Genomic DNA, 499,699 nt, shown 5'->3' with positions numbered 1-499,699 from the left:
TCGGAAGGTACGCATCACATCTAAATTTAGTAAAGAGCTTTTTCATTCTTCTTGATGAACTTAATCTCGTAGTATTGTTTCTCAGAATCAATTTAATAACTCCCTGTATATTTAACAGAATGACTAAGACAAAATCGTAATGGGCTGTACTTTATTTGAAAATATTTGTGTCTTTTACTGCTTTCAGTGAAACCTTTTTTTAGGGAAAGCTTTCCACCAAAAAATACCGGGAATTATTATACAAAGACCTCACAACTTTCGTTCAGTCAAACTTATTTATTTCGTCACTTTTAAAATAGGCCCAGCCCATTCCAGGCAAGAAAAAATCTACTGAATACGATGGCTTAATGCTGGTCCTTGCAATGGAGTTTTATCGTCGTACGATAGCCTACAATAATTTTAAAAGTTTGAACTAAATTCTTTCATCAATTATTTCGTTGAATAACGATTGTGATCTCTAAGGACTACTAATTTAACCTACTAATGGGTCTTGTTCATTTTGTGCTTAGTTAACCATCGGAAAAGATTATTATATACGATTCATTTTATTTTGTGCGTAAATGGAATGACTATTTTGAAAAAATTATTAAAAGAAGGAATATAAATTTGTGGCTAAATGTAAGGGTTTTTGTTTGGTTTTATTTATAAAAAAAAAAAGAAATCAAGTTTGTTTTAAAATTTGCTCAATTCATTTTTCAATGGTAAATCAGTGTTTTATAAAAGTGTGCTTGAATAAATATTAGAATCACTCTAAAAAAATGATTTCACTTTCGTTTAATGTTTATTTCATTATTCGATCGAACGAGAAATTCGACCATTGATGGTTAAGATAACAAAAACCAGCATTTTTTGCAAGTAAATCTGCAACTAGTCTAATTTTAAGAGGAATTCAAATAAGTTACTGGTGCTATATTGTACCCAAAACTTGGTAGAATCCATAGAATTATTTATAAATTATTGTTATTATATTTTTAATAAAAAAAATCTCTTTTAAATGTACCATAATTTCTTTGGGAAGTATTAGCACATTTATGTAGGCGTGAATTTTTGGGAAGAGGTTGTTGTTCTTAATGAAAATCGTTCAAATTTTACGTTAAATGTTTTATAATATAGAATGGTACACTCATCCTTGATCGTGAGTGTACTTAGACAATTTTGTAATAAATGTTTTCTTTTTCTAGCCACCATTTTGTATAAAAATTAATGCCATGTATTGCGAATTAAATAATACTTTTGTGTTGTCATCAAAAATTGACAACACTTAAGCTTTGTGTGACATATGATGGATGTAATTAAAAATACCACCTCCAAAGAAAAAATTTGAGTTTTAATTACTCATCAATACCATTTTCTAGTCGATCTAATTTAGTAGTAAAATTATTGAAATTGAAGTGGAGAAGTTGATTAAGAAGATGATATTTTTTGAAATTTCTATTGCTAATTTTATAAAGTCATTGATCCTGTAAAGCAAAAACAAAATATGATATTTTAAAACATATCAAAGTGGCTGGACTTAAATATTACAAATTTTTCATTGAAATTATCGAAAATGCCACATTACCTATTACGCGTTGTAGATTCGAATAAATTCGAATACAAAAATAAATTCAAATGTATAAAATTAGTCACAGGTGTCTGTAGTTTAAACTAGAAGGCCAACGATTTCGAGGCAAGCGAGTTGGGCAGAGGGTAAATTGAGCACAACATGGTGAGGTGAAATGAATATCTATGGATGGAGATCAACGGTTTCTGTAGCGACGTAGCTTTGAGTAAAGTGCAGATTGAAATGTAGTTTGGTGAAATGATGTGTTGTGCGTTTCTCTAATTAATGCAGTGTACGTAAGATTACGGCTACTGCATTATAAAACGCAGCATTTTTTGTTTTCATTAATATAGCCCAACTTTTTTTCTTCTCTCCACTGCAATCAAAATCTGGGCACGCAATCTGCGATGGATGCGATATGTTTAGCCAAAAATATATTTTAAATGTATTCGTTGTGTGCGTAGTCATGGTAGGGATAATAAAATCGATGCCAGCGCTTTAAGTGAAAAATTTTGGAGATAAAGTGGGCTGTTATGACTAATTTGCAATTATTTACATGTTAATGATATAGAAACTGTCAAATTAAAATGATTGAAAAACACTAATTAATTAAACTTAATGCATTAAAAATTGTGAAAATAAGAAATCAAATTGTACAAATATTATTTTTCAAATGTTAATTATCGTAATTATTTATTTAAATTTGTGAAACAAGAATATTAAATTTTAAATGTAAGTTTTCAATGCAATCCACACAATTATATATGCATCCATTAATTCTATAATTAAAGTAGTGTATCGTTGTCATGGAAACGAAATTCACGCTCGGAGCGAATACCAAAGTCAGAGCAGTTAAAGTTTGTATATCAGCCTAATACTTTGACTAAACATGGCGACTATGCCTCCTGACCACGCCGATACTACGTTTTTTTTTGCCTAATTCTAAAGGCATTACCCAGTAATAACCTGATAAACTGTTTTTTCGTCAACGTCGTTATATTAAAGTTGTGCAAGAGACATTTAAATTAATATCTCTCGTGAAGAGACATTTAAATTTATATCTCGTAACAACGATTTATCTGTTATCAACAGTCCTCGATCTTTTTTCTTCAAGTCTTCTAGTTAGCATCTTTATTCCCTGTTTAATGGTAAATGCAACTGACCGAAAAGGGACACTATTGCTTATCAAATCAACGACGGGGTGAAGAAACTTACAGCCTGTTTGATTATGCAATTCAGCCATCTAATTATAATATAGACATCTGTGAAATTAGTGCATTTATGTTTTTTTTATTCTCTCAAAATAAAAAACGCTTTAAGAAAAAACTAAATAAATTGTACCCTGATCCCATCCTATGATTTTGCCCAATTTTTCAAAAGTATATTGTGTAGTTCCAATATTTATTAAAAAAATATTTAGGTGAAAATTAAAAAAAAAAAAAAAAAACTATATCCAATATTATAAATAAAATAATAATAATTAAATTAAAGTATAAATAGTCTCATTAAAAATAAGTTTAAAATGAATATTTATTTGATATAATTAAATCGAACAATTTTAACAGAAATAATGGAATGAATACAATCTGTCCCTTTGAATCATCAAAATAGAGATATTTCTCAATGCGAACTACAAACTTATTATATTAGATATTATTTATAAAATAACAAACAATTTTTGTTTGAAACACTTTTTCTTAAATTTAATAAATTTAACGGAACTCGAATCTCTTACCAGTTATGAATATAAGCTAATAGTATTTAATAGACTAGTTTGTTTTCTGTCATTCTATTATTTCTGTTAAAATCGCTCGGTCTATAAAAATTATAAAAAATAAGTAAATGGCTGTTTTTTAATTTTTATGAAAACAATTTTTGTGGTTAATTATAAACTGTATTTTTTATTTCGAATTTGTTTTTGAACTTTTTTTTGTATACCCTATTTTTTAAGGATATAATAAGCCCAATTTTTTCTTCACTCAAAATGTGTATATAAATTAATTCTTAATTATTTATTTTTAAATAAAGTATTAAAATAATTAATTGGAGATGAAATGTTTTTTTTTTTATTCTTTTCGTATCCCACTTGTTAGTTTACCACTTACAATCTTACGTTCCCCGAAATTAATGTTATTTCCGTGTGGTCACAAACCACGAAAATCGCCAATCATCAGGAAATATAATTGATCGGGAATTTAATCGGTTAAATAGTTGGTCGTAACTTCGCTCATTTTATTTTAAAGCATAAATGGTTTGTTGCCGATAATGGTAGGAATCATTGACCTATTTGTTTATACGAGATAATATTTTATCTGTAGAAATTAAAAATAAACAATCGCTGTGCTGTGATTATTTAAAGAGTAGATCCACTATTGTTGGTGCTGTAGTGGAGGGTATACGGCGTTATTCGCATTGGTGTAGCTAAAAAGGTGTAAGGCTGAGTAATGCAGTTCATACTCCATCCGCTCCGTAGAATAAAGAGCGCTTAAAAAAATTTTATTTTTACTTCCACGTTGAATCGATCGCAAGTATTGATTTAGCGAAACTATGGAATTTGCCATATTTAGAGTCAAATTTCTCGCAAAAGTAATATGATAGATCAATTTTGGGTTCAGACTCTGATTCCGCACGTTAAAAACCTTCGGAAAAAGTAAAGTCACGATTCTCGGCTAAATTATTGTAAGTTTTATTTTTTAGTAATTATCAATGCTAAATTTTATTATATATTATCAAAATTTTTGGAGTTATCAGTGCTCAAAAATGACCAATTATTATATATTGGCTACAATAATGACTTTGCATTATCTATGCGAGAAAAAATATTGTGGAAAGCATTGCCAACATAGCAATTTTGCACAATGAACAAACTACATTTTAAACGTTTATCTGAAAATATAATTTTTGATCAAAAAATTATCTCAGATAAAAACTAGCTCTTAAGTTCAAAGATATCGAAAAAATTCAAATCTGTCTACGTAGAGTATATTTAAAAAAATATATTTAAATTGGTCAAGTTTTTGTAAATTATAAACATGTTTTGGACTTTAATTACGGGTTCAATAATCTATTTAAAAATCAAAACAAATCAAAAAAATAATTTTAATGTACAAAACAAATTCGTAATTTTATTATTATTCATATTTTAATGATTCATGTAAAATCATAGCAGACCCCTCTACATTTTTTTAAATGAACATTCCCAGTCTGACAGTGACAGGTAAGCAGGATTGTCTTTAGATGTTGGAAAGTTTTTAACAAAAAATAAATAATAATAATTTGATGAAATGGTATTAGCTTTACGTGAATGGAGTACCTCGTAGTTCAGTTATTACCATTTCAAAGCTGTACCATAATGACAACAAAAAGCGCTTGTACAAGTATTGCGGCTCCTTGTAAACGAATAACGATAAAAACTGAAAAATTTTTGTGCAACATTTTTTTCATTCCACATGAAACATGGCTAACTACTGGTAGAAGGCTTTAATTCAATTGTTTGAAAAAAACTAAACGGAGAATGACTTTTGAAGAAATATATCAATCGGAGTTCATTTAAACTGTGCACTTTGTCTAGTAGTGGTTTCGAATTAAATTTTTAGTTTTCATTTAAACCATTAAAACTTGTCTTAAATATTTTCATTTAACTTTCATTTCCACCAATGGCTGGTGTCATCTTCATACATTCCTCGTTACAGTACCAGTAAAGACATTGGCAAAAAATGTCTAACGTAAGTAAGAATTTTCGAGCAATGATTTTTATTTAAAATGACATTTCTTGATATATAATACAGCCCTGTTCGAGTACAGTAGCACACTATTATTTCTATGGCTGAATAAATTGATATTATTATGTTGTGATATTACCGACCATTTTGCTTTTTTTTCGTTTAAAATACAATAATTTCATTATTGATGATAATTAAAAATAAAATTATCAAATTTTTCTAGAGAAATGAATACTCTCTATTCAAAGTGAGCTAAAACTTTAAACTTGTTGTTTATCATAATTGAAGCTTAAATATATTATCTCTTATCACAAACAAAGTATAAATGCGGTATAAAACTCACAAACACCGTGCTGAAGTGCTCAGTAGTGCTGATAGCTTTGTCATATTGGAAACAAAGCTATTACATAGAACAAAAGGCATTGTTGATTACGTGTAGTTAAAATGGCAAGGTAGGGCTTTTTATTTATTATTTAATTTAATTTTACTTATTTAATTTAAAGAAAAATCAGCCATTTTTCTGTGAAACTCAATCACGTGGAAATAAACTCTCATGCACGTAAATGAAACTCTTATAAATTTCTTTTCATTTGTTCTTATAGTAATTTAAGATTTGCCATTGAACGAGTACAAAACTTTGCCCAAACTGCATACAATGGAGTTGTATTGATAACATCGCCATCGACAAAAATTCCATCTGTTTTTCAATCTGCGATAAGTGCAGCTGCATCCTTAGATAAAAATTTTGAAAAGGAAGTGACAATTTTACCGGTGGATAATATTGCTGGCGGACGGTTAATTCATGCATCTACAGGGAAGATTGATCCTGATTATGATGATGTTCGTATTTTTAAAGATACGGCTTATAAAGCAATTAAACGTGCACTGTCAGCAGGCGTTACTAAACCAATAATTGTTGTTGATAAATATGAACCATTTAAGAATTGTGAACTTGTCACTTTGTTAGGAGCTTTAGAAGCACTTTATGTGGTAAGTATCATCCAATTATTGTATTTGAAATTAAATTTTCACGTTTCCTTAAGTAAAACAATCAATTTTTTAACAATATGACAAAAAAATGGATATGCACTTTTATTTATTTATTTTTAATTCAATGTAATTCTAATATTAGCATTCAGAACTATTTAAAAAAATAAATACAAATGATTGAAGTAATTGCTTTGAACTTGAAATATGTAATAGTGAACGCCCCCCATGAGTCACATGGGATATATTTGTTTATGATAATTTATTAATTTATATACATTTTTTATAAGATAAATTGCTCTTTTTACAATAAACAATAAAAATTTTCCCTGAAAATATTTTAAAAGATAAATTTCTTCCTAGGAACTTGTTGTAACACCCATTAGAATTTCTTTTATAAAAATATCTATAAAATAAAAAAACTTTTAACGGAAAGAAAACCGACTTCAAAAGAAAAACTTTTCCAAAACAAAATTAAAATGCACTAAAAAGTAAAAAAATAATGATAATATAATGTAGTTAAAATTATTGTTATTTTTGGAGTCGGTGTCAGCCAAGCTAATGTAGCAAACTCTTCTGTCAGAGTTGTTTCCTTGGCTGACACCGACTCCAAAAATAACAATAATTTTAACTACATTATTTTTTTACTTTTTAGTGCATTTTAATTTGTTTTGGAAAAGTTTTTCTTTTGAAGTCGGTTTTCTTTTTGTTAAAAGTTTTTTTTATTTTGCGATTTTTAGTGAAGTTGAAGTGCACTAACTAATTTATCACTAAAAAAGAATCATCGAAATCGGTTGGCGTGATATTGAGTTATTCGTCCTCTTGTCGTGCATACTTAATGCAAATTTAAAACTTTTATGATTTTCTCATAGATACTGTTATCAGAACTCGACCAAAATAAAATGGGATCACACGGGAAGCACTAGCTTTCAAAGAGATAAAGAATTATCAAAATCGGTTCACCTAGTCGAAAGTTCTGAGGTAACAAACATAAAAAAAAAATACAGTCGAATTCATAACCTCCCCTCGTTTTTTTTGAAGTCGGTTAATGAGTTCCTTATTTACATTACTTACGATAAAATCAACAAATTATTCGAATTTAAAATTATTTTTTAATTGCCGAATAATTTTCGTAAATTAATGAATATAATGTGTACTCAATTAATAAAATAGGAAAAAAACCATTCAATATAATTAATTACAACAGTTAATTTTAATTATAATTTATTTCTTTTCTAAGTAATATACTTAAATTGTAGCTTGTAGGAAAATAAAAGAAATTGGATTTTTCTGCTAATTATGTCATTGAATATTTTACAGCCGTTGGAAGTGCGAGAAGATGTACCTTCCAAAGCAAAAAAAGTTGACGCCTTAGGGGTATACTCATCAAATCCCAGCATTGATGAAATAATAACGTTGGCTAAAAATTTAGAATCTGGATTGATTGTTGCTAGGGATATTGGTGGATCTGATCCAGAACGCATGGCTCCACCAAAAGTTCAAGAATATGTTGAAAATGAATTTAATTCATCAAATATTTCCATTGATGTAGTTTCCGATAGTAAAGTAAGTATTTTCGACATGATTTACAATAAGGAAAGCTGTTGTTTGCAATAGATAGGTCTGGCAGTGCTTAGTATTATTTTGTAATAATATTTTATGAAAAATACACGGCGGACCATTTATCAAAAAATGATCTCAACGAAAAATTCATGTTCTAACATCAGATTTGACCTAGTTCTTCGGTTTGCTTTAATAGACAATTTAGATCATAAATGGTAAGAGATAGAATAACACTTTAAATTAAAAAGTTGATCCTCATAAAAAAAATTTAAAAACTTTTTTTCGAAAATCGTTAGCTTATGTAATACGCTTAATGTTTACCGATAATTGTAGTTCAAATTCATGGACACAGACGAATGCCCCCTATTGACCCTTGATAACTTTTGAATAAAGCATTTTTCCGTAGTTATAGCGTATTTTCTTTTGATTAAATGCAATAATGACATTTTTTTAAGTCGCATTTTCTCGCGAAAGCTAACGTTTTTCGAAAAAATGTTTTGCACAAAAATTGTTAGTTTTACGAGGATAAACTTTCTAATTTAAAGTGTTATTCTATGTCTTACCGTTTAGGATCTAAATTGGCTATCAAAGAAACCCGAAGAACTAGGTCAAATCTGATATCAGAACATGATGTCCTCCATCGAATTCTACAATTTTTGTTGAGGTCATTTTTAATAGGTGGCACCTCTGGCAAGATATTCAAATGCATAGTCCACCATATAAATCAAACATTAGAATTTAAGTAAAAAAATTCGCCCTATTTTTAGTTACTTATACCTGGGAGCTCCGGGCTCTTGAACTAATAAATTTCTTATTTAAATCAATCGAAGAAAATCTAGAATTGGATTGAAAATTAAAATTATTCGTTCTAATTCATTCCTATTCGGATTACAAAAATTTTGAATTCTTATTGGATTGAATATAATATTCTTCTGATACACAATTTTCGAATGGGTTCCAATCAGTAATCGATTGGAGCTTTCTACAAAGAACACGACTGACTAGCTTTCTTAAATTGTGAATTAAAATGAATGTCCTCCCTAGTAGTTTATAGAATGGTCTCTGATATTGAATACTAATTTGATTGTTTATTTTCTAGGAGCTTAAAGCTAAGTTTCCATTATTCCAAGCCGTAAACCGATGTGCCGAACACGTAGAGCGCCACAAAGGTCGTATTATCTTTTTAACATATAATCCTAGCAATGATGGCGACATTCCGAAAAAAAATTATTACTTAGTCGGCAAAGGTGTTACATATGACACCGGTGGTGTTGATATTAAAGCCGGAGGTGTTATGCAAGGAATGTCACGTGATAAATGTGGTGCAGCTGCTGTAGCTGGATTTATGAAAGTAGTATCACTGTTAGCACCTAGAAATGTGAAAATTGTAGGAATTATGTGTATGGTACGAAATAGTGTTGGATCTGATGCATACGTCTCAGATGAGATAATAACAGCTCGATCTGGTGCACGTGTTCGAATTGGTAATACAGATGCGGAAGGTCGTATGGCTATGGCCGATTCTTTATGTTACGTAAGTACTTTCTTTTCATTAATTTGAAAAACCTTGAAACGATAGTTTGCTAGGGATTTATAAATTTTATGGGTTGATGAGGTTTTGTCATGTTATTTACAAGTATCGATAGTTTTTAAAATGAACAGTTTTTGAAATGTTTGACGTAAGTGTCTCATCTGCTATTTTCATATGAGATAGATTCGAGTATTTTCAAGTTTCATGGAAGTAATTGAGTTGCACGTTCGGATATTTTCGAGTAATTTCTGTTTATAAAGTGATCTATAAAAAAATTACTGGAATATATTATTTATACGTTAAATTCGATACATCGAGCAAAAAAAGGCGATGCCAGATGCCCTGCATTCGCCGGCAGCAATATCAACCGTAGTTGCGGGTAAAAGCTATCTTATTTTAGGTTTTAATCGCTTATAGCTTCTACCTCATTATTTCCTTATCGAGGTGCTTTGGCCAATAAACTTTAAATATTTGAAAAAGTTTTGATCACCATTTTAAAGATTTTCTTTAATCAAATTATCCACAACTTGACAGAAGGCTATTTTGTTATACTATTCTGTACGATCCTGTATTTAACGTTTCTTTCCAAGTCTAGCTAGTTCTAATTAAGCAATTTTTTTTTACAGGTAAAAGAATTAGCTGAAAAATCCCCACAAAATACTCATTTATATACCATTGCAACATTGACAGGTCATGCTATACGTGCTATGGGTAAGGGATACAGTATTGTTCTTGATAATGGTCCAGCACGAAAACAAGGACACGATTCTCGATTATCACAAATAGGTGTAGAAATTGCAGATCCATTTGAAATTTCTACTTTACGTAAAGAAGATATTCAATTCCATGAAGCAAAATCGGAAGGGGATGATATAATACAAGCTAATAATTTACCATCTACTATGACAGCGCGTGGGCATCAAGGTCCTGGTGGTTTCTTACTTTTAGCATCTGGTTTGGTTAACAATGGTAGTGGTTCTGAGAAACCAATTGCTTACAGCCATTTAGATATTGCTGCATCAGGTGGCTTTTTACCAGAAAATGCAACAGGCGCACCTATTTTAGCGCTAGTTTCAGCTTTATTATTGAATAATTAATACTTTTTTTTTTCTTTAAAAAGGGGGGGAGGAATGGCGTGATTTATTATTATTGTACTTATATTGTATGAGGGTTTACAAAGGTTATTATTATTGCAAAAGCCTTTTTTTTATAATTTTTAGGTTTTTTTGAATAAATTGTTATTATATATTTAGACAGTCTTTATTATATTCCTTTTTGTCCATTTGTTAATGTGTTTTTTCTATTTCTTGCGTTAAAATTACGACTTCAACAAATTCCTAGACAATCTCCTCAATACGTAGGGAAATTTGGACACAAATAAATACAAAAAAGATATTCATTTGCCGATGGGGAAAACGATTTCTTGGATCGATTTCAGATAAAATCTTGAAAAATATGTCTCAAAATCAAATGGTCACTGGTGTGGTAATCAAAAATTATCACCGTTATTTTATTCAGCAAATTATAGCTACTAAATTGAGAATCATGAGAAACTCGACAGTTTTTTGTAGGCAAGGGGTGTCTTTTAGTTGTCCTAAATACCTTCACTTTAATTTGTTTTGAAACTTACTTTTACTTATTTCTAAATTTTTGTTGATTACCTACCTACTTTTTTTCTAATATCAACTGAAATATTTCTGTAAAAATTAAATTTTTATTTTTCAAGGAAATGCTATCAAAAATTATTTTATGCATTTTTTGAACTTCAGGAAAAAAGGATCGATTTAATGATAAAAAAATATGAATAAATTTGAATATATAATTTATTTTTACGTTAAAATTTTTTTCGAGTTTCCCTAATTGTTAATTTATTTCCCAAATTTACTTATTTTATATGCATCCTATTATAATTATTTAATTAAACATCACTACTATAATTTATTATAATTAATAATTGTAATAAGTATTCTAAATAATTTCAATTTGTTTTTTTTTTTTTTTTTTTTTTTACAATACATAGAATTTTTTATACAATTATTATTATTTTTTATTAAATTACTAATTGAACTTAATTATAAGTTTTTAAATAATTTTAAAATTAATATAACATATATATTATATTGTTTTATCTACTGCCTGATATTACACCATAAAATACGAATTTTCCGAAAATTGACCAGTACATAAAATTCTCTGTTGACCATCGATTTCTACAATCAGTTTTTCAGCGCATTCGTTCTTTTAAAAAATGTTAGAATATGTATTTATTGGTTTCGAACTACTAATTTTTAAAAAGCTTCAAAAAATTTAGTATTACGTTACATTTATAAGCCTTACTCATGTTTTACGTTGATGCAGGGAGTGGGGATGAAACTATATTTTATTTATGGTGGGGATAAATCGTTTTATAAAGTTATGAATACTTTTTGTGAACTTGAACTGATATATGGGCGTACCTAGCTTTTAGGGGGTATGGAAAAACTGTTTTTTTCGACCTTAAAGGGCGAATCAGAAGTTTTGGTCGATACATTTCACAGTATTTTTCTACAAACATATACTTAACCAACTAAGTATTTGCTAAGTTCAGGAGGGTAGTTTTCCGTTTTTGTCGCTCATCCGCACGTCTATGACCCGGGATCATAGTGCTTGCTACCTTAGTCTAAAGTTGACAGGGTAAATCGTGTTTGAAAATGTTATACATAAATAATATTAAAATGTGTTCTTATGATTTTAGTTAATCAGAGAATTCCAAAATCACTGTAAGAGGAATTCCAAGCAGGGGCGTAGTATCAATGATACGGGGCCCTCGAGCTAATTTTACCCAATGTGTATTTGATATTACATTGAAAATAGACTTTATATTAATGAAAGTTTAAAATAAATCTAATGGTGACAAAAAATTGTTCTCATTAGAACAAATGAACTTTTTCTTTGGAAAATTCGCATTTGATGGTGTTAAATTCATACAGCTTATTTTATTGCTTAATTTTTTTCAGATTAAATTTTTTGTTTTTTCTTTTTACAAAGGAAAATGATATGTTGATTAAGTTTTTTTCTTCGTTATTAAATCTAATGTTTTTTTTTCATTTACTTAATTTCTTTAAATTTATTTTTTTATAATAAATTGGTCCTATTCTCTTCATTTTTTAATAAATATAATTTTAATAAAAAAATCATTAGCTAAATTTATTATGATAAATATTGTAATTTCACTATTTTATTTGGCTTAATTTAAAGAACTGTTTTTGGTAGCAGTTATCAGTGAAATTATGCGGAATATTTCGAAAACGATTCAATCGTTACGATTGCACAAGATTTTTTTTAAAGGTATATTGTGAACTATTGCCACACCCTCTGTGATTGAATCAAACAAGCTATCAGACATCTTAGTCGGTAATGTAGGTAAAAAGAAATATTTGTGTATGGAAATAAACATTTATATGAATGTGTGGGCAATGATAAATATGTATGTGTGTAAAAACTTTTTAAAAATATGTTTCTTATTTTCAGTATTTGAAAAGAAGGTCAGTTTTGACCGTCAAAATTATTCCATGAGGCTATTGTAAGAGAAACAAAGACATAGAAGACAGCTATAATTTCCACTTTCAATTTCAGGAAACGTAAACGCGAAAAAAATTTTCCTTTGAGATATGTGGTGAAAAACTGATCCATTTCTAGGGCAACATTCCTTAAGTCTGTTTAGCATGTAACGATCTGATGATATAATTTTTTTAAATTACATTTGGTTAGTTTTTTCATTTTTTTATTGCAAAGGAGAGTAACGTAACGACCTGGTAATTTTTGTTTCTTGTTGTTCTTATACGAGATCAATTAGATCTATGGTTACCATCTCGCATATATTAGGTACTTTAGTTACGCTAATAACTATATGAAATTACCAATTCCTGGTTTTCAAGATTGAATCAAGTGGATTTTAAACTTCAATCAAGTTGTTTTCATTCCTGTTAATTATTTATCATCATCATATGCAGGAACAACTCACTTCCGCTGGATGCAGCCATTGGAGCTAAAATTTTTGAAAAATATAACTTTGATCCAAAAACAATTCTCTTCGATATATAACGATAAATCGTATAAATGTTACGGCAAAGAAAATTCATGAACTATATTTATTTACGAAATACAATTTGTGTTTTCTTTTTTTAAATTATACAAAGTTTTAAGAGTTAATTTTTTATGTTGAAATTTAATTTTGTTAAGCGATATTTCTTTTCCATTATTTTACAAATGTTAAAAGTAATTTGTAAAATATTTAATAATATAATCAAATAAATTTGAGTATAAAAACATCTTTTTTTCCGTTTATTTAAATATAATTAAAGTCATTTATTTAGCTAAGAATTCCATAAATGTTTATACTAAATTAGTTGCTGGTAGCATTTAAGAAAGTGTACCATGTATAGGTGTTTTTTTATTTTATTCCTCAAAGTTTCGACTTAGACTAGAAGTGCACGTTCTTCGATTTCTTGAACGTTGGTTTTAACACAGGTTGTGTTAAGGATGTTTAGGGAAGTATATCAAAATGCTACAAAAGGAATAAAATGTTGGTAGAATGCTCGTCGGTTAATAAACTACTGTAATCGGTTAATAAACTACACTCAATAGATTACATTTATTACAATTACCGTAAATTATATAATTTGAACTCTATAGAAATGAGTTTGAACGGTTTATTTACATTCACTAAACGGTTGTTGAGGAAAAATAGAAAATAAATCGAAAATCTGCTTTTTGCAGCTATAGTATATTTGGTTAACAGAGTCGATCTCTATCGCATATGTATATTTTAGTACTTTTATCTCCGATTGTAGGCTCCAAACACCCTTAAATACAGTTAATAATTTAATAGCATAAAGTTCGGTGAAACAGCGCACTTCAATTTCGACGCACACTCTATATTTAACACCACCCCAGCATTAATAGTGGGTTATTATTGTAACATATTGTGGGACATACGATACAATGTGCACAAGCTCACTTTAGGAATGTACTCTAAAGTGTATCAACCGAATCTCATAAGCTGCAAAATTAAGCATATGTTATTACCAGCTATCGAGATTTTGTATAAACATCTATGAACAAATGTTATTATTTCAAAAATATTGCTAATAAAATATTTACTATTCATTTAATTTTTATTTTTTTAAAAAGTTAATCAGTTATTTAATTATGAATAATAAAATTAAATTTTTTATTTAGATATAGGTGTCACATTTCTTTATAAATTTTTTATCAAAAAATTTTATGAAAAATTTGCAATAAGCAAAATTAATGATTACAATATCTATTATTTTTTTAATATACAAATTTTAATTTAAAAACCAAATTCTTTTACCTATTATTTGCAATTAAACATTTAATAAACATTTTAATTAATTTCATACAACACATGATGTTGAGAATGTCATTTCATATTACAAAGAAAATTCCGTATAATTTTGAAAGAATAAAATTTTTATATCAAAAAGATTAAAAACATTCAGTGAAACTGTACTTTTTAAAGAAGTGGTCTTTTAGCATATCTCATGACCAAAATTTTTTAGAATTTTTTTCAATTATTTCCTTAAATTCAGGGGTCTCGAACTTTTTGAACGTATATCTGGCTTTTATGTGTTTTTACAGAATTGATTATGTCGTTTAATTAAAGCAAATCGGGAACGACTTTGTAAATGTTTGTGGGAAAATGCAGTTAATATATACCCACTCAAATTTCTATATAGATAGAAACTTCATAGCGATTACTTTTGAAATTAATTTTCGCAGTTGATTCTCGATTTTTTGTTTTTTGAAGGCGTTTAAATAAAAGACGAAGCTTATAATAATACTTAATCTCCATTTAAGTAATTTATAACAGTTTTACCTCTATATATTATAAATGCGAAAGTAAGCATGTTTGTTGGTTTGTTTGTTTGTTACGCTTTCACGCTTAAACTAGCGAATGGTTTTTAATGAAACTGTCTAGCAATATAGCTGATATATCAGAATAACACATGAGATATAATTTATAAAGATATATTAATTAAAAAAAAAATTTTAATTAATTTAATTTGACATTACCATAAATTCCAGATTAGTCAATATGAAATATTCCACGGCCACCTTTTCTGATATACTCAATGAATAATTACGACTATTATACATTTAAAAAAATAGAAAAGCATACATATATTTTACTTGTGTAAAACAATCCTTACCATTATTTCGAGTATTAGAAAGGGGATAAGCGAGAGCAATCTTTATCAATATTTACTTTAAAACCCAGCAAAGCGGGTGGATATCACTCTAGTACTTCTATAAACCGTTCGGTGTTCTCTAAATGAAATTCAGGAGTTACAATTTTTAATCGTAATGAAATTCTCAACAAAGTTGTTGTTTCTTTGAAATATACATAAAATTTGTTAAAAATATCAACAATAATATAAATAATTCGAAATATAATATTTTAACTAATTATTTCTTTTAATATTATATTTCATTTATTAATAAATATATGTACCCTAAATATGTATATAGAATAAACTTTTTAAATATACTTTAAACTTATCTATATGTTCTCTTATTTTCTTATAAAATTAACAACCAAAAAAAAAGTTTTATAATTTTTTAATAATTATTATTTACATTATTTGTTTATTAATAATTAAATTAATTATGTATATCACTTTAATATAATATTTTATTAATATTACATTACATAGAATATATTAAATTAATAATCCATTTTTTAAAAATTTACAAAAGTGAAAATCACATAAAATTCTTTTTCTTGTTTAAATTTATTTTATTTATTTATATATTGATTTACTTATTTAATTCTACAGTACTTTTTTTAAAATTTATATAATTTTTTTTCGATTTGAAAGACACTGCAAGTAAAGATTCTTATCATTAAATATAATTTTTATTTATTAGTCTAGTATAAGACGGCAAGGGAATATTGAAAAGTTTTCGGGTGAAATCGTTTTAAACTACATAATAAATTTTCTGATTATGAAATGTCATTTGCTTATTTGAAGTGTTGTAAGTTATGATGAAAAGTTCAATATTTTATTAACTTCATACGAAATTACGTTTGATGTGATATAACTAGAGGAGAGTGGGAAATGAAAGAGTCATGTTTTGAAAAAGATACTTTACTTTTTATCGACGTTTTTGAACGTGTTTCATAGCTTTTTCAGTCTTTAAATAGCAACGATAGATGAAATCTGTCCACAAAAATTTGACAGTCCTGTAAGAAAACTGAAACAGCTATAAGATACGGCTAAAAATATAAAAATATTTCTTACAAAACATAGTTCTTTCATGCTCATTTTTCTACAAATACTTTCCTAAGTTTGTGGAAGCTTAATTAAGCGATCGATTTTTGAAAAGTTGATATTTTTAACAGGGAGCACATAGCGTGAAGTTCTAATCACCATTGCCTTTCCCTAAAGGAGTTTTAGTAACTGTGGATGAGAGAAAAGGAAACTCAAAACTATATTGATCATTGCTCTAAGCAATTATAAATAGATACGGCTTATCTCATTAAGGCCGCTTTGAATAGAGATAGTTCTAAGGATTGAGAACTTTCATTACTGATGTTTATCAATTAATGTTGCAAAATTCTAAAGGAATTTGCTTTGGAAGCTGCAAAAATGTAAATACAGTAGAGTCTCGTAAATTGATGCTCAATAAAAACCAGAGGTGTTCGGATTACTGGGATTGTATGGAAAAATTCACTATAAATAACATAAATTCTTGAGTGATTGTAGAAAGCATTGGGGAAAATGTGAGCAGACGAAAAGTGTTCCGATTATCGAGATTCTACGGTTATGTGTTTGAAAACGTTCTATTGTTTTACGAACAATTAATTATATGAAATAATGATTAACATCCAAGCAATTTTTGACATATTTTGAGGAAAATTGATTTAAAAAATTAGTGAATGAGTATCATTCGCATTATGTTACTCTACAGAATCGTTGTTTCTGGATCGTTGTGTAAAAATTAATAATTTGACTAGTTTTTCAGTCGAAAATTTAATCGTTTCATAAGAATCACAGTTGTATCAAGACGTTCATTCGACCATTTTTCAAATCACCATTGCCGTTTTATGCCAGACATTTTTTTTATACCAACTAAGGGAAGAAACACATCATAAAAAGGGTAAAAAATTTCAAGATGAATAAAACATTTTTTATACGAATTCTTACGATATTGTCAAAATTTTATACAAAAATTTTGCCTCGACAAAAACTTTTTTTTTATTTCAATAGACTTCTCTCATTTTATACACAATTTGTGAGCAAACAATTACATAACAATCTCTTAATTAACTTTACTTTTGTTAAACCTTAGATAAACACAACAATAATGTATTTAAAATAATTCATGTGAACTACAATTAGTGTTTTTAACGCGAGGACTTAAATCCTCGTAAGGTGGTACTTTTGCTTGTCGAAATTCATCACGAACACGTTCTACCTCAGTCATAACACGTAAAAAATTTAAACCAGCTAATTTTTTTAAATCATCTGTACTCCAACCACCAGAACCAATTAATTCAGCAAATAATGCTGGATATGATGAGACATCTTCTAAGCCTTTTGGCGTACTAGAACAAAAAACAAATTAGGTTATATATATGCCACAGATGGATTGCATAATCAGCATCAGATGCTTTACCGTTATCGTTAGTTTAAAGCCGTTAGTTGTTTTTAAAAAAGTTCCGTTATACAAAACAGCTAAAGGATGTTTAGCGGTTTTTCATAATTACTGAACTTTTACACGCAAATTTTCATAAACGTTTTGCATCTGTCAATACAGCGGTTTTTCATTCTAAACGATGACTCATTATCTTTGCCAATCAGTTTACGTACTATTTGACAAATGAAACGAAATTAAAGGCATTTAAAAAGCGTCATTTTCATTTTAATTTTTGAGGTAAATGAAGCGTAGTTAATGTTATATCTATATATGTAGGTATATAATGTATATAATATAAAATATACTTACTAATTAATACCATCATAACCTGCCCCGAGGCCCACATTGTCGACACCAGCTACATCTCTGATGTGGTTAATATGAGCTATAAACATGAGAAAACAATAGAATTTCAGTATATATGTATTTCAGTTATGTGTTAGGAAATGAAGATATAGAATTAAGGAAGTTGGGTTAGATTATTTCGAGAAAACAGTCTTAGGGGAAACCAAATTCTCTTTAGTTTTCTAAGTAGTTACGGGAGTAGTATGTAAGTCAAGGATAGAAGTCAAGATATATGAAGCATAATACTGGGTGGTCTTACGCTGTTCTGGCTCATATAAAGAATATGAAGCCATCCAATCTCTTTGGTTATACGTTCAGGGTTTTTAAACTAAGAGCTTTCTAAATTTTTTTTATCACTTCAGATGAAGAATTCTCACTTCACGAATAGAAAAGTGAACCAAGAGGAAGATACCGACTAATGACGCCATACATGGGTATCGCCATAGAGATAACATTTAAAATTTTGTTTTGTTAAAAGGAGATGGAATACCTTTGAATGCAATCTTTGATTGCTTATAACTTCTTCATTTTTTAATCAATTTTAATTCCACTTTCAAATTTTGTCATGGTATCAATCAAGTCTAGTTTTACATTTTTTAATGAGTAATATGGCCAATTCGACATCAGAATTATCCCCTATTCGGAAGTTGAATTCTTAGCTGTTGAATATTCAGTTTGAATTTTTGTTTTCAGAACTTTGAAGATAAATTTGTCTGTAAATATTGAAGTATTATAAAAAATGGTCCAATGATAAATTATAGTAAACTTTATTTCCTTCAACTTTACGTTCTCTTTATATTAGCCGAATAAAAAACGATATTTGACGAAGCCTTAATGGATAAAGATAAATCTGATGGAAAAACACCAAAAGATTTTGTAAGGAATTCATATTTTATTAGCCACTCTGTATATTTTGTTTAAAATTTTCTTATAAGGAAACACTCATGCCCTAACTCCCTTAACAGCAAGAGTTAGCTTTCGATTTACCGAATGTTTTGAGATAGGGAGGTGTTAAAATGGTTATGTATCTAAATTTATTAGATACACTTGGGTACCATTAAAACATTAAGAACTTTTAATTAATATTATTATTGTATTTAGTTGTAGGTATATAATAATATGATTAATGAGAATTTATGACTTTGAGTTTACACATTCGAAACAACATAGATTTTATGTGGATATGGATGTGAGGGCGGTGGTTATTTTGGGGGATATTTTTCACCTCTGGAATGTGTTTTCTATATTTTTGATACATGAAAGTTGGAAAAAATTTTTTTTTTTGTATTTTATTGGGAATTTGTTTGTTATCAAGTTTGTTGGAAATATTCTGGGGAGGGCATTTCCTCGAAAAAGTAAATATTTTTATTTATAGGAGACAGGATGTTTCAAAATTGCACGGCACTATTTTAGATGGTATAGTCATAGGTGGGCAACGATTACTCATTTCACACAGTAAGCACTGCAGGCAGTTTTCGTATACATCAATGAGAGTTATGCTCTGAGGTGATATTCACTCAGTGTAAATACAGACCATCCTACCAGGTATTTAAAAAAAATAAAATATTCATCTGGGAAAAGCAATAGTGTTTTCCGTTATTAAAATCACTTACAAATAAAAAAAATTTTCTTTTACTTTTTCAATTCAAAGTTGGTAACCCTCGAAGAAATTCAGAGATGAATGAATAACCAAAAAAGATTATCCCCACCCCCATACGTTAGCATTGGCATCTAAGTAAATTAAAATTTTCTGTTTAGATTTTAAACAGGTTGACACTCTGTATTTAAACTATTTTTAACATTTTCTTGTTAAAAGCCATAAAGAGTAAACCAAAGACAAAGTTTGCCCAGGTATGCTCTAGTTCATTAAAACCACTAATTAGACAGAGATCGCGCATAGTATTTGACGTCATATACTATATTTGCCATGAGAACAACATGATAAATTTGGATTTGCTAGAAAGAGATAAAAACGAACCTTTTATAGCTTTTATCATGGTTTTCTATAGTTTTTTTATGTTGCCTCCTATATTTCAGAAACTAAAATAGTGCCGAGCAATCATGAAACACCCTATTTAGGGGATACTTGCCTTTTGGTCTTTTTCATGGAAGCTACAGGATTGATTCAGAAAATGATAATTGCAATACTTACCAACAGCATCAGCAACAGTTGCCACATCCTTACATGTTAAAAATTGTGAATAAAAATTCACCATTACAATGCCACGATTTAATGCTAATTTTCGTAGCGTAGCATCCGGTACATTACGTGTTGAATTACATAATGCATGCGCTGATGAATGTGAGAATATTACTGGTGCTTTTGAAACAGCTAATGCATCACGCATTGTTCGTACACTGACATGTGATAAATCGACAATCATACCAAGTCGATTCATTTCCTTAACAATGGTCTGAAACATATAAGAAGAAAAAAAATTGTAATTTAGTTAAATTTCTTTTTTTTTTTTTTTTTTTTTAAATACAAAATGGTCTAAAGTCACGAGACATTCTATAAAATTAATGCCTCGTAACATTAAGGAATTATCTCATTGGAGAGATTATCATAACTTCTCGTGAATTTTTTTCTTAAAGTTTCTGTTAGAAATTTTTGTTTAGATCCTGAAAATCGAAATACAAAATTTTAAGAAAACTTTTCGTATCTTCGCTGTTTTTAACCCCCGGCTAAAAGGACGGGTGCTATAAGGTTAACGTATTTATGTATCTGCGGGTCTGTCTGTGGCAGCGAAGTTTCCAAATGGATAAACCGATTTTGAATTTTTTTTAAAGATAATTTGTTCGAGAGTGTACTAAGGTATATTTCAAATTCAGGGTTCCGTACCCAAAACAACTATAAAAGAGATTATCGTCAAATATCTCAGTAGATTTTCTTGGAATAAAGCTAACTCTCAATCAAATTATCTTTCAAACAAAAACGAACAAACGAATCGATGAGTCCTGATTTTATATCGGGAATTTTTTAACTTTAAATAAACTCATCAGTGTGAATCGGGTTCCCAAAGAGGCTTCCTTAAGACTTAAATTTGCATTAGCATTTTCTGTAAAATATGAACGGAACACTGTTCGATTAGAGTAGAAGATAATTGTTTTTTGTTTAAAGATTATTCTATCGATAAATTAGTACTAGTTTATTGTTTAAACATGGTTTGTAAGAATTTTTCTAATGTTTATATTATTTAATTGTAATTATTAGCCACGGAAAAATTTTTTTTTTTCTTAATAAATATTCTAAATATTTATTACTGTTCACAAGACACAAGGAAGTTTTTTATTTAAATGTGATCTTTAACAACAAGTTTTGAAATTTTTTATTGATCAATGCTTACAATAATTTCCTTAATCAGAAAATCGATAATCTGATTTCAACAAGTCATAATCACCATGACTTATTTTAAATGACGCTTACTGCATATAGAAAAGAAGAAAAAAAAGTTCAATGTCTTTAATGCCTTTTTCTGTCTGTATAACAATATGTCTGTTTATTTAAGTATTATGTCAGCAATACAAGTGCCAAGAAATAAGAATGGTTGTTAGTAGCTGTTTCGAACATCTTCGAAAAAAAAAATTCTACATTATTTTTATAAGTCTTTCGAGATTCTTTATTACACCAACTAACTGCTATTCAATGTCTACCGATTTGTTTTTTGAATTGTCTAACGAGTATATTAACACCAAGAATAGCAGCTTTGCCACGTGGAAACATTGCTATCTGTAACATTTAATAATTTACGAAATAATACTAGAGCCCGCGTAAAATTTAGCATCGAAAAGGCAACAATATATCAGAAAACATAACATAATTTTTGGGTTTGAAATTCAATTTTTTCGAAAGTTCGATTACAGAAAGTAGAAGATATCTGTTAGCCTGGATTAAAAAGATGCAAATCCGGGTAGTTTAACGAAGGACCAGTTTAGCAGAGTAGGGTATGTCTGGGCTTCGATCACAGTTCTTGCCTACAGAGTCTCAAGCAGTTTTAGTATATCATTCATATAAATGTGTTATTAATGATTTTTTTCACTTTTTGGATTCTTTTGGACATTATTGGGTTTCTTTACTATTTCTTATTTATTCTCCCATTTCCTAATACAAGTCCAAATATTATTCTAAGTAGCTGACTCTCAAAGATAATTAAACTGATTGCTACCCATTCATTTACCTCTTTACTATTCCAAATATTGAATATAAGTATAGGAACACTCCGGAAAGAAAAAAAAAGACAATTTTATCAAGTCATTTTCAAAATGATAATATAAATTGATTCATTGCATTTATCAAGTATAGAACATTTTAAAAACTCAATTGAGACCTTTTTGTCAATGTTTATAAATGAACATAATTTAAAGAGTACTAGTACCAGACATATTATTAATAATAATTTATAATACTAATGTAGTAAACACGAGAAACATTAATTTACCCATCACTAATTTATAATGTGTAAATGTATGGAGTATATTGGGTGTTCCCAAAGACCTAAACAGTTTGAAACAGGTAGATATTATAATAGGTATAGAGATATTGCAAACTTGTAAAAATTATTCCACAAATTAGCGATTTAGCGTCATTTCTTATCCCCGCTCATTTCGTTTTTCGCCCATGTTTAATACCAATTTTGCCCACTTTGCCCATTTTCATAACAATTTCGCCCACTTAATGGATGCATACGTCATACAAAGAATACTCCCTCCAAGTTTCATGTCTCTACGATCACCAGTTTAGGCTGTGCGTTGATCCGCCAGTCAGTCATTTAGGACAAAACTTTTTTTATGTATGTAGAAGATTTATGCACGCCTCTCTCCAGGATTAGCAATACAAAGAACACTCCCTCCAAGTTTCATGTCTCTACGATCACCAGTTTAGGCTGTGCGTTGATTCGCCAGTCAGTCATTTAGGACAAAGCTTTTTTTTTGCATGTAGAAGATTTATGTACGCCTCTCTCGAGGATTTGCAATACAAAGAACACTTCCTCCATATACAAAGAACACTCCCTCCAAGTTTTATACCTCTACGATCACCAGTTAAGGCTGTGCGTTGATCCGCCAGTCAGTCATTTAGGACAAAGCTTTTTTTTTTATGTATGTAGAAGATTTATGCATGCCTCTCTACAGGATTAGCAATCCTAGTGAGCTAAATTTTTTTTCTATAGTAAAATAGTGTCAATGACTCTTTCTTAGATATTAGAAAGACCACTCTATAGACTAAATGGATTTCTACTTAGAACATGTGAGATATATTATAGAAGGCACAAGCAAGAGCAATGATAAACTTAATGTTATACAGAGAGAAGGTTTTCAATAATTATAAATTATTACTAGTCGAGGATAATGTGCTTGTTGTCTAACACTTGGGCTCTGTTATATGTTCCATACAACAAGAAGCCTTCTTGCTTGCTTGTGCCTTATATACTATGTATGTAGTATAAACTATTATATAACCTTGTAATTGACCTAGTGTTATAGTGTTAAGTCCTTTTAGCTTATATATCCTTTTATTATAGAATGTGATATTATTATTGTATTCGACAGTATGTGTCAGGACTGTCAAGAGGTCTTTAACACCGATGTTGGTCACATGAGCTTTGTGTTGAGTGTTGACAAGCTGATTGTAATGTCAATCTTCTGTTTCGGGAACTGATTGAATTTAGGCTGTTATAATGCTTCTTAAAAACAAGCATCTGGCATATGACAGTGTAAAATTACTCATACAAGTTAGTCTGGCAGTAATTATTCGTAACATTTAATCGAATAGGAGATACAAAGCATTTTTGGTGCTCCATTACGATTGCACAGTTTGCTATGCTTGTTCCAGTCGTAGTGGTAATGCATACAATAATTCATGTGTCTTCAATGATACAGCAAAATTAAATTTTTGGATTCTGATGACGTCATAAAGTTAAAAAATTCGATTTTTTTGATAACACAGGCAAATTTGATTAGATCTTATTGGAATTCTTTTTGAATCTCACTAATTTTGAGTCATTCTTTTCAGCTGTGATGTCAATTTTTTGCTAGCTATTACTTATGTGCTTAATTACGGAACTAGAACTCCACAATCTTGAAACCTATTAGAGCTAGGTTCATTTTGATTACAAAGAAAAGTGTGACCCAAATTTAGTAAGATTATATACTTGGTTTATCAAAATTGTATAAAATTTGGATGTGAGAAGAGCAAAATTACATTTTTTGGATTTTGATGACGTCATAAAGTTAAAAAATTAACCGAAACCCACTAATTTCGGGTGATTCTTTTCAGCTGTGATGTCAATTTTTCACTAGCTATCACTTATGTGCTTAATTCTGGAACCAGGACTCCACATTCTTGAAACCTATTAGAGCTAGGTAAATTTTGATCACAAATTTGAATATCATGACCCAAATTTAATAGGATTGCATCTTTGGTTTATCAAAAATTGGATAAAATTAAATTTTTGAATACTGATGACGTCATAAAGTTAAAAAATTCGATATTTTTGATAACACAGACAAATTTGATCTGATCTTAATGGAATTTTTTTTTGAAATCCACTAACTTTGGGTCATTCTTTTCAGCTGTGATATCAATTTTTCACTAGCTATTATTTTTGTGCTTAATTCCGGAACCAAGACTCTACATTCTTGTAACCTATTAGAGCTAGGTTAATTTTGATAACATATTTGAAAAGTTTGACCCAAATTTAGTAAGATTACATACTTGGTGTAGATTCGCGCCTGTTTGATTGAAACTGAAAATAGATTATGATATGATCCAAGTTTCAGTTAAATATTGGAACACATAGTATTGAGGCGAGAAACATTACAAACACTCCACATACAATCAGTTTAAATACTGATTATACTCTTGAAAGTGATGGAATCGAATTTATATCTGATACCTCTCTATATCGTATCCTATCTATTGCTATACTTAATCGCATTATTTGATTTAAGTATTAGCAATTAATTATATTTCGGGAAACTATTAATTATTGTATGTGGGTAGCCAATAGAAACATATATTACACATATAGAAGCAGCCAGCGCACATATGAGAATATATATTTAATTGTGAATATTATCGGTGACGGCTTGCCCCGATGACATTTAGTTGAATTATTATTCACTCCCTAATTTAATTAAGATAAAATATATTAATTAGGTCCTACTATATGTAACAAAAAAATTTATACAAAATGCCATTACCTTCGAATTTTAACTGTCGGAATGGCGAGCAAAATATACAAAATGTAAATATCGCTTCCTATACGAGAATGTATGTTGTGATTATCCCAAAACATGCACTCTAGTGTTTATGAATATCAAAGAGAATAATAAAAGTTCCTTGGCGATTTTGCCGTCTTATTGCGTTGTATCCACTTGTGCAAAAAATTGTTTGATTGATTGTAGGTACTCATTTTTTTTTTTTGAACATTTTAAAGAAATGTGTACTTAGTCCGAAACTTTTTTATGAAGGGCGAATATGAAGGAAATTAAGAATACAAATATACTTATTAATTGATTTCGATATCGTGTTTGGGTACTAAGTGGCTATCTTCAGCACGAATTTCTCTTGGAATGCATATACTTATGTCATTAAGATATTTTAAAGTATCATTAAAGTGATAATAAGTATTTCTACACGAACATTCAATTTTACATTCATTCGTTGTAAAAATACTTTTTTACGATGTAAAATTCTCTCTACGAAGAATTTTGTAGCAAACACAGAAATACATAAATCACAAAATATTTTTATGTAATAAAATGCTTTTTAAGAGAAAAACCTGTTTAAAGTGTTTACTCATAAACTTTTTAAATAATTTTTATTTTATCTTATCGTTTTGAGTAAACAGTGGGGAAAAATTGTATAAATATCTTACAAAGAGAAGAAATTTGGTGTAAACGCCACATAACCTCTGTATACATGTAGTTTCTTTAAATAAGAAACTCATGGGGGCCAAGATTTTTATTGAATTTTCATTCCCAGGAAAGAGCAAAACTATAAGTTTAATATATTACAAGGAGGCCATCCATAAATTACGTCACATCAATTTTTCGTATCTTTCCCGTTATTTTTAAATATCCCTCCCTCTTCCATTTTGGAAGCCTCAACCTTCTTGGTGTGACGTCACATATTTTATAATTTTTTAGAAATAATTAAAATAAAACAGCAGTTAAAGTGTTTTTTTTTGCGGTTTTCAAAGTCGGTCTTTGCTTGTGCTCTTCTCTCCAACTGAACCGATTTTCTTGAAACATCGCTAAGAAAACTGTCCTTTAAATTACGTTTAAAAAAAAATTAAAATCGGTTCATTCGTTTAAAAGCTACGATACCAAAACATAGACCGATAGCCAGACAGACATAGTGGATAAACTTATAATATTCCTCTTTTTGCATCGGGGGTTGGGAATATGGATATGGTATACAGTACAGTGTTTTTCGAAGATATGCAAGGAAAAAATTGTGCAATTTCAAGTTGAAAATTGGTTCCCGTTTTTGACCCCATTGAAGAAACTTGAGAGTTTATATATCGTGAAAGTTTGACCGAAAGCTTTTTTCCTAAAGGATGGTACGGGGTCGTCGTATGGATAATTTTGCTTACATATTCATCTATCCCATAAATTGTCACAAAATAATTCCCAAACTTTCAGAAAGTTTGACCGAAATTTTTTTTCCTAAAGGATGAGGCAGAGTTTTACTTTGGATAATCTAATTTTGCTCAAACATTCACCCATCTTACATCAATGGGCTAACAATGTGTATTATGAATTAGGGGTCAATAAAACGTAATACAAAAAGCTCATCGTCGAATTTTCGAGGCGGTAAACATTACTTCTATAATTTTAACAACGAATATAGAGGTAAAAACACAAAATGGTCGTCAAATTTTAAAGAGAAGAGTACCTAGAGTAGTAGTATTTTGATGATTTGCAATTTATTCTACTATGTTCGTCGAATGATGTAAACTCGGTTACACAACATACACCAACATACACACAAACTCCTTGGAGTTTTGTCATTCTTTTAAGAGACATCACTCAAGACAATATCATCTCATGATAAAATCAATTTTGTAAGGTTTAACTACATGACGTTAGAATGTCTTGAACATCACCTAAGTGGCGAATGTGAGAAGCAAATCTCTGTCGTGAATTTTAAGCTTACATTACTCTTGTGTATTCGATTTATGATTAATTTTCGACCAATGAAATTGTAGTATGCACAATAGGAAAAAATAAATTGTTTAGTGTAGATATATCTTTATATTAATATCACTTTGTATGAAGAAAAGTGTTTATATATTTAGTTCCTGTGGGAGTTAAAAGTATGTCCCGTCACTCATTATAGATAAACAGTGGTACATACTCCCACAATTGCTTATACGCTATTTATTTAACTATGTTTAGGATTTCGTATCACAGGACAACAAAAGCTGCAAAAAAATTTGTCATAATTCTTCACGGATTTCAGATAGTTTTTGCAAGCTTTGAAAAAATATTCTCCAATCAAATACTGTTGTTTAACATTCCCCTAAATTAAGACTTATTTCAATCTCTTCTCGGTAACTCCTCTCGTTATTTTTATCGACTAGTCTCATCTATTGGTAGAAATAACTATTCCCATAAAATTAATATGAAACTAGTTTCAACAATTTCGTATTTCATACAGGATATTATAATTCATTTGAGAATAGCCTGTAGTTCGGAGAAGAAAGTTTATAACCGAAATTTCGCTTTAAAATGTAAAGCATTGCTCATTACTGGTAAGAAATAGAGACATAATGGTTGTTCTTCATTTCAAAGCCTACAACTTTTGTTCAGCCCGTGACTGAATTTAAGGAGCCTATCTGGGCGGGATCTAGTCATCGGCCGTTGCGTATTTTGTTCTGTGCCTCAGGCTGTCTAACTGTTGCTCATTACTGGTAAGAAATAGAGACATAATGGTTGTTCTTCATTTCAAAGCCTACAACTTTTGTTCAACCCGTGACTGAATTTAAGGAGCCAATCTGAGTGGGATCTAGTCGTCGGTCGTTGCGTTTGTTTTACTGTGCCTCAGGTTGTCTTACTGTGTGAAAACATTTCAATCAATTTCAATTGATTGAAAAAGACAAAAAATTGAAAACAAAAGATAGTCTGATGCGCAGTACAGAATACACAACGACCGAGGGGACTAGATCTCGCCCAAATATGCGCCTTTTTTCGTACTACTCTTTCCAGTCTAGTTTTTCGTCCTTATTACATATGTTCTTGCAACATACTTAAGAGCTGTCTTATTATCTGAAACTTGATACTACTTTTTGTAACGGAGCCATAAATACACAACTTATATTCACACTTAATCGATCGAGCTTTTTGTTTTGTAACATAACAAGTACAATGGTGTCACACAAATGGTGGTGTCACTTGTGGATTTCAGTGACTTTTTTTGTCTCTACATTTTTACATTTTGTTTTACACAATTACATTAAGGTGTGAGAGCTTATGTGTGAGTGATAAAATTTTTATCCAAACCAACGTGCAACGTGTGTAATAATGTTTCACGTACAAAAACGTACAAACACTCATAGAGCGAATGTTGTAGGTATTTTTGGTATTTTTACTTTCTCATTCCTATTATTATAATAAAAATAATAACAATAATGAAATAATATGTGTGGTAGCCGGTAAAAGAGCGTATGTATAAAGCACATTAAGGTTTAACGGCCATTAGAGCCATTTACATAAAAATATATAAGCATTTTTAGAATGTTGTAAATCAAAAGAACATATACAAAATTTAATTTTTCCAGAGAGAAATTTGACGTGTGTATGGACACACCTATTCAGATATCGAGAACTACAAGGACTGCGTAGAAGACATTCGAGTACACGTAAATCTTTGCAGAGATATTTAATTCTTTGTAGTCTGTTTTGAAACAACACGCCAACAAAGTTGTTAAAACAATCCCTATTATTAAATTCAAAAATAAATACAATAGTTTTTGCATTCAGGTTTCATTAATTAGTGCCTACAAATTCAGGAACGATTTTTTGGAATTGAAATTTTTAGATTCCACATTTGCGCGCTAACTCTGAAGTTCTTTATTAACTACGGTTTAAGAGAAAGCGTGTAAACATAGACTTTGAATTTATTTAAAGCAACTCTAACCAGGTGTTTGTTTCCCTGCAGTATTGTAAAAAAGTTTTGGTTTATTGCACGGCTAATACATATAAACATATAAACCAAATACATGCTTTGTAGTCAAATAATGTGTTTATTTTTAACTTAACAATACCACGCAACTACAAAAATACATAATATATTGTGTGCAAGTGCTGCTTATAAATTTGATAATAAAGATATCGCTCTTCAATCATCAATACTCTAACTATAGTCGTCTCTGTTCATCAAATGATGGATCTTCGATGAACTCACAATTAAATTAAAATTTTGTTGTTATATCATTGACAACCTTAATTTTTTAAGATATTATTATAAACTACAAAATTGTCTAAATAGTTTAGATAGTTTTTTATCACACTCTGTAGATTTTTTGATATCAACTTTGAACGATAAAATAATAATAAAAAGCCCGATGATCTAGGAATTTTTTGTGATTTTTGGAAACTTTGTTAATCAAAAAATGTATTTATAAAGGTTTATTGACATCCCTAGTATTATTAAATCCTTGCATATCTCCTTAATTATGATCTCCTTTAATGAACATGAATAGAAAGAAGTACTTTCAGTGAATGCACCCAATTTAATGAATACTTATGTCCGTAGTGTCAGTGAAACCTTAAACTTAAAATATAATAAATTTAAAAAAATTAAATAACGGTCATTAATTTATCGTTAGGGAAAAAGGAAAAAATAAAACATATTCATGTTTATCACGCGTAAATTTTTATTTTGTTGCCACGTAGTTGCAAACAAGTGAAATATTATTCATCAGAAATTCATCGTATAGAACGGAAAATGTAAACATAACAAACACATCATCTATTCTATATACCGGTAACATGAAAGTTTGTTCGACGTAAAATGTTATTATATTAAGTAAACAAAATTGTTTTTTCTAGATATTAACTTTTCTTTTACTTTTTCTAACTAATTGACAAGTTACTAGTTTGTAATAGCTTCTGTAGGTGTATATTAAATTTAGGAAAATATAATCATTTTTTTAGGCAGTTTGTGAAAACTTTTCATAACTGCTCAACCACCTCTGGAAACATCTTGAGATTTAGAACTCCGTTCAAAATATTGCAAACAATGATATTTTGAAGACACAAGATATTTGTGAAACAATCATATTTTCTTTATTAATGAGAAAGTTGGCATAACTCTTAAAAGGCTACCATTTACGGATCTTAAATTAAATGTACTGGCTGCTGGAAAACACTAATGGAAAAAGTCCAGATCACGATCAAAATTTGGCGGATTGGTTCTTGGTAGAATAATAAATAAATTTTTGATAATGTATTTTACATTTAAAAAACTTTTGCACATAGTCATGTATGAAGACTTATAGACACAATTATTTTCTACTATTTAGTAGGTACAATAAAAACTTGACCTTTAAAAAGTATTTTTTATTTAAATTTTGTCGAATTAAATACTATATGGCTAGTCATATCATTATTTTCCACAATAAAGATATATCGACGTTTTTACCACTATCAAGGGCTGCGAAAATTATTGAAATTTTAATAAAAAATCCTTTTTAGGGGGCAAGCTTTTATTGTAGTAAAAAGTAGAAAATAATTTTATCTATGAGTCACTCATACCCGAATATTTGTAAAATCTTGAGGCGCTAAATTTAAAATATCAAAAAGGAATCGAAACGCCTCATCTACTCCACATGCTTAATTCTTTATCGATTCATTCTTGATATTAAGCGCCTCAAGCTTTTACAAATAGCCGGGTATGAATAACTCATATATAAAATTATTTTATACTTTTTAGTACAATAAAAGCTTGCACTTTAAAAATATTTTTTATTAAAATTGTTAATTTAAGACTATTAAATAATGTATATATAATATGGTGGAAGCGATGAGGAAATCAGGACCTTACCATGCATTGTGATACACACTAAATGTGCATGCAAAATGTGCAGCTCAATCGGAAACTAAATAAAAGCTTGTAACAACTAACGATTTTGTAAAAGAACTGATTCGGCAATCCATCTGCAACATATACACTGGATTTATTACAAACATTTCTTTAGTAAATTGATTAAAATATATAGTCGGTATCATTTTTTAATCATTATAAAACCCTGTAAAATACTAGAGTGTGGTGATTTAAATTTTAATGTATATTTTAAGTAAACATTACACAACAGAAATATAATAATTTATGCTGCATCAACAAAGTTCAAACCAAGAGTTAGTTAGTTGTATGTATGTACTGTTCTAGAACTTATTAAACCAACCAACAACACCTTCTTGCAATGTGCAATTCTTTATCGTAAATTTATTTTTGTTTCATTCTCTTGAAGAAAATCATACTTACATAACACACAGAGTCATAAGAGTTTTATTTTATTTACTTCATTCAAACTCGTATAAAGTATGAAATAAATGCTATAAGTATACTTAAGTAAGCGGATACAAGGGGGATAAATTTATACAGGATGTACCAATGATATATATGTTAATGGGAAAACAGGCGAACTTTTGACAGTAAAGTTGCGTGAATTAAAACTGGGTGCGCTCTATTATAACAACCAAATTACAATTAAAATTACATTCACGCTAAAATAATTTGAAAATGGTTAAAAAATAATTAAATTATTGGAAGAATATTTGGCTCAGTGAAGGTAACGGTAAAACTGTCTGGCAAATTATATAGCTAAAAGTACATAAAAATTGTAATCCTAAATAATTTAAAAATAAGCAATTTTCGCAGTTTTTTGTTCGGGAACTCCAGCCCAGTCGAAGGTCATCTCTACCCTTTTTAAATAAGAAACGAAATATCAAAAATCCAACCAATCCAACAATCTTGAAGTCAACTTTTCCGTGACGTTAGCACCTTTTATACCATAAGGAGAGCACACCAGTCTGGTAGAATTTTAGATGAAAGGTGCAACTCTATGAAACTTCTGATCGGTTATGAAATATCTCGACTGAATCCCTGTATAAATACGTATACGAATGTAGGCTATAATAACATCGGTTATAGCGACCAATATTCATTTGAATTTCCTTGCAGTACAAAAAACCGCCTTTTTAGCGGTCGGATAAAGCAAGGTGAATATAGGCGAGACGTCACAAGTATCACCTCCCCATATTCTCGTTCCTCGCCCGAATTTGTACTACTTCAGGAGAGAGTGAAGGAGGCTTTAGATTTTATTTTATTTTTAATATAACTTGATTTTTACGGCTTGTAAAAATTTAAAATATCGAGTCTAAATTAAATCAGACCGAGAACGTTTGGTTGCAGTTACATTCTGTAAGTATAAGTTTAGAATGATATTTCATTTCACAGCGATATAAAATTATTATAATATGCATAACAAATTTGTAAATATTATAAATTTTAAAGTATATAAAATATTTATACGTATAGTTTTGAACTTTGGAGCGTATAAACATATAGGTTAGGTACATACTACCTATTATTTACAGGTTATGTAATTTTAAATATTGCCTATTTATTTTGTCAACATGATTATTTTATTCGAATAAAAAGTATAGTTTCATTCTAATAAATTTTAGTAGAAACTAAATATGTACGTACTAAAAATAAAGTCGTGAAACTATTTTGATAGTTTAGATTTTTCGATATTTTGTAAAATAAATTTATGCTCTTTGAAACTTGGCAGAAGAATTAATTTATTTACAATTAAGAAATACATTTTTGAATGTGCAATTTCCTGCGACTTCACACGCGAGATTTTGTAAACTGAATAATAATAAAAGAAGTTTCTATTAAAACTTTTCGTGAAAGTAGACTTTTCACTGAAGCCATCAAAATTCAGAGTGGAAAAATATACTTAGGACATGTTGAATATCTTTTGCATGTGAATTTTACCGCAATATGGTGTAGTTATAATTGATCAGTTGTTAACATACAAAAAAGAGATTTAAATTTAAAAATATTTGGAGATGCGGGGGATCGAACCCCGGGCCTTTCACATGCAAAGCGAACGCTCTACCACTGAGCTACATCCCCATATATACAATAAGCTAAAAGATTCAGTTGCGTAAATGCTGTACTGGTTACTTGATCTCAGGGCTTTAATAATAGAGACATTATGACGAAGCAAGTTAAATGAAAGCTCATGAAAAATAAAATACATTAAAAATCAATAAACTGGCAAATAGCAACATTATAAGACTATCAAATACACAATCTGTATCGAAATCTGTTCTAGCAAATAATTAGCTTTTTAATAACCAGACAATATATGTGTTTGAGAAACTATTACTGCACTTGAAATGTAAAATTTAAAATAGGTTTTTAATTATTAGATTCTTAATTTGTAATTAAATTACAATTACATAAATGAAGGCGCTGTAGTTATGAATTAAAATGAAAAATCTGCATTTTTTATTAACTATAAAGGCCTATTAATAGACTAATAACTCCAACAATATTCGAAAATTATTTTCCTCAAATCAGAATACCCACTGGTATTGTTCTGGATGAACAGAAAATGATTAAAAACCCTCGATTGCGTGTTATTGTAAGGGCTTATTATTCAAGTTTCAAGAAGAGTCAGATTTTTGTCACTTTCTAAATTTATCATGTTTTAATCCTCGTACAAATCATGACGCTCTTATACAAAACGTTTTTTCTAAAAATGTTTTGTATAAAAACATATTCAATGCTCAATAATTGCAATGAAAATAAAGGTTTGCAAAAAGTTTAATACAAATAGTATCATAAAACTGTTCGTTCTTTCGATTTCAACAGATGCTGATAATTTTCCTGTGTGCTTTTTAAAAGCTTCAGTTATTTAATTATAACCACGATATATTTTAAAATATGAACAATAGTTATTAGCACAGCGTTCTAAAACGCAACTCCCAAACAGATGAACTGATTTTGATATTTGTTTTTGTTTGATAGGTTATTTGATTTGATAGGTATTTTTCTGATATGCTCAATACATCATGACTATTTTACATTTAAAAATAATTAAAATTGTACCTACATGTACTTTTACCTGTGTAAAACAATCCCTACTCCTTTTTCGAGTGTTATGATAGGGGGATTAGTGAGGGCTATAACGTGGGGGATTAGTGAAGGCTAACCGCAAGGAATGTGAAGGCTATAACGTGGCAGTCTTTAGTTTTAAAATCACCAAAGCGAGCGGGTATCACGCTAGTTTATAATAATAAAACTTAAGTTTGCATAATAAAAAAATGTATGTACAGATAACATTTTGTTCTATTTATGATTTTGTGTATTACGATAATTAATTAAAATTATTACTATCTTAAGAGAAGTTTTATGAGAATAAAATTCATTAGTTTGTAAAGATTTGTGTACAGCAGACACTCATTCATTCAATATCCACTTAACTATTTATAGATCTAGGGACCGGTGTAGTATTTGACGGTCATTTCAGAATGGTTGGAAATATGAAAGGCGAGTCTAACAATTTTGTTCTCTTTAAAAATTTTCGTAAAAGGCCTGGAAAATCATTAATTGCTTGGTGGCAAGCTTAAATTATGAACATAAAATGAAGACGATAGAGTTATTCGGGGCAACTGTACGCACTTTTCCCTTTCAAATCAATCCATGTTTTAATAATGAAAGCTGAAGAAATCAAAACAAATTCTTTAGTAAGAGCATATATTCAAAAAATTTTTACTTGACACGCTAATAAAAAATTCCATCTCTCTTGAAAGAGAAATCTCGAGCTATAAAAATTTTCGTAGAGGAAAAAGTTGTTGGATGCGATCTTGACAACCGCCTCTCAAACTGCCAGCCGTTTGCTTGACCCTAGACCAATTATTAAAACAAACTTGAAGAAGAAAGACGAATAATAAAAACCTCTTACATGTAATAGTTTTACAATTTTGTTATTCCATCGGTTTTAATAACATTTGGCTAACTTTACATTCCGACAACAACGAAAAGAAAATGAACGAACGAAAGAACATTTTCATTATTGTATATTTTTCCTTATATTATTAAATGGAATAAAATCCCATAGTGGTTTTATTTGAAAAAAAATTACAATCAAGAAACAAGAATTATAATGTATTTAGAGATCTTTTCATCAACGACGAGTCTTTTTATACGAAATTTTCTACTAAAAACTTAAAATAAATGAGAATGCTAACTTTTATTAATAACAGCGTTCATTCTACTTGTTATAATTTTACACACAAAATAGTCATCATTTTAACGTATATAAAGGGGATCATTTTGCCCGTAACGACATATTTGAATATCGTCATAAACATTTACCTTAAAATTTGTTATACACTTATCAAAATGTGTTATAATCATATATGTAATACTAAAGGTATATGGGCAGTTCCTATAAGTGGAAGGCGTTCGGACTAAGTGAAACAGATAGTGTATCGTTCTCTCACTCTTCCGATCGCATTTGTCAGCTCTGCGCATTTTTCGTGCGCACTATTTAAAATTTTTAAATGGTAACCATGGTTACCATATTTTAGAGAATTCTCAAGCATGCGCAGTATAGATAAAATGTCTCGAACGAGAGAGAAAACAAATATTGTCGGCACCGTAAAGTTTGGACATTCTTTCCCGTACCAACTGCCCATATACCTTTAGTATTACATATATGGTTATAATATTATAAAAATCCACAAAAGCCAAGAATAAAACAAACAGTCTGCGAAAATAACACAAAAAAAGAAATTTTATGTTGAAATTTTAAAATTGAAAATGGTTTTTCTAAACTATAAATTGAAACAGTGACGTCAACATCTCGCTATCGTAACGCCATCGCACGAAGAAATGATAATATAACATGAATAAGATAAATGGTTTGTTTATCAGCTGGCCTTCACTATTTTATAACGCAAATTTCCATAGAAACCGATTGGCTCACAGCCTCACCTCAGCCTACGGAGGTTAGTACGTCACTACCGTTTTATTTATTCAAAAATATAACTATTTTTTATTAATAAATTAATGCATCGTCTCTATTATTCAATGACTCGATTTCCACCTTTATTGTACCATTTAAGTTCTAGATTGAATACGTAACATGATGGGTTAATTCTCTTAATACTTGTTTTGCAACGTGCTTAAATTTTTCGACGGTTTATTTTTATTAGAATCATCTATGCAATACTTTTGATTCGATTTTGAAGTATCAAATAAATACAATTTACTCAAATTTATATTCATTACATATTACATTCTTTCAACAATAGTGTATTGCGTCCTAGTGGTATATTTACATTTCAATACAGTTTTCAACAAGCGCCCATTTTATAAATTCAATAAAATAATTTTTTAATAAATATTTATTTGAACGAAAAATAAATGTATAAAAATTGTAGTTTTTCCTGTATAGGAATTTGAAAACAAACAAATAAATAACGAAAAAATAAAAGAAACATCTTTTTTTTTTTCTTTCACATTTGTTGTTTGTTTAAAATAGCAAAGTAAGGATAAATTTGTTTATGTTGCCGTGCCGTCAGACAATAGACAATAAATATATTCATTTTTGTCGCCAGTAAATTGGTTTTTTTCATGAATTGTCTAACAGATCAAACATGCTTAGTTTAAATATGTATTATATGTTACACGAGGATATATTTGTTTGTCATCGATAGTACCAATAAATATTTAAATTGGTGTCATAATCGGTTCCCTAGTTCGCAATTCGGTTCTCCAGGTACCTGTTTTGGCGAATATATGATATATTTTCGTATTTTCCTCTCTAAAACATCGTAAAAATAGGATGGTTGGATATTAACTCATAATCTACCTATTTACTCCAGGCTATCAACGTGTTTTTATCGAATTAATTACCTCTGCCTGCGGAGCAAAATGAAAATACTTCAAAAGCTATGCGAATTGGTCTAGTTAAGTACTAGAGTTCTAGATACCAGTGGAACAACATAGAATGACATTTACATAGGCAAAATTTATTACAGCTCGACATTTATGCAACTCCGACAAATTGGGCGATAAAATTCCACAAAGGAGATAAGCGTTCTCATACAGAAAAATTCTCCACAGTTGCCTTGATTCTTGATTAAATTGATAGGTATAAAAGTCAAAAATTAGTGTGAACGTAATATAACCACACGAGCAAGGGCAGTATTAACCGAGCTTCTCTCTTTGTACTTCTCTCCCAGCTTACAATTGATGAATATTTGCTTTTATTCTTATTTTAATAGGAAGATAATCGAATTTCCGGTACTGTAGATATATACCCGATATTTCGATAGTAGAAATGTTCAAAATGTAGGAGGACAGAAATGTCTCTATTGGCTGGAAAAGTCAATTCACTCTTTTGTACCCCTGAAGTACTGAACCCATTTTTTAGAAAGAAATTAAAAATGAAGATGAAAACCTTCCAACGCTAGACTGAGTAAAAATTCTCCGTGTTAAAATATAGTTATGTTTTGTATACTATCAAAAAGTTTGATAACAATATCGAAAATGTATTTAGTAACTTGATTTAATTGTGATAAAAGTTTTTTTTTTCAAGGTTATGTTACATCGTTATGTCAAAAATATAGGTATTATTATTATTCTAACCTAAAATATCAATCAATAATATTACATGTGTACATTTTGTTCATGGTATTTTGTGTTTCCATGTAAAAGATAAATTAAATTGATAGTAAATTTTCCTATTTGTGAATGTGATTTGAATCGTATTTTAATTATAAAATATCATCATTTTACTATTCATAGTTTGTTTTATGTCTCAATAATGTTTGTGAACAAAAAACACATTGAGTCGTCATACAATTGTGATAAATAATCAATCAGTTTAATGATAACATTCAATGATAATTAATTTTTTTTTCTCATTATACCAAAAACTTTGTCTATTATTACTTTAAATATTTAAGTAAAAATTTTGTTTAACGTGAAATAATCAATTTTGTATTAGAGGTAGGAATTCCCCAAGGTTTTTCCCCAAAAGAACTGACAATGTCTTCGAGGTGGACCCACACTGGTTTCACCAAGCTTGGATTGCTATTCTTTCCCCATGCCTTGGTCAAGGGTACTCAATCAAGTATTATATGCATATGCATATTATATGCATATTCAAGTATATTGTTATGCCAACTTTAAGCCGACCTTTGACTAAGGCTAATAATCGAGCTTTTGTTTATCAACACTTTCAGTTGCAAAGCTAATAAATCTAGGTTTGGTTTGCCAGCTCTTGTCCAAGATTAAGACAGTATTGCTTCTCCAAATCTTGATGTCAGGCCTCGCCGTGTCAGCACAGGCTTTGGTTTAAACTCTAATAGTGATAAACCCGTATTAAATATACATACCGAATATAGACAAATGTGATACCAAAACAAACACAAAAAAATATGTTTTCACCTGCACCCAGGATTCAAGATTGAAATCGGTGAAGATCGAAAACCAGGCTTAGGCAAATATTTTACAACCAACGTTGAAATGATGTTCGATCTATCTAATACAAGATTGAGCCAGTTTTTATTTCCAAGCTTGACCTAATCTTTAAAAATCTGGGTTTGAATCATTATTGGCGTGTTTGTTATTTCGTCTATGGGTTTGATAACGTTTATCTAACACACACATCTAACACCATTCACACAGACCATAGGCTGAATATGATCTTTTGAAACAGGACTACCTTAAAGAAAATATTAATGAATTGTAATCAAGTTTTAGGGTCGAAAACATTACCTTTTTACTACGTAAAAAGATATTAAAATGAAGTTCATTTAAGGAAATCATCAAATTGGCAAAAATTAACAATTTTTTGTTATGCAGTCTGTAATTCGAGACTCGAATAATTATATTATTCCTATAATAGATAGTTTACTCAAGACTATAATATAGAAACGTTTAAAATAGACAGCTGGTGGAATATATAAATTGATTGCTATTTAATTATACCATTTTCTAAAACAAACCACCCTATTATTCCCCGAAAGAGAACATTAATATATGTGCATATTTTATATTATATCGCATATCGAGATACTGCAGAAATTTGTTATATTATTTTCAACAAAATGGTGAAGAAAGATGCGGGGAATATATAATATTTTGATGTACACATTTAATATTGATATCAATATAATATATATTTATAGAAAATTGTTTTTTTATTAGTTTGAAAGTGTTCGAAACGATAGAGCGATATTACTACACTGGTCATCAAGAAAATTGGGTCATTAGGAAAATTAATTCAAGTAAGTATAATAATCGTAACAAAATCATCAACATCTCTTAAGAAATCTTGTATTATCTAGTTCTTAGATCACAAATCTTAAGTGAAAAGTTCGTGTCATGAGAAAAGCTACCCCTTAATATTTTACGAACTTTGGAAGTGGACACAAATTGCAAAAAGTTTTTCCCAAGAAATAATATAAAAGCACCAGAATGCTTGTTGATTTCTATTTAAAATGCGTTTTTTCTTATTCATGTACGAACTTTTTTTCTTGAGTTACACAACGTTAAAGCCAAATCGTTATTCTTTGAGTTTAAATTGCCGAATCTCTTGAAATAATGATCGCTTAGAAATTTTTCTGACAATATTCATTCGAAACATGAAACTGCTTTCTTTCAAATCGTTTAATTAGTTTTTTTAAACTTTGTCTTCATCCAATTTACAGATTCTGTAGGTTTGTTGTCCATCGGTTTCCGCTGTTAGCCTATAGATCAATGTATTCAAGTAGCAGCATCGATAAATTCGATTAGACTTCCATATTTTCGTTTAAAAACGGGAAAGAAGTCTTTGTGAGATGGTCTTGCCGTGTCGATTCCAATTTTCAAGTAATAAAACTAATTTTTACATACCTTTCAGTATTCTAAGATGTAAGCGAGAAAGTCTTGAAGTGAAATCTATCATCATCTCCTGGTCTATTTTAATACAATTTAAATTTTATAAAATACAGATAAAGTAGAAGTTAAGGACAGCTTTTGTACTTTTTACTTGTTTTTACTTGTTGAATACAATAGAAGTGCTTTTTACGTATAGTGATTAAAGACCTTTGTAAAGAGTTGAAATCCAGAAACGTCACTTGCTGCCTGCACACATGAGTATAATTACGAGGCAAAGGATAGTTTGTATCTTAGTCGAACTTATTATTATAGTCACCATTTTTAATCGTCAAGGGGGTATTCAAACCGTATTAGAAGCCCGAAGTGAGTTAGCGGGTCAAATTTTAACTAGAAAGTTCTTTGGCTTTTTATTTCAATACATTTTAAATTTTTCAGGTGACCCAACTTCTTTGATGACCAGTGTATGTAGTGATAGTTGTTAGGTGACTAAAATAGAAGGTACCTGCTACTAGAAATAGAAAGATAGATACATAGATAGATAGCTGATAGGATAGGTGGTGTATCATTACAATTACAATGTAAGGTAATGCAGATATCACCTGGTTTTTATCATTACGGTATATGCATCCATCATGTAATACCTATACCATTCCTATCATGAGACGAAGACTTAAAGTGTATATCATATGTACATACATCCTAATAGGATCTTATACCTCTAGGACTATTTTAAAAACTATCTAGTATGTCACACTTTAGTTTTGCACCGTTCAAGTGTATACAAAAATTTGATACACTTTTATATATTTAAATAAATATGAGCAATAGAAAGGCGATAATGTTACGGCACATCCTGGAGTATTTATAAATTTGCAGACAAAAGTCTGGAAACTCAAATCTTTTGTTTTGCATTGAAAGTTCTTTTTTAGTATCGTTAGATAACTATTCCATCACAAACAGATCACTTGATGATTAGATGATTAGATTTTGCATCCAGGACTATATAAGTTTCTTTGATTTTCTTAGAGCAATATATATCAGAGTGGATACCTAATCCATCATCCAGAGTCACGCGGAGTATTCTCGCTGAGTATACTAGCTAGAGTTAGCAGTTTTCAACGATTCACTTTTACAGTCTCATCGTAAGCATCTCATTGCTAGAGCTGACATCGAAGTAATAACAGCTGTTGCGGTCGCTGTCTGTGCTTTGCGTATAGCTAGTACAATCGATTAAGGTTCGGCTATACTTTTTTGGCAGTCGTGATATTTTGCGATAAGCTGAAAAAAAAAACGTTTTTCCATTTCCAGCACTATGCGGTAAAAAATAACTTTTGTACTTTTTATGGAATTGTAAAAAATATTTGATGATACATCGGAAAGAGTTTATAAAATCCATAAATTATTAGCAAGTTAATTTAGTATAATTTTTCATTTGCAGAGAGAAATTTTTCAGTAAAATAAACACTGAAAACTTAAAGTAAATTATATATTGCGTTTATTGTAGGAATATCGATAAAATAAATAAAGCTAAAAAAGGATTGCTATTATAATTAAATATTCATCTCGTGTCTTTCCTATTCATTGAACAGAACAATAAACAATAAATTTATAAATAAAATACTGTTGTAGGTAGTTTAAAATAATATAAGTAAACAATAAATTATTGCGTAAAAAAATGCTACGAAGAAATATTTACTTTATTACTTCATTTTAAAAATAATAATTCATTCAAGCAATATCAACTAATTGTAAGTTCATTAACATTGCTTGTGTAGCTCACAAATCAGTACAATCTTTTAAAATATGATTACCCTACGGTTAAAAATTTCGACTAAAGATAGTATTCTGCGATGCACCGTGGAGTATTTATACCAAATTTCTGGACAAAAGGTAGAAAACTCAACTCTTTTAAGTTTTGCATTGAAATTGTTTTTTGGTGTAATTAGATAACCACTTCATCACAAACAGGTCACTTGAATTACCTCAAGCTCACCCCCCGTGAGTAACTTAGGAATCGAGTCCTTGGAGAAACTACTCTTACGTTTCAAAAATTGAATAAAATATGGCCACAAGTAGAATTGACAGATTTGCATTATGCTGAATGCGTAGTGTTACAGTTTTACAAGTTACTTCGTAGTACCAATCTGCCCTTACGAAAATAAGAGATCTTGGAACAATGCGAAAAAAGATTTCATTGATGATAGAATAGATACTTTATTTGTGAATTCAAATTATCTAAGTGCAAAATATTTAAATTATGAAACGTCAAAAGTAACTCTTCTAAATCATCTAAAAAAATAAAAATAGCGATATGTCTCGATCTGCGCCGAAATATGCGAACTATATTGGAATCATGGCTTGAGAATGATCATGCAGATTGAAACATGTCGCTCTTATACATAATTTGATACAATTCTGTATTTTAAAACGAATCGTTTGTAGAACTCCTTAAAACACACAAATAATAAATTTTTATACACAATTCGATTGAAAATGATTGCCTGATTGCAACGGTACATCTTTATCTATATATTTCATAATTTATATCGTATGTTGATATCTATTATATGAAAATAATGGAAAATTGTAAGCGTTTTCTCTCTATGTTGTAACAAAACAAAACAGTAGGAAGGAATAAAAAACACACATATACATTGAAAAATACTATGAAAAATAGATTTTCCATTTCCAAGTTTGCATTTTATAATTGATTTCGAGTAAAATTAAAATACAATTTGTTGTAAATGGTAAAACTGGAAATGATATCTTTTTACTAGTACCTACCTATACCTGCTACTTCTTTAAGGATGTTCCAGCATGGTATTTGCAGTTTCTATGTTAAAGCAATGGTACAATTTTTTTTTCGACAGAATTTAACGAAAAATTAAATTTAAGAATTTAATAATGCTTACTATTAATTCCCAAAGTTTCAGAAATTTTGACCGTTTAAAATGGGAAATAATTATGCCAACGTCCCAATTTCGATCAATTTACGTCAAAATTAATATCTCGAAAGTGAAAATTAATTTCTAAATTTTTTTTTTAGAATTGTATTGTATAAACATTTTTTTCTACTTTTTCTTCAATATATAATAATATCATAAAAAATAGTTGGAGAGACCGGACATTTTACATGCTTTAAATGGGACATGACCCTCAAAATCGCGAACTTTGTCTTTAAATATCTCGCGATCTAAACGGTCAAAAATTATGAAATTTTAGGAATTCATAAATAAAGCTATTATAAACCCGAGAAAAAAAATTCGGCCAAATCTGTCGAAAAGTGATTTCATGCTGGTACTACCTTAAATGGGGGTAGGTATTTAGTATGGAGTTTTATCGAGCGTTGTTACATTTACTTAGACTGTAACCATAAACTCTCCTTCTCCTTTTCTAAGTAACTTTGTGCGATATGTATCGTATTTATGTGGGTATATACCTATATGTATACAGATAGTTAAATCCCTATACGAGGAAAAAGAGCTTTGGGAAATATCTCATTAGAATATATTTTATATCAGTTTTGAATTTCTATATTATTGATAAAAATTTTTTTTGAATTGATTGAATTTCAAACCTTATAAAGCTTTATAAAAGATTTATTAGGGACTCTTCAGATTTTACTAAGGACAAATAGACACTTCCAATAAATTTTTCGATGTACCAAAAACACGTCTAATCAATTGTAGGGACCAAAAAAATAATTTTTATAATAAAATATTTACATTTAAAAGTGTTTTGCAAAAAATGTACTCGCTTAAAAAATTATGTCCATGAAACACTTCAGAATCGTGCGCCATGAATCATGACGTCATCTGTTATGACAATTCATAGTATACCAAAGAGTTTATACAACTAGAGAACGCTAGGGCCCTGAACTTGCGATATTATGAATGAGAGAGAAAAGTACCAGTGAGTGCCCCCGTGCCCATGTCTAAAATAAATAAATTTTTGAAGTATTTCACAATATTTTTCGGCAAACTAATTGATTTTGTAAGATTTTGGCAAACTAGAAAACTTTGTACATCTTTTAAGTAGTAAAATTAAATTTTCAACTGTAGTGTTGTCTAGAAAGGTAAATTACGCTCAGCTGAATAGCCATTGCAATAATAAACAAAATATAATGTTTTGTTTATTACATTTTAAAGTTCAAAATTTTTCAAAAAATAAACTACTCGAAATTCACTACGTTGTGTAGTTAAAATTCTGCAAAGACATTAAAATATATGGGGTAGAGTTTTGTATCTTGATGACATTATACCTACCTTAAAGTTTCCTGACAGAATTTTTTTGTCCTCAGAAAGTAAACGTAAAAGTGGTTGTCCTTGTTATTTTTTGATTAACAAACTTTAAAAAAATCACAAAAAATTCTTAGGTCATCGGGCTTTTTATTATTATTTTATCGTTCAAAGTTGGCTGAAAGAATGATGAATCATATAGGTTATTCTTTTCAATTAGATATTTCTATATCAAAAAATCTAGAGATTGTGATAAAAACTATCTAAAATTCTTAGATAATCTAGTAGTTTATAATAATACCATAAAAATATAAGGTTGTCGATGATATAAAAACAAAATTTTAATTTAAGTATGAGTTCATCGAAGATCCATTGTTTGATGAACAGAGACGACTATAGTTAGAGTATTGATGATTGAAGAGCGATATCTATATTATGAAATTTATAAGGAGCACATGCACACACTAGATTATACATTTTTGTAGTTGCGTGATATTGTAGAGCTAAATCATATTACTTGACTACAAAGCATGTATTTGGTTTATATGTTAATACTGTAGGGAAACAAACACCTTAAAAATACGGATTTACAAAAAATTTAAATGTAAATTACGTTTCTAGGCACAACAGTCTTCCATGAAAATGTATGGAAACTATATAATAATAGACATACAATGTCTATTATGATGAACTTATAGATAGAATATGAAGTGATATTCTAGAAAGAGCCTAGCGTACGTAGCCCAGTCATCCAGCCAGAGTAAAACTTTTTAAAAAAACTCATAATATCCCAAGTACTTGAAAATGTGTTACACGTACTGAATTGTGTATATACTTATACTTGTAAACCATATAGATAGAGATATTATGTAGAAATATCATCTATGTGTGTTTAGAAAACAGTGGCGAAGTCGTATTGCTGCTATATGTTTACTTTCGAGCATTACCTGGAATCAGAGCAGACATTCGACAAATTTCTGGCAGTAAGCAATTGACTAACTAACTTGACTAAACTTTGTGGCGAATAACAACTCTCAGCAGAACAATTTCGATTAGCCAATTCATAATGATGATTACTTCATAGTAATTGAAATGCGTATTTATAATACAAACAAGTGAAAACAAACAATTGATTGAGTTCATTGTTGAAATACCATGTATAGACAGTGTTGATTAATCTATCACATTACACAAACATTCATGTCGCACATACATAAATGATATTCCCATATAATACATACTATACAATTTGCGCCTTCGCGGGTAAACAGTGATGTTTACGAAAAAATGTTTCAAACAAAACTTATTTATTTTTTTATATGGAACATTTTTTACTCTTAACTTTTGTTCTACCTCTAACGGTTTACAAGATGGGTTCTGCGGACCTAAGACACAATTGACCTATGTTGCTCATTTACGAACTCGACCTCACTTTTTACGTCATGAGTAAAACTTTCAGCTTGATATCTTTTTTCGTTTTTGAGTTATCGTGTTCTCAGACGGTTGGACAACCGAAAATGGACTAATTAGGTGATTTTATGAATACCTATGTAAACATTTTGTTCGTTGCATCAATATTTTTAAACGTTACAAACTCGGGGCTAAACTTAGAATACCTTGATATATATTACGTATATGTATACATGGTATCAAAAATTTATCTAGACATTGAGGTATATGAAATTTAGTTTCAAATGCCTAATGTAATTGCATTAAAAATAATCTCGCATGCTTCATCAATAACCAATACTTCATCGAATTCAATGCAGCGTATCGTCAGGCGTATGCTTGAGTTACCAAGGGTGGTAGTGTCAGGGGATCGAACATAATGCTAAGAATTTGAATTTGGCGAAAATCAAAGTCTTGTAATATTAATGTTTTTCAACGCCAGTACTTTTGCACAAACAAGATTTTGTTAATCCTTATGCCTTGCATCTTATTACATTACTAAATTCAAATATTGGAAGCTTTAGAAAAAAAGATTTCTGATACGTTGAAAGTGGCGATCAATCCGAAATATGTTGTCTTGTAAAATTTAGTACACTGGAATTTGTATTTGACCACATTCCAATCGGATAAAATGAAACTTTATTGATAAATACATGTCGAAGGGTAAGCCTCGACATCGATTTACCTTTTCAGACAATCAATATTGGCGTGCAGTTATTATATTTATTAGCCATTTCATTCATACATTTGTTTATTCAAAACCAGCTAAAACGTTGTTTAAACGTATTATCGTAGTTCTACTTTAAGACTTTCCCAATATCGAACTGTCTAATTCCATACATCTAGATACTAGGTACTAGATTTCCGTCACTGATACAAAATATGATAATGTCATCTATGTCTTCACTTCTATAATAGACTTTCGAAAAAATAAGTATTACAAAAATTTTAGATGCACAAAAAAAAAAGAACGGAAAATAATCGTGTCTGTACTATCAAGAATAGATTATAGGACACATAGAACACATACACACTTAGTCGATAACTTAACAATACTAAAAAAAACTTGATGCATTTTTGCTCGTTAATGCATCTAACATCATATATGCAACAATAACATGTAGGTATAGAATGATCTATTCATTTTCGAACAGAATAGTTTTGTATTCATGATTGATTATAGGTTGAAATAATTATACCTTTATTTCATCAAAAGAAATAACAGAGAAAAAAAATTTGCACAAAGATTTGTTTCCGCAATCTTCATAGAAGCCTGTTATTAATGGTATATACTTTATAACAACTAAAAGAATACGTCGAAATTTGCTCGAAAGGTGTAATTTTATTTATGGATGAAGAATATTTTGGTCAAAGGCCAATTTTATCGTTTACCTATCAATTGTTTAAATATTATTAATTAATTATACCGTGTTTCGTCACTTTCTGTTACATATGTCTGAAGAAATGTAATCAAGAGTTTAGTGCAACGTTTGAAAAGACTAGAAATATTCCACAAATCATCAGACTTCCAACCCAATTACTACGTGCCACCGGTCAGTTTAATCAGAGGAGTGGGCGCTGGTTTTCTACTTAACCATCCATCCACAAAACTTGAAAAGTAGGTGATATAATTAAACACTTTTTGTACGGGATAGGCGGCAGGCTCCACCTTCTAAAATTTGAGATCTAATTAATATGTGTGCAAAATATTGATTAATACTAAAGTCAAAGGTCAAAGTAATTAGCCTTCTCACTTTGTCTGCCTCGTAATTTAGATTGTGGTTGTTGGGAAAAATATTTATAGAACGAGAACTATTTGCTAAAAAAATTGATTAAAATCTGAAGTATATTTGATTTCTGCTGAGTAAATTTCTATCACTGGATTTCATGACCACCATTTAAAATAATCTACTTAATGATATCTTCCAAACACGAGAAGTTTGCTTAAAACAATTTTGTACTTCTTAAAAAGAAAGGATTGCATAGGTCCGAAGAGTTCTATTTGCAATCTGATTTATTGCGATGTTAGTATATAGCACATATCTTTCGGAAATATTCTGCAATAATTTCAGTGCAAAAGAAAAATTTTGCAAGTTTGATTATCGGTGTAAGTTGAATGTTTTCGAACAAATGTCAAAAGTCTTAAGTGGTTTTTTACAATTCGTTGCGTCTAGAATCACATACATTGCAGCCAGCTAATATTATTATTTTTAAGTTTTCTCAGAATGTTTTTACCATTAACAAAATAATATTGCCTATATTTTTAAATAATGATATTACTTATTTATAAATATAGGCAATATTATTACATATATGAAATCATTGTGTGGAAAAAACTCAAAATAATAATATAATGTCTGAAAACAGTTATGCATACAACGAATGGTGATCTAAGTTTCTTTTAGATATTAGTTAGTATATTAACATTAAAGCCTACAAACATAAGCATTATACTACAAACAAACAAACAACGCGTCGTTTTCTTAATTATGTTAATTTGAAAAATACATGAGAGAATAAATTAATTACGTGATTAATTAAAAAAAAACACAGTAGAATTATTCAAATTTGCTTTAATGAGTGGTGCTAGGCTAGCTCGTAGTACTACGGCTACAACTGACTATGCAGAAGAATCATTATTATGCTATTGGATTACACATTCTCTGACTGACTGAGTCCTTACAGTCCAAGTTCGCGCTACAGTTAAAAGCACGTTTTAAAACTTCAAGTTGGATATTATAGTAACATATATCACGGATCGCAATAACACTGTTAGACAAATAACTTTTTTATTGACATTTCTTTAGAAAAACTTTTGAAAATAGCAAAAAAGGGACTCGCTTTATAAAAAGACAGCTTTCGCCCCATTAAAATGAATATTGTAGTAGAGGAGCCCAGAATGCTAAATGCGTAGTAATTCGAGCGTCGTCGACATCAATTGAAGCGTCGGCGAGACATATATTTTGTTGCTTTTATGATTTTAAGAAAAAGGCTCGATAAATCTTTTCAATTTGACTATGGAGAAAGGACTTATAAGCGTTAGAAAATGTAAAAAAAAATCAGATTCATGGCGTAACTCGAGGTTAGTGAACGGAAGATGTGAGGCAGCAGCAAATAATTGTAAACAAACAAATGTATTCGCGATATTTTGCACATAAATCTACCATAGTAAGCAATTTTTTGCTGATATACTTAAACAAACAGAAGTTTCAAACATTATTTTATAAGAAAAAAAGTCGTTTTAACAATTCGGCGGCATTTTTCACCAGTAGTCCTGGTTTAAGACAGTAAAATATATCTCAAGTAGCCATTTGAGGCAAAACAAAAGCGAAGAAAGATGTTGTGGTGATTATTTATAATTAAAATATTAGGGAATGGACAATAAAGGTTTAATTATTTTTTTAAATTTTAAGTCTACTAAATTTTTATTTTCAGAAGTTTTTGTTTCATTTTGACTAAATAAGCGTTTTATCCCTTATGTGTTACTGTTATGGGATCTTGGACTTTGAGTACTGTAGTTCGCTGGTATCTTCATCTGTCTATCTGTCTGACTGCCTTTACTTGACTGGTTTTGTTGGTACTTGGTTTGATGATTACGCTAGTTGATGGTTTGGTCTTGATGTGTAGATACTTTGACTGCAGAAATGTTCATTCATAATAATACTGGAATTATTAATAATAATATAATATTGTATAATTAAGGCGTAGATATTATACGATGAGTTGCACTTAATTAAATATCTGCATGAAACATTTCTGGAAGAAAATCCTTATTGGAATCACATTGAAGAAAATATAAAAACAGAGATCGTCAAAATTTTTACTTAGAAATAAGTAATCCTTCCGTAATAAGCGCCTCTTTTGCCCCTCCTTCCATTTTCTCAATTTCGAGTATATTAAAAATATAAGTAACCAACTACCAGTTACTAATTATTAGTTAGTTAAGTTACCAATTATTTTCCTTCAATTTCATCAGTTTTTACGCATCTTTCATTAATTTTGGATACTTTAGTTGTGAAATCATTGAATTGAATCAGTCACAATCTCCAAAAAGAGATAAAAGACAATCATCAATTTGAATTATGGATGATTTACTGAACCCTTTCTCTCAATAATCCTGTTGATTGAAAAAGGAATCCTCATAATAAAAAGTTGGAAATTAAAAGATACTAGAAGACCTGAAGGGAAAGGAGAAGAAGGAGATGTTAGAATTGAATTTACTGTTAATAATGTTGCACCTAATTGCTTCTAAAGGATATAAAATAAAGATATACTGGCTCGACCTACGCCAAATTCTGCAGTGCGGTAGCCGTGGTTGAAAACAAGCTAGAGAAATAATATATACGTGATAATTATTTACTTTGTTTTTATTTATGGGCAATTTTATTACAAATACGATAAATATTCCAATTACATAATGAGGAAAATTAAATCTTAATATTTAGCCAGCACGAGAAGCTTTAAAATGAGGAGTAAATCATGGAATCTGATGAAGGAGTATGGAAGATATCGCGTGAACAGAGAAAAGCAGGCTTTAGAAATAATATATAAGGTACTTGCAGGTTTGCAGTTTTAGGTCGAAATTTTTTAATTTAGTAAATTTGTTTTAGGTTAATGTCACATACAAATGATTAAATTTTAAGTGATTTAAACTGTTTTAAAATACGTCAAGAAAAGAAGATAATAATTTATAAATTGATAATACAAAAATTATTTTGATGGCAAAGCCGAGAAAAATTTTAAAAATATCATCTTGTTCAATTTATTATTTATACTTATTGGACATTTTATGACATCGTGAAATTTCGTTTCCATTATTTTAATCATTTTCCTCTTTTCTAAAATACGCCACTGTAAAAAATAAAATATTCACAAAAATATTTTGAGGTTTATTAAAATTAAAGACAGGTGTCAACAAAGTGTACTGTATACAATATAATAATATTAAGTATAAAAATATATATACTGAGTGCGGCATAAGTAGATATGCTGTTTTAATAGTCATTTCATTCAATTTTTGAACTATTATGAACTAATTTCTTGGATGAGAAATTAAAAATATTATTATTGGTTATCATGGTTACACGGAGAGCAAAAGTTTTGGAACAGCCGCGTTAGTTTTTGACAAATATATTCAAGGAAATACATTCTTCCTTTTACACCAGATCGACTTAAATCTCTTTCAGAAGAGCAATTAAAATCTCTTTCAGAATTTCTATGTATTAACTTATTTCCATGCGCCCTATTAGCGGTATGCTTAGGGTAGCGGGTTCGATTCCCGCCGTCGCAACAAAATTAATTTAGTTAATAGTTGTGGTGGACTGGTGTAGTGCATGAATAGGCTTTGAAATTGAGGAGCTGATAAATGAAATTATCAGCGGAAAGGTGGTAAAACACATATATGGCATCACAATGGGCTCTATAGCCTAGGTGTGTCCCTCGTGGACAGCCAATATAACCTAACCTTACTTATTTCCATAGATAAATGGTAAAATTTCAAATTCGATATTTGCCGATCGCTGTCCAAAAAAATCTTCGAACAAATGTTATTACATTTTTTACAATAAAACACTTTCTCCATTTCTGCCAGTATAAGTATTCCTCTATCTCGTACCAGTTTAAAGTGTGATTTATTTTTTCAGTTATCTTGAAAGTCAAGGTCATTCTTAAAATCAAAACTTCCGGAACTTTTCATCAATGATGTCTACGTTGGTTGTAAGATATGGTGATTGTAAAGAAAAAAAAATTTCTAATACGACTGTATATCCACTTATGCTCCACTTTGTACTACTATAGTATTTTAAATATTCGTGTCATGTTAAAATGTCACAAAGTTTTTAGTTTAAAATCTTTTCTTACCTTGCCAAAGTTTGTAAGACCATTGTGTTCGGATTTTCGTCCTGGAATATCAACCAATGAACAATCCGCCCTGAAAAAAAAAAAATAAACACATAATTTTTTTACATTAAAAATATTGATTTGAAACAATACTATAACAGTTGATTATTATCAGTTTTAGATAGACAAGGTGAACAATTGCCAAAAACTTTTTTTACTGTTTACATTTTTGGCAATCAAAATTTATATAAGATTTACTATTGTTTGTTTATCGTTTGTCTCTATAAGCTAATGCCCATAAAAATTTTATTTCACAAAAACATAGATAGATTTGAAATAAGAATAGATATTGAACAGAAAAATGAAGTGGAAGCTGGAGTTTGGTAAATATTATAAAGATTGAATAATACTAAGGATTTCAATAAAACATTATAAATACATTTTTTGATTAACAATGTTTCCAAAAATCACAAAAAATTCTTAGGTCATTGGGCTTTTTATTATTATTTTATCGTTCAAAGGTGGCTGAAAAATAATGAATCGTATAGGTTATCCTTTTCAATTGGATATTTCTATATCATAAAATCTAGAGAGTGTGATAAAAAACTATCTAACTTATTTAGACAATCTTGTAGTTTATAATAGTCGAGCTAGAAAAAAGGGGTGTCATAAGTTTGACCGCTATATGTGTGTGTCTGTCTGTCTGTCTGTGGTATCATAGCGCCTAAACGGATGAACCGATTTTAAGTTTTCTTGTTTCGTTTGAAAGATTATTAAGAGGAGCTATGTTTCAAGTGCTAGTTTAGGGTTCCGTACCCGAAAACAACTAAAAAATTGGCGACGATCTTTAAAATGCTTTAACAAAAAACGTAATCTAATGGATAGAGTGTTCTTACATATGTTTCAAGTGCGAGCTTGGGTTTTCATACTCGAAAAATTTATCGGGAGTATTTTAATTTTTGTAAATTTTACTCGTACACTTTCACCGATCACAGGAAAAATTAACATCCTAAAAGTAACAGTCTTTATTCAAAATAAACATCAATGTGACCTAATCAATAGATTATAAAAGTATTTTCTTTCGAGGAAACTTATCCATAAACATAAAACCTTTCGATTAATATGCTTGGTAAAGAAAAAACAATAAGAATAATTATAATAAAGACAATATTTATTTCAAAGGAAAAATTTTTCGTTTATTTGTGTTTTCATAAGGAAAAATATTTATATATACTATATAGTTTATTTATCAGTTTTCTTTAAGCAATTCAAGAGGTTTTTCCAAGCTTTTATATTGTTTACACGCTTCCATGGAACGCAAAAAAACAGAGAATATTACCATTATTATTATTATTATTATCATTATCATTATTATTTTGAAACTATTAATAATAAATTTTTCTTTTTTGCTTGACTATATATACACTAAAAATTGAATGGCCTTAGGTGAAATGAAAATGAACCTTCTTTTTACACTGATAAACATATCTTTCTTACAATATTATTCGAGAAATTTTTCTTTCTATCCAATGAACTAAATACTCTGTATACAAAACAAAAAAATAAGGAAGAAACATTTTTCTTCACTTAAATGAAAAATCAGAATATTAAGGAAACTCTAAATGGTTCACGTTGTTAAGGGTTTCTCAAAACATCAAGAATCATTCGGGCTTTTCTCAAATATAAGAGTTTTGGTAATTGGTTTATCTATGTTTTTTAACGGCAGATTCAAGCATGCTCTACAGCTTAGTACAAAGCTATATTAGAAATTAACTTTCCCGCCTGGTTCGCCCTTGATCTTCTGCTTCTGCAAGATATTCAATAAACTTAATGCTATGTGATCTTATGTGGTTCTTAATATTTTGGGTATATAAATACCTAAGCACCCTTTAAAACGAAAAAAAAAAGTTTCAAACATGCTAAAGTCTAAAAAAAGTAAAAACCTAATAATTTTGTTTCACATTTCTAATTTCAATAATTATGCATTTTCCACATAATTTTTCGATTGCGTATTCCTTCTGAAGAGTAGAATCTTGTCGATTGACAAAAATCTCCCACTCCTAGATTAGATTGAACTACTTAAAATGAAGAACACTAAGTTTACTGCCAAGTTTGTACCGCTTAAAAATATTGATGCTACGAACAAAATTTTGGTATAGGTGCTCATAAAATCACCTAATTAGTCCATTCCCGGTTGTCTGTCTGTCGTCTGTCCGTCTGCCATCACGATTACTTATAAACGAAAAGAGATATCAAGTTGAAATTTTTATAGCGTGCTGAGGACGTAAAAGTGAGGTCGAGTTCGTAAATGAGCAACATAGGTTAATTGAGTCTTGGGTCTGTAGGACCTATTTTGTAAACCGTTAGAGATAGAACAAAAGTTTAAATGAAAAAATGTTCCTTTAAAAAAAATAAACAATTTGTTCGAAACATTTTTTCGTAAACATCACTGTTTACCCGTGAGAGCGCATATTATGCGCAAATTGTATAGCATGTATTATATGGGTATATCAGTTATATGTGTGTGACATGTATGTATGTGTAATGTGACAGAGCAATCAACACTGTCTATACATGGCATTTCAACATTTAACTCAGTCAATTTTTTGTTTTCACTTGTTTTGAAATTATTTCACAATATCTCACAAATCAATTCATATCTTTGTGATTTCAAAATGACAAAATGAATTTTATAACATTTTTCTATGGGCATGACTGTAATCTAGTGCTTATACCCTCCAAAATGAATAACACTGTAATACTTAAGTTTCCTTAAATAACTGTGTATCAATGAGGAAAAAAATAAGGAAAAATTCACCTTTTATGTTTTTTGAATAATATATATCATCCTATTTTGTGTTTTTTACGCCTTTTTTTCATTTTGTAAACGGTGTTAGAAGGACGAAGTAAGTAAAAGAATATAACTACGATATATTCTTTCGTTTATATTTTTTTTTTGTTTCATGAATCATGAAACACGATATGTAAATAAAATTCTAGGCCTTATTTTTAATTATTTTTTACCTCTTCAGGGTGTTTTATTTGTTTTTTCCCTATTTTCTTATGTATTATACGTGTAATGATTTTTTCCGACATACATTTTACATATTTCCTTTGTAAGATCGATATAACAAGTTTTCTGTTACATAACACTCCAGACGTTGTGAACTGGTAAAATTTCCATTCATATTGACGCAATGCGAAAATCCTAAGTAACCGGAATATTCCGAGATTTATACATGGCGACTTTAATAGCGTATTCATACAATTTTTTGCGTGTGTAAATTTGATGATATTTAGAAGATTAATTTTTGATATGGTTTTTTTAAGTGGTCTTCCATAAGTACAGTGTATCGGGTGACAAATTGGGCGCAACGAAGCAAATGTCAAAAATGAAGCATAAATCTTAATTTGAATTACCTTCTAATTCTACTTATTTTCATATTATCCAGAATTGAAAGCAAAATAGTTACTGGACTGTTGGAGACCAAATCTGGAGATCATTGTGGTTGCAAAAGAAATTACAGCGTATTCGATGGATACAGGTTGATGGATAAAGCAAGGGCAATTAAAATCACAGAAACTTCAATGATTTGAGAGGCTGAGGTCGCTACTGTAGATCCGAAGAAGCTGGATATACAGAAGCCCGTTCTAACAAGACAATTTTCAGCATATTTTTAATAGTGATGAGCACAAACACCAAAACAAAGCTAATTTGTTTTTATCTTACACATTTAAGCATCAACTTTGCTCTGTAACTTACACATTGGTCTTGATCATTTTGTAATAAACTGTTTCTGTCTAGTATACTTGGTGTTGAGCTTTGAGATTCTTGCTCTTACACATATGCAAGACCAAACAAAACTTGACCAAGACCGAACAGAAAGATAAAGATGCTAAATCCATTACACTAAATTCGTTCAAGAAAGATAGTCAAATGCAGTTTTGGTTTTGGTTTTGGTCTTGGTCTCACTATTACTAATTTAAAATGGTTGGAGCCCTTGTTAAGGTTGAACTTTAATTAGTTACTTTAATTATGCATCCTTCAAAGCTTTCATTAATAGCATCACTTTCATTCTTGACTCTCCGTAAATAATAGCCCAATGGATCACAAGTTTTCAATGCTACGTTTATAATATTTTTATAAATGAAGTTTTGATGGTGTAAGTAATTAAAATTTCAATACTTTGAATAATAAACTTTCAATATTTTCCAACATGAATCGAACGTATATCAACTCATTTCGTTCACCAGAAATATAATAGTAAATTACTTTTATTTAAATGACGAATTTAGAGATTTATTTACTAGTTCAAGAACGTACCAAAATTTGCATCACTCTATGATGTCAAAACACGCCACTTAAATATTACCTTTTCTAAAACATTCGCTCTGACCTTATTTTTTAAATGTTTAGAAATAAAACTTTTCAAGTAAGTTTACCTTGTCAATGTCATCTCGTAAAACTATTTAATCTCTTAATTCCTTCTCTCTAATGGAATATTGACAATTTATGTGTGACATTGAAGAAAACTTTACTCAACTAGAACATGAACGAACAGCAAGGGAAAAAAAAACTGGGTATGCAAATATATTTTACAAACGAAGAGGAAAATGTATATACAAAACTACTTACATAAATTTTCCAAAACTATACAATTTATGAAAATTGTATTTTACATATATACATACATACATACATACACAGAAATATAAGACGGCCGATGTAATTCTCCTAACTGTAAAGTCCTTTTTGACACAGTATAAAATGGTACAAAGTTCTGTTATAAAGTTTTGTTGTTGTTGTATATATATATATATATGGTATATGTTCCAATATATTTTATAGTGTATTATTTCCGGTTTTCACAGGATATGTATGTCAAAACAAAGATAAATACTCTTGCATCATAGCGATGCGATGTGCCATCAACAATAACAAAATAACTGGGTACTTATTTAGTTTAAAGTTTATACAAGTGTAAGGAGAAGTCGTGTAAGTAATAAGTTAATATTTACTACAGTCATTTTGAATAGATTTTTCAACGAACTTCACAAAATCTGATGAGAGGTGCTATAATTGTCCTCACTAACGCAACTAAATGTACTATTTTGACAACCGGTTTAATAAATGGTACTCATTGGTCTCCTAAATGATACTCCAGTATTTTACATTAGGTGTTCATAGATTTCCAAAATTAAACTTCATGTTGATAATAAAATAGTTAATCATTAATTTGTTTTGTTAAATTGAGAAAAATTGCACAAAAAATGAATCAATTCTCTAAACATAGTTTGTGTATTAGACTACAAGTCTATGCTAAACTTTTTCGGGTGAAATGAACCTCCAGGAATAATGGTGGAAAAAATACATTTGTAAAAGTAATTTTAAGCACTTGCAGCTGCAAATATGTACGGCGTTGCTGGATACTAATTCTGCATAAGTATTCGAAGAGACATAAATACCGTACAGAAATGAATCACGTAGAGGTTCGGAAATTAACGGGAAATCAAAAAAATTTTTTAAACTTCTGGTACCGAATTACCGGATTTATTTCTGTACGAAATTTATGTAATTTGCTTCGAATACTTATTTAGAGTTAGTATCCAGCAACGTCGTTCATATTTGCTACTGCAGGGGTGAGACACCAAGTGTGACATTTATATTCTCACCTGTACTCACGTGTACCGCGTAAAACTGGCGCCATGGTGCTTGAACTTACCTTTACATATAAGAGCATCTTTTTCAACATGTCTCCCGGTGGGTCAATTCACCCGAAAAATTGTAGCATGGGCTTGCAGTCTATTTATTTAGTATAAAAATTGAAATACGCTTGTTTTAAGCAACTTATATTGGTACGAATTAGGAAACTTGGTGCAATTCTCTATAAATTCAGATAACTAAACTTATCAAAGATCGTTGCTTTATAAATATGTAGAAAAGTTTAGAATAATTTCAGTATGGAATTCTTATTGGAAACTCGTATTTCGATGACTTTGTTTGTAGCTTTTGTACAATGAAAAGCCAAAATGATTGTGTTAATAGGACTAAACCACAATGCCAAAATGTATGCCGTTTTCTTTCATATTTCGCAATTGTGAAATATCTCCTGTATAAAACTGTCAAAAAAGTTTTTCTTAAAAAAAAAGTGTTATGTTAAATGAAACTGAATACCGACAATTTTCAAAACAAAATTCAATAAAATGTTATTGTTTTGAAATAATTTTATTTTAAAACAAGTGAAAATAACAAAGTTGCATAAGCTGAAATTGAATTTATATTTTCATGCAACTTGATCCGCGTGGATATTTTTAGTAAACTCGAAACTAGAGCTTTTGTAATTTCTAGTAAACTTAAGTTTTCTCTCTTAAAATAGTTCAACAATACGGGGGTAGCTATATTATAAGAATATTTTAAGCATGTGAAACTGAATCCCGAAAAAATATAAAATTTGTTAGTTTTTTATAAAAACCAATCTTCAATACCAATATTAAATTCTCGGTACTTTTTCGAATTGGTTTAAAATTTAATTTATATAACGAATCCATATGCGATTTATGAACCACTTCGGGATTTGTATTGGTATAAATGGCGTTCAGATTTACAAAAATGTAAATCGTTATGTAAATAAAAATTATGAAAGTAGGCTTAATCGTTATTAAATGAAAAGTATGTTTTTTTTTGGGAGATTTAACACGAGTGGCGTTTTGATCAAAGTCCTGAACCATCTTCAGTCTAAGCGTTTGTTTATTACAATAATAATCGGGTTTGGCCTCCATTCCTCAAACATACGCGTCTATAACAGAGACCACCCACATCATAATTTTTATTTATTTAAGCTATCCGATTACAATTAAATATTTATGATGTGGTTTTAGTCGGTAACTTCGTTCTTATCCAAGCGACGACGGTGTGATCAATTTACCGCCCCCGTTAATTATAATTGATCAGACTGCCGCTGCCTGGATTCGAACTCGCAATCAAAGTCTTAGTAGTAAAACGCTTAAAATCATTGCGCTTTAACTCGCTCGACCACTTAGACTCAAGAAATGAGATATGATTCTTACTTTTAATAAATAAATTCCTAAATTATTACTACAGTCCATTTAATAGGGAATATCTATTGTTTTTTTTTCCTTTAATGAAAGGTTATTCATGTAACAAACGGCTTAGATAGTCATCAAAGATTTATTTGTTTCTCTTTCTAGCAATTTAGCATGATGTTCTTATGACAAACATCGTATATGACGTCAAATACTATGCCCATCTCTCTGTCTATAATATCTGTCTTATAAGTGGTTTAAAATACTTGGATCATCCGTATTTCTTGGCCCATTATAATTTGAATTTCACTTTTTGCCATATTTTTTACGGTATTTTTCATATTTTGTTAAGAAATGCGAAAAAAAACCATAATCGATATTCCTTATTGTAACCCTGGACATCAAAACATGTGGACTAAGAATACTTTTCAATTCAATATTAATGAATATACTTACCAAGGCGTGTTACACGTTGACGTTAACGTTAAATATCGTACACCCACTTGGTATAATGTACGTAATACAGCTAAACTATTTGCTAACGAGTGACCACCTTCAACACCGATTAATGAACACAATTGATGGCGTTGATGTGCGACACGAATTTCTGTAAAAAAAATCAAAATTTAATGTTTAATGTCATCAATTAACTATGAAATAGTCTTTTAGTTTCTAATTTTAAATTATGTAAAAAATGATAAAAAGAGCTGTTGTAATCGAGTCAAAGAAAAAACTTGGATAATAATTTTGATTGTAATGTAAAATTCAAACGCGTAAGGTGCTCGATACCTGTAATAAAACACTTTGAATTTTACATTACAATTAAAATAATTATTCACTTTTAAGTGCAATAAAGCGTGTTTTTTTAGTTTTTTTTTAATTATAATTTAAGGATTAAAATTTTTGCCTAAGTAATTTCGAAGAAAAAAGCGTAGGCTTTCATGAACTATGGTATTTGGTCACAGAAAATTTAACTTACTATTCATTTTACCCATTACCATCGCAATTAAATTTTTTATCCCATCTTTGGATCGCTTAAAAATATTGATGCTACGAACAAAATTTTTTTATAGGCGTTCATATAATTTTCGTCTGCCTGTCTGTCTTTCCGTCCGTCTGTGGACACGATAACTCAAAAACGAAAAGAAATGAAATTTTTATAGTCTGCTCAGGACGTAAAAAGTGAGGCTAAGTTCGTAAATGAATAATAAAGATCACTTGGATCATGGGTTCGTGGGACCCATCTTGTTAACCGTTAGAAATAGAACAAAATTTTAAATGTAAATTTTAAATGTAATTTGTTTATTACTATTTCCAATTAGGAAGTGAGAAGAAAGATACACTTATTACTTTGTGTGTAAGAGTGACTATCGTTCCTTACTTACATGTCGTAAAAAGCAAACGATTGCGTAATCAACACTGCCTATACATGGTATTTCAACAGTTAACTCAGTCGATTGTTTGCCTTCACTTGTTTTGTTTTTGCAATTGAAACTTATTCCATTAATTTGGGGTTTTTGCGTAAAAACCATGCCTATTCAAACCTTTTTTTCGTTCAGTGTATCTACTATCTATGTATAAATGTATAAATTATGATTATAATTAACAAGGTTTGTAATTAATATATATTAAACATACTACACCAAAAACCGAATAATATTCGGTTTTAGTTTAATATTATTAATAATGGTTTATAGTTTATTTTATAGTTAATGGATGATGGCGGTTGATTATGAATTTAAGATTAGCAATTATATATATTAGGCTGCTTTCTATATTATATTATATATGTTATATTTGATTTAAAACTTAACCCATTCAACAAAGGTATCTATCTCTTGAACTCATTTCAACTGTAAACTGAATAGGTATGTTTCTTATCTGTTGTAGGTAATGTTTCTTATATGTTTGCAAAACCATCTTAATACAGGATGTAACCTCAAGGTTTTTCTAACGACCTGTGACTAAAAGTAGGGCATGATTAAGGATGATTAAGGAAAGTTGTCGTTATTTAACATGCACAAGATATGAATCTTTCCTATTTAGAAGACATTTTTGAACATATTTAGTTCGAGCTGTTGCTTTAGAAAGTAGCTTTGCAAACTAAATTGGATATTACGTAAATAAACAAATTAAGGAAAACTTAAAAGAATTTAACTGACCGTTTAGTTTACGAAAAACAATAAAAAAAGATTACTTTTGACAAATATTTAGTTTAAAGCCTCCTCTACACTTTCGCGAGTAGCAGAAAGTCAATTGAGGAACGGGAATGTGTAGGTAGTACTTGTTATGTCTGACCTGACCTCACCTCAACTTGTTCGTCTTTGCTAAAAAACAGTTTTGTGTACCCGAATCAAAGGCATTATTGGGCATCTACGTGGGTACAGGCGAGTATTGTCTCCACATTCTCGCGATTTCTCGTGCAGTTTATAAGTTTTGCTTTACTTAGTAGTAGCTGTGGCCACTTCGATGTCAGCCATAGAATTAAGATACTTGCAATGCAAGACGAGAGTGTAGCGGTTAGTGCTTTACTTCGGCTAAATTTGGCAAGTATACCCGGCGAGATACTTCACGAGAGTGTGGATGGTGGGTAATCCAGAAATGAATTGCGGGAACGTTGTTCAATTTACCTGCATATTGTGATCGTTTATTACTTTCTCTCGTTCTCTAATCTCTAATATCACGTATTTCTCTCATGTCGTTAGAAATATTTTAAGGACAGAGAGAAAATTTCAAACGATTTTTGTATATTTTTAATTGAAACGACTATAGTTGAAATATTGTAGTGGAAGAGAAATAACTATATTAACAGAATTTTAAACAACTGATCGTACAACACAACAACAGTTGACTAGTAGTATTCATACAAATTAGTCATTATTTCCCTATTAGCTTATATACTACTATTGCGCATGTAATCGAATTGGTTGGAAGGTAGCAACGTATTCAATGATTTTTCCATGAAGCTTATAAGAAGGAGAACGATCGCTATAGAAAATATTGTCCCCGAAATATGGATAAAATAAGTGAGGCGCTGCGACCGCTAAGTAGTATCAATAAAAGCGCTAATTTGAAATGATATATCAATTTGTACATTATGCTAACAACAACAGCTAACTTCACAGATACTACTTCTTGATGACAGCGCGGCTGGTGGCTTAAAAATGAACTATAAATTCTACAAATTTTCAGGGACAGGTGCGCTAATGCTTTAGTACATAGCGATCTTTCTCCTTCTTTATAACCTTCATGGATTTTTCTTAAGATGAGGAGCCATGTTGATGACGCAACGAGAATGAAGTAGACAACTTGGATTAACATCTTTGATGATTTCTCAAGTACTTATCCTTCATAAATCTTATGTTTCTTTAAGTATTTTTTTCATAAATATGTGACATCCAATACGTTATATGAATAATTCTATACGTTTGCTCATTATTACTGACCTAAGATTTCCAGAACGAGAAGTCCTTAAGTTTCTGTTATATGTTTGCACTCCCATAATATACCTACCAACCTCTCTTTGAAAATATCTTAAAACATACAATAGTGAATTTACACTTTCTTGATTTATAATGTTATTATAGTAAGTTCTAGAACTATATATAATATGTAATAGTAATAAAGTCTTGGTTACACAATTCAAACTCATTTGGGGTGTATAAAATTAAATATTTAATAATATATTCGATTCAATGAATGAATTAAATAAATTATTCTAGTTTAGAATTGAGCCTTGTGGCACTATTCGTATGAAAATATTATCTATAATTTTTATTGATCGATTTTGCTCTTATTACACATTACAATTTGAAAATCGAAAATGGCAAGACACATTTTTTATTTTTACAAATAATTAATGTAATATTAAACCCTATATTTAAGGCCTTTTTATAAACTTTTATAGCTAAAATTTTTATAGTGTACTTAAGACGTAAAAAATGACTTTGAGTTCGAAAACAAACAATATATGTCAATTGGATCATGGATCTGTAGGACTCATCTTTTAGATCGTAACAAATAGGACAAAAATGTAAATACCGTTAAAATTTAAATGTTTTTATCTTCCCGTAAAGACCAAATTAGGGAAAAAAAAAGTTTTCATTGTCTCGAAAGCAATAAAAACACTATCCAAGTCAGACAACACTCTGACTGAGAAGGTATTCACAGAAAAAATTCCGCTGTTATAGATCATGAAGACGGTATGTTGGGAGCATAAGACGAGTGATTAATTATAATTTACACAAATGGTAAAATATTTTTCCCTGAAAAACCCTATTTTTTCAAATTTTATTGAGAACTAACTTTAAAATTGTTTTTTTCGGTTACGAGTCAATATGTTGAAAAATGTTATATTTTGGTTGTGTAATATAGATTTCAAATAATTTAAAAAATATTTGTCTATAAATAGAACATGACAAATTTTTAATAAAATTAAAAATTAATTGATATTTTTCAATCATAAAAATATATGTGATTAAGTGATGTGACCAAATATATGACTCTTTCAAAATCAAATCATAAATGTTTCACATAAATATTATAAAAATAATATGCAGGGTATAATCGAGCTCTGAAAAAATGAATTACTTTGTAGTAAAATCTATCTCACGTACTCTTATCTAAAACAAAAACATAGATTAAACGAAAAAACATCTTGTGGAGTGAGCATATAAAACGATAAAAGCGATTAAATAATGAGACTAGATTTTCAACCTTATAAGCAAAATAATGACTAAGTATAAATAAATAGATGAATAATAAGAAACCATATTAAATACAAGTAAATCCTTCTTTTAATAGTATTTTATTTAAGCGTGCTTATGATTGGCATCTTGACTGCTTGACGTCATTAGTTTAAATGTTCTATCTAAATACCTCCTGGGCTCCGTAAAAGAAAAAGGTCCACTTACGAGAACTTTCGTGGAGGAAATCTCTCTCTCTCTTTATCCATAGAGAGATGTATTTAATTGTTTTGGATGAGATTATACGTTATAGATTGTACATCAAAAGGTTAAAATAAATACACATTTACACATACTAAAAATAATAATAGGTAAATTAAATTTGGTATGAAAATTGTGAAACAGTAAAGTTAAGCTATATTATTATACATATTCCTCACTGTTTTGTAATTTTGTCATCGTGTATAAAAATATTCGTTATATAATGAACGATAGTAACGATGATACAACGATTCTAAAGCCCGATTTACAATATTTTACATGTCATATGGTGTTATTTGCATTGTTTTATGCAACATAACGTTATATTGCTGTGTTAATGAGGTATTTATATGTTAATAAAGTTACTGAAGACGAAAGCTTTCCAATCAAGTTGAGATACTCAGTATATTGTACTAAAATTTCTCTTAAAATTCATGGGGGAAGTCTTTCTCAGCGAAAATCAAAATCATAGATTTAATGATATGTTTCTATTTGTAGGTCCACAAAACTATTGCTAAAAAAGGCCCTCTATAAATAGTCATATCCGCCGAGGTTTGTAATTAAAATATTATGGTAAGTAAGTCGTGAAACCGTCAGTAAATTAACGTCAAGTAATATGTCTCGACGGAGATTGGTTGTGATTAGCGAATTCCCACCGATGATGTCTACATTGAAGTGGAAGTGACTACCGATAATACAAAATTTAATCTAGAAGTTGTAACAGAATATTTATAGCTTCTTAAAAGAAAACTATAATCTCCTGAAAACTTTGGATGCAAAATTGTTGGGTTTCAAATAGGACTTTTTGCATTGAAAAAAAAAAGAGTCAGAAGTGTGATGTGTGTTCGTACACCAGGTTTCGACCAGTGATCTTCCGTATGAGGAGCGGACACCTAAATCACAAGACCATGACCCCATTAAGAATACTTTTAATATTTCAAAATAATAAACTATACAAATGTGTCAGTTGTTCGATAAGGAACATAGTTCTAAATTGTGTAAGAGGAAGGCAAAACTTTCTTGCGACCAAATGAAAGATATACAAGGGACTTTTAATAAATATGCTTGACCGCCTATTTTCTCGGTGGCTTGTTTCGGTGGTTAATAAATCCAAACATCTCTGTTTTACATTAGTACCGTATGAAGATACTCGTTTTATTGTAGAACGTTCTAAAATCCGTCGGTTGGTACCATGTAAAAGTAGGAATCTAAAACTTCATATCTGTACTGTAATTTATTTCTACTATATATGAAAATTTACATATAGTACTACTTACTCATGGTTTTACATTATAGTTATCTTTCTCTGTGTTATATATTTTATATATATATTTATCTTTTATTATATGGGTACACCATATATTGTTAGGGTCGTAAACCATAAAGTTAACAGCCGGGTATATTCTCTATTCAGATTTAACAAAATGCACACATAGTTTTACCTTTAATTCAAATACAAATTCTATCCCACCTAGTGTTTCAGGAAATATTGGCATATAAAAGTATATTGCACACTAAAGAAATTACTTAGACCAAATTTCGCCCAACTCTCGCAACTAAAAAAGGATCTTTATTAGAGATGTCATGTCTTCAATTCGATTGATTAAATCTTTTTCGAACTATAAAGAAGCATAAATGTGGTCGAAACAGCTCCTAATAGCTTTTGACTTTCACCCAGAAGGATTGAGTTTGATTCCCGGTATCGGAACTTATTGAAATAATTACTAATATATTGTCTCTGAAATATCCAAGCTCAAGAAAATAATTACTAGCTATATTATAGCTTAAATACGATGTTATCATGCCCATTTGAAAACGCAGAGCTTTCAAAAAAAAAGCCGTAGAGAGAATCTCGGTAGACTCGCCAAAAGGAAATCACTCACGAAGTTTCGAGTATGTTTTTATCATTTAATAAACCACTCTTTCTGATCCACGGTCTAATTCGAATGAACTATGTAGTAATATACATATAAGTGTACTAGCTGGGAACTACCCGCTTTGCTGGGCAACATCCCCACTTGCATCCCTCCCTCCACATTTCCTTGCGTTGGATAACAGTTTTGTAATGTACACGTCATGCTCTTTTATTTGATACCCCACTTAGGTATATTTGTAAATATTCGATATTTCCTTCCCACTTTCTCGCTACACCTTTCTACCCTTCGAAGGTTAAAAAAATTTCTAAATGTAATTTAAACATTCTGACCAAGTTTTGAACTATTAAAAGCCATAATTGAAAAATATGAATTTTTTATTCATGAACACCCCCGCAACCCCACTTGTGGGTAGAATTTCGTAAAATCCGTTCTTAGCTGACCTCTACTTGGCAAAAGGAATATTCCTGCCAAATTTCAAGTCTCTAGGTCTTATAGTTCCAGAGATATCGTGATGAGTGACTATCTATATCTATAGAAAGTCTCCTATATATTTATAGATAAGCTCCACGTGAGCCACTTTTCCTGAACCATGTAATCTTTTCCAATTTTCCGTAAATAACATATATATCCTGAACTGTATAAGTAAAGTTACATTCATACGAATAGAATTTACTAAATAACTTTCTGATTTCGAGAAAATTTTGTTGCAAAATTGTTCGTTCATTCATATGTACGCAGTTTCTAGTAAATAAAGTACGTGTTTTAAAAAGAACTTGAAATGAAAATGAAAGGAATCTTTCTTAACAAAAACGTCAATATAAAGGGAAGAGCATGACTAATTGTACTTCTAGACAAATGTGGCCACATTTTTCCTGTCGATTTCTTCAGAGCTACTTTAAAATAAAATAGTGTTTTAATATCGAGTTTGGAGTTTAATTTATGTTTTAGTAAACGGAAAGTTCTGTCTTAAGAAATTTTGTAGAAAGGGTCAATATAGAAGGAGGAACGTACTTTTACTACCAAGAAAATGTGCCCAGAGTATTTTTTCAGAGGTAAGCATTCAGAAGTATAATTGTTGCAGCTCTTGTGTCACCAGAAAACTCTCCATCTTGAATCGTCCATTCATAAGCACTATAACATAACTTGCCTCCTTTGATTTTTTGAGCCATATCTTACTTTATGGTTAAAGTAGTTCGAATCATGATTCATTCTGTATACAAATATTTTCTATTTTTACAAAAAAATGGTAGTTTTCTATCTTACTAATTAGAATTATAAACTTTTTCTCTACCATATAACAAAATAAATAATGGCGCATCTGGAGATGTACCAAAGTACGGGCAAGGCAATCAATAACATCTTTTTTCGATTATGGGCAATTTCTGAGAGGCTTCAGGGTGAAAAAAACCACAAGCACCTTTTTGTTGCAGAATTTGATAAAATAAGTAAAGCAATTCAAATTTAGTGGACTCGCGCAGTTGGTTTAAGAGAAGCTATAAAGTTACTTTCATTCCCACAGACTTGTCTGAATCTTAATTCTATTGACTCAACTTCGAATTTGTCAACTCCGCGGTCACGATTTCATAAATTTTTCTCAGTGTAATAATATTTTTTGTGGAAATTAAAAGCAATAAAGTTTTCTCGCCTATATCAATTTGCTTCGAAATATTATAAAATGCTGTGAGTATAGATGCACCTACAAGGCAATTGTACACATTGATTTTTACATTTGATAAAAGTTTTCTAGATCCATTACTGACCTTACACGAGATACAAATGAAACATGCTTTTAAAAAGAACTTCAGAGTAAACAGTAGTGTTAAGTGTAATTGAAGAAAAACAAAACGACAAAAGTCAAATAAAAATAGTAACAATTATTCATAAAATATAATTTCTACTTTGTTTATGTTGACTTTGTGTTCTGCTTTTGTTGAGTGAGAAGATTAATTAGCGTTTTAAAAGTAGTAGAATGCAGTCCGGAATGCAACAGATTAATTTATTTTACTGCAATTCATAATATGGAAGGTAAGTGGAAATGATATTTCTTTTATTTCTTGTTATGCCAGAAAGCATACATATTCTTTAAAAGTACTTTTTACCATCTGTTTGTTTTCTTTGAAGAAATTATTTTCTTTTTTTTTTTTTTGTAATTAAATCTGGTTTTTACAACTTTTGTAGTAAGTAAAATACAGGGTATATCTAATATTACAAAACGACTTTGAAAATTTCAAGTAGTTTAAAATATTAGTTTTTATTAGATAGTTGGAAGATTTGTACTCATTTTTTAAACATTTAAAAAATTATATCTCACCAAAAACGACTTTAAAATATGGGTTTAATTTATGTTATTTGATAGTAGGAAATTTGGACTCATATTTTAAACATTTAAAAAAATGATATCTCACTCGCTTGTTTCACATATTTAGGCCATTCCTGAGTTTCTGAGTGAAATATTTTCATTCCAATGTAAATTTATTAGTTACTCGAACTTCAAAGCACCAAAAATCGACCATTTTTTAAGATATTTTGAATAGTTTATTAGCATATGTTTAAAAAAATGGAAATTTTATTACCATTCATTTTATAATGCTTAAAAAAATTATAATTCCATAAAGGCTTTCAGAAAATGTTTGAAAGGACGGGTTTTTTAATTTTTATTTATTAAACTGATATTTTGTGTGCCAATCTGTATATTTTTCATATTTGTTTCTTGGTTTCTTTTAATGTTGCACTATTATTATTCTCTTAAACGATCCATCATTATCATATGTACTTATAGTTAGGAATAATATAATAAATATAGAAGAAAGAAAATTCGATCAGAAAAGATTGTTTCATATACATATTAATGTACTTCTAAAAATAAGAAATATTTCTAAGGGAAGCATTAATGTTAGTTCAAGGGTTTTTTACAGAGAACAAAGCAAATGGATCTCAAGTTTTCCAGTGCGCATTTCCAACCTAATATTTTTTCCTAACCTTACCTGAGAAACTTAACTTGAATGTAGTTGGAAGAAAAAATTGGTTACCCCAAGTACATATTCTACATATTACATATTTAAGTCCCGATCATCAGCTTTTTTTCGTTATATAATTCGTCTATAGCACTAATTCGTTATAAAGCTATAAAAATTTAAAACAAATATTCAATATCCTATAAGCTAATGTCCAGCTAGCAGGTTTTGAATGTTATTTTGAGTCCATGTATGAGTGCTAGCAACTTTTTTGAGTGAATTTAGATGGAGTTGAAGTAAGTGTTTCATTTGAAAGCTTTAGTAAAACAACCGAATTTTTTTACATCAAATTAAAATTATACCCTTAAATTATAAAACTAAATCATATTGTAATTACACCCCCCCCCCTAAAATGATTTAAATAATTTTTTAAAATTATTATAATAATATCTGGCGCGGTGTTAACAACGGTAAAACTGTTTGGAAATTAAAATTTATTTTGCTTAAAAAGATATATATTATTTAAATGATTTATAAAATTGTCTTTATATTATTTAAAAGCTTTATTGATAGCTTTTTCAGGAATACCAACTTGTTTATTGGATTGCAAAATAAAAAATGATTCATGTGAATTGGTCTTTATACTAGGAAATTCTATAGCTTATAATTAGATTGAATAAATAAATAAAAACACAATGTTGTTTTTGTATGTTCACAATTCTATAAAAATAATAATCAAATAAAATTATTCTAACTGGATTTGTTTTTATCAAAACAAAAAATTTTAAAAAAATAAACCAAATGTTAATTTACAAGCCAAAATAAAAAAAATAAATAAAAAAATGTATAAACTTTTCAGTTAACTTTCAATATGTACCAACAAAATGAGAGTTTAGACAGCATTGAATATATCTACGAACGAAGTTTAAAAAAAAGTTTGTTAGCTTTTATGTATGATCAATGAACATAATAGGACGGTCAATTTAAGAAACTTTTGTACAAAATAAATGCGACATCTTTGTTAAAATCAAAATTAATGGCGAGAAAATTATCGCGAGAAAATAAGTATTAACATTTTTTTGAATTTTTTTGAATGGCATTTCAAGGAATGATGAAGATAGATTAACAAAAATTGAGTATTAAGCCATGGCTCGTGTGTCGCGATAAGGGTAATTAGTTTTTCGCTTTTCATACTTTGTTTTATGATGTTATAAATAGATTTCATAACATGTCCATTTAATTTTCGAAATTTTTGTTTGTGACTTAATAGAAATCTAAGGTACTACCGTTGCTTAAGAAACAACAGATGCTCAACATTCATAACAGATTATCTACTTTGGGACCTATATGATAACATACTCGTGCCATGAAATGTTTGAATTATATTGAAGTTGAAAGGCGGGATAATTGTTAAAAAAAAACTATATTGCAATCCTTTCGACACATCTTGCAAGCCTCAAATTTCTTGCCATTTTTTTACACATTATGTTGCTACTGAGTTTCTCTTAGTATATACAGCAGACCAAAAGAATCACTGAAAACACGAAAATCGAAACACTCGATTATCATTTAGAGACCATCCACACTTAAAATCTGAACTTTTTGTTTGATTAACCTGACCTTTATTAATAATTTACAAGCTAGACAAGAAAATTCGGATAGTATTTTTAATTCATTGACCCACTATTTCAATTAAAACTATTTTTTTTAAATAAATTTTTTTCAGTAAATAATTTTTCCAGAAAAATTAATCTAGAAAACAGCATGTCTGGATTAAAAATGTTTGCATGTGAATGTAAATTTGTTTGAATAAAAGTTTTTATTACGGTTAATTTATTTAGTCAAAAACAATTTATTTAAACGTTTCTATTCGAAATACCTTTCTATACATGTATAGGTTACCTACCTTCGGCTGATGTACATAGTGTTAGTTGTGGATGATATTGTTCGGTAAAACGACGTATCACATCAATTTGTTCTAATGTTAATTGTACAGCGTCTCGATGCTGTGATTCACAAGGTACATAAGCTGCCCAAAACTGTAACAAATAAAGAAAACTTTTAGTTTGTAAATCGGATTATATTTTTCTGTTTAATAATTTATTTTTTATCATTTTTTCTGAAACATGATTAGTGTAAAAAAATAAAAATATATAAGACGATCAACATATTTTGATTCGTTTTTGAACTAGCAGTTATTTCACCACTTGGAGTTCTAACATGGCCTTTCAAGGGACAAAATTTCAGTAATATAGTCCCATCCACTGAAATTAATGGTTCGAAGGACTAAATGAAGTTTAAATCTTACAAAGGCTCAAATATTTATAAATGCATTGAAAATGAGATGAATGATTCGACTTGTGTAGGATTTTGTGACGCGAATAACTCGGGTAGGTTTTCTACCTCACTTCTAGTCACTTGAGGTAAAAATTTACACTCCCTGCAACTCGAGCAAGATTAGCTGAAAAATGTTGCAGAATTTTTATTACAACTTAAACGTAGGAATATTTTAAGAAGAATTAGGAAGAAAATACTAGTGAGAAAGAAATTAGAAAGAAATTGCTACCAACTCGTATCTTATCGTAGGAATGATGAGAAGAAACTTCATAATATTCCTACTGGTAGGATTTCATAGAAAAAATTGCGAATAAACTTATTTTTAAATATATCCTTCATTTAGCAATATTATTAATATGAAAAAAAATTGAAAAATACTACAAAAAATACATAAAATTAGTTAAACATTATTTATTTGTGCCAACGAACTAAATAACTAACAACTAAAAGAGGCCTCATTCTATATTTTAGCATCTTTGAAAATGATCTTTGATCACGTCACGCAAAAAATAATATGTCTTGATTTTGACTATTCAAAAATTTAGATGTTATCTTCGTTTATTTTACTGAATGAGGACTGAAATGTTATAAATTCATGGAAATATATTTATGGTTTAACAGAATTAGAACTTTCAGAAAAGTGGTAACGGTTTTCAAGCTGGCTCTAGTATATTTTTATGGATTGAGATTCATTTGTCTCTTTGAAATTCGTAGATTGCATAGATTCAGACATGTTGGATAAGTATCACATTTATCTGGAAGTTTTGTAGAAATATTTACAGACTTTCCTGGTTACTTCATCGTTACAGTAACTTAACGTTAACTATAATTGATAAACTATTGCAACCGGGATTCGAAATCGATACTCCCGTATCAAGTAGAAGGCTTTAGATCATATGTATACTCAGTGTCACAAAAAAAGCACGGATTAAATATAAAACTATATGTTTCTGTGATACTTAGTATACACCTAACTAGTTGAAAATGAATACACCATAGAGCACTTTTCTCATATTATTTCTTTTACAGGATTAAATCAAATTCAGACAGTTTTAGTTCTAGAATGGTTTCTAACTGAATACTGATTTATTTGTCTGAGATTGGTGTCAAAAGTCACCACCCTCATAAATCCCAAAAATCACATACTAAGATAAATGACAATGATAATTTATTTAAGAGAAATTTTTATTCAAAAATAAATGATTATTCACAAATCTTATTATACATAAACATAATATCAGCTTTCTAGTATGACAACATCAGTATAAGATAATTCTTTTTTCGTTTTTTCGTCTATGTATACACAACCTCGTTGTCTTGGTTGTCTCGTATTTTTTAAGTACTCTCTGCTTTTTCTTGTCTTTACTTTTTTTCTAAATACCCTCTTCATTGTCAAGACTAGATAAAGGTCTCAAAATTCACTGCAGGAATAGGCCCATGGGAAAAATGTTGAGCTATCATAAGTTGGCTTTTTTGAAGCACATTGGCAGAGTTTTAGCAAATGAATTTCTAGATATTTGAATTTTGATGCAATATGAGGTCTAGTTCCGTAACCGTACAAATATTTTTATGCATTCTGTTAACATTATGCTGGTTAATACGTAGGTCAGTCTAGATCGTATCGGGAAAGCAAGGATCCTTGTGTTTGTCCAGAAGTTCTTTCGACTTAGTACTGAGCGACCTAATTTTCTGATTACCTATAGATAATCACAATCGAATTTTGCCGTTTTGTTTAAAATATTTATAGATTCCAATACTGGGGTAGAGAAGTGGGCACTTTTGAAAAGACCATAAACAGAAATATAATGATTTTTTTCCCAAATTAACTCTCTACCACTTTAAACGACATAAAAAAGCATTTAAGCAAATTTTATAGCTTTTAAGGTAATATTTTTAATTATCCAAGTTGTATCAGTGGGCTATGTTTTCCTTCTGCTAATCACGTTTGTCATCATTCAGCCACAATGAAATGGTGGATACCATAGCATGGCGCTTACGCTGTGATAGCGTTTTATAGAAACAATAACGAAGCACTAATACAGTGGATGCGACAAGAAGTGGTTTAAAAACTCACTGACAATGCTATGGCAGGAGAAGGATTACTTCAAGAATTTTCTACAAAATTGCTTACAGGGGCAAGAGTGTTTTAAGGTAATACCACGCAGAGTTCAGAGTCCTTTAGCCACATATAAATATTAGGAAAATAGATATCTTCATTTTTTTTTCAGTAGCCGTTCATTTAAAATATACACAAAATTTGCCAATGCTTTTTTTCATACAACAAAATTTATATAAAAAAAAATGACACGTTATTGCAGCATTGAAAACATGTGAAGAGCGTAATCTATAGAATTTACAATTTTAAACATTTCATCCTACGTTGAGTCCTCGAGTTCAATGAAATAAACATGGAAAAATGTGTTTTCAGTGACTTTTGGGATATACTTTATTTACATGATAATGACTGGATTATGCATGTAAGCGTAGTTAGCTGTACCAACGTATAAACACGAAAATAATGGTAAAGTAGAGCGCTGGCTTTTTTTTCAAACTCTCCTGTCCCTTCTTTAACGAAATTCATTTTATTAAAAGTGAAATGGAATTAAATTACAGTTTCTTAATTACCTGAATTTACTTAAAAACACGATGCAATTTTCTTAAAAACAATATTAATTTTCCAAAGTACTTTTTTTTGTATTTTTTAAGGTGGTAAAAAGATAACATGAAAGAATTTATGGAATTTCTTTTGATTGCGTTTTTAAAATGACACACTTCTCTTGAATTGAACTTTTAAGCTTAGTTAGACCTTCCAAAATGAACATAGAGGTGGTACGTTTCTTTCACACAGCAAGTTCTTTTTTCTTGTTTTCTTTGTTTCGTTTTTGGTTTCTACCCGTCTGTTTGTTGGTATGTCAGTTTATAACTCTTGTAAAAGCATTAAACCAGAGATATTTAGGGCATAATAATATATAAAGGTATTTATTTATTCTATATATAATATTCCAATATATAAACAATAGCATACTAGAAACTAGGAAAGTTTTCCAAACATTTCCTGTTTTGGTACATATATATATGTATATATGTTTGCCTATAAATAAGGATTTGTTATTTTCATTGGGACTAACTATATTAAACTACATTCATGTTTTGTGTAGTCGAGTATATATAAACAATTTTGCTTAGTACCTACCACTCATCTTATAAACATGTTTGGGGAGAAAATTTTGTTATGAAATTTATGATTGTTTTAAAAAACTTTTCTATGCTGTTGCATAAAATAATGTCTTTTATTTATTATTTATGTTATAAATAATTTTCTTCTTCCTGTATGTCCATCATATTCTTTAGAAAATTTTTCATTATTTAATATCCTATATGGATATTTTTCATATGAATATTTTTCATATGGTTTATAAATTTTGTATAATATTCAAGTTATATAACAAGTACAGTGGAAATTTGTTTTAAGGTCACCCATATTTGTCTACAATATTTTTTAAACTTTTACAAAAAGTAATATAATTTATGCTAGACAAATTGACACTGTGAAGTGTAAAATTGAATGTCAATCCAAGGCGACACTTAAACGTGATAGGACTTGTGTCAGCTGGAACTCAAACTCAGGGCTTATGACAGCTAGTATTTTTAATTTTCATCTCCTTAGAGAATCAAAACTGAATATTAGAATGTAAAAGATATATTCAATGAAATAAATTGAAAAATTTTCCATAAATTTTATCAGTTTTTCAGTATGAAATGCATTTTTTAAGAGATAGATAATTGTTGTTCTCGACTTGATTAGTTCTGTTAAAAAACAATGTGTAAGTGCCCTTTTTAAGCACTTTCAAAAAATCTAAAAGTTATCATTCCACTCTTCACTTTGAGCAATTGACACTTAAAATTTAAAATTTTAAAGATCCAGATCTTTTCGTTTGGGAGCAATTTGAGTTGAAATAACAAAACAATTTGAGTGGAAATAAAGAACATGATCTCGATTGGAGAAATCGTTTTGCCATGGGGCAACCTGTTGCTTAAACTACGAAAGCAGGCTTAAAATACATTTTAGCCGGCGGTGAATAAATTGATAGATAAGCAGAAACCATGTGGTAATTTACAACAATACCGTTCAAATCTATATAAATAAAATATCTAATAAAAATTAGCCCACTCATTTAATGGTGAACTCAGTCTTTGACTGCCAGTTTAGGACTGCTATATTGACTGCACAGCGTCATTAGTTTCCAATTATTAGTTTCCAAAAAATTTATTTGCAACTGAGGCAATGATTCCTGTTTTCATTGAGTTAGAAAGTCAACATTTTTGAGTAATTAGCAAATAATTTATAGGACAAGCGTTTGGCAGAAAAAGGAGTAATTAGATGAAAAAGGAGGAAAATTATTAACTACACAAAATCGTTCTTGAATATTTCGTATTAATTATTAATCCAACCAAATATTTTCTGTATCGACGGTTTTGTATACTCTCTCGACTTTCAAGAAAAATATATTACTCGAAAATTCAATAATATATTGTTATTATTATTATTATTCATATGTAGAAAATATGTAAAAAGAGTAAAGTAAGAATTAAGAAATAAGCAAAAAAAAAAAAAAAAATACGTGGAATGATGTTTGAAATGGTGCGGTGTTCTGAATAGAAATGCATCAAATATCACAAACATCCGCTTTTTACACAATAAAAAGCAAGCGCTTACAAACTACATACAATATGTATGGATCTCGTATAATATTTTCAAAAGACGAAAATGTTTTTCAAATATATTTGGAAAATGCATATCTATCATATTAACATGTATACAAAATATAGGGTGAAGTGTTGTAACAGAGAACAAAAATTTAAGTATTTTTTAAAACTAATTTTTTAAATATCACAATGAAAATAGTTACACTTTTATTTATCAACACAAGGTTTTTTTTTGGATAATTTGAATATTAAGAAGATATGCATGGCTTGAATAATACTAGGGATTTCAATAAATACATTTTTTGATTAACAATGTTTCCAAAAATCACAAAAAAATTCCCAGGTTATCATATACTTAAAGGTTATCCTTTTCCATTGGATATTTCTATATCAAAAAATCTACAGAGTGTGATAAAAAACTATCTAAAATATCTAGGCAATCTTGTAGTTTATAATAGGTTGGCTGATAAGTCCCCGGTCTGACACATAGATGGCGTCGCTAGTATTAAATGCATATTATTTTTATATAGTACCAACCTTCAAATGATTCGTGTCAAAATTTGACGTCTGTAAGTCAATTAGTTTGTGAGATAGAGCGTCTTTTGTGAAGCAACTTTTGTTATTGTGAAAAAAATGGAAAAAATGGAATTTCGTGTTTTGATAAAATACTGTTTTCTGAAGGGAAAAAATACAGTGGAAGCAAAAACTTGGCTTGATAATGAGTTTCCGGACTCTGTATTTTTTCCCTTCAGAAAACAGTATTTTATCAAAACACGAAATTCCATTTTTTCCATTTTTTTCACAATAACAAAAGTTGCTTCACAAAAGACGCTCTATCTCACAAACTAATTGACTTACAGACGTCAAATTTTGACACGAATCATTTGAAGGTTGGTACTATATAAAAATAATATGCATTTAATACTAGCGACGCCATCTATGTGTCAGACCGGGGACTTATCAGCCAACCACCATAAAAATGTAAGATTGTCGATGATATAAAAACAAAATTTTAATTAAATTATGAGGTCATCGAAGATCCATCATTTGATGAACAGAGACGACTATAGTTGGAGTTTTGATGATTGAAGCACACAATATATTATATATTTTTGTAGTTGCGTGGTATGGAAAAGTTAAAAATAACTCATTACTTGACTAAAAGCATGTATTTGGTTTATATGGATGTACCGCGCAATAAACCAAAATTTTTTTACAATACTGTAGGTTTACAATCACCTTAAACAACCAACAATGAAAACATGTGCACCATGGTACAAGATGTATGATACAAGGTATACAATTAAAATGTACTAAGGATAACACCCTAATGTACCTTCGATCAATCTTCCTGATTTTATATCTGAAAATGGCCTCTCCAACATGTAATCATTACAGATCCCTCAGAACATCACCATACAATGTTTTTGATTGAACATTGATAACTTTACAAGTTTCTATGACAGTGTTACCGGCATCCACTTCCCTGAGCACCTTAATTTATAGATTTAACTGCTATTTTTATTGATTTTTGGAGAACGAGACTTCTTTTTCCCCATTCTTACCGAAGAAAATAGTTTTATATTTAGTGCGTATTTGTTGTCATGAATCCGTGGTATCAAACGTTGCTTGATCCGAGGTGTATGATGGTGCGCCTCTTCAAACTTTATCTTTTCAAAATTTTACAAAACTGATAAACATATGTTTATATATGGCGTAACAAAATAGCCACCGATATGTAGTGATTTAGATGAATTGTGATTTACATTACAAAACACAATAGTCAAGAAAAATTCTGTACTTTGAAACATTATATTACTTTATAGTTACTAAGCTTTGTTTCCATATAATTGCTATCTTAAACACAACCATGCCTGCTGAGAAATTAGGGAATAAACCAAGGTTGATTATACGATTGGTACAACATTTTACCCTACATGTTCAGTATTATAAATATTGTACGTAGTTTTCCAATTCAAAAAATTTTTCTTTTATAATTTTATTTTTGTACAATTTTCCAACAAAAAACGTATAAATATTGTGTACCTGACCAGACACTTCAGTGTCCGATGTTTAAATTAATGTATAACCAAAAACTCAAAATGGTTGCTTAAACAAACTTTATTCTCATTATTTATTTCCTTCTTATCCATTCAACGATGGTTGAGAGTATTAATTATTTTGTAACTTTTCACCTTCTTCGCAAAAGTAAAAACTTTTGAATGAGATTTGTTTTTTTGGTTGAAAGGTCGCAACGTCGCGTTTTTGTTTTTTTGTTAGTTTCTTAAAAAACATAGTAGTTCGATCAACTGTTTTATTTGTATGGGATAATGAGTTTTTAATAATGTTTTTGACAGATAGAATTGATAAACATTTTTTGATTATTTTCGTATTTGTCAAATATTGACACCATGCATTTTGTCGTATAATTAAAAAAAAAATGGTTTTTTGTTTTTTGATAACTCGATCGGACATAAACGCTTACCGAGTTTGATATCGATGTTTCTAAATTAAAATAAAACTATACCATGCGTTTAATTTACACCTTGGCATATACATCTCCCACGAATCTCACAGAGTACATGCGTTAAGCAATGTGTTTAAGAAAGAGGTGTTATAGATGTTATATGTTTCTGGCAAGTATTGTAGCTTCGGTTATTATATACGATGGTTTAAGCTACTGCTGTGTTGGTTCCACTACTTCTGTGTCTGTTGTGTACAACTTAACGCGTATCGAAGCTACATTCAACTTACAGCAAGAAAACACGCCTATAATACCTCTTTCCTGTACGCATTGCTGAATGTGTACATAGATACTATCTCATACTCGTGGGAGATGTACTATGCCAAGATGTAAATTAAACAAGCAGTATATTTGATATAAAAGCAATCTTATCGGTATAAACACTTCATCTAATTCACTACCATACGCAGAGATCATTGACTTTGCGTATACGATTCTTATTTCCTCTCAACTCAGTACAAGGTCAATATAAATCATATATCAGCAAAATATTATATCGAGAGTCAAGGAACCTTTTGTACTTGAAATCAACAGAGTATGTACTAAACTGTAATTACTATTCATCAAAGTGTGCACCTATCTATCTACAGCTGCAAATAACTGATTTTTCCTTTTCTATTTATCGATGTAATAAAATATTGTCACGATAGCTTTGTATAACTAGAGTTTTAAAACTAGAATTTGATATTTTCACAATAAAATTACATTCAGACGTAAATTCGTGGGAAATCGAGGAAATTATGCATTTGATCCAGGAATCGACATCATGCCAGTAGATTTTTTTATGGGAGATGATGGAAAATATTTGTCTGAGTGTAATCACATTCATGCGAACCAAATTATTTTTCTTATTTACGTGCATAAAGTGAGACAGAAGTATCCTATTTCTGGACAACACATTTAAATATTGTATTTTGACAAAAATATTGTATTTTATATTTTGGGCGATTCTAAGCATTTTTTGATTCCGGACGTTTTTTTTTTACCTTATATCGCCGTTTTTGAAGTATAAGCATTTGAATAAACGATTATCGTATGATTGCGCTCAAATTGATTTAATAACGATTGAAATTTATATTTTGGACTACTCACTTTTTTGTGTCTTACCATTTCTCAAGTTTTCGAGACTTAAGGACTTTAGGTACCCTTTTTTCAACACTTATATGTCGAAAACGGTTATAGGTAAGATGAAGAATGTCTAGACACAAAAAGAACTTAGTCCAAAATATAAATTTAAGTTGTCCTTATACCAAATATTCGATCACAATCATACGATAATTGTCCATTTTAAATGAGAATTTTAAAATTGTTCTTAAGAAAAAATAACAACTTTTGCTTAAAACATTTTTAAATATTCATTAAAAAAATAGTTGAATCTTTTAGAATCAAATTATCATGGAGGCTGCTCTGAAATAATAGGTCTAAGTTTCTTTCTATAAAAAACTAGGTATTTTTTTATGAGCATATCGTTTAAATATACGTGGAAATATTTTGTTTACAATTTTGCTAATAATTTACAGAAATTAATTCGCTAGAAAACCTATTCTTCTATTTTAATAGATAAATACATATTTCTAGATAATACAGGTAGGTAATATTCGAACAAAGGTAATATAAATTCTATTTTCAGTTCAATTTGAGAGTATTTAAATGTATTAAAAAAAAACTTTATAATCTGATTACAATCTCCTACACGTTTTTATTCTAGGTAAAATACAAATAATTGATTCCAGGTGTTCCTGGAAAACAAACAGGTAATTTATAAAGATTTATCATTATTATTAGAAAATTTCTCAGAATTTTTCACAATTGGTTTGCTATCAAATAAATTTCTCAAACAAACGATATGAGATACGGGTTTAGATTTTTCGTGGAGAACCATAAGTATCTAAACGATATTTATTTCTTGGAATTTATTTGAAAATGAGTTTAAATAAAATTTACCATTACATTGGATAAGTACAGGCAAACAAATAAACCACTATACAGTATGTAACAAAAACGTTGTCGGACATTTTATATGAAATAAGATAAAACAAAAAATTTTCTGAATAATTGCTAAATTGAAACGTTAATGTTAATAAGATTTGTAAATAGTTGAAGGTCCGTCGATTAGACTGCCCAAAAATAAATCAACTATTTAATGTCCAAAAATTTTGTCGAAATAATTAATCTAAATCATGAAAAAATAATTCACGCGAATAATTATTGTGTCTGCTCCGTTGGAAATTTGTAACTACTAAACAGATAAGCGTTTGAAAACATTGAGTTCAAGGATCTCTATGGAATATGCTTTAAACAAAAGATAAATAAACTTCTATGCTATAAGTCCACCAAATCAAAACTTATTTAGATTCAATAGTAATTATAATGAATTTATGACGACTATTAGATTTCAAGAATTTATTAAGAAACAAGCAATTTCGATAAAACTCAGTATAAAAGGTAATTTTGATCCAAAAAGTACAAAAATCGGGTGCATTTGTTGACTGGTTGAATAGTTTTTGAGATACAGCCAAAAATCGATTCAAATATTGCGATATCTCAGAAACTCTGCATCCAATCATTAAATTAACCGGATTTTTATACTTTTTGGATCAAAATTACCCCATCCACCGAGTTTCATCAAATTCCAAAACAAAATTATTTTTTGCGTTTTTCTCGATTTTTTCAAAGGGGTACTACCCCTTAAAAAATTGCAAAAAATCGAAAAATTTTTTTTTATCACCGATTTTAATAAAACTCAGTATGTAAGGTAATTTTGACCCAAAAAATGCAAAAATAGAGGGTATTTGATGACTGGTAGTTTTTGAGATACGGACTAAAATCGATCCAAATATTGCGATATCTCAGAAACTCTGCATCCAATCATTAAATTAACCGGATTTTTATACTTTTTGGATCAAAATTACCCCATCCACTAAGGTTCATCAAGTTCCAACACAAATTTTTTTTCCCTATTTTCTCGATTTTTTCAAAGGAGTAGGTACCCCCAAAAAAATTGCAAAAAATCGAAAATTTTTTTTATCCTCAATTTCCATAAAACTCAGTATATAAGGTAATTTTGATCCAAAAAAATTCAAAAAATCGGGTGCATTTGATGACTGGTCGAATAGTTTGTGAGATACGGACTAAAATAGATCAAAATATAAAATAATATATGATATAAACATAATTATATCTTAACAATGAAGCGGTCAATAATTTTGGAATTTTCTAGAATTAAAAAACTTGTTTAAAACACTACAAAACACAACCATTCGCTCTGCATGTTAATTACCTGAACTTTAATTGAATTCATCTCGAGTTAGACAAACCGAAAATCTCCTTGGCATTGTTGTGAAAATGAAAGAGAAAACCTTTTCTATTTATTTTGTATTATTAAAATTGGTATAATTTTTTTTACATCCTGTAAATATAGCATACACTAGGTGCACATACAAACATAAAGACCGATATACGTATGTAGGACAAGAACGAAAATGATCATTCAATGAAATCCTTAAAGAATCCTTTTAATAAAACTGTCATGATGACCATTTTACAGGGAATTGAATACAGATATTCAATATTACATGTGGTATGTAATAGTTTTATATCAATATATAAAATAAAAAGTATTAAGGATATCTTTTAGTGGACTGGACAACATACAGTATGTTTTAAAAAGTGTTTAGCTATCCGTTTATGACGTCTGTCTTCCAACGTAAGTCAGAGACAGATAAATGTTGGTAAAAATTGCTTCTTTGAAAGTCCAGCACCTTATATATCATAGGTAACTTGCATTGAACCTTAGTCTTGAGATAGTCAACGGTATACTCCTTTTCGTTACAGGCAAGAAGTAGATTAAAATGTCTAATTGGCCATATTACCCATAAAAATGTAATACTAGACTTGATACTTTGACAAAATTTGAAAGTGTAATTAAAAATGATTAAAAAACGAAGAAGTTATAAATTAACAAAGATTGCCCATCTTAGCAAAACAAAAAAATGTTATCTCGATGGCGATAGCCACGTATGATATTACTAGGTTGGTATCTTCCTCTTTGTTTAGTTAGAAATTTTAAAAGTTCATATCTTGCAGAGCAGTAAAGATTTTAAAAAACCAACATCACTTTTCTATTAGTGAAGTGAGAATTCTTAATTTGAAGTAATAAAATAAATTTAGTCTGATCCCCTATTGATTTATAATATAATAAAAATTTATAATTATTACAAATTGAAAATGCCTTAGAAATTTTTACTCTGGCCATAAGAAAGGATTTTTGCGGTGCTCTTTTCCTGTAACTGTCCTATCTCTTACCTGTAATGAAACGTGATAAATGTTAAATTGAACATCAAAGTCAAAGTCAAACTTTTGCTTGAAACATTTTCCCGTATCTGATTTACCTTAGAAACAAAACCTAAACAAAGAGTGGCTATAAGGACTTTGGGGATATAGTGTATAGATTGTTTATTCCAATTTACAACTTTTCCCTCTTTTTTTCTCCATACATAGGGGATGCCTTATGTATTCATCTCGTTACTTCGGTTAAGTTGCACGAAAAAAATATTTTTTTCTTAAAATACAGGGGTGCTATACTAACCGAACATCAGCTAAACGCAACCATTGTTACTTATTATGTTATACCATCATGCTTAGTCGCTTGTTAAACCAGTCGAACCAGTCAGTGAAGTTAATCACATTGAAGATATTATCAAGATACCTATATTTCTTGAATGTATACCTGAATTTTTTCGTTATAGATTGTAAGGGTAGTATATAATCTTTAACATAACATAGGTACAAAGGCTATACCTGTAAATATATTTTAGTATAATAAAATTAGATATATTAACTTTTTTCTGATCGGAGACTTCTTTTATAAATATTTTAAATAATATTAAATTAAAAATTTAAAGAAAATCTCCGCATAAAACCAGGTCCGATCGATTCGTTCGTGGCATCGTAACACATTTTGATTTTAGGTTTCTTGAAAGGTAATTTAATCGAGAGTGTTCTTAGCAATGTTTTAATAAAATCTACTTAGCTATTTGAAGATCATCGGTTCTTTTCTAGTTGTTTCAAGAATTTGATTCTTGGCACTGTGCTATTATTTTTAGAAGAACATTTGGAGTGGAACGCAAAAAAGTTGACCACCACTTTTTGTCAAATCATGCTGGAATCGGTGGCATAATGGCGGAACAAATAGTAAGATAATGGCACATTTGCCAAATGGCGGAATTACAATAAATCTTTGTGTGTGGAGGAAAAAATTTTTATTTCCCTGTTATTTTGGGAAATATTTACCTTTGATTAGATATGTCTAAATAATCTTTCTCTTATTAATGTAAATAAAAAATTAATATATAAACTGTTCCAGCAGCCGCTAAACCTGGACTTAGAGAGTCCAAGCTTGGGAACTTCAAAGTGTGTTCTCGAGCTTAGAAGTACAATTTAATTGGTTCGAATTTATGATTTTGCTAAATATAAGTTATTTAAAAGCAGAATTAAACGATCGAACCAGATAAATTAAACTGCTTGCTTTAAATACGGAGGTACGTAGGGATACTACAAAACGGCAAAACGGGTACAAAAAAATTTTAACAAATACTGTACTGTTAGCATTATTTCGGTTGTGTTTGAGCTTTGTCCTTTCAAGCTTATTCACTTACAAATAAATAAATGTACTAAATTCTGTTTGTGTCTAGTAGCTGCTAGATTAAAATAAATATAAATTTATTATTAAGATATGAACTTATGAAGTACCTAACATTATTTATTATCAAAAACAATAACAATTTTATTTAAATACCTAGTTTTGTGTTCTTTTTTTAATGTTGTTGTGTAATATCCTTGTTTTGTTTTTGAACTAAAACACTTAATATTATTATCTGATCACGAAAAATGTTTTAATAAATTTATTTTATGACGACTTCAGTATAGGGATGTGCTACAATTATGGTAACAAAAAAGACACAGGAAACAATTGTTAAAATAAAAAAGTGAAGGGCTGTATTTTGCCTGTTCATAAACAGTTTTAAATAATCATGAGCACATAATTGAGTGAAAATTCTATAATCCCTTCGAACTGCGCTTTTACAAAAATTCAATCAAAAAATTTATTTCACAATGTAAAACGTAAAATTATAAATATAAAAAAAGAAGTAAAATCCGTAAAATTGAATGGAAATTTTAAACAAAAATCAAATCTTTCTAACTTACCAAACTTATCTATATCAATCCTCCCTCCAAAATGTTGATGAAAAGAATCATGTAAAATCGGCTTGCGATTTAACTATACAATCAAAACTCAAAAAAATGTTGGGAGGGCCAAAATTGGAAGTCTTTTCAAAGCTGAACAAGTTAACGCTAATAAGATATACTTGACCAACTTGGTTATAAGTCGAAATAAGATTAATACCAAAACAGACAATTTCGTCAGTATACAATTCGATTCACATTGTTCACCGGAAGCACAGATGGAGTAGACTTTTGATTTAATATGATTTGAGGCTATGGCGTGCAGAGATTCTAATTTTTTAAAATCTCTTTCGTTATTCTTGAATCTCTAATGCTACTAAGACATACTACAACTGCGCTAATTCCTACAAACTCTTCGTTTCCATTTTTTTTTAAAATTTAGTTTTGAATTAAATACACTTTCCGTGTGAATCTTTTGCCTCCGAAATACGAAAGTGAAGTTAATATAGAAAAGGAGTTTTACGGTTCCAAAGCGATCCACACCTTCTGCACGCTTTTATCACTATATTATTTTCTTTGGTGACATTTTCTTGAATCTCATGTTTCTATTGATCGGATTGAGACGAATAAAAAAAAGAATTATTGGTTAAAAATTTCTGCATCGACCTAGCTTGCTATCGAACCCTGAACGTAGCAAAATAACCTCAAAATATCAAGAAACACATGTGATTGATAATGATTTTTTTTTCTTCTTTGACGTATTCAATACGATGTAAAATTGCGTAATTTGTGTAAGGATTTGTTACTATTTTTATGAAGGTATCCTCTTTTCCTTTTTGGTGAGGTAAGCTATAAGAGGAGGTCTACTTAGAGAAAACGACGGCGAAGAAGTCTTATATTTATTACATAACAATAAAATATAAGATCATCAAGATTGATGAAAATTGTAATATTCGTTGGATTCTCATTGATTACGGGTAAAATGTTATACAAAACTAGAATGATATACTATTTTCTGCTAGACGAAACCACCACCAGAATTTCTCATTTCTTATCATCTTCAACATATTTTACATTAAGGTATTTGGTAGGTATTGTGTAACAACTGTGCTATTGCAGGGCTATGTTGTAATAGCTAGATCTAACTTACCGCTGCATAGAGTAACATACACACCATTCCCTGTTAATCCAGAATGTCCTTACTTATATAACAAGCAAACTTTACTATTTGTCGGCAGACATAGTACACATCTGTTAAATAAAATCAAATCAACCAACTATAATTAGAAAAAATGACTTAGATTTTTATATTTTCCAGCAAATTATAACAGTAAACATAAAATTGGAAAAACCGAATAAAACCGATACTCGAACAATCTTTCTAAATTGTCGAAGTCGAAGAATCTTCTTAACTATTAACAACCATTTATTTAAAACGCTAAGCGAAAGATAACATCACAGAAGCAAATTAAAAGCCTAAAATCTATTTAAAACAAACAAGTTAAGAAAAAAAATTAAAATTGGAAATGAGCTGCGAACATTTTTTTTTCGTTAAAACATGCCTCCTTGCATCTATCCTCATTTTATTACATTAAGTAATTCACCGACTTTCAATATTTCCACGGAATTTTCATAAATACGGAATTCGAACTTATCAAAAAAACATACAACAGATTCTCGACTATCTGTTATAGTGCTATGTACATTTTGGCAACTATCTCGTTAGCCATTTAAAATATATGTACTAAGGACGTTCTTATGTATATGACAAAGAAAAAGTCTTCAGACAGTGTAGTGTGTGTGATGGGCGCGTAATCATATTATTTGATCTGTAGTTGTATATGTATATACAAGAATACAGCCGGTCAGTCTCATCATGCACTTGTACATCACTTGAAATTGTACACATACGATACAGCGAGCATAACACACAGTACATTCCCTCTTTGTTTTATACATAAGAACGTCCATAAAAACTTTCCTTACTTCTTATATTTTAAATGGCTAACGAAATGGTCTAGTTTGAGGTCACCAAGGGGCTGTCATTTGTTGGGAATTCTATATCTGTAGGATGTCCTGCTATTCTAAGTTGAAAAACGTTTCATATGTCTACAAGAAATTGTGAATGTTTAGAAAAAAATGTCTAAAGCTTCCAAAATATGGACAATTTTTCTTTCAGGCTAAAAATATACAAGCTATGCAATTTTATGTTATCTAAAATACCGCCAGTCTCAAGCTATTGAAGTCTTATAAATGCCAAAACATAAACTTGGCAAAGCGCAATCCACATATTATACAATGATTTTCAGTTTTTTTAAATTTGAGTGTAGCTAACGCTACATATCCTTAAATATATCAGATATATCTAGTTTATTATAAATGTATATATGCAGGATAACGTCTAGCCATCCTTGTTAGTGTGTTCTAGTACGATGATATCCTTACACAGATACAACTACTACATGCTTAGTGCTTCTGGACATTGTGCCTGGTATGTATGTATACTTTGGTAGAACTATATCTGTGTAACATACCCCAAGTGAACATGTGAATCGTCCAAAGTCCCTGTTTACAAATTTAATACAAATGAACATTCGCATTTTTTTTACTTATTATTTTGCAAAGCATTGCATGGTTTAAAAGACACTTCCATAACAAATAATTCAATTCCCAATCCATTTTGCGCTTATGAAATTTTTATCTTACAAGATATACTGACCTTGCTCCTTGCAAAGGGGTTCCGCCTGCTTCATATTGGATAACACTTTCATGGAAACCTACTTAATCGATGTATCCATGATATCTAAGAAATTTGACCTTGGAGGACACCACCAAGATCATTTGAAAATCAACATAAGAAAACTAATAAATTAAAAATTATGACTTTTAATGGTACAAAAAATAAAGTTGACTAGAATAAGGCTCAAAATTGGTGTATAGAAAATCTTACAAAGGTTTGAGGTATATATAAAAAGATTAATAGCTTGATCGACCTTGTCCAAAGGGTAATCCGTCATTATGTTGACCAATTTCCACGTGAATGTCATAAAAATATTCGGTCTTATTATTAGTTATTAAAACTAATAACCAATAACTATCAAAATTAGAAGTAATTTCGTTATCTAAACAAGCCAATTAAGATTTTTCATCAATATATGTGATAAATTTTCTTCAAGATAAAACTTTTTGAAGCGCAATCACCGATTAAATTTTTGTACAATTCTTTGAGTTCTTCCATAAGGTACTGTGTTAAAAATCACAATTTTAAAATGAAATAGTTCACAATTTTGTCCCACAAGAGGCCCCAAAACTATATTGTGATCAAGGTGTGATCACTTTAAACAATCATTTACCACAAATTCTTCGATTCTTCGATTAATCCACCTTCGATGTTCATCTTAAGCACATGGTTAGGTTAGGTTAGGTTAGTTTAGGTCATATTGGGTGTCTACGAAGGACGCACTTAGATTATAGAGCCCATTGTGATACAATATATGTGTTTTACCACCTTTCCGCTGATAATTTGATTTATCAGCTCCTCAATTTCAGAGGCTGAGTGCACCTCCTTCATGCATATACTATGCACTACACCAGCCCATTACAACTATTCATTAAATTAATTTTGCGACGGTGGAAATCGAACCCGCTACCCTAAGCATACCGCGGACGGAATTGGTTACGCTTTAACCAACTGAGCTAATAGGGTAATATCTCAAGCTCATAAGTTTTATAACTTTGCACCTTGCTGTATTGTATGGAAGTAATAACGAATAAAGGATGTAATTAAATGTATTAGTTGCTTATTTAGTGCGGTATAAATGCACATTTTACATGCTGTAAAAAATTAATATAAATTTCATTTATTTACTTTCATGTAGTGGTACAAATATGTTCGCTAAATTGTAGAAACTGAATTATTTTTAAGGCCAATTTTCACTTGATTTTTTCTCTCTGGCACACTTGACTATTCAAAGAACCAATGTCCATTTTTTTCGCCTTAGAATGTGAAATATGGTAGGTGGATGCATATAAGTACCTACTGCATTATTTTATGTCAGAATTATATGCTACTTGATTCAAATAAAGCCAAGGTTTCTTCTATGTTATTTATTAGTGCCACCCAAAAAGGGCCATTATATGCCATTCATTCTCAAAATAGCATATAAAGGATACGCTTTGACATACAATTGATACAAATGTCACATGCGAAAAGTAAAAAATAAATCAGAACCTAAATAAAAATATCATATTAAGAGCAGCAGGTCATTACCTTCATAGAAGTTCAAAAGAATGTACCTAATTTTTTGTTAATAAATTGAAGTAAAAGAGAACAGTTAGGTTTTGCCCTACTTAATTTGTAGATATATTGTCTAGCTTTATGTATTTATCTGTGCTTCTTCCCTTATTTTAAAAAACTTTTTTTTATTTGATTAATTATTCTGTAAAAAAAAAAATATTGTAGATTTTGTTTCAAAGATTGAAATAATAACGAATATAAGTAATAAAGGTTCTGGGTTTTATCAGCTGAAATCGGGTCCTGCTCTTCGAAAGAAGAAAAATGATTTATAACATTACTGTACATAATAATACATAAATACACACATACGATTACATAACAATTATACAATTAAAATGTTTTTTATAAGAAATTTAATTCACATTTGGCACCATCTGTGGATACTGTTACAACCACAAAAACAAAAACCATAATAATTTTATACTTTGATATAAACCCTATACATAGATAAGTATAAACATTATGTTATTTAAAATGTATACTCCGTGTTCTGTTATTGACTGCAGAAACCCAGCTTACCAAAATAAGCTCATCAAGAGCCACAAAAAAACTCTTTTCCGAATTTGGATCCGAGGCCTTATTTGGAAGATACGGGTATGGCGAAAATTGATAAATTTGTTCATTCACTGAATATCATTCGATAACCAGTAGCCAATGATAATCCGCAGATATTAGTAAATTTCACTTAATAATGGGAATAAGGGATTTTTAAAAAAGTATAAAATTATTTAATTGGATTTGGTCAAATTATCCCACTTTTTATATTTTTATTATACATATTATGTTTTAAAATAAGGCAAAAATAATTTCAACCACCAGACTAAACTTGTCTTAGCACTCGTACTACCTTAAAATATATTGAAAGACAGAATTTGAAAAAGTGAGGAAAAATTCAAACTTATTTTTTTTAGGAAATTAATTGATCTGCAAAAATGGTCTCTTTTGTTTAATAGAATACTACAAGTGTTTAAAAAATATTCGTACCAAAGCTCAAAGCATACAGTTTTTCGAAATTTTATGATATTAACTTTTTTGTTTTAATTCAAACCGTGACTTAAAAATATTTTTAAATATTTTTCGGTGTATTTTCTTTTCTGACAGGAAGGTGCAACTGCATCCACTTTTCTATTGCTTTGTTACTTTGAACTGAGCTAGGGAACACGTTCCTAAAATAACACCGTGCAGTTTTGAAATACCCGAAATATTAGGAACCTATATAAACTAGGTATATACTTGGTGATAATGGTAATTAACTGGGAAAAAATCTGTTTGAATATCCTTAAAAATTCAGTTTTTAGTTTTATTATCTACCATGAAACCGTGACTTATAAGTAAATCAACGTTTCGGGAGTAATTACCATCATTACCAATGTAATCATATCTATAAAATAAGAATTATAAAAAGAAAAAATTTTATATCATATTGCTATTGCACAGTTTGGGCACGATTTTTATCCTTTCACTTGATTACTTTCAATATTATTTAACTAAAAAAATTCCATTATCTCAATTCAATCAACTCATGTAAAATGGCCTATGCTGTCAACTTACAATTCCTTGCTCGTCGTCTTAATTTAAACACACATCAAATCATATATATTGAATCTAAATCTTCCTGTAAACGCAACATGAATGATAAGGGAACAAAAAATAATAAGCAGTAAATCTTTTTAGTTATATGTATTTGATACGTATACATTCATAAAATTGGTTATTAACCTGCTTGATAGTAAGTGATTAATTTCATCCCAAAAATCGAAATAAAAACTGCTTGACATTTGCACTCATTAAAAATGTTTTAACATCATAAATGTTCTACAATGCTTTGTTTCCGTAGGATTTTCAGTCAAATATAAGACTAAATTTAAAATTTCTTTGTTAATATTTAAAATTTAAACAAAATTGTATAAATTAAACTTTTTCATTTTTTGTTTGTTTTTTAATTAAATTGAATATTTCTCGGAAAAACGAGAAAAGTAGCGAAACAATAGTTTTTAGTTCGTAAAATCATTTCCTTGTGTAGAAAAGTAATAAAAATGAAACGTAAATATGGAAAACTCTGTCCAATTCTTTCTTCAGAGTTTTTCTTACTCCATACATGTTATTTGTATCTACAGAAATTTGCAGAGCGTTAGATTCAGAATGTTCGAGTCCGAAACCTTGGATCCATCTACCCTGAGAGAGACCCCGACGGAGAAGCTGTGGGCATTCTGTGTGGCATCTGGCCTCGACAGAATCCTTCACAAAGGACTCTTGGTCTAGGTGCTAGAGAGCCACTTGCGGTATTCCTTCTTTTGTTTAATTATTATTAATGAACACAAACATTTTTAAATCTTCCATTTAAAAATGAGCCTTTCTGAGCCCTCCTACGTTACACAAAATTTCATACGTTACACAAAATTTCAAATGTTTGAATCCATAAAACGTTAAGAAAATATAACGACACAATTTCAAAAATTAAAATCAAATAAGCCCAACTTCCAATTCCTGTCCTCTGTTTGCATGGCGTATTTTATAAATAGCTCTTTATTAGTCTAATCCAGATGTGTCCAACCTTTTGGGTTACCTGCGCCACTTTATGGAAAAATTGGGAATCATCAGGTACCTACATTTAATAGCATAGACAAAACCGTTCTTTTTTTTTAGCTCAATGCTCTTTGTCATTGATTTAGTCTTCGTAATCTACTCTGCTATTTGAAAATTAACCACTAAATGTATAAATTCTATAAATTCATAACTAGCTGTGCTGGCATACCGCGGACCCGCATTCACTAACCTATAAGTAATCTTATCCATAACATATTGTTTCATCTATTCTTTTCTTATTCAGTAAAGTAAGTACTCATCTCCTAATATGATTTTCACGTTTTTCATTATACTATACGATTCTATTTGACTCCGTCAGCTAGTAAGTATCCATATTAGATATTATCATCATAAATAAGTATAACATATGTGAACATGTTCTACCAATGACATACCACCACCATTTCCATTGAGAATCAAAAAACAAAAAAACAAAACCACAATACTCACTGACAAAACTGAAGCTATATGCTATGGTTTTTTTTTCGTGGTTTATATCAGTAGGTAGGTACTCTCATGATGTATAGAAGAATGGTATAAGTCAACTTGAAACAAAGATATTATTCAAGGATGTATAAGAAAAAATATGGTGTTGGATACTCATTTAACTTCGGTAGAAACAACAAGATGTATGTATCAAGGGTGGACAGATAAAATTTATAGTAGTCAAAAGTAGAATATAAAAATTATATTAAAATAAAATTCACATTCGCGGGACTCTCGAACGCGAAAAATATGTGCAATAGCTCGTTGGATTCGGAATGATGTCTACCAAAATAGAAAAATGTGCCGGAAGCATTTTTTTGCACCTAAAAAATTACAAAAATTATAAACGATTAAAAATGGCCAATGCGATTTATTCCTTGTAAACCGAATTTTGGAAACTTTGCTATACCTAAAATGTACTCAATCGAGTCGGTTGGGCCGTTTAGGAGCTACGATGCCACTAAGAAACACACAGACGTACAGATAAACACTTTAAACTTATAACACCCCTTCTTAAATCAATATCAAAGTGATGGTCAAAGACATCAGATGAGATGAAAAGGATACTTAGAGAGCATCACAATCATTTTTGGGATAAATTTTTGGAAATATTTTAATTGAAATTGAAATATTTGAGTTGACTTTGTTCTTTTGAATTATTGTTTTAAATTATCTAATTATTTTACCATTTCACTTTTCGAAATAAATTGAACCAGGGTCATTTGACCATTCATTTCCATAGTAATTATTTATGTTATGCCTTTTCCAAACTGAATCGATTTTGAGTATTATAGCCAATTTTTTTTTTTTTTTTTTTTTTGGGTAAAGAAACCTAAGCTTGCACTTGAAACATAGCTAAGAACACCGTTAAATTACCTTTTTTTTAGAGCAGTATCTCTATTTTTCACCATTTTCAACTTGTCGACTAGACTATTTACAGCACTGTTTACTTTTTAAAATGGAACGCAGTCTAGTATAATGTGACCCTCGTTTTTTTGACTCTGTTTTCAAAAGAAAATAATTTTTATGAAGTTCTCTGTTCAACGAGAAAATTATTGTTTGAATATAGTTATATTTAAATATTGGATGGATATTTAATATATTCAAGATTGGTAGAAAATTTAAAAATTTTTTAGTATGATTTAATATTAATGTAAGCAATATAATATCTGAACATTTTTAATTATGATGAATAATTTATTTATATTAATAATTGTGCACTCATATCTACACTCTCTTTTCCTCGATACCACTTTGGTTTGATAGAACTATACAGTGCGGTCCATAACAGATATTTTGGTAGGGCAGCTCTCCGTACCTCCTTGCACCTTCTTCGTCGCTTTCTTTGGAATGAATCGGCGCCAAAATATATCAAAATGTAAGAATGCGTTAAAATTTCATTTGGTTTTCATTAATAAATAGACAATTCTTATATACGTTGTACATAGCGGTAATATAAATACCTCAATGTGCTACAAAATATAACTGTAATAGCAAATAATACGTTATATCTTAAGATCAAAATTTTACAAAAACTATGAAGATTTTTTGTATTTTTGCTACTGTATACTTTTATCGAAAAAAAGTTTACATGAATAATATTAATACTGTTTCTTGAATACTATTTATTCCGGGAGACATGCCACTCAATGATAGTAAAATGCACCGAATTGGGATTTATTCTAGAAAGCTCTAGTGACATCTGTGAATTCCATGATATATTATTACATGTATCTCATAAATTTGTTCCTTCGTATTTCGGTATTTCTTTAGGTTTTTTATAATTGAATTACTAGAATATTCGTTGATGTAATTTAAATCACAGAAAGACAAATAGAAAAACTTATTTCTCAGTCGAAACCTCGTCACATGAGATTTGTTCAATTTATACTCATCAAATAAAACTCATCAGGTATAGTGTAAGTAAATAGCTATTGATAATCAGCCAAACGGGAATTTTTCAATGACAAAGATTTCCTTACCACATTATAAATGCAAGTCGTGGTTTGGTAAAATTTGTTAACAAAACAAAATAAAAAATTTAAATTAAATCACCTCTGCTAAGGCTAGTCGTCTCCGTTGGCAAAGGTATAAACCTTTAGAGGCCATTCGCCCATTATCAATGGCTGGATAGATGAAGTGAAAAGGAAAACGTATAGGATAAAAAAAAAAAAAACATCTTTTATTACCATCGATAACAGATCTATCTGTCTGAAACAGCGGCATTGTCTTAACTTTTCTAATTTTAGTAGACATTATGCTAATGTCGCCATTTTAGTCCAACAGGTTTAATAGTTTTGGCAATAAAAATTCATCGGCAGCTTTTGACCAACTCTAAACTTAAAAACATAATTCACATTGTAATTTGTTAGTTAGAAAATACAATGGTCGCTAGCATGTTATAGCTTTGTGGAAAAGGGCCCCTAAAAAAGCAATTCAAAAAATTATAAATTTGGATCTACAAACAACTCGTCAACGAAAAACTTGCTCAACCACAATTACAATCTTGATTTTAAATTGCTTCTTATTCTTCTGTTTATTAAACTATCCTTTAAATTTTCAATAATGGTCTTTTAAATTGTAAAAAAAGATTTGACACGAGGATTTTTCCACTTTTTTAACTCGGTATGCAATACCACGTTGACGCTAGGTAAACTTTCGAAAAAACAACTCTCCTAAACCATTGACAGAATTGCATCTAAATTAATTAATCTATTAACGTTCGTTTCTATCTTGTTTAAGTTTTTTTTTCTATTTTTGTTAATCTAAACTACGTTTTTTTTTAATCATAAATCTTTGCTTAGTAGAAGATTATTTAAACATCATGGTTATGTAATTTAGGGAATGGGAATCATACCTGTCAAAACAAATACGCATGCTCAATGCAATAAAACAAACGAGTAAATTAATTAAGGAATTTTATCCTTTTAAAAAACCGTTCAAAGCACATATGGTTTAAAAGAATATATAATGAAAATGTAATACTAATAAAAACGTTTAAAATTATTTAAATAAAACGAAAAGGACAATGTATAAAAGTATAAAATAAAATAAAATAATAGAAATCAATTAATTCCATTTAATAGAATAAATTTACTACAAATTAACACTTTGCACAATACCTAATAATACCGACTACTAGGGCCATCTATTGATGAGATTGCGCACTAGCAGATACGTGCTTGCTGTTGCTACTAGCAATCGTATATTATGTAGCACATTCACATTTCACAGTCGTTATACCGACCAAAGAGAGAGACATGTTTTGATATACACAGCCGTGCTATGTTCATATGTCATGGCTGGTATATAAAAAAAAGGTTACTGTAACTTAAAATTTTTTTCAAAATAACATTATAAATAAACAAAGTGTCAGTGTGATATAATAAAAAAAAATAAAATAAAATAATTAAAACTGTGATAAGGAACATTTAAATAAACATTGTGATAAATGAATAAATAATATAAAAATGTTTGCATTAACGTTACCATTGATCATTGCACACGGTAAGTTCACGATGTTAGACGATATGAAAGACGATGAAATGGAAACATTTGTCTCATTTCTTGTCAAGTGTGATAAAAATTGTAATAGTCATGTAGAAGAACCACCTTGGTGGTTACCGAACTTACCATTTGTGCATCCGATTAAACGCCCGAATAAAGTGACACGAAAATGGCGCCATAAATTAAAATCGTTAATTAAAAAATGTTATAAATATTATGATTGCGAGATATTAATTGATTTATCAGGAAAATTGGCACGCGAACAACAAAAAAATAATATTAAATTTATTGTAAAATGTTCACATTTGACATCTGTTTATAATAATGCAAAAAGTATGATCATTGTTACAATTCGTAATGAGAATTTAACGTATGACTTAGAAAATTTAGATGATAAATTATATCAAACTAGAAAATTAAATCGTATGTGCTATAGTTGTAATCGTATGGCTGATTTAGTTATAGAGGATAGTCCTAAGAGAATAAAGCTAGAACCTGAAGATGTAACTCCACTACCGACGGCAAAAGAATCGTTCACTCAGAATGAGTTCTTAAATATGTTTGAACTAAGCTCAAAAGAAAACAATTCATCTGTGTTTGTAGTAAATCCTCCTCCAAGCAATCATGGTCGAATTAACTTCACTAAAGCTCCACATATTCCATTTTCATCTCAACTTGGTAGGCGTTTGGCTACAAAAATTAAATATTTCGTACAAGATGCAACACATATGAAGCGATTAGAACGTATAGCACGATATTTGAATACGTCGCCAATACCCGCTTTACATCCAGAGACAAATTTCACACCGCCAGTGACTCATTCAAAGCATTCAAGTAGATGGTACCATAAATATAAGTTTCCCGGTAAAACATATAAATCGCATTTGAGAAATTATTCTGATCGAACAAATTTCTTGGCGAGTAAATGTTTGCCCTGCTCTGTAGATATAGTTCCTTATGATTTCACGAAACAGGATTCAAAAGATATTACTGAATGCATTGATTTGACGGATGACGAATCCGATGAAGTTATTGTTATAGAAGAAACAATTGAAGACTCGCCTATGCCATCCGAAGCTAACTATAATCAAATCATAGAAACGATAATTATCGATGATAATGACAGTAGCGACTTAACGTTTAAAGAAGTTGGAAAGAAAACAAGTGCGCCTAAAACAAATTCCAAATTTGCTAAGGCAATACAGAGGCGATCCAATAGATTAGGAACAATAATTATAAGTGAAAACGATAATAATAATTTGCTGACCAATGTTAATGCGACTAAAGCAAATTCCGATAAGAAAGATGAAACACTTAGTTGCGAAAGTATTATCAATCAAAAAGTTTTACCGGAGTTTCAGAAAAATCCATCTAAAAAAGACGATAAATCTAGTAAAATTATACTTAAACAAAAAAGTCTGCCAGCCAATGTTGATGAAGGTAAAACACATTTAGATGAAAAGTACAATAAACTTAGCGATGAAACTATAAGTAAACGAAAAAGTTTGAGAGCCAATTTGAAAGAAATTCAAAACGATTTCGATAAACCTACCAATAGAATTGTGACTAAACGAAAAAGTTTGCCAGCCAACGTTAATGAAACTCAAAAAGGTTTAGATAAACCAGTCGACAAAATTTACAATGAAAATGTGATCCAAACAGAAGTAAGGAAAAAGAGGCCGAGAAGAAAATGTGCTAAAAAAAGTTTTGGGCCTCCAAAAAGGCTTCGTTCCCGTAAAAAGTTGAAAAATAAAATACATACGTAAAAAATAAAATAAAAATTTAATTTATTCCCTTTTTTTTCAATTTATAATTAGGTAGTTAGTTGGATACCGGTCTCGCAGAGAATGATCTCGCTAATAAACGCGAAATGTTGGCCTACTTAGTGCTATTTAGGCTTTATGGCGTAGATTTAATGAAATGTAGAAGAAAACTGGTGCGTAATCGTTCACTGCGTGATCGGGGTATATATTTTCTTTTTAGTGTATTTATAAAAGTATACGATGTATTTAAATTATGATCAATATAATAAGAATACATTTTTTGGTTCATTAAGTCTTGAGTTAGAAAGAGGAGAGGACTGAATGGTGCTATGTAGTGCTGTATTTAATTTACCTAGTGTCATAATAGACTTGAAGATTCTGCCACTAAATTTTAAACCATTTGTTACAAGTATGGCGAGCCTTAATAGATCAAAGTACGTAATTATAGAAGGAATAAAAAGCTAGTCGACGTCACCAGAAGGCATACCGCCGCAAAGAGATATCTTTTCGCTGATTTGGGCGAATGACTGTTCGAAAATGACTTTCAACAAAAGCCCTAGCGACCAAGTGACCAGCGCTCTGGCCATCTTATTCAATTTAATATTCACGTAATTCGACCAACTAAGTGGTGCCATACTTCTAACCAATAACTTGAAATTTCGTGTCATTGTCTCCTAGTCTATAACTCTATAATCTGTAACTAATTTTGCGTTTATGCTGTTTATTAAATCTAACATTGATGCAAGGAACGATGAAACATTTTATAGCAGACACAAGTAGCTATTAAGATGAATTCACAACTTTGGTTTTTTAAGCAAGTTTTAATATCAATGAAATTTTCATGCATGTTATTTGCTTTTAATTTTGTAAATGTTAACAAAGCAGTAAGCATTCTCTGCTTTGTTGTGTTGTTGAATTTTTCCACTTGCATCAACGTTACAACGTTCATAAACGCAACCGTAGTATACTCATGTTTATATAATAGACTGTAAAGACTTAAAAAGCTACGCTGTAAGACTTATTTATTCTTTATTTTTAATACAAATTTCTTAGTTCCTGCACTGTATATCACATTCAGACAGAATTATTTAAATTATTTAATTAATTACAAGTGGACTATGTAAGTGGCTAAGTCACATAGAGGCTAGTTGATGTAAAATGCATTACTAAGCCGTAAACATGCATATTTTCAGGTTTTTGGGCGCGTTAATAAAAACACAAGAAATATAACTCACGCTGCAAATAATTACAAAAGTGCTATTTTTATCTCGATCATATTTTTTTATTCTAAATACACGCTATTATTAGTTAATGCGTGTTAGTGTTTTTATTCAATGTTCGTTCAAGCTAGCTTTCACCTTCGTGACTACACACTTAAGTAGCCTATATTTGTGAAAAGTAGATTATCAAGTTGAATTATTAAAAGTAGAAAAGACTGAACTTACATATTTATTAATTTGAACCTTTCTACTTTTGTAATGTCAGTTTTGAAAAACCATTGTCAGGTTTTGATGAGGGGGTGAAATTCTATCATACTCAAAAGATAATATTATCTTTAGTTTAAGGTTAATTTAGTTAAATAGGTTTAATGTTCCAAAATTGGAACGTATTTGTCAATTCTAAGAAAAGGTATACAGTGTAATTATTTCTTAAAATTATATCCGACAATGGTACAACTAAAAATTAATTAAAAGTTAAAAATAGTGTTGAGCACAACCATATTGGCATTAAATATTTTAATCAGTTTTCTAAATTAAATATAACAAAAAGTATATCAAGTTACGTTTTGTTTTTAAATGACAATTAAAATTTATCTTGGCAATGTTAAAATTAATGAATAAGGTTTTTTGAATAATGGTAAGAATAAAATATATTTAAAAAAAAGTTAACAAAATTTAAAATATTTTTAATAATTTGTTATTGTAATTAATAATTAAATCAGGAATATTCCATTATCAGTTCTTCCTAGAAATCTTTATTGTCCAATAAAAAAAATAGTGTTTTTAAATGAGGACCAGAATAAAATTTAAAAATCTCAGGTATTTTTATGTTATTCGAGATCGAATAAACATATTACATTTTTTGTTTTGAGTAGCCTTTAATTATTGTAATAAAATTATTTTCTTTTTTTTTGTTTCTTTTCGGAATTGATTAACGAGTTATTGTATTTGAATTGTTAAATTCTAAATAAAATATTAATAAACGGTATTTTTTATAAAATGGCAACTATTTTATTTTACTAATTCTTTTGCTATGTTTTTAGGATAAAAGTATATAATTTTTGGTTAGGTAAGTAAGACTGAACAGGGTTCAGTTGTTCATCTCTTATCACCTCTATTTTTAAGATTTCAGTTGCTATTGACCCTCCCCCCTCTGTTATATAGTGTAGGACTGCTACTTTGAAATTAATATCACATTAATTGCGAGAACTTCAAAGATCTTATTTAAAATTTTTGAGAATTTATAACAATCTTGATATGATATAGGTAAGTATAACGCATAAATTTGAGAAAACAATGTTAGTCTGTATAGAATAACGTCGCATTCTACGCATGAAGTCAATAGATGGGAGGCATTTTAGATAAATATTTACAGACATATGTAGAATATTTTCATCTATTGTGATTTATTATATTCTCTCATCTCGAACTATACTCTTGAGTTTTCATTCAACCGCTTTGATCCCTTATTTAATATACCATAGGTATGTATGTATAACGCACGGCTTACATAAAACCAGGTGAGTTCATATAGGAGGACGAAATTCGTTCCATTCTGTACAGTGGAAACAGGTGGACAAGTGGCATTATATGTACAGAAAAAAAGGTGTAGTAGCAGTATCAGAATATGTATTACTGGAGACGTTTATAGAAGTTGAAGACTTTAAGGTCGCTGTGACACAAAGTGGTGCTTGAGTGGCTCAGCATGTAATTAGTCACCTGCATATTGTGTTTTCTGAAATACATTGTCGAAGAAATATCGGGTAGCAAATCAACGTTTGGATTGATAATAACGCCTTGTAAAAAAATTATTTATTGACTAATTTCATTAAAAATTCTGTTAAACTTATGGAACAAATCCAAGAAAATTGCCGTTAATTTGAATGAACATTTCTTCAAATTAATAATTTTTGTCTTGTAAAACTAGAATTTCCAAGAGATTAATTATTTTATATAGTTGGCGTCAATACATGAATTTGGATATTGTTTGAAGTATCACTTTAAAAATGCATATCATGAAAGGTCAGAGTTGATCTTTATTACTTTTTTGTACAGTAAATTATTTTCGAAAAGATCAACAATATAGTAATCTAGGGCTAAAACGAGAATGAATCTGATTATAAAGCCAGTTTTAACGAGCATAAGGTCTGTAGATGTATTCGATATAGTAAGGTTGTTACATCGTGGCTACATTAGAAAAAAACTTTTTAATTCGACTAATATCACTCGACAAATTTTTAAAATTGCAAATGCCTGCGGTACATAGAATTTAGAAACTGCAAAGGACTTATTATATGTAAACTTGATTCGGTGTGGACACACGAGAGTTCTTCTTTCTAAAGTTATAGAGGCACTCTTTATAAAGGCGATAATACATATGTGACTAATGTTTGTTATGCCAAAAACACCGAACGAATGTTAGCCAAGCACCTTAAATTTGACCAGTTCTTAAGCTGTTCGGCGTTGGATATTTAATATTCATTATATGTTAATACCAGATTAAATGACTATTTTTCTGCCTCGAAAATGATTCATAGAATCCAGAAACTGCAGAGAAAGTTTCTGGATGAAAATGCGACATAAACATGATCGATTTCTTCTGTCAGTAGGTATCTGGGACATTGTATATACAAAAAGAAAATAAAGTTGAAGTTCGCTATTACAGTGTAGGATGTTTAAATATTATAGTGTAGAACAGAGAAAATCGTACCTTGTTAAAGTGATAGACCTTGTTAGCAATTTTCAATGTCACATAATCAACATTGAGATAAGAAAAATTTGATATTTATTGCTAATAAAAACCTGAAATTATTCAATATTAAAAAACAATAATAAAACTTGACTTTGAATAATATTTAGATTTTATTGTATTTGTCTTAAATTGAATGAAGTCATTTTTATAACATGGATGCTTATCTTATACCCTTTTAATATAATCGATCGAAGTTGATATTCGATTCTATTTAATGCTGATCAGCCTACACTTTCTAAAACATATAAATAAAGTTTGTGGAGTTTGGACTTGACCCTTTCGTTTGCCGCGTGGACTCATTTTTATACAAAATTATCATCTTGTCGTAAAATAAATATGTCCTAAATATCAAAATATACCAGAATAATAGTTCTGAGAGAAGCAACAAACATACTGCCTCGTATACTGCCATGTATTAAATCTTATTTGATAGTTGTTCAGGCTATTTACAGAGTTGCCTTACATGAAACTGATCGATAGTTTGAAACATTTTTTTTACTAAAATATTTTCAAATTCTTGAGATAACAATTTGAAATAATTGTATGCCTTAAATATTTCGGTTATTAAGAACATTATTTATTGTTGGTTGTGGGTACTTTTTATTGTTAGTATCTGAATTCGAATATTGCTTATATCAAACTCATAAACATTAAATTAATCTATTTCTTGTGAAAATCTTTTAAAGAAAAAGGATGTTTGTGTGATATAATCAGAAAAGAAAATGTAAAGTAAAATATTTATTGAATGAATGTACTTATTGTAGTGTGTAAATTGAAAATTTTAATTATACAAAAACTTAATATAATAAAACTTAGAGTCGGCGTCGGTCGTGTATTTCATTTTATCATCATCACTATATAATATATTCTTGTGTGTACTAAGATATATAATTGTCAAACAATTTAAATCATTTCTAGGAATTATTTGTATATAAAACGAATTAATGGTTCATTAAAGTTGTCTACTTGTGAGAGTTGGTTTGTTTATTCTACTAAATATAATTAAAATTTGAAAAGTTTTTCTCCTGTCGAGGCTGTGGTGATGGTAAATAACAAGCCGTAATGAAATGATTATGCTCTTTAGAGACCAGATTCATGACTTCTTTGGATAAGTAATTTAGTCTGCCATCAATATTTTCATTGACTTAATTGGCTGTTATATACTAGCCTTGTACTTGAAAATTACTACAGGTACTTTTCAGGTACTACAACCCTCCACCCTTTGCGTAAGGAGTTGAAATATGTAAACCGGGTAGCTATTCAATATTTGAAGTTTGTTATTACGTTCGCCATACTTTGATATAATTGTAGATATTTTTTTGTATTGAACCAACCATCCATCTGTGAACTCCAACTCGGACTCCTCAGACAAATCTGAGTTGACAGAACTAGAATTTGTACTTGATTTGCCCACCGAAAATTCTAGTAAATGGTAATATATATACATTTTTGGTATGTACACATACCTACAATAATGTAGGTAAGTATATTGTATTGATTAGTTGCGTAGCTCGCCATGGAGGGTCCCCGTATCAAAATTATTTGGGGGACCCAAATGAAGGGTGAAGATTTCTCACAAAAGAAACAAAATTACTTGCTTTCAATATACACTGTTCTTTTTTCGGCAAATTGTTTTATTGAATCATGTATAGCTGAAGACGATTTCAGTTTTTCTAAAATGCTTACGCATGGCTGCTTAAGTGATATTGTGACTAACATTTTACTAATTTTTGCTTGCTTACGTAAGGGGCCTCTGTAGCTCGAGGGCCCCATACCATTGATACGGCTGATACGGCGGTAACTACGCCCCTGGTATTAATGTATGAATAAGTAATGTACGTCGATAAAACACTCATCACTTATCAATGTACAAATCGCAGAATGTGTGGTCACTTAATTCATTAATCACGTTTTTCAAACACTCACTAAAAATTATGTAATAGTGAAATCATTTTTCATTGAAATGTAGAATTCAATATTAAAAAGCGTGGAATTGCAAATTAACCACCATAATTAATTAATTAGTTGCGCTATAAAATCAATGCAAAAACAAAGAAAAAAGAATGAAAGTACACACCCAACAATCATAAAATTTTTAAAACAACGATAACACATTGCAGTTTCTTTCTAGAACGTGCCAGAATATGGAAGAACATTTTAAGTTTCGATTTTCGTGGTGAATAGATACTTTCATTTGAAAAATAATAAAGTTTTCATCTTCAAAGAACAAAAAGTGCAGGTTATATAATTTGTTCAAAATATAATACTTTTGTTTTTATAAAAGAGTGGTGGCTTTGAAAACAGGGTTGCCAGATCATTTCGTTCAATGAGTGGTAGGTGACATATTTAAAAAAGCAGGGAGACCAGTAAAAGATTCGCAATTTTACTTCGAAATTTCATAATTCATCATTATTTACCTTTTCGGTAAATATTTTCTAACTATGAGATTTTTACGTTGAAATGTAAACCACAAGTAAAAAAAAAGTAAACCGTGCCTGTTAAACTTAGCTTATTTTTCATTGAATGAAAAGACAAAAGATATCTACTTTATTTTACATTTTGATGTGCTGTACCATATTTGCTAAAACTGAGGTAGAGCGGTAGGATGGATAAAAAAAAGCATGAATTCTATCACTAAAACATGAGATCTGGCAACCACCTATTAAAAAAAAGATGGTAGATTTGGAAAATATCAATGTGATTGAGATAAATTAATATATTTTTTGTAATATGATTATTTGTTTACAAGATTTAATTAAGTGTATAAGTGACTTCTTTATCAATAAAATTTAGCAATTTACAAAGGATTATTCAAATTTAATTAATTTTTTTTTTAATAATGTTTATTCACTTGAACTTTACTAAATTTTTTTCTAAAGTGTGCTAGGGTACGTGCAAATATTAGATGACGTATTCAAGACTTTCATATTAGATAGTACTAAAGTTAATTAAATTTTTCAATAGATTGTGAACCGAGATATTTGTAATTAAAGTTCATATAATTAACATGTAACGAGCAGAAAAAGCATAAAAAACATAGGTTCGTGTATATCACAAAAACTATTTTTAGGCATCCTCAGGAAAACTAATATTTAATAACAAAAAGGAAACTTTAAAAATGAAAGTCTTGTTAAAGAGAAAAATAAAACACCACTTATAAATATGCAGTTGTGTGTGTGTATGGAGTATATGTATACAAACTACTTCGAAATACTATGCACAGTATAACATAACTGTATTGTCACAATTAGTGTACGTATATAGAGCATGTTTTTATAAACTTGACTATAATGGACATACTACCTTAAATAAAATCATAATCAAAACAAATAATAAAAAATGTAAATAATGTAGTCAAAACAAAAACAAATATAAATTAATAAAAGTAAATCATCACAGTACTTTTTAAAATCAAAAAAGCTGTGGTGGATATGACCTTTGGAGGCCAATTCTCTAACCGATACAATAAATTTCGCAATTATTAAACGAAAAAGTTCAAATTTTGTATTCGTAAAAAGTTTAAAATATATGATCTAAGGTAAAAAGCCTTTTAATTTTGTAATATTGTACAGTAATAATTCAATATTAATTTTGCCAATCTATCCCATTGCGTCTGTCAATCGCATTTAATTTTCATTTGCGCACGACTAACTAATTTTGCCATACTTAATGAGAAATTATTTATTTGTGATTATACGGGAAATTGTGCAGAAAGAGAGTGGCCTAACATTTGTGTTTTTAACTACACACGGGTGTCAAAATGACACTTATTTGCACAATATTGCATTACTCATATCATTAGTTTAGTTAGACACGCAAATCGACACTCGACAGGCAATAAGCTATTTGTTATTGCAAGGATAATCAAATCGAAAAGGGTAAAAATTCCGAATTCGTTAAAAAAGTATTTGGCCTTTTTAATAGGCACTGGAGTGCTAAAAAAAAGAAAAAAAATACGGCTCTGAAACTTACAACGAATTGGAAGGAATAGGTGTTAAACACTCGAAAGGCAGATAAGACAAACATTTAACTTATTTTTCTTTTACGAATAGTTTTGCATTTCCGATTGCCATGGTAAAACTTTGAGCCTGTAAGACAGTATATTGGAGTTGCGTATCTTTAATTTCACTGCTTTACCCTTAAAGTATGCCCTAGTAGCCCAAAACGATAGCAAATTATTTTATGAAAAACAATTTTATGTATTTTTAACTCTCGGCACAAAAAGAGATTGTGTTCAATTTTATTTTTTTAAATTGACTTGATCAAGAAAATTTAGAGAAAAGAAGAAAGGGTGGGTTTAAATTTTGTAAATTTCACTTGTAATTCAAACTTTGAATCTTATTAACGAAAGAAAAAGTTCCATTTTTGGGTTTTTGCTTAGTGTATTCTTATAAACATGTAAGAAATACTCATTTATACTTTAAACAATCTTGAATAAAAGTGTTTTCAAATAAAATTGTGTTTCTACAAGCAGATCAAGTTTCTATATTTAAACCTATAACACACAGAGGTTATACCATATTGTGAAATAAAATATAACAGTAATATATTTTTTTAAAAACAACCTGTACTCAAGAATTATAATTAAAATTCAAGGATTTATTAAATACAATACCGTACCATTATTATTTATTCTCATTCAATCATTAATCATATATGAAAATATTCGTCACATATTTAAAACAAATACTTAATTATTTTGACGAGTTTATTAAAAGATAAAATTAATATTATTAATTTTAATGCTTATTACAATTATATTGTTATTATGATAACAAAATATATAATAATAATATTAAGAGCAGCAGAAAAGCATGCAGAACAGCAAGCAAGCAGCTACGAATGGAACAGTTTAGTTCAATTCAAAACGACAATGAAATGAATGGCATTGAACTGTAAAAGTGGATAAGATTATCTCTTGTGTATATTATGTTGTGTTATTAACTTTTTGATAGGAAGTTATTGTTATTATCTTGAAAATGGACAGAGATAATTTTATGTTTTATGGTGCCATAGTATTGCCAAATCAAAGTGTCAGAAAATCCCTAGATATCATACAATATATTCGGATGCTATCCGTTTTTTCTATTCTTTTTTAAGACTTTGCAAATCTACCTGGAGTCCTTCTTCCAAAAACTTGTCTAGATTGTGATCTACAATAATGATAAAGCTTATTGCTTATATTTATCAGCTAATTTATTTATTTTCCATAGCCATAAATACACAAATTATACAGTTTTTTTATTATTTTTTTAAGGTGTTTGTTTCTTTAAAGTATTGTAAAAAAGTTTTGGTTTATTGTATGATATTTACATATAAACCAAATACATGCTTTGTAGTCAAATAACGTGTTATTTTTAGCTTTACAATACCACGCAACTACAAAAATATATAATATATTGTGTGTAAGTGATGCTTATTAATTTGATAATATAGATATCGTTCTTCAATCATAAATACCCTAACTATAGTCGTCTCTGTTCATCAAATGATGGATCTTCGATGAACTCATAATTAGATTAAAATTTTATTGTTATATCATCGGCAACCTTTTATTTTTATGGTATTATTATAAACTACAAGATTGTCTAAATATTTTATATAGTTTTTTTATCTCACTCTCTAGATTTTTTGATATAGAAATATCCAATTGAAAAGGATAACCTATATGATTCATCATTTTTCAGCCAACTTTGGGCGATAAAATAATAATAAAAAGCCCAATGACCTAGGAATTTTTTGTGATTTTTGGAAACTTTGTTAATCAAAAAATGTATTTATAAAGTTTTATTGCAATTCCTAGTATTATTCAATGTTTGCATATCTCCTTTTAAATGTCATCATCATTATTATGAATACAAAAATATAATTTAGCTCTAATTTTATTAAAATTAAAGATGATACCTTTTGGCTGCCACCAATCTTTGTTTGTCTGTCAATACTTATTTATTGGTCAAACTAGATTGTGATATAAAATATCAGCCTAGCGCAAGCTCAAACTGTTTTAGATCAGTAGCGGTATGTATCTATGAAATTTTATATTTTAGCACCATCCATTAATTGCATCACACGTTAAGGTAGGGGGGTGGTGCCTAGGTGGTGGGTACTCAAAAACTTTGTGAACACATCTGCAAATTTAAATGACAATAATTAATCGACGAATACTTAATGTACTTAATCGAAAGCCTATTTTTAAAAAAAACTATTGGTTTGACCTGTAAAAGTCATATCTGACAGGGCTTATTAAAGTGTATTATTATATATTATTATTTCTTGTTCATTCTACTATAAATATCTGTTAACAGATACATATTTATTTATTATTTTAGATACTAATGGTGTGGGTGGTGATTGTTTTCACTATAGTTATTATTTATTATTATGTGTTATATTAATATTTATTTGTTTACTGTTTTATAATAATAATAATATGGGATGCTTCGATAAAGCTTAGAACTACTTAAAACCTTATTAGAAAGACCCTTTAAATTAAATATAATGAAAATATTTATCTATATATATCCCAGCTGAAGCACTGAATCAGAATGCTAGACGTCGTGGGTTCGATTACCGCTCTATAGTATATTTTTTCTAATCAGACATTTTACTTTAATATAATCTATTCTAGTCAATTCTAGTTTCTCAGTTGCTTAAGGCGTAACCAATTCCGTTCGTATGCTTGGGATAGCGGGTTCGATTCCCGCTGTAATAGTTGTGATGGGCTGAAAATAATTGAGGAGCTGATAAATGAAATTATCAGCGGAAAAGGTGGTAAAACACATATATGGTATCACAATGAGCTCTATAGCCTAATTTTGTCTTTCGTGGACAACCAATATAACCTATCCTGGCCTAACCTACTCTATTCTAGATGGTAAAATTTTTTCGTGTATAACCATTCATTGTATGATTAAAAAAGTGGTATTTCATATCTACGTATTTCCAAAAAAACTCTATAGTCAATTTTAGGAGGTGGTGCTCATCGGTCCACTCCGCGGATGCATCCGTTTTCTATCTAAAACTATCTTTTTCCCAAAAAATTTGCGTAAAACCATGCGTTAATTGGAAAATAAATTAATTGTAGATCATATTTTATTGACTGCAAACACTAAGGAAAGCGCAACTAACCCTGCAGACATGATAAAGTCCAATTTTGGGTCCAGTTATATTAAAATATTTTAGTATTACTATAAAAACAGGAAGTGGACCGCTTTTTCAGTAGTACCAATTTAGACCATCTGATTACGTACTCTTTATCAATTATTTATCTTTATAAATATATATTATGTATTAGCATTTGCTTATTTATAGATCCCTGTATATATTAAATTATTCTAAAATAAATATTTTACATAAATGCGGGTCTCGGAAATTTCGAATATATATTTTCCTCAAGAAGATAGATAAATGTTGAACGAACTTAAAGATTTTGTGCCTTGTTACATAATGAAATGTTAAACTGTACAACAAGAACATTTCTTTGTTGTCTAATTTATTCATGATGTATATACCCTCGTTTCAAAACTAAAAAAATATCCTCTGGGCAATCTTATTCGTGTATGAACTATCTAAAATGGTTTTGGAGACATTCAAAAAGGTATTGAAATTAAAAAGAAAATTATCCAAAAAGGATATAAAAGTATGCGCACATTTGAGATGTTGCTAACGTATCAAATCCAAAATTTCAGCGGTTTATGGCTTTTGAGTTATGTCAGATATCAAAATATTTTGGCATCTTATACAAGGATACAATTAAACATTACAACCCGTAGGTAAGGTTAGGTTAGGTTAGGTTACCTAAGGCTCGTAGGTTACCTAGGAGCCGTAGCACACTTGCACAGTTTCGTGTTACAACGATATTTCAAAGTTTCAACATTATACGGTTAATGGCTTTTGACTATGGTAGAAAAGTACATATGTTACGCCGAAACTAGTCATAATCGATTCATGTTTAAATGATTATGTCCCCTGAAAAGTTAATATTGAATTTTTTCACTAAATCAAGTAAAAACCTTAAAGGGGAAGAGAAATCAATTATTTGAAATGATTAAATTTTGAACCCCTGATTTAACTGAGGGGTCTTAAAAGTTTAACTTGTCTGTCTGTGGCATCGTAGCTCCTATACAGATGAACCGATTTTCCTTGTTTGAAAATTAATTTCATTAAGAGTGTTTTTATCTATGTTCTAAATGGGAGTTTAGGGTTCTTTACCCGAAACAACCAGAGAAAAGGAGATAACATTCAAACGGCAAACGGCATTACCAATAAAAAAATTTAAATCGGTTCATTCGCTTGGGAGCTACGATCGATCAGGCCCGATTTTTGTCGGAAGTTTTTTTTCAATCTTTAATTTATTTATTAATTAGAAATACGATTTTTCAGAAAACAACTGCAAGTTGTGCCTACAAAAAACTTACCATCGTAAATAAATAGATGATAAAAGATCCAAAAATATAAAATCTATTCCATTTAATTTTACATGTTTGTCACATTTAAAAGAAAAATATTGTCAAATTATAAATTACCAAGAATATTTAGTTTGATTATTTATCACCATAGGCGAATAAGCTCAATAAACACAAATATAAGATGGCGTATATATCACAAGATTGTAGGCTTGTAAAAAAGATTAAATATAATGTCTTCATTAGATACTAGAATGTAATTCAGCTTATAAAGTAATATATCAACTTATGAGTATAATACTTTTTTTTTTCGGTGAATACACCATTTTTTTCACTCGAAGTGTGTAAAACGTTTATTATCTTAAATGTAATTTTCTAGATAATCATCTGTCCGATGTTTTTCATTTTTCTCTTCTGTTCTGGGCCAAAAATTGTAAGAAATGAATGGAAAATGAATGCGTACATGGCATTTGTAAAAGAAATCATCTTCAGCCACAGTAGAAAAGATTTTCGTCCAAAGGTTTTAATTCAGAAGGATTTTTAATGAATGACAAATACAAATGTGTTAGAAGTTGTAGAGATGGCGAGTCATTGTTGTGACAGCTTTTACAATAACCGCGATCTTTCGGGGCCCCCAGGCCCCCAGTCATCAGCCTGTATTGGCTGCTGCTAATTGCGTTTAAAGCATCTTTGAAAGAAGATATTTTACCGTCCGAATACCTCCAATGGTATTGCTTTCTCAGATGTCTAGCTGCCTTGTGATGCTACAGGCGCCTGTAGTTTCACAAACAGGTGTCTGTGTTCTTAAATTTATTTTTGACCAAATACACTGTATTTGATTCAAATTCATTCACTTACTTCAAATACGTAGCGATTTTAGATTAATAGTATAATTAGAAGAAGTTCTTTTTCTCCTTATACCGTTTGCAATGAAATCGAATTTATCCTGTGATCCCAATTTGAATTGACAAACTGAAGCAAGAAAAAGATGGAATTTATCCTGTGATCCCAATTTGAATTGACAAACTAAAGTAAGAAAAAGTTACCGACTTTCTTTACCGTGCCAATTCGACTGCCAGAGTATCTTGAGTGGATGTTAGATTTAGCGTAAAACAGATCCATTGCAACAGAAATGGCTATATTCAGGCCATCTTTTAATAAGAAGAAAAAGTACATTTCCAGATTTCAAGAATTTCTAGTCGTACTAGTCATGGCCACAGTAAAAAGTAGGCTAGAAACAGGAAGTTGTTATGGAGTGAGCTGAAATTGGAATTGAAATAAAATTGTTTTGTTGTCTTTTCAATGGGCATGAACATCTCAAGATATAAAGATGGGTGCCTTTATTCAATATGAAAATAATTGTATATTTCTTCTGTTTGCACACACACATATTTTATTAAAGTGTTTTTAGCAGTTGGTGGTCTCTTTTAACCATTTGTATGATGGGGTATATACCTAAAGGTATACCTAACCTATATTATGGTTCATCCCTTTCCCATCTGTTTCCCCTTATTATATGTAATGTAACAACTGAAAAAAATAAATTCAATATTATTTCATATTACTTTCGTTTTTTATAATAACATTACGATAACTTTTTCGATTAAATTAAATAAATTTATGATTTATATATCGTGATTTTATAACTTTTAATATGGAAATTAATAAATATAGAATTTACGTTTTTCTGAGTATATCTGGTATTATGATCTGCTGATAGAAAAAACTGTATGTAAGGTGTTCGATAATATGAAGTAATTGTGATCGGTATGTCACAATTAAATTGCATACAACCGTCAAAGAAATTAATTTCTGCTTGTAAATACATCATCAACGGCTTCCAGGAACTGTTTTTATAGATGAATTTGTGACAAAAAAAATCAATGCAAGTTTTCTATTATGGACAGCAAGATCAATGTAAGGCAAAATTGACTCTTTATCTGATTGATTCTTATCTTACAAACTTAGGCTTGCATTTTGATCTTTCTCTTACAAAGTGACACAGTGGTATTGGCCCTTCTATAATTAACTTTCTTTGACTTGCATACTTGGTGTTGTATTTTAATCTTGCTCTTGCACATATGCACATATACTTAAGTCCATCGGCTTGATTCTCGACAGTCCTTTTGTCTTTCTTATTTCATTAGTATAATTAGTTTAAATATGAAAGAGAATTTGGACCGCTGATACGATAAAAATTAAATTTTCAACTAGATTGACGCAAAAAGATTCAGATTTGAAAGCAAATAGATCGAATAAGAATGAAAAATAATAAATGAAATTTGAGATTTTTTTAATATAATGATCGTTTTTTCTTAAAATAGATATTATCTAATCCTTGAGGACTTACTACTGCTAGCTAATACAATTACCTTTTTATGAGACTAGCTTGTGCATCTTATGTAATAAATTATAATATGTGGTAAGGAAAATTTAAAAAGATGTGAAAGAAATGTTGTCCAGGAGGTCACAGACATATCATCTACTCTCTTAACATATTATACATATAATTGAAATTATGGTATAGAATAAGGTATCATCAATCCAGGATTGTACAGAGATATATAGATACTTAAGTTATAATTGAATAACAACTGATTCATTTTATCAGCCTTTTGGCGGATTCTAGTTTTAGGTAATTCTAATAATATAAAAAATTTAGACATCACAGCCTTCACTCTAGTATCGAGCTCTGCTTAAATGTTAAAAGAAAGTTATCACTGCGTGAAAAAAGTGACAGAAAAAAAAATTCGCTCTCCCTTATAAATTTCGCTTTATTAAACGCTTCACGATCTAAATAAATGGCTATTTTATAAAATATATTCAAGGATTTTAAAAACCGATGTGAAAAATTCTTATATATAGTAAATGTGAAAGTAAGGATGTTTGTTTGTTTGTTATGCTTTCACGCAAAAACAAATGAATGGATTTGAATGAAACTGAACAATAATGTAGCTCATACATCAGAATAACACATGAGCTATAATTTATAAAGATACATTAAAAAAATTTAATTTAATTTGACAATTTTACTGCTCCATCTATGGTCATCATTTTGAAACATAAATTAACGACTTCTGTTAAAATTTAAAATAGTAATTGCCAAAAAAAACCTGGCCATCTTTTCTAATATACTCAATGAATTATGGCTATTTTACTCTCTAAAATTGAAGACTACATATATTTTAGCCTAGTAAAAGAATCCCTTCGAGTGTTGTGGAAGGGCGATAAGGGAGACCAAGCGAGGTGGAGGCTATAAAACGGTGGTTTTTACTTTTAATCCCAGTGAAACGAGCGGGTATCAAGCTGGTATTTTTATATTTTAAATAATCATTTACTTTGATAAGAAAAATTTATACCGAAATATAAAATAAAGTAGATAAATAAGTATGCACAAATATTTTCGCTTGAGCGTTCACTATTTTGAACGAAACAGAATATTTAGCCGTTATTTGCGAACAATTCACAAAAATATGAAACCACAGAAACTTTTAAATAGATTGAGGATTTATTCTTATTTACTTTTCAAATGTCCAAGATTTGTTTTGTAGCCATTTTAACACAATCGAAAAATAATAACTTTCAAAAATTGATTTTGTGGCATTTTTCTTGTTTGTAAACTGACTTTCATAAGAAAGATCTTAAAAATGTTGAATTTTATCGACAGTTCGTTTGAGAAATATATTCAAAGAAAGAAAAAAGTACCTATGAATGAAGAATAATTTTGCTAAATTTTCCACATCCCTAAATTAAAAGAAAAATGCAACCAACAATTTATATTTTATAGTTTGTGCATCTGTATATAAGATAATAGAAAAATGTTCTATGGTTATACTTCTTCTGCTACCATAAAGTATGATCTTTTTAATGTGGGTAATACATACATAGTACATAGGGTGTGGTGAATAAAACCTTTACTGACCTAATCAATAGCTTTTAGATTATGTAAATTTACTGTATGAATAAAACGTTATCCTCTATAAGTTTGCTAATGACAAATATTTAACCCTCGCTAATGGTGATTGGGTACCTGTGGACAACATCCTCGAGAGTCTTGAAGGTTTTTTGGCATCATAGGCCGATCAATTTCTTTTAAATGAAATGTGCAGTTCTCAGCCAGAATTATTGTTTCTGATTAGAGTTGAATAGAGAGACATTTTGCGTTCTCTCCTCTTCCAATTATAGACAAACTCTTGGAAAAATCCCGCCTACCAGACAAGGATATGATTTGAAATTAATTAAGTCGATATTTTAAACGAATTTAATATTGGAAGGCTGTAAGGCTATTTCTTCCAACTTCCTGATTACTGCAATGTGTGGACAAAGTGATGGTTATTAACTTGGTATGTCTGACTGCATTTGATGGAAGTTATTCAAATGTAGGATTGGAATTAATTGCCAAATGGGCCCGAAGGGGAGACAAAGGTGTGAAGCACGAAAAATACCACAGATGAAATTTTCAACGACTTAAAGCAGTAAAAAAATCTTAGGACCATTGACAGATAGATACTCTTTAGAAGACATTCATGAGCGTTTTTACTATTAAAAGTGACTTTGCTTATAAAACTATTTAGGTAATTATGTAAATAAACAAATTAGGCATGCTTTGAGTCTAAAAAGAATGTAATTGTCAGTTTAGTTTACGAAAAAACAATAAACAAAGATTATTTCTTGGCGAATATTTCGTCTCATCCAGAAGTAAATTGTATATATGGACTCGTTGTTCAATTTGTTTAGGGATTGTGGTCATTATGTTGCTTACTATACTAAATATCGCGTTCTCTCTCATGTCAGAATTTCGTTTTCGATTTTATAGTATAAAAAGTAAATTTCTATCAGAACGTTAATAACTCCGATGTTCCTCGTACCCCGGAGAGAATACAACCCATGATTTTATTTTAAAAACATAAAAGTGGGTATGCCCTATTATTTACCCTTCTCCATATCATTCCATTCTATATAGTTATAATAATAATATCTTTTTACTTTAAGGTAAGAATTAATACAAGAATGGTCTTATGTGTATACCTAAATGATACCGAACTGACTTGAACATTTGCTGGTTTTCCTTCCTTCCTAGAAATGATGAAGTAAATGAGTACTGTATAGAGAGAGTTTCGTTGAAAATAAGATAAATGAAGGAAGATATAATTATTGGGAATCTGAACTGTCACACATTTTTAAACAACGAAACGAAACTGCAATGGATTAAATTTTTTGTAGATTTGAGAATAAAAATTAAGAGTAAACTAAAAAAATTTTGTTTTGGATTTTGATGAAACTCGGTGGATGGGGTAAAAATCAGGTTAATTTAATGATTGGATGCAAAGTTTCTGAGATAACGCAATATTTGGATCCATTTTATTCCGTATCTCAGAAACTATTCGACCAGCTAACAAATGCATCCGATTTTTGTACTTTTTGGGTCAAAATTACCTTATATACAGAGTTCTATCGAAATTGGAGATTTAAAAAAAATTTTCGATTTTTTGCAATCTTTTTAAGGGGTACCTTTGTATAAAAATCAAGATAATTTAATAGTTGGAAGCAGAGTTTCTGAGATATCACAATATTTTGATCGATTTTAGTTCGTATCTCAAATTTTTGAGTTGTACTTTTAATAGACATTCGGTATAACGTTGTAACAAGAGTAGGTTAGCTTTCGTTAGATATGTGCGTTCAGTGTAATAATAACGTTTAAAATTTATAGTCTTGTAGATTTCAATTGATATCTTGTATATATGTGTGAAGTTAGACGTATTTGGTTACATTGTAAGTATAGTTCTCTTAAATATTTTCGTTTGTATATTTTATAAAAATTCTCCTTTTTCTTTAGTTGTTTGTTTTTCTAATTTAACAATCTAAAAATTTGGTACACAAATATTTTCTATTCTCCCTTCTGGAAAACGAACTTTTTATAATGTAAAATACTTGCGAGAAAATTTGCAGCTAGAAGAGGTTGCACGGCCAAACTGTCATGGCGGTTAAAAAGGGAAAGATCTATAGAAGTCCTTAAAGACTGTAATCCAAGTTTTTGTATTCTCAGGATGTGAGGATGTGTGCATATCCTTTGGGAGCCACAAACCGCGAAATTTTTGCTTCTTTTTCGTCGGGCGGTACGTCGGACCCAAAATGTCATTTCGTTCAATATTAATGGGGTCCAAATTCAATTTCGACTGTACATCTAAAACTTAAAACTTGATTCAGTGGTTTAGCAGTTCAAAACGACTGAAATTGAAAATTGAGGTGTCTATTTAACCTACAATTTTTATCTCTACAACTTGTATTTTTTGGGTTTTTTAACAGGAGTAAATTGTTTGGAAGTTATCTGGTAGGGAAATTTTCTCGGTTTTTAACTTTTGATATATATCGTTTAAGCTTCTTTAATATTGAATGGCATGACATTTTCCGTTAGATGTACCGTTTTCCATCTTCAAGCAAAAAACTGAAAAAAAATTTTCGCAGTTATTTGGCTGTCAAAAGTTATGCACATCTCCTGGAATTCGAACTCGGATTATACTCGGAACTCGGATTATACGCATTTAGCATCAAATGAAGGTATTTAAACGATTTTCAGCTTGCTGGAAATTAATTCTTCTAAAAATTTTAATTTGATTGGCTACGAAGTGGAGATGAAATTCAAGATGGTTGTCCCATACTAACTTATCATGAACGTCTCTCTTTTTTGATTTACCGTAAATTAATCCTCGTTTCTTCCATAATAGTACCGCATTGGTTCCATATTTATGCTTTTGAATGGGTAAAAAATAGAAGAAAAAAAAATAAAATTTGCTGTTTCTCAATTTTATTAAAAGTATAATCAAGCTTGTAAAAATAGGAATATCTCTGTTAAAGGTTTTTTTACCCCCTTAAAAATTCCATCAGTAAAGGTAGAGATAACATACAAAAAAGTGTATATTAATGCTTACAAGTGAACGTTATAATTTGATAACACGATGTGCGGTAATGTAAAACCTTTTAAAGGTATGAAGAAAACTTTTGTAACAGCTTGTGTTTTATGCTTGAATAAGTCATCATCAAGTCTTATATAAATCAGCGAATTGGGTATGTTTTACTTCAATTATGTTTGTCTTCTTCGGTCCTCTCTTCCGTGTCGAAAATCTCTTTTCTGTTCGGTAAGAAAGCATCGCATTAATTCGATTATACAGTGTATTTTTTGGGAAAGATATTTTGCCGCAAATAGAAGATTAGTTTGTTATCAGCCGTTCGAAAACAGTGATACGGTGTAGAGAAAAACACTAATGAATCCGAACTAGTTTGCAAAAGCAGGTTTTCAGGCTCAATAATGCGATAAGAAACCCTAAAGTAGATGGAGCGGTAAAGCCACAAGCAATAAAAAGCAGTGGGAACACAATAGTCTCACTATTTCCCTAGCTCAGCAAGTTAAGTGATTAGAGACGAAATTATCTTGAGAGGCTTGCTGCTGGTTCGAATAAATAAATGCAAAAAAGTGTTGATTTCAAAATAAAGGAAAGATCTAGCATGCGGGTATCACCATAGATTACAATAGTTGCAGAAGAAATTGTATAGTGTGCCACGAAAACGAGGCAGAATTTGAACACCTGTTTTGACTTCGTTTAGAGTTAATCACATAAAAAATAAATGGATTTCTCACAAGGTTGAAAAAATTTTCGAGGATTAGAATGGATTGTCTTTGAGTAAAAGCAAAATTGTGGCTTACAAACCTTACCATACTTAACTTTTAGCCTTAAAGATGGCATTGATAAATATATAATGGAATTGCTCTCTAATTTTCGTATTCAGTTTCGAAAATTGTAAAGAAAAATTATTCTAAAGGTAGCGAAATATGAAAAAATTGCAAAATACTACAATTTTCACTGAAATTCACATGGCAGTTTGAAATAAGGTTAAAACAAACCTTGAAATATATCTCCTCTGTTGAACACAATTGAAAACATATTATTAATAATCAATCGAGACACTTCGGTAGAGGGGAAACGTGGGATATTACTGCAATTAGTATAAAATTCAGGTTGGTTATCTATATATACCTATATTGTAAGTACTACTAATTATTTGATGATTGTCAGCAATTTTTATATTATTATGATTATGAAAATACTTTTGCTTATATTTTATATGAAATTTTAATAAAATTTTTCTTGCTAATCTAAGCATTTTATCAATATGTATCTGTAGGTACGTATGTGATTACAAATAACTAAATTGAAAATATATTGTTAAAAGGTCGTGTATTATATAAAACAGGTTTTCTTTAAATTTCAATTAAAACATAATTTGGTGCTAACACTACACAACTTCTACAGGGTGGTCGAAATTATAACAAAATGACTATACATCAAATAGTAGATAATTTTAAAACAAAAACGTAGAGCGGTCAGGAAATTTGTGACCTGATTTGATTTATAATAAATTAAAAATATGCAATGAGCATAATTAATATGCATTTTTTAATTGCATTTTAAATTGACCGTAAATATTAAACTCACAATTCGGTTAATAGTCATGAATATGATTTCAAACTTGTACACAGGTGATTTTGGGGTCGCTGAACACGAATATCGCAACAAAATTGGTCTCAGAGGCACCTGGTGGCAGAAGTAAACGGTTCTCCGCTGTCTCCTGGAGTTTTGGGAAATTTGTTATATAATCGGTCCAACTCGTGTTGCTCAGGGGATAAAGAGGTCGTTAAACGCGAATATCGTGATAGAATTGGCATCCAGGTACCTGGTGCCCTGGGAGAACGGTATCCCCGTTGCCTCCTGGAGTTTTGGAAAAATTCGTCATATAATCAGAGCCAACTTGTTACTCGGGGGTTTTTGGCGTCGCTGGACAGGAATATCATGTGCATAATTGATCTCAGAGGTACAGAGGTGCCCAGGATGAACTGTATCTAGAGCGATCGCTCTGGATTTAATCTGTCGAAAGTTTAATAAATGTGTAATTTTTATTACCGATCGAATATTCTTAATATCTATTTCCCTTACACTGCCATAATTTATAATGTACTTAAATGAAGTAACGTATAACAAATTACTTTCAAATTATAAAACCAAAAATAAATACACCCAAAGAGAAATTTTAATCAAAAACTTTTTATCATGAATCATTAGCTTATAAATATTTTGTAGTCTCCATACTCGCCGCTCGTTATACGTAATAAATTAAAAGCGAAAAAAGAAAAAATTAAGGTACATGTTAATTAGCTGCCATCAGCCATCGCCCGCCCACTCAGTATACGATGAAAAACCCAAGCAACCAGTATCCTTTCTATTAGAACTAAGAATATATCTTTGCCTGCACTTTGTATATTTTAATTTTACATTGCGTTTAGTCACAGGATTACGTAATCATAATTTATTTTTTAAGTCACGTGAAAAGCATTAATCATTATCGTTGAGATATCACACAACATCTGGAGTTGGATAATCAGGTTTTCAATTAAAAAATTTTAAACAAAAATGCTTTTAAATCGTATTCATTTGAGGTGTTATAAAATCTTTTAACAAAAAGAAAACCGACTTCAAAAAAAACTATTCCAAAACAAATTAATATGCACTAAAAAGTAAAAAAATAACGATAATATAATGTACGTACAATTATTGTAATTTTTGGAATCGGTGTCAGCCAAGGAAACAACTGTGACAGAACATTGTGCTACATTAACTTGGATGACACCGACTCCAAAAATAACAATAATTGTAAGTACATTATATTATCGTTATTTTTTTTACTTTTTAGTGCATATTAATTAGTTTTGGAATTTTTTTTTTAAGTCGGTATTCTTTTTGTTAAAATTTTTTTTTTTATTTTGTGTTTTTTGGTGAATTTGAAGTACACTAACTAATTTGTCACTAAAATAAAGAATAATCGAAGTCGGTTGGCGTGATATTAAGTTATTCATCCATTTGTCGCGTATATACTTAATGCAAAAAGACCTATATGATTTTGTCATGGATATCGAAAAATTTTAATATTATTTTTCCTCTACATTCATGAAGTGATAATAAACAAAATTCCCTATCAAAGTTGAAAATAAAGTACAAATAATTTCAACCCTAAATCTAAAATTGCCTTGGTGCTCGTACTACCTTAATTATCCTTAGTTTAAAGACTTTTTTAGCTCACGAAAATTTTCGTAAGGGGGGGAGGGGTTCATACACTAACTTCTAGAAGTGTAATAAATCCATTTCAAGAGAAATATAGAAACTGTGTCAAGACGTACATTTTATGCAATTTGTTGTTAAAATGACATCATGGAACATGGCACAACACCGACTATGATGTGATTAAACATGTCATAATTATTATGTCAGTTTGACCATATTAATATTAGAATGATACAGGTATATTATGTCAGAATTATCTGTTATGTCAAATTTTCCGACATATATGTATACTGTGCCAAATATGCGTCATATGTTCTAACTTATCACGCTAGCATGTGTAGTGTATCTTAATTTCTTATTCTTCTTGTATATTAACTTGATAATAATTAAAAAATATAAACTAACCATGTTTAGTTTTTCGCTTCGTATCGCTTCAACAATGTTCTTTCCTTTAGTTTTCCGTTCATGATGCCGTGCGTTTTATATTATAGAGTCGACGAGTTTAATTGGAATTTATTACAATAATATTGCCATAGATGAGATACCAACCACTATGAACGAGCGAACAAACACGAACAGCGAGGTGGTTTATTTTATGTTTACTTTAATTCATTTGTATGGTATAAAAAAGAAAGTTAATTTCTAACAGATTTTTTAATTAATTTTTTCTTTATATTGTTAATTTTTACAAATCTTTTTCTTCTCTGTTGGTTAGAAAATTAAATAAGATGTATCCTGTGATAGTATTGAATTAAATATGCATATAGTTGATTGAAAGTCAGGATATAGAATCTTTTTTTAAAATACATTTCTCAATTTTCGATAACATCTCTTAAGGATTCTCTCTCTTTGATGGAAACAGAAAAGAATATGATTAAAGACTAAGTCCAAATAGTATCATAATCCTTTTTATCACTCTATCATTTTGCATCAAATTTACGAATATAATCGCTATAAGTATTTACATTTTCACACTTTTTGTTCATGATTGACAAAGAGTGGTTATGCTTTATTTCCTCGCATCTTCCAACGACTGTATAGATTTTGACAGTTGAGGTATCGTTATATTCGTCTTAAAAACCCAAGTGTGTTTAGATAGGTGTTATAAATATGTGAATAAAAAATGTTGGATTTTGACTCAAAATAGTAATACGTTAATTTAAAAAAAAAATTTATTAATCTATCGAGTAGGGTAGGTAAAATAAAGGAAATTACAAAACGAGATTACAAAAATATACATGTTATATGTTTAAATTTAATTAGGACTAATAAATACCATCTTAAGTGCGGTCACATTGAATCGTAGGTATTAAAAAGTGTAAAATCTCTATGTATTACAAATGTGGAAGTAAGAATGTTTGTTTGTTTGTTTGTTTGTGTGTTTGTTACGCTAAACTCAATGGGTTTGAATGATACTTAACAATAATATGGCTCATACATCAGAATAACACATGAGCTATAATTTGTAAAGATATATTATAGACTATGTGCATCATTTTGAACCATAAAGTAAAGATTTCTGTAAAAATGTTGAACGAGATACAATTCATAGCCACCTGATCTGATATACTCAAGGAAATAAAACTATATAACATTAAAACAAATTGAATTCTGTACATATATTTCACTTGTGTAAAACAATGAAGTTGCTTCCCCTATTTCGAATGTTATGGAAGGGGGATAAGCGAAAGCAAGAGAGGTGGAGGCTATAACATAGCCTCCTAGGTTAACATAGCGACTTTAACAGTCGGTACTCATTCTTGGGAAGATTTGGTACTTTCTAGATGTTTAAATGAGTCCCAACTATTAAAGTAGCAATGTAAACTACTGGAATTATTTTTTCTTTTCAGTTATTATTTAATGCAGTTGGGTTTTTTGATTTAATTAGTTAAGTTATTTGTTCAAATGGTTTTTGTTGTGGAACCACGGGATATAAATAACTGTAGTGAAGCAGCTGATATGAATAGGGAGTCAGCTGAAAGTTTAAAAGATACAGTTAGTGTCATGGATGAAAGTCTACCAATTATGCCTGTAGATACAGGAAAGTCGAAACGAAACGTATTCGAAGGTGATGAATATGATCGTATGACAAAATTAGTTATGGATCCAACAAGAATATTCCGGAAAAGGAATAATCTGGATTATAGAAATGCGATGGATATGTTGAATGAAAAAACACATATCAAGAAGAAAATTTATGAACAATGCAGTTTGGATTACTATGATGATAACGTAAAGGAAACTGGCTTGGCATTAAAAGAAGTTCAAAATATTGAACAACTTCGTAGACCAATAAATCAACGATTACCTGTTGAAGAATATGAAGATTCATCTAAAGACGATGAAACGCCTAAACCAACTACAAATGCATTTTGGGAAGTTCCAATGGTACTTCAAGCACGGGTTAAAGAGAGGCGCAAGCAAAAATTTCAAAAGAAAGGTGATCAGAAACCTCTGCAGAAATCGAGGATTGATATGGTTGGTAATCCTAAAGGACAAGCTCTAGATAAAAATGTTTTAATTAGTAGAGCAAAGAACAGGAGCAAAGATAAATCATCGAATTTTGCAAATGCTTACACAATTTTTAGTATATTTAAACAGAAAAATATTTAAATTAGAAATGTGATTGTTTTATTTCAATAAATTAGATATATACTGTTTTGAAATATGATACCTAATATATTTTTACTATTATAAGCAAATTTTTATTTTTGTGAATGCAGTGTCTAGGTCATTTTGAAACTGCATAATTATATATTTGTAATAATTTTGTAGAATTTATGATTTATATAATTTTTGTTATTTCGGCTTATCAGTTCATTGTTTTTTCGGTAATATTGAATTAAGGGACGGTGTTGAAAATATGTAATTATAATATTGCTTAATTCAATGAACTTACACGCGCTAAGTATGTATGTCAAATTATTATTTATATAATGCTTTGACTGCATTTATTTAATATATATAGATTCACATTTATGACAATAAACCACTTCTAAATATTTAACCACAAGGGCTTTATTTCGATTTCCTCAACAATCTCTTTAAGGAATAAATAGTCGAATTACTAAGAAATTGATTACGAATGTTTTGTTTGTGTTCGATATTATGTAAAAACTTACAAAACAACATCAAAATAGACATAAGCGTAACATTTTTATTTTTATCCATACATATAAAAAGCGAGCGTGTGTGTGTGAATATGATAGGTGTTAGTATATGTACGAGCGAACAAACGTTGCTGTTTATTGCTTTCAAGTTATTGTTTATATTGTCAAATGGCGATGATGATGATGATGATGATGATCACATTAAACCATTCACGGCTGAGTAGAAAAGTGTCGTATCGGATCATATTACAAGTCAGTTTGTTTGGCTGCTGTTTGTGCTGGCACTCACTTCTCTGTCAGTCAATTTAACTTTTTATTTTTATGGCATGTGAGTGGAAAAAGAGGTAAAACATTTTTATTCACTCAAAGTAACATTACGTCTCATTAGGCAATATGGCTATAAAATAATGTATATATAAAATGCAGTTTTCTTTCTATTATTATAAAATGTGTATAATTCCATTGAAAATTCGATGAGCAACGACCAAAATTTACAATGGATCCTGCAAGATTACATAGGAAAATGGCTTCCTATGAAAATTTTTCTAACCTACTCTTAAATGTTCTTGGGATCGTATCAAGTGCTTCCACGTCCACAAAACATTGAGACGAGTAGTTTTCGAGCTACGGTAATCAAAACTACTCATACTTTATAGTTGTGTAGTCCATAGCTCGAAAACTATTCGTTAAAAAACTGTGTGGCCGCGAGAGCTTTTGATCAGAATGATCTAAAGAATATTTCAGGATGGGTTAGATAAAGTTTCACAGAAAGCCATTATCCTATTTAATCTTGCGGGGTCCTTTGCAATGGATGTTGATTTTACTGCAAAGAAAGATAAAGAAGTTAAGCTAAAAGAATCCCGCACAGACATAAAATGACTTTCAACCAAATTGATTGAAGATTCATAAATTTTAACGTAAAAAAATTCCAGTTGGGGAAAGTACTATATAATTATTCCTCAGGGAAAAATGATCTCTCGTTGTTTTAAATGAACCATTGAAGCCATCTATTATGTTTATCGATAGATGGCTTCTACTTCATCAAATTAACCGTTGGCGTTTCGCAGCGAAAATATTCATCTTTCTGATTTTGATATAGGATAAGACAAATTAAACATGAAATTTCTTTTTTTTGTGTTAGTTTTCGTCATCTGCATGTTTTATTGTTGGCTTCTGTTGACTTTAAAAAATATTATTACGTTTAATAACACATTTTGACAGGCGTATAGTAAATTTTAAGGTCAGTTTTTATGACGATATTAAAATATGTCGCTAGGGGTATAATGATCCCTTTTATAAAAGTTGAAATGATCCCTATTTTGTGTGTAAATTATAATAGGTAAAATGAGACCCGCTCATCTGGCTCAATTGGATGATTTTACCAGTGATTTTTGTTTTCATACTAATCGTTGATCCAACGTCAAAGAAAAATTAATATATTTATAACGATTTCTTTCTGAGCTTTTCTTTTTTTCTAAGCATATCTGGCGAATCACTGTCGATATTCACCGCATATCTGGCGAATCATTGTCGATAGATACTCTTAACATATCTTTCGAATCAATGTCGGCGAGGCAAAGTCTAATTTTGTTAGAAAAGCATAGGTAAGGGAAATTTTTTATGATAAAATTTTGCAAATTTCTCATAAAAACTTGATTTTTCAACATGTTTTTTCGGCTTAAATAATGATAAAATGAAATAATAAAAAGTGTCTATATAATATTAGAAAAATTCTTTACAATTGTTTTAACGGCATTGCTTGTTACTTTGTGTGCCAACAATGTTTTTTTCTGTTGTTTGTTTTTTCGTCTTGGAAAATGAACTGTTTATAAGATGTGAAAACAAACACAAATGCTCTTACATGTATAAAGTATTTTCAGATACGTCATCATTAAATTGTGATGCGTGGTTGTTTTTAGTAATTTTATTTTGAATTCACGCCAAAATTACTACCGTGTTATCTTTCTTATGATAAATGCACATTTAATAACCTTGGAACAATACGAACGACCATAACCTAGTTTAATTCCATTGAATAATGAAAAATATGAGTTCATAAGTTTTAATATGTCCGCCTCTCATGAAAAATTTTAACACAGATTGGTTCGAATAAAAATTATCACCCAATAAGAACTTTATTAGTATTTTGATTGGGGATTAGCCATTCTTGATTTAGTATTTTATTAAATTCAAATAGAGAAGCTTTGTGTATTTATTAAAGGCCTAGATTCAGAGCGGGAATTACTAGATAGGTAATGGGGGAAATTGCTGCTTCTAAAAAGTAAGGAAATTAACTACATTGAGTAAATAATACGAGGGTGATATTCGGGAACAATTTCTTGAATTGGTAGATCAGAAACTTTTCCATCAATGACGAGCTCAATCATATTTTCGTCTTGTTTGTATATTTTAAGATAATTTGGGCTCAACCAATACTCCTGCTCATTTGACTATAAACTCAATATTTCAAAAGAGGTATCCCATTTGAAAATTACAAATAATCGGGAATTGTTTTTGACTTTCAATTAAATAAAAATTATTTGTCCACAGTAATTTTTACCAAAAAAAATGCAAAAGTCGAATCACTTTTCCGATTGAACAAATAGTTTCAGAAATATTCATCCAATTTCTTTGTAGAAGCTGCAGGCTATACCGAAAAACTCTAATGTATCTAAATATACTGCTTTTTTAAAAATGACAAAATAAATATTATTGATAATTGAAAGAAAATTGTGTTTTCTGTTTAATAACTTCCGGTATTTTTTCAAGAGGTCTTTATTTGAAGTTAATCTTATAAATGTTTTTATTATTTATTAATTTATATAAATAAATATTTTCTATCTTTGTCCTTGTGTACACATAATTTTCCAATTGAATTCACAATTGAGTGTGGAAAGTATTAAAGAAAAAATATATATGAACACACGTACCTATCTACAGAACTAGTACGGCATATGCCATAAAAAATGTACTGAGTTGATTTATTTCTGCCACTTTGCTAAAACAATGCAAGCAACGGAGGAGAGTATCGCTATGATCATAGTTAGGACGTTAAAATAGAAGAGGAAGAAGAAACGATGTCTCGTGTTCTCTGTCTTTGCCCGAGGAGGTGGACGAATTTTAGCCAACCTTTGTTTGACGACCTCTCTGAAGTCCGTTAACTCCAAATGATTCATGGAGTAGTGGCTGGGGATGGGCCAACTCTTTTTCGGTATCACAACGGACTCTATAGTATAAGAGTGTTCCAGCACAGGCCAGCCACTCTTACCTAACCTAACCCTATAATAACCGGATAAAGGATAAAAATATTGAATTGTGGTATTGTCAAAGGATATTGATATGCGTGCCAATGTGAAGAAGATTTTATCGTACTATTTTGAAATTTATTTCTTTAAAATTGTCACTTGGGTATTCCTTCACATTGGCAATAACTGTCAAATTCAATTTAAGGGAAAAGGCCCACACTATGAACGTTGATTTTTTTAGCAATGTTGTTCACCTTCCTTTCGTACAACGTTTAAGCATTGTGGCAGAAATAAGTCAAAGCGGTTCAATTTTTGATGGCATGTGACACACTATTTAAAAACATTTTGAGTGAGAAAATAGAGAAAAATTGTTGTATTTTTAAAAGATTAAAACCAAACATAATATATAAAGAGATATTGAGTGGTGTTCTTCGTTTCTATCTATAAAGATAAAATCATTAAAAGTAGGTCATCAGTTAATTTTTATTTTAATTCTAGAATTGATTGCTATTTATTCAATATGAGAATAGAGATATTATTTTTATTACATAACACAAATCTTTGGAATAGAGACAAGAAAATTGTAAATGTATTTAATGGTTCCTTAAAATTTTAGAATTATATATTTTAAAGAATATATTTTATTCGTTCATTCCGGCGAATAAGATTCACAACAAATATTAACATTATTTAGCAACTTGGTAATGAACATGCTATTGAGCTGTTCTTATGTACCTGAAATCAATATTTGTACAGCTAGAGTCTAATATGGATCACAGGCCCATGCTTAGAACTTCTTTGGGAAACCACACCGTTGAAGTTTTGATTATTTGAAAATTGCAAGTATCCAAGTATCAGTCCAGAAAACCTGTTTCAAGCTTGAGGGCTGAATCAAACATTTTCCAACAGAACATAAAATACACAACACAAAGTCTCAACGGTAATATTTGAATACAATTTTCTTACATACATTTAATTTAGTAGAAATTTATGGTAGTAGCCATTTAATTTTATGTATAGACATCTATGATATATATATTAATACGAAGTTGTATGTCACTCGAACCATACTGAACGAACGAACCATACTGATTGAACAAACTTCAAATAATCCTCTTACGTTATAAAAACATCATTCTTTTAATGGACGTTTTGTTTTGTCTAAATAAATTACGACAAAACCTTCAACTTTGGACCCATTACTTTAGTTGTTGCATGTTGCACAACTTCTGTTTTGTTTATTGTTCCCTATCGTAAAGAGGCTGTTCAAAAAGTTCGAGACACTCTGAATTTTAGGTTATAGAAACTGAAAAAAATTTCCAATTGCGAATTTCGTGCAATTTAATAGTGGCCTTAAATTTGACCGAAACCATAACTATGGAAGTCATTTCAAGGTCATGCATCTTGCCTGGGTAAGTCACTGGCTTGATCACCGATTAATCCCAGTTTCCAGGATTAAAAATTTACGATATTATTTTAAAAAGTTGACTTGACCTTGAAATGATGTTCATGATCAAAGTTCAAATTCAAGGTCACCAAAAAATTCCACCAGCGACATCCTTCAACTTTTTGTTTTTAGTTAAGAATTTTTTCGGTCTTTATTTACTGGAATTGAAAAGGAGTCTCGTGCTTTTTGAGCACCCTGTATATTCTTTTAATGTGGTGGAGGAGCTATTGAAATTTGGGATGAATTTTATTCTCGCTAAGATAAAGTTTTTGACAATATTCCACATTTGTTTTTCATTTAAAGTTTAACTGCTCCACATTAGAAGTATTTTGAGAAGATCGGAAGCATAGGTTTCCCTAGAAAGAACGTCTATGACAACGATATTTGCGATAAGTTCTATTTAAAATTAGCAGTTGGTATGTCAATTGTTTTCAAAAAAACAAACTGAACAATCTAAAGTAGAGTTAAAATTCTAAAAAACTACTAGTCAAGGGCAAGCTTTTCTAGGAATTTTTCATAGTACTATGTAGTAGTAGTATTACTACGTGGAGATAACTTCAGTGCAAAGTTCGCAGCATATAAGAATCGAGGTTTTCCGACTGCAAAGGTCTGGCATTTAGCAGAATAAAACTAATACAGGGAAGCTTAATTTTGTAAATGTTGAATTGAGAAATTACAAAAAGGAGGTCTAAAAGCACTAAGTCTTGTAATATATTTTGGAGTTTTTCTTTTCCGATTGCTAAATAAGCATTTGGTGATCAACAAAACGTCAAAAATATTTTTATAAACAAAAATTAAAATATACAGGATGATTAAATTTAAAAATAAAGCAATGATATATGGAATTACTAGACCAATAAGAGGTTTATTCAACATATGCTAAAATTTATCGCAGTCCTACTTTAACCTACCGGTTGCCGCATGCTAAAATAATTTTCTTAATAACGATTCATCATTCAATAAATGGAATCATCATCTTTGTATGTTTTGTCATTTTCTTTGTAAGAAAATTATTCCTCTGAAGTACTCCATATACATATTTATTCTCCTTGAATTAAACTTCATTTCAAAATTCATAATGATTTCCTCTTATTATTTCGATAAACAATTGAATACAATACACACACACACACACACACACACACACACACACACACACCTACAAGGCATTTGGTGTGGTAGAAAAAGGGTTGGGTTTACTTAGAAGAACAGCAGGCTGTAAACATGTTGAGGGATGAGTATAAGAGGTTTATTTATTTGTTTATTATTATATTTCATTTACAAATAATATGAACTAAATTTTCTTTATACTACAAAAATCACTGACCCGAATGACACTTTGAAAATGTACATATAAAATGTTATGGATCTATATAATACACTTTAAAACAAATAATTTAATATATGTACAGGGTTTCTCAGAATAATTATTATTGGCTTAAAGACTGAGTAACCGGAACGGTGGTGATCAAGGCTATATGCATGCGTATTTTTGACACCTCTTGAGAAAGTGTATTATCCCACGAACACTTAATTCAATATTTCTGGAGTCGTTAGTTAGCAATAGACCTACTAACTCAATTTGATTGACTAATGTCAATCACAAATATGAGTCATGAACACAAATATGAGTCTCAGAAACAAGTGAAATTTACAAAATTCAAAAAACCCCCGACAAATGCGATTTATTTTTTGTAAACCGATTTTTGGAAACTTAGCAATAAAATGTTCTCAATCAAGTCGGTTTGATTTATTGAAATATTTGAGTTGACTTTGTTCTTTTGAATTATTGTTTTGAATTACCTAATTATTTTACCATTTCACTTTTCGAAATGAATTGAGCCATGTTTATTTGACCATTCATTTCCATAATAATTATTTTTATGCTAGAATTATATGTCATGTCTTTTCCAAATTGAATCGATTTTAAAGATCATCACCAATTTTTTAGTTTTTTTGGGTCCGAAATTCTATTTATTAATAAATTTTGGTTGACTTCGGGGCATAGTTATTGAAATAAATACCACGATACTCGAAAAAATTATATATTAAAAAAATGTATGCGTCAGTCCAAAACTAACAGCGTCAAAAGTGAAACTTTTTATGTAATTCAAAAACTGTCAATGAGTGTACAAAAAAATACATTGCAGCAAAGAAAAATTGACTGGAAATTATAATAAAAATGATTTATAATAAAAATCAAGAAAAATCTACAGACTATCCCGAATTAATTACTACGGAAGTTTCACTCGTACGTACTATTATTTACATATACATAAAACTATATACATATACGTACAAGTGAAACTTCCGTAGTAATTAATTCGGGATAGTCTGTAGATTTTTCTTGATTTTTATTATAAATCATTTTTATTATAATTTCCAGTCAATTTTTCTTTGCTGCAATGTATTTTTTTGTACACTCATTGACAGTTTTTGAATTACATAAAAAGTTTCACTTTTGACGCTGTTAGTTTTGGACTGACGCATACATTTTTTGTATCTTCATTGACAATAACTGAGAATAAAAACAATATTAAAAAATTTTTAATATGAAATAATTTAATAGACATATACATATATATATATATATATATATATATATACATATATATATATATATATATATATATATATATATTATATATACATAAACATTCTACATTAAGAAAAGAACTATATAATTTGTCCATTCATTTTCATTTATCAAAAAATAATTTTAAATTACAATTACAAAAAAAAATATTTCCATAAATAAAGCAACACTAGTTACAACGACTTTCTCTGATGAACTGAGACTTACTTGCTCTTCTACGTACGTAAGATTGTACAAGTCTAAACTAGTCCTAAATTTTATATAAATAAATAACATCAATACTGCTTGACTCATATACAGAACATATATTGATATATATGTATATATAATTTTTTCCGCCTCTCTCACTCTGCTAGAGTAAATGGTAATAAGAAAGAGACAAGGAGTTTAACAGTTTTGTTAGCTCGACGAGTTAACTCTCATGACAAAACGCTAGTGTCCCATAAAAAGTTTCACTTTAAAAATGTTATTTCATTCCGAACGCTATGTCGTAACCATCTCTTTACTTATAAAGGATGATCAAATTTCAATTTTGTTTCGGAGATTCCTTTAATTAATTAATACCTCCACCAACCAAAAATTTATGAGCAGATATTCTAAAACATTCTGTACGTATTTATTTATAAACATATATATTTAACAAACGAGAACCACCCACATCTCCATTTGATTAGTGTATGTGGTTTTTGAAAGCTTAATGCTTTTGTGACCCTTTCAAAAATGATATTATTATAGTTGTTTCAGGTTTACTGTTCTCGCATATTTTTTTTATATATAATTTATTGTTTGAAATTTGTTTTTTGAATTGTTTTTGAACCATAAATGAAATTATAAGGGTCTATATATAGACCCATATACTTATGCTTTGAAAATTATTTGTTTTTGAACAAAATATTTTGTAAATTTTATGATTGTAAATTATATTTAAAATTTTTCGAAAAAGAATCAAATAGCGATTTAAATAAGTTTTTAATAATTCAGGGATGGTTGACCAGAAATTTTTCAATATAATTTTTGAGTAAAAAAGATTGTTTCGCAAGGACCGGATTCACACAATATCTACACTAATGTTATAAGCAAAAGAGTAAAGAGACAACCGAGATCATTCCATACAATAGTAGAAAATAGAAAACTAAAAAATATTTCGTAGATACGAAAAATTTAGCATTATCTTTCTTCGCCATTATCAATACTAACGCCATCCTATTTATGGGAATTAATTCTGGCGTTTGCGTTATTGATTAGAACAATTCGATGATTCTATATAGTAAAAACCGTGGAGATATAGCCTTAGTTTCACCATAATCGAAATGTTAATAATTTGTTCGACAAACGTGTGCCCCAAACATTTGGCCATTAACACACACACACATTAAAGTTTTGTGATTTTGAATAGATCACAAAACATTTTACTTCGTTTTCGGTGTGAAAAAATTACTGTCTAACAGGAAGTTTAAAACTAAAAAAGTTTGATTATAATTATTATTACTAATGCTGCTAAATGCACTCAACATTTACCATGTTAGTGTTTCTGGATATGTATGTAGGCAGATTATGCTAAAACAAGGACAGTTGATAACGATACCATCAGATTTTCTTAAATATCCGCTGTCCAAATGCTCTTCATTATATTTTCTTCAATAACGATATATGCGGTTGACCTGGACGTAAACATTATCACAAATAGAGACTCTAAGATATCTTAAGAAATGCTTTATAAAATCAATTGAACGTATGAAAATTAAAAATACATAAACGTGCCTGTCACGACTGCCACATGAGCAATAAAAGAGCCTAAACTTTTTTAAATTTTTTTATTGTATTTATTTAAAGTCGCTCTGACAACCCAGGTCCTTGGCGACTCCACCAAATACAAAGTGAGCCTAAACTTATACAGTCAATATCTGAGCTCTTTAATTAAGGCTTGGCAAATATTTTCTGGACGCTAATCTGGACGCTACTGATGTCAATTGTTGTGTATTGGGTTTAAAAATTAAGATATCAGCTCCATAATGTCAGCTGTCTTTTTGTTTCTGGCAAAAGTTTTACCATCTGGCCAAGTAAATCATTTGTTCTAAGATCAAATAGCAGTTTCTTTTTTATCAAAAACATAAATTTAAAATACAATTTTGATTCCTGGGAAACAAAAAATTAAAAAAATTGTGTCTAAAAACTATTGATGCTCTTGTGAACAACAGGTTGTTTATCAGATATGTGGGTTCTTAATAAAAACGCTAGATAGAGTAGAGTTCTCTTAGCCATAGAATATTATACATAGAGAACGTCATGGCAATAAATTTGCAATATGATGAATGAGAGAGAAGACTGCCAGTTAGTTCCTATGTGTCCTTGTCTAATTATGACATATGACTATGACAAGAACACATAGGAACTAACTGGCATTCTTCTCTCTCATTCATCATATCGCATCCACTTACAGGCTAGCATGTACCTCGCGTTATCTATGTATAATATTCTATGCCCTTAGCTGGAAAACCTTATAGAGCCAGTCATACAAGTGTTAATCTGTATCGTTACTTTTTTAACGTGTATTATCAATTCGTCGTAATCAAATATCTGTCATATAATTATCATACAAAGATTTATAATTTCATTTACATGTCATAAATAATATGAATGATAAAAATGTTGTTGCGATTCATTTTATTCATGATAATATTAAATAATTATCATTGTGGTTGGTATAAAAATAATCTATATTACCGATGTGATATGGAATGTGTGTATTATATTATTATTTTACCAGGAAATATTATATATTTACTGACGCATATATTATCAGTTTTTTGAAAAAAGGGAATTTATCGTTCTAAAAAAGATAAATGTACAAAGTTTATTAAAATAAATGCATACGGAATATATAATCACCATCCATCTTAATCAAATTTAGCTATGTCATTTATGGCATCTACTTCCGTCAATTTTTTTGGAATATTTATTCAAATTTTCACTTATAAATTATGAACTTCAATTATTCTAGATTTTGTCATTCTTTGAATATGTTACGCAAATTAACGCGCAAAAAAAAGTAGGCAGTTTTATTTTTGACCCCCGAACTAAAAACAGGGCTGTTATAAGTTTGACCGCTATGTGTGTGTGTCTGTGTGTCAGTAGCATCGTAGCGCCTAAACGGAAGAACCGATTTCAATTATTTTGGTTTCGTTTGAAAGATTATTTAACGGAGAGAATTCTTGGTTATGTTTCAAGTGCGAGTTTAGGGTTCCGTACCCGAAAACTTTGTCAAGGGTTTTTTTAATTTTGTAAATTTCACTTGCTACTTATTATTCAAATATTATTTTCATTCCCGCCATATTTATAAAAAAAGGCTTGTTTGAAAGACAAAGAGAAAATTTGCAATTATATCAAATTAATTAGCAATATATTTTGTACTAACATTCCTTCTTCAATTTCTGGAAGTGTACTTGTCGTAAAGCAAGCAACATCTGGCATATCTTTTGGAAAAGTTTGGATGACTGATTATGAATGACTTTTGAAATACTTCGTTCCTCATTTATATAATTGTTATGACAAGTATTTCATTTTCAATTTTATATTATATATTATATTTACATTATATTATATTATAGTGGGAACCAATACCGAATGTATCGGAAATAGTACAAAATACTAACTCCACAATCTTTTTTTTTTTAAATGTTTTTTATTTTTTATTTTGAAGAGAGGCTCTTTGTTTTGACCGGATAGTATGTAAAAATGATATTAGTATTTTGTTTTTCCAATTGTTTGTCAAATTTGTAAAAGAAAATCACTGGAAGCTGAAAATCACAGTTGAAAGAATATCACAACTGTGGAAATATTTCATAATAGTCTTTCCATACAAGTTTCCTTGACATAAACTGAAAATACACAAAACATTGGTGACAAGTGAAATTTACAAAATTAAAAAAACCCCCGACAAATTATTTGGGTACGGAACCCATAACTCGTATTTGAAACGTATCTAATAACAGTCTCCATTAAATTACCTTTTTCCTCAGAGCCTTCTCCAAACTGAATCGATTTTAAGGATCATGGCCTATTTTTTAGTTGTTCCGGGTATGGAAACCTAAACTCGTACTTGAAACACTCTCGATTCAATAACCTTTCAAACGAAACAAAAAAAAAATTCAAAATCGGTTCATTCGTTTAAGTCCTACCATGCCACAGACAAACAGACAGACAGACACACATACATAGCGGTAAAACTTATAACACTCCTTTTTTTTGATTCGGAGGATAACAAATGGAAAAGCTCGATTTAGATTAACGTGACATTCGGGTTCCGGTTAAAATATTTTTCGAAATATTTTGTGTCAAAATATAAGAATTTCCATGGTAATGATACACTACTTCATTAATATAATTTTATGTTTAGACATATTAGTCTATGGTTTGTATATATGGTTTACATTGAAAATTTATAACTATTTTCTAACAAATTTAAATAACTTATTATGTAAATTATCATTAAAAATTATTTATGCAATTTCGTCTTTTATTTTCACAAATTCTAATAATTTTTATTAATCATTAATTTTCTTTTGACATTTACTCTACTAATTACATATAAACAATTGAAAGATAGTCAAATTTTTGATAAAACGTGTGATTTCTTGAAAATTTCATAAATGAGCAGTCCCTTTCAAATTTGTACACAACGAATATGTTAATGTTCTGCAGTACCATTAGAATATTAAGACGTGAGATCGTTAGAGATAGATATCATACGTTTGCCATGATAGACCCTGTACATTTGTGAATTTAATAAAACCACAGAAATTACAAATAATGTATGTTTATACAATAATTTGTGTTTTGTTAATAATATTATAGGTTGAATTTGAGTATAGGTACCTAATTTGTGTGATGAACATTCTCTCATAATATATAATTGTGGATGACCAAACAACACATACATACATACCTTTACCAACTACATACCTAACTAACATCTACTTATACCAATATTTTGAGGTAATACAATTAACTGATTGAGAATTGGTATTATGTCAATCATTCCACACAAGTGTCAGTCAATATCATTATACAACAGTAGAAATAATTATGGTTAATCGAATTATCATCTTATTTACCGCATACATTGGTAAAGATATAGAAGGAAATCATTTGTTAAAAAATATTGTGTATTGTGCAATTATTAAAATTGAAAAATTATTAAATTAATTTACAAAATTATTGAATTGATTTGTAGTAATTTTATTATTTGAGTTCTTAGAATTAAGCTTTTGTTTGCTATGCATTCTCTTGTCCCTAGACATTATCTTCTTTTGTGATAATTTTAATTAACTTTCCATTGGAAAGTTCTTGTTATGGATCCGAAAATTTAAATCAAAATTTTTACCATACACATGCCGTAGATATATGGCTTCATACGTATGTTAGTATGTTAGTAGGTAACAGAAACTTTGAACATGATTTTGACCCCCTTCAAAACGTCCGATTAACACGAAATTTGGCTAACTTATCAAGAATCGAGGACAATAAAATAATTTAATAAGTTGATTTGATATCTTGATCAGGATTTTCAGGATTAAAGATTTCCTGATATCTGAAAATATATACATTTATATGCGCTCCCACCATATTTTATACTGAATTTTTGATAAATAAATAATAGTCTAAAAAACTAAAAAACACAAAATAATTAATAGTTTAAAAAAAACTAAAAAGCAAGCTTTTTTAAGTAGCCGAACTAAAAGGAAGAAAATGATTTCTTTAAATTCAAATAAATCATTTTATCGTAAAAACCGTGGGATGCATTTTAAGATATTTTATAATGGCTTTACTTTATAATGACTTTGTTTAATTTTTAACCAATCAAAAAAAGGGATGTTATAAGTTGGACCGCTATGTGTGTGTCTGCCTGTCTGTGACATCGTAGTAACTAAACGGATGAAGCGATTTTGATTTTTTGTTTCAGTTGTAAGGTTATTAAATGGAGAGTAATCTTAGCTATGTTTCAAGTGCGACTTTAGGTTTTCGTACCTGAAAGAACTACAAAATAGGCCATGATCCTCAAAATCAGTTTAGTTTTGAGAAGGCTTTAAGGAAAAAGGTAATTTAATAGAGAGTACCCTTAGATATGCTTCTAGTGCGAGTTCCGTACCAGAAAAATTTGTCGGTGGTTTTTTAAATTTTGTAAATTTTACTTGTTATGGTTCAATATAGTTATGGTAGGCGTTTAAGTTGAAAGTTAATCGAAAATTGGTTTAATAGTACTATTTTCTGCGTTTTAGCTTAACCGGGCAAGTTTTTGGGACGTTTTTTCTCAGTTTAGCTAGTACTATCGAAATACTCTGATTAGAAAAGAATTTAGTATTTGTAGTATGCGCAAAATGCACAAAAACACACGATAATTTAATACTTTTTTGTATATGCTTCCAATTCTGTAAATGAGAATTGTCACTTAAGTATACGCCACCTAAAAAAATTATTATAGCTGTACCATTCTTTTAAAATCCCTAAATTAAATGCTTCAACAATACTTTAAAATGGTTATTTCAGTCATTTATTCCTTATTTTTATTTTTATTTTCCAAACGATACTACAAAAGGATACCTCAAATAATAAAAAAAAAATTTGTCGAATCTATTAAAAAGATTACCAAACAACACGTAACATTGTGTATTTACAAGTCACGGATTTTTCAAATAATTTAAGCGAAATAAAAACGTTCTATAACATATAATACGATAGAATGTTTTTATAAATGTTCCTAAATCGAACAGTTCAAATATAACAGAAAATCTTTGATAAAAATCTTTGACATTTTTTTCCCTCTTTTCTCCGAATCTAACGTACAGCAGTCAAGTTAAAATCATTATTATTTAGTTTCCAATAGAAGGACAGTGTTTCCGTTTTGAAAATCGAAATAAAACAAACAATTGATTGAGTTAATTAATAAAATACCATGTGTTGATTACGGAATTGTTTTTTTTTTTTTTCGTCATGTAAGTACAGAAAGGTAGATCTTAGATAGCAACACAGAACTGATATTCTCTTATAATACATACTATATAATTTGCGCCTTCAAGGAAAAACAGTGATGTTTTACGAAAAAATGTTTCGAACAAAAGTTGTTTATTTTTTGATAAGGAATATTTTTTATATTAAAACTTTTGTTCTATCTCTAACGGTTTACAAGATGGGTCCTACGGACCCAAGATCCAATTGACTTATGTTGCTCATTTACGAACTCGACCTCACTTTTTACGTAATGAGTACGCTGTAAAAATTTCAGCTTGATATCTCTTCGTTTTTGAGTTATCGTGTTGACAGACAGACGGACGGATGGACAGCCGAAAATGGAATAATTAGATGATTCTATGAAAACCTATACTAAATTTTTTTCGTAGCATCAATATTTTTAAGCGTTACAAACTTGGGACTAAATTAAATATACAATGTATATTTCATATATACATGGTAATTTAATTCAACACTTTCAAAGTTTCCTCAAAAGAAGAAATATATGAACTTTCTTATCTCATAAGAATAAATATAATTATTAGAAGCTTAATGACGATTGAATTAAAATAAATAATATTTTCCATTTTATGATACCCTTTTAACATGTGGTAACCACTTGTTGGTTTTCTTTAAAAATTACTTAAAAGGGTATAAGTGATAATGCATTATATTCACAATTTTTTTCCTGTAAATCTTTAAAACACATCTGTAGGTTTTTTTCCTCTATAATAAATATGATTCATCATTTTACAAGATCTTCTGTTACCATAAAATTTATTTAAAATGACTAAATATTTAATATAACTTTTGGACATTGATTACAAATATTCAACATTTACTCAATAAGCAAGTAATGGATGTGATTTCTAAAGATCATATCAAACACGGTTTGTTATTGCTGTAGTCAAAAATAAAACGAAAGCCAAGTATTGATTGTGTGACTTTGTAATAATAGAGTTAGTTGGTTGGTTTTTTTTTTTTTTTTTTTTGAAGATATGTAACAAAAAATTTAGTAACGTTTAATTGACAAGGAGATTAAGCGTTATGTCGTTTACAGGACGAATGTAGGAGTCAACATAAACTTGATTCAGACAATACAGGATATAATTCCGAATTTTTTTCCAAGCAGAGGAAAACAAAAGAAAATGTATTGTGTATTAAATATGAAAACGAGCCGAAATATGATGGGGCTATGAAAGAGTCGTTGAACAGATGCCTAAATAGAATCACGAAGTTTAAGAAGCCTCCTTAAGAAATTTTTTTTCATAATTCAAATCAGGATAAGTTTTGATTTCTATTTTTAAGACCGAAAAGCAGGCAGTCGGGCAACAAAGCAATTTCAATAAAACCTTTTTATAAAAATTAATTTTGTTGCCATTATTAATCGGGCATATTAAATTCCCTTCATATCTTTTAAAATTTAATTTCTCTTCTTTTCTTTTCAAGGATTTCCTTGTTTGTAACAGTCAAATCGATACTTTGATCTCCCTTTCAATTTAAAATTTTATCTTTCTAATGAAGCATGTAAAAAGTAAATGAAAAAATCAAAACGAAAATGTAATTTTGTACACATTTTTTTCAAACAATTTATTTTTTGACAAAGTAGAATATACAAAACCTTTGTATAAAGAATATAATAATGCCTTTAGTTCAACATTTGATTCAATTCTTGATTGATTTTTTAACCTCTATACATAAAGAGACTACAAGATTGTCTATAGTGAATTTATTTTGAAATAAAATTGCACTCCTTTATTTTGCTAGTGCCTTGAAATATACGTATCATCGCATAATAAAGTTTCATGCTGAAATGACTTAGATAGTTTTACAATTCACTGATGATGTCCAAATTATGGAAGTTGCACGATGCTGCTCTAAGTCAGGCAAGAGGATACGGTGGAGTGGCATTGTTGAGTTTACTAAGGTTCAGTCAAGACTATATGGTCGTTGATGCTCAGATGCCAAAAAATAATAATGAATATGCTCACAGGAACTAGAAACAACAAGTAAAACAAGTGAAAAGAAACAATTGACAGAATTAATTGTTGAAATACCATGCATAGTCAGTGTTGATTTCTTTATCACATAACACATACAAAAATGTATAGACAGTGTTGATGCGCAATCGTTTGTTTTTTTGACGTCACGTAAATAACAAAAGATATTCACTTTTAAATAGACACACACACAACTGATATTCCTATATTAATACAGACTATAAAATTTGCACCTAATTAACGCCCTCGTGGGTAAACAGTGATGTTTACAAAAAAATGTTTCAAACGTTTTTAATTTTTTTATAAGGAACATTTTTTATATTTAAACTTTTGTTCTATCTCTAACGGTTTACAAGATGGGTTCTACGGACCCAAGACCCAATTGACCTATGATGCTCATTTACGAACTTGACCACACTTTTTACGTCCTGAGTACGCTGTAAAAATTTCAGCTCGATATCTTTTTTCGTTTTTGAGTTATCGTGTCCACAGACGGACGGACGGACGGACAACCGGAAATGGACTAATTAGGTGATTTTATGAACACCTATGACAAAATTTTTTTCCTAGCATCATTATTTTTAAGCGTTACAGACTTGGGACTAAACTTAATATACTATGTATATTTCATATATGCATGGTATAAAAACTGGAATGGGTCTGGGAGCCCACGATAGAAGTGAAATTTCACTCACTTTATATTAAAACAAAATAATAAAATTTATAATTGATTATGTAGAATAGCAATAAATTGCTACCTGTGAATGTAGCACCACTGAAAGAAAAGTAGAACCACTGTTAAATTTTAATACACGAGCGCTATCTGTTAATGGAAAATATAACTTTTGTTAAATTTTAGAACAGAGCGCCACCTGTGAATGGAAAATGAAATTATTATTAATATTAGACAGTGAGAAGAAGAATAAAAAGAGGTGGACTTTCATGTTTCATAAAATTCCAATGTGCTGAGGTCACTTATTTTACCGATTCACTACCTGTATTTCATTTTTGATTGGTGTGCGTAAAAAAACTTTTACTGCAAAAATTGATTCGTAATCCTTTTACTACTGGTATTAAAACAATGATATGAACACAGAAGTCGTGTAGTTCTCATTCCAGATGTTTTGAAATAAGATTCCCACATTACAGTTATTCTTATTATTATCATATCATATGTGTATACTTATATATTACATTATACAATATTATATATTCTGTTTATAGATGTAGGTATTGTAATATACGAAATTGTTTGAAAAATTCGGGGATTTGATGGTTGACTTTGATCAAAAACCGATTATTAATATTGCACGATAAAGCTATATCAAAAATATTTGTTATCTATATTTTACAGTGAGTATTTTGAAGTGAGACCATACTTCCCCTAAATTACACTGTGTTCAACAAGTACGAGACCTTCCAGAAAATAACGATTAAAATAATGAACAAGTAAAAAATTGTAGAATTTCGTTCGTACAATCTAATGCTGGCCTTGAATTTGACCTTGGGCGTGACCATGAAGAAGATCACTTCAAGTCGATTTTCATCATTTTAGGTTGATCAGTTATTATTTTCTAAAATTCAGAGTGTTCAAAATTCGTAATTTTATACCTACACTATAAAAAATTTTTCTCGAACTATTAATACTTCTTAAGGTTATTCAATAAATTCCACGATACTCGAATTAAATTTTATTCGGAGAGTCATGGTATTTATTTCAATTATGTTTCCACCCGAAGTAAATGAAAATTTCTTTCTTCTACTTGCTACCATAGAATTAAGAACATATATAAAAATATTTACTGGTAAATAGACATAGATCAACTTGTATAAGAGAACTTCGAATAAAAATGGAAATAAAAATATCTAAAAAAAATATGTATTTAGAACATTTTTAATATTCATGTTTTCTACCGCAAGTTTATGTACGTATGTACTTACAAACATGCCTTCATATCATCCTTGTCAAATATTATCATTGAAAAAATCAGCAAAGTGTGACTTCGATCCACAAAAGAGGGTTCCACCCATATCGAAACTTAGCATGTTTTTGGTTTTTATATCATATAGTCATAATAATATGTTAAATTGATTCAAATCATACATAACTTATGCGTTCTACATGACCAATGTAACAACCCATAAAAATTAAGATATTATATTTTTTGAATCATTTGGAGCAAGCTAAGTTTTTGGTTACAAGAAGATCGCTAGGCATTTTATCACGCCAATATCTATCGATCTCAATTTATTTTCGAAACATATTTCAAACGAATTATGTGCGTTATATACTATTAAACAACTTTATTTATGTTTAGTCTTTTTCTGTTATTATAGCATGTATATGAAATATATCAAGGTATACTAAGTTTAGTCCCAAATTTGTAACGCTTAAAAATATTGATGCCATGAACAAAATTTTGGTATAGGTGTTCATAAAATCACCTAATTAGTCCATTTCCGGTTGTCTGTCTGTCTGTCTGTCATCACGATAACTCAAAAACGAAAAAAAGTATCAAGTTGAAATTTTTACAGCGTGCTCAGGACGTAAAAAGTAAAGTCTAGTTCGTAAATGAGCAACATCTTGTAAATTGTTAGAGATAGAACAAAAGTTTAAATATAAGAAATGTTATAAAATAATAAACAACTTTTGTTTGAAACATTTTTTTGAAAACATCACTAGTTACCCGTGCGGGAGCAAGTTATGTTCGAACATTGTATAGTATGTATTATATGGAAATCAGTAATGTGTGTGTGACATGGATATATGACTAGTTATCTCTCTTTACTTACATGAGGCAACAAACAAACGAATCCGTGATCATCATTGTCTATACATAGTATTTCAACAATTCACTCAGTCAATTGTTTGTTTTCAGTTGTTTTAAAATAAATTTTATACATGATAACGAATTTGACTATTCACAGAATGCAAATTCAAATTCTAGTTCATAAATATTTTTAATTAATATTAACTTGATTCGTTACTTCAATTTTGAGATGACGAAAAATTATTCTGCTCAAATGAATAAATTACAATTTATACGAGAAATAATTTGTGTTGTGACAATGTTTTGGTTTGGAACCATAGAAACAAAGCTTGCTGATTCTGTTTACATACTTTACACACATAACTGTAAAGAGTTATTGCACAAATAGTAAGAGAAAATGAATAAAGAATTATGTAATGAGATTTATATTAAACTTGAAATCTTGTTTGAACTGTTTAAATTAAACTTTTAAAATTATTATATTCGTATGCTTTTCCTGTAGTATGTATGTAAGCATACTTTTATTTTACATCTACAACTGATAAATATTGATCGAATGAAGAAGGAAATATAATTAAAATAAAGGAAAAAAAACTAGCTAAAATTGAATCTTTCTGGAGCTGCCGACTACACAGTAAACCTTATAACAGCAAGGTAACACCTTTATACTTGTGGTATTTATTATATTATTTCTTGTTTTAATATAAAAGATCACAGAAAAATAATATAAACATTAACGGCATTAAAAACAGAAATAATTATTATAGATTTTATGCATTTTTTTTGCCCAAAGAAAAAATATTCTCGCATTTCTTAAGCTCTTCATTCTTAATAAATAATATACCTAACACAAATGGAACAATTTACACTCGGTATAATTCTTAAGTATATAGTTTTTATTTTAATCAAATTTTGGCATTTGACATTACAAAAATACTATTTATTATAATAGTAGTTTCTTCAATATTAAACAAATAGGGATATTTAACTAAAATTGCCTGTTTTTATTAAAAATATGAATATATTATCCTACTATATTATAATTTACGATGTCAGTGATGTATGTATCTATTTAGTTATTGTAACATATGAACATGGCTTTAACTGTGATTACAATATTCATAAAAATATTATTGTATTGGCAACTTTTTATTCAAATTCGTGGTCAATGTTTAAACTTATTTTAATAGATTTCAAGAATGTGTTGTCCTGTCTCGGCATTTAGTATAAGGGCGAAAACCTAACATGGGAAACGAAAAATTTGACCTATAATTTGTGGGCTTACAATAAATTTCAATGAAATCGGATAAAATTTGGCTTTGTTCTAAGAAAAATCAATTTTTTTGTTCTTAAAGATATCATCAAAATACATGCACATAACCCTCGCCATTGTTTAGTCGGGGTAAAAAACAATTGAATTCTAGTCTATCACATTCAAAGTATATTCAAATTTGATAAATCAAGTATAAAATTCTACTAAATTATCTTTAACCTACCATTATTAGATTTAAAAAAAATGTGGGGTCCAGGTTCTGACATTTAGAACAAAGGTTAATGTTAGCGAAAAAATAAGACCTAAAATTAGTTTGAAAGAAATTTCAGTCAGATTGAATGCAATTAGGCTGTGTTAACAAACAACAACAACAAATTTTTTCGAACTTAATGACTAATCAAAATACAAAATTTGAATTTTACTTTATCACATCCATATTATATCACATTTTCATACACAAATATGTAATTCTACTTAATAATTCGAGCAAATAGAAAACGAAGACTATACCAAAATATTTTTATTAATTCTGTATATATGAACTTACTACATATTAAAATTATAATTCTTCATGTATATCTTTTTGGTATATGTTATGACAAGATTTACTGCATTTTTGTTGAAGTGTACATTTTTAACTTTCTTGTATCAAGTTATTTTATTCGCCTAGAAAGTGTCTGAAATGGAAATTTTACTAAGGATTACCAATAAAAAACCTGATAATTTTATATGCGATTGCAAGCGATAAGACATGATATTTGCAATTCTTTGGTTATCATCACTACATAGTATAAAACAAAGTCGCTTTCTCTGTCCCTATGTCCCTTTGTATGCCTAAATCTTTGAAACTACGCAACGGATTTTGATGCGGTTTTTTTTAATAGATAGAGTGATTCAAGAGGAAGGTTTATGTGTATAATAACATCCATTAAATAGTGGAGAAGTACTGCTATTTTTGAGGTTTCTAATGTGATGTCGTAAATAATTACATTTTTTCCGCATACATTGCAAACGCAGGCTGAACCCTACGAGTTTTATCAAAATAATGTACTGTAATTAATGTAAGTATTATACACATTGAAAAGGTCCACAGAAAAGTCCGTGCGAAGCCGGGGCGGGTCGCTAGTTATTAATAAAATATAAATTCTTACATCATATCATGTGAGCATTGACCCCATTAATTTTACGGGATGGGTTTAGTATGAAATCATACTCAATGGATTACTATTTGAAGCAATCTACAAATTTTCAACTTTCTATTCTTAATAGCTTTTGAAAACATGGAAGCTTTAGCTACTCCCTAATTTGGACCATAACGGGAAAACAAAAATTGATACGAAAAAATGTTTCAAACAAAAGTTCTTAATTTTTACATACGGCACAATTTTGTATTTAAATTTTTGTTCTATATAGCTCGTACAATTTTCGAAAATCACTTTTTATGTCCTGAACACGCTATAAAATTTCTGCTCGATATCTGTTTTCGTTTTTAAGTTATCGTGATGACGGTCGGGCGCGCAGGCGGTCGAGTAAACGACAATGGACTAATTAAGAGATTTTATGAACAAAATTTTGGTTGTAGAATCAAAATTTTGTATGTATGATTTAGTGAACGGCCCGTGTGACTATGCCAGTTTTGGTTCATTAATAGCTGGTGTTAATTATGTATACGGTTCTTATATTAGTGATAAAATTTGTGTCTTTTTAACTCAAGAAATGTCGATCAAAGCTCGGTCATCCAGGTTCAAATATTGTAGCGAATTTAAAACTTGTTGAAAGCTGTTGGTTTGTCATCTGTGGGCCATTTCATCAGCTTGTTACTGCAATAATACAACGCAGTCCTATACATTCCTATATTATTTCTACTATTTTGTACAATGTAAATAATTTGAATCTACATGTATGCACTTCAAGTGTCTGTTATTTAGGGTTTGAATATATAACATACATATATATACACATGACATTCCTATATACATACTACGACTCTACGAAATAAGATTTGTTTGTTTTACGGTCGTAGTATTTTTGTGTTTTGTATTTTTTTTTTTCGTGAATGAAAATCCTTTTTACAATATTGCCTTTTGTATTTACATTATTGTATCATCATATATGATGGATATTTATGTGGAAATACATGTAAGAGTTTGTACATTACTAGAAAAATATGAAAATGACTACCTTATAAGTTATAACATAGACATAATACAAAAATAGTCATCTGCAGTGAAAAATATAATTTTGAATTCAAAAGATATTGTAAATGTTTTGTAGAATTTTTCCTGTACGTGACTTACGAGAGTGAACAAACAGGTAGAAATCGTTAAGTAAGAAAATGAGTTATGCTATGTGTGTGCAAGCGAAGCCATTCTATTGGACAACTATAAAATTACAGATTAATCAAATTGAAGACTCATATAAGTAAATCAAAGTACCATGTAGAAAACACCTAAACGTCCTAGGGACGCAACTATGGACGGTAGAACTTACAAAATCATCTATATCTCCTCTAACAATTTGTTTAGATCTTTATCTCACTCTTATTACTTGGTGTTCGATGTAAACTTCTCTATCCTTCTCTTACATTTTGTTTAGATCTTTATCTTACTTTATTATTTCTTTTAAAACTTACACCTTTGCTTTATCAGTTGCTAACATGGCGCCACCATTTTAACGGCCACTTTTTCATACACGGAGATGGTTATACTTAGCTCTATTCTCCATAATTTTAACTTATAAACATGTTGGGAAAAATCAGCCCTGTGTTAAATGTTATAATATAAGTAAAACAATGGCAAGCTTTTTTTAAAAGCCAAAATCTTCATCGCAAAAATCTTATTTTAAAAGCATTCATGATTTTAATTTGGAAAACTGAAGGAAACCACTTGCTTTGATCAGATAAATAAGATTAGGGTACCAATTTTTGCATACTAGTGAAATTGACCTTCAAATCCTAACAATTTTTTTTCTTTCTTCGAATTCTGACACAAATAGAAAAAGACCAGATGCTTTTAAATCATAATGAACAAATTTGAAATTTAATTTCATCGTCATTTCAAATAATTTCAAATACCCATGTTTGAGTGTATCCTGAAAAAAGATATTTTCCAATTTTTAGTACAATAAAAGCTTGGCCCTTAAAAAGTTTTTTTTTGCTTAAAAATTTGTTTAGTAATTTTCAAATTTGATCATTTGTGAAAGTTAAAGTAAATGAATTATTTCTTGAGATTAAATATTATCGTTATATATTATTTTAGCATATCTTGCAAAATTTATACTAACTTTCAAACGTATAAGATTATCTTTTACGACTTTTGATAACCATCACCATTAAAACAAAATTAGAGCACAATAATTTCACAAGTTTTATGTGTTAATAAAAAAAACTATCTATAATGATATTTTAATACTCTATCGGTTATCACATCAACACCATAAAATATATATTAGAAAGTTTAAAAAAAAAAAAAACGAGAGAAAATAATACTTGTTGGTTGTCAATCTGGGGTGCTTCATTCGTTCTTCATTTGTTTCGTATTTAAATTAGTTTTTACAATTTTTTGTTTGCCATTCACTTCTCTGCTCTACAAAAGTTTTATATTTAAACCATTTTTAAAATAAAAGTACCGCTCGCTTCTTCAACTTCACATATGATGATTAATTGATAATGCAATCTATAGAACAGGAGAGTATTTTTGCTGCTCATTATTCATTTATGATTGAAGAGTCAATGATGGTGTCTTTTCCCTTCAAACTAGTACTCCCTTTAACTATATTCGTTATTTAAAAAAAAAAAAAAAAAAAAAAAAAAAAAAAAAAAAAGTTATACCAAACTTTTACACTAGTATTCAAAACGTTTCATTTAGAGTTTTGTAGACACTATTCATCGGACGTGTATATGCATTCTATGAGATATTAGTTTGAAATATTTGAAAGCAATTTCGTTCTATTACAGTCTTTCATAAGGTTTCATCCTATAGGTCCAATCATTAAATTAACCTGATTTTCATACTTTTTGGATCAAAATTACCCCATCCAAAAGGTTTCATCAAATTCCAAAACAACATTTTTTTTCCGATTTTCTCGATTTTATCTAATTTTTTTTATCCCTGCCGATTATTAACGGAATGTATTTGAAACGGGCTAAGTGAGTTCCAAGACCTAAGTTTCAATTTAAGCATCCCCTGGCTGAAGGTACTAAGAAAGCTTCAAGAAAATATAAAATTACTTCAAGGAGAAAGGCAGCACTTTGTAAAAATGAACACAAATTTTAATAAATGACAAATACTGTGTCAGATTTTTTAAAAACGTGACTAATAGGGCTTCAAACACAGTCGCATATCATCGTATTTTTGTGACCTTAAGAGTAAAGCAGTCTTAGAAGCTAACAAATATCAATAAATCATCCTGTGAATTGGTAGAACAATTTATTTTTTACTATTTATGTTAATACTTTCAAAAATTTTCGAGCAACTGAAACTGATAGGTATTCGAGTTTTATTTCATCAAATCAGTCAGTCAATAGGGTATATTATGTTCGTTTGCTTTCAGAGTGTGAATTTCATTATAAATATTAGTTCGACTTTTGGAATAATTTATTACAAAATCAAATGTCGTGAAATGTTAAATATATAAGACGTGAAGAGAGTATAAGTGTCAATAATCATTTGTAAAAGCATAAAAAAAAACAAGACGGGTATATTCGATCTGAAGTGTGTGTAGAGGATGATACCATTAATGGTTCCAAATGTTTGTCCAATATGAATTGTAGGAATGTAAATAAAAAATATTTCTAGAAATAAAACCAACGGTAAGATTAAAGGGCTCTTCTTTGAAATATAAAAATACCGCCATGTATGATAGGTTAGGCTAGGTTAGGTTAGATTGGGTTAGGTTAGTTTATATTGGCTGTCCACTCAGGACACACTTAGGCTATAGAACCCATTGTGATACAAATTTCAGAGGCTGAGTGCATCTTCTCCATGCATATACCAGGCACTAAACCGCAGCCCATCACAACTATAAATTAAATTAATTTTGTTGCGACGGCAAGAATTGAGCCCGCTGCCCTAAACATACTGCGGACGGAATTAGTTTCGCCTTAACCAACTGAGCAACGCTATAAATAATAACTTACTCATAAATAATACTTAAGAAATACCATTCAATTTATGTTTTGTAACTTTTACGTTTTAAATACAATAGTGGAATCCATGGAAAGTAATAGAAGTTCATTGTATTCCACCTGGAAGGGAGAAAACAATATTTTGTTTAAGTTACAGAGGCTAAATAATTCGTGATAGAGCGTATTTGGGATTTAAGCGGAAGGAAATTTCAATTTTTTTCGTTTTATCAAGGATTTGGTCCTAACGAGAATCTAGTTATCGAGATTCTACTATATTTACCCTCTACGGAATTCTAGAAATTAAATTTATAGTTTGTGATAGTTAAAGCTTCTTTTACTACTTATACAACAAGTAAAATATAGTTTTAAGATCGAAAGATAATTTTTGAAATATAAAAACTTATTCTATTGGTACTCTACGTCTGTTTGAATAGAAAGACAGACGGATAGACAAATATCTCACTCACTAGTAGTGACTATTGTATGTAGTTAGTCACTGACTGTGACTGAGAAATGCCTCTTCTTTTGTATATTATAAAAGTTATACTGCCACAATAAAACTTTTCCTTTAAACTTTTTTAACTATCATATAATTTTTTTTTTTACCAATCGCTAATAAAAAACATACAGGCAAGTACTCACATAGTTAAGTTTGCTTTTTCTTGTAAGTGCAATAAAAAAAATGTTCCAACTTTTTTATTATTATTTTAAGATTTGGATTAATGTAGATTTATTTGATTTCATTAGTTCTGTTTTCCTTTTAACTATTTATCATAGAAAAAGAGAAATTAGTTTGGAAAACAAATAAAATAATGCATTAATTATAAAATTAAGAATGATGAAAATAAAATTCTATAAGATCGTAAAATAGACGTTTGTTTCTTAAAATATTGGTAAGGGTAATTTTTAAAATATTTAAACACTACGAAAAGCTCTTACTAAGCTTTTTTAATTAATATTTTAAGAAATCTAAAAAACAGGATATGATGCGAATACATTACAGATACGATTTATTCATAACTAGCAAACCGCCCTGGCTTCTCACGGGTACAATGCTGATATTAAATATACTACAGAATGGCTTTATATACAAAAATATATTTATTTACGACTATTATATCTTATTATCAATGTATTATAGATACAAACAAACTTTCCTATTGAATCACTATATCTTTCAAAATCCGTTGCGTAGTTTTAAAGGTCTAAGCATACAAATCGACAGACAGACAGCGAGAAGCGACTTTTTTCATACTATGTAGTGATTTTGTTGCAATTAGATATGTTAACTGCACTGACTTGCACCTCCACCATTAAAAAATTTCTTGACTAATACCAATCTAATTCTAAGTGCAATCTCATAATATTTAAACGAGATTTTTCCAACATAGCAAACAAACATACTTATCAATTCATTAGCTTAAACGAAAAAGACAAAACTCCTAAGCGTCAAAAACGAATTATTGGCGTTATTTTACAAACTTGAACTTTGGTATATGGAGACAAGAAAAAATTGTAGGAATTAAAATACAAAATGCTGTCAGTAATAACTAGCCAAGTTATTACTGACTAGCCAAGTTATTTATCTGAAGTATGTTGGTTGTTGCCAGCGCAAATTTGGGCATAGATACAACCGATCAAGCCTGGACTACTTATAATTCCCCATCTTCTGCCAAAATCAAAATGTTAATGAAAGTTGAAAACTCATGATCTGTGTGGTCTTTTCTACAGATCGCAGAGGATGAGCCGATACGAACATAAAAATGACGGACGTTGATTTCTACAAGTGTAGCTCCAGAACCTGATTCGATGATTTTGACTTTGCGTGTTTTTTCAGTCTAAAGAAAACATTTCATGTTGGACTTGACTTTGAGTGGATTAAATGCAGTTTTTGGTCCCAAGTTACTGAAAATATCAACATGTTTTCCATTTATTAACAGCAATTAATTCAATAAAGTCGTTTTTTAAGAAAATTTTAGATTTTTCTCATAAATTGAATAAAAGTGTAATGAATATGTACTTTTAATACGAATTCAAACAAGCATTTGGTTTGTTTTCTGTGCAAGGGATTTAAAATGAAAAGGTGTCTGCATGTAAAGCATCTTAATAAACAAACCTTGAATAAAATAGAAAGAAAAAACCGGATGTTAAACCCTATTTGTGTATACGTTTTAATTGATTGGTGTAATATTATCCAGCTAGTGCACACACAAGTATACAAAAAGCATTCTTAAACGATTTACAATTATTCTTCAATAAATAAAGTTCAATGAACTTTTACAAGAGAGAGATTTCAATTATTAAAAGCTTTTTGTATTTTAAAATATATACCAAATACAGATTGTATCAAAATAAGTGGATAATAATCTAGCGGGACTATGAGACACATTTACAGAAGGATTTCGATACAAGGAACGTGTAGACGGAAATGTTTCACTTCAAAGCTACAGACGATAGAAATTCGGCATAGCGTGTTAAATTTCTGGCTTATCCGTTGGGCTTTCGAAAAACTGTTTTTACAAAAAACATTTTTGCTGTTTAAAGTTATACTTTGTCTTTAACAGATTATGAGAGATAACGTAAGTCTGTTGTGTTAAAAGACCAGTCGAAGAAAATGAAAAAAAAGTAAAATTAGCTTTGAATTTAATAAACCGTTAGAGATAGAGTACAATTTAAATTCAAATAATATAATGGATTAGGTAGATATTCGACACAATATGCAAAATTTCCTACGTTTGAAGCTCTGAAGCTACAAATTGTACCTAATCACCCCCTACATTATTGACCAATTATTCCTGATACACTCGGTGTATGTAACTTCTCACATCACTCTAAAACTAATATTGATTACCATCTTCTTGTTGTAAGCTTTGTACAAATTTGTTTTTGTTTATACACTTAAGGCATACAGGATGATTTTTAAAAAAAGTTTCCAGCCATAATCTTCAAAAACGGAATGGAAAATCAAAAAATGCAAAAACCAGTATCAACTCATTTTTTTATAGACTGTTCTTTTTCTTTACTCAGAAAAATTTTAACTGTTGATTTTTTTGCCTCCGCCCAGTCTTCCTACTGTCTTTAAAATAGGTGGTCACATTTATGAAATGCCCTTTGGTGTAATAAAATTTTTTTTCCGCTCAAAATAAACTTAACGTGTTATCGCAATTTTTTATTACCCATCCCGTTTTCGAAAATTAAAGGTTTAAACTTTTATGAAAATCATCTAGTATTACAGTGGCGGTGTAATGATAAGCTTAAAATACTACTAAGTTTTCATTGAAATTGAACGCCATTGTAATTAAGGGATTTATTACACAGGTTTATTTTGTTTTAGAAAGTCATCTCAATTGGTAGTGTCATAAAAGTAATAGTTTCACATTATTTGGGATTTGATACGAAAACGATCTTGTTTAAAACATCGTCCATTATTCGGTTGTCGTCACATACCATTTCGTTTTATGAACATCTATTTCGACTACATAGTAGTCATCTTCAGAACTATCCAATTGTAATCATTCTCGATATGTGTCTCGTTGTTGACTTGATGTTTGTTTTACCTGCAGTCTTACAAATGTCTTCGGAGAATTCAAATTAGACAAGACCGGGAAAAAATTGCAGTTAGCTTATTCACTCTTAGAGCCAAATTTGTGAAAAGAAAACCAGCTAAGATCACTCGAGGATATTGACGGAGTTTAAGGAGACAAAATCCCTTCAAATTTCAATTCCCTCAATACAACCAACAGATATAAACATTAAAATCCTACAAAATCAGCGAAAATCAATAGAAATATATAATTTGCCAGATTTTGTGAGAGTACGGGTTCCCAAAATTCTTTAAAAAGATTAAAAACCTACAAGTTCATGTGGAGAAACTGTTTGTTTTAGGATTTTACGAAAATCAACTAATATGTGGTAGAATGAAGAATATTGTGTCTCAGCCATGATCGTTGGAAACTTTGGGTCGAAGATAGAACAATAAGACGTGGCAGCAGTATCGCGTTACTTTTGTCTTTCTGCATTGTTCTAGGCTGCATTAGATCAGATCAGAACTGAAATTTTTACTTTAAACTCAATTTTTTCACGTTTGCCTATTGATACCTATCGATTAATTGGTTATGTTTTTTAATTCTGACATCTGATTTAACTTTCTGGAATCGCTAAAACTTACAGTTTTCTCCAGACATAATTTTCTAAGAAACCTAGAGAAAGATGCAGAGACGCAGAAATAAGGGGTGATGAATGTTTTGTGAGAATAAGGTTAGCACAGTAGGCAAAAAGCCTCTGAAAAAAGGTCCGTAATTTAGCGGATTTCATCCTTTAACTCTACTTATAATCATTCATTTACGAACCATATCCTTAATCATACCAAATTCACACTTACGTAAATTTTTTCGTTACCACGAAAGCTGCCAATCGGAAATCTATTAATAAAAGAAGGATAATATCCTATTTTTGTATCATTTGTATACTTAATTAAGTAAAAAACTAGGGCACACACACGTATATTATAATCTACCGGGAATAGTTTAGTTTCAAATAGAATATAAGCTAATATCCATACTCTTTTGTTTTTAATTTTCCTTTTCAACGCCTTTTTTTGTGATTAAATGAAATGTGAATAAAAAAAGGATTAAATCAAATTATTTGAAAAATATTCATCTAAAAATTAGTATGCAGTGACCAAACACACACACACGCAAATCGACCTAGATGCGATGGTTTTAATATAATTTATGTATGCTTGAATGATGTAATAGCAGGCTTGAAAATTTTATGAAAAATTTAGATGAGATAGATTTATTCGATTTTTTTGTGTGTAGTGAATGTATTTTATGTTAACCAAATAGTGTGAATACTGTGGCTATCTATAATTTTACGATAAAGTCAATTCAATTCGATTACGTTACCTCTTCTATTTTTGTAAAATAGTCGAGTTAATTTTATACAGAGTGTTTTAATTCATTATAACTGGTGAACTAATGGACGTATTGAGATTTACCATCGAATTCAAACACCATTTCATTCCCTTCCCCTAAAATAATTTTTTTAACCAAACTCTTCACGCTTCTCCAAAACTTCCTATATATTATAAATTTGAAAGTAAGGATGTTTGGTTGTTTGTTTTTGGTTCGTTGTTTATTGTTTGTTTGTTACGCTTTCACGCAAAAACTAATGAATAGATTTGAATGATAGATACTAAACAATAATATAGCTCATACATCAGAATAAAACATGCGCTATGATTTATAAAGATATATTGAAATTTTTCATACGTAACAGATAAGTTATCGACAAAGAAAATAGAAATTAGAAATGGTTTGTTATTTAATTTTTATTTTCATTTTGTATTTTCATACATAAAATGATTTGTTTTTTGGAAAATGGTTAAATTGAAATTGGTTTTTAATTTGTCATTGCGTAGAAAAATCATCGCCGATTGGCATTGAAGCCAATTGAGAGCTAAAGTCTTCTAAACAATATTCTTCTATTTTAGCTCTCTACTTATGGTGAAATAGGTAAAAATATATTAATTTTTAAATGTAGGATTTAAGCTTTATGCATATATTAAATGAAACAAACAAATAAAAAGATAGATCAACATTCTTGCGGATTTGAGAAGCTTCTTTATTTGTTATGAGAGAAAAGATCAATGTGTGAGTATACGAAGGTGAAAAACGGTCTTCTCTTTTATTAATTACAAATTGGTAAAATATTTTTATATTACATGGCTCATGATCCTGCATTCTCGATATTTACTTGCTGCATAAAATTGTATATATTTTAAGTTAAGATTAGCTTAAGAAAGATTTATCCCGAGAATGAACTTTTACCAGAAAATAATTCAAATTATTTGCGGGTATTTAATGAATTTATACACATTCATAAAATCTGAAATATGATTTGCAAGTATAACTCAAGGTAGATGTGACCCTTAGTGAACAGACTATCTATTTCCTGATAAATAAATATACCACGTACAGAAAAAATTATTTTTTTTTAACCACCGAATCAAAAAAATGATGTTATAAGTTTGATCACTATGTGTGTGAGGCTGTCTGTCTGTCTGTTTGTTTAGCATCGTAACGCCTAAACGGATGAACCAATTTTGAATTTTTTTGTTGTATCGTTTGTAAGGTAATTTAATGGAGAGTGTTCTTAGCTATGTTTCAAGTCCCAGTTTAGGGTTCCGTATCCGGGACAACTAAAAAATAGGCGATGATATTCAAAATCGGTTCAGTTTGGAGAAGACTCTAAGGAAAAACGTAATTTAATGGAGAATGTTCTTAGATACGTTTCAAATGCGACTTTAGTCAGAGGGTTTTTTAGATTTTGTAAATTTAACTTGTTTTAAATTTTGCTTCTGATAAATACGGCCATTTTTTAGTATATTAACTTACAAACATATCTGTAAATATATTGTATGTCCGTCACAGTATCTGTCAAAATTTTGATTGTATAATTTTTGATGACAATTAATTTGATAGCAAAAAGTATTAACTATTAAACATTGGTTTGATAAACGTGCTTGATCAAAGTGTTTGACAAATGATGAAATATTTGATAGTAAGTATATGAACCCTAAAACATAAAGACATAAAACTTACGATTACGATTTTCGACGTCAATACAATAGTTTCGTTACAGGAAATTAAATATGAATTGCAAGTCAAACAGCAAAGTTATCTCTTAAACTGTATGCTGCACATATTTCAACTGATTCGGTTGTGTTCATACAGGTAGTAGCATGGCATGGCATGCAAGCAACCAGGTAGTTTAAATATTTAATGTGAGGTGAATGTTATTAGATATAAAACTTAGTTTAAAAGTCTTTTTCACGGTTTTTACTTTTCTTTTATGTGTTTATCTACATTCATACATTCATACATATATTCACATTTACAATATGTTATTATATGCGATGTACGTATAGTAGAGCACAGAAGGAAGCAAAACTTTGGAAAAATCTTCGTATTGGATTTTTGTTCATTCCTGTCCCTTAACTAGAATAAAAAGTTTTTCTAATGTATATCTGATCTCAAGTTATTTTAATTAGTATCTATTTTTTCAGCTCTAAATTATCATTTTTCTTGCACCAAAGGAATTGCTTTTATACCGCTATATCTTGAACGTTAACACCCAAAACAATAGTACATTTGACTGCTTTCTGAAAATATCGCAAATAATAATTAGATGTTATTTATAGAACTCATAAAAAGTAAACACAAAAATAATTAAATATGCCTACTTTTTAAGTCATTTAAATAATCGTGCAAAATTTTCAGAATTGATTTAAAAATCCAACTTCATATAAAGAAAAAATCAAGCCTTTTATTCCAAAATGTGCTGGCGCTCGTACATCCTTAAATAAATAATTTTAATAAATGATAATAATTATTATTTTAATTATTTTTTGCAGATTATTAATTTAATTATTTTTTTGCAGATTACGTCAAATAGATTTCAAAATCCATAATCTATGCAGATATCATTGATTCCAAAAATATTCCCTAACACTTGTGCCTTTATATCCTCCTCTAATATGTTTATTTTTATTTTGTAAAGCAAAGAGCATACAAACTTTCTTATATAGGTATATGAAGTTTACCTCTACAATCTTCCTCTAAAATTGATGCCATAAAAATAAACGATTTATTTTAAATATTGAAGAAATGTTTTGAAAAAGTTTTGTCAATTGAAATGAGAAATTTAGTAGACACCCCAAATAGATTGAGTGTACACGGATACTTTTTTACAGCAAAATGCAAAAATCGGAGAAAATTCCTTAGGTTTTCTTGGAAAATTGACGCCATTTATTTTGGCAAGATTGTACAAGCAATGCTTTGGCGTAGCCTGTGTTATAATCAGATCATTTATTCTCTACAACTTTGATTTAAGATTATGCCTTGGCTTTCGAAATATTGAAAGCCTAATAATTTAACAAAATTTTCAATTTTCGATATTTTGAAAACTACTCCAGATATCAAAAAATTGTTTTCTTACTTTTCGTCCACCGACTGGTTTTGGAGAAATCTATGAAAACATATCACCCATCTACCGTTTTTCGATAATTCAATGTTTAATATGCCTACTTTTGATGTCATTTATTTATTTAAATAATCGGGCAGCTGCTCCTGATTTTTTCAGAATTGATTTAGACTTAGTCCAACTTCATATAAAAAAAATCGATTTAGTTGTTCTGTCCACCTAATTTGAAAACAATGAATACACACTTCTAACTCGAACCTATTTATAATGTATTTTATGCAATATTTCTAAATTAAACCACTATTTTCATTACTTTTCCCATTAACTTAAATGTTTATTCATTATTAAAAGATTTCTATAATTCTATGAAAATGAAGCAATTTCTATTCGATTTTTTCACTCAAGTATTTCCATTAAAACCAAACCACTTTTGAAATTTTAAAATAGTTCAAAAATAGATAATATTGTTTTGTATTTATTTCACGAATGGTGGAAAAAACCCATAAAATCTGGTAATAACATTTCGCGTAGGCGAAAATATAGTAAATATATAAAATTTTTACTGAATATTATTCGACTATAAAGAAAATTATATTTAAGTGTATGTCTGTATAATATTCAAACACCGTATAATATAATATAGAATTGAAAATAAATTAAAATTCACTGGAGATAATAATATTTGAATTTTTATTCTTTATACTATACGTTTTCAGAACCCCCAATGGCACATACTTAAATACGCACACGCACTTCCTTTTAAAATGCAATTTAAAGAAAAACGAAAAAGTTTACGTGTAATTTACATATCCAAGCACGTAAACTCTGAAAGTAGTTAAACACAAAATTTTCGATTACCGAGAGAGAAAATCATAAAAAAAAACGTAGAACAAATGATTAAAACAAAATTGTAAATTTTCACATGAAGAAAATTTCCAACATTAATAAAAAACGAAAATATTTTATTGCAGTTTTTATTCTTCTAGAAAGAAAAGCATTGCCATAAAAAAATATCATATACGGAGAAATTTTTCTAGTACCAAAAATACCAACCTTTGAAGATTTGAAAGTTACTACAAGTTATTTACTTAAATATGACCACGGCATTTTATTAACTCTTGAAATATTATTAGACCGTGCAAGATTTTCATGACGAAAAACAATAATCATAAAAAATAATTTTATCAGAAGAAAATTATTCTCCGTGTAGAAAAATGGATGCATAGAAAATGTTTTGAAGGAAAGCACATTTCATCTACGAAAATAACATAGTAGTGATTTTGTTCTTTTTTTTTGTTGTTTAAAATCCACGATACACAAGGGAAACTTGAAAGTTTGCGACTTGAATTTTGTTCTATCGTGACAGTAATATCGACAATGTAGATATCTACTTTTGTTTATTTTTCATCACTTTTATATTATACAGTTGTTCTTCAATTGTTTAGAATTGGAGTTATATTACTATAGTTTGAATAACTTGTAACATTGTATTTCACAGGAAATCCGAAAAGATTGTGGCAACAATAAAATAAACATTCCAATATGTTTCGTAGAAAAACTGAGTTCGTAAAATTTTCACTAAAAAAATTGTTAGCAGATAACTTCATCCGAAGATTTGCCAGTGTTCAAGGGTGGCATAGCGATAGGTAGAGCAAAGCGATGTAAGGAATTTATCAAAAGTCTTTGACCATATAAACCGGAAGCGGTTCCGCCAAATCACTTGACTCAACGGTAACTTGCTCAAACTTTGTAATAAAGCGGCAATCAAACCCGACAATGGACTATGGCAATCCTACCAGACTTGTTGCAAAAATGAAAGAAGGCTGGGGGAGGAATAAAAAACAAAGGTTACCATACTTTATCGACCTGGAACCTACTATTTCTTGAAAAGGTTCATGTTTTTTAATTTGGTTCTATTTTTTACAGAAACTTTTATTTTACAACTTTATTTTGTCAATATAAAACAATAAAAAATCTGAAAGGTTTAAGTTATCTTTTAAAAGCTTAAAATTAATGCTATTAAAGTTAAAACAAAGTATGTTTGTTTTCACCAAATATTTGAAGTATCTATAAAATTGGAATTCGAAAATAAAATTTGAATGAAAATAAAATTTGAATTCAAATACTACAAAACCTATTGTAACATCATTGAATATGCCATTATATAATGAAATCAAGATTTACAGTTCTATCAAATCGAAATAATTTGTAAATATGATAAATTGGAAGTATAAATTTAATAATAAATCAAAAAGTTCAAACTTATTCAAAACTTTTATTGATAAAGTTATAGCAATTTTAAAGAATGTAACTCTGTATAAATATATTTAAAAAATCTATATAGACATAAAAATTTTTTGCTAAAGCAGCATTTTATCCTGGAATGTTTTACAACAAGAACGCATTCAATATAAAATAATCAAAGGTAAATATCAACTTGCATTAAAAATTATTCATTAGTCCAGGCAACTAAAGTTACAGGAATTTTTTATTACAAATAGCTTAGTTAAGGAAGTTCCCTCACCAGTAATAGAAAAAAAAAAATTAGTAGAAAATGATCCAAATTTTAAGTATGTTGTAGTTAACGATACATATTATTAAAAAAAAAAAAAATTTGGGTATCTTATCGATCAATTAAGAGAGTAATTAATTAATTAAAAATACACTAAATAACATAGCATGATATGAGGATGGTCTTCTCTTAAATAAATGTTTTTCATAGTAAGCAATTATTTTTTAAAACACGATTTTTCAAGAAAACAAATTATTTTGATTAGTTGAGAAAATCAAATTCGGGTTATTTGCAATTGTTGTTACCCGTAGGTGATTTTGCTTTTTCTTTGAAAATTTGTCTACGACTACATCATAATCAGTATCTGTCCGTTTCTTTGAATGATTCTATTTTGGTAACCAGAAATAGAATCGCTATAGAAATAATGATTGAAATATAAACTATACTTCAATTTTTGCTATAGCAAATTTATTATAAACAATTCACCTAGATTTCATACTACAGATGCTAGTAAAAGTTAATATTTTCGCCACAAGTGTCTGGACTATATATAATAATAAATTCATTAGATATGAAGATGATGGATATGCGATAAGCCAGGGGACATTGTTTGAGGATGTTTCTATTCGATTTATATTTTTTTGTCATCATGTTTTTTTGAAAGAAAAAAATATACAAATTATATTGTAAAGATGATTATCGAAGGGTGGTGATTCCGCTCACTTGTCCTTTGTTATTCAAAATATATATTCAATCATTTTCATCAATGAACTTCCTTACATACAAAGTAGATTTTCTTTCAAGTAAATCTAACCATTCAACCAAAAAGTTTTTACTGACGAATTTTTCCAAAAAACTTCCATTATTAATAGCAATTGTTTAATTTTCTCTTTTGATGGCAAAATATAACGGGTTTTAGAAGATAGAACGAGAATACATTTTCAAGTCAATGTTTATGATTCGTAATTAAAAGAAATTTGGACTTTCTCACGTTTTATTACTTACTTGGGCAAATTTTTGTACTTTTATAGGGTTGAAAATAGCACTAATGATTGAAATATTTTTGAAATTTCGCCGAATAGGAAATCTTTATTAAGAGTAGTAATTTCTTATTTCAAAATCTTAAAGTTTTGTATTGACACACCTAAATAACGCCCCTTTTAAAAAAAAAAATTTCAACGTTATATTTCGTAGTGAACGTAAATGAAAGTTATCGGCGTAGGCTAGAAAGGCTTTTAGTGGCATCCAAATTCCAACCCATTTTTCGGACTAAAAGGACTTGCCTATTTTGTAATTTCATTAACAGTAATTATTTTGAAGATAGAAAATCAATAGCCTGTGAAAATATTAGGGGAGAGTGTGGTAAACACGAAGAACAGGTAATTACGAACAGCGGAGTTTTGGGGTTTATATCAAGAAATTATTTCTAAAAAGGTTCTATTGCAAAACATTCATTTCAAGTTTTTTATATGAACACATAATTCATTTTTCGTCTTTGCAATACGTTATTTTGAGTCAATTTTAATAATTATCCGACGAATTATTTAGTTGGTTACGACCATTATTTAAATTAATAATTACGAGTCTGTAGTAAGTTTTTAATTAACAGCCTACATAATAGCCTGGTTACCAATGTGATAATGGAATTAATCAAAATTTGAAGAAGCTATTCTACACTGAACACACGCTACAATGATACACAAGCTTTATCCTATCTCCAATGCTTAATCACTGAAATTTAAATATAATTACCTGATACAACTCTGTTCATCGTTACCCCACCAAATACATAATTAAGCCACGCTCGCCAGTTTTGTTTATGAAAGCCTAAGACACTTTCAAATGTGTTATTGCATAAGTTATCTGGTTTTTACATAATAGCTTGAAAACCAATGTAAGAATGTAAATAATCAGAATTTGAATTTTTGCAATAGCATAAGCCCAATTCCCATTTTTTCTTAAGTGTTCGAAATTCCCCCACTCTCCACAATGTACGATTTTCCGATTTGAAAAAAACTTCTACACATAATGGAAGTTTTAAAGTAAAAACACAAGTAAAAACTTGTCGTACGTACTTTTATTTTTTAAGTGCAATATTTATAACCAAAAAGTGTATATATCATGTGGAATACATTCGTTTCATTCCATTCTTCTTCTTTTACATTTTCCTGTATTTACTTATTAGAAATCGATACACGTAAAACACATTTTGCTAAAATCTTTTGTGGCACATACAAAATTGGTCACATGTGCGCTTTTCATTTGTTTGTATGTGTTTAAATAAAAGTGTTATATCAACAAAAATACGCCTCTTCAATGTTATCAAACTGTATTTTTTTTCTTGTGCCTTTTTTCTACTTTACTTTCCATTAGCTAATAGTTACTTCACTTACTTTTTTCCCATAACTGGTACCGTCACTTATTTACAAAGTAAACAAAAAAAAAATAATGGGTAATAATAATTCTCGTTAAATTAGTGGTGGTTAATAAATAATAAATTCCTAAAAAACAAAGATAAGAAGGAAAAATCGCTATTTTGATTTTGAATTACAAAAGCACATTATTGTTTTATTATATTAAAACTAAAAGTCGTAATTTTTAATCTGTATATCACGTGTCCTATAACACGAATCGTCATGACGTAACATCATATAGGCAAAAATTATATGCATTAAATATTAATTAATTTTGCCGAAATATATTTTTTTGTGGCTTTTTATTAGGAAAATCAAAATTTTGAAGTACTTTTTCAAACATATTTGAATATCCTATAAGTAAGTGTTTGTTTTATAATAAATTAATTTTTCTGTACTTACTTGAGCAGCAACATGTCCTTGTTTTAAACGTGGTAAATCCGTATGAGACCAAGCACTTTGTGACCATGGTGATATATTACGTAAATCATCACCAAATTTAAAATCTTTAAGACGATTATGTAAAAATTTTCGTATGTTCCACGGTAAGTCATTGTGACCATCAATTAGAGGCACTTCTTGTAATAAACGTGATGCGAACTCCATACGTTCTTCTAACGAGGCACCAGCACTTATACGCATCGCTATTGGTACACCAACACCTGCAGCTGCCGCCAATAATAATACTGTGACAATTACCCACCAATGGCGTTGTGATAAATCAATCCCTGAAAGCAATAAGAGTTAAGTTTTAATGTTTATTTTACGAAATTGGTCAAAAACGAAGTTTTTATACAAATTTTTGTTTCAATTTTAAAGAAATCTATTAACTGAGGTTCGCCCATAAATTACGAAAATCATGTTTCCACTTCTAAATATTGTCTGGCTACTTCAAGAACTGATATTGTCCAAGCATTATATTTCAGTTGAAAAATTCGATTTTTTTGATAACACGGCAAATTTGACACGATCTTATTGAAATTTTTTTTGAAATCCACTAATTTTGGGTCAATCTTTTCAGCTGTGATGTCTGTTTTTCACTAGCTATCACTTATGTGCTTAATTTCGAGACCAGGAAAAAATTAGTAGAATTACATACTTTGTATATCAAAATTGGATAAAATTAATAACAAAAAGGTTCTTCCGACTGGATCCACTTGTATTGCCCTTCACACACCTGTTCCTAAGAACAATGACGTGATAGCTATATCTTAGATTGTATGATTATTAAATTTTTTTCCTAATTTCATTCTGTCTTTTAAGTTCAAAGCTAATAAATGTATTTCTTATTATTTTTTAACCGTATTTTTTTATGTTCAACAAAAAGCATTTGAACAAAAGATCCATTGATTTCCAATTCAATTCCGTTTAAATTTGAATTTAATGTAATTGTTGCTCAAGTACATTATTCTTGAATATTGTTTGTATGTTTAGACGTGATAACATATACAGAGTGGTTTTTTGAAAAGTTTTTACCTTTATATAGGATGATCCAAATTGAGTTTCCTTGTTTTTACTTAAAAAAAAGATATACGCATAATATGCAATATTTATTATCTTAGTTTCCATTTAATATGGGTCAAATGGTCGGCTCTGGACTATCTGCAACACTTAATTCGTCCGAGGTAATTTTCAATGACTTTTGGCATGTTGCGAGTTATTTTGACTACAGCTTTGGCAGATGTTATCTTTTAGGTGCTTCGACGTTGCAGGTTTGTTGTTATAGACGTGACTTCTAAGAAAATCCCTCAAAAAGAAATTAAATGGCGTGTTCTACACTGAATGCACGCTACAATGATACACACGTTTTAGTCTACCCCTAATGCTCACAAATTCCTCGAACTTTTACACAGTTATTACAGAATTATGAGTGTTGGGCGTTAATTAAACAATTCATATCGTAAATGGAATGTTTCAAACTAACATTGGACATTCGAAAAGCGAAAGTGTTGATAACATTCTAATTTACAGAGTTACAAGGAAAGAAATCTGAAATTGGATCACTTTTCACTAGGGGAAATGCAAATTTTAAACTGAAAACATCTTAAATTGAGGTGTAAAAACTTTCTTTTTTTTTTTTCTTCAACAAAATTATGTTATAAAAATACATAGTTCCATTAAAAAAAACAATGTTGACTCCTGTTTGTCCCTGAAACCGTACTCATCTTAAACAACTGAATACCGTATTTTTAATAAGAAACAGACAGAATCTGTGTTCGCATTTTCTAAATTTTCTATTCCCTGTTTCGAAATATAAAGGTGGAAAGTTTCTTGAAAATCATCTGTATATACACTTAAATGTTCTCAAAGTTCTGACAAACAATGTTCAAAATATGGGGACTACATGCAACCAACATAAATTGGTAGAGTGATCAACAACAAGAAGAGTGGTTTTGAGCTTCACCGGGGGTTCTTCGGTTTGTTCGTTCGGTTTGTTCGTTTGATATGATATACGACAGTACTTTGATATACCTAATATATACCATGTATTTTGAATGTCGACCAAATAATATACATCTAAAGTAGACAGAACACAATTCAATATACATATAAACATATACAGAAGGTAACAGAACTATGGACCTAAATGACTAAAGTTTCTAAAAGTTATGTCTAATCTAGCAAGCTAATTTATCGCATGTACTTTATTTAGTTAAATTTAAGTCAGATTTCACTCTCAAACATCATTCAATGATCACTTTATAAGGATCACTACCAAACAAAAATCCTTTTCAATTTTCTATACAAATTATTCCGTTATATAAAGTATATTTTTTATATAAACTCTTTATTAAACGGAAGTATCCATTTGGAGAATCGTTGGATTCATTTTACATTTATTTTACTTAATTCTCAAAAACCTTAAGCCGTTTAGTTTTAAAATTTTGATTTGAGCCTGTTTTGAGTTGAGCATTTCCTCTATTGTATTTAAGCAGCGAGATTAAAAATTTTCGATATTAAGTTTAACTCCGTGTGATTTTGAAATTTTGTGATTTTATAATATTAACAGGAATTTGTAATTTAGGATTGTTTACTTAATGTTATGTACTAATTTGAACGTCAAAGTTTTTTGATTATTGTTGATATTTTTTATGATACAATATTAATTAAAAAGAATGCTAATAGGAATATTCATTTCGACTATCTCCAGCATAGACATGTAAGAATAGACTACGCTAGTAACGGACGATCGTGTAAGTGAGATTCCAGACTCGGTAAAAAGAGAACGATACTCTGACGTGCGTTTTGTCTCTTTTTTGGGCGTGACTTACTGGCGCACTTGTCCACTTACAGTAACCATTTGTCCAAGACTGTTAATACGCAAACGCAACTAAAAAGAAAAAAACATACGTCAGGGCATCGTTCTCTTTTTATCGAGTCTGGGCAGATCACACCCACTTCTTCAGTCAATTATTATATGCCTATGATCTCCAGTGATATGCTTTGATACTATTAGTGAAACTGACGCAATCATAACAGTTTTTTTTATGCCAAATGTGACCCTAGCCAAAGTGTGTGTGTGTGACATCCTGTACAAATATGTATACATCGTTTACATAATGTATATATAACAAGCGTATTATCAACAGGTATTCTGACATATTTGACTTGACTTTTAATATTAAAATACTGTTTCAAATGTAAATTCAAGAATGTTTTGAGAATTGAGAATACATAGAGACGACAATCGTCATGATTTCCTTCTGTAAGTTGAACTGCGAGTATGACATACATTTAAAATGATTTTCAGTCTCTCTGATAAACAGTAGGTACCTTTCTATTCACCTACATAGTAAATAAAACATAGGTATCTTATATGATTTGTTTCTATGAATAATTTAAATGTTTTGATCTATTATTGATTGTTTTATCGGTTTAACTTTGAATCAATTATTCAGGATATGTTGTCTGTATGGACACCGACAAAACAAATTACATTTATTAAGGAATAAACTCGGCTTTTTAACAGCATGGAAACGATTGTCATGATTAATTATAACTTTATAGATATGGGGCTATCCATAAATTACGTCACAAAATTTTTATTTGTAGTATAAAAATTACTCAACAACATCTCGAAAAGACGGTTTTTCGAGATTCACGGGTAGTTTCGTTGTGGAAAATGAAATTTTCGACAACTTAACTTTTCTGTTAATTTGACTTTATTTCGAAGTCGATTGATGAAAATCCCATCTTTCCAGCATGTAAAGAGCAGAAAATCGTTATTTTTGGGTGGTTTTTCGTGAGATCTCTTAACAATTAGCACTTGCGGGATGTCGGAGGTCTTAGAGAAAAAATGTCTAAGAATATATTTTGTTAATTTTGACCCTAATTATATGTTATTTATTTGTTTAAATAAAATTAGTTTATACAACAATATCCTACCGAGCGCCCCACCAGCAATTCCTGACCTTTTACGTTCAGGAGCATTTTTTGAACAGGGTCCTGGAAAAATTTTCCTTGCGAAAATTGTTCATGCTCAGTGAAGAATTTTACCGGATCCAATAAGGGTTGCGTAGGTATTTTAAGTCGTCAGCGAGTGCATGCTCGCTGTCCTACGACATTTTCTGATATTTTGATTTGGCAGCCATATACGTATGGTTCATAGTGATGAAAGCCTAATTGAACATTTTTTCACCTGTATTCTCTTGACTATTATGTTTCACTAAAAAAAAAAAATAATGATTGGAAAAAAATCGAAAATAATGTATTTAAATTTCAAGTGATTGAATAATAATGACATAAACTAAAAATTAAAGTTTGATTGACGCTTGAGTGTTTAAAAATAATTGGATTATTAAACATGAAATATTATTTTTTTCACTATACAACCGTGATACAATTCATTTTCTAACAACGAACAATGAAAATCGTTATACTTTTATTAATAGTTCCAGTAATCAACAGTCACAAATTAATTGAAATTGAAAAAAATTCTAAAATTAATAATTGTATTATAAAATTATGTGAGATGTATTTAGAAAATTATTTAATTATGAAATTTAATCAAAATAATTCTGACTTAAGTAATAAATTAATTCACACATTAAATTTAAATTTTACGCAGATTAATTTAGATGGCACGGAATATTTAATATCTGATACGAATATGTATTTAATACCAAGTTATATTCTTTTGTTTAATCATTTGGAAGAGATTCAGTTGGAACTTGAACGCTTACAACGTCGAAGTGGTTGGAATTCACTAGAAAAATATTTATTTATTATTCCAGAATATTGGAATCATAGTCTACAAGAATTGGTTGAGATTATTTGGAGTTATTTTATAACAAATTTTTTAATACTATCAAATAATTTCATACACACAGGTGACGTTATTTTCAATGGCGAGATGTCTCTTAAAAGTCTTGGAAACTGTAAAGATATTAAAAAAATTAATTATCATAAAACAACAGTGTTAGATTTTTCGAAAATTCCACTTACGAATAATGTATGTTCATTTCAGCGCTTTAATTACTTTATACGGCGTATTTATCACTTGGCGCTGATGTTAGTAAGTGAAACATTACATGTAAATCATACAATTGCATATAATAATTATCAAGTTAAACGAGGAATTAATAATTTTTTGTTACTTAATTGTTTGAGTTTGTTAAATGATACAATCGATTTACAAAATTATCGAATATCACCGTATATAATTATTGATGAATATATCTTTGTTGTGCCCTCACAAAATCCACCGATATTTTGGAAAAATGCCATGTTTACATTATCGATAACCGTGTGGTTATATGTTGGTGTTGTTTTCCTATTTGGTACAATTGTTTTATGGTTAATTGCACGGCCACATTTTAAGCATTGTGTTTATTTTCAAGTTGTATCGACTTTATTGCAAATAAGTTTGGGTAAGCTTTTATTTTTCAGTTTTAGGTTTACTGTAGAATTATTCTAAAGCCTATAGAGCTTCAAATTAACCCGATCATCTTAGTTAGAAAAAGGTTAACCTCGGAAGATAGAGCGATCAAGTATTCGTACCTTAGTGCAGAGAGCTTATTTAAGGTGTTTGTTTCCCTACAGTATTGTAAAAAAAGTTTTGGTTTATTGCACGGTACATGCATATGAACCAAATACATGCTTTGTAGTCTAATAATGTGTTATTTTTAGCTTTAAAATACCACACAACTACAAAAATATATAGTATATTGTGTGCAAGTGCTGCCTATAAATTTGATAATTAAGACACCTCTCTTCAATCGTCAATAATCTAACTATAGTCGCCTCTGTTCATCAAATGATGGATCTGCGATGAACTCATAATTAAATTAAAACTTTGTTTTTATATCATCGACAACTTTATATTTTTATGGTGTTATTATAAACTACAAGATTGTCTAAATATTTGACATAGTTTTTTATCACGCTCTCTAGATTTTTTGATAGAGAAATATTCAATTTAAAAGGATCACCAGTATGATTGATCATTTTTTCAACCAAATTTGAACGATAAAATAATAATAAAAAGTTCGATAACGAATTTTTTGTGATTTTTGGAAACTTTGTAAATCAAAAAATGTATTTATAAAGTTTTATTGAAATCCCTAGTATTATTCAATCCTTTGTATTCATCCTCCTTAAATATTAACTAAGAAAATATTTTTAGGTACCGGTACAAGATTTCCATTGAAAACAAATGCGATTCGATACATGATCATTCTTTGGTTACTTTATGGAATTGTTTTAACAACAACTTTTAATTGTCGATTAATTAGCAAAGTTACCGCTCCATTTATACAGCAAACAATCAACACATTGCAAGATATTGAAGAAAGTGGATTAAGAATAGTATCACCCAAAATTCTGGAGCATACCGTTCGATCAATTTTTAATAATAACAGTGAAGTAATTGTTACCAATGTAACACAACTGGACGATTGGGATAATTTTTTAAATCAATTGGATCATATTTTGGTAGTTCCACGTCATACATATAATCTTTACATGAATCATAAATTGAATCAATTTTATGATGGGAAGTATAAAATATTGAAAATTCATAAAATTGACTACACAATTGTTATGACTCCTATATTTTTTATTTATCATAAAGGTCATCCTTTTATTTCTGATCATATCCACAATCTTTTGTATTTACAACAATTTGGATTTTCAAAATTTATTTACGAATCAATGTTGATACATAGACCAGTACAACAATTTACACAAGGATTTATTATTTTAAGTATGGAAATGTTATTGTTCCCTTTTGTACTGTTACTTTGTGGATATATAGCTAGTGTTTTTGTGTTTGTTTGTGAATTGGTGACGAAAATATGAAATCGCAGAAATATCTTGGATCTCAAATATGTAATAAACTTCGTTGTAAAATTTAATTTTCTGGATTCTGATGACGTCATAAAGTAAAAAGAATCGATATTTTGGATAATACAGGCAAATTTGATTCGATCTTATTGGAACTTTTTTTGAAAGCCATTAATTATTGGTCATTATTTTCAACTGTGATATCAATTTTTCGTTAGCTGTCACTCCTGTGCTTAATTTTGGTACCAGGCCTCCGCATTCTTGAAACCTATTAGAGCTAGGTTAATTTTGATTACAAATTTGAAAACTTCGACCCGAAATTTAGTAGGATTACATTTTTGGTTTATCAAAATTGGATAAAATTTGGATGTGATAGAGAAAAACTAAATTTTTTGGTTTATGATGACGTCATAAAGTTAAAAAATTCGATTTTTTGGATAATAAAGGCAAATTTGATCCGATCTTATTGGAATTTTTTTTTTGAAACCAACTAATTTTGGGTCATTCTTTTCAGCTGTGATGTCAATTTTTTCACAGGAGTCCACATTCTTGAAACCTTTTATACCATTTGAAAAATAAAAGTTATTTATGTTTTAAATCGATCGTGAGCAAAATGCTCATAGCGCGAGTGCTGATGGGCTATGGCTTTTCAAAAATATTGATTGAGCGATATCTTTCAAAAAATACACTGTGTCTAGCGTCAATTTCCACACAACCCACGTTATAGCATCGTTTAACATACGATCAGTCTAACAAACGTCTGTTCAACGATCGTAAAACATGCGTTGTGATCGCAGTTGTATTCGCTCCGAGCGTGAATTTCGTTTCCATGACAACGATACACTACTTTAATTATAGAATTAATGGATGCATATATAATTGTGTGGATTGCATTGAAAACTTACATTTAAAATTTAATATTCTTGTTTCACAAATTTAAATAAATAATTACGATAATTAACATTTGAAAAATAATATTTGTACAATTTGATTTCTTATTTTCACAATTTTTAATGCATTAAGTTTAATTAATTAGTGTTTTTCAATCATTTTAATTTGACAGTTTCTATATCATTAACATGTAAATAATTGCAAATTAGTCATAACAGCCCACTTTATCTCCAAAATTTTTCACTTAAAGCGCTGGCATCGATTTTATTATCCCTACCATGACTACGCACACAACGAATACCCAAACTTGCACAAATACTGTTGTATAATTATAACAAAATAAACATAATCATTTTAGTATTATTTTATTACACGATGCAAAAAAAAATATTTTAATTGAATTTAAAATGTTTGATGATCCAAGAAAAGTATGATGCTATAAATTTTTCCAAAAAAAAAAAAAAAAATACAGCAACAAAATCATTATTTTTTAGTATAATAATTTTTTATTACTTGTTAAAAAAAGCCTATAAAAAATAAATAACCGTATAATCTATAAAAATGTGTGTCAGTGTGTGTATATATTATATGTGTGTGTACTTACTGACTGACTGGTCGTTAAAAAATTTTATAAAAATTATTTAATACAGGTTGATTTAATTTTTTTGCATCAATTTTCAATAAGTACTAGCGAAAAACCCTTCCCATTCGTCAGCATTACTATGAGATGAACTGGCCCAAATTTTCGTAATTGATATTTGTTTGCTGGTTGGTAGTTAAAACCAAAAAAACAGCAAACAGACAATTTGACTTCTAAAATTAATACCTTAAATTTTCAGAAATATTTGAGCAACTGTAATAAGAGTCTGGCGACACAATAGCAAGTTGTCTTTAATACGCCATGTTTAGTCAAAAAGTCATTAATGGTATTTCAAGCGCAAGTGACTTATTGCATCCACGATTGCATCCTATCTGCCCGATATATTTTGCTATATTATGGACTAAAAATGGAGAATTTGTTTCAGTTAGACTTTTTGCTAGAACTAAAAATCTTAATAAAAACACTACGCCTCCTATGCTCTCCAGATTAATTCCGAACTTTGATTTAGTTTTTCTAGAGTTAGTGACGGTCAATCGACTTTATGCTAATAGTGAGACAAAAACCTTAATGAAATGATTCAAGTATTCCAAATAACCCTGTAAGTTATACGATAAAGCTGTTCATTAAACATTACATGGATGATATTTTAACTACAGTTGTATTTATTTAAATATATACTTTCTCCATCACATTTTAAATAATTATTGTATTTTATTTTTATCCCTTGAATTTCAAGTTCAATTACCCACTCACAATATAGACCGTGAGCCTATAATGAACTGAAATTTCAGTGATTATTATTGTCTGCTATATAGAAAATTGATCTGCTATATAGAAAATTGATTATTGGTTATGCCTAGCCATAAAAAAAATAAAGTTTTAATTGTGGATCGAGAATCGAATTTATGGAAATTGATTTACATCATTATACCGAAGAAATAAAGTACATAATGTAAAGATCTATCGAAAGAGTAGAAAAATCGGAAAATTACATTCCATTGTTCAATTCCCATGACAGTATAAAACTCGATTTTCATAAATTCGACACTCGAGCCTCTATTAACACATCCTGTTTTTTTATTACCTTTTCTTTATCGATTCTCTAAATGGGAAACAAAAAAATTCATAGACATTTTGCTACATTATGGGCCATCGGTCTGATAGCATTGACAATAATTTGACTTTTTTATTGTGATGAAATCAAATTTTCTTTTCAATCCCTCCTTCCTTCTATAATTGTTGAATATTTTTCGAGTCGAATTTTATTTTTGATTTTGTTGTTTTCTGTTTTATAAGATTATTTATATTACTGTTTCCATAAATTGAGAAAGCACGTACATTTTTCGTTTACGAATTAGGCTACATTTCAAACTCAGTAAATATTCGACCTATCGTCAAACGGACCCGAATTTTGTAATTTCTGGGTCAAAATTAGTTTAGATAATGATTGTTATTCAAATCGAAACAAAAAAATTCCATTTTGTTTGCAATTTAAGAATTATTTTTTGTGAAAAAATCGAAACATAATTTCTTGAATTTGATGAAGTTTGGTGTACAAGAAAGACAATTTTGACCCATAATATGCAAGAATCGAATTCATTTAATGATTCGATAAGTATTTTTTAGAATATAACCTACAATCCTGCACGATATTTTGAATCGATTGTGGAGAAATGTTGGAAGGTACTCATATAATCGTCAATGATTCGAATTTTTGAATTGTAGACTTATGATCAGGCTGGATATGGCCGACTCAAAAATGAAATTTGCCTTAAATCTCAGTAACATTAATATTACATTGAGATTTAAGTACTAGTAACTTTGTATTTCGTACAACGACGATCATGAGATTGCAACTAAAAAAAATTTTAGGTTTTTTTTTTCAATTTTTTGAATAAATAATTCATTATTTTTTTTGTCTGATCATTTCAAATACATTTTAAAATACATGATCAGATCCACCCACAGCCTAATTGTTGATCGTAGAGAGCTGAATCTTAGAGAGTGTGTTTTTTGTATGGCATAGGAATACGATAAGATAGGATTTTACGAAATTCTACCCCGATGGGGATAAAAAACGGAGGCATAGCTAGTAATTTAAGAGAATTGTCTGAAGTATTTTTATGTATTTAAAATTCAAGTTACCCAACGAATCGGGTGGATAATTACTAGTCACTAATATTTTTAATACTGTCAAATATTCTATTGCTAATTTCAAAGAGCATGACTGAGATGTTTTATTCCAACGTTTGGTAGAGAAGATATGAATCAATCTATTCGTTTATTGTAGCCACTCGGTATGTATTTTTTTAAAATTTAATTTAATAAAAATTTTTCCTCCTAAACATATTTCTTTATTTCATCACATCCAGAGGTGCTTTTTAATTGCATGGACTTTTTTCGCCCCGTCTTCATCTTTTCTTTCTTCATGAATATAAATCTCCAGGTATTTGATTATATTAAATTAAGAATATAAAAATTTTAATGACGGAGGTTATGTAGTACTACGTTATTTGTAGTTGTTATAATATATATATATATATATATATATATATATATATATATATATATTGAAAATCCTCATCTTCTACTATAACAAGACAAGAGAAATTATGTTAACACTTTCTCCCTTACGGAAGAAAATAAAATTTATAATACCAAGTGATTTTTCTTTTTACGTCTTATGTAATAAAAAAAAATAAATGTAGTAACAACATGAAATAATGTTTAAAAAAAATTAGGTCACGAATTTTCTGCAGTGAATTTAAATAACGATACTCAAAGCCGGCATAAACAAGAAGGATCAAGTGATATGCGTTGCTTATATTGGAACAATGGATCCGTATTGAAATAAGCAAAATATATTCTTTAGTATCCTATGCTAAATGATAGCTTTTAAAGCCCTTCTATCTATCTAACTTATGCTAATCGAAGTTATGCTTCAAATGGTTCAACAAAATGAGAACAGAAATGCGAACATGCGACCAATCTCTGGCTATTTTGTTTATTTAATTTGAAAAAGTATGACACACCGTAAATTGACGGCAAACCAAAGGTTTTAGATGTACTAGATGTGCGTTGTTGGTGCAAAAAGTGTCCATTGTGATGTAAATAGATCTACACAGTCGAACAAGTGTGCATCCAGTAATATATAACTAGATCTATAATAATCTCAGTTTTATCATTTTTTTTTATCATAATAAATCATCGGAGATATCCTGATATATAGTTCAGTTTTCCATGGGTTGCCCATGCTACTAAACTTTTATTATCAGAAAGTCCAATTTTAAAGTTAAGTTCTATAACAATGCTAAAGATAAAAATTAATTATTTATTCATTTTGTTGCGACGTAGTAATCACAATTACTAAATTAAACTGCATTGTTTGCCAATTTTTAAAATAAATAATATCAAGCGTAATAAATTATGTAAACCTCATCAAAAACTATGCAACATTTTAATTATTTATTGGATTAGGAAAAAATAAAATATATCAAACAATTTATACACAAGTCTTGTTTAAAAATAACTGCATTGGAGGTCCAGTACAGTACAAATTTGTATACCATGTATATGTGATGTATATCAAGGTATATTAGGTTTAGTACCAAGTTTGTATCGTTTAAAAATAGTGATGCTACGAACAAAATTTTGGCATAGCTGTTCATATATTAGTCCATTTCCGGTTGTCCGTCCGTCTGTCAACACGATAACTTAAAAACGAAAAGATGTATCGAGCTGAAATTTTTATAACGTAATCAGAACGTAAAAAGTGAGGTCTAGTTCGTAAAAGAGCAAAGTTGGTCAATTCTGTTTTAGGTCCGTAGGGCCCATTTTGTAACCATTAAGGATAGAACATCACCGTTTACCAGCGAGGGTGGAAATTAGGTAAGAACAAATTGTATTGTATGTATACGTGTATTGTATTGTATTAAGTATACATGTTTTGTATTATGTATGTGTTTGTTTATTACTATGTACACTGAAGAAGTGAGATGAAAGATACTCGTATTACTTTGTGTGCAAGAGTGGCTATCTTTCTTTACGTACACGACGTAAAAAATAAGATTAAGTAATCGTATATGTTGTCTGTATATGGTATTTCATTAATTAACTCAGTCAATTGTTTGTTTTCACTTGTTATTATTGGACTGTAGCGATGTAATTTTAAAAACACATGCGCATGCTAGCGTATAAAAAATTAATTATTCAAAGGAGGAAAACTAATGAGAGAAGTCGAAACTTTGACAACAGTTGTTTTATTCATACAATAACAAATGAAACGCTTTAATGATGTGTCTTACGTCAAAATTAAAACAACCAAAAGAGTTTAAGCAATCGATTAATTTAGCTTAGTTTTTTTAAAGTTACAAAATTTCGTTTGTCACAAGACAAAAATCCTTCTTCAGCGAAATTCTCAGCACTGCCATAGATAAAATAGTTGTCTGCCGGTCTACGTTTTGCATTAAAAAGATATATCAAACATTCGAATACACTGTAGTCCCAGAGTCAGAGTACATTTTGGCTATTCATTTTATCTGGAGTTTCTAGCCAGTGAAAAGCTATTTTCAGATTTCAAAGCGAGAAATTAATCCCTGATGCTTAGACCCAACATCTAAACATCTAGAAATAATTAGAAAAAGGCCAATCCTGAGAAATTTTTTCATCCGAAGATGCTTATCAGGCACATTAAATAGGAAAACAAATTATTTCTAATCTGAAAATGTCCTTCTTGCCTTGATAAAATTTGTTCCTAAAATGTACACTGGCTCTATAAGTATCATTAGTTTAATATTATTCACAGTAAAATATTTTTGTTAGAAAATTAAAATGAAAGATAAAAGTTTATTCTTAAAATATAAAAAATTACACCATACATAACATTAACGAGTAAAAGAGCCAGCAAGGCAGAACCTCATAAAAATATTAGGAGGTATAATAAGAAGAAATACACACTATTTTAAAATATTCATTATCTGCTCTACTTCTTGTATGTGTGAGGGTCACCTCATTTCTGGATATTGTTCTCTCCTCATTCTATTTCGAGTTTAAAATGTGGTAACTTAATGAAACCGAAAAAAAAAAAAAGAAGAAATGTTGTTTTATTTTATATTTATGTTCTAATGAGTTCGAAGAAAACATGATGGGAAAAACACATACCGTGATAGAGGATCTTATGTGTATAAGAAATATTAAGTTTGAATGTCTCATATGACCTCCACATTTAAAAAAATTGAAGCTACAATATGAAGTTAATGGTGTGGGGCTCACGTACGATTAGAATTGCTTATACAAAATTTATATTAGACAAGTGAAAACAAACAATTGACTGAGTTAATTGTTGAAATACCATGTATAGACAGTGTTGATTACTCTGTCACATTACACATACATACATGTCACACATATATAACTGATATAGCCATAACATACATACTATACAATTTGCGCATAATTTGCGCTCTCACGGGTAAACAGTGATGTTTACGAAAAAATATTTCAAACAAAAGTTTTTTTTTTATAAGGAACATTTTTTACAAGACCCAATTGACCTATGTTGCTCATTTACGAACTTGACCTCACTTTTTACGTCCTCAGCACGCTATAAAAATTTCAACTTGATATCTCTTTTCGTTTTTGAATAATCGTGATGACAGACGGACAGACAGACAGACAGACAACCGGAAATGGACTAATTAGGTGATTTTATGAACACTTATACCAAAATTTTGTTCATGGTATCAATATTTTTAAGCGTTACAAACTTGGGACTAAACTTAGTATACCTTCGTATATTTCATATACATGGTATAAATATATGACACATAGCGGACAGTTTCAAAATTTCTTATGTGTGTCATTTTCATTTAAGAATTTCGTATAAGAAATGGTATTCGTGTAAGACCAGCCTCTCTATATGCGTCGCCAATTGATATTTCCATCTACGATAAATTCAGCCGACACAAAATTCAATTTGCGTTGTTTTTTCAGTAGTTACTATAAGTATGGTGCTCATTCATTGCCAGCAAAACTGAATTTAAAGCAGCGCGTAGAAATTATGAAGGGTGGATATAAGCAGAACCATCTTGTATGGGGGACAATTTGAATAAGTATCTAGCGATAAGCAGTAAATTGTAACTAAAAAATACACCAAAATAGAGCTAGCGTAGTAAAAAGTGTTTGATGTGAACTTCTCTTTGGTTCTCTAACAACTTTTTTAGATCTTTATCTTTCTTTTCTTACTTTGAGCACTTTTTGAAAACTTACATTTTTACTGTTTAATTTATACCACTTGCTAACGTGGCGCCACCAAATTGACACATTTGGGCACACACTTTTTCATACACGGAGATGGTTTTCCGTAGCTCTACTCTCCATAGTAGAAATATTTATGGTTGTTCTACGCGCTTATCTTTTGTATTATTAATATGAGTTTTCACACTACAATTTCATCATTCATGCAATAATATTGCCTATATTTTATAATAAATTATATTATTGTAAATTCGTTTCAGCACTCAACGAATAATCTCAGTTTTGATTATATTTCCTTATCACGCTTAAACAACTATTTTTGCTTAATTTAAAATGAATTTCTTCTTTTATAAAACAAGCAATATTTGCAAAATTTAGTTAACATTTGGCGTACGCCAAAAAAAAAACATTACACAGAGGTAAAAAATATCGACCTTTATTGTATGCTAATGTTTCGAAATAAAATGGTGAAGAGAGAAATGAAAATAATAACTATAATCGGTGATTTCATCTTTTAAGTAACAATAATGGTAATGTTTGGTAATACAAGATGCTCTAAAATCCAATTTTCTTTTATATCACATATAGCTTTACATATTATTAGGGAAAAACATATTATTTAAATTACTCTTCGATTTAGGCTCGAGATTCATTATTAAATTTTTTATAATTTTTAAGATTCTACAATGTCCTAAAAAGAATCTGATTATTCGAACAATACCTACTTTAGTGAATTAACTCTAACGAATAAAGTTAAAAAAGTAATGTCATATCAGATCGATCTCAAAAAATTTTAATTTTCAATATCACTTCGTACTCGTATAAAGTGGTCTCGTATCGTTTCGTATAGTTTTCGAAAAGAAAAGTTGAGAAAAAGAGACAGATTTTATAATCTAAATTTTTTTCAATATTTATTATTGATTCTCTTTGTATCACAAATATACAAAAGGTTGTATAAGAGAAAATATTCAAATGTACCTAAAGATAATTTTTATAAAATATGTTTTTTTTTTTGAGGTTAAAAAACGAGTTAAAAGAATCCAGACACAGAAAAAACGCGTGATATTTTTAGGTAAATTTATGATTATGAAAACAAACCATTGTAGCTACAACTTATTTTTCGTTGGAAAACAAAACAAACCTTGTTGTTTTAATCGTGCTTTCGTAAACAAATATCGTTAAAAATTACTCGATAAACTTCGTTTTTTTCTATTTTTCATAAACTATTTCTTTATAGAAATTTACATTTTTCTAAAATAAAAACTATACACATGCTTGCATTTTTAATATACAAAATATAATATAATTATTATGAACAACTTTTGTACAAGATTAGAAATTTGTGTTATTTTTCTGGATTTTTATGCAATTCTCATTGCATTTATGTATTTACTTCTGATCATAAAAACAGTCTTATAAAATACATCATGATACGAAGAAATCTTGAACTGTGGCTAGAGTGTAAAATTTATCACCCACGACCACGAGAAGATGTTGAATCGTTTAGCTAACGGTCTAGACACCTTTGTTAATGTTAGCACCAAATATTTTCCTAAGCTTACGATTTTAAAATCTGAGGTAAAAATATTAAAATTAATTCATTTTGGAAAGTTATTCCATTGAAAAATGAATTCCTGACTTAATTGACAGTAAACAAATTTAATTCTTATCCAATTCAAGCTCACTTCCAAATTCAAATCGATACGAAATAAGACAAGAAAACATAATCCGCAAGACAGAACCCTTTTTGTTAAATGATTAAATACATATATTTGAAACTTCGCGAATGGCTTCCTTTTGCAGAGTCTATCAAACTTTTTCTCGACTACTTTTTTCGATAGTGCTGCGTTTTCAAATGAGCCTGATAAAGTTATATTTAAGCTATCGGTCTGGAAAAACCCAACAGGCCGAAGCCGAACACTATGACCACTTGATAACATTCATAATTATTAAACAATTCAACAAAAGTGAACTTTATATGTATTGCAAAACAAAAATACTTAATTAATTATGTATTAATCATTTAACAAAAGAGTGCTGGTCCGAGGACTAGTAATGAAGTTTGGAAAATATCCAATTTTTAAATAATTTACAAATTTCTAACACTGTATGTAGAGAAAAAAAATAGTAGAAACCCCTAGTCACAGATGGTCTTAAATGAATGAATCATTTGTATGCATAGTAAATATAATACAACGTAGAAAACTTACGCTGAGTTTTATCCTTAAAAAAAGTTGAGTACTCATTTGGGAGTAATTACAAAATACATTCTTGTAATAAAACCACCATGCAGTTATAATTGGCAACATACGGTGGTCCCTGGTTACTATGGAAGTAATTATGCAAATCAATAGATTATAAAATTTATCATATTTTTTTTTAAAATTAAATTAAGGTTAAAAGTTTTCATTTTTGAAAAATGCGTGAAATTATATCCATCCATCTAGGTCAAGCCGGTTGTCAAATTGGTAGTGCATGTTGGGAATTATTCTGTTTGGAACATGGAATCACACCTGATGGATGTATGCCAAAATTACCTTGCACTCCGGGCTCGCCTTTCGATACCAGTTTTGAAACATTGTTTAATGAAAATGAAGCATGTAGATTTACACCACGAGCATTATTTTTAGATTTAGAACCAACGGTCATTGATGAAATACGGCTTGGAAGTTATGGCAGATTGTTTAATCCATATCAGATGATTACTGGAAAAGAAGATGCGGCAAATAATTACGCACGTGGCCATTATAGTATTGGATGTGAAATCATCGAATTAGTAATGGACCGAATTCGATTAATTGTAGAAAAATGTTGTAGCTTACAAAGTTTTATGTTGTACCATTGTTTTGGTGGAGGTACCGGATCTGGTTTCACATCTTTGTTAATGGACAATTTAGCGAGTTATTTTCCAAAAAAGATTTTATTAGAGCAAACAATTTATCCATCGCCATGTATTTCGACAACAATTGTAGAACCATATAACGCAGTTTTAGGAACACATTCCACCCTTTGCACATCTAATTGCAATTTCATGTACGATAATGAAGCGATTTACAACATATGTCGTAAAAACTTGCTTATCGATCGTCCAACTTATACGAATTTAAATCGATTAATTGCCCAAGTTGTATCATCAGCAACGGTATCATTACGGTTTGCTGGTGGATTGTCAGCAGATTGCACGGACTTCCAAACTAATTTAGTGCCATTTCCACGAATACATTTCCCAGTGGTATCCTATGCACCAATTATACCAGTTGATCGAGCTTTTATGGAAACGATTAATGTTCCAGATATCACGACCTTCTGTTTTGATCCAACCAATCAAATGGTGATGTGTAATCCACGAGATGGTAAATATATAGCGTGCTGTTTGATGTATCGTGGAGATGTAGTTCCAAAGGATGTGAATGCCTCAATTGCTATGATAAAAAGTCATAAAAATATTTGCTTTGTTGATTGGTCTCCAGCAGGATTTAAAGTAGGCATTAATTGGCAACCACCGACTGCTGTACCAGGTGGTGATTTGGCAAGAACTCGTCGTGCTGTATGCTTAGTTGCAAATACAACGGCAATAATACCATCATGGCAACGTTTAAACCATAAATTTAATATGATGTTTATGAAAAGAGCATTTGTTCACTGGTATATGAGCGAAGGAATGGAAGAAGGTGAATTTATTGAAGCTATTGAAAACTTAGCAACTCTAGAACAAGATTATCGTGAAATTGAATGTGATTATTGTGCTTATTAGAGGTAACATTTTTATGAAGTTTGGAAGTAGTTTACAAATTTTCGATTCTAAAAAGGTTAAAAATCTGCAATAATTTAACGACAGAAACTATTTTATCATTTAACCCAAGTCGTAGTATGTGATGGCGGGCACAAAAAATTTAAAAATAAGAAACTATTACGAGTTAGATCAAATGAGTAAACTAATTTTTCTGGTGATAAAACAATTATTGTAGTTTATCAAAAATTCATAGTATTTTGATTTTGGCAATTCTTTGATGCTATGAATATTTGAACATCAAAACGATTGTAAGAATTTCTTTACCCTTTTGGAATCAAAAATTTTTAAGACCAGAAAATGATATCAAATGTTACCTTAACAATTTAAAAAATATTTTGATAGTTTAACTATGTAACTAAATTTTTATTAAATAAAAACTTTACAAATTTAACTAACAATAAGAATTTATTTCAAAATTTAAATGATCCAAGTTTTCTTCTAGTTCGTCGTCCAATTTCATCATAATCTTTTTCCAACGTAGCTAAATCTTCTCGAGCATCGGATAATTAGAATATTGGAGTATGGAAAGAATTGTAGAAATTTCTTTACACTTTTGGAATCAAAATTTTTAAGACCATCCAAATTATATCAAATGTTACCCCCTAACAATTTAAAAAATATTTCGATAGTTTATGTAAATAAATTTTTATTTAATAAAAACTTTACAAATGTAACTAAGAATTTATTTCACAATTTAAAGTTGATCCAGGTTTTCTTCTAGTTCGTCAACTTTAGTATCTTGTCCAACTTCATCATAATCTTTTTCCAACGTAGCTAAATCTTCTCGAGCATCGGAGAATTCACCTTCTTCCATACCTTCGCCTACATACCAATGTATAAACGCACGTTTGGCATACATCAAATCAAATTTGTAGTCTAATCGCGCCCAAGCTTCCGCTATAGCTGTTGTATTTGCCATCATACATAACGCACGTTGAACACGAGCAAGATCACCTCCAGGAACTACAGTGGGTGGTTGAAAATTTAACCCAACCTTGAAGCCTGTAGGGCACCAATCTACGAATTGTATGGAACGTTTGGATTTAATTAACGCTATGGCTGAATTAACATCTTTTGGTGTGACATCGCCACGATACAGCATACAACAAGCCATATATTTTCCAAGTTTTGTATCACATTTTACCATTTGATTGGTCGGCTCAAAGCATGCACTCGTGATATCCGTACATGTATTTAGCTCATGATAAGCTTTTTCACATGAAACAATCGGTGCGTACGTAACCAATGGATAATGTATTCGAGGATATGGCACTAAATTTGTTTGGAAATCGGAACAATCGACTTTTAATGCACCATCAAATCGTAACGAAGCAGTTATGGCAGAGACTACTTGGGCAATTAATCGATTTAAATTTAAATAAGTTGGGCGTTCAATATCTAAATTTTTACGACAAATATCATAAATCGCTTCATTATCAACCAAAAATGAACAATCTCCATGTTCCATAGTAGCATGCGTATTTAATATGGAATTATATGGTTCAACTACAGCTGTGGATACAGATGGAGCAGGATAAACAGATACTTCTAGTTTTGAAATTTTTTTCCCATAATCACGAGTTAGGTGCTCCATTAATAAAGATGTAAATCCAGAACCTGTTCCACCACCAAAACAATGGAATATTAGAAATCCTTGTAGAGCTTCACAATTATCGGCGGCATGTCGAATTCTATCGACCACAGCATGGCATACACTTTTACCCACCGTGTAATGTCCACGTGCATAATTATTAGCAGCATCTTCTTTACCCGAAATTAATTGATCGGGACTATACAGTCTTTTGTATGGTCCAACACGAATCTCGTCTATCACTGTAGGCTCTAGATCAACAAAAACAGCTCGTGGAACAAACATTCCAGATGCAGATTCCGTAAAAAATGCTTTAAAATTATCATCATTATAAGCCGTTTCGGTTTGTAGCTGCCCATTTGGATTGATTCCATGTTCTAAGCAAAATAATTCCCAACATGCGTTGCCAATTTGGAGGCCAGCTTGCCCAATATGCAACGATAAAATTTCAGGCATACTGAACTGTAATTTATCTACACTATATAAAATTTTAACGAAATCGAAATTTTCTATAAATCCTTAATAATTTGCGGTGTATAATTTAATTACCCCTCAAAAGCACCATACTTTCACCAAATAAGTCAAAAATTTGTAAATAAACTGTTGTGTAGAAACGGGTAGAAGTTTATAATTTACTTCCATATGTCAAAGCACACTTCAAGATCATACCGATACAAATAAATTCGATTCGGGAAGAGTTGTGATGACATATTTCTAGAATTCCGTATAACGGTTTTCTCGGAATGTAAAAGTTGTACAAGTTTAGGCACGATTATCCGCACAAAGGCAAAAACGGAATTGATCATTCCGTGCGAATTTACGTATCGCACGAAGATACCAATTTGATTGTAACAATTAATTTGGCGCAGGCAATATGCAATTGGGTATTTGTTGCACGGAAAACAGTTTTGTAAAATTAATTCGATTTTGCTTTTACTTCCTAAAAGGGAGTATTTCGAAAAAGCTTTGTTCTTGTTTTGATTCAAATTATCTGAATTTTCCGGAAATAGGAGAAAAATATTAATTACTTCAAACTGTGAATTAAATTAGTAGCGATAGCAGTCTAAAGCAAGTAAGTACTACTCTAACAGCAAAAAAATTACTAAAGTACATTCAACAAAATAATTACTTTCCTAACTCTCAAATTCATCCCACTTTGTTTAATGTAATGGAAGTAAATAATTTAGAAATAATTAGGGTACTTTGAAAAAAATGTTTTAGTGAAATGAAGCGCGTTGTCATTAAATGAAAACAATTTTATTTTTGGCAGATCGTTATACAAGTTGCTAGAGTTTACACTTTTTTTATTATATATATAACTTTTTTAACCGTCGAAAAAAACACAACATATTCAACAATGCGTGAAGTATTATCGGTACACATTGGACAAGCTGGTTGCCAAATTGGTAACGCATGCTGGGAATTATATTGTTTAGAACATGGAATTCAACCTGATGGACAAATGCCATCCGATAAAACTGTTGGTGGTGGCGATGACAGTTTTAACACATTCTTTAGTGAAACCGGGGCCGGAAAACATGTACCACGAGCCGTATTTTTAGATTTAGAACCAACAGTAGTAGATGAAGTACGTACCGGAACATATCGGCAGTTATTCCATCCAGAACAGTTAATTACTGGAAAGGAAGATGCAGCAAATAATTACGCACGTGGTCATTATACAATTGGAAAAGAAATTGTAGATTTAGTATTAGATCGATTACGAAAATTAGCTGACCAATGTACGGGATTACAAGGTTTTCTAATATTTCATTGTTTTGGTGGTGGAACTGGCTCTGGATTTACATCATTGTTAATGGAACGGTTATCTGTTGATTATGGTAAAAAATCCAAATTAGAATTTGCCGTATATCCAGCACCACAAATCTCTACGGCGGTAGTGGAACCTTATAATTCGTTATTAACAACGCATGCTACATTGGAACATTCAGATTGCGGATTTATGGTTGACAATGAAGCTATTTATGATATTTGCCGTAGAAATTTAGATATCGAACGACCAACTTACACAAATTTAAATAGATTAATTGCCCAAGTGGTTTCCTCAATTACAGCATCTTTAAGATTTGATGGGGCAATTAAAGTGGATTGTTTGGATTTTCAAACAAATTTGGTACCGTACCCAAGAATACATTTTCCATTAGTTACATATGCACCAGTAATTTCCGCTGAAAAAGCGTATCATGAACAATTATCCGTCGCAGAAATTACAAATTCATGTTACGAACCCGCAAATCAAATGGTTAAATGTGACCCAAGACATGGTAAATATATGGCATGCTGTATGTTATACCGTGGAGATGTTGTCCCAAAAGATGTAAATTCTGCCATAGCAACGATAAAAACCAAAAGAACAATCCAATTTGTGGATTGGTGTCCCACAGGTTTTAAAGTGGGTATTAATTATCAACCACCCACCGTAGTACCCGGGGGTGATTTAGCAAAAGTCCAGCGTGCATTGTGTATGATGTCGAATACAACTGCCATTGCCGAAGCTTGGGCACGTTTAGATCATAAATTTGATTTAATGTATGCAAAACGAGCATTTGTACATTGGTACGTAGGTGAGGGTATGGAAGAAGGTGAATTTTCTGAAGCTCGTGAGGACTTGGCAGCTTTAGAAAAGGATTATGAAGAAGTTGGAATGGATTCAGGTGAAGGTGAAGGCGAAGGTGGCGAAGAATTCTAAGTAATCATGATACGTGTATATTAGCCAAAATTTTCTGTTCATTACCTGATTGTATATACCCAGGAATTTATTTACATGAAATGTATTTTATAAACTTTTTGAATAAAGTTAATTTTTTTAAAATATTGATTTAAATTGTATTTATTTACTGGGACCAATATAGTACCATTCTCGCTTGGCGAATTTAAACGATTCAAAGTAATTCAGCTATAATTTATCACATATTTGCAGTAAGTATTTTTTGATAAATATATTTTATCTTTCAAAATTGTAAAAATGCTATTTAAAAAAATATTTCTATTCAAGCACGAATAAAGTATATTCGAATTTCGAACTTCAACGGTCGTTTTTGAAGAAACTTCTTCGTGATTTTTATCGGAAGTGATGCTATTAGATTTTAATATAAACCAAAATATGATTTAAATCAAAATCGATTTTTTTAATTATCGGGACTAGCTAGATTGTCAGAAAATATTCCCTTAAAATATAAAAAATGGTTCTAAAAGAAATTTTTTATTTACCATAAAATTACACACTAAAAACTCATTTTATCTACAAAGAAAACGAATTATGACTATAGTCACTTACTTGACGAGCTTCCGGCTGAACTTGAACTATTACTGCATGTTGCTGGTGTTAGTGATGAACGATAAAATGTTACTTCCTGTTTGATTGCCGTTGGTGTCTTACAAGTATTACCACTCATATTGGCTGTTGTAGCTCCCGGAATGGTGCCTGATTGAAGTCGTCTTGTTACGTCCGGAGCTGGTGGAAAACAATGTTCTTTCTGTAAACAAGAGAAATAATACATTCTTAGTTTAAAATCAAGTAACACAAATTGTTAAAATTAACACTTAAAGTTTTCATTACGAAAATTGCCAAAAGCATTTTTAAAAGTATTTAACTTTAAGATAGCAAAACAACAACGTAAGTTTGTAATTAATTGTTTTTGTCTGTTACGAAGTGTGTAGATATTACGAAATAAATGTAATTCGGAAGTATAAATTTTCGTTCGGTATTTTATAACAGTCGTATTGCAATGAAGACACTGGGGGAACTACGATATTCTTAGAAATATCAAAGATTAATGAAATTATTTTGGGGAAAGTGTTTTATTCCACAAATGGTTACAACAAACCTAGATCGCACACCATATCTAAAAATGTATTTTGGGTTTCGGTGAATTAGGCCTTTCCAATATTGTGACAGTAAGAAAATGAGCTCATTCACGTTTTGTTCTAAGTATGTTACTGAGTTTTGTGGTACCACTATCGAACCAGACAATAAGAGATCATTTGCACTAAATATCTTAATGAATTTTGCAGTTGGGACAAAGATAGCCGTCCAGAATAATGGGATAATTGACATTAAAAAAAATCAACATGGTGGACGTACATGCGCAACACATATTCTTCAACTATTCGGCTCGTTTTTCAGAAGTTTCTTCTTTTAGCCTGTGCGTGAAGTCTCATGAGAACTCTATTGCAGTACATAAAGTAACGTTAAACTATAAATTATTAGACAAGGTTTGGTTTTGTTTTTCAGTTTTAATTCCAACTTTTGTAAAGCACGGTAGTAGATTTATCTAAAATAACGTGTACTAAAGAATATCTTCTGTAGAAAAATGTTTATTATTTCAATTACATATCAAAAAACTCTTTGCAAAATATGCTTATTACACATATGGAGACAGCAAGACTTTCTGGATATAAGATATGGGTTTAAAGTTGTTCAAATACTTTTTGACAATTTTCTTTTTTTTTTTGTATTTCTTGAACTACGAATATTGATGTTCAAATAAGTCGTTCGCCGTGTTGAAGAAGCATACAATAATAAATATTAGACTCTATATCTTACATGTATATTTCAATTTCAGACAAAATAAATATATTTTACATATATTATTATACATCTAAATATACAGATGTACAGAGAGTTCATAAAAATTTATAGGTGAAATTTATTTCATAATGTCAAAATTGTCTATACTTTTGGGCCGTAGCTTCTGTTAAAGCGAAAATTTCTTTAATTTAAATATAGCGATCGAATGGTTTGAGCATGGGAAATAAATATGATTTCAACTGAACACCGAAAATCGACGAAATTTGTTGTGGAAAAAGTAACCTGGCAAAAGTGAATAATTGAACATGTGAACTATTATTAATCATACAAGATTTTTCGCAAGAAACTCAATTTGATGAAGTGCTGTGGGTTTTTCTAGATAAAGGTAAGTATACGAGGCTATGCATTAATTACTAACTATAGATTAATCAACATCGTCATATGGTACTCTTCTGTGTCTCTACAGAAACCACTAGAATGCCGTGTCGTGATTAAAGGGTGTATTTCAAAAATATTTTTATGTTATTTTAAGCTCAATATCACGGTATTATACACCCATTTATCAATATACACCAGAAGAATACAATCTTAGAACACACTCGGTCGAAATTTATGTTACAAACCCATAGAGATAATACCATAGAGCTATATAGCTAGAGAGAGGTAGAAAGAAACACAAATTGTAGACGTATAAGAGAGACGAAGAAATCTGAACCTACTTTATCTGCCCCTCTACAGCTATAAGTGCTTTCTTTATTTACCTTATTTGCATAGAAATTTCATTTTAGTTGACAAAGGTTTGCAACTAGCAGTTGACAATTTTGGTCTGCAAAACTAGCTTGCAACTAATTGGAAACCATTTTGTAACCTTAATCTCAAAAAACTTGTTTCCGTGCGTGTATTGTAAGCCCTAATAATTATCCTAAATTATAAATAATACAACATGAAAATGTTCACAAACTTCTTGTACATTATATATACTACTTTAGAGAGAAGAAGAAGCAGAAATGTGAATGAAAAACACCCCATGACGACGAAGATGTCGACCCCATGAGAGAACAAAAACATCATCTTCAGAGCTCACAAACTAGGTATATGTATGCTACTTGTGTAATATTTATTATATCTAGTATGTGATACAAGCTTCTTCCAAGCTCTGTAAAAGTATCTAAGTAGTAAAACCATTGGAATAGAGATATTATATACGGTACTATATTATACCATAACACAAACTGAATTCATTATTTTAAATATCTGATTTCATTCATAAAATTTGTATTGAATTTCTTTTTTTTATGATTCAATTTTTATTCTAAAAATAGTGTCTGTTTGAGAAACTATCAAATTATTTCAAATTTCTCTTTAGGACAACTAGAAAATTTTTGACAAAAATTTTGTAAAGCTGATGTTAAAAAAAAAGTCCAATGTCCTGTGCTTAATACCATAAATTTTGAGATGCTTTTTGATTGATTTTGAGAACGTTTAGTTCCAACGGAATTGTAAGCGTTGCAATTTGATAATAACCCTTCGTTTGTTTGACACCCTCTTCCGGGAAGATGCAACACAACTACCTCTAAATGTAATTTATTATTCTTAAAATGTAGAAAACTAAATTAAAATTTATTTTTATAACATATCGTTTATAGTTTTTTTAATCAGCTTTTAAACTTTTCGTTTATTAAAAAATTATTTCAACAGAAATATACATAGACTGAGCATCGCTTATTTTTCCGTACAGTGAGAGGTATGCCAACATCTGAGGTAATTGCTTTGGTCAATTAGGAACATTTATTAAAAAACAAAGATTATTAAAAGAAAATAGGGACATTTATCAAAAAAATATACATTGCATGTCAAATTGTCATATCACAAATATCGAGATTTCACTGAACTTAAAAAATACTTATCACATATCACTTTACATTTATTCTTACGAATCTTCAATAATGACAAGTATGACAACAACACTTTGTTTTGGCATTTCCACACCGCCGCTCTATGATGGATTTGAATCAAGCAATTAGCTCAGATGTTGGGGCACTTTAAATCGTTTGACGCTCAGAATGCTCTCTTATGGATACCCAGATAAATAGTCTACGAAAAGACACACAATTTTATTTCCTTTTCTTACATAAGTTTCCAATGTAAAAAAATAAGTTTCTTATAATCATTAGAAAATATAACAAGAAAGCAACTACTATTCTTAAGGAGACATTGGATATAGTTAAGAAGTTATTAGGTACAAGGTAAAAACCAGTTAACTTTACAACAAACGTAAAATCAGTTAAATATCAAATGATATAAACATTACTTATACTATTTTCTGTAGCATGTAGTAAGTTGAGTTAGCCAATTAAATGAACCAACGGAGAATACATAAAACGGACATAGAAAATGTTCTAGAATCTCATAGAAATGTGTGTCTGTTTAAATTATATTTGAAAATGTTGTTTATTTGTTCGAAACAAATATTCTTAAGAGTTTCATTTAGAATTAGATGGAAATCAACAATTTTCGTGATATAGATAAATAATTCTATGATATATAAGTTGTAAAGAAAATTGTATCTATTTAAATGAAATATTTTAAAGTATAGGCGCGGGAGGTAAAAAACGTATATTGACTTGTAAAAAAAAGACTTAAGTAAGGATTTTGCTGTTTAAGCTGTCAATCCATTATTTGGGACCAACTTGAAAATTTTACATTTATTTAAAATTGTTTTCTACTAATGCAATTTTTTTGCAGACTTTTTATGAGAATAGCTATGCCATTGCTGCTGTCTCGATGATAAGCTTTAATAAAATGAATGAAAACATGAATTTTCTGAAAATTGGAGAAAAATATTAATTACATCGAATTGTAAATTGAATCGGAAGCGATGGTAGTCTTAAGCGAGTCAGTACTACTCTAACAGCAAAAAAATTACCAACGAAAATTCAACAAAATAGGTATTTTTTTAACTGTCAAATTCATTTCACTTTGTTTAATGTCGCTTTGTTTCCGAGATATTAATTTTGACCAAAATTGGAAGCTTAGGGAAAATCATCTCATGTTTTAAACGGTCAAAATCTCTGAAACTTTGGGATTTTAACTAAAAAGTGTTTTTAATTGTCATGTACAATTCAAAGTTTGGGCTCCTATTCATTCTTTAAATTAACTGATTTGATATTATATCGAGCATCCAACGCTTTAATTTTAACATTACAATACCATTATCCGCTTTTTAGAGACAGATCCTAGCGAGATTGTCTTTCATTTTATATCTGCAGAAGAAATGGATTTAATAGATCTCTCTAGTTTGGCTCTGATCCGTAAAATAGAGATGGATTGAACGCGATTTCGTTTGTCGATTTGTTAAAAATATTCGAGAAAGATTATGTGAAAGAAAAATCGGTCAAAAGTTGCTTGAAATGAGGAATAATCGTTATTTGGTTGTACATAGGATCGAACTCTGGCTTCTTTTTCCAGACTTTCTGACCTTAACGGACCCTATGGTCTAAGTGTGTCCCACCCCAGGACAGCCACTCTAACCTAACCTAACCTTCTGACCTAATTTAATGCTGTTGTAGGTACAACCACAGTGTTTGATAAAATTATAAATATATCGTTAAGCTTTAAATGAATTCCCTGCGCTTCCAAAAAAATCTATTAATTTTTAAAAGAATTAGAGAAATCAATTCAAATAATAATATTTTGATTTACTCAAATTTGGAAATTTCGCATTTTCTTTCAACCTGCATCAAGTAAAAGCGACTTTTTAGCATCTTAGTACTGACATACGGATACGATAACTGTTGGTATACATTTGACTCGATGTGGATTGAAATACAAATAGCAAAACATTAAATATGGTAGACATGTTTATTGCATAAAACTATGATGGTTAGAACATTATGCGAGAATAGAAAGTGTATCTATCTACCTTTTATATTATCCAGGTATAGTTTCTAGTAACATTTTATGCAATCAAATCCTTTTAATGATCTTTGAGAGACTTGATAGAAATAATGATAGAAAATGAAGAGATGCTTGGATGAATTTTTATGAAAATATCAAATAATATCATCATAGGTATAAAGTAAATGTGGTTTTTTGAACCCTCATTTAAATTTCTAATTCTTTTATTTTGATTACGTGAAAACATTGTAATAAATACAAACTAGCTCGACCTATTCGGAATTCCGCAGTGCGGCATCTCTGGCTAAAAACAGGCTAGAGGAATAGTATACAGGGTGGATCATTTTAATTTATTAATCTAAATATTTCGCCAAAGGCGCCAAATTATAACAAATGACCCAAAAAAAATTGTAGAGTTTGATGGGGAACATCATGTCCTGACATCAGATTTGATCTAGGTGTTCGGGTTTCTTTAATAGCCAATTTAGATCCTAAACGGGAAGAGATAGAACACTTTAAATTAGAAAGTTGATTCTAGGTTGAAAGTATGAAAGCATTGGTCTAAATTGTACGAATAGTCAAATAAAATTAAGCGTCCGGAATGAAGCACCCAAATCTGACGGCAAATGACATCTATTATTTTCGTCTACATTCAGGAAGTTATAACAAAATTCATCATCAAAGTTGAAAATAAGGTACAAATAATTTCAACCCTAAATATAAAATTGTCTTGGTGCTTAATTGAGCATATGTAGCGAAAATGTCATTATACAACTTTCTGTGATGGTATTATATATAAATAATAAAGATTACTATCATTGGGGTAGATGTTTTTCACTATAGGCAATCAACTATTATCTATAAAGCTCATAATACCACTTTTACCGTTAAAGTTCGTTTTTTTTTTTTTTGTAGTTTCGAAAACAAAACTTAAAAAGTATCGTTCAATCTTTAAATTTGTCTGTATGTACATTTAATAATACTTTCAAGATATAAATATATAAAGTTATCGATATTTATATCTTTAGCTCTGTCTAAGTTTTTACGATATTTAATTTTTTTTTTTCGATTTTTGTTTTTTAGTTTCCAGTTAAAATATAAATTACTTTGATTATAAAACTTATATAAGAGTTAAAAAGTTATCTTTCTAGCAAATTTGTATTTAAGTGTTTTAAGACATGATAAGAAGATTTTTTAAGTGTATACATTGAAAGGTACAGAAATTGGCACACCGCATATCCATTTAAGGTATTTCTAACGACATGAGAATAATAGCAGCTTCTCGAAATTGTGTAAAGAAGGATACATAATTTTGTAGAAGCATTGACCGTCTTTGTTAGCTGCTATAAATTTTCAAAGTGGTCGATATTTAACATGTAAAGAGTAAGAATCCATACCATTTAGAAAGACATTTTTGAACATTTTTAGTTCTGATTTTTTCTACAGAAAGTAACTTTACAAAAAAAACTAAATTTATGTAAATAAACAAATTAGGGATGCTTTTAGTTTAAATGGGATATAATTGATCTTTTAGTTTACGAAAAACAATAAACATAGAATACTTTTTGACGAATGTTTAGTCTAATCCAGAAGTGAATCAAACGGCGATGTTTTCCAATTTATCTATGTGCTGAAACCGTCGCGTCGCGTCGTGCTGGTTTCTTTATTCGCTACACAGATGTGATTTACTGCACTAATTAGCTACTATTTAGACAACTATATTTCTTCTTTTTCTAAAATAGCATGTTCTCTCTTACTCCGATAGAAGTATCAAAACATGCTTAGTTATACAGTTTGAATAAAAATTTATTTCTGAGTATGTAAAGGTATTTTATTTATTTTTTTCTTAAAACTCATTTTGCATTATATTCCCTTTTACAAGTGTGTCAATTTTGGTGTTTGTCAGTGTAATTTTTACTCAACCATAAAAATTTTAATACTGCATTGAAAAGTGGTTGTGTAGTTTTTTTTTATAGTTTATCTAAGTCACGTTTAAACATAAAAATGTAAAAGTAAAACCAACGGTTTTGTTGAAAATTTAATTTATGTTGAAAAGTAAATTTAATTAAAAATGAATATCAAACCATAACTTTTGTAAAATCAATGCAATTTCTTAAACTTTTCAGAGGAAATTCATAAATTTGAATATACAAAGCAGTTGACGAAATTCTGCCTTGTTTTGAGACAAGGCAACTGATAACGTCGAGATAATTAAATAATATGATGGTAGCTTTAAGAGAATAAAATTATTTGTTATTGAACAAAACTCCTTGTTTTTCAAACTCTGAAGTCGTATCCAAAAAATTCGCTGTTCAATCGATTTTTTGAAATATTTTTAAGGAGTACCCTTGAAAAAAAAAAAAAAAACAAGAAAAACGAAAAAAAAATTTTTGTTTTGGAATTTGATGAAACTCGGTGGATGGGGTAATTTTGTTTCAAAAAGTATAAAAATCAGGTTAAATTAATGATTGGATGCAGAGTTTCTGAGATATCGCAATATTTGGATTCATTTTAGTCCATATCTCAAAAACTAATCGACCAGTCAACAAATGAATCCGATTTTTGTACTTTCTGGGTCAAAATTACCTTATATACTGAGTTTTATCGAAATTGGAGGTTAAAAAAATTTTTCGATTTTTAGTTGAAAAAATCGAGAAAACGAAAAAAAAATTTAGTGTTGGAATTTGATGAAACTCGGTGGATGGGGTAATTTTGACTCAAAAAGTATAAAAATCAGGTTTATTTAATGATTGAATGCAGAGTTTCTGAGATATCGAAATATTTGGATCGATTTTGGTCCGTATCACAAAAACTATTCGACCAGTCATCAAATGTACACGATTTTTGTACTTTTTGGGTCAAAATTACCTTATATTTTGAGTTTTATCGAAATTGAAGATAAACAAAATTTTTCGTTTTTTTGCAATTTTTATAAGGGGTCCTTTGAAAAAATCGAGAAAATCGCAAAAAAAATTTGTGTGTGGGAATTCGATGAAACTCGGTGGATGGGGTAATTTTGATGCAAAAGGTATAAAAATCAGGTTAATTTAATGATTGCATCTATAGAAAGTTACAGTGTCAGCGAGTATCATGGGCAAAAAAAAAAAATGCATAAAATTGTGAACAAAAGAGAGGATAAGTGAAGGCTATAACATGATAGTCTTTGTTTTAAAGAAGGAATTTCCCAGCAAAGCGAGCGGATGGGTATCTCCTAGTATTATTATAAAATTATATTTTCATAATACACGCCCCATTCATTTAATTGGTCACATCTTATTGAACAACTCTGTAATAATTTCCTTGTTTATGGTCGAAAACAAATAATACCATTATTCAAAGCACATTTAATAGATAAAGAGGATTATTAGCTAAAACATTTTAGAAAATCAGATTTTTTTGTCCTTATAGAGATTTAAAGCTAAGAAGTTGAATTCAGAAAAAAACAGTATTTGGTGTCATATTCTTTTCAGATACTTTGAATGTAAAAAAAGGATATAAATATCATCCACCTTATTCTTTAACAATATTCTGACATACACACACACACACACACACACACACACACACACACCTCTACGCACATAAAAACGGCAAATATTTACTTACATATATATGTCGCAGATAGATTGCCGAATCACTTTAAAAAACCGACAGTTGTTTTAAAAAACCTTTCCTTTATGTTGAAAAACGTTAAACTAAATTGTCCTTGCGCTACGTTTAATAAAACTACTTCCCAAATTTAGAAGTAATCGAGAATGACATATCTGCAGTCATAATATACGTTTGGTGTAGGTTTGATAAATGCAAAACGTTTATGTAATTTTGCACATTAAAGTTCATTAATTACGAAAAACTTCTAAACGTTTTTCAGATGTTTTAGATAACGGAACTGTTTTATTAGACAACTAACGTTTATGTAGAACAGATAGCAATCCATCTGCGACGTATATATTTTGAATAAATATTATGACAACAATCCCAAGAAAAAAATATGAAAGAGAAAAAAATTGATAAGAAAAAAAATAAAAAAAATATGCCTTTTAAAAAAAGAAAAAGGAGTTGTATAGTAAGGTATTTTTGTGAGGTTTCATTTTCTTTTCTAAGCTTTATTTTATACCCCTATTTTTGTTCAAAATGAAAATGTCTTTTTCTATTGTCCTTGTATCTGACTGTGTTTGCATCACAGATATTTCACATCAAGTATTTGATGGCTGACTTATTGTTAGCGGTACAAACGCTACAAAATTTAAACAAACGTTTGCTTAAATCAACGTACATTCAACACTCAAGGGACGTTCGTGTGACTTTAGCCTAAAGAAGAACAGTGGGCTTATAAAGGTTTAGATTTAAAAAAATGTGAAAAAGTTCCACGAAATTGAAGAATGAATAATATAGATGATATGCCAAATACGATTGACTGTCACTTATAAAGGTATAATCAAGTAGCAGTCTCAGTTATGAGAGGCCAATAAGGGAAAAGATCGATAAACGATTATTTCTTATAGAGGTTTCTGTTCTTCAATTACAGAGGTGTTAGATGATTAAAATGACGGGAACTGGCAAATTACTCTCATTTGTAGAGTTTTCTCGTTTGCCCAGATCACACTCATTCGAGTTTGGCTGTATTTTATATTCCGGAAAGAACCGTTTTTCTTATCTTTCATCCTCTTCGCAATACGGTAAACTTTTTCTTTAGATATAGCTGCGATTTTTTCCTTGGATTTCATAATTTTTATTTGATATTTACTATACCAATTACATGTAAACAATTGACAAATATTCATATTTGAAATAAAATGTGTGAGTTATTATTTCAGAATAGAGCAGCGCTGCGATTGTTTCAGTTGTCCCGTCCACCTACTTTGCACATCATAAATACTTTTTTGTTTTCTTGCCCAACAGTATTTTAGAAGCAACTCTGTACTTATTCCATACAACAGGTTTTTGTCACTCAGTTTTCGAATAGATATCTGTGGTTCATGTATATTAGGCCATTTTCTTTTTTATGTCTAATCGTATCTACCTATAGGTTACAAACATTACTACCAAGCTTTTTGTTTGCATAAAATAAACGTTATATTATAATAGTTTGTAGTCATTCCTGTGTTACTGTAAATGATCCTTGAAAATGTAGAACATTTGCCCCAACACACCTATTAAATGGTGATAATACTAAAATTATTACGTACCACTGATGAACTGGATAAATTGGGATAATATGTTGTGTAGTTTAAATCCATCTACGAATTAGAAGAATGTTAAGTATTAGCAAGTTCAAAAAAATCCATTACTAATCAATCAGATTAGTTATGAGTTGAGCTGGAGTTATCATTTCAAGGTGACTTGTGATTCTAATTACATTTCCAAAGTTAGCAAAAAATATTTTAGACATTGTTTTGATTCGAAAAGTGATGTCATAAGCTGTTGTTCATGTAATAAAAGATGATCTAAATTGAACGAAAAAAAAACACAAATTGTAATATTATCCCTATCCCTATATATTCTAAATGTGAAAGTAAAGATGTTTGTTTGTTTGTAACGCTTTCACGAAAAAACTAATGAATTATGTAGCAATAAAGACAAAAGTAAAAGGCAAACAGTTGTTCATTTGCAAGTTTGGTTCAATTTGATTGAATCTGATATTGCCATGGTGTGTTTATGTTTATCGTGATAAGGATTTCAATTTAATGACCCTTTGTTTTAAATGAAAATATATTTAAAATAACTCTGTTTTGAAAAATTATATACGCAATTTTAAATAGCCTATTAGATAAAACGCCTACGGTTATATAGGTTAATATACGAGAATTACGAGAATTATACATGTTTTGTTGTACGAAATAAAACCATTCAATTATAATTTTAATTTTAATTTCCTCATTGAGCAGAAATATTGAACATCGATAGTTATTATTCACATTCAATTTTTTTTTGAGCAACAATAAAAAAAAATGGTAATCGATTTCGACCTACAAGACTACAGTATAGCACCATTTGCAGATTTCATCTCCTCAGCCCCTTCCCAAATCGTCAAAGATAATAAATTTCAAATGAACTCGATGAATTTCGAATTCGGTAATTTACGGTTACAAGTGGTTTTAGTTATGTTAGTAATTTAGCTGCTTTTTTTGAAAGATTGGCCGGTCCTCGGATTTTGATACCATTCACATAAATTGCTAGAATGTCTAGAATGCCTGTTCGTATAATTTTCATTCATGCTAACTTGACTTAAGGTAGTACGAGCACCAAAGCAATTTTAGATTTAGTATTGAAGTTATTTGTACTTTATTTTCAACTTTGATGTGCATTTTGTTATAACTTCATGAATATAAGTATACGAAAAATAAGAATACAATTTTTGGATATCTGCCTTGGTTTTCGAAATATCGAAAGCTTAATAATTAAACAAAATTTTCAATTTTCGATATTTTGAAAATTACTCCAGATATCGAAAAATTTTATTGTTACTTTTCATCTTATATTGTCAAGTTATAACACAATTCATCATAAAAATTGGAAAGTATATATTTTTTAAATTTGTGTCACCACTACCATGCTCATACATCCTTAATTAGTCGGACACAACAAACTTTAATTAAAATAGCTTTTTTTTTAATTTCCACCGACTGATTTTGAAGAAATCTATGAAAACATATCATCCATCTACCATTTTACCATAAAACCAATTTTAAATATGCCTACTTTTGAAGTCATTTATTAATTAAAATAATCGGGCAAACCCCGCCCCCTGAAAATTTTCAGAATTGATTTATACTTAGTCCAACTTCATACAAAAACAATCAAGCTTTTTTTTTATTAAAATTGCCTTGGTTCTCGCACATTCTTTTAAGGATTTTGAAGCAGCTAGAGATCATTCTAATACAAATTTGGTTTCAGTTCTTGTTTCTTATTTCGTTTTCCATAGAAACAAAGTAGAATAATTTCATTAAAATATTTTTTTGTCATGAAAATAATTTTTTACCCTTTCATAATGTCAACTACACAGGAAAAAAATTTCATTTAGTAAATTTAATAAAAATAAGTTTTGAATCGAAGTCCAAGGTGCAGTAAAAAAAAAGATCAATCTGGATGAAAATGGAGAATGTTGTACCAAGATTAGACGATTATTCCGATGAATACACAATACCAGAACGTATATTTATTGTAAAACAATATTATCGTATCAAAGATTACGATAAAGTAAGTAATGAATTTAGTATTGTGTATGGTAAACGACGTGCACCAACCAGATATAATATTATTGAAATTGTACGACAATTTGAACGAACTGGTAACGTTTGTTATAAACAGAAAATGAAAGAATCAACACGTGCCAGAGAATCAGATTATTTACGTAAAGAATTATGAAAAAAAAAGATGCATTTTAGAAAAGAAAATATTGTAAATAGTGAATATTATATTAAATTCTTAGAAAATATTATGTTCTTTTTATTTTGTCGCATGAAGGGACTGATAGTATGGGAACTAGACAGTTAAGGATGAAATACGTCTAGCACCTAATCACGGTTGCGTTAAAGGACGTGGGACTTGGGTTAGTTAAACAGCGGCGGTGCTAACAACGGCAAAACTGCCTGACAATTATAAACATTTAAAAGTTTTCTACTAAGTGTTAAATTTGAAATTTTCACTAGAGAGAGGTGCAACCGATCTCAAATGCCGGATATATTTCATTCCTACCTAATTTGAAAAAGAAACCGTCGGATTGAAAACAACTTTTTCGTGACGTTACCAGTACTTATATACTAGAAATACAACAGGTCAAATATCTAAGACTCTCCAAACGTTAATTGGTATTTCTTGTAAATAGAGAAAATTATATTAAAATATATTCTTAGAAAATCAATGCTTCTACCTGCACTTACAATATTGTACACGACTCGTTTTACTAGTGTGGCAAAATATCGTATGATCCTTTATTCGAAAATATGTATAAAGAACAGTGAATTGTTGTCAAGGTGTAATCCTTAAACATAAAGTTATTTTCGGAATCAAAAGCAGGAGTCTACCGGGATCATGCTTTTAAACATGTTAGTTTACATAGGTACAAGGATGTCGCCTATCCCTCCGAAGGAAGGGATCCTTTTATATTATTTTTACCCGACTGTTAAGGAGTGGTTATGGTTTTCGCACGTATTTTGTATGTATTTGTATGCATGTTTGTTTGAAAATTTCTTTATTACCTTCCTTGTACCTTCCAAACACCTCAATGGATTTGGACTTTTGAGGTATCAATATATTCGTCTTAAAAATCTAAGTGTTCTTAGGTTCGTGTTTGAAAAAACAAAACAAAATGGCTAGTTGAATTTAGATTTTCTATCATTTCGATTGAAAGTTTACAGCTTTAAAAGCAAAAGTCCTTTTATAATCAAGTACGTACTGACTTCGTCATCCACAGAAAACGAGCTGTAGTTCTGTGGTACAGGAAGGATAGAAATCATACACTATTTTCTTATTAAATGTCCATTTTTACCATCCTGATAAGTTGAAATTCTCGAAACAGGAGTCGAAAACGCCAAATTAAATTACAGGATTGACTAACGCCATTAAATAAAATACAGATAATATTCATAAAAAGTAAAAAAAATAAAATAAAATTGACGTGTTTATTTTATGATTAAATTACAAACCTGAAAACTCGAAATTTTCGAAACAAGAGTTGAAAATACCAATAATAAATTACAGCATTGACTAAAGCCGTTAAATAAAACACAAATTTATTAAACAAAAACATAATAACAATAATAATAAAGAGAACAAAAAACAAAAAAACAAAATGAAAATTGACGAGTTTAACGAACGCTTTATTTGGTATTATGATGTTTGTTGACATACATACAGACAAACAGACAACAAGTTTTCACAACAAGTCGTCATTTCGTTATGATCAGGCAAATACATACGCTCACGATGCAAATACATAAAATTAGGTAATTTTTGGGCATTGTATTTGTTTGTGACCAGTACCAGATTAGCCAGGTAGGAAGACTTAGTAGGTAAGAAGGTATTGAAAAAGTGAACGCTTTTAATTGTTTTTATGTGTATAAGAAGTCGTTTCTCGTGCCCACTAGACGATTCCGATTTGTCAAATTATAATTTTTAAGATATATTGTTAAGATTATATGTATGGAATATACTCACATTGCACCACATTGCACAAGGTTCTCCACCACTTAACCGCCTTACACTTCTCAATGCACTTTTTCATCTCACTACTCCCACTTAATTTCTAATAGAGCCTTGGCCCTTGGGACTAGTTTTAAATATATATAGACAAATGAAAACAAACAAGTGGCTGAGTTAACTGTTGAAATATCATGGGTTCATTACGCAATCGTTTGTATTTTTACATGTAAATAAAGAAACTAGCCAAGTAATTTCAAACAAAAGTTATTTATTTTTTTTAAGGAGTATTTTTTACATTTAAATTTTTGTCCTATCTCTAACATGACCCAATTAACATATGTTTGCCATTTTTGAACTCGACCTCACTTTTTACGTACTAAGACTATGAAAATTTCAGCTTGATATCTATTTTCTTTTCTGAGTTATCGTATCAAATTACAGATAGACAGACGTACAATCGAAAATGGGCAAAGTAGGCGATTTTATGAACACCTTTACCAAAATTTTGTTGCTAGCATCAATATTTTTAAGCGTTACTAACTTGAGACTAAACTTAGTATTCCTTGATATATTTCATATATACAAGGTATAAAAATATATAATATTACTAAGGGGGCTTAACCTCCGTTTCTCTGACAAATACAACTATAACAGAAGCCACTCACGTCAATATTTGTCAATATTTATTTATTTAACTATATCCATATTTACAATTACATTTATGATGTGGGTGGAGTCGCTTACTTCGTTCTTATCCAAGCGACGACAATGTGATCAATTCTACCGCCTCCCATTAATTATAATTGTTCACACAGCCGTTGCCTGGATTCGAAGTCGCAGCCTAAGTACTAAGGCTCTTAATAAAAATATATGCAATTAAGTCCAAATAAAAATGTTGAATGCAAAGAAAATTTGTAAAGAAAATTTCAACGTAACACGTCTTTAAACGTCAATGAGTGCTCTTTATATGCAAGCATTGTCTAATTAAGTCTTTTAAACAGCTTAATTGTGCCCGCCTTGAAACCTGTCACTCCTTTAAACTTATAATTACCATCATGATGCATATGCATTAGTGCAATATAGAAAATTGTCCGTAATCATCTCTGATAATAATTTAATAATATACCTAATGTCTCTATATCGTGATTACGCCCATCTCACATGTACGTAAAATGAAAAATATGAAATCTCATTTTCACATCCGTTTAAATTTGTATATTTATCTTTTTGTTTGTGTGTGAGATTATCATTATCAACATTCGAATAATAAGAAAAACAAACAGAGCATACAACTAACTTAACTATAGTGACGAAAATTCACATTTTTATGTGTATATGTCGTTATGGTGGTAATATTTAAAGACATTTTATTTCTTTATGTTTCATATTTTCCGTTTTATGATAATTTCTATTAAAGCTTTGGTCCGTATACACAATCCGAAAACCCAAAACTTGTTTCCAGTTTGGATTATAGTATGTAGAAATAATAATAAGATTCGGCAAGGATAAACGACAATAACAAGTGAAATTTCCAAATTTTCAAAGACTCCCCACAACGGAACCCTAAACTCGCTCATTAAACACTCTCCATTAAATTACCTTTTTCCTAAAAGCCTCTTCCAAACTGAGCCGATTTTGATGATCATAGCCAAGTTTTAATTTTTTTAGAGTAAGGAATTCTTATCTCACACTAGAAACATACTTGAGAATACTCTGCATTAAATTATCTTTCAAACGAAAAAAAAAACCAAAATCGGTTCATCGGTTTAGGCTCTACCATGCCACAGACAGACATACAGATGGACACAAACATAGCTGTCAAACTTATAACACTCCACATAATGAAATATTCCGTGAAGCACAAAAATTCATGAGTAAAGTTGGATACAAGTTACAACAAAAAATTTTGTTTCCGAAATTAATGATATATTTCATACATAAATTATTTGTTGAGTAAAAATTGCAAAAATCATCACAAATCGACGAAAAAACGTAAAAATTCTTTGCGGGGTGCAATTCTTAGAAATTTGAAGCTTATAACAGCAGCTGAGAGCTAAACAAAATAAGAAAATTATTTTTTATTGTATTTGCTTTAATTTTAAGAAAAATGGTTTTTACTGTATTTGCTTTAATTTAAAGAAAATTTGTGTTTATATTTTAACATGAATAGTCACTCTGATTACTTTTACAAAAATTCATGTTGAAAGGAGAAAAAAAATTTGTGTTGCAAAGTTCTTGCGAAACTAAAAACATGAATTGGGTCCAAAGAAATACTTTAGATTTTGATTTTATCTCAATTCTTGCTAGACAAAGACCAAGACTAATTTTGTCCGTCACTAATGGATCAAGAAAAATAATGCTTCTTTTGAACCTTAAATGAAGTCGTCCTTATCAATCCTTATCATTTGTACATGAAATGAAAATTTTTATACCATGCATATATGTAATATGCAAGGTATACTAAGTTTAGTCCCAAGTTTGTAACGCTTAAAAATATTGATGCTACGCACAAAATTTTTCTATAGGTGTTCAAAGAATCACCTAATTAGTCCATTTCCGGTTGTCCGTCCGTCCGCCCGTCCTGTCTGTGGACACGATAACTCAAAACGAAAAAAGATATCGAGCTGAAATTTTTACAGCGTACTCAGAACGTAAAAAGTGAGGTCGAGTTCGTAAATGAGCAACATAGGTCAATTGGGTCTTTAGTCCGTAGGACCCATCTTGTAAACCGTTAGAGATAGAACAAAAGTTTAATTATGAAAAATTTTCCTTATCACAAAATAAACAACTTTTGTTTGAAATATTTTTTCGTAAACATCACTGTTTACCCGCGAGGGCGCCAATTAGGTAGAAGATTTATAGTATGTACTATACTTGAATATCAGTTATGTATCTATGTGTCACATGCATGTATGTGTTATGTGATAAAGAAATCAACACTGATTATTCATGGTATTTCAACAATTAACTCAGTCAATTGTTTGTTTTCACTTGTTTTTTATAAATATATATAAACATTATATCGGTATCAGTAAGTTATATGAATGAATAATACATTTTGTTCCGTTTCATCGTTTTTCTTTCCTTTTACCTTATTTTCTTACTTCAAAACATAAAATCTAATACTCTCTCTTCTCTTGTTATTTTGTGTTTTGTCAAACTAAAACCATTATTATTTTAAATTTGACAAATTGATAATTTATTGAAATACATATCATAAAAAAAAGAAAATACAGAAAACATTTATGCCACCATTCAACCATCTTTTTAAATTCATTTGTTTTAATTTAATGACGACTATAAAATTGTAGTATTTTATTGGTTTTTTATGTTTATTATTAATTGTTTGTTTTCTTTATATTAGTTTTTATTCTACCTTGTGTAGGTAGCTGCAAAATAATTGACGACGGAGGGTAATATTCTCATACACTATCGACGCGACGTTTAAAAGAACTCACAAGCTTTCAAACTTTGATTCTCAATTTGCGTGTTTAAAAAATTTAAGTTTTTTATTCCAATTTAGATTGTCGATTGTGATATCGTGGGAATTGTGGTCAAAATAATCAATATAAGCAATAACCGCTAGCTGCAAAATTTCCCAGACGATATAAATATTTCTTGGCTTTCCTTACATGGTGAAAAGAAAGTCCTAGAAAGGGCGAAGGAAAGAAGAGAAGAACTTAAAAATTTTTGAGTGACTTAAGTCAATATTCCTATTTTCGATGTTCTATTTTAGCACTTTAACTAATTTCAACCAATGATCTAAATTTTGCAATTTACATATGCCTTATTTTCTGTGTGGGAAGGTGAAGTTGCTAGATTGCGTCGATAAACCACACTTATAGGACTCATCGGAAGTCAATATTTGTCGTGATATTACCAGCATACTTCTCTAACTACTAGATAAAAAGATTTAAAATACGATTTCCAGATTACGGCATAAAATGAGCTTTGGAATGAACCCAGTGTCATGGTTAACTGATATTATTTTAATGGGCTTAATTAAAAATTTGTTCCCTTTAGAAAAACTCCTGTAATGTCCATAGATAAAAATTGAAATTAACAAAATTTAAAAAACTCTCCGAAAAATTTTTCGGGTACTAAACATATCTAAGAACACTCTCCATTAAATTTCCTTTTTTCTTAAAGCCTTTTCCAAAGTCAGGCGATTTTTAAAATCATCCCCAATTTTTAGTTTATTCGAGTACGGAACCCTAAACTCGCACTTAGCTAAGACAGACAGGGACACATAGTGGTCAAATTTATAACATTCTTTTTTTAGTTCGGGGTCTTAAAATTTATAGTTTAAAATACTAAACTTTTCTTCTTTTAAAACATTCTACCGTAGGGTTCTTAATGATATGAAGAAAATGCTAGGAAAAAAGTACTAATACTTTTGCAAGCATTTCTGCAACATAGACATACATTTGACACGTTTCTATTATTCAGGATTATTTAAAAATATTTTTGTCCGATAAGACTAAAATTGCATATTAATAGTTTTTTTTTTGGTGAAAATTTGAAATAATTTCTATTCATACTTCACAAAAAAATTTCTATTCATTACAATGAAATGTAAACTAATTAGGAATGTAATTATAATTTGAAACTAATTAATTTTGTGTTTTAATGATATATACGTCATTCTATACTGTTCGTTCTGTTCATTTACAAACAGTACAAGAAACTTCTGAATAATACTAGGGGAGGGTGTAAAACCAAGAGTCAAAAGTCTCCGTGAGAATTTGTTGTTAATCGGCAGTTATTGACATTGAACAGAATTTGTTTTGAAATAAGGGTATTTTATCAGAATGCAGGTAGGCTAAAGGTTGGTTGCCTATGTGGTTATGCTTAGTAACATGATTTTTGCTTAGTAACATATTAAACCATTTTAAAAGCTGAAAAGATGAAGTTTCAAATGCCAAAGTGGGGGTAAACGAAGTATAAGTGGGAACGCTCAAAGTATGTTGGACTCTCAAAGTAGTCGATGCCTGTAAAAGATACGTAAAGGATTTTAAATGATTCCATGACATACATTCTGTGATACCGTTCCCTAGAATGAATTGTAACGAAAAGAGCGTCTTCAGGTATAGTCAATGAAGATGATTATAGGTACATTAGGAAGTGAACCATGGTGGATAATGATGGTGTACTTTGGTTTGCACATCATGTATTATGGCTCATATGTTTTTATCGAATTTAATATTTAACAGTCAATTTTCAGTGTGATATTAAAATCCTGGCTTTAAAAGACAAATAAATGTAAATTTTGATTCTAGGTACTACATCTTCCCTTTTTCTTTATTATTTGATAACTATTATTCAATCAAAGACTAATTAATAATTATACCATGTATATATGAAATGTACATAGTATTATAAGTTTAGTCCCAAGTTTGTAACGCTTAAAAATAATGATGCTAGGAAACAAATTTTGTCATAGGTGTTCATAGAATCACCTAATTAGTCCATTTCCGGTTGTCCGTCCGTCCGTCCGTCCGTCTGTGGACACGATAACTCAAAAACGAAAAAAGATATCGAGCTGAAATTTTTACAGCGTACTCAGGACGTAAAAAGTGAGGTCAAGTTCGTAAATGAGCATCATAGGTCAATTGGGTCTTATAAACCGTTAGAGATAGAACAAAAGTTTAAATGTAAAAAATGTTCCTTATCAAAAATTAAACAACTTTTGTATGAAACATTTTTTCGTAAACATCACTGTTTACCCGTGAGGGCGCCAATTATGCGAAAATTTTATAATATGTGTACAAACTATACACTAAATGTCGGTCGGTAATGCAGAACACTATAAAGTCATTTACATATGTACTATACTTGATTATCAGTTATGTATGTGTCACATGTTTGTATGTGTAATGTGATAAAGAAATAAACACTGACTATGCATGGTATTTCAACAATTAACTCAGTCAATTGTTTGTTTTCACTTGTTTGTGATTTAAATTCAGGTGCAATCAAAATAGTTGAATATGTATATCTTGATTTCCACAAATGTTTGAAGAATGATATTGATAAAGGTATCTACTATTCATACTGTATAGATAAGATCAATCCCATATTTACTAATATTATAAATGCGTATGTGCGTTTGTTTGTTTGTTTGTTGTGCTTTCAAGCAAAAATGGGCGAGGGCTAAATTTTTTGTACTATAAACAACTACTTGTTGTTACCGAATACTTTTCCTGACGATTGTTTAAGTATGAAAAATTACATGCCTCATGGTAATTATTATTTCATGATTTGCGCGCGGAACATTAAATTATTCAAGCGTGTATACAAAAAGTCATGTACGGTTGAATTACAGAGACAAACAAAGGAAGATTTCAACCTTCCTTTGTTTGTAAGGATAAATGAGAAGAAAAAAAATCAAAAACACAAAGAACTGACATAAATAAATATTTTTATCCTTTATAATTTATTTTCTTCTCTATTTCCGATAAACATAATTATTATAAAGATAAAAAAAATAAAAATATAACAAAATTGTATCCTTATATAAGAGTTTAAATCCTTTAACGAAACGCAATTACAAAAATATGCAAATATTACTGTTTACTTATAAACAATGCGTTCATTCGTAAGGATTTATGGTATTTAGACTAAGTTTCCATGTCAGTAAAAAGCAGTAATGAGCCATGTATGTGAGTGCGATCCTTATGGTCCATACCATACCATATATTTTCTCATTTCTCAGAATGAAAAAAATTAAATATGATTTTTATAATGTCACATTTCGTTAATGATGAAAATTATATTCCATGGTTGCCTAACATATCGCGAACGAGGGTAAATAAATGATTTGTATGCAAGGAGTACTGAAATTAATACTCGGCAATTGTAAATATATTTTTTACAATACAAATTCCTAAAATCGTAAATACTTCTGCAAATAAAAGTTTTATAAAAAAGAAAACATCATGTCATAAATTATCGTTTTATTGGCTTTCTATAACTATGATAATTAACAATTAATTAACAGTGATTAATATTAAATTTGCGATCGTTATCACCTGTCGTTAGCGAGAAAAATGAACGATAAAATGGCATCGAACGCATGAACACACGTAAGTAAATACATTAATAGATTGTTTTAACTATGAAACGTAAAAATTGCGATTTTTGGATTTATAACAATAACTTTCGTAGACAGTATATTGGGAAGTTAATAATAAAAATATTGGTCTATTGGTCTTATAATTCGTAAGTATTTCGATACCGAAAAAAAGAAAACGAAATTCATATCGATTCTCTGAAAGGTTAATGAGAAATTAACTATCAAAATCATATTTTTTACAAAAAAGGGCACATTTTTCATAAGCCGTACAGAGAATCGATATGCATTTTTCACGGAAGACCTATACAAGGGTGAATTATTGATAAATTAAATTTTAAATTTTTGTTATCATTTTCATTCCAATTCTCTAAGGTATTTCGATAAAGTAAAATGTTACCAAAGATTTGAAATTCTATTTATTAATTAACCATCCTTGTATACGTGAAAAATTAATATCGATTCTCTGTACGGTTTAGGAGAAATTTTCTATCAAAGTCAGATCTTTTCTACCCTATCTTTTTTACCCAAAAACAGTTTTCATTTTTATGCACAGTTCTTAATGTTGTAGGATTTTAAAGCCTAAAACTTGAGGAATGTTGGAAAAGAGGTTTTTATGAAAATATTTTTAAAACCACTTATTGACTAAAAAACCAATATTTATTACGAGTTCTTCATACCACCATGCAAAAAAGACTGTTTTTGATAAATAATTTCTTGTAAACCGTACAGACAATAAAGTTTTTTTTTTTCTTCGAAAATTAGATATTAATTTTCGAAAATAGTGTAGGCTGTTTACTTTTTACGTTTATAAAGTATATTTTACTTTTTAAATGACTTATATGGCGGATTTTTTACTGTCATGGGAACTTGGTCTATATATGTTGATGATATGCTAATAGTACTATTGCCTTTCGATCCTGCTTATTATTGCTGTTTTCTTTTGCACAATTGGTCATGAAGGATAATAACTTATATACAATGTATGTATTATATATGCAGTAGGTATAATGCTTATATATTGTGGTTAAATGTTGGACTGGGTTGTGTTGGGAGACATTGGAGTCTATGAAAAAGGAAGTTCAGGAACGAACACTGTACGTAGCATTAAAATCCGTGAGTTAATATTTTGGTCTGTGAATCAGTACCATCCCTTTTTTTATACCATGTATATATGAAATATAGACACTACATTTAGTCTCAAGTTCGTAACGCTTAAAAATATTGATGCTACCAACAAAATTTTGGTATAGGTGTTCTTAAAATCACCAACAATTCGTCCATTTACGGTTGTTAGGCCATCTCCCCGTTTGTCTGTCTGTGGACACGATAACTCAAAAACGGAAAAAAAAAAATATCAAGCTGAATTTTGTATAGCGTCATCAGGGCGTAAAAAGTGAGGCCGAGTAACGCAATGTTCCTTATAAAAAAATAAACAACTTTTAGGCGCAAATTGTATAGTATGTATTATATGGGAATATCAGTTATGCGTGTGCGACATGTATGTATGTGTGGCTATTTAGGAGTGCCTATTTTTCTTTACTTACTTGTTATTGTTTGTCTTGTTATATCATGTATATATGAAATATACATAGTATATTAAGTTTAGTCCCAAGTTTGTAACGCTTAAAAATAATGATGCTAGGAAAAAAATTTTGTCATAGGTGTTCATAAAATCACCTAATTAGTCCATTTCCGGTTGTCCGTCCGTCCGTCCGTCCGTCTGTGGACACAATAACTCAAAAACGAAAAAAGATATCGAGCTGAAATTTTTACAGCGTACTCAGGACGTAAAAATTGAGGTCAAGTTCGTAAATGAGCATCATAGGTCAATTGGGTCTTGGGTCCGTTTTTCGTAAACATCACTGTTTACCCGTGAGGGCGCCAATTAGGCGGAAATTTTATAATATGTACTATACTTGATTATCAGTTATGTATGTGTCACATGTATGTATGTGTAATGTGATAGAGTAATCAACACTGACTATGCATGGTATTTCAACAATTAATTTAGTCAATTGTTTGTTTTCACTTGTTTTATTTTCGAAAAATCGCATATCCAAATTTTAAAAATATCAACTAATTTATATGAGATTTGGGTAGATAAGTTTCAAGCTAAGTAGAATGAAACTCACCAATTTATAGTTATGAACTTCCTTTTTCACCTAAGGTACCCAATATAATACGGAATTGTTCTTTGGGCTTGGCAGAAGAAAAATATTTCGTGGGAGTTTTTAAAGTTGTAATTGGTAGGTACACGAATTTTTTATATATTGTTGCACTCATTGATATTCCATTAGATTGATTAAAATTTGCAATCTGGTAAGATTGGTCGTTGGTCGGATTGGTTGGAAATTAGAAACTGTGCGCTAATTTTATACCTATCAGTTTTGGTCAACAATCAAGTGAATGTGTTCACTTTATAGACAACAATTAAACAACAACAATTTTAAGTAAATAAGTGAATACATTATGTATAGGGTGTCCTTCTTTTTTAAGATGACATTTTATTAATTCGAATCATTTTGAAACTCAAAAAATAACTTTCATCGATAAAATGCTACGAGCAAAAAATGTTGAGTGTGTAGGCGCATCTTACGCAGTCATTAAACAGGACCAAGGTTTTCAAGCTCATTGAAAAGCACAATCTACTCTATAATTGGCAATCGATAGATGAACACTTTTTATTCGATAAATTTCTCCGCAAACCGTACAGTTTAGACAAAAACGGACAAACGCACAAAAAGCTAGATTTTTGCTATTAATTAGTGCTTAATCTATTCGGTTAAAAAAAAAAAATGTTTCAAACAAAAAGTGTTCTAATTTAAAGCGTTTATCTAATGTTTATCCGTTATGAATCAGAGGGGGGATTTAATTGAACCTGAAAACTTAGAGAGACTTCAATGCCGGTATAAATTGTGTGTCTTTGAAACTAATATTTTCCTCGATTAAATTTATTTTTTGAGTTTGAAGCTTATGTCAACTTAAAAAAGCCACTCTGTACGGTACAAAATATTATATTTTATACTATATATTACTGATATAAGTGTAAGTGAAATGGATAGATAAAATGAACAATTTACATATAGTATTTTACAACATTAATCTCCTTATTTACCGCAAAACATTCAACAAAACCAAACGCTCCTCGGGGCATCACCAGGATTTCCACTTACATTATACCGTTATATATACATAAATGTATGTATAATATAGTCTAAATCTACGTTCTTATTTCTTTTGCCGCCAACTTTTACAGTGTGTACCGGTATTTCTGTGGGCAAAAAGTAGACAACTAAACGAGGGCTTTTTACAAGTGATTATCACCTGGAGGAGAATTCAGATGTGGGCTCGTTATGGTGAAACCAAAACCATTTTTTTAGTTTTTAAAATTCTAAAAAATGAATTATGTTTGTAGGGCCCCTAAAATTGCAAAAAATTCTTGTTGTTCTCATAAGAAAATAATTAAATAATAAATAAAAAAGTGAAAGTGAATTATATTTATCCCTGGAGATAAAAACACAAGTGAAATGAAATGAATCTCTCTATTTCATTTCCTAACCTTACGTCACCGGTAATCCGAGCACCGGTACCAATTTAATGGTACCTATTTTGGCGGATTTTACGGGTAGTAAAGTTTAATAGGTTTCTTAAATGTAATAGGGGCACTATTGTCCTGCTAATTTAGACATTATGTACTAGACTAACGTACGTTTGATTTAATAGTTATCTGGTCTATTTCTAAATTCCAGTGCTCCTGAAACACATTTTATTTGCATTATTGTGTAGATTCACACTAGCATTTACTAAACATCGGTATGTGTTTATATCCTCTCTACAGGAATAAAAGGACACAGTTCACAGGCGGGAATACTATCCACAACTTCCAACTATGTATTTAGTAGAAAATACAATACATTTTATTCAAGCATATTGATATAAACGGTAAAACCAATAATAAATGAGTTACGTAACTGTTATATAACTGTTTTCTCATTACTATTTGTAAAAGCTTTCGGTGCCTTGAATCATTCTTGATTTTACCAATAGTCATGAATGAGTGTTCAATTCAATAACAAAGTATTTTTTAATTAAATTATGAAGTGGAAAATGCAAATTTATATATTTTCCGGTGACTTGGTATTAAAATATTACCTTTATCATCATTTTTTCGAAAAGGATAAAGCACCCCAAGATTTTTCTTAGAAGACACCATTTTTATTTCAATTTTTTAATCACATGTTTCTGGGAAAAATCCTCTGTTTATTTGTAGAAACTTTCAATCATTTCCCAAGAAATATTTATTTGTCACAGCTAATAGTTTTATTAATATTTATTAAATATTTATTCTATTTGTCGTTTAAAAAAATACATCACTCTTGTAACAAATTTTAAAAACAATAACTTTGTATAACTCCAAATCCTTAATTAAAACAGGTTGGTATCTATAAGTTTAAAGGTAAAATTTATACAAACAAATAGTGCCAAAAAGGTTTTTGAAGGTAAATTGGATGGGTATAATATGAAATAATGATATACTAAAATTGCTAATTATTTTAGAGGAAAGGAGTAATTAAATTTATTCAAATTATTTGCATAGATCTATATAAAGGATGTGCCAATTTTGTTCATTTCATTTTGTTTATAGTTTTATTGTTCCTAGAATAATTAGAAGCTGTATTATTCTATTACGTAAAACGTTTCTATAGCCGGCAATGATTATAACCTGGTGCAAAATTAAAAGTTTTATTTGCCTGGAACACAATCTCTCTTCAAATCGTATGGGTTTAGCCATATTAAAAAATAGATGTAAGTCGTCCATAAGCGCTGTCACTTTTCACAAATTTTTTTTAGCTTTCCAACTATTTGATAACAGTTTGGACTTAGTTTTCCGTTTTTCTGCCAAAAGTGGAATTTCGGATAAAAAATGGCACGATTTTTGGAAAACGTGACAGAATTCGTGTAATCTAACGTTGGATTCTTATTCAGGTCTCTCACAAAACCAATATATTTCATAGAACAGCTTGTATTTTAATTTCTTTGCAGACACATTTGAATATTCTGTATCACTATTGGTAATATTTCAAGTTGATTCCTACAATTATAATGATTAGTAATAACATAATGCATATAAGTAGTAGATATATATATAAATTAATTTAATAATGAATCGCGTTTAGTTTGGAGGTATATTATTAATTAAATTGTTATGTTAAATTATTTTATACATGTTATGCTACTATAGCTTTTGTTTGTTCAAACCATTAGCATATGAATATTCTATCTCTCATACAATGATTAACAAAAGTAATAATTGTTTGCTATCGGAACTATGTTCTTTATCGCACATTATCATTTAATTGTTGGTTGTGAGGTAAAACCAAAGAAAGTGCTATAAATAAAGGAAACTAAAACTTTTTAATCGATTCAGCTTTTTTTAAACCCACTAATTTTGGGTTATTATTTTCAGCTGTAACGTCTATTTTTCTCTAGTTATCACTAATATGCTTAATTTCGGGACCAGGACTCCACATTCTTGAAATTTATAAGAGCTAGGTTAATTTTGATCACAAATTTGAAAAGTATAGCCCAAATTTAGTAGAATTGCATACTTGGTTGATCAAAATTGGATAAAAGGATGTGATAGAGCAAAATTAATTTTTTGGATTCTGATGACGTCATAAAGTTAAAAAGTTCAATGTTTTTTATAACACAGGTAAATTTGATGGGAATTTTTTTTGAAACCCACTAAGTTTGGTTCATTCTTTTCAGCTGTAATGCCTATTTTTCGCTAGCTATCACGTATATGCTTACTTGCGGGACCAGGACTCCAAATTCTTGAAATCTATAAGAGCTAGGTTAATTTTGATCAGAAATTTGAAAATTATGGTCTAAATTTAGTAGAATTACATATTTGCTTTATCAAAATTGGATAAAATTTGGATGTGATAGAGCAAAGTTACTTTTTTTGATTCTGATGACGTCATAAAGTTAAAAATCTAATTTTTTTGACAACACAGGCAAATTTGATCCAATCTTATTGGATTGTTTTTTTAAACCCACTAATTTTGGGTTATTCTTTTCAGTTGTAATGTCTATTTTTCTCTAGCTATCACTTAAATGCTTAATTCCGGGACAAAGACTCCACATTCTTGAAATCTTTAGGAGCTAGGTTAATTTTGATCACAAATTTGAAAAGTATGGTCCCAATTTAGATGAATTACATACTTGGTTTATAAAAATTGGATAAAGTTTGGCTGTGATAGAGCAAAATTAATTTTTTGGATTCTAATGACGTCATAAAGTTAAAAAATTCAATTTTTTTGATAACCCATTTGATTCAATCTCATGGGAATTATTTTTGAAACCCACTAATTTTGGGTCATTATTTTCAGCTGTAATGTCTATTTTTCGCTAGCTATCACTTACACGCTTAATTCCGGTACCAGAACTCCACATTACAGAAGAAAGGTTCCTAACCCAAAGAAAATGAGTTATCTCACCTATCATTCCTTTTCTCGAAATAACTTTGAAATGCAGGTTTAAATAAATTAACTACAGTGTAGATTATGTAGATCACGGCGGTTACAGACTTATGTCTATACATACTTATATCTCTTTCTATATTAATGACCGATTTTGTTAATTTTTTCTTTAAGAAGCTTCAAATAACATAAAATAATTTTAGAATACCCGGTATTAATTTACATATGTTTATACTTTGATACTTCTAAGGGAATTAAGGTAAAGGCATAGGCCGATCTAGAGTAGGTTCTAATGAATCAATGTCGATTTGATTAACCACATCGATGAATAGGAAGGAAAAAAAAACAATATATTGTTTAGGATATTTGAATTTTGGTAATTTTTAGTTTGCTTTTTCACGAAAGCACCAAGATCTCTCTTTAAGTTTGCAGGTAAGATTTTGAAAGATGAGTACCAATCTGAAAATCCTTCATGGAATAATTCAATCCCACAAATTTTATTTCTTAGCATCGCAATTAAAAGTTACAGTTTGGTTTATAAACATACACATAATAAACATGGATTGATTTTCACTTTAAAAAGTTTACCCGACGATCACGAAAATCGCATTGAACCGTCACAAATGATTGATTTGCCATTAGCCATCAACAACCCGCTCGTCTCCTCTGGTTTTTGATTATCGATGGAGTTTTTTGAAATGTTGGGAAAATATTCTAAATTAGGATAAAGAACCTAATAAAAAATATTAATAGGTCTAAAGACCGATAGTGGGCTGTTTTCTAGCAATTACAATATCCCAATATTTGCGTCTTTAGACTTTAAACGGCTCACTAACGACCCTTGGGCTTGTTGAGACTTTTCACCGTGAAATTGAATAGAACGTTTTATTGAAGTTCTAGAAAACTATTTGCCATGAAGATACTTTTCGTGAAATCGACTATAAATAACCATCACTCGATTATTAATTACTTATTTCCCCCGGCGTTTATCAATAACATACATACACTATGTATAGGCAACTACATATACACAATTTTGGTAGAACTTTGTATTGATGTGATGTCAATATAATACCGTAGTATACTTTTCAGTTAGTCAGTCAGTCTCCGTCAAATATAGTAGGATCATGTGCTGACGATGTCTATATAATATGTTGATACTATTAAATACTACGTGCGGAAGTTAAAGGTCTACAGATAATCATTATTCAAAGTTATCCCTCTTCAAAACATTGGTTTTTTCAACCTGGAATAATATTTTATTTAATATATATATATTTTATATATAAAAAAAAATGTTTACGTATTTAAAAGAAATTAAGAATATGAAATATTTGCTCGACCCTTGCGGAATTTCATCCGTTGTTACCATAATCCGTGGTTACCCTGTACCCGTGGCATTGGTAATTATATGTCTAGAGTATTAGAAGAACATCTGTAAAAACAGACATGTTTGCCTAATAAACTTTATATTTAAATTTATGGTATTTTTTCGCAAGTTATTTGTCTAGCTTGTTGTTTCCTTAGCGGTACATTTTTAGACCGTAAGTATATTTTTCGTCATACCTAGACATAATAAGCTTGAAAATGAAGGGTGAATCATGGAATTTGATAAAAGAATAAGGAAGATAAGGGTAGGGCAGAAAAGAAATTGCCAGAGTAATAATAAGATAAGATATTTTCGTTTTAAATTAATAAGCGATAAATTATGAAGTTTAATCTACTTGAAGTTTAAATGGATTGATATTTGATTAGTTGAAATTGTACATTATAGTTAAAAATGACAAATTATTTCGTTACAAGCTTATATACTCTTACCTTACATATAATCCAAATTTTTTTTATATAATATTGTAGGAAGACAATAGCCTTAAACTATAGGCTACAATCATCCAAATTAACTTAAACAGAAAACAAGAAATTAAGACTTCATTGAGCAATTTTATTTAAAACTGGTCTTGTTTTTCGAAAAATAACAATAAATAAAATACTGCAGAAAAATTTAAAAAGGTTTTTTTGTCTTAAATGTATACACTTGAATTCACCGCATTTATGATAGGATTTTCTATATTATTTTATTATTACACATAGAGTTAGTTCTCTATATTTCAAAATGTCTCTTACATTATTTTATTATTTGGTTAAAAATTTTATATCATTAATCTTTCCAGTGTCAACTCAAAACAGAACATTTGCATCAACATTTACTCTGTAATTTATATGATTACTTTTAGTTTTAGTTTTTTGTAAATATAAATCTACACTAAATGGTAAAGAAAATCTAACAGAAACAGAAAAACGAGATGTTTCTTTAATAACAGTTCTTTACGTTGAAGTATTCTGCAATAAACCTACTAAGGACTCCACATTCTTAAAACCTATTAGGGCTAGGTTAATTTTGATCATAAATTTGAAATAAATGACCCAAATTTAGTAGAATACATACTATGTTTATCAAAATTGGATAAAATTTGGATGTGATAGAACAAAACTAAATTTTTTGGATTCTGATGACGTCATTAAGTTAAAAAATTCGATTTTTTGGATAATAAAGGCAAATTTGATCCGATCTTATTGGAATTTTTTTTTTAAATCAACTAATTTCTGGGTCATTCTGCTTAATTCCGGGACAAATTCTTTACGTCTGTAATAATATAGTTATGTATGCGTCGGGCAAAAAACTCCAAAATCTAGTTATTTAATGTTTTGTTAAAAGAGTATGGCTAACTAGTGTACCCTAAGAACAAATATGCAAAAAAACTGTGATATAACTTTCATTTTCGCTTATCTTTAATAATAACACTTCATTTTCAATTCTTGCCAGTGTGCTTTATGCACAATTTAATAATCGAAGTTTGTTTTCTTTTCTTCCATTTTCAGAAAATAAACCAACAAAAACTCGATATCAGTAGTTAATTGATTTTAAATTGTCAAACAATTAAGATATCCATTTGTATAACCGATTCTATTACCAAGAAGGTATGAAAAAAGGTTTTGAAGTGGCTGAAAGGTTGAAAAAAGTGAAAAAAAATCTCAGCTACTCATTTATTTTCAATTATAATATTTTGTGAGCCCTGTATGATTACTTGGAGGACAATCAAATACTGCGTTATAGTCTTCATTGTTTTACACGAGTAAAGTAAATGTAAAATTTTCAATTTTCAATGTAAAATAGTCATAATTCATTGTATACATCAGAAAGGATGGCCATGAATTGTTTATATATACCATTTTTACAGAAATCTTTAATTTTTAATAAGTTATAGCTTATGTGTTATTCTGATGTATGAGCTATATTGTTGCAAAGTTTCATTAAAATCCACTCGGTAGTTTTTGCATGGAAGTGTAGTAAACAAACAAACAAACATCTTTGCTTTCACATTTATGGTACACTTCTATAACACTCGAAGGGATTGTTTTAGAAAGCTAAAATATATGCACAGTTTTCAATTTTTAAGAGTGAAATAGTCATAATTCATTGAGTATATCAGAAAAGATGGCCATGAATTTTAAATATATCTTTATAAATTATAGGTCATGTGTTATTCTGATGTATGAGCTATAGTGTTGTAAAGGTTCATTGAAATCCAGTCGTTAGTTTTTGCGTAAAAGCGTAACAAACAAAGAAATAAATAAACATTCTCTCATTCATTATTTTATCTGTGATAGTTTTTACACACGCCTATGAAATATGAAATTAAAATAAAAAGCTGGTCAAGAAATACGGATGGTAAAAATATTTTAACTTACTAATTAGGCAGATAATAGACAGAGAGATCGGACATACTATATGACGTCACATAATATGTTTGCCATAAGAATGCGAAATAAATTTTTATTAATATTCCCTATTGTAAGAGGTCAGATTTGTATGGGTCATATCCACTTTGGCTGGTTTATTTTCTCATATAAAAATTTAATATTAAGATATTCTCGAATCACATGTTAAACAACAGAAATGTTTAGCTGTATAAGTTTCTCCGACAAAACATATAAAAATGAAAAGTTACCGATGATAAAAGTATTTTCATGTAAAAAACGTAAAAAAATGAAAATCAAATATTCACATACAAACAGTATAACATAACAGTGATTTTTATTTACATTTAATTTTTTTTTCACAAATGTTTTATTAAACTTTTTTCTCTCCGCAGAGATTTTTTAAATTTTTGACTAGGAAGCATTATTTCAACCCGAAAAGTAAAATAAAAAATGTTACGATATTTTTAAAAGGAAAGGTTTCTACAATATTGTAAACACATTTTGGAAAATGTGTATGTCTGTTTGCTTGTGTAATTATGTTTATCAAGCTACTGTTTAAAATTTAATACGTGTTAGCTTGCGAAAAACTTTGTGAAGGTGGTTTAAGAGTTTCGGAATAAGTTGGTCTTAGTTTTCATATTTTCTAGGAAAACATTGAACAACTTTACAATTTGGGAGTTACGCAATATATAAATCGCTAAATGAAACAATTTCTGTTTGAACAATTCTTGTATTAAATACTTTAGTGTTGAGATGTTTAACGGCTTATTCTATTGAGCGAGATTTGGTATCTCTCGGGAATTGTTTTAAAATTTCTGAAGGAATGTAAGATTAAAAATGTATTTGTTGATTGCAAGAAAGGTTTTGGAAAATACATATTAATACAACAATTTCCAATCATTTAAAGTATTTCGATATAAAAAAATGAAAATGATTCAAAAAAATTTGGAATTTTTTTTATCAATTAAGCATTTTTTTATATCTCTTTTGTGGAAAATTTATATCGACTCTCTGGACGGCTAAAGAGAAATAAGCTATCCAAGTCAGCAAGTCAGTTGTTTTTATATCTAAAAAGGGCACATTTCTCATAAATTGTAGGTACAGAGAATCGATATGAATTTTTCGCAAAAGACCTATACAAAAGGTGATTAATTGATAAATAAAATTTAAATTTTTATTATCATTTTCATTTCAACTCCTAAAGGTATTTTAATACCGTAAATTAAAAATGATATCAATGTTTTGAAATTTTATTGATCTTTTGTGAAAAATTCATATCGATTCTCTGTACGGTTTAGGAGAAATAAACATTCTAACTATTTTTACCAACAAAATTTTTCATTTTTAAGCACAGCTCTTAATTTTGGTATGATTTTTAAGCTTAAAATTTAAGAAATATTGATATAAGTTGTTTATGTAAATGGTAAAACAAGTTTAAAAGCACTTATTGACTAAAAGACTACTATCACGTAAAAAGGGCTGTTTTTAATAAATAATTTGTCGTAAACTATACAGAGAATCGACTTAAAATTTATATAAAAGGCCGTATTAAATATTCACAAATTTTCAGTTTTTGTAAACACTTTTTTTTTTCGTACCGAAAAACGGAAAGGCAATAATTTGACCTCTAAAGGTTGTATACAGTACCACTTGGACAATGTATAGGTATTATTTTGTAGAGAACGAACTGTGTTTGATTATTCTCAATGGAAATTGAAAACGAACAATATATGTCGAATCGAAAAAATAGCATAAAATAAATTAGAATTATTTTAATGTTTTTATGCGTGAGTATGCGAATGTTAAGGGAATATAATATAACAGCATTAATTTGAATGATTTTGCAAGTGGGTAACGCATGTATAAATAAATATACACGCTCGACATACGTAGTAAATATAGGTCACTGGCATGATAATACTATAGTCAAAACCGGTTATTACGACCACAATTACGAGTTGTTGAGTCAAATTTTATTTTACAAAAATGAAAATATCTCGTATATTAATTTAATATCAAAACTGTTTTTTTTTTTATCTCCAATTTCAATAAAACTCAGTATATAAGGTAATTTTGGAAACAAAAATCGGAAGCATTTAATGACTGGTCGAATAGTTTTTGAGATACGGACTTAAATCGATCCGAATATTGCGATATCTCAGAAACTCTGCATCCAATCATTAAATTAATCTTATTTTTATACTTTTTGGGTCAAAATTACCCCATCCACTTAGTTTCATCAAATTCTAAAACAAAATTTTTTTTGCGTTTTCCTGGATTTTTTCAAAGGGTACCCCTTTAAAAAAAGGGGTTGCAAAAAAGCGAGAAATTTTTTTATCTCCAATTTCGATAAAACTCATTGTATAAGGTAATTTGGACATTTGATCCTTAAACATACTTACAATGGCTGTTTCTACAAAATTGAAACATTCTATACATCCTACATGTGCGTATTTACGTTTATGTAAGTATCTATATGTGAATATATGTCAGGTCGGGTTCGCCGCATTCATTCTTCTTCTTTACACACTTATATATTATATGATTTTATACATGTAACGCAACCGTGTGGAACTGTTTCTATATTCTATGAGCTACAGGGTGGCTTTCTCTGTTTTATTCTTACCATATTATCTTGGTAGCAAGCGAGATACATACTGACACTGTATTGGATATTTTCAAAAAATACGCTTTTCTGATTTAATACAGTTTTTAGATTTGCAACCTTGATTTAAACATTCACCCAACTTTCGACTACGTAATACTCTATTGTCATTGTCATTTGTCCTGTTTCAGACGAACCTCTGTGTCAAGCCGGAATTATGTCCACTCATGGGATAAATGAATTAATAAGATTATAAGATTATACTATCTTATTCAAGCAACGATCGTACATGCATCTCCAAAGCTAAAATATAATAACATTTGTTGCATGGACCACGTTCTAACGTGGAACAATGAGGAGGTAAAATCAGTCTATGAAGGGGCATAAAATTTTCTGAGTGACTCAAATTGATCTCTATATCATATACAGGATATTCAAAAAGTATGGAAACAATCGAATAATTCGAAAAGAGCACTTTTTATTGAAAATAAAAAAACACACTCTGCTACAGATTCAAATTCTTCACGTTAAAAAAAATTAATTTTACTTCCTAAATTTTCGAGTAATGCGATATGAAATTAATAAGTATAGGTTCATTTCCATGAAATTAGATCATGCAGATGCTTATTTGGAGTTGTTTTCGACTATCGTTAACAAACGTTGTAATTGCGTACAATTTTTTTTAAAATGGAGATCTGAATCTTTAATAAAAAATGTGGGTTCTGTTCAAGATTTGAAAGTTGGATGATGCCCCAGGTCAGAGAATCACCAATAAGAAGTTATTTCTTGAGCTCTATGATTGCACCCATACTTTTTAAACGCCTTGTATGTCACTGATCTAGCTGTTGCTGTGAAATCCCACAAACTTGTGTATTGTTCTTATTAGGATAATCAGAATTTAAATTTGTCGAGGTGAAGTCTCTTCTGCTGCTCTTGAAGAGATTTATTTTGAGATAATTTTTAGTTTCTACTGATTAAAGGAGAAGTTGCCATTGAAATCAAACCTAGCCATCTATCGTAATATAAAAAGAGGTTGGCGAAGGTAAACATGACAAAAAGTGAAATTAAAATCGGCCAAGTAATACGGGATGATATAACCATTTTAAACTACCAATTTGAATGATAATAGACAAAGAGATACGGCCAATACTGTGAAGTGGTACCACTAGTAGAGTGAAATTACGCCTTGTGTATGGATTAAAAGTTCGAGCAGCGAAACTTTGGGGTTTTTCTTTTCACATCAAAATAAGTATTTTTTGAAATTTTTTACTTTCCCGGAGTGGTGCAACATGTTTAAAAAACAAAATGGCGTCAAAAATGGAATTTTTTTCAGAAATTTTATCATTTTTATTTTATATTCGCAAAAGGGGACATCGGTGGATATCCAAATTTGGTAGGTTTGTAGTCAATGTTAAGAACTACTCCTCATATTTTTTTGGTGGGGTTTCGTCCCTTCCCCTCCCAGTTATATATATATGTATACATACATATGGTAAAACAGTTCATTTGACTGTAACTTGAAAAATATTTGATTGATTTTAATGAAACTAATATCAATAGTAGGTTTCATTACTTACAACTTTCGGTTAAAATTTTAGCGAAATCCGTTACATAGTTCGGCAAAATTTCCAATTTGGTAAATTGTTTAAAATGGCTGCCATTTTATGCCAATTTGTCCTACGAGGTTAAATTTTTTTTTAAATTGTAGCATTTTTTATTATCTTTCGATTTTATAATAAGTGGCTTACCCGTAAATTGACTCCTTGATCCATATTTTTGCGAAAAACGGAAAATTTAACACTTTCTGGAAATAATTGTTTGGGGTGTGTATGGACTGGCTTTGGGGGGTGTTTTTTGCTTTGGCTTCAGAAAACTATTTTTAAAAGAGGTCTATATGGTTTAAAGCAAAATTTTTAAGTTTTAACCCCCGCGCTGTTAGGGGGAAGGGGTGTATGGAATAAATGTCTCTTAAAAGATTTTAAAAAGTGGTCAAAATAGTTTAAAATGCGAAAGTCACCCAAAACTTTAGATGTTTTTATTAATATAGCCCTTTTTACAACATCCACCCCTCCCCGCCCCGCTTTCATATTTTTGCAAATTCAATATTTTTATGGCGTATAAAGGGGTTTTTGGGGTCGCTGATCTCGAATTTTGCACTAGATTATCAAGAAAAAATAGTAATATTTTTAGGGGGTGTACTTATTTGGGCCAAAAATTCGAGATCAGCGACCCCAAAAAATCCTTTATACGTCATAAAAATTTTGAATTTGCAAAAATAGGAAAGCGGGACGGGGAGGGGTGGATGTCTATATTAATAAAAGGCTATATTAATAAAAACATCTAAAGTTTTGGGTTACTTTAGCATTTGAAACTATTTTGACCTCTTTTTAAAATCTTTTAAGATACATTTATTACATACACCCCTTCCCCCTAACAGCGCGGGGGTTAACACTTAAAAATTTTGCTTTAAACCATATAGACCTCTTTTAAAAATAGTTTTCTGAAGCCAAAGCAAAAAACACCCCCCAAAGCCAGTCCATACACCCCCCAAACAATTATTTCCAGAAAGTGTTAAATTTTCCCGGAGTTACTTTACGGGTAAGCCACTTATTATAAAATCGAAAGATAATAAAAAATGCTACAATTTAAAAAAAAATTTAACCTCGTAGGACAAAATGGCATAAAATGGCAGCCATTTTAAACAATTTACTAAATTAGAATTTTTGGCCGAACTATGGAACGGATTTCGCTAAAATTTTAACCGAAAGTTGTAAGTAATGAAACCTACTATTGATATTAGTTTCATTAAAATCAATCAAATATTTTTCAAGTTACAGTCAAATGAACTGTTTTACCATATGTATGTATACATATATATATAACTGGGAGGGGAAGGGACGAAACCCCACCAAAAAAATATGAGGAGTAGTTCTTAACATTGACTACAAACCTACCAAATTTGGATATCCACCGATGTCCCCTTTTGCGAATATAAAATAAAAATGATAAAATTTCTGAAAAAAATTCCATTTTTGACGCCATTTTGTTTTTTAAACATGTTGCACCACTCCGGGAAAGTAAAAAATTTCAAAAAATACTTATTTTGATGTGAAAAGAAAAACCCCAAAGTTTCGCTGCTCGAAATTTTAATCCATATAACAGCCTTTTTTTTGCTTAGATTTACTCCAGTACACAGCTATTCCATGTTAAATTCTGCTTGCATAGAGAGGGATACAAACAAGTCTTTGAAAGCTTTTATTTTCGTTGTTTTTATTGTTATTCGAAAAATATTAATTTTTTTCCTACTGTTTGTTACATGAGTTTTTATTTGATTATTTTCGGTGTAATTTTTGTGTATACACTCTGTACATGTACCTATTTTACACAAACAGAATTCATTCCCACACCTTCGTCACACACGTATCTGTATACAAATATATCTAAGTATTATATAACACCAAACATACTTTGTTAGAAATGGACAGAGAAATAATATTATACGAGTATGTCTATACTTATTATAACTTTATGGACTGGGAATTTAGTTACTTCAGTATTTTTATCTTCTTTTTCTGTTTGGTGTCTCATATTTTCTTTATACTTACAGCTCATAAACACATGTATAGTGGTGTTTTATGAAAATTATTTTCAATTTTTCATTATTCTGTGCGAGCTTTTCTTATACGTGATTTAATATTACAAGATTACAAGAAAGAAATATATAAAGAATTTCATAAAATATTTATCAATGAGTTATTATCGATTATGGGTATACATATACCTTGTCTATGTAATGTAACAAATATTGTAATTTATCTAGATAATAAAATTACTTTTGGAAGTCAGTGAGCCAAGGAATATTTTCGATAACAAAACTTTTTTGAACTTTTTTTACTGAAAATTAACTTCAAAGTAACTCGATTGATATCTTTGCCAAAAATATCTTTTTGAACAAATATTCCTTAACGAAAACTAAACGTACTGCATTGTGAGATTAAATCTAGAAAATTTTTGTAATTTTATAGTAAGGTAACTTAAGGGTTTGTTTCATATTGTTTCATACTTTTTATCAACGAGATGCGGAAATATTTGTTAGGATAAAAAAAACTGAGATATTTTCATACACTTTTTGTAGTTATTTTTTTAACAAATAAAATGGAGTTTTGGAAATTAAGAGTTAGAACAACATGTAGGTAAGATCCGTAGAAGCCTAAAAATTTTTTTAGCTAACGAAATTGACAAAAATCCGACAAAAATCCGACAAATTTTTCGTTAACAGAACCCTAAACTTGCACTTGAAACATATCTAAGAACACTCTCCATTAAATTATCATTTTCCTTAAAGCCTTTTCCAAACAGAGCCGATTTTGAAAATCATCGGCAATTTTTTAGTTTTTTTCGATACGGAATCATGAATATGCACTTGAAATATAGCTAAGAACACTTTCCATTAAATTGCCTTTCAAACGAATTAAAAGAAATTAAAATAGGCCTATCTGTTTAGGCGCTACGATGCCACAGACAGACAGACACATAGATAGACAAACTAAGCGGCCAAACTTATAACAACCCCTTTTTTAGTTCGGGGGCTAATGTAAATACATAGATCATTTATCTTACGGTCAAACTGCCTCACAATGAAACTGGCAGAATGAATTAATCGAAGTTATTGATTATGATTCCGCTTAAAAAATTCAAATTTTATCATTATAAAAGTGATATTGATAACATATACGACTCAGTTCATCAGTCTGATAGTTGCCCAGGATCACGGAACCTAAGTAATATTTGGAACATTTTTGTTAATTTTGAAAAAATCTTGTGGTAAATTACTCTAACAAAGTTTATTATTTTAGAATTATTTTGTAAAAGTGTGTCACAGTACACTCTAGGTCAGGAAAAAAAACTGAAAGACACGAGTTCAGAAAAAAGTACATGCAAATATTTAAAATATGAATAGAAAACAATAAAAATTAGTTTTTATTCTGACACCTCAAATAAATTCGTACCTGTTTTGTCTGCATTCACTTTCAAAAATCTTGACACAAACATTTTTTGTTTTTGCCGCAGGAATAACATGATACACATGACAATCAGAATGCCTTATCATAAATATTCTACTAGACCAAAGTGATAATATTAATTTTTCACAAAGTTTTCTGCGTACTCTAAGAGTATACCAATAATAATAAAGCGTATTACATGAAAGAAGAATATATGAAGAAAAAAAATAAAAAGACCATTTGCAACAACAACAGAAAAAAAAATGAAAAAAGAAGTAAAAGAATGAAGAATTTGTGTTTTTCCCCCCTTTCGTTCGTATTAGAATCACATATCAGTGTAATCAATATATGTTTCTTCTAAGCATATTATATGTAAAAGATAACATCGTAACTCAATTTTTTCTTATAAAAAAATCATGTCATATGTCAAATTTTTAGGTGACGTGACTTGACTGTAATGTCATTCTGGATGCCACCACATGAAAGAGAATACCACACACACCCTTATACACACACATATATTATGGGCATTGTTAAATGTTTCAAAACTTCCATTTAGAACTTCTATTGGTAACAGTAAATACGAAAAATTTTCGATTATTTTCAAGTTTTCAATGTGGAAATTCAATTATTCAATTCTTCCATAATATCAGGCAGATTTTATGATAAGTAAAATCTTCATTGCAGTCGGGGGACCTCTTTTCCGTCCTGTGGAAAACTGTCTAATCTTAGCGGTTCCCCGGTTGTAATGACGATTTTACTAATCGTAACAATAATTTCAGATGAAAATATTTCCTTCTTTTCCTATTTTTAAATCATACTCTCAAGAGCAAGATTTTGTAAGAGAGTCGAGGTTTTAGTTTTCGAACCACAGATTATAATTTATTACATAAATACTATTATCTGTGTTTCGAATTCAATTTTATTTAGACTATTTTGAGGTTATAAGTTTGTGATCATGTACACCCTTTCATTTGTATCTAACACGGCATTGTTAAATTATAATTTGTTTTTAGTTCGTGATGTTAAATGTCCTCTAGAGGGAACTTTATTCAATTTAATGTGACGGCATATAGCCTATAATCAGCGGGAGATCAAGATACGTTTGTCAAATTATGAAGTAGTTTAGAAGCTAGGTGGGAACAGATCGAATTAGGATTCGATCATAAGCATTCCTAAGCATTCCAGCCTATATGGGAAGCCTTTGGCATAAATATTGCAACCATGAGACTGAAATCCTGACGGCACTACTTGTTCAATAGAAATCTGTTGGTCAGAGAGTGAGAAAGCTATATCGTTGCTGTATTTATAAATAATATTTCTTGGATACGCAACTTAAGCAGTCCTTTCACAATTAAAATATAGTTTTACAAAAATATTCGAGAGAACAATAAAGTTCTTGCTAGACAGGTGAATAAGTCCTGCAGGAGGAGAACGAGTGAATCTTAATCAAAGATAGAGAAATCACGTTTAAGGTTTGCCTCATTTGAATACATGTTAATGCCTGGATGATTTCTTGAACTTTTCTACTGTTTTTTTCAATTTCCATTGAAATTTCCTTCAATTATACCTTTCTCGTCATGATACTATTCAAGTGGAAGACTTGTAATGGAAGTTTTTTGATGATGATCTATGTTATACATAAAAGTTGCACCATATTTTTTACATTCATTTATTCATATATAAAACCATCCCTTAACCAAATCACTATCAACCAACTAAAATCAACCATGCAATCAGTCTATGAAAACTGCTACCACATTATAGACAAAGAGATACTGACAAAAATTCCAAGTCATTTATTACACGTTTGGCGACACTCAATTAGGTGCTAATTGAAATGAAAATGATGGTAACAGAGCGTGGGAGCCAGATCGACGTCGCAATATGTTAAACAGAACTTTTTACAGGCCGTAGGATATATGTAAGATGTTTTTGTTAACCAATTATTTTTGATAATTATTTACGAGAATGTCGCCCTATTAGCTCAGTTGGTTAAGGCGTAGCGTGTTCGATTCCCTCCGTCGCAACAAAATTAATTTAATTAAAAGATGTGATGGGCTGGTGTGGTGCATGGTATATGCATGAAGGAGGTGCACTCAGCCTCTGTAATTGAGGTTATTAGTGGAAAGGTGGTAAAACACATATATGGTATCACAATGGGCTCTATAGCCTAAGTGTGCCCTTCGTGGACAGCCAATATAACCTAACCTTACCTATTTACGAAAATCAAAATGGCATAACTTAAGGTGGTTCCAATAAGCCGACTTAAAGCCGCAGAGAGTGAAAGAATGATTGAAGAAATCAGCGTTAAAAAAATTAAGTTCTCTTCATTTCGCGATCCTTCTCTGGCGAACAGCTCTCTGACCATCATTTTCCTTTCAAAAATTATTTAATTCCATTTGTTGAGGATTGCCATACTCTTAATAAATGGCTTGAAACTTTGTTTCATTGGCTCCAAGTCTATTATTACTACAACGATCTGAACAATATGAATTTTTATACATTTTTTTTCTCTGGCTGCCTCATCCATTACAACCAGGCCCTCTATAAAAACCATTATTATATGTATTGTTTCTTTCATTCCCTCAAACAAAAATAAAGCCATTCTTCCATCCACGGCGCGTATCATCGAAAACGTTAAGAATGATAAATTATTATAATATATATATATATATATATATTTGCAAAATAAACGGATTTTTAATTGTATAAAATTTGTTTTAATATAAAAGGCAAAGCCAAGAAAAAAGAAAAACATGAGAAAACTTTTAAACAAAGTTCTGTTCTGTTTTTCATTTCAATTTACAGTATTTAAGTTTTTATTCGTATATATGATAAATTAATTTTATATTAAGTGGAAGAAACTTTATGTTAGAAAAAGAAAGCTACAATAACTATAACATGTTTTATTTCGTGTTTATTCGTTCATTTCTTTTTGACTTTCCGAAAAATTGAGACAAATGAGTGCTGTTTGGTGCAATTTGTAAAGTTTGCAGTAGTTTTTTACCTAGGTTAGGTCAACTTCTAGTACATCATATAACACAGTAAAAAAAAATACTAGTGGCAAAATTTTCTTTGTACAAGAAAATATTTACTTTCTGTCCTTTAATTTTTGAGTTGCCAAATACTTATTTTCGAGAACTAAGTATTGGATACTATCCCTCAGGAACAATTTACTTGTAATAAGAACATTAACTTTGTTCACTGTGCATTTATCCTTGTACAAATTATTGTTGACCAAAAAAATTCTTTGTTGAGTTTATAACGAAAAAATGTATGTTGAGTATCCCTTTTTCATTTTTTGTTCGTTTCAACATGGCGAATCCATAAGCTGCAGAATGTTGAAATTTTGAACTAAGAGCTATTGCGATATTTTATTGTTCGGTTGCTCTTTTGTAAGGAAATGAGGAACAGCAGGACCCTTTTTCCTTGAAAGGACGCTGTTAACGAACGACTGAGCTAATTGAGTCAATCATCTGATAGAAAGGACGAGCTAATGACAGAGAAGGTAAGTCATTGCCTTTGCTTCTTCTTTTCTTGGTTATTTTTGGGCCTTGTAGTAGATGAACTGGAAGGCACAGACCGGCGTTCAGAATGGACCGTTTATTATTATAAACAACAAATAATTATATTTTTTTGTTTTTGAAGTGTGGTACATATAATTTAAAAAATAAAAATATAAACAAAACAACACACAACAATTTCGAGTTAATCTCAAACATAAATAATCAAATATAATTTTTATCCACGGAAAAATTATTATATAAAAAATAATCCAAAAATGTCGTCAAAAACATGTAAATAAATAATATAAAAACAAGGAAATTAATGAGAAATGTCACATTAAAAATAAAAAAAAACTCATCATACAAGATCTGCGTAAACTAAGCAAATTTCCTCTCAAGAATAAATATTTACATATATAACTCATCATATGTTGAGAAATTCTAAAAATGAATGATTATCTATGGCTTTTAATAGCCATTAAATAAGAGATATGAAAAAAAATTCAGTAGTATGACTCGGGATCTAACTCAAATCGTATCACTGAAGAAATTTGATGGCTTACCCAGTTAACTACCGAAGAAGATACACATAATAAGCTAAATTTTATATGCTTCTTTTATTTCTGTTAAGAAGAACTTGACATTTCATATGTCAAATGCAATTTTATTCAAATCGAATTTAATTCATTTTTATTTTAATTATGGCTGCGAGAAAGCACATAGAAACTCGAAGATCCTTGACATATTCTATGATGTATCGATGAAAATATGAAAAATTTGTTGTCAATTTTCATCATTGTGCACAACAAATGGCTCAATTTTTATAAAAAGGAAATTCGATAAAAAGTAGTAGATTTGGTATCATCTACAACAATAATAATACAGTTTTGTGGAAATTTGTCCTCTTTTGTCACTTTCAAAAGCATATCCCTTTTTCTGTGTGTATGTATGTGTGTGTGTAAAATATTTTCTATTATATTCCATAAAATTAAATCCTTAAACACAAAAATTGGTTCATTAACTACTGCATAAAATAATACATACATGCCAAGAGAGAGGATTTTTATTAGGTAGTTTTTATAAAGTATATAAAAAAAAAATTTACGGTCAAACGTGTATAAGATTATACCACAAAGGTTTATTTATTCATATTCGAATCTTTAATATAATAAATTTTTAATATGTGAGTTTTGTAAAAATTTGTTCTATTTCTATCTTTTTTTGCTGGAAGTTTTAGAAAACAGTAAATATCCTATTAAAAAATAAGTACTTCCACTTAATTTACATCGTATAATCATGACGAGGAAAATACATAAAAAAATACACAGGCGATGAACGCTTCAGACATTTCGTCGAAATATGTAGCGATTAGAAAACCCAAAAAACTTGAGTGATGAAAATCGTTTATTTACTGGGATATATGTGTGAATAATTTGAGGAAAATGGTAGCAAAGTCAGATGTTCGTAATTTGAAAAGAACGAACACATTATTATTTGATTTAAATTTATTTTAAACTTACCACGTTCTTTAATAAAAAACTCAAATGATTATATCTAGAAAATGACTCTAAATTATAATTTTTTCAAATTACTTGAAATAAAACAAATAAACCTGAATAAAATACATCAAAGTTTATAATGCGAAAATATACAATCATTTTCATTATGGATTATTAGCTTCATTAGTAAAAATATAGTTTCTGATAAAATTTTTTCTTATTTGTTTTAATTTCCCACAGAAAATAATTTTTATTTATTGATTTACTGTTTGGAAAAAAGTACATATTAGAAGTCAAATTTGCATTTAAATCGATGGAATAGTAACATGTACTCCATGGAATTGAATATATGTGCAAAGTGATCATCAATCTGTGAAAAAAATAGAAGCTTCAAGTACGCAAAAAGTATTTCATGACGATCAATATTGCTTAAGGATGTATGAGCATGACAACAATATTTGATTAAAAGGCTCAAAAATTGTTTGTAGGTAGTCTTTTACTCAAAGAATATGTGGTTAAAATTTCAGCTTAGGTATCCGTGCAAATTTTTAAGAAAAAAGTCATTAAAAATCGATATAAAATACATTGGCTCTTATAGAGGAATCTCAAAAAACGACATATTTTGGAAGTTTTTGATAATTTTCATTTGGAATGAATGAAAACAAATTAAAAAAAAAAACTTTTTAATAGAAAGTAAACATATATTAGCAATGAATTAGAAAAGAAAAAAACTAAGTGTCACCGTCCATATAAGGGATGTAAGAGCAGCGTAGATTAAGGGTTGAAATTATTTTTATCTTATTTTCAACTTCGATGATGAATAAGAATAAAATTTTTCGATATGTGTCTTGGTTTTCGAAATATCGAAAGCTAAATAATTAAACAAAATTTTCAATTTTCGATATTTTGAAAATTAAGCCAGATATCGAAAAATTTTATTCTTACTTTTCGTCTTATATCGTCAAGTAATATTATAAATTTATCATCAAAATTGAAAATATCTATTTTTAAATTTGTGCCCCCACTACCATGCTCATACATCCTTAAATCGATTAAAATATGTAAAATACCGAAAAAGTATGTAAATCTTGGTCAGAATTATGTACCTAGTATTGAGAGGTTTTGCTTATATTTAGACTCCATTATTTTTGCAACAATATTAGGTCGTATCCTTCAAAATAATTTCTAGACACGAAGGAATATATCATTGATTTTTTTTTTTTAAATAACGTATACTTTATTAATAGGGAATATCAATGATTTTTTTGCGTATTTGTGAAGAAGATATGAAAACACCGTACTGGAATTAAAATTAAAATTAGTCCAGAAAAACAGATGATACAAGCATTTTTAATTATTAATTATATAGATATTAGATAGAGAGATCAGACATTTTATTGGACGTCATATACTATGTTTGCCATAAGAACTCCATGCTAAATTTTGTTTTGCTAGAAAGAGATACAAACAAATATTTAATGGTTTTATCTTGGTTGTTTTTATAGTTCTTTGAAAAATAATTGTTCGCTATTTTTTTCTTACAAAAATGAGTTTTTTTTAAAGCGAAGGAAAAATTATCGATATTTTCCATTATCCACAGAACTTTGGTACGGTATACTAAATATAAAGGACATTAAAAAAATGTGTTGTATTTACGGTGAGAGACACATTCACATACATACATCCCGTAAAATGGGACGAGAGAGAGAGCTTAAATAAAACAATTATAACTCTCAAGTAATTTATTTAGTGACGTAAACTAGGAGTTATATATAATGTCCCTATATAGCTTGGCTCCTCTTTATACTGTTTTTTGAACATTTCTATATAATATATATTGTTTAATGTACTTTTTATTACTACAGTTTTGCACTGTCCAAATGATATTTTACCTACTGCTTATGTTTTTTTTTCCATTTTACCTTTACTGTCGCCCACCTCTACAGTCTGTGTGTCTGTAAAGTCTGTCGTCCATCTGCTACGTTTATTTTTCAATTTATTTTTAATATTATGATATATATACTCTACAAACAAAACTTAATATGAATAATGGGTGTAAAATTTTAGAGCAATAAAATATAATTTTTTATTTTCTTACAGAGTTTGATTCAATTGAATTGAGAAATAATAATAAATAAAAACTTTAACGAAACCCCCTAAATAAAATCGGATCTGATGGATTCGTTTGTGGCATCGTAGCTCCTAAAAGAATGAATTGATTTTGGTTTTTGTTTAATTGGAAAGTCATTTGATCGAGAATTTTCCTACCTATGTTACAAGAAAATCTACAACCTAGCCGTTAGAAGATTACCGTTTCTTTTCTAGTTGTTTCGGCTACGGAACTCTAAACTCGCACGTGAAACATTGCTTAGATCATTCTCGATCAAATTACCTTAAAACAAAAATTATTTTAAATTGATTTTTCATGTAATTTTACAGCAAGAAGGCATCACCGTGAGAAATGGTTTGACTGTCACCTGGCTTTCACTATATTATATCGCAAATTTCCGTAGAAACCTATTGGATCACAGTCTCAACGGAGGTTAATACGTCACTACCGTTTTACTTTAATAGTTATATTCAAAAATATAACTATTCTTTATTAATAATTAATAAAAAAAATGGAATTATTAATAAAAAATAAATTACTTAAATATACTTTAGATTAATTATTCTTTCATTTATATATGAATTTGTATCAAAAAAATAAATTTAATGCAACTTCCCTATTGGTTCATCTGCTTCAGTGCTACGCCATGGACAAACACTAAGATAAAAGACACGTTAAAGCTATAGAACCTTTCTTCTTAGTCGTGAGCTAATAAAATGGAAACAATGCTGTTTTTTTCTTCTTTTTTTTAATGTATTTGATCTATTCAAGTTTTTTTATATTGTAAATTTTTGCCAATTAAATGAAGTTATTAACAAGCCTAAACTAGATTTTAACAGGTATTGAATAAACAAATGAGGATTCAGAAACCACAAAAATTTACAACTATACTGTTCAAATGTATAAATGAACTGTCTAATAAAAGTAGCCTATTCTTTAAATGATCAAGTCATTTCATAGACCACTGCGGCTTTTGTAAGATTTAAGTCTGCTTATAACTAACAGCCTTATTGACTGCAGTTTGGGGTCATTTTCCCCTTACCTTTGATTCTTTTCAATTAATTTAAACCTTCATGTAAACACTTATTTGTTAATTTAAACATTTTCAATCAATTTTGTGTAAACTCTATAAAGTACAACCACATGAAAATTACTACATTAAACTATGCGGTCAAATTTAATTATAAACCCCCCAAATGACCAGCTGTTGTCACAGTGAGTCTGGTATTGTCGTTGAGATTAAAATATATTTGATTATATGTGTGTTCGAATGTAATTGTATATATTTTTTTCGGTATGTCTAATGACTTGACTATTTTAATCATGTTAAGAAAATTTATTTGATAGTTTTGCAAAGACATGTTATAAATTTCTATGTTTTTTATTAAAAATCTCAGAATTAGATAAATGTTTATTTCAGATGGAAATGTTTATTTCGGATAGGATAAACGTGAGTGGGGTAAATGAAAATATAGAAAGCTCGTTAACTTTGCATATTAATAAATATAGATGGGATAATAATTCGTAAATAAGAAGCAATATACTATTTTGTCTGGCTGTAGTTAATTAGCCCTTAGAGCTACAACTTTGAGTGAAAAATTGATACTAACCCTCTAATTTAATTATAATATCTAGTGAAAGAGATAGATTTGCAAATAAATTTTATGGTTTCAGGTCGAAATATAGAATCGTCAAATTAAACTTACGGGTTGTTGTCTATCTATAGGCATTTTATCAGAAAATTCTACATTCTTAAATCATCAAAAGCTGAAGTCGATCGAGTTTAGAATCATTCTGTAGATAGTAAAAAAGAACTTGAAAATTGTATTGAATGTTATTATTATTGATTTAACCGAAGATAAAAATATTTTATTTTCCGCATTAGTCATACCTTTGTGTTGGCTTTGATAATAATAAATTTGTTCACAAGTGGCTTTAGCAGATCCACAAGCTAGCTAGACTGCTTATTTATGGTTTTTCTTATATGGTATCTTTTTCTTACTTATATTTTTTTGTTGTCTTTGAATTTGTTGTTGTATGAAGACCATGTTCTCATAATGAAACGAAACTGTGATTCTTTTTATTTGCCTTTTTGAGGATTAACAAGGATGATTTTAGTTATCAAGAAAAATTGACCATGGTTCGAGTGTCAAATTTAAGGAAATTGAAATTTTTTAATTTGCATGTGTTGCTTCGATATTCTTTTGTCTACTATATAATAAAATTTTTGAAAGCATCACAATACCTGAAAAAAATGGCAGAGATTTTGCAGCCGTCAGATAGGTTGATAATTAAGTGTTATTGTAAAAATCCAAATCACATTTCAGCTCTTTTGACATTTGAAACTACATGTCATTTTTTCCTGTATTGAGTATGCCGATTTTTCTACGATTTCCTTATGTCTGTGGTATGTGTCGAAAGAAAGTTAATGATAGCACAATACATGAAAAAATGACAGGAAGTTTGCAGACGTCTGAAGGCTTGATATTTAAGTGCTTCTGGAAAAACCGAAACCTTTTTAGTCCCTCGTGGTTGCTAATGGACTGCCATTTTTTCACGTATTTTATTGTCGTATTGCTGGTATTGCTGTTTAATCTTTTAGCATTATACGGCTGACAAAAAAATTCCTAGCAAAATACGAAAATCGAAACATTTCCATCGACATTTGAACGGTGAAAACCTGAATTTTTTAAAGTGAAAACTCGTTTTGCGCGTTGAAGATTTTGGGATCGGGAAAATTCTTCTTGAATTTATTCTGCTTGTTGGATCAATGGTTCACTGTTTGATTGCCATGCAGAAAACTTGTGTTCCTAACTCAACCCAGTGAAGAAAAATTTAAATTGGTTTTTATACGCAAGTTTATAATTTCAAAATACATTGTGAAATTGTAATACATTTACTATAATTAATTAAAAAATAAAAAAAATAACACAGTTATTCCCAAGTTTTAAGATTTCACTTTTGTCCCCATGACTGACTTTTTTTTTTAAATACTAAAAACTTTTTTATACCAATCCTCAAAGGATTAAACCAAAGGACTCAAGTGCATAATGAAACAAAAGGAAATTTTGTTTCATTATGGACTCACGGTCTAATACTATTACATTCGATAGATAAGACTTGTATTTTATCTTTTTAGAGTGTATATATTATTATTATGTGTATTGAATAAAATTGTTATACAGTTTTTGTATGCTTTGGTATAGTAGTAGTGGACGATGTACAACCGGTGGTCAATAGTGGAACACCAGTTTAGAATACGAATTACTATATAAAACTGCAATATTATATTGTGCCCATATCAAATTAATTTTAGTTAAGGAGATATGCAAGGATTGAATAATACTAGGGATTTCAATTAAACTTTAAAATACATTTTTGATTAACAAAGTTTCAAAAAATCACAAAAAATTCCTAGGCACCCGGCTTTTTATTATTATTTTAAAAAACTATCTAAAATATTTAGACAATCTTGTAGTTTAAAATTATACCATAAAAATATAAGATTGTCGATGATATAAAAACAAAATTTTATATTAATTATGAGTTCATCGAAGATCCATCATTTGATGAACAGAGGCGACTATAGTTAGAGTATTGATGATTGAAGAGCGATATCTATATTATCAAATTTATAAGCATCACTTGCACACAATATATTATATATTTTTGTAGTTGCGTGGTATTGTAAAGCTAAAAATAACTCATTACTTGACTGCAAAGCATGTATTTGGTTTATATGTATGCATCGTGCATTTTATCAAAACTTTTTACAATACTGTAGGTTTACAATCACCTTAATTTGGAATAATGCCCCGTTGAAAAAGATGAGAGTACAAAAAAATAATTTTGTTACGAAATTTGATGTAGCTTCGTGACACACAAGATGGTTTAAAGATTGGGTGAGTAGTCTTTGAGATATCTTTTGAAATTCTAAAGCGGTCCTGGAAATATTTCATAATAAAGTCGTTTATTTGTTAAATTAGAAAAGGTCTTTCAGGTTAAATTTGCGACTGAACCTAAACGGAACTGAAAGTATCGCCTGACAAAAATGGATTCAGGACCGGCGCTTGGCATGAATCCAAGAGACTCGTGTTCGTCGCTTGGGATGCGTGTAATTTCGCTTTAATGAACTTTAAAGAACTATCAATTTTCCATCCAAAGGATAATCAAGATAAAATGGGCAGTTTATAAAATCATAAAGATTTATTGAATAGCCCGCAAGATGTTTGTCACGAATTTTATGTAGGTAGTTCAATATATATCTATGTATATTGTAAGTATATGTAGATAATTTAATATTACAAAATCCTTTGAAATTATCTTCCCAAGTGCTTTTACCTTGTTCAGTGTAAAGGATTTTGTGTTTCCTTATAAATATATACATATATAATCATCTAACTAAGCATAGGTGAGTCAATATTTGACTATGTTCTTCTATGGTGTATAAGGTAATATGTAGTACCCCAGAGGTATTTATACCATGTATATATGAAATATATCAAGGTATACTAAATTTAGTTTGTAACGCTTAAAAATATTGATGCAATGAACAAAATTTTGGTATGGTCGTTCATAAAATAGCCTAATTAGTCCATTTTCGGTTGTCCGTCTGCCTGTCTGCTTGTGGACACGTAACTCAAAAACGAAAAGAGATATGAAGATGAAATTTTTTAAGTGTACTCAGGATGTAAAAAGTGAGGCTATATAAGTCAATGGGGTCTTGGATTCGTAGTACCCATGTTGCAATATTAATGTATTGTTATATGGAATGTAATATTTAATTGTATTATATGTATTGTATCAAGTATACATTTATTGTATATATGTAAACAATTATTGATTGGAGTCGGTTCTATTTTATACTATAAGAGAATGTCAACCATATAAGTTCCTATGTAAGTTCAAGTATCAGATAGAAAACACCTATAAATTGAGTGGTATTTTAAAGAGTTTTTTTTTTAAACTACTGGACCGATTTTGATGAAACAATTAACTTAAATATTGATCCCTGGTACTATACTCTCGCCTGTATGTATATTGTATGTTTATATTTAAGAAACACTTTTCGAAACGAACTGAAATTCACTGGTGCTATGTAAATATAAATATAATTTTCTATGGGTACTTATTTATTCGAATTCACTCGATGGTAAGTATGATAGCCAGTATCATTTCACAATTTGCATTGAAAAATACTTTGTTGATATAGTTTTTATTCAATCCTACATTTTTATTTCGAAGACCAAGAGTTGATAACATCTTAGAAGACAGTTTATTGAAATATTGGCGTTTTATTAATATGTCTTAATAATGCCATTTCCAGTCTAAGAAATTAATTTTAGTGTCTATTAGACGCTCTCTAATAGATTTGGTACTTGAGAATTATATTGAAAAAAGTTCATGTATACTCTGCGTTACAAAATCTGCACAAGTTGATTAACCATATTTATTAAATCAGTAAACATTCAAAGGATTTTTTTTCCACATGTATATCACCAAATAGCTATGACATGTATAAATATCACAAACATATTTTAGAGAAAAAAGTATGGCTCCTTTTTTACATTTTCTCAGTGCAGAATTTGTGACGTAGAGTGTAGGTCTACAAAGTCCAGGAATTGTTAGAAAACGTATCAGTCGATGGTAAAAGGCTGTGAAACGAAACCATAGAAAACCTTTAAAGCAAAATTGGTAGAAACCGACTACCACACCAAGAATTTCTCATTAAAAATGGCCTCCTAAGTTTTAAATGACAAACAAGCGTAGCATCATTATGATTTCACAACTTCCAAGACGATTAATTTTACTTAAAGATTAAAAGAATGATTTTGAACTGATGTGTCATTTTCAAAGTAAATTTGGTTGAAATTCAAGGAAACTAGCTAGAAACTCGATGCTTTAAGCACGGAAGAGGCTTGACTGAATAACAAATAGCCTGCTGTTTAAGGATTTTTCACAAAAAAAAAGTATAGTGCCTCAAATATAACAGAAAATAATTTTTCAAGGTAAGTCACGTGAAAATAGGTACTTCTTTTAGAAATTGAAATTTTTGTTTACTTCATTAACCTAAATTCTTCTACAAAATTTAGTTTTAATAAATTCTTGGTTATTACCTTTATTCTTCTTTAGAAAAAAAAATATATTTCATAATTTTGTAATCCGGAAGGAAATTTGTTATTAAGTTACAGAGATTTTTCCAGCCATTTTCACAATTTTTTTAAATAAAAAAAAAACCTCTCATATCTTAAAAAAGGTACCTACCATCGTAATTTTCATTGTATTTTACGAAGGTGAAAATAGCTTTAAAATAAAATGAATTCCATTTTTTTCTTCTTAGAGGGAGGTTAATATTTAATAAGAATAAGGACATTGTTGAATGATATATAAACATAACAGAAAATTTGCCTATCAGAGTTCCGTACCACAAATAAACTTTATTCGGTAGTTTATTATTTAAAATTTAAACTAAGAACCTCTACAAATACATAATATTTTATATACTTGGTCGTTGGTTGCTTTTTTTCGTTAAAATATTTAGAAGAAAAGAAAAGCTCTGTCGAATATTTTTTCATATTAAACTTATCTTTTAGTTGGATAATTTAATAGTATTACCGTGTTACATTGTAAAATCATAATACCGGGCATTCAAAAATAGTACTTTCGCGGTGATTTCCGTATTTATGTATATATGTGGTATGGTCACTTAAAAGAAGAGCAAAAAATAGCTATAAAAAGATGGCACAGAAGAGGCAAGAGCAACATTAGAAATAAGACCAATTGAATTGGAAGTGTATATAATTTTTTCCAACCCTTTTTACACCCCCCAACGATATTATAGAAAGAGGGTTGTTTTCAACACACTTTGGGGGGATCTCAGAGGAACGCCGCCTTTTCGACATTTTTATAGCGTTAAACTTCAATACAACCTCCCCAAAAGTTGGAAGGATCTCAAATTTGTGTGTAGGTTTGGTTAGTGATAAAGATGTGCCTTTTGGAGGTGTCAACTTTCCAGCCTCCCTTTGCGGCAAAAACACGAGTAAAAATTTTGTATCTGTTATAAAAAGTTCGGATCTCACTTGAGAAGGCACAGAGAATCCCAGCCTCTTTGTAAGTGTAGTGTAGTGTATAAATGAATGTGTTTTTCTTTAACCTTACCTGAACGAGCGAAGAAAGAAACTAGCTATTATTTTACATAATTTTGTTTGTATGGTGCAAAGTATTTCAGAATTTTAATTATTTAAATTATGTTATAAAAATATTTATTTATAACTTAAAATGATAGAATTTTTATGTGAAAATTAGTGTACAATCTTTAGTACATTTTGCGTCCAAGGTAGTAATGCCATGGAGGTGGAACAAGAAGAGACGACAGTAGCATGCCTCGTGTATTGTGTTGATCAAGTTGGCTATCGCTTCACCTTTCGATCGTTTCTGTAAATGAAGAATTAAAGATTTTCCTCGAAATAAGACACACTAAATGGGAAAAGTAGGGAAAGTATCATTCACCCAGGATTAATAGAATTGCCAGTACAAGATGTACTTGGTGCTCTGAAGCCTATAAGAGGAACTTGTATGGAACGTGTCAATCACAAACCGAAGTGACACATTTACACTCTCATATTACTTCGCAAGTATCTCACTGGCGGACATTGAAGTGATAAGAGCTGCTGGGGTAGCCTCAGTGCGTTTATTTGTTGAAAAAAACGTTTTTTTAAGAAGTAGCGAGGTCAGGTAAGACGTGGCTCGTCTCTCGCCTGACTTTGTTCTATTTCGTGAGAATCTGAAGAAGGCTGTAGGATGGGTAAATTGGTAACTGTGGCTCAACTCGAAAACAACCATTCAATTATATATACAGTTTTTGTGTTATGGTCTTGCAGTATTTCGAACAATGATTACACATATTTATCGATACCTTTTTAATTTACAAATTCTCAAGAAAGATAGATAGTGTTGAAGAATAACACTGCTATAAACGGCAGACAATTTCCGTTGTGATTTAAAAAGAAATTATTCAGTGAAAATTTTGATAAGTGGCACACCCATCCCTATTTTATTTAGCCACAGGTTTGAGGCTAAAACGAGTGTTACTTCATACCTTCATATTGATGTAAATTATTTAAAAAATGTTAAACCCGTATTAATTAATAAAATAAAACCAATTCCGTGAATATCTTATTAACATTGATACAATAAGGTTATACATTTTTAATGAGTTTCTATTATAATTAAACCCTTATCAAAAACTCGCGGTTAAACGCACTGAGCGTTCAATGATTAACAAATATATTATGCGTATCGGATGTAACAATAATACCTCCTTAAGAGCGCTTTTTTCGATTGAATTTCGTAGAAATTTGTTCAAATGAAAGGTAGTGAGTAAAAAAGGGAAGTTCTTATGTCTATGGGCCTGTGCAAATCCCACAAATAATTTTTATTATAATCCGGTCGCTACAGATAAATTTGATTAGGAAATTGGAATTATAACCGCAGCTGAAGTGACCCATTAAGGTAATTATACGACTTTTCTGACCTTTTAGTTAGGTCAAGAAAATAATTTTCTTGATTCTAGAAGACAAAATGGTTTAAAACAAGAATTGTATTCTGACGGAAAAAATTTCTTAATCCAAATAATTTGTTCCTTTGAAGAATCCGTTCTAATAGGCTTGCTTTTGAAAGCAGCAAATGTTATCGTAAAATAATTGAAATAGTTATTTGGTTGTTACGCTTACTTTGTTACATCTAGTATAATATTTTTCAGTAAAAAGATCACAATATGTTACCCATTACATAATCCTTTATAAAGATTAATAATTAATAAGCGGTTTTTGCCTTTATATAATATTGTAACCAGATAAGATATTGACAGATTGAATTGGAACATGGTATACATTGGTTAGATATATACATTTCAAAGGCAATCTAAGCACCAAATTTTAATTACCTTTATAATAATATCGTAATGGAAAATCATAATTAATAAATGTATACCCAATGTAAAGTTAAAGTATGTACAAATATTTCTAAGTTTTAATATCGGAAAACGAGGTATAAAAAGTTAATTATTTATCTATATATTTGCTAGATCGATTTTATTGTGTTGTTGCATGAAATTGTGCAAAGATATAGTTTTAAACGACATACAGTATTAAAAGAAATTGAAAGGGCATTAGCGGCCTTTGTGAGCTGCTATTAAATTTAAAAGTTGTCGATTTTTAACACGTAAAGGATAGAAATCTATACTAATGAGAAAACATTTTTGAGCAAATTTTAGTTTGCGCTTTTGCCATAAAAAGTAGCTCTGCAAACAAAACTAGTTATATGTAAATAAACAAATTAGAGTTATTTTGAGCCTAAATAGAATGTAATTGACTTTTTAGTTCACGAAAAAACAATAAAAAATATTCCTTTTTGAAAAATATTTACTCTTACCCAGAAGTGAATTGTTCAACGCTGATCAATTTACCTGCTTGTTGTGAATATTGTATTATTTGCTATACTGTATACTCAGATGAGTAATATATGATAATTGTTGTGGCGTTGACAGATTTTTATATTTTTTCTTTCTAATGTATTGAGTTCTTTCTAATTTCGTTAGAAATAGCTTAATGGCTTAGAATTAAACATGGTTGTGGTAAGAGCATCAAGACCAAAACAAGGCTAATTTTATTTTATTTTACCTCTTTATCTTACACACCATGACTTGAACTTTGCCTTGTATCTTATCACATTGCTCTTGGTTCTTTTGTTATTAACTGCTTCTGTCAAGCATACTTGGTGTTGTACTTTCATGTACTTTTATCAGTTTAATGTACTTTTTCCATGTCATTTTGTTAGCAATTCATGTAATTTTGTTAGTTTAACATAAATCGTACTCAGTATATTAAAAAAAAACTTTGCGATAGAAAGATGATGAAATTACATTCTCAAACATCATTCAATAATCACGTAATCAAGTTATTTTTAAGTAGCTAGCGCATTAAAAAAATAAATTTACAAAGTTAAAGAATATTTAACGCGCGAAATATTTGACACATGTGGAGAACACGTCAGAAAATATTTAAAGACTAAAGAACGGCAAATATCTAAAGATTATCGAACGGTTGACGTGAATCTTTACGAGTTAATAATGCGCGAAAACGTTTGTACTTTGATGGTTAAAATATCACATTTAATTACAGAGATATCAGTTATAAAATTTTTAACAAATATTTCGAGCACAGCATTATAAAATCATTTATTTTATAAATTGCCAATCTCTTTAAAACTTCTCCAATATGTAAATAGTGATTTTTCAGGAATCATTATATACATGTATATTAAATCTTACATTAAATTTATATCATTTAAATAGATATATTCATGATATCTGATGAATGGACATTTGTGATATTATATAAATCTACAAGAGGAAAGCTAGAACATCTACTTACAAACTACATACAAGTAACTAGGATTCATTCAAACGAACCTGAAGGAACAAGCATCATGTATTTATATTCATTTCTAAGTATTACTCAGCAATATTATTATACATACATACGAAGGAAGGCTTTGATATGATTTAGTCCAGGGAACAACTTATACATTTATATCACAATTTCTTGACTTATACAATATGACGTTGATTTCATCCGTCAGAATGATGTATGAGCTTTTGAACGAAAGCTTATGTATGTATATGTTCTGGAAGTTAGCCATATTATAAGTATTTTACCTCTATATACTAAATGATGGATATTCGATGTTCAATCGTTTTGAATGAATCGGATTAAGGATAGCGATAAATAAATAAAGTTCTAATAAATATAAACACAGTTATTTTTTGTTGAAAGTTTTTACTGAAATATGATTAAAAAGCGTTAGTTTAAAGCAGAGCTTTTGTAATTATTGGAAAGAAAAATGTTCACACTTTAATTTATGTTTTCCTACCGCGTCCACCAAATTTTAAATTTATATTATAATAACATATATAGTTAAAAATTCGAAATTTTACTACACAAATTTTTGAAAATTTGGTTTTCTTTCCGATTTCCAACACTTAAGAAAAAAAAAAAAAAACAAATTAATAACCAAAAAAACCGAAAAAATCGGTTTTATAATCGAAATGTTAACCAGAATTTTAAACTCAGCCTACTACAAATTGACAAATAAAACAGATTCTTATTATTTTGTATAGCGCATGAGATGGTTAGAGATATCGAAGAAAATTATTTTAAAAACTTGCTTAGAATATTTTTTTATACCCATATACCGATTTTCATAATAAAATAAAATTCGCATTTCTAATTTTTTCATTATTTTGGTCTTTACTCAAAATTATTACAAGATTATTGAAATAATCGAACATATTACAATTAAATTATCAATTTATCCATTTTTTACATTCCATAGCACATTAGCTATAAAAGTTTATAGTGTGCCGTGGAATTTAAAAACTGGATGAATTGATAATTTAACGGAATTTTGTATTCAAATAGGAGGGTGGCTTCATCTTGACAATGCGAAGAAGGAAAATTTTTACGTATAAACCACCCAATCATTCATAATCAATTTTACTGTATTTTAGGGGAGATTATTATCATAGTTTTGATTATATATCGGTAATTATATTCGAATGGCGGTGACTGAAATATAATTGAATGTATTTTTGAGATTGCTTTTCGCAAGGTTGTACCTTCATAACGGAGATGCTTAGTATTTATAATATGACTGCGTAAAATAATCTATAGGAATATAACATTCAATATTATAATTTTTATATGGAGATAATATGGAGTTCACATCAAATTTTATACATATTTTATTTAGTGATTCAAAACATATTTATGCTGCAAATAAATATCAATCTTAATTTAAAAAAAATAAAATATATGGAATAAAAAAATTTGTTGACACGAACCATCAAATTATAGAATATACTTCATTTAATATTCATATAATATGTAAAAATATGGAATTTAATGTAATTAAGCAAAAACATTTTTACGCAAAGAGTAAATTAATATATTTAAAAAAAAAATCTTGATCAAAATAATAAATATGGTTGATGGATTAAGCTTTAGACGGTCCACAGTGGAATATTTATATCAAATTTCTGGTCAAAAGTCAGAAAACTGAACTCTTTTGTTTTGCATTGAAAATTGGTTTTTGGTATAGTTAGATAACTGAACGCCTTTGATGATTTCATGAACATCTTTACTCAAATTTTGTTCGTAGCATCAATAGTTTAAAGCGTTCCAAACTTGGGACTAAACTAAATATACCTTGATTTATACTACATATATACAGTGTATAAAAAGCTTTTGATTAAATTTTGAAATGAACATTAAATTACATTTAAAATATATATGCTTTTTTTAAATTTTATTCAACATAAATTAAACTTTTTAATAAATTTGATTAATTTTAAAATAACCATCATTCTGTACGCTTACTTGCTGCATGCATCATACATACATTGTAAAATTACTTAGTAGGGTAAGAAGTAGTACCTTGCCATTTTATTCTTTATATATTAGCAATAAGTTTATGTCCTTAATTTGAAAAATTGGTTTATTTGTTTCATTAGTATCTGATTTTTCCCCAACGTTTCATTGCATTTAGTCTAATATAATTCCGAAATCCATTGTTTTGATATTTATAGTATTATTTATTAACTAATTGTTTCAAGAATTTGAAGTTTTCTTTTTTGTGATGTAAATATACTTTTTTATTGTTTTATCAGAGCTTATGTACTTATGTATGGATTGATTAGCCCAATAGGGCATATCAAATAAATAAATAAATAAATAGTATCTGATTTATACCAAGAAAGTATTAAAAAAAAAACCAATTACCTTATGCATTGTGCATTTTAAAAAACCAATTCAAATTTATAACTAAACAAGTGAAAAGAAACAATTGACTGAGTTAATTGTTGAAATACCATGCATAGTCAGTGTTGATTTCTTTATCACATAGCACATACAAAAATGTATAGACAGTGTTGATGCGCAATCGTTTGTTATTTTGACGTCACGTAAATAACAAAAGATATTCACTTTTAAATAGACACACACGCAACTGATATTCCTATATTAATACATACTATAAAATTTGCACCTAATTAACGCCCTCGTGGGTAAACAGTGATGTTTACAAAAAAATGTTTCGAACAAAAGTTTTTTATTTTTTTATAAGGAACATTTTATACATTTAAACTTTTGTTCTATCTCTAACGGTTTACAAGATGGGTCCTACGGACCCAAGACCCAATTGACCTATGATGCTCATTTACGAACTTGACCTCACTTTTTAAGTCCTGAGTACGCTGTAAAAATTTCAGCTCGATATCTTTTTTAGTTTTTGAGTTATCGTGTCCACAGACGGACGGACGGACAACCGGAAATGGACTAATTAGGTGATTTTATGAACAGCTATGACAAAATTTTTTTCCTAGCATCATTATTTTTAAGCGTTACAAACTTGGGACTAAACTTAATATTCTATGTATATTTCATATATGCATGGTATAAACAGTATAGAGTGTGATGGCGTCCTGTATGTTGTCACATGCGATGATTCTTAAATTTTATTAAAATTAATTTTGTGTTTTGTTATCTACATATTAGGATTAATCATTAGAAATTTTTATTCAACCGAATTATCCGATTTTTATCATTAGTTTACAAAGCCTATTCTCTCTCGATACATATGGTCATTTACTTTGCAAGCATTTATTTTGTGCAGATAGACTGATGGCTGATTGTCAATGTGGTTTGTTTTTGCATAAACTGAAAAGTTTATGCTAAACTTGGTTCTTTCTTTTCAGATTTTATTTTCCGCGGTCGGGTTTAAAGATATTATTTCGCTTATTTTACTATAATAAAACTATAAAGCCAATTTATTATTCCTAAATTACATATAACTTATGTACACTTTTGTAATCTCCTTTAAATTTTCTTTATTTTGATAACATACTCGATAGGTTTTTTTTTTTTAAATTAACGTATTACTTTTTCCCTCCAACTCCGCCATTTTTTTCTATCTTAGAACACTCGGGTTTTAAAGACAAATATAATGATACCTTAAATGTGATAATCCATTGAAAATACGAGGTTATAAAGAATTTTACAAACAAATATACATACATATGTACATACATACAAGATATGCGGGAAAAACTCCTTGACAGTCGGATAAAAAACATACAAATGCAAATTTTGATTTTAGGCGCAACACCTTCCCTAACGTAATAGTATTCTGGTGAACATACAAAAACCTCAACGTACGTACGTAATCATTACCAACTGAACGGTTTGTTGAACATAGAAGGGTTTTGCACATTCACGATAATACAATTTTCAACCCTACAAACATGAGAGTCTTTATACTCTTTACATACAAAACAACATATAAAAGGTAATGGGTTTTGGTAAAATATAGAAGAAAAGAAATTTAATTCAAAAAAATCTTCCAAAATCCAAATGGCATTTCATATCGGTTATCGGTTCAGAGAATAAGGAAGAGAATCTTATTGCTTAGTTTTAAAAAATGAGGGTATAATTTCTATATTTATAAATGTGAATGTTTTTTGATTGTTTGTTACGCTTTCACGCAAAAACTAGCGAATTGATTTTAATAAAACTGTACAACAATATAGCTCATACATCAGAATAACACTGAAGCTATAATTTATAAAGATTTATTATTAAAAAAAAAATTAATTTTACTCTCACATTTTACTGCTCCTTCTATGATCATCATTTTAAACCATAAATTAAAGATTTCTGTAAAAATTCTTCTTTTTTGATATACTCAATGAATTATGACTATTTTACACTTAAAAAAATTGAAAACTACGCAAATATTTTAGCTGTGTAAACTGTGTGTCCAGTGAAGCGGGTGGGTATCAAGGTAGTTATAAATATTGTGTATTAAGTTTAATCTTTATTTCTTAAATTACAAACATATTTACAAATACATTTTTGATGTGGGAGGAGTCGGTTACTTCGTTCTTATCCAAACGATGACAATGTGATCAATTCTGCATTCCCATTAATTATAAATTTTTCACACTGCCGCTGCCTGGATTCGAACCTGCAACCTAAGTCTAAATAGTCTAACGCTCTAAAACTAGCGCCTTAGACCGCTCGGCCATTTAGGCTCTTAAATAGGCATATAAAAAAATATTGAGGTTTAAAATAAATCCATTCATTTACGTGAAAATCGCACACTTAACGTATGCTCCTAAATTATCTTGTTCCTTTCTAAACGTCTCTGTAGCCTTCAACTAAAAATCACTATCGGCTAAAAACGCGAAAACTTACGCTACATATAAAGCTCAAACAATCTTAATTTTTTTAGGTATTTTACTTACAAAAAGTTGAGACGATAGGTAGTTCACATTTGATCCTTGTATAGCGTTTTCTTGGAAAATAGTACTATCTTCTGTTTCCGATCATTAATAGAATCGATTTGATAGATTTTTTAATTTTGAAAAATGCGGTTTTGCTCATAAAAAAATTTCTTATTTCTTTGTGCAACGGTAAATTAATAACAATTAAGTAATAAACAGCTAATTTTTAGTTTTTTTAGATTGAATATGTCAAAAACTCTCCGTATAATTATAATATATTGTTACATCAGAACTTGAGTCCAAAGTTTGAAAAACATTTGTTATTTTTATTAATGTAATAATAAAGGATATTTCAATAATATTTTATTTAGAATATAATTTTACTCTAATTCGGATAAAATTATTGTTATTTTAACTCTCATTAAATGTTAATTTTATAAATTTGTTCTTTATACAAAAATTAATTCACCGTCATCACTGTAGATCAATTTTTAGACCTTTATATTTAATCTTTGAATTGATAAAATTCATGAGAATTGGTACCAATTAAATGTAGAAAAAGTTTCTATCTGCAAACTGTATCTAACTACAATTTGGATTTGTCAAAGACATTAAAAAACAGAAAAATTATTTAGTAAAGTCGAAAACAAGATCTTGTTTTCGCAAGAAGACAAATTTGAGCGCAGTTCTTAAAGTATTTCCGGCATAGTATGGGCAAGTTCCTATGCTAAAACTATGATAAAACTCGCTTTTCGACCGAATTTTTTTTTACAGGCTAAGCATACGGCTTACTATTAAATCCCAAAATTGCAGTTTTGACCAGTTAAACTACGAGATAATTAATTAATTATCCCAATTTATATTTTATTTATTTTTTTTTTATTCTAAAAACATATCTTTCAACTTTCCTACTTTTTTTCAATTTTCTTGAGATAATCATAAAAAATAGCTGAGAGAACAGTGAGTTTTACATGATTTGACTCTCAAAATCATGAACATTGCAGCCGATTATCTCCCGATTTCAACAATCCAAAATTCTACAACTTCAGGATCTCACAGCTAACATTATTCTGAATCTGTGAAAAAGGGCCAAATCTGTCGACAAATGCTTTTGTGCTAGAAATACCTTCAGTACTCTTACAACAATAAGCAAGCCTAAGTCTTTTTAAGTCATTTGAGCATTGCTTTTTAAGCAATTGTTTAACTGCCTCTGACTTAAAAATGATGAATATCTGACTATCTAATTAAAATAAGAAGATAGTCGACTCTTCGATACTTTGACTTTGATTCAATAATCAAATCGGAGCCATATCTCTAGCCCAACACTTTCAAAATTTAAAAGTGACGGACATTGGCACCGCCTGGTTAAAGTGTCGGGAAAATATCGATAGTGCTGAAGAGCCGATTTCCTTTTTTGAGAATAAAAAAAACAGATATTCATCAACTTTAAGTTGGACGAGTAACTAATAAATTTACAGGCCCCAGAACTCAAAAATGGCAGCTCTCAACATCGCTCCTTTTCGGACTCCTTACCTAAGAACTACGTTCACACAAATTTTCGACTTGATGCAAATCACTCCATAAAATGTTCACTTTGTAAAATTGAAGACAAAAAGTTAATTTCAGAAAAAAAAACTGAAAAAAAAAACTGAAAAATTCCTTAAAAAAACAAAAAATATTTTTTCCAATAAAAGCCACTTTGTAAAAATATTTATAAAGAAACTTCGAAAATATAATGTAAATTTTTTATAGCTGTATTAAAACAACAAATTACTTTTCACAAATTGATAAATGAATTATTGACATAAACTCATGTTTAAGAAAGATTTTTAACCAAGTTTCAAGATGGGAGAAAATTTTAATGAAAATATTATTTTCATCCCAAACTTCTTTTAAACAAAGTTACAAACCGATGCCATACTAGAGTAAAATAAATACCTTTATTTATTTAATGATTGATTATATTCTTAAACACACTTGACGGGTATAATAGAACTAGACCGTGAGCCCATAATGAAGTCAAATTTTTATAATTTTACATTACCATTTAGTGTGTTGATAGAGGTGAAAATTAATAATGAAGTGCAAATAATAACGAACTGTCAAAAGGATTGAAAAATGTGATGAAATGATTTTTTAAAATTGAACTGCATTTTTCAATCATCAGTCGTCTAAAACAAGTTGCCGAAAATAACGAGAATTAAATTAGTTGTTTTCCATAAGTTCAACACCCGAGTCATGGGCTAAAAATTCGTTTTCTATAAATTTGATACTCGACCACTTCAAAATTCTGTATTACCAAACTTACCTTCATCAATCCTCCAAGCAGATGAAAGGTTAGGTTAGGTTAGAGTGGCTGTCATGGGCGGGGGGACTTAGACCATAGGGCCTATTGTGAAAAGGGTTGGCCCATCCCCGGCCACTACTTCGTGAACCATTTGGAACTGTTTAAGGACAGTAAGAATGCTTTGCCGTCGACGGACCTTAGGGCGGAGAGGTCGTCAAAGACAGGCTGGCTCAAGTGAGTCCGTCTCCTTATGGCAAGAGCTGGACAGTGACAGAGAATATCAAACATTGTCTCCTTCTTCTCACCAAAGTGGCAGCTCCTGCAGTAGTCGTGATGCACTGCCAGGACCAGGCGCCGCCCAACCAGTGTCCTGTAATAGCCGCAACAATTTTGCTAAAAGAGGCTCTTGGAAGTGATACAAGATTTTCTCGATGAAAAGAATTATGGAAATTTTTAGTAGAGTAGAGTAGAAAAACTTCCCAAATACCTTTTCTTTATTTTCTAATTATATTTTCGACGTATATAATAATATCAAAGGTAAATAACGAAACAAAAGAAAAATAAACATACACAATTTATATAATTTTCTTTAAAGTTTTCACACCAATCTTTTTACAATATAAAATGTAGGAGTCGTGTGAAAAGTATATACGGATACATTACGTTACGTTGTGAACAAGTTTTTCTTTATACTTTTCTACAGTTTATTTTATTGTTTGCTTGTTATAAAACAAGATTTCCTACCAAATATACTACAAAATTGTAAATATCTTTGTGCAAAATATATTGTTAAGAATGTTGAAAATAATATTCTAATTTTTAACCCCCGAACTAAAAAAGTGTGTCTGTGTATTTGTCTATCTGTGGCATCGTAGCCCCTGAACGGATAAAGCAATTAATTTTTTTGGTTTTATTTGGAAGGTAATTTAACGGAAAAAACTAAAAAATTGGCGATGATCTTCAAAATTTATTCAGTTTGGAAAAAGCATGACATCTAATTTTAACATATAAATAATTACTATGGAAATGAATGGTCAAATAAACCTGGCTTAATTCATTTCGAAAAGTCAAATCGTAAAATAATTAGGTAATTCAAAAGAATAAATTCAACTCAAATATTTCAATTAGAATTAAAATATTTCCACAAATTTGCCAAAAAAATGATAGCTTTCTCAGTATCCTTTTCATCTCATCTAATGTCCTTGACCATCACTTTGATATTGATTTAAGAAGGAATATTATAAGTTTAAAGTGTTTATCTGCGCGTTTGTGTGTTTCTCAATGGCGTCTTAGCCCCTAAACGGTCGAACCGACTTGATTGAGAACATTTTATAGCCAAAATCGGTTCCAAAAATATTCCAAAAATCGGTTTACAAGGAATAAATGGTATTTGTTACGGGTTTTTTAAATTTGGTTAATTTCACTTGTGTAAATCTGTAAATGTCTTTTGGAAGATTAGAATCGTTAATAAGTAAAAAAGTTTGAGTTTTGAATTATGGCCCGAGGCTCGAATTATTTTTAGACCTGCCGTATACGTGAAAGGAAAATTCACGGCACCGCGGGTAAACAAAATTACAGGCTTACATATGTATAAAGGACAGAATAATTGATTATGAGAACACCCTAATTCTTAACTTTTTCGATACTTTTTAACTATACTTTTGAGATAATATCATTTTATCTTATGCAACACTCAAAAACAATCGTTGAAAAACACGAACAACAAGAAATAATTTATCATGTATTGTTGTGACACTCCATTGATGTAAACACGTGGATAGAGATCTTTTTTTGCTAGGAACATTTTTCATTGGTCTTAAAGCCTGGTAAAAGATGACCTCACAGGGCTTTTTCTCTCACAGTTCTAGTTTTGTAAATTTGGTGGAAGCGCAAATAAATGAGTGATCCATATAAAATACTAATAGCCTACATAATTAATTGCGTTTCCACCATGAATTTTTTAATTTATTAAAATATTTTAAACCCCCGGCTAACAAAGAGGGGTGTTAGTTTTACACTTTTTTATTAGTTTTTACTCATATTTTTTATTACAATACAAAAGCTTGTAAAATTAATTTTAAGTTTTAAACGATGTCACCCACTATATTTGTATTTTTTTGTTACCAGAGGTCTACAATAAAACAAACTGAATAGGGCTTTTTGATGAACTGATGCTTGCATGTGCATGAAGGAGGTGTACTCAGTCTCTGAATATAATTGAGGATCTGATAAATGCAATTATCAGCGGAAAGGTGATAAAACATATAATGGTATCACAATGAGCCCTATGGTCTAAGTATGTCCCTCGTGGACAGCCAACCTAACCTAACCTAAGTATAAAACCTTGATATTAATATAAAATTGCGAAGATATATGTAATATTTTTGGGAAGACATTCTGTATAATAAACATAACATTGTGCAGTTTTCATTTGTGACTTATGTTCATTTTATAGAATAAAAAATTTTCTTATTGTGGAAAAGTCAACTAGTTATATTTTCATTATTTTTATATATTTTTTATTTTGATCTATTGTCATAACTATAATATAGATTAAAATATTCCAGGGTTGGTTTATTTGTTGGATAATAAATCATATTAAGTAATAAATCTGTTGAGTTCTAACACTGAGAACATAAACAAGTAGTGCGAATCAGAGTTCATTCTTTGAAGTAAGTAATATTCGAAATTTCTAAATTAAGAATATTGTCAGTTTTGAGTCCTTTTATGCAGGAATTTTTTAATACAGAATATTTTAAAAAATTCAGAGAGATTAATGATCCGTTATGATAGACCGCCTAAATCATAGGGTTTACATTATTGCATTTTTCTATGTAGTTTTGACGCCTGAGTTTTCTGGCAACAAGTCTGCGATCACTCACGCCTTAAGGGAGTATTAAGCTAAATTTATGCAAATTACGACTAGAAACTTCTATGTGTCATCAAGATCTTCGAATTTTACCTGATATAAATTTTACCGTATATATATGCTATTTTATACATGACCCTATACTGCAACATTTATGAATTATGAAAAAATGTACAACTTAAAAAAAAAAAAAAGCGTTTTCTTTCAAAATTACTTCCTGTGTTAATTTTGGGACACCCATCTATAATGTATCGAAAATTTTGAACATCGTCTATTTAAAGATAAAAAATATGTTTGGAGCATCATTTTATCTATATTATAAAAAGGCAAATCGAAGATATTCATATTTTTAAAGCTAATTTAAACTCCAAAACAAAATTTAATTAAAATATCGTTTTATTTATTGTGTTTCAAAATGTTAATCGTACTAGTGATAAAATTCAAAATCATCGAGAAGTCAGAATTTAATTATCTTGAAATATATCGAACATTCAACGGGGGCACTTTTTTTTTTTTTTTTATTATTACTAACTTAACGACTCTAGAATATTTTATACAAAATATAACAAAATAAAAAAAAAATTAAATTAAGATTATTTTCAACTGATAAATTCAATGGTATTTTTATGAAATTAGTCTGTGTCTATGTACAGGGTGAGGGAGAAATATGTGCGATTTTGAAAGCACTATTAAAGCAACAACCATCTATCTTAAACTACATAATCAAGGGCTTAAGAAAATTAAGCACTGAAAAAAATTAATTATTTTTAAGGTTGTAGTCTCATTATGGGCATTGTGTCAGAAAATTATAAATTATTTTACTAAACGTTGATGTATTTAGTCTGAGTTAAAGAAGGAACATTTCCTTGTTGGGGCATACTTAATAACGCTTAAGTTAATCAATTTTATAGTGAACAGAAACGGCAAAAGTATTGTGGTTGAAGAGAGCTAACTATATTAACAGAATTTTATACACGAATTCGTACACCATCTGTTGTATGATAAAACAGTTGAGTGGTACAGTAAAGATAAAAATTGCATATTATTTCAATACAAACTTTGCATGCATATAATCAAAACGATTTAAAATATTTGTAGGAAGACCTAGTTACCTCCAAAAAGATGACGTCTATGTAGGCGAGGAAATTTTTGTAGTTTTCAATGCATCAATATTATTTTGATAAAACGCTTATACAACGTAAGCGCAATGCCAGGATATATACACCACTTCAACTGAATGAACGACAGTAAAACCAGAATAACCTACTTCCTTCCAATACAATTTAATATTTTAAAATATTTTGAAAAGCGATACAATTTCATTAAAGACGCAGTTAATTTTCGCCACTATTTAATACTCTTAAATGCAGCTTAAATTAATTAAACGATAATTAGGAAAAATTTAAGGGGATTCTTTCAAAATCGTACACTTCTCTGTCCCACCCTTAGAATAAATAAATTCCTAACATCATCATACGAAATAAACGTAGACAATTATTTTATATTATTAGCATTTAACAAAAAAAAATTTAGTTTTATATCACAATTCGGTAAATCGTTTCATTTTATTTTATTTTATTTTTGATATATTAGGTCTAGAGCCAGGTGTATAGAAGTTATCAGATATTTCAGAACGGCTTTTGTTAAGATCATGTAAAACAACTATTTCGTTTACGAAAGTGTTAATTGTCAGCATACCAGGGAAATTATTGAAAACAGTCCGCAATAAATATATTCATAAAAAAATTTTTTTATTGAAAAAAGTTTTTGTACACTGGTATTATAACAGCCTTTCTGAAATGACTGGTCAAATTTGACAACTGGTCCTACCCTACTATTATATAAAAAGAACAGTAAATGTCGTGGGACACTCGGTTGGAACTAAAAAATGTCGTTATCCAACATTTTTCTTTGCTAGCCCCCATCCTCCAAACACGCGATAAGGAATTTAGTTCCAATAAAGTAAAACATTGACCTTGGCAACAGCTCAAATTTGTAATCCTTCTAAAATGATCATCAAATACTAGACATGGCGCTAGATCTAACATAAACAAAAAATTAATTTTATTCGAAAAATAAAATTTATTTAAAACTATTAAAATTTGTTTAAGAATCACTCTTCGAGTTACTTTAATTCAAATGTTTTATAGTCATTTAATTTGATTGGTTGTCTAACAATGAAACATTTGGGAAATGACGAAATATATGTTTTAATAATTCTTAAAGAGTATCTATTTGTACTTAGTCCGAAAGGTATTTGGAAAAAATCAATATAGAAAATCTTTCCATTGGCGAGAAAATGGTTTAAATCAGCCACAAGTATGATAAAATTCTTGGGAAAAATAGTTTTGTCCAACTAGAGCGCTGTTTTCAATTGTGATTAAACAAATTGTGAAAGTTATTCAAATTTTCTCTGATATTTTGGCTTATTACCAATTTGGTAGTGGTGGGTTTGATACAGAACTGTCCGATTATTGCAAATCCTTTCTTTTTTTGCAATGCTACATTTGCAATGCAAAAAAGCGTAATTTTTTGTTTTTTTTTTTCAACTTCTATCTTTATGCATTTGTTACTTTTGAATTTGTTAATGAATTAAAACTACTAGACTTGTTTCTTTCTTTTCAGATTTTATTTAACGCAGTCGGGATCTTGATTTTATTAATCATTTATTTTATTAACTTCTTCATTTTTTTATTCATCTCTAAATTTGACTTTCAAATTTTGTTATAGTATCAAGTCTAATTTTTTAAAATAAATTATGAAGAAAAGTTTCATTAAAAGCAAATTGTCTCAATTTAACAGCTTATTCAAAATTACAAGTGAAAAAAATTACGAAAATATAAAAGAAATATCATCTAACAGTTGACCTAGAAAATTCATAAAAATAGAATTTCAAAATATGAGTTTTACTTTTTACTTAATGTATTATGATAAACAATTTTTGAGAAAAAGCTGACTGAGTAAGCAGACGAAAAAAGAAGAATATTTTTTACTATATCAAAGAGATATCATCAAACATTTAACGTTGAAATTCTTAGAATAATAACAGTGTCATGATAATTTCAAAACAACTTCTAATTTTGCCTTCCAGGAAATTTTGTCATTGAAGTAAGCCCACTCAATAATAATACAAGATTTATATATACGACATATAATAATAGATGTCAGTAAAACGTAACCCATTTCGATCACGGTTACGGGTTAAAATGTGTGTGTGTGTGTGTTCTATATGTAGGTATAATATGTCATAAACACTTATTGCAATTACGTATAAAAACGAAAAGACGATGTTCATCTTTATATTTGTTATTTGCAAATAGCGAATTTCATTATTGTTCGAAATTTTCGCCCTTAACAGGTTGTAAGAGCCTTTACCATTTCAGTATACCTTTGACGTAAAAATTATATATAAATTATAATCCTTGTCGTCTGAAAGTAAGGGGTAATTTGCATCAAATCCGGTATACTTGTTTATGATGTTGGTCTAATAAATAATGCAAGTTTGTGACTGCGAGCTCCGAGCGCAACTTTGTCAAAAATCAATAAACCGTAAAAAGTTCGGATGTTTTTTTCAAATTTTAGAGATAATACCTTAAAGGAATAGTTTTTGATAATACATTTTCGGAACGTTTTTCAAGTAGACTAAATTTGCTGCAATATGAGACAAGAATTGCGTCTGTAGACCCAATAGTTTCTGAGATAATGTGGCATTTTTAAAATGACTTTATATTAAAATCTTCTATTAAATTACCAACTGTGGCTTTGTTGACAAAGTGGAAGCGTTTTTTAACCGCGATCTTAGTAATAGTGATCGAATCTGAAAAAGAATAAGGTGACAAAAAGGACGGTCTAGGATTTGAGTGGAAGTCTATAAAACGACTACCACTCTATGGATTAGTCAGTGAAATGTCAAAATTATTTGACAACAACAAAACGCATTTACGTATCTTTTTACACTTAATTTACTTTATTTCATTAAAATATAAATATTCTTTGGTTTAGAATTCTAAAATATGGCTTTAAATAAACCATTAAATGAATTTAAAAAAAAATATAAACTAAAAATATCACAGTCAACTACCCCAGACTACATAACCTCTTTTGTGCAATGTTTTTTGTTAATTAAGTAAGTGTTTTTCTTTTTTTGTTACATTATTATAAAATGATACTAATTTGAATTGAACATTTCCGATCTAGGTGTGAAACAAAACAAAACGTTCTCGAAATGACGTAAATTTAATTCTGTGTAGTGAACCAAATAATTTATCTTCTGTATCCGGCCCGTGACTCAACGTAGTCAAGCATTAACACAGGGCCGAATACGGTGAAGATGACGAACCGCGAGGTGCAACACAATCGAGGACTTTTGACACCCTTCCATGGGCAGTCTGAACTCGTTGTCGGCTACACCTCTAAAACGCGGTATTGGTTCACTTCACAAAACAATCTTTACCATTCTTGATTAAAATCAAATCGGAAATGTTCAATTGGATAGTTCAAAAAAAAATACGTATATTAAATTTTTATTTCCAGAGTACATTATTGACTGCAAGATTTCCAGTTTCTCCACGATAGTATAATTATCGATGTAATATTAAAACGTGCTCGCGTTGCGGGCACGAACGTGTATATTATTAATTTTTAATAAATTTTCTATTCGATGTGTACCCTTCAATGGTGATTTGTTCAAGAGTAATTCCGTCGTTGATTATCCCAATCCATGAATTGTCGATGTAATATTAAAAACGTGCTCGCGTTGCGGGCACAAACGTGTAAAATTATTAATTTTAATAAAATTTTTATTCGAAGTGTACCCTTCAAGGGTGATTTGTTCAAGAGACCTAATTTTTAAATTGTTTTTGGCTTTTTTGCTCGGTTCTGTATTCATACGCGACTACGTTGTTTTCGTTTGTTAAATTTTAATATTTGTTGCGCATGGTGGCTATTCACACGTTAGCGTGTACTAACGTCCGTTCACACGCTAGCGTGATTTTAATTCAACTTTTTTAATTGAATGATTTTTCTTTATTTTTTTTATTTTGTGTGTGTGTTTAGATTTAGATAGGGTTTTTCTGTCCCAATCCGTATAATGATTTTGATCGCGCTTATTACTATAATTTGACTGATTTTTAATTACTGTCAACCAAACCTACAATCAAAATACTGTGAACCTTATTGAACGGTTCAATAAAGCCTTTTAAATTTTATCATTTTATCGAAATTTTGTTCTATTTTTCATTGAACTTGGAATATTCATTGGACCAACATTAGAAATAAGTCTGCAAAAAATGAGAACTATTGGATTTGACGTAAGCTCTGATCTACAAGGGTACGTTGATAAACTCTGAAAGCCTTTACCTCGGAAACTATTGAATCTACAGAGACAATTCTAGTCTCACATTGTAGCAAATTTAGTCTACTTTAAAAACCTGTTAAGGTACTCAAAAACTAGTCCTTTATGGCCATAATCTTGAAATAATCACGGATTTTTCAATTTTTTATAAAAATGCATTCGGTTGATTTGACGCAGGCAGTAATGTATAAAATTACTGTTATTGAAACTTAAAACTCCGTGGCCTTTCTGGTGGCATAACGTTTTTATTTCTACAATAAGCTGAAGTCAAGGGAAAAACAGAAGGCAAAATGCCACTCAAGGTGTTTTGACTTCTAGCGCATGAGTATAACACCCACATGAGTAATGCCTGAAGAACATTGATACATTTTTCGATCTATATCTGTCTTGTGTGTATATATTTCGGAATAGTTCTCTTCGATTTTGAAATATATTTCTGAATACCTGTCTTGCATGTCGAAACCATAATTGGGCAGTCTATGTTAACTCTCTAGAGCTCCGGGATATTTTCGGTGAGACTATGTACGTCATTATTGTCTTTGTATACTCACACACGAAGGTTGTCTTGAAAGAAGAGCAAAATCGTACTGTTAGCTTGATCTGCTCCATGAGCTTCGGCAAATGCATTTAACAGGTATATTTCCAACTCGTAAAAGTCAATTTTTTGAGCTACTTTGGTATGAGCATTCAGTACAATCTTATGACATCAATTCCGAAGGTCATAGGGTTCTGAGGACCATGCGTCTACGCATTCTTTATATTTTTTTATGCAAGTTGGCGCAGAATATTAAAAGAGATTAGCTCTGTTTGCCATAAAATTACAAAGACTTCGTAAGCATAACTCTAACGTGTTTTGGGTAAAAAAGTTCTAACAACAACTATTTTCGTCAATTACGAATGATATTAACATCGAAAACGATTGTACGTATGAAAAAGAAAGAGCTCTTAGAAGTACACAAAACCAATAAACATATCTAACAACAATTCTGACATTTTTCGAAACAATAAAAACAGTAAAATTTATATACAACGTGTTCTGTTATTAACTGCAGAAACCTAACTTTTCAAAATAAGCTCATCAAGAGCAACAAAAAAACTCTTTTCCAAATTTCGATCAGAGCCTTAATTTGGGAGCTACAGGTATGACAAAAATTGATAAATTTGATTATTCATTGGCTGTCATTCAATAATCAGTAGCCAATGATAATTAGAAGATATTAGTAAATTTTTTTTAAATAATATTCAACTGAGGTAGGGATTTTTAGAAATTAAAACATGATTTGATTCGATTATATTATTTTGCAAAAACATTAAATTATTGTACTTAAACAAACAAACTACGTGTCAATGGGTGTGGTTTGCTTGCTTAGGTCCAATGATAAGTTGTTTACTTATAATTATTATTATTTTCTCAGAATAATAGAATAAAAATATTTAAATTATAAAAAGTGGGACAATTTAATATTTTTATACATTTTTTGTTTTTTAATATTCTGAGAAAGTAATAATACTTATAAGTAAACAATTTATCATTGGACCTAAGCAAGCAAACCACACCCATTGACATATAGTTTGTTTGTTTAAGTACAATAATTGAATGTTTTTGCAAAATAATATAATCGAATCAAATCATGTTTTAATTTCTAAAAATCCCTACCTCAGTTGAATATTATTTAAAAAAAATTTACTAATATCTTCTAATTATCATTGGCTACTGATTATTGAATGACAGCCAATGAATAATCAAATTTATCAATTTTTGTAATACCTGTAGCTCCCAAATTAAGGCTCTGATCGAAATTTGGAAAAGAGTTTTTTTGTTGCTCTTGATGAGCTTATTTTGAAAAGTTAGGTTTCTGCAGTTAATAACAGAACACGTTGTATATATACAATAGCGTCGTACGTACTTAGGTCTACCTTTACAGAGATCGACATAACCAACAAACACAACATCGAAACAGCGAAATTACTTTTACTTTGTTTTAATTTTATTTCTTTGTAGTAGCAGCAGCAAGCGATCGTAGCTTTAACATACACTTTTTTTCTTCTTCTCTCTTTTATGTAATAAATACTTTGTAGTTTATTTATATCAGTTTAATTGAAGTTTATTATTGAGTGACTATAAATTGGGTTACAATAAATTGCTGTCATAAAATAAATGTTTTTAATAGAAAACACGCTTACTCATGGATACAAGGGTGAGAGAACTGATCCAACGGGTGAGTTTTATCCAATGAAATAGTGGGGTAATTTTGTATAAAACCAAATTTAATCATATTAAATAATACAACACACAAAGAATTATATGAGTGAAAACCTCGTTCTCCTAAATGGAATCTCAAAAATTGCTAGGTTGGATATAGAGGACTGTATAATAGAGGGAGACCATTTCCTGGTTGGCCTAACAATAGATGAATATATAAACTACAGCACAAAAAAGGAAAAGACGTCCATACAAATAAGAAAAGTTGTCTGGGACAATACGAAAATCGAATCGTTCCACATTTTGGTACAAAACAAACTCAGAGATCAACCAAATATTAACTCCGAATCATCCACTAAACTAATAAAAACATGTATTATTTCTTTTGCTGAAACGGAAAACTTAATTAAAAACCATTCATTGAAAATTGGAGAAAATAGGCCAAAACATAATCCTTGGTTTAACAGTGAGTGCAAAATTGCTAAGAATAAAGCCAAAAAATGTTTACGCAAGGCGAAAACGGATAGGGCTAATTCAATTAAATGGAAGGATTATAACACACACAAAAAAGAATATGTTGTAACTATTAGAAAAACTAAAGAGGCATACTATAGGGAAATAAAGAACAAACTAGGTAACATAAAGAATTCGGCAGAGTTCTGGTCAGCCATAAAAACCTGCAAACCAAAAACCAATTGCAACTCTGATATAAATATCGAGAAGTGGGAACAGCACTTACTCTCCACGGCTTTAAACCTAGATAAAACTACGGATCTAATGTTCTACGACAGCTATCATCCATTCTTAGATGAACCAATTAGCTTAAACGAACTAAATCACTCGTTAAGAAAATTAAAAAATAATAAATCGGCGGGCCCAGACTACATACCAAGCGAATACTACAAAAACCTGCCGGAAGAAGGAAAACATTTTTTACTGACCATGCTAAACAATATATATAACAATCAACAAGTACCAAGTGATTGGGGTAGAATCCGTAAAATAATGATTCACAAGAAGGGTGATATAAATGATATTGACAATTTTAGGGGTATCGCTCAGATAAATTCGCTCACAAAAGTGCTGTCGCATGTACTGAATAACCGATTGACAAGTTTTTTGGAAAATCATGAAATAATACCAGAATGGCAAACGGGCTTTCGTAAGGGACGAGGTTGTTTAGACAACATTTTCTCGCTGAATGCAGTAATACAAAATCATATACGTCTACCAAAGAGGAAAATATTTGCAATTTTCGTAGACTTCAAACAGGCATTCGACAACGTTGCGCAAGACATTTTGTGGAAAAAAATGTTCAACTCGGGGATCAGTGGAAAAATGATTAGAATAATAAAAAGATACTATGAAACAACAAAAATATCCATACGCGTAGGAGAACAAAAAACTAAGGAAATCCAGCAAGGTAAGGGGGTACTCCAGGGGGATCCACTAAGCCCGGCATTATTTAATGTTTTCTTAGGAGATCTAGAGGAATTCCTCAGGCAGAATGATATAAAAGGTATTAGTATAGATAATACTCAATGTGTAGGAACTTAGCAGGGGAATTTTCGAATTTAAAAAAAAGAAAAGTTGTGCTATATTGTGCTAGAGTTGTGCTACAATGTGCCGTCGAGAAAATTCGAAAATTCAAAAAAATAGAGAAATGGCGGCCAAAAATTAAATTTTACCTCAGCAGGGAAATTTTCGAATTTAAAAAAAAGAAAAGTTGTGCTATATTGTGCTAGAGTTGTGCTGCAATGTGCCGTCGAGAAAATTGGAAAATTCGGAAAAATACAGAAATGGGAGCCAAAAATAGTTTTTTTCGTTAGCAGGAACTTAGCAGGGGAATTTTCGAATTTAAAAAAAAGAAAAACTGTGCTAGATTGTGCTAGAGTTGTGCTGCAATGTGCCGTTGAGAAAATTGAAAAATTCGAAAAAATACAGAAATGGCAGCCAAAAATAAAATTTTTGTTTGTATGTATTGTATATAAATATAAATTGATATTGTTCATGTATTATTTTTCTCTGTAGTTGTACACCTATATAACAAATGCCTGTGTGTGTCAATACGTGTACATTGTTAATACAAACATAATTTTAATTGGTTCGCACATACATATGCAATGTATATTTCTTCTATTAGGCAATTTATTATTTACCTTAAATTTATAAATGTATTAACTTTAATTTTAAGTTTAATTAGGAAAATCACATTCTATCAAAATACGATAGTTAAAAGATAGCTCTGATGATATTGTGAAAAATGCTTTAATATTGATTGATGTTTAAGCATAAAATATCTAATTTTTCCGTTTTAGACTTTCAACCCATGTCAAAATGCTTTTCCGGGTAAAATGACCTACCAGAAATCATGTTGAAAAAAAGCTCCTTTATGGTAAAGTTAGTTTCATGTAACTCTAATAGCGTCAGTTTTGTGAGGTACAGGTGAGTACAGTTGATAATATGAATTATACACTTCTTGGTATCTCGCCCTAGCGCTAGAAATTGCCGATGTTGATGGATAATAGATCTTCATAAGTATTCAAAGTTAATTAGACAAAAGTCTTACCGAAATATTTTATCCGCAATTTTTAGCATGGGATTGTAGTCGTTTGATTTATTGAGGATATCTAATTGGAGGTTAATTGGGGTGTATGCTTCGATATATATTTTAAATTGTATATACACAAATATGAATATTAACTTCATGGGAGTCATCGACTTGCGGTATGTTTTTGATTCGGGAAATATCATCATATTTAAGCCATACGTTTCCAGTCCAATAATAGCCAATGTAATGCCCAACAGAATTCACACTAATAGAGCCTTTATACTCAATAACTCCAGCTAGGTTATATTGAGCACCACCTATGGTTACAAATTTTGGAACATTACTTAGGGCTTCTTTTACATTCCTACCAATGTCAACTTCGAAAAATAAATGCGGTCCGTACTTAACATTTTGTAATTGTGATAATTCACAACAGTTTGGGGTATTATATTTACCCATCGATACTGCTTCTTCTAAGGATTTTATTCCATTGGAAAGTAATGGACTATAATTAATGCTTATAAATACGTTAGTTTGGAATGTGCGAGTACCACATTTTGAACATTTACATTCACATGTTCGACTTGGTAGAGAGTAGAACAATTCAGTTATCAAGTTTGCGATGTTGCATTCAGCTTGAAGCGTAATGATATTTTGTGTAATATGGTGGACTAATTGTGAAATATTTAGCAATATTTTTGCACGCTCTTTATAAAATTGTGCGCATAGACCTTTTTTTACCAATGTTTGTATGCATGTATGCATGCCTGCTCTACCTTCTTCTACAATTTTTTGGTAGCTTGGGCTATTGCATGCAGCCATTGCCAAAATCTGACAGACACTATCAAATGCACAAGTATTTTCGACATTGATTAATTTTGATCCATCACGTACAATTTTGCAATTATTACCGTTAAGTATTAAAGGCAAGGAAGTGTATTTCCCAATATTTGATGAATCAAACTGTGGGCATGCTTTTACATATTTAGATTTTTTTGTTGATTTATTTTTATTTCGCCAATTGTGCTGTTCCTTTAATTCCAATATTGCTTCGTTAACATGTTCGTCTTTTAATGTTGTTGATGAAACGGCTCTCGATTTCTGGCTTGGCTCTAAATCGATGTTTTTGGAATATTCATCAGGATATTTTTCTACTTCATTGACATCACTGCCAGAAATTTTTTCATCTGAGCTGCTTAATCGCAATTTGAAGGTTTTCTGGTCTTCAAATTCTTTTTCTTCACTTTCAATTTCAGTCTCTTTTATTTTGTCTCCATGTTCTACATGAATTATATTCGCAGTTTTTATATTTGATTTCGTTAATTCCTTTTTCGAAAATGCGACTGCTTCGGTTTGGCCAGCCATTGCTAATTTTATTTTCCCAGGCAGTGACATCAAATGGGTAGCCACAAATCTGTCTGCGCGTAGTGGGTGTTGTTCATTAATTAATGTTCGATGTTTTAAATCATTAAACTCTGATTCTACAGCTGCTGAAGTTGCGTTAACTGAACCACGGCCAGTAGCTTTTCGCATTATTTCGGAAAAAATTGGAAAATATGGCAACAAAGACGTCAAGTAGCTCGCAAATTTTGGATTATAAAATCCGTTGACATGTCCAAGATCGCTTTTTGCTTCACTTTTAATTTTTTCAAGGCACTTGTCATATAAATTTTTGCTCCATTGCCAAATGTTCGAGTCTTCATTTCCATATGAATTTAAAAGCTCCTGATATTTTGTCCTTTTTTGTAATTTTTGAAAGCCAAGGGAGTTTTCAGTTGGAATTTCAATATCTTTCTCTAGTAAAACATCTTCCTGAGCTGGATAATCCGTTATTTCTTCAACTGGAGTTCCCTTAATTGATGATGTTAAACGAATCCTCGCATTGTCGGATAAGCTGAAACTATCCCCATTACGACTTAAAACAAGCAAAAAAATGTCCTCAGCAACTTTTTCAAACGCATCTAAAGTTTCTTGTTGACGCAATAGAGCAACTGATCTGATCAACATCGATTTTGCACCATATGGAGTTCCACTATAACATTTCCACCTTGATATCATGTTAATAAAATGACAAATATCAAGACGAAGTATACATATAGGTGCATTCTTGATTGTGCCGGTTAAAAATTCAAAACATGATGATAAATATTCTTTTAAACTTGCTTTTTGTGCAAAAACTCTAGCAACACTGCCAAGTAGGGCTTTGTCAAAGTCAGTTACTACTTCTTCAGGCAAAGGAAATGAAGATATCTGCTTGGCTCCTATTCTCAAAAACTCCAAGAGCCATTTAGAAATTGCGTCAGTATGGTGTTCAGCAGAGAGCATTTGGAAAACAGGTACAGTTCTATTATTAGCTTGACATACGGCTTGATAAAGATAAATATGGGGACTATAATCATTAGGTCTTTTAATAGGACGTACTACCGAACCAGTTCCGTCGATATATAATGTGTTATGAAATTTTTTATAGACTGCAAGTTGTTCTCTGGACCAGTAATGCACAAAAAATTCTATAAAGCCGACAGAATGAATTGCTGTCCCGTACTTGGTACCAAATTTCATATTTTCAAAGCTTTCGAAAATGTTATTGGTTTTTATCAATCCAAGCATTTTATCTCTTATTTGCATTTTAGCTTTTCCAAGAACTTGAGAACTGGGTAGGTGCGCTGGTTCATCATCCCCAATACAATCTATCAAACGATCGCCTTCTTTTCGCCTCCAAGTACTAGGTATAAAATTTCCATCAACCATTTCCCTCGCAACTTTTTGTCTACGCTCTCCTTTCAACTGTCTTTTGGTAGAATGTTTTACCGATCGATCAAACTCATAAATAAAGCATTCCATCTTAATTGAATCCTTCTGTTGAGGTAAATTAACGACTTGGCCGACAAAATGAGCTTTACAATCTGGGCAATCCCCAATGACTTTTAGAAACACTCCTGAGTCAGATATTTCATTATATTTAAAATTTATTGCACAAGGTATCTTAACTTCAGCATATATAGCATCATACAATGCATGTGTCCATGCATGCCGCTTTAATCGTCGCAATTCATATTTTCCTTTTCTTTGAAAATTATAAATAATAGATTCAGGGACAATATCGGACCAGAACTCAGTCAAATCAACTTCGAATTCAATGACTGCATCCAACGTGGAGTTCATAGAGTCATTACTAGAGTCGATTTTTTCGGCATTATCAACGATATTTCGGGATTCCAATATCTCCGTCAAAATATCATATCTATTCTCTAAAAGAATTGTATAAATATACTTAGGTTTTTTACGGAAAGAGTCTTCCATAGCTTCAGAAAGTTTTATGTAAACTTCACTTTTTGGAGGTAAAATTTTCCCCTTATCAGAAACTACTTCAAATTTTGATGATTTCAATAATTCTATTAATTGCATTATAAAAAGAGGACGTGGTTTTTCCATGATTATAAATTAAAGATTTAAAAAAAAATACCATACACGTATAAACAAAAAAAAATATTAAAAAAAAAAACAAAAACAAAGCAAAACAAAACAAAAACAAAGCAAAACAAAACAAAAAAACTGAATTCTAAATGAAAATGAAAACTCTCTTTAAAATAATCACAAAAAACTACCAAAACAAATAACAAAAAACCAAAAAAGAAAAACAGGATACTTAATTAAAACGAAAATTGTCTTTAATAAAATCGAATATATCTAAAACATCAACAGAAGAAAATTTTGATTTGTTAATAAAAACAAAGAAGTACAAGTATTGATACGCAAACAGTAAATGAAATTATGTGAACATCAAAAATATATATCAGTTAATATTTTAATAGTAAGCGATGTCTTCATAAGGTACTTTTTTGAATTAGTTGAGACAAAACAAATGTACATTTCAAGGACAGGCACTATTAAGAACCAATAGTCATATATAATATTAAATGTGTTGTATTTGTTATACACAATACATTCATACATGTGATAAACACATACATACAAAATAAAAATTTTATTTTTGGCTCCCATTTCTGTATTTTTTCGAATTTTTCAATTTTCTCAACGGCACATTGCAGCACAACTCTAGCACAATCTAGCACAGTTTTTCTTTTTTTTAAATTCGAAAATTCCCCTGCTAAGTTCCTGCTAACGAAAAAAACTATTTTTGGCTCCCATTTCTGTATTTTTCCGAATTTTCCAATTTTCTCGACGGCACATTGCAGCACAACTCTAGCACAATATAGCACAACTTTTCTTTTTTTTAAATTCGAAAATTCCCCTGCTGAGGTAAAATTTAATTTTTGGCCGCCATTTCTCTATTTTTTTGAATTTTCGAATTTTCTCGGCGGCACATTGTAGCACAATTCTAGCACAATCTAGCACAACTTTTCTTTTTTTTTAAATTCGAAAATTCCCCTGCTAAGTTCCTACACATTAATACTCACGATATCATATGCTTGGGCTACGCAGACGACATAGTGCTATTGAGTGATGGCTGGGGAAATGCTCAAAAAACACTATCTATTTTAAAACAGTATTGCAACAACAACAAAATTTTAGTTAATTGCAAGAAAACGAAATGTTTATTATTCAAAAAGGGAAAGGTGGGTAGCCTTGATTCAAAAACACTGTTCTTCGGAAATGAGAGTATAGATCAAGTTAAAACTTTTACATATCTTGGAATAACGTTTTCAACCTCGGGTCGTTTTATAGAAGCTACTAAAAATAAGGTACAGAAGGCCTTGACAGCCGGAGCCAAGGTACGCCAAATTTTGGCCAATTTAAAATCAGATAGTTGGGACTCAAAAAAGAAACTGTTTGATTCTATGGTGAATGCCACATTAATGTATGGGGTAGAAGTTTGGGGACTACGTTATATTCCAGAAATAGAAAAAGTTCAATTGAATTTCTATAAATTGCTTCTACAACTACCTAGGAGTACTGCAAATTATCTTGTTCGTCATGAAACAGGAGCCAGACCGCTTGAATTGGAAGTATTTCATAGGTCTATTCGGTGGTGTATAAAAATTCTCAGAATGCCAAATAATAGAATCCCAAAATTATGCTATGACAGACTAATCCAATTGAACTTATCAGAAAACAATAAGATGGAAAATAACTGGTATACGCAACTGGAAAATATTTTTCAGACAGCTGGGTCGTTGGAGCTGCTGCGCTCCCAAAACCCTAATATATTGGAGGAAGCAATACCACAGTTAATGAATGCATTTAAAAATAGATTATATGAAGATGACAAAAATAAAATAATAAACTCTTCTTATAATAATATTTATAAAAATATAACAAACATAGAGCATGGGTACAACACCACACAGTACCTTTTATTTAAAACTGCCTTGAATAAAACTCGGGTATTGGCTCAACTAAGACTAGCAGGTTCCAAATTTATAATTATTATCATTAATGGGATAAAATACATTATTGATACTGGAGTAAACTGTACAATATGCTCCTTGCAAGAAAAAGAAGACCTGAGGCATTTCATGATCACATGTCCGATATACAATTATATTCGAAATACTTATCTTGTGGACTACCAGACCGATGGCGCTACGACATTAGACACCTTATTGAGCATAGATTCAATTCAAAAGGTCAATAATATCTTTCTATATACCGCTAATGCCCTTAAATTGAGATCGTTTATTCTTGACGAATAGACTCTGTTGGAAGAGAATCGTCACCTTTACTGCCAAATATCCTTCTATATTCTATTTGTTGTTATAGTTATATAAATTTTTTTTTATCTATTGTTAAATTTCTTTCTATTGTTTAATTTGTTGTTTTCTATCACTTAAAATATTTTATCTCTTGTTACATTTTTAAATTCTCTTTTTAATCTATTGTTAATTTTGTGAAATATTTATAATATGATTTGCTGTTGTCTTATTTTTTATTTATATGTTAAATTTGTTAAAATATTCTATTTTTTGTTAGAACTGTATAATATTTATATCATAATATTGGTTATAAGTGACTAATTCTGTTGCTCATTAAATTTGGAACCCTTTATGGTAAAAACAGTAAAATGAAACTATCTTTCAAATACTTCAGAAAATATTAATTAGTGTACCTAAACCTTTGTAAAAGATTATTTCTTATAACAAATAAATATACTATACTATACTATACTATAAAACCTCGTTCTCGAAAACACCATGGCCCTAGCAAAATTTTCTTAAAACAGCTGAAAATAGGTAGTAAAATTTCGTCCATACCAATACAGTCCCTAGCCGACTGAAAATAATTCCAAATTTGGTATTTTCTTTCCGTCTTGATCAATCAATTTTACTCGATAATTTGAATTACAAATAATTATTTTCCATAGCACAGGTAATACAAAATTTCCTTCTAATTATAAAAATATCCTTCAAATTATATAAATATGAATAGAATGTCTAGGAACGTGTCAAAAATTACTCTTAAGGTACATGGAATTTTTGCTAGCTTGAACAATGGACTAGAAGAGTCCAAAAAAGCATTCACTAGGTAATAAGAGAGTTTCAGATTTCAAATATCTATGGGCCTCAATGTTTAGCGGCAAAGTCTGGCTAAGCAGTGAGGGCCCTGGATCGAAAATCATTAATATAATCATTTAAGGACATTATCGGGGAAATCATACAGTAAATAAAAAAAGAAACTGCGTAGGATCGAGCTGATTTCGTCAATGTTCGAAACTTTTACCATAGTAATTGTCGAGTCCCAAACTTGAAGAAACTTTTGATATTTTTGCATCCCGTATTTAAACGTATGGCCACGATGTAGGAATTAGAGATTTGGTAGGAATGATAGAGACGGAGTACGAAAGAACAGTGTTTTGTAGTGTGACCCTTTTAATTCGGTCTTTCACAAAATGTCAACCGATGGTAAGTGATAACGGGCTAACAAATTATGGTTCAACATTCTCTTTTTTTCTCGGGTATAACTTTCGGGAGTTCGATTATTTCAACACTATTATCAATTCAAACCGAAAATTTAATTAGTTGAATTCACAAGTTGGAAAACATTTGAAAGAAACAAAATTTCAGTGACATTTCCAATTTAATATCATAAAAATTGTGAAATTTATGGAAATCACTTTACTATAAATATTTGAATGAAAAATAGTTTTCTAAATGAAAACTAAAAACAAATCTAAGAAAATGTAAAACAGACGTTCGATAATAAAAAATTGATAAGAAAAATAAAATAATTCAAAAAAACTACTTTATTAGTTTTTTTTCATTCGAACAATAGAAAAACCATGAACCATAAAAATAGATTGTCACATAAATTATTACTATAATGGTCCTCCTCTCAATTTTCGTACAAATACTTTTCCATCGTTGAAGTAAGTTGAAAATTAAATTTCGAAGGAAATTTATTATAACTTTTCAATATAAACATACCATACATATATAGGTCATATAGCTGCACAATTTTTACATAAAGTAATGCGTACGTTAAGATTTTTTTTTCCTGTTTCCTTCAATTTATTCTTGTTTAGCTCCCGTTATACCATGTATACAAATATATCATAGTATATTAAGTTTAGTCCCAAGTTTTTAACCCTTAATATTGATGCTACCATTTTCGGTTGTCTGTCCGCCTGTTAGTCTGTCTGTCAACACGATAACTCAAAAACGAAAAATGATACAAAGTTGAAATTCTTCTATTTATAATGTTGGTCCAATGAATATTCAATTCAAAAATAGAACAAAATTTCGATAAAATGAGAAAATTTAAAAGGCTTTATCTCAGAAACTATTGGGTCTACAGTCGCAATTTTAGTCTCATATTGTAGCAAATTTAGTCTACTTGAAAAATGTCTAGTTCCGAAAATGTATTATCAAAAACTTTTCCTTTAAGGTATTATCGGTACAATTTGAAAAAAACATCCGAACTTTTTACGGTTTATTGATTTTTGACAAAGTTGCGCTTGGAGCTCGGTGCTCAGGACATAAAAAGTGAGGTCGAGTTCGAAAATGGGTAACACAGGTCAAGTGGGTCTGGGGTCCATAGGACCCATCTTGTTAACCGTTAGAGATAGAAGAAAAGTTTAAACACAAAAAATGTTCCTTATAAAAAATTAACAACTTTCGTTTGAAACATCACTGTTTACCCGTGAGAGCGCGAATTAGGTGCAAATTATATAGTATGTATTATATGGAAATATCAGTTATGTATGTGTAATGTGAAAGTGTAATCAACACAGTCTATACATGGTATTTCAACAATTAACTCAGTCAATTGTTTGTTTTCACTTGTTTTCACCCATATTAAAATTGTGCGTAATGTTATTGTGTGATGGTATACGAAGTTTTTGTGATCGTAAATATTCTCAAGTATTTAAGTTTGTGGAAAAGTTTTTAATAGAATCGTTTATAAGATTTGTTAATAGATCAAGTATTTTAGTTCTATCCTTGTGATAATTTTATTTATGTGTTTGTTATTAATTAGTAGTCGAAGTTTTTTTTTAAATTATTGATGTTTTTAATTTAAAAAATTGATTTTAAAGAAAAATAGCTTACTTGGAAGGATATGCGTAGATTGGTAGACGATACAATGATACAAAATTAACCTAGCTTTAAAAGGTTTCAAGAATGTGGAGTCCTGGACCCAGAATTAAGCATATAAGTGATAGATAGCAAAAAATTGACATTACAGCTGAAAAAAATGATCCATAATTAGTGGGTTTCAAAAACAATTCCAATAAGATCGGATCAAATTTGCCTGTGTTATCAAAAAAATCGAATTTTTTAACTTAATGACGTCATTAGAATCCAAAAATTTTAATTTTGCTCTATCACATCCAAATTTTATCCAATTTTGATAATCCAAGTATGTAATCTTATTAAAATTTGGTCATACTTTTCAACTTGGTGATCAAAATTAACCTAGCTCTAATAGGTTTCTAGAATGTGGAGTCCTCGTCCCGGAATTAGGCACATAAGTGATAGCTAGCAAAAAATTCACATCACAGCTGAAAATAATGGTCCAAAATTAGTGGGTTTCAAAAAAATTCCAATGAAATCGGATCAAATTTGCCTGTGTTATCAAAAAAAATCGAATTTTTTAACTTAATGACGTCATTAGAATCCAAAAAACTCAATTTTGCTCTATCACATCCAAATTTTATCCAATTTTGATAATCCAAGTATGTAATCTTATTAAAATTTGGTCATACTTTTCAACTTTGTGATCAAAATTAGCCTAGCTGTAATAGGTTTCTAGAATGTGGAGTCCTCGTCCCGGAATTAGGCACATAAGTGATAGCTAGCAAAAAATTGTCATCACAGCTGAAAATAATGGTCCAAAATTAGTGGGTTTCAAAAAAATTCCAATGAGATCGGATCAAATTTGCTTGTGTTATCAAAAAAATCGAATTTTTTTACTTAATGACGTCATCAGAATCCAAAAAATTTAATTTCGCTCTATCACATGCAAATTTTATCCAATTTTGTTAAGCTTAGTATGTAATCCTACTAAATTTGTGTCATACTTTTTAACTTTGTGATCAGAATTACCCTAGCTCGAGTCCTGTTCCAGGAATAAAGCATATGAGTGATAGCAAGCAAAAAATTGACATCACAGCTGAAAAGAATGACTCAAAATTAGTGGGTTTCAAAAAAATTTCACTAAGATCGGATTAAATGTGCCTGTGTTATAAAAAAAATCGAATTTTTAACTTAATGACGTCATTAGAATCCAAAAAATTTAATTTTGCTCTATCACATCCAAATTATATCCAATTTTGATAAACAGAATTTCGGACTAGGATCTAGCCTGTAAGATGCTGTCATAATTATTCTAAAGATCTCGTGACAAAAAAAATTACACTTAAAATTTTATTGAGATAAAAATTAGAAATAAATTCTTAATTACAAGCTAAATAATATATATATAAATTTTACAAGCAGTTACAACTTAAGAGATTAGATGATACACAAGATATAACTGACACAGAAAAGTTTCAGAAAATCTCATTTTCTAATTATAAACTTTTTACTTCTTAGTAAAAAAGTAGTACAAACTATTTCATACAAAAAGACAGCAAAAAATTTGCAATAACATATTGTTCCTACATGTTAAAATAACAGGTTGTTATGTACGTAATTTGTTATCACTGTTAGTTCAGTTCCTCATCCGAAAAATGGGTTGGTACTCTGACCTAGACGGCATTCGAATTAGTTGCTAGAATCCTTTTACACAATATTTCTAGCCTAGTTCTGTAATTTTCATTCACGTTTACTTCGAAATATAACGATAACAAATTTTTTTTCTGGGCATTTTTGTCAATGCAAAGTTGTGATAAATCGCATCGGGATTAGTAATTAGTAATTCAGATTTTAAATAGAACCAAAAACTAGTACATACAGTGTTTCCAGTTAATGTAAGTCGACACCATTTGAAAAAAATTTTTCAATTTGGTTTATGAAGTTATTTTTGGACAAAACTTCTGCATGATCTAGAACGCAATATGAAATCAGATATTAATTTTTTACTTTGTCGAAATAAATAAACTTGATATTGGCAATTATCGGACTAGGTCTAAGTTTTTTTTTTTGAAAACTATCTCACAATTTTGACTAATTGCGATCGGACCACACTCCTAACCAGTGCCGACCCATTGTTGGACTAAATACCAGTATAGTAGTGGATATCGACTGAATGTATGCTACGCAGTGTTTTAAGCCAATTATCTATTGACTTTACGGTATTGCTAGAAAAAAATTCATATTACGATAAAATTCAGATTACAATACTATTATCTATGCTTTTTTCTATCAATCGTTTGTTTCACAAAAAAATTATATTTTTTCCGTTATGGGATCATATTGCGTTGTGTTGATAATTCTATTATTAAAATTTCATATTTTGCTGAATACGACAGTTTAAAAAAAAAATGTTGTACAGGTGAATTTTTACCATGGCTCGGAGCGTAGGTAAATAGAAAAATAAAGTTAATTAATTAATTTATTCGCAAATTTAAAAAAAAGTTTAGAAACTGTTTTTGTTTTCGTAAAATATCTACGGAAAATCTGAAATTAAGTTTGAGAGATTCAACAATTTTCGTAAGAAAATTGTTTTCAAGGTTGTACTTTTGAAATTTTCCGCTGCTTAGCGCGTGCCTGTTACTTCAATTTCTCTTTGAATGCTTCCCGCTTTTTTTTATCCAAGTGTTCAAGTGAATATAAGAAAAGCACAAGAACAAAGCTTAGTTTAGACTGTTGATAGAACGTTAAGGCAATGTATAGATAAAAATCTGAATTTTTGATATTACTGCTTACTTATACTCAATAATTTTTCGAAAAATAATAAATCATTCAAAATTGGAGTTGTAACATGTTATGAATGGCGGCAATGTTGAATTTACGCATACATTTGCGAAAATATTTCTACCACCTAGATTAAATAGTAAAAAGCTTCCACTTTTATAAATTAAATTTCGTACATTACGTCAAAATAAAATAAAAATAGTGTTTTGTAAATATCTTTATTAAAAAGAAAAAAAATTCAAGAAAATTTCAAAAGATTATTATTTAATTATTTTAGATCATGTGTTGGCAATAATTGATTCCCACTAGAAAATGCGAATTCCAAGAGCTTCATTCAAGGAGTTTTCATTCTAATTTCATCGAATGATACATATTTAAAAAAAACATCTCCTGTTACAACATTCTAACCAATATTGAATATATTTTCGTAGAAAGGTTTCGATGGTAAATTAGTAACGATAAAAATGTTCAATATGTCAGTAAAAAAAACTTCGCTACCTGGTTGGTATGCATAGATAGCTACTTTGTATGATACAGACACCGATACCTATGGACGTATATATGACGACACTACTAATATAATCGATTAACCAATCAAACATACAAAAATTTGATGTAAACGAGCTATATTCTCGTCGATTCAAATTGGTACACAACTAGTTTCCGCGACAACTAAAATGGCAATATTGGGAATCTTTAACACAAGCAAAATATTAAAATTGCAATTTTCTCCATAAACTGTCATATAAACTTTTCATGGGCACTATATGAGTAGGTACTGAATATTAAGTACTTTTCCTTTCCTTTAAGGTCCTTTTTGTACGAATTATGTTATGGACGACATCTCAGATACTATACGTTTAATTGCAAAAATGGACCGATTTTTGTATTTCTTGGGATAAAATTATTTTATTCAAATCAGAGACAAATAAATGTTCTTCGATTTTTACAATTTTTTTAAAAGATAATATTCCTTGAAACAGATCTTTGGACAGATCGATAAAAAAAATTTGCTTCGTAATTTAATGAAACTTGATACATAAATTAATGTATATAATGACCTAAACAATACAAGAACTGGGTTCATCTAACAAGTGGTGGAGATATCGCTAAAATACAGTACGAAATGCTTTTATTTGCGAACGCTTTTGGAGATGTGTCTGACGTACGGATAGAAAATATTGCTTCGAGATATCAAGAATACGAATATACTCGATATCCGATTAACTATGTATTCGATTGTCAAATAGAACCGATTTTTGTTTTTCTTGGGACAAAATCATTCTAGAAAATAATTTTTACTTTTTACCTAAATCAGAAACAAAATAAAATTCCCCCATTTCTTCCAATTTTCTCATGGGATATTTACAAGTAATATTTTCATCAGAAAAAATCAAGAGAATCATAAAATAAATTTTGTTTCGGAGTTTGATGAAACTTGATATATAACGTACTTTTGAGCCAAAAATACAATAGTCGTGTCTTTTCAAGTATACAGGGAGTAGTTTTTCAGATATCGGCAGTCCTGTATGAACAGGCATTATATTCTTATTGGACCCTGGAGATATATTGGAAAATCTTATCGAATCTTCAAATGAACACAGTTCTTCTACTTTTTGGGTTTCCTATTGCGCCAAATAATTCAAAAACACGAAAATCAGTATAATTTTGCCTTTAAACAAGTAGTTCATGAGGTAAAGACTGAAATTGCTCCGGAATATTACCTTTACTATACGATATTCCAGAAACTTCTCTTCCAACCAATCGTTAAAGAAATTTTTGTATTTTTTGGGACAACAAGACTCATACATTTTTTAAATTTTCATAATTTCTCTCGAAAAATGAGAAAACTCTTTAAAATAAATACATTTTCTCAAATTTGCATAGTCTTTTTAAAACAAAATGAGGAAACCTTTTGAAAAACACATGTAACAACATGAAATAATCCATTTTTTAATATAACATGTGACAATATTTTTCATATGAAGAGGCTTCATTTGATACACCACCGAATGAGCAATCCGTTTAGAATAAGTCCATGTTAACACTACTAATACAGTTGACACCTTCGCATGATATGATGAGAGTATCATGTCAGCATCGTATAATTCGATATGTAAATATTCTACATTTTTATTATTTTTCTTTATTAAGTATATCTCTCATATCTCTACTACCAGGATATTGTTCATAATTTTTTATTACTATCCTTTTTTGTTGTATCATTTTTTTTTTTTTGAAGAATTTGAGAAACAATTCATTTTTTATTGAAAATTCGAACAATTTTATTTTGTATTGAAAAATTTGAACAATTTTTATTTTTAATATTGTTATACGAAATTTTAATATTTAATATAGATTTTTTTATCTTCTTCGTGAGTGGATTTACAATTTCAATATTTTAAATTTATAAACATTTTGATCGTAGGCAATAGTCCTTCTAAAATATGTTTTCTACGATTTTTGACTCCCAGTTGATCATGAAAACGCTCGCTAGAAAGAACAATAGAGCTATAATTTTCCTCTCAAGATTTTTCTTTCAATAGCTATACGTTCTTGAAATACGAAAACTTAAGTACATTTGGATTTCAGCTAAAAATGAAAAAATAATCCAACCAAAAAAATTCCGCAGACAAATTAAAAAATGCTTATAATTTTTGCTGTGCGACCTAATGACTAAAACTTTTAAGATAAAAAAGAGCCTGCAAATCATTTTAATTTAAAACAAATTAATTTGAGCGATTTGCAGATTTTCATAAGACTAATTTGAACATAAAGCTCTGACACCTTGGGGTTAATTTTATTGGCGTATATGTCTTGACTTGGACAAATACACTTTAACATTTTCCGCGCATTTATTTTTATTTTAATGGTCATTTTCTGCGATAAATGACCGTATGACACCATCTATTATCCCCGTAAATTTCATGAAATACTTTTAATCAACGGTTTTAAGTAGGCTCTACCTCACAACAAATATGCCACCTGTGTGATGGAATGGCGACGATTAGGAGCCACCTGTGTAATGGACTTAGGGATTAAGTTAGGCATAAATGGAGGCAAGAGAGTACTACTCTCTCCGATGAAAGGATTCAAATTTATTTTTCTCGTATCGCGCTATTTTTAACCCCCAAACTAAAATAAAAGGAGGTGTTATAAGTTTGACCGCTATGTGTGTGTGTCTGCCCGTCTGTGGCATCGTAGCACCTAAACGATTTGAATGAAAATTTAATGGAGGGTGGTCTTAGCTATGTTTCAAGTGCGAATTTAGGGTTCCGTACCCAAAAAAACTAAAAATTTGCGATGATCTTCCAAATCGGCTCAGTTTGGAAAAGGTTTTGAGGAAAAAAGGTATTTTAATGGAGAGAGTAATGTTTCAAATGTGAGTTTAAAGTTCCGTAGCCGAACAATTTTTCAGGGGGTTTTTTAAATTTTGTAAATTTTACTTGTATAAGATGAGAAGGCATTTTCATCTTGTCCCGTTTCTTGCGGCATCACTAACACATACATCTTAAATTATTTCTCAAATTATATTATATATGTTAAAGTGTACGTTATATTATGATTCTATAATTCAAGTGTTAGAATAGTATTATTATATCTATCCCATCCATATTTTATTGTAGTCAGGAATTATTATTATATTCCGGAATTGTGTACCAAGGAATGTTATGTCATCAACAACACTCAACACACATACACACCCACATTCACACACTCATAAACGTTTATTTTGTGAATAAATGAATGAATATGCATCGGGGACTATGAAAATAGTTTTAGGAGTTAATGGGTCGAGAGAATACATAAAGCATATACTTTTGTTCAAGAGATGCAACAAACACATCAGTTAAAATATATATGTATCTATAGAAACGAAACTATTTTGTTGAAAATTTTGAAATTGATGCATCTTATACATTATTTTTAACTGCATTCCTGTTTTGTTTTGGAATATAAGCTTTCAAGAGTTATGAATACAATACAATTTTTCGATTTAGTACAACATGGATATTTTTAGGCTACCAGGTTGAATAATTTTGGAAAAAGCGCGTATCCATGGTATCCAAAAGAAAAATTACGCCTTCTACATTATTCATAAAAATTGAAAGTTTATCAACATTGTATACAACATTTTGAATTTTCCATTTTAACCCCCGAACTAAAAAAGGGGTGTTATAAGTTTGACCGCTATGTGTGTGTGTCTGTGGCATTGTAGCGCCTAAACGGATAAACCGATTTTAATTTTTTTGGTTTTATTTGAAAGGTAATTTAACGGAGAGTGTTCATAGTTATGTTCAAGTGCGAGCTTAGACTTCGGTACCCGAAAAAACTAAAAAATTGGCGATGATCTTCAAAATCGATTCAGTTTGGAAAAGGCATGACGTATAATTTTAACATATAAATTATTACTATGGAAATGAATTGTCAAATAAACCTGGCTCAATTCATTTTAAAAGTGAAATGGCAAAATAATTAAGTAATTCAAAACAATAATTCAAAAGAGCACGCTCAACTCAAATATTTCAATTTCAATTAAAATATTTCCAAAAATTTGTCCCATAAAATGATAGCTCTCTAAGTATTCTTTTCATTTCATCTGATGTCCATGAACTTGACTTTGATATTGATTAAAGGAGTGTTCAGAGTGTTGTTTCTCAGTGGCATCGTAGCCTCTAAACAGTCAAACCTACTTGATTGAGAACATTTTATAGCTAAGTTTCAAAAAATCGGTTCACAAGGAATAAATCGTATTTGTCGGGGTTTCTTAAATTTTGTAAATTTCACTTGTTTACATCAAAATGGTTAGCAAAACGACCTCAGAAATTGTAGTGTATAGATTTTAACTCAATTTCGTTGTTTTTTTTGCACTTGCAAAAGTTTTTACAGGTTTTTTAATTTCTACAAGATTTACAATCTTCTTGCCCTTTTTTCTGTGAAAACAAAGGCATTGGGTTAGCAATGCTTTTTTTTTGACATAAACAGTTGGTATAAACAATTATTTTGTAGGTATAAAAAAATCTTTCATAAAAATTTCTAGATTTATATGAATTTGCTTCACAGGTAAAAGTTCAATTTTCTTCGTCGACATGCGTAAAATTCCCACACGCTTTTTTGAACCAAGTATTTACCAACAATCAAATATTTAGATATACAATTAGTATTATTATTACAAAATTATATTCATAATATCTGATAATATTCATAACTAAAATTTAAAGTTTAGAATATAATTTACATTTAAATATTAATTTTTGCAATTATTTCATTGGTTTGCATGAAACCACTAGAATGCAGAATTATTCTCACAAAAACCATATTTATTCTACAATGAATATTTTTGATACAATTGCCATACAGAAGTATGTAGAGTAGATTCTATATAAATTGTTTAAACAATATGTGACCATGCATAGGTTCTAACCTAGAAACTTCGTTAGTTGCAAATTTAATTCATTCCAATTCGAGACATTATATAACACAGAGTATATCTTAAATATTGAATGTAAAATAATGTGTGATACTTCGGATACAATGAATTATTCAAGAGTTTATCGATAGATTTTGCTCTATGGGAAAGGCTCCTCTATATGAAGACAAAGTTTACCTGCTACAAGATAAGCAGCCATCCATGTGCATTTGTTTTCAAATAAAATACAAATACAACTTTTAATGTTTCAAATATTGCACTTTTATTGTTCATTTATTGATTTAGAAAAAAAGACCCAGCGAAAAATTTCTATATTAGTGTTGTCTATTTATTTCTGTAGTAGTATGCGGTCAATTTTTTCCGATTACCATCTTAGTATGTCATATTTTGGTTTTAAAAAGTAAAATTTCGAAGAGGTGTAGTTTGAAAATATGCACCGACATGTACCTTGGATCAAATAACGTGCTATTCCGATGATACGTCATGCATTTAATCAATCGGGCATTTAATGGGTTTCGGAAAATTATCTCAAGAAATACAGAAATATAAAAGCTATAGCTATGATTGTTCAATAATTAATCCATAATTTTACGGACAGATAACAGATAATATAATTAAAAATCGAAAATCTATACAGATTTAATTTTGATGATTACCTTCCCAGAGGAAGTTAATGTAAAGAGGCTGATTTGCAAAATCTCCAGTTTTACATATTCCAGCGGTTTCGAAACCGCAATATCCGAATCAAACCTTTTCAATGTGATATCTGTGCGTGTGTGTGTCTACGCGTATGTGCGTATGTTCGTTCGGATTCTTTCGCCTCGATTATTGCGCCAACCAGTTATGACATTAACATGTGACTGGGCTTATTCGACGCGTAATCGCGTATTTAAGAACTGAAAGAGTTCAGCAGAATTAGTTGAGCCTTTTTTTAATTAATGATAATAGAAAAACTGGATAAAACTGAATAAACAGAATCTAAAAGTGGATAAAACACATATTTTATCTATGGAGATAATGATCATTAAAGCATAAGCTGCAGTACATTCCGAAGAATAATCTACGAATACTAACAAGACCTTTTTTTTATTGTTTTTCTCCCTCTGAGTGTTAGTCGTGTGGACTACAGGGGTTGCACTCACACGACTTCAGTACCACATCGACTATGTACTGCCAATCTATTTTTGATAGTGTCAAATATAATATTTCTTTACAAAATGTTAACCTTGTGAAAAAATATCTAAAAAAAAAAAAAAAAACAATCAAAATTTTACAAACTCCCTAAATAAACTTTATCATTATTATAATCAACATATGAAATGATTCGTTAACATTTGTGTTATCATCACTCTATGACTGGAGAATGTTACAGTATTATAAACACATAACTTTGTATGTGCATTGTATTATTATGGTAGAATTTGTAGAATATAGTTTGAAAAGTTTTCTCGAAAAACCCGTTACACAATATTATTTTGTATATTCTATTTTGCTATGTATACCATATGGATTTGTTCTATACATTCAAGCAAAAATAAAAGCTTTTTGATATTTTGGAAAATTTTGTAATATACATATGTTACGGTTAATGCATAAAACTCGGTTTGTAAGCAAAAGTTCGACTTGTATAATAAATGATTAAACAAAATTCAGTTCTTTCATATAAATTATATTTAATACTAGTTGATACTAGCCTGCTGCACTGGGCTTAAAAGTAAAAACCACCATTTTATAGCCTCCACCTCTTTTGATCTCACTTATCGTAACAGTTGAAGGGATTGTTTTACGCTACTAAAAGATATGCACAGTTTTCAATTTTTCAAATTGTAAAGTAGTCATAATTCATTAAGCATATCAGAAAAGGTAGCCATGAATTGTGACATTTACTATATTAAATGTCAGAATAAATTTAGTTATAACTAGCTGACCCGGTGAACTTCGTATCACCTGCAACTTTTTTGTAATAATTACCTTGAAAGTGGGCATAAAATTGTCCTGTACAATATGCGTTGCACCAAAGGACGTCATTTGAAAACAATTATTGTATTTTTGAATATTAGTCAAGAAATGGATAGAATCACTACTCGTTCCAGAGATTAATGATCGCAATGGATCTGGTGGTGGAACCAACTGTGGCAATTTTACTTTTCCATTGGCACAACACAACCCAGAAGATTCACCGCTGTATTTTAATGCCTTGCAGTACTGACAAACAACTGACATTCCTCTAATTTTTACTGTTTTGTCATCACCGTAATCGATTGTTGGATCATAAAAGAATGCTGCTCGTTCCAGATTTACAGGAGCGTTGCGTCGGCGGAATCGCTCATGTTCATTGTGTCGCGCTCGCTGTTGTTCCGTTTGGCGTGTACGAACTCGTTGTATTCTCAATCGATTTACTTCTCGTTCATTTTCTGTTATTCTTAAACGTAATCCAGACATAGCGATTTGACTATTAGCATTATCTGTCGCTCGCTGGTCGCTAGTACGATTAGCCCGTGAGATAGCTCGTCGCACATTTGACTGACTTCGACGACCAATGTCAGCTCGTTTTTTTCGTGGCATGTTAATAAACATACACACTATAAATAATATGGGAATAAGCGATTCCGATACAAAATTAATAAATTTTGATTTCTTTAGTTTAATTTTTGGGTTTTTTTTCTAAACCATCCCTAAACTATAGCGACCAAAACAAAAAAAAAATTTTTTTAAATCGGTCCAGCCGTTTTTGAGTTTTAGCGAGACTAACGCACAGCAATTTATTTTTATATATACAGAATAGTTGAAATTTTTAGTAAACTAAATGAAAAAAAAAAAAAAATTAACAATCATGCAACTTCTCTATTGAAGTGGGGTTAAATATTTCCCTGGAAAAAACCTAGGGCTGACATAAATATCAAAGAAGTATTTAAGATCTGATAAAAATCGGTTATTTTCATAAAGTATAAATTTGTACTTTAACAGTAGCACATAAGAATAAATAAAAGGGATTTAAATAAATTGCATTACACCATTTTCCATTGGGATTACTAGTGTGGGAAATTCATTTGGTTTGAAAATGTTTATTTAATTTTGGTCAAAAATGCATTAAGTTTGTTTATTTATTTTACGCGAGTAACACCCGTAGTATTTTACTCGATTACTCAGAAATCAATTTCCAGAACTGTTACTTAACGGGCACTCAATATTATAACTGTGTATCTTCTAAAGATGGTTATCATTATAATACTTCTTGAAAATAAATTGAAACTAAAGTTCATAATAAGTTCATAAGTTGAAGATTACCTGGGATCTAAGCGAGCAATTAACTGTTCCTTCGACTAATATTTTGTTTTAATTGATGCTCCAGAATATTTGTTGCAAAAGAAAGTGTATCTTTTCAAAGTAAGGCTTAGTGAATATAACGGGAACGGTATGCGTTAGTGAATATAACGGGACAAGTGTGCCACCTTTGGAGATGAAAGCCTCACTTGACAATCTCTTAAACTTTATTCGCAAATTTTAATTTGCTATAGAAAAAAAGTAGAAAAATCAGGTACCAAAAATTGAGGTCTTTGAAAAACAAATTTCTAAAAGTTACTTTTTTGCGACAAAAATTAAGAATTTACCACAAAAAATATGTGTTCCATTTTAAAATATAAAGTCGACACTTGTTTGACTTTGAAAACGTTCCCTTATAAAAGACTGTATTTTCATGAGTCGATAAACTTAAAAATGAACCATAAAATTTCGTTTTCGAAATACACATGTGGAAATTTTTATAAAAATCACCTGTATTTGTTGCTACGGATATTCATCAGTTTCTGCTAGCTAATTGTAGCACATAAAAATCTTATATAACACATTGTAACAGATCACTAAATATATCCGTCGATTTTGTACACACGGAAAATATTGATAGCTTCCATGAAAATTGGAATATCGACGGAAAATTACAAGGAAAATCAATAGTGAATAAAATCCCATCATGTTTCGGTGAGAAAGAATACCTTTTGTTAGTAAGAAATACTATTTCTGAGTGTTCTCTTAAGGATATTCGTAAATGAGCCCAAGAAAAATTGAACCTTTTAAAAAATTCCATTCAAATCGGAATAGCCGTTTTTGAAAATACAGAAAAATGGAATTTTTTTCAATCGTTTTCCATCTGTGTGATAATCCTTAAGCAAAAGGATTGACAAGTAAAAAATTGTTTTTTATTATATTAAGTAACATAATCCCTTAACAACAACAAATTTGCCAAGTTTATTATTTTCAATTCAGCATATTAAATGTCAACATTTTCCAGACATCTTAGTAGGAAAAGTCAACATCCATTATACAGTTAATCTCGGTGCTTAAGTGCAATTTGCACTCAACGTGAACTCATGTATGTTTGCATCTTAAAGAGAACAGATAAATACCGTCGTTATTATTTGAAATATAAATTATTAACGCTTATAATTGAATTGTATTCGAAGGAAGGTGTTTTGCATATTTATAATTTTACAGAATGTGACAAAAGTAAGCATTAAATTTGTGGAACTTTCCCTTAAAATATAGCAGTAGGAAATATGACACGTATTTAAGCATTTTGAGGTTAGAAAGTCATATGAATATCGAAAAGTCATTTTCATACATTTCTCCAAAACTAGTCAGTGGAAAGAAAAAAAAAGCTATTTCAATTAAAGTTAAAGCCTTAATTAATTATTGAAAACAAAAAAAAAACCCGTTGTGTCTGACTTATTAAGTATGTAGAAGAACACCAATTTAAAAAATATATTTTTTCAATTTGAATGGTAAATTATTGTTATAACTTGACAATATAAGACGAAGAGTAAGAATAACAATTTTTTATTTCGAGTATCGTGGTATTTATTTCAATAACTATGTCTCAACTCGAAGTCAACAAGAATTCATCCTTATAAGAATAACAATATACAATATGGGAAATTTGTAAAACAGTATATTACTTTCATAAAAACATCTCATGAGATTGTGTTAACTTCACCAATCAACTTCGTATGGTAGTTGTATTATATTCGTGGCACCATAGCCCATATATGATCTCGCGATGAGGTTGAGACAACCTCATATCGGTAGGCATTAAGAATTTTTTTTTTCAGTGTATAAATTTGATTTTGTTAGCTTTATTGGAAATGAAGTTAAAAGACTAGGCAAGTTTACAGTTGCCAATGAGTTTTGATATAAAATGATTGGACATGTGTTGATGAAAGAAAACTGCAGGAAGTCGTAATCCACCAGGTCGGAAAATCTGCTTTCGAAACTGGAGTGTGGATCCTCCCAATTCCAAAGTTATCAGAGAGTCAACAAGAATTTTCCAACTTCGTAGAATTTAAAAAATATTTCGATAATATAATCTTTTAGTTACAACCTGTACATGATTGTATATCTCTACTAACTGAAGTTGAGTTTACCGAATTTGTCGATGCACAATATATACCTAGTTATTTATTATTTGTAGAATGATTTGTGTTCTAAAGTCATAACCTTCTAATAAAACAAGTCACTTCATCAGAATTCATTACATTGTGCCTTTATTGTGTAAATAATAGCTTTACGTTTATAAGCTAGCTATCTATTGGAACAACTATACCTCTACACAATACTAGCAGGGTAGATACCTATATATATATATATAAATAGCTCTAGCTAGAGTTCTGTTGTTTACTATTTTCTAGGAACAAGCTCTACTAAACATGAATAGGCAATAATAAATAGTTAACAAGAGGATAGGTTTGGTATGTAGAAAGTTTTACTACAGTTGACGTAAATATAATAATGAACTTTTATTTCTAGCATATTTTCTGTTAGAAAGTTATGGTGTTCATTGGAAAATCGAAATTCTAAATTTTTATTAATTAAACACATTTTAGTTGCTTAAAATCAACTTTATTTAAGATTTTGTCAATCAAAATATTTTGTTTATGTACATTTCGACTTGTTAGTCATCTTCAGAACAATAGTATTTTAAACAAACAACATACCTGTATTTAACTAGAATACAAATTGAATTTATGTAATAATCAGGTGATAATGAAACCTGTAGAATTGTTAAAAAAAAAATAAAAACAATTGTATGATCCAAAATCGTTAAAACTTATTCGTTAGAAGAGACAAAAGCAGTTGATAAAAATTACGCAATAAATAACAAATAAATAGTTAAAAAATAAATAGATAAAATTTGTTTCTTTTTCAGAAAACCGTTAAAAAGTTAAAAGGTTAAAAAATAAGTTGATAAACAATTATGATATGTGAATCATATGTCGAACAACAAATAAATATAAAATGAACTAATGGCAATTTGACTAGAAGGGACTAATTTCTATAATTGAGAAAATAAAATTGAACCCGAAAGAAACATTCGAAGGTTTAAAACTTCGAAACCATCCCTGGTATGTTTATGGATTTCCAGAGCCTCTAGTAGATTCATTCTTGTACCTTTTTGGGCAAAATGTAGAATTTCTATGGTGTCTTTAGGTTTATGCCCTGAATCCACTAGGTGCTTTGCAAAGGTGGAATCATCAGTATTGTTTCGATACGATCTTAAATGTTCCCTTTTTCTCAATTCAAAATTTCAACCAGTCTGCCCCAAGTATACTCCCAAGCAATCTTCGCAGGTTAACTTGTAAATACCAGATTTCTTCATTTTCTCCACTTTTGATTTGTTGTTCAATAAGAAATTAGACGACTTCATAGGAGGTTTAAAAGCTATAATAATTCCATTTTAAAATGATGCGATTTTAAAATTTTACCAACTTTATAGGATATGTTTCCATAAAAGGAGATGGAAATTTTTTAGCTTAATTTTTTTTTTATAGCCTTGTTGAATTTTTGTACCTGAATTGTACAAAGTGCTTTTTGAGATCATCTTCAAATCCATTAGCGATGTTTTTTATTGTAGTATATTCTTTTTCCAAATTATTATCACTTAGTGGGATATTTAAAGCTCTATGGATCATTGAATTAAAAGCAGCCATTTTGTGGACACGTGGGTGGAGAGAATCCACTGGAATGATGGTATCTGTGTACGTAGGTTTTCTATACATATAAAACACAAAATGGTCATTTACCCTGCTTAATTTTAGATCCATAAATTTAAGGACTTGTTCACTTCCTTTTCTAAGGTGAATTTTTATCACCTTAGAAAAGTCAAAAGAATTTACATGGTCCAAGAAAGTGTTCATTTGTCGATCCGATCCGTCAAAGAAAGAAAAATATCATCCACGTATCGGAACCAAAGGATGACGTGTTGTTTTGCCTGAAAAATTTTGTTGTAAAATCCCAATATGGGGATGGCCTACAATTTTTTTGTCTGGCTCGTTTAAAATGTCTTATAACATAAAAGAGTAAAGTTTTCGTTTTTTACAAAAACAAGAGTTAAAGTTGAAATGTCTGTTATTACAAAAATTGCACAAAAAACTTTTGAGTATGATTTATTAACTTTTAAGAGTAAATTCTTAATGAATTAGCTCTTGGTACGAGCGTTATAAGTCATATGTTCAACGAGTTGTTATTCAAGCTAGGAATATATCGACTTTGTAATACGATTATTCATTATAATTTACTTTTTTTTATGCTTTTAGACATGATGTATTGTGTTGTAAACTCTTTGTATATGTTAATGAATACATTTTCTAAGATATTTGTACGGAAATTGTTCTTCTGTTATGTATTTAATAAGGGTTGAAAAACATGGTAAGATGACGGTGCCAGCATCATTATAATCGAATTGCTTCGATAGGTCAATGTACTTATTTTATATCACTATTTGCTTGTTAAAATTTACTTTTATTTTTAACCTCCTAAAAAAAAAAACGGGTAACCGATTTTAATTTTTTGATTTCATATGAAAGGTAATTTAACGGAGAGCATTCTTAGCTATGTTTCAGGTGAGAACTTAGGGTACCGATCTTCAAAATCGGTTCAATTTGGAAAGGCCCTAAGGAAAAAGGAAATTGCATGGAGAGTATTAAATATATTTCAAGTGCAAGTTTAGGGTTCCGTACCCGAAAAATTGGCCGGGGGTTGTAAATAAATTTTCTTGTAAATTTCATTTGTTTTTGAAGTTTTCTTGTCTGCGGACAATAAATCGAAGACGGACAAACAATTAATTGTTTTCAGTTTACTGAATCTTATTATTATAAAATTATATATTTCAATTTATAATTAAATTATGCATTATGAAATTAATTTAAAATTCGCATACATTACACACATATTCAGAACTTTACGTAAACGTTAATGTTACGTTACATATGTAGGAACGACCTTTTTAGTCATTTGCAGTTTTAAAGTAGTATAGTGTTTAGTAATGAACTAGAACTATTATGTAATAATATTCAAAGTCTGTTTTAACTTCATTTGGCCACTATTTTGCAGTTCTATTTCGAAAATTTCTTTGGGAAAATATCTCTATATTTCTAGCGAATTATTTATTGTATGTAAAACACTTTCAAAAAGGATAAGTTTGTCTTTATATATATAATAAACATTTCTTGTTTTTAATTTCTGTGTCACCGTTAAAAAGTTTTCCATTTTTATTTTCTTGTACATTACCCCTTTTTCTCTCTTAATTATACCCAAAAACAATATGGCTCTTCGTCTCCTTACTCAAAATGTATATACTGAATTATATTGCCAACTGAGAGACAATGCAATACGCACAGATAACATGAAAAATCAGCAAAAAATGAATCCAAAAGACTTCAAAGCATGAATATTTTTAATAAACTCCATATTTTAGTTTTAGGATTAGGTAGGTACTATAAAATCTTATCTCTTAAACAAGTTTTAATCTGTAAATAGTATCCTAAAGTTAACGCAGTATTTTAGCTGATTTGCGTGGTAAAAGTATGGATAATGAAAAAGCAATGATAACTAGAGAGCTGATAGTTTTGGTGTTTTTAAAATGGAGGGCTTCACTTCAATGTTTTCAAAATAATATTCAGAGAGATTAGGCCATGACACTCCACCCAAATCATGGGATTTAACTGTTTAGACTTTTTTCAAGTTTTATGTTTGACAACATTCGAACAACAAGTCATCTTTCTACTCGCGCCTTCAGGAAGATAATTTAGATGTGTCACCATTATTCATCTACATTAATAAAAACAAAAAAACTTCTATGTGCTATCAAGATCTTAGAATTTTACCTAATATGCTATTCTATACATAGGTAACCCTACACTGCAAACTTTATGAATTAGTAAAAAATTTAAAACTTTGAATAATTCTATCAAAATAAACTCTTGAGATAATATATAGGTATTTTATAACTTAATTAAAATTTTTACCAACAAATTTAAGTACAAGATTGTAGATGAGACTTAAGTAAGTATCAAAACTTAGATAATTCTCTAAACATGAAAGTACACCTGTTTTAACTTACGTTGTTGCACTAGATTTTAATGAATTTTCATTGTTGATAATTATTACCTGTAAAAAAAAAGAAAAGGATCATATTAAATTCTGATATTTGAAAAGTTTCAGTAATACTGCAGTTTGAGTAAAACAGTTTAAACAGACTAAATATTAATATGAAAACTATTAGTTAAAACCAGAAGAAAGAAAAAGGGATGTTTTGTATATTGTTATGCTTATTTTATATAAAACGTGTTCAAAAAACCACAACAATACACAAATTTGTTGTGTGTAGTTGTAGTACTATAGCTACCTGTGTTTTAATTATAAAATCCAAGATTAGTGTTTACGTTATTATCATATTCATACATATATAAGCAGCGAATGTAGTTCCACTATAAATAGTCCACAGTGCAGCGTTCTTTTACAGGGGTGATTTTAGGCAGATTCTTCTTTTATAACTTCGCTATGCAAATCCAAAAGCACATTTTATTTAGGGAAGTTGTGAAAAAAAGCTACCTTTTCTTGGCAATGTTGCGTCACAATCTTCACAAAAACACTTTCTTGTTATTGAAGATGTTCAAATATCCAACTGAATACATATTTGGCCCAACTCTATTCAGTCAATTGTCATAGACTATTATACATACACTAGAGTGATACCCACCCACTTTGCTGGGTTTAAATGTAAAGATTGATAAAGATTGCTCTCGCTTATCCCCTTCCTATAACACTCGAAATAATGGTAAGAATTGTTTTATTCAAGTAAAATTAATGTATGGTTTTCTATTTTTTTAATAAATATATAAAAGTAATTATTCATTGAGTATGTCAGAGACGATGGCTGTGAAATATTTCTTATTGACTATTTTTACAGAAATTTGTAATTTATGGTAACGTCAAATGTCAAATTAAATTAATTTTTTTTTTTTTAATTAATTTATCTTTATAATATTATAATCACAATTTGACAAACGGGCACTCCATGTGTCTAATTTTTGTTAGAACATCTTCCAAGCTAAAAAAAAGTGTTTAACGATCGTTTTAACGAAGTCACGTGGTTTCAACCAGTTAGTATTCATTTATTAAAAGGGTGCTAGACTGTGAACTATAACGTTTACGTTTTAAGCTTTAAGTTTTAAGTTTTAATAGTTAAATGTATGTTGGTTGTTTATTAAGTATTTATTAAAACCTATATGCTTGCTGCATGTTTGAATGTTTTCTATAAAATTTTGTGATAATATTCAGAAAATACCATTTGAAATATATTAAAGAATTAGAAACTCGTAATATCTTTAATCGACATTGCTCTCAAGTAATATGTTCTTATTTATATATATTAGAATTTAATATAGGTTGCAAAGTCATTTCATTGAGCTTCGGCTTAAAAGGGTTAGCGACAAAATTGTTTGCACATCCTGTTACAACTCCTCACTTTATAATTATTTAATTTGAATTGGTTTAATAAAGATAATTAAAATTATAAAATAAAAAATTTCAACAAGTGCTCTGAAACTACTAGGTCTAGAAACCTGAAATTTTGTTCACACATTCTTTAAGTAACGTAAGTGAGTACTAAAAAGGGATTTTTGGAAATTCATCCCCTAAGGAGCTCAAAAGGGGATGTGAATTTTGAAGGGGATAATTTGTATATGGGTAACTGCATAGATCAACGTATGTTATAATGTTACCAAGGTTTTTTTAATATATAATTTACAATATTCAAAAAATAATCATTTTACTCCCAAGAGATATGATATGAACCCTTCTTTATAAATCAAAAATCTGAAACTGTTGAAGCAATGGTTTTGAAACTATATACTTAATCGCAATATTTGAATCGATTTTAGTCCGTATCTTAAGAACTATTCGACCAGTCATCAAATGCACCCGATTTAGTACTTTTTGGGTCAAAAGTACCTTATATACTGAATTTTATCGAAATTGGAAAAAACAAAATTTTTCGATTTTTTGCAATTTTTTTAAGGGGTAGGTACCCCTTCGAAAAAAACGGGAAAAATGCAAAAAAAATTTTGTTTTGGAATTTGATGAAACTCGGTGGATGGGGTAATTTTGATCCAAAAAGTTAAAAAATCGGGTTTATATAATGATTGGATGCAGAGTTTCTGAGATATCGCAATATTTGGATCGATTTTAGTCCGTATCTCAGAAAATATTCGACCAGTCGTCAAATGGACCCGATTTTTGTACTTTTTGGGTCAAAATTACATTATATACTGAGTTTTATCGAAATTGGAGATAAACAAAATTTTTCGATTTTTTGAAATTTTTTTAAGTGGTAACCCCTTTAAAAAAATCGAGAAAATCGCAAAAAAAATTTTTGTTATGGATGGGGTAATTTTGATCCAAAAAGTATACAAATCAGGTTGATTTAATGAATGGACCTGTAGATAGTTATAATGTTAAAACAAAACTTCATTTTCAAAAAAGATAGAGTTCCCCACCATAAAATTAAAATACATAAAATTTGGAACAAAAGAGAAGATAAGTGAGGACTATAACGTGAAAGTCTTTGTTTTTAAAGAAGAAATTGCCCAGCAAAGCGGGCGGTTATCTGCCAGTTCATTATAAGATGGTCAACCAAACTAAAGACAATGCAACTTTCTGTCAAATCGGTTAACAAACAAAAGAGTGATGTCAAGTGGAAGATTTTAAAACCCTCTAAAAGAACATCATAAAGTAATTAAAAAATTTTGTTTTCCTTTTTTGTTACGGAAAAATGAGAAAAAAGGACATATTGTCCCCAAATCACAGGTATTGAAACCCCAATCCTGTGATTCCACACAGGTTTTGAAACCTTAATCATTGTTCCCAATGATATTTCTGATTCTATGGCCCCACAGATAACCTATACAGATGTCACCTTCTATGATGAAAATCAACAGCAATTTAATAGAAGTTCTTCTCCTTGTCCCTTCCTGTTTTAAAAACGGGTAAGATTATATTAAATTGATTATTTTTTCAACACATTCAGATTTAATGTAAATTATACAGACTGTGTAAGAAAGGAAAAGTATCGAATGAATAATTGTATTAACTAATCTCTAAAGATGTCACCTTATACTTACAACGAATCCAATCGAATTATAGTCAACGTACTAACTCATATTATAATATAATTATCGTAATTAAAAGATATGATAATAAGTTTTAAATTTAATAATTTATATTAGATTATAAAACTTTAAAGAGAAAAGAGATTGTAAATTTTTAATACTTATCATTGCACAACAATAAACATTAAAACATATCAGAAAATTAAATTAGGTAAAATTTTATACTCGTTAAAGTTTTATTTGAAAGAATTTTATTAATATATATAAGGTGATCCAATTTATAACAGCAGGACTTTATCAAATGGTAGATAACGTTAAAATAATGACAATTTCTACATACACTTATGGCCTAGAAAGAGCATATTTTAGATACAGTGTATTTATACTTCAGAAAACTGATGCAATTGCGAATATTGTCAAAAGGGATGTAAAATTTGGCAAAAAATACCTTAAGGATCGAGCATTGAATCCCTTTATTATATTCAGTCCCGTTAAACGTTTGCTTTTTGAAGCGCAGTGGCGATACCTATATCTTTCCAACATTATTTAACTAGAAAAAGGCGTTTTCCCGGCTTAAGTTTATTGCAAAATTGTCATTATTTTAACGTTATCTACCATTTGAGTAGTAGGTCTTGAGCTTACAACTTGCTTCCAAATCATGCTTGGAATAGTTTAAGAAGCAGATATTAAATTAACGCAAGGAAGAACTATACTCCAACACATGGTAAATTTTCTTGAAAGGCTTTTTTCACAGTAAAAAGGTCTTTTTCTAATACCACCACAAAGAAATTGGCTCAATGTAATTTCAGGCTATTAATTATTGAAATGTGTAAACCTTCGGCTTAATTAAAACTACATTTTTTGCTGTATATACTTCATAAAAATTAAAAATTCAATTCATCTTATTTTCTCAGCGCCTTTACTTTTTCACGGGTTTGCATATTTTTGCGTTTTTATACCGTGTATATGAAATATACATAGTATTATTAAGTTTAGTCCCAAGTTTGTACCGCTTAAAAATATTGATGCTGCGAAAAAAGTTTTGGTTTAGGTGTTCATAGAATCACCTAATTAGTCCATTTCCGTATGTCTGTCTGTCTGTAGTCTGTCGTCTGTCGAAACCGAAAAGAGATATCAATTTGAAATTTTGATAGTGTGCTTAAGTCGTAAAAAATGAGGTCGAGTTCGTAAATGAGCAACATGGGTCAATTGGGTCTTGGGTCCGATAGACCCATCTTGTAAACCGTTAGAGATAGAACAAATGTTTAAATAAAAAAATGTTCCTTATAAAAAAATAAACAACTTGTGTTTGAAACATTTTCTTGTAAACATCACTGTTTACCCACGAGGGCGCTAATTAGGTGAAAGTTTTGTAGTATGTATTAATACGGGAATATCAGTTATGTGTGTGTGGCTATTTAAGAGTGGAAATCTTTCTTTATTTACTTGACGTCAAAAAACAAACGATAGCGTCATCAAAACTGTCTATACATGGTATTTCAACAATTAACTCAGTCAATTGTTTGTTTTCACTTGTTAAATTAACGATTATTGTTATAAGCTGACTAACCTATTTTTTTTAAAGATTTAAGGATTATACCGATTATATGTCGTATGTAGCTTTCGCATGGCAAAAATATTTCCCAAAGCAAATTTTCCATTTTTTTCTATTGGTTTTTCCGTAGGTTAAGAAGCTTTGTATGCACTCTGTCTATATATGCATTGCATATATATTCAATTATCATCAAGTATTTAATTAATAATAATTCCGCTATACTCAAAACTATTTTAATATTGCAAAATTTTAACATACACTACCTACTATAACGATCATGAATATAACTACCAAATTTAGATCGCTTAGAGAGACATGAATATATGACCGAAGAATAACTGATTACTTTGCCCAAGACATCTGTGGGCTTAAAACATGAATATTTAACTGATAAAATTTTTCACTTTTTTGTTACTGATCCATTTATTTTATGTGGGCGAATTTATATTTTTTTTTTTTGTTGCCATATTTTACAAAACAGCAATCTTTAATAATTTTCCCAGCATTTCTAAAATTCTTCTGCACTGATTTGATCTTATCCAATTAAAAATCCATATTCATACAAAAAAGCTGCTAACTAACTCTGCGTGCACACAAAATAAAGCCATTTGTCAGGTCAGTTATCCATTGGCCGCCATCGTAATCGTTTGGAGCAGCTGCAAAATTTTAGAGCACTAGGTAATTGAATTTCGATTCAAAGCATTCTTCATTCATATTTAAAGTAGTTGAAGAATAATTGAATATTTTAGTAAATGTATAAGGAAATTTTTTGTTTTGTTTCTAAGAACGTTCTAAGATTTTTCTGTACAAAAAAACTGAGAATGTGAACTAAATGACAAGCAAGTAGTGAAAATAGAAATACAAAGACTTTATTTGAAATACTTCATTGGCCTTGATAAAAATACGGGAATTGCAAGGTAATGTTCGATACTATACACTTTATACATAAAAACGATATACTTTAACAAAAGAAAACTTACTGACCTATTCAACAACCGGATGCCAAGTTAGACATTTAGGTGAATAATAAACGTTTATGAACCTGTTTGAACCATACGTTGAAAACTTGTTTCATCAAAAATTTAAATGAAATTTATTTTATATTTTCAAGATTATACAGTTTTGCTATTCATTTATTGTTGCATACCATCTGGCTACATCATCAACAAGACTTCCGGAATTTAGTTTTAAAATTAAAAGCTTTTTTTTTAATAAAAATGTTCATTTGAATATAGTTTAGTTGATTGCTGATGTACAATTTTTTTTTTTAAATAATTCAAATTTTATTTTTAAATTAATCGATAATAACTATTTTTACATCCATTATTCACTTATTGTTTGAACAGGCGAAGGAAATTTTGGGTTTTTATCAAATCGAATGTTAGGTACTGTGCATTTTAAGCAACTACTATCAGTTGTTGCAGATTGCTTCTATTCGTGGAAATTTTTTTAATAATACGATTTATCGTACGGGTGTAATAAAATAGTACTGATTTTTGTTTACATAAGAAGATTCTCGTATACAATTTATAAAGCTTTATTCAGAAATTTCGACGAGTTCAAACAATGGGCTTCTTATAATTTTTCGATAATTTAGGAAGAAATGCTTATTTATTTATTTTATTTATTTATTTATTTATTTGATATAATAATCAATTTTACAAATTTTCTTGATAAATCAAATCAAATTATCAAGTCAAATCATCAATATATAACAAAATAATTACAAAAAACACAAATTAATTTTAAATATTATAAATTATAAACATAAAAATCAAATTATTTACATTCTAACTTCTAAATAATAGAATCAAATTCTAAATGTTCTTTAAAATAAAAGAAAAAGAAAAGTAATTCATAGATCTATTCATTATATCTATTAATTCTAAATCTATTCTATATCTAAAAATCTATTCATTAAAAAAAGGAAAGATTAGTAATACAATCTTTAAGTAACAGAGAGAAGACAAACAATTAAGGAGCAATTTTATAGGTAAGTTTGTCGCCTGGTTAAAATATGGCTTAAATAATCTACTATGACGGGAAGCTTTTTTTTGTCATACTCATTCAGAATGGTCACTGCTGAAGACAAATTGAATTCGTTAACCTTGTCTTTTAAACATCCAGCTGTACCTTCGCAATCCTCCAATAAATGTTCCACACTTTCTACTCCACCACATAAAACACAAACACGTTCATCGTTTATCCTTAGGCTGTTCCATTTAAAACCGTATACTCTAAAATTGGCGATAATACGTCTTCCATCTCTATCTACGTTGCTCAAATATCTCGCACCTTCTTGGTAGTGCGCCAGTTTGCTATAGAGGCTTAGACTACTCTTTATATTTATGTCCATTAAAGAATTAGTTATGGATTGTTCATGTATTTTTTTTTAATAACGTTTTTGTTTATATTATCATAAGGTTCCCTGATATTTAATTCATTCATTTTTATAGCAAATTGGTCACTCCAATCTCCGTTCATGCATAACTTTTGTAAATATTTGTCACTTTTCGTAATTCTTAAATAGTAACACAAGGCTTTTTGTATGCAGACTTCTTCAAATGCTTATTATCAGTCATTGCAAACCGCCAGCACATATATATTATTTATTTTTTTTAAATTTTTATTTAAGAACCACCATTTCTTATCTATAATAATAAAATTTTGCACTAATAGTCAGGGTTGGTAAGTTAGTAAGTAATCTCGAATTATATGCAAAACTTCTAGGTTAAAGTAGGTAATATCTATCTTAAACAAGCACATTCTCATACGTGTGTATACGTGTTTATGAACTATTATATTATTAATAATAATAGTAATATATTTATTTAAACTATATTTATATAATTATATGGCTCATGGCGCACAGTTCGTTAAGTATATACAGAATAAACTGTTGTACCTTGATAATAATTTACCTTGAATCACACTTAGATTCTTTGGTATCTAATAGACAGTAATACGATTATTGCGATATTGACATATTACCCATAAAAATGAAAAACTAGACTTGATACCATAATAAAAGTGAAATTTAAATTGATTAAAAAATGAAGAAGGCATAAGAATTCAAAGATTGTACTCCATTTCTTTTAGCCAAACAAAGTTTTACTTGTTATCTCTATGATGATACCGTTCAATGACGTCACTGAACTATATCTTCCTCTTTGTTTCATTAGGAGCTTTAAACGTTCATACTATGCGTATTTCTAAAGATTTAAGAAAACCAACTTCACTTTCAGTCCGTCCAGTGACAACCACCGCACGTCATGTACCTTAGATCAAAACAACGTTCTATGCCAGTGACAAATGTTTCATTGATAGGTTTTAATTTTTAATATCAATCTAAGAAGATATTAAGTTGATCGTTTTAAATAAGAGTTATAAGTCTGAAAACTACAGTCAAAAATAAAATTGCCATATAGGTTGTCGCTTCCACATACTTATACTAAGGCTTGAATCGTTGTCACAGCCAACGGAAACTTAAGACCACTTGTAAAAAGAAAAAAGTCAATATTTGTTTTAACTCACGGTTTGTATCAGTGTCCTCTTATGAAAGTGTCATGCCTTTTAGAAATTCATGTTTTCCCGTTCATTTTTAAATTTCATAGCCGTATGATTTTTCGATCTAGAGATAAAAGCATATTTAGCATTATTTGGCTGGTAAATTTTCTGCTATATAAACGGTAGTAAAATGCCGATTGCATGAAGTGCATGACAACACTTCAAATGTCAGAGAAATTTGTCGTGTTTTTATTTTAAAAACACGACAAAGTGTATATATACTCAATGTCACAAAAAATGCTCGTTTTAAAACATTCTAAGTGTTACTATTAAAACATAACATATAATGAGTACGCTTAGAATGTTTTAACTGTGGCACTTTTTCTGACAGTGAGTGTACATAAAAGATGAATTTTGATCCAAGGTACGACAGTCTCCCATTTAATATAAGTTTGAATGTTTATCAGCTACCAGTACCTAACTGTAAAATTATAATTTTGATATTAAATTTCAGTTAACTTCTGTAGGATGGTTGAATGCAAGAGTATGAATTAAATGATTGTATATATTATTGTTATAATATATTAAATAATAATATTATAAAATTACGGGCTAAGTATGAGTGTTTAATATTTTATGATTGAAAATATTTTCCACTTTAATGGTTGAAGGTAACTTAAATTTGGATGTCTTTTATTATTTGCATATTTTACAGATGCACAATTTTTATGTCAAGCACATTCACGTATGAAAATTGAGTAGTAGCAGAAAAGAAGCAATGAAAAAATTTGTTAACAGTAAGTCGGATTGGATTGGGTTTTTGCCATTCGATTCGTTAGAACGTCAGAAAATTTTGTGACTTAAATTGATTTATAATAAATTAAAAATATGCAATTTGCGTAAATAATATGCATTTTATAATTGCATTTTAAATTAACCTGTAAATATACCTTAAATTGACATTTAATAGTTAATAGAAATGAAAATAATTCCAAATTTGTTACATGGGGGCTTTTGGGGTCGCTGAGCACGAACATCGAATCTGAATTGATCTTCGAGGTACCTGGTGTACCGGGTGATCGGTATCCCTGTCGTCTCCTGGGGTTTTCGGGAAAGTCGTTATATAATGGGGTTCCTGAGCACAAATATCATGACAGAATTGAAGTTCAAAGTACCTGGTGCCCAGCGTACCCCGGATACAATGGATATCATGGATACTCTAGGCACAAACCCCCGAGTAACGAGTTTGACCGATTATATAACGAATTTCCCGAAAACTTCAGGAGATGGCGGGGATACCTTTTACCCTGGGCACTAGTAAAGGAGCCAGAGGTGTCGTGGAAAACCCAGTAGGAACTTTATTATTCTTGCCATACTTTATGTATTTTAATTTTTTTTAATCTCTTGACATGGATGGCTATCATTCTAATGATCGCATGAGAACCGGGCACCGTAACCACGACTTCATTGAGAATCTGAAAAAGGAAAGGATTTTATCAAAGTGGTTTACAATTGCAATTTGAAAGAATCCTAATAATTTGTACTTTTGGAGTGCATACCAGAATTATACCGGCCCATAACGATTGAGAAATATCTTAAAAATTAAGCTTTAAATTTAAAACGTTTACACAGCCACAGCTATATAAAATAAATAGCGTTGTAGAATCTATATGTATACTATCTATTTTAACTTGAAGATAAATACAGAAAATTATTAATTAAACAATTTAATCTTATTAAATTGTTTATTTTATTAATATTTATTCAAAATACCAAAAACTTGTTGAAGTTGAAGAATAAACAATCAAACAAACAAGCAAATATACACACACACTATTTTCATGCAAATAATAACTATACGTGCAGAAAATGCTTCAAGAAATATTATATTTAATAAAAATAATAATCAAATATTTTTATTTATTTTGGGTCAATCACACGCTAGCATAAAAGTAACTTGTGTTCAAACTCACGCGCACTCCAAAAAAAAATTAGATAAAGAATTGAGCTACTACGTGAAAAATATTCCACGGATTACTTTTCCTGGAGTAGTGTTGCTACAAATTCAACAAAGTCTCAAATAGACGGTTCTCATAAAAAGTGATTTGAATCAGAAAAAATAACTTATCCAATATAACATCACATCATCAAGACCTTGGTAGTCAAATATAAGCAAGGCCTTAGTCCAGTTCCAGAATACAGTGGAACTAGATTAAGTGGGAGCTGGATAAGTGAGAAACATCCATAACTGGAACTCATGCTGAGGTCCCAACACTTTGGCACTGAATTACCGCTGTTAGTGGGTGAATTTTATATGCATTAAAACCTCTGTAACTGAGAACTGATATAACATCGTTTCGTTTGTTTACATTTTCATTTTTTTTTACATTTACATATTCTTATTCTGCCCCCAAATTCCACACTAAACTAATTTTGTAGCCTAAATGGCCTTCAGTTCTAGTTTTGCTTTATTATCATACGGATGTTTATTTGAAAATGCCGAAACGAATATAATTATTATCCGTTTATGAAAGTGGGAATACACGCGATGGAGTCTGTGTCTAATTTTTAAAATCTGTTCCAAAATGTACTCTTCGTAGAATAATTCAGAATAAAGATAAAATTAAGTCACAATGTTCTGAATGACAAGGAAAAATAAAACGTGTACGTTTATCATAATACTATCTTTTGATTCGATAATACGTTATTTTATTTAATAATTGCACCGCTTTAACTGGAATTCAGACCTCTATTAATAGAACCATCTATAAATGACACAGATATTTATTTATACTTGGATACCTGAGACTCTGGGTTATAGTTAATTAGAATGGTTTCATCAGGTTGCAATTTGCAAAGCACACCCGCTTTTCTTGTTTTCTAATTTTATTCATTAGTATTATTGGCATTGTATCATAAATAAATAAATGATCATTAAGTATAACCAATTCATTCAAATTTGAAATTGAACTACGCACAACAGTTCCAATTACTATTAAATTACGACGCTAACTTGTAAATAAACCCAGATATTATTATTTAAATTAAAATTTCAATTTGTTTGTTCACAAAAATTACAATACTGTGATGTAATTTGAAAAATCATATACTATTCAAAAATTGGCAATCATTTGAAATGGAAATAATTTATATTCGTTTTGTTGATATGTTGGTGGTAACAGTGAGCCGTGTGTTTAGAGTCTGGCGCAGTATTTGACGACGATCAATTTGAATTGATATACAGAGTATTTTCTATGTAAGTAAGTACAAGAAATTAAAGAGCATATTATTGAGCCAATTTTATGGGGAAAATTAAATATAAATATATGTCCGCAATCGCATTTGTTCCAAGACACATTGTAGACTTATTTCCACCACTGCCACTGGTAAAAATAAAAAAGTAAAATTTTGGCCAAAATACGTTATATTATGTAAAATTAGTGTACCAAATTTCATGAAAACAAGCCTTAGGGTGGGTCTGGTGCGACTCTTCGACTCGCTCAACCGACCCTCGACTGAATGTTATGAAATTCATTTCGGATCATATTACACACATACACACACAACACATACTTCTACTTTAAATTGGTGTAAAGGTTTTGTCTTGGCCATGAAACGTAATAATAACTTCCTCTAGTTAATATCCTAATCGATGGTTTTTTTTCTTGTAAAATTAATTTGATCTGGAGTGTTCTTAACATGTTTCAAGAAAATCTACTCAGCCGTTTGGAGATTATCTTTTAGCGGGTGATTATCTTCTTACGAAGGAGCAAATTTACTTGAAACATACTCTCGAACAAATTGTCTTAAAAAAAATAAAATAAAAGTCAATTAATCTATTTAGAAGCTCCGATACCACAGACAGACACACTGATTCACAGACTGTTTAAACTTATAGCAACCTTCTTTTTAGTTGAGAGTTAAAAATTACAGTTACAACTTAAATAACAACGTCTCAAATTTGCAGTTTTGAAGTGATTGTCACATTCTGCATGGGTTCCCAAACCAATCAGTCTTTTTTTACATAATATAAATTGCTTGAATGTCCTTTCTATGTTCATTAATTTATTTACTTCATTCACCAGTGTACGTTCGGTATTATCCTGATACCACACCGCTATGACGCATCGAATACACAATACAGTCAGTGGTTCACTCAGTCAGGTATCCAAAATAATACATGCAAATGTATCAGATTCATATTTCGATAATAATTTATTTATTGAATAGGTTATTATGTAAAACTACAAGTAATATAACACGTTATTGTTTGTATACAAGTTGATCTATTGAGCTTTATACATTTGGATAGTAGCACGGCTAGGATAATTTAAGCCTAACAATGGAATACAGTTTCGGCTAGAATTAACCAACCAGCAAATAAATAAAGTCTTGATTTGTCAATCTTTGGCCATCCTTGGACAAGTCTTGATTTACTTATCCTTACCGAAGTTTCAGCCAAGGCTAATGATGCCTTGTATGTATGAAATATATATCAAGGTATACTAATTTTAGTCCCAAGTTTTGTAACGGTTAAAAATATTCATGATACGAAATTTTTGTGTATACCTATTCATAAAATCACCTAATTAGTGCATTTACGAGAAGATTCACGAAAAGAGATTTCAAACAAAAATTTTTTAAGCCCATCTCGTAAACCGTAACAGATAGAATCAAGGTTTAAATATAAAAGATTTTCCTTCTGAAAAGATAAACAACTTTACTTTTAAGCATTTTTTCGTAAACATCACTGTTATCCCGTGAGGATGTAAATTACTACAAAATTTTTGTGTCAATTTTCTCCAAAATTATATAAGATAGGGAGTTGAAAATTTGCAGGTGGCTTCAACTATTGGTCTTTTGAAACCTTCTTGAAAAAAACAAAGAAACTATTCTAGAAAATAGTTTCGAAAATTGTCGAAAACTCAAATAATTGCGTTAGTTTTTTAAACTCTTCTACTTTATAGCAAAAAATGCAAGCACTGATATTCAACACTTTCTATACAGGGTATTTCAACAATTTACTTAGTCAATCATTTCTTTCTATACAGGGTATTTCAACAATTTACTTAGTCAATCATTTGTTTCCACTTGTTTTTGTTGTTAATAACAAGTTATGCTTATTGTCAATTCACACAGTCAATCGATTATAACGACATTAAAGAAATCAACAATTTTGGTCGTTATAAGCGATATGTAGATTTTTTACTAGTGTTGTAGAATAAACATCGTATAATCAAAGATCAAATTTTTTTAAGCGTCTTCTCCTTCGTTTATTTTGAATTCTGCTGTAAAGGATCATTAATATATAAAAATTGGTTTTGGCTATTAAAATTTCTGAATTGTTATAAATCATCCTATTTAGGATCATAAATATATGAAAATTGAAACTTGATACTCGATAAAAACAGGTACATCAACTTCAAAAAATAATTATAATATATGAAATAAACAAAAAAGCTTCTCTTTTGAAAAAATACAAATTTGTATACATATGGATGGACTTGTTTGTGTTGTTACAATGAATCCAAAAAATCTACACACAAAAATTTTGTTTTGTTACACAAAAAGTGTAACATTGTTATAAATTTTTAATTTATTCATTTAAGTATATTAATTGGCCACGTGATCAACATACATATATGAGAATACTTTTTAATGGATTTTCAAACAAAAATATGGAGTGGTCATATTTATTAAAACTGCAATAAAGATATAGCAAACTCACAAATACTAGGGGGCGGATTTTATTTGTAAATATGGCTGAAATATAATTTTGTATTTAGGTAGAAGGGACGGTACTTGTTTAAATGTATTCAATATTTTTCAAATAGAAATACTATTTTTATTTAACTTCAATTTAAACATTAATTTCAGTGTATAGGAACTATTTATTCAAACTTTTTGGGTTGACTGATTAGCGAAAAGGAGTTTGATAAAATTAGATTACGATTTGCATATTATACAGAACAATAATTAAATAGAAATTAAACAGAATTTAAAAAAATACACGCATACTAGGAGTCGAATCCGCGTCTCTTGGATTAGAAAACTCAGTACGTAAGGTAATTTTGACCCAAAAAGTACAATAATCGGGTGCATTTGATGACTAGTCAAATAGTTTTTGAGATACGGACTAAAATCGATCCAAATATTGCGATATCTCAGAAACTCTACATCCTATCATTAAATTAACCTGATTTTTATACTTTTTAGATCAAAATTACCCCATCCACCGAGTTTCATCAAGTTCAAAAACAAACTTTTTTTTTGCGTTTTTCTCGATTTTTCATTCAACCCCTTAAAAAATCGAGAATTTTTTAAATCTCCAATTTCGATAAAACTCAGTATATAAAGTAAATTTGATCAAAAAAGGACAAAAATCGGGTGCATTTGATGACTGGTCGAATAGAAACCCACATGAAAATTTATATATATTTATAGTCCTTCCTAGTTCCGGTTGTTTTGGCTGTGCGATCACCTGTGCATCAGCAGTCAGTAGTCTGTTATTATTATTATTATTATTATTATTTATTTTATTATTTGCATGGCACCCGCTTGGACGTGCCATGCAGATAAACTGAAGTGATTGATTTTTTCCTTTCTTGATTAGTGAGTGTAATATTTATTATCATGGACAGAAATTGAATGGCCATTTTAACATTTTTAATATGAATCGGAACATAGTGTTCATGAGAGGATAGAAAAAATTTATAAGATATTTTGTAAAACCGTAGCAATTAGTTGTTCTGTATGAAATATACTTTAAGAGAATTCCACGTCACAAAATCCAATGTATTTCCGAAACTAATTCGAATAATCCGTATAAGTACATATTTTTGAGAGTCCAAACTTTGAAAATAGGAATAGAAATTAAATTTTAAAATTATTTTCTCCCTAATTAATTGTTGAATCCATGCTCAACCTAAAACAAAAAGATATATTTTCATTCATTATTTTTTGGGACCAAACTATATATTAAATAATATAAAATATTAATTTTATATATGAAAATGGAAAAACATATTTTATTAAGGTTAACACCACGTAGTAACACGTAACTAACGTACATTCATACATTTACACATATTCACATTCATTATACACACACATACAATTGGGTACATCAATTCTCAAGTGATTTATTCTACAGTGGATTTTGTGAATAATAATTTTTGTTTTTAAATCGAAAAAGTTCCCAGAATTAAATTCAAATATAATGCTAAAATTGTATATGATTTAAAAAAAAAAAATAATTGAATAAATTAATATAGGACTAGTTAGTTGTGTCATTATCAAAAGAGGATGTTCGCCGATGAAAAGAATATCAATATTTCAATTTAATTTAAAAAAATATTTTTTATAAGTAGCCGTTACTCGGATATTTCAACGGTTCGCCTAGCTATTTCAACTTTATATGCAAATACTTTCCACAAGTATCTCCTTTGAACTTTGACTCTTCCACTAAAGTACACAAAATCTTATTCGTACCATAAATATTTAATCATAATAAAAAATAAAACAATTATTGTAATTTGTGAAATAATTATTAAGAGCGGGATGCTTCAAACGATACTTGTAACAAATATTTCAATTTAACTAGTTTTTAACTTGTTTCAAATTTCACTTTCCACCAATAGCAACATATTTTTTGTAGCAGATACTTGTTTTTTGCCGCAAAAAAAAAAACTTCTGTTTGAAATTTTTTTTCTAATCAGTAATTTTAGCGCCTGTTTGCGTCTCAGATATATCTTGTAAAAAAGTTTTCACTAAAAAAATTTTAGGCAGAAAATTCTCAAAACAAGTATCTTTCTTCATAAATAATCCGATTATCTTAGTCAAAAAAGGGGTCAACTTCGAAATCGAACGGCATAAGGTGACGTTTGACCTTGAATATTTAAGGACGATCACACGTGACCATATGTTACTTTTGAGATATTTGTACTATCAAAATAAAAGATTGTACAAATACTCAGTTAATTCCGTTAGATTCAAAGGTGATTGGTCTATAAAATTTTTTCCCTATACTATTCTTACAGTTTTATCCTTAAAAAAAACAGTATATTAGGAACCGAAAATTAAAGCCTAGTCAAAAAGTTTAAGTCTAGAAACTACTAAAAAAAAATCGTAGGGCAGGAGCTGCGTTAGCTAAGCTCTTAAAATTGAATATTGCATTTTGATTTTTTCAAGAATTTTTATTTCGAAAATATTTTGCTTAAAACTGATAAAAAAATACTAAAATATTTTTTTATTTGAAAAAATTAAAAATTTTGTAATGTGTTTTTTCCAAAATTTCAAAAAAAAAAAAAAAAAAAAAAACAAACGTTGACACCTGTTTGACCATGAAAATATATAGTATTTTCATTCTCCTCATTCTAAAAATGAGCCAATATGTATTTTCGCGTTGTATGAATTGTCAATGCGCTTTCAAAATATAAGGTAAGGGTGTAATCTTCGTTAAAAATCACCCTATATACATGCACTTATAAATTTCTCAGGCGTTTGAACACATAAAGATAAGCATTTCAAAATTATAATATTTTTAATTTCGATTTAGAGAATAATAACATATCTTTAAAAAAAAAGAAATAAATAAGTAAATAAAGAAATAAAAGTTATTTCGAAAAATAAATGTTATCATTTTTTTTTTTAAATGAATTTATTTTTATTTTGACGTTCAATTCGTTTCTGGAAAATTTTGTATATATTTTTTTATTTTTATATTTAAGAAAATTATTCATGGTAACTCTACATCTTGATATATTTTTATTCCAACAGAAAATTTAATTTAACTCTAATTTATTATAAAAATTCATGGAATAAAAAGCTAGCTCAGTCTATTATTTGACTGGGAAAAATATCATCGACCTGGATCATTATGGAGCTTATTCTGAGAATGCGTCATTGTAATATAATAAGATAATGGCCTTATGTAAAAAAATGTCAGAATGTTATTTAATTCTATAAAAAATTTGTTTCTGTGCGTTCATGTTTAAAAAAAAGATAAAATAAACAGTTGACTAAGTTAATTGTTAAAATACCGTGTATAAACAGTGTTGAATCCTTGTGGACACCATTTTGAAAGTTCTTATATTTTTTATTTGATACTTTTAATATTAGAATAAAATAATATTAGAATCAATAGACTCACTATTAGAAGCTTTCAACAAATTTTCAATTTTCTATCACATAAAGTTTTGGAGAAAAATTAAGACTAAATTTTTCATTCATTTTCGCCTTTATGGGAAAACTAAGACGCTTATGAAGAAATGTTTCAAACAAAAGTTTATTTTTTAGTAAGGAATATTTATTTTATTTAAACTTGTATTATGGGTCCTTAGAGCTTATAAACAAATTTAACTTTTGTACTCATGTACGAACGGGCGTATTGATGACAGGCGGACGGACGTATAAACATACGAAAATAGACTAATTAAGTGATTTTGAGAACACTTTTACTTTTTATTGAATTGAGTTTGAAGTATTAATATTCCTAAGCGTTACCAACTTGGGACTAAATTTAATATACTTTGATATATTTTATATGTACAGACAGGGTATAATAATAATCTGATAAAATGTAAAAAAAATTAAATTAATCGAATATGAGTTTGACGTATACATTAAGGGCTCTGTATTCCATCATTTTTTATAGATACATTCCCCTCCCCACTCTTTACTGGCAAGGGATATGAGTATCAGACAGGAGATTATTGATAAATTATCTTGAAATTTCTAGGCATTAATATCCCTTCTTCAGAATTAGAAGATCTCTTCCTTTCTTTTCATCGGATCAGTAATTTTACCATAACAAACTTCCTATGTATATTGATATGGATTATTGTATGTATTAAAGGTAAGCATTCGTTTTTACCCGGATATACCTTTTGTTCTTGGATATATCTTTTAAATACGGAGCCATAAAAAGAAAGGTATATTTATTTCAAACGTTCATCTTTATCTATTTTATATAGATGCGAAATTGTATTTCAACACATTATTTAAAACGAAAAACGTGATAAAATGTATGAATTACTATTTATTTTTTCGGGAATATATAGGATAACATTTCCAGAAATGAATGTGTGAGTTAGTATATAAAACCATTTCAAAGAAATAACCCACCTGTAAGTATTTTTTATACAGACTGATCAATTGAAATATACAACAAATGCCTGTTTGGTTAACCAGCATTAAAATCGATATTTAGCTTGTCCCGGAACAAAATGTGATTTTGAATGAATTTTGTATCAATTTTTTTTGTCATAAGTGCATTACACTTTTATTCAAAAGCCAATAGTTATAAAAGGTTGATTTTATTAAATGTAAAAATTGAGATTCAGTATGATTTGGCCTTAAACTACCAAATATGGGCAGCCACCAAATATGGGCTAATGGGTTGCATAAAAGTAATTTCTATACTTTCAGTATGATTTATTTTTCAGGATTACGAATTTTGGACAAAATTGTATAATGCGTTTTATAATTAAACTTGTTCAGAGAAAAGGTACTTTCTTAAAATTTGCGTATTTACTTAGACAATAATTTGGCTTATATTGGTTACTAGAAGCATGTGCAAATAACAAAAATATAACATGGACTCCACGGAAACGATATATATAAAACTGTGTAATTATGGGTAAGTACTGTGGAAATAACAAATTGTTCTCTACGGACATTCATTGTGAACGGATGGTATTACAGCGCAGTATTAAGAGTCGTTGTTGAATTATTGTTAAACATCAATCTTGGAAATCAAGATTGTAAATTGATTTTATGTTGAAAAAATAACATACCTTTATGTTATTACTATACGTTAACGAATCACAAAGTTTCAAAAAATTCCCCTACTGCAGTTTTATTGTATCGAACCTAGGATAGAACAACATTATGACGCTTAAAGCACGCCTGGTCATTTTTTACTATTTAATTTACAATTACTTACAGTGTTGTAAACATTGGAAGCTCAATCTCAATCTTCGTTTATATTGACTACAATTTGCAATTTACAAGGAACACTCCTTATAAATGTGAATAAAACCATTAGGAAAAAAAAGTTTTACACAGCACGCAATGAGCACTTTTCAATACAGTCCTGAATATGATAGGTGAAACACATTTGAACTTTATCCAGTAATTTAGTGTAGCAGTGATTTTCATAAAAATAATATAAAAATATTTCGTTGTTTTACAATCAAATAGGACCCAAAGGAGCAATTTATTTATTTTTTTATAAAAAAAGTTGAATTATGTTGGAAAAATTTATTGCTGAAAGTTATTTTTTTATTGTGATTTTTTCGATATTTAAAATTGTTTATATTAATAAATTTGATATTAGTTTTGTTAAAATCAGTAACTTTAATGCTATAAATCTATTTTAAAATAATATAAAATAAAACAAGCCATCTCAAAATTTAATTTTGATTTTGCATCGAATTAATTCATTTCATATTTTAATGCCGAGACAGTTGCTGATAATATAATAATAATGGGGTTTAACCTCCGTTTCTCTAACATATGCGCCTATAACAGAGGCCACCCACATCATTATTTGTTAATCTTTATTTATTTAACTACATACATGTTTACAATTACAATATGATGTGGGTGGATTCGGTTACTTCGTTCTTATCCAAGCGACGACAATGTGTTCAATTCTACCGCCCCCATTAATTTTTTATTTTAATTGTTCACACTGCCGCTGCCTGGATTCGAACCCGCAACCTAAGTCTAAATAGACGACCGGTCAAAGTCTAACGCCTACAGTTGTTGATGAAAACGAGAATTTCTCGATACAGTCAGATTAATCTATTCAAAATTGAGAGGTGCTCTGCGATTTTAGATTTTTCTGATTTTTATAAACTCCAGGTGACAGAGGACATTCCCGACTCATTTCGTTTCACTTCAGTCATTTCATCATGGCTAGAAAGTTGAAAAGCTTTCGTGTTTAATCATTTAAGAGCCGTGTTTAAACATTTCATTTATTTCATTACGGCCGTCGTAAGAGGAGTGCTTCAAATCGGGAAATGTCAAATATAACAAGTGAAAACAAACAATTGACTGAGTTAGTTGTTGAAATACCATGTAGAGACAGTGTTGATTAGTCTTTCACATTACACATACATACATGTCACACATACGTAACTGATATCCCCATATAATACATACTGTACAATTTACGCCTAATTTGCGCCCTCAGGGTAAACAGTGATGTTTACGAAAAAATGTTTCAAATAAAAGTTGTTTATTTTTTGATAAGGCAGATTTTTTACATTTAAACTTTTGTTTTATCTCTAACGGTTTACAAGAAGAGGTCAAGACTCAATTGACCTATGTTGCTCATTTACGAACTTGACCTCACTTTTAACGTCCTGAGTACGCTGTAAAAATTTCAGCTTGATATCTTTTTTCGTTTTTGAGTTATCGTTTTGGCAGACAGACGGACAGACAGCCGAAAATGGACTAAGTAGGTGATTTTATAAACACCAAAATGATTTTATACCAAAATTTTGTTCATAGCATTATTATTTTTAAGCGTTACAAACTTGGGACTAAACATAGTATACCTTGCATATTACATATATGCATGCTATAAAAATTAAAAACACCAGGCTGACATTATTATACTGAACTTCATACATAATAATAAATAAATATGGGCCAAGCAAATCAATATACCTATATTATGTATGTAATTAATCAATCATTCTTGAATTGTACTATAGATAGAAACATATTATCAATACTGATTCATTATTAAATTAATTAATTAATTTAAACACTCAAATATATACATTATTAATTAATAATGGTAATTAATTAACTATAAATGTTTAGATGGACAGTTGTATGTCAGAATGGGAATAGTTATAATCTATACATGGTTCGTCATTTGGTTATGTATGTAAGTCACTTATATGATCCTATGGGATTTTATTGAAAATTATTCACTGTCATTAATAACATGCATTTTTTATATTTTATCGAATAAAATTTCTATTTACACGCTTACAGTTTTTATGAATTCAAAAATTTGTAGATAAATTCTTTTTTCTTCGAAAAATATATAATCTCTTTAAAAAGTCTTAAAAATACTATTTATGATATGCCTGCATTGTCGCATTTTCTGCAAGAAACAGGCTAAGAACGTGCGAGTGAAGGTATTTGTTTTATTAAAAAATTCAACCAAATCAGTGGTTAGGATATTATTTTCTGTTTTTTGTCGTTTTTGTTACTGATTTACGCGATTTTTTGATGAAAATGAATCAATTTTAATGGACGATTTATTATGCAATAGTCAAGAGTAGGAAACTAATGACGGAGGAAGGAGAAAAGACATTACAAACTTTTACTGACTTGGGTCATTTACGTGTACAAAAGTTAGACAAAAATCTTAGGTGTATAGACTTTTTAAGAAAAATTAAAAGTCACTGAACAGTAGAAACTTTTTAGCAAATATAATTTTTTTAATTTAGTAATTAAATATAAATACTTCTAGTATTAACTTCCTTGTGAGAAACTATGATTTGTGAATGATTGATTGATTGCCTTCGACTGATTCCTGACAAGAAAATAATTAAAAAAATAAGTATGTATTTATTAATTTTAAAATTATTTCTTTCTTGACAATTTAATGTCAGATTTTTTGTTTCTTTCATTTAAATTATGATTTACGAAAAAAGGCCAAAAATATATAAGGAAAAAACAAATATAGCCAAAGCAATTTACAAATCCGGGTACTCAAAATATCTTCTATACAGAAATACCGTCTGCATTATTTTGGTTACAAATTCAACTGTCCAAGCCAGTTAGCATAAATTAAATTGACATGATTTATAAAATAACGGTACTCATCCGGATTAAGATAACTCATCTAACAGATTACAATAATATTTAATTAAAGCAGTCATAATGCTAGTCACACGCCTCCTACGCACATATAGCAATATTTTCATCCGTTAACTGAGTGTAAATTATTCACATATTTGTGTGCTAATGACGGGCGGGCACACAAATATGTTTTAATTTGTAGTTGTAATACTTACACTTTCTGGTTATGTATGAATACGGTGTGGCCCAGAATAATTTGTTTTAGAGACGGCTAAATTTTAATCAACATATTTTGTTAAAACAATTCCTAAAGTTTCAAGTTTTGGTAAATTTCAGCGAACCTTAATGTAGGCTTATTTCTGAATATAGAGATTGTATGGTTTTCACAACAGATTTTTGGTTCGTTCTTAATCTTTCGGATAATTCATCGCTCTGAGCTTTATGGTCTTTATTTCCATGACCAGGAACTCAGTTTTCGTTGAACGAGATGAATAGTTTTTGGGATATTGTTTTTCCTGTATTTTTCAAAAACTGTGATAACAAATATCGGTACAGTAAACAGAACTCGGGATCGCCAAAAATTATGTACGAATAAATAAAACAGATTGAAATAGGGCGGGGAGGGTCTGCAATCTCTGAATTGAATTGAAAGTACAATGTTTGTTTTGATTCAAGGTACACCAATCTGTCATGTACACAAAAGCTGATGAAAAGTTGGTTTCAAGTGGGCTGGATTTTTGATATCGGCTGTTCTTATTGAAACGGTAGTATGCATACTCGAAAAAGTTGCTTAAATTGGTTATTTTAAAATTAATTTAATATAATTTAAAACAAATATTTTATGGCCTTTTAGCTATACAAAATATAGCTTTGAAATTTTATTAGGGAGGCTGTAATTCTAATATGATTTCGTTTTATAATTAAAGAATGTAATTTTAATTTGTCCAACAGAAATTTAGCGCTTGAGTGGCGCCTCCCCCGTTAATTATCGAAACAGCTACTAGACATGAGACGTTAGTCATCCGAGTCTAGGTTCAATAATAAAATAAATATTCTTTAGATCGAAAATAAACTCTCAAGATCGTATCCAGATCTGCTATTAATGCAAGGTAAAACGTTTTTGTTTTATTGTATGGTATCATCCGTTTGTGCAAATCGTTGAACCTCATTCTTTTGTTGAACCTCAAAGTTTTCTGAGACACCCTGTCCAAGTAAAATGTTTTAATTGTATTAAAATTTACTCGAAATAGAACGATATATATTCCAACTACGTAGAGTATTATCGTATAGCAGATTCATAGTATGTTGTAATGACATAATTATATGTAAGAAGAATGCTAAGAACAAGATAATTTTCGTATAATATTCACATAGCGAGAAAATATAATGGTTTAAGATTAATTCGAGTCTTCGTTTTAAAGTCACTCTCTCTAAAAGTGGGAACCTGCAGTGTGTTTAAAGAAAATATGGTTTTTAGGAGAAGATGAGTATTGAATTTATTTAAACAGAGCAACAAAGCTAACATACACGTATCAAAATAAAGCTGTTTTGTGTAATGTAGAATTGTAATCAACTTAGAAGATTCTAGTCCAGTATCTTCAACTCTCAAATCAGTTGAATTGAGAGAATTGTCTGTGATAGACTCAATAAAATAAAAAGATGACTGGGTGAATTCTTTGAAAACTTTGATATATTTTACTGTTTATTGTAAAGGTACTTTATTAATTCAACAACTCTTCGCACTGAACTATTCACAATGAACTGTCCATCTCTTGTTATTATAGCTCATTTTAAAGCCATAGATCAATCATTATAAAACTATCATATAAGTTAGAGATCTAAGGTCTTTAGAGATCTTTTGATAACGATACCATATTCAATACCAGTTTCGTTATTTTCCGTGGTCTATGATGTTTCCAAGTAAAGCTTCGTGTAAAGGCTGCTAAGAATTTAATTTTATAAATGTATCAGTTCACAAATAAAGTGTTCGAAAATTAGCTTAGGTTCAATGAGAGGATTTATTTAGATAACTTTAAAAAAAATTCTACTATTTCTAGTTTTTTAATTTTTTTGGTAAACCTAAGTTGTGCAACATTTTTTTTAAATATTTTGAAAAATAACTGATTGCTCAAAACTTAAAATGAATAGTAAGTTTGTTTTCAAAGTTGAAGCACTAGGACTATTCTAAGTTTTATAATGTAAGATAAAATAAATCTTTATTTACAAGAGCTTGTTTATATATCTTCTTGTCTTCTTAATACAATTGAATTTTAAATCACTTAAATATTAAAATTAACCCTTCATAGAATAGAATAAAAAAAACCATTATTTCAAAGCATTAGTTAATTTTAACGTGCTCGAACGGAAAACAATTGAAGCTTTGGTTCCAGCGCTTTAATTGGATGTTGTTTAGTATATCAAAAAAAAATTAACATAAAGTAAATTGACAACAGAAAAAAATTATAAATTATATAATTTTTTCCTTTATTTCTCTCGATTTATGACTGCATCTAGATAATTAGAAACACAAAATAGTCTCTGCACTAAATCTATGTTGTAACTGTATAATGGGTTAAAATTATTAACATACTAGCGACCTTGAATTATGGTTTACATTTGGATCGTCGCGTCGTGCTCATTGGGACTTTTGATCAGAACACCAAAATTTAAAAAATGTCGTAATATGATCAAATTTAACTGAGACCGAAAAAAAATTTTTTTTTTAAACTACAGTTTCGAAATCTTTGCAGCATTTTCTTCAGGTCGAACTTTAATTGTTTTATTTTTATCGCTTTTATGTAAATATTCTAAGATATGTAAGATAATATCTTAAACCCTTATAAAATTAATATACGAATAAATTTTTGACAAATTATTGAAGTGTTAATATATCGTAAGATAATATATTCAAAAACACTATTATGTATATTAAAATAAATGAACAAGCAAGTACTACTCTTAACAAGTTATTTAATCATTTAAAATGTATGTAGGGGAAGGTGTAGAACCTAGCAACGAAATTTATATTCATCAATTTTTAATGAATTATCACAATGGGAATTATCTTTATAATTGTAACACTATTGTTCTTCAACACTAAACAACTGTTGATAAAACGTGAAAAGCCTGGTTCATGAAAAGTGTTCGATGGTGAAATATAGAAGCTTAAAACACACCTTAATATACCTAGAATCTCCGCCGATTGAACCTGAAGGCGCTATCTTCGACATTTTGATAGTTCACTCTTGAAAACATTCCCATAGAATTTATGGTATTTATGCGTGGTTTCTCGGGCAAAATAGTTTTTGATGAGGGTACCGACAACAGAGACATGGCGGATTAACGAAGGTTAAAAAATAGTAGTGAAATATTCATTGACTAAAACAAAAAGATTTATATGATGCAGGCAAGTTTCTTTCTTTATTGATAGAAAGGGACACAAACGTTATTTGGTACAGGTCCCAAGTTATTTTAATCCGGCACTGATATTATTGAAATATTAAAAATACAAAACGTTTCTTACTGATCTGAGCTTTCAACTAAAGTTCAACCGGTATTTTTAATGAGTCGGGGTAAATGAGACTTCTTTTTTCCACTTATTGCTATTTTTCTAACTCAAAAAAGCCAATACAAGCCAATGCTAAAATTGTTCGGGTTAAATGAACCGCCAGAAATCATGTTGAAGAAGAGGCTCCTATATGTAAAAGTAAGTTTATGTCTCGATAGTTTTGCGCGGTACAGGTGAGTACAGGTGAAAATATGTATGTACCCCTGCACCAGAAAATATTCACGGCGTTGCTGGACACCAACTGCATAAGTACATGAATGCTGTACAGAAACAACAGAAACAACAATAATAGATTTTTTGCGAGTATGATTTACCAAATATAATGCAATGTTCAGCTTTTACATAGACAGTTGGAAAAATTAAAATTTTTACCTTTTTGTAGAAAAATTTTAATTTTTAGTTTGCTTGAAAACTAAATTACACGGACAGCCAGTCTTCGGCCTATTCTCATTCTAATAAAATACCCTCGTTTCAATACAAACGTTGGTCAGTAAATGATTCAAGAAGGTATAAAGTACATCTAGGTAGGTACTACATCTTACCATAAATCTTTTCTTATGGTAGATACCAAACAGTTTGTGAGTTAAAGTTTCATGCGTCTTATTCAACACAATTAAATTTTGTGAAAACTTTTATTTACATAAACATCATACATATATACAATATATACAGGGTTTTTCAGCATATATGGTACATTAAGTATTTTAAGGCGGTATCAATTTAATTTAATTTAGTATTTTCATTGGATATACATATATCCAATAGTAGGAGATTTTTGAAAATAATAAAAAATAATAACAATTAGTCCTGGAGCCATGACTTATAAATATTCGGGATCACCTAATCTTTGAGACTGCATGTATGCTCTTTATGTATAGTTGACTACTTCTGATATGAGAAAATTTTTGGTTCTTGCCTGGAAAAGTTATTACGTTTGAAAGTTTACCTAGTCACAATAGATTTTTGCAAAAATATCAAAATAATAATACTTGTTTCAAAAGTTTTTGAATCAAAACATTAAAAGTGGAAGAAAAAAACTAGACTCGTACTTTTTTGTAAATAAAGGTATTTCATCTTGTATAATTCTTATTTTAGGTATAATTTTACGAGTAACAAAAATAATAATACTTTCAGGTCTATTGATTTCATGGAACATTGCAATAATGTATGCGTTTTAAAAAAGCTCACTACTTTTATCCAAACAGGCAATCAGGCATATTACACGCTTGCATTTATATTGGAAATGATTAAGAAAATATAGGGATATACAAGCTCTTAGATATCCGACGTCTAACAGTCACAACAAATTTTTTCAACTTACTATTTTAATTTATATAATTTTATTAAACGATACAAAAAATTTCAACCGTGAAGGACTAAATAGTCTGTAATAATAATTTTTTTGTATTTCAAGAATCCCAAGAAGTAAAATATTTTTCCCGGAAAAGTGTTCTTTTTCCTCAAAAATTAATATTTATTGAAAAGTGATTAAAAGAAAATAACATTTGCTTATGCCCAACAAAAAAACACATTTACAACACTACCTGTTTGATGTAATTTCATTTATCATATGCCTGGCCCCGGGAACATAAAACTATATTTTTCAAATATATTATTTGTCTCATTGTAAAGCAATAAAGCAATTAAGCAATAAATATTTCACGTTAAAACGAATCAATAAAGGTTAAAATTTATCTAAATGGTCAATTACAATTTTGAATGATTCAAAAATCTCCTACTATTTAAAAAATATTTGTATAAGGGTAAGCCCTTATGTATGTAAATTCCACCTCCTTAAAACACGTGATGTACCAGTTATATAAATTAACCCTGTATGTATGTATGTAAAGAATAAAGATAGATACAAGTGAAACAACTAATTTTCACAATGTTTACATGAAAATAAATATATGAAGATAGATACACATTATATACAATCTACATGTATATTGTATTGTTATTATGTGTTGTTATATTTGTGTTTTAATACAAATAAAATGAAAATCTCATTTGTATCTGTTTTCTAAAATATATAATATGTCCTAGAAGTCCTTAGCCACCCTACCAGTCAGTCAGCCTAAGTGGCCGAGCGGTCTTGACCGATAGACTTAAACTGTTATTCTACTTAGACTGTGGTGGTGGGTTCGAATCCAGGCAGAGACAGTGTGAGCAATTTTAATAAATGGGGCGGTATATTTGAGCACATTGTCGTCGCTTGGATTAGAACGAAGTTACCGACTCCACCCACATCATAAATGTAATATATATAATATATATGAATGTAGTTTAATAAATAAAGATTAACAAAGAATGGTGTGCTTCTGTTATAGGCGTATATGTCAGAAAAACGGAGGTTAAGCCCCATTATTATTATTATTAATCCTTAGTCACCCTTTAATTAGATTTTTCATCTAAGTTAAGCGAGACACAGAAAACGAAAGTGAGCATTCATAAGCATCTTGAATTTCATCTTGAACTTAAAGGTCAATTATAGCTTACTTGATTTTGCTATATGTAAGAGATCGAAGAAAACTTTAAATTTCAAAGTCCTCCTTACAAACACGAGCATTTTTGGTTTGAAACATTTATTAGAAAAAATAATAGGTTCTAAAGAAAATGTAGAAATCTATCGAAACGAAGTATCAATTCAGTCTCGCCAAAAAATTGATGACTGAATAGAATTAAAAATTCCAATGCATCAATGTTTATAGGTACATTTTTACATTTAATTGCTTTAAAATTTTCATGTTTCAATAAAATTGTAAATATTTTTTGACGTAGCCAGTCTCTTTAACAAACTATTAAAATTACGGGCCATTATTTTCTTGCAAATCTGCTTTGATATAAATTGTGCAGTTTTGTCGAAAATTTAATTTTTAATTTTATTTATTTATATTACAAGTGAAATTAAAAAATCCCCCGATTAATTTTTCGGCTACGGAACCCTAAACTCGCATTTGAAACATATCTATGAACACTCTCCATTAAATTGCCTTTTTCCTCAAAAACTTTTCCAAACTGAGCCGATTTGGAACATCATCGCCAATTTTTTTTTTCCGGAACGTATCCCTAAATTCACACTTGAAACATAGCTAAGAACACTCTCCATTAAATGACCTTTCCAACAAATCCAAAAAATCTAAATCACACACATATAACAGTCACACATATATAACGGTCAAACTTATAACACCCTCTTTTTTTTAGTTCGGGTTAAAAAGTAGTCTTAGCAATTTTTTTTAGGCAGCCGATTTAAAACTAATTTGTTAAGATTTTATGTTTTACAAATAACAATGAGTGAATGTTGACGAATAGACGAATTGTATACACTTTTAAAAATCAACCTTATAATACATAAATCTAAACGACATACGTAATGTAGAAGAATATACGAGTCAACAAGTTTTTACATTTGTATCGTTTTGTTGTTTTTTTCGACTTCGAATAGAATAATATATAGTTTTTCAAACCTGCATCACAATAATTTGTTATTTCAATGAAAATACTTTGGAGATATTTCAATTTATATGTATGTTCAAAGTTTTTATAAGTTAAGTTTTGTAAATCTTAAGTAAAAATGTTACAATATATTTGTAATAATAGCTTCACGGTATTATCTGGATGAATTGGTTTTGAGTAATTTTTATCTCTAGTTCGTATGAAATTGTAAAAAAGATTTATTCAAATACTCACAACAAAAACGTAAACTATCCATACAATGAATTAAATATAAAAATTATCATTTCTTGCATGTTGAAATTTTTTACCAAGGTAACCCACCCTGGTAAAAGGTGGGTTACCTTGAGCTTTGCGTATATACTTAACGGCACAGAACGTGGCTCAATTTACTAAAATTGCTTAAATTAAAACGTCTTTTTTCAAATACTTATCGTTCCAACTGCGTTTGTAATTTTACTTTGAATGAATTCAATTATTCTTAAAAATACATTTTTTTAACAGGCGCATTGCTTAAATTACAATAGAATAAATCACATTAGACAAATATTTCTTTCCGTGTGTCTCCCAATTGCACACATCATCAAGCAATTACCCGACTTCCTCCAATTTGATTTTGGAAAAAATTTTGTTTCGTCAGTACATGTTTTTTAATCAACGCAATATGATATTGTCTTTCCTTTGATGAACATGCAAATTTGATTTAATGAGTGACGATTTAAAATTTATTTATTTTCTGTCAAATTTTTAAATATTAGTGGATGGGATTGCCATGAAATCAATTTTTCCGTTATTCAAATAACTTACAAATATGCACACTTCTATCTTTTGTAGTTGCGGAGAATGCTTTTGGAAATTAAACTTGCTGACACCGTACGTCTGCTGCAATTTGGCTGAAGCTTGTTGCTAAAATTTATCTTCTGAGTAAATAACAAGCGATTTTATATGTCATATGTTTGCAATTGTCAGTTTAAATAGCGAAATTTATTTCTATTTTTTCTTCCTAGAGAAAACAATTGTACGAAAAACCATTAAGTTTTAAAATTATCAGTACGGAGTCGATAATTTGTAGTTTTGATTGATTACAAGTAACAAATGAATCGTTAAAGTACATTGATTTGATGTAAAATAAATAAATAAAACTTTCCAAGCTCTTTAATTTATCATTAGCGTTACAGATTTTTTTCTACAGCTATTTCAAAAGAAAATCAAAACTTAATTTAAAATACTTTCATTCATTTTCATGTTAGATAATAGATCGTGAGCCTATAATGAAGGAATTTTATCATACCAATGTCAACGCAATACGTGCAGAAAGGCAACATTCGAAAGATTCGAATATGGTTTTGATTTTAATAATTGTTTATCTTTTTAACTCTTTCAACATTTTCAAAATTCGTCCCATTTTTTCACGTATTACTTACTACCAATAAATTTCTTTTAAAACATACTGTCGAGAAAACCGTATGGAAAACGTAAACTTGCGGAAAATAAGAAAATTTTAAAAGTTTCCATAAATTCAACACTCGAGCTTATATTAAAATCTCAATCATCTTTATTAAAATACTCACTAAACCAGCTCCAGGTCATATTTCGAAGTAAACAAGAATAAAAATTATTGGAGTATACTAGAATAGGCTTTTGTCTTAAATTTGAAAAATTGGTTTAGACGTTACATTAGTACCTATCTGATTTACACCAAAGAAGTATTTATTTTTACAGTATATATTTTGGATTTTAAAAAACCAATTCAAATTTACTTCTAAAACTGTATAGGGTTTCGGCGTCTTGAATAACATCATTACCTTACAAACATCCATTTTTATATATGGAAGTTACGAGTATTTACAAGTTACATGTTTTGTATTTGTAAGCTTCTCTATATAATTTTAAGGAATTTATTTAAAAAAAATAATAATAATCCTTATATTTTATAAAAATTAATTTTATGTTTTGTTATCTACAAATCATGATTAATCGTTAGAAACTTTTATCCACCTGATTTATTCTTAATGGACAAAATCCTATTGTGTATACTTTTCTCAATCCTCAAAAAGATAACCGAAAAGAATCATGGCAATTTCGGTAAGTTATGAGCTCACGGTCTACAAGAAAGCAAAGGAAGGTATGTCCTGTCAACTAAATGATGAGATGGTAAAATGTAATTACACAACTGTTTAAATTTTACCCAACATTACTATGTATGGAGGAGAATATATGTGTGTGTAAAAACATTATCGTCAAACAGACGTTTAGGGTATACTTAGTGAATCGTTAGTCAGGTCAAACAAAATTACATTCATTTTCATCTCTGTTTATTGTATGTATATAGAACACAACCGTGTTTGTAACGAGTCAAACTACCTATATGGCAGTAATGATGACGAGTCTCTTGTATTTACGTATGTTTTTATACCTCAGACGTTAACAAACATTAGAATATGTGACTGAACTATACAGGACATAAATGTTTACAGTATAATCTAGATTGCTTGCATAAAGTAAACTATTGCATAACTTTAAATCTGTTCAATATAAAACAGTCCTAATCATTTTTGAATATAACCTCTAATCCCCCATCCATATTTTCGTGGAGCATCCTCGCCGAGGATATATATTAGCCAAAGCTAGCACTCGCGACCTACTTCGCAAATAGCTCACTACTATCGCTGACATCGAAGTAGCAACCGCTGGTATGGCAACTCTCTCTGCGTATAGCTAGTACAATAATCTTCATGTTTATTAGAGTCAAAAATAATAATTTTTTTCATAAAATTAACAACAACAATTATATTGTTTATTATCTGCCATATTATTTACCCGTGATCGTCTGGGTACCTCTTGTTGCCTTTCACTTGAGGCGGGCAAAGCGAGGTGAGGACAGGCGAGAAATTACAAGCATCAATTCCATAATTTGGACAATTTGGTTTCTTTCCCAACTTCATGCCACTTCGCGAGGAGGTGTAAAGAACGAAGGAAACTAGATTTGGCTTTTAAAGTGTAATTTTGTTTTGTATTTAACTTGTATATCATATACAATCTAAGTTTGGTACAAATATCTATGAGGCGTTTATAGCAATAGTAGCAGAAACTAATGACCCTCCTATAACTACAACAGTCCAATTCTAAACGCCCAGACTACCAATGTACATGAAATGAGCGTAAATGAAACGTTTGACGAAAACGACATGTATTAAAACACGAGACATGATATCATTTAACACTTTACTTGTGTAGAATGTCACGCTCAAATCAAAGCCCGAATTCGGAATTAAAATTATTTTTTATCAACCATAGACAACAAATTTAAGCTATTTTAGTATAATTATTATTTAGTTTCTGATTTTTTAACATAATAAACTTTAGAAAATCTGTTCTCTTTAAATGGAGCTGTTGCTCTGTCTTTAATGAAAAATTTTGACAGATGAACTACCAAGATTTCATTGGTATTTCAAGAAAATCGAACGATTAACATGGATACTCTGCTCAACAAATGCTATTAGCCATTAAATATTAAAACAACCCACCCTGTATTCACTTCAAGACTCAAGAGCTCATGGCTTCTGTCTTTCTGACGATTTGTTTCCATCTTTTCTAGGTATCAAGGCATGTTCAAGGCGTCCTTATTCCAGTTATGTATTTCTATCGATTGGAGAGATCTTCTAAATAAGACTTTACCCACCGCTTCGTCGGTCGCCCAGTTACGTCTCTGCTTACCACTTTCGCCTTGAGTGAGCAATTTTTTTGGCCAGAAATTTATTTGGTCAAAGATTCTTCGTAAGATTTTTCGTTCCCAAATCAGTGACTTATTTTCGATTTTTTTACCACCCATGTTTCTACTTCGTACAAAACCGGTGGCTTAATAACTGTTTTACATAAACGGAATTTCATTGTTCTGGCTGGAAACCATATTAAAAAACTCTTGCTACAATATATGACGTATTAACTTAGTTTCGGTTTTTGAAGTTGCAATTCCCATATACATCGAATTTTATAATGTAAAATTTAAGAGATAATTTCAAACAAATTTGTTATTTTAATATAATAATATGAATTTTATTTATTCCATTTATTAAAAAATGAGCCGTAATTGTTCTACTTTTCTTCAAAATATTCAATTTTCCTATTTACCATCTTTTTAAATAATAATTTTCGTATGTAAGTTTCGTATCGGTGTTGGTGGCATTTCCAGTAATGATATTGTATACATTATTTGAAAACGATTCATTTATATGTAAATGAAATGTCAGAAAAACATTTTCACGAAAATGTTTTAATTATTTTAGATGGTTTATGCTCTTACGTTGGAAAATTATTATAATAATAGTTTTGGGAATGTTTGTTAAAGTTAAAAATTTGTCAAATAATTTTCTCTTTCCAGGTAAATTGATAAGAATTATTTTTTCTTGTTTTTATAGATAAGATAAAATAGAACGAAAATTTTTAAATGATAGATAATTTACACAAAATGTGTATTGAAAATTGAATACATACTAAATAATATTGTAGAAACGTTTTGGTGGAGTACAACAAAAAAAAAGTTTCGATATTTTACGTGATGCATAAATTTTTATTGTTTTTTCGTTTTAAAAAAGTTTAAACACGCGTTAACATTTTACACTATATTTGATATTCATAAAATTGTACTATTAAGCGAAAGAAATTCGAAACAACATTTCCGATTCATTATTTTTTTCGATTTTCGAAATTTACGGCTAGATTATATTTTGACTAATGAACTTTTCCTGAACGAAAATTCTGATGAATGGGGTATTTTCTTTCCTTTAACTCGGAAAGCTTTCGATTGGTCAGTAAAGTTTAAATTTGATGGATTTGATTTGACGTCCCGTGAAAGAGAACAATATACTTACGACAATTTTTGTAAAGGATAAACTTGTAAGATTAAGCACAATTAAATCGCAAAATAATCACGGAGTGAATATATTTTATCATGTTTTTGAGGGAATTCGTTCTTTAAAACCTTTTTATAACTTCTTTCTCGAGTTATTCTCAAATTATTTTCCAAAAGTGTAGGTACTGCAAAATCAAAAATAGTTCCATAAAATACTGGTTAAAACAAAAACCAGACAAAGTCTCGTTTCACCTGCGAGTAAAAATTTTATGACAATGTGCAAATATTAAACCAGAATATATTAAAGGAATATAATCTGCTTAATCACAATATTTGAATATTCGGGCCTTTTACGAGTCAATCTAGTCTGACTCAAAAGGTGCTTACCTGTTCCGTAGAAACAAAGTCTGACATGGTGGATTTCTGTGGCATTATTTTCAAATAATGTTAAATAAATAATGTCTGGTAAAAACAAAAACCTAGCAAAGTCTCGTTCCATCTGCCAGTAAAATTTTGACAATGTGGAAATATCAAACCAGAATATAATAAAGGACTGTCTTCTGGCTAATCACAATATTTGAATCAATCTAGCCTGACTCAAAAGGTGCTCACCCGTTCTGTAGGAAAAAAGTCTGACCTTTGGCATTATTTTCTTCAATTTGCTATAGAAGTGATTAGAAATCGGGGCACGGGAAAAGTAGGTAAAAAAATGTCTCGGGAAAAAAGGGAGGTTAATCCGTCAGAATATTATTTATTATATTTTGGCCAAAAGCAGTTTAAAGCTTTTGCTGGTCTGATAAACTATAATGATCTATACCTAATACGTATATCTGTGCTAGGCTCTTTCAATTTCTTAAAAAAGCTTCAAAATTGGTTTATAAGGCACAACTTTTATTCGTAAAGTTTATTTGAATAGGGAAAAGTAGCATGACAAACTTATCGTTTTCTGACTGAGACGGATTGATTGCGTTTATTTAGCGAATGTCCGCCAGCAGCAGCCCATGTCAAGGAATTTTGGTATCCTATTTGGTATCAATCAATTGGTATCATATTTTTTGATTCGTTACTTACATTATTATGTTTTATTTTAAAATCAATTGTAAATTAGTATAAAATATTGAATGTAAACGTACCATCGATTATCTCTTATATATATATATTCGATGTTTTTTTCTTTTTAAGCACTTTTAAACAATTTTATTCCCTCTGAAATTTCTTATAAAATATTTATAGGTTATTTGTGTTCCAGTTTTCTGCCTAAAGGGAGGCAGTTTATTGTTGTATGCCATGTAAGCCATATTGTAAAATTTCTCAAATGAAAATCGATAATAATAAATTCAAATAAATTATTACTGTAAATGAAAAAGTTTCAATGTTATCGATAATAATTTATTTAACTACGTAATTGGAGTAAAAATATTAATTTAATTTTTTTAAATTTTTATTGCAGTAATATCAGATGTAGAGAAGAGGTACTTATATTTTGCCAACTCATTTTTAACAAGTGAAAACAAATAATTGACTGAGTAAATTGTTGAAATACCATGTAAAGACAGTGTAGATTACGCAATCATTTGTTTTTTACATCATGTAAGTAAAGAAAGATAGCCACACATACATACAAGTCACACACATAATATTCCCATAGAATACATACTATGTAATTTCCGCCTTATTTGCGCTCTCACGGGTATACAGAACATTTTAAACATTTAAACTTTTATTCTATCTCTATCGGTTTACAAGATGGGTCCTACGGACCCAAGACCCAATTGGCCTATGATGCTCATTTACGAACTCGACCTCACTTTTTACGTTCACAGCATGCTTTAAAATTTACAGCTTGATATCTTTTTTCGTTTTTGACTTGTTGTGTTGACAGAATAGACCAACAGACGGACAGAAAACCAAAAATGGACTAATTAGGTGATTTTATGAACTCCTATACCAAAATTTTGTTGGTAGCATCAATATTATTAAGCGGTACAAACTTGTGACTAAACTTAGTATTTCTTGATATATTTTATATACACAATTTATAAATATAATATGTTATAATATAACAAATAAAAAATCAAATGTGGTGAAAAGAAAATTACATTTATGGCCTAGGACGGGAAATCTACTTTCCCGTAAAGTCATTTGTTTCATTTTCCATTTAAAATACCAGAAAAACAAGTTTTCTAGCGTTAAAACGCTACCTGAAAGTCGCTATTGTTTAACAATTTCAGAAAAACAATTTTTTTTTCGGTTCTTGTGTTCCATAATTTGCGTTTACAGAAAACTACTAAGATTTTATACAACTTTATTAAAAAACTCAACTTTACTATCAATATACAACAAATGACGAATCTTTACTTAAGCTTTAAACTTTAATTAAGCTTTCTAAAGAGCGTTTACTTCGAAACAATATTGAATGCCTCATTTTATACACATATAAATGTGAATTTTCGCAGTCAACTTCAATATACTGCCGTTGTACGATGTACAATATGCCCTTCTTTATCCTAACAGTATATTCAACTGTACATCGAAGCAATGAAACAAACGTTTCGGACTGTCAATTAAATATGCAATTAGTGATTTTTCGAAATGTGAGAAATAGGAGTTAAACTATTTTATCCTTAAAAAAATATAACTTTCAATGTCTAAAAATCTAATTTTTCTTTATTCAATTCTACCAGAAATATGTTTTTCAGAAGGATTCAAAGAAAACTACAATAATTACTTTGCACATATATAAAAGAAATTTAGAGAACCTTTTATAAAATTAGATTTATAGTTTAATTGACCATTTTAAAATGAAAAAGAGGGTTTTGGTTTGTTGGTTTAGTCTGATTAACCTAAATGACCTCATTTATATTCTTAATAATTATTGTAACTAAAAAACATTTTATAAAGTTTCATAATATGTTTGAAAATAAAATAATTCACAAAAAACGTCCATAGTGATAAAATTAAATTAGTCTGTAAATTAACCCATAATTTAATTCAAGTGCATGAACTGTTTTATAGTAAACAGAGTGTTTATTTTATGTTGAAAGAAGAATTATATGTTTTTATCGGGTTATAAATTGTATCAAATTCAATTATGCTTATGTCGACAGTTTAAAAAACACATTCTCCACACTTTCTCAGACATGATCTGTAATCTGAATAAAGGATTTGACTTTTGATTAAAGAAATCCACTGTGGGGAAAAATTTTTAGTAAAATAATTAGGCATATCGACTAAAAATACCGAACTAAATATTACATATTTCCATTCATACAAGTTATGATTTCTACATGAAAAAGGAAAGTTTTAACCGATATGGTGAAGGTTTCAAGTTTTTGTGATTAGAAATTGCAGGCGAAAAGTTTATGGATAGAACCTTTTTATAATTAATTCTGGGAGTTGAACTTTTTGGTTACTTCAACAATTTTGTTGAGTATATTTATACAGGACCTCAAAAAAAAAAAATTATTAAAATGACTAGTTCCCTTATTACACAGGACTTCCATCTGCCTACTTTTGATTTACTTCTTAACGGGGGTTTCTTTCAATTTTTAAAATAATATTGTTTCTTATATTTGATGAAACACTTTGTAAAATATTAATACCAAATATGGATTCTGGATCATATCGAATACAAAGGATAATAATAATGGGATCGATTGGAGGTTATATTACTTTTCAAATTATTACGATTATTTAATTATTATAGTGAACTCTAAACCTAATATTATATATGAACTATAATAACTATATACATAGACTATGGGGTGTGGGATACAGTGCGTCCCAATATCTTTATAATCTTTTAATGAGAATTCTAATATCGAAGATATCTAGTAGACCCCTTGAATTGGACATTGATGACCAGTAAAACGTCAAGTCCTTTTCCTAAATAACATAGAAGGACACTTTAAATTATAAAGATATTTCTAATAAAAACCAAACATTACTTGTTAATATTTTTTTCTAATAAAAATCTATCAATACACGAAAATTACTTAACATATTTAAAGTATGTTTGGTCATTAAATAGGGATTTTGGAGTGCATTTTAGAATGTAAATGTGGTTTCTTTATAAAACCTCCCAAAAACTTGAAATAAAGTAAAGTTTTACATGCAGTTTCTGTCCAATCAATTCATAATGTTTCAAACAAAAAATATTCGTGCTTTTATTGGGAACAACTTTCAAATTTAAAGTGGTATTGTATAACGTTCCTATATCGAAAACGAGTTGATATTCAATTGACCTTGAATATTAAGGTCCAATTCAAGGTGCGTAAGAGATATCTCCTAAAATACTTTTGCTTGAAACAGTTTTCTGTATCTGACCTACCATAGAAGAAATATCTCAATAAAGAATGGTTTTAAACTTCTGGGACATATTGTAGATATGGTATACAGAGATAGACAGATTGGACTTGCATTGATTACTAGTACTAGAGATATTTGTTCTTTTTGTATCCTAATATATACACTGTTTACTGTAAAATAGAAAATAACAACCTTATAACACCGTAATAGCACTATCCTTTTTTTTTCTTCTTGAAGTCAGTGTATTACACTAAGACAAAAAGAACAATCCATTGGTATATACGAATATATATGTGTAGATTATTTAAAATTGAGAGACCACTAAAATAATATGTTTTAATACGTGACATGTATGAAATATGTATGATTATAATAATAATAATAATTATTATTATTATTATTGCCATGAATTGTTTTCATATTTACTAGAATTATCATGATTGTTTTTTTAGAAGTCGTAAATTGTTTTGCATCGTTATGTGCTCAAAGAATATTCAGCCACTGTATGGCTACATTATGGCTAGCTAAAATATTTATTTATCTCTGGAAATGAAAAAATATGACGTTTTCTTTCGAGGAGCTCCAAAAACTTATTTTTTTTATCGAATTTTTGAAATTTTCTTTAAAAACAGTCTTTTTTTTTGTATTGTGTGTTTTATTCGCACAATTGTTGACAAACTACTTTGTTAATGTAATATTATGGGTGAACATATAAGTCTCTGGTTTGCATATGTTAATTTCCATTTGAAAAATATTATTTATGCAATTTTGTCTTTTATTTTCACAATTTCTAATGCAAGAAGTTTCATTAATTATTACTATTCAATAGTTTTTATTTGACATTTACTATACCATTTACATATACCATTTAAACAATTGAAAAATAGTCACAATTTATATAAAACGTGTGATTGATTGCAAAGTACATAAGAGAGGAGCGCTGCGATCGATGCAGTTGTTCCCTCCACCTAATTTACAACAGTAAATATGCATTTCAAAGCATCAGTTTCATTTTTTATGAAATTTTAATGAGCTTGGAAAAGGCTATCACTGGAAAAAAGAAAGGAAAAACGTCTAATAAAAATAGTTTAAAATAAAATAAATGTGAATCTTAGATGTAAAGAAAAAGGATTTTCTAATTCTCATGTAAAAGAAATTTACAGAAAGCGAAATAAAAACCACCTCAAATAAACCCAATAACATTTAAAGATTCTTATAAATAGAACTGAATATAGATTGATATAGTTTTAGTTATTAATTAGTATTGATTAGAATATCATTCGTTATTGGTTATCCTCAATATTAATAATATTACTTACCATAATATCGAATTGAATGCACAAATTGATCAACAAAGTAGTGGGTGATTTCATTGGTTACATGTTATTATATTATTCGAATTCAATACAAGTGTATGGAGTAATTAAGGTAGTTATCTTGTCATGGGTAAAATTTTCGAAAATTCTAAATTTTTGTGTACTTATTAAAAATACAGTGCAACCTCGATATAACGAATCTGAAGGGAACCAATAAATATTCGTTATATCAAGTAATTCGTTAAACTGAGGTTTGTTATATTGAGGTTAAGTTGGTCTAAAATTCGTTATAAAGAGGAAAAAAGTGTCGGAACCTCTCGCGACATGAATTACATACTATGGAGTATACTAACTGTCATATATTGGTGGGACTTTATACGTTATATAAAGGTTTTGAATTGACGAATTTCGTTATATAGAGGTATTTAAATTTTTTATGTAGTTGAAAATTCGTTATATAGAGGCTGTTCGCAAAAAATATTCGTAATGTAGAGGTATATTTTATATTGACTCTTATGGACAATTCAAGGGGATTGCGAAAAATTCGTTAAATCGAGGAATTCGTTATATTGAGGTTCGTTATATTAAGGTTGCACTGTATTATACGATTACCATCTTAATTCGATGTCGATTGATTGTCTCAAACTCGATATATACTTAATTAAAGTTCGGATTATTAACACGAAGAAGCATTGGAGAGCTTGTGTTAAAAACAATTTTTTAATACTAGAGAAAAACTAACATTGACGTATTTGTTCCGATTTAAAAAAATGGGCAAAATTTTTGTGCTTTCATAGTTGAGATATAATAACGCGAAGTTCAATTGAACGACCGACAAGTTAAACATAAAAAACTATAGTAGAGTAGAGAACAACTTGAGTATTGCGGTAGTGAAGTACTCCACTGGTAACAGTATTAGGTAGTTACTCCACTGGTAACAGTATTAAATATTATACCTCATTTCACTTTCAAGTTCATCTACTCTTACAGTGTCTATAATCCAAAACTTTTTAATGATATTGTAGCAAGACAACTACCTTTAATGAGATTTCCATAGAAACTGTAGCATAAACTGTACAGAATGGAACTTAACTAACTATGTTGTATTAGATATTAAATATTATCCACATATGATTTGTATACGTTATTTGTTTTACTATCTCCAATTATATAGGGATGTACAAGTAATACTAGCTAGACTCATGAAATGGTAGGTAACGTTAAAATATTGACGTTCATTTCTAAATATATAATGTAGAAATTTTGGAAGGAAATAGTTATTTACGATACAAGTGGCCTAACAGCATTTTAAACGTAGGCGTGCGAAATCTGCCAACGCGTGCATAGCACGAGTTGAATAACCGCAGAAGTACGTTCATAATGCGTTATCACACCTATATAGTACAAAACATTATCTACGCCTCTAAAATGTGAAAATAATCGGTAACAACTAAGAACACTCCCCATTAAATTATCTTTCAAACAAAACTAAAAAAATCAAAATCGGTTCGTCCGTTTAGGCACTACGATGCCACAGACAGACAGACTCACACACCACACATACACATAGCGGTCAAACTTATAACAATCTTTGTTTTAGTTCCGGGGTTTCAAATTTGTCATGGCTTATCGAGAAAAACAGAAAATGGAACAGAAAAGTTACCATCGCAACTGAATTCATTACCTCCCTAGTGCGGGAAAGAATTCATTTACACTAGGGCGGTAATGATCTATTTTTCCCAAGCATACTGATTGAGGAAAGTACTTCTTCTTTTACGGGCGTAGATAAATTATATTACGTTTCCAGCTCCAGTACCATATTAACTTCTTTTCTTTATACATTGTTCAATCAGATTTTTAAAGTCGATTTATAAAAAGTAATTTGTTATTTATATTTTGTGTCATACTTTTTATATCATTCATCATCTGATCTTTAAATTGTTGTTTCTTGTATTTATACAGTGTGTCGCATCTAAGATGAAAACACGCTCATATTTTCGTTATTTATAGGAAAATTTGAAATTAGGCACAGTCATTGTTGTTGTTGATAGGTCACACTTTTAAAGGCATTTAACCGACTCAGCCTACCAAATGGGCAAATAGTATCAATGCTTAATATTTTGCCTAGCGTCAGAGGTGGTTAGCGATATAAAAAAGTTATCAGAAAAAGATGCTTAGAATATGTTGTCATGAAAAACGGTATATGGGTATAAGACAATATTCTAAACAACTTTTCCTAGTAGTTTTTTTTTAGATATCTCTAACCATTTCTGACGCTAGACAAAATATTTAAAATCGACCATATTTGTCAATTTGTAGTAGGCTGAGTTTAATGTTCTAATTTTAGTTAAGAATCTTAAAAACTGTGACCCTTCATCCTGTCCGACTATGCAAAATTTCAAATCGATATTCCTATAAATAACGAAAATATGAGGGTGTTTACATCTTAAATGCGACACACTGTATAAAAAGATGATTGTTGTTTGGTAGAGCAATCGTAATAAGAAATCGTATAGAGCACAAGCAATCGTTACAAAAACATTACATTCATTCGTTACGAAGAAAGATTATTTGTGCTCGTTGAAACAACAACAACAACAAGAACTATTCATTCTTGATATTGTTGCAGTTTTATTTCAATAAGTACTTAAAGGTACGTCATGCTCATGTTAAAAATACCATATATTTAAAGAAGAGAAAAAAATACAATATTTTTCATGGAAAACTTTCAACTTTATCATTCTTTAGAGAAAACTTAGATTTTATATTTGAAACATGCATGTACAGGGTGTAATAATTTAGATGATATCAAGGCTTTATTATTCTTTTGAATATATACCTAAAGTCAACCGAGAGAGAATATCGAAGATATAAAGATCAATTTTTGTTGACTTCGTTTGAGACATAGTTATTGATATAACCACGATACTCCAAATAAAATTATATATTAAGAAATTATAAATTAGGAAAAATTTGATTTTTTTGATAACACAAGCAAATTTGATCCGATATTATTGTAATTTTTTTTGAAACTCACTTATTTTGGATCATTCTTTTCAGCTTTGAAGTCAAACTTTTCTCTAGATATCATCTATCTGCTAGATTCCGGGACCAGTACTTCACATTCTTTTAAACTATTAGAGTAAGGTTAATTTTAACCACAAATTTGAAAAGTATGACCCAAATTTAAAAGGATTACATACTTGGTTTGTCAAAATTTAATCAAATTCAGATATGATAGAGAAAATTAAATTTTTTGGATTCTGATGACGTCATAAAGTTAAAAAATTTGATTTTTTTGCTAATATAGGCAAATTTGATTCGATCATATTAAAAATTTTTTTGAAACCCACTTATTTGGGTCATTTTTTTCAGCTGTGATGTCAGTTTTTCGCTAGCTATCACCTATGTGCTTAATTCCGGAGCCAGGTCACCACCTCTTTGATCACAAATTTAGTAGGATTACATACTTGGTTTGTCAAAATTGGATAAAATTTGTATGTGATAGAGCAAAATTAAATTTTTTGAATCTGATGACGTCATAAAGTTAAAAAATTCGATTTTTTTTGTTGATAACACAGGTATATATGATCCGATCTTCTTTTAATTTTTTTTGAAACCTTCCCTTCCCTCCAAACATTTGGCCAAAAAGTATCGAATAGTATTTTACCATGAAATTTACTATTTAATTTTCTAGAATCACTCGGTACAAATGATAAATATATTATTATATCTGTGTATATATGATATATTAAAAAGAGATAGTCAAATACATTATATTTAGGAAACAACAAGATAGATTTCTTTGTTTCTATAACTAGATATAATATATATAATATTCCTTCCACATATCAAAGACACAAAATGACTGACACTAGGGACTGAATAAAATTTAGATATGATATCTCATGTATACACTTTTCACACAGAAATTGAGACTTAATTTCTCTAGGGGTGTACTAATTTAGTATATATATATATATATATTTATCTACAGGTTGGTAATTCGTAGCGGTATCAAAAAATGAGATCATATTTTTTATTGGGAGAATTATTATTATTTATTTTAAATTTTGAAAAAATAAATTTCAAAAATCTCTGTATTAAAAAATATACACTGTATATAAGAAAAATATCATCAGTATATTAAGTTTAGTCACAAGTTTGTAACCTATGGAAATATTGTTTTCCCAAATAAAATTTTGATATCGATGTTGTCATAAAATCACCCTACGGATAGAAAAACTCGGCGATCTGTTCGAACATGGTGGAATTTATTACAAAATAGTTGTTGGCGAACGCTAGGTGATAGTGCTTAACTAGCATGAAAAAAATTGTTTTAAAACTTTCAAATTATTTTTATTCATTTATTTTTTTTAAATCTTCGGTTTTATGGTGCCTGGTAATCACCATAAAACGCAAGTATCACATTGTAAAAGTAGAGAAAATTCAAATTTCACTTCTATTTTTAACGCCCGGCTTAAAAAAAAGGGGTGTTATAAGTTTGACCGCTATGTGTTTGTGTCTGTCGGCGCGCCTGTCTGCCCGATTTTGATTTTTTCGGTCTCCTTTGAAAATTAATTTAATGTATAGTGTTCATAGATATGTTTAAGTGCAAGTTTAGGGTTCTGTACCCAAAATAACTGTCTGGGGTTTTTTAAATTTTGTAAATTTCCCTTGTTTGATTTAAATTAGTTCTCAATTATTACTTATGCTTAAATAATTTTTTATATTATTAACAAATCAGAAAATTAAACACAAGTTTCTAGTAATCTAATAACGATAATATTTGTATACGGTTTATAGAATAAAATGGCTTCCAAAAAAATACTTACATTAGATAAAATCTTTTTAATTTATCTATTTATGTTAAGTGTATATTTCGGAATTATGTACTACTATTCCCGAAATTATGTTCAAAGCATAATTTTATCATGGAATTAGATAGAAACTGGAAAACATAAGTTAAAGACTTAGAGGTATTGTCAAGTATCATTTCGTACGAAAAATCAATTTTCTTAGTGGAAATATTTGTGTATACATTTACTTACTTTATTCATTACTAGGAAATATAAGATTATTAAATAAATTCAAAATTATTAGTTACGTTTACAAACTAAAACTATCTTAAACCACATGAAAACAATAAAGCAAATATAAGTATTAGGTTTCTAAGAATCGAAGTCCTTAATAACTTTATTTCTTAGAATATGAATAAGAAGCAAGAATCTTTTCTGTGCCTTCATGTACTTACATTGTACAATGTAAAATATAATTAACAGAGATATATTATATTATACATACAATAATATATTACAATACTATTTTACTCTTATACCAAAATATGCTATCGGGAATTTATCACATAAGCAAACATTTTGATTGCTTCTTTGTTAATTATTTAAACAAGACATGCTACTAGCACAGATATATAAACATATTAAACATACAAACACAGATTCAAATATGTGTATATTGATTGTAATTTTCATAATATTACGGAAAATCTAATTATATATATCAATAATTACACATTGTAGTATGATTCCTAAAAAACAACTCTAAAGCAACTTAAATTTAAAAAAATGATGAAAATTACAAGTTATGCCTTGAAACGATTCGGTTCGATGTTAAAAGTCAATATTTACTGATTTTAAGAAAAAAAAAACTGTGTTAAATAAAATCTGAAAAGAAAGAAACAAATCCAGTAGTTTACATAGCAACTTTAACAGTCAGGCCCCATTATATTGAGAAGATTTGATTGAGTCTTTCTTTTCAGATTTTATTTAACACAGACTTTTTAGTGTCCCAGTACTAAAAACCCTCTTATTAAACTATATTAAACCTTTGTAAATAAATTTATTATTCCTTATTAAAAACAAATGACTTATACTTATTTTTGTAATCCCCTTTTAATTTCCTTTATTTTAACATCCTACTCGATAGGATTTGTTAATTTTTTCTTTAATTAACGTATTACTATTTCGTTCCAAAAATCCGCCATTTTGTTCTGTTTTTTCAAAAGCCTATCTTAGAACACTTGGATTTTTGAAACAAATATAATGATAAATTAGAGGTGAAATCCATCGAGCCGTTTGAATGGTACAAGGTAATAAAGAAATTTACATACAAGATACGCGCGAAAAACATAACCACTCCTTCACAGTCGGGTAAAAAGGAAAACTGTTTAATATTCGCACTGTGTAAGGTGTTTTTCAGGTACGAATCACACTAAACCGTTGTTTTGATTTTGTTTTTCCTGGATGGATAGACAAATTTTGAATCTCTTTAGGTTGCTTTTTAGACTAAATGCGGCAATTTTGTTCCAACATTCTAAGAAAACTGATTTTATTTATAGTTTTTTTTTTATATTTTTTATATTTTTTGAATCGATTGTTAAAAAAAAATTGTCCAATATTGGTAACCGTGAACTATCTGGATACCTATCTCTATAGACATAAAATAATTTTTATTCCCAATTAAAAAGAGAAACCATCCACCATTATAACGCAACGATTAATTAACCGTTTTGCTAAATAGGTATATACATTTTTATCATTGGTTCGTTGGTCCATTTTATGTGGTTAGTTTTATTTAGTTATGTCCAATTTACAAAATGTTAACTTTTTTTTTATTATTCATACATTTATTTTAGTCAATTAGTTTCATTGAAATGGTTTCATCATAAAAATTGTACATAGTTTTTTCTCTTTTTCTCGCGTTCACTGAATTATATGATTATTTTATTCATTATTTACGTCCATATACAAGTTAATGCAATTATTTCTAGATATTTATATTTTTACAAACACAACAGTTCCTTTGACAAATATTCTTACAAATGTAATTCTCTTTTCAGATATTCTACTTACTTCCTTCTTTGATTCGTTTTTGAAATGAAAATTCATTAATAAGAAAGATTATCTTTGAAAAAGCAATGTCAATACTAGAGCACAAAATACATCGTTATTATAATTTTGCTTTTTAACGTACTTTGTGTTGTAAAGTAAATGAACAATTGAAGTCACATAAAAAAATTTGATGATGAAATTCCAATGAAAATATCTACTTTTATCATTCCAAGAATCCCAGTATTTTTATAGCGGCTGTATTTTGGTGTAGATTGTTGAAACTATGCAACCAGAACAGTTGAAACATTCAGCTGTGCGTGCACCTTCCTGAATATAGAATCTTTTCTTAGCTAAATCAAAAATTTTCGGATTGCATGAGATGAATTTTGATCTGAATCTGTTTAGACATGTTGAGAAATCATGAGGTGTTTTCATCACATTTTTGATTCTCCGGAAGAAGTAATTACAGTTCGTAAGCGAACGGTCTGAGACAAATCATATTATTAGAATCTAACCTAGGTATTCGAGCGAATGTAATGACTCGATATTCTAAACTCCGAATGAGACATTTCCGCCTCACATACTCTTTTTCATTTCGAAACTAATAGCCGTGAAGTTTCGTAGTGTAGCACTGAAGGTTTCTTAAAGAAATTATTCAGATATTCTTGTAAAAAAATATATTTTAGTTCTAAAAGTCAAAATCTGATCTTTGAGCTTAAACTTTTTACTAAGAAAATCTATTATTCATTGGGAATTATTCTTTCAATTAAGTTTCCTGTTAGAGAAATAAGTAGCAATAGATACTATGAGCTCAAGGCCAGAAATATTCTAGGTAAATTAAAGGAGCTGCGGATTAGGATAAGGGAGATGTTTAGGAAAATCAATTTTATGTTAGCGAAACGAGCTACGAGGTCGTTGCACTAATAAATATTTAATACATGTAGATTTATTTCCAATAGAATGGAAACTGATAATATTATTTAATTCTTGTCAAATTTATTTAAATATTTGCTAAATAACAAATCAATTTTTCTACATAAACTCGTGTACAAAATAAATCCGAATCATATCATTTTCAACAAATCAAAATCACACTGTAATTACTAATATTGTTGATGATATAAATACAAAAACGTATGTATATAATTATAGAAAGTCATACAATAAACATCATATGAGCTAGAATTTATATTCGAAGATATATTATAGTTATTTATATAAGTTTATATGTATATAACTTATACACGTGTATTATGTACCAACATATATATTCGTCTATGTATAATATTAACTAAGAGCTAGGTCTGCCAAATTTCCAATGTGCGATGAACTTTTTGCCATAGTGAGTACTATCGATATCTATCGATTGTAAATTTTACAGTCTCTGAGTCTCTGAAAATTTTTCATAGTTTGGTTATATCGGCAAACCGTATATCACGATAAAAATATATAACGACTATATCAACGTCGATTATAACGACATATCGGTTATAACGACCAATATTCCTTGGAATTATAACCAAACATTTCGCCTTAAACGACCCACGCATGAACAAACACACTTATTTTACATGAACACACTTTTTCTGTTAAACAAAACAACATCATAATACTATTTTGAACCATATAAACTTTTTTTTGAGCCTAATTAACTACAAAAAATCCTTCGTTGGAGGAATTTACAACTGAAGTAAAGCTATTCTTCGCTATCTGTTATTTTGCACTAATTAATGCTAGATGTTCAACGCACGATAAAAATTGAACAGGCCTAGCTATTGGATTAATAAATGTATATACTTATTTGTACAATATTTGTTTGTTACGTAATCAACGAACTATATTCATTAATTGATGGTGTAATTAAATGGTTTTACTGTAGTTGTTGTCGTTGGTTTAGTAAAATCTAATGATTTCTGACGACTGATGAGTGATTCCGGTTGTATAGAATTGCAATATACCAACCAATAACATACCTTAGTAACAAGTAAATTGTATATATTTATCGATATAGAAAATTATTTGTTATTTTCATATGTTTTTTAAGTAATAAGATTCCGTGAGTATTAATTAAGTTTGTTACTAAGGGTTTTTCATATAAAATGAATTTGAACTTTAACGAACCTAGCATTCGCTTCGTGTGTGAGTTTCGTTTCCATGACAACGATACACTACTTTAATTATAGAATTGTATGGATGCATATATAATTGTGTGGATTGCATTGAAAACTTACATTTAAAATTTAATATTCTTGTTTCACAAATTTAAATAAATAATTATGATAATTTACATTTGAAAAATAATATTTGTACAATTTGATTTCTTATTTTCACAATTTTTAATGCATTAAGTTTAATTAATTAGTGTTTTTCAATCATTTTAATTTGACAGTTTCTATATCATTAACATGTAAAGAATTGCAAATTAGTCATAACAGCCCCCTTTATCTCAAAAATTTTTCACTTAAAGCGCTGGCATCGATTTTATTATCCCTACCATGACTACGCACACAACGAATACAAGATATCACAAAAATGTAACAGTTACGTATCTCAAAAAGATATCCCAAAAAGTTAAAAGTGCATGTTTTTAAATGAGATGTGAATTGTCCAGATCGAAAAAATTCTGTGGCGTGGAGAATATTTAAAAATTTAAAATACTGAAAAAACTTCAAAGATAAATTAGTGCAAATATAATTATGCTGCGTTTTTAACGTATGTAACTACACCTCAAAAGCATGATGTTAGTAACAAATTTTGGACTTCGTTTTCCTGGGAGCATGCGTTCACGGAAATGCAAAGTATAATCAGAATTAGAAATTCTTTAACCAAATATTTATGCAAACTTCTTATTTTTGTGGATAGCATCTCACATTAAATTCAAATAAATTATTTGTAAGAGCATTTTTTTCTTTCGGACTTATCAATGAATATTTCAAAAATGAAACTTTTTCCAAGTGAAAAATCTCAGATATCTTGGCATATTAATGATACCTCCTAACTTTTATTCCAGAATTACCAAAATACACATTATTACCTCTTCCTAGTATTTGCGCATATTTATTCTTCGTGATTGTCTAGCTGGATGGTTTCTTAGTTTGTTTAACAACTGAATATAATGCTACAAAATGTGATATAACACCCATCTGCGATAACGTCAGTTCAGTGGAATTTCACCTGTTTTGTATAGAAATACCTGAAGTATTAGCGTATGTGTTGAGCTTAAGTTTGCTTACTTAACAAAACATTAGTTCCCATCTTTTTCAGAACCCGAAACTGAAATTGCACCTCGTGAACTGACATGTGATATGTAGATGAATCTTTATGCAGGATGGCTTCTAACTTTCTTGATGAAACTAATTTGTAAATAACAAAAAAAAAAAAAACATACCATTTTTACAACAAAACATTAGTTCCGATATTTTTTCACGCCCTAGAACTGAAGTTGCCAACCGTGTGTGCCACCCGTGTGTTTACACATCACTTGCATGTGATGTGTAGATATATCGGTTAAGACCTTCCTGGTCAAATTATCCTTTACATAGCAAAATCTCACCGCATATTTTGTATCTCTCAATAAATCCAGATTACATATCATTTGTACATCCTGTAATAGGTACACATCTGTGTATTATTATGATTATTTATGATAGATTCCTCTTTGCATTTACAATCTGTGCTCAACAGTTACATCAACAAACTAAACTCTCTACGTATCCGTAGTACGTAGTACGTAGTACATACATTCATACATTTGACAATTGTGTTATGATATGAGATTATTACTTCATTCATACCATACAATCATCCATACATTCATACAGCTAAGAGGATGGGGCGGGGGTAGATGGTGGGAGAGCTTTAACAGGAGCTAGATAAATGTGATTGGTAGGAATGAGTTAGTTGATTTGTTGTATTTTATGTAGGAAATCATTATATTTGAACATTATCAGTGAAGTTAGACAGGCATACATATATTAATTTTACGATAGACAGCCGATCGTATTGATCCTGAAAATAGAAATTGTTTCGTCTAATTTTCTTCGTAAATTTAGCAACCTTACCTATCTTTTTCTTAAAGAGACTAAACGGTTGATAAATTTATAGAGAAAGCTTCCGCACGGTTTTCTATTGAAAACGACCAAGGTGATTTTGGAGAGAAACTTCAAAGAATATATTATGGTTCATACCGTTCCTACCCAAATTACTTTTGAAATCCTAGCCAAGTGTAGGCCGAGGCATATAAATCAAGCCTTGATATATCAGCTCTTGCCCAAGCTTTGGCCTAAGCTAAGGAACATAATTTGTTGTCAAATTAACCTACAAGCTTTATTTACAAATAAATTTGTGGCAATCCGCAAATAAATAAATTTTATTTGTGGCAAACTAGTATTTTTACCTAATGTGCATATATCATAGAACTGAATAACACATGTTAAATCTAGATAAAAAGCAACCATGACAGCAAATGCGAAATTAAATTTTTTTAACTTACATCCAGGTTTGGGCCAGTGTCTGAGATTCTTTAGAACATTCGATGCTCATACAAGAATGGGTCAATCTTTGTTTCCAGGCTTGCCTCGATGCTCAAGGCTCCAGGCTTGCCTCGATTCCTTCCTTGTCAATATTGGCGTGCTTGTTGTTTCCTGTAAGGGTAGCCTGATGACGCGTATCAACGACCAGATAAGACCGCCTAAATAAAAGGTGAAAGTCATTGATGACATATTGGTTGTGAATGAGAAGCTCTAACTAATGACGTCAAGAAACTTAAATTTGTAGGCCAGTTGATTTTGTCGACACGCTAGATAAAAACTCCACCAAATTTTCCGTTTAATTGTTCCAATCGCTGATGCCACACAGATTGCTGCAAGCAAAATTGTCTTTGAGATGCACACCATCTAATTTTGGTAAAAATTATTATTGGTTTTAAGAATTAAAATGATTTTCCTGGCAGTAATGACTATAATCACCGAAATTTACAATTTCACGACCTAGAAATTTCTGTGTTCTTATAAAAACCTTTCTTTATCTTAATGATGAAGAAAGAAAGTTTATAATCTAAGAATACTATAATTTACGTAATCAGAAAGCTATTTTTATGTCCTCTAAGAGCCTTATCCATTACAACTTGTACATAGTAGTCATTCGGATGATTGGATGACTGGTAAAATCTGTACCCACAATTATATAAACATTAATATATGACTGATATGATTTAAACTCATCATTAGAGTATTCATTACACACCAGCAAAACATACGTAATCTATATAGTGTAACAAAAAAGGGATACCAGAATCATAAGTTTGATAATAGCATCATTCATCAGAGTAGGAGAAAAAGTTAGTACAAATATTATTCCAGAATTTAAAAAATTATAATTCCAGAAGAAGACAAGCTTGTGCTCTTTAAAAAAAAAAAAAGAACTTTCTGAATACGGTTCCATAGCTGCTCCAACTTGTATTCGGTTTATAACGACACACATACGACAGACAAAAAAAAAAAAAACACAAAAGTCTTAAAAATTGATTTTAGTATTTTCCTTGCACTTAAGTCACGATTTTATCCGGAAAAGGCTTTTATTCAATAAGAATAAATCCGTTGAATAAAAGTTCCTAATGATTAATCATGATATGTAGATAAAAAAACACAAAATTATTTTTCATAAAAAATTACGATTATTATTGTTTTTATAAAATTATTTTAGTAAAATTAGGCATTCACATGACAGCTAATACCCATAAAAAAGTATTGAAAATATTACGTTACGCCACAACAAACGCTATGTTGACGGGCAAAATTAATAAATAGGCAACTTGAATTACGTATACGTTGTGCATGTATAATAGTTTTCAATTATTTGACAAAAACTTAACATTTACGTCGCACCTGTTGCCTATTGACCAAATTTTTATGTGAATTTTAACATTGATCGTTTCATTGAATTGAAAATTTATTGCTTGTTAACAAATAGAAACATTCGAACTACTAACTCATGCCTTACTAATGATATTTGACACCAACGAAACATATTCCAAGAGGTTTTAGCAAAATGCGAGCGGTTTCTTTCATTTTAGTTTATTAGCCGATTTTTGTAGCTGATGTTTTACTGTACTATTAGCAATATTAAGTTATAATTGACAGTTTCGCCGTTGCTGTTTTGTCTGTTTATAAAAAAATGAATTCAAATCATTTTAGTGGCACTGCCATTTTAATATTATTCAGAATTATAATTAAAAAATGTAATTTTAATTTAACCGACAGAAATTTGATTGCTCTAACAGCGTGTATCCTTCGTTAATTAATGCAACTGCTCTTAGATGCAAGAAAAAGTACGTGGGTAATACAGATTTTAGCACAAGCTATATATCCTCTGTTCGTAGTTTTACTTAACTTTAGGCATGAACCTGATTTGGATAAACTGCCATATGAATTTTAAATGACAAATATTGTTGTACACTGTTGTTGATATTATAATACGTAGAATAATATATGTCTACGCAATTATTGTTCTATTCAAAATATAATATTACATATCATAGGTGAAATTGTGATTGTATGATGACAATATATGCGTTTGTAAATTGAATTTAGAATTTGAAAAAATTTTATATAAACGTATAGATGAAAAATAATTTATCAATTTGTAAATTATTTTAAATTACTATCTGCATGATGTCACTCTTGCATACGTGTCACAATAACAGCATTTAGGAAAAATATTAACCTTAAAAAACAACAATATTATGAAAACTGAATTGAAATCGATAGCATCTGGAAGAAATATCTTTTGTTTGGCTAACATACTCAAGGGAAATGTAATAACTTTCAGTCTTTATTTATGGGACTCAAATTGACCCGGAAAAAAAAGACGGAAAATTTTGTAGATCCGGAGTATTGTAGTTATTACAAGTTGATTAGATTGAGTTTGTTGACTAAAGAGGAGTTCTTGGTGTTATGAAGTTTTTAATTCTTGAGTTCGAAAACGGAACACTATTACAAAAAATTTTTTCGGTCTATTTTTTCCGGGTATTATATTCCGGCAAGAGAGGTGTTTGAACGATCTAGTTGATTGCATAGCGATCTTGCTGGTTGTAAAGTGATGTAACTACCTGCAGAGAATCAGACTTGGAGGTAAATGGGGGAGACCTTTTCCCAAAAAATATGATCATACAGACCATAATATTAAAATAATTATAACAATAGGTAAGAGCTTAAATCTTTGTTGTCGAAAACAGTAAATTACCGTGCAAAAAATTTGATTACAATTAGTGTTAACTTTCCAGCTCATCTTTCCTCCTTTGTACGTCCTCCAGACTTTGGATGTCAAGGGAGCTATTCAAGGAGGTGGCAAATTCTGAGAACTCTTTATCCTTTTTTTAAAACAAAAGTATTACTATACTTTGCGGTTTTTAAAACTTTTGACACTACTACAATGCCCCTTTTCTTGTTTATTTGTTTATTTCTGAGGCAATTATAGTCAGCAACTTGTTTTTGATCGAATTTTGATACTTTATGGATAACTTTACCTTCTCAAAACTCCCAACTATACTAAAAACTGAAATTCGGCATAACCATTTTCCCATAAATAAGCACTAATTTAGGTAGAAAGATATTGAAAACACAAAAAACCAAAGTCAATTTTTAAATAAATAAAGTACATTCCACCCTATACCTAGAACAGTCAGAATTAATCCGTATATTTTTTGATAAAATAGTCTTTTTATATAGATTTGCAATAGTCGTATAATCTATTAGATTAATATTTTGTATGTAAAATGACTAATTCCAATATAATAACATTTCCGAATAATTGAGAGATAAAATTTTAGTAATAGAGTAACGATTAAATTAATTTGATTAAGGGCGTTCTTTGCTATGTGAGTTCATAGGAAAACAGTATGTAAATTTTAAACGATATTCAATTAATAGAAAAATTGAACAATTTTCTGAAATTCTATTAGAAGTTTAAACAATTATCAACCGATAAAAGTATAGTTACCGATATTATTTTTGATAAATATCGACTTATATTTTCTATTTAGTCTCATATGCCAAAACCTTGCTTTTTGTCCCTTTTTGACCTTAAAATTTAACGAAAATACTTCGATGAGAGTATATTTTTTCTTCAAACATTCAAAATCATTTTAATTTTTTCTTTTTTTGTACAAGTCTGACGAATGTACGTCCTTAAGTTCTCTCTATTTTATTGACAAAATAACGTATTCTCAAAATAGTAAAATGAACGAACAAAACCACAATTACATAGACAATATATACACACATACATCGTTGCCACATGTTAAATTATATTACAGTGAAAATGATTTTTATACCAGAACATAAATTTGAACTCGTTGAAAAATAGTGTCAGTACCCATACAAGGTTTTACAATTGGCCCAGTCATGGTCCATTGCTGGTGGCCAGTTTTGCAGCAATGGCTGAGTACTATATACCATGACTGGGCCATTAAAATAATTTCATCGGATGATAACTTGGGCCCATTGATGGGTTCAGTTAATTGGCCAAAGATTGAAGCCAATAATATCCCAGTAATGGGAATAAATAAAATTTGTACTAAGCCAGCAACGATTTTAATGAAAAAAATAATTTATTGAAACTAAAAATATTGAATTAAAATTACAATAAATTTTATTAGTTTAATTTTTTTTGGTCCGCTCCTTACGACCACCTCCGCGATCCGCGGCACCAGATAACCAGCGACCCACTTTTCCTGATAAATTTTTCAACTCTCCGCAAATTGGTCAGAAAGCACTCCTGGAAAAACATCAATTTTATATATAAATATTCATCTTCAATTAAAAATTAATTGTTGTATAACCTTGTACGTACACTATAGTGTACATACTTAGCTTACCATCTAAACATTTGTAGGTAGCCGTATTGCTAAAATTTTTTTTCCCCAAGCCATTGACAGTACGACCTGTTCCCGAGTATTCTAACTCCACCGTTTTTTCCATGGTCACTTCCATAATCTTTTTTATAGCAGACATTATTTTTAATTCGCCCCTTGTTATAATCTTATATAAAATCATCTGCAATAAAAATTTGATAAATTAATTTAAAAACTTCTGTAACTTACTAATTCTTTAATTTATTCAATTATTTAACATTAAAACATGTGAAATGTTTTATGAAAGACTTCTGAAAACATTAAAATTAAAAACAATAAAAATTAACAGATTGATAACTTACTAAAGATTCTTTGTGTTCATCATTCGCTCTGAGTTTATTATCGAAATCTTCGAACTCCTCCAATGTCTTCAATGGCAACGATCCATTTATCCCTCTCTTTTTAGCTTCTGTTAAATTTATCGATGTCGCAGATCCATTTGTAACTGTAGTATTTTTAAGTTCATCAGTTTTGTGCTGAATATCATACAATATGCTTCTTTTCGTTGATTCTATTTTTTTTTCCATTGTCAGTGTGAGGTTATAAAACTTTGTCTCCAACATTGTATCTATTTGATCTGAAAATGTCAAACAATGTATGACCATAAGTGAAAATCTTTGTAAATAATTTAAACATACTGAAAAAAGAATACTCACTTTTTAGTTCAATTAATTGTGGATCCGTCAAGGTTACCGGAGAAAACACTAATAAAAATAACATTGCGTTATACACATATATAGTCAACTGTTTTCTATCACTGCCTCTCTTTCTAATGAAGTAATGTAACAGCACAGATTTTTTGGTTATGGTTAAATAATAAACACTTGTGTTCGATGAGATGATTTAACTCTATAATAATTTTTAGACATTTTAGTAAAATTTTAAATCAAAAATAATAAAAAAACACTAGACAATAAATACTATTCAATAAACGGCTGTTATTAATTATTTTACGTATTGTCGAGAGACCAATCGTTCTAATAGCACAGGGAACTCTTTCACGACTGCACATGTAAGTCACTGCCAAACAATAACAAAATACTAGTTATCTAATAGTGAGTGTATATAAATACGAGCCACACGTTGCTCTTACATGTAAACAAATATTTTTATTCTGTTACGTCATCTGTTATGGTTATTTTTCAAAAATAAAAGATGAAATTTATTTCAAGAGAAGCCTTCGACTGTCAAAACTTAACTAGAATCGTTTTTTCATCGATAGTTATCATTAAAAAAATTATATAAATAACTTATATTTATTCGTCAACACTCAAACAGAGACACGGATTGTTATTGAATAGCCATGGCTAATGCATTAAAATTTCAAATGTATTATCCATTTTAAATTTATTGACTACCTAAATTTCCTAACATTCCTTTCAATTATTACCTTTTATTATATCAAGAATTATGAAACTTTTTTAAATCTTAATCCTTTTATAATCACTAATTTTTATTTCATTAACATTATGTTTGGCAAGCAACCTTTTATACATACATGGCTTAAAAGATTGCCTAAGTTGCATAATTAATAGTAGATGATGATATGCCATAAAATTGCCGTTGATATGCCATACATTGGCTATATAAAAAAAATATATACTGGCTATCTCTATGAACCGTACATCGGCCTTTTCTTGGTTCTAGCAATGGCCCAATAAAAATTGCCAAGTACCATTAACCATTAATGGGCCAATGCTTGGCCACGTGTCTTAGTCCGGCGAACCCTGCTTGGGTATTGTTTTAATACATTAGACTCTTAATAACCGGGATTCAATAATAGCGAAGGGTGTTGCGATCAATGTATTTGTTCAAATTACTGAGATTCTATGAATAAATTGATTATCCCTATATATTATAAATGTGAAAGTAAGCATGTTTGTTTGTTTGTTACGCTTTCACGCTAAAACTAGAGAATGGTTTTTAATGAAACTGTACATCAATATAGCTGATATATCAGAACAACACATGAGCTATAATTTATAAAGATATATTTAAAAAAAAATAATTTAATTTGACATTTACCATTTTTAAATTTTTACAGAAATCTTTAATTTATGGTTCAAAATGATGATTATAGATGGAGCGGATCTATGATGATCATTTTGAACCATGAATTAAATAATTCTGTAAAAATTTAAACTAGTAACAGACAAACAAATCATGGCCAACTTTTCTGATATATTCAATGAATTATGACTATTTTACATTTAACAAAATTGAAAACTTTGCATATCAAGAAGAGAGGATGTAGGCTATAAAACGGTGGTTTTTACTTTTAAGCCCAGTGAAGCGGGTGGGTATCAATCTAGTAAGTAAATAAAATAAAGTATTGAAAAATAGCATTGAAATGGAAACACATCTTATTGTAATGTTATTACGCAGTAAAGTAAGACTCACATCAGAAATTAATAAGCATTCCTAGATCCTAGATCTTTTCGATTGTATACCGTTGAGGACGACTAAAAAATGATCTAGCGGATGTTCAAGAAAAATATAAATATGATAATAATGTGAGTAGGACACCTCAATTTACTATTAATTTTAAAATCAGTGTATTCAGTTTATTAAAATAGCTTCAACAATTATTCATATTACAATAAAATTTTGTATTGTCATTGTTTTGTGGTTTTAGAATGTAGGCATGAAATGAACTATTACAATATTTTTTGGTGATAGACCGCTATTAATGGAGTCATTATTTTATTGTTATATGTTTTCCATTCAAAATAAAATGCATTTATTTATTAAATTAAGTTCACTAGCTAATAAATAAATTAGTCATTACATAAATTGGCTGGTTAGTAAAAAATCATTGAGTTTCGAAAATTATTACGCAAATACAAAGCTTGCAGCTTTAAGTCTCAATGGGCACAACGAAAAATAATGATACCAAAAAAGCTGTGTTACATCGTCTTTCGGCAGCCAATTGCACTAAAAATGGGGAAAAGCGGTGAAAAATTCGGAATTTTCTAGTAAAAACCATTCTTCTCGAACCATTCTCACCATTCCAATGAACTCAAGCTCATCGCTTATCTTCAATGACTCTGGAGTGAGTTAAACATAAAAAACATTATTCACATCTATAATTAGGCATAACAAGCACAGGTGCACAAATTTTTCGGCCGCGTATTAAATTATTTCTCATTTTAATTATTATTGTATACATTTTTGCATGAAATAACTTTAATTAAAAATTAATAGTCATTTACATAAATTGACCACGATTTTTTCTCTATGTATAAATTTCATAGCAGAATACATTTACCAGAAATATGTACCAAATATTTCAATACGATTTAGAGAGTATTTACAGGCCAAAATTACAATGTATTAAAAAATAAACAGTTTATTCTTTCTACAAACTTACAACTCTCGTACTTTAGACTGTGTATATAATTTTTGTTTTGGAAGTGCCAACTTCTCTCACCTGAAAAAATACAAAAATAACTATTAAAAACAAAATAACGAAATTATTTGAAAATTCAAGATAATGAGAGTACAATGATTAATTTTCTAGTTCGGAAAATATTTCTTGGTTCGGTTAAATATTTCTACTAAGGAAGGAAAACTACACTCTTTCCGAACTGTTTTCTGTGAAAAAATAGCATTTTATTTAAAAACCCTCCAATAAAACCCAGGCTCTTGTTGCACTATATTTACTACGACAGTTTGAGTACATTTTATTGCAGTGCCTTCCAAATGTTTCCCTTAATTCTACAAAAAAAATCCTTGAACAGATTGCCTTAAAAGACTTTTCCTGCGGATTTATAAGATTGTTGCTATAACTCGGGATTTTTCTTTGTGTATAGAGGTCAGTTTACGTTATAAAACCAGGGCTATGTACTTATCATAATGAATGAAAAAGTTTTAGTTAAAATCTTGTCACTGACTGAATGTGGGCAATAACTTATTCTGTAATTCTGTAATACAAGTAAATGACTATAAGTTATTATTTTCAAAATTTGGTTCATATAACCCATAATTTTGTATAACCCATACCATGCGTATAATAATCATTTTAAAATGTCACTACAAATTGTTTCATTTTAGAAAGAGTATACGATTTTATTGTACAAGATTAATAAGGACACTTTTATTCCACATATTAATCTGAATAAAAAGGACATAAAACAGTTTTCAATCTTAATATTCACAATTTTTTAAAAAGAATGCTTTCTTTTTGAACTCTAGTTTTTAAGTGTAGTTAACACTTAAGGATATATGAGCAAGGTAGTGGGGGCACAAATTTAAAAATAGATATTTTCAATTTTGTATCAAACATTGTTGTCATGCTCATACATCCTTAAGTTCTGATATCTACAATTAACTTTACAAATTATTATTATTTCTTTTTGAATTTAACTTCTAGGCCACAAGAAATAAATCTCGCAGCCATTTCTCGATAACATAAACTACGTCATGTACATTTGTTTTATTCAATCTATGGATTTACATTGCTACAACTGGATTCTATAATACGTATTTCAGATAAGAACTTCAACATACCATTGGCGAGAGGAACAAACTATTAAACTCTAAATAAGCTGAGACGTAAACTGTATTGAATAAAGCGAATACCATTTGGTGATATTCTACATATTTTGTATATTTGGTGGTATTTTGCATATTCTTGTTATTTGATGGTATTATCTGTTATCAGATATATTTGATGGCATAACGCATATTTTTAACCGACTGTCAAGGAGTGGATATGTTTTTTGCAAGCTTCTTGCATGTTAATATTTATATTTGTCTGCGCATTTCTTTCTTATCTCTCAAACGGCTTGATGGATTTTGACAGTTAATATACCGTTATGTTAAAATATAGCATGGCGTAAATTTTAATACGCTAATGAAAAAAAAAAAATTAACCAAACCTATCGAGTAGGGTATCAAAATAAAGGTAATTAAATGGGGACTAAAAAATATGTATTATTTTTATGTTTAAATTTAACAACGCATAATCAATTGGTTTAAAAAGTTTAAATAGTATTAATAAGAGGGTTTTGTTAGTTCCGGGACACTACAAAGTGTAAAATGAAATACATAATTTAAAAAATCAAACCCGATTGTATTAAATTAAATCTGAAAAGAACGAAACATGATCAGTAGTTTGAGGCGGTAAGTAGTAAAGTCGCTTTGTTAACTACTGGCTTTGTTTCTTTCAACAAACGGATATCGGTTTTTTTTTTTTTGAAGAATTGTGCCTGTGATTAAAAAGTTTCCAAGCTACTTGAACGAGAACATATCTGCGAGAATTTTCATAGATAAATAAGTGAAACATCTCGTTGAATCGAAAACACTTTCGAAATATAAGCCTTTTTTTTATCCCTTGAGTCATTCGGACTATGACAGGCTATGTGTTTGAACCATATTTTACAAAGTGAAATTATTTCGCTTACCATTAATCAGTAACGTTATCTACCGAAAATGAAATTGACACAATCTTTTTTTAAAACAATTGACTTAAACAATTGACAATGAATATAAGAGGGGGTACCTAATGGTCAATCACAAAGAGGTAGTAAATGTAGGAAGGATAGATACTTCAATAATAATATCGGTTGAGTTTTAGAGATACTCATATAATGATAATGATCATACTTAGGGAATATTGTTGCTCACAATACACTCTACTCACAGTCTATAGTCACAGAGCCAGGCCAATTGTTTGTGGTGTGCAAGAATTCATTAAAACCACTGAAGTCAGTGTAAATACAAAAGTGAAGTTGATTTTTAACAATCTTTACAACAACCTTTGAATGGAATCTTTGATTGCTTACAACTTTTTCGTTTTTTGAATAAATTTAAATTTCACTTTCAAATTTTTTCATGGTATCAAGTCTATTTTTACATTTTAAGGTTAATATGGCCGATTTGTCATTAGGATTATCCTCAGGAAATAATAACAATTGTTAAAAAAAAAGTGATTCCAAACGTCGTACTATTTTCGTATTTATGAAAATCGGGTTTTTATTTTATTTTTTGTGTTGTATCGATTTTATTTTGCTTATCGTTTATATTAAAAAAAGAACATAGTTTCATACACAATCAGGAATTAAAAGCAGGAATTTGGCGAAGTCTTTTGCTCTTTCAACAATTGCAACCTGCTATTTGTTGTTCCCAAATATTGAGTTGTCGATTAATTTTGTTTAATATAAACGGTCGGTAATAAAATATTCGAAAATCTAAAAGAGCGAAGATCGACTATTCGGTTTTTTAAATTTGTGATTTGCTTAAAGCTATGATTAAAGTCCTACTTAGAAAAGTTCAGTGGAAAATACAAAGACGGGAAGTGTCTGGCTCTTGGTATATAATACCAACTTAATGATGGAAATACAACCAAAATCAACCAACACATATTACTTACAGAGTATTCAACCATCAACTATTTATTTATCCCAGCTAACACACACTCCCACTCACTCTCATCTAAAAAACATATTATAGTGATGACCATTTACCATTATGATCCTCATATTGGTCACCAATTCTATATATATATATATATAGCATCATGTACTTGTGTCGTAATTTTATGTAATACATAGCAAACTCGTTGCTAGAAATACAGCGAGTTGCATAAGTAAGTATACAGTTTTCGTGTGTATGCGATGATCTTCAATATTGGTTCAGCTAGGAGAAGGCTTTTGAGAAAAAGGTAATTTAAGAGAGTGTTTTTAGATATGTTCCAAGTGCGAGCTAAGAGTTCCGTACCCGAAAAATTTGACGGGGGTGATTTAAATTTTGTAAATTTCACTAGCTATACAAGACGGCTGTTAAATATTCTGTATGGAATTTAAACCAAGTTCTCTGGGTAAAATTGAAATTTCGAGAATGCTTTGATTTTGTAGATTGCATACATATTTATCGAGACTTAAATTGAAAAAAAAAAATGGAATCAAAAATTGATTCTTGGTATTTCGTCATGGTTAAATCTTAAATTCTACAAGAGTTAGAAAGTAGAAATGACAAGTCAAAATACATGGCAATTACACAAAATTCTAGTAATCATTTATACAATTAAATTTAATCATAAAATAGTGCAAGATCTACTTTCACCCATCAATTTCAACCAATTTTTTCCATGAACGGTTTTTCCAAGCCTACAGCATTTTTTTCATAATTAAATTATCTTTCTTCTGATACCAATTTCGATTAGTGAACTACACCGATCTATGAACCAATCAAAATTGATATGAGAAGAAAGACAATAATTATGAAAAGAAAAAAAGATAGACTTGCCCGAAAAAAAAAAACGTTCATTGAAAAAATTGATTAAAATTAAAAATAGCCATATACACTTTTCGATAGTTAAATTATTTGACAGTAGTGTTTTAGAATCAATAAATTTTCATAAAAAATATGTCTCATTCGGTTATCAGATGGGTGAAGATTTATCTTATTCCCACAGACCATAAGATTTTAGTTTCCATCTCAAAAAGTTACCTCTAAGAAGTATATTTTTTAACATGTACCTCACAACAGGCAGATTTCTGAATGGACATAGTAAAAGGCATGTTTTAAATTTTGTAGACAAAAAATGGTATCGATATTTAATTCTTTTTTAGGTAATGAGGTCCAACTAAGTAACCTTGTGGTACACCAGATTAAACTTGTTAGATTGGCTTTGAAACATAAAAATAAGGGAATATTGGTTAAATAGGAATACAAAGACTAGCTCAATAACATCATGATATCTTTTAGTATTCCAATTACGCCCTATATAAAATTTAACGTACCAGTAAATGGAGGATAGATATAGATATATATTTTAATGTATCGAACGAAAAACGAGTAGATATATAATAGATCTGTGTTATACATAAGAGAACAACACATATTGCCAACATAAATACTATTTAATGGAAAATTTATAACCATAATAGAATAGTTATATTAACAACAACAATGTTATTAAAATATCTGTATATTCCTTCATGTCATTAGGACCCAAATTATTATTCAATGTGGATGGAATATATTGATACAATATTATTAGGAATATATATGATGCTTCATTAAAAACACAAATTTTTTATGGTAATTTGGAAGCAAAAAGTCCTTCTTAGTCGTCAAAGAGATAAAACTGGAAGAAATTACAAATTTTGCTAACAAGGCAATCTACAGTTGTTTGAATTTCTCGAAAAGAACTTTAAATATTTAGAAAAATAGATAATTTAAGAGAAACTCAAACATCGAGACAACACAGCAAAAGATGCATACGTTGTAGTGTCCCTGGACAATGAAAAACATTTAAAAAAAATACCAGATCAATTTTTGTTTAAGGTAGTACGAGCACCAAGGTAATTTTTGACTTGAGTTGAAATTACTTGTACCTTATTTTCAACTTTGATGATGAATTTTGTCAAAACTTCATGAATGTAGAGGAAAAATAACAATAAAATTTTTCGATATCTGCCATGGTTTTCGAAATATCGAAAGCTAAACAATTAAACAAAATTATCAATTTTTGATATTTTGAAAATTACTCCAGATTTTCAAAATCGAAATATTGACCACTTCCATATGTGCAGTTGTTACAAATTTTTGGAAAATGTACCTATCTGTACACAATATGAGTCAATCTGAAAAAGCAAACGTCATATTTCGCGATAAACTGGTTCTTGAACCAACAAATAATATTCAGGACATATTATCAATATTATCAATAATCTCTATCTCTAAATATTACATATAAATGCGAAAATAAGGATGATTGTTTGTTTGTTTGTTACGATTTCACGCTAAAACTAGCGAATGGTTCTTAATGAAACTAAACAGCAATATAGCTCATACTTCAGAATAACACATGAGCTATAATTAATAAAAATATATTTAAAAAGATATAAAAAATTAAATTTTATCTGACATTTACTATTTTAAATTTTTACAGAAATCTGTAATTTATGGTTCAAATTGATGATTATAGACGGAGCAGATCTATTCTGTCAAAATTTAAAAAAAAACAATGTCAAACCATTCATGGCCAACTTTTCTGATATACTTAATGAATTATGACTATTTTACATTAAAAAAAATTGAAAACTGTGTACATCAAGAGAGGTGGAGGCAATAAAGCTGTGTTTTTTTAATTTTAAGGCCAATGAAACGGGCGAGTAATAGGCTAGTATCTTTATATTTTGTTGTTTTTTTCTAAAAAGTATTTATGGAATGTGGATAAATGAAGGTCCACGTATAAAGAGACCACTCTTTATACTCGTATTGAGACACATTACATATACATTATAGCTGTAGGTAGTATTTATACTCTAATGAGATAGATCACAGGGGAACAGAGGGATGTTAAATTAGTGTACAAAAGATGTGAATTGTTATATACACTTTAAGGGGTGGTATTTATTATGTTTCCATTTTATCCTGTTATTCTCAAATTGGTCAAATATCATAAAATCAATATTCAAATTGTATCAAATTATTTGATTGATACAAGAAAAGCATTGGATGGATACGACAGCTGACAAAGTTTACGAGATTTGGATGAATTACTGATATTTAATTTCTTATTAAACTATAAAAGCAGTTGTGTTAATTAACTTAGGAAGAACCTTTACAAAGCAACCGATTCTCAGTCAGACGAATTAAAATTACATTCTTTAGTTATAAAACTTATATCATATTTAAATTACAACTCCATTAAAATGATTTTCTACCTGCGTCATTGTGGTGTCCAAAGAGAACACGGTCGTTGTGGTCAGGTATACTTTACCCATGTACATTATTGTACACTGGATTTACATTATTTATGAAAATTAAACATTAATTTATTATAAAATGATCAAAATCAAAATCATCATCAAAAATTGTAAAATCTAAACTTATTCTCCTGAGAGGCTGAGGTAAGAATGTTTGTTGTTTGTTTGTTACGCTTTCACGAAAAAACTAATGAATGGATTTGAATGAAACTTAACAATAATATAATTCAAACATCAGAATAACACATTAGCTATAGAGATATATTAAAAAAAAAATTATATTTTGTGATATAATATTTACTGCTCCACCTATGATCATCATTTAGAACTATAAATTAAAGAATTCTGTAAAATTAAAAATAGTAAATGTAAAACAATTCGTGGCCATCTTTTGTTATATACTTGATGAATTATGACTATTTTACACTTTAAAGAATTGAAAAATTTTCATATATTTTAGCCGTGATAAACAATCTCTTTGAGTGTTATGGAAGGGGGTTAAGTGAGATCAAGAGAGGTGAAGGCTAAAAAACGTTCGTTTTTACTTTAAGCCTAGTGAAGCGGGCGGGTATCAAGGTAGTACCTATATACTAAGTAAATCGCTATTGTGATCAACGCAACTTTGGAATATTGGAGTTATGTCTTGCATACAGAAAAGTTTGATTTGTTTATTGAAATTATGCCTTGTTTTTTGTGCAAACTTAATCTTAGCCACAGTGACAGGAAAAATAACAGCTAATTTGTTCATAAAATTGTGAAAAATATGCAACTCATCAATAAAAAAAAAAAAACAAAACAATAATCACGTTGTATAGACAAATATCACGTGGCCACTGTGTCCGGGTATAACATCTTCCTTGGTCTTTTAGAATAGCTCAAAGAGGTCAACAACTTCAGCTATTGAGAGCGAGAAATAACGCACGTATTTTGTTTTAAAGTTATTACAATTTTAAAAACCATCGGATGTGTTGGGTAAAAACTAGCCCTAATGAAGCCAGATTAATAACTACGTTCTTTTTTTAATAATTAGAATAATGTCTGGCTTGGTGTTAGTAATGGCAAAACTACTGGCAATTACAATTTGCATTGGTAAAAGGATTTGAAAAATGACCTAATAAAATATCTTAAAATTAATTTTAAGTTAAAAATTTTCGCAGTTTTTTTCGGAAATTCAAACAAGTGAGCGAAATTAACTGCCAGGTATAATTTTTCCTACCTTTTTTAATTTAAATTAGAAAGGAAAAACCCAACCGTTTTAATATCAACTTTTTCGTGACGCTGCAAGCTCTTATATCAAAAGAAAGGTAGCCAAGACCAAAAATAGGCACAATATAAATAAAGGAAAAGTCTGTAAAATAAACAATCTGTACATTTTCGACTATCAGAAACACAAAATGAATTAAGATTCAAAAATAAGTTGTGATGGCTTTTCTTGCAATAAAAAATATTCAACAATGCTATAAAATGTCCAATAATCTTGATAATCACATAATCAAGAAAGTACGGTTCTGTGCATAATTTATTAAGCGAGCTTTAACAAAGAAAATAAATGAAAAAAATAAAAAACCAATTTAACATTTTTATTAATAAAGTTTGTGCATATAACAAATTTAAATAATATGTACCCACCATAAAACCGGCCTAAAATGTAATATAGGTAGTACCCCATTCAAATTTATATACACTAAATAGATAATTTAACGAAAAATAAAAATTAATGGAGTGTAAAATAGTTGTTTAGATTTGCAAAATTTTTATCTAAAATATATATCATGAACATATCTTTTCAGATATTTTTATTACAAATGACAACTGATATTTTGAATGTTCATTTAAAGCTATGTTCATACGATTTAGATTTTTTCAGCATTATTTTGTATTTTTGTTCAAACGGTCAATATTTTATCTTTATAAATGTATACAAGCACAATAATACAGTCCGAGTACTCAAAAATAGAATTGATAGCGAAGTTTTGGGCATTCTCAAAGCAAGATAATGGAATAACAAATGCTAAGAATTTTAAAAGTCCACCTAAAGTAGTTATAAGCGAAATTTTAAAAACTATCGACTTATTTTTCTGATACGGAACCCTAAACCCGCATTTGAAACATATCTTAGAACACTCTTCATGAAATTACCATTTTCCTTATAGACTTTTCCAAAACTGAATCGATTTTGAAGATCATCGCCAATTTTTTTGATTTTTAGTGTACGGAACCTTAATATAACACTTGAAACATAGCTAAGAAGACTTTCCATTTAATTACCTTTCAAACGAAACAAAAATAAATCGAAATCACTTCATCAGTTTTGGCGTTACGAAGCCACAGACAGACAGATTGACAAACACACGCACAGAGTGGTTAAACTTATAACACCCCTTTTTTTTTATATTCGCTTAAATTTTTTTTGCTATTTTCTTAATGTTGTACAGCGGAAATCGTCCTCTATCGACTGTCAAACAATACAATTTTTTTACATTGGTTGTTCTTCCCAGAATGACAAAAAAAGAATATCAATCAATTTTGAATCTTGTTCGCGCAATCATCAATTTTCGAGTTCATGTGAAAAACACGATAATTTTTCTAGAGGTGTATTTATCGATATTCAATCTTTGTTCCATGAAGTGTTTTTTTAAAAATAATTTGTCGTTCTGTTTGCTGAAATTTTCCCTTATCACTTTTCGCAGAAAATTACTCAACAAAAAACAGTTAATTTTTGTTTTTTTGTATTTTGAGGTTTTAAATTATTGTAAAAACAAGTTATACATGAAACGGACACTTCGAAAAGGAGCAATTAATCAAATCACGATCTTCTGTTACTTTTCTTTTCTCCATTTTTATTATTAGTATGCCCTATTGTCCTACCCCGCACCGCTAGATAACTCAATTGAATTTAATAGATCAATTTTTTTGAAATTTTATTAATACTTGAACATTTATTTCATCACTTAACAATAGACACGTTAGAAAGTCTGTAATTCTTACGTGTCTACTATTATGAACTTTTAACCTTTGACTTTTATTTGACTACAAAAAGTGATCTGTAGGCTACAGGAATCAATTCCTGTGATCGAGTTTGAAGCAAAAAACACTCACAAAACACACTGGTTCTATTGTAGCTTCTGTTTTCAACAAAGTTTATAATCAATTTTGTTTGCTCTGATTTAGATTTTTATTTAATAAAATATGACGAATAAATAAATGCCAAATATATACATTTCATGTATATTTCACTTTCAAATACACTCTGTATTTATTTCATTTGAGACGACATACAATTCAATAAATATATTGATTGACGGGGCGAACACAATCTAAACACATACATTTTAGGTTTAATGTCAGTTTATATTTGTTTAAATGTTTTACTATTTCATTTCTAAAGCAATACAAAAAAAATACTACTACCATGTCGATTTACTGAGTGGTGCAGAGGAAGATGTGATTTTGAAAGCACATACAACATCAATGCTCTTCAGCACACTGTGACAAACACGATGATAAAAACTCTACAAAATATTTTTACCATCTCAAAATACATTTAGAAAAAGCATTAAATTATATAAATCGTATTTTCAAGTGAAATAGAAATGGTATTTTTTAAAAAGGCTCAAGAAAATCTAAACGTTACTGAGTCTAAAACAGCTTCAGTAAGATAATGTCAATTTTTAAACATTTCGACTTTCTTTCAGACGACCAAATTATTAAGCACATTACGCAAGCTTTCTTGAACCGCCAATTGTCAGTTCCGTTTTTTCAGTGCTTTTACTGTTGATTATACATTCCAATAATTGACTAGAAAAAGTAAAAGGTAGCTAATGATTAATTTATAATCGTAAAAGACAATATGGTTATTTGTTTATAATTTAATTTATTCACTTTAAAATTTTATTTATGTTATACTTTTAATAATGTCCGACTGAAGGTTCGATTTTGGTCAGTTTCGGTCAAAAAATCTAGTTTCAGCATTAGTTTCGGGTTTCGCAGAAATCTGCCCAACTTTCGCCAACACCGAAACTTTGCGTTCGTGAATTATCGCGCGTCTTTCGGCTAACTTCGAGTGAGTTAATGTCTGCTGAGTTTGTCGATCAGTCCGGTGTAATTTTGTTGTGGCTTTATGTGTCGTGCTGTGTATGCGTTCTTGGATTTGGTTTTATTAATTTTAACCACCCAAACATTGAACCAACTGCCTGCTATCGCTATGATTTAATCTTCAGATGCTTGTTTGTTGATTTTAACTGTGAGAAAACACAGTATGTAAACAATATTCATTTAATTCAAATTCAATTATTGTTTTTTATTTGATTTTTAACACGTGTTAACTGTCTGTATAATTGTAAAAAATAAGCCAAATTTATAATAATATTAATGGGGGTTTAACCTCCGTTTTTGCGACGCATGCTTAATCACAGAGGCCACCCACATCATTATTTGTTCATCTTTATTTATTAAATTACAAACATATTAACAATTACATTTTTGATGTGGGTGGAGTCGGTTACTTCGTTCTTATCCAAGCGATGACAATGTGATCAATTCTGCACTCCCATTAATTATAAATTGTTCACACTGCCGCTGCCTGGATTCGAACCCGCAACCTAAGTCTAAATAGTCAAACGTTCTAAAACTAGCGCCTTAGACCGCTCGGCCATTTAGGCTCTTATAAGCCAGATTTCAGTAAACCAAATTTCATAAATCAATTTTAAACATGTCAAAAAAATTTCAGTTTCGGTTTCGGCCGAAACTGAGACAGATACCGAAGATTTTGTTTCGGTTTCGATAGAAATTCCAGTTTCGGTCGGACACTACTTTTAAATGCTTTTTTGAAGTTTTAAGATATGGCACAAAAATAATTAAAGAAATTGATAGCCTTCTATTCTACAACATTTTTAAAATCACACTTTGTACTGCCCTACAATATATATTTTAATCCATAAAATACTATACCGTTACTCTAGGAATTTCAAATAGCGTCAATAAATTTTTCGAGAATTTATTTAGCGATGAGACACATACAAAAAATATTATGCAAACATATAATGCAATATCCACGAAAACAAAAAAAATGAAATAAAAACACTACTAAACCTTCAAAATATTCTATGTTCGTATTTGTTTTAAAATGATTTATGATTTTTGGTATAAGCATGAAAAAGCTTTTGAAGTAAATTAAACGAGAAAACTTCATATTTATGATGAATGATTATAACATAGTTCGCTAAGCTTTTCCAAAATCAGTAGGATTCGTAGTCTAGTCCATTTTATAATGTTTCATCGTTCTGAAATTAATTTGTGACAGCAAAAGAAAATGGCATTTACATCTGAAATTGATCTTTATCGAACTTTTCATATTTTTGCAGAAGTTGACAAAAAGCACACAATATTATTAAGGTGTTTGTTTCCTTACAGTGTTATTATGTGTTATTTTTAGCTTTACAATATCACGCAACTACAAAATTTATATTCTATTGTGTGTAAGTGCTGCTTATATATTAGATAATATAGATATCTCTCTTCAATCATCAATACTCTAACTACGCTCGTCTCTGTTCATCAAATGATGGATCTTCGATGAATCCATAATTAAATTAAAATTTTTTTATATCATCGACAACCTTATATTTTTATGGTATTATTATAAACTACAAGATTTTCTAAACATTTTAGATAGTTTTTTATCACACTCAGATTTTTTGATATAGAAATATCCAATTGAAAAGGATAACCTATATGATTTATCATTTTTTCAGCCAACTTTGAACGATAAAATAATAATAAAAAGCCCGATAACCCAGGATTTTTTTGTGATTTTTGGAAACTTTGTTTATCAAAAATGTATTTATAAAGTTTTATTGAAATCCCTAGTATTATTCAATCCTTGCATATCTCCTTAAATTTAAATAATTTTCAGTTCTATTTTGTATTGTTTGTAAGGAATATTTCCTTCCTTTGTAACACCTATTCCTTAGCCCAGTTCTTGATGAAAACCTGGATTCTTGGTATATTTAATCTATATTGATTTTAAGTGACTCAAAGGCTTCAGCCAAATTGTTCTGAAACAATACCTCTGTAAAGTAGTCACAAATAAATGAAATTAAATACAAAAAGGAAATCTTTCCTTGTAAAATTAAATGTTCTTTTAACGATATTTTATTATATTTTAACAAAAATTGTTAAATTTAAGTATGTGCTAAAAAAAATGCCTATTTATCTTTATTTATATCATAAATTACTGGTATTATAATTTAATATGAAATAAAAAGAAAAATAAATTGTTAATTTATTGAAATAAATGAATGGTAAAAAAATTGAGCAACAAGCCAGTCAACAATTTTATATTTGTCATTTTAGTAGATGTATAAAATTTGTGTACATATAAATATTTTCCTTTTTTTCTGCTTTTTTTGTGTGTGTATGTGCTTTTTTAATAATATAAAAACCTAAAATAAAAATTCCATGTATTTAAGTATATATATATATATATATATATATATATATATATATATATATATATATATATATATATATATATTTGGATTTTGTGTTATAAATACGTATTTTGTATTTTATAAAGTGTCCCAGAATCTACGTTAAATTCCCTCACAGGACCAACGAAATCATAACAAATATTTAATTTATTTTACCTTTGAAAAAGTAATTCTGCCAAAGAATGTAGTTAATTATGTTAAAAATATAAATAATTGTATTCGTTGTGTTGTGATTTAAAACAAAAAATGTTATATTTGTATTACTTTTATTTATTTTTGTATAATACACTTTTTTTAAAAATTTTCGAAAGAACAAGTGAAAACAAACAGTTGACTGAGTTAATTGTTGAAATCTCATGGATAGACAGTGTTGATTACTCTATCACATTACGCATACATACATGTCACATATACGTAACTGATATCTCCACATAAGACATACTATACAATTTACGCCTAATTTGCGCCCTCACGGGTAAACAGTGATATTTACGAAAAAATGTTTCAAACAAAAGTTTGTTTATTTTTCGATAAGGGAGATTTTTTACATTTAAACTTTTGTTCTATCTCTAACAGTTTACAAGATGGATCCTTCGGACCCATAGGTTCAGATCCAATTGACCTATGTTTCTCATTTACGAACTTGACCTCACTTTTTACGTCCTAAGTACGCTGTAAAAATTTGAGCTTGATATCTTTTTTCGTTTTCGAGTTATCGTGTTGTCAGACAGACGGACAGACAACCGAAAATGGACTAATTAGGTGGTTTTAGAAACACCTATATTAAAATTTTGTTCATAGCATTAATATTTTTAAGCGTTAAAAACTTGGGACTAAATTTAGTATACCTTGCAAATTGCATATATGCATGGTATAAAAACTTGGGACTATACTTAGTATGCCTTGCATATTACATATATGCATGGTATAAAAATTAATTTTTTTACATGTTTTCGATTTACAGGTTTATTTACTGTTTGCTTATTATGTAATTACAGGTAATAAAAACAATTGTTAACAACTTGTTCAATATTTTGTTAAAAATACATATTATTTTACTAAAACTATTTCTATTTACATTGAAGGTCAAGTGGATAAAAATTATTTAATAAATTTATTTTTTGTTTTTCAAAAATTTGTAAATATGTCAGATACAATTTGTATAAATAGCTATTATAAGTAAATATTGTCAGATTAATGATTTTTAGAATTAACTGTGTTAAAAATCCTAATGTCAAGGGAAACGTTTTACCATTGATTTAAATTATCGAAGAGGAAATTGTGTTGCCTCAATCCACGGTCAGAAAAACCACTTTTGCTGAACGTAAATACGGCTGAATAGTTGGAAAGCAAGCCCTGTTTTTCAACAGAGCTTAGTTTGAAGGTAAGTATTTATGCCAAACAGTTTAAAACAGTTAAAGTGAAATAAGAGACTCGTGGCGTCAATATGTAGGGTAGTATTGTACATGTCTATAGCATAGCCCGATAGCTAAGTTGGTTTAAAGTGGTGTTCTGGAAAGTCAGAGGCTGTGGTTTTGAAATTATAATTTTTAACCCCCGAACTAAAAAAAGGGAGTGTTATCAGTTTGACCGTTTTGTGTGTGTGTATGTCTGTGACACCGTAGCGCCTTAACGGATGAATCGATTTTGATTTTTTCGGTTTTGTTTGAAATGTAATTTATTGGAGATGTTCTTAGTTAAACAAAAAACTAAAAAATTGACGATGATCTACAAAATCGAGTCAATTTGGGAAGAGCTTTAAGGAAAAAGTTAATTTAATAGAGGCTGTTCTAAGATGTGTTTGAAGTTCGAGTTTAGGGTTTCGTAACCGATAAATTTGTCGGATTTTTTGTCTGTTTTATCTGTTACACCCTGCATTCGTATAAATGGTAGGTAGTATGGTATGTTTTTTGTTTATTTAATGAGACAAAGATTTATTTTTACAATGATTCATTCAAATGTTTTTCACAATAAATAAATTGTTGAAGAAAAATAAAATATGTGTACCTACTGAATACATAGGTACGTTTATACGTTTATACTGTAATATGCTGATACATTACTCAGTTTGGAAAATATACCGTGAAGATTATGAAATATGAAACAAAACAAAAAACTCATTATAATAAGAACAAGTGAAAACAAACAATTGACTGAGTTAATTGTTGAAATACCATGTATAGACAGTGTTGATGAAGCAATCGTTTGTTTTTTGACGTCACATTAATAAAAAAAAGATATCCACTTTTAAATAGCTACACACACACTGATATTCCCATATTAATGCATACTATAAAATTTGCACCTAATAAGCGCCCTCGTGGGTAAACAGTGAAGTTTACAAAATAATTTTTCAAACAAAAGTTGTTTATTTTTTTATAAAGAACATTTTATACATTTAAACTTTTGTTCTATCTCTAACGGCTTACAAGATGGGTCCTACGGACCCAAGATCTCTTTTCGTTTTTGAGTTATCGTGTCCACAGACGGACGGACGGACGGACAACCGGAAATGGACTAATTAGGTGATTCTATGAACACCTATACCAAAATTTTTTTCGTAGCATGAATATTTTTAGGCGTTACAAACTTTGGACTAAACTTAATATACTATGTATATTTCATATATACATGGTATAATAAGATATTTTTTACGAAAGTACAAAAACCTCGCAACTAATGAAATTTGTAAAACTGAGAATTTATTCGATACAATACAGATGATCACTTTTTACTTCGAGTTCAAAAAACGACTATGGTTTTACTGTCAACGCGCACGATGTTAATACAAAATCTTCAATGTAGTGATTAAAATATTTTACTTTATCTTCTCAGCTTTTTCATTATCATTAAATTCTTAGAAACTAAGAAAGCAATCTGATGATCTGCAAAGAATCGTCTTAATTATTGCATAAAGGAATTGCATTCAAATTAAACCAATAATGAATTTCACTCCGGCGATACGAATGATGGCGACATCGAGGGTTGAGTATCAATTATAAAACAGAAAGATAGAAGCACAAACGATTCTCGTTTTGTTGCGGATTACTTTTAACCCCGGGCTAAAAAGCGAAAGGTTATCATAATTTTAACCTATCTGTGTATTTGTGTGTCCGTTTGTAGCATTGTAGCTTCTAAAAAAGATAAAACAATTTCGATTTTTTGTTTGTTTGAAAGGAAATTTGAACAAGACTGTTCTTATTTACAATTCAAGACCAGTTAAGGATACCGTACCCGATTAGAACTACATAAAAGAGACGATAATCGTCTAACGGATGAAAAACAGAATAGATTTTCTTGGAAAAAAGCCCGGAAGAACTTTTGATCCAATTACCTTCCAAACAAGCAAAAAATCAAATCAGTTAGGGATACCGTACCCGATTAGAACTACATAAAAGAGACGATAATCGTCTAACGGAAGAAAAAGAGAATAGATTTTCTTGGAAAAAAGCCCAGAAGAACTTTTGATCCAATTACTTTCCAAACAAGCAACAAATCAAATCAGTTTTTTTCGTTTAGAAGCTACGATCACAAAACTGAATCGATCAGACTTAATTTTATTTCGGGGGTTTCCTTAAATTTCTTATTTAAGGAAACATATTAACATATTTAATTTGATCAAAGTTCCATGTACTCGAAACAATTTATTTTAACTTTTGTAGCCAAAAGTTACTGTTAGGTGACCTAGCCCGTTGGGTTTTCACTTCTGTCAATCTTATTTTCATCCTTCTTGAAATACCGATGAAAATCTCAAATGCACCTCAGTAACTTTTTGTTTATCTGGATCCTGTTATCTGCAAATTTTCCGTTTTCTTGTATCACCTTTAAAAGTCTAACAGCAATTTCATCGTTCAGGTGAAGCTATTGAATTTTAACGCTAAGATGTCAGCGCCACGAGTATCAAAATATAAACCATTCTCGTTACCATCACCTGATTATTTTAATAATGAAAGAGACAGAAGATACATGCTTTATTATACATTTTAATGGTTTTGTCCTTTATTTGGCGTTCTTACAATATTTCTTTTTTCTATCACTAGATAGAGTCTTTCTAAACATTAAAATCCAATAACTTTCAACATGTGAAAGTAAGCAAATAAGATTAGTATTAGAGATGCTTACTTTCAAGCTGTGTGTGGAACTATAAGCCCACCTACACAATGCCATTCCTATTTCTATTGCATATCTTCCCAAAATCATATCTACTTTTTTTTCACTATTTCAATGTTTCAATCTTGATGTGGAATAGTATATGAAATACGGATAAGAGTAAAAAAATAATAACAATCAGCCTAGTTTTATGCATGAATAAATATTATTCCAAAAAGAGAAAAAAAAAAACATAATATATATTATTTTCGTTAAAAACATTTTTTTTAGGAATAAGTATATTCGTTTTATATTCAATCATCATCAGACAAGGTAATATAATAATATAATATATTAGAATGTCGTTTATATAATAATGGAAACATATTTCATTTCAATGGAACATTGAACTTAGTATTTTTAGCCACCCGACGGTTAAAGGCTTGTCAGTATATTTGTCTGTTACATCGTAGCATCTAAACGGATGAACAGATTTAGATTTTTTATTTGAAACGTAATTAGATCAAGAGATAACAAATGCACCGGATTTTTGTACGTTTTGGGTCAAAATTACCTTATATAGTGAGTTTTATCGAAGTTGGAGTATAAAAAAATTTCTCAATTTTTTGCAATTTTTTTAAGGGACACTTTGTAAAAATCGAGAAAAACGGGAAAAAAATTTTTGTTTTGGAATTTGATGAAACTCGGTGGATGGGAACCAATAGAAAGTTACAATGTCAGCGAATATTATGGCAAAACTTCATTTTTAAAAAAGTTCAGTTCCCCACCAAAAAATTAAAATCCATAAAATTGTGAACAAAAGCGAGGATAAATGAGGGATATAACGTGATATTTGTTTTTAAAGGAGAAATTGCCCAGCAAAGCGGGCGGGTATCTGCTAGTTTTATATAAAATACAAAATATTTGAGCTTTAGTTATATGTGAAAAAAATATATGATATTTAGCTAGTGCTAATATGAATAAAAATATAATAATTGATTGTTCAAGTCAATATTTGTACAGAAATTTATATGATTGAGAAATTTGCTGGTAACTTCACTATTCGTTGTATGCAGAATGGCAAATATTTCTTCACTATGTAAATTAATGTTCAAGTACTATTTGAACAAAATCATTTTAACTTAAACAATTATTATTTTTATAATCGTATTATAATGGATATTGCTAGCTAATATCATAATATTTTGCTTACTATATACAGGGTATACAGAGTCATTCAAGCAAGAACATCAGGAATTTTTCAAATAGTAGTCAAAGTCGAAGTCTTTCGATTATTATTGATGTTTTTTATGATACAATCGTGTAAACTATAAAAACAAATAAGATGTCGAATTTATGTTAATTAAAGAGAATTGAAAAATGCACCCATGCGAGGAGTTAAACGTGGGTTTCTTGGATTATACCCTGCGCGTGAACCAGGTAGGTCAGATGCGCTTAATGTGTAAATTTTACACAAACAGAAGTAATAAATAAATAACTTAATGGCAAACAAAACAAAAATAAAAAATTGTTTAGTTGAAAAAATTACACATTATGTCTAGAGTTCATATATTCCGGGTTCGACGTTCTGCATATGTGCATTTTTTCAATTGGCTTCGTTTATAACTTTGTTAATATTTTTTTAACGAAAATTTCTTAATACACTTATAACCAATATAGCAACCCTTTACACAATCATACCTTTTTTTCCTTCCTTAACTTTCAACATTTTTCTTTATATAAAAAGACATTTTCACGGCTATAAGTGCATTGAGGAATTGTTATTTTTTCAACGTTGTTTGATATATTCCTGTGTCTGTTTCTGCTGTTTGATGTATTCCTGTTGATCTTGCTTGAGCCACTCTGTACATAAATACATATAAACTATTTGAAATGCATTAGTGTTTTATCACTTTACGGATTTAATATACCTATGAAATATATAAATTTTCCATTTGAACTTATACCTAAATGAAATAATTGGCAATAATGTATTATATATAAAAGTCGTTAATCCAGAAAGCTTTTGTTATAATTTTGGTATAAAAAAAATGTTTATTATGCCAATAAAATATTATTTCTTTTGTTAACTCTAGTTTAAAGCTATAAAAATTGCCAAAGAAGTTCTGCGTGAACAAAAAAAAAAAAAAAATTAATTAAAAAATACGATGAAATAAATTTTATTGTAAGTTAAATTTAAAGCGATAGTAATTTTCGATGTGTCGAAGCGGGTTCAATTTTCTAACAATTGACAAAACGGTTTTTCCGTATTAAAGCAGTCAGAAAATTTCAATATTTGGAATATCAAATTATGAAATTCTGATACTTTCTAAAATGTGTAACTTCTGCTACTTTACGCAACTTTGGAAAATATTATTGTAAATCTGTAAATCTGAATTAACGAGAATTGAGAATGCACATATCCTAGGAATTAAACTCGGATATCCCGGATTCATGCTAGGTGTCTTATCAGCTCATCACAGATATTCTGTAAGTAAATGTACAGCATTGACCAATTTTTAAAGTATACTCAATTCTGAATACGGTAATAAACATCAATCATCTTTTGATTAGTAATAATATTTATATAATGATACACAAAAAAGTTCACTATAAAGACAAAAATATTTGGCGAGTAAATCATAATTATAGAATAATTAGCTATATACCAGGAATTGAGCCCAGATATATACCAGGAATTTCCTGCCAAGCGTAATAGCAGTACCTATATATGCATTATTCATTATTTTAAAACGATGTTAGTGTTTAACTTATCATTTTTTATTAAAATATTTTTTTAAATATGAAACAATGTTTAAATATATATAATTCGATATTTCATTTTAATAATTGAATATTTTCCATTCTAGGAAATATGGATAATTTATTTAAAATGAAATGAATATTTAAAAAAAAGTTTTTCATAATAATCATTTGATGCATAATATATAAGTTTCATTTAAATTTTTAATACAGGATGAATTTATAATTACATGATGTTTAAAATATTTCTAACAACATGCAACTAAAGGTATTTTTGCAGTAAAAAATTCAAAGCTAGAGTTTTCAACGACAAAAAGCTGTAACAAATTTTATGCGATTAACGGCCCCTACTAGCTGCTGTAAAGGAGTCCGCACGATTACATAGGTAAATGGTATTATGTGAGAACTTTTTCAAACCGCTCCCAAAATGTTCTTCGTATCGTTCTTATCAAAAGTTCTTACGGCCAAAAAACTATTGCGTTAGTAGTTTTTGAGATCAGAACGATTCGAAGAATATTTTGGGAGCGCTTTTGAAAAAGTTCCACAGAAAACAATTTTCCTAACTAATCGTGGGGGCTTCTTTTCAAAGTTTTCGATATTTAATATGTAAAGGATAGGAATTCATACTATTTAGAAGATAGTTTTGAACATTTTTGTGTTGACAGATTTATTTCACTAATACAACTACTATTTACACCAATATAGTCTCTCTCTCTTTAAAAATACTCTAAATTAAGTATGACTTTTGAGTCATCCCCTCGTTTCTTACAAAATCTGAAAGGAGCAAAACCAACCAAGCATTATTTAATCAATATTTAATCTACTCTCGATAAAATTATAAATTATGCTTGATAATATTTTTGATAGATGAAGGTACACATAAAATTTGTATCTTGAAAACCGGCTGAACATTTAAACAATAATAGGAACTATCACCTTCAATTCTCATCAAATTATGAAATTTTCTTAAAATAAAAGCAATGCCGATATTCTATATAAATTTTTGTCTAAAAAACTGAAACACCCTTTTAGGATTGCACTAATCCGATGAGTTTGTTTTTATATTTTAATTATTTCGAATGAACTGTGCCTATATCATCCATTAAAGAACATAATATAACTAATGCAAATATAATCTATTATAATCGATTTAAATATAATTAAAATAATTTTTTAAATATAGGTACTCTACCTACTCAAAAAATACATTAAAATAATTTTAAAATGTAATTTTCGATTAAAAACAATTTAATAATCATAAATAACGCCTTTTATATTAATACTAAATGTATAATGCATGAATTACCATGTTACTCATACCCCACATATAGACCAGCACTTGAATATTGTAAATGAATATATTTAGTTAAAGAGTCAATGCATAATTTTATACAGTTTAAGTTTAATTTAGTTCCCTGTTGAGTCAGCATTTTATGAACGATTTGTGACAAATATAAAATAAGTCAAAATTAATAATTTAAAAGATAAAAATCCCGACTACGTTAAATAAAATTTGAAAAGGAAGAAACAAGTTCATTAGTATACATAACGACTTTGACAGTCGGGATTTTTAATCTGATTAATTCTCGAGTAAACAAAAGCTTTATATATCATCATCAACGACTCATATCGCAGGAAGGATTTCAAATTTCTGATTGCAAAGTATGACGCTTTTAACTTATTGCCAAATTTATGGCAGTGCTTTCCCAATGCCAAAGCTTCTAATATTATGCCAAGAACTTTTTTTTGAAATCTTATTACATAAAATTACCATCGACGTTAAAGTTTAAGCTTTTCTCGCTACTACACTATGGTGTGCTAAAATGAAAATATGTAGCCAGTAAGTCATTAGGCCTTAGTTTCTATGGCAGCCAGATCTTCAGCTTTAACAATCTGCGAAATGTCGTCCGCAATCAATTAAGTCATTCATGTATATAAGAAACAATATTGAATCTTAAATTCTCCCTTGAGGTACACCGATAGAGCTAAATATTTTTCCTGAAATATAAGTGGTATTATTTTCAAGTAAGACAACATTGTACATTCTATCACTAAATAGGTTCTTATCTAAATAGGATAAGAACCCTTCAACGTAAAAAGGTCAACACCCCATATAAGCATAACTTCGAGTTTACTTAGCAAAGCATCATAGTTTACACAGTCAACAGCTTTGCCCAAACTGCATAATATACCAACACAGTTTTGCTGATTAATGTTTTGCTGATCGATTAATGTTAGTATATTATTTAAAGTTTCCGTTGATTTACACCGTGTAAAAAGTTTTTTGAAAATACTCGATACAAGCGAGATCGATAGTTGAAAATGCAGGATCTTTTGAAAATGTCCATAATGAAAGCAGTCGTTGATGAGAGATGTTAATCTTTCACTTATGTATTCTTGAAATTTTTTTAGAGTATTATTCGAAATCGCATCATCCCTTATGGCGTGAAAATGATTTAAATCCATTATAAAATCCAGTTCTTCATTTTGACTAACGGGATGTAAAATTCTCATTTTTGGTTCAGTGTGGGTCTATCTAGTAAGCGAGGAATTGTCTGCGAAATATTTAGTGGTTCTTGCTTGAAAAAATCATTGAATGAGTAAATTATTATCTGTTTTTGATATATGATTCCTTTATCAATGTTTAACTTTTTTTTAATTCATGTCTATTAGTTTCTGAATGATTAACCTTTTTGTTTGTGAGATTATTAACAATTTGCTACAGAGTTTAACTGTTGTTTATTGAATTGTTCATAATAAATTTATAATAATTTTGTTTTGTCCATTTAACTAATTCCATGCATCGATTTTGTTCGGTAAAAATATAAATGCTATGAATTTCATCCGAATTTTACAATTTTGTTCGCATAAACAAACGTTTATGAGACTAACTAGATTCAATGATTTTTGCGTTTACCTATTGTTTTGCGGTACACGAATTTTTTGTTTTGTTTTAACTACAGGAAAGCTTGCATTGAAGTAGAAGGTTAAAGCAGTTATTAATTATCCCAGCCTAGGGATACTTTATACTTTCGATTTCTAGAAATTGTATTTTTTAATTGAGTCCTTGAATATTAAGGAGCCTGATGGCCAAATTTTGGAATTCTTTGGAATGTGTAAGCTTATTCAAACCTACTATGCAAGTTCTTGCCGTCGAAAATAATATCTTTTTAACACCGATTTTTTAGGCCCGAAATTTCCATCGTAAAATGTGGTGTCTTCAAAATGTATGGGAGCACATATTCTGAAACAAGCGCTTTTATCTCTGGTTATCAATTTTTCAACATCGAAAGTCAATAACAACTTCCTGTGTAGTATTTGATGCCATTCTTCAGAGGAAGATCCAAAGATTTTGTTCAGCCGTCATTGAAGATTCAGATTCATCTATCAATAACAACTTTCCATCTTTTGCGTTTATAAACAAAATCTCGATAAAATTCGCCTACGAACTTGATAAAAATTTATACGTAGGGTAATTTGGACCAGAGAAGTACAAAATTAGCTTCTATTTCGGAACTGTTCAAAAGACATATCGGAAAATATTCATCTAATCGTCAAATGAGCCAGATTTTATGTATTTGGGTTCGTAATTACCCTTAATAATCCAAAGACATAATGACGCGTTTTTTAATTGATCTCCTTTCGCTTCTTCAACAGGAATTGTTTACCCATAATAAATGAATTGAGTTCCTCGACTAACATATATTCCATAGATTTTAAAACAATTGTGTTATGCAAGTAATATATAACAAATTATTATATATTTATAAAATATATTAAATAATATCCTCTATATATTAATAATTATTTCTCTGTTTTAGTCATTCATTTTTAATGAGATTTGTTTTTAAACATAATAACTAAAATTTGAAGTAATGTAAATGCGGTTTTTAAATACAGGTGAATTAAATAATAAAAAGCTTTATTGTTTCGATAAACCTTTATTAAATAGAAAATGTAAATGAAATACTTAAGATAATTGTCAATAATTGTTTCAAACAAATAAAAATTTAAAAGAATGGAAACGAAGGTTCACTGAAAACATTGCCTGACAAACATAATGATCACAACAAATTATCACAATGGACAATGTTAGACTAGACTGAACGGCTACTTAAGATAGTGTTTATAGTTATATTTTTCTCAAAGATCTACGTATTCCTGTTCTATTTTTTCTGAAACTAGGCAAATATTTATTTTACACCAGTCTTTAATCATTACAAATTGATCAATAAAATTCGAATCAAACAACATTTGCAATATCAAAATTAGAATTATTTAAAAACTATTAAAATAATTAATTTCATTTAATTTTTATATGAAATATTTTTATGTAATTTAGCTTACCTGTTAAACAACTTTTGGATAACGGATCCAGCAAAATTATAAAAAAACAAGTGAAAACAAACAATTGACTGAGTTAATTATTTAAATACCTTGTATAGGCAGTGTTGATGACGCAATCGTTTGTTTTTTGACGACATGTAAGTAAAGAAAGATAGTCACTCTTACATAGCCACACATACCTACATAACATTGATGTTAACGAAAAAATATTTCAAGCAAAAGTTTTTTTATAAAGAATATTTTTTATATTTAAACTTTTGTTCTTTCCTTAACGGTTAACAAGATGAGTCTACCCTTAATCCTACGGAACCCAGATCCAATTGACCTATGTCAATTGTCATTTACGAACTCGACCTCACTCTATATGTCCTGAGCACGCCGTAAAAATTTCAGCTTGATATCATTTTTTGTTTTTGAGTAATCGTGTTGACAGACAGATGGACAGACGGACAGGCGGACAGACTATACCAAAATTTTTTTCATAGCATCAATATTTTTAAGCGTTACAAACTTGGGACTAAACTTAATATACCTTGTATATATTTCATATACATGGTATAAAAACAATAAACCAATATTGTAAAGAGTAAAACAAACTTGTTCAATTGCATTTTGTATAAAATGTATATATTAAATACATTAAAATTATTGTGATATAAATTATACATATAAATAAAACCTACAACAATATATATTGTATATATAATAAAATTTGTCTGATGGCTAGTTTACGCCTGTAGGGCCCACAACAACATTGCTAAATTTATCGAAATAAAATTGTATAGTAAACTATCTGATGTCCGAGACTTCATAAAAATTAGTAGTTATTATTATTTTGCTTATGCCTTCTAATTTCTGCTTTCTGAAAGATGAATTGATGCATACTTCTATCTTCTTCAACTACACAAACACAAGATAGACAACACAAACATATATATTCTAGGCTATATATGTTACAGTTAAAACCGGTCAAAACTATTTAGCATAGACTTTTTAACTGGCGAAATCAGTCAAAAATAGTTTTGATCACAGACTTTCCAGGCTTATACAAACACTTAATTGTACACAAATTCATTCCTGTCCGTTTGGCGAGCTGTGATGTTATGGTAGTAAATTTTTTTGTCACCGGTTTAATTATAATGAGTGAGATTTTGTCATTTGTAATTATTGACAGTTGGTAAGATTCTTTCCTATTCTTATACATAGGTATACTTTCCGATATCGTAGAAAATAATTACTATTTTGTAGAATTTCTAGAATCGAAAAAACTCAACCGAATATAATGAAAATTATTTTCGTATCATATTGCCGCTAATACGCTTCGATAGAAACCTCAACGAAGTCGATATCATTTTTTGTTCACTGGATAACGACGACCAAAAAATGTCTACGGGCGTACGTAGGTAAGTAAACATATACGTACACACACACACACACACACACACACACACACACACACACACAAACACACAAGCTTGGTATTAACTAACCTTGAAACGTAATGATATATTGAAAAATTCGATGTCGAAAATCGGACCCATAATTCCTATACTAGAAATTGAAAAATTTTGGCCATTATAGTGGCTCTATCCGTTTTCGAGTGATGATAGCACATAGGAAAACCCTCTATAATTTTAAATTAATGCAGATATTGAACGAATTCACCGATTACATTTGTTCAATCTAAGCTATTAGTGGTTTTTGTTGTTAAATGTGTTCATATATATATATCAAATGTAGGAACATAGGATTGAGAGGGATTCATTTAACATTCATGTATGAAAATTTGTTTTGTGTTTTGTGTGTGTTATTTTTATTGACCGCTTTTAAAATTTATTGTTTTACAATAATTAAATGTTTACATTTTTCGTTTGGAGAGTGATTTTTTTTAGTAGTCTAAGAGCCTGTAATTACAAAGCCGGGCTAATTATTACTGAGAATCCGAGAATAACATTGGTGAAGCTATTGCTTAATTAAACCAACTTTATACAAAAACCCAACATTTGATAAAAGAAGGAATGTATTTGTCATAATACAAGGCAAATATGGTCGTTGACATTTCTCATATTTGCCAGGAGACAAACACTCTGAACTCCTATGCCATGCTGCGGAACTCGACCAATACAGGCGTTGTAAAGATAAGACAAAAAAATAAGACTTTGACTTATTTTCTCCATCGCCAGTTCTGGCTATGAGAAAGTCAAAAAGTCATCACCCTGGTTCCTAAGCGATTCCAAATGATTCTTAGACTAATGACTAGGAATGATCCCACCTCCTCTGTAGATACCAAAACGAAGTTTTCGTTCTAACAAATTGTCTCGCTCTTGGATAATCACTATAACCTAGTTCAACCTAAGAGCCAGTAAATTTTCTTCATTTTTGGCACATGAAGAAGGAGACTTCTGTTTGGGGACTATCAAATAGTCACTCAAGTTAGAACGGTCCAACTTTGACCGCGTTCAACCTTGTACAAGGTAGATGGTTGACGACGATATTTGACCAAAACAGCAGTAACGAGGTTACAAAATTTTGAGAGATTCTTGGATGGCTCAGTTATCTTGGAAGTCTCGATATTTTAACAAAGCTGAAAATTTTATTTGTTCGTTATTAATAATAATATTATATGCATTTATTAAGTTTAACGGGATTAAAGTCTAATTTGAGCGGCCGTCTAGGAATCGCCAGTCAGATTACAGCTGGCATAAGAGAAGAAATGTTTGAATCAATCAAGCCGCAGCAGGCTCTAAGATCATAAATTAAACAGACACAAATGGGTGAGTTGAGTAACAAGGTTTAAAAAAATTTATCGAAAAGTATCCTACCTTAATACGGAATTAACTATGGAATTAACTAACTTAATTAGTGGATATCCATTCTGTGAAATAAAGAGTTTTATTGATTTTTACATCAATGTTTAGAACTTCGTGAAGACTAATATATTTTCCAAAAACAAACTTTTATTAAGTAAATACCTCTTTGTCTTCTCATATTGATGAATACTGCTAAGAAAATTTGTAATTAATATTATACCAATATAAACAACTATTTGGTAAAATTCAGGATGTTTGACAAAAACAAGTTGTGTGGGCGAGCAAAACTTTGCATAAATTTAAAATAAACATATTGTATCGAAGACGTATTATGGATAATATAGATTAAATTAGAATTTTAGAATAAACTGTTATCTATCATAAATCAATATTATCTCATGTACACAAAATTAACTGTGATTCTCTTAAAAATTATTTGAAATGTAATTAAGATCATATCACCACCCTGTTTCGCTATTTGGGTTCATAGGGAAACAGTATGTTATATTTAAATGAATAGAAAATTGAAAAATTTTGAGAAATGATGAAAATTTAGATAATAATTATTAACTGGCAAAAGTTTCAAGCGTAGTTGACAAAGTTATTTTAAGAATCGATTTGTATTGGCCGTTTAGTCTCATGTATGATGTATAACATGGCTTTTTAAACTTAACATCCAATGAAATTAATTCGTCTACAGCATATTTTTTCTTTCTAAAATCATTTAAACTTTTATATAATCTACGTAATTTTTTTTATTTCTCTTTGAACAAGTCTCATAACTGTACGTTCTTAAAAGTTTTCAATAAAAATTTGTTATAAATTGAAAGCCTGTACCAGTACTGCAGCGTTCAATTTGTAGAACCGATTTCAAAGCAATTTTTCTTTTAATTCAATTTGGTCCAATATATAAATGTTGGTATCACTTTTTTTGTATAAAGAAAAACAATATATTTAATCTATCTCAAAAATAAATGTTCTCAGAATTATAGTATTTGTATAGACATTATAGTCCAGAAATCGAGTTGAATGTGTTGTTTAGGTTGTTTATAAAATTTATTGATGGAAACGGAGGTGTACTTCCTCCCCACTTGAAGAAGGTTAAAAGAATTATCTTACGGACAAACCAATTATATATAAAAATTCGAAATGGTTATACTTATTGTAAACGGAGTCAGTTTTTACGATAGAAAAGCACATATAATAATATTCAATTAAAAATTTTTTAAAACTTTTGACATAAAATTTGGTTTGCTTGATTTGTTTGTGGCATCGTAGCCCCTAAAAAGAGTAATCGATTTTGATTTTTTGTTTGATTGAAAGGTTATTTGAACGAAGGTATTCTTTGCTATTTTAAAAAAAAAAAACTACTTATCTGTTAAAGGATTATTACCTCTTTTCTAGTTGTTATCAGGTATGGGACCCTAAACTCGGACTTTAAAACTAGATAAACACACTCTCGATCAAATAAACTTTCAAAAACAAATCCAAATTGGTTCATCTGTTTAGAAGCTACGATGCTACAAATGCACGTACACTTGGATACGTTAAACATGGAACACCCCTCCTTTTAGCCGGGAACATTTGTTTGGAACTTTTTAGTTTTTATGTCTAATTAGTTATTCATATACTTATGTGCTATTATCTGCAGTTTGAAATGAAAACTTTTATGGCCATTGCAGTCAATTCGATTTCTATGATTATTATTCTTACCATTATTTTATTACTAAACGTTTAATGTTTTAATAAATGGAATCATAAAACCACATACTGTGCAAGTTTATCAATTTTATTCAAAATAAGGTATATATGTATAACTTATATGTATAACACTTATATGTATAATGTAAGAATAAGTTAATGTATAATATGATGGTTTCAGTATTATACAAACAAAATTTATATACATAAACATTATTATACCAATACTAATCAATATTTTATTAATTATAATTATTACAAGACGAAAGGTCATTGTAGTTATTAGATCTATCTATAAATACATTTACTTGTAGGGGAAAGTTGGTTATTTCGTACCAGTTTTAATAGACCTATAAATAAGGGATTGCTTTTTTAAAGAGAATAAACTTTAAACAGAAATTAAACACATAGAAAAATATCATATACTGCGGTATTTGGTTGCTGAAAATGTAATTTTAAACCATTTGTTTAGCATAAACAACAAAGCATAAAGTGTGAACCGCAAATGGACCTTGTTATTTGTATGATCTCAAACACCGTTAAAATAAACACAAAGTTTAATATCTTGGCTATTTTAAACAGAGAAATAAGTCATTGTTTTTAATTCAGCGGGGGTGGGGGAGCTTGTTCGATTAATTAAATAAATAAATGCTTTAAAGTAGGCAAATTTATCTTTGGTCTTACGGGAAAACGGTAGATGGATGATATGTTTTCATAGATTTCTCCAAAACTAGTCGGTGGAAATTAAAAAAAAAAACGATATAAATTAAAGTTTGAAACCTTAATAAATTATTAAAAACAAAGAAAGCCCGACGGCTTATTATGGATGTATAAGCACGGTAGTGGGAACAAAAATTAAAAAAAAAATGTTTTCAATTATTTATAACTTGACAATATAAGACGAAAAGTAAGAATAAAAATTTGTTTCCAAATATTTTCAAAATATTGAAAAACAAAAATTTTTTTTTCAGCTCTCAATATTTAGGAAATCAAGGCAGATTCATCCTCAAGGTTGAAAATAAGGTACAAATAATTACAACCCCAAGTCTAAACTTGCCTTGACGCTCGTACTACCTTAAGTCGGTAAAATTAAGTGAATTGCAAGTGGAAGGCATGATATAAAAACCAGATATGTTGTTTAATAGACAAAGAAATAAGCATAGCATTAAAACTAAAGCTGCACATCACAAGAATCATTAATAAAACAGCGTAGTTTGTGTAGTTAAATTTAGCTTTCTTTATTAATGAGCTGTGTCAAAATGAAAATTTTATTCTACTGGAACATTGTTCAGAATTGCATAGGTAAAAACTTACGGGAAGCCTGGGCAAGTTACCAATTAAATGGAGGTACGATGTAGGCAGCTCTCTCTCGTAAACCTAATTTTGAAATCTATTTACCAGGAATGATATTATATATACACTATTACAGATATATTGTAAACTTCAGGAAATTTACATGAATATTAAAACTAAACATTTGAATACATGTTCTATGTAATATTACGAAAGTGTATTTTTTATAAAAATTGAATTCTAAAGCTACAAACTAGGCTTAATTTAGTCATAGAATTTGAGAGAGTGTACTTTAGAGAAATCAGGAAAAGCATATACTGACGAACACTGAAACCATATCTAAAAAAGCTTGAGTTTTTCCAGATATGAGCTCTTAAATAGTCAACTTTTTTATAGTTGATGTCAAAATTGTTATCAGGAAAAATGGGAAAGCTTTCACAGCCATAACCAATTATTTCCGGGATAATACATAATCACTACGGCTACTTATTTTAGTAGAAGTATTAGGGTTCTGCGCAAAAAAATTAAAATCTATGAAATTGTGAACAAAAGGGAGGATATGTGTTTTAAAAGTTGAAATTAATTAGCAATGCGAGTTGGTAACTCCTAATGAAGATCTCGGTACGAATCAAGAATAATTTAGAAGAAATCTCATTTTACAAAAAAATAAACTACTAATATAAACATAAACTGGATAAGAGTGGAATGCTTTGCATATAAAAATTGATAATATACATATATAATCATTATTATGGTCGGTTATTATATGTCTATTTAAATATTATATTACTACAATGTATGTTTATATACATTAGCACATGTTTAATATATTCTGGGAATTTTCTAGGTCGTTAGTTTCATAATAAGCTATTAGTTAAAATTTGATATTTTAACAATTAACGTAACAATAGTTTGTTAGATACTCTTGACGGAGCAGAGACCAACTTTAGCAGAAAATGAATATATTCTAAAAAAATTCATGAAATTCGTAATTTTTTTGAAGATCATCACCTTTTTTCTAGTTGTAATCGAGTACAGAAACAACCCTAAGCTTGAAACGTAGCTAATGGTAGGGAAGCTAGTGACAGTTTTTATGTCATCATTTGAGCAAGGTTGAGAATACATTTTTTTTAAAGTACCTACTGATCCAATACATGAGTAAGCTATTGGTCTTCCAAGGTGTAGGCGTTACAGAGTCTGGCTGCAGGGCCCGAAACGTCGCAAAAAATTTACAATTTGACCAAGTTTGTTTTTGTACCAATACAAAACTTTTAACGATTAATTAATGCCAAATAAATGAGAAAATGTAAGTCTTCCATTCGAAATGTGTTGTAAAATGCGTCTTTCCAGATGTGAGTACTATCAATAAAATGTGCTCTCAACCTTGCTCAAATTGTGCAAAAATTTCTGTCACCAGCTCATCTACCATAAGAACACTCTCAATAAAACCCTTCAAACAAACAAAAATTAAAATCGATTCATCCTCTTTGGAGCTACAATGAAACAGATAGACACACAAATACACAAACACGTTAAACTAATAACATCCCTCATTTAAGTTGGGGATCAAAAAATACGTAATATTTTCTTAGAGGCAAAAAAGAGATGACTATATTTATATCTCGATTTCCGCTCAGGCGTTTTTATTTCTTTATATATTTTGAAAATCCATAGTTTTCAACATTAATAACCTATAAGTGTATAAAAAACAATTACGAAACAGAAACAAACAAAATTTCATATCGTTCTTCGTCGGTGCGGTGGTAGGATTACATATTTAATTTCATACGTGTTACCCTTACAAATGTGTACATCTATTATATACACATTTCCTAGTTTCATAACCGAATTATACCAGAAGGAAATGTTTATATGGCTTATACCTACTATTTGTGTAACCGCTAATGTTTTAGTTAAATATATACATAGGTTTTCGATTTTTCATACATTTAGGTAAACGTTATATTAAATGTTAAAGAGAGTTTCATTAATGTTATATTTTATAAATATTTTTGGTTTTCGTTCATGTTACTATGTCTTCTATCTCTTTTCATGTGTGTTTACTTTAGAAATTGAACTAAATAAAAGTTCTTTCAATACAATGAACTTTGAATGACTTTGAGCTGAAGCATACTTTACAGTTATTCTTTTTAAATAATAATTTAGCTTTTATTTTCACATCAGCGATCATATGTACAGCACTTTATGATAAACTGATTTCGGATATATGAACGTGTATGAATTTCACATAATCAAATAAAAATAATATATATATTTGATATCTGGGGTCATTTTCAACATGTTGAAAATTGAAAATTTTCTTTAATTATTCAGCATTCGATATTTCGAAAGCCAAGACCCAATAAACTCGCAACACCCTTCTTTTTAGCAGAATTCTTAAAGCACAAATCTGATCATAACTCATCCCTGATTAAAAATTTATAACTATAAAAATTAATTTTACGTTTATAAAACGTAATTCAACTTCGAAGTTATACAAACTTTTAGAACAAACATAATATTTGAAATTTTAAAGCATAAAATATTATAGACTTTACAGTGCATGCTGAGGGTTTAATTTATTACAATTCTGCATGAGCATAATTTAAAAATGGAGACAACCAGAAAATTTACAATAATGCACAACTATAAAATTTAAAACATATACAAATTTTATTGTTTTAATAACTCTATCAATTTCGTATGGTACATAAAATTTAAAACTTATTTCAGACAAAATACATACATTTTACATTTTAAAACACATACATAAAATGATTTGCATATAGAATATGGTATCAGAGCTGGCAACATTGATTTTAATAAGGTTGGATTTGGCATATTGATTGCTTTTCTTATTGAAATTAGGTAGAGGTAACGTTTGTGTGGCACTTAAGAACAGTTTACTGCATTTACTAGTATGCATCCCCGAAAAAAACTACGAAAATGTATGAGTTTTAATTCATTTTGAGACAATTTTTCATGTTATTCTAGTAACCTTTAGAATATAAATGTGAAAGTAAGTTTTTTTGTTTATTACGCTATCAATCAAAAACTACAAAATGGATTTTAATGAAACTTTAGAATAATGTAGCTCATATATCAGAATAACACATGAGCTATATTTTATAATGATGAATTAAAAGATAAAAAATTAACAAATTTAAATTTATTATTTAACATTCCACTGCGCTATCTATGAACATCGTTGTAAAGTATACATTAAAGATTTCGGTAAAAATGCTAATTTAACGGAAAGTGTTCTTAGCTTTTTTTTTCAAGTGCGAATTGAGGGTTCCGTACACGAACAAAAACAAAAAAATTGGCGACGATCTTCAAAATGCTTTAAGAAAAAAGGTTATTTAATGGACAGTGTTCTTATATAGGTTTCAAGTGCGATTTAAGGGTTCCATACCCGAAAAAACGGTCGGCGGGTTTTTAAATTTTGTAAATTTCACTTGTACATTTAAAAGGCATTGAAAACTTTTACCTGTGTAAAATCATCTCTATCGTTATTTCGAGTATTATGGAAGGGCAAGAAGTTAGAGAAGGGAGGTGAAGGCTTTAATGCGGTGGTTAAAATTCACTCTCAAAAACGATTCCAACTCTTGTACCAAGTATTCTACCTCGAAAGTTGTTCGAAGTAGAATAAGCATAATATAGCATGTTTTCAAAGACTTATATATTCTATCATGACAAATTACAATTGTTTGGTGTGCTATTATTACTTGTAGCTATATAACTTAACGTACATACATGCATTGGTTGTACTCACTATGTAAATTTGACATACTTTTACAAATTTTCCGCGAATTACAATGTTTTTCAACGGATAACTTACAGTCTAAGCTCTCATGGCAGTAAAAAATGCGTCATAAAACAGCTAAAAATTAAAGGATGTGATGGTAGTTAAACTGTGGTATTAGTAATAAAAGCTTCGTTTTTATCAGTCTAGCTTAAATACAATACATTCCAATACTCGTATTGTACTACTTGTTTATTCTGAATTTTTTCATACAATCCTAGAAATCGCAACACTCCTGGTCTTTATTGAGTTTTGATTATCGAGACTCTACTGTATTTCGATCTACAAGATGCTATAGGTTGGAATTCAACTAGTTTTTTCGGTAGACTGTAGTGCCCATCGTACAATTTTTGTTCTTATTTGCAAGAAGGCAAAAATTTATGCAGGCGATTTATTTTTCAGGTAGATAGGTAATCTAACGACACAGAACAAAGATAAGAGTTGCGGGAGCAGAGAAATTTTTTATCATATTTTTCTTGATTGTCTTATTTTCGTAAAAAGATAGTCGACTCTTCGATGGTGTACACCTTGGTTGAACACTCAACATATCTGTCCTTCGACACTTTTTGCAGTGATGGGCCAACGTGTAATAACGGATAACTTACAGTCTAAGCTCTCATGGCAGTAAAAAATGCGTCATAAAACAGCTAAAAATTAAAGGATGTGATGGTAGTTAATTTGTGGTATTAGTAATAAAAGCTTGCAATAATTTGTCTAGACACCATGGCACTAATATCTGTAACAAACAACTGTCTGCTGTTGGATATTTTTACTGTTGCAGTCCCTAATTTATGTATCTACACCTAATAATATTTACTTTATTTGATCATTTACATATCAAAACAATATGTTACATATAAGTGAATAAAAAGTTACAACAACAATATCCATTAAATTTTTGAATCAAAATCAACCAAAATTAACAATAACTACAATAAAAACATTAACAAAAACTAAAACTCGGACGACAACAGAATCAAGCTCCAAAAAGTACGAAGCAAAAATATTATCATCTGAAATGCTTATTATAAGTAAAATCCTCACTACAGTCTTTAAAAGTTTTCTAGTGATTGGTCCCCCGACTGTACTGATGATACTTATAATAACAATTTCAGATGATAATCATTTCTTGTTTCATACTTTTTAGAGCATTATTTTGTAGTCGTCGGGGTTTTAGTTTCGGAAATTTATTTTTTTTAATTACGATGTTTTTTAAAGTATTTAGAATGGATTTAGTGGGAAGGGCTTAGCGGGATGCATAAGAGCCATAACGTATATATAACGTAGGAGTACAATTTTTTGTTAAGCGGGATGGGAAGGGATTTAGCCGGATGGGATGAGATTTAGCGGAATGGGTTTAGCAGGATGGACTTAGCGGGTCTGAAGGATAGAACTATTTATGGGGCTTAACGGGCTTAGCGGGCAGACTAAGCATAGTAGAGGTATTAATGAATAGGAGTTTCTACAGGACAACGTCTGTCGGTTCCGCTAGTATTTATATTTTCTTGAAATGTGCTAATTAAGCCCATTAATTCTTTTTAACTTTCAAAGTTGTTGCTTATGTTATCATTTTTTAACGTCGCATCAGTATAAAAAACAAGAATTTATACGATTGATTGTCTCGTAAATGAATTGACTGTATATGTTTCTACCCCTTTTTCGATATCAATATCATTAAAATCATACAAATATCAGCGTGTATTTTCTTCTAAAGAAAACAACGAATTTTAAACATACAAACAAGATATCCTATATATTATAAATGCGAAAGTAAGCATGTTTGTTTGTTTGTTTGTTTGTTACACTTTCACGCTAAAACTAGCGAATGGTTTTTAATGAAACTGTACAGCAATATAGCTCATACATCAGAGTAACACATGAGATATAATTTATAAAGAAATATTAATAAATTACCTACTGACACTGCGTATATGACCATAGTAGTTAAACACGCAGTATAATATTTAAAAAAAAAATAATAATAATAATAATAATAATAATAATATTAATAAAAATAATTTCATTTGACATTACCATAAATTACAGATTTCTGTAAAAGTAGTCATTTGACATTACCATAAATTAAAGATTTCTGTAAAAATAATCAATATAAAATATTTCACGGCCATCTTTTCTGATATACTCAATGAATGATTACGACTATTATACATTTAAAAAAATAGAAATCCATGCATTTATTTTACCTGTGTAAAACAATCCTTTCCATTATTTCGAGTGTTATAGAAGGGGATAGGCGATAGCAATCTTTATCAATCTTTACTTTCAAACCCAGCGAAGCGCGTGAGTATCACTCTAGTTATTTATAAACATGATAGATATTTTTCGTAAAATATTTATAATAAATAGTATTTTGTGTATCTCTTAAACTTTTCGTGTTAGAGATACCTACCTTTGTTTGTTTGTTTAAAAGTAAATTCAACCAATCATAATTTATCTTTTCACGAAACATATTATTATTGTAGTCATGTGAATTTATTGTAAACACATAAATAATAATAATATGTGAAAATAATACTGAAATAACGTTAACAATTTATCAAAAAATTTATTTAAATCCATCACAGTCTAGTTGGCATGGCTGGAAAAACTGCACGACTTTTGTTAACAAGGACAAATTATTTTTAAAACTATTTGATAAATCATTGTATCTAAATGCACACCAACTCTTTTTGACTCATAGGTAAAAAAACGACGTTTAGCTTCGAAAGGACAAAAATGAATGGCAAATTTTTTGCTTTTTTTATTTTTTGTAATTTTGAACTTAAGTTTTTCTTAAAATTTTAGTTAAGTAAAAATATTTCCTTTAAGACAAAGTAGATCATATAGAGCCGTTTTATATCAGTGATAACTAACCGGCTCACGAGCCTTATATATTTTGTATGGGAAAAATTTTTTTTTAAAGCGGAGTATTTTTAACCCTCGAACAAAAAAAATGTGTCTGTCTGTCAGTCTGTCTGTCTGCCTTAAAAAAACTTTAAATTAAAAAAAATTTTATTGACGTGAATGCGTTTTATCTGAAAATTTTCAATATGACGAGCGAGCACTGCAACCACAAGACCACGGATTCATTAAGTCTACGGCTACATTCCCAAAGAAAGTGAAAGCTGTTTATATTATTACACATCCGAGTAGGTACGACAGTAATTTACCGTTTGTATTAAAACATATTTTCAAATAATAATTCATATCTTGGTAAAACTGTACAAATATTGACTATACGTTCAATATAGCTATCTATAACATGGTATTAGTGCTGGCAATGTGACGAAGAAATTGACTTTAAGAAGACTGCATTTTGTATATTTCTTTTCTTGCCTTTACTAGTGTAAATTTCGAAAAAAAAAATAAAAATAAAAAAATTGCTGATTATAAAATTACTTTAACACAATTAAAAAAATCTTTTTTCATGTGCGACTGTCAAGATAAATTGTAATTGAAAATAATTTAAGCATGGCAATAATTTTAATATGTTTTACTTTTATAATTAAAGAAAGTAATTTTACCTAATTTGCAATTTAGAAATTTGTTAGCTTTACTAGTTCGCATTCTGTGCCTATTAACGCAATCGCTCTCAGGTGAAAGATGTACTTCATTTCTAAAATAAGGATAGAAATTTGCCAAATTCCGGCGTCTTAATATAAAGTTTCGAAAACGCTGCCAGATCTCGTACCAATATATATTAAACATAAATTCCAATAATATTTTTATAAATATAATCTGGAATTCTAGTTATTATTAATAATATTTTTATTTCTTCAACAAATCTGTGCTTTGTTATAGCTTTATGTGTATGTGTTGTGTGTACTTATCTCTTTTTCTACAAATATAATACGAACCAATAAAAATAACCGTTGAAAATTCAGAGTGCACAAAAGTTCACAAACAACGGGAAAGCAACTTGAAAGCGATTATCTATGTCCTTTTGTTTTCAAATGAAATAGAAATTACATTTTTTAAAAGTAAAAACATTTCGTAATCAAAAGTTTATTTCACCTAATATATCATATGTTCTCCTTACAAGTGAAATTTACTAAATAAAAAAAATAAATAAAAAATACAACAATAAATATTTAGGGAACGGTTCCCAAAACTTGCACTTGAAACTTAGCTAAGAACACTCTGAATTAATTAATCCCTCTCCAACCTGAACCGATTTTGAAGATTATCGCCTGTTTTTGGTTCGGAGATTAAAATGGGAAGATTATGGTCAATTGAATCGTCTTAGTGATCGAACAATTCGCTTCATTTGTTTGGGGAAACGATAAGCATTGGAGATACGATCATAGTACCGTGCGTTCAGGCAAGAAATGGGTATTTAATTTCTTTTTGTGGTGGTTTACAATGAATAACCTTCCGAAACTTGCGAAAGGAATAACTCTCCGAAACTATGATTTTCATATTAAATGTAGTATACTTTATATTCGATTAATAAAAATGTAGCTAAGGTAATACATTTGGTGTTTTTGTTTTTTTAAATTTATCTTAGGCAAATCTATTTGGATCATCCTGTAAATTTATGATGGCATCATATGTTTTAATAAAAACGCCAAAAAAAATTTATGTTTCCAATAAAATATTACGTCCTGTATAGAAGCAACAATTTACTATCCAATAAAAATTTATTAACTGGTGATAAATAATTTTAAGCAAATAAAATAGTAAACAAAAAATTATATGAAACCTATTGAGAGATATTAATTCCAATAATAATAATAAAATCAACTAACAATAATTAATAATAATAACAATAATAAGAATTCAGAGATTCTCTTTGTTTTGAAATAATATGAAATGTAAAATAAATAATATTTACAATAATAGTACAGTATAATACAGATATCTATATTACCGACATAATTTAAATTTTAAGTGTGTTTAATAATACAGAGTGTCTCAAAAATCACGCACTCATTAAATTGCCACTGTATATTCAAATAAGTAATTGGGATGCCACTCATGCTATTGGTCGATTGACTTTAAGTTTATAGCACGGAAGGATCTCCCCTTACTGCGAGTGGTATATGAAGCTGCAGAACACATGTCCGCTCTTTTCATGATAGTCACAAAAAGGTCACCTTATTCAACCATATAGCTAAAGAAAATACGTGCGTTAATTCATCGAAATGTAAAGCTAATAAAAATATTATGTATTAGGGATTATTTAAAACACGCAAAAATTTGAAACAAATGTAAAAATTTGGTTAAATAATAAAAATAAATTATTTGTATCGCTTAATATGGATGTGAACTAGTTGTGTGCTTTTGACAGGGAGTATAATAAAAGGACAGGACAGCTGAATCGACCGCAGCGCCGTCCGCTTAAAAAATTTTAAATAAATAATGTAATAGTTTATTTAAAATATGACTACTTACATATGACTATACTTACTACATATTTAGAATTATCCATCCATACAATAATATTAATAAAAAGTGTATTGTAACCATGGAAAACGCCTCAAATAAAAGTTATCAAAATAGTATTTTTTAAAAGGGACGTTCTGTATTAAAAATGAAATGAAAACACGTTGAATAATATGAAATGGAGAGAAAATCAACTCAAACAATAAAATATTTATAATTACTCTTATCAATATTAATAATTACACAACAATAACCTAAATACAAAAACAGTTAACTAACTAATTATATACCTTCTAACAGACAGAATATAATGTAAAATATAAATGAAAATTATAGAAGACGTTCTAAATATTTTATAATTTTTTTATAGAATCCCAAAAACATTGCAAAACATATTATTTGAACAATTGACAAATACAATTGACATTTTTTGAATTGAAACTCTTTACTTCAATTTTCTTTCAGCTTACACGCTTTGAAAAAAGTAAATAAAAGTGTAGGAACTCGTTTTTAACAAAATTATCTAAACTTGGATATCGATTATATTTTTGGTAATGCATTTTTCGTGATTAAGTTCAGGAAAATATTTATCTTGCTTTAATCCTTCAAATATTATTAACAATATACAATAGAGTCTAGATAAGCTAAACGCTCAGTTATCAAATTTTTTTCTATTACTTTCTACCACGATCTTCTTATCACTAAAAATGAAATTGTTTGTTTGTGTATACATTTAATATGATTCATTTTTATCAGTCTCGCTTAAATACAATACATTCCAATACTCGTATTGTACTACTTATTTATTCTGAATTTTTTCATACAATCCTAGAAATCGCAACACTCCTGGTCTTTATTGAGTTTTGATTATCGAGACTCTACTGTATTTCGATCTACAAGATGCTATAGGTTGGAATTCAACTAGTTTTTTCGGTAGACTGTAGTGCCCATCGTACAATTTTTGTTCTTATTTGCAAGAAGGGAAAAATTTATGCAGGCGATTTATTTTTCAGGTAGATAGGTAATCTAACGACACAGAACAAAGATAAGAGTTGCGGGAGCAGAGAAATTTTTTATCATATTTTTCTTGATTGTCTTATTTTCGTAGAAAGACACTCAACATATCTGTCCTTCGACACTTTTTGCAGTGATGGGCCAACGTGTAATAGCTACCATTTTCACAAGGAAATTATGCTTAAAATGGGTAATGTTCCATTTGTTGAACAGTACTGGTTCAAAATATTGATAAAACTCAGGTATATGAAATTATATACACAGAACCGTTCTATATATCTGCCTACCTAGGTAAAATAATACTTTATATTAAAATAATAAAATATTTGTTTATGTATTTGTTTTAATTATTTGTTGTAGCCTGAAATATCAACGAAAATCTTTACTCAACTATAGAGTGCATTAAATTTTACATAGTCCATAATGTGTGTGGTTATTGGTGCCGTTGAGCAATTCAAGTACTTTAACAGTTTTCCAATCAGTGAGCAAAATACTGTACTGTGGATTCAAGAAATAAATGTCTTGCTCATTTCTACAGCACCCCCCCCCCCAAATTAAGATAGAGTGTTGAAAATTCGTATGTGAGTTCAGATAGAATGTAAAACATGCCCATTGTGGCTATCAATTACCACGCAACTGCACTCTTCTTTTATATCGGAACATTTCTTTTTCCGTAATTGTTGTCGAGGGTTTTAAAATTTTGTAAAGTCTTTCATTTTCTTTAACTTGTCCCAACATATTTTTGCAGAGCCGGTCAGATATTAAATAAATTGTTCTTAACGAATCTTAAAATAAATGTTTTTTCTAAATATTTTTGTTTTGTTGTAAACAAAAACAGAAGTTTTATGTTTTAAATTTCAATTAATTAAAAATAGCCTCAAGGCATTTACAAATAAATATCATCAACAAACTTCAAATTAGTTCGTAAGCCCATAATAAATCGTAATTTCTACTATTATATGTCAGATTTCGCGGACTTTTCTTTGATCGAATTTTGTCTCCCAATTATTTGTTTCGATTTTATCTATTGTGCTACTTAAAAGAAAATCATGGTTTACAATATAGGTTGAAAATCGATTCGAAAAGTTTCTCTCTCGACTTTTTTACCATATATGAGAAACAAAAAAATTAGCAAAACATGATACCTTGTATATCCATAGATTTGACACTTTGGCCACGGCTTAAACCTCAATTTTCTTTATAGCCCAAATTATTTTGTATCATGTTCCTCTGTGAGGATATCTTACGAACGATCAATCATAGATGGAGAGCAAGGCGTAGGTATTTCAGAAATCTTTCATCATTTCCTGCATAAATCCTTATTGTTATTACAGGACATTGGCTAGGTACGCTGAACGACTTGGCTTATTAATACATCACAATTATTGCAGGAGCTGACACAGTGGGAAGGAGAAGCAAACAAAGTCTTGCCATGAGGAGATGGACTTATCTAAGTTAACCTTGCTTTGAAGACCTCTCCAATCTATAGTCGTTTGACGTCAATGCCGTCCTACAAATATTCTTTAACAGCTACAAATGATTCAGGCAGTTATGGTCGGGAGTGAGCCAACCTTCTTTTCTAGATCAAAACGGACCCTATTTTTTACATAGCCATCATTTATCATTCCGATAAAAAGATTGAGAGAAATTTCGTTATCGGCTAACAGTCTAAACAAAAACATTCTAGATTCTGACAATCTATAAATACACAATCAGTCTTACCTATACCTACATTTCTTTTGAACAAAGAAGAATAATAACAAAACACGGAGAGCTATAGGTAGAGCTCTACGTATATATAGCCCTTCTAGTATGTTTTGTTCACTCTTTTGACATATTAATTATTTATTTTCATTAATATTATTATTATTATTATATGAAAATAAATAATTATTAATGTTTATGTACAAAATATATATAAACACAACTTGACAAGTTAAATAATTCCAGCAACGAACCGAACTATAAATATGATATATAAGAAAAAAACAAGAGTTTTGTCAAACATGAAGGTGATATGGACAGTACATAGAGGTGATAGTTTCACTTATGTAGCATCTGTATCTTAATTACATGCCATGATGCTGCCTTAACAACTTTTGCCTTTGATATTCTAATGTTAAATATATAGAAAACAAAGACAAATCGTCATTTTTATCATGATATTTAGGAACAGATCTGTGAATATAAGTAGAAGTGACCAAACATAGATACAAGCAGAAATTTTTAGCTTTATTAGTTTATAATACAGAAATGAGCAAGGAAACTCATGGAAATATGATTGATCACAACCAATTTAATCGATCCGAGATAGAATGAATGTACCTACTGAAGAATTTTGGTATTTTTATGAGAAAACTGTGGTAATTATATGATCTAGTCATGAATCAAGCCAAGAACAAAAACATGATTTCATTTGCCTCCCTCTGTTTAAGGCTGTTGTCTTGCTACAATATTGTCATAAAGTTTTGGATTATATCCGCGGTAACAGTATATAAGGTTGTAGTGAAAGAAGTTATATTTTTTCCTAATGCTGTACCACACATCTGTTACTCATACAACATACTGTGTACGATCATTTGTTTAAAACTCTACTACTATATTTATTTCTGTTACAATCACAATACTCTATGGCTAATTTTGCATTTTTATATCTCAACAATGAAACAAACGAACAATAATAATTTCATAACTCAGAACAAATAACATGAATGAACTGTTTCATTTTAATTTCTGAGCCTTAGCCCACTTAGAAATTCAAGTTTTTGTCTGATACAAATTGGTACTTATAAAAGTACAAAATCCAGCATACAATTGAGAGAAAAGGATCAAGATTAAGATATTACAGTTAGACTTAAGTATAAGTGGTTGACAACGCAGTCTAAATGTGTAAGATAAAATAGTGAAATTAGTTTTGCTATGCTCATCTATATATTATCTTTTTGATTACCGGCGAAACGATAGGATGCATCAGGATGAATTTTTTTCAGAGCTTAAGCTTAGCTTAGGCGGCACCATTATTTAGGTGAGACAAAGGGTCTCATAATAACACAATAATTAAGAGTATGTGGTCTTACTACGTGACGAGGTTGTTGAATTTATAAAATGATACCAATCTCATTTAAATGAGATCTTTTTTATTCCAATATGGATATTTTCTAAACCTCCTGTACACATTTGTATATACATTATATTTTGAAATATTATATTATTTATGTTCAGTTCAATGCAGAACAATAATATAAATTAGATATAGATAAATTTATTTCTTCATCTTATTAAATATTATATTTCTACGTAGTGAGTTAGTCAGCTCTACCTTCACTAATATTTTAAGTAAATAGAACAGAAACAGTTTTTTATATTATATCAAATGTTTAACGAAATTTGTTGATGCGTACATATTTGTTTCTATAATCAACGTTATCTGAGAATAAATTAAAGCGAAAATGTTATTTTTTATATACGATTTCCGTCTCTTAGATCAATTTTAAAATTGATTTTACAAATATATGAAATAAATATTGACGTTAGTCATTTCCGAACATTTATTAGTTATAATCGATAGGTTTTCAAAACTTTGAGTATCTCACTATAATAGTTTTTTCACCAACAAATTAAGCTTCCAAAATTTTAATTCAACAGGTTAAATGTCTTCTTAGCTGCGACGTGAAGCATTGGAATTAAATAATCAAAGCAAATAAATTTAAAAACTTTGAAACGTGACTTCAATGTCAAACAAGGACAAACTAAAAGTTGTATCAAAATTAACAAACAACTAACGAGTCAGTGCTCTTATGAAAAGTACATTTAACGAAAATTTATGTCGTCAAATAACTAAATCATTGTATTAGATTTTATTACAAACAAACTCTTAAACTCTCAGACAATGTTATTATCATTGTTTAAGATGTCGTACCTTTTTAATAAATTTTTTACAATACTTTTTGTTTTAATGCTTTCAAGACATTTAATTAATGACACCCACTGATAAAAACATAGAGATATTTTAAGATTAATAACTTATTTAAAGATAACATTTTACCTAATAGGTACTTAGTTATTCAAAGATCGATCAAGAATGTATACGAATTGGAAAATGGAAAAGAAAGGAACAGTAGTTTTGTACTAAATTGTGTAAAGAGGTAGTTTTTTACAACATAAAGTTATACAAAAAAATTTTTAACACGTAAAGGATTGGCATCCATACTACTGAGAAGACATTTTAATTGAGGATGCGTTGAGATTAAATAAGCTGCAATTGACCGATTACATTTATTCATTTATATTTGTGTTTACATAGGAATTAAGTTGGGAACTTTTAATATCCGGTTGCGATTAAGCTGTGTTCTGTCAACTAGCTACGAAATGGCTGTATAATTGCGTTGATCGCAATGAGCACTTTTTTCGAAATTCATCTTTTGTTCAGTTTTCTGATTCTTAAAACCAACCAAAATTGTTTCACAACTTTTCTAGGAATCGTTTAAAACTTGTGGTAATGAATATCAGATTTTGATTTAAGATTGGACAAATTGATGATGACGTCAAGTAGTCCATATGGCAGGCCATTCAAACAGTATTCAACGCCTTTAAAACTTGTGGTAATGAATATCAGATTTTCATTTAAGATTGGAAAAAATGTTGATGATGTCAAGTAATCAATATGGCAGCTATAAGTAGGCTTAAATCTTAAACAGTATTGATCTATTGAATAACTATACCATTAAAAGCGAGGGCAATGATTGACAACTTAAATTCATTCAAACAGTATTCAACGTATTTTGAACCCTTATTTTAGCCAGTTATCGCAGTTCTTTTTTAGGCTACCGTGTGTCGTGCGGCAAAATGATTTCCTAATAGCTGAAACGAATGCCCTCATTTCACTCATTTCACTCATTTTACTCTCCGCAATTGGTCAAGTAAATACAACTAAGTTTTCTCAATTTTTTTAATTTTTCTAGGTAACAATTTAGCTTAATACTTTATGGGGTCCTTTTTGATAAGAAAACAAACCCTAAAAGCAAATATTTTATCAGATTAAAATCTTACATGTGCAAATAGACATGTGAAGATTTCAAAGTGTATTAAAAAAATCAACATTTAAACACATTTATATACCCATCAGCAGTTTTTCGTCATCATATTTTCTCATTCTTAGATTTTAATTATTGTGGCAATAAACCCGTTAAAATATTATAAAAATCATTTAGGATTTAGATTTCATAGAATGTTCGATGATTATTTTAACATGAAAGACGATGGCTGTCACCACAAAACCCCATAGATACCTTTTTTGCATTTAACGTATCACAAAGTCTAAAAATAATCATTTTCCAATGGCAAATTTTTAATTTTCTTCTTTGTTTACAATAATTTTTGCATCATTGAGCTGAACCAACTTCGAAAATTGGATTCGGCGGATAAAAATATATTTAAAATGAAATTTTAAATAAAACATATTTTTTTAGTCTCAAACTTTTATTGTATTAATAATTTTATAAAGTTTTAATAATTTTTCTTACGAGTCAATTTGTGCTAATACATGTTTATTTGTAAAAGCTGAACGCGCTCATAAATAGTCATGTATGAGTGACACATAAGAAACGTATTTTTTAGTTTTTAGTGGAATACAAGTTTTTCCGTATAAAGTATTTTTTATTTAAATTTTTAAATTGCAAGTAAAAAAAGTATGCATATTTCAAATATGGTAGAAACATTGGGAAGGAGGTTCAGCTTTACGTGTTGTGACTTGGATTATAGACATATATGTATAATTAGTCTGATTCCTATATTCGCATCGTGCGTGAGTTTTTTTGGAGGCGTTTTCATGGTAACGATACACTACTTTAATTATAGAATTGTATGGATGCATATATAATTGTATGGATTGCATTTATGACTTACATTGAAAATTTAATATTATTGTCTAACAAATTTAAATAAATAATTATGATAATTTACATTTGAAAATTTGTGTATTTGTGCAATTTGATTTCTTATTTTCACAATTTTTAATGTATTAAGTTTAATTAGTGTTTTTCAATAATTTCAATTTGACATTTTCTATAATATTAATACGTAAAGCATTGCAAATTAGTCATAACATGACTACGCACACAACGAATACGCTTTCTCGATATTTTCATTTATTCTTTCATTGTTTCAAATATGGAACAACTTCGCACATCGAACAACCAATCAAATAAAATATATGATTCCGCATATAATTTGATTGTTTTACTTTTAATACTTTATACCTACATTCAGTTTTAATGTCAAAGGTGAAATAATATATTATACTAAACAACAAAAAATTTTATATGGATAATATAAACATTTAAAGGTTTTGATATTCTGCCTTTGAAATATAAATATTTATTTGTGTTTTCAAAGATGTATATTAAAATTTGTCTGTCAAATAAAATAATTGATTCTGAAAATGTTTTTACACAAAATATGACGTATATATTTAAATGTGGAGATGAATCAACACTCTGATAAAAAAGTTATTATTATCAGCCTGAAATCCTGAAAGCCTGAAAATATATAATTGTATACAATGAATTCCTCATTTTATAAAACTTCAGTTAACTTAAGTATAGTTAAAATCTATATATATAAAAAGAGAGTGTTTGTTTGTATGTCCCCGATTTTCCCTAAAACTAACCATTGACCTTCGGTAGGGGATTATGTCATTGGGTAGCCCCTAGGCTCCCATTGTGAATAAGGGAGTTTGGTGGGGGTGAAATTAAAAATGATCTAGGAATTCATAGAAAATAGATTAAAAAAATAGTTCTAATAGTACAATAGGCCCCACTGTCAATAGTACAATTTTCACTAGATGGCGCTACTGGCGCAAATTTTCTAGAATTTTCTTGAACATTCTGGAATGTTCTATGGATTTCTATCGAATTTTCTATAACTTTCTCGAATATTCTCGAATGTTGTATGGATTTTTATTGAATTTTATCAAACTTTCTCGAACAATCTGGAATGTTCTATGGATTTCTATCGAATTTTCTAGAACTTTCTCGAATATTCTGGAATGTTCCATGGGTTTCTATCGATCTTTCCCTTACTTTTCCGTACACACAGAGAGTGTAGACATAATATTGGGATCGGCCAAAAAAATCTTACTGTTCCGTACACACAGAGAGAATTAAAAAAAAGTCTTTCATTTAACAATTTTGATATTTAAATGTGCAAAAACAACCCAGCGAAGCGGGTTTAACAGCTAGTTATTCTATAATTTTTAATTTCTCTAGAGCCTTAACTACTTACATGAGTGAAATTTTTGTATATAGGTACCAACTTTTATGGCCTTAGGCCAGAGGACACAAGAACCATTTCTGTGTATGTATGATAAATTAATATAAAGAACATTTTTTGTCAATACTCGATATTAAAGAAAAACATATGGCGTGTATGTTTTTCAGGCAACATTAGTAGAAGAGTCACAGCGGTCCTGGCGCAGTTTGACCTCAAGTAACCCCGTTTTGATGGTACACTTTTCAAAAAAGGGCAAACCTAGGTGAATGTTGGAAACCTCGGAAGTTGGAGGGGATTGATGACGTCATTGACCAATAGTAAATCAAGATGGCGTTGGGAGGTGTGGTGGGGCGTGGCTGACAGAGCGTTAGTGTGTTTCTTGGCGGAAGTGGGGCTTAAAGTGGTGGGCGTGGTTTTGGAAGTGGGGGTTAAAGGGGGTTAAAGGGGGGCGGGAATTGGACGTTAGATGAGATAATCGAGCCCACTTTCAGCCCAGTTGGATGGTACACTTTTCCAAAAAAGGGCAAACCTCGGTTGAATGCGAAGTTGGAGGGGGGACGTCATTGACCAATAGTAGCGCTGTAAAAATCAAGATGGCGTCGGGAGGTGTGGTGGGGGAAGGAATGGCTGCCTAAGCATTGATGACGTCATTGGCTTTGACCAATAGTGGCGGAGAGTGAACGGGGGCGGGACGTTGACATTAGTCAACAATTTTCAAGAATATGTTAATTTGACCTTGAAAAATATTGTAATTTGACACTTTATACATGATAAAATTCAAGATACGTGACCGGATGTTAATATTTTTTTTTTATTGAATTAGCAATGTAATATGACACTTGAAATTTACATAATAAAAATACATGTTCAAACTTGTTTGAATGGACTTTGATCTTAAAATAATTTTACACGTGTCAGCAATTTTCAAGAATATGTTTGACCTTGAAAAATATGATATCATCATCTTGTAACAAGTTCAAACTTGTTTGAAATAATTTTACATGTGTCAAAACACGTGACCGGATGCTAATATTTTTTTATGATTAAGCAATGTAATATGACACTTGAACGTGTTAGATAATAATTTGCAAATCTGAATTCCAAGAAAAGAATATTATGAGTCTGCAATTTTCAAGAATATGTTGAAATAGATATCATCTAACCTTGAAAAATATTGTAATTTGACACTTTAAGTATACATGATAAAATTCAAGATACGTGACCGGATGTTAATATTTTTTTATGATTAAGCAATGTAATATGACACTTGAAATTTACATAATAAAAATACATGTTCAAACTTGTTTGAACTTGTTTAAACTTGTCTGAATTCCAAGAAAAAATAATTAGTTTGAATTACGATTATAAAAATATCAAATTACAACTTTTTTAGTGGTGGGGATAATGCTATAAAAAGTGATGTACGTAGCTGTTGAAGTATCTCTTTTGAAATTCACCTTTGCTTCAGTTAGTTTTTTCCGCATATATTTTTTACGTTATTTTTATTATTATTATTATTATTATTATTATTATTATTATTTTGTTTTTGATATATTTATTATTCTAAACTTAGTCTATATATTTTATAAAAAAAAACAAATATTACTCATTTGCCAGTTAACTCTAGTGTTGAACGGTTCGGTAACGTATATTTTGCTTAGTATTTGAAAATATAACGGTAAGTGTATAAATTTTTTAAATAATATTGTGAAACTTAAATATAATTTTTTTGAAAGATGGACACCTACGAACAAAATGTTATGCAAACGCTAAACGCGGTACCTCAAGGTGGTAGCACTGATATGATGAAGAAAGTGGAGAGAGCGTTGAGGCTCATCAAGACGGTGGAGGAAGCTGAGCGATGGATGATACTTAATAAGCAGAACATCCGCTTATTCAAAAAGATGTTGATGTTAAAGAAAGAAAATCCTCTGCGTCTTGAAGCTAATATTGGACTTTGTAAATCATACCAGCGGCAACTTCACCGACTGCGTAAAACCGGAGTAAAATCGGCGAAAGTCGGAGCAAAATCGGTGAAAACCAGAGTAAAACCGGAGTAAAATCGGCGAAAGTCGGAGTAAAATCGGTGAAAACCTGTTTAAAACTGGTCTGTATCTGTTTAATACTGGTCTGTAGCTGTTTAATACTGGTTTTGACCTGTTTAATACTGGTCTGTATCTGTTTAATACTGGTTTTAACCTGTTTAATACTGGTTTTGACCTGTTTAATACTGGTTTTGACCTGTTTAATACTGGTTTTGACCTGTTTAATACTGGTTTTGACCTGTTTAATACTGGTTTTGATCTGTTTAATACTGGTCTGTATCTGTTTAATACTGGTCTGTATCTGTTTAATACTGGTTTTAACCTGTTTAATACTGGTTTTGACCTGTTTAATACTGGTTTTGACCTGTTTAATACTGGTTTTAACCTGTTTAATACTGGTTTTAACCTGTTTAATAGTGGTCTGTACCTGTTTTATACTGGTTTTAACCTGTTTAATACTGGTCTGTATCTGTTTAATACTGGTTTTAACCTGTTTAATACTGGTCTGTTTAGAAAGAGGTCTGGTTTTCAAATCTAACAAGCATCATCAATCAACCCATATAATATGCTCTTTATATGGAATATAATAAATCAACTTGTACTTTAGATTAGATAAAAAAAATTTTATTTAAAAAAATTATAATTTTATATTAAAACAAAATACATAATCATCTAATTTTTTAATATTATTTATTGTTTAAATATGATCTTTTAGGTAGGGTGTCACACATAAAAACACCACAAAAATACGGAATTTTAAATTGTTTAGCATACGCATGTAGATCTGTATCGTAAAGTGCTCTGGGTTGTATTAAAATTTTAGTCTTAGTTACATTGCATTTTCATAAACAACAACCTGCTCTGAGTGTTTATTACCAGAAAATACAGACACACAAACATATCATGGTCGTCTATTTTCAGATTCACTATGAACAATTATATGTGGCCCTAGTGGTTGTGGTAAAACCAATGTTATGTTGAATTTAATTTAAGATGAAAATGGTTTACGCTTTGAAAACATTTATGTGTACAGTAAATCTGTTTACCAACCGAAATATCAATTACTAGAAGAGACTTTAAAATTAGTGAAAGGGGTTGGCTATTTTTCCACTTAGTGATACTAGTGAAATTCCTAGTCTGAATGAAGCTCGAGAAAAAAGTCTTTTCATTTTTGATGATGTGAGCTGTCATTCACAACAGAGAAGTAGAGAATACTTTAGTATGGATCGTCATCGAAAAATTGATTGTTTCTACCTATGTCAGAGCTACGCACGTGTTCTAAAGCATAACATAAGGGGCAATGTTAATTGCTTGGTGCTATTCAAAACGGATGAAATGAATCTAAAACACATATTCTACAATCATGTTGGCTCTGATATGAATTTTCAAAAATTTCATGATTTATATCGACATTGTTGGAGTTCACCAAATGGATTTGTTGTAATAATGAAAAATTTCTCTATGAATGCAGGTCGTTATAGGAATGGATTTGATGAATTTATTGAACTGTAGTGTCACCAATACTTTGTGTGTTTTTTCAGATTCATAATAATAATTTTTTTCTGTAAATTTTTTTTAAAATGTAAATTTTAATCATTAATAAATAAAAAAAAATATTTATAAGATTTTTATTAAATAAAACCTTTATTCTAATCTCATAACACGTGTAAAATTATTTTAAGATCTAATGCGATTCAAACAAGTTTAAACATGTTCAAACAAGTTTGAACATGTATTTTTATTCAAACAAGTTTGAACTTGTAACAAGATGATGATATCATATTTTTCAAGGTCAAATTAACATATTTTTGAAAATAGCTGACACATGTAAAATTATTTTAAGATCAAAGTCCATTCAAACAAGTTTGAACATGTATTTTTATTATGTAAATTTCAAGTGTCATATTACATTGCTTAATCATAAAAAAATATTAATATCCGGTCACGTGTTTTGATACATGTAAAATTATTTCAAACAAGTTTGAACTTGTTACAAGATGATGATATCATATTTTTCAAGGTCAAATCTATTTCAACATATTCTTGAAAATTGCTGACTCATAATATTCTTTTCTTGGAATTCAGATTTGCAAATTATTATCTAACACGTTCAAGTGTCATATTACATTGCTTAATCATAAAAAAATATTAGCATCCGGTCACGTGTAAAATTATTTTAAGTCGATTAAAACAAGTTTGAACTTGTAACAGGATGATGATATCATATTTTTCAAGGTTAGATGTTATCTATTTCAACATAAAAAAAAAATAAACATCCGGTCACGTGTCTTGAATTTTATCATGTATATTTAAAGTGTAAAATTACAATATTTTTCAAGGTTAGATGATATCTATTTCAACATATTCTTAAGAATTCTCTTTCTCCTGTCCCGTTAGATTTGGATATGAACCAGATATGAACTGAGAAATCAGAGTATTAAAGCAGATATAAAAACAATTTTATTAAAAAAATTGAAAAAATCAGAGTATTAAAGCAGTTATCAAATCAATTTTGTTAAAAAACTTATAAAATCGGAGTAGTTTTTAACAAAAACTTATAAAATCGGAGTAGTTACCAGAAATATTCACCATTCACGAGGTGAAACTTACAAACCCAAGAACATATTTATTGAAGGATTACAACAACAAAGATATAAAGGGTGGTTTCTATGCTGAAGAATTACAAAAAGTTCACGATCCAAACATTTATTTAGTGGAAAAGGTCTTAGCTAAACATGGATCTAACGTTAAAGTCACGTGGTTAGGGTTCGACTCTTTACATGATTCATATATTGATAAAAAAAGTCTCCTTTTATAGTGGAAAGTTTTTGCGAACATACTTGTAACAAAAAATTTTTGTCATAGTGGACCGCTTTTGTGAACATATTTGTGTTTTAAAAAAGGAAATGTATTTTTTTAATATGAATATATATTAGACTAGGTTCATGAAATTTTATTGAAGCAATTTTTAACTAACACAAAACAATATAAAAATATTGTTGTAATACAAATGTTTTTTGATTCATGTTTATTACTCAAAATTACTTGATGGTGCGAATATAATTATCACAAACAAGGTGTATTTATAACCTGAAAATAAGGTGGTGAGGTCATTTCATAGATAAAACAAAACAATGATTAATTCAGCGCAAAAGAATGGTACACTTTTCAAAAAAGGGCAAACCTAGGTGAATGTTGGAAACCTCGGTTGAATGCGAAGTTGGAGGGGATAGATGACGTCATTGACCAATAGTAAATCAAGATGGCGTTGGGAGGTGTGGTGGGGGTGAGGAATGACATAAACGGGGCTTGACCAATAGTGATGGGCGTGGTTGACAGGAGTGTGTTTCTTGGAAGTGAGGCTTAAAGGGGGCGGGAATTGGACGTTAGATGAGATAATCGAGCCCACTTTCAACCCCAAAGTATGGTACACTTTTCCAAAAAGGGCAAACCTAGGTGAATGTTGGAAACCTCGGCATTGACCAATAGTAAATCAAGATGGCGTCGGGAGGTGTGGTGTTGGGGAATAATGGCTGCCTAAGCATTGATGACGTCATTGACCAATAGTAAATCAAGATGGCGTTGGGAGGTGTGGTGGGGTGAGGAATGGCTAAACGGGGGGTTGGCTTTAACCAATAGTGGCGGAGAGTGAACAGGGGGCGGGACGTAAGGGCAAACCTAGGTGAATGTTGGAAACCTCGGCATTGGCCAATAGTAAATCAAGATGGAGTCGGGAGGTGTGGTGTTGGGGAATAATGGCTGCCTAAGCATTGATGACGTCATTGGCTTTGACCAATAGTGGCGGAGAGTGAACGGGGGGCGGGACGTTGACATTAGTCAGCAATTTTCAAGAATATGTTAATTTGACCTTGAAAAATATTGTAATTTGACACTTTATACATGATAAAATTCAAAACACGTGACCGGATGTTAATATTTTTTTATGATTAAGCAATGTAATATGACACTTGAAATTTACATAATAAAAATACATGTTCAAACTTGTTTGAATGGACTTTGATCTTAAAATAATTTTACACGTGTCAGCAATTTTCAAGAATATGTTTGACCTTGAAAAATATGATATCATCATCTTGTAACAAGTTCAAACTTGTTTGAAATAATTTTACATGTATCAAAACACGTGACCGGATATTAATATTTTTTTATGATTAAGCAATGTAATATGACACTTGAAATTTACATAATAAAAATACATGTTCAAACTTGTTTGAATGGACTTTGATCTTAAAATAATTTTACATGTGTCAGCTATTTTCAAAAATATGTTAATTTGACCTTGAAAAATATGATATCATCATCTTGTTACAAGTTCAAACTTGTTTGAATAAAAATACATGTTCAAACTTGTTTGAACATGTTTAAACTTGTTTGAATCGCATTAGATCTTAAAATAATTTTACACGTGTTATGAGATTAGAATAAAGGTTTTATTTAATAAAAATCTTATAAATATTTTTTTTTATTTATTAATGATTAAAATTTACATTTTAAAAAAAATTTACAGAAAAAAATTATTATTATGAATCTGAAAAAACACACAAAGTATTGGTGACACTACAGTTCAATAAATTCATCAAATCCATTCCTATAACGACCTGCATTCATAGAGAAATTTTTCATTATTACAACAAATCCATTTGGTGAACTCCAACAATGTCGATATAAATCATGAAATTTTTGAAAATTCATATCAGAGCCAACATGATTGTAGAATATGTGTTTTAGATTCATTTCATCCGTTTTGAATAGCACCAAGCAATTAACATTGCCCCTTATGTTATGCTTTAGAACACGTGCGTAGCTCTGACATAGGTAGAAACAATCAATTTTTCGATGACGATCCATACTAAAGTATTCTCTACTTCTCTGTTGTGAATGACAGCTCACATCATCAAAAATGAAAAGACTTTTTTCTCGAGCTTCATTCAGACTAGGAATTTCACTAGTATCACTAAGTGGAAAAATAGCCAACCCCTTTCACTAATTTTAAAGTCTCTTCTAGTAATTGATATTTCGGTTGGTAAACAGATTTACTGTACACATAAATGTTTTCAAAGCGTAAACCATTTTCATCTTAAATTAAATTCAACATAACATTGGTTTTACCACAACCACTAGGGCCACATATAATTGTTCATAGTGAATCTGAAAATAGACGACCATGATATGTTTGTGTGTCTGTATTTTCTGGTAATAAACACTCAGAGCAGGTTGTTGTTTATGAAAATGCAATGTAACTAAGACTAAAATTTTAATACAACCCAGAGCACTTTACGATACAGATCTACATGCGTATGCTAAACAATTTAAAATTCCGTATTTTTGTGGTGTTTTTATGTGTGACACCCTACCTAAAAGATCATATTTAAACAATAAATAATATTAAAAAATTAGATGATTATGTATTTTGTTTTAATATAAAATTATAATTTTTTTAAATAAAATTTTTTTTATCTAATCTAAAGTACAAGTTGATTTATTATATTCCATATAAAGAGCATATTATATGGGTTGATTGATGATGCTTGTTAGATTTGAAAACCAGACCTCTTTCTAAACAGACCAGTATTAAACAGGTTAAAACCAGTATTAAACAGATACAGACCAGTATTAAACAGGTTAAAACCAGTATAAAACAGGTACAGACCAGTATTAAACAGGTTAAAACCAGTATTAAACAGGTTAAAACCAGTATTAAACAGGTCAAAACCAGTATTAAACAGATACAGACCAGTATTAAACAGATACAGACCAGTATTAAACAGGTCAAAACCAGTATTAAACAGGTCAAAACCAGTATTAAACAGGTCAAAACCAGTATTAAACAGGTTAAAACCAGTATTAAACAGGTCAAAACCAGTATTAAACAGGTTAAAACCAGTATTAAACAGATACAGACCAGTATTAAACAGGTCAAAACCAGTATTAAACAGATACAGACCAGTATTAAACAGGTCAAAACCAGTATTAAACAGCTACAGACCAGTATTAAACAGATACAGACCAGTTTTAAACAGGTTTTCACCGATTTTACTCCGACTTTCGCCGATTTTACTCCGGTTTTACTCTGGTTTTCACCGATTTTGCTCCGACTTTCGCCGATTTTACTCCGGTTTTACTCTGGTTTTCACCGATTTTGCTGCGACTTTCGCCGATTTTACTCCGGCTTTCACCGATTTTACTCTGGTTTTACTCCGGTTTTCACCGATTTTGCTCCGACTTTCGCCGATTTTACTCCGGTTTTACTCCAGTTTTCACCGATTTTGCTCCGACTTTCGCCGATTTTACACCGGTTTTACTCCGACTTTCGCCGATTTTACTCCGGTTTTACTCCAGTTTTCGTCGATTTTGCTCCGACTTTCGCCGATTTTACTCCGGCTTTTTAATTTTTGATAAAGTTATTATAAACTTGTTATTTAATTATATTTGTTTTCCTCAAGTAATGGGTGGTTTCTATGCCGAAGAATTACAAAAAGTTCACGATCCGAACATTTATTTAATGGAAAAGGTCTTAGCTAAACGTGGATCCAAAGTTAAAGTCCGGTTAGGGTACGACTCTTTACACAATTCATATATTGACAAAAAAGTCTCCTTTTATAGTGGAACGTTTTTGCGAACATACTTGTAACAAACAAAAATTTGTCATAGTGGACCGCTTTTGTGAACATACTTGTGATTTATAAAAAAATAAAAAATATCACATTGTAAAAATATTATTTTTATTGTAAAATTTTATCTCTAACATATAAAAACAGAGTTTTATTATAATAATATTTAAAAAATATATATTTATAAATTATCGAAAATACATTATAATTATTATTCTGAAAAGTATAAAAACAGAGTTGTATTATAATAATATTTAAAAAATATATATTTATAAATTATCGAAAATACATTATAATTATTATTCTGAAAAGTGTCCATTATCATCATCATCTTTCTTCATAAGATAATTTTCAATTATTTCTTTCACTTGAACATAGTCGGATAACTCGTTTGATGTAAATACACTGTAGTAAGATTGTTCAAAAATGGATAGTCCTACAATTCCATCTTTTTGTCCAGAGTGGATATTTTTTAAAATCCAGTTCCAAATTTGTTTGTCTTCATCGTCTGATGATGGGGAAAATTTCACTTCTAAGTCCATTTGTTCTACCTTATCAATAAGGTAGTTTAAAGTTTCCGGTCGACCACATTTAATTGCCATATTAACCAATGTTTTAAAATACTTTGTTAACACATTGTTTAAAGTGCTTAAACTACAATTATCTTTAATCATATTAACAATACAGTTGTTATCACTATTATGATTACCAAAGTCTTGCATTTTTGTATGTTTAAACTAACACTAAATTGTTTTCTACAATAATTCTACCTAACTATCAGTTTTTTTTTACACCCCCACCACTACTCTATCAATTGTTCATGCGCACTACTCTATCAATTGTTTGTACACCTATCACAATACCGAACCACTTTGAGGATCATCACAACAGCAGGACACATTTCTGAAACAACAGCAAAAATTAGCTAAATATTAAAAACAAAAAATATAAAATACTTACACTCAACAAATAATGCTATAGTGGCCCCATGGTTTTGTTTCACATGAATTGTGAGTAATGTATCGTTTTTGGTCAAATGGTGATAAGCCCACTTTCTGCTGTTTGATGGTATGTAAGCGGTGTCGCTTGGATTGGATGCTTTGCTGAACATGGTAAAAGTTACGGTTCTCAAGCAAACACCGCTTATAGTCCTCAAAAGTAAGTTTTCGGATAGCTGACTTCTTGAGACCCTTGGATCGTTTAGTCTCTTTTTTATTTTGCACCCGAATAGCATACATTTTGCTACGTAATCCGACAAATTCTAGCATAACATCACCATTATTTTCATCGGACATTAAACCCTTGACTTTCTTATTACGTAGTGGCATACCATAGATGTTGTCGGGTGCATAGTCAGCCGTATCAAAACGATTAATATCCTGTTTCATGACCTCAAAGACGTCAGTATTTTTCACGCTATAAATTAGACTATCGGTGTCTGTGTATAATAACCTGACATTTGTGGGGTTGTACCGTTGGTACATGTAGTTGTAGTGGAAGTCATACACAAACGTTTTCGATATGTCTAAAATTGTGAAGCCTATGTAGATGGGTTTGTTGAAACGTATCTGTGATTTTTTCATTTCAACAATACTGACGTCATTGTCGAGCACCATCATACTGTGAAAATTGGGATTGGCAATTAATTTCTTCACACCATGTTTTCCATCCCAATTTTTTCGTATGTACACAACCCGATGTTTCCTCACATTCTCCATGGTTTTACCGAAGATGGCATTAATCATGAGTTTGAATAATGCTTTTTCAAACTCATTTGAGGCGTTCTTGCGCATCTCGGTATTGAAATCAATATATGGTTTCAACCATGCAGATTGATCGAATTGTAACACACGGTGGTATTTTGTTACCTTAACACCGAGTTGTGTATACAGTTTTAAATTCCTGTAGTGCACGACATAGTTGGTCTTATTGTAAAGGGTTGACAGAAGATATTTTTGTTTTGATCCAGGTGGTTTCGTTGTCTCCGGACATGGCGGTAAATCGCTAAAGTTATCATGTAGATGTTGGGGTATTTCAAGGTCTACTTCTAAAATGTACCCGACTGGTGAATCATCTGCAACATCCTCGATGTTTGGTGTGTCGACCCACTTAAAATTTCCTGTTGGTAGGTATCCACACATTGCTGCACCATATAGGTTCACCACATCATAATACATAAGGTAGACATCTTCTTGAGTTTTATCATACCCCTCTTCCATGTACTTATTGTTTGCCTTAGCATAGCGATTAGAACATTGACTTACACCGCCTCTGATTCCTTTCTCGATAAACAACAAGTCATCAATATCCGTGAACAATTCCAATTTGATATTGGTGTATTTCAACATGGCGCTCCACGTATAGCCAGGAAGTGTGTAATAGTGACTAGGATCGAGATTATAGCTATGAATACAAGTGTTACGGAAATTTTCAAAAATATCCGCAAGTAGTAACACATCAGTTTTCATATACAGGTCTGAATAATCACCTAGTGTATGTAAATTGAATGTGTTCCATACCTGTATCGCATGGTTATAATCCTCATCCGTTATGTGTTCATCTGTTAACACACTGTAGAACGCCTCCTTTGGTGGTAATTTTGTCTCTTGGAGACGTCCCCAGCTACTCATGTATTCATATGGAAATACACCTTTTCTCGTTAGCAATTGAAATTGTTCATCATTACTGACCTATAAAAAATTAAAAAACAAATTACAACCCTGTATTAAAAATTAATTATTTTTTATCATTTACCTCTTTATGTAAAATGGATTTTTTATCATTATCTAAATATGAGGCCAGATTTTCCAACTTGTCTGCGAGAAATCGGAAGGAATCAATGAATCTTAATTGAATGTCCGAGACGTGCTTTGTGAAACTGATGTACTTTTCTTTGTTGATGGGCAACACATCAACTTGACCGTCGATTTCCGTCAGCAGAGCTTCAATAATAAAATGCGAATCGTACCCACTTAAGTTGTGCATCACAACAGGTATCACCCTTGAATCTTGATAATGCAGATTACAAAATTGGTGTGCTGCTCCACGGTAGATACCTAAAATAGATTAATATAAAATTAGATGAAATTAAAAAATAATAAATAAATTACATTACCTGTGCGATGTGAATGGTCGCGAACACGTATGGAATTGGATACGAAATCTTTATCACAAATGTGACACTTCTCTGCTGACATAAAATCCAGTTCTTGTTCGACGGTGAGCGGATACATTGGTTTAACGTGTTTTATTTTTTGCTCTAATGAGTACGCTACTTGTTCCAGTTCATGAACAAACCACTTGACACAATCAGCACCACGGTATGCCTTATAAAACGATTGGTTGGGATCATGGGTACAATGAACATAGTAACCTACACTGTAGGGTACATGTTTTTGAATATTTTTTGTATAAGACCCATGATCCATTTCCATGTCTTCATGATGTTGTGGTACCAATAGTGCCTCAAAGTCAGCGTACACCATATACTCAACACGTTCCTTGCTGTTGAAATCTTTGAACTCAACGAACCGCTCGTCATCAGTTTCAGGCATTCGTACCCACACCGCTTCTTTTTCACCACAATTTACTGAATGCTGTTGGAGTTTGACTTCTGTAGCAAAATAGTTGAGACATCGATCACATAAATAAATTTTACCTACGTGTTTTGTTACACCCGATCGACTCAACTTTGCTAAATTTTTTATCCAGCAAAAGTGGTGACTGTTCCCATTCTCCACAGCCAATAGATGAATTTTCTGCCCCGCAGTGTTCGAACTAACGCGTACAGGGAAAATTTCTAAATCACGTAGAAACGTAACTTTGTAGCCGTACACGTTAATCGATAGCTGCGGGTTCATCTTTTCAAATTTATTAATTTGATCCAGAGACATGGGAAACTTTAATCCATCATATTTCAAATAATGACTATAGTGCGGGTACTTATTCAAGCGTTGAGGATCCTTTTCAACCGGGTAAAGTGCTGACATTATCGACCATAGAAAACAGTGTTGGTCATCATTCCGGACATTAACCACAGCCAATTTATTTTTGATGACTGGTGGTAGTTCACAAAAAGTCCCAGCTGTGATCGGAGAGTACTTATTCATGTGGACTCGAATATTTATGATCATGTCAAGAGCCCAACCGCTATCGCGTTCCTGGAATTCTTCCAATTTTTTCAGCAAATAGTTTTTGACATGATCATTGTACCACTCCTGCATGTCCGTTGTCAGATACATTTCCTTGGCCGACGTTATAAATGTTTTCAAATCCTCCTCTTTGGTGGTGGGCTTAATGAAATTGCCCGTGAACATAATATACACCTGAAAAAAAATCTCATTAGACTATTTAAATTATAAATCTTAAATTTTACTTACCTTGAGGGGATGCTTCACTAGCTCACGCCGAACGTGTCTTCTAAACATTGGAAATGCCCGGTTGAAAAATATATTTGGATCTTTATAATCCAAATTGGTAATCATACCAGTCTTCACCCTGCCCTGGTGGTGGGTTTCAATTGTCTCCCAGATTAGATGTCGATTTTGTTTTTTGGTGACACCACCACCTTGCTTAACTAAATCTAATCGCAGTCGGTGAAGTTGCCGCTGGTATGATTTACAAAGTCCAATATTAGCTTCAAGACGCAGAGGATTTTCTTTCTTTAACATCAACATCTTTTTGAATAAGCGGATGTTCTGCTTATTAAGTATCATCCATCGCTCAGCTTCCTCCACCGTCTTGATGAGCCTCAACGCTCTCTCCACTTTCTTCATCATATCAGTGCTACCACCTTGAGGTACCGCGTTTAGCGTTTGCATAACATTTTGTTCGTAGGTGTCCATCTTTCAAAAAAATTATATTTAAGTTTCACAATATTATTTAAAAAATTTATACACTTACCGTTATATTTTCAAATACTAAGCAAAATATACGTTACCGAACCGTTCAACACTAGAGTTAACTGGCAAATGAGTAATATTTGTTTTTTTTTATAAAATATATAGACTAAGTTTAGAATAATAAATATATCAAAAACAAAATAATAATAATAATAATAATAATAATAATAATAATAAAAATAACGTAAAAAATATATGCGGAAAAAACTAACTGAAGCAAAGGTGAATTTCAAAAGAGATACTTCAACAGCTACGTACATCACTTTTTATAGCATTATCCCCACCACTAAAAAAGTTGTAATTTGATATTTTTATAATCGTAATTCAAACTAATTATTTTTTCTTGGAATTCAGACAAGTTTAAACAAGTTCAAACAAGTTTGAACATGTATTTTTATTATGTAAATTTCAAGTGTCATATTACATTGCTTAATCATAAAAAAATATTAACATCCGGTCACGTATCTTGAATTTTATCATGTATACTTAAAGTGTCAAATTACAATATTTTTCAAGGTTAGATGATATCTATTTCAACATATTCTTGAAAATTGCAGACTCATAATATTCTTTTCTTGGAATTCAGATTTGCAAATTATTATCTAACACGTTCAAGTGTCATATTACATTGCTTAATCATAAAAAAATATTAGCATCCGGTCACGTGTTTTGACGCATGTAAAATTATTTCAAACAAGTTTGAACTTGTTACAAGATGATGATATCATATTTTTCAAGGTCAAACATATTCTTGAAAATTGCTGACACGTGTAAAATTATTTTAAGATCAAAGTCCATTCAAACAAGTTTGAACATGTATTTTTATTATGTAAATTTCAAGTGTCATATTACATTGCTTAATCATAAAAAAATATTAACATCCGGTCACGTGTTTTGAATTTTATCATGTATAAAGTGTCAAATTACAATATTTTTCAAGGTCAAATTAACATATTCTTGAAAATTGCTGACTAATGTCAACGTCCCGCCCCCCGTTCACTCTCCGCCACTATTGGTCAAAGCCAATGACGTCATCAATGCTTAGGCAGCCATTATTCCCCAACACCACACCTCCCGACTCCATCTTGATTTACTATTGGCCAATGCCGAGGTTTCCAACATTCACCTAGGTTTGCCCTTACGTCCCGCCCCCTGTTCACTCTCCGCCACTATTGGTTAAAGCCAACCCCCCGTTTAGCCATTCCTCACCCCACCACACCTCCCAACGCCATCTTGATTTACTATTGGTCAATGACGTCATCAATGCTTAGGCAGCCATTATTCCCCAACACCACACCTCCCGACGCCATCTTGATTTACTATTGGTCAATGCCGAGGTTTCCAACATTCACCTAGGTTTGCCCTTTTTGGAAAAGTGTACCGTACTTTGGGGTTGAAAGTGGGCTCGATTATCTCATCTAACGTCCAATTCCCGCCCCCTTTAAGCCTCACTTCCAAGAAACACACTCCTGTCAACCACGCCCATCACTATTGGTCAAGCCCCGTTTATGTCATTCCTCACCCCCACCACACCTCCCAACGCCATCTTGATTTACTATTGGTCAATGACGTCATCTATCCCCTCCAACTTCGCATTCAACCGAGGTTTCCAACATTCACCTAGGTTTGCCCTTTTTTGAAAAGTGTACCATTCTTTTGCGCTGAAACATACATGACTCTTCTACTAACATTTCTTTGTTTTGAATTATAGAATTTGGAAATATATATATAGCCCCTCATATATAAGTGTATTGTTATGAATGGTAATATATTTTTATCCATCTAAGAAAAACCGATCCGATATAAAAAAATGTGGATTAAGATCCTATCATAAAATACAATTTTTGTACTACCCATATTCAGTTTCTACCTATATCGCAAAAAAGAACAAGCTTTAAAAAAAGTTGACAAATTAAGATTTTGTTTTGCAGATCAAATCTAAAAAAAAGACACAAGTAACATTTCTACTCTCACATCTGGCATATTTGTTTGTATGGAAGAAAAAACACAGTGAATAAAATATTCAGAAAGTAATTGGGCTGGTTCTAAAAGGCCATGTTCATCACGGCTTGGTTTATTAGTTCAAAGAGAGAAAACTGAATGAAATTAAATTTGATATGTGTATTTGTTTACACGTCAAGTGATGCAAATAATAAAGTGATATTTTCATTTCAAAATTTTAACATGCGATGTTTCTAAGAAGCAACGCACTCTTGTGCGAATTAATTATATATTGTTCCTGTGAAAAAAAGTTCTGCTAATAAATCAATCAGTCTCTAGTTTATCTTATTTAATAGTGAAATAAGGTTGAACGGTTAGTACACTGCAATTATACAGTAAATCGGATTGCAAAAACAATAAATAATTGTCTTTTGACTCTGTAGGTCTTGGCGTACGAAAATTTTCGTGAATAAAATAAATTTAATGATTTTTTCTAATATTGACTTATACGTCAATGAATTATTTATTGAATCTTTACCAAACAAAAATTAATCAATTCAATTCTTAGTTTAAGTGTAAGCAATGAATTTTTTTTATATTAGTCATAACAATTTCGTTTGTGCCGTAATAAAATATGAAAAATCAAACATACGAACGCATAGTAAACTTATAATAAATATCAATTTTTATTATTCAATAAATCCGACAAGGCTTTAATAAAAAACGATTCTAGCATGAATAAACATTTGTTTTGACAAACATTTCTTATTATTCTATGAATAAATCAAGCAAAGAAAAAATTAATTTAATATGATAAAATTAATTCAGTTTTCAAGAGAAGACATTTCGAATACATAACAGGAAATTTGTGATTAAAATTCACGAAAATTTTTTTTTTTATAAAAACTTTTATCCTGTTTGAAATAAATACTAATTAAACAGCACACAGCTTTAAACTAACACTCTGATTTGGTATGTTTACATGTAAGCGTCTTGTGAAATAATCAAAATATACGTGGTTTTATTCGTTATAAAAACCAAAAATCACAGAGTATTGTATGATTCTCTCTCTACCAGGTGGCCTTTAAGTTTTTGAAACTATGGCTAGTTAGCCGAAAGTTTTTTTATAATTTATTATCTTGAAATATTAATAGCATTCTCATTAAGACCGTGCACTTATGGTTACGGATCCCGCAACTTATGCAAAAGGTCGTCAGTTTGAAATCCATCAACGCCAAAAGATGTTTAACATAGTCCCACGATACCTCTCGCCCTTTTTTATGGAAATACTTTTAAGATTTAAAGGCTTTCTGAGTAAAACCAATACATCATTAAAATAATTTTGAAACACAATTTTGGGAAAATTAAGAACTTACTTTCGAAGCAAGAAATTAGACAGAATTAATGTTTACTTTTTTGCCAGTTTTATGAAGTCCGATCTGCTGAGTTTGTTGAAAAAATAATAATAATCAGTTTTTTATTTTGTTTCAATTGTTTTTCATAAATAATATTAAACGCCACCAGGAAAAGTTGTGTATAATTAAATACAAGTTAACAAGCATGAATAAAATAAAAAAATGAATTCACAGATTACAAACGTTTTTTAGACACAGTGTGTTATGTTCGTGATGTAGTAATCTTAAAATACAAAAGCCTATATATAAATATAAACATACATAATTAAATTTATTCAAGGACGGAATCTTCAAAATTTAAAGATGTATTTTCTGTAATACCCTTTTTTTACAACCTCCCATCAGATAACTGTGCACTCAAACATCATTAGTTATAAATGATAAAAGTAAAATTATAAAAATCGATCAGATAATTCGAAAAATCGGATGCCTTCAGGAAAACACGATTTATATGTTTGAGTGCGCTAAAAATTACTATTTCAGACAAGACAGAATATTTCGACGTTTTTTTCATTCTGTTTTCGCAAAAGCGCTTGGCATGAATCCAAGACGTGCAAGTTCGAGTCTTGTTACGAGTGTATTTTTGTAAATAAACTGTTTCATTTGTATTTTTTTCGATTCTTGATTGCCACCTCCAATTCTTAACACGTTCAGGATCATTTTGACACAGAAAATTATTCTTTATAGAGCTTTTAAAATTGATAACCAATTTTACTTTTTTAATTTTCACGAGTAACAGTTTTTTTTTTGCAAATGACTGGTATTTAATTTTTCTTTTAGCATGTGACCAAACACAATTCATGGCGTTAAAATTAATGTAAATACATGATGATTTTAAAGAATACTTATACATTTGTTTGTGTAATCACTAACAAGGCTGTATTATGTTTACTGAATCAAATTTCCATAAATGTTTATTTTCAATCAAAATTTGAATAAAGTAGTAGCTTTTGTAATAAAGAAAATATATTTTTGAACATACATTAATAATTATTATATATGTATAATATAATAAATATATATATGTTATGTTGTTATAAGAAAGAAAAACAAAAGGAAAATCTTTAGAGAATTTTCTTATAAAATATATAAAAAATATGTGCGAGTGAGAATATGGTAAGGTGTTGTACCTTGGAGAGATGGTAAACCTACCATATTCATTCTTCAGTTTTTTGAAAAATATTGTTTGATATCTATACCAACAATTATATGAAGTCAAAGCTTAGTTACCAATAAGTGAAAATAAACATTTGACTGAGTTAACTGTGGAAATACCAAATATAGACAGTGTTGATTACTCTCACATTACTCATAGATACATACATGCCACACATATATAACTGATATTCTCATACAATACATACTATACAGTTTGCGCATAATTTGCGCTCTCACGGGTAAACAGTGATGTTTACACAAAATTTTCCATCCAAAGGTGTTTATTTTTTACGTTTAAATTTATGTTCTATCTCTAACGGATTACAAGATGAATCCTGCGGACCCAAGACCCAATTGACCTCCTATATTGCTCATTTACGAATTCGATAGCACTTTTTACGTCCTAAGTACGCTATAAAAATTTCAGCTTGATATCTCTTTTCGTTTTTGAGTTATCGTGATGAGAGACGGACAGACGACAGATAGACAGACAGAGAAATGTTTTACGTAAATGTTCTAATTAGGTGATTTTATGAACACCAATATCAAAATTTTGTTCGTGGCATCAATATTTTTAAACGTTACAAACTTGGGACTAAACTTTGTATACCGATATATTTCATATACATGGTATAAAAATTGGCAGTTTGTGCATTTACAAGTTTGCTGTTGTGTGTTGTGATTTTGTGATTTTAATGATATTCTGTCAAAATCCTTACTCATTTGGGAGTATTTGCGCTGCCATTTTTCAATTTAAAATAAAAAGTACCATGTTGAGAGGGTAAAAGACTCACCATCATGTAGAACCTTGAATCAAAACAACATACTGTACCACTAATCAATTAGTATAGATAAGCTGTAAATTTTACAATTATTTTGTCTTTTTTTATAGATTGTCGACAAAATTGGTTGGCGGAGTTCAAATAGGATAAAAGAGTCCCGTTTTCTCTGTTTCACCCTGAGTCAATAGCCCAAGCAGTATAAGCGGTTACTTTATGCTCAGAATAGAAAATTCCTATAATAAAAACTGGCAGGTTTTTTTAGGCTTACATTATCGATAGGTACCTATCTAATATTTTAATATGTAGATACTATAAGTAGATTTATTTTGTAATTTTATTCAAGGTATGACATCTTCCCCTATAGAATATAGATAAATATTATATATACCTTCATTCAAAATCATTTTAATATTAAAATATTATTTAAATTTTGTTAAATTTATGTAAATAGCTTGTTGCTTTTAAAATGGAATAGAATTATTTTCTTATCACGCATATATACCAAAAAATTAATAGAATTATTATTTTAAGAAAAGTGGAAAAAATAGAAGATATTTTTAATCTCATATTTACTAATTGAATTATTTTATATGATTTCAGTAAACAATTCACTTGACGGATCAGTCCCGATAACGTGTCACAGTTGAGTAGAGTGGATACATTGCTCGATTATTTAAATAACTAAATTATTTCAAAAGAAGGTATATTTAACATTGGTTTTATGGGAAAACGATAGATGAACGATATGTTTTCATAGATTTAGACTTCTCCACTAGTCGATGGAAATTTAAAAAAAAACAAAAGTTTAAACACTTTGAGCACGGTAGTGGGGAGACAAATTCAAAAATATAAATAAGAATAAAATTTTTCGATATATGGAGTAATTTTCAAAATATCGAAAATTGAAAATTTTGATTAATTTTTTAACTTTCGATATAAACCAAACACAGGTATCGAAAAATTTTATTCCTATTTTTCGTCTACATTCATGAACTAAATTCACCATCAAAGTTGAAAATGAGGTACAAATAATTTCAACCACAAGTCTAAACTTGCCTACTCGCTCGTACTACCTGCACAAAATTAAAAAAAAAACTTCCACCGTTGAAAGAGTTGTTTATAAAACATATCAACCGGTCATTTAATCTTCAATAATGGAATCGACACGATCCGAGACGATAGAACACTTTTTGCAAAACAAAATACATGTTAGTCTCACATCTTATCTCGCGGCACTACTAATGAAATTACATGTCAATATTTATTAATTATATTTAAAGTTCAAAGTGGATGTAAAAAGATTACATTGTAACAAGAACAACAAGTATTGTATTTGCATATGAAAGGCTGATTGATCTTGTTTATATAAACTTATATTTATAGTTTACAATAAACTTGAATTTATACTATCTGCAACATTTTATATAATGTACATACTTACACAGATGAAATCATTAAGACTATAGATTTTAATAAAAGACTTACTTAATGTTCATATCGATTAGAATGTGTAATAATAACAGTGAAACACGAATAATATTTAACCCTTCACGTTCATCGTGAAATCATTGATAAAAGAGAAAATTTGATAATTCTTTATGTAATAAGGTCAAGTAAAGGGTAATGAATTAAGAGTAATACATTTTTAAATTGAAATAAAAACAAAACAATTTAACATTAAGAAGCGGGTTCGATTCTCGCCATCACAACCAAAATTAATTTAATTAATAGTTGTGGTGGGCTGTTGTAGTGCATGGTATATGCATGAAGGAGGTGCACTCAGCTTCTGAAAATAATTGACGAGGTGGTAAAACACATATGGTATCACAATGGGCTTCATAGCCTAAGTGTATCCTTCGCGGACAGCCAATATCACCTAACCTAACCTAACATTAAGAAAAAAAAAGATTGAGACCGTGGGCCTACAATCACTTTAAATTAGAAAATTGATCCTCAAAAAAAAAAAAAATAGCATATTTGGTTTAAAACATTTTTTCAAAAAACGTTAGCTTTCGGAGGAAATGATTTAAAAATATGTCATTATTGCATTAAATCGAAAGAAAATACGCTTAAAGTATATCGATAATTGTAGGTCAAAGTCAAGCACGCAGACCAATATTTCAATAGTGCAAGCTACAGTATTTTTCCATTGTAAGCGTGTTTTCTTTCGATTAAATGCAATAATAACAATCTTGTAGTTGTATTTCCTTCGAAAGCTAACGTTTTTCGAAAAAATGTTTTAAACATAAATTTCTTATGAGAATCAACTCTCTAATTTAAAGTGTTATTCTATCTGTTAACGTTTAGGATCTAAATTGGCCAGTAAAGAAACCGGAAGAACTAAGTCCAATCTGATATCAGGTCATGTCCCCCACCAAACTCTTTTTAAGAGTTATTTTTTAATTAAAGAGAGAATTGAAAAAAATACACTCGAACCAGGACTCGAACCCGGACTTCTTGGATTCATGTCAAGCGCCCTACCAATTAAGCTATTCGAGTTCTAGGCACGAATGCAATTTTTTCAACTCAATGAATTTTTACTTTGTTTATCCACTTATCCGTTATTTTTTAATTGGTTAGCTACAAAACGAGATACTTAGGTATATAGATTAAAATGGCCCACCTTGCTAGTCTAGTCAATAAGTCTACTAGTCAACAAATTCCTTAAGGGTAATAAAACTTATCGTGCCAGAGTAACCTTAAGGGTTAAATACCATTTATTTATATTTTAAATAAAAGTAATGGATAAATGAAACACTCACTCGTAAGCTTCTAAACAATGGAGGGCATATATATTGTTATTAATATTATTTTAGAACATTATATTATAAAATAAAGAGTGCATTTAGCAGGTTGCTTACCCTAGATCTGAAAGTAAGTACCATACCTGTCGGAATCGGTCAAGTATTAAAACCATTTCCGAACTAAAACAAAATGGCAGGAATCTTTATTTAAGGCAATTAAAATTAAAAGTTAAACAACAGAATAAATACTCTTTCAATTTAAAAAGTGAAATTTTCAAATGCATTTCAACTTTTACAATATTAAGAACTAGAGTGATACCCACCCGCTTCGCTGGGCTAAAAAGTTTTACACAGGTAAAATATATTATTTTTCTAAATGTATAATAGTAATTATTCATTGAGTACCTATATCAGGGAAGATGGCCTTGAAATATTTTATCTTGACTATTTTGACAGAAATCTGTAATTTATGGTAGTTTCAAATGTCAAATTAAATTAAATTTTGTTTATTTTTTTTATATATATATCTTTATAAATTATAGTTCATGTGTTATTATGATATATCAGCTATATTTCTGTACAGTTTCATTAAAAACCATTCGCTAGTTTAAGCGTGAAAGCGTAACAAAAAAACAAACAAACAAACAAACAAACAAGCAAACATGCTTACTTTCACATTTATAATATATAGAGGTTACTAGATTTTTATTAGCGAAGTGTGCGGTAGAAAAATGCATTTAAGATACTAAGTGAAGAAATTCGTATATTTCACTTTTCGAATTCTTCCACATTATATTTAGATGACGTCAAACACCTACATTATTGGTAGGGAAAAGACCAAAAGATCACCAAAGACTTATTTTAGTCTTGATTTAATGAATCGCGCTTTCAATTCACAAAAATAATAATTTACTCTTTATCAAAGGAAATAATTTTTTTTCTTTAATTTAAATTGGAAATGTTTTCATGAAGTTATCCGTACTCTTAGATTCACTATAGAAGCACCATCATTGAAAATAATATATTAAACAGAAAATATTGTTCCTAAATATATCCCATCTAAATATTAAATAATTCCATTTACCATAAATGAATAGTCATTTAGGTACTTCAACCATTTAATAAAGAAAAATATTATAATCAGGGAGCTAATTGCCGAAATTTTTACCAAATATTTTAAACAGACAAATAAAACCAGTTAGAAGAAAAAATTTAAGGAAATCTCTAACAAAAAATCAGGATCGATCGATTAGATTATGGTATCGTAGTTCCTAAACAAATGAACCGATATTTGTGTTTGTTTGAAAGGTAATTTGATCAAGAGTGTTCTAAGCTTTGTTTTAAGAAAATTTCCTAAGCCGTTCGAGATCATCGCCTCTTTTCTAGTTGTTTCTCATACGGAATCGTAAACTTGTACCTAAAACATAGTTCAGGACACAAAAAATTAAAATCGGTTCATCCACTTAGAGCAACGAAAGTCGACGGCCAAAACCTAATAGTCTTACTCATCAGTACAAAAATAAACCTACAGGAGGAAATAACCGTTTTTCTACTATAGCTTGGCGAATCTTTTAAAACAATTTATAAATAACTACCACGAGCCTTGTTATATCTCTCCAGTTTTAGAATACCAACTTTTATTTATAAATAATGATTAGTGAGTCTTGTATCACAAACTCCTGTACTACTTTATCAGCATATATTTTAAAATATTACAATTCATTAAATTGTAAATGGAATGAAAATATAAAATATAGTGTGTTGTGGGAGGGTGTATAAAACAAATTATTATTATTATTATTTTAGAAAACCACAGAGAATACTATTCTACCGCTACCATACACACACACAAATACAAAATATATGCTCAATTCTACATCATAATCATCATAATCAACTTGTACAGGGTGTACGAAAAAAAGGTACACCATCAGTTTTACTAGTATTGAATTATGTCAAATGGCTGGAGTTTATAAAAAAAAAAAAAAGGAAATATTTTAAAAATATAAACACAATATTTAATATTCACAATTATTCTATTTTAAGCTATAATCTGAAAAATTTATAACGAAATCGATTGATTCCAAGATTTTCGAAGCAGGTCACAATCTTCAAAAGTAGTTATCGACTTTCCTTACTTTTCTTTCCACTAAGATAATGCACCGTGTCTAAAGCCAACCACATCAATGGGAAAACTGCATGAAACGTATTTTGTTTCGCTTCCACATACCGCACCCTTTAAGTTTTCAAATAAGCTGGTAGTTAAATTTGGAAAATACAGGGCACGTGGAGCAGAAGTTGAGTCAGTGGAACTTCATTATCATAAATGGGCAACCGCAATTAGTAACCACGTTTGCGATTTATTTATTACGAGCTTTGAGATCCCTGCAGCAGATTAGAGGTGGAGAACGCTTTTTATTATAATTATTATAAATACTAAAATTTTGGGACACTCCGAGCTATAGGCACAACGACCATATATAATACTTTTTACTAGACATTCTAGTAAATTTTATGAATATGTGTGTATAAATGTATATTTCATTTTCAAAAAGGTTTACTTATTTTCTAAATAAACACTATATACCTACACCTTTCCACCAAATTTTCAGTCCTCCTCACTATTTATATCCAATACTTTTTCACATATGGGAGAGTGCTGTACCTTGAACCATAATTTACATCTATATGTTTTCAAATCGACTTTTTTTTTAAATTTAAGAATGGATATAATATATATTTTGAACATTTTAATTATTAAAGATATTTTCGATAAAAATGTATTTTATTGATAGGTAATCAAAAGTACTACAGCACTTTAATGTATCATAGATCATATCCCATTGCAAATAGTACCCTGAAAATAGCACCCCCCAAATGCGAAAAATACACCATAAAACACAACTTGTAAATAAACAGTAAAAGAAACATTTTTGACATTTTGTACAATGGCAATATAGTGGAGTCAATGAGTGTTTTTACTTGGAAGTCCTCAGGAACAGCTCCGATTTTGATGATTTTTTTTTCAGAACGATTCTTTTTGTATATTATTTAAAATCAGAAACATTTCAGATGGGGGAAATAATCTGGAGGGGGAATAGCCAATGTCGTAACTGATATATCGACTCCCAGCCTAAATCGCTAATGATAGAAGTTTGAAATTTTGAGAAATTATTGATTTTGTACTGTAAATGTCACATAAAAAAGGATTTTTCGAAATCCATCCCCTAAAAGGATGAAATAGGGGATGAAAGTTTGTATGAAAATATATAAAAACCGTCATTTTTGAGTTTATTTCTTAACCGATTTTAAAAATTCTTTCGCCTATATAATGCTACATTATCAGCAAGTAAAATGGGCTATATTTTATTTTCAAAAAAATTAAGGTTCCGTAGCAAAAGTTAAAATCAATTAAATACTGAAACCGACATTTTTGAGTTCACTACGTTACCGATTTTAAAAATTTTTTCACCTATAGAATGCTATATTATCAACAAGTGACATGGCCGAATGTTCTTTTCAAAATTATTAGGGATTTGCACTAAAAGTCATGGTCAGGACAATCCATTAAATAGTGAACATAAGGGAACTTAAGAGAATTGAAGACTATAACGTGGATAACTACTAGTTATTTATATTGTTTAAACAATATTTTTGCAACTTATATAAAAAAATTCATTCTTGCGTGATTTTTTTCCACGCACACCAAAAATTGATTTTAACTTTTAGTGCGGAACCCTAACTTTTTTGAAAATAAAATACAACATATGTTACTTGCTGATAATGTAGCATTCTATAGGTGAAAGAACTTTTAAAATCGGTAACGTAGTGAACTCAAAAATGTCGGTTTCAGTATTTAATTGATTTTAACTTTTGCTACGGAACCTTAATTTTTTTGAAAATAAAATATAGCCCATTTTACTTGCTGATAATGTAGCATTAATGTAGGTGAAAGAATTTTTAAAATCGGTTAAGAAATGAACTCAAAAATGACGGTTTTTATATATTTTCATACAAACTTTCATCCCCTATTTCACCCTTTTAGGGGATGAATTTCGAAAAATCCTTTTTTATGTGACATTTACAGTATAAAATCAATAACTTCTCCAAATTTCAAACTTTTATCATTAGCGATTTAGGCTGGGAGTCGATATATCAGTCACGACATTGGCTATTCTCCCTCCAGATTATTTCCCCCATCTGAATTGTTTCTGATTTTAAATAATATACAAAAAGAACCGTTCTGAAAAAAAAATCATCAAAATCGGAGCTGTTCCTGAGGACTTCCTAAGAAAGCCTGTTTTATGTATTCATTGACTCCACTAATATATTAATTTGAATCTGTTTTATTAGGGAAAGAAAGATCGAGAGATGTCGTGGGACACCCGGTATGAACTATATTCCTTTCGTACCTTAGTACATTATAAATGTTGCGCTTACTTTTTTTTAAGAAGACATTTTTCTGAAAATTTTGGTATTAATTTTTTAGGTAATCAAATACTTGCATTTTATACCTACTTTTAGTTTTTACTGTATGAAATAATTGTTGTATTAGTTTAGAAAAGACATACTTCTGATTAAGTAGTCAGCTCAATATAGGAGCACATTACGTTTGGTTTGATTGGGATATTTATTATGATATAACATAAAAATTGCATTGTACTTACTTTAAATTATCTCTGTTTTCTTTTACAACTCAATTTTTTCCACTATTTCAAATAGTGGTATACTTCTCACTAGCAAATAGAGAATAGTCACTACAAAATAGTTATTTTTTATACCTTTCACAAGTTGGTTTTGAGAGAGTAAGTAACCTAGATGTCGGCTTTTGGTGTCTGTTGCAGTTTTTTTGGTTTTGACTCCCTACCAGCAAACAAAAATCGTGCGATAAGGAACATAGTTCCTGCAAATAAATTTTATGCCCATACAGTTGCTGTCGCATAAAATTTGATAACTTTCAAGGAACTGCAGAGTGATCTCAGATATATTGTTACCAAGGCTCTATGCAGTAACTCAGTAAACAAACAACCAGTCTCTCAAAACCCAGACCAAACTACACCAAACCAGTGAGTTTCTTTTATATAATTCATATATAATAAAATGTATATGCATTTTAAAATTAAAATAATATTATATTGAATAGAACTTAAATTTGTATTAAGTTATATTTATATATAAATGTGGTTTTTCATTTTTGGGCCATCCCGCCCTCTTTACCTATTTAGGTTTTCGCTCCTCATAACCATTCACCCAACTGTAAGTATAACGAATAGGAAAAACCACTAACTGACATACATTTTGCAATAATATTAAACGAAATAAAGTTTTGTAATATTATATTTTATTTTAAATGGTTTAGCCATAAACTTTAGATTATCTTACATGTGTATGAGGCTGACCTAGGATAAACAATGACTTTTTTTAGTCATTAGGTTTTTAGTACTTCCACTCGTGGACTTACTATCCATGCCCTACGAGACCCTTCCTGACTTTAAAACGTGTCAAATAGCGACAAGTTTGTATCCATACTATTGAGAAGAGATTTTGGAACAATTTCCCGTTCTCGTTTTTGCTTTAAAAAGCAATTTTGTAAACAAAACCATATATATGTAAGTAATCAAATTTGGGATGTTTTCAGCCTAAAAAGAACGAGAGGTTTGATTTATTATGTACGAGTATGTACGAAGAATCAATTGTACAAAAGGGACATAGTTCCAACCGGATGTCTCGACACCTCTTGTTCTTTTTTATAGTATTTTTGGTACATCCAATTTAGGCTTAAAGCATCGCTAATTTCATTACTTCAATATATTTAGTTTTGTTTGCAAAATTGATTTTTAATGCAAAATCGAGAACGGGAAAATGTTTCAAAATGTCATCGAAATAATATGCTGGAGGTATATCGATTATAAAAAAAATAGATACTTTCCTATATACTAGATCGAAATCGGTCCTATTTTCGTAATTTTTTTCGTAAACAACGCACTGAAACATTAATTTTCGCGTTTGTTGCCCAGTTTTGTTAAAAATATTAATACAAAGAATAACTTACAAATTTGCAGTGGTATGTGCATGTGTATTGTCTATATATAGGAATAGATACATTGTCTTAGTATTGTATACTGTTGTCACAAATAGTGCACGAATCTTATAGAGTGCTTTTATGTGTTTGATGTTTTTACCAAACTTTATCCTAGACAAAGACTTTCAAGGTAGGACACAATAGTAGTATCTGCCTGTATATACCGATTGTAAGCTATCTTGTTAGCCAAATAAAATATATGAAGTAAGATGAATTTTATGGACTTTCTAAAGTATTAAAAGGGAGGGAATGTGTACTGTGTGTTATGGGGTGTTCTGGTTATATGTTACTGTGCGTGATTGATATCGTATGTGTACAATTTCATATGTTGAGTCTGACCGGCTGTGTACATGCATACACATATACAATCCTTCTTTGTTTTATACATCAGAACGTCCACAAGAACTCCTCTTACTTCATATAATATAAATGGCTATCAATATGGTTTACAGACAGTATATAAAACTAATGAATGGACAATATTTTAAAAACAGAAACCTTGTAGGTATTCATAAAAATCTCGACAAGTTAATAATAAAAGTGGGTAAATATATTTTTTTCATAAAAGTATCAACAACAAAACAAAAGTAAAAGTTTTCGTATTATATATACCCATAAACATAATTCTTCATATTGCAAAAAAAAAAGTCCTGCGAAAAACTATGTTATAAAAAAATCATGGTCACAAATAGGTTGGTATACAAAGGTATATTTTCTAGTTTACAAACAAACCTAGTGAAATTTCAAGTTTATATCTATTTTTTTTTTTATTGAATCCGTCTAGACCGTTTAACCAGGGTTGTTGTTATATGTATCTGGTTTGTTTTGTTGAAGCTGTACTATTTTTATAAAATATAGGAATATATTGTTATTCTCTTGATGTTGGATACATTTTTTTTATTCCTACACCTTTCACCTTTCACGTCAAGACGAATCAAATATTTAAATAACCTAATTTTTTCTATTTCTATTATGCTAAATCCAAATATCGTGTACTTTTGGACGATTTTATCTTTGGACTGTATCCATTACTTGAAATTGATAACTCTTTCTGATAAAAGTCGCTAACTATAGTTAGTTTTATTCATGTTTTTATTATGAAACAGTCTCACCCTCATACGTTAAGTATATGATTTTGTATTTTTATTTGAGCAAATAATCCAGTCATTACGTCGGAAAAAATGGGGTGGATAAGCATATGAACTTAACAAGATAAATTTTTGATATTACGTGGAGGAGGCCTAGAAAGGTTAACTACGAATTGTCGATCGAAATTTTCTTGTGGATTTTCCGCTATCTGGAAAAAAGGGTTAAATTCAGTTTTTTCATAATAACTCGGTTCTCCATTGAGATACAAAAATTTTTATGAAATGCTGTTTTGTTGTTTTTCTCACGATCTACGATTAAGGTTCTTTGCATTTTAAACCTATCATCCATCGTTATTGAGATATCGATCGCAAAAATTCAAGTTCGTTTTTTTTTAGTTTTTCAGTTGCCTCGAGTCTTTTTAAGAAAGTGTACGTGAAAATTTTCTGAGACCCTCGCAGATTTCTCTAGACAACTGCGACATTGAGAAATCGGACATGTGGCTCGCAGGTTGTAAATTTTATGTCAAAGTTTCGAAGGCATTGTATAATAGTGACTTTGTTCCTTTTCGCATTCCTTCTCCGGTAAACAAAGACAATGGAAACGGAGCGAGCTCGTGTGCCTGAAAATGTTTCAGGTCAGTCTCGGAAATTTTTGATACACACATTCTTTGGTAAAACAACAATGGATTGATCGGAACTGGTGACTCGTTCCGTTTGAATGACAAGGACCCTAAATCTGCTCCTATGATTCTAGTCAATATTTCGCGACCAATTTCGTATGCACGATGACAATTAATGTTCTAGTTTGCAATAACTTCTGTGCCGATAGATATCAATCTTAATTCTCATGAAAAGGATTACAACCTGCGTGTCACATGTTCAATTTCTCAAAGTCAAACACGTACGCTCGCTTAAAAAGATTCGAGACAACTGAAAAAAAAAAAAAACGACTTGAATTGAAGCATTTTCGTATCGCGTGTCAGAAAATTTTGTCATTGCAGTGTAATATATCAACAAAAAAAAAATTGCATGTCAATAACTATTGCTCAGTTTAAAAAATATACAAAAATAAAATCCTGCCAGACAGCATTGATCGAAACCTGTGAAACATGTAACATGTTATATTATATTAACCTTCACCAAAATTTCTTGAATTGACATAATAATAATGCTATATACATGTATGTAAACATAAAATGTATTGTATTTGAATTTTTGTCGTCAATAGTTTACTATTTATAATAAAAAAATAATAAAAATTTTGACAATAAAATTGAATTTTTAGTTGATAGAAATTGAATTACCTGTATGGTAAATAGGTATGCATACATAGGTATATATGAATTTAACTGACATACTTTTTATGTTCATGTACAAAATATTTTTCGATCAAAATGTCAATCAAAACAAAACAAAAAACCCGTAAATAGAGTAACTGTAACAGGAACATATTTTGTGGCTTTTGTCACAAAAAACATGTAAAGATATACCCGGATACTAAAAATATTAACTCTACATTACAGCGCCTTTTTTTTTCGTGCTATTTTCCCTTGATAAATTCTAAATTTTGCAATTTTATAACGAATAAACTAAGTAGAAAAATTAAGTCCTTCGTTGCACTATTAACGCGATGAGCTTTCGTTAATTGTAGCTAATCGATATTGTCGATTAGGAAACAATGAGAATTTTGAAATGTTTGTAATAAGTATAGTTGTAAAAAATAAACTTTTCTTATTTATTTACTTCTCCAAATTTTTTCGGAGACTTCCAAACCATATTGTCTCTCCCGACCATATTTCAAAGTTCTTGATTTTTATAAAAACTAAATGTTTTTTTGACCCCTTATCCAAAAGTACGGTTATCTCGGTCGCATTTCATTCCGAGGCGAACGACTTTTGTATCTTGCTATAGCTAAAGTGTGATCTTATTGACAACAAGACTTACATAATAAAGTAGTAACATATCGTAAATTTTACAGGCCATTGTAACATTGTTATCAAAGCAAACAAGATATTTTTGTATATTAATATTTTTTAATGTATATATAGAAACTGTCAATCGTTATTCTAACTCCTCACGTTAGCCAGTACTTTCGGGTAAAGGGTAAAGAAAAATATTGTATATCTCACGATCAGAATGTTACATGCCCTGGCTTATGTGGACACCTTTCTGGGTTAGAGTCGCAACAAACTATTTGTAATAAAATTCAGTTTATGTTTCTTCTTGACTTTGAAATTTGTTTTTATTTTGTAATAATATGTTTCTTCCGACCTTCTCAAACTATACGATGGATTTCTCCCGACTTTCTCAAACCATAAGCTGAACTATTTCTACCTATTTTGAGTATTTAAAATGAGAGACTGTATTCTTTAATTTTGTCAGAATTGCCCGATTTAATAAATATAATAATATTTTTAGTATACCAGTATGCTTTGTACTGCATACAAAATTTTAAATTGTAGTTAAAATAATATAAATTGGATATTATCAAAATCTGTATAACATTCATATTAAATTTTATATTACACAATCATCATAATAATAATTGTAACTATTGCAGCATACATGATTATATGTAAATATACACTCATATTCATAAAATATTGTTGCAACTTAAAACATTTTTGTAACAATATGATGATAAATCACTATACTGCACTTAAACAATAGGGTACTTTCGGTAGTGAAAAATAATTTATAAAATTTATATAGAAATATACTTAAATATTCAGATTTTGAGTCATAAAAAAAGTATTGATACAGTGAAAAGTGTGGTAGAAGATTTTAACAGAAAATATAAACAATTAGGTTTCGTATTTGTTTATACATCGGTAAAACTCGAGGGTGTACCGAGCTTTTGGCCAAAGTGGAATAAAGCAGGAACATTTAATACAAAAATTTCATACGTTCAAGAGTATTTTGTGATAAATACGTACGCCAAATAAATCAATGTTAAATCTAGGTCAAACAGGAAACAGCTACCCTGACATACATTTCCATCGATACGTTCGTGGTCAAATGAATTAGATGTTTACCTTTTTTTGCATATAAACCAAATACATGCTTTTTAGTCAAATAATGTGTTATTTTTAGCTTTACAATACCATGTAACTACAAAAATATATAATATATTGTGTGCAGATGCTGCTTATAAATTTGATAATATAGATATCTCTCTTCAATCATCAATAACTATAGTCGTTTCTGTTCATCAAATGTTAGATCTTCGATGAACTCACAATTAAATCTAATTTTGTTTTTATACCATCGGCAACCTTATATTTTTATGGTAGTATTATAAACTACAAGATTGTCTTAATATTTTGACAGTTTTTTATCACAATCTCTAGATTTTTAAATATAGAAATATTCAACTTGAAAAGGATAATCTATATGATTCATCATTTTTTCAGCCAACTTTGAACGATAAAATAATAAAAAAGAGCCCGATGACCTAGTAATATTTTGTGATTTTTGGAAACTTTGTTAACCAAAAAATGTATTTATAAAGTTTTATTGTGTTTTATTTTATTGCATGCTTTATTTATTAAAGTTAAATCTCTAGTATTATTCAATCCTTGCATATCTAGAAATTATTTTTTTCCTAGAAATTATTTTTTATCCAAATACTGTAACAGTTTTAAGTTCACATAGCTGTATTAAAATTAGATGAGACATCCTTGTGCATTTGGAAAATGGAAAATTTCCATTCTATGTATATTATACATGTATTATATAAATAGTTGAAATGTATTTGAAGAGTCACTCGTGCTATCATCATCTGTGATGTTCAAACCATTTTCAAAATAATGTTGAATATAATTCACCGAACATATAAATACAATCTATGATGTTAGTAACATTCATGTCGTGAAAAAAATATTTTTATTTCTATCTCTGTATTTTGATAATGAGGTCTTTGTCTGATAGACAGTTTTTTTCACCTCTATATTTGTTGCTATATTGAGGTTTCAGGTTTTAGGTTCCCTGGTTCAATAATTTCAAAATTTTCATATGTAGTTCATATCGACTTTCCGTTTTTTGCAATAAATTCAGAATTAGATTTCACAAAACTTTTACCTCTGGGCTAAAATTCCACAACTTTTAGCTGATAAACAATTCATTTTAGGAGAAAATTTACTGGAAGACTTTAATTTCATTTATGGAGGCCTATCCAAATAGGCCTCACATGTGACATTATGGCGTGTGTCCAAAGTGACAATTCTATCCATAAAAATCTCACTTACAGTGGTTTTTCCAGTTTAAGTTTTTACAAAATAGTTCTTTTAGGCATTTATTTATTATAGATTTTTTTTATAATACATTTTCACTTAACCGAAAGTCATTACAGTTACAAATTTCTAAAGTCTATTTTTTTATTTAAATTTTGAGTTTAAAACACAACAACGGAAATATATCAAATATGGTGGAAGCGATGGGAATATCAGGCCATTCTTACCATAAATTGCATTTCCACAAGAACCAAACGTTTATGCATGCCAAATTTTTGCCCGATAGCTTCTGTGGAAGTGGGTCAAGTATTCATTGCAAAATTCCAGGACATACAAGTGAAGATTAATAAAAGCATTTAATCATTTGCATCGCGAATCGTTTCAAATTAGGACCGAATCCGTTGTGTTTTAGTTGTAATTTATATATTTGTTCTGTCTGTAATAATTTTTCAAAATTTAGCTCCATCTCAAATAGTTTGTTATAAATTATTTTTTTTAAAGAAAGTTCAAAACCCAGTAAATTCAATACCCACCACCATATGGTCCTGTTGAACTGTATTTTTGAATATTTTGACATATTTTTTCTTCTTTTTACCGGAAATTTTCTTGCTAAGTGGGAATATATAGAGGTTATTGTGGCGTTCATAAGAGATTTTTATTATTCACGGTTTGTGGCATGTTTTTAATAACATTTGATAGACTTGTCATAAAAATTGTCATTATAAACTGTTTATGACATATTCAATAAATTGATTAAAAAAAAAAAAATTAAAAAACATTTCTATTTTAAATATTGAGAAGTTAATGGGAAGTGGAGAGAAGGTGGACATGTAATCAACTCATTTTCTGTTGTTCAGTACATGATTGTCGTAAATTTATGTAATTCTATGAAAATATTATAAATAAGGGAGGCATTTATTAAAAAAATACGTTAAATTTATAATTAAAAGGAGATTTTATTCAACTGTGCTGCCGACTTCTCTCTTTTTTCGTTTTTAAGGTACATTTCTTGTACCCGCTAAAACTACACACAATATAACTTCAAAACTTTAACAAAATTCATAGTTATAAACATATCGAAAATTCTCTATGAAACAGTTTACAAAATTTGCAGTTGCATGGTGAAGGTAGTGAGAAAAATTTGAGAAAAGTTTCAAATTTAGTGCAAAATTCAATAGTTTGAGAGCTATGTTTCTGTTAGTAAACACATAAGATTTTTCACTTTTTTATTGATTGGTAGTAGTCCGCAGGCCCACGCCCAAGAAACTTATTGAGTACATCACTGTTGAGACTGTGTGTATCTGTTCTTTGGTTCCACTCCAAGCTTCAAATTGATATATATCACCGTGTTTTTGTTATTCTAATATAAAGATAATCGAATAAAAAACCATGGACAATATGATTTGTTATTCCTGAGAACTAATTTTCTTGTTATTCTAACAGAAACCCGTTAAAAAAACACGCTGCTACCCTGAATTTGTTATGAAACATGACCGCAAGGACATAAAGAACATACACTAAGTCTCAAAGGTGATATAATCAGTAAGTTTATTGGGAATATGCTAGTGGGTTACAAAAATTTAATGAACGTTTTATTTTTCAAAATATTTACATAGTGGTTCACAAAACAATTCGGTTTTTATAATAAATGAGGGCGTTGGCTTCTTAATCAAATAAACAGATTGAGATCAGATATACCTCGGTGAATTAATACACTCTCTTGTGATTATGGCATAGAAGAAAATTAAAAATTGTGAATAATCTTAAAATACAACTTATCAGAGAAATTTGTAGTATTTTTGACTAAAAATGGGTCAAATTTCAATAATTAACTTGACTAGGTTAAGCGGGAATTTTTTTGAGGACTTCCTTATATGAATAACTTTTATGTCTTTTTGCATCATACATTCTACGGCCATCCATGCACCCTATAATCTGCAGTATACAAACATCAAACATAGTATTTAATTATACATATACGCTTGGATTAATCCTACTTCCAGATCCCAATGTATGTATATAGAACCCGTAAACTGGGTTCCAAATATATATATATATATATATATATATATATATATATATATATATATATATATATATATATATATATATATATATATATATATATATATATATATATATATATATACATAACCATCTCGATTTGCTCGATTTGATAGAGAACGTTTTATGTTGGAATCTGGTTGTTCGTTTGATTGGAGTACCGAATCGAAACATTCACTGGTATGGTATGTGATTTAAAATTGAAATATCAAATAAATATGTAAATTTAAAATTAAATTTATATAGAATTATTACATTTTCAACTTAAAATATAAATACAATAAAAAAATATCATAAAACTTTATACACATGGATGAAAATCAGTCAAATCTCTTATGTTTATAAATGATTTTATGCTGTATTTAGGTATAAAGCTACATTTATTTGCAACAAGTCCAAATTTTGTGTAGATTTAGTATGAAACGGATAGTGATGTCTTGGCTCATATTATCCTGACTGTGGAAATCTAAAGTATCGAAATAATAAAAGTATGAATTTTTTTTTACCGAATGCAGCATAATTTATTACATAATATGTAATCATGTAAACATAATCGAAACAACAACAACTTAAATGGTAGACCATCTTATATATTACTAATCTAGCAAGTTTTTTTCTGTCCTACCATTATTTTCTTTATTCCTTTATTAAATTCCATGATTCATTCCTAATTTTCAAGCTTTTTTTGTCTAGGTTTGACGAAAAATATACTCACGGTCTAAAAATGTACCGCTTAGAAAAAAACACACTAGACAAATAATTAATTTGAACGAAAAAATATCATAAATTTAAATAATAAGTTTATTAGGCAAACATGTCATTTTTACAGATGCTCTCCTAATACTCTAGACAAATAATTAAATATTTAATACATGTTGTCTAATATTAATTAAAAAACTTTTGATTTTATTCAACACTATTCTACGAAATTTGATGTTTGTAATTTTTTGCCACAGGTAATGGGTAGCCAAGGGCTGCGGTAACTACGGGAGCGAAATTTCGGACGGATCGAGCTAGTATATACTAATGCCTAATTAGTCAATCAACCGTAAATCAATTGTTGTGTGTGTTACATAGTATTTAGGTAGTTTAACAACATTAAAAAAGGACGAAATTGATTCTGGGCCCTAAAATTTTTTAATTACCCTTCCATCTCATAATTTATGAATACAGTCAAATCTGAATGAGCGAGAAAACTATTTAAGCGAAATTAATTCCCAGATCCCGTTATTTAAACATTCAGGTGAGATTGCTACTTGCATGTACCTTTCTATATATGTAATTAAAAAATTATTCAGGTCCACTACTTTAAAAAACCAGCCCTTTCCATACTATTGAAATTCTTCAGTGTTGTTAATCTACCCATGGGCTACATGAACACAAATTTTTGACATGTTGCAAATAAGTATAAAAAATGCACGGTGGCTTTATATCTACTAGTAAATATAACTTTTTTTGTTGTATTATTATATAAATATGAGAAAAAAATGTTTTTTATCGTTCAAAACTATCGTAATTTTACTAGGTGTACAAGAAACTGTATTTATGGGTTCAAAAAGAACACATCAAATCTTTTCAATGGGACAAGGACACATGTTAGTAAATTACTCTTCAGAAAAAAAGACTATCGACAATCGCGAATGTCAGACCTACGTATTTCAAGGTTTTCTTTATATACTCAGTGTATTGCCCACTATCGGATTAATAGCTCGCAATATATTGTGAATATTCAGGTCTGTATCCCTTACCTCATCAAACGTCTTAAATATATCTACCAAAATGCTGAGCTTTCGCTGACAAAAGTGTGTTAAGCTTTATTAATATTATTTTAATTGACCCGGTACAGTAATCTGTAGCTCCCCTGACCAGGATATCTTCGAAAATTAAAGAGAAATTTGTTATTTTCGATTTGAATCTAAATCGTTTTTTTTTTATTCATAACCAATTATCTCAAATTGTTTGGATTTTCAAACTAATCAGCATCACAATACTGCTAAAACTCAAACTAAATATTTGTATACCGAATCCTTGTTGAAACATTTTGGTCCCTTGGTCCCCTTTTCGTTGTTTAAGTTTCAATTTTACATAAAAACCAGGAACCCCATTTAGAAACACACGGTAAAAGGCCATATATAGTTACAAAACCAAGTATGATATTCACGATGTATTTGTTCTAAATACTTACAACTGTCAGAAGAATATATAAGGAAATTATTTTCTATGAAATCCTTTCTCAAATTCTTTTAAATCTTCTGATAACATTTAAATAAATTGAGAAAACTTTACCATTGTTCTCTTTTAAAGAATATCAACAAACAGGAGTCAAAAATACAATTGAAGACAAGTCTTAACACTTCTCGTTATCATCATACACACGAAAAATATTGACAAATGTTAAGTATAAATTTTTATATGCAGACGGAAATAATATTGCAATTTGAATGCAGTATGCACGGTGGTTATAAAGAGGGAGTTAAAAAATAGAGAATGGAAAAGAAATATTCACGACAAATAACATCAACTTCACTGACTGCATCATGATAGCAATAGTAAAGCTTGTGTAAGAAAAAAAGCTTCGGTAGGTATGAGAATAATTATGTCATCGATGGCTCGTATTATACAGAAAAGCTGTACTACTTGTTATAAAAGACCTTAGTAATTAACACAACAGACTTTAGTTATAAGCTCCTGGTTACTATGTCCTAACCGCAAATTTATGGCATAAGGTATCCAGATCTGCAAATATTTTTTCCAGATATACGAAAGTAAACTTCTATTATAGAGCAACAAACACTGTTAATGCTGACGACATGCTCGTCTTGGCTAAACAATAATTAAAAGGTTATAATCGATTCGTTCATGAACGGGAGGTTATTTGATGCAAAGTAAAAAGTTTGTTCGAAAGGGGCATGATTTTTATGGTACCGAAATTTGAACTGTGCTGGTGGAAGGTAAAGAAAGATTAGGTTGCAGTGTCTGTCCAAGTAAGCCCCATTTTTGATAGAAGGTGCATTATGATACCTGAGAAAGGATTGCTCAAGAGCAAATCGGAGGTTTTTACATCAACAAATGTCAACTGCAAGATATCATTAAAGAATGGAAGACGTAATCGCGTCAGTTTTCTATCATCCAAAGCTTGTTGCTGCCCCAAAAGGAGTAAATCATTGTTTAATGTCCCTCCGCATTGTGACAGGTTTTTCAAAACACTTCTGAAATTTCGCGTTCGTCAATATCTGTTCTGCAGTACCACAAGTAAATCCCTGCTTTCGATTAATTTAACGAGTACAGTTGTATGTTTAGTGATGATTTCTAACTTAAGGTAGTTCCTCCGCGACCGTCCAGTCAAAAAGTTTTGGACTAATACTATCATTCAGTGCATTAACTGTGCTATGACTATTATACATATACCATATATTATTTTCACAAGACTGTAGTTACTCACTATTATAAATTCTATACGTATACACACACATACTTTGATATATACCTTTACCATTAGTTTTTATATGCTTTCCACAAAAATTATCGCTAAAACGAGTTATTTATTTAAGTTTTTTATCGAAACTATATGGTAAATAATTTTTATTTTTATTTATATACAGTGCAACCTCGATATAACGAATCTGAAGGGAACCAGTAAATATTCGTTATATCAAGTAATTCGTTAAACTGAGGTTTGTTATATTGAGGTTAAGTTGGTCTAAAATTCGTTATAAAGAGGAAAAAAGTGTCGGAACCTCTCGCGACATGAATTACATACTATGGAGTATACTAACTGTCATATATTGGTGGGACTTTATACGTTATATAAAGGTTTTGAATTGACGAATTTCGTTATATAGAGGTATTTAAATTTTTTATGTAGTTGAAAATTCGTTATATAGAGGCTGTTCGCAAAAAATATTCGTAATGTAGAGGTATATTTTATATTGACTCTTATGGACAATTCAAGGGGATTGCGAAAAATTCGTTAAATCGAGGAATTCGTTATATTGAGGTTCGTTATATTAAGGTTGCACTGTATTTTCTAAATATAGTATTCTACATTATATTAGTTTTTCATAGAGATGGTGGACGTCATTCATTGGTAAATAAATATAATATTTGTAAATTTGTGTATTTTTATACACTTCTCCCATGTACACGTACAAATTGCGTCACTTTTAATTGCTAATATCTCATGTATGGCATGGTAAATCATCTTCTAATTTTAACAGCAAGTGTATTATGAATTAAATATTTTATATTCTGAGTTTTGAGAAATTCTTGGAATATCACTTTCGTGTAGGTACTACCTTAATTGGTTTAGTCACAAAGATTCTTTAATCCTTGAAAATTTTTGGATTTTAAAATTCTAGGCTATTGTTGTTAATATAAGCTACCACGATTGTTTTTAACATACTTTTTTTACCTTTTCCCAGGAATTATAAGCTTGCAACAATTTCCTCCTATTCTATTTCTTGGTACAAAACTCTAAGACCTATTTAAACCACCATCGTACACGAGAAAAAGAGTACTCCACTCTGTTTATTGTACTTTTAACGTCACTACAACACGACATTCATTGACTTCACAATGCATCTCGAAAATAATCATCGAAAAGTTGAGAAAAATATTCTTGTGTAGAGAACAGAATGAGAATGTTACGTCGAATAAATGAACTGTATATTATATAAAAGCAAAATATTGTATTACAAGTAATAAAAACTCAGAGGAGAGAGGAAGCGCGGTGTATTGGGGGGAAAGCACATAGAGATTGTAATGTTTATTAGTTGTGACGATTGACTGAATATTCGACATGAAATGCTATAGTAGTTTATTTGAGAAAATTGTTGTTCGAATTTATTTATTTGTTTTCCAATCAAATGAAAAATCTTCGTTTACTTTTTTAAATTAGTACAATTAACAGTTCGTTGCACTGTAATTTCAAATTGAGAACAGGGATATCGAAACTCTAATGCAAGTATTTAATATCTAGAAAATGTTCGAGAAATTAAGAATGTATTTGTTCCGGATTTTCAATTAAAAAAGGGGGCGTATGCAATATCCGGCTCCTTTTTTCTCTATGTGAAATTGAAAAAAATTCGTCATGATTAATATTATGCTATGTTGTTGACTTGAAGTGAGCATTTTACAAACCTAAAATAGACTGCAATAAATGAGTTTTCTCATCTAGATGAATCAAAGTACCAATTATAACGATATGACTCCCAGGGGGGATATTAGAATTAAAGATCTGCCTAATAGACTACAAGCCATTACTACAACTTTTTGGGTGAAATGATCCACTAGGACTCAAGTTGAAAAAAGTGCTCATATATGTAATTGTAAGTTTAAGCACCATGGCGTCAGTTTTGTGCGGTACAGTTGAGAATATGAATGCTTGAAGATGTAATTTAAACCTTCTAAATTCTGTGTAATCTATCTTAAAAACCAATCGATCTATTTCATTTTTGTTTTTATCACGGCTGAAGAGAGAATTGTATTCCCAATCAAATATGGAATCACAAGGTAGGGGATAGCATTTGAAATTCGGGGTGGATGGAGGTGAAGGGATGAAACCTAAACTTCTTGAGGTGCATTTTTGAATTCCCCCATCGATATCTAACGATGTCTAACGTTTTTTTACTCAAAACAATAATTACATCAGGTCAAGAGTTATTAAAGATATCTTCCATCTTCAGTATAGTCTATTTAAAGATCAATCAATCGATTTCCTTTTTTATCATGGTTGAATAGAGAAGCTTATTCCCTTTCAAATGAGGTGAAACAAGGAAGAGGGTGCTATTTAAAATTACAAAGTTGTGGTGGCTGGGGGTGAAGAAGTGAAATTTAAAATTCCCTGGGTACCATTTTTGAGCTTCTTTCGAGATATCTAAATCGACGTGTTTCCACTCAAAACAATAACCATATCAGGTCAAGAGTTATTAAGGGTGGATATTTTTGAAATGAACACACTGTATATAAATACAAAATCGATAGTCATAATTAAAAATTATTTCTAATGCATTGATCAAAGCTACTGACCTGATGCAATTGATGATAACTGGCACTATATCCAATATGAGCACACTGGCAATCAATTAAATGTCCCCCACCGGCTGTTGTTAAATCAAAAATCATTTCCGGATCATCATCTAATTCAGATTCACTTGTCACATTACCACGCACTCCCCCACAACGACTACTACCGGTTGATGAACGTGCCATAGATTTACTTCCACTTCCACTGCCCACACCATGTGTAATGAATTCCGTTGTACTCGATGGTAAAAAACCAGCACCCGCATCTAATTCTTCGATAAAATCTTTATTTCGTCGTAAACTATTATATTGTTTATTACGATCGAAAAAGAATCCACCATTATCCGTAGCCGGATTATCCATAGATTTTTGTAAAATATAACTTTGTGACCGTCCAAATTGGTATGATTTTTCCGATGCTGATTTCGTACATGGAATATAATTTCGTGGTCCTGGATTACGTGTTGGACTTGATTTCTGTCGTTGTAACGAAAGTGATGCACCTTTCCGTTCGAATTTCGGTATAAAAGTTCGTGCTGACGACGAGGTATCGAGTGTATTATTACGCGTATTATAAAATTGCGATGGTTTACGAATTAATTTACGATCTAAACTAAATTGTTCGATTGGATCATGATGATGATTATCTAAACGTAAGATTTCCTTAATTTGTGCATGCGTTGTATGCACAATATTTTGTTCACTACTATATTTTTGCGAATTACGAGATTTTGGTCGATAATAATATTCTTTTAAATCACAATTACATATAAATTTATTTTGTGTGGGACTGTACAATGTTGGTGGACTGTAGGTACGACACAGTTCAAAACCACTTAACACATCTGGATTATTTTTATTTTTATTAGTACTACAGTTTTTACGATTTTTATTGATGGAAGTCGATGTATTATCATCATAAACGATTGCGGCACCTCCATCTAATAATTCTTCACTGGAATTGATATAATCGGCGGTAGTTGAAGGGCAGTGTGGATCACTTAAAGTCCTTTGTAAATATGAATGGTGGGGATGACTATTACAATTATTTGCTGATGCTCTGCTACCATTTTGTTGTTGATGACGTAACGTTGATATTGATGATGATGTTGATGTCGGTGTTTGATCATCTAATAATTGTTGCGTTTGTTGAATTGTACCAATATTTTGATATAAATTTGTATATGTTTTATTATTCTCATCGGTCATTGTTGTATTATCACATACTTGAATGTATTTGGATGATTTTTTTGTGGCTGGTGGTAGCATTGTTGAGGATGTTTGTGATGCGGATGTGGAATGTGTATTATTACGACGTATTGTATATGTTTGTAAATCCATTATAGTATCTGAAATGAAACAAAAAATTAATTAATTAAGCTTTTATTCTAAATAGGGTATTATTCAATACTAGGACTGGTAAAATGTTAATGACAAAAGAAATTTGTTTACATAAGTATACGATTATTTTTTAAGTCGCTTAGTGATAAAAATTATTTCACCTATAATAAGTTACAATGCAGTTTCTGAGATATCGTAACGTTTGGATCGATTTTAGTCCTTATCTCAAAAACTATTCGACCAGTCATCAAATGCACCCAATTTTTGTACTTTTTGGGTCAAAATTAACTTATAAACTGAAATTTATCGAAAATAGAGATTACAAAAATTTCTCGATTTTTTGCATTCCTTTTAAAGGGTAAAAAAATTTGAAAAATCGAGAAAAGCGTAGAAAAAATTTTTGCGTTGGAATTTGATGAAACTTGTGGATGGGGTAATTTTGACCCAAAAAGTATAAAAATCACGTTAATTTAATGATTGGATGCAGAGTTTCTGAGATATCGCAATATTTGGATCGATTTTAGTCCGTTTTCAAAAATTATTCGACCAGTCATCAAATGCACCCGATTTTTGCACTTTTCGGGTCAAAATTACCTTATATACTGAGTTTTATCGAAATTGGAGATTAAAAAAATTTCTGTTTTGACCTAAAAAGTATTAAAATCAGGTAAATTTAATGATTGGACCTATAGAAAGTATCATGACTAAATTTTTTTAAAAAAAGTTAGATTTCCCCACAACAAAATTTAAATCCATAAAATTGTGAACAAAAGGGAGGGCTATAACGTGATAGTGTTTTTAAAGAAGAAATTTCCCTGCAAAACGGGCGGATATCTGCTAGTGAAAATTATAAAAATAAAAGATACAAAATATAATTTAAAAAAACATTCATCCAAATAAATTTTTAGTATAAATATAAAAAATTAAATAATAATTGAAATTATTAAGCCAATAAACTTTAATTATTTTGAAATCTCTTTAAGTAAATATATTTTACCCTCGATTTAAAATAATACCTATAGTACCAACGTAAAATGATATCCTCCTAATTTAAAATGATTATATCCAATAAATTGTATCATGTAAGATAATTTACTCTTCACACTAAAAAATTAAGATCTATATATGTTGCAGATGGATTGCCGAATCAGTTATTTTCACAAAACACCTTCATTATGTAAAACCGCCGAACGATATTTAACTGGATTGTCATGGTGCTTCGTTTAATAATACTACTGCCTAAGTTTACACGTAAATGCAGAATGGGTGACTCACAATAATGGCTGCATTCACAATAAGAGTTTGGTGAAGACCGTCCATTTTAAAATAAAAAAAGAGTAAATGTTATAAACAAATATATTGAACTCTGAATAAATCAAAAGCTTGTGTCAATAGAAAAGAGCCTTTTTCATGAAATTCATTGCGTGATTAACGGTTTTTTTAAGTTTCCGCACTGTCTTTCCTTTCATTTGAGCTTCTGATTTAATTTCCAATCATATTTTTCGGTTTATTTATTAATTCTGATAAACCTTTAATCGTAGACCCACTCCATTGATAAATGCAAAATGATTATGAAATTTTAGTGTGTTAAAGTTCAGTAATTATGAAAACTGCTAAACGTCTTTCAGCTGTAATACATAGCGAAACTATTTTATAAAGCAACTAAAGGCTACGCAAAACAGTCGAACAGTTGATTCGACAATCCATCTGCGACATATATATGTGAAGGAGAGGGAAAGAAGATAAGGGAAAAATATAGAAAACATTAAGCATTAATTTATTAATTATATATAAGGGAAAGTATAATACCAAGGATCAAAATTTACTTAGTTGTTCATTAAACTGAATGCGTTCTTTTCAACATGTAATCTTAAGATTTCATTCAAGGGAACGGTGAAATATTTAAAATCCAGTAAGTTTACGTTATAGATATTGTCCTCTCTCAGCGCCCAGTAATTCGTTTCAAGTGGCATTTTCACTTTCTACGGATGAATGAGATTTTTTTTTTAACATGCTCACTTTTGTAACCCGTAACAAAGAAAATAGTAGTAGCCTATAATAAGAAGTAAAATTTAGTTCGCATCTATTGTCATGCACCAATAATGCATGCATTACGCTGTTTGAACATGCGCCTGCACTTTTTCACACTTTACCTCCTAAATATTTTACGTTATGATTAAAACTGAATTATGGCATAGCAAAACATCGACCAATAATCAGTGATTTATCAGTCATTTTCTCGATTGGATTGCTTTCTAGTAAATGAACTTCCTCCATCAATATCTTTTAAGAAACGAAAGAATGAGTCAAGATAAATTGTGTCCGGGCTATTACGCATTACCCTAATTATAGTAAAAGTAAATTTTTCTAGGGTACGATAATTTTTTATAAAACTAAAAGCTTTGATTAGATTATTATAATTATTTTTATATATACATTATATTTTCATTTTAATCTCATTTTAATAATGCCTAATATATTTTAAATTATTTAATGATGTTAAGAATTAAAATATACTTACAGGTTGATTTTTAATTATATATATATAATTTTAATTTTAGTAAGATTGTCTTATTTAAAAAATAAATGAATTATAATGTCTTCCTACAATATTGAAAAAAGTTTTGGATTATATGCACGTACTTTTACCGTGAATGTAAGTTTATAAGCTTGCAATGAAATAATGTGTAATTTTTATACATTATGTATCACTCAACTGTTTCAATACATACAATATTCAATGTTCAATTAAGTTAAAAATTCTGTTAATATAACTATTACAGTTCAACTACAATACTTTAACTATAGTTATTTCTGTTCAACAATAAAATTGTTTATTTTTGCGTTATCATATCTCAAGAATGAAATGGTTAATGATTTTATGTTTCACTCATAGCAAATATATATTATTACTCAGTTAGTTAGAAAAGTAACAAAATTTCAGGCAGCGTTGGATCTAACCTTAACATTGACCATGCCGGTCACTTCAAGGTCAGGTAGACCTTTTAAAATAATATTCTTAAATAATTTAATGATTCAATAAATTCACTATAAAAGGACTAAGTACATTTAACAATCAAACTGTTTCACGTTATTTATCGCGTCAAACTTTTGTTCTGGAGTAGGTACTGCATGTTGTTTTTTATTAATTTGATGCAAAATTTTGTAAGAACCTTTATAATCTAGGACTGAATAAATAATCGTTGAAAAAAAAATTGACTTGGTCTTGAATTGACCTTCAGGGTCAAGTGGTCCAAGGCCACTATTTATTGCACGAGTTAAATCCTACAACTTTAGTCTTGGCCATTTTTTTAAAGTCATTATTTTCTAAAATTCAGGAGGGGGGGGGGTCTCGAAATTTTAGCACACCCTATAAATGTAACTAAAAATGAATTCTCTTAAGAATTATTCAGAATGTGATCGTATAATGTTAATGCAAAGTAAAAATTATTATTATTATGATGGGCTTATTAAAACAGGATACCTTTTACAGGATAACACTAACTTGGAAACAGCAAAACTCTACATAGAACACATTTATAGATAGACTCACACATACACAGTTCTTTAATAAACTAATTATAAAAGTTGAAAATACAATTTTAAATCCTTTATTCAATTTTAATAATGCATTTAAACACTTGTTTCAACCAAGTCATCTCATCTGAATCCTTTTTCCAATCCAATTAACCTTTAACTGGCATTGTGTCATAATTTTTAACAGAATATTATTATTCTTTAGAAAGTCAATTTCATCGCATTCAACGTTTCATTTTAAAATTTAGAAAAAGTATGTATGAAATATAGTGAGTACACGATTGATATTAAGAAATACGATTTGCTCATTTTATTTGCTTTACTATATTTAACGCCATCTATTGAGAGTTAATAACATTACATCGTGTGCTTTGGGAACAGTGGCGTAGGAAGCGCGATTGAGAGCGAGTAAAGTATCTTAACTAAAAATGATACACATTTTCAATACTTGCATTAAAAATGTGTACAGATTGTTAACCCCCAACTAAAAAAATCGAAGACTATTATAAGTTTAACGCGTCTGTGAATCTGTGTATTTTTGAATCTGCATATCTTTTATCTGTGAATCTTTGTATCTGATCTGTGTATCTGCATGGCTATTTGTGGCATTTTGGGTTCTTAACTACGTTTCAATTGCGAGTTAATGGTAGTACATTTGGCTGTCTTTGTTTAACAAGTGTTGTGAAATGGTGTTGTGAATGGAGCATCTGTGTCTTATTCATTGGTTCTATTCTTCTTAAGTCTTGTTTGGTCTTGCTTACATGTAAGAGCAAGATGAAAGTACAACAACAAGTATGCTAAACCGAAGCAGTTAATTATAAAAGAATCAAGATCAATGTGTTAGATAAAGAGCAAAGTTCAAGCCTAAGTGTGTAAGATAAAGACAATCAAATTAGTTTTGTTTTGATCTTGGTACTCATCACTAGTTAAGGATTTCGTACCTGATAACAAGCAGAAAAGAAGTGATGGTCTTCTTATGGAGTAGCAGATTTTCAAACGTAGGAGTACTGTTGACTAAAAAACAATAAAAGAAAAATTCAAGATCGGTTCATCCGTTTAGGTGCCAAGATATCACAAACTGGGTTTTATAATCTATTTGTGTACCCTTCTTTAAACGGTTATCGGATATCTTCGACAGTAATATCGAATACTAGTAATTGTCCTTGAATCCATTGTAAAATATTCTTAAAATATAATCTTCTTGGAAGCAAGTTCTAATTGCGCCACTGCTTAAAAATAATATTGAATGTATGTTTCTAGTTTAATCTCGGCCACTCACTTCGTTCTTCGCTGTGAAGGGTGATTTTTCCTGTACTCTTTTCTCAAGTTTTAATATAGTTACATCAATAAAATAATGGTATTTAAAGCTTTCGCTGTTCTATTGTACTATTTAGTATTTAAGCTCAGTTAAAAAGCTTACTACTTATATTATCCATGTATTATAGTAGCTTGATGCTTTCGAAATAGTTTTATTATATGAGAATCTTTATTTGTGACTATTTTAAAGAAGTCTAGGAAGTTATTTATAATAGACAGACGGGATGTTATTATGATTGCATACTCGAAGTGATTTTGATGTGTTTCTTTATATAAGGATGAAGGGCTCGACCAAAGTGCTGTCATTCACTTGCATATTTTTATTGTCCAATTTAGAAGTGTTCTTCGGTAAGTGTTTAATTAATGAAAGGGTGATAGAAAACTTTCTTAACTCAAAAGTTTGTAGATTTTTCTTGCGAAGTAGTTTTTAAAAAGGTATTCAAAGTTGGTAGATCTACCTTAAGTTGGTATAGTTGACAACGCAGACTGAATTACACAAGTTCATGGAGAAAGAGACAAGAAATTAAGCTCGCCTGTACTCGTCTGAATGCCTCGTGTTGAACCGGCATTTATAACGAAATCGAAAAAAACGAAGCAAGACACCACAAGTATCACACACATACTTCGCAAGAATTTGGAGGTGCTTCGGTTTTTCCTCTGAAAAGTCACCAATATTATCTTTTAATGATGCAGTAGATAACCCGAAACTTACATATTCGATGGATTCTTACTGCAAATCTTGCTAACCTGCTTGCCTACATATTTTCCTTTCATTTTTGATTAGAAACCTCCGAACACATACTTCGTCGCTGGGAAAGATATAATGAAAATATAATACAAGTAATTTTTAGTTATACTTTTTTATTTAGTGTACCACTAATTTTGAATGGTGTTAAGTAAATTTCATTGTTTTTGAAAAAAACTTCCGCAAGAGCCACGATCGTCGATTAAAGAAATGCTTTGAGTTTGATTATAACAATATTTAAACTAAAATACGTTTAAATATTGTTAAAATCAAACTCGAGAAACAAAATGTAACTTTAAGGAAAAAAAATGAATATTTTTATAGGTTGGAAAGCTATCTCTGCCCTTTAACATATAAGAATGAATCATTAGAATTTATATTTTGGTCTTGTGTTGAAATCGGTATTTTAATCTCCATGGCCACTATTTTTTAAAAGTCATTAAAATAAACGATTTCAGTTAATGTTCATTAAGAAACGGAGATTAATCCGTTTTTAATTCATATTCTAATAACCATTTTACAACATACCTCTTACAAGTAAAAGTATTCGCATAGAATATTTATAAGAAATATTCTCATATACTACTCTATGCACAAAAACATAGTCATTTATAAGTATTTTAATTACCATCAAAAAAGTACCACTAAAAAGAAATGTGTACTAATTATACTCATTTTATCAACCCTTAAAATCATCCCCTTGTGAACGAAAGTGCTTATAATATCTCTCTGTGTACTAAGTTGTACATAAAATTGTATATTGATTCCACATGACCTCTACGTTCGGACAAGTATTAATGAACTTGAGGATTAAAATAAGGATTTATTTATACATGTCTTATGCAATAAATTAGGATGTGTTACCGAAAAAATATATTGGGAAGTAAAATAGAGGCATGGCATTAAATATCAAAGGATATAATAATCTGAATGTAGCCACCAACATAGTCGCTGTAAAGTATAAAATATTAAATTAATATGCCAATGGAAAAAATAATCAATGTGCGATATTTGAATTTGCAGATACACTCTTCCACACTTTATATAACAATGCTTAAAATAATGCATTCCAACGTAGGCGCATTTTTATGGCATAGACAGCTAATTTTTTGTAGTCCACAAAAACGACCACAGAAAAAACAATGATAAGCTGTAAGGAAGCGCCCATAGAAATTAAGATTGACGAAATCAGTGTTTTTTGAGCTTCTGGGCATAGAATACCTGATTAAATTCGAGATAAAAATTGTATTGCCATCAAATTCGGAAAAAAGAGACAAAGAGAGAGCCTCTGTGTTATGGGACATCCGGTAGGTACTATGCTCCATTCACTAAAATTTATGTATTTTTAATTATTAAAAGAATTTTTAATATTTCTTAAATAAAAGAAAAAATATATTGAAATGGATGGGTTTCGACGAAAAGACCATCCGCATGGCGACCAAGGATCGTAACCACAGAATCACGACCTGATTGAGAATACTATTGATATTTCAAGATAATAAATTTTAAAAAAAGAGTCGATTGATCGGTCGGTATAGAAGGAGTGTCAGTGTCGTAAAATTTTTTTGTTTAGCTCCCATACGACGAACGCGCGATTAAGAACATAGCTCCTAGGTATGGCTGAAATTAAATTCATCACCTGCACCGCTAACTGAAACCAAAAGAATGTAGTCGTTGTTATAGGCTTTTTGAAAACTATGTTAGCCAAACGGTTGCAAGACTCCTAAGCTGATTTTAACTTTATTCATAATTTAAAATTTCCTACAAAATTCAAAATCTCAATTTGGATATTAAAATCAAAAATAGTATTTTGTACTTATGACGTATATAGAGGTACGAATAGCAATAAAAACTTAAATAAAACAAACATGTTTTCATATATAAAATAATATCATAACATTACCAGTTTTCTTCTTTTTTTTTTGCGAGGGGAAGTCGTAAAAAAAGTCATTGATAAAAATGTTTTAGTGATAAGGTTTTTTAGTACCATCGGTACAGATATTTTTATTTATTATACGAATATTTATTACCAATCTTTTATAAATAGGAGAAATATACCTTTTACTTATGTGGAAAATTGGTTATAAGGATTCATCGTTTGTCATTTTAATATATAAAAGTATAATATCATCTATATAGATCATAGGCCATACAATTCCAGGCTTTAGTTATTAAATGAATAAATATTATATGTATCTAGTGTATGTTTTCGGGGCTTATATTTACCATTAAAGCCGGCAATGGTTGGCCATTATTTTCACTTGAATATTTACTTCACAAAGAACGACAAATTTTTCAAGAAATATGTATCAGCTGGATAACCTGGATGTAACAGCTGATAACTCTTTTGTTGTATGGCAGTAAAGCATGGACGATCTGTAAAAGAATGGAGCTATTCTTACTTGCCTTAGAAATGCGGATCTTGGAAAGGAAAAATATCAAACGAGGAGGTGTTGGATAGAGTTGGTACTAAAAGAGAACTTATAAAGACTTTGAAAACAAGGCAACTGCAATTCGTGGGTCATGTGATAAGACAGCAGTCCTTAGAATATTTAGTACTAAGCGATAAAATATTAGGTAACAAATCAAGAGGCAGAAAGGCGATAAATTTTTTATCGTCCCTTTCGCCGCAAAAGGTTGCTGAGTTTTTTCACATAGCCTATGATCGGCAGCAAAGGAATTCCATCATCGCCAACGTCTGTTTAACAGACATGGCACGCAATGATGATGATGGATAACCTGAGTGGTCCAGTCAGTCAATGAAATTACAGCTGTCTATAATAATCAAAATAATGAGTGTAAATATTGAAGAAAGCCATCATGTAGGCAAATGACTTGATTACAATCGACAGTGATTTTCGACTAGGCTTGAGAATCTTGACTACGCGCTTGGTAAAGAATGGATGAATATTGAATTTGTTTAACCCGGTCGCACATCTTGACAAATATTTCACTGATTAGTAGAAAAGCGAAGCAGTCAGCTATGAACTATATTTGCAACCAGAGCTTTAAACTGTAAACAAATTAGATTGCCTTCAATATTTGAACAATAATTTTCATTCGTCTTCCATTCGTGGATCGAATGGGAAACTTGAATGAGTTTCCAAGAGATACAATTATTTTCGTTTTCTTGTAACTTTTTTCTCAGACGAAAATTTTGCTAAATATAAGCTCGAAACTCAACTTTGATCATCAAACTTTTATTACGAAAAAATCGGATACAATTATGAAAATTGTCAACAGAAGTGAAAAAGTGACAAAATTAAAATTTCATAATTTTATTAACATTAATTTGATTAAAATTATAAGCATTAATCTCATATAATTTGACGTGAGACCATTAATCTCAAATAATAGGCACGTGAGACCAGTATAATTTTTGTTTTTGATAAATTAAATGAAATAACTTTTGAATTTAAAGAACAAAAAATTACTTGAGCGGGAATCGAACGCTTGCCCTCGATATCGGAGTCCACTGCTCTACCACTAGGCCGCTGTACCTCTGTTGAGTTGTTGTTGATGATAGCGTAGCATTGATGACGCGAAGTCATAAGATTTTACGCTATCAACAATCGTCTAACGCGTCTGAAGTTTTCAATTTAAAAACGATTTCGCTATGACACACTTCGTGAAATAATCGACCTAAATACTAAGACTTAAACTCTGTCATCAGGATAAGAATAAAAAAATAAAAGAAAAAAAATCAAATAACTAGCAGGATAATGAGAAGAGACCGTCGCTCTTTTCTTTTTTTTCGTTCGTTGTTGAAAGGAAACTAACGAACATATTTAAACGCAGAGAAGTACAAGATATCATCTCACTATCATTTTCATTGCGTTATTTCTTTTCTATATGAAAAGAACAGGTTTTTTTCTTTTTGTGTCTGTATATCCTTATTGTACATGTAATTATTGTTATACAAAATTAAATTTTCATTCATTTCAGATTTTCATAATTTTTTTTTTACTAGAATTAAATTGTATTTAATAACTCGAGAAAAAAAAAAGTGGTGAAAATTTACTACCATTGTCAGATTTGTCTTTAAATGAAGCAACGCTATATATATGCTTTTTATTCCCATTTTTACTTTCTTAAAAAGTCAAAGATTCACTGTTTTGTTTTCAGCAGTACCGCTTTTGCTTACAAATAGACTCTCTTGGGGAAAATACACAGATCTCAACGATAATATATATTCAGAGCATCTAATCACATTATATACTGATTTGGCATGCAAAAAAAGACCCTCCTGAAGAAGATAAACAATTTTAAACGACACTATCAAGATCATACTCAGCTAGTCATAGATGCTACATAAATTTCTCCTTTTTTCCCGTGAGGTTGTCTTATTCAATTTATCAGGTCAACGCAGCCTCGCAACACTTTCAGTGACTCTGTTAAAAAAACTTATTAGTTTACTATAGTTTTAAGATCTAAACACCGGAAAATAGGGTTCCCTGCCATGAAAAGGTAAGCCAAAAATTATTTTCGCTTATATTTCTGACTGAGTTATAAGTGCTCTTTTCTTAGTGAATTGTATGCAAATAAGATAATATTTTTTTTATTTATAAGGTTTTTTTTACTCTTATTGCTTCTTTCCACGTGAAAAAATGTTCAAGTAAATTTTCCAACACACCTATTTTCATATTCTATCACAAAAATTTTCCATGGCATACCAACCATAAATAGTAAACAAACAACAATGTTTTTTCAAACTTTTTTTGCATGCATAACAAATCAGGGAAAACTGAAATATCGCAAAGATGTTAGTTATTAATTTAGATCGCTGACAACGTCTAAAACTTTCGAGAGTATTAGATCTACATTCCGATACCAGAGTTGAAGACTATATAAGAACGGAGTACCAAAATAGGTTTTCTTCTATACTTTTCCTTTGCGAATTTGTTATAGTCTCGCGTTGTTTGAAAAACAAGCAAATGTTGGTATTTGTCCCAAAAAGTAACAAACTACCATGATAAGAGGTTAAGATGCATCGATATTCAAGTAACAAAAAGTAGGAAATCAGGACCAGCTTTTTTAACCAATTTTCTGCATTGCTGGCAAACAATGAAATTGTTGGCAAACTAATTAAAATTAATTAATTAGTAATAAATTATGCAAACAAAAGGTAAAATATCAAACTTTAAATCTGTCTATGACGGTACATACCCAATTGAAAAGTTTACTCTGTCTGCGACCGTACTTTAATTTTTTCAACTTTAGTTCTTTTTATTGCCACCAGTCGGTACACAAAAAACGCAGCTAACTAGCTTCATGTTTAAAAACTACCTCTTTTGGGCTTGAATCGTCATACTGAACACATGTGGGAATAATTAATTTAATTACTTATTCCGGCATGGCTTCACCTTATTTTTTAACACACCTTTAGTGTGTGGCAATATAATTAAATTCATTAATTTTTTATATTTCTTTTTTTAATTCTTAGTAAGAATTCATATTTAGTTGCAATACGACAATGTTATCAAATATTTTGTGAAATGTCGTTTCATTAAAAAAAACGCACAGTTTGAAGAGTGTAAAAGGACACTCTTCAATTATTTAAAATTGTGTAATTTAATATTGGTTTTTTCTACCTGTGTTTTTTGTGACTTTTCGAATCCCATATGTGAGCACAGCCCCTTATAAAATGTAATTTAAGGAGCTGGATTCACGGTGATCGCAAGCTACATACAGGAAACTTTTTTTTATTATATATTTTATATATAAGTTAATTTTTTTTCTAAATTCATATCGAAAGATATTTTTCAAAAACTTTGTATTTTGGATTTAAATTCAACATGTGAAATTTCATGTAAGTTTAAAAAAAAGGCTGATGCCGTCTGAATTTATATTTTTTTCAAGTATGTAAAGTCAAACATTTATATTTTTTTTTGAATTAATCAAATAAACAAACTTTATAGTTTTTTTTTATTTTAAACGTAGACTTTTTTTTATTTGTATTGTTAATACTTTCTGGGGGGTAATCGCCTTCGGCGTTATCTTTGGGCCTAGCACGCAGTTTGATCTGCTTCGGTTTTATTTTAAACATTAATAAAAATCGTAGTCTTATTTTTATTTTGAATGTTTCAGACCGGGATGTTTCCCTTTAGTGACACTGTTTAATATTTTTTTTTCTTTTTTTGGATATGGTAAATATTAATCTGAGTGTTCTGGGGGTTGCGAGGAATTTTGGCTGAGGCTTACTTCTTGTTCTCGACGCAAGTCGAGAAACAATTAAGTATTTAAATTTAGGAAAAAAAAACAAAAAAATTCGTTTCTTTTTTTTTTTCAATTTCCTCACCAAAACATAATTTCCGCAACAAATTCTCAAGTAACATTTATAAATAGCCAATAAGATGAAGGGTCCAAAAAATTGAAAACTAATTTTGAGCATCTTTCCTGTGCAAAAACATCGGTAATTCTTTCCCATTCTGGTGAGTATTGAAATATTTTCCGAAATGCTCCAGGAAGTGAGAAAATTAAGCATTCAAGATTTGTGGCAATATAATAATTAAAGAACTCATTACTAAACTGCTTAAAATACTGCAACATTAATTATAATATTAGAACATAGATGCGTAGCTTAAAATTAAATACCCGGCACAGGAAAAATTGATATTATTATGCAAAGATATTTTGATATTATTATGCAAAAAAGGGAAAATCCGAATTCGTTATTACCTTTAGGTTAGGTAAGGTTATATTCACTTTCCACGAAGGACACACTTAGGCTATATAGCCCATTGTGATACCATTGTTTTACCACCTTTTCCGCTGATAATTTCATTTATCAGCTCGCCAATTATTTTGAGACGCTGAGTGCACCTCCTTCATGCATATACCATGCACTACACCAGCCCATCACAACTATTAATTAAATTATTTTTTGTTGTGACTGGAATTAGTTATGCCTTAACCTACTTAGCTAGTAGGGTTGACGTTGTACCCAAACACACATACACAGACATCAATCTAAAAGTGGAATGAATGCACTATTCTGGCCATGAAACGTAAAACTAAGCCAAAAATTTTGAATTTAATTTTTTAGTCGCATTCAAGAACTTTCTTTATTCTTGGAAGTAAATAAGTTAGACATCTGAATTTGGTATGAATATCCATGTCGCACTTACAAAATATCTTTTAAAGGCTTACATTCATATATAACATTTTCTAATATACATATATTCAATTATTCAAAAGGATATTATTCTAGAATATTATTATTTTTAGGTTGGTATGTTAGTAGATACACCTAGATTTTCTAACATCACCATCGAATTTGAGAGCTATAGTTTGCTGTGTAGATAGGAGAATGTCTGTTAAAAAGGAAATTCTACCACGAATATATGCATACCTAAATCAAATATATATTAAAATATATGATATATATTTGTGTTCAAATTTCCTAGAAAATATATTTTTCCGGTTATAACAAAATAATTTATCATCTTTCTTGTAGATGAAAAGTTACCGTAGAAAAGTATTTGATAATGGAAAAATCCATACATATTATTATCAAAAGAATATTTATGTGTTTTTTGTCATTTTGAGTAAAAATTTCTATGATTTGTATTGGAATTTACAATGATATTTTAAGAATACAGTGATTAAATTTGCTTTATTTTTACTTCTCAATACAGCAAAATTATTGTTATGCGTGATTAAATATTTTCACCAGCATTGAATATTAATAATTTCTATTAATTTTGATAATAATAAAATTTATCTGTTCGTCGCAGAAAAATATAAAGAAGAATTATTTTTTTGGCATTCGAAGTATAATAATACCTTTCTTATATTTTCGGTTGATATTAATTTGAAAGGCCACATAAATAGAATTAGATTCAGAAATATGGGGTTACTTTTAATACCATGTATATATGAAATATATATCAAGGTATATATTAATAATTGGTCCAAAACAAATAAAATTATTATTATTATTATTATTTTACAAAGGCTAGTCCCAAGCTTGTAGCTCTTAAAATATTGACTCCACGAACAAAATTTTGTTACAGGTGTTCATAAAACCACCTAAATAGTCCATTTTCGGTGAAATTTTTACAGCGTGCTCCGGAATTAAAAAGTGAAGTCGAGTTTGTAAATGAGCAACTTACAGGAATTTCATCTTGGGTCCGTGGAACCAATATTGTAAATCGTTAGAGAACAAAAATTTTAATGTAAAAAATATTTTTTATAAAAAAATTAACAACTTTTGTTTCAAACATTTTCTCGTAACATCACGTTTTACCCTTTAGGACGCAAATTGTATAGTGTATGTGACATGTATGTACGTCTAGTTATGTAATAGTAACTGTCTCTCTTTACTTAACTGGCGTGAAAAACAAATGATTAAGTAATCTATATTGTCTATACATGGTATTTCACCAAGTAACTCAGTCAATTGTTTGTTTTCACTGGTTTCAATATATAAATAAAACACTGAACGGAATGAAACAATAAAAATTGCTACAAAGTTGTTACTTTCATTTTATAATTTTAATTTTATTCTGTTTATTTATGTTTGTTTACAAATTATTGTTTATATACAATATTTATACACATATTTAGCGAGATGATGTTATATACAAACAAACATAGATAAATACTATTATATTATATAAATACACCCTCATATAAATATATAAAATATTTTTAATACATCAAAGATGTTTACAGTGACCTTAAATGGCAAAGAAATTTAATAATTTAAGGGTATTTTATAAAGTGGTCCATAATTTAGTAGTAAAGCCAGAAAACCTTTTCAAATTTGTGATCAAAATTAACCTAGATCTAACAAGTTTCAAGAACGTGGAGTCTTGGCCGCAAAATTAGCCACATTAGTGATAGCTAGCGAAAAACTGACATCACAGCTGACAAGAATAACCCAAAATTACTGATTTAAAAAAAAAAAAAGATAGGATCAAATTTGCCTGTGTTATCAAAAAAAATTAAATTTTTTAACTTTATGACGTCATCGGAAACCAAAAAATTTTATTTTGCTCTATCACATTCAAATTTTATCCAATTTTGATAAACCAAGTATGTAATCCTACTAAAGTGTGTCAAACTTTTCAAATTTGTGATTAAAATAAACCTAGCTCAAATAAGTTTTAAGAATGTGGAGTCTTATTTCCTGAATTAGCCACATAAGTGATAGCTAGCGAAAAACTGACATCACAGCTGAAAAAAAATTGATTCTTTGAAAATTCTAACTGGATAGAACCCCTTAAAAGTTACAAAAAAGTACCAAATAGATCGCATAATAATTTATATCTAAGGTGTATATGAAACGAAATAATTTTGCAACAAACTTTTTAGTGATCCAAATGAAAATACAAACATCTGTGTACATCACACGTAAAAACATCACCTAGAGTACATAAGGACACATTATTAGATGGGTAAATATCACCTGTAATAAACTTCTACTTTAAATGTTTCATACCTTTTGAAAGATTAAAGTTTAAATAGATTTTAATTTAATTTTGTTATATGGAATTGAAGCATATATACGCCTATTTGAGTCCTTTTTATAGAGAGGATAATTAGATATATACTACGATATGAAACTACGCCGCGCCGGTACGTCTATTTAAATAATATTTATAAATAAATTTCATTCAGTATGAAAAATATGTCTAGACCTGTTTTTTCCATTGAAAAAGAGCTTTGCGCCTATATATTGAATGAATGAATGTTGTTCGAATCTGTGTGAAAGCTTTATGAATTGTTTTGAAATTGTTTTACACGCCATGTTCAAATTAAATTCTAAAAGAAAAAAATGATAAAAAGAGTGTTTTTCATGTTGTTATCATTCTAAATGTTTTATTGTCGTATCTATGTATTCGCACCGTGCGTGAGTTTTATTGGAGACGTTTCCATGGTAACGATACACACTTTAATTATAGAATTGTATGGATGCATATACAATTGTATGGATTGCATTTATGGCTTACATTGAAAATTTAATATTATTGTCTCACAAATTTAAATATATAATTATGATAATTTACATTTGAAAAATAATATGTGTGCAATTTGATTTCTTATTTTAACAATTTTTAATGCATTAAGTTTAATTAATTAGTGTTTCAATAATTTTAATTTGACATTTTCTATTAACATTAACATGTAAAGAATTGCAAATTAGTCATAACAGCCTCATTTATGGCAAAAAATTTTCACTGGTAGCGCTGGCATCGTTTTTATTGTCCCTACCATGACCACGTATACAACGAATACCAGTATTTATTAAAACTTACTATAACTATTTTAGTACAAGAAATACAAATTTTGAAAAAAAAATTTAGTAACTTGGTTATTTAGTAACTGAAATATTATAAAATAACTTATCAAAGTTGCTGGATCTTTTGGAAAATTGGGAAATAGAAAATTAAAATAAAACCATTTTCTTTTAACAACTTGAAAGCTATGAATTAATTGGAGAAATAGTTAAAGTTGTACCTGGCGTAATTGTGCATATTTTCGTTTATTATTTGATTTTCTTGAATCAAAATTGGCTGAGCTATATTACTATTTTCGATAATTACTTTTTGTTATACTAATATATGTACGATAAAGCCAAAGAAGCTGATATGCCCGAAGCCATAAATTTTTCTTGATTTAAATATTTTTAATTCAAGTATCTACCAACATCATAATGGGATTTAATTTCCGTTTCTCAGACCACGTCTATAACAGTGGACACCCACATCATTATTTTGAATCTTTACTTATTTGTTAAACTACATCCGAATATACAATTAATTTTATGATGTGGGTGGAGTCGGTTACTTCGTTCTTATCCTAGCGACAACAGTGTTATCAATTTATCGCCCCTCAAGTCTTATTCTATATAATTATTAATTATATTATATATTTACACATACTTAAATATTTTTGTATCTATTTATTTTACGTATAGATAATAATTAGCGGTATTCAATTATACCATTCTACCTATTAAATGATTTTCATTAATTATTTTACCTTTATATATACCTATCTATCACTAAATATAATTAGATAGGTATATAATAGTAATAAAATTAAATTGGGTATTTATTGGGTATATAATTATATTCATTAATCACAAAAACGTTTAATTAAATTTATATTGAAATTGAATATTGGAAAATATTGAGTGTTTAAAAAGTAAATCAAAGAAATGTATAATGAAGATGAAACTTAAGACATTAATATTATGCCGATGAATTAGAAACTTTATTAACAGCTCAAACTTTATTAACTCATTTTCGTCACTAGTGGGAGATAGAAAACCACTTTAAATTAGACAGTTTTTTCTTATTCAAATATTAATATTTTGCTTTAAAACTTTTTTGAAATATGCAAAAATTCGACAGAGATTGAATGTAAAAATTTATGTATAATGTCTTGGAATTTGAATCACTTTGGCGATGAGAACTTTCCCAAAATCTGAAATTGCATATAAATTTTAGACATTAAGTTTTAGTAGAGCCTATTCATATTTCGATGCGAATTGTTTGCTCACTAGGACGATTAAATTCTTCATTATCATCATCATCTTCCCGAAAATACACAGTTCTTACAGAATTGTTATTTCTGTAGAACAAGATAATTTCTGTAGATAATTTGAGCATTGCTGATAATTTGGTAAACAATAAGGAATAATCCTGATGTCGAATTGGCCATATTACCCATAAAAATGTAAAACTAGACTTGATACCATGACAGAATTTGAAATTAAAATTAAAATTGATAAAAAAACGAAGAAGCTACGAGCAATCAAAGATTGTAATCAATTTATATGTAATCTCTAAGACAATGTTGGTATTGTCATAGAGATTACGCCACGCGGGAAAGATACCCACTAGTATTCATCATACGTGGGTGTATGACGTCACTAGTTGGTATCTTCTTCTTTGTTTAACAAGGACTTTAAAACGTTCATATTTTGCATACAAGTATAAATCTCTAAAAACCAACTTCAATTTTCTGCGCGTCCACCAAAAATTTCGTCCGATCCGCTATTCATATCGCAAATGGAATGTTTCAACTAACATATTCACAGCATTTTAACTTAGAATGCTGAGCGTTTAGAGAGTTGCAAACATAGCAAACTGAAATTGGATCATCCTTTAGTAGTAAACATTTTTGCAAACACCCTTTATAAATGAATTTTATTATGTATTTACCTATTTTAAGTACTTATAAACTATTACCAAAACATAATTTTGACAGGTAGGCCTAGGTGATAGTAATAATAATAATAATATTGTTTAGTTCACAAAACCTTACTAATTAGTTTATTATTAATACTATAATGTTTAAGTATACACATTACACATTAAAATATAAATGTATTGATGAATCATTCATATTATATTAATTAAATTAATTTAATTATTTTGTTCATACAAATACATGTGGAAGGATGTTGTAACTCAGACCACAATAAGCTTTTGTCCACTAAGAATAAATCGGTTGAATAAAAGTTAATCATAATATGTAGATAACAAAACACAAAATTAATTTGAATAAAATTTAAGGATAATTAATATTTTTAGATAATAACTTTCATAAAACTATGCATCCGGTAACGTGACACAGCTCAGATGTACTTTCATTGTACTACATCACATTATAAGAAAGACTATGTAAGCTTACAAATACAAACACATATAACTTGCAAATACTTGTAAAGATTCATATACATAAATGATTACATGTCATGAATTGACATCATACAGGACGCCATTACACTCTACACTGTTTTAGTACTAAATATGAATTGGTTTTTTCAAATGCAAAATACCAATGTACTAATGTACTAATATACATATTATAGTTGAGTTGTGAGATCAAGAGAGGTGGAGGCTCTAAAGCGGTGGTTTTTACTTCTAAGCCCCATGAAGCGGACAGGTATCAAGCTAGTTATATATGGGGGCGTCCATAATTTACGTGAGATGATTAAGGGGGGGAGGGGGTCGAGTCAAATATCATCTAATCTCACGTTGTCGAGAGGGGGGTCTCGACAAATATCACGCAATTTTTTTTTCTGATTGAAACAAAAAAATATTATACTATTTTGTTGAATTTAATCCAAATTGTATGTACATGTTTAAAATTTAATCTTAAGCGTTAACGTAATATGATTACGATTATTCACTAATTCGTTCGGAAAAAAATTATTTCATTCATACTTCGACGTTATATATCTACTGAATGTCGAACCACCATATTTATTTTATACTAAATAGCTCAATTTAGTCTGAATTCACGGTACAGTGTAGCCTGTCCTTTGTTTTCGCGCCACTATCAGCCGAACTTGCGACTCGATGAACGAGAGCGTACGAGCTGAGTGGCAGCGACACACGGACAGGTTCTAACCTTCTTTGTTTATTCTTGTAATTGTTTTACTCGACTCGGTGCATGCCATAGATAAAATAATAGTAGAGATGGACTATACAGTATTAAAATGTTAAGAAACCAATGAAGCCATCTTATGCTGTATGGTGCGGTAGAAAACGAAGTAAGAATGTATGGTAGGGAAAGCATGACGTATTATTTTGTACAGCGAAGTACATTCTGAAAAATCTCACGTGAGATTGGGGGACGGGGGAGGGGGTTGACTAAAACCTCACGACATCCCACCAAGGGGAGAGGGAGGGACAGAAAATTTAAAAAAACACCTCACGTAATTTATGGACGCCCCCTATGAGATCAAGAAACTGAAATACGATCTATAGTATATAATCATCCAGGTACAATATTTTACCCTTTATAATGTTATTACATTGCACACGTATGTACATTAATTATAATTACAAAATTAAATTTGTTTATATGTTTATTTACGTTAACGTTTACGAGTACCTGGGTACGTTAATAAATGGCTGTATATTCGTAGATATGTATTTAAGATTTTACCTGTCATATTATAAACATATAAACCACTTTATTCTATTTTGTAGTAGTTTTAAATTTTCGTACGGAAATACAAAATAATTTCATTTATTAATTAACTGATATAAGCTGAATAGGTAAAGCTTAGGAATGAACTCTTTCCAACCAAAATGATAATGAACTTCAAATACGAATTATTATTCAACAAAAATTAAATCACATGATCAAAATAGCTGAGAGGACAGCCAGTATATTATATGCTGTTAACTTCGAAATCGCGAAATTTTCAGCTGATTACATCCCGATATAAACAACCAAAAATTCTGCGATTAAGGGATCTTACAGCTGACATTATTCTGAGTCTGTGAAAAAATATTCCTAGCCTGTCGACAAGTGCTTTCATGCAGGAAATACCTTAAAGTGAAATCAAAATTTTAAAATTAATTCATCAAAGAATTTTCATATATTCATTTAAAAGCTATCTTATTATAAATAAAAAATACATACATTATATATATACATATAGTAGAGTGAAATTACGCCTTGTGTATGGATTAAAAGTTCGAGCAGTGAAACTTTGGGGTTTTTCTTTTCACATCAAAATAAGTATTTTTTGAAATTTTTTACTTTCCCGGAGTGGTGCAACATGTTTAAAAAACAAAATGGCGTCAAAAATGAAATTTTTTTCAGAAATTTTATCATTTTTATTTTATATTCGCAAAAGGAGGCATCGGTGCATATCCAAATTTGGTAGGTTTGTAGTCCATGTTAAGAACTACTCCTCATAATTTTTTGGTGGGGTTTCGTCCCTTCCCCTCCCAGTTATATATATATGTATACATACATATGGTAAAACAGTTCATTTGACTGTAACTTGAAAAATATTCGATTGATTTTAATGAAACTAATATCAATAGTAGGTTTTATTACTTACAACTTTCGGTTAAAATTTTAGCGAAATCCGTTAAATAGTTCGGCCAAAATTTCCAATTTAGGGAATTGTTTAAAATGGCTGCCATTTTATGCCATTTTGTCCTACGAGGTTAAATTTTTTTTTAAATTGTAGCATTTCTTATTATCTTTTGATTTTATAATAAGTGGCTTACCCGTAAAATGACTCCTTGATCCATATTTTTGCGAAAAACGGAAAATTTAACACTTTCTGGAAATAATTGTTTGGGGGGTGTATGGACTGGCTTTGGGGGGTGTTTTTTGCTTTGGCATGAGAAAACTATTTTTAAAAGAGGTCTATATGGTTTAAAGCAAAATTTTTAAGTTTTAACCCCCGCGCTGTAAGGGGGAAGGGGTGTATGAAATAAATGTATCTTAAAAGATTTTAAAAAGAGGTCAAAATAGTTTAAAATGCTAAAGTAACCCAAAATTTAAGATGCTTTTATTAATATAGCACTTTTTACAACATCCACCCCTTCCCCTCCCGCTTTCATATTTTTTGCAAATTCAAAATTTTTACGACGTATAAAGGGGTTTTGGGGGTCGCTGATCTCGAACTTTTGGCCCAAATAAGTACACCCCCTAAAAATATTACAATTGTTTTTGATAATCTATTGCAAAATTCGAGATCAGCAACCCCAAAAACCCCTGTATAGGTCATAAAAATTTTGAATTTGCAAAAAATATGAAAGCGGGAGGGAGAGGGGTAGATGTTGTAAAAAGTGCTATATTAATAAAAGCATCTAAAATTTTGGGTTACTTTAGCATTTTAAACTATTTTGACCTCTTTTTAAAATCTTTTAAGATACATTTATTTCATACACCCCTTCCCCCTTACAGCGCGGGGGTTAAAACTTAAAAATTTTGCTTTAAACCATATAGACCTCTTTTAAAAATAGTTTTCTCATGCCAAAGCAAAAAACACCCCCCAAAGCCAGTCCATACACCCCCCAAACAATTATTTCCAGAAAGTGTTAAATTTTCCGTTTTTCGCAAAAATATGGATCAAGGAGTCATTTTACGGGTAAGCCACTTATTATAAAATCAAAAGATAATAAAAAATGCTACAATTTAAAAAAAAATTTAACCTCGTAGGACAAAATGGCATAAAATGGCAGCCATTTTAAACAATTCCCTAAATTGGAAATTTTGGCCGAACTATTTAACGGATTTCGCTAAAATTTTAACCGAAAGTTGTAAGTAATAAAACCTACTATTGATATTAGTTTCATTAAAATCAATCGAATATTTTTCAAGTTACAGTCAAATGAACTGTTTTACCATATGTATGTATACATATATATATAACTGGGAGGGGAAGGGACGAAACCCCACCAAAAAATTATGAGGAGTAGTTCTTAACATGGACTACAAACCTACCAAATTTGGATATGCACCGATGCCTCCTTTTGCGAATATAAAATAAAAATGATAAAATTTCTGAAAAAAATTTCATTTTTGACGCCATTTTGTTTTTTAAACATGTTGCACCACTCCGGGAAAGTAAAAAATTTCAAAAAATACTTATTTTGATGTGAAAAGAAAAACCCCAAAGTTTCGCTGCTCGAACTTTTAATCCATATAACAGCCTTTTTTTGCTTAGATTTACTCCAGTAATACATTATGTATTGATAACTTTCAAATCGAGGCACGCAGTCTGGTGGTAGAAAAATAAACTATTAATGGATTACAATTGTCGAGTAAATACATACTGTTTATATTAGCAATAAATTGTTTATAATAAATTCTTGATAAATAAAATTTAAATGGAAGTTGGAATTTTTACAGAACGTGTTAAAACAAGAAATAGAGTAACTTGTGCAGTAAGAGTAAAGCAAATAAAAATTTAAACGTAGTTTTCCCATTAATTTCCAAAAGCAAGCGATCGTACAGTGTTATTAGAAAATTTTTTAATAACAATTTTTTATTACTACAAATATTATAATAATTATTTTGAAGTTAAATTTGTATAATAATAATAATAATAAATTAATTAAATATTTTATCGACATTGTAATACTTTGGGCATTAGTAAGATCTATAAAAATTTTTGTTTTTCCAGTTTCCAGACTGCAAACACTTTAGTTTATATTTTATTTCGCAACGAATTCTGTCTGCCGCTTACATAACATTCAATGTAACTGCCAGGTATTATGTGGATATTATAATTATTCTGAAATTGATGGATTTTTGAGTAAACACGCCTCATGTAATAATCGTTCAAAAAACGCCAACTTTAAAGCTTTGAGCATAATTTTTACGTAATTTTCATTAAAGTCTATATTAATTATAAATAAATTTTTATCAACAAACGACGAATAGAAAACGAAAAAGGTTTTTTTAACGTTTTTTGACTGATCACATGGGTTAAACATTTAAAAGTGTAAGGTACTTTCCGACATGTTTTTTAAGCCACGCCTCCATGTCAGTTCCCAATACAAAAAATAAAAATTTTGAATTATAAATTAATCAGTAAAGCGTATGAATGAATATATTATTATAAATTAAAAATTTATCGATAATATAGAAGAAAAAAAGGCATTATCCTGATTCTAGTCCATCCTCTGAGCTTCGATATAACATGAAAGTATTCCACATTCAAAATCATCAGTACATTGAAAACTTTTTGATATACGTTATATTTCATAGAGAGAACATAATGCACATACGGTGTAGTATAAATGTATACTGCATATAGGGTGCTCCATTTTAAGTTGCTTTATTTGAGTGGTTTTTGTCCGTCTGTCCTAGTAAAAGGGGGCGAGTACCTGTGTTACCTGATTTATGTAAAACATCTCTACCGGTATTACACGTAATCTTGTGAGAAAAATTTACTGTCAAAATATTTCCGATCGGAGCTGTCCTTATGACTTTGTCGCAGGGAAAAAATATAGCCCTGGTTTTATACAGCGTTGTTCCTAGCCCTAAAATGACCAACACTTTTAATCTCATAAATTGTTTAGATACGTTTGAAATTTATATTCCTAACAACTCCGATAACTTTTTTTGTCAAATTGATCTTTAATTTAAAACGGATTTTCATAAATTATAGTTTTAAAAAACATGTTTTACTGCACAAAAAAATGGATAATAATTTTAATTGTAATGTAAAATTTAAAGCGCGGGCGGGGTGTAATAATTACGCCAGTTGTGTGTAGAATTAAGTAAAAAATCATAAAAAGTTCATAAGAAAAAAGGCACTGTCTGTACATATATGGTAACTTCCTAATATAATAGTTAGTAGAATTAGGTCAATATTGACATTGAATGCCAATTGATTATATATATGTAATATACATTATATATAGATATCTGAATGTGTACAGTAGTAGTAGGTCAGTGTCGTATCCGGAGCAAGGCATTGATTATATGATGTGAAACTTTCTCTAGCTTCCTGTGTTTAATTAAATTTCGCAGACACAATGCTTTTTCGGATTTGATACAAGTTTTGAACATTTTTAAGGCTATATAAGGTCACTTGCCTTGGAATAGAAAATCAATACTTCATTTCATCAGGTGAACAAATATATATTAAGAAATCATAGTAATTTACACCCACACTGTTGAAAAGTGTGAATGAATTTATAAAATTTAAGCCAGATAATAGCTTATATATTATTGACTGCTTAACGTTATTAGCAATTTTCCCAATAGATAAATTTGTCTAATTTTTGGGAGATTAATAAATATTAGTTTCTTCTTACGAAAATTACTGGCTTTCGACATTCGATTCACAGTGAACACGATTTTTGTTTGTTTTCCGATAAATTATAGAAAAATGACTGTCAACAATGATATCTAGTGAAAGGTATAAAATTTGTGAAGCCTGTTTTTCAACGTTTTTGCATGGAGGCATGGAATCTATTTTTTTATAAAATTTTATCATATGTCTTAAAAATTAAAGACTGTCAACTTTATTTCTATTTAAATTATTTTTTACTTTTTTGTGCATTTTTGGGCTTCATTTTTTTTGCAAAAATTTTTTTTATTAAGGCAATACGACTCTGTTTTACTATAGATACTTAGTTTAGTTGAATCTATTGGATGAAGTATACAGCTCTGAGTGATATCGGTCGCTTGATTGATGATTGTTAACTTATGTAGAGCTAGTTAGTTAGTTAGTTAGTTAAAAAGAGCTATACAACATACCAACCAAGGTATTATAATCTTCAGTTAAACTTGAATGATTTTGGAGATGAAAATGTGCACATACCGTTCATTCCTTCAATTATATAGCTCTAAGGTATAAAAGAGGGGGTGTATTTTCTTACAATTACTGCATAATATATTTACTATCAGTAACTTTCCAATATATACAAAGTTTTATTCATAGAAAAGTAATATAAAAAAACAAGAGCATATGGAACTATGTATACTGTGAGTCCATTTTCTACTTAGAACACAAGTTGAGAAACTTTTTAATGATACAAAGTAATAAAGTTTATTTATATGAATACTACATAGTTAAGAGCTTTTAATTTAACTGATCGAATTTAAAAAAACAACTACAGTGAAGCATTTAGAAATTTTATGAGTAGAACACTTAGAAATGTGATGAAAAACAATTTTATGAGAATCGTTGAAAGGTAGTCTGAATTTGATATAAATTTTTTATCAAAATATATACTACCAGTTTCCTATAAAAAAATATAACAGCAGTTAATTTTATTTGAATTTAAGGTGTTATTTTATTAAATTCAATAAATGTTCATATTCAAATACAATTTCAATTTATTATTTATGTAATACTTTCATGATACCCGCCCGCTTCTCTGGGCAGTTTCCATTTCCACCGCGTTATAGACTTTACCTTCCTTGCCCTCAGTTATTTCACTTCCACAACACTCTAAATACTTTTTACTAGCGAAGGAAAAGAAGCGATATAATTTTGGAGAAAATGGGCACCAAAGTTTTACACCACTAATTTGCGCTATTACGGGTAAACAGTGATGTCTACGAAAAATGTTTCAAACAAAAGTTCTTTATTCTCTTTATAAGGAATATCTTTTATATTTAAACTTTTGTTCTATCTCTAACAGTTTACAAAATAGATCTTTTTTCATTTGATTTTTTTTTTTAGATTAATACTTAGATTTTTTGTTATTTGTAAAAAACTAATGAAAACTTCCAATTACCCGCTAAAAAAACGGCATCCGCTTGCAATTCAATAAACTTATTCGACCCAACATTTTTCTTACTTTATGTGGCATCGCAACGGATGTTATAATCTTAGTTATATTAGTTAGTTAGTTATATTTTTGATATATTCGGTATGCAATTATTGTGTGAAATTTTTAAGCTATGAATATTTGAATATCTTATTTGAATATTTTAAAGCCTAATATTTTTATTCTCACTATCATTGGTTCTTGGTTCTGGCTTTTTTCTGAATAAACAATATATCGAAAATAATGAAGATTTTATATTATCATCGTAAAAGAATAAAAAGACAAAAATAATTTTAATATTCATCATATTTATTTATGTTTTAAAGCTAGTATTTTGAAAAAGAAAATTCCTTTTTTCGGAAGAGAAAGCTTAATAAAGTGAAACGAATATTCATTGACGTTTTTTGGTATAATTTTGAATCCTCGATATATATACATATAATTAACTTTTTACAGTGAATTTGTTTTTAACCATATCTGCGCTTATTTCATTCTAAATTAAATTGTTATAATCGAGAGCTTTTAAACGAATTTGGTTTTCATTTAGATTTGCTTTTGCTATCAACGCCATAATAAACTATTTCAGAGCCAACAAGTTTTCATTCTAAAAAGGTAATCGACTATGCCCCCAAACCCAAAATTTCTAGCTCATGTTTTCATAAAATTAAGATGCTTCAATTCTATATTTTTCTATAGTAATAATCTCTTTTCTAATAACCAATTTAATCAATATTATATTAATTATTTGGTCTTTTACTAGAAAATAATAATCTATTCAATTATGACCTTAATTAGTTTTTGTAAGAGGTACATATAATCTATCTATAATTAGAAAAATTTAATAATTTTCTTATAATATTTGTTGGAAAAATAAAAGCTTTTATCGTAGAATTCCAAGAGTTGAAAATTCTTCGTAGGAATCTAAAGCTTTAATTACTTTAAAATATTTATCTAGAAACTCTGTATTGAAAATATGGTTGCCGTGGACATGAGTTAAAATAAATAACACCATTTTGTACTTATAGTTTAAGTATTATGCTTTCGGGTACGAAATTCTAAACTCGCACTCGAAAAGTATCTAAGAACACTCCCCCATTAAATTAACTTTTAAACGAAACAAAAAATTAAAATCGGTTAATCTGCTTAGGAACTACGATGCCACAGACAGACACACAGACAGACACACATAGCGGTCAAACTTGTAACACCCTTTTTTGGTTCGGGGGCTAAAAATAAAAACTAACTACAATATTTTCTTGAATCATTCTGTACAAATCAAAAACATTGAAAATGTTATTGAAATTGCATATGACAGAATTATTATTAAAGACTATACTTTTGAAATACATTGTACTTTATCGATGAATATATATGTCATATCGTATGTATATATACGATTGTATACAATGCATTCAACATCTATCGATTCATTGAATTGATAATAACAGAAATAATGAGGTTACATATAACTGCATTTATACAGTGCATTTATGGGGGAGTCTGGGGTAAATCTACTATGTTAGCAACATCGAAAAAATTTTACATTAGTCGTAAGATTGAGACATATTTGGATGTCTTATTTTCAAGCTGCGGTTGCGGACGTGTCTGTGCAACGATGTCTCATCTTCTCTGTCACTGCCCAGCTCTTGCCACTAGGGCTAGGCGAGAACGCACAGCCTAACCCGTTAATCGCAGAAACCAGAAACCAGAAACTCGGAAAGTGTGTTCTTTATATAACGAAGGCATCCGGGGCAAAGTTTGTATGAAAATCCGTCATTTTTGAATCCACTACTTAGCCGATTTCAAAAATTCATTTACCTATCGAATGCTACTAACTGCTAATTTTGTAATCATTCTACAAAAAATAAAAAACTCTTATTTAATTGACACAATTTTTTTTTTACAAGTTTTAACTTCCTATCGAAGTTACTATCACGGTTTTTGGGTAGGTGATTTTCACAGGCTTCCCCTACATATGCATACAATGTAGATAGGTCGATTGAGTATGAATAAATGGCAGATGATAACTACAGTGTTCAGTTCATCATATCACATCAGAGCATATAAAATAAACTTGAATAAACTCAACAATACTATAACTGTGTACTGTACACAAAACCAGACACAGACGAGTGAATATTGTTAGTTGAGAAATCAAAATCATGTGTACCAACCTTCCAAAATGTACGTGTTTAAAACCACTTATCATATCGGACGTGACAAATTAACTTCGGTATTACATTCCACATTCAATTTTAGAAGCCATTCTATGTAGAATGTGTGTGTGTATTCAAAACTTAATTGGTTATAAATAGTTTTCTATAGATGCATATTTTGTAGCATTTAGTCTTCGCCAATCGATTAGAAAGAGATTAAGTCAGAAAATGAATATTTTGAAATAAAAATTAGACATTAGAGTTGTGCCTTTTATTAGCTTGAAAATTTAGTTTGAGTTTAGCCGGAAAATTTTTAATTCCGCTATCAGCTTAAAAATGATGGAAAACTAGCCATGCCGTTTATGTAGTCCATACTATCGTTGCAAAAATATTTTGTATCATAGATATTCAATTAACGAGGCTTTTCCAAAAACTTCCTTTACGGAATGTTTATAAGTATTTATTGACTATATCGTACTAAAATTTAAAACAAGCTAGGTAAGTTAATTATTACTGCTTCGGAATTGATTTTTACTTAATTCAAGCTAATCGTAACAAAAATAGACTTAAAATTTGGGGATAAAGTTAATTAAATAATACATTCCTTCCATAAAAACAAAACTTCAAGCTATTCTTTCCACTATTAAACTATGATGTGTAAGAAAACTTTTAATAAATTTTTTAAGTTTCCGACTTAAACCCTTTGTACTTGAAAGCCAAGTAAATAAAAACCATTTCTATTAAATTCTTGGAAAATGTTCTATTAAATTGACCTATTCATAAATTTCATTAGTTCAGAATAAATTGAACGTTTAATACATATTTTTAATGAAAAACAAAAATGTATGGTTTATTCTACATTTCAAATGGATAGATGACAGATTTTGTTCACAAAGCAAATGATAGTATAAACAAGTGAAAACAAACAATTGACTGAGTTATTTGTTAAAATACCATGTATAGACTGTGTTGATTACACTGTCACATTACACATACATATATGTCACACATACATAACTAATATTCCCATATAATACATACTATATAAGTTGCGCCTAATTTGCGCTCTCACGGGTAAACAGTGAGGTTTACGAAAAAATGTTTCATACAAAAGTTGTTTATTTTTTTATAAGAAACATTTTTACCTTTAAATTTTCGTTCTATCTATAACGGTTTACAAAATGGTTCCTACGGACCCAAGACCTATTTGACCTATGTTGCCCATTTACGAACTAGACCTCACTTTTTATGTCCTGAGCACGGTGTAAAAATTTTAGATTGATATCATTTTTCCTTTTTGAGTTATCGAGTTGACAGACGGACAGACAACCGGAAATGGACTAATTAGATGATTCTATGAACACCTATACCAAAACTTTTTTCGTAGCATCAATATTTTTAAGCGTTACAAACTTGGGACTAATCTTAATATACTATTTATATTTCATATATACATGGTATAAAAACCGTACAGTTCATTCTGAAATTATCGAATTACCTTCAACTTCCTTAACTTCGGAAATTTTCTCCTGTTCGTATATTTTTGTTAGTTTAATATAAGTCGTATTCAGTAAATAAAAAAATTGTGATAGAAATATGGTGAAATTAGATAATATTAATTTAATTATTTAGATAATTCCTTTGCTCTAATATTTGCACTTTCTAGTGCGTTAATAATAAATTTATATAGAATTATGTACAGCTCATGATTTACCATGTTAAAGAACATTTAACGCAAGAAATATTTGAGGGATTTGCAGAGCGCGTGAGCGAATCATTCATCACGCGGCTAAAGATTACCGAACGGTTGACGCGAGTGCTTAAAAAAGACAAATTTTAATCATTTGAGTGTAGCTGTAATTTTAATATGGTTCACTTTTATATCAAAGAAATCTAAGTTTCACAGGTGCGATACGTACCTCCTTTTGTCTAAGTTCAATATGGTTTAATCATCTTAAAATAAACTCTCAAAAATTTTGTAAACTAACGTACCGTAACACTTTGTTTACATAAAACGCCGCTTAAATAAACTTTTCTCTTGAAGTAAAACAAAATCTCCTATTGATAAATAAAATCTCACTAAATAAAAACAGAAATACTCAAAATAAAAAAAATTAAGGCACAAGTTAGCTTCTCATTTTAACATTTTCTTGAATGAATAAAACGTATATCAAAAAAACATTTGTATTACATAATATTTTATTTTTATACACTTTTCTAAGGAATTCCTATCATCACTCAAAACCAACATTTGTCGTCTAACCAACCAACATTTTTCATTTCTTACATATAGAAAACTATATATGTTTCTATACTTTTTTTTTTCTTTTCTAAATAAAAACATTTTCTACTTAGAATTTCATCGATGTTCCACTTTAATAGAGCTTCAAAAAGGAATAAAAATATTCTGTGAATATATTTTATATTCGTTTTGTGTTGAATAAATTTTTTAAAGTTGATACAAAAAGAATTGAATTGTTATGTTTTGGAAAAGAATTTGAAAATTATATTGTTAACATATATATAAGAAATTTATTGTTTCAGAAGCATATTATTTTATTGGATTATCAATCTGCCTACTAAACTAGTTGATACTCAATTTTTTCAAATTAGGAAACGCTCCTTTTTTTAACCTCCGACACAAAACAAAGGTGGTATAAAGTTTTGTTTATTGTTTATTAAAAAGGTAACATTTTTTGTTCGAAACATTTTTCTGAAAAACGTACAGTTTAGACAAAACGGACTGAAAAGTTTCATCATAAATTATTTTTTCGAATCACAGTTATTATTTCATATAGTTGTTTCTGTGGAAATTAGGCACTCTTCGAAACCAATTTTCCAATAAATTCAATAAAATTGGTTTGTTTTCTAGACCATTTTTGTTCAAATTGAATGAAGAAACACGCAAATTGAATGAAGAAGCATTTTCCTCGATTAAAGTAATATTTCGAGTTTCACGTTTACATCAAATTAAAAAACATACCTGTATAATGTTTCCTGTAAGTTCAATATTTACAATTTCATTTTAGATTGGCTAAACAAAACATCCAAATCATGATTAGCTAAACAAAACAAATTTGTTCTTTAGAATAATTTGTTTATACTTTTGTAAAATTGATATAGATGTTTGCGATTTCAAATCGACTTCATTATAACAGAAAGGTTTCAGGTCAAAGAGTAATTTTTTATTTGTCATACATTGTTCCTCCTAGATTAGTGAACCGATTAGGGAGATTATTTAGGTTAACAGAAAAAACGCTAAACTGGTGCCCCAAAAATTTCTTTAATTATTTATGATTGAAACAAAGTTATATTTCTTTTATGGTAAAAAATAAAGGTAAATTGATATTTTGTGATAACGAAAATTCGAAAAATTTTTCTACGTATATCATTTGATTATGATATCTGCAAGCCGATTAAGTTTGGATTTTTTTTCGAAAGGAATGACCACCGACCTTTTTGATTTAGTTAACTACGAATTTGTCTCAAACTTTCGTTGCATCAGAATTATTTAGAAACATTAAATAAATTCAACCAATAAAACAATAAAGACCCAATCAATATTTATAATAAAAATAAAATAAAAATCTAGTGTTTGGCAACATCACGTTTCAAATATATATACTAACGTATATTATTTTATTCTAGGAGCCGACATGCATTCTTATTGTGATGACATTGACCATAAACTGGCTTTTAGTTGGTTAATTTAAGACTTTAATTTCGCTTGGTTGGTAACTCAGCTTTTTACGCAATATTGGGTGCTAGAAAATGAAATTTTTTCGGTCAATTTTACTGGATATTATTGAATACCTAATTCAATGAATTGGATATTTTTTGCAGCAGCAAAAAATTAATTTTAATAGTAGCCCCTTTTCAATATTGATTTCTACCCCAAAAAGTTAAGATTTTTTGGGAGCTTGGTAGCAGGTTCATTCAATATTCAAAAGTAATATCTCGGAAACGCCTTTATCAGCCAAAAGTAGAGGTAACAAAGGTATCTTACATTGTCCAATTCTATTCTATATAGGCTCTTAGACTAATACTAAAGCCCACACATATGCAGAAGCCTACACAACAAAATATTTTGATGTAATCTTCATTTTTAGAGCTAGAGCTAGGCTACTCAGCTGGTGGTAGGAGGCATCAGAGGCACACATTTTTATATATATATGACACACAAAAATTCAATTCAATTTTGTGAATGGTTTATGTCTGCAATGCGGGGATTTGAAATGTGTTCAACTTTTAGTATTATAGTTAGAGTAGTGAATGAATCATCTTCGATGGTGGTCGTTTTTCTAGTAACAGTGTCATCATCATTGTAGAGTTTTTCTTTTGTGGGGAAATACAGATACATAGAATAATTTTAAGGAAAAGCGAGAAAAATATGATAATTGAAATGATGTTATCTTGTAGGAAAATTTTTATAAAAATCCATCGCAAAATTAAAAATGTATTTTTGGTGGATTTTTAACGTTCCTCCTCCATTTTTTCTAAGGTTGGGAATTTTTTGAAAAATAAAATATATCATTTTTAATCAAATTATAGAGAATTTAAAAAAATACACTTGAACCAGGACTCGAACCCGGACTTCTTAGATTCATGTCAAGCGCCCTACCAATTAGGCTTTTTTAGTTTACGTTATATGTATCATATTAAAAACATCAAATATAATCGAATAGACCATGATGTAAATAAATATCGTATGCATGATTAAAAGTAAACAAAAACAATAAGTAATTTTTAATCTAGTTTATTTTAGGCGAAGAAATACTTCTTGGTGCTTTATTTTAGGAATTGCAGCCTCCAACTTTAGATTTTTAAATGGAACACTAAATTTTTTTACCAGATTTTAAAAGCAATTGACTCTTGTAAACATGACAAATATTGCCCAAAATTACAACAAGCCTTAAGGTTGAAATTCCACGTTTTATTCGTAGCAATACTTATGACGGGGTCATCAAGTTCTGAGTAAGCTTGAGTTATTTGTAGTTCTACCACGTTTTCGAGACATCCCTACAAAAAAATAATGATTGGCATCAAGTACGAAGACAGAAGTGGGCATTGAATAGAATCATATGTTCCTAAATGTCTCTTAAAATTTTTTCCCTGTTAAAAATGGATTTGACTTTTTCTAATAAAATACTATTTTCCATTTGTTATTCGTTGAAAAGTGTATAAATCTTAATACGTATATTTTCTGTTAAAAGGGCAAAAACACTGTATGTTTTATAAAGAATCAGAGGGCTGAGGTTAAATAGAAAACTTGATTGATTGTATAGTTTTGTTTATTCAATCGTTCTCTGCTTTATTTTGAAAGTTATTTATGAAAAAAAGCTACAATTTTCCGCTAAAGTGGGTGTAAACCTGCAAGTAATGAATAAAAACTAATAAAATGATTTTATGATATAAAAATAATTTTCTTTCAATTTACATTGTCATTAAAAATACTTTTAATTACATTAATAACAAAATAAAAATTAAAAATTCAATGAATGAAAAGAAGAAACTAATAAAAAAAAAGCAGCACAATGAATGAAATAATTAATTTGACCCTCGAGTATAATAATATGAATATATATTGATTATTAAAAAAAAAAAAGTAATACAACGGACTGTATATTGGTACTTATTAGACCTTGAGCTCATCTAGAAGTGAAATTTCTAAATTTTTTTTTTTTCGACTTGTTAGAGGATTGATAAAGATGTTAAAGTAATAAACGAAGATGAGGTTTTCACCCTAGTTGTGGGTGATATCGAATGAATGATAATCGAGGTTTTCGATTTTTGAGTGTCAATTTTCATGACTTCTTTTTGCCTTTCGTTAGTTAATATAAAATTATTGACAATACAAAGGCGACGCATAACCTTTGTAGAAATTTCGACTCCCAGGTAAAAAAAAAAACATCAAGGAAAAATTAGCAAATTTTTGAATTTCAAAAGCATTTTCTATTAATTAATATTTCACAATGCTTCTTTGTTGTTGTAATCATGGGAGTAGTAACGTATGAAATATTATTCTCATTTCATTCGTTTCATTATCACACATAAAACCGCAAATACATTCAAACACAATTTTTAATTGTATAAAATTGTTAACAAACTACTTATTCTAAGCTTCGAAACATCATTAACTGCCTACAACGAAATAAGAATGAAAAATATTACTTTAATACTAGAGAAAACGCTTAATAGATCCTAGCTTGTTCTTTTTTTTCTAGCCTTTGAGATATTTAAATGGAATGGATAATTACAACAATTTAGCAAGGACTCAATTTCCCTAATGTTTGTGCGTGGTCATGTGCACTTCATTTTTCATCCCCATTGAAAGCTACAAACTTTCAGCTATTTATATTATACGTATTATAAATTCAATACCTATCTTTAATTTAAACAACTGACATAAAAAAACATCAAAATACAAAAAGGACCTTGAAGGAAAAATTGAAAAATCCAATTTTTACAAATTCGAAACTCGAGAAACGGTTAAAACCACAATTCCAAACTGATTCTTACTAAATTGTACTAAGTGAAAGACAAGAAGAATCATAAAAATTTCTTTTTATTATAGTCTTACGGTCAATACCTAAAGCAAACTAATTACGAATAAAAATTAAAAAACAAAAATAATATAAAAAAAAATCTAATTAAAATGTATATTGGAAAACATTGTAATAAATTTTTATTCAAAACAATTAATATCAATTTATTTATTTGTAAAAATACAAAAAAAGCAGAAACAAAATATTACAGCTCAAAATAATTGGGAATGATTTATGATATTATACAATTTTTTAGTGTACCGTAGCAGTAAGTTCTCAATTAGCTCGTACACTATTATTAACGAAAATAGGTATGTCTCAAATTTCAATTGCAAGATCAGCTTGCGTTAAGATACATAACATAAATTATACTTTATAGATAGAGATATTCTCCAATTAAAGTAGGAAGATGATCGGATGTCCGATGACGGTTGTGTGTGCGGTAATATAACTCATTTTTGATATTTATAAACCTTTGGTATAAAACAACAGCAAATTAATATTAAAAATGACATATATTTACGTATGTTATCCGACATTCGATAAACGTCTTACGATTTCAAGCGCAGAACAGTCTTTCTATCTTATCATCTAAGTTATTAGCCAAAGCTGATAAACTAGTTTAATGGTATACTATCAAGGTTTTATATATTAAATTAGAATTTCCAATAAAAAAGGAGCCTTGATGCATTTGAAATTTGCCGATTAGTGCATTTTTATAGATATAATGCCTAAAGAATCATTGAAAAATCCTGGCTGTTTTTGGGGGAAAAACTACCCGAAGCTGAGCCCGAATCTTCGATTGGACATCCGGCTAGTTTCAATCCTACACACCGATATGTCAATAATTGCGATCGATAACTTTATATTTCCAATAAATGACAATCATTCAATAGTTTTCTTTAACTTTTTGTTATATTTTAAAAATATAAAAATTCTGATTTTGTTCCCAGTATTATGAAAGTTTTATCATTTGGTTAATCTATGAGATAAATAATAAAAATAGACTCGTTAACATGAAAATATTGTAATTACAAATAACTTTTGAATAATTTATAAATTATTATATTATATTATAATTAATAAAGTTGAAAATTAGATATTATAAGCATTTTATAAATCATTTTCTATGCTAATTATGAAATGATACAAAACCTAAATTAATTAAATTTTAATATATTTTAATTTAATTTATTAAATTATACAATATTTCATGCAAAAATTTTATACAGTGTGCCACAAAGTTGAACAAAAGTGCACAAAAAATAGTTTTTATTTTGCGAAATAAAAGTTACAGCTTATTTCATAAACTTTCGCATAAATTAAACACATGATACTCAGAAATTCCCAAAAACTATCGATTTTTTTTTCGCAATAAAATATGAAAATGCTGTAAAAAAGATGACAAGAAGTGAAATTAAATTTAAATTGGCCAAGTAATATGAAAAAAATATCGATATTCTTTATTAAGGGAAGTTGGATTTAAAACTTTCTATTCATGGATTATTTAAAATTTTTAATGAATTGATTCCTTTAAAATTTTCTTTGTATGTAGTACTTTATATGCTATTTGATTCTCTTTGAATGCATTTTTTAACCCCTGAACTAAAAAAAAGGGGTGTTATAAGTTTGACCGCTACGTGTGTTTGTGTGTGTGTGTGTGTGTGTGTGTGTGTGTCTGCCTGTAGCATCGTAGCGCCTAAATGAATGAACCGATTTTAGTTTTCTCGGTTTCATTTGAAACCAGTCTTCCGATCTTCAAAATGCTTTAAGGAAAAAGGTTATTTCATGGATAGTGTTTATATTTATGTTTCAATTGCAAGTTTAGGGTTCCGTACCCGAGAAATTTTCGGGAGTTTTTTAAATTTTGTAAATTTTACTTGTACTTTTACTAGTTTTTTAACACACTAAGAAATCATGTGGTGCTATGATTACCTTTTTTTAAATTTTCTTGATGTTTTTTCTGATCTACGATTTAAATGTGATTATGGTATTTTTTCAATAACTTTTTTTTGTCCACGAAGATTTGTGTATGATAGTCCTAGTTTTTTAAGAAAAAAATGTATATGCAGTAAAAGTCTGTCATAATTATAAAAAAAAAGTTTGCCCTGAGTACAAATTCTGTATACTTACACTATATCAATTCAAACATTCAAACGCGACATAAAAGTAATGAAACAAAGGTTTCTGATTTTCTGCATCACTAAACACAAAGATACATAAATAATCTGAAAATATATTTAAAGTCATAGTTTTTTCATATCATTATTATTTTCGAACATCATAAACAAAAAAAGTCGAAAAATGTTATAAAAGTTTTTCGTTTTTATCTTTTCCTTACATAAATGTCTTATTTATGTCAAATAATAATATCATTATTTTTATTATGTTAATATTATGTTTTTTATGTATAGATACCGGTATGTTAAACATATTGTTCGACCTAGAAAATTTTTACTTATATAAATTTTAAAAAATTTAACATACATTTTCATAGCTTCGTCAATTTTGGAAATCATTTTCATAGCTTCGTAATATTTTGAGAATGTGGGTGGTAACATATTTAATGGGGGTGGCAAACATTAAATATGTTGCCACCCACATTCATTGTGTCATTTCAGAGGAAATGGAAAATGAAAAATAAATTTCCGTGTATCATGATTTTATTATTTATATCTACATATATTTTACTTATAGTATCTGCTTTAATAGTAAAATATAAACGATATTTCGGTATTTTATGTAAGAACATTCTCTAATCACGTAGAAAAATAGTAAGACAAGCCACTTCATATTCAGAACTTTATTATGAATTTATTTGAATGATATTTTTGTTTTTTGTTTCGTTTTAAATAAATAAATTTTTGTGTCATCATTCTAAGAAAAAAACGTATTAATATCGAGATAATAAAGAGAATACAAATTTTATATATATGTGCTTGTCTCCGAAAAGTTAAAGGAAAAACTGAAATTATAATTGTACAATAAGAGCGAAAATACAATTTTAAATGAGTTTCATGCTGATTTCCTTAAATAGTACACTCATTTTACGAAATATTTTCATATTTTCCCACTTTGATCGCAATTCTCCAAATTTGCCATTTTTAGCTTTGTTTACAGCAGTAAAAAGCAATTGATTATTTAAAAAAAAGGCGGTCAATTGATTCAAGCGCTATGCTGTGAGTGAATTTCTCTGTAGATTGGATTTCTTTTGTGGGTATTCTTAACAATCGCGTCTATATGAACAAACCTGCAACATTGGAGCACCTAAAAGCTTACAACTTGGTGTAGCGGAAATGACCACTCGAAAAAATTACCTCAAACATAAGCTGCAGCAGAAGGTCCAAAGGCGATCATTAAAAAAATAAACACGCAAAATTACGCTCATGAACATATGTGTCAAATATTAAAACATTCGATCCTTGAAACATTACAATAATATTTTTAGTACACATGTAAACAATCCCTATGTTTTAATCTGATCATAATCGTTTGCTCATGTATACACATTTAAACAGCTAAACCCTCCATTATTATTATTTTTCCTGTGCAACAAAAAATAAATAGAAACATCTAAAATGCATTTAAATGAGTCACTTTATTTGCAACATTCACATTCGAGTCTTGTGGTAATGGTCCGTGAGCCCACAATGAAGAGCATTTTCCACAATTAAAGTCTGTCATTTACAGGATTGATATAGATAAGTTTGATAACAAAGAATGTTTATCGATTCACTTTTTTCTGTGGATTCAATGTTTTTTGAGGATTTCTGTAGTTTAAGTGATTTCCGTGTAAATTTTTGAGCTTCTAGCGTTTTTATGGCAGCTGGTTTACCTACATTAAAATTAAGATAACGGATTGTATTTTCATTGATAACACAATCCGTAGAACACTAGTGCGAATTCCTAAATAAATCTGTGAAAGTTGTTAATCTTAAAAACAATTTTGAGATAATTTACTTCAAACAATTTTTTATGCCCTTTGAGTAATGTTTTTTATAATTGCCAGACAATTTTGCTATTGATGACACTACGTAAGATATCTTTACTATTAAAAATAAAATAAAAACACATTTTTAAATCATTTTATTGAAGCTGAAATTTTCATATAATTTACTTTTATAATTAAGCTAGCTTTAACTGGCGCGCGTCTATCGTTAACTAACACAACCGCCCTCAGGTACAAGGCACACTTCATCCATACATGTATTCAATAACGAAAGAAATATCCGAAAATCAACTATCTTGAAATAATCTCTCAAAAATGTTAGCAGAGAACGAATCATAGAAATTGCGCTTCAATATGGGCTTACGGTCTTAAATATAATGAGTGAGTTTGTGTTTCGATTTATTAAAAAATTTTTTTTATTTAGCTTGTAACAATAATAATTATCATTATTACTGCTGTTATTGTTATTTTTAATTTACTTAGAATGCTATTAAATTAATTATCTTTTATGGTAACGGTGAATTTTCTAAGCTTGAACAGTTTGCACTCTTTAGCCGACTTGACCTAGAAAGAGGAGTTGATGACTTCGAGTGTATGGAGTATATATATATAGAAACATTCGGTAACTGTAACCTAAGCAACATTTAGTATTTAAAAAAACGAGATTTCGAGTAAATGAGAATCTTTTTTTAAATTTTACTACTCTAAGTTGTACATGATAACCTATTACAAAAGAAAACATAATTGTAAAATTTAGTGCATTAACATTATATTAAAAATAAGAAAATGGTTGGAAAACTAACTAGTCTATAGCGAATAGTCTATTTGACAATATTACGCATAGCCTGGATCGAAAGAGGGAGAAACGCCAAAATTTCTCAATAGAATGTAGAAAAACAAGGAGCTGATGCTATTAATCAAAGAGCGCAAACTAACGTATATTGGACATATAATGAGGGGCGATAGATAAAAAATACTTTGGTTGATCATCGAGGGAGAGATTCAGAGGAAAAGGCCAATAACAAGAAGGCAGGATTCTTGGCTCAAGGATCTATGCCTTGGTCAAACATCATCCGAAATCTTCAGAGCAGCTGTGTCACGTATAACTTTTGAAAATTAGATCGAAGATAGACTGCGACTCAGAAAAACAGACTCTCTCCCTTTCAGACTCTCAGAAAAACAAGCTGTGCGTTGTCCAACATCTTCATATTTTTGGGGTGACTACGACAATTTTCGTAGAAGAAAAGGTTGTTAAACAAAATCTTAAATTACGATGTGTTTTTTAAAATCATTCGAGAGCGTTGCCATATATTAATATTTTATGGTGTTTAGTCGGATTATATTTCCATTATAACAATCATTAAAATAATATTTATAGTGTCCTCTTTCACACTTTCACACCCATAAAATTTATATAATCATAACAATGGTCTTTAATAAAAAAAAACTTTAGAACTATTAACAAACAAAAAGCACCATCTTTAAAATATACCATACATATCTAACTAGTCCTTACATAAACCACATTAACACGTTAAATTCAAGTATAAAATATAACCACGAAAATTTAGTAATAAAATATTAATATTATTATAAATAACAAAATAATTTTTTTTTGGATACTCATCCCTGGTTAATACATTCCAAGAAAGTTTAACCTACATATAATAGGGATAGTAAATTATATTTACTTATAGTTGTGTGATGGGTAATGGTTTTATAGTTTGTATAAACTAACTATAATGACGATTTCGAAAATGTTGAAGGTAGAATTATGAATATTTAATAATACATGCATGCTTGTTAGTTTTTACCCCGACTTTACAATAGCTAGGATTATTAGTTTGACCTATATGTATGTATGTTCATCCGTTCGGTCCTAGCTTCTAAACTACTTACCATAATTTGTCATATGAGGTATCGTTAGAAGCGTCTATGCGTGGCTAAAAACAGGCTAGAGAGATAAATTACAAGTGATGCAAAATATCAATAATAATTTACTTTCTTTTAATGTATAGGCAATTTTTTGACTGACATGATATACAAATTACATAATGAAGAAAATTAAATCTTAACATTATTTCTTTAGCCTGTTTTTTTCTTAAACGGCACATTTTTAGATCGTGAGCCTATTTTATGTCACAAGCCAGAACGATAAACTTTAAAATGAGAGATAAATCGTGGAATTTGATGAAAGAGTAAGGAATATACCGTGGCATACCCAGGAAAAACTGGCTAGAGAAACAATATATAGGATTAAAATACGTGTCTCTTCCATTTAAGTAGAAACACCTTTTCTGATAAAATTTCTCAAATTTTAGTGGTAACGCCTTATTGAACAACCCTGTATACACCCTTCAGTCCTTAAGTTCATTTATGTGGACAGTTAAATTTTCATCAGTACCTACGTATATTTAGCGTTACAAGTTATAAACTAAAGCGTTACATCGTTACAAGCGTTATAGCGTTACAATAAAGCTATAAACTAATATACATATTTTGTAGGAGAGTGGCAGAAAAAATATGGAAGTGGCATGACACTTTTTCGAATAAATTTTTGAAATACGACGGAAACTTATTTTGGAATTATAAATCTGGAAGCAAATTATTAGCTAAAATTCTTTAGTGTTTATAAATTAGCCTCAATGTGCATAATAATTTTAAGTTTGAAGCTAAATCGCTATCTAAAAAAGTATAAAAAACTTGATTCATATATTTTTCTTTCATTAAAACGAATATTGTTTTTTTGCCATCCAGGGCTTATTTTGTTGCTTATATAAAGCATGTGGTGTCTTATGGACATTATTATGTTTTATAAACTCCTTGTATTACGGCTCGATACAAAAAGTAGATATGTGAGACAAACCACAAAAGTTAAATAATAATATCGTAATTGAGAAGATAATTCGGCCGTTTCGTAACTATATAATATATACAATAATAACGAACGCTAACAAGCCAACCGTCTAGACATCGGTTGGTTCGCTCGTTACGACGTCCAACCATTCAAACAAGGTCCATTTACTCAGTGTGGATATGTATGTATATTTTATATTTATACGTCATCACATCGTTAATGTTGGCTCGTTCAATATGTGTGTATAGTATATACATACAGAGGCCTTTTATAGCACACATGTGTTATAAAAAGGCCTCTTGTAATAACCTATAATAAATAAAATTTAATTGATTGGAGTTTGTTTAGTAATGATTTAATAAATTATGTCAAGGGGGTGTAAGCTACTGTGACACGAGTGTAAATGAAAATGAGAAATGTAGAAAAATATAAAATGTAGACACGGATATACAAAAAAACAAATGACCACGAACAAACTTTGTAGAAATTGGCACTCAACGTAATTGTATGAATTTTTAACCTCCGAACAAAAAAAAAGAAAAGTTATAAATTTGACTGCTATGTGTTTATGTGTATGTGCCTGTCTGTCTGTGGCATGGTCTGTCTGTGGTAAGCGAACGAACCGATTTTGATTTTTTTTGTTTCGTTTGAAAGGTCATTTAATGGAGTGTATTCTAAGAAAATAAAGAATCGCTTGAAAGAAAAATGTTTCAAGCAATTTTAGGTGTACCCGAAAAATTTATCGGGGATTTTTTAAATTTTGTAAATTTCACTTGTTGATGTGTTGCATAAGCATTTTATTCATAATCATTGTTCTTTGTCAATCAAAAAAGCCTTCCTTTTGATCTTCAGTAAACTTAGTAACAAAAAAGCTTAGTAAGATATCTTATACATCTTTTTAAAAATATTCAGCAAAAGTTTCTACGGAGTCGTACCTACACAATTTTTCCATTTTCGTGACACGCTTTGACCTTTTTTTTCATAGAACAAAATGCATCATTTAGCCCGTCAGCACTCGCGTTATGGGTATTTTCCTCACGCTCAATTGAAAGCAGAAATAACTTTAACTTTTCAAATGATCTGGTTGAAATTTTTTCTGTCTTCATATAATTTTATATATTTTCGAATTATGAATTTTCAGAAATTGTGAGAATTTCTCTCACCACGACACTAAACGTACGTTATCAAAAGAATACTAACATCGGTAATTTTCGGACCTGCTCGTGCACTTTCGATAGTTTAATATAAGTCGTATTCAGAAAATTAAAAAACTTGTGATATAAATATGATGAAATAAGTTAAAATTAAATAAATTATTTAGATTATTTCTCTGCTCTAATATTTTCACTTTCAAACATAATTCACTAATCACGTAATCAAACTATTTTTAATTGGCTATTGCATTAAAAAATAAATTTATATAAAATTACGTAGAAGTTATGATTAACAAAGTTGGTAATAATTACAGTATTCATTCATGCATTTTGATGGAGTAAAATCACACTTCCTCTCTCATAAATACGCTACTGATTTTACGGAAAATAATTTCCAAAAACTATTTGAAAATATATAACACTGAACTAATTATAAACTAAACCAAAGTACGTATATGCCTGAAAGAATTTATTAAATACTTTAAATGAATAAATATTATACTTTATTGAAATAATTGTAATAAAATAAAAACCATACAGACCAGAAGGATTTAAGTATCCTGATGTTAATTTCCTTTTGAAAATCATCAGACTTGAATATTTTTATATAACAACTTTTTGTGAGTGTGTTCTTTTAAAACTTTTTTTGAACAGTATCATTACGATTTATTTATGTTATTCAATATAATACAATATTTTTTGATATTTTCTTGAAATAAATATTCAGGATTTTATATGTAGACTACCAGACACCCGCTCGATTCGCTGGCAAATTTCAGCTTTAACAATAAAGTCTCCCGCGTTATAACCTTGACTTTCCTTGTCCTTACTTATCCGCCTTTTTGTTCATAACTTTATGAATTTTAATTTTTTGGTGCAGAACCTTAATTTTTTTATATTATATACAGCCCATGTAACTTGCTGACAAAAACTCAAAAATGACGAATTTTATACAAACTTTCATCCCCTATTTCAAAGTTAGGAACAGAATTTCGGAAAACTCTTTCTTATCGGATTCTTACGTTGTAGAAAGAACACACCCTCCAAGTTTGCTGTCTCTACGACTAGCGGTTTAGGCTCTGCGTTGATCCGCCAGTCAGTCAGTCAGCCAGTCAATCATTCAGGACAAAGAATTTTTTAGGTATAGATAAGATGAATGCATATGAGATGCTTTGTGGTGACTTATTTTTTAAAACTGTTAATAATAAATACTTTATAAAGGACTAGTTTTATTGTCATAAAAAGAAGAAAATAATTGTTTCTACGAGTCACTCATAGTCACACATACATGGCTATTAGTAACAGCTTGAGGTGCTCCGAATAATCCATAATATTTGAAGTTGAACGTCTCCAGTTTTTATATACAGAAATAATTAAAAATATCATAGATAGAGATATTAAATAATTATAGAAATAAGTTTCCACTTTTAAGTAAAATAAAAGCTTGTACTACATGGTTTCTAAAATACATATTTTTTTCATCGCCTGACGAAAGCCTAGTTTAATCCTATTATCATAGTTCTGTTTTAAAAGACACTGGTTGTCGCATGACAAAATGAGGATATATAATTTATTGCTGCTATTGTAAGGTTACCAACATCATTACTTTGGATTATTTTAACGGAGTCAATAGAATTATGAACTCTATAATATAATCTTTTCTAGCTACATACATTTTCATTATATTTTGGTTCATATAAATCAATTTATAATCAATCTTTTGGTATAATTTGATACCAGTTTTTGTTCTCTTTAAATAATACAGCTATTCAAATTCGAAGAACGTCATTTTCTGGAGTGATTCGTACCTGAAAAACAAGAAAACAAAGTTAAAAAAGATAAAATTCTTTAATTTTTTTATGTGTTCAAGATTTCCCATATGTTCAAGATTTAATATGGGATATTTAAAATATGGATGAATAGAAAAATCATGTGTAGTCGCTCATGTTATTGAAAATGATTATACAATTGACAAATCTAACTTTTAAAATCAGTACCCAATCCCATTGAATTAGACGCTTATGAAAGCATCTACTGTTCAAAAACTGGGTAATAAAAAAATGAACTTGGACAAGGGACCTATTCCAAATTCGGATTTAATAAAAATTCCAAAATCAAGGTTAAATTTCTAGAATTGGTAATGAATTGTGAATATAAAAGATTATTTACTTTCATGATTTATTTATAATTTTTAATTTAGGTTTGCTATTGTAATTTATTATTTTAAACGTCAAAAGTTAAACGTCAAAAAATACTCGAATATCATTGCGAATAAGGATCATGTGCAATGGTCACGCACTAGTCAACTGAAGGAGGCTGATGGGCTGTCGTCACTGAGATTACAATTTGACAGATACTTGGAAAAGGTACACGAAAAAGTGTACCTACAATTTAGGTACACGAAAATATCAATGGGCAGTCCGCCACCAAATAAGCAACGACTAACATACACGATAAGAGTAATTAAGATTAGCTAATTAATACTGATGATGACTACTTGGTAATCGAAATACGTATTTATCAAATACAAATAATTGATATAGGAAATTGGGGCAAAAATCGAAATTTATTTTTGTTGAGTTACTAAATGTTGTATACAAATTTTAAACGTCAAAGCCTTTCGATTATAATTGACAATATGTTAAAACTGAAAAATTTATTTTGTTTTTTTGTTATTTTCAAATATATCGATAATTATCAACTTTCCTCCATTTTTTACTTTTTGTGCTATCAAAAATCATGAAAATTGAAAGACTAATTAACACGACACTTAAGTCTAATAGATTCGTTATCTTAGGTAGTATATTTTTAATGAATATTCGTGTATTTTGTAAAAATATATACAAATAAATTGGTTTATAGAGCTTTAATATGTATACATTTTGAGCTTTGCGCAGTCAAAATTTAACTAAAGCTACTATTATATAATAATATATATGTAACACAATACATATTCATATGTATTATAACTACTGTATTTACACTGTAAATAGGTACCAGGGAAAATTTTGGCATTTTACCAAAAAATTGCATTGACTCTTTGGTCGGGTTAGCCGTTGTTTGGCCAGTTTTGTTGTTAGTTATCTCTGTTTGTATGTACATATGCTTTTTTTTGTAACTAGTTCATGTAATAAAAAGATTTTCAATTATATTTCTATCATTTCAATTAGTGTAATTGGTTTCAAATTACTTCAGTTGGTGAAAAAGTATTTATAGTAAAATGTTAAGGTGTCATATACCAGGCATGGGTGAGTTATTTTAAGTCGAAGTGACCATTGTTATAACTTTATTGTATGGCATAAACTTTATTGTGTGCTTCTTTATACAAGTCCGCATTGCTCGAAGAGGGGGAAGCAAGACAGGTATACGACTCTTCTACCTATCTCAGTTTCTCTAATAGTAATGAGATAGGTAGAAAAACATGTTGTCTCTCTGTTTTACTCGTATGTTTGATTGTCACTGGCTAGGTTGTCACTGTCTTAATCGTATTTTAGTTATAGAAGCATGAGGGACTTCTCTGAGCCACATTGTCCCATACCTGTCATATATTGCCATCAATATATTGCCTTGTAACGTACATGCTTTTATATGAACCATTTTTCGGATCTTCAATAATCAATACTCTAACTATAGTCGTCTCTGTTCATCAAATGATGGATCTTCGATGAACTCATAATTAAATTAAAATTTGGTTTTTATATCATCGATAACCTTATGTTTTTATAGTATTATTATAAACTACAAGATTGTCTAAATATTATTGATCACTTTTTATCACACTCTCTAGATTTTTTGATTTAGAAATATCCAATTGAAAAAGATGACCCATATAATTTCATCATTTTTTCAGCCAACTTTGAACGATAAAATAATAATAAAAAGCCCGGTGAAATAGCATTTTTTTGTGATTTTTGGAAACTTTGTTAATCAAAAAATGTTTTTATAAAGTTTTGTCGAAATCTCTTATATTATTCAATCCTTTCTGTATATCTCCTTAAGAATCTTCACTAACACCAACAATGATGAGGAATTGGAAATGGTGGCATTTTCATGACTTTACCATATTAGAGAACCAGAGGATGTATATTGATATTATTTTTCTGTATATAACAACACATAAAACTAATAGGTCAATTGTGTACGCTTAGTTATTGACTGTTTACCGCTGTTTTCTCCCATTTTTAGTTTGTGATATTACGGTGCTCTGCTTTTAACTCTGATCGAAACAATATTTGTTTTTTTGTTGAGTTTATTTATATTTATCAATACCTACTACTATTATATATGAAGCTTTTTTCTATTAAGAGCTTTACTTGCCTATGCCTTTTGCATTGTAATATTATATTTAATGGAATAAAAATCAACAACGCCCCACAAATACTAACAATAGTTTCTCTTTCAGCTTCCCATTCCTCTTTTTCTATCTTTTAATAGTTTGATATTCGGATTAACGGATACACAACAACAATGTTTGCCTTTTTTACCTAAAAAAAATGTATTATTTGCTTGGAGAATAAAAAATATCGACATCCTTTTTTTATGGTATCAATTTGCATAAATTTATTTTTTTGTATAGGGAACCTTCAATACTTTAATGATGCGAACTAAAAAAGTGGAATGGGAAAATACATATACAAAGTAAAAGCATTTGGCAATTTATAAGGATTTTCTCGTATTTTCCTCTCTTGTTGCTATAGAAAGTTAATCATTTGTATAAAATAAAGATGATTCTACAAAATTGTGACGAAAATCGAATAGTTCAAAGTGGTTTTCATTTTTAAAAACTTCGTTTAAAATTAGAGCGCGACTAGAGACAAATAATCATACTAATTTAAAAAAGAGTTTAATGTTGTTTAAAATTGCTTTGAGATTGTAAAATATCAATTGTCTCAGTAAAATTAAACAAGTTGTATTAAATTAAATCGAGTAAAAAGTCATTTTTGTTATTTTATGTGAATTCCGAAGAAGCAATTACAGTTAAAAATTATTATTTTTTAAAAGCCACCGATATGGCTGAGCTCCCGATTAAAACAAAATTTCGTAGGGCTTATTTTTTATTGATTCGTTGAACTTTTAAACAAGGGGGGAAATAATGCATTTATAATTACCCGATATGATATGCGATGGAGCAATTGCCTAAAAAGTAACCATTGAAATTCGAATACATTTCTATATATTCACTAGAAAAGAGTTTTTCAATTTATTTTCAAACACGATATTAATGTTCCTTGAGCCTTGAATAATTACTCAATTCGCCTCATACAGACTGTCCTAAATTTAGCGTTAACCTCCAAAAACAGTTACCAATTGAACTCATGATTGATGCAGTAAGAGTTCAAATTTTTGCCAAGCTGACATCAAAATTTAAATTGAAATTTCCCTGTAAAAACAATATTTGCAAGTTTACGTTCAGCGTGGATCAAATTCGATGTTTTAAACACAACTTTGGGTCATAACTCGAAAACCAACCGTTATATTTGAATTTAAATTGGATTCTACAGAATAAAGTGCCTTTAAGATGTCAAAGTTATATTCTCTTAACTTTTTAAACAACAACGTTTTTCACATAAGTTTAAAAATCGATAAATCGAACTTTTGCTTAAAGTAAGCAAGCCAATTAATGAAAAATAAACTTATCTCAAAAAATGAGATCGAAAGAATACAATCCATTTTTTTCTGTCTCGTATAGTTAACTCTGTACGTCCAATAATATTTAAAATTTGTGTATAAGTAGTTTGTCAAATAAAGTATATCTCCGGAAATTTAATCATTACGTAACACCACACAAACAATTTGGCTTAAAAACTTAATTATAGTAAAAAATAACAACTGCAAATTTATTTAGATTAAAATACATTAAAAAAGAAAAAAAAATTATTCAAAATCACTAGATATGTATGCATGTGTATATAGGAATATAAAACCTTGCTTGTTAATTTTGTTGTGTATTAATCTCTTGAGGTTGTTTAGGCTTTAAGTACAGCAGTGTCATAAAGACAACAAGGGACATATACCTACTTGAATAAATACAGAAACTATTTTATATGTTCTAGATGGAATATATTCTGTAACAGCAAAGAAAAAATACAGAGATAACAGTTTTAACCGAAGAGAAAACTTTATTAATTTAACTTCGTTATAAGACACATACAAAATATACATACATACTTGGACAAAAATATTATAATAATGATCATCATAATAATATTTCTAAGTTAATAAGTAACAAAGTAAGGAAGAAAAAACTCTTTCAGTTTCTTATTCGTTTCGTGTACAACGGGCCTAGTACCATATGTAGCAAATTTAACAACTTTACATAAAAAAAATTATTCCCATCATAGACAATATTATTACATAAGTGAACTTATAATATAATAATAATAATTGGGTTTTACCTCCGTTCCTCAGACATTTAAGTCGCTAACAGAGGCAACACACATCATTATTTTTAATCTTTATTTATTTCAACTACATTAGCATATATACAATTACATTTATGTTGTGGATGGAGTCGGTTACCTCGTTCTTATCCAAGCAACGACAGTGGGATCAATTTACCACCTCATTAACTTTTTGTTCACACAGCCACTGTTTGGGTTCGAACCTGCAACCTCCCAGCCAGTGATCATAGCAAATTTAGCATTAGCGAGCTCGGCCACTGGGCCGGTTTCGTGAACATAAGTGAACTTTTGTATACAAGGTTTAGATTATTTAGAACTAAATGAATCGGTGAACTTCGTTTTACCTTCAATTTGTTTAATTGTAACTATTGATCATCGATTATTAAACTTAACTAATCCGCAGCTCCAATTCATTTATAACTATACTATACTAAGCCCACCCGCTTAGTCCTTTAAGCCCACCCACAAGCACGTCCTCTGTTTAGCCCGTCCACTAAACTGTCTTACTACTATCTCTTTTACAGGGCTTTATATAGGTCTAATAAATACACAACTAAATAATGCTTCAATACTGTTTGAAAACTTACTTACAATTTTAGATAAATATGGTGGGAGCGCAAATAAATACATAGTACATAGGAAGATATAATGTAAAGAAATATTTATATGCGTTTCCACCATTTATTGCTTATTGCATTTGATATTTTTTGTTAAATTTTCTAATGTAACTTCTTTAATTTTTTCGTTCATACAATCCTTCTCCTTACAATAATTAACAAAAAAAAATTTGCTCCCGAAAAAATAGGGGTTTATTTTTATGCCTCTAGATAAATTGAAGAAAGTACTAGTGGCGCTTGATTTTTTTATTCACTTAAGCGAATATCGATGCTCATAGCTTATCTACTTAAAACAAGGATTAAACTATTTTTTTCAACAAGGAAAAATTAATAAGGTTCTATAGGTACGCATTTTCAATTTTTGGATTTTTCAAGGGAATACACATTACTCGACGGAAATGGTTTGGAATGATCAGTTTGTTTTAGGTATATAGGAAACTTTGCCCGTGTATTTATGTTTATGATATAGGTATACGTATCAAGTGGATGGGATTAAATTTTGTTTTTTTTTTTTTTTTTTTTATAGATAAAGTAGATCTTTTCCCAGTAACTTAAAATTTTTTTTTTTGAAAAATAAAAAAGCCATTTTTAGTTCATATTTATTTGCTTATAAATTTCTAAATAAATTAAATAAACATCGATATTTCTTACTTAATAACGGTATGGCGTTTTATGTCGGGGGCTTTTTACAGACACTAATAATTAGAACTAATATATACAGGGTGTATAAAATATTCGAAACCATCTCCTTCTTCAAATTTAAAGTGACTCAGATAAAAGTTATAGGATTTCGATCTTACAATTTAATGACGGCCTCGAAAAATCGACTTGATCTTGAAGTAACCTTCATGGTCAAGATTAACGACAGATCCAAGGGTACCATTAGATTGTACAAGCGAAATCTTATAACTTTTTTCTCGGTCATTTTTTATCAGTTTTCATTTTCTTAAATTATGGGGATTCACAAGTTTTTAAACACCTGCGTATTTATGAATAAAACCAACTGTTTAACATCGGTTATAAAGCATGTAATAAATGTTTGTTAAAACTCCATTAATATTTATTATACATCTATGATATTTCTTATTTCGAAACAATACTAATAAATAATTCCAGGTACCTACGGTTCTTACATTATTATATAAATGAATGAGAAACATAGTAAATGTTTATTATAAATTGGTTGAAAAATATACAAAAATCGGTTACGCGGGAGCTTCGTAAGCTACGAAAATTACCACCGTTGAAATTCGCTACGGAAAAATAATTTTTCATTTATTCTTTTACACGTATATTAATAAGATTGAGTAAAGTTCCATAAATTTCTTACTTTAACGGTATTTGTTCGGGTGAATATGAAAAGTATTTCATTTTTATTAAAATTTTGAATCAGCTTTAGGCAGTTTTGCCAATACAGTGAAAGATATATATGACGACACAAACATGAATGTATCAGCTATCACAACATCGGATATAACTGTATTTTGAATCTAGTTAGCTTCAATATCGGTTTTAGGGACCAATCATCGTTGGAATCAGTCGGAAATAATGACCGACATGTGAACATATTCTATCACTTTAATATGAAAATATACAATATCGATTATAATGACAAAATTTATTGGTCCCTCAATGTCATTAAAAACAATTCTGACTGTATTTATAAAATTAAAGGTCAAAGATATCTTAAATACTTCTAAAACACAGACAATTGCCATTTCTCAAAAAATCAAAGCCTCGTTTCGATGCTTCTGCCACTTGCAATACCAGTTGTTTTTCGATACTAGATTCGGTCACAAATTTTCTTACAATCCAACAACATTAATAGAAAATTTATACAAAAATGGAAAAACAAGCAATCAATTTATAGTATTTTTTCATTTCTAGATCATTAGTTGAAGAAGATCATTACTGATATTTTCTAATTCTATCATCGGTACATGATAAATAACTTATTTCTCTTGAACAGGCAATTCTCGAAAAAGTAAGCGTAGGCAACGTTACAATTGAATACGTACATAGACTAACATAGAAACGTTAGTTGGAACATAGAAAATTAAATTCATTTATTATTAAGAATGTCTAGTGGCTGTGTATATTGTATTGCATGTATGTGAAATACCTACTTAAAAAAAAACCGTACTTTTAAATTCAATTTGTTTAGAAAAAGAAAGAAAATAATAAAATATAAACACACATATTGTGTTTATTTAAAACAACGCGAGCATGGGGACTTACTTTTTATAAGGGTTATATGTTTCTTATTTAAATTGCATAAAGTATATATATTCGTTTAGATTTTATTGATTAAAATATATTATATCGCTGTACCTATATTTATTTAAAAACAAGTGAAAACAAACAATCGACTACGTAAATTGTTCAAATACCATGTATAGACAGTGTTGATTACACTGACACATTACACATACATACATGTCACAAACACATAACTGATATTCCCATATAATACATACCATACAATTTGCGCTCTCACGGGTAAACAGTGATGTTTACGAAAAAATGTTTCAAACAGAAATTGTTCATTTTTTTATAAGGAACATTTTTTACATTTAAACTTTTGTTCCATCTCTAACGGTTTACAAAATGGGTCCTACGGACCTAACACCCCAATGACCTATGTTGCTCATTAACGAACTCGATCTCACTTTTTACGTCCTCAGCACGCTATAAAAATTTCATCTATTTTCGTTTTTCAGTAATCATGACGGCAGACGGACAGGCAGACGACAGACAGACAGACAACCGGAAATGGACTAATTAGGTGATTTTATGAACACCTATACCAAAATTTTCTTCATAGTATTAATATTTTTCAGCTTTACAAACTTGGGACTAAACTTAGTATACCTTGGTATATTTCATATACATGGTATCAGAACGCCATTCAAAACGTATTTCAAGGACTTAAAGCCCCACGCGGTTAATAATTGTTAGAAACTCGTCCTAAATTTTACATCTTTCCAGCCAATGAAGCTGATACTTTAAAGAAAGCCACCGATCAGACTAATGAGTCAACGTCTCATGCACTGCAAGTAAAGGAATATCAGATATGAGTTATTCATTTTTAGATTGGAATTAAAACAGAACGGTGTATGATATCACCTTTATTTTTTTAAATTGTCTACATTGCATCATGACATTTCTAAAATGTTTCCCCTAAAAAGTTATCTCTTTGACGTACAAAAAAGCTTTTTCTTTTTCAAAAATCAAAAATCTATTAAAGGAGATTAAATTTGAAAATATGAACCATTTTTAGAAGAATTACCTACTTGTTTTAACAAGATTGAATATTATTGGTAATTAGTACGGTTTTTTATAGCCATCTAAAAGGCTTAAGCTCATTTTAAGATAGTTTTCGTAGTTCTAACATGAAAAATTTTCTCTCAAAGATGAACAACATGGAAATTATTAGTAAAAAAGAGAAAGCAATCGACAACAAAAAATATGGAACAATGAAATTTTGAAAAATTTCACTAAATAACCAGATAAAGACACTATAATGGATGGATTTAGTGAAAAATTGAGTGGTACAGAAATTTTCGATCAGTGAATTTTTATAACATATAAAATAAAACTCATGTTCTCAACATTAAAATCTTTCATGAAGAGCTTTAAAGTATAATAATTTAGAAAATGAATAATCATTCTTCATTAAAGTAAAAGTCAAATATATGTTATGAGCTCGAAGAAGGTACTTCATTCGAATATTAATTGAAACAACTATTATATATGAAAGTAAAATATATTTTAATACGTATTTCAAAAGTATTCATTCCAATGTTAAACTAAAAATTGCAGATAAAAATAAAACCGACCTAGAATGCAGATAAAAATAAAAAAACAATTTTAAAATACTGACTCCAATTAATAACTTCCTTGTGAGCAATTATACTTTGAAGTTACCTTCTTACGTATCAAATAAAGTCAGTTACACGCATAAGTCCTTATCTTTAAAACTTCTTAGCAAACCCGTGAACCAGCAACTATTTCTACCCTTAGGGGCAACCATTTTTTATTCAAATTTCTATTGTAATAATTTCGAAGTGTGTCCTACCCAAATCAAAAAGGATTATTTTAAATCGGACTGTTCTGTAAAAAATTATACGGGGTAGGTCATACATCAAAACATTTTTATATTTGAGTTTTTGTAATATATGTGGATCTCATATTAAATATAACTACTTTGTACCCTTAGAGAACACTCTGGTAGAAGAATTGAGATGTTTTCCATTATGAAATTTTAATTTTCGAATACTCGGTACAAGCGATATAAATTTAATTCAATTACGAAAATTTGTTGAGTTTCAATGTACTAGATTAAAAGGTTTAACGTACACCACTTCTTCCATTCAAACAAAAACTTAAACTGCTATAGTAAAATTTTAACCTCTATATTTAATTGTGATAGTATAGTTGCATGTTTAAGGTATATGCACTATAGTGCTGTTACACTTAAGTGCACTAAAGTACATTGCATATAATACAGTATATAATGATTAGATGAGTGATATGATTCTTATTGTTTCAAATTTAATATAACTGTCGACAACCCGTTTATAGATATATTCAATAAATAATATACATTATAATGTATTAGTACCAGGCGCTGCAAAAGAAATCATTTGTTTTGGAAAGATAAAAAAAAAATTATTAGTTTATTTTGACCATTATATTTTTGTGAAGTATTTACTTATGTTCTGCCTCGAATCTAGAACGAGGGGTCGGTGCACTTGCCCCAGAAATCATTATATAATGTGTTCGAAAAAAAGATTTTAAAACACGCAGTTGGTTTTTGAAGACATCCTAGGTTGGATCCAATTTATCTACAGATAAATACAAATAAATACAAAAGATGAAAGAGAATACAGTTGAATTTTAACCAAGAACTTGCCTAACATTACTCAGGTAGAATTAACGAAACTCTCAATCACTAGTCAATGAACGATGATACAACTATACCATATTCTTAACGACTATATATTAGTGAGGACAGTTACTTTTGCTCAACCTTGTATTATTATATTATTATTATTATTATTATAGATGTAGCGTATAATTTATAACGATTAACATATAATTTGGTATTAAATGGATGGGTGAATATTTGTTACCAAATCAAGGTTAATCAGTTGGACTGATTATCACTTATTGTAGTATAATATGCATTAACCAAATTTAAAACGTCATTATCGAAAAATAAGTTATTTTTTAAATCAGAAATGGCAAAAAAAATTTGACCTTTTAATCCTTTTAAGAATATCTCTATCCTTATTATATTAAAAATGTGAAAGTAAGGATGTTTAATTGTGTTTTTTTATTACGCTTTCACGCAAAACATACTCAATGATTTTGAATGAAATTTGACAAAAATATAGCTCATACATCAGAATAACACATGTGAAGGAGATGCAGTTTATGGACACCTGTTCAATCAATGTCGTCAACATACTTCTTACATTTAAAACATAATAATGGGGGTTTAACCTCCGTTTTTGCGACGCATGTCTAATCACAGAGGCCACCCACATCATTATTTGTTAATCTTTATTTATTAAATTACAAACATATTTACAATTACATTTTTGATGTGATCAATTCTGCACTCCCATTAATTATAAATTGTTCACACTTGTTCACAATTGTTATAACTTGTTCTAAAAGCCGCACGGCCATTTAGGCTCTAAATGGCCGTTTAAAGCGCTAGTTTTAGAACGTAGGATTATTTAGACTTAGGTTGCGGGTTCGAAACAAGGCAGCGGCAGTGTGAACAATTTATAATTAATGGGAGTGCAGATTTGATCACATTGTCGTCGCTTGGATAAGAACGAAGTAACCGACTCCACCCACATCAAAAATGTAATTGTATATGTTTGTAATTGATTAAATAAAGATTAACAAATAATGATGTGGGTGGCCTCTGTGATTAGGCATGCGTCACAAAAACGGAGGTTAAACCCCATTATTATTATTATTGCATTTAAAACAAATTTCATACTGATTATTGATGATACATATACTTTTATCGGTATTAAACAATCGAAGAAATGTACTTTTGATTATTGCATATTCATTAAAAAGAAGTAATTTTAAAGAAATCATAATTTTTACATTTTGAACGGTTAGTTTTAATCCTATTTTCCCTTTATTGTTATCCATTTTTCTTAGCAATAGTTATTACAATTCTAAACAAATTAATTTTTTTGTAAGAAGTATGTCTGATAACCTTGATTGAACAGATGTCCATAAATTGTATCTCCTTCACCCTGTTTGTGTCATATTATTTTATTTACTTTTTATTGCGTATATAACGCCAGAATTAAATAATGGTAAAGTCAACTGATATGCCCAGCCTCGAAAACTTTAAAATGTATTTCCGACTCTAAGATTGAATATGTTACAATAAACTGTGTTCTTTAAAAACTCACTTTTTTGCAAGGTTTCTGACAGTTTATTCTGGGGAAGATATGTTCCACCACAGCTCTATTGATATACAGTATATTCAGTTAAAGTCAAGATGGTTAAATTTCAGGAAAGTATAACTCCAGATTATGCGCTATTAAACACCTGTTCTTTTAGCATCAATTCAAATTCCTTAAATATAAAGCTAATAATAAAATCCATTTAATTCTACAAATATAACAAGGAATACATACAAATATCAAACGTAAAAAGGTCACTAATAATACCTTATTTAAACTTTGACATCCTATTTAAACATAATATAATATAATTGATGTCTATATTATATAACAATAGTATAGTTATATATAAAGTGAAAACAAACCTATATATTTTAAAACAAAACAATGTTTCTATATTATATATACATTGTATATATAATATATCTATGTATTATATAATGTAATAATTGTAAATTGTATTGTATTCGAAATACACGTAGAACAATAGTCAAATGAGATTCTAATCATTAATAGATGAATGGTTATTATCTAGTATTGTCTTGTAAATTTAAATGTAATTATTCAACTATAGGCTACTACTGTTCATATAAAATAAGTTATACAGGATGTTTTTCTGACTGTTGACATATATTCGAAATTTGTATAAATAAATTATATCGAAAAACATGCTTCAAACTGAGACAAAAATTTTATGTGCATAGGCGCTCATTTACGCTAAATTTGAACTGAGTTTTCTGATTCAACGAAAATCATACCCTTCTTCATAACTGGTAAGCTATTAAATTGTTCTGTATTATTATTTTGTTTGTCTTCTAGGAAATCTAGGTGTATTTAGAAAAAATTCCTTTGTAAATGAAATTTGTTTTTTAATTTTTAAAGTTTTTCTACATCTTTTACTATTTCAACCCCTTTGAACTTTTGAATTTTGCTTTGGAATTAGATGAAACTCGGTGGATGGAGTAATTTTGATAAAAAAAGTAAGAAAATCAGGTTAATTTAATGATTGTATGCAGAGTTTCTGAGATATAGCAATTTTTGGATCGATTTTTGTTCGTATCTCAAAAACTATCAGACCAGTCAACAAATGCACCCGATATTTGAACTTTTTGGGTCAAAATTACCTTATATACTGAGTTTTATCGAAATTGGAGATAAAAAATTTTTTCGATTTTTTGCAATTTTTTTAAGGGCACCACTTTGAAAAAATCGAAAAAATCGGATGGGGTAATTTTGGTGTATACTTGTTAATTCAACTGTCAACTTTTAATCTAAATATCTTATCATTTCTAAGGATTTTTGCTCCTTTTTATTTTTTACGAAATTTGCGAATTTTTTATAAACACTCTATATGCTTACGAATATTATATATCCTTATTTAATATACATTATACATAAATAGCGTATTCAAATTTTATTTATTTTGGAAATAACGACGATAATTTTATTTATGCATATGGATAATAATTTAAACACTGAAAATTACTTCAATTAGTTTGGATAATATAATGAACTTAATCGAAATTTGAATTCGCTCATGACACTGTAGCTTTCGGGATTTTAAAACTGTTTCTAATATTTATATATCAAAAATTATTCTCCATAAGATTCATGAAAGGTATTCGGATATTTGAAGTACTCAAATAATACACAGCAATGAACTTCGAAAAATTTGAACAGTAAGTTGGTATTGAATGTGGTTTTCGACAAACTTGTTACACGATGGGCTTCTGACTTGGTCTCCGAAGTACCTGGTGCTCAAGATAAACAGTATCTCCGTGTCCGATTCTGTCACGATATTCATGTTCAGCAACCCCAAAAACATCCGAATAACGAGTTTTGACCGATTATCTAACGGATTTTGCGGAAACTCCAGCAGACGACAGGGATACCGCTTACCCACTATTAACCGAATTATGAATTTAGTATATTTACGATCAATTTAAAATGCAATTATAAAATGCATATTATTTATGCAAACTGCATATTTTTAATTTCTTATAAATCCATTTAGTTCACATAATTTCCTGACGCTCTAACGAATCGAATGCCGAAAACCGCATTCAAATCCGACTTACTATACAAATTTTTTGAACCTTGGCCGTTTTTAGTGTTTCGTTTCTGCGACTAGATCGTTGAATTTGAAGGATCGTATTCCTACATATGACGATGAATACATTGCTAGATATTGAAAACAACTTGATTGATGTTTGAGGTTCACTTCCTTAGGGTAATTGGTTTTTAGTGAAACCAAAGTAATATATACGAGATGGTAGCTATGGATATAATTGATCTCGTATAAGATTCATGACAATCAGAGACAAGTATAATGATCCTTTAACACAATTAGCAAGTTTTTAAACAAAATTTAAATATTTTAACAGGTGATCAATTCATGGAGCGTATTCGCACCGTGTGTGAGTTTAATTGGAGGCGTTTCCATGGTAACGATACACTACTTTCATAATTATAGAATTGTATGGATACATATATAATTGTATGGATTGCATTTATGACTAACATTGAAAATTTAATATTATTGTTTCGCAAATTTAAATGAATAATTATGATAATTTACATTTAAAAAATAATATTTATGCAATTTGATTTTGATTTGATTTATTTTACAATTTTTTATGCATTAAGTTTATGCATTTCAATAATTTTAATTTGACATTCACGTTATCATTTACATGTAAAGAATTGCAAATTAGTCATAATAGCCTCCTTTATCGCCAAAATTGTTCACTGGAAAACGCACACAACAAATATATAGAATAATAAATAAACATTGAAATTCCCAATTTTTTTCCAATTATTTGCTTCCAAATACTTGTTAAAATTATATAAAAATCATTACCTAGTATTATATCAGGAAGTATATTATATCATTTTGTTATTTTATATGAATTTAGTCTAATAGAATTGGGAGAGTGTGTGATCGATCTTAGCAATAAGTGTTTATGACAAAACTCATGAGAAATAACCCATTAAACAGAGTATAAAACTTTGACGCAACTTTGATAAAATATTGATATAATAAAACCAGAATTTTAAACAACTGGAAACATGTCTTATTAGTATAGATTATGGGTGTTGGAATAAGAATATTCAATAACTGGTTTATTTCGGTGTAGAGCATTAGAACACATTGTATGTGCCAGACTGTACATATGAATGAGTACTCAAAAAAATAAAAAATAAAAAAAAATTTTAAAAGCCACGTAGAAATCAAATGTAAAACTTTATTGTTATAAGAACGACTGACTAGACTTTTCAGTATATAAAAACAAACAATATAAAATATTAAATAAAATTAAAATTCTATACTCAAACCCAGAGAAAACAAGAAACTTAAAAAAAAAAATAAACATAACAAACGGATAAAAAAGGAGAACCTTTTATAATTTATGATCAACCATTTTAGCAGTAAATGATATGTTTTCTCTACTTACCAAGATGAGATATTATATAATTTTTTTTTAGAATTTTTAAGGAATCTGTAGCAATTTGGCACAGGCATTATTATGACACACATTTTGAAGAATTTCCTAGTATTTGCTTTGATAAAAAAATTAAAAATGTATCGACCTTTGGAAAAGCAGTCATGTGAATGTTACTAAGGATGATTGATTAATCTCTGGCGGGGGAGAAGTGAAATCAAAATAAGATATTGTTTCATTGGGCAAAATTTACTTTTTTCGACTTTAACCTAAGAGATTTTAGTTATATTTCTAAACAATTTGATCGTAAGATACTGAAATATCAAAAAATTGTTTTTTTTTTCAAAAAGCTACGACTACAGCTCTGTCATGAATTTTATGATATGATCTAAGATTGGAGAAATATAGGTAAGAGGATTGCAAGCAGGAATCGGATATCAATTTTCTATCCTTTAGAAATATTTTAGAAGTGCTTCGTCAATAGAAAGTAGCAATGCAAGCGCTTCAGTGATCACAAAAATATCCATATTAGGTCTGCGAATAGTCAAGTAAGACTAAAAATCTGGAAAATACAAAGGTATTTTTATTTCACACAGTTTACTCGCAACTGGACATTTTTCTGAGAGAAGTACCGCTAATTAAAACCCAGACGGCAGGCGGCTCTTTGGGTATGGGGATTAATTTTTTTTAATCACTTACCATCTTGACTAGATATAGATAGATTAATTACTTTGATTAAATGAAAATAAACTGGGAACAAAATACAAATAGATGATCTCGTGTAAGTTTCTTAAAAATATAAAAAAAGCACTTTTGGTTTTAAGTAATTAAAGAGCATTTTAGTCTAAATACTTGGTTGTTATGGAATTTATTTAACCCACAAATATTTGTCTCCACTTTTACCACTCTTATTTATTGAACAATTTTTGCAAATTTCAGGAAAATAATCCATTACCAATCATTTAATCAAAATCTATTAAAATTTTAATTTTCTAAGAAGGGAATTTTTTATTTAAAAATGGTATTAAAAGTAATGTAACAGCCTTTGTTAGGTACAATTCTCACGCCATACATACTCTAGACCATCAGAATCTCATGTTGCATCATGCAATTCACATACGCTCTATAATATTTTGTTAAGTTTTTCTAAGAAAGAAAAAAAAAATGAAGTATTTTGAACGAAGTTTTTCAAAAGACGTTTTATTTTTTAACTCTATATATCTCTAAATGTGTGTCTGAAGTGAAGATAAAAGATAAAGTTTAAAATAAAAAAATCTGTGTTCTAAGAAAAATAACATTCATCGCAATTCTCATACAGTAGAAAAGCCACAGTATAAACAACAAAAAAATGAAAAAACTTAAAAGAATATAAATTAAAATTATATACATAAATAAATGTATTTTACATTAGACAAATTGGTTTTAGTAATTACTGAAACACTTTTTAAAGTTAGAACTTTTTTTTATGTATGTACAATTTTTCTGAAAAATATGTGAAAACGGAAAAAAATATAAAACTTTATGTAATATACGGTTTTAAAAACAAATAAACAATATGAAATATATTCTTCTTTGTTTTTTTAATGATTTCATTTCGCGGATTTTCGTTCAGATAAAGGAAAAATTTATCGAAAAATGAAATTTTAAAACGTAAAAGATAAAAATTATATTATTTTAATATAATAAATTCATGATATCTCAAAACACACTCACAATGAATTGATTTTATATAAGACTCCCTCAGAGATGGAAAAGAACACATTTTTCTTAAAATCAAAGTTTGCATTTTTAAATGTTCAAAAAATTTGATTTCGAAAACTAAGCGCCTAGAGAAAAATCAGAAGAGTAATATTTTGCCTAAAGTTGATAAAAAAAAATTCAAAAATATTTTTATTTTGGAAAAATTCAAAATGTGTAGTTTACACACCCCTTCTACCCCTTTTTTTATCTGTTGATTTTCCTCATTAACGAACTGGGCCTTTCAAATACCAAAAACTTTCTTGATACTAAAGTTTATTCAAATTGGATCCAAATTGCGGCAGCAAGAGAGGGTAGAGATACATAAAAACAAGGATCCATATGTGTATATAAATGTTAACGATGATCATTTTTGACATCTATTAACGATGAACATCTAAAGAAATTTTTTCGAAATTCCATCATCAGTACAAAAGCAATATCTTTATTTACTTGGACTCTTATAATTACCAAAATGATTGATTTATAAAGTACTGAGATTGCTAGTACTTAGAATTGAATTATAGATCAGTCTCTAACCGAAAAAAAGAAACGAGGCTCCAATAATTTCATTCGTGTTTACTTCGAAACGTAACGATTTAAAATTTTATGTCTTAAGTCTTTACGCCATTTATGTCAATACAAAAATGAAAGGGTTTGATAAAGGCCGTACGTGTTGGATATTTAACTTAAATTTAAAACAGAATAAAAAAAGGGTCGATTCTTTTATCGTAACAAAAAAGCATCCGTTGTTTTTTTAAGTGGGCATGGAAGAGAATTATCGGAGTATAATTGTTTTTTCAAAGGATTCTAGCAATTTATGTAAGTGGTATCTATATCATTAGCCTGACTCATTTTTCGGTCTAGGTATCTGTCTATTATATTCATTTCACCATTTCTTTTAGCTCGAATGTTAGTTTTTATTACAGAAACCAAAAAACACTTTAAAACACAGTTCAGAGTTTGCCGTAGTGTACAGCAGTAAGAGTGTCATCGTCATAAAATTTATATTAACATTTTTATTTTTCAAACTCGAAAAGCAATATTAAAAAATAAAGTTTTCTGATATCATTTTGTAGAGAACACTTCTCTCGCGGTACGCTGCTACGTGGTAATAATTTATTGTTTACACCAACACAGTATGACGGGCATTATTATTATACGTCATAAACGCGCACGTGGCTTACTATAGATGAAAAGTTTCTCTATGTTGGTTGCGAGGTACAAAAATCTGGCTACCATTTATTTTTTTTATTTTTTGCTGTGTACAGATTTTTAGTATTTTCGTCTATGTACAAGTAATATAGAATAAAATTTCTTTTTTAGTAACAACACTAGAAGATATTTGCGAATTTTCAAAGTTCTTGGCACATGGGTTAATTAACACATGCCCTACTTCAAACGATACGGTCTTATCAACTCAAAATAATAATTAAAAATATTTTATAGGTACACGTATAAATTGTTTTCCTGGAAATTTAACGTATACATTCGCAAGCGCATTTATGCCTCTGAAGATTATATTTTTACGTATTATCGTTCGAAATTTTTTCTAAACTACTCTGAAAGTAAATACGACACTTCCAAAATTTTCTTAAACAGTACGTAATTCTTTCAACAAGACTCCAACGAGAGTGTATGAAAACGCATTCTACAGCGAAATTATCCTTTCAAATATTTAAGAATTTTAAATGTCGAATCTGTTTTATTACACGATAAGAAATACTTTTGGAGTATCTGTCTTTTTACCATACCAGTATTGTATTAAACGTACTGCTTTTTTTACCGTGTGCAGAACTTAAAACTAAAAATCTCTATAAACTATGGGTAATTTAGAGAAAAGAAATGCATCAACTTTCAATCTTTCAAAAATATTGGCAAATTATAAGACAGCTATTTCTTAACTTTCAAACCCTCGACGCAAATTGGTAGGAAGTGATAAGAAATCCACTACGATGTTTTGTTGGTAAAACTGATATGGGGGTGTGTTTTTTCCGATTTTTGGCGATGTTCAAGCTATCGTATTAGTTGTAGATGATCGCGATTGGACCATTTTTCTAAAATTGATACACCTGCTTGAAATTATTCAAATATTTGAATTTTTTTAAAAGGGACGATATCTTTATATGGCGATCGTTTGCGTGCTTTACACCAGATATTTTCCTTTTTCGCGGTGTGGATATGGTTTTATTTTTTTTTCGTACGATGATAAATGTTGTCTAAGTACATATTAATTATATTTTTCCTGTACGTTTTTCTTTTTGTTTTTTCCTCTTGTATACATTTTTGTGGTTTCTATGTTTTTGTCATATTTATAAAATATTTTTTTTTAGAATGGTTTGGTTTGGTTTCTAGATCGTGTGGGTACACCACCAACGAATATACATTTCCCATAGCCACCGACCACCTCTACCATCTATCTTTAATGTGATTGTGAGTTTAAGATACCTTTACACAAATTATAAACCTGTTTCGTTTATATTTATATCCTTTCTTTCGTTTTTTTCTCTGGTAATTCTGGTTTTATAGTATAAAAAAGTTCTTATTACTTACATGCTTAATCTGTAACTATTTCTGTAGTACTTGGGATGGGAAAATAACTAACGATGCAATCTTTTAAGACACAGCAGTGGCCTATGCAATGACAAAACCGCCATTATTTGACAATCCTGCTAAAGAAGATTCTA

General features: G+C 29.4%; 5 protein-coding genes and 1 non-coding gene across 6 annotated transcripts; 3 read left to right on the top strand and 3 right to left on the bottom strand.

Moving 5' to 3' along the window:
- Positions 1–5,559: 5,559 nt before the first annotated feature.
- Positions 5,560–10,596, top strand: LOC123296920 (putative aminopeptidase W07G4.4). Its single transcript, XM_044878629.1, has 5 exons — positions 5,560–5,717; positions 5,868–6,255; positions 7,573–7,818; positions 8,915–9,349; positions 9,973–10,596. Exons 1-5 carry the CDS (start codon positions 5,710–5,712, stop codon positions 10,441–10,443), a joined length of 1,548 nt encoding a protein of 515 aa, XP_044734564.1. The 5' UTR covers positions 5,560–5,709; the 3' UTR covers positions 10,444–10,596.
- Positions 10,597–17,725: 7,129 nt separating this feature from the next.
- On the bottom strand, positions 17,726–436,105 carry LOC123293787. Its single transcript, XM_044874700.1, has 10 exons — positions 435,649–436,105; positions 434,768–435,513; positions 184,748–184,946; positions 161,437–161,762; positions 70,572–70,704; positions 59,345–59,495; positions 51,866–51,935; positions 20,550–20,811; positions 18,362–18,437; positions 17,726–17,960 (listed from the first exon to the last, which is right to left on the bottom strand). The coding sequence occupies exons 1-10, from the start codon at positions 436,103–436,105 to the stop codon at positions 17,726–17,728; spliced, it is 2,655 nt and encodes an 884-aa protein (XP_044730635.1).
- On the bottom strand, positions 33,480–33,551 carry Trnaa-ugc. Its single transcript has one exon. It is a non-coding gene; the product is annotated as a tRNA-Ala (tRNA).
- On the top strand, positions 178,457–180,007 carry LOC123291069 (tubulin alpha chain-like). Its single transcript, XM_044871511.1, has one exon. The coding sequence runs from the start codon at positions 178,485–178,487 to the stop codon at positions 179,817–179,819; it is 1,335 nt and encodes a 444-aa protein (XP_044727446.1). The 5' UTR covers positions 178,457–178,484; the 3' UTR covers positions 179,820–180,007.
- Positions 180,538–182,019, bottom strand: LOC123291067 (tubulin alpha-8 chain-like). The gene has a single exon (XM_044871510.1). The coding sequence runs from the start codon at positions 181,903–181,905 to the stop codon at positions 180,553–180,555; it is 1,353 nt and encodes a 450-aa protein (XP_044727445.1). The 5' UTR covers positions 181,906–182,019; the 3' UTR covers positions 180,538–180,552.
- On the top strand, positions 182,725–187,207 carry LOC123291066 (tubulin alpha-1 chain-like). The gene is made up of 2 exons (XM_044871509.1): positions 182,725–184,210; positions 187,197–187,207. The coding sequence occupies exon 1, from the start codon at positions 182,807–182,809 to the stop codon at positions 184,157–184,159; it is 1,353 nt and encodes a 450-aa protein (XP_044727444.1). The 5' UTR covers positions 182,725–182,806; the 3' UTR covers positions 184,160–184,210; positions 187,197–187,207.
- Positions 436,106–499,699: the final 63,594 nt, after the last annotated feature.

This window comes from Chrysoperla carnea, chromosome 1, assembly GCF_905475395.1.
Source record: "Chrysoperla carnea chromosome 1, inChrCarn1.1, whole genome shotgun sequence".
Taxonomy (NCBI): Eukaryota; Metazoa; Arthropoda; class Insecta; order Neuroptera; family Chrysopidae; genus Chrysoperla; species Chrysoperla carnea.
The sequence above is the reverse complement of the archived record's forward strand: the minus strand, read 5'-3'. Positions and strand labels throughout refer to the sequence as shown.

Excerpts from the sequence above, each read along its gene's own strand:
- LOC123291069 (XM_044871511.1), top strand. The coding sequence starts at position 178,485 with ATGCGTGAAATTATATCCATCCATCTAGGTCAAGCCGGTTGTCAAATT.
- LOC123293787 (XM_044874700.1), bottom strand. The coding sequence starts at position 436,105 with ATGGATTTACAAACATATACAATACGTCGTAATAATACACATTCCACA. Across the intron at positions 435,514-435,648 it reads GACTTCCATCAATAAAAATC|AATATTATTATCGACCAAAA; the intron begins GTAAAAACTGTA and ends GTGATTTAAAAG. Across the intron at positions 18,438-20,549 it reads AACTGTTGCTGATGCTGTTG|CTCATATTAACCACATCAGA; the intron begins GTAAGTATTGCA and ends TCATGTTTATAG.
- LOC123296920 (XM_044878629.1), top strand. Across the intron at positions 6,256-7,572 it reads CTTTAGAAGCACTTTATGTG|CCGTTGGAAGTGCGAGAAGA; the intron begins GTAAGTATCATC and ends AATATTTTACAG. Across the intron at positions 9,350-9,972 it reads TGGCCGATTCTTTATGTTAC|GTAAAAGAATTAGCTGAAAA; the intron begins GTAAGTACTTTC and ends TTTTTTTTACAG.
- LOC123291067 (XM_044871510.1), bottom strand. The coding sequence starts at position 181,905 with ATGCCTGAAATTTTATCGTTGCATATTGGGCAAGCTGGCCTCCAAATT.
- LOC123291066 (XM_044871509.1), top strand. The coding sequence starts at position 182,807 with ATGCGTGAAGTATTATCGGTACACATTGGACAAGCTGGTTGCCAAATT.